The 576,716-nt window shown below is 44.5% G+C and overlaps 2 protein-coding genes, 1 long non-coding RNA gene, 2 other non-coding genes and 2 pseudogenes across 8 annotated transcripts; 5 read left to right on the top strand and 2 right to left on the bottom strand.

The window, feature by feature from the left end:
* Positions 1-3,735: 3,735 nt before the first annotated feature.
* On the top strand, positions 3,736-4,496 carry LOC126941091 (single-strand selective monofunctional uracil DNA glycosylase-like; annotated as a pseudogene).
* A 13,210-nt stretch (positions 4,497-17,706) lies between these two features.
* LOC126941330 (uncharacterized) lies at positions 17,707-105,481 on the top strand. 2 transcript variants are annotated; one of them, XR_007721250.1, is made up of 7 exons: positions 17,707-18,031; positions 54,692-55,043; positions 88,554-88,647; positions 98,044-98,178; positions 100,383-100,452; positions 101,771-101,883; positions 105,105-105,481. It is a non-coding gene; the product is annotated as an uncharacterized LOC126941330 (long non-coding RNA). The 2 variants fall into 2 exon arrangements; XR_007721249.1 differs by lacking the exon at positions 98,044-98,178.
* A 12,915-nt stretch (positions 105,482-118,396) lies between these two features.
* Positions 118,397-122,069, top strand: LOC126941089 (basic proline-rich protein-like; annotated as a pseudogene).
* Positions 122,070-139,470: 17,401 nt separating this feature from the next.
* ACAA2 (acetyl-CoA acyltransferase 2) lies at positions 139,471-168,408 on the bottom strand. Its single transcript, XM_050767761.1, has 10 exons — positions 167,953-168,408; positions 156,358-156,524; positions 153,052-153,180; positions 151,334-151,450; positions 149,856-150,003; positions 147,861-148,036; positions 147,183-147,312; positions 142,997-143,067; positions 141,112-141,266; positions 139,471-139,883 (listed from the first exon to the last, which is right to left on the bottom strand). Exons 1-10 carry the CDS (start codon positions 167,966-167,968, stop codon positions 139,799-139,801), a joined length of 1,194 nt encoding a protein of 397 aa, XP_050623718.1. The 5' UTR covers positions 167,969-168,408; the 3' UTR covers positions 139,471-139,798.
* A 193-nt stretch (positions 168,409-168,601) lies between these two features.
* Positions 168,602-168,745, top strand: LOC126941592 (small Cajal body-specific RNA 17). Its single transcript, XR_007721375.1, has one exon. It is a non-coding gene; the product is annotated as a small Cajal body-specific RNA 17 (non-coding RNA).
* An 84-nt stretch (positions 168,746-168,829) lies between these two features.
* Positions 168,830-168,912, top strand: LOC126941588 (small Cajal body-specific RNA 18). Its single transcript, XR_007721372.1, has one exon. It is a non-coding gene; the product is annotated as a small Cajal body-specific RNA 18 (non-coding RNA).
* An 11,785-nt stretch (positions 168,913-180,697) lies between these two features.
* MYO5B (myosin VB) lies at positions 180,698-574,164 on the bottom strand. 3 transcript variants are annotated; one of them, XM_050767677.1, is made up of 40 exons: positions 573,784-574,164; positions 425,009-425,119; positions 412,294-412,465; positions 409,365-409,509; positions 367,284-367,440; positions 358,577-358,720; positions 356,733-356,814; positions 351,052-351,159; positions 346,524-346,633; positions 339,391-339,656; positions 327,301-327,382; positions 326,623-326,763; positions 318,688-318,810; positions 317,733-317,816; positions 303,966-304,118; positions 302,975-303,072; positions 290,163-290,249; positions 272,457-272,568; positions 266,373-266,584; positions 264,638-264,794; positions 262,586-262,825; positions 254,957-255,190; positions 235,201-235,285; positions 233,240-233,388; positions 232,051-232,170; positions 229,909-230,049; positions 226,393-226,458; positions 218,406-218,645; positions 217,493-217,593; positions 211,091-211,168; positions 207,734-207,932; positions 203,870-203,963; positions 201,434-201,577; positions 197,550-197,701; positions 195,695-195,784; positions 193,463-193,613; positions 191,836-192,121; positions 191,045-191,219; positions 189,679-189,759; positions 180,698-181,061 (listed from the first exon to the last, which is right to left on the bottom strand). In XM_050767677.1, the coding sequence occupies exons 1-40, from the start codon at positions 573,808-573,810 to the stop codon at positions 180,909-180,911; spliced, it is 5,550 nt and encodes a 1,849-aa protein (XP_050623634.1). In that variant the 5' UTR covers positions 573,811-574,164; the 3' UTR covers positions 180,698-180,908. The 3 variants fall into 3 exon arrangements, with proteins under 3 accessions (XP_050623634.1, XP_050623635.1, XP_050623637.1); XM_050767678.1 differs by lacking the exon at positions 211,091-211,168 and having other exon boundaries at positions 573,784-574,026; XM_050767680.1 differs by lacking the exon at positions 218,406-218,645 and having other exon boundaries at positions 573,784-574,026.
* Positions 574,165-576,716: the final 2,552 nt, after the last annotated feature.

Below are 576,716 nucleotides of genomic sequence, written 5' to 3'. Positions count from 1 at the left end.
CAATATGAACTTGTGATCAATTAAGCAGTTGACCAATCGTTTCCTCCTCCTCCTTGCTCTTGTTACCCAATAAATACAAACGGCCGTAGCAGCTCAGGAACTGCCTTTGCTCACTAGAAACAGGGAGCTCTCTTCTTCTTCCCCATGTTGCCTTTCCTTAAAGTAGTTACTTTTGTTTTTTGTTATCAGTTCTACCTTTGTGCCTTCATTCAGTCGTGTAATGACGGTCTCAAGCAGTAACAGTAGTAACTGCTGTAATGACGGTCTCAAGTAGTAGTAGTGGCAGTCGGCCACAACACCCTGTAAACCGAATTGTGACAACCAAAAATGTTTTTAGACATTGCCAAATGTCCCCTGGGGAGTAAAATTGTCTCCAGTTGAGAACAACTGAGCTACCATATACATACTAAAAGCCCTTAATACCACGTGCCAGAATTTCAAAGTTTAAACCAGTCACCTGATTTTGATTGAGGATCAAATTCTGAACAAGGAAATGACAATGGGCTCTACAGACAGTGCAGGTGTGTCAAGTGGGGCATGAGGCCAGTTCTGCGGGAAGCTGGTTCTGTGGCCTTAGGCCATTATCCTTCTTGAACCTTAGACTTGCTAACTAAAACTACAGCAAAATAGCAGCCTTCTTTGTGGTGTGTAGGTGTCTTCTGATGATAAGGGTGATAAAACGTCAGAGCTGGGAGTCCTTCGGAGGAAACTTGTGCTGTGGTGAGGCCAGTTTATATTTTAACTATTCTTTCACGCAAAGCTTCATTAAATCAAGTTATTGGCCTAGCAATTTATGGAGACTTCACAGTCAAGATCTCCTCAGCAAAACCTGATTTCAAATATTCCGTCCTATTGTCCCCATATACCTTTGAAATATCCCGGGAATCCTGAAATGGCATTTCTGAGTTTGTCTCTCACCCTCAGGGGCCATGCAAACAGCCTTTGGTGGCGACTGCATGTTGCTTTCGGCATATTTACTTGTGAGGTATAGTGAGCAGTGGGTCTGGCTATAGCCCTGCTGGCGCCCTGGGGACTATATGGGGGAATCTCACATGGGCAAGAGGCACATCCGAAGACCCAGAACAGCCCCTGCTCGTTGTAGACATTCCTCACAATGTGGACATTTTTGCTTAAATAAGCCATGAGTAAAGAGAAAAAGCACTTTACTGTGGGTGATTTCTTTATAAATCACCCAGCTTCAGGTGTTCCTTTATAGCAACACAAATGGACTAAGATAGTTTTTGATCACGTTCATGATCATCGAACAGCTTTCAACACAGTTTTTTATGGGCGTGAGGAAATCAACAGACGCAGCTGTGTCCTCCATGACTCACAATCTGGGTGTGTGAATGATTAATGATTTGGGGCCAGGCTCCAGGGGTCCAAATCCCTATGAGCTGCGTGATCTTTCTAAAGTTACCTAAACACTCTGTTTCCTTCCTCATTTGTAAAGTGAGCATAAACGCAGTATCTAGTCATAACACAAGCAATGTTCTTAGATCAATGCCTGGCCCATAAGGAATTCTCAATCCATGTTAGCTGTTAATTGTATTACAATTCAGTCTGTTCAACGCTATAGTAAAGCTGTAAGTAAAATGCTAGGAAGTCTCTAAGTGACGAATGTTTCCCAAAGCAATCCAGGAAGACTTGGCCATCGCAAGCCTATGGCCCTGACAAGGAAAAGTCTCAGGATCCGGGAGTGTGGAAGTAAATCCAGTTACCCAGCAGCGCATGTGACTTCACCCAAGTCAAGCTGTCTTGCAGAAGTGGGGCAGCTTGACTTCCCACTGTGTTCTCCCCAGCGAATGTGGTCTGGGTCTGATGAGGTCACTCCACACTCATGGAGCTGGGAACAGCTGCTTTCAGGGAAAGGTTGGCTGTTGCTGAAATGATGGACTTTCCCAGCATTTAAATTGTTTATGTGGGGCCAGGCGAGGTGGCTTAGGCCTATAATCCCAGCACTTTGCGAGGCCAAGGGGGGAAGATCACTTGAGGCCAAGAGTTCAAGAGCAGCCTGGCCAACATGGTGAAACCTCGTCTCTACAAAAAATATAAAAATTAGCCAGGCATGGTGGCGCACATCTGTAATCCCAGCTATTCGGGAGGCCAAGGCACAAGAATCGCTTGAACCCTGGAGGCAGAGGTTGCAGTGAGCCGAGATTGTGCCACTGTACCCCAACCTGGCCAAAAGACTGAGATTCTGTTTCTAAATAAATGAATAAAATTGTTTATGAGGAACAAGTGGCCAGTGATTCAGAGAAATACCTACTACCGGTGCCCAAAAGACCTGTACAATTCCTGTACTAGTTTTGTGAATACAGCCATTAAAGCATGACTGACTTTTACATCCAGGTACAGCTGGGAAAAAAAAAAAAAAAAAGTCATGTCTGGAGAACTGACAGAGCTGCCCCTAGTGGCAATGCTCAGGAGTGGTGGAGGTGCCTAATGGACATGTCTGTCCCAGAAAAGAGGCACTGACACCCTGGGAATGGTTATTAATGAATCCTAAATTTCCTTTGGCTTTTGGCTTTCGGCTTTCTTTCGAATCCTCTGGCAGTCAATTGAATATAACTATCAAGTGCCAAGACAAGTCAATAGGGAAATTGTCTTGTCTTTTCAACAAAGGGTGCCAGGACAACTGGATGCCACCTGTGAAAGAATGAAGATGGACCCTACTTCACACCATCTGTAAAAACTAACTCAAAAAGAATCAAAAGACATTTTGGAAGAGCTAAAAAGTACGACTATTGGAATAAAATATAGGGGTAAATCTTGGTAACCTTGGAGTAAGCAATGGTTTCTTAGATATGACACCAAAAGCACAAGCGATGAGAGAAAAAATAAGTTGGGCATCATCGAAATTAAAAACTTTCATGTTTCAAAGGACGCTATTATAAGAAAGTGAAAAGACAAAACACCGAATGGGAGAAAATATTTGTACACAAAAACTTGTACACAAATATGCACAGCAGCATTATTCATCATAGCCCACAGTGGGGCCAGGCACAGTGGCCTGTAATCCCAGCACTTTGGGAGGCCGAGGCGGGTGAATCACGAGGTCAGGAGTTCCAGACCAGCCTGGTCAACATGGTGAAACCCGGTCTCTACTAAAAATACAAAAAAAATTAGCTGGGCATGGTGGCACATGCCTGTAATCCCAGCTACTTGGGAGGCTGAGGCAGGAGAATTGCTTGAATCTGTGGGGCGGTGGTTGCAGTGAGCCAAGATCATGTCACTGCTCTCCAGCCCAGGTGACAGAGTGACACTCCATCTCCAAAAAAAAAAGCCCAAAGTGGAAACAAACCAATTGTCCATCAGTGATGAATAGATGAACAGAAGGGGTGCTATCCGTACAGTGGGATGCTGTTCAGCCATAAGAAAGGAAAGAAGTACTGCCCCATGTTCCAACATGGATGAACCTAGAAAATGTTACGCTGAGCCCAAGAAGCCAGACACAGAGGCCGCATTTTGCATGACTGCATTATACGAAATGTGCAGAATAGACAGTCAAATCCACAGACAGAAGGTGGCTGGGGGAAGAGGGAAGGGAAGAGACTGCTAATGGGTATGGGCTTTCTCTGGGGGCTGATGAAAATTTTCTGGAACTAGATAAAGGTGATAGTTGTATAATCACAGGAATACAGTAAAAATTGCTGAATTGTGCACTAACGGTATGGGGAATGTATTCCCCCCCCAAAAAGTAGGGGGGCTCAAGCAGGTGACAACAGCATGGCCATGCCTCAGACTTTTTCACTAGGGACCCTCCATGAACCTGCAGGTGCCCGGAGAGAGCCCCAGCTCTGCCCTCAAGGGTTGGCTGAGGGCTTCCTGGAGGAGTTGTTTTAGCTCAATGCTGAGCTGAGCCAACTGCAGTTTTTGGGGTCTGCAGGCCTCATTCACAATCCCGTGGAGTACTGTATAAGAGCCAAATTGCAACTTTGCGACTCGCTGCTGCCAGGGCCCCAAGGAAGTGCTCTTCCTGGGCACGAACCCAGGACCTTTTAGCACAGCCCAGACATGAGTGCCCTTTGAGGAAGTGAACATGGTCTGGGACTGGCTGGGCATTGGAGGGCCTGTGCTAACCCCTCCCCAAGAGCACCCTAAGCAGTCAGTGCTGGGACTGGGGTGCTCAGTCAGAGGTGAGTGTGGTGCCCGACTCTGGGGCTTTTCCTGGAACCTCTGTGGAGAGCCTGAGGTCTTCTCCTGTCACTGCTTTGTCCACAATCTGTGTTCTCTGCTATTCCTGGCTCCCAGAGAGCACAACCTCACTCCTGCTGAGCTGCCTGTTAAGCAGCAAGAACAGCTTCCTGGGATCTTAGTGCAGCCCTCTGCCGGCAGGTGTGGTGGCTGGGGGTGCGGCTGGGGTGGGAGAGGCGCGGCTGGTACAGCAGTGGGTGCCAATGGCTCTGGCAGGCCTGACGCCAGAGGTCCAGGTGGAGGGGCTCCTGCGTCTCTCTCCCCGTAACCCACAGGCCAACAGGGCTAATAGGCAGTGACCAAGTGAGCTGACCAAGTGAGTTGGGGCTGCTGCCACGGTTATGGAAATGAGTGCCCGTGGGGCTTGGCATGGGACACATTCAAGGCCTCAAAGTCACTCTTGGGCAAGCAGATAACAACACACCCTGAACTGAAGCCAGAGGTCCTCCTGGGCTCCCTGGTTGCTGGGAAACATACCCTTTGATCTGTTGAACTGTCTTCCAACCTGCTGTGGCAGTTTTGATCCCAATCCTGTTCTCCCTGCCGAGTCCTGCTTTCCTCACCTTCCCTGGGCATTGCCCTTTCTGTGGGAGGGAATCAGCAGAAGGCGCGCTGTTGCACTTCAGATGCTTCTACCTCATCATTTCCTTGGAAGTCTCTATTCAATGGGGGAGCTCCCTGGACTGACTGCTAAGGTCGCATTTGCTTTTTCGCAGGAAATACCTTGTCAGGAACTCATCCTTATAAAACAGCTGCCCTCAGCTGACCCCTTTCCCAGGCCAGGACAAAGCATGACACAAGAAATTCAGAGTGACCTTTTCGTGAGAGGCTGAGGCTGGCTCAAAGAATTCAGTGTGAAAGTCAGAAGACCTGGATTTTCATCCCAGCTTCGCGACTTGTGAGCTTTATGATGGTCAAATTGATGGAGCCTGGGCCTCAGGCTGCTCCTCTGTAAAAGGGGGCCGCCTCCCTCCTGGGGTTGGTGTGAAGGTCATGGAGACAACACTTGGAAGTGTCTTGGCTGGGCGCGGTGGCTCATGCCTGTAATCCCAGCACTTTGGGAGGCCAAGGCAGGTGGATCATGAGGTCAGGAGATAGAGACCATCCTGGCCAACATGATGAAACCCCATCTCTACTAAAATATACACACAAAAAATTAGCCAGGCTTGGTGGTGTGTGCCTGTAGTCCCAGCTACTTGGGAGGCTGAGGCGGGGGAATTGCTTGAACCCGGGAGGCAGAGGTTGCAGTGAGCTGAGATCGCACCACTGCACTTCAGCCTGGCAATAGAGCAAGACTCTCAAAAAAAAAAAAAAATTGTCTTGCATAGGCCTGGCTTGTGGCTTTGCTTTCTTGCTTTCTTACCTTGGGGTTGGGGAGTCACCGCACTACGCTACGAGGGAAGCCCCTCTCCATTCAGAAGACCCTGTTAGGGAGGAGTCTGGGCTCCCACCTGTGGCCAAGGTGAAGGACAAATTCTTTCCCTGTCAGAGACAGACCAGTGAATTTAAGACAAACCCAGCCTGTGATTTTTCCAGTCTACGCATTAAAACCTCCTAAACCTAGACGGATGTGGTGGCGCACGCTCATAATCCCAGCCCTGTAGGAGGCTGAGGTGGGTGGATCACTTGAGGTCAGGAGTTTGAGACCAGCCTGGCCAATGTGGTGAAACTTCATCTCCACTAAAAATAGAAAACTTAACTGGATGTGGTGGCGGGTGCCTGTAATCCCAGCTGCTCAGGAGGCTGAAGCAGGAGAATCACTTGAACCCAGGAAGGGGAGGTTGCAGTGAGCTGAGACTGCACCACTGCACTCCAGCCTGGGCATCAGAGTGAGACTGCATCTCAAATAAAATAAAATAAAAGCTCTTAAACTCTTAAAAAAAAAAAAAAAAAAAAAAGCTTTAAAGCACCTCCCCTGTCTCTGTGCCATCTGGGGTGAGGTGGGAGCTTAATGGACCCTGTAGATCATATACATTTGAATCTCAGGCCTAGATAAAGGCAGAGCCCTCATGAATGATCAGGGGAGATTTGTTTTCTATCTAGAGCCCTGGACAAGCTAGATAAGCTATTTCATTATCTCTCTTTGCAAGTGAGCAGATTGTTTGTTCTGTCACATTTTTCTCTAGAGTGGGAGCCTCAGAAGGTCTTGGCTCTATGCAGGATTCTGACACAGCTCCGACGCGTGCGTGCCCTAGGCCCAGGCCTCAGCTCCTGTCCCTGCTGGTGGCCACTACATCCAAAGCTTCTTGGGTATCAAGATTGGCACCTCTCCCCTTCCACCTCCCCTGCATCCAGTGCAGCTCCTCCAGGATCTCCTACTTCTTTGGTTTCAGTTTGCTTTGCTTTCCTTTTGGCTGCAGGATTTCCCCTTCTGTAGCAAAGCTCAGTGCGTTTGAAAGCCTGTTCATTATCTTCTCTCTACCACTTCTAGGTGTTTTTAGAGCAGAAAGATTTCTACGTTTCCTAGTCTGCCACACTACCAGAAATGTAATCTCTGTGATACAATTTCTCTCCGTTAAACTAGCAAAAGTTTAATAGGGGCAGGGCTAAATTTTTAAGGGTAAGGGAAGGGCTTACATTCTCCTGATGGGAATCTCAATGGCTACTCAACTCCCGACAGTATTTTGCAATCAAAAATATGAAAAAATGATGCATGTCTTTTGTCCTGGCAATTTCCATTTCTAGTAAGTTATTCTATTAAATCATCATGGATGTGTGCAAAGTTTCAAGTTCAGGAAGTTTGTCATCGTTGAATCCAGCCTCAGCATTTCCAAAAAGCATACATTGTTTAAATATTCCAGTTGGGGAAACAAAAAGGAAAAAACAAGAAGGAAGGGGAAGCACTTATATCAGGAAAAGAAAATCTTTCTTTGAAATCTTCAGCAAATGAATGCGTAGGACTCTGGGTTCAGATCACATCTCTTGGCCATCCCTAGCTATGAGGGAAACTTGGAAAATCAGAATTTTTGGGGAATACAGCTGAGGTTTTGTTAGGAAGAAGGGAGGAATGGAAACCATAGTGTATGTATGTATGTAAGTATATGTGTGTGTGTATTAGGGTTCTCTAGAGGGATAGAACTAATAGGATAGATGAATATATGAAGGAGAGTGTATTAAGGAGTATTGACTCACATGATCACAAGGTGAGGTCCCACAATAGGCCATCTGCAAGGTGAGGAGCAAGGAAGCCAGTCTGAATCCTAAAGCTGAAGAACCTGGGGTCCGATGTTCAGGGACAGGAAGTATACAGCATGGGAGAAAGACGGAGGTCAGAAGACTAAACCAGTTTAACCTTTCCATGTTCTTCTGCCCGCTTTTATTCTGGCCACGCTGGCAGCTGATTTGATGGTACCCACTTAGATTGAGGGTGTGTCTGCCTCTCCCAGTCCACTGACTCAAATGTTAGTCTCCTTTGGCAACACCCTCACAGACACACCCAGAAACAAAACTTTGCATCCTTCAGTCCAATCAAGTAGACACTCAATGTTAACCATCACAGTATGTATGTGTGTATACATGTAAATATGTATGTATGTATGTATCTATGCATCTATCTATTGATTGATATGCTTCTAGAAGGGTAGACATCAAGTTCTTTTGATGTTTATTCCTAGTTGGAAGAATTTTAAAGGTAAATTTTACAATCTTGTTTTTGCATATTTGATATAATACAGCTGCATTATATTTATTTTTAAAATCAATATCTTAAAATTTCAATATTTTAAAATATATATCAATAAGGTAAAATACAATAAGATATTATAATACAGCTGTATTATATTTATTTTTAAAAAGTCACTCAAGAGCCTGGGTGTGGTGGCTCACGCCTATAATCTTAGCACTTTGGGAGGTCAAGGTGGGTGAATTGCTTGAGCCCAGGAGTTTGAGATCAGCCTGAGCAACATGGTGAAACCCTTTCTCTCCAAAAAATACAAAAAAAATATCTGGATGTGGTGGGGCACGCTTGTGATCCCAGCTACTCAGGAGACTGAGGTGGGAGGATCACTTGAGCCCAGGAAGCAGAGGTTTCAGTGAACCAAGATTGCATCACTGCACTCTAGCCTGTGTGACAGGGTGAGACTCTGTCTCAAAGAAAAACAAAACATCAAGAAAGGTTATAGTTGTTAAGGATGGGGTGGCACATGATGGGTATAGGACCACAGCCAGGTGTGGTGCCAGAGAGCAGTGAGAAGCAGAGAACCACAATATCTCAGGAGCTTGGGATGAGGATGCAGCAGCTGCCAGGGCGGGGCACTCTGACTGTTCTCAATGGATTGTTATGTCCTTGGTTTTTAATTTAAGGGGGTCAAAATGTTGCCTATTGTCTTGTATGTGCTGCCTACAACCCATTTGGAATATAGAGGGCAGAAGGGGGGGACTCTGCAGCCCCTCCAGACATCCCTGCTATGAAGGTGGGATATCTTAATTGTGTATGGATTTTGTTATCACCCAGATAGCTGCTTGCCATTGTGTCTGACTTCTTTCAGCTCTTTGATTAAAATGTTCTAAGACCTCCTTCATGCTGTGTCCAGCCTCAGAAAACAGATCAGACTTGTCCTCCCCAAGAGGAGTAGGCCATAGAGTTATTACCATGAGAGCAGCGGCTGGGTCTTCAGGATCCCGCCACAAAAGGACAAACACAGTGTGTTGGGAATGTCGGAAAACCACAGTTTTCCCCCTTTACCAGGAATCATGCCGATGATGGTGGCTGCCATTTATTGAGTGTTTATAGTGAGTATTTTCTCATTTAATACTTTAAACCACTTCACAAGATAGATTCTCATTTTATAACTAAGAAAACAAAGCCTTGGACAGGTTAAGTAACTTGTCTAAGCTCACACAGCCAGGACAGTGGGAAAGAGGTAACTGCACACTGTCTGGTTTTGAGTCTATGTTTGTAACTAGTAGTTATTCTACTCAGGGTGACCAGCAGTCCTGCTTTACTTTGGACTGTCTGGTTCTAGCACTTGAAGTCCCACATTCTGAGAGACTCCTCAGTTCCAGGCAAGCCCGGATGGCTGGATTTGCTTCCTTGGCAGTGACAGTCCTCTTTCCACTGAGTGCTCAAGGGTCCATGTGTTCTTCACGCCTGGATGGTCACCTGGGTGCGATTGAGGTTGGGTATTTTCCATAGTGCCCCCAGGCAACAATAGGCACATAATTGGTACCAAAGGAAAAAAAATCCTAATGGAATTAATGAGTGAATAAATGACTAATGTCACCTACAGCAACTACTTTTAGATTATCTATTATGAGTCAGGCACTGTTAGGTGCTGTGGGAAATAAGTAAGTGAGTTTTAGCTAAATAACTGAGTAACGTGAGTAACTGAATTGCACTCCAAGGTGGAGACTTGCGCTGTTGGCGGTGTCAACAAAGATTAATTAAGGGATATTGCATCACAGGCTTGATGGCTTTAATAACCCACAGCAGTAATGCCACTCTGCTTTGTTGGATCCTGGAGTTGATAAGCCTTATCCCTCACACAATCTAATCTAATTCTTCTGCCTCCCAGCAGATGTGTGAGATATTCAACGCCACTTCACAGGCAGGGAGAGTGAGTCAGAAAGGACCACAAGCTTGTGATCTAAAGCCGTGATTGCACAGTGGTGGCCTTCAGGCCACCTCCAGGCCACTGTTATGTTTTGTGGTCTATATAATTTTTTTAAACAAAATTGAATTGGTGACTCACACCTGCAATCCCAGCACTTTGGGAGGCTGAGCCCAGGAGTTCAAGACTAGCCTGGGCAACATCGCAAGACTTGGTCTCTACAAATAATAATAAAAAAAAAGTAGCCGGGTGTGGTGATGCACACCTGTGGCCCTAGCTACCTGGGAGCCGAGGTGGAAGAGTCACTTGAGCTGGGGCAGTTGAGGCTGCAGGGAGCCAAGATTATGCCACTGCACTCCAGCCTGGGCAACAGAGTGAGACCCTGCCTCAGAAAAAAAAAAAAAAAAAAAATGAATTGCATGACAGTATTTAAAGACTGGAAGATTTTGCATAAAAATCTGAATTTCTAGTCCTTCTTGACAAAATGGAAGATATGACAGCCCTGTGTTCTCGATCATGGCTGTCACTTGCGATGAGGCATTGACCCTTCAGTTTTTTCATTTCCAGGGCTGTCCTGGCCTGTGTTACCTGAGGCACCAAAATAAAGAGACCAGAAGGTAAAGAAAGTATTTCCAGTGGAAGAAGGCATGTGACTATGGCAGCCTCAGGGACCCCAACAGTTGCCCCATGTTCCAAAGGATCAAGAACACAGCTGTGAGGAAAATCCACCTCTGCCAAGGCCAGAAGCAGATCCCTTTCTCCTTCAGGAAATCTAGATGCTGTCCCTGACTTCTCCTGCGGCATCATCTTTGTTCTCCTCCCATTTAGTCAGTCAAGTCACAAAACAAACTTTTGGTTTTTTCCAATTAACCATTTCCTTCAGTGGCAACTCCACTCTTACAGGTGTTCAGGCCAAACGCATTGGAGTCATTCTTGACTCTCTCATACCCCACCTCACTGCCTGTTTCTGCCATCCTGGTGCAGACTACCCTCAGCTCTTGCTTGGGACACCATGGAAGCATCCTGATTGCTCCTCCTGCTTCCACCCTCACCCTGCTGCTGCCTATTCCCAGTGCTTCCAGGGACAGATACTGTCAAAACATAAATGAGATAGCCAGGCACGGGGGTTCACACCTGTAATCCCAGGGCTTTGGGACGGTGAGGAGGGAGGATCTCTTGAGCCCAGCAGTTCAAGACTGCAGTGCCCCATAATCGTGCCTGTGAATAGTTACTGTATTCTAGACACGGCAACATAGCAAGACCCTGTCTCTACAATTAAAAAAATATATATATTAGCTGATGTACACTTGTAGGCTGAGGTGGGAAGATCATTTGAACCCAGGAGTTCGAGGTTATAGTGAGCTGTGATTGCACCACTGCATTCCAGTCTGGGCAACAGAGCAAGACTGTCTCTAAATACACACACACACACACACACACACACACACGGCCTGGTGCAGTGGTTCATGCCTGTAATCCCAGCATGAGCTCAGTATATATTTAAATACACACACACATACACACACACACATATATGGCCTGGTACAGTGGCTCCTGCCTGTAATCCCAGCATGAGCTCAGTATATATTTAAATACATGCGTGCATGCGCGCGCGCGCACACACACACACACACACACACACACATATATATATATAGAGAGAGAGAGAGAGAGCCTGGTAAAGTAAGTAGTTCATGCCTGTAATCCCAGCACTTTGGGAGACCAAGGTGGGAAGATCACTTGAGACCAGGAATTCAAGACCAGTCTGGGCAACATAGTGGGACCTCATTTCTACAAAAAGTAAAATAAAAATTAGCTGAGTGTGGTGGCACACACCTGTAGTCTCAGCTGTTCTGGGGGATGAGGCAGGAGAATTGCTTGAAACTGGGAGATTGAGGCTACTGTGAGCCTCGATTGCATCACCACACTTCTGCCTGGGCAACAGAGTGAGACTCTGTCTCAAATAAATAAATGATATCTATCTGTATTATATATATAATATCTATCTGTCTATCTATCTATCTGACCATGCTCCTCTGATCAGCTCAAACCCGCTGCCGTTTGCTGTGTCACACAGAGTCACTCCCTTATCCTCACTGTGGCTCCTTCCATTCTATACCCTCACTGGGCTCCAGCCACACTGGCCTCTAGCCCTGCTCTATGGATCTCTGAATACCACAAGCATACTACTGCCTAGGGTCTTTGTACCTGCTGGAGGTTTCCGTTATCTAAGGCTGCATAACAAATCACCCCAAAATTTAGTGACTTTAAACAGTAAGAATCATCTATGATCTCTCATGGTTTCTGTGGGATGGGAATCCAGAATCAGCTAGGTAGGGTGGTCCTGGCTCATGGCCTTTCATGAGGTTGCAGACAGATGTTAGCAGCAGCCAAGTCATCTGAGGCTTGGCTAGGAGGGGGACTCTACTTCTGAGGGGACCCCCTCATGTGGCTGGCAAGTTAGTGCTGGCTGTTGGCCAGCGCCCCAGTTCCTAAGCACATGGAGCTCTCCGTGGGTTTGCAGTAGGACGTCTTGAGGGCATGAAGGTTGGATTTCCTCAGAGCAAAAGTGTCCAGGGAGCCAGGTGGATGCTGTAATGCCTTTTATGACTTAGCCTCCGAGGTCACACACCATCACTCCTGATTCATTTGGTCGGTCACACAGAGCTACCCTGATTCAGAGGGGGAGGTGCCACACGAGGGTGCAAATAACGGGAGGTGGGGATCACTGGGGGCATCCTGGAGGTAGCAACCATGCAGGTCTCTGCCTGCAATGTCCTTCCCTCAGCAACTGCAAGGCTGACCCATGATTCCTTAAGATTCCTGCTCTAATATTCCTTATCAGAGAGGCCTCACAGCCTACCCCTTGTAACGTAACTTTCCTACCCTCCTGACATTCCTATCCTGCTTTTCTTTTCTTCACAGCACTTACACCTGCAGAAATACAAGTCTATTTCCTTGTTTATTGTCTGTCTCCCTCCGGTAGATGAATCCTCAGCATTTAGACCAGTGCCTGGTACAAAGGCTCTCAATATTTTTCACACGAATGAAGAGCTTATATGCATTAAATGTTATGAATGAATGAAATCTTACCTCTTTGAATAGACTTCATCACATGCTATCAAGGGCACATACTAATGACACAATTTATCACTATTGATGTTGACCTTGACCTGGCGGAAGTGGAATTTGTCAGGTTTCTCCACTGTAAAGTTACTGGGGTTTCTGCGTTTCCATTCTGTATTGTTTGGAAGGAAGTCACTATGTGTAGCTCACACTTAAGGAGTGGGAATTATGAGGACTGGGAATCTACATAATTTATTTGGAGTTCTTCTGCACAGGAAATTTATCTCTTTCCCCTCATTTATTAACTTAGGCAATCATTTATTTATATTAGCATGGATTCCTGGATATTTATTTTATACTTTGTATTATAATCCAATCCTACTTTATTTTATTGTTCAAATTGTTCCAGCTTTGGTCATTGGATGCTCTTTCAGTTGGCTCCCATGCTCCTTGGACGTATTCCCATCTGTGTGTGTGTGCGTGTGTGTGTGTCTGTGTGTATTTGTAGCACTTCCTTACTTTCTGGTACTACAAGATGCACCAGGCTCATTTTGGTGTGTATTTCCTTCATTTCCTGCCCCAGGAGGCAGGAATGCCCCTAATGTTTCTAAGGAGCCTTGGTTCCTTTTATTGAGAATGGTGTTAGAAACCAAGTTATGTAAATATGCTTCTAGTTCTTCTATGTCTCACCATGTCCTCAGGCACTGCCCTAGTCTAGGCCGTCTCTTCTCTTTGTGGCAACCTGCCAACCATCCACAAAACATTCTGCCCCTACGTTTCCTCTACTCCTTTCTCCCCATCCTTTCTTCTTTTAGGCAGAGGCATCATTCTTAGTGATAAATCGGCTCATGTTAGCCTTTCAATGGACACCATTGTTCTCAGGATGAAGTTCTCCTGTGGATGGTGTAAAACGTTCTTCTTGAACTGGACCCGCCTACCCCTCCAGCCTTACCTGTCCCATAAACCCAGCCTGGAGGCTGAGCTCTAGCCGCACTGAACTACTTTCCTTTATTTCTGTGTCTTTAAAGTGTCCATACAGAACTTTCCACTGCTGAGAAACAAGCTCTAAGCCTAATGACTGTAACCATGTTAAAATGTCTTCTTGCCAGGCGCAGTGGCTCACGCCTGTAATCCCAGCACTTTGGGAGGCCGAGGCGGGCAGATCATGTGGTCAGGAGTTTGAGACTAGCCTGACCAACATGGTGAAACCCCTCTACTGCCCACAGGAACAATTTCAGCTCTTCACCTTGGCATGCAAGAACCTTCACAATGTGTCACCTTCCCCATCTCCTGCTCTCTCCCCTCCTCAGGCCAACCCCTTCAGTAAACCTCGGTGTGACTCTACTAAAAATACAAAAATTAGCTGGGTGTGGTGGCGTGCACCTGTAATGCCAGATACTCAAGGAGGCTGAGGCAGGAGAATTGCTTGAACCCAGGAGGCGGAGGTTGCAGTGAGCCAAGATCACGCCACTGCACTCCAGCCTGGGCAACAAAGCAAAACCCTATCCTAAAGAATAAAATAAAATGTCTTCTCTCCCTTCTTGTTTGGGGTTGAACAAGAGGCAATCATTTATTTAAAGGCCCCCTGTGATACGAAAATTAAAGATTGGTCTCCCACCACCCAGTTTCTGGCACACAGCTCCTAAATCCCTTGGAATTTCTTAGGTGATAGGAAGTCTTTTGTTCTAATGAGGCCACTCCTGGTATCTACAGAGTTCAAGAGGGGCAGTTGACAGAGGACCAAGGCATGATTAAAGGGTGGAACTTTCAGCCCCACCCCCGACCTTTAGGGAGGGGAGAGAGACTGGGGATAAACTTAATCACCAAAGGCCAAACTATTTCGTTGATCATGTCTGCAGAAAGAAACTTCCATAAACCCCCTAAACGATGGGCTTCAGAGAGCTTTCAGGTTGGTGAATACATGGAGCTGCTGGGAGGGCATGGGACACCTGGAGAGGGCGTGGGAGCCCCACGGCGCTTCCCCCATACCTTGCCCTGTGCATCTCTTCCGTTTGGCTGTTCTTGAGTTGTTTCCCTTATAATAAATAGTAAATGTAATAAGGTGTTTTCATGAGTTCTGTGAACTGTTCTAACAAGTTCTCAGACCTGAGGAGGGGGTCATGGGTACTCCTGATTTATAGCCAGGGGGTCCAAGCAACATGAGGCAACCTGAGACTTTCAAGAGTCCCCATGTGAAGTGGGGAGAGTTTGCAGGACTGAGCCTTTACCCTGGAGGGTCTATGCTAACTCTAGTAGTTAGTGGCAGAATTGAATTGAGTTCTAGGACACCCAGTTGGTGTCAGAGAGTTGGAGAATTGGCTGAGATGGGAAAAAACTCCCATACATTTGGTATTGGAATTGTTGAGAGAAAAAACTATTCACTGCTGCCCTGCTGCCCCGTTCATCCAGCTTGCTATGGGCCAAACTCCATGCTCTGCTCTAGACATGCATGTGTGTTTGTGTGTCTGCAGGTCCCTGTGCACGTGTGTGTGCTGGCAGTGAGCCCGGCTGGTCTTGCCTTTTACTGCCCTGTGGTTGCGTTTGCCTGCTTCCCACCATGGAGCGAGTGTCTCATGAAGGCAGCAGACACTGTCGGTACATCCAAATAGTCCCAACACCTGGGATGCGCTTGTAGATACTCAAGTATTTGCAGCTTGAATTATCATCCAAGTAAATAACTAAACCAACAAATGAATAAATGTAAGAAGGGGTAAATGAATGGATGAATGAAGTGGTTGTATCTTTCTCCTTTGCCCTTAGAGTCAGAAGTGGTTTCCAAATGTTGAAATTTTGACCATTGAATTGAGTTGACTTGGATTCTCAATGTTGGTCGACAGTCCGGTGGCAACAGGAGTGGCCTCCGTATATTGGTGAGCACCCACTTCCCTTTATGCACAGCATGACCGTGAGGAGGAAGGAAAGCGTGTGCAGGTGCATAGGAGGCTGCCGTAAGCTCCCAAGAGGAGGGCTTCTAGCAAAAGTGAGGTTTTCTTTGCCCTTGATGTTCTGAGAGCACCTGTAGAAGCTACACAGTCAGTCGAGCCCAGGTGCTTGTTTCTGGTCCAGTTCAAATATGTAAGGCCTAGAGGTGCTTTGGGGAGGTGTGACCGCAAATGCTGTTGGGATTTGAATAGGCAGAAAAGAAGGTGAGAGAGGCTGGGGAGGGGATGTGGGACAACCTGTGTAGGGGCTAGGAAGGGGTTGCCCTGAGGAGGGGAGAGGGCAGGAGGTGGGGAATGTGATACATTGTGAAGGGTCTTGCATGCCGAGGTGAAGAGCTGAAATTGTTCCTGTAGGCAGTAGAGAACTCTTTTAAAATGGATAATCAACAAATAACTCTACCTTTACTTTTTCCTACAAGGTAATACATGCTAATTACAGAAATGTTTGAAAATATAGACAAGAATAAAGCCAAAAGGAATCATGAGTCAGCATATCACCTAGAGAATGCAATGCCTTTGGTGTATTTCCCTCCAGTAACTTTTGGTCACAGTCATCGTAGTCATATGTTACACGGTGCTTTATAACTTGTTTTAAAAATATCATTAATATGTTATGAGCATTTGTTCATGAAGCCATCTTTTGAAACCTGATTTTTAATGGATGCACAGTAATTCATCTATGTCTGTGGGCTCTGCCTCTGAGGATTAAACTAAACTTGGATCAAAAATATTTGAGAAAGTAAAAGTAACAATACAACAATAAAAATAATACAAATTAAAAAACTATAGTATAGCAACTATTTTCATAGCATTTACATTGTATTAGATACTATAAGCAATCTAGAGATGGTTTAGAGTCTAGGGGAAGATGTGTGTAGGTTATATGCAAATACTATGCCATTTTATATTAGGGGCTTGAGCATTCCAGGTTTTGGTATCCTCAGGGATCCTGGAACAAATCTCTCTGTGAATACTGAGGAAAGACTGTAATGTACTTAATAAATTCTTTATTAATAGTTACCTGATTATTTTAAATTTTTCAGGATATGTGAAGGCTCGATGGCATTCTTGTATATGCATGTTTACATGTACCTCAGATTATTTCTTAATAAATTTCTAGAAGCAGAGTTACTAGGTCAAAGATTCTGTAGATTTCAAAGGCCTTTAGTGCCCTAGGTCCTAGGGAATGACTGGAAGTTTCTAAGAAAAGTGATGTGGGAAGTGTCTTCTTTTCTTCTCGTTTTTGCTGATTACTTTTAACTTTTTTATGGAAGACAACCCCTGAGGCTCCTGCCTGGTCTACACTCCTCCCCTGAGAATGATCCAGTGTCCATCCATAATCCCTGAGGAAGAGGGCCTCTCCCTTCATATTCCTACCACCTGTCTTCCTCCTTAGGCTTTTCCATCCCTGGCCACCACCTCTAGGGCCTGGGTGCAGGTCAGTACTTGGTGCTGAGGCTCAGGTCACAGAGCACTGAGGCTGGGGCGGGGACTGCCATGCTGCAGAACAGAGGTCCCCAGCCCGGTGACCGGAGCACCTCTCCTCCCATCCTGGGGTGTCCAATGTCTTCCCACAATTCCTGCTCATCCCTGCAGTTCATGTGTCCTTCAGGCATCTCTGGTTCCAATTTCCTGCTTCTCCAGAGCTCTCCAAATCTTTCTTCCCTCTGCTCCTTCCCTGTGATCCCTCAGCACCCACCCTACCTCCTCAGACAAGCTGAGTGTCTTGTCCTGGACAGTTTAACTGGTGATTCAGGGATTTATATGAGGAGAGTTTTATTGCAGTATCATGCAGTAGATAAATTAAAGTGAAATATTTCTGCCTTTAAAGTGGCTCCCTCACTGCTTCCTCCCATTTCCTACTTCCAGCCACTCAGTGCTGCTCAGCTCAGCTCAGCTCCGTCCCTTGCCCTGGATGCAGTGCAGGCTCCCAGCTGCCCCTTTCTCGTTCCACCCTCTACTTCTACTCCAATCAGCATTTTACACAGCCCTGGAGACAGCCTGGGGACTCCATCCAAGGGGCCCAGGCCGCGGTCAGGGGAGAAGGGAGCGGAAGCATTCAGGCCTGGCGGGAGCAGCCAGCTCCCCACAACACCTGCCGCTGTCCGGGAAGTCCTTCCACCGAAGCTCCCTCCCTGCCCAGAACCTCAGGGCTCCCGGGAGCCAGCACAGAGGGCCCCTCAGCTGGAGCATTTTAAGGGCTGGCTCAATGTGCAGAAGTGAACTACCTATCCTTTCTACCTGGCAGGGCAACTGAGGGGTCAAGTAACATAACGGGTAAGGAAGTGCCTCATAAAACGCCAGGCAAATATAAGCCATTGTTATACAATTGTTTTCATTGGGAAATGTAATTTAGTTCCAAACAACCGCTTTCAGTGGAAATCTTGGGACATAATTATAGTGGACATCTGTTGTTTTTGGCCTGTCCAATGGCCCTTTCCCCTTCTTCTGGCGACAATACCGCCCACCCCCCTTCCTCTGGGGAAGTGCACCTCTCTAACTCCAGACCTGTAACCCTTCTGGGACTGCCATGACGTGACTCCACCGCTGGGTCCTAGGGATGGACGTGTGACCCGGGCTTGGCCAATCACTGTAGCCCCACCCCCCACCTACACGATGATTGGTCCCTGCAATTCATGACCAGGGTCTGGTCAGCTGTCGTTCTACCTTGAGATTTTGACATAGGGAGGCAATGAGAACGACCGTTTCCTTCTGGTGGAGGTTGCTGAGCAGGGGTGATATGAGCTTCTCAGTCTGTTCAGGCTGCTATAACAAAATGCCTTAGACTGGGAGGCTTAAAAACAACAGACAGTTATTTCTCCCAGTTCTACAGACTGGGAAGTTCAAGATAAGGTGGCAGCAGATTTGGTGTCTGGTGACCACCTGCTTTCTGGCTCATAGCTTGCTACAGTTTGAATGTCCCCTCCAAAACTCATGTTGAAACTTAATCCCTAATGTGGCAGTGTTGAGAGGCAGGGCTTTTAAGAGGTAAGTGAAGGGCTCTGCGCTCATGAATGGATTAAACCATTTATGCATGAATAGATTAATCCATTTGTGGATGGATGGATTAATGGGTTAGCATGGGAGGGGAACTGGCAGCTTTATGAGAAAAAGAAGAGAGACCTGAGGAAGTGGGTTTGCACGCTTGGCCCGCTTGCCATGTGATGGCCCATACTGCCTTGGGATTCTTCAGCGTTCCCAGCAGAAAGAAGGCACTCACCAGATGTGACCCTGCCTCCTTGGACTTCTCAGACTCCATAACTGTAAGGAATACATTCCTTTTTTTTTGAGACTTTTATCTTTACCACCTTTACTTTGGGAGGGTATTCGGAATTTTATGGACACTAGAGGCAATTCTGTTTGCTGCAAAGAATCAAGAGGCAAACCTGTAAGACTCTTTAGGGATTAAAGACATAGGAATTTTGGGGGGACATAACAAATTGGGAACTTCTTGACCTTTTTCTGAATCTCTGCAGCAGGAAGAATAATGGGAGAGCGAGTTGTTTTGAATGTTGCTTAAAACGACCGAGTCTTATTCAGACACTGGCAACCATTTCGCGCAGAGCAGAGCTTACACTCCAGCCTGAGAGGAAAAAAAAATAGCAGACAAGATGCAGATTTAGTTATCTTTGCAAGTAACCCCTTCATCTGCCTTAAATCAGAGCATGTTGAGGCATGGAAGTATAGTAATAGATGCTATGCATGTATGGATAAAAGATGAGCCAACCATACATTTGTAATTGGTCATTCACTTTTATCTTTACCTAGAGGCAATTCTGTTTGCTGCAAAGAATTGAGAGTCCATTCACTTTTGGATCTCTTGGGTTTTGGAGTCTTTGGGATATGCACCTGTAAGGCTCATGCAGAACTCTTTTTCTGTTCTGGGGGGTGCTGCTCAGCTCAACCATTTCGCACCCCTAGATTGGTTTTCTGGGGATATGGAGTGCAGAGGGGGGCACCAGCTGGCAGGCAGCCCAGCACAGCTCATTTTTTGGAAAACCAAAATGAAACAGCAACACCACCAACAACATAGCATCATCTTGAACAGAAAAATATAGCAAGGAGCTGGGAGACAGATTAAGCAATTCAGGAGCTAGGATGACGTGTGGGAATTTTAGACTGTTTCATCCCATTAGCAAAGATAAAATGCATACATTTCACATAAAGTCATGTGTTGTTAACACAAATTTATTGAAGGTCAATAAAATGCTTAATACAATATTCATGTGATTAGGAATTCCCATGTTGCAGAGGCTAGAAGGACACTTCTACTCTCAGGCTGAGGGTCTGGGCTTCCCAGCTCATTCCAAGCCTGAGGCAGAGCCACCTGGACTGGTGGCAGTGGTCAGAGGAAGGACACAAAAGCTTTGGAACATGCATCCCTTGGAGGTTGCTGGTGCTGACTCTGGACATTTCATTCCCCAGTGACCTTGTTGTTTCTTCTCCTCATTTGTGAAGTGTCCTGTTTGCTTTATAGGCTTGTTTAGACACTCAGATGAAATAATGGATGATATTATGAAAATTGTAAGTGACAATAGAAATGTAAGATGCACATAGGAATGAGAGAAATAGATCCTCAGAAGAAGGAGGAAAACCACCAAGCCTAAAACACTAAGAAGCTAAAGCTCAGGTCTGGATGAGAAAAAAAAAGGCTTAAGAGGACTAAGATCGCAAAGCCAGGATGATGCTGTGTTTTTGCTGACCTCTTTGGAATATGGTTGGCTACTAGAATCCTGGCAGGGCCCTGTAAGAGTCGCTGGCCAGACAGACTCTCGAGCCGGCCTGCCTGGTTTCACACTCTGCCTCACCACTGTGACCATGTGACCTTGGGTGGGAGACTTTGCTTCTCTTTGCCTCAATTTTCTTATCTGTGAAATGGGGATAACCACATTCATCTCAGAGGATAGTTGTAAGAATTAAGAGAATCCATTCATGTGAAGTACTTGAATAGTGTCTGGAAAATGATAAGTTCTCAATAAATCAGCAATCATTATTTCCTATCAAGAGTAGGAGTCCTCGTCTTGCGAATAGCCACACCTGTGATCTGGGTCAGATGATTGAGATTTCTGTGATTCCATGATGTGTTGGGAGAGAAGCAGCGTTCTTAATGTCTGTACTGTTGACATTTGGGGTCAATAACTGTGCTCTGGGGGCCTGTCCTGTGCATGATGAAATGATTAGTGGCACCTGTGGTCTCTCCACACTAGATGCTTGTTGCGCCCCCTCCTTCTCTGTTGGGACAACCAAAACTGTCTTCAGGCACTGCCAAATGTCCCCCTTGGATGGGAGATGGGGAGAAGCAAAATTGCCCTCGGTTGAGAACTGCTAGACTGGAAGCAGAGTTCTTAAGCTAGGGACCCGTAGATCTGGGGATCCCAGAGAGGAGCTTTGAGACATCTGTGAAAGCCCTGAATTCATTCATGAACGTGTGTGTGTGATGTGCGCGTGAGTGAGCTCGCAGGCACTTTTCTCAGGAGAGCTCCCCAGCTTTTTACCAGACTCTCCAGGCGGTCTAGGACAAAAGAATTCTGAGTTCTGCATCCCTTCTTGCCCTGACATGGGCTAGTCCGTGCTCTGAGAGGAAAGGCGTTTTAGGTGAGCACCAAGTTCCTCCTGGTCACTGTGTGAAGCTCTCTGGCCTTTTTCATTGAGCTCTTTTTGATAACCCTTCTGTTTCTAACCCCTTTTCCTCTTTTTTCTTTCCTCTTTTTTTTTTTTTGAGATAGCATCTTGCTATATTGCCCAGCCTGGTCTCAAACTCCTGACCTCGAGCGAATCCTTCTGCTTCAGCCTCCCAAAGTTCTGAGCCACCACACCTGGCCATCCTCTCTCTCTCTCTCTTTTTTTTTTTTTTTTTAAAAAAAAAAACAAAAAACAAACAAAAAAAAAAACCCAAAAAACAACCAAACAAAAAAAACCCCTCCTGTTCCCCCTCCATAAAGCCTGTTCTTTCTCTACCATGCTGGAAACTTCAGGGACTTTTGCTCTTTCCCTGAGAGTCTGAGTAACTCTCCAGACAGGCAGCCGTTCCACCCCACTTCCCCTCTAGGCTTCCAGAGCTATGTGCAAGTGGCAGGGGTGGGTGGGGAAGGGAGGAGGGGGAAGGTCACCAGGCACATTCCGGGTGAGGGGCAGGTGGTAGGACCCTTCTTTCTGGGTAGCCTTGGTCCCATGCTGGCTTTGTTCATCTCCCTTCCCTGCTGGTGTTCTGGTCCTTGTTATCTTGGGCAGAGCCAGGGAAGCCAGTTGCCTTGCGTCCAAGGTTACTGTGCTGGGGAGCTAGTATTTACATGACTGCCGGGATGTGGGATGAACCTATTGTGCTCTGCAGCCAAAGCTGTGCTCAGCCCCAGGATCCTCAGGAGACATGAACAGACTGAATTCTGAGTTTCTCATTAAGAACTTGGCTCTTCACCAAGGAAATCTGTTCCCCTTCCAAACAGAATCTGAAGCTTCATTTAGACTGAATTAGGAGTGGCAAGAAGGGAAGGGAGGCCAATGCATCCCAACATTTTCTGACCGTTTTTGGTTTAAACAAAAGAATGGGGAGGGGGATAAGAAGAGTAACTCCATTCAAACACTATCAGCCAGTGCAGGTCATGAGGTCATGGATACAAAGGACCCACCATTGTCAAATCCCTTTCCCTTCCTTCTTTCTTCCCACATCTGCCTTAAGGAATGTATCAGAAAGACTGATCCCTCTCAGTGTGAGTCCAAATCTACCTATTTGTCAGTTGTCACGACTGAATAAAGACAGGTGTAGACTAGAAAAGTGGTGTGAGTGTTTATCTGAGTCACCTGACATTGTGACTCACGCACTGCTTTTGCTTCAACAACCCAGGCGTTTCTCTTCATGGTGCTAATGGACCGTGCACTTGGGTCATGTGGGCGTGGAACAATCTGGATTTTAAAAATAGATGAATAAAGAGATAATTATGCACCTCACAATTTTAATCTTTACTAGTAAGAAATGAGTCACTGCAAGGTTTGTAAAGGCAAACTCCCTAGGCAAACATTTAAAAGGATTTGATTTTCATCTAACTTTTTCTATTCACCATTCTTCATAATTTGAGGTCACACAGGTCGTCTTAGGATCTTCACTGCCTCACCGTCATCAGCCAGTATTTATCAACCAAGGGATTTGGAGTCTGGCTTTTCTTCCACTCTTCTAGAACTCAAAGCAATCTTTTTTTTTTTTTGGATGGAGTCTTGCTCTTGCCCAGGTTGGAGTGGAATGGCATGATCTCGGCTCACTGCAACTTCTGCCTCTCAGGTTCAAGCCATTCTCCTGCCTGAGCCTCCCGACTAGCTGGGATTACAGGCTCCTGCTACCACGTCTGGCTAATTTTTTGTATTTTTAGTAGAGATGGGATTTCACCATGTTGGCCAGGCTGGTCTCGAACTTCTGACCTCAGGTGATCTGCCCACCTTGGCCTCCCAAAGTGCTGGGATTACAGGCGTGAGCCACTGCTCCTGGCCAGCAATCTTTCTGAGCAATCTGGAGAAGTCTCTTAAACTTCATGAGCCTCAGTCTCCTCATTTTTAAACTAGAGGTAACAACGCCTTCCTCATGGTGTTGTCATGGTGATTAAATGACACAGGTAAGCGGTGGTGTTCTGTGTATAATGAAGCATCTTCTTTTTTTTTTTTTTTTTTTTTTTTTTTGAACGGAGTCTCACGCTGTTGCCCAGGCTGGAGTGCAGTGGCGCGATCTCGGCTCACTGCAAGCTCCGCCTCCCGGGTTCCCGCCATTCTCCTGCCTCAGCCTCCCGAGTAGCTGGGACTACAGGCGCCCACAACCGCGCCCGGCTAATTTTTTGTATTTTTAGTACAGACGGGGTTTCACTGTGGTCTCGATCTCCTGACCTTGTGATCCGCCCGCCTCGGCCTCCCAAAGTGCTGGGATTACAGGCTTGAGCCACCGCGCCCGGCAGCATCTTCTACCATTAAATGTTGTTAATAAGAATAGAAATGATGCCCTCTGTTCTGTGAGAAGACGTCTCTCCTTAGAACAGACTACTCAATCAATGACCTGAACATTAACCAATTTCTGTGGCTTCCTTCTCAAAACTTCATGTCCTTCTAGTCCAGTAGCAAGTATTAATGAATTTTTTAAAAACTTCCTAAAATAGAGAATTCCAAATGTTAATATAATTTTAAGACATACTATTTTAGAAAATATTACCTCAAAGGAAAGTGAAGAGCTCTAAAATATGTTAACACCTTTGTTTTATTAAACTAAAGCTATGAATTGCATTTGGCAAAATTAGACAATTTTGGCTTACTAAGGAGCTTTATGAAGATGTGATAGCTGTAGAGTGAGTGAAAGTCATCAGCAATGTGGACATGCCATAGGAGAAAGTCCTGTGTCACAAGGCTGTGGCAATTTCACAGGAGCAGTGGTCATAGGAGGCCAGAACTGAATAAAGCCTTGCTGTAGACTGAATGTTGATGTCCCCTCAAAATTCATATATTGAGCCCTAATCCCCAGTGGCAGGATATTTTAAAGTGGGACCCTTGGGAGGTGATTAGTCAAGAGGATGGGGCCTCACAGATGGGATTAGCGCCCTTATGAAAGAGGCCCCAGAGAGTTCATTTACCCCTTCCACTACATATGTAAGGATGCAGCAAAAACATGGTGTTTGTGAACCAGGAAGTGGACCCTCCCCAGACACTGAGTCTGCTAGTGCCTTGATCTTGGACTTCCCACCCTCAGAACTGTGAGAAAGAGATTTCTGTTGTTCATAAGCCACCCAGTCTATGGAATTTTTGATAGTGCAGCCCCAATAGACTAAGACAGACCTAGAGATCATTTGGCCAAGCTTACAGTGGTGTAAGTGGAGCAATCCTCCCTTGAAGGGAGGGAAAGTGACTTGCCCAAGGTCACACACCCAGCGAGTAGGGAAGAAGGAGTAGATCCCACTGGACTTCTTGTCCAGTGCTCTTTCTACCTTGTTCTGAAGTATTACTTCTGATGCAAAGTCATTTTTTTTTTTCCCCCTGGGGCCAGCGCAGTGTCAACCAAGTAATTGAACTGATATCAAACCATCAGGACATCAAAGGAGGTGCATATTTCAGAAAAAAAAAAAGTGTGTTTGTATAAAGGTGGAGTGATATTTCTGGAACATTTGTTCTTTACTGGGCAGGATTTCTGTTGAGATGCTGTGGCAGAAGCCTCCTGTATTAACCACATCTTTTCTTTATTTCTGATGCTTTGGCACCTGGGGACTTGCTCCTCCCAGGAATAGCCGATTGGATAAATAAGACAGATTGTGGTAATAAACAGATCTATATGCTGAAATCAGAATTAGGGAAGCGGGGGATGGCATTGCTTGGTGCTCAAGGCCAGAAACCAAAGCTTATGTTCTCATGCTTATCCTACTCCAGAGATGCCATACCCTTGAATATATCAGCTGCATCTCCTCATCTAGAATCAGAATGATACCATCGACCTCCTTGGGGCGGGGGTGGGGATGGGGGATAAGGGTGGGCATGGGAATATGGTATAATTGGGAACTCAGAGGCTTGAAGATCCAAGGGGAGATTTGTAGAATACTTGTTCCCTTTTGCACTTTTTACAACTAACCTAGGTTTGACTTGAGATCCAAGAATGGAGATTCTACTTTTTGTAATTATCAGAGGCCTGAAGACTACAGAAAAAGGCTATGAAATACTAGCATTTGAGGTGAGTGAAACTTCATATGGAACAAGAGCAGTGCCTTTGAATTAAAGTCATGAATCAGAGGCCTCTGAGCAAAACATGAGTCTTTGGGGGTTTATGAGTTCAGCTGATATTTTAGGAGAGTCACCAGACCAATACTCTGGTGAGCCCTCCATGAAAACAGGAGTTAACTATGCATTAATCAGAGTTGTATATCTATATATTTATGTATAGGGACAGATGGACACACACACAGAAAAAAGAGAGAGAGAGAAGAGAAGAGAGAGTTATTTTGAGGAATTGGCTCACACAAATGAGGAGGTTTGGTGAGCCCAAAATCTGATGGGGCAGGCAAAAGGCCAGTCTGCCGGCAGAATTCCTTCTTGCTCAAGGAAGGTCAGTGTTTCTTCTCTCAAGGCCTTCAGCTGAGTGGATGAGGCCCATCACATGATGGAGGGTCATCTGCTTTACTCAACGTCCACCAGTGTAAATGTTAATCTCAAATAACCCCTTCAGGAAAATATCCAGAATGACATTTGACAAAATATCTGGGGACTGTGGCCCAGCCAAACCGCCACATAAAATTAATCATCATAAACTATAAGTGAGAAGCTGAGACTCCTGGTTCATGGAAAGACTCCATGGCTGTGGAAGGCTTGGAGAGGGGACAGGAGAGTAGCCTCTGATGGGATTCTAGGTGACCTCATGGTCAGCATCTCTCACTGGGTGGGAGCTCCTGGGGAAGACTTGAGTTTCTTGTCTCTTGCATGTCCAAGTTCATGTTCTTTCCTCTTGACTGAGGATGGAAAAAAGAAAAAAAAAATCCCTGTATTTACTCAGTAAGTTGTCTATAAAGTTTCTGTCCCTTTTGAGAGCTTGAAAGGTACAGTTCTAATAAGGTAACTTGGCCCCTTGACATCAAGGTATTTGGAATAGGTTTTCTCTGCCAATGCAACACTTAGCAACTATTGTACAATAATTTTGTGCTTATGTCCAGCCCATCTGTGAACAATGTAGTCAGTGTTATGAATTCATGAACTATAACTGTCCAGCTTCCAGGCATGGGAAAAGGAGCCCTTCTCTGGGGCAGACATAAAGGAATGGTCCTAGCAATTCCGCTCACAGGGGTGAGGGTGGAAATGTTGTCAACAGATGGCAACACCATCCTGGCTCCTCACAAGGTTCTCATGACCTTTTAACTTCTGATAATGGCTTGGCCCCCAATGTTGCCTGAGAACCTTGGATAGCAAGGGGGCAATTGCTGAGTGGGCATGTTACTAGCTAATCAAAATTGCCTCTGAAGAGTGAAAACTGCGTGTGAGAGGCATGGAAGTCATGCACATCCAATCACTTCAAAAGCCAGTCATGTAGCTAGGGGAGCAGATTCAAGCCGATGTTTCTACTAACCGGTCATTTCAGTGAACAGAGACTCAGCTGTGAGGTGGGTCCTTAAGTCTTCAGTTTGCCAGGTAATGAGAGGAATACCCATTTTCCACCAACCTCCTCCACAAAAGCACACCAAGCAGGCTTGGTCTGACCACTGGGAAACCCTTCTGCTCTCAAAGCTGGTGTGGGTTGCAGGTCTACCTTCTGCATTGATGGGCAACGCATTAGGTCAGGCATATATGGGGAGGCATAGTACTTCAAAAATCGCAGGGTGACTGGAGGACTAGGGGTGTATTGTAGCAATACACTGTGTCGAGTCGCAGGGGGTGCTGTACACCCCTCTTGCTCACCTCCCATTGCTTCCCTCCTGAAACCAGCATTTGCAATCCTGTACCATTGCACTCCAAAGGCTTTTTCACATGGAGCACTAGGGAAGCAATTCTGCTTCCTGCATCTCCTAGGACAAGAGTCCCCTACATGCTTTTTCAATATTAGCACAATCTGCAGTTAGTCAGCTAATCCCTTGATTATGAACATTGGTCAGACAAATTGGCTAATGGAATCTGCAGAAGAAAAGAAAAAGATTAGATACAACTCATCAATAAGACCAGACCTGGCATTTGGTCCAGAAAAGGTCACAGTCTTTAAGGGAGGTGTGCTTAATTATAGGAAAATTACATATCAGTCATGAAATAAAATTGCCCTTTTGTTCCTGGGAAATAGCATGGTTTAAAGAAGGTATCCAGTACTATCTAGATTCGTTCTGGTATGCATAGATTTGATCCTCTGATGCTGTTCAGTTCAATGAATTGAATTGTTGAATACCTACTCTTTGGAGGGGTCAAAGAGAAAGAAAAGAGAATATCCTCTTTCCTTAATGAGTTAATAGAATTATATGAGGGAGAACAAGGGAGGGATGGAGGGAGGGAAGAAGAGGGAGGGCAGGCAGGCAGAAGGAAAGAAGGGAGGGAGGGAAAGAAAGAGAGAAGAATGGAAGGAAAGAGGGAGGGAGGGAAGAAAAAAAGAACTATAAGAAGTAGCTGAGTGAAACAAGCAGTCAGCAGCATACCTGCCAGGTTGGGGAATGTAGTCAGTTGGTGTTGTAGAAGTTGTTTGTTTGTTTTGTTTTAAGAGAGACAGAGAGAGATGCTTTGAGAATGCTTCATTGAAGTGGTGCATCTTAAGCTGGTCATTGAAAAACAAGCAGGACTTGGATGGAGGACAGGCATGTGCAAGACACTCTGGGCTTAGCAAGCAGTGTAAGCGAAAGTGCGGAGAGGAGTGGAGGTGCTGGGTGGGCAACAAGGAGGACAGGACCTGACCCAGGCCAGTGCAGCTAAAGCTGCAACCAGGGCTCCCTGGAGAGAAAGCAAAACCAACTGTTATAATAGAAGTGGAATCTACACGTGACTCCACATTGATCTAAAAATGTGATCAAATACATGAATTCACGCAGGAGAGGAGATGGTTCTTCCTTACAGAAGAATTCCAAATAATGTGAGATACTCTCATCTCCCAGAGGGAGACTTTAATCCACTTGTGTCTCTACCGGGTAAGTGGGTTAGATTTAGTGACTTGCTTCCAAAGGACAGAATATGGACAAGGAAAACTAGGAGCTTCACATGGTAGAGAAACATGGCAAACAGCACCTTAGCCCAATGGTTGAGGTCGACACCACTGGTAATGTGGATATTATGTACCCCAGATATAAAATGACAAGAGGACATTTCACCTTTATGGTGAAATAAACCTGTAACCCATCTAATCAAGAAAAAATATTAATCCCAAACTGAGGGACATTCCACAAAACACCTGACCTGGGCTCCTTAAAACTGTCAAGGTCATGAAAAAGAAGGGAAGTGTGAGAAAAGTCACAGACCAGGGGAGACTAAGAAGACGTATGACTAAGGACAATGTGGAACCTGGATTGGGTCCTGGAGCACAGAAAACAGAACATTCATGGGAAAACAGGTGAATTGCAAGCAGAATCTGGAGTTCAGTTAATAGTAACGTACCAGTGTTGGTTTCTTAGTTTTCACAAATGTATCAATGGAAGATGATAACGTTGGGAAAAGCTAAAACCAAATGAGTATGCAGAAACTCTCTGTAAATCTAATACAATTCCAAAATAAAACGTTTAAGAAAAAATGTGGGCTGGGTGCAGTGGCTCATGCTTGTAATCACAGCACTTTAGGAGGCCGAGGCAGGCAGATCACTTGAGGTCAGGAGTTCAAGACCAGCCTGGCCAACATGGTGAAGATGAAACACTGTCTCTACTAAAAACACAAAAATCAGCTTACAGGCATGGTGGTGCATGCCTGTAATCCCAGCTACTCAGGAGGCTGAGGCAGGAGAATCACTTGAAACTGGGAGGTGGAGATTGCTGTGAGCCAAGATCGCACCGCTGCACTCCAGCCTAGGTGACAGAGCGAGACTCCATCTCAAAGAAAAAAAAAGTGGCATTTACTACACAGCTAAAGTTTTGGAACTTTTTTAGTTTGCTGGCCTCTCCCCGTCCATGTGATGTTGGGATTGTTGTGTTGGTGGTATTCACTGGCTGAGGAAATGTGGACCAGCAAAGAGTTACTTATGTAGTGCAGTGGTTCAGAGCCCATGCACTGTGATCAAATCCTGTGTTTCCCACTTAATAGCTGTGTGGCCTCAGGCAAGTTGCTTAGCTTCTCTGTGTCTCAGTTTGGTGATCAGTAAAATAGGGACAATAATAATTATACCCTTCTCCCAAGCTATTGTGAAGATCAAATGAGTTAATACACGTGCAGTGCTTACGATAGAGCCTAACTAGCCTAACTTTTCTAGGAAAGAGTAAACACCATATAAGTATTAGTTATCACCAAAAAGTCACTAATGCTCTTAAATGAATTTGACTTTTGAGCATAACCTCTACAAACGTTCGAAGTACATGTGTGCTATGCTGCACCACGGATGGCTCTTGAGGACATCATTGTGCTAAGGCAAGACAAACACTGTGTAATTCCACTTATATGAGGTCCCTAGAGAAGTCGGATTCATAGAGATAGGAAGGAGAAAGGTGTTTGCCAGGGGCTGGGAGGAAAGGGAAATGGAAGTCAGTGTTTAATGAGGACAGTTTCAGGTTTGCAAGATGAGAGAGTTCTGGAGATTGGTGATGGTGATGGTTGTGCAACAATGTGAATGTGCTTAATGCCACTGAACTATAAAATTCAGAATGGTTACGATGGTAAATTTCATGTTTTGTGTATTTTACCACAATTAAAGATAAATTTTTTTTTAAAAACCCTAAAAATAAAATATATGTGTGAACGCACTATTTATTCAATCTGTAGGCAATATAGTACAAGGATTTGTACATTCAAGAGTAGAACTGTGTCTACATATGAATTTCTAGGTCCTTTACAGTAAATTTTTGCTTCACCTCACTCCCACCCCAGGGGTTGTCCCCACAGCAACATGGTGACATGGTGAGGCTAGGAGGCATGACCCAGGCAAGGGATGCTGACATCCTGGGTCAGGTGTCAGGTGCGCTAGGACTTCAGAGAGCATGGGTCTCAGGGGAGAGGGCATGACGTTGTCTGTAGTGGCTTCCAAAGCACCAACTCCATGCTAGACAAATGAAACTCTAACTAAAGTCTCAGTGAATTATACGGACAGGGAAAGGACATCCAGGGCCATGGGATGAAGATATTTTTTTTTTAACCAGAGGGAGGACAAGGTCATGTGAGTCATAGTTTCATCCCACCACGAAGTGAGCCAAGACCCACCACGAACCTCTTTAAAAAAAGACTCAGAGCCAAGTGTGGTGGCTCATGCCTGTAATCCAAACATTTTGAGAGGCTGAGGCAGGAAGATGGCTTGAACTCAGGAATTTGGGACCAGCCTGGGCAACACAGCGAGATCTCATCTCTACTGAAAAAAAAAAAAAAAAGTTATCTGGGCATTGTGGCACACACTTGTAGCCCCAGTTACTCAGGAGGCTGGGGCTACATCAAAGACCTAAACACCTTTTCCTCTTGCTAGGACCTGGTCAAGGGGAACACGAGCTCTGTAAATGAAGGCCCAAGCGCAATTCTTGGCTCCACCACATCCTGTGTGCCCTTACCCAACCTCTCTGTGCTTCCATTTCCTTCTTTAGAAGTTATGGCTGGTAATAGTGCCTCTCTCATAGGGTTTTTTAAAATGATAAATTGCGATAAAAAGTGTAAAGACCTTAGAAGGCTGCCTGGCATCATAAGCACAGGATTAATGTTAGCTGGTATGATTGTGATCAAGAGTGTTCCGTATGGCACAGAATTCAACGAAGAAGAAGAATGAGATGTGGACATGCGATTTGGTCCTGTTAAAGTTCAATTGAGAAAATAGTTTGCTGGGCTGGTGATGGGATGGGGATAAAAAGCCATGTTGAGAAAGAGGAGAGTGAATGAACACACCTCCTTCCTTCCAGCTTCTGTTTTCATTGTTTGACGCTTGAGTAATTAATTAATTAATGTCTCAGTCTTCCTTTGAAGTTGAACGAGGGCTACGTTAGTGCCTCAGGGCACACCCACACACAATGTTTTGGTTTTCTTGTTGATACTGTGAGATCCTTGGTTCAGCACACGTCAGGCCTGCACAGTTACTTCCCCACCAGGGCCAACAGCAGACGCAAGTGAGGGAGGAACCCTGAGGACCAGAAACCACCTGGCCTCCCTTCCGCCTCACTGGCTGTCCCCAGGGCAACTGACAGTGGCCTCTGGCTTAGCCACAATAAGCAATAAGGAAGATCTTTTCTCTTAGTTCAGTTCGGTTTGGAACTTGGGAGCCTGTCAAGGAAGATAAAAGGAGGTGGCAGAGGGCAAAAGGCATCTCAATACTGAAAGAAAAAGGAAAATTGAAGACACAGGCCACTTCAGTTCCCCTAACAAAGCACAGGCCATTTCCAGCCCTTGGTAACCTCCAGGGACTGATGTAGCCCCTGCTAGAATATGGCTGGGCAGGCCTCTGATGGCAAAGGTTTTCAGTGCCCTTTAAAAATAAAAGAGGTCATTTTTGAAAACCAGTTCACATGGAGAACAGGGTGGACAGGTGATCCTGTAACTTTGGGCAACTGGGTAGAACACCTGGGTCAAGGAACAAATGCCCGCTGCAGCCTGACCTTAGCTCCAGGAAGAGTGACCTGAGAGGACAAGGTTAGGGTGGACGGCCTGGTCCCTAGACACCCAGGAGATGGGTCCTGGCTCTACCAGCCGTTGACCTAAGCTTCAAAAGACAGCAGGACAAGCAGCAACCAGGAAGAGGAGGGACATTGCCTTGAAGGCAGAGTGGCTTAGGACAGCATGCTGAAAGATTCCACCCTTCCGGCAACAGGCGTATTAAGCCACCTCCTCTGCCGTAAACCCTTCAGTCATCTTAGAGAAGAATGTGGGAGAGGAAGGGAAGGGGTCTGAGATACGATCATTTTCTTTTTCCTGGAGAGGTAAACATTTTCTGGAGAGCCTGTTGACATTATTTTACTGGACTGGTGTTTTAGTCAGGGTTTTCCAAAGAAACAGAACTAATAAAAGACTTATACAGATAGTCCCTGATTTACAATGGTTGGATTTATGATTTTTCAACTTTATGGATTTATTGGGATGTAACCCTATCCTAAGTTGAGAAGCATCTGTGTGTGCGTGTGTGTATGTGTGTGTGTGTAATATCTAGATCTATAAATATTTATTATACATAGTGAAGAACTGGCTCACACAACTATAGAGGCTAAGAAGTCTCACAATGTGCCTTCTGCAAGCTGGAGACCCGGAAAAGCCAGAGGTGTAATTCAGGATGAGTCTGAAGCCCCTAGAACAAGGGGAGTTGGTGTAAATCCCAGACTGAGGGCAGGAGAGGATGAGATGATGCCCCGGTCCAACCAGTGAGGCAGGAATAAAAGGGGAAAATTCCCCCTTCCACCATTTGTTCTATTCAGACCTCAGTGGATTGAATGATATACTCAACCGCATTGGGAGGAAAATCTACTTTACTGCATCCACTGATTCAATGCCAACCTCACCTGGAATCCCTCTCACTGGCTCACCCAGAATAATGCTTAATCTGGGCACCCCGTGGCCTATCCAAGTGAACACACAAAATTAACCATTACACTGGCTATACCTTGTATCTCCCTGCCCCTCCCCACCACACGCTATTCAGCAAGTGGGAGTCCAGAAAGAGGACCAGATCAGTTACATCGTGTTTTGTATTTAATCGTGTCCTCCCAAAATTCATATGTGGAAGTCTTAACCCTTGGTGCCTCAAAATGTGACCATGTTCGGAGATCATTGCAGACTTAAGTCATTATGTTATGATGGGGTCATATTGCAGTAGGGTGGACCTTTCACCCAGTGTGACTCATGGCCTTATAAAAAGGGGAAATTTAAACACGGACCCATATGCGGGGAGAAGGCATGTGAAGATGAAGGCAGAGATGGGGGTTATCCTTCTACGTGCCAAGAAATGCCAAAAATTGCCAGACCACCAGAAGCCAGGAAGGAGGCCCAGAACAGATTCTCTCTCGCAGTCGCGGAAGGAAACCACCTTGCCAACACCTTGGTTTTGAACTTCTGGCATCCAGAACTGTGAGACAATCAATTTTTGCTGTTTAAATCCCCCACTTTGTGGCTCTCGGTTATGGCAACCCTAGCAAACCAATCCATATGAAAACAAAGAGACATGTTCTACGAATCCATACCTGACCTAATCTGCAGGACTAAAGTATCCCAAGCCAGTCTTGCTGTGAGAGGGTCACAGTGAAGCCACCAGCAACATGGGCTGCAAAGCTGAGAGGGGCCAGTGAGACATGGAGCAGGCAAGAGAGCACTGAGGAAACCTTCTGTCTGGTCTCAGAATCTTGTCTTTTGCTCGCTGGGGCCAGCTTTGCCTTTAACAATGAGCCTCAGTTCACCTTGGGCTGTTAGTGTTTGCAAAAACTCAAAAGGACGAAGATAGCTGTTATGGAAGAAATGAAATTTGGATTTGTAAGTGTACTCCTCCTCCTGCTCTTAGCATGATTTAGTGAAATGTTTGCAACATCATCTGCGAGTCATTTTGCATTTTTCCTGGAGAAGCGGGGCCAGCTTTGTTAGGCCAAACACTCCAGCAATGTCTGTGGAAACCCTACTCTGATTCTTCCTGCTCCAAGAATTCCCCCTCGATGATCCCCTACAAATGCCAATCGGTTCTTTTCTCTTGGTCTCTCAGGCATTCAGTCACATGAACTGTTTGTTTCAAAGCCTTCTGGAAAAAAAACCAACCAACCCAGCAAACAACCCCCACTTCCCCAGGTACTAGAAGGAGATGCTATTGAACCAGACTGGCCCAGTCTGGGATGGGGTTGCTCAGCAGATAGAAGCCCAGGGCACTGGGGTCTTGGGGTGTGTTGAAGAGATCTACCAAAGGCCAGTCTTGTCTTACAAAAATCCATGGGGCAAAGGAGAAGCTGTAGGACCTGGAAAAGAAGAGAGTGGGGCAGATGTGGGGCACCGAGGGGTGTGAGCAGCTGTGGTCATCTTCAGAAGCAGCAGTTAGGCAGCTACTCATGTGGCAAGCAGCAAACAGTCCCAAGGCCAAGTAGGGGATACTTGGTGATAATGGAACAGAAAATATAATGATTCCACAGATTCAGAGTGAAGGGGGATAAACAGTTACCCATGCTGTCCCTCACCTGGGAAAGGGGAGAGCTAGTGTTTGATGCATAAGCACAGTTGCTATGAAACATCAGAATCACCCAGGGATGTAGGGGGACAGATTCTTGGGTGGCACTGCAACCCACGGACCCACTGCATCTCTGGGGGTGGGTGGGGTGGGGGTCAGGGCATTCCTGCTATTACCCAGGACAGTATTCATATGTCTTTTGCAGCTGTAATTAAAGGACACTGTGGTGGCTGATGCTTGGAACAATGGTCTTGAATTATTAGGAAAAGATTGTTTTCTGTGTTGATACTGTCCAGAGAACAATAGGATGACAGTATGTACACAGTACTTTACAGTGCGTGAAGAGCTTCTCTACACACTGCCTCATTTCCTTCTCATCACAACCTATGAGGTTCAGATCAACCTATTGCTGGTTTGCAGAGGCAGAGATGCACAAGGTCACAGAGCTAACAGGTGTTGTATTTCCTCATGCAAGATCCTGCATCTTTCTATAAAATCCTATCTGCAGAGAAGTATCACTGTACTTTAGGACAGTGTGCATTAAAATTTGTTAAATTATGAGCTTCAAGTCAGGGAAAATATTTAAAAATAAATTTTAAAAATTATTAAATTAAAATCATATTTTTAAAAGTTTATTCAGTTATCCAGAATGTAATTACTTTCTATTGAAATGAAGCCTCAGTTATCCAGAATGCAATTACTCTTTCTATTCTCAGCTGCTGCAGTTGCTGCCTATTTATTGATAAATGCTCACTTAGAAGTGGGTGGAAGATGGCTGGGTGCAGTGGCTCATGCCTGCAATCCCAGCACTTTGGGAGGCCATATTGGTCAGGCTGGTCTTGAACTCCTGACCTCAGGAGATTCGCCCACCTCAGCCTCCCAAAGTGCTGGGATTACAGGCGTGAGCCACCACACCCGGCCTCCAACTGTCCATTTATGAGGCACGTACCTTTGTGTGGAGGCTCACCGACCACATCCGAGGCAGAGGTGACCTCCACAAACCAGCTGGGCAAATTATTGGGCTACTGACATGCTTGCGACTTTCCAGATGTGTGTGACTGTCATTTGGAGTTGTCCCACAGAGCAGACAGGCTGCAAAGCAGGGAGCCTGAGGCTGACTCAGATGGCCTGCCAGAGTCCACAGTGGCTGGGCTGTGTGATCAAGGCTGATCACTTTCTGCACCATGTGTTTTTCTCTGGAAATGAGGGCCGATGATGCTTATCATAGGGGCTATTGGTGGGAGTGAGGAACTGATGGAGAAATGCTTTGAAAAGAGTAAGTGTCAGCAAACTGGGTGGGCTGGCAGCCTCTGCTCATTTTGCTGTTTTGCTATCATGAGATGACTTAGCCACAGGCAGAGATAAGGCCCATCAGCTCCCGCCAAGAGCCGTTCTATAAGTCAAAGGTTTGTTGTCAAACTTAACAACGTGGACCAGGGCTGTCCCATTGAAATCAAAATCCCTGGGCACTGGGGGAAGTAGGTTAAAGGTTCTGACCAGGGCCCATTGGCCTGCAGGGCAGGACACTGGGACAGGATTTATCTCAGGTCCTGGCTGGTATAGCTCCTGCTGGAAGACTGGTGACTGCAGAGAAGGATATGGGTTGGGTGGGAGTGATTTCAGGGACATAGGGAAAAATATACCCCCCCCACCCCCCAATATGGGTGTCCTGTGAGCCTTGATACACTTTGGAAATGTTCACTTACAAATGCAATTCTTAATTCCATTAAAGCTTAAACCCCTTTGGAAATTGTGACCCCGAATGCTAGTGTGAGTCACATACATTTCAACATTAGTGAGAATATTAGTCCATTTTCATGCTGCTATAAAGAACTACCCAAGACTGGGTAATTTATAAAGGACAGAGGTTTAGTTGACTCACAGTTCAGCATGGCCGGGGAGGCCTCAGGAAACTTACAGTCATGGCAGAAGGCAAAGGGGAATCAAGTACCTTTCTCACAAGGGGGCAGGAAGGAGAAGGGGGGAAGAGCCCCTTATAAAACCATCAGATCTTATGAGAATTCACTCACTATCACGAGAACAGAATGGGGGAAACCACCCCTGTGATTCAATTACCTCCACCTGTTCTCTTCCTTGACACGTGGGATTATGGGGATTACAATTCAAGATGAGATTTGGGTGGGGACACAAATCCTAACCATATTAGTGAGTTTGTCAGATCCTTCTGGATCAAGAGTTTGATCCAGAAGTGAGAATTGGGCAGGAAGGAAGAGCAGGAAAGGGACAGTGGAGAGAAGTGGGATACAATTCACAACAAAGATTTGATTGTGCATTACAAAATGTTGATAAGTTTCTGGCATAAAATAAAGTTTGAAGATTGCCTATGACTTGAAAATGGCCGAGCTCTCCTGTTTCCTTTGGATCTAACAGTTTTGAGCTGATTGAGTTTATTTTGTTATTTTACTATGTACCAACTAACAAGATAATATCCAAGATACATTTTTATCCATTTTGAGAAAACATCAAGTTCCTTTCTTTCTACTAAATGATCTGTTTGCTTAGTACATGTGTGGTATTTTAGGAAGTATGGTAGCATATTGCTTCATATTATCACCCATTCTGAAATAATCCTTAAATGTTTTTTCTCCTTGATATCCTTGTCAGGTGTTTGTTGTGTCTCTTGTTCTGTTGCATGGAAGGGTGCTTTTTAAATAATACATGCTCTATAATTTTTAAGGTGACAATGATGGTAATGATGATGATGATGACCATGCTTTAATTAGTCAACTTCTTACTTCGTTTTCCTTGAACACATTTTAGATCTCAGTCTTCTTGACCTGCTTTGAAAGTTAACATGCAGCAGGGAAAGACATGGGAATCTGGATCTCTGGGCACTGGGGGATCTGGATTGTCTGCCCTTAGCTAACAGCCTGAATCCATCCAAATGATTTCTTCTCTCTGGGTCTTGATTCCAGTGCCTTGCAAGAATAATGACACAATTCCACCAGGACTTCTCTCTTTCTCTCTCTCCTGTGTTTTTATTCACAAGAAAATTCAGAAATCTAGATTTTAGAAAAATCATTTAATTTTAAATGTTGCCAACTAATTCAGATTTTTAAAAAGTTGCAGGCCAAGCAAGCTCAAACTGAGAGTTGACAGCTTATCATCTCTGAATGGGAGAATCTGGAAAGCTCCTCTCAGTAAACAGGCTGTAGTTCTCCAGATAATGAGTAAGAAGGGAGATTCTGATTCCCTTCCTAGTTACAAAGTAAAAGGTCCAGAAGTTGCAGGGCCAGGGGACAGTGCTGAGAGCTGCTCCATCCTTGGCCAATCATCAGAGTTACCAAAGGAGTTAGAAAAATGGTCAGATTATAGACTCTCACTTCAGATACACTAAGCAGGAATCATGCATCCATCCATCCATCCATCCATCCATCCATCCATCCATCCATCCTTCCATCCTTCTGTCTTTTCATCCATCCTTCCATCCATTCTTCCATCCATTTGTTGGCCTGTCATTAATGTATCCATCCATCCATCCTTCCATCCATCCATCCTTCTATCCATCCATCTATCCATCCATCCATCCTTCCATCCATCCATCCATCCATCCACCCACCCTTCCATCCTTCTGTCTTTTCATCCATCCTTCCATCCATTCTTCCATCCATTTGTTGGCCTGTCATTAATGTATCCATCCATCCATCCATCCATCCATCCATCCATTCTTCCATCCTTCTGTCTTTTCATCCATCCTTCCATCCATTCTTCCATCCATTTGTTGGCCTGTCATTAATGTATCCATCCATCCATCCATCCATCCATCCATCCATCCATCCTTCCATCTTTTCTTTTTTCTTTTTTTTTTGAGATGGAGTCTCGCTCTGTCACCCAGGCTGGAATGCGGTGGTGCGATCTCAGCTCAACACAACCTCCGCCTCCTGGGTTCAAGTGATTCTCCTGCCTCAGCCTTCCACATAGCTGGGATTATAGGCACATGCCACCAGGTCTGGCCAATTTTTCTATTTTTAGTAGAGACGGGGTTTCACTATGTTGGTCAGGCTTGTCTCGAACACCTGACCTCATGATCCGCCTGCCTTGGCCTCGCAAAGTTTTGGGATTACAGGCATCAGCCACCGTGCCTGGCCCATCCTTCCATCTTTTCTTCCATCCTTCCATCCATTCTTCCATCCATTTCTTGGCCTATCATTAATGTAAACATCTATCCATCCATCCATCCATCCATCCATCCTTCCATCCATCTGCTGTCCAGCAGATATTTGTTTAAACACTACTATGTGTGCTGGACACAGCTATAGCCACGGCAGAGGCAGTGGCCAGGAGAAAATTTATGCCTGGCTGTTCCCAAGTGACTGATGGGCTCTCCCGATTGCCCATTTACCAACAGGCTGTGGACTCTGGTTCCTGTAAACTTTGATACCAACAAAGCTGACTCTGTATAAAATTTTAAAATTGTGAAACAAGGGAGATTCTGAATGTTTACATTCTGGTCCTTTGACTCAACTCCAGGAAGAGATACATGTGCAGGGTGCAAGATATAACCAATTCACCAGTTCCCACCAGGAAGTCTTTCTCATGTTAGGGACAAACAAAGCTGTCTCCACACCAAGACTGACTGCCTGGAACTGGAGCAACAGGACTAAAACTTTAGAAAGGCAAACAGGAAACCCCCTTTCGTTTCTAAAGATTGACCATGGGATAAGATTCAGGGCCAGACACAGAAGCTTCCTATTGTTTTATCAATTAGGCATGAGCCCCTATCATGCCCACAATCTCTACTGATTAGAGGACCCAAGAAGAGAAATAGAAATTTACATCCCTGCTTTTGAGACAATGAAGGTCTCATTAAGGTACCTCATTTTTATTGAGAGAGCAATGTGAGACAGGATATAGTGAAGTATGCAATGTGCGTGCAGACAGCAAGTGCTGGGGAGAGACTAGACGTCTTTGGAAACCTCCTTCTGAGCAGAGGAAACTGTGCTCCTAGTCAGTTATAATTGCTGTTTCTTCTCTTTCCTATGAGAATGGAGTGATTTCTGGCTGCATTCTCCCTACTCTGCCTGCGGACTCAATTAGTCTTTCCCAGGTGGTTAGATAGTTCTTAGCATTGATTTTGAAGTCAAATGACTGTGTGAACTTGGGGAAGTTAATGTCTCTGAGCTTAGCTTCCTTATGTGTAAAATGTGGACCATCATGCCAACTGTGTAGCATTATAATTAAGATTAAATGAGATTGTGTATATTAAAAGGACTATGGTGCCTTGGTACTCAATAAATATAATTTCATTTTTCCTTGGAGAAACAGGAATACTGATTCTCCTAAACTTGCCCTACCCAACACAGTAGCCACCAGTCACATGTAGCTATTGAGCACTGGAAGTGTGCAGTCCAAATTGAGATCTGCTGTATATGTAAAATATACAGCGGAGTTTGAAGATTGTGTGTGAAAAAATGTAAAATGTGATTACACATCGAAGTGATAATATTACAAATGGATTAGGTTAATAAAATATATTGTTAAATTAATTAAACCCACTTTCTTTTAATGTTCTCAAAGTGACAACTTAAAAACCTTAAATTACAAATGTGGCTCACCTTGCATTTTTATTGGACAGTACCATAAAACTTTCCCAAGGTAGATGGTCTGGAGTTCCCAGAGATTTTGCCTAGTGAGCCATCTCCTATGGATTTGCCTAAGAAGAAAAACTGGGGTGCAGTTTTGTGATGGGGTACAAAGACAATCTTGACTGATTTAAAATGACCGGGGCTATTACCATGCACAACTCAAGTCAGACATGTAGCTGCTTTTCCCTCATTTGGGATGAAATGAGGTAGGTTTTTGCTGGGATGCTCTGTGAAGACAGAGAAGGAAATTACAATTGTTTAATAAATGCTAGCTATACTTATTTTATTCCTCCAGCTGTGGGTCACATAATCATAACCCCTGCAAAAACACCAGAGGTACATTTTTAAAGATCAGGACTATTTCCACTATGATTCAACATTATGCTAGTGTGCTAATACAATTAAATGGGAGAAATCTCTTGGAACAGCAGTCCCCAACCATTTTGGCACCAGGGACTGGTTTTGTGGAAGACAATTTTTCCCTTCGGTGAAGGGGCTGGGGAATGGTCTCACTGGGCATTAGATTCTTATTAGGAGAGTACAACCCAGATCCCTTGCATGCACAGTTTACAATAGGGTTCGAGCTCCTATGAGAATCGAATGCTGCTGCTGATCTGACAGGAGGCGGAGCTCATGCAGTAATGCTCACTCACCTGCCGCTCACCTCTTGATGTGCAGCATGGTTCCTAACAGGCCACAGACTGGTACCACTCCATGGCCCAGGGATTGGGGACCACTGACCCAGAAGCATAAACATGGGTCTTTTTAAAAAGTTGTCCCAATTTGCAGACAATATGTTAGTGTATTTGTTTGCTAGGGTTGCCATAACAGAATACCACAGACTGGGTGGCTTAAACAATATAAATTTATTTTCTTGAAGTTCTGAAGGCTGGAAGTCCAAGATGAAGGTGTAAGCAGGGTTGGTTACTCCTGAGGCCTTTCTCCTTGGCTTGCAGATGGCTCTCTTCTCGCTCACATAGTCTTTCCTCTGCAGGACCATCTTTGTTGCTTATTTTGTGTGCTCAAATTTCCTCTAATTATAAGGACACGCATCAGATTGGATTAGGGCCCACACTAAAGGCCTCATTTTAACTTTACTTCTCTAAGGCTCTATCTCCAAATACAGTCCCATTCTGAGGTACTGAGGTTGGGGCTTCAACATATGAAATTTGGGGAAACACGATTCAGTCCATGACAGCTACTGTACTTGGCAAGCCTTAAAAGTCAATGATAAAACTATCTCAAACAACAAAAAATTCAGTAAAGTATCAGGGTATAAAATCAACATAGGTTGAAGGGGGAAAGAAGGGTTGATTCATGGGTACAAAAATTCAATTAGATAGTAAGAATAAGATCTAGTGTTTGGTAGTACAATAGCATGACTAGAGTTAATAATAATTTTTTATGTATTTCAAAATAACTGGAGAAGTAGATTTGGAATATTCTCAACACAAAGGGTAAATGTTTGAGGTGACAGATACCCAATTGCCCTGACTTAATCATTACATATTATATGCTTGTATCAAAATAATACATGTACCTCATAAATATGTACAACTATTATGTGCCCAAAAATATTTTTAAAAAAATAAATAAAATTAACATATAAAATCCAATATTATATACACAAATAATAATCAGTTAAAGGACATAATGGTAGAGAAAATTTCATTTATAACAGCAATAAGAAAGATTAAATACTTTGGTATAAATTTTGTTAAGCATATTCTGGTTAGAAACATCCAAAGTTTACAAAAAGGACTTTAAAAACATTCTTGCAAGACACAAAAGTAGGCTTTAAGAAGTGGGAAAGATAGCTTCAAGTGTTGAAAAAGATAACTCAATGTCATAAAGGTATCAGTTCTCTCCAGGTTATGGGAGAAACATGGTGCAATCCCAATAAAAATACCAACAAGTCTTTTTTTAGGGTGTTCAGGTAAGTTGATACTAAAATTCATATGGAAAACCAGGCCAGCAAGAGTGGATGGAAAACACTGAAAAATAAAAAGTATGGGGTCACTGGCTCCACTGGACAATAAAACATACCATAAACCTCTTTAAATTAAAAGCATGACATTGGTGCATGAATGTAAATATAGACTAGTAGAAAATAATAGAAAGTCCATCAATAGACCTACGTTCATATGGAAATTTAGTATATGATAGAAGCAGCATCTCAAATTCCAGAGCAAAGATGGGTTTTTTACTAAATGATGCTGGTACAACTGGATCTCCACTTGGAAAAGGATACAGTTAGAACCATACATCACATCACATGTAAGAATAAACTTCAAATGGATTAGAGATCTAAATGTAAAATATGAAACCATTAAAGTTCTAGAGAAAAACATGGGCCAATTCCTGTTAACCTCAGGTTAGAGGTTAACCCAGTTACCTCTGCCTGTAATCCTAGCACTTTGGGAGGCTGAGGCAGGAGGATCGTTTGAGCCCAGGAGTTTGAGACCAGCCTAGATAACATAAGGAGACCCCCATCTCTACAGAAGAAATTTAAAATTAGCCAGGTGTGATGGTATGCTCCTGTGGTCCAAGCTACTGAAGGCTGAAGTGGAAGGATCTTTTGAGCCTGGATGAGAAACATGATATGAGAGGTTGAGGCTTCAGTGAGCCATGATCACACCACTGCACTTCATCCCGGACAAAAGAGTGAGACCCTGTCTTAAAACACAAGTCTTCATGACAAAAAAAAATCACCCTAAACAAATTCAAATGATAACTGACATCATTGGAGAAGTTATTTGCAACATACACCACTAACCATGAGCTAATATTCCTACAATATAAGGAACTCTTAACAACTGAAGGGCAAAAACATCAAAAATCTGAGAGAAAAATGAGGGAAAGTCATGAACAGGCATTTCACACACAAAGAAAGATGTTAAAATGACCCTTAAACACTAAAAAAGTTCTAATTTACTATTTTCACTGGCTACTCTAAGGCCAAAGACAAAAAGAATTGTATGCAAATATTGTATTCTAGTTAGTAAATTTGTTTCTCATAGGGAATTTTTCTTCGGTTCTGAAGTTATTTTATGTCTACACTAGAATTGAACAAATTAATAAACATAAAGTGGATACAGATAGATGAATACAGAAATTAATAGAGGCATGAATGTGTGTGTGTGTATTTTCTGTGTCTGTCTGCTGAGGAAGCTTAGAAGGAATGACACTCCATTAGCAATGAATATACCTACTGCTCAGATCTTGGTTTCTACATACCATTCTCCAATAAAAGGAAGCAGCATTCATTGGTGAAATGTTGATTCCAGGGTTAGGGCAGGGAAAATATGACATGAGCTGGGAATATCTTATGCCAGAAAGTAAGGAAGTGCTCAAAAAGAGATGGGGCATGGCAAGGGACACAGGGCCCAGCCTGGAAGAGCTCCCAATGCCAAAGGTGGGAGAAGTCAAGTAATACTATAAAAAATGAGAAGATTAAATTATATAAATATAGATTACTAGGTAGAATAAAATAAACATTCATTCATACTGTTATAAGTAAATAATTAAAGAAATATTGGTAGACAAGGGACAGCTTCTTGTTACAGAATTCCAATTACTAATATAGAAGGAATGAGGAAAATAGAAAATCATCATTTGGAAAATATCACACTAATTAGCAAGAACCAGAAAGGGATGCTAAAATGAGTAGGCAAAAGCACGATGAGAGACATGATATCTGCATGGTTTCAAAGTATCTCCCCACAATATACTCATTACTTACAAAGCAAAAATTGTAACTTTATAGTGGAGAAACCACCTTACCCATGTGGTCAAGGCTAACAAGTAACAAGACCTACTGACACCATGTATGCCAATATGACACACAAAGAAAGATACAGCATCCCTGCTGTTGTTCTTGCCAAGATTGAGTAATCTCAATCTAATCATAAGGAAACATCAGACAAACCCCAAAACTGAGACACTTTCACAGACCAGAGGAGACCAAGCAGATGTGATGACTAAATGCTGTGTGGGATTCTGCGTTGGATCCCAGACAGAAAAAAAAAGGGCATTAGTGGGGAAGCTGCTGAAATTTAACTAAGATCTATAGTTTAGTTAACAGTATTGCATCAGTGTTAATTTTCTGCTTTTGGAAACAGGATCGTTTATGTCATGTAAAATGTTAACATTAGGGAAAGCTGGGTGAAGGATATATGGAAAACCTATATTATCTTTATAATTTTTCTATAGTCTAAAATTACTTTTTTAAAAAAAGTTATTAAAATGGACTCCTATGTATTTGCTGGGTCAGAGATCCAGAGACAAATATGAGCAGATGCCCATGGCTCCCCTTCAGCCTCCTCCCATCCCAGCCTCACTGTGATGAATTCACAGTGATAGAATGATACACTTCATTCATTGTCTCATTATATGTCCAGTATTGCACCTCTATTGACCCAATCCTAGAAGACAGAAATTAAAACATAATCATATTTTTAAAGTCTTTATCCACCAGCAATGAATAAAACTCTAATGGAAGCTAGAATAAAAAATTTGAAAGCAAAAATGAGTGACGACTATTTCAACCTCTTTAAAGATCAGACTAGAAAGAGAAATTGCTTGTGCATTCCAGGGCCACAGTGCCTTAGAAAACCAAAAGAACTGGAGTGAGAAGAAATGAGTCCCATCTGAGTCATCTGAATCTACTTGGTTTCCCAAAACTTTCTGCATAGCTGATCCATGGTTCCTGATATTCTAGCTAAATAAGTACTCCTCCCTACCCTCTCTCCAGTGATTGCCATCTACAACAAACAGGAAGTAGCTTTGTCAGAATTAGTTGGCCATTAGCTGGGTGGGAGGAAGGTGAGGGAAAATCCAGGCAAGAGAAAGAGTGTGTGGGGGCAGAGAACTGGAAGAACCTTGGCTGGGAGGTAGTGGTGTCTGGAGACCCACACACAGTAACCTGGCAGGGTCCCAAATCCCTTCTGCAGAAGTTCCATGTGGCTTTTGGAGGGTTGGCTGGAGGGGTGTGGGATAGAGAGCTGCTGCAAGCTGATCAAGGGACTCTTTGAGGGATGCAAAAGTTTAGAGAACTAACAAGTCTGTTTTTATGACACGTGGTCAGTAGTACATATACCTTTGCTAGTGGCCCCATAGGCAGACAAACAGAAGATGTCAAAGTCCTTTCTGGGAAGAGCCCTTATAGGAAACTGACCAGGAGCCCCACTGGGCCAAGTCATCACTAGCTGGACCATTAAATGAGTTCCAGCCTGAGGGGAGCCTCTGTTATGTACTTGGAGGCAGGGCAGGGCAGCCCAGCCCCAAGACCATCTCCTGTGATAGGTTAGGTTAACCAGTCTTGTGCATAGATGCTCTAGGTCACCACGTACCTGGTTCTTTTGCCATTGGAAGGCCTGAAGCTCCACATCATGGCTTTGTTCCATTGCATCAGTAGTGCATGGATGTATGGCGGGTGCACCATCCCTTAGGGTGATTAGGTGGCTGAGTTACCTTTCTTCCTAACAGGCTGAATTCAGTGGGAGAAGGGACAAGGAGGTCTCAGAGTCCTAGAGCACAGGAATTGGTGGGCATCCTGCCTGGGCCCTGAAGGGCGTGCTGGGGAGCTTGCAGCCAAGAGGCCTTCAAGAAATAGCTGGACATCCGTGGACAGAGAGGGAGATGTTGGCAAGGACAAACTTGGCCTGGGGCTGTGGCAGGTCAGGCTTTTGCCTGTCAGCAGCCTCTTCCAGCTGTGAGGCCTCTGTGGGGACTGTGGAGTGGCACGGCAGACTCAGGGTACTGGCTTGGGCAAAGGAAGGAGAAACTGCCATTCCCCTGTAGAGGAGTCCTCAAGGTGATACATGGCAGTGATACATGGCAGGAGCCTGCTAACTACAGCCTGTGGGCCTATTCTGGCTGACTGCCTCTGTTTTGCAAACAAAGTTTTATTGGAACACAGCCCACTCATTCTGCTTTCATGCTGCAATGGCAGGGTTGAGTAATTGTGATGAAACCATATGGCCCACAAAACCTACAATATTTATTATCTGGCCTTTTATGGTAAAAGTTACCTGATTCCTGGTCTAGAGCATATTGGGTTCTATCTGTGCTTTCTAAAAAGATAAACTCCCTCTCAAAAAACTAAATTCTGTTATGATGTTCCCCAAATCCTACCTCAACCGTTCTACCAAACATTCCAGTGTCCAAGCCTCCACATCCCCCTCCAGCACCTAAGGAAGTCACAGCACTTCTGTAAGCACTGGTCCCTTTATCTATCGTAGCAGGACCAGAAACAGCCACCTCTTAGGCCACTCTGGGGATGAGGCCCAAGAAACGAGTGAGTAGCCAGGAATAAAGGGAATCAGCTTTAATGGTGAGAATTCTGTGAAACTGTCAGTATTTGTGTACTTTTTTTTTTTTTTTTTTTTTTTTTTGAGATGGAGTCTCGCTCTGTCACCCAGGCTGGAGTGCAGTGGCCGGATCTCAGCTCACTGCAAGCTCCTCCTCTCAGGTTCACGCTATTCTCCTGCCTCAGCCTCCTGAGTAGCTGGGACTACAGGCGCCGCCACCTCGCCCGGCTAGTTTTTTGTATTTTTTTTAGTAGAGACGGGGTTTCACCGTGTTAGCCAGGATGGTCTCGATCTCCTGACCTCGTGATCCACCCGTCTCGGCCTCCCAAAGTGCTGGGATTACAGGCTTGAGCCACCGCGCCCGGCCGTGTGTACTATTTTAAATCATGAAACAAATGCGTTTTCTCTGCTAAATGACATCTTTTGTTAACAATAACAACACATTGCAGACAGGTTTTCAGTGCAAGTTAAGTTGTTTATTTCTGGGGGTCCCCAGGGTCCCAGGCAGGAAGCAGAGGATTAAGAAAAAAAGTGTGAATTAGGGTGGGGGACAGCAGACTGGTGAAGAGTTTCTGACAGCACTGAGCTGTGTCCAAAGTGAATTAGGCTTCCCGATATTGCACACTCATTCTAAATTTAGACCTGGAGTCTGTGATGGACAAGGCTGAATCCAACCTACGGCAGTCACTGGGGATTTAGGATACAGACACTTAGTTCCTACAACTTTTAAAAGCCAACACCTAAGATACACTCACTAGATTTTGGTCCTAGACTATGCCATTGTGAAAACCAAGTACTACAAAGCTAGATATTAAGCAGCTACCAAAAAGTTCTAAGACACCACTTTCCCCCTCAAGGGCCATATAATCCAGCTAAGAAAACAGATACATGCACGTAAAAAGATAGCATGGCTCTGTGTATAAAATTGGGATTAAGTTCAGTTATGACTAAAATCCTCAAGACAAGCCAGAAAGTCCAGGGCTGATGGGGCATCTCTCTCCCATGGAGCCCTCTGGGACTTGGGCTCCTTCCTCTAAGCCCCCCACCATCTCTAGGGAGTGTCCCCATCCTCTTGGTTAATGGCACAGCTGCATTCCAGGCAGCAGCGAGAGGCAGGAACTAAGAAGGGACCAAATAAAGTCGTTGAATTCAAAGTTTATTTGGGAGTCAAGTAAAGTTTATGGTGGGAGTACAAAACTAGAGTTTTGTTTCAGGTCGCACACTTTGCTTGTACAACATCTAGATTGCTTAAGTTATGCCTTCATTTATATCTTTAATGCCCTAAGCATATTGATTGAAGAGTCTTTGTCAGACCGTTCTATAAAATTAATTTCATCTGGAGTAAATTGATATTTTGAATGTTAAATCTGTGAACTGTCTTTGTAACTGGGCTTTTCCATGAGTTTTGGAGTTCTGATGTACAGGCTTATTTTGAGGCTTGGAGTAGTTGCTTTTTCATTTGTTCTGTCTTTTTTCTCTGTACACATTCTCCCTTAACAAGCAGTTTTGTAACTGTCACCACTCAGCCCTCTGGGTCCCCAATAGGGAACTGGATCCTTGAATGGCAGTTGACAGGGTCCTGCCCTGTGGGGATCTGAGGATTCTGTAGATCTGGATGCAGAGGCAAAAGGTAGCTGGTCTCAGCTTCTGGTCACAAAGCAATGTCTTGTTCTCCAGCCTCTTATATCTACGGCCTTTAGAAATTCCTGGCTCTTGGCAGAGGTTGGTCAGCCTAATTTCATGGGTAAGAAGGGAGCCCTACTCTGCTGCCTGCCTTCAGGCACTGAGCCTGTCTCTCCCTTCTACTATCTTGAATAGAGCTCCTTTAGTCCTCGTTTCCCCAGCTCCCACCACCTGTCTCCAGACCTAAAGCCCAGCAGGCTGCAGCTTCAGCTCTGTTCACCCCTCTGTGCTCCTATTGCTTGTCCACAAAGATGTTAATCTCTTTTTTGAGTCTGGAGAAGTCTTTTTGGTTATCTTTTAAAAATACTGTATCTGTCAACACTTAGTGATCAAAGAGTGAATGCGTGGCACCCTTTTAACAGAAAGTTCCCACAGTCCTTACGATCCAAAGGAGTGGTCCTGCTGAAAGGGGAAAGAGGGGGAAGAGATCCCCAAGGCCAAACTATCAGGATTTATGGAGGGGAAGTGACCTGACTTGCACAAACAGGCTTAGGATGGGTGGAAAGAAGCAGAGAAGGCCATCCAGGCCAGAGACACATGGGACATGGTGGGGGATGTTTGTGTTAGATCAGCCTGGCCAGTGCCAGTTCCCTGCCACACACTCTCACGCTGAGCTGGTCTTCTCCTTCACCGGACTTATCACCGTAGTTATTGATTATGTGTTTGTGTGATTATTTGACTAATGTGCATCTTGTCCTATACTGTCAGGTCCATGAGGGCAGAGATTATACAAGTGCCCAGTTGGATCCCAAGCACCAATTTTCGTAGTTAGTCCAGGCTTGGTGAAAAAGAAATGAATGAATGAAGCTGCAGAGAAGGGTGTGGGGTGGCCCACGGTCTGGCTGTTAGGAGTTTGAAATCTTTTGAGAGATACTAATTTAAACAATTACTGTATGGATTCCAGTGGAGGGACAAGTACTTGCTTTGGGCTTCTCCTAGGCTGGCCGGGTTACTCTAAGGACTGTCTCAGGAAAGCAAGCTCTGGGGAAGAAGGCATGGGACCCAGCCATGCCAGGCCAACCCACCAGCAGGCCCCAAAGAAAAGTGGACAAAGAAACACAAGAGTTTTTAAGGAGATATTTGATACAGACAGCAGAAGTCGGCTTTTTTTTTTTTAATTTTGGTTTAGTTTTAATGAGAATTTTTTTTAAGACAGGGTCTCACTCTGTCACCCAGGCTAGAGTGCAGTGACGTCGTCATGGCTCACTGCAGCCTTGACCTTCCCAGGCTCAGGTGATCTTCCCACCTTAGCCTACCAGGTGGCTGGGACCACAGACGAGCACCACCATGTCTAGCTAATTTGTGTATTTTTTGTAGAGATGGGGTTTCACCATATTGCCCAAGCTTGTCTCAAACTCCTGGGCTCAAGCGATCTGTTCAACTTGGGCTGCCAAAGTGCTGGGGTCACAGGTGTGGGCCACCGTGACCGGCCTAAGGAGAATCTTTTAAGTGAGCCAAGCTTATTTTGTCAGCTGGGGTGGGGGTTGGGACAGGGCTGGGGCAGTACTTTTTGCATCAACTGAGAAGCATACACCTGCTGGAACTTCTCTGAGGTGAAGAGCCTTGCCATTCACCCCAGTGCCCAGGTCTCGGTCAATATGGCCCCAAACACCTGCCCTTAATTCTTAGGGAAAGCACGAGAAGTGAGGGAGGAAAGCTGAGAAGAAAGAGAATAGCGCAGGACTCAGCAGCAGCTGGGCCTGGGAGGCAAAAGGAGATAACTGCCAGCCCCAGAAACAGGTAGGATGTCTCTAGTTTTGCTTTGGGCAAAAATATTTATCTTCCAGAGTAACAGCATATTTTCTTTTCTTTCTTTTTTTTTTTTTTTTGAGATGGAGTCTCGCTCTGTTTCCAGGCTGGAGTGCTGTGGCGCGATCTTGGCTCACTGCAACCTCTGCCTCCCAGGTTCCAGTGATTCTCCTACCTCAGCCTCCCGAGCAGCTGGGACTATAGGCATGTACCACCACGCCCACGTAATTGTTTTGTATTTTCAGTAGAAATGGGGTTTCACCATGTTGGCCAGGATGATCTTGATATCTTGACCTCGTGATCCACCTGCCTTGGCCTCCCAAAATGCTGGGATTTCAGGTGTGAGCCACCGTGCCCGGCCCCAACTAAGCATATTTTCTTTAGACAGGGTCTCACTGTGTTGCCCATGCTGGAGTGCAGTGGTCTGAATGCAGCTCACTGCAGCCTTGACCTCTGGGACACAGCGATCCCTCTGCCTCAGCCTCCCAAGTAGCTGTGACCACAGATGCGTGCCACCATGCCCAGCTAACTTTTTTATTTTTATAGAGATGGGGGTGTCACTTTTGTTATCCAGGCTGGTCTTGAACTTCTGGACTCAAGCAATCTTCCAGCCTTGGCCTCTCAAATTGCTGGGATTATAGGGGTGAGCAGAGTAATTAAGCGTTTTTAGAAAGAATTTTATTTTACCATTAATTATTTTGTTTCCATTACTTTACTTTGTTTTCTTTCTTTTTCTTTTCTTTTTTTTTTTTTTTTTTTTTTTTTGGAGACAGGGTCTTGCTCTGCTGTCCAGGTTGGAGTGCGGTGATGTGATCACGGCTCACTGCAGTCTCAAACTCCTGGCCTCAATCGATTCTCCTGCCTCAGCCTCCCAAACTCTTGGGATTACAGGCGTGAGCCACCACGCCTAGCCTTCTAAATTTCTTTATGCAAATTCAAGTTTTATTTCTGTATCATGTTCCTGTACCTGCATAACTTCTTTTAAAATTTCTTGTGTTGTGGGTCTGCTGACAATGAATTCTCTGTTTTTGTGTGAGAAAGTCTGTATCTTTCCTTTATTTTGGAAGCGATTTTCACTGGGTGTAGATTTCTGGTTGATAGTTTGTTTCTTTTTCCTTTCAGTGTTTTAAAGCTGTCACTCTATCATCTTCTGACTTGCATGGCTCCTGACAAGAGATCTGCTATAATTCTTTGTTCCTCTGTATATAATGTGTTTTTTATTCTATATTTGCCTTCAAGATATTCTCTTTTTTATTTTCAGCAGTTGTAATATGGTATGCCTAGATGTGTATGTGTGTGTGTATTTTCTGGTGTTATTTAACCTGGTATTCACTGAGCTTTATGGATCTGTGGCTTTGTGTCTGTCATGATTATTGGAAAATTCTCAGCCATCATTTCTTCAAACATTTCTCCTACCTTATTCTCTTTAATTTATTTCTGGGACTGTAATTACATGTATATTAGGATCTTTAATATTGTCCCGAGGCTTTTGGATGTTCTGTTCTGTTTTTCCCTCAGTCTTTTGTGTTTCAGTTTGGGTAATTTCTATAGCATTATCTTTAACTGTTTATTTCCTCAGCTGTGTCAACTTTATTTATGAGCTCATTGAAAACATTATTTCTGTTACTGTGTTTTCATTTCCAGCATTTCCATTAGATTCTTTCATATAGTTTCTGTATTTTTGCGGAAAGGACCTTTCTAATCTTGCATATTGTCCTTCTTTTCCATCAGAGCCATTAATATATTCATCATGGCTAAGTTCCCTGTCAGGTAGTTTCAGTGTCTGTGTTGTATCTGGTTCTGTAGATGCTGTTCCGTTCTGTTGATGGCTGTGGTGTGGAGCTGGTGTGTAGTTCTGGGCCTGGAACACATTCCTGCTCCTCCCCCAGGGTACAGGTTCTTTCTCTCGCCTTACTCCAGGTCTAAAGGGTTTCCACTGGTGCCCTCATGGCAATGGTGTTGCCTTTTCCCCTGGAGATCAAAGCTTTTATCCATAGGGAAGTTGGGGGAGAAACATCTGGCAGGGGTTTTGTGCCCCTCCTGCCGTGGCTGCTGTCCCAGTCCCTCAGGCCTGTATCATGAGGGATGCTTTCTCATACCCTCCCCCACCCGCCTGGGGTCGTGGGGGAAAGCCTGGAAAAGGGTGCAGACTCTTGCTTCGGACTTCCCACTTTCTTGCCCACCCATACTCCGTCCCTAGCAGTTTGTTAAGTATTCCAGCTGAATCCTTACTGCTGTGCGTCTGCGGGGCCCCAGGTGCACCAGTGTTCACGCCCCATCTCGTCCTGTGGGCACCTGTCTCTTCTTAGATTTCAGGCTAGTTGGCTGAACCTGAGCTCTCTGATAGCTTCAATGAGAGTTCTAAACTTGCAGGTTTCCAGCTTTTTTGTTATTGTAAAGGTGTGAGCAATGTTCTTTCCAGATTGCTGCATCTAAAGCAGAAACTGGGAGTCAGAATTGAGTGAATTTAAAGGAAAAGATAAGGAAAAAAATCGTTTGTGGACTGAATTGGTAACCACTTCTCTTGTAGGATAATGCCATTTGGTCTTTCTAATCCTGTGAGGTAAGTAATCACCATTCCCATTTACAGATGAGGTTCTGAGAGGATGAGAAAGGATCTGGGGTTCCTCTCTGGTCCTGCCTGATTGCACGGGAACAGCTGCTCTCTGCTGCCTTCTGAGGCTGTGAAGTACGAGTGTGAGATTAGGGAGGAACCCATGGAAGGAGGCGGTGTGGCCCTCTGTCCTCAGCCTGCACTAAAGCGAGCTCGCAGGGACTGGGCTTGGGGAGTTTAGGGCGATGAGGGAGGAACTGGCATGGCTTGGGTGGGCTGAGGCTCTGGCTGGGACTCACACAGGGACTCAGTAGGAAGTGGATTGTAGGGAAAAATGGCACTAACGGCTGGAGAGACCTGGATGGCTCTCTAGCGAGTCCCTTGCTGCCCATGCGAGAGACAGCAGAGTCCTCACAGCCTTGGAATGTGGCTCAGTCCCAGGGCCGGGATGGAGTGTTTGCCAGTGTCAGGGAATCCAGACTTGGCCCTGTGTGTGGAGACTGGCGGTGGGGAACTGTGTATGGGAAAAGCACAAATGGAGATGGAGCTGCTGGAGAACCACCCCGAAGCTTCTGCTCAGTCACAGCCTGCTCTCCCTCCCTCCGAAGCACTCCCAGGCCCACACGCCAAGGCAAAGGGTAGGAGTGCACACAAATACAAACACACACACACACACAATCCTTTTGTGACTTCCCTTTGAAGTTTTCAATTATGTTTTCATTCATTTATATATTCCTTTATTCATGCAATAAATATTCATTACTGCCAAGTTCTGCACCCTGGATAACCTGATCTTCCTGAGTGAAGGGGGTAGGGATGCAGAAAGCATGCAGCTTAGTGGCCCTTGGTGCTCTGCTTCTCTCAGAGATGACCCGAGGAAGGGCCTGAGTGTGGGAAGGAGTAAGGATCAGTTTTCCGGAACCCCTTCAAGTAAGTAATGCACCAATGTTACCTGGGTGGCTTGCCAGGTGCCAGAACTCTGCTGGGGCCACGCATAAGCTTCAGCTTCAAGCACACCTCTCCCTACACAAAAAACCACAGATCCTCAGCGTGCTATTAGCATTGTGCAGTCCTGTCCTAACCTCTTCCTCCCCCTCCCCCTCCCCCTCCCCCTCCCTCTCCCCCTCCCCCTCCTCCCTCCCCAACACATCCCCCCAGCAGACCGCTCTGCTGGACTGCTTGTTTCCAAGGCTGGTCTTCCACTTTTAGGCCTCTAAGCTTGCCTCCTTCCCCTCTGCGCATCCAAACCACCATACCCTTCAAGGCTCAGCTTCAATGCCACCCCATCCAGGAAGCCTCTGAATCCTCCAATGAGAATTAATCAGACTTTTTTTTTTCTCTTTTCTTTTTTTTTAAGATGGAGTCTGGCTCTGTCGCCTAGGATGGAGTGCAGTGGCGTAATCTCAGCTCACTGCAACCTCCACCTCCTAGGTTCAAATGATTCTCCTGCCTCAGCTTTCCAAATAGCTGGGATTACAGGCATGCACCTGCATGCCCAGCTAATTTTTGTATTTTTAGTAGAGACAGGGTTTCGCCATGTTATCCAGGCTGGTCTCGAACTCCTGACCTCAGGTGATCCACCCGCCTCAGCCTGCCAAAGTGCTGGGATTACAGGTATGAGCCACTGCACCCGGCCCAGGCTAACATCTTGACTGTCACATCAGATGGCTTGTACGTCTCTCGCACGTGTGCCTCATTTGGTCCTGTCTTGCTAGAGGCAGCTCCTGGTAGCTGAATTATGCCTGACTCCCAGATTGTGCTCAGCAACAGAACTATGGCCAGGCCATCTCCAGTATAAGCCTTTCTAGGGCTTCCTATTGCTCTCAAGATCAAGTTCGAACCTGCACGTCTCGTGTGACCTCACCTCACTCTTCTGCCCATCTGTAACTCCTTAAGAGCAGGGACTAGGGCATAGTATGTTTTATTCCTGAGTTTCTGATACATTTCCTGGCACATAGTAAATATATGTACTCAATAAATATGTGTCAAAATGAAATGAAATTCCAGTTGAATAATTGATTTCTACAAGCCAAGGATAAGCTTGCTTCCACACAGGGAAACAACAGACTGGCCTGATGCTCCCCCTTCCTCATTCCACATTTCTTTAGTGTGATTCAGGAAATAAATTGAGTTATAATTATTTGGCAAAATATTCAGATGAGCCCTTCAGTCATGAGTTCTATAACCAGCAAATCCTTGACATCAGCAATGGAACTGCTGCTGGTTGCCTCCCGTCTTTTTGGGAATAACAACAAAAGTTTCTACCAGCCTTTGTTGTGGACAGTGTTAAGAAAGCAAGTGAAAAGTCCCTTTGTTGTTTTTCAGGTTTCTTGGGAAGAAGGGTCCTTGGAACTGAAGATGATTTTGGGGAGTGAAAGAAACCACCTTTTCCTGGTAGTAGCAGAGCCAAAACTCCAGCCTTCAACCCACAGACCCGGGTCTGTCCCCAGGCATTAGCACCCTCCTCGGGGCCCCGTTGTCATCTGTGACTTTTGCCTCCTGCATCTCAGTTTCCGTGCCTGTCAAGTGGAGATATGATACCTCATTCTGGGGAGAGACAATGAAGTACTGCGGTGAAAAGTACACGTGCTGTACAAAATTAGGAAATCCTCGTCACCAGACTTAGAGAAACATACAAAGTGGAGTTGACTCCCAGGATGGAGACACAGCTTCCCAGGTAAGGACATGGCTCAGTTTTCACCACGCTGAGCTGCTGCCTGAACCCAGGGTGATGGAGCCCAGGGCTGGCCTTTCAGCCCTGGCCACACCTGCTGGATTTCGGGTCACGTGTGCAGCCAGTTCGCCACCCCTCCGCTCACCCAGTGAGCTGACTGAAGCTCTGCCCTGACAGACTTCGGGCTGCTCGAGCCTTTTTGTCTTTCTCATTCCCTCATGAAAATGCCAATGCTGGCCAAAGACAGAAGCAGTGAGGGGCTCCTGACTCTTAAAGGCATCAGGATCACCTGGGGATCTTATTAAAAAGGCAGGCTTTGGAGTCTCGACCTCAGAGGTTCACGGTGGGTCAGCTGTTGAGGTGGGACCAAGGGATGTGTGTAGTTAGCAGTTGCTCAATTTGCTAGGGAGCCAGACAGCAGGACACTATGGAGGAGCCTTGTGTCTGGATCAAGAAAGCGGCCCTCGAAGGGGAAATGGAGCTCCAGCAAAGAGACGTGCAGCCAGGATTAGGGGTACAAAGCCGGGGTGGATGGAGTGACTTACGCAAAGACAAGTCAGGGCTTCCTCCTGGGCTTAGGCCCGAGGACTTAGGGGAGTGACTGCATGGGGCCAGGAAAGGGGAGCTCAGAGGGGCCAAACCTGGAGGCCACCATGCTGCAACTCACCTCAGACAGCTGGGTAAACTGAGGCAAGTTAGCTCATCCCCTGTCCTCAGGATGTAGTGCCTAGGAGCCTGCCAGGCAGGAGGGCCTGGAGGAAGAGCCTTACATTTTCCTTGTAGGAGCAGTGACGTGAGGCTAGGCCCTGAGAATCCTTCACTCTCTCGCTCTCCTGGAGGGCAAAAGACAGGCCTGATCACCGGTCCCCTCCAGCACTGTTTGGCTCAGATACTAGCGGAGCAGGGAGTGGGTCCACTGGGACTCCCTGGAAGACCACTTTACAGCTCTGGAAAGCCCCCTAGCAGTGCCTTCCTGACCCCTTGGCCTCAATTGTTTGCTGTGTCCGGCTTCATGTGTTTCTAAAGGAAACGTCTACATATTTGAGACGTGATTCTATCTGATGCCAGCCTGATACTTCCAGCAGCTTCTTCACTCCCCCAAAGCTAAAAATGATGACTTAAAGAGGCCATGGTCACGGGCCTAAACCCAGGTCTGGGAAGTGCAGGCTTAGCATCTAGTCCACTAACCTTGGCCATGGGCTATGGCAAACTTGGTTTTCATCATCTATAAAATGTTGGGGCTGGGGAGAGTAAGAAGGAGAATTTGAATTTCAAACTTTTCTCTTCTTGACTGTGGAAACCTTTCTTCAAGAAAAGCTGACAGAGGAAGCAAATATCTGAGGATCCTCTTGGAGCTGCTGCTGTGTTTGAAATGGGAACAGGAACATCAGGCTCCATGCTCCTTCCTCAGTGTAGGCAGAAAGCCCAGGGCTCTTTTGGGCCTGTTGTGTTTTGTTTGAGACAGGGTCTTGCTGTTTCACTCAGGCTAGAGTGGTGCAGGGGCATAATCATAGCTCACTGAAGCCTCAAACTCCTGGGCTCAAGTGATCCTCCTGCCTCAGCCTCTCAAATAGCTGGGACTACAGGTGCGTGCCACCACACCCTGCTAATTTTTATTTTTCTATTTTTTGTAGAGACATATGTTGCCCAGGCTGGTCTTGAACTCCTGGCCTCAAGTGGTCCTCCTGTCTTGGCCTCACAAAGTTTTGAGATTACAGGCGTAAGCCACCATGCCTAGCCCAGGGCCTATTAAAAAACCCATGAATGTGGCCCAGCCATCCTACTTCTAGGTATTTACCCAAGAGAAATGAAAACATATGTCCACACAAACACTTGTACACAAATGTTCATGGCAGCCATTTTGGTAATAGCTCCAAACTGGAAGCAACCCAAATGTCCATCAACAGAAGAATGGATAGACAAATCGTTCTATATTTGTACAATGAATGAAAAAGAACCAATGAAATGGAATTGAATGAACTATTGATGTGTGCAGCAGCCTGGATGAGCCTCAGAATCATGATGCTGAAATGAAAGAAGTCAGACCAGGCCAGGCGTGGCGCTCACGCCTGTAATCCTGGCACTTTGGGGGGCCAAGACAGGAGGACCACTTAAGACCAGGAGTTCAAGACCAGCCTGGGCAACATACATCTCTACAAAAAGTAAAAAATAAAAATTAGCTGGGTGTGGTGGCTCATGCCTATAATCCCAGCACTTTGGGAGGGCAGATTACTTGAGATCAGGAGTTCAAGATCACCTTGGCCAACACATTGAAACCTCTTCTCTACTAATAATACAAAAATTAGCCTGGCGTGGTGGCACGTCTGTAATCCCAGCTACTCAGGAGGCTGAGGCAAGAAAATTGCTTAAACGCAGGAGGCAGAGGTTGCAGTAAGCTGAGATCACCCCACTGCACTCCAGCTTGGGCGACAGAATGAGACTCTATCAAAAAAAAAAAAAACAGGCAAAACATTTTTTATTTTATTTATATAAAATTCTAGAAAATTCCAACTAACCTATAGTGAAAAACCAGACCATTGATTGCCTAGGGATGGGGTGGGGAGGAAGGGAAAGATTACAAAGGGGTATTAGGAAATTTTAGGAGTGATGGAAACTATTCTACACCTTGATTAAGATGTGGTTTTATGAGTGAATACAAATCTCAAAACATATCAAATTGTATTTTTAAATATGTGCAGTTTATTGTAAGTTAATTATACCTCAGTAAAGTTGTAAAAGAAAAAAAAAATGCCAAGAGAGTTTTTCATCTTAGAGAACTAGCTTAAAAAACAAAAATTCTCACCAAGCCTGGTGCAGTGGCTCACTCCTTCAGTCCCAGCACTTTTTTTTTTTTTTTTTTTTTGAGAGGGAGTCTTACTCTGTCACCCAGGTTGGAGTGCAATGGCGTGATTTCAGCTCACTGCAACCTCCATCTCTAGAGTTCAAGCGATTCTCCTACCTCAGCCTCCTGAGTGGCTGGGATTACAGGTGTCCACTACCACGCCCGGCTAATTTTTGTATTTTTAATAGGGATGGGGTTTTACCATGTTGATCAGGCTGGTCTTGAACTCCTGACCTCAAGTGATCTGCCCACCTTGGCTTCCCAAAGCGCTGGGATTACAGGTGTGAGCCACTGTGCCTGGCCCAGTCCCAGCAATTTGTGGGGCTGAGGAGGGTGGATCGCTTGAGCCCAGGAGTCTGAGACCAGCTTAGGTAACATGGTGAAACCGCATCTCTACAAAAAATACAAAAATCAGTTGGGCACGGTGACATGTGTCTGTAGTTCCAGTTACTCTGGAAGCTGAGGTGGGAGGATCGCTTGAGCCCAGGAGGTCAAGTCTGCAGAGAACCATGATGGTGCCATTGCACTCCAACCTGGGTAACAGAGTGAGACCGTGTCTCAAAAAAAAAAAAAAAAAAAATTCTCACCCAGTTCTCACCAAATCTAGTCCTGTGAGGGTCTCTCCAGAGACCTGTGACCAGTGTTGAGCCCAGTTCCGGTCCTGCTAGTGTTCAGTCACCTGGCTGGGGAGAGGTGCTGGAGGTTTCTGGAAAGGTACAGGTGACAACCCCTTTCCCCTTTTGCTGCAAATAGCATGAGAAATCAGTTTTCTGTTTTCAAGTGGCTGCAAAGCAAGAGTCCCTTAGTTTCACGTTTGCTATATCCTCACCCAGCAGGGCTAGTTGTACTCCCATTAATGAACCTTCAAAAAGCCCAACGCTCTCCTCTCCACTCCCAGTTTTGTTCTTTAATCTTCAGACTGTCTTTTTAGGGGGCTGGCTCCCACCCGGGGCTTGCTGAAGACAAGCACCCTGAGGACCTGTCCCTTGGGAGCTGCTTCTTCGGGAACGGGGCCACAGTAGTATGGGCAGCAGATGGGGTAGGGGCGCTAGGTCACAGATTTTCCAGACATCTGACTGAAATGAAACAAAACAAAACAAAACAAAACAAAACAGGCTTGTACTGCCAGGTATAAAAGAGAGAAGCCAGGCGGCGTTCATGACGTCCTTCTCTGCCAAGAGCCTCTAAGTGCTTGGCAGGACTCAGAGATTTACCAGGAAAGCACTAATCAAGTGCTTTGGTTTGATTACTTTGTTTTAAAAAGTCCTTTCCTAGTACCTGTATGTGCTGAGTGCTGTGCTGGGTGCTGGGTGCTGGGAACTGTGCAGTAAGCTCATGATTGAGTGGGCATGATCCAATCAGAGATAAGCCCAGGGGCTGTGGGGTGCCATGTGGGTGAAGGTGGTCATGTGCCACTTTGAGGCCATGCCAGACACTTTCTAAGTTCCTGCATTCTTCCAAAATGTTAGGAATTAAAGCAAGGGGAGGTTCTCTTGGCCCAGAATCATCAGGCAGGGAGGACATGGGAAACCATGAAGGAGAGGAAGAAATGGTAAGTCCAATGGGAAAGCCAGAAATCAATCCAGTATGAGAAATAGAGTTTAATTCAATTGGCCACAGTGCTCAATATGACAACAATTATGTAAAAGTTGAATAAAAAACAGAAATGTGTGAATTCCACACAGATATATCCACTGTTGGAAATGCATATAAGCTATCTATGGGGTATGCCTCAAACTGAAGATAATGGTTATTTTGAGGGCATGGAATAATCAAGAAAGACTTTTGCTTTATATTTGAATATTTAATAATTAACTTTCCGAGATATCTGTGAATTTTTCTTTTATTTACTTTTTCAAATTTTTTTTGCTTCTAAATGACAAATATGCCATATTTTTCAATTTTCTTGTATTTTTTTAAAAAATCTTTGTAATTTTTTATTTTTATCAGAGATGGAGTTTCACCATGTTGGCCAGGCTGGTCTCAAACTCCTGGCCTCAAGTGATCCACCTGCCTCAGCCTGCAAAGTGCTAGGATTATAGGCATGAGCCACCATATCTGGCCGATTATAGTAAAACATATATAACACAAAAATTTACCATCTGAACCATTTCTTTCTCCCCCCCCCCCAAAACAGAGTCTGACTCTGTCACCCAGGCTGGAGTGCAGTGGCATGATCTTGGCTCACTGCAACCTCCATCTCCCGGGTTCAAGTGATTCTCCTGCCTTAGCCTCCCAAGTAGCTGGGATTATAGGTGCCCGCCACCACACCTGGCTATTTTTTGTATTTTTAGTAGAGAGGGGGTTTCACCATGTTGGCTAGGCTGGTCTCAAACTCCTGACCTCAGGTGATCTGTCCACCTCGGCCTCCCAAAGTGGGATCACAGGCATGAACCACTGTGCCCGGCCCATCTGAACCATTTGTAAGTGAATGGTTCAGTGGCATTAAGTACATTCACAATGTTGTGCTGTTATCACCACTACCCATCTCTAGAGCATTTTCATATTCCCAAACTGAAATTCTGCATCCATTAAACACTAACTCCTCATTCCCCTTTTTCCCACCAGCCCCCTGGCAACCACTGTTCTGTTTTCTGCCTCTAGGAATGTGACTGCTCTAGGTATCTCATGTAAGCGGAATCATACAGTATTTGTCCTTTTGTGTCTGGTTTACTTCACTTAACAAAGTGTTTTCAAGGTTCATCCATGTCGTAGCATGTGCCAGAATTTCCTTCTTTTTGAAGGCTGAATAATATTCCACTCTGTGGATATTCCACACTTTGTTTACATACACCTCTATTGATGGGCATTTGGGTTGTTTCCACCTTTAGCTATTTTGAATAATGCTGCTATGAACCGGGGTGTGCAAATAACGTTTGAGTCCTTGTTTCCAGTTTTTTGGAGGAACATACCCAGAAGTGGGATTGCTGATCATATGGTAATCTATGTTAAATTTTTTTGAGGAGCCACAATACTGGCTCCCACAGTAGCTGCTCCATTTTGCATACCCACCAGCAACATACCAGGGCCCCAATTTTCCCACATCTTCATCAACACTTGTTATTTTCCGTTTCTTTGGTTACAGCCATCCTAATGGGTGTGAGGTGGTACCTTATTGTGGCTTTGATTTGCATTTCCTTAGCAATTAATGATGGTGAGCATATTTCATGTGGATCCGTAAATTTCTAGCAATATTTAAAAGATTTCAGCAATAGAGAAAAATATAGTGGAATATCTGGAAAACCTTACATATCTATCTTACCTCTTGAAATGTTTCTGGTTTTCAACAAACATGATGTTGTTTACCTTCCGCTGTGTGGAGTGGCTCTAGATGGTGGCGTCGTCAATAGCCACCGCTCATCTCTGAGACTGCTTGACCTTGAAGCAGTTTCTGGAAATGCCCCCGAACAGCTGTTGATGAATCCACATGGTTTAAGGAGACTTGCTAAAGGTGGGTGGGTGGTCTGGCTGTCTTTACTTTATTGGGTTTCTCGTTTACAAAGTGAGTCAATAGTTTTTTCTCAATGCCCACTCGTCCCCATCTCTAGTCAGCTCTGGTAGCTGGTTTCTGATCCAGAGAGGAGATGTTTGTAAGATGCAGCCCAATTCAGAGTGAACATTGAGACTTCTCGGCTAAAATGTGCAATCTCTGAGACTAAAAAGCTCAAGCCATTATAATGATATGACTCATTCTTGAAATAACACATTTTTACATTTTTGGATCAAACTGGAAGTTGAGCTGACTATCGCTCATCTGTCACACCCTTTTCTGTTTGACTGTTTTCAAAGCCTAGCCTAGCCTTCTGGGGTAAAGTGGTGTTTATTAAAGATAAACATTTAAGTTCCCCTTTGGGTTCCCAGAAGGCATAGATATTATGGTAGGAGGTTCCCACCTGGGGAAAGTGCTCAGAGAGCAACTTATTCAAAATCTCACTAGAGTTGCAATTCAATTAAAGAAGCTTCCAGAGCCCACCTTTGTGGGCTTTTGCCCTGCAATTTCTTCTGTCATCTTTTTTTTTTTTTTTTCTTGCAACTCCCAACATTTATTTGGTGTAATAATAAAAATGATAAAAAAAAAAAATCAGGGATTGTTTGACACCTTTTTTCCTAAATGGAAACCTTCACCAAAAGAGGATAAAAGATTTAAAGGTAAGTTCTTTCTCCAAAATGAACAAATGACCTCAGTTTTAATTCTTACTGAGGTTACTAAGTAGCCATCAGTATATTATTTTCAACTTGTGTCTAGGAGGGAAATTCTTATGTAGGGGGAGGTAGGGCGTTAGCAGAGAAATCAAGTTGTCAGTCGGGAGCCAGCCAGCTTCTGCCCTGCAGTTGCTGCTAGAGCTTCACTGAGCTGCCTATACACAGGCCTGTTTCACGGTGGGATTGAGGAGAGGCCGAATGAATGGCCTTTTGCTAAGCTGGTGGGCACTGCAAGTTCTAGCATTTTCTACCCACCAGAAAGGCAAAAGGTGAGGTCTTTACGGGAAAATCTGATGCCCCCAGCTCCTACGAAGGCTGTAGCCCAGAATTAAATCACCCAGTACTTGGTAAAATGTTGAGGTAAGTGGTCTAGTGAACTGCCATCTTCTCTATCTGGCAAATGGTCACCTAGGCTGGAGTGCAGTGGCATGAGCTCAACTCACTGCAGCCTCTGCCTCCCAGGTTCAAGCGATTCTCCTGCTTCAGCCTCCCTAGTAGCTGGGATGACAGGTGTGCACCACCACACCTGGCTAATTATTGTATTTTTAGTAGAGAGAGGGTTCCACCATAGGTCAGGAGAGTCTCGAACTCCTAACCTCAAGTGACCTGCCTGCCTTGGCCTCCCAAAGTGCTGGGATTACAGGCACGTGGCCCCTGGCTAATGTTTTATCTGCTCTTCAAGACCCAGCTGAGGCCCTGTCTCCTTGATACAGCCTTTCTTGGCTCCCCTGGGCAGCTGGAAACTCCCTCCTCTGGGCATCCTCAGCACCTCAAGAGCACTGAGTCCGTCCAAATAGGGTCCAGTGTTGACATTTTCTCTCTCCCATTAGCCTAGAACCTTGCAAAATGTCTGGCACATCACAGGCCTTCATCAGTCTGTGAATGCTTTTTCACTTCTTGCTGTGGTTTCTGACAAGGGAGAACCAGGCTCCCCTAGTTTGCACCCTGGTTTTCTTTGGAGGCTATGAGACCGAAGAGAGGACACCACTAGTGCCACTCAGGGGGATGAATGCTATTCCTGTTCCCATCTTCATAGGAAGATGCTCCCAATGGCAGCTCCTTTGCTGGAGTTTGGAGTTGAAGGGGGAAGTATGGGTTTCATACTGAGAAAAGCCATGCACCTATAATTGTAGGCACTTTCCCAGAAACTGGAGCCTGACCCCAGGACTGCGCCCTGCCGAGCTCTGCTGGGTCACAGTCAGCCTCTGCATTTCCCCGGGGGCTTCCTGATGCCAGGGCCAGAAACGGGCTAGGGACTGCCAAGGGGACAGCTAAGGAGCTGAGGAGCCACTGACGTGCCAATTCCTTCTCTGTGCAGATTTTAGAGGGGAATGAAAGTCAAGAAAACGGCCGTTTACAAATGCATGTGTATGTTCACTGGAGCATTATGCACAATAGCAGAGACGTGGAATCAACCTAGGTGCCCATCAGTGGTGGACTGGATAAAAGAAAATGTGGTACATATACCACGGAACACTATGCAGCCACGAGAAGAATGAAATCATGTCCTTTGTGGCAACGTGGGTGCAGCTGGAGGCCATTATCCTAAGCAATTTAATGCAGGAACAGAAAGCCTAATGTGGCAGGCTGGGTCTCACTAACGCAGGCCTCCATAGCAACTGTTTCAGCACTGACTGAGTGGGTAAGTTAAATATTAAAAGTGGAAAGAGCCAGTGTCTTTATACAAAGGCTGGGATGTAACAAAAGCCCACCAAGAGTTTTGCCCAGGCCTTTTCTGGACCTTGAAGCATGACAAGATAAAGAAGGAATCTTTAACAGGACCCATTTAGGATTAAACAAGTTTTTATTGAGGGTCTGAGGAAACTCCCCAGACCTCCACAAACAAGTTTATTAGGGGTCTGAAGGAACTCCGCAAACCTCCATGATTTAGCAGGAGACAAGATAAGGGTAATTACCCCAGCACCTGCACCCATCTGGATTAAGTAAATTTACTGAGGCTCCAGAGGAAGGTCTTCAAGACTCAGACCTTACAGATTAAAAAGTTAATCACTTATGTCTTCAGATGAATGCACACTTACACGTGGACATGTAGCTTAGAAGGTATATAAACTTTGTAATTTTGAGTTGGCCTGGCGAAAATTTCCAGGCCTTCTCCCTGTAATTGGTTACAGAAATAAAATCTCTCTTCTTTCCCAGGTCATCTACATCCCTTATTGGCACACGAGAATAAGCAGCCAAACCCTTGGTTTGGTCCGGGAACAATAATGTTACATGTTTTCATGTATAAGTGGGAGCTAAACATTGAGTACACAAAAACAAGATGGAAATAACAGATACTGGCAACTGCTAGAGCCGGGTGGGCAGAAGGGGGCATGGGCTGAAAAACTCCCCATTGGGTACTGTGCTCACTTACCTTGGGACAGGATCATTCATGTCCCAAACCTGAACATCATGCAATATACCCATGTAACAAACCTTCTCATGTACCCCTGGAATCCAAAAGGAAAGTCAAGAGTTAAGAAAACTACCATTTGTGGAATGCCTGCTGGGCACCTGCCCAGAACTGTAGCCCAGTTTTCTGTGCCTTTGCCTACCGAGAGCCACTGGCAAGACTGGGCCTGGAAGATGTGGCAGTCTTGAGCCTTTTTCAGATTTCTTCTAATAGATTTGCTTTAATTTAAAGAACAAAATCTCTCTCACTCCCTTGTTTCTCTCTCTCTCTCTCTCTGCATTTGGAACACAGATTCATCAAAACCTTTTAACATAATCCAGTGGTGGCTTTAAGTTATTGGTGTTAATGATTATTTTTAAATTTTTTAAAATTATACTTTAAGTTCAGGGGTACATGTGCAGAATGTGCAGGTTTGTTACATAGACATACACATGCCATGGTGGTTTCCTGCACCCATCAACCTGTCACCTACATTAGGTATTTCTCTTAATGCTATCCCTCCCCTTGTCCCCACCCCCCTACAGGCCCCGGTGTGTGATATTCCCTTCCATGTGTCCATGTGTTCCCATCGTTCAACTCCCACTTATGAGTGAGAACATGCGGCGTTTAGTTTTCTGTTCTTGTATCAGTTTACTGAGAATGATACTTCATCCATGTCTCTGCAAAGAACATGAACTCATCATTTTTTTTTATGGCTGCATAGTATTCCATGGTGTATATGTGCCACATTTTCTTAATCCAGTCTATCATTGATGGACATTTGGGTTGGTTCTAAGTCTTTCCTATTGTGAGTAGTGCCATAATAAACATGTGTGTGCATGTGTCTTTATAGTAGCATGATTTATAATCCTGTGGGTATATACCCGGTAATGGGATTGCTAGGTCAAATGGTATTTCTAGTTCTAGATCCTTGAGGAATTGCCACACTGTCTTCCACAATGGTTGAACTAATTTACACTCCCACCAACAGTGTAAAAGCATTCCTATTTCTCCACATCCTCTTCAGCATCGGTTGTTTCCTGACTTTTTAATGATTGCTATCCTAACTGGCATGAGATGGTATCTCATTGTGGTTTTGATTTGCATTTCTCTAATGACCAGTGATGATGAGCATTTTTTCATGTTTATTGGCTGCATAAATGTCTTCTTTTGAGAAGTGTCTGTTCATATCCTTCTCCCACTTTTTGATGGGGTTGTTTTTTTCTTGGAAATTCATTTAAGCTCTTTGTAGATTCTGGGTATTAGCCCTTTGTGAGATGGGTAGATTGCAAAAATTTTCTCCCATTCTGCAGGTTGCCCGTTCACTCTGATGAGAGTTTCTTTTGCTGTGCAGAAGCTCTTTAGTTTAATTAGATCCCATTTGTTAATTTTTGCTTTTGTTGCCATTGCTTTTGGTGTTTTACTCATGAAGTCTTTGCCCATGCCTATGTCCTGAATGGTATTGCCTAGGTTTTCTTCTAGGATTTTTATGGTGTTAGGTCTTACGTTTAAGCTTTTAATCCATCTTGAGTTAATTTTTGTATAAGGTGTAAGGAAGGGATGCAGTTTCAGTTTTCCCAACACCATTTATTAAATAGGGAATCCTTTCCCCATTGCTTGTTTTTGTCGGGTTTGTCAAAGATCAGATGGTTGTAGATATGTGGTGTTATTTCTGAGGCCTCTGTTCTGTTCCATTGGTCTATATATCTGTTTTGGTACCAATACCATGCTGTTTTGCTTACTGTAGCCTTGTAATATGGTTTGAAGTCAGGTAGTGTGTTGCCTCCAGCTTTGTTCTTTTTGCTTAGGATTGTCTTGGTTACGGGGACTCTTTTTTGGTTCCATATGAAGTTTAATGTAGTTTTTTCCAATTCTGTGAAGAAAGTCAATGGTAACTTGATGGGGATAGCATTGAATGTATAAATTACTTTGGGCACGATAGCCATTTTCCAATATTGATTCTTCCTATCCATGAGCATGGAATGTTTTTCCATTTGTTTGTGTCCTCTCTTATTTCCTTGAGCAGTGGTATGTAGTTCTCCTTGAAGAGGTCCTTCGCATCCCTTGTAAGCTGGATTCCTAGGTATTTTATTCTCTTAGTAGCAATTGTGAATGGGAGTTCACTCCTTATTTGGCTCTTTGTCTGTTATTGGTGTATAGGAATGCTTGTGATTTTTGCAGATTGATTTTGTATCCTGAGACTTTGCTGAAGTTGCTTATCAGCTTAAGGAGATTTGGGGCTGAGATGATGGAGTTTTCTAAATATACAATCACGTCATCTGCAATCAGGGACAATTTGACTTCTTTTCCTATTTGAACACTCTTCATTTCTTCCTCTTTCCTGATTGCCCTGACCAGAACTTCCAATACTATGTTGAATAGGAGTGGTGAGAGAGGGCATCCTTGTCTTGTGCTGGTTTTCAAAGGGACTCCTTCCAGTTTTTGCCCATTCAGTATGATATTGGCTGTGGGTTTGTCATAAATAGGTCTTATTATTTTGAGATACGTTCCATCAATATCTAGTTTATTTAGAGTTTTTAGCATGAAGGGTGTTGGATTTTGTTGAAGACCTTTTCTGCATCTATTGAGATAATCGTGGTTTTTGTCTTTGGTTCTGTTTATATGATGGATTACATTTATTGATTTGTGTATGTTGAACCAACCTTACATCTCAGAGATGAAGCTGACTTGATCGTGGTGGATAAGCTTTTTGATGTGCTGGTGGATTCGGTTTGCCAGTATTTTATTGAGGATTTTCGCACCAATGTTCATCAGGGATATTGGCCTGAAATTTTCTTTTTTTGTTGTGTCTCTGCCAAGTTTTGGTATCAGGATGATGTTGGCCTCATAAAATGAGTTAGGGAGGACTCCCTCTTTTTCTATTGTTTGGAATAGTTTCAGAAGGAATGGTACCACCTCTTCTTTATACCTCTGGTAGAATTTGGCTGTAAATCTGTCTGGTCCTGGACTTTTTTTGGTTGGTAGGCTATTAATTACTGCCTCAATTTCAAAACTTATTATTGGTCTATTCAGGGATTCAACTTCTTTCTGGTTTAGACTTGGGAAGGTGTATGTGTCCAGGAATTTATCCATTTCTTCTAGATTTTCTAGTTTATTTGCAGAGGTGTTTATAGTATTCTCTGATAGTAGTTTGTTTTTTATTGCATCTATTTTATTCTTCTCTCTTTTCTTCTTTATTAGTATGGCTAGTGGTCTATCTATTTTGCTGATTTTTTTTTTTTTTTTTTCCAAAAAACCAGCTCCTGGATTCATTGATTGTTTTGAAGGGTTTTTCCTGTCTCTATCTCCTTCTGTTCTGCTCTGTTCTTAGTTATTTCTTGTCTTCTGCTAGCTTTTGAATTTGTTTGCTCTTGCTTCTCTAGTTCTTTTAATTGTGATGTTAGGGTGTTGATTTTAGATCTTTCCTGTTTTCTCTTGTGGGCATTCGGTGCTACAAATTTCCCTCCACACACTGCTTTAAGTGTGTCCCAGAGATTCTGGTGTGTTATGTCTTTGTTCTCATTGGTTTCAAAGAACATCTTTATTTCTGCCTTCATTTCATTATTTATCCAGTAGTCATTCAGGTGCAGGTTGTTCAGTTCCATGTAGCTGTGCAATTTTGAGTGAGTTTCTTAATCCTGAGTTCTAATTTGATTGCACTGTGGTCTGAGAGACTGTTTGTTATGATTTCCGTTCTTTTGCATTTGCTGAGGAGTGTTTTACTTCTAATTACGTGGTCAATTTTAGAATAAGTGCAATGAGGTGCTGAGAAGAATGTATGTTCTGTTGATTTGAGGTGGAGAGTTCTGTAGATGTCTATTAGGTCTGCTTGGTCCAGAGCTGAGTTCAAGCCCTGAATATCCTTGTTAATTTTCTGTCTCATTGATCTGTCTAATATTGACAGTGGGGTGTGAAAATCTCCCACTATTATTGTATGGGAGTCTAAGTGTCTTTGTAGGTCTCTAAGAACTTGCTTTATGAATCTGGGTGCTCCTGTATTGGGTGAATATATATTTAGGATAGTTAGCTCTTGTTGCATTGATCCCTTTAACATTATGTAATGTTGCTCTTTGTCTTTTTTGATCTTTGTTGGTTTAAAGTCTTTTTTAAAATCAGATATTATGATTGTAATTCCTGCTTTTTTTTTTTTTTTTGCTTTCCATTTTCTTGATAAGCATTCTTCTATCCCTTTATTTTAAGCCTCTGTGTGTCTTTGCATGTGAGAGGGGTCTCCTGAATACAGCACACTGATGGGTCTTGACTCTTTATCCAATTTGCCAGTCTGTGTCTTTTAATTGGAGCAGTTAGCCCATTTACATTTAAGGTAAATATTGTTATGTGTGAATTCGATCCTGTCATTATGATGCTAGCTGGTTATTTTGCCCATTAGCTGACACAGTTTCTTCATAGTGTCGATGGTCTTTACAATTTGGTATGTTTTTGCAGTGGCTGGTATCAGTTTTTCCTTTCCATGTTTAGTGCTTCCTTCAGGAGCTCTTGTAAGGCAGGCCTTGTGGTGACAAAATCTCTCAGCATTTGCTTGTCTGTAAAGGATTTTATTTCTCCATCGCTTATGAAGATTAGTTTGGCTGGAAATGAAATTCTGGGTTGAGATTGTTGAATATTGGCCCCACTCTCTTCTGGCTGGTAGAGTTTCTGCAGAAAGATCCGCTGGTAGTCTAATGGGCTTCCCTTTGTGGGTAACCTGACCTTTCTCTCTGGCTGCCCTTAACATTTTTTCCTTAATTTCAACCTTGTTGAGTCTGACTATTATGTGTCTTGGGGTTGCCCTTCTTGAGGAGTATCTTTGTGGTGTTCTCTGTATTTCCTGAATTTGAATATTGGCCTGTCTTGCTAGGTTGGGGAAGTTCTCCTGGATAATATCCTGAAGAGTGTTTTCTACCTTGGTTCCATTCTCCCTGTCACTTTCAGGTACACCAATCAAATGTAGATTTGGTCTTTTCACATAGTCCCATATTTCTTGGAGGCTTTGATTGTTCCTTTTTATTCTTTTTTCTCTAATCTTGTCTTCTCACTTTATTTCATTAAGTGGATCTTCAATCTCTGATATCCTTTCTTCTGCCAGATTGATTTGGCTATTGATACTTTTGTATGCTACATGAAGTTCTCATGGTGTGTTTTTCAGCTCCATCAGGTCATTTGTGTTCTTCTCTAAACTGGTTATTCTAGTTAGCAATTCATCTAACCTTTTTTCAAGGTTCTTAGCTTCCTTGCATTGGGTTAGAACGTGCTCCTTTAGCTCGGAGGAGTTTGTTATTACTCAGCTTCTGAAGCCTACTTTTGTCAATTCGTCAAACTCATTCTCCATCCAGTTTTATTCCCTTGCTGGCAAGGAGTTGTTATCCTTTGGAGGAAAAGAGGCATTCTGGTTTTTGGAATTTTCAGCTTTTCGTACTGGTTTCTCCCCATCTTTGTGGATTTATCTACCTTTGGTCTTTGATGTTGGTGACCTTTGGATGGGGTCTCTGAGTGGACGTACTCTTCCTTTCTATTTATTAGTTTTCCTTCTAACAGGCCCCTCTGCTGCAGGTCTGCTAGAATTTGCTAGAGATCCACTCCAGACCCTGTTTGCCTGGGTATCACCAGTGGAGGCTGCAGAACAGCAAAGATTGGTGCCTGTTCTTTCCTCTGGAAGCTTCATCCCAGAAGGGTACCTGCCAGATGCCAGTCAGGGCTTTCCTGTATGAGGTGTCTGTTGGCCCCTACTGGGAGGTGTCTCCCAGTCAGGATATGTGGGTGTCAGGGACTGGCTTGAGGAGGCAGTCTGACCCTCAGCAGAGCTTGAATGCTGTGCTAGGAGGTACACTGCTGTCTTCAGAGCTGTCAGGCAGGCATATTTAAGTCTGCTGAAGCTGAGCCTGCAGCCGCCCCTTCCCCCAGATGCTCTGTCCCAGTGAGTTGGGAGTTTTATCTATAAGTCCCTGACTGGGGCTGCTGCCTTTGTTTCAGAGATGCACTTCCCAGAGAGGAGAAATCCAGCAGTCTGGCCACAGTGGCCTTGCTGAGCTGCTGTGGGCTCTGCCCAGTTCGAACTTCCTGGTGGCTTTGTTTACACTGTGAGGGTAAAACCACCTACTCAAGCCTCAGCAATGGCGGACAGCCCTTCCCCCCACCAAGCTCGAGTGTCCCAGGTCAATCTCAGACTGCTGTTGTGCTGCCAGTGTGAATTTCAAGCCAGTGGATCTTAGTTTGCTGGGCTCCGTGGGGGTGAGACCCACTGAGCCAGACTACCTGGCTTTAGCCCCCTTTCCAGGGGAGTGAACGGTTCTGTCTCACTGGCGTTCCAGGCACCACTGAGATATGGAAAAAAAAAAAAAAAAAAAAAAAACTCCTGCAGCTAGTTTGGTGTCTGCCCAAATGACCGCCCAGTTTTGTGCTTGAAACCCAGGGTCCTGGTGAAGTAGGCACCAGGGAGAATCTCCTGGTCTGCGGGTTGCGAAAACCATGGGAAAAGCATATTATTTGGGCCGGAGTTATCAGTTCCTCAGGCTCAGTCCCTCACAGCTTCCCTTGGGAAGGGGAGAAAATTCCCTGACCCCTTGCACTTCCTGGTGAGGTGATGCCCCACCCTGCTTTGGTTCGCCCTCTGTGGGCTGCACCAACTGTCCAACCAGTCCCAGTGAGATGAACCGGTTACCTCAGTTGGAAATTTAGAAATCACCCACCTTCTGCATCGATCTTGCTGGGAGCTGCAGACGGGAGCTATTCCTATTCGGCCATCTTGCCAGCAATCGAATAATTATTATTCTTTAAATCTGCCTCTTTTTTTTTTTTTTTTTTTTTTTTTTTTTTTGAGATGGAGTTTCACTCTTGTTGCCCAGGCTGGAATGCAATGGTGCAGTCTTGGCTCACTGCAACCTCCACCTCCTGGGTTCAAGTGATTCTCCTGCCTCAGCCTCCCGAGTGGCTGGGATTTCCAGCATGTGCCACCACACCTGGCTAATTTTTTGTATTTTTTTAGTAGAGATGGGGTTTCTCCATGTTGGTCAGGCTGGTCTTGAACTCCTGAACTCAGGTGATTTGCCCACCTCGGCCTCCTAAAGTGCTGGGATTACAGGCATAAGCCACTGCACCAGGCCTTAAATCTGTCTCATTTCTTTGTATATCTTTCCTGCATTTATAATTTTTAAAAATTATCAAAACACCATAACCATATCACACAAAGTTAGAAAACTGAGAAAAGAAAAAAAAAAAGCCATCCACTCATAATGTCATGATTATAACAACCATTTTGGTGCGTTCTCTCCTAGTTTAGTGTCTCTCCTTAGCTAAAGGCAGAGTGAGTGTGAAATATGAGTTCCATTTTTTGTTTTGCTTTTTCTCTTTAACATTGTGTCATGAACATTTTTTCCCAAGGAATTCTATGGTTCCCATGGATCACTCTACTGTCTGTTGAATATTGAAGAATGGAATTTCTTTAGAACTGTCCTTTTTTGTTTTTTTTTTGTGGGTTATTTTTTTAATTTTTATTTTTTACTTTAAACTTGAGTTTTAGCAGAGCTATTCCTTAATAAAAAGAGTTTGCCTTTCTCTCCCGACCCTCAACTTCGTATCTCCCATGTAGCCATTTTTGTCCTGGATTTTGGTACCCAGGTCCCTGGAGAGTCCCCACTTCTTCAGGGCTCTCCTGTAGCTGCCCCGCGTGGAAGGCACAGCAGTTGCTTCCTAGGCACATGTAACTTACGGGGATTCATATCCAACCTCTGGGATCAGGCCTTTTGCATCATCGTGGTAGACAGCACTGGAAGCAGCAAGGCCTGGACCAGTGCAAGCAAGACCTGTGGAATGAACATATGGGTCATTTAAAATGGGTGTGTGCTCTCTGTACCAGGTGACAGAGAGCATACAGCCCATCTGCAAGTGGCCAGGCAGGTGAGTGATGGTTTTTCATTTCTTGAAGAAGAAATGAAAGAACTGAATTAAGGGTTGTAGAGAAGTCTTAACTAACGATTACAGGAACGAATCCAAAGTTGCATATACAAAACCATGTGTGGTATACTTTTTGGGAAATTTAAGGGATTTTCAAGGGTGATTTTTATTAGTTTGATTTTCTATTTCCACTCTGACTTCGAGACTAGAGGCAACTCCATCATTTTCAGGAGTGACCTAAGTCAATCACGTTGGTCTTCCAGCATTTGCTATGAGCTCTCAGAAGCTTCCAGAAGTGGGAAGTAATAGAGGCACTTTGTCCCCTTCCCCCAATTTCTCCCTGAAGTGGCATGTTACAACAAAAGCAAGTGATGGGGTTCAGGACATGTTACCCCAAAATACAGCCACTTGACATTTGGGAAAGCTACAGGAGCAGAAAGGTCACTCTCACCTTCTCTCACCCTTTTCCCTTGAAGTAGATCTAAGATCCTTATTGAAGAGGTACCCTCTCTATAAAAGCCAAAGACAGAGACACCCAGAAGAATCTGAACAGATAGGCCCTGCTAAGTTCCCCCAGCTTATTATCATTGGATCATACCCTTTTGTCCGCTAATCATACTGCCCATGACTGTCCAGTCTTCATGAAACCTAAGCATAAATATGCACGTTTACCTGTTCCTTTCAGTTATCCTTTCTGAAATCTCCTATGTCACATAAAACATTTATTTAGAAAATCTGTATGCTTTTCTTTTGTTAATCTGTGTTTTGTTATAGGGTCTATTGGTCATGAACCTAGCGATGGGTGAGAAAAAAGTTATTTTTGTCATTCCCTGCACAAGTATTAGACCAAATTCTACACGAAAGCAATCAAATGACCTGTTCTTCCAAAGTCAGGGATGCGGGCCGGGCGCGGTGGCTCAAGCCTGTAATCCCAGCACTTTGGGAGGCCGAGGCGGGCGGATCACAAGGTCAGGAGATCGAGACCACAGTGAAACCCCGTCTCTACTAAAAATACAAAATAAATAGCCGGGCGCGGTGGCGGGCGCCTGTAGTCCCAGCTACTCAGGAGGCTGAGGCAGGAGAATGGCGGGAACCCGGGAGGCGGAGCTTGCAGTGAGCCGAGATCGCGCCACTGCACTCCAGCCTGGGCAACAGCGTGAGACTCCGTCTCAAACAAAACAAACAAAAAAAAAAACCAAAAAAACAAAAAAAACAAAGTCAGGGATGCTCCCACTCACAGACATGCATCAAGCCCCTTGCATCAGATGGGGACTCGGAGGGGGTGGAGTAACATCCTGATGGTGAGTCAGCGGCAGACCGCCCCCGCCCCACTGCCATGAAGTGGCAAGCCCAGAGTCAGATGGATTTCATACTCTAGGCTGCACTCCAGAGGGGCTGGGTTGCTGGGCTGGCTGGCTTCTTAGACCTTGTTTTCACGGGTGGTGGGTATTGTAACAGCTTTCCAGTTAACCACGTTGATCAGCATTCTTTTCACCAGTGAAAAGTTAGAAATTACTTCTATCACCTCATAAGTTAATTCTGGAGCCCTCCGACTTAAATTTTGAAATCAAGTGGTTAGTGCTTCAAATGCTAACTAGCCACTCTCAGGATGTTGACTTACGTCATCTTACAACTAGAAACAACCAAAATGCCCACCTTCATGAGACTCGTTAAGGAAAATTTGGTGCAATCACACAATGGAACAGTGTGCTACTGAAGTAAGCAAATAAGGAAGCTCTCCAGGAACTGGTGGAGAAAGACCGGCCCCCACCCCAAGATATAGGGTTCAGGGAAAGATCAAGGTGCAGACATCTGAGGAAATAATTTGCTGCATTCTATGGAGCTGGAGGGGAATAATGGTTTGCATTTGTATTTGCTATAATTGCATAAAGAGCCTCTGGACAGATACGCAGGAAACTAGTAAGTTACCTCTGGGGATCAGGGTAGGGGTAGAAAAGAGGATTGGAAATAGGGCCAATAGGGGTAGTAGTGGAAACAAGACTTTTCACTGTAATACATTTCATATTGTTTTGATGGTTTTACCATGTGAATGTATTACCTATTCTGAGCAAGTAAATATATAAGCTATTTTCACATGGATACATCATACTGTTTATACCACAGCATTTTAAAGTAAATTACAGCAAAGACAATATGGCCATGGTGCTCAGCCCTGCCCTTTCTTTAAGGTAGCACTTGTCAAACCATGGGGCCACGAACTCAACATCACAGGATAAACTTATCTTGCTGGGTAACCTGGCAGGGAAACAGACTTAGATATATTCTGATTAAAATATAGCTTTGCAGGAAAGCCTTTCTGGCTCCCTGTACGCAACCAGCCACTGAGCTTCAGTTCTGTGGTGTGGGATGAGCTGTCATCAGGTGTTCTTGGATCCCAATGTTATGTAAAGGTGGGTCCAATGGGGTTCTTAGACTTTCTATGGCAAACTTCATTTGGTATCCAAACACCTCTGGGAAATAGGATTATCCCTTTTTGACACAAGAAGGATCTCAAAGGGCAAATAATTTGATTAAAGCAATTTGATTGAAGTAACTCCCAGGTCCGCATTTTTATTCTGACCCACCATCAGTGGCTAGGTTATAGGAATAACTTACGTATTTCTGCATGTAGTTATTTGAGGCAAGAGCTGTCATTGTTTTACTCTTGACTTTTTTTTTTTTTTTTTTTTTTTTAAATGTACTGCCATTTTTCCTGAAGGATTTAAGGAAAGCTTTCACACATTAAAAAAGAAGGTCTAGGAAATTGAAATGTGGCTGTACCCTCTCTCGCAGCCATGGCTCAAAGACGGCCCCCAGGAGTTTGCCCGGTCTTGGTCTTGCGGTCCCTCTAGACACTGCGAGGGCACAGCAGTGAGAGGGATGGGGGAGAAGGGTGGGCTGGCAGTGATCACATTTCTGTTTATAAGGAGAGATGGGAAAATTGCCTACAAGTGGAGAGATTCTTCCTTTTCCCTAGTAATTTGCAAAGAAAAACTCTGAGCCTTTTCAAGAGAGTGAGATGTTAGTTGAGCATTGTTCTTTATCAGTGATTTCTCCCTCTGACTCACCTCCTCCCATATTCTCAGTGGACAGTAGCTGTCACCCTATCAAGGGTGTGGCACCCCAGGACCACCTCTCAGTGCCATTTGCATTCTGATCTCAGTGGCTGCTATTTGCATTGACCTGATGCTCATCTAGGAACCATGATGTGGCATTTTCTTGTTTGATTCTCATCTTCACGGGAGGGAAGATCAGAGAGGTGAAAGTGATGATGAGACCTAGCTCCAAGACGGAACCCTTGATTGACCCAGGATTCTACAATTCTATTTTAAAAGAATACCAAAAGTTGCCTCACCTATATGAAATGTCATGTGTCAGGAAAGAGTGTTTCACAAGTTAGGCTACATGCCAAAATTCCAGAATCTTCTGTGCTTAGAACCCAGGTCAGGAACTCTTTCTGCCCAGCCAATGTCGGGAAGAGTCTCGGGGTTTGGTTCCATCTACAGCTTCTCACTGGCAGGGCCAGGTCTGATTTGCTGCTGTCCCCAATGCCAGGTGCAGGCAGGTGGCTTCACAAGCATGTGCCCTGTGCCGTGGGTCAGGGCCCCAGAGCCAGAAAGCCCTGTGCTTGGTTTAATGCTCTGCTGTCACCAGCTTGGAATCCTGAATAATTTGTCTTTTTTTTTTTTTTTTTTTTTTTTTTTTTTTTTTTTTTTTTTTTTTTTTTTTTTTTTTTTTTTTTTTGTCTTTAAAAAATTTTTTTTTTCACTGTGGTAAAATGTGTATAACATAAAATTTACCATTTTAACCATTTTTAAGTGTACAGTTCAGTGGCACTGAGGGACATTCACAATGTTCCACAGCCATCACTGCCATCCATCTCCAGAACTTTTTCATCACCCCAAACAGAAATGCTGTACTTATCAATCAATAACTCCCCCATGCTCCCTTTCCCCAACCCCTGGTATCTTCTATTTTACCTCTATCTCTGCAACTATGACTACTCTAGGAGCCTCATATAAGCAGAATCATACAGTATTAGCCTTTTGTGTCTGGCTCATTTCACTTAGCATAATGTCCTTAAGGTTCATCCATGGTGGTGCATGAATCAGAATTTATCATTCTTTTTTTTTTTTTTTTTGAGACAGAGTCTCGCTGTGTCACCCAGGCTGGAGTGCAGTGGCGTGACCTCCGTTCACTGCAAGCTCCGCCTCCCGGGTTCACGCCATTCTCCTGCCTCAGCCTCCTGAGTAGCTGGGACCACAGGCACCCACCACCACGCCCGGCTAATTTTGTGTATTTTTAGTAGAGACAAGGTTTCGCTGTGTTAGCCAGGATGGTCTCAATCTTCTGACCTCGTGGTCCGCCTGCCTCAGCCTCCCAAAGTGCTGGGATTACAGACGTGAGCCACCACGCCAGGCCTTATTCTTTTTAAATGCTGAATAGTATTCCATCATATGGATAGACTACAGTTAATCCATCATGTGGATAGACTACAGTTAATCTATCGTATGGATAGACTACAGTTAATCTACCGTATGGACAGACTACAGTTAATCTATCGTATGGCAGTTAATCTATCCATTCATCTGTCAACAGACATTCGGGCTGCTCCCACCTTGTGGCCATTGTGAATAATGCTGTTATAAACATTGGTGTACAAGTTGCTATTAGTTTTTAATTATTTAAAAAAGATTATTTTAAAAATTGTAGATAAAAACCATTAAAACCCAAGGCTGATGGGAAGAAAAGGCAAAAAAAAAAAAAAAAAAAAAAAAAAAGGATATTGAATGATAACATACAGGGAATATCTATTTCTTCCTTATTCCTTTATGTCAATCTTTTCATCCATAACCAGTTATCAGATACCTCATAGATTTAATAATAGCTTTAGGGGTGGGAGGAGAGGAATGAACACACACTAAATATACCTAGTAAGAACATTTAAAAACAATTTGAAAATATTTAAAAAGTCTATCTTGGAGTGGGGGTAAGAGGGTTCATTCTACCTTCTCGGTTAACCCACCTTTCCTGGCTCAGTCTCCATCCCCAGGGGTTGGGAATTTGGGACCTGGTACAAGTCCCTGGAGGGCGTGACAGGGGCTGAGTGCCCCCAGGAAGTTTCCCAGGGCCCTGGAAGGTTTATAGGAAAGCCACCTTGGGGTCATTTCCTCCCCTCTACCCTCTGGCCCCATTCGCTGTACTGAAGTGAATTCCAGTAAGATTAACACCCTTGATAAGGGAAGAGAGATGAAAAGGGAGGAGCTCTTCGACTTGGCCCTGGGAAATACACTTCTGTCTCTTGCCATCTTGGAGGGACAGCAAGAGCTGAGCTGCCAGGGAGTAGGGGTTGGGCTGTAAAGTGAGGCTTCCTTCAGTCCCGCACCTCCACTTCCTTATATTAGGAATTTTAACAAAAGGAGGAACATGAAACCAGATAGTAATAATCTACCAGCCTTTTATAGTGTCCTGGGAAATCTGCTTGAGAAGCCACATGCTGAGGGTGAGTCACAGGGGTCCAGCCTCGCATTGGCTGGGAGGATCTCCTGATCCCTTGGAAGAAAGCTAGTCTTGCTCCTGTTGGAAGGGAGCAGACCCAAGGGTCGCAGTGATTGCCTGGCTCGGTGACACTGGAACGCATGTCTACCACCGTGGCCTCCCAGCTTCTGATCAGCCCCTGGCAGGCAGTGCGTGTGGCTTCTCGAAACTGTCTGTGAAGTTTGGAAGAAAGTCCTGACTAGGTTAGGAAAATAAGAAAGTCCATGGCACAGCCAACAAAATATGTGTGACTGTCTGCCTCATAAAGAACAGGTCACGAAGTCTGCACCTGGTTCCAATTATCCGACTCATCCATCCCGGGGTGGCAATTCTCATGTGATTAAAAAAGTGTGAAGGCTTCTCAATCCTGCAGAAAAATCACACTTTCCATAGTAGCAGCTCATTCCTGGTTTGGAGCTTAAGACTGGGGCCTGGCCGGCAGGTCAGTGCTCTGAAATTCTAGAAGGGAGGATTTACCAGCTCTCCCATGGCAACTGGAACTTGACTGACCACAGTGACCACAGGCTCCTATCTTCTGGGTCAGGCCTCAGCCAACTCTTTTGCTCCCCTCCATCTCTGCGGGCCTCCTCTCTCTGTTTACCATGGACACATCTTTTCCATTTTCTGGAAGCATTTTGAGAAAAGGAGTCAAGAAATTATCGCTGTTTTTTTTTTTTTTTTGAGATGGAGTCTCACTCTTTTTGCCCAGGCTGGAGTGTAGTGGTGTAATCTCGGCTCACTGCAACCTCCGCCTCCCAGGTTCAAGCAATTCTCCTGCCTCAACCTCCCTAGTAGCTAGGATTATAGGCACGTACTATCATGCCTGGCTATTTTTTGTATGTTTTAGTAGAGATGGGGTTTCACCATGTTGGCCAGGCTGGTCTCAAACTCCTGACTTCAAGTGATCCTCCTGCCTCGGCCTCCCAAAGTGCTGGGATTACAGGCATGAGCCACTAAGCCCAGCCACGAAGTTTTCTCTAGCTCTGCATACAATGCATTCTGGGCAATACAGATCTGTTATAGGGGCTTGGGGAAAGGGGGTGGGGAAGGCAGACACAATGTCCTAAAATACAGGAGCTGGAACAATAAGGACTGGCATTTAAAAAAAAGTTTTAATAAACACCAGCTTTGGTGCCTCATTTCATTTACTCCTTACCACAAATGACCGGAGATAGTTTCCTGATTTTATAGGTGAAGGCAGGTTAAGTAACTTGTCCCTGTCCACATGTGTCGTAAGTGGCAGCACTAACATTCAGCTGAGCCCTATCTCAGCCCAGGGCCCATGTTCTATCACTAAGCTACCCCCAAAAGGACTTTGGAGAGCACCTTGCTTAGAGCTCTCATTTACCCAATGCATTGGAGGCTCCAGGGTCCCAAGGGACTCCCTCAAAGTCATGTAATTAGCTAATGAAAAAGCTGGGATGAGAAGCCAGATGCGCTGTCTCCTGGTGCCAGGGTAACGTGATTGAAAGAGCTTGTGCCTGTGCCCTTAGAGTCGGGGTGACCTCAGGCAAGCTGATGATTGCTGAGCTGCCAAGTCTCCATCCGTAGAACCAGCATGGAAGAGACCTACCTCATAGTTTCAGTGAGGGTTAGATGCAAGAGTCCACACAAAGCTCCCAGTATTGAACCTGGCACTTGTTAGAGACTTAATGCAGTTACTATTATTATTTACTCAGGCAATGGTACCATCCTATTTCACTCACACAGTTTCTCCTTGTTTGCTAAGATAATAACTAAGTCTGTTTCCATGGCTGGAGAGGGGCGGAACTGGGCACAGGGCAGGCCCCTGCCGACCCTTTTGGATCAGCAGAGGGAACCTCTTACTTGGCCCATGGTTTGGAGTAATAATCAAAACCCATGCTTGGGGTCCGAGAACTAGGCTGAGCCTTAGGCTGGAGCCGACCTACCATGAGGGAGATGACAATACAGTGACCAATGTCCCAGGTTGCACAGGACAGAAGGGTTTCCCGGGACGTGGACCTTTCAGTCCTCAAACCAGTACATTTCTGGAAATGGTTGACCACATGACTGCAGCAAGTTGGGGCCAGGGTGAATACCCTTGGGCCTCGGTAGAGCGAGGAGTGGCTTCCAGAAGAGAGTTTGGGGCATCCCAGTGGCAGTGTCTGGGGTCACCCTGGAGAGTTATTTCCTGGTGAAGGTGAAGGGCTTTGGAGCAATGAAGGCATTCCTGGAAAAAGGAGCCTGTGGGCCTTAAACTCCTGTGGGGCAGGGAAGCCAGGCCCCTCTTGGACCCCTAGAACACTGAGTTCTGATATTGAGGTCCCCAGGATTGGGGTGCTGCAGAGACCTGGGAGAACAATGTCTTGAAGATGGCCTCTCCTGGGCTTTTGATGGCAACATTCTCCTCTCAGCATAGATTCTGGGAACAGTGAGGCTCCCTGGCGCCCCCTAGGGCCCAAAGGCTGGAGCAAGCCCGATGGGGAAAAGGCACTGCAGGGCCCTGGGCCTTGGAAGAGACATCCTCTCATGGGCCTCCATTCCCCCATCTGTGAGACGCCTAAATGACTCAGGACCTGTTTAGCTGAGATAGTGGGGGAGGCAAAGCAAAGACACTGATACTACTTTGTCTCTTTTTTTCTTTTTCTTCTTTCTTTTTTTTTTTTTTTTGAGATGGAGTCTTGCTCTGTCACCCAGGCTGGAGTGCAGTGGCGTGATCTCGGCTCACTGCAACCTCTGCCTCCTGGGTTGAAGTGATTCTCCTGCCTCAGCCGCCAGAGTAGCTGGGACTACAGGTGCGTGCCACCACACCTGGCTAATTTTGTATATTTTTAGTAGAGATGGGGTTTCACCGTGTTAGCCAGAAAGGTCTCGATCTCCTGACCTGGTGATCCACCTGCCTTGGCCTCCCAAAGTGCTGGGATTATAGGCATGAGCCACCATGTCCAGCTCACTTTCTCTTTAAATTCCGTGAGAACTGCCCTATTTCAAAAAAAAAAAAAAAAAAAAAAAAAAAAAAAAAAAAAAAAAAAAAAGCCAGGTGCAGTGGCTCATTCCCATAATCCTAGCACTTTGGGAGGCCAAAGTGGGCAGATCACCTGAGGTCAGGAGTTCAAGACCATCCTGGCTAACATGGTGAAACTCCATCTCTACTAAAAATACAAAACTTAGGCGGGCATGGTGGTGCATGCCTGTAATCCCAGCTACTCGGGAGGCTGAGGCAGGAGAATGGCTTGAACCCAGGAGGGAGAGGTTGCAGTGAACCAAGATCATGTCACTGCATTGCAGCCTGGATGACAGAGTGAGACTCCATCTCAAGAAAAAAAGGAGCAAATGGCTCATGATCACGGCCCAAGATCATGAAATCTTTGTCAATCTGTGCAATTCAGGAACGCAGGACAGAAAATAGTCTTGATCTGTCCTCTCTCACCCTCAATGAGCACAATTTCCAGCTGCTTCCCCAGCAGTTTGGCAAAATAGACCAGTCAGAAGTTTAGGAGTTTAGGAGTCCAGCTTTCTGTCCTGGCTGTGCCTGTTCCTGTTCCCAAGTGTCCTTTTCACATGTCTGAGCCTATGTCCCCATCTGTGAAGGGCGGTGGCGCGGGGCATTCCTATTCTGATTCTCTCAGAGGGTGTTGCAAGAAGCAAATATGAAAGGGATTTGAAAAGGATAAAGTTCCACTCATACTTAAAGGATTATTATTTACTTAATTCCTTGAAAGAAAATCACAGTGGGAACTTCCTTGGGCCCTGGAGGGTTGAGTTTTCTGGGGACAATTTCAATGTTATCTGGAGGAGCTTCTACACATGCCTAGCTGGTGGGGAACCCACATCCGGGAGACATACTCGCTCAGCTGCATCTCACTGTTATACGAACGGGCCAAGCGTGGCCTCAGTGGCTTGGCCTAACATGTTCCTGTCTTGTTCATTTATTCACAGCAGTCTAGGACCATTAGCCCAAAGCCGGCCAGTGCTAAACTCGAATTCTTACACATCCAATTGCTTGGAATATCATCCAAATAAACATACAAAGGGTCCCTGACTTACAATGGTTCCATTAAAAATGTTTCAGCTCTACAATGGTGCAAAAGCACTGCGCATTCGGTGTGCTCTCCGACCTTCCATGGGGCATTCCGTGCGCTCTCCGACCTTCGATGGGGTATTCGGTGTGCTCTCTGACCTTCGATGGGGTTAGACATTTCCAGCTTATGACGGGCTTGGCAGGAGGCAGCCCCATCGTAAGTTGGGGGGCATCTGTATTTCTGGCCATTTAGAGCCCACCTATTTTGCATATCCCAACATCTGCTGACCATGGATAAGACAAACCCCGTGGCTGTGAAGGACCCCACATCGCTGCTGCCCTTTAGAGCTCTCGGACCCAGGGACTCCCCACCTTGTGGAGGGACATCACCCAGATAATTCCCCCTTCTTCCCCAGGAGCTCCCCAGCCCTAGCCCTGCTCCCCTTCTGGGTGGTGGTCTTGCCTGCCAGCTGTGGAAGGTCCCTTGCCGGGAGGGACACCCCCTCTCCTCGGAGACTGTCCAAGTGCCACCCAGTAGAGCTTGTTGCGTGTTGCTGCCTCCCATGGTCTGGTGTCTTCCTGGATCAAATCTGACATTCTCAAACTTACTGCACTCCCTCAGCCTGCTCCTGAGTCAAAAACATCTCAGACACTTTTCCAGTGGTTCAGTGTAGGTGCTGTGTAAATAAAGCCTCCTTCATCTGGAAGTTCTGCACTCCTCAGGGCCCGAGGCCTTTGGGGTGGGCAGTGACTCCTGGAATCCAGGACAGAAACCCAAACCCAGATGCCCAGGCTCCAGGCTCAGGTGACATCTGTGGTTAGACACCTGCAGCTGGAGGTGGGAATGGCCAGAGGAGCTGCTAGGGCAAGGGTAGGAACTAGGGCAGACAGGCCTCCAGGGTGCCGTTGCTGGAAGGGTAGAGCTTGGCAGGTAATCTTTCCAAGAGAGTTCACTGGAGAGGGTCCCACAGAGATCCGCAATGCAGCAACTTCATTTCATAGAAAAGGAGATTGAAGTCTGGGAAGTTGTGTGAAGTGACTTGCCCTGTTCACATGCTAATCACAGGCAAAGCTGGGGTGCCTGATAATGACTCTTGAACCAGTCCTCTGCTTAAACTCGCAGCGGGCCCGTTTGTACCAGAGAGTGAGTTACATGATTTGCCATGAGCACAGTACTTGCAGACTGGCCATCATCTTTATCTTACAGCTATAAAATCAGAATATCCCCTCCCCTGGCTGCTGTGATTGGTTCCGGGTGGAAAGTATTTCAGCAGAGCTGGTGATGATCAATGCCACTTTTCCTGTATTACTGAGAGTAGGGCACGTGTTCTTTCTAGCTGTGCACAAACCTGGACAGTGAGGGCCTGGACCTGCCATGCAACTCTTGCCCCACATAGAGACAGAAAATAAAGACAGCCCAGAGGGCAAACGCAGGAGACACAGACTGAATTCCGGTAATATTGTTTGAGCTCCCAGATCAAGCTTCACCTGAAGTTCTCCTGGGACTTTCTAGTCGTGAGAAATTCTTTTCATATAACGAATTTGAGTCAGATTTTCTCTCTTTGTAGCTTTGGCACTGGGGTGCCAAATTGGCCATCCCCCTGTAATTATTTTCCACTCCTATTCTTCAGCCATGGTTCTTTTGATCATCATAGTCATCCAATGCATCTCTTGCCAGACCCTAAAGTTCAGCCTAGTTGAATAAATATTTATTGAATTTCTACTGTATACCAAGCCCCCTGTTACACTGTGTGAGAGAAAGATTATTAGGACATAGTTCCTGGTTTCAAGGAATTTATAGACTCAGAACATGTTATTAAGTGAACCATAACACACAGTGATATGTGTACTTATGCAAGTCCATGCAAGGTCCAGAAACATACCTAGGAAGAAGGAATTCAGTCTGGGGAGGTAAGGGAGCTATGAAGGGGAGGGGACACTGGAACAGGCTTCTGAATGATGAGCGTGAGGCTGGAGGCGAGACACTACTGAGCAATGACTGCTTTACCCCAGTCTTTGTTGACCTTGCTTAGCTGACTGGCTGTTTGGCTTCCTTCCCCACAGGCTAGTTCTTGCCTGTGCACAGTAGCTCCTGTAGAGAAGCTTGGATCAGTTCCTCGGGGGATGAGCTCAGGGCCATTCGGCCATATGGGCCACCCTGGGTTTTTTTTAGCTTGGAGAAGAGATGAGTATTCTAAAGTGTATATTTTGGGGCTTTGGTATTTGTGTTTATACACCTAATGATTTCTATATGGAGAATAAGAAAGGATTACATCTACTTTGTTGGGCTCGGAAAACTGAGATAGGACCAGATATGGGGAGACTTCATTAGACCCTTGATATTATCCTGGATGAGCTGCTCAGCCTCCCTCCTGCATTCGTGCCCCACCCAGCCCTACAGCCCCTGGTGCCTGGGCATTACTAAACTGTTTGCTATTCTCAGAACACATTAACCCTCTCCTCCTCCATGTCTCTGCAATGCTGCTCCCTCTCCTAGGAAGACCTTCCTTCCTTCCTTCCTTCCTTCCTTCCTTCCTTCCTTCCTTCCTTCCTTCCTTCCTTCCTTCCTTCCTTCCTTTCTTTCTCTTTCTTTCTTTTCTTTCTTTCTTTTTTCTCTCTTTCTCTCTCTCTTTCTTTCTCTCTTTCTCTCTCTCTCTCTCTTTCTCTCTTTCTCTCTCTCTCTCTTTCTCTCTTTCTCTCTTTCTTTCTTTCACAGGGTCTTGCTCTGTCACCTATGTTGGAGTGCAGTAGCATGATCATGGCTCACCACAGCCTCGACCTCCCAGGCTCAGGTGATCCTCCTCCCACCTCAGCCTCCCAAGTATCTGGGACTACAGGCAGACACCACCATGCCCAGCTAATTTTTTGTATGTTTTTGTAGAGATGGGGTTTCACCATATTGCTCAGGCTAGTCTCAAACACCTGAGCTCAAGCGATCCACCCACCTCAGCCTCCCAAAGGGCTGGGATCACAGGCATGAGCCACCACACCCCACCAGGCCTCCTTCTTGTCACCGTCAGGGTGACTTCTTGTTCTCACACTTTACGCAGAGTGCTACTTCTGGAACCTTCTGCTCCTTCCTGGGAGACCCATGTATTCCTCCTCTTATGTTCCCACAATCCTTCATACAATCTGTGGAGAGAAGGGTGAGGAGGGGGACCTAATGACAAGAAAGTGTGAAATTGAGAAAATAGGAGGCTCTGCAGGGCCAAGCCCAGGGACACTCTGCCAAACGGAATAGTCCATTCCCCTGCCATCAGTCAACAGTGCTCAGCACTATTGCCCATTGAGGGTTCTGTTTAGAATGACATCATTTGTCCCCAGAGATGCTATCAAGGCCCTTCTGGAAGGCCTAGCCCAAGTGGACAACCCCTGCTCAACCACACAAACGACTCATAAGCTACCTGCTACCCCAACATCACAGTTGTTATTAGATTGTGTTGTTATTGGCAGCACAGATGTCTCCTCTCTGAATTGTCAGTTCCTTAGGACTAACTTATAGCTTATAGAGTTATTCAGCAGGCATTCAATAAATAAATAGATGTTGAATAAGTCAGTGAGTTAGTGTGTAGGAATGAATACATGAACCCTTCCCATGGATGGAGAATGGTGATCAAAAAAGAAATTAATAGAGAACCAAAAACCTGGGCTCTGATCAGTGTAATTATGGGCAAGCGCTCTGACCTTTGGAAGCCTTTTCTTTCTGAGGATGAGGATGGTGGGCCCTTGAGCTCAGGCTGCAAAATGTTGACCCTAAGAGCACCGACCTTTCTTACAATGGCAAGTTTTCCCAAGTGCAGTCTGCTGCCTCCGGAAATGCTCTCTTAGACTGGTAACTTCCTGTTGGAATCCTGCATGGGGTGGAGAACCAGGATCCACTCCCCCCATCCCCTTTGTAATGCAAAGGTTTTTCTCGTTGACTTGCCGATAGTCCCACTACTGGTTAAAATGGAGCTGAACATCCCATCCAGTTCTCTTTCTACAAGACCATGTTGCCCCATCACACTGATAATACCTGAAAATCGGTAACCATTTGAAATACGCCAAGAGTACTCCACAGACTCCACTTTGCAGTCAACAGCCAAAATGCCAAGCAAAGCTAGAGGAGATAAAGGAACGTCAATCAATCTTGTTGAAGATGTAAAACCAGGAAAGGGACTAGAGAGACTCCTTGACACCCATTTTGGGTCAGAAGAAGAAGTGAGAGAGAAACTGGGAAACGGAAATAAAGGAAAGGGAGAGTTTGAAAAGAACTTATTATTAGAAACCAGATGGATGAACTCTGGGGTCTCTTTCCTGCCCAGTGACTTTTCTTGAGCCCTTCCCAGTGACAAGGTGTGGTTCTTGGCCGAGGAGCCTTTCTTGGCTGTGGCATGAAAGGGAGGGATGCTGGGCTAGCAGTTTTCTGGGTCTTGGGGTTTCAAAGTTGAGAGGGCAGAAGGCTATCCTTTTAAGCTTGTGGCCGTGCACAGCTGACATCTGATGAGTTGAAGCATCCAAGAGGCTCACCCTTCACCCCATGGTTGGGCCTAGAGCTATTCTCAAGAATGAGAGGAACCAGAGAAGACTTTAGTGTCAGATGTCCAGGCCAAAGAGTTAGGAGTTTAGTTTTCTTGGTTCTGTCACTCCAAGACATTCTGACTACAGCAAAGTTGTTGAAGGTGTGGCTCTGAGGTTACATATTAGAGCATCATATGGAAAATTTAAACATATTTAAGACTTCATGAAGCAGACACTGATAATTGGCTACCCCTAAAGGCTCTCTCAACCCCGATCTCCCTTGCCATTTCTTACCATCAATGCAAGAATTGTTAAATATTTACTCCCATAGTATTCCTCACAGATAGGAACATGAGTCTTCCTTGCAGCCACATGATCCTGTTCTAACCATGAGATAGAAGCAGAAGTTGAAAGTTTCTGAGAAGCCTTATACTTTCATGATAAATGAAACCGAGAGGACCAACTTGGCATTTTCCTTCCTCGTCCCGTGTGCTATAAATACAAACATGATGGCTAGAACAGAGGCAGCCCTCGTGGTGACTATGAGGGAAAGCCAAGAAAATCACAATGACATCTGCCCGAACATGACTGACCCATTGAATCCAGGCCAGCAACTTTCTCTCTTGGAGCTTCTTGTCTTTTTTTAAAAACTCAACATTTGAAGGCATTATCATCAAAGTTTTTTTTTTTTTTTTTTTTTTTTTTCTGCTGAGCACAGTCATAATTGATTCCCAGAAAGTCTCAGTACCTTTAATATGCTAATGTGTATTTTGAATCTCCAAGAGGTGGAGAGAACATGCACCAATTCCAAACTTGTACGACTCAGATACCATTAAAAAAAAATTGTTATGGGATTAGTGTTTCAGGTACACCCCTTGGGAAACTCTGGGTTAGGGGATCACAAGCCTGATGTGATGGATGGACACTATGGGGGGGGGCCCATGTTCATGCCCTGGATAATCCTTTCCTTTGGCGCGTAAAGACCTGTCACTTGCTTCTAACCATCAGAATGTGGCAAAGTAGATGGGATGCCACCCCCATGATTATGTCACAGGATACAGAGTGGGAAAGAGAACAAGATATACCTACATAACACATATAGGTAGCTCCATCTTGCTAGCATGTGCTAGAGAGATTCTCCCACTGGTCTTGAAGCAGTAAATTGCTCTGCTGTAAACTGCCTACGGAGAGGGCCACACAGCCAGGAACTATGAGTGACCTTTAGGAGCTGAGGGTGTCAGTCATACAGCCACAAGAAACTGAATTCTACCAACAAACACAGGAGATTGGAAGGGACCACAGCTTCAGGTGAAACCACCACAGCACCGACCAACAGGGTAATTGAATTGCAGCCCTGTGAGATCCTGAGCAGAAGAATTAAGCTGTATTCAGAGTTCTGATCCGCGGAAGCTAGGAGATAATCTATGTGTGTGTTGTTTTAAACACTGAGTTTGCCGTCATTGTTACACAGCAATAGAAAACTAGTACACCCGGGAAAGTGCCGGCTCTCAATGCAATGCTGTGGCTTGTAGGTTGGCTGTTATATGGGGTCTGGGGCTGATGAAGTTCAGGCTTTCTCCTATAGTTCATCTGCTTTCCTTCCAGCACATTGTCCTCAAACACAGCTGCCCTAACCTAGCAAGCTCTTGCACATCCAAAACCCTCGATAAATGAAACTGCTCCAAATACAAGCTGCTTTGCCATGAGTTTTGTCACCTCTTACTGGCCTTAGAGTCTTTAGAAATACAAAGTTGCCTTGTACAGAGGGTTCGTTCCATGTTCCAGCTACTTGGAGAGAAATTGTCTTCCCTGGGGGGCTTGGACATTATTCTTGGAGACTATTTTGCCCCTCAGATTACAGAAGCTGGTTTCCTGGTATTTTGGTTATTTATCATTCTTTCCTGTTCTCATTTGAGATTCAAAATATATGACTTCCTGTGAAATTTCTGGAAGAGGAATTGATGGGTGAGAATAGCGAAGAGGCTTTGTGGGGTCCTTTTCACAGGGATATTTTCAAACTTTTTTAGTAAAAAATAGAGTCCATTTACCTGAGTTTTTAATATTTTGTCTTTTGCTCCAAATATTAAAGTCTGTGGCTTCAGACATCTATTTAGCATATGCGTATTTGCTACTTACTTGGTTATCCCTTTCATTAACTTTTTCTAGAATCCTGTTTCACCTGAGGCACAGAAGCTTTCCTTTGTTCACCGTTGCCAGCAGTTATTGGACTGTGGCTGGGATTACCTGTCAGAATTCACAGGTGAGCTCCACTCTGCACAGGGCCATGAGATCCTCTGCCCAATCCACCCTGGCTCCCCTCCATCTGTTCACACACATCTGTCTTCTTTTCTGTCAAGTCACAGATGGAAGATTTGTCTATATAGAGATTTAAAACTGCAGCGTAGTGTTTTTTTTAAAAAAAACAAACAAATCAAGACTATCACTAAAATCAGAGTGGAAAGACCAGCCACAAAGATTTTGTAAAATTCTACAAAAAGAAAAAAAAAAGACAAAGGGTTATAATACTCCTGTTATAAAATGTGCACTTACTTTTCAGTAAGAATTAAATGAGCACATTGAAAAATTGGGAGGACAGGACTGTGTAAATCTGAGAAAAGAAATATAATTGCCCAAGAACTATGAAAAGATAACGACATTCCAACTTACATTAATCAGCAAAATGCACATTTTATTTAAATTTAAATTTTACATTGTATTGGAACAGTTTTAGATTGGCAAAGAATAAACACAGTGATAAAACCAAGTGTAGGAAAGGTCTAGAAAATATGAGCGATTTCACATTCTACTGTTAGGACTGTAAATGGATACAACACATTAGGAAGCCGTGGTTGAAACTGCACCTGTGTTCAGTACTACCACTGATGAAGATCTTGGTGTTTTTTTGTTTGTTTGTTTGTTTTTTATTATACTTTAAGTTCTAGGGTACATGTGCACAACGTGCAGGTTTCTTACATATGTATACATGTGCCATGTTGGTGTGCTGCACCCATTAACTCGTCATTTACATTAGGTATATCTCCTAATGCTATCTCTCCCCACCATCCCCTCCCCACAATAGGACCCGGTGTGTGATGTTCCCCTTCCTGTGTCCAAGTGATCTCATTGTTCAATTCCCACCTATGAGTGAGAACATGCGGTATTTGGTTTTCTGTTCTTGCGATAGTTTGCTGAGAATGATGGTTTCCAGCTGCATCCATGTCCCTACAAAGGACATGAACTCATCCTTTTTTACGGCTGCATAGTATTCCATGGTGTATATGTGCCACATTTTCTTAATCCAGTCTGTCACTGATGGACGCTTGGGTTGATTCCAAGTCTTTGCTATTGTGAATATGCTGCAATAAACATATGTGTGCATGTGTCTTTATAGCAGCATGACTTATAATCCTTTGGGTATATACCCAGTAATGGGATGGCTGGGTCAAATGGTATTTCTTGTTCTAGATCCTTGAGGAATCGCCATACTGTTTTCCACAATGGTTGAACTAGTTTACAGTCCCAACAACAGTGTAAAAGTGTTCCTATTTCTCCATATCCTCTCCAGCACCTGTTGTTTCCTGATTTTTTAATGATTGCCATTCTAACTGGCATGAGATGGTATCTCATTGTGGTTTTGATTTGCATTTCTCTGATGGCAAGTGATGATGGGCATTTTTTCATGTGTCTGTTGGCTGTGGAATGTCTTCTTTTGAGAAGTGTCTGTTCATATCCTTTGCCCACTTTTTGATGGGGTTGTTTGTTTTTTTCTTGTAAATTTGATTGAGTTCTTTATAGGTTCTGGATATTAGCCCTTTATCTGATGAGTAGATTGCAAAAAGTTTCTCCCATTCTGTAGGTTGCCTGTTCACTCTGATGGTAGTTTCTTTTGCTGTGCAGAAGCTCTTTAGTTTAATTAGATCCCATTTGTCAATTTTGGCTTTTGTTGCCATTGCTTTTGGTGTTTTAGACATGAAGTCCTTGCCCATGCCTATGTCCTAAATGGTATTACCTAGGTTTTCTTCTAGGGTTTTTATGGTTTTAGGTCTAACATTTAAGTCTCTAATCCATCTTGAATTAATTTTCGTATAAGGAGTAAGGAAAGGATCCAGTTTCAGCTTTCTACTTATGGCTAGCCAATTTTCCCAGCACCATTTATTAAATAGGAAATCCTTTCCCCATTTCTTGTTTTTGTCAGGTTTGTCAAAGATCAGATGGCTGTAGATGTGTGGTATTATTTCTGAGGGCTCTGTTCTGTTCCACTGGTCTATATCTCTGTTTTGGTACCAGTACCATGCTGTTTTGGTTACTGTAGCCTTGTAGTATAGTTTGAAGTCAGGTAGCGTGATGCCTCCAGCTTTGTTCTTTTGGCTTAGGATTGTCTTGGCAATGTGGGGTCTTTTTTGGTTCCATATGAACTTTAAAGCAGTTTTTTCCAATTCTGTGAAGAAAGTCATTGGTAGCTTAATGGGGATAGCATTGAATCAACAAATTACCTTGGGCAGTATGGTCATTTTCACAATATTGATTCTTCCTATCCATGAGCATGGTATGTTCTTCCATTTGTTTGTGTCCTCTTTTATTTCACTGAGCAGTGGTTTGTAGCTCTCCTTGAAGAGGTCCTTTACATCCCTTGTAAGTTGGATTCCTAGGTATTTTATTCTCTTTGAAGCTATTGTGAATGGAAGTTCATTCATGATTTGGCTCTCTGTTTGTCTGTTACTGGTGTATAAGAATGCTTGTAATTTTTGCAGATTGATTTTGTATCCTGAGACTTTGCTGAAGTTGCTTATCAGCTTAAGGAGATTTTGGGCTGAGACGATGGGGTTTTCTAAATGTACAATCATGTCATCTGCAAACAGGGACAATTTGACTTCTTCTTTTCCTAATTGAATACCCTTTATTTCTTTCTCTTGCTTGATTGCCCTAGCCAGAACTTCCAACACAATGTTGAATAGGAGTGGTGAGAGAGGGCATCCCTGTCTTGTGCCAGTTTTCAAAGGGAATGCCCATTCAGTTTTTGCCCATTCAGTATGATATTGGCTGTGGGTTTGTCATAAATAGCTCTTATTATTTTGAGATACGTTCTGTCAATACTGAATTTATTGAGAGTTTTTAGCATGAAGGGCTGTTGAATTTTGTCAAAGGCCTTTTCTGCATCTATTGAGATAATCATGTGGTTTTTGTCTTTGGTTCTGTTTATATGCTGGATTATGTTTATTGATTTGCGTATGTTGAACCAGCCTGGCGGATAAGCTTTTTGATGTGCTGCTGGATTTGGTTTGCCAGTATTTTATTGAGGATTTTGCATTGATGTTCATTAGGGATATTGGTCTAAAATTCTCTTTTTTTGTTGTGTCTCTGTCAGGCTTTGGTATCAGGATGATGTTGGCCTCGTAAAATGAGTTAGGGAGGATTCCCTCTTTTTCCATTGATTGGAATAGTTTCAGAAGGAATGATACCAACTCCTCCTTGTACCTCTGGTAGAATTCGGCTGTGAATTCATCTGGTCCTGGACTTTTTTTGGTTGGTAGGCTATTAATTATTGCCTCAATTTCAGAGCCTGCTATCGGTCTATTCAGGGATTCAACTTCTTCCTGGTTTAGTCTTGGAAGAGTGTAAGTGTCCAGGAAATTATCCATTTCTTCTAGGTTTTCTAGTTTATTTGTGTAGAGGTGTTTATAGTATTCTCTGATGGTAGTTTGTATTTCTGTGGGGTCGGTGGTGATATCCCCCTTTATCATTTTTTATTGTGTCTATTTCATTCTTCTCTCTTTTCTTCTTTATTAGTCTTGCTAGTGGTCTATCAATTTTGTTGATCTTTTCAAAAAACCAACTCCTGGATTCATTGATTTTTTGGAGGGTTTTTTGTGTCTCTATCTCCTTCAGTTCTGCTCTGATCTTAGTTATTTCTTGCCTTCTGCTAACTTTTGAATGTGTTTGCTCTTGCTTCTCTAGTTCTTTTAATTGTGATGTTAGGGTGTCCATTTTAGATCTTTCCTGCTTTCTCTTGTGGCCATTTAGTGCTATAAATTTTCCCTCTACACACTGCTTTAAATGTGTCCCAGAGATTCTGGTATGTTGTATCTTTGTTCTCATTGGTTTCAAAGAACATCTTTATTTCTGCCTTCATTTCGTTATGTACCCAGTAGTCATTCAGGAGCAGGTTGTTCAGTTTCCATGTAGTTGAGCGGTTTTGATTGAGTTTCTTAGTCCTGAGTTCTAGTTTGATTGCACTGTGGTCTGAGAGACAGTTTGTTATAATTTCTGTTCTTTTACATTTGCTGAGGAGTGCTTTACTTCCAACTATGTGGTCAATTTTGGAATAAGTGTGATGTGGTGCTGAGAAGAATGTATATTCTGTTGATTTGGGGTGGAGAGTTCTGTAGGTGTCTATTAGGTCCACTTGGTGCAGAGTTGAGTTCAATTCCTGGATATCCTTGTTAACTTTCTGTCTCGTTGATCTGTCTAATGTTGACAGTGGGGTGTTCAAGTCTCCCATTATTATTGTATGGGAGTCTAAGTCTCTTTGTAAGTCTCTGAGGACTTGCTATATGAATCTGGGTGCTCCTGTATTGGGTGCATATATATTTAGGATAGTTAGCTCTTCCTGGTGAATTGATTCCTTTAACATTATGTAATGGCCTTCTTTGTCTCTTTTGATCTTTGATGTTTTAAAGTCTGTTTTATCAGAGACTAGGATTGCAAACCCTGCTTTTTCTTTGTTTTCCATTTGCTTGGTAGATCTTCCTCCATCCCTTTATTTTGAGCCTATGTGTGTCTCGGCATGTCAGATGGGTCTCCTGAATACAGCACACTGATGAGTCTTGACTCTTTATCCAGTTTGCCAGTCTGTGTCTTTTAATTGGACCATTTAGTCCATTTATATTTAAGGTTAATATTATTATGTGTGAACTTGATCCTGTCATTATGATATTAGCTGGTTATTTTGCTTGCTAGTTGATGCAGTTTCTTCCTAGCATCGATGGACTTTACATTTTGGCATGTTTTTGCAATGGCTGGTACCTGTTGTTCCTTTCCATGTTGAGTGCTTCCTTCAGGATCTCTTGTAGGGCAGGCCTGGTGGTGACAAAATCTCTCAGCATTTGCTTGTCTGTAAAGGATTTTATTTCTCCTTCACTTATGAAACTTAGTTTGGCTGGATATGAAATTCTTGGTTGAAGATTCTTTTCTTTAAGAATGTTTAATATTGGTCCCCACTCTCTTCTGGCTTGTAGAGTTTCTGCTGAGAGATTGGCTGTAGTCTGATGGGCTTCCCTTTGTGAGTATCCCAACTTTTCTCTCTGGCTGCCCTTAACATTTTTTCCTTCATTTCAACTTTGGTGAATCTGACAATTATGTGTCTTGGAGTTGCTCTTCTTGCGGAGTATCTTTGTGGCGTTCTCTGTATTTCCTGAATTTGAATGTTGGCCTGCCTTACTAGGTTGGGGAAGTTCTTCTGGATGATATCCTGCAGAGTATTTTCCAACATGGTTCCATTTTCCCCATCACTTTCAGGCACACCAATCAGACATAGATTTGGTCTTTTCACAAAATCCCAAATTTCTTGGAGGCTTTGTTCATTTCTTTTTACTCTTTTTTCTCTACACTTCTCTTCTCACTTCATTTCATTCATTTGATCTTCAATCGCTGATACTCTTTCTTCCAGTTGATCGAGTTGTTTACTGAAGCTTGTGCATTTGTCACGTAGTTCTCGTGTTATGGTTTTCATCTCTATCAGTTCTTTTAAGGTCTTCTCTGCATTGATTATTCTAGTTGTCCATTCATCCATTCTTTCTTCAAGGTTTTTAGTTTCTTTGCGCTGGTTACATAGTTCCTCCTTTAGCTCTGAGAAGTTTGATCGACTGAAGCCTTCTTCTCTCAGCTCGTCAAAGTCATTCTCCATCCAGCTTTGTTCCATTGCTGGCAATGAGCTGCGTTCCTTTGGAGGGGGAGATGCACTCTGATTTTTTGAATTTCCAGCTTTTCTGCACTGCTTTTCCCCCATATTTGTGGTTTTATCTGCCTTTGGTCTTTGATGATGGTGACGTACTGATGGGGTTTTAGTGTGGGTGTCCTTTCTGTTTGTTAGTTTTCCTTCTAACAGTCAGGACCCTCAGCTGCAGGTCTGTTGGAGTTTGCTTGAGGTCCACTCCAGATCCTGTTTGCCTGGGTATCAGCAGCGGAGGCTGCAGAAGATAGAATATTGCTGAACAGAAAGTGTTGCTGTCTGATTCTTGCTCTGGAAGCTTCGTCTCAGGGGTGTACCCCGCTGTGTGAGGTGTGAGGTGTCGTTCTGCACCTAGTGGGGGATGTCTCCTAGTTAGGCTACTCAGGGGTTAGGGACCCACTTGAGCAGGCAATCTGTCCGTTCTCAGATCTCAACCTCCATGCTGGGAGATCCACGCTCTCTTCAAAGCTGTCAGACAGGGGCATTTACCTCTGCTGAGGTTTCTGCTGCTTTTTGTTTAGCTATGCCCTGTCCCCAGAAGAGGAGTCTACAGAGGCAGGCCGGCCTCCTTGAGCTGTGGTGGGCTCCACCCAATTCGAGCTTCCTGGCTTTGTTTACCTACTTAAGCCTCAGCAATGGCGGGCGCCCCCCCGCCCCCCGCCAGCCTCGCTGTCGCCTTGCAGTTAGATCTCAGACTGCTGTGCTAGCAATGAGGGAGGCTCCGTGGGCGTGGGACCCTCTGGGCCAGGTGTGGGATATAATCTCCTCGTGTTCCGTTTGCTAAGACCCTTGGTAAAGCACAGTATTAGGGTGGGAGTTACCTGATTTTCCAGGTCTTGTGTGTATCAATTTCCTTTGGCTAGGAAAAGGAATTCCCTTCCCCCTTGTGCTTCTCAGGTGAGGCGATGCCTCGCCCTGCTTCAGCTCTCGCTGATCGGGCTGCACCTGTGGACCAGCACCAACTGTCCGACACGCCCCAGTGAGATGAACCCGATACCTCACTTGAAAATGCAGAAATTGCCCATTTTCTGTGTCGCTCAGGCTGGGAGCTGGAGGCTGGAGCTGTTCCTATTCAGCCATCTTGGGCGCCAACCCTTGGTGTGTTTTTTTGTTTGCTTTTTGTTTTTTGAGACAGAGTGTCATTCTGTTGCCCAGGCTGGAGTGCAATGGCATGATCTTGGCTCACTGCAACCTCTGCTTCCCAGGTTCAAGCAATTCTCCTGCCTCAGACTCCTGAGTACCCGGGACTATAGGTGCGCACCACTGCACCAGGCTAAGTTTTGTATTTTTAGTAGAGACAGGGTTTCACCATGTTGGCCAGGCTGGTCTCGAACTCTTGACCTCAGGTGATCCTCCCGCCTTGGCCTCCCAAAGTGCTGGGATTACAGGCATGAGTTAGCGCCACCGACCCCACTGATGCAGATCTTTTATTTCTTCCGATTGAGATGTATCCACCACATATTGCTGAACAGAAAACTTCCTAAACAATACGATTCCAGTTATCTAAAGCTCATAACATATGCATCTAAAGTTGCACACAATGTATGGTTAAATCTCCAAAACATACCAAGAGAAGGGTTCGTGAGGATGGTCTCAGTAGCTCTTTCTGGCTTGTGGGATTTGGGGATATCTTGTTCTCACCTCCCAAGTTTGAGAGACTAGCCTGTTCCCATCCATCCCTAGTTCAGTGACAATAGCCCACAGTCTTTCCCCTTCCCCTTCTGGTGTCTGGCTGACCTGCATTCTCTGGGCACGTTCACCATGGGAAAGAAGATTGGGTAGTGAGGCCATTCACAAGAAGCAAAGAAAACTTGGGTCTGTTGAGAGGAGAAGAGAAAAAACATTCATTTTAGATATTTTAAAGACATCTTTAAAAATATTGCCTAGCCTGTTGCCCAGGCTGGAGTGCAGTGGTGCAGTTTTGGCTCACTGCAGCCTCTGTCTCCTGGGTTCAAGTGATTCTCCTGCCTTAGCCTCCCAAGTAGCTGGGACTACAGGTGTGCACCACCACACCTGGCTAATTTTTGTATTTTTAGTAGAGATGGGGTTTCACCATGTTGGCCAGGCTGGTCTTGAACTCCTGACCTCAAGTGATCCACCCACCTCGGTCTCCCAAAGTGCTAGGATTATAAGAGTGAGCCACTGTGCCCGGCCACTAATTTTGTTTTTAAATTTTTTTTGTAGAGATGGCATCTCTCTATATTGCCGAGGCTGGTCTCAAACTCCTGGCCTCAAGCAATCCTCCCACCTCGACTTCCCAAAATGCTGAGATTACAGGCATGAGCCACTGCACCTGGCCTCATTTATTTTAATATCAAATAAAAACCTTCAAGAGCAGGAGAAGCTTCCTGAACTAGACTGCCCTAAGAAGAAGAAGGATTGTTGCCTATGTGAATTTTTAATTTTTTTTTTCTGTCTCTGGAACATTTATCTCTATATCCCATATCCTTATATTGAGCAAGAATCTTTTGAAATTTATTTGAGAATGAAAGCTTCACATATACAACTCAGCCAAACCACAGTAAGTTCTCTACCAGATGGTGCCCTTCCACGCCCGCCCCCCTAACAAAACCAGGATCCAGATGGGCAGTGGTCTGGGGCACAGAGCAAGTGCTTGAGCCCTGGGAGCTGTGGGTTGGGGGTGGAGTTTCCTCAGCTTTCCGTTCTGTTTTCTTGGAAACAACTGGGTTTATTTAAACTGCCTGGATGGAAATTTTTATGAAGAACAAAAACGAGAATTCAGAGAATCAGTTTGAGGTTTGTTCTCTTGGACTCCATATTCACTATAAAGGAAAACCTAAAAAGCAAAAATAAGTGAGCCTTGAGTTTTCTCTGGAGAGAGTAACAAGTGATACTCTATGGTCCTTTCTTCTGCTTAGGGGCTGAAAACCCCACAGTCCAGGTAGACCACACTGAAGTTGGTGGTAGGAACTCTGGTGACCTAAAGGGGTAGCCTTGATCCAGGCAGACCCAGGAGTGCCACCTCAAACTCTGGTTTTTGAAAGAAAACAGAGAAGGAATTTTTTATGTCAAATCTTCTGCTATGTAAATATGGGTAACTAATTGAAATATGTAAAAGATGCTGTTGGAATGAAATAGAGCAGGAGAAACCCTAGATCATCTTGTTGAGTCTGTCATTTTGGAGCTAGGAGTCTGAGGTCCAGAGGAAGAATGACTTGCCAAGATGATGGCAGAAGTGAGACCAGAGCCTAAACCTGCTGACTCATGGTGGGGTTCCATTAATTGGCATCAACTGATGGCTTTTTCAAACCACTAAAAAATATTTAGGTTATTTATCTCTCTCTCTCTCTCCTTCCCTCTTTTCTTTCAATTCTTTATGCATTCATGTATATCTCTTTTTTATTCTTTTCTAGACCATTTTAATTTTGAATTCCTCTCATGTAGAAGTTATTTAGGAGAGGGTTTCTTAATTCTAAGTAGTTAAGACTTTTTAAGGTATGCTTTTGTGATGAATTTTAATTGTATAGGCTGAGGCTCAGGACATTTAGCTTGTGTATCTCCACATTTTATATTTTATAGATTTTCTTTGGAGCCAAATATGAGATCAGTATTTACAAAAATTCTGAGGACAAAATAAAATGGTGTTTATTTTTCAATGGTAAGACACTGAATTCTACGTATGTACTAAATCAAGCTTGTTAATTGTAATATTGAGATTCTCTATGTCATTTATTTTTGTTTTACTAGATCTCCCAAATTCAGGAGTAATTGAGCCCAGGAGGGCGAGGCTGCAGTGAACTGTGATTGAGCCACTGCAGTCCAGCCTGCGTGACAGAGCAAGACCCTGTCTCAAAAAAATAAATAAATAAATAAAATTCAAAAGTAGGCATATTTAAAGTATTTTACTATGGTATATGTGTGGGGGTATGTGTGTGCATGCATATACTTTAAGTTCTTCTTATATTGTAGTAGTTTTTGTTTTATGTATATGCTATTTGGAATATCAAAATTTATAGCTGTTATATTTTTTCCAATATGTACGTTTTACCATACCATAATGTCTCCCATAACTCCAATGAACGCTTTTGACTTTAAATTCTACTTTGCCTGATGTTAGTAGATCTGTCTACTCCTGCTTTCCTTCTAAGCATATCTGTTTGGTATCTCTCTGTCCATCGCTTTATTTTCTTTGTGTGATTATTTTAATATAAACTACACATACTAATTATAAAAAAATTAAGAAATACAGAAAAGTGTGAAGAAGAAAGGACCGAATTACCAAAATTATACAACCTAAAAATAATTGGTCATAACATTTGACTGACATCTTTCCTGACATCTCTCTATGCATAGAAAGAAAGAAGGATCTAGAGAAAGACAGAAATGGAGGCAGAGAGAGATAGATAGAGGAGACACTGAAACAGATGAAAACAATTGTATCATGATGATATTGACTATATGTGATGTATTTTTGAAAATAAGTACTACACTTAATTTTAAAAGAATTTAACAGGAACAAAAGCTTCGGTCAAACTGTAATTCAGATCATTGTTCTTTCCTACAAAGGAAATAAATTCCTAGAAGGTGGTACTAAATTTGAGGGAATGTATGAAGTTGGACTCACTGTGGGTTTTTAAAAATTTATTTATTAACTTTTATTTTAGGTTGAGGGGTACATGTGCAGGTTTGTTATATAGGTAAATTGTGTGTCTTAGGGGTCTGGCATACAGATTATTTCGTTACCGAGGTAATAAGCATGGTACCAGATAGGTAGTTTCTCATTGCTTACGCTCCTCCCACCCTTCACCCTCAAGTAGGCCCTGGTGTCTGTCATTCCTTTCTTTGTGTCATATGTACTCAGTGTTTAGCTTCCAGTTACAGGTGAGAAATGTGGCATTTGGTTTTCTGTTCCTATGTTAATTTGCTTAGGATGATGTCTTCCAGCTCCATTCATGTTGCTGCAAAGGGCATGATTTCATTCTTTTTTATAGCTGCATAGTATTATTCCATGGTGTAAGTGTACCACATTTTCTTCACCCAGTCTACTACTGGGCATTTAGGTTGATTCCATATCTTTGCTATTGTGAGTAGTGCTGTGAAGAACATTCACATGCATATGTCTTTATGGTAGAATGATTTATATTTATTTGGGTGTATATCCAATAATGGGGTTGCCGGGTTGAATGGTAATTCTGTTTTAAGTTCTTTGAGGAATTGCCACACCACTTTCCACAATGGCTAAACTAATTTACGTTCCCACTAGGAGTGTATAAGCATTCCCTTTTCTCCACAACTTCACTAGCATCTGTTATTTTTTGTATCGTGGGTTTTTTTAAATGTGAGTTTTTGGCCAGGCACAGTGGCTCACGGCTGTAATCCCAGCACTTTTGGAGGCCAAGGTGGGCAGATCACCTGAGGTCAGGAGTTTGAGACCAGCCTGGCCAACATGGCAAAACCCCATCTCTACTGAAAACACAAAAGGAATTAGCTGGGTGTTGTGGCACATACCTGTAATTCCAGCTACTTGGGAGGCTGGGGCAGGAGAATTGCTTGAACCCAGGAAGTGGAGGTTGTGGTGAGCTGAGATCACACCACTGTACTCCAGCCTGCGCGACAGAGTGATATGTCTTAAAAAAAAAAAAAAAAAAAAGTGAGTTTCCATAGAGATGAGATTGATTGATCCATGCTGGGAAAGAGAAGAGATTAACATTTTGATGCACCTCTTTCCTGCCCTCTTCCTCCTTCTGGTTTCGATGCTTAAATTATTTCAACTTTTCAGAGTTTGCAACATTTCATTCTGCATCTGAAACCATACCTCTCCTGGGTGTTAATAGCATTCGTGTATCCACCTGGATTCCATGCTCCCCACCAATCCCACTTCTACGGCTTCAGAATGGCAGGACTCTATTTTGATGCAACCTTTAGTTAACAAGATTTCACCATCAAGTAGATTTTTCACAAGGGCTAACAGATGTTGTATTTTTCTGAGTCCTTTCATGTCTGCAAATGTGAGCTCTTGCCTTTATACCTAAGCTCCAACTTGGCTGGGTAGAATTCACTTGGGTCATATTCTCTTTTCCTTCTAGACATTTCTCCTTTGCTCTGGCACTGATTGCTGCTGGAAAGACATCTGAAACGCACCTGATTTTTCTTCTTGTAAGTGAATTATTTTTGTCCTGAATGTGAAAAAAAATTTATTTTAGTTAAATGGTTTAACCAGAATTTGTCTGAAGGTTTACTGTTAGAGATTTTTCCTAATAAGTGGTATGTGTTTTCAGTCTTGCCGATTCAGTCTTTATTCTAATTCCTATATGAGTCCACTATTGTTAAAGTAAATTAAAATGAAAAGAGACCAGGCCTGAAGAATCTCTGAGTAGACAAAAGCAGTCAGGCCTCATAAGTCATCTTAACCTTGCTTAATTTGCAAACGTTAGCAAAACTTAACTTTAGCCATTTCTGGTAAATGCTTATGTTAGAAACAAAAGTTAACCTCAGTCAATTATTAGCAGACAGAAAGTTTCTATTTATATAACTAGGGACTTTCAAATGGGATGAATCAAATAAGATAATTTTGTAACTGCCACCAATCAAATAATTTCTTTATCTTGCTTCCGTATTCACCCTAAAAATATTTGCCTCTGATGCTATGTCATTAGAACACTGAACATTTTTTTGGTCTGGCATACCCCAATTCATGAATTGCTTTTTCCTCAAATAAACTCTTTAAAATGTAATTGTGTTTCCAATTTTTCTTTTACACTATTCAAATACAGATCTCTCATCCATTTGGAATGTATTCTGGTGTAGGGTCTAACAATGTCATCTTTTTCCTGATACTATCCGGATGTTGTCTGGGCAGTTTGAGTTTGAGGTGCTGATGAAGCATGCAGGTGAGGCTGCGTTCAGGGCCACTGTGAATTCAGGGCTGGAGAGGGGTCAGGGACCAAGGGACAGACCTGAGGGCCACAGTAGAGACATCTAAACAAGGAGACAGACGGGATTGCGAAAGAAGGACAACTCATGACCAATATGCGCAGGGCCAAGTCCAAAACCTTGGGAGGCCTGTACGTTTAGGGAATACAAAGGAGGGAAAGAGATCAAAGAGGATGAAGGCTGAGAAAAGACCATTGGGTTGGGTCTTCAGAGATTGGCGTTCAAGGGAGATAAGCATCAGAGCCGGGTGGCGAAGGGCAAGGGAAGGAGCAGATGATGACACAAGTGAGGCAGCTCTCCCCGGAGTGGTATGACAGGAGAGGGGAAGGCGCAGCTGTGCAGACTTTGCAGGAGAAAGGGGTGTTTCTATTAGACAGAGTGAGACTTTAGCAATTTAGTGGACCTGTGAAAGGGGTCAGGGTGGGGAGAGGTGGAAGATAAAGAGAAGGAAAACCACAACAGTGATGGAAAGTTGGGCAGGTAGGAGATGGGATCACAAGGCAGGATGCAAGTAACAGAGCCTCTATCTGAACCATTTTAGGAAAAAGATCATTCACTGACTGGGCACGGTGGCTCACACCTCCGAGCACCTTGGGAGGCCAAGGCAGAAGAATTGCTTGAGCCCAGGAGTTCAAGACCAGCCTGGGCAATATGGTGAGACCCCTGTCTTTATAAAAAAAATTTTTTTTTTAATTAGCCAGGTGTGGTGGTGCACACCTGTGGTCCTAGCTACTCGGGATGCTGAGGTGGGAGAATCACTTAAGCCCAGGAGTTCGAGACTGCAGTGAGCCATGTTCATGCCATTGTACTCTAGCCTGGGCGACAGAGAGATACCCTGTCTTGAATAATAGTAGTAATAATAATAATTTTAAAAAGAGATCATGGTGAAACACCATCTCTACTAAAGATACAAAAAATTAGCCACACGTGGTGGTGTGCGCCTATAATCCCAGCTACTTGGGAGGCTGAGGTAGGAGAATTGCTTGAGCCTGGGAGGTGGAGGTTGCAGTGAGCCGAGATCACACCATTGCACTCCAACCTGGGTGACAGGGCGAGACTCCGTCTCAAAAAAAAAAAAAAAAAAAAAAAGATTATTTATTGCCTTATGTAACCAAGAGATGTGAAAGGAGAAAAAGGAAGCAGAACTAAGGACTCAAATATTGCCAAGTTCTGATTTCCATCGCTCATATCTGTTTCTCTGCGGACTGGCTTTAACGCGGCCTTCCCACACAGCAGGGAGATGGCCGCCAGCCTCCGCAGGCCTCGGTTGGCAGTTCCCCTGGGAAAGAGGCAGTGTATGAGGTGCTGAGAGTGATGTTTCTGGAGATAGACTGCCTGGGTTTGAATTGTGGCTCTGCCACTTACTCGGGCAAATTCCTTTACCTTTCCGACCTTAGATTCCTTATCTGTAAAATGAGGTAATCGCAGAGTCTGCTTCATGACTGCTACAGAAATTAAAAAATATGACGCAACAGTGCTGACACTTAGTGGGTGCTCACTGTTCATAATTGCTAAGTGTTATAGCTGCTTTTAGCATTATCATCAACATTATCATCATTATTAGGGAGCCGAGTATTAATGTTAACGTGAACACCTTCAGGGAAGAACCTTGATTGGCCCATCTTGGGTCAAGTGCTCACTCTCATGGTCAGGCGGATGGGAAACTGTGATGGGTGGTCCCGACTGGAACCACATGGGTGGCTGGGAATGGGGTGTAGGTACCTGAATGAAGGAAAGTCTTCCTCCAAGAGAAGGAAGAGTGGGCAGGACTAACAGGAGCGGTCCACATCCGGGAGTGCAGTTAGCCCAGGACAGAGGAAGGGACTTCTTCCACGGTCTTCACTGCCTGATCCTCCCTTTTTTTTTTTTTTTTTTTTTTTGAGAGACGGAGTCTCGCTCTGCCGCCCAGGCTGGAGTGCAGTGGCCGGATCTCAGCTCACTGCAAGCTCCGCCTCCCGGGTTTACGCCATTCTCCTGCATCAGCCTCCCGAGTAGCTGGGACTACAGGCGCCCGCCACCTCGCCTGGCTAGTTTTTTGTATTTTTTAGTAGAGACGGGGTTTCACCATGTTAGCCAGGATGGTCTCGATCTCCCGACCTCGTGATCCGCCCGTCTGGGCCTCCCAAAGTGCTGGGATTACAGGCTTGAGCCACCGCGCCCGGCCCTGATCCTCCCATTTTGCCAGCTGCTTATGTGGACTGCACCACACACCCAGCTCAAGTGACTCGGATATGAGGTTTCCAGAAGGTAGGGGTCTGGTGTCTGCAGCATATGCTTCAGGTTCTACCAGATGCCCCAGCTGCCGTGTGTAGGGAAGGCAGGATCACAGGGTGGCCAGCTGTAGCGGGCTGGGCCAAGGGCAGAGGCAGTGCCACAAGGCAGGTTGGGCTCAGTTCCATTGCCACCCACTTCTTGGGCAGTTTCTCCATAAACCAGCATACTAGTGCCACTCTGTTTCCCAGGGTCCACGGAAAAGACATTGTCACCAGAAGTCCATGGTCCTTAAGGAAAGGTCAGCTGTGCAGGAGGTGAACTTGAACCTGCCTCACCTGTGAAAGTGACACAGTGGAGAGGCTGATTTCATGTCAGCACAGATCTGATGGGAACGTTCTAGCCTATTCTAAAAATGATTGCACCTCCTCTCCTGGAGTAAGGCCCATCTCATGGGTGCTCCCTGACCCATAGCACATTCCCTTTTCATCAGTCTCAGTACAGCTGTGTGTGATTCTGTATCTCTGCAGACACTCACACTTGCATGGTCCACCTTCGGGCGAAGGTCCAGTAACCATGCTGAGAGCAAACGCCGTTCTGGCGCTCATGCCCGGCATCTGCTGCAGCAGGCAAACACCGAGGGCCTTGACAAGTGTAAGCCTTGCTTTTCCCATTTGGATGGAAGATCGGAGACCCAAAGTGGGAAGACCCCTAATACACAGAAAGAACACCACGAGCTGAAGAGGAGTGGCTTCTAAGACGCAGTGGCTCACAGTGCAGTAGGGAAGACCGGCCCACGACAGCTCCTTAGAGGTGCTGTGATTGATTCTGCAAGGAGGATAGGAGTCAACCTGTGGCTGACCAGGACGGGGGTCATTTGTTTTGTCCCAGGACATGGCCGGTTGGAAAGATGAGATAGGCCGGAACGTGCAGGCAGGGTGGGGAAGGCCTTGAAGTTTGAGGAGGATTTTGCCCGGTTATGGACTCAACTGTGTCCTCTCCAATTCTGTATGTTGAAGTCCTAACCTCCATTACCACAGAATGTGACTGTATTTGGAGACAGGATGTGATATTGTGATATAAGAAGAAATATATATTTTGGTTTTTCACTCCTGGCCGAAGTTCCTAAAATGCTTGTCAGTTCCTAAGTGGTAAAGGTGAGAGGAGCGTCTATTGTTATTACATTTGGTCTTTGTCCCTGGTTCCTGAAATAGCTCCAGAGTGATACAGGTGAAAGGGGTGTCTTTTAAAAATTCCTAAACGCCCCTTTCCAGCACACCTGAGTTTATGTTATACGTGACTTTCAGCAAGCCCCCAGCTAGCTGCCAGATGGGAGCTGGTTAGCTGGTGAGTAAAGGGTTGAAATTTTCAGCCCTACCTCCTCCACCTGTGAGGAGGTGCTGTGGCTTGACTCACCCAAACCACATCTCATCTCGAATTGTAATCCCCATAATTTTGTCCCCAGCCAAATCTCATCTCAAAGTGTAATCCCCCTAATTTCCATGTTGCAGATGGGACTCGGCAGGAGGTGATTGGATCATGGGGGCAGTGTCCCTTGTGCTGTTCTCGTGATAGCGAGTTCTCACGAGGTCTGATGGTTTTGTAAGTGTCTGACATTTCCTCCTACCCACACTTATTCTCTTCTCTCTCGCTGCCTTGTGAAGAAGGTGCCTGCTTCCCCTTCCACCATGATTGTAAGTTACCTGAGACCTCACCAGCCATGAGGTGAGTCAATTAAACCTCTTTTCTTTATTCGGGCAGTTTTTTTATAGCAGTGTGAAAATGGACTAATGCAGGAGGGGAGAGGAGAATGGAAGTTGAGTTAATCACAAATGGCCAATTATTTGATCATTTATGCCTATTAAAGAAGTCTCCATAGAAATCCGGAAGGACGCGGTCTGGAGAGCGTCCTGGTTGCTAAACACATGGATGTGTCTGGAGGGCGGCAAGCCCACAGAGGGCAGAGAAGCTCCACACCCTTCCCACATTCCTTGCCCCATCTGGCTGTTCGTCTGTATCCTTTGTAATATCCCTTTTAATAAACTGGTAAACGTAAGCATTTCCTCGAGTTCTGTGAGCCATCCTAGTAAATTAATGCAAGGAAGGGGTAGTGGGACCCCTGATTTGTAGCCGATTGGTTAGAAGGATAGGTGACAACCTACTACTCGTGATTGGCATCTGAACTGCCAATCCCACTGGGGGACAGTCTTGTGGGACTGAGTCCTAACAGGTGGGATCTGATGGTATCTCCATGCAGACAGTGTCAGAATTAAGTTAAATTATAGCACAGTTACTTGGTGTTTGCCAGGGCATTGGTTGCTGATGGAGAGATATCCCCATACATTTTGGGGTGAAGTGTTGAGTGTTGACCACGTGAGAGGAGAAATAGTGTTTGTTTTTCTGATACACTTGTTTTGAAATTTTGTATCTTGATAGGTTTATTCTGAATCTTGTGAAAGGACAAATGTACAGGAATAGCCAAGTCCACTTAAAGAAAGGACAGGGAGCTACAAAGATATGTTAGAAACTATTAGGAAAAAAATATATTAGAAATACGTCATTTTTTTTTTTTTTTTTTTTTTTTTTTTTGAGACGGAGTCTCGCTCTGCCGCCCAGGCTGGAGTGCAGTGGCCGGATCTCAGCTCACTGCAAGCTCCGCCTCCTGGGTTCACGCCATTCTCCTGCCTCAGCCTCCCAAGTAGTTGGGACTACAGGCGCCCGCCACTGCGCCCGGCTAGTTTTTTGTATTTTTTAGTAGAGACGGGGTTTCACCGTGTTAGCCAGGATGGTCTCGATCTCCTGACCTCGTGATCCGCCCGTCTCGGCCTCCCAAAGTGCTGGGATTACAGGCTTGAGCCACCGCGCCCGGCAGAAATACGTCATTTTCTTAGCACAGGAATAAACAATTGGATCAGTGCGTTGATCTGAAATGAAGAGGCTGAGGCATCTTTAGTTGAGAGAAAGTGAGGACAGCTGCCTGGGACACACTTCCACGTTGCCCTGAGGAGTGCTCCCGCAGCCTTTGCTGCAAGCAGGTTTTTAAAGGAAAGGGAACAGGAGTGGGTTGGATGAAATTGTTTGACAGGAATTCTCATTGATTGACAGAGATAACATGATTTGTGATTGGCTTTACACCATTGAACTTACAGGGTAGGAGTTAAGGTGTGCAGCGTGTGGCATTTTATAGCTACTCAATGTCAGTCCACAGCCCCTTAATGAGTGGCTTCAAGAGGTAATTATTTAGCTCAAGGGGGATGGACATGGCTGCTGATTCATTCCAGTGCCTCTCTGGGTCTGATGATTTAAAGGGACTTAAATCCTCAGGTTAAGTTTATTTTCTTCTTCCTTTTGTTTCTTCCACAAATGGAACAAAACAGGAATTCCAAAAACAAATTCACGTATGCAAAGGAATTTAGTGTTTTATAAGAAATGTCACTTCCAGTCAGTAGGAAAGGAAATACAATTCAGTGCTGGGGCAGTTGGTTATCTATCAGGAAAAAAATTAAGTTGCAATCTTACCTCATACCAGTTACAAAGATAAATGGGGGTTAGATTAAATAATGCTATAAATACATTAGAAGAAAATATAAAATATATTGATGACCTTGGGGAAAAGAAGGCATTCTACACAAACACACACACATAGACACACGTAGCAGAAAGGAAGTTTGAAGTCTTTTTTTTTTTTTGAGATGGAGCCTAGCTCTGTTGCCCAGGCTGGAGTACAGTGGCGCAATCTTGGTTCACCGCAACTTCCACCTCCCGGGTTCAAGTGATTCTCCTGCCTCAGCCTCCCCAGTAGCTGGGATTACAGGTGCCTGCCACCACACCTGGCTAACTTTTGTATTTTTAGTAGAGAGGGGATTTCATATTGGCCAGGCTGGTCTCGAACTCCTGACCTCAGGTGATCCACTTGCCTCAGCCTCCCAAAGTTCTGGGATTACAGGTGTGAGCCACTGTGCCAGGCCTGAAGTCTCATAATTTGATTACCACATAATCAAACACTCCTGAGTGAAAATGCCGCAAGCGCTCAACCTCATTACACATTGAAACCAAGAGATGCTATGCTTTACCTGTCAGATGGACAAATTCTCCTTTTAATTAAACTTTTCATTTTGAGATAATTATAGATTCACATGCAGTTGGAAGAAATAATACAGAGAGACCCCTGTACCCTTTACCTGAGTTTCCCCAAAGGTAACATTGTACAAAACTGTAGTACAATCTCACCACCAGAATATCCACACTGACACAGCGGAGATTCAAAGCACTTCCACCACCACAAAGGTCACGCAGCCCTTTACCAGCCACACCTACTTCCCTCGCACCCCAGCACTCCTTAATCCCTCTCAATGGCTAATCTGTTACTCATTTCTTTAACTTTATCATTTCCAGAAGGTTATTTAAATGGAATCATGTAACGTGTAATTTATCGGTACTAGCTTTTTTTCACTCAGCCTAATTCCGTGGCGATTCATCCAGGTTGCTTATCAACAGCTTTTTCCTTTTTGTTGCTGTTCCGTGGTATGGATGCACCTCAGCGTGTTCAATCACATACCCAGGGACAAATATCTTCCAGTTTGGGTCTATTTTAAGTCACGCTATGATAAACATTCATTTACAGTTTTTTGTGTGAACTTGAGTCTTCATTTCTCTGGGATAAATGCCCCAAAGTGCGATCACTAGGTAGTATTATCGTTGCATATTTAGTGTTTCTAACTGCCAAACCGTTTTCCAGAGTGGCTGTAACATTTGACACACCACCGGCAACGTATGAGCGATCCGCGGATCCACATCATCATCATTTGGTGTCGCCACTGGTTTTATTTTAGCCATTCTGATGGGCGTGTGGTGACACATCACTGCAGTTTTCATTCACATTTCCCCAGTAGCTAGTGATGTTGGACATCTTGTGCTTGTTCGCCGTCTGTACACCTCTCCAGTGAAGTGTCCCTTCGTGAGTTTTGCCCATTTCCTTGTTCAACTGATTGGTCTTTTTCTACTGTTGCGAGTTCTTTATATATTCTAGGAACTAGTACTTCATCAGATATGCAGTTTGCAAATGTTTTCTCCCAGTCTAAAGTTCTAAATGTTGATGAGGCCTAATTTATCAATATTTTCTTTATGGATTATGCTTTTTGTATTGAGTCTAAAATTCTAAATGTTGATGAGGCCTAATTTATCAATATTTTCTTTATGGATTATGCTTTTTGTATTGAGTCTAAGAACACTTTGCCAGCTCTATACCCTGAAGATTTCCTCCTATTTTTTTTCTAAAAGTTGTATAGTTTTATGCTTTATGTTCAAGTTTGTGACCCATTTTGAGTCAATTTTTGTATAAGATGTGAGACTAAGGTTGAAGTTCATTTTTTTGGATGGGTGTCCAATTGTTCCATTGAACATCCATTGGTTGAAAGGTTATCTTTCCTCCATTGATGGACTTTTGCACCTTTGTAAAAAGTTGGTTGGAGGCCGGGCGCGGTGGCTCACTCCTGTAATCCCAGCACTTTGGGAGACTGAAGTGGGCGGATCACCTGAGGTTAGTAATTTGAGACCAGCCTGGCCAACATGGTGAAATCCCCTCTCTACTAAAAATACAAAAGTTAGCCAGGTATGGTGGCAGGTGCCTGTAATCCCAGCTACTTGGGAGGCTGAGGCAGGAGAATCTCTTGAACCTGGGAGGTGGAGGTTACAGTAAGCCGAGACAGCACCACTGCGCCCCAGCCTCGGCAACAAGAGTGAAACTCTGTCTCAAAAAAAAAAAAAAAAAAAAAAAAAAAAAAAAGGCTATAAAAACAATACTGTGTATTTTCTATCAATATCTGAGTACAAATATAAATGAAACAAGTCTGAAAGGAAATGTACCATACTGGAAGCAATGGTTATATGTGGGACGGGCATTGAGCTCAGGGCAGTTAAAGAAAGTTTTAGCTTCAGAATATTTATTTAGACAGAGTCTTGCTCTGCTGCCCAGACTGGGGTACAGTGGTATCATCATAGCTCACTGTGACTTCAAACTCCTGGGCCTAAGCAATCCTCCTGCCTCAGTCTCCTGAGCAGCTGGGACTACAAGTGGACACTACCACCACACCTGGCTAATTTTAAAAATATATATATTTCGTAGAGACAGGGTTTTGCTGTTACCCAGGTTGATCTTGAATCTGGCCTCAAGTGATCCTCCTGCTTCAACCTTCCAAAGTGCTGGGATTACAGGTGTGAACCACTGTGCCTGACCCTTATTTTATTGTTTTTACCAGGAACACGTTCACATATTTTTATGAATTTAAGAATCATTTAGAAAATAACTTGTAGGCAGTATTCAGGGCATAACTTGGGTGGTTTACTTCGGGTGAACATCAGTGCAGGAGGCAGATACTTTGTCTATCTTTGTTTTCTGCTAAGAGGCATTTGGCAAATGGAGAGAGCTCCACCGACTTTACTAAGAGTCAGAAGTCCTAGGCTGGAGCCCCAGCTCTCCCATGTCTTATATCTCTGAACCCTGAACTCCTCAGCTGCCCAGGGAGATCATGTCCCTGTCTTGCCTCCTCAGGGAGTTTCTGTGCAGATGAAATGGGGCTGTGAGTTTGGAAGCCCTCTCTGAGCTGCTCGCCCTGGGCACAGATCGGGAAGCATTTGGGCTTCCCCTTTGGATGGCAAGGGAGCCAGGCAGGGGAGTGCCCCTGCCAGTGACCCCGGAAGGGCTCAGCAGCCCCACTGTGCTCCAGGGCCGCAGACAGAGCCATCGACCTCCTCCCCACTAGTGCCACCCCGAATCTCCCTGTGGGGACAGCCAGGACAGGGTGGGTGGTGCCAGCACCCCATCCTCACGCCCAGAAAACTGACTCATGGTCATCATCACTTTAAAGGAGAGACCACATGATGGTGAAATGCAGGGCGATTCTGTGGCTGGTGCATAGTTGGGAGTAGATCCCTCTTCTAGCACTTTCCACCTATGTCACCTTGGACAAGGTGCTTAATCTTCCTGAGCGGCAGTTTCCTGGTGTAAGATGGGATGGAGAGTAGTAAGGGTTGTTGTGAGGGTTTAGCAATGATATGTACCCAAAGCCTGGGCTGTAGCAGGTTCTCAGGAAGTGGTAGCTCTGTGTGTGTGTGTGTGTGTGTGTGTGTGTGTGTGTGTGTGTATGTATGTATGTATGTGTGTGACAGCAATAAGTGACAGTGGAGAGAACAGGTTGATTACAGGTTTTGTTCTGGACAATAAGAAAGAAATGAATATTATCTGACTCTGCCCCGCCCTGCTAAACAGTTCTCCACTGGTGATGGCAATTTGGAGTGTCAACTTTGAGCAGTCCTGCATCGAGCAGCACTTTCTCCAGGGCTAACCTTTCCGTAGATGGATCCCTAGGGCACGATTCCCAGAGGTCCTGCAGGGCCCCCTGTCCACTCTGCCTCCGAAGAATTCTCCTACCCATTAGCGGATGCCCCAATCCTCTTTGGAAAGCTACATTCTTGAGTTCAAGGCTTTGACTCCCAGCAATGCTCTCCCACAGTGGGAGAGTGCTTTACGCTTCTGAAGGTGCTTTTCCATCCCCTGTCAAGTTCCTCCCCTGATAATTGTGATGTAGACAGATACCATTCAAGGGTCCCTGGAAGAACTGGGGAAAGTGGTAACCAGAATCTTGGGTGCCTCACTGGATGCTTGATCTCCAGATACCTGGGAACCAAAGCTCCAAAGCTGAGCTTGACTTAGAGCTCTGCCTTGGACTGTTGCTCGTCATCACTTGCCTTAGAAGAGCCGATGCCAACTTGGTCTGAATCCCTGGCCTTTCCAGGAACCATTCAATGGAATTGGGTGTTCAGGGAGGAACAATCTTTTCTAAGACATACACTGCTCAGAGACAGGCTCCCAGCCATGCCTAAGAACAGAATGGATAGCACAGCCAGAGGGGACTGCTCACTTCTCCAAGTCCAGGAAATTATAGTGCCTGCACCGCTTTCTGGCTCATCAATCTGGCATTCCCAGCGAAGGTCCTGCCTGAAATAGCAGTGGTATCTGCTATTTAACTTGCCCATTTTCATGTAAGCCTCATGTTTCTGCACTCTCTCTAACTAGAAGTAAGCATGTGCCTTCCCTGGTGTGAACTGAGCAAACACTTGTCCAGTTCCACTTACCTGCAGGCTGGAGGTCTCCAGGCTGGAGATGGCTTTGGTTGAAGCTGGTGCTTCTGCCTCTGGAAGGACTCTGGCCAAAGTTGTTGTTTTACAGCCCAGGAAGGTCTTCTGCATGTTTTCCCACAAGAAAGGGAAGAGGGTCCCCCCTCATGGGCAGGGGCCTACTTAAACTACCTTTGAGGTTAACCCTGGAAACTTTCCATGCCAACTAAGTGACCCCTGGCAAGAGACTTTATTATGTGGCAATGAGGTAGAGGCTTGGCTTATCTCTGCCCATGCTGATGCTGATGTCTCATATTCCAGCTTCAGAGTCAATGAGCCAGGGGTTGCATTTTGCCTAACTCAACAACTGACTCATGGCAAGGGCCCTGTCTTTCCTGTACCCAGCATCACTGAGTTAGGGGGTCGGTAACCGGAGATTGATATCCGATGTAAATATCTAGGCTCAGTGAAGATTTTTGAATGATTATAAAATATTTAAGATGTACAAAAAGTATAGGAAAGAATGTAATACACCCCCATGAACCCACCACCCAGCTTATGAAGTAAAGTGTTACAAATACAATCAAAACTCTGGCATATTCTTCCTCTCATCAACAACCTTGGCCAGAGTCCTTCGAGAAGCAGAAGCACTGAACCTCCCTCACTTCCTGTCTTCCCAACACAGGTAACCACTCTAATTAATTTGTTATTTATCATTCCCATGCATCTCTTTATTTTTTTGCTACATGTGTAGGTGTTTCTAAATTTTATTTACACACACACACACACACACACAAAATGTGTTGATACATGTAGCTGCAGTTTATTCATTTTCACTGCTGTATAGTGTTCCATTATGTGAAAATACCATAATTTATCCATTCTCTGGTTGACAGGCATCCAGGCTGTTTTCCAGGTCTTCTGTCTTTGCTTTTGTTATAAATCATGCTGCAGTGACTATCCTTGTACATATTTCCTTTTGCAGACCTGAGGAATAGGATAAGTGCCTAAGAGTGATGGTGCTGGATTGTAGAATATGTGCACCTTTGACATTTCTTTCCACTTTTTTTTTTTTTTTTTTTTTTTTTGAGACGGCGTCTCGCTCTGTCACCCAGGCTGGAGTGCAGTGGCGGGATCTCCGCTCATTGCAAGCTCCGCCTCCCGGGTTTACACCATTCTCCTGCCTCAGCCTCCCGAGTAGCTGGGACTACAGGCGCCCGCCACCTAGCCCGGCTAGTTTTTTATATTTTTTATTAGAGATGGGGTTTCACCGTGTTAGCCAGGATGGTCTCGATCTGCTGACCTCGTGATCCGCCTGTCTCGGCCTCCCAAAGTGCTGGGATTACAGGCTTGAGTCACCGCGCCCGGCCTCTTTCCACTTTTGTTAGCAGTGTATATGTGTTAGCATTTCTCAACATAATTGGCATTGAGTTTAATTAGATTTAAAACTGTCAGTGATATGAAATATTGTACAGTAACTTCAAAAATTAGGCAGAATTGACATCTTTGTAATATTGAATCATCGTATTCACAAGCTTGGCATATCAATTTAACTTTTTCAGTATTAGATTTCATACTTTTTTCCATTGATGTTTTATACATCTTCAGTTAGATGTGTTTATTCCTTATATTTTTGTTGCTTTTGTAAGAATATTCTTTTCTCCAGTAGTCTTTTTTACTGAGGTATAATCACGTACAATAACACACAGACTTAGGTGTACGTATACATATAGTTCTGACATATGTATCAAAACTCTTTTTGACAATTGAATATACCTGTGGAATAACCACCACCCCTCACAAAATGTAGACATGTCCATTTCCTGGGAGAGGTTCCCTTATATTCTTTTCTAGTCAATGTCCCCCTGACCCAGAGGCAATCACTGTTTTGATTTCTATCACAAGATACCTTTTAAAATTGATGTTTAACTGTTTGTAGTTATTCAATATGTATTTTTCTATGAGGTCCTTAATCTTATGCTTTCATTTCTGTGAAAGCCCACATTTCCCCAGGACACATGCTCACATGTATTACTGCTATTTCCCATGAGTTTCAGGCCCTCCCCTGAGAATATCTTCAGGAGTGGGATAGGGAAGAGAAGGGCTCTGCGTATCCACAGTGGAGAACTAGCATGAGATCGCTCATTCTATTGTTTGTGACTTAAGAAAGCCTTTAAGCGGTTTTCCGCCCTGGGTGGGCCAGGTGTTCCTTGCCCTCATTCTGGTAAACCCACAACCTTCAGCGTGGACATTATGGCCATCATGAACATGTCACAGTGCTGCAGAGATTTTGTTGATTTCCAGATTTTGGGGGGCCTGTTCCCAACAGACCCCACCCACTCCTGGAAATGGGGAAATGTCTTCCTTTGTGCGCCCTTCACCTCTTCGGCATCTCCTGAGATCATTTTCTCCTCCATCTTGTCTCCCTTCTGTCCTGAATTGTGGCAAAGATGAGATCAATAATTTGGGGACCAAACCAAGCCAGTGTGTGACAGCCAATGTGTGGCTCTGGATGAGCAGGACGGAGGGAAGGGAAGATAAACGTGAGAGCTGGGGCAGACTTGGAGACCCTCTTGGCCCCATTGCAGATGAGGGGGTGAGGTCCAGAGGTCACTGACCATTAACCTTCCCACTGTCCAGCATCCACTGTGGGCCGGGTGCTGTTCTCAGCGTGGAGGTAGAGTGGTGATGAAGACGCTTGCCTCTGCCCTCAGAGCAAAATCAAGCGGAAGCAAACTGAGAGGAAAGACGGCATTCAGAATAAAGGCCATACAGACCGTGATGCCACAGAGTGGTTGGTGGGAGCCAGTGAGTCAAGGGCGAGTCTGTGAAGATGACATTTGGGCAGTGACATGAATGAGGAGACAGTGTTGTGGAGGATGCCAGGCAGGGGAGGAGCCTGGCAGGGGCTGCGGGTAGGAGCTGGGGTTTGCTGAGCAGCTGAGGGAAGCAGGTGGGGCGGGGCCCTCAGGGATGGGTGGGGTTGTGTTGGGTGGGCGGGGAGGGGGGTGGGGCATCTCGGGATGGGCGGGGAAGTGGGAGGGGCTGGAGTAGGCGGAGAGGATGAAGCCAGAAGGACTAGGGGGCGTTTCTCCAAATGCAATGGAAAGTCATTGCGGAATTTAAGCAGGAAGGAGGTTGACTTGAGGTGGCTGTTGTGTTAAGAACAGGCTCCAGGGTGGCAGGAGTGGAAGTCGGAAGACCACTGAGAGGCTGTTGCAGTGCCCACGTGGCCTGGACCAAGGCGTCAGTGTCGGGGAATGAAGGAGCCGGCCTGGGATGTGTTGCGGAGGTGCTGCCAACCGGGACTTGCAGGGTGATGGGCTGGGGCAAAAAGAGTAAGAGGAATCCAGGCAGGGCCCTGCGTCCGCCTGGCGAATTTATTCCACTGAGCAAAGCCAGACACAAAATCACACCCAGCCATATTTTCGTTAGTGGTATTTGTTTTTAATCACCACACAGAGCTATCGTGAGGACCAGATAAAGAAATGGATGTGAAGCTGTGCTGCGAACCGCGCCATGTGGGGTGTTTTCTCATTGTCCGGGTAGCAGTCGGCATGAGGCCGGTGTTTCCACAGCTTCTCCTCCTCCCTCACCCCCAGTGCTATTAACATCAACTTGGAGTTTCCCGAGGGATGATTTAGCTTCCCGATGGTCCAGAAGCTGCCCTGACTCTTTCTCCTGCTGGCTGATAGGGGTGGGTTTCCACAATGCAAAGTGCCTACAAGCTGTCAATAAGTTCAAACTGATCAACTCCAGGGGAGAAGGTGGTGGGCATTGGGGATAAGAGGCTATGACTTATCAGGAGGTGTTATTCATCCTTGTGGCGCCTCCTTCTGGTACTATTCACAGACTGACAGTGATTTAGAGACCCTCCGTTGGGCGGGACTAATTATGTTGGTACCCGTGCTCTGGGCAGGGTTTCTCAAAGTGGGTTCCCTTGGGATACTCAGTGATAAAGGGTCTGTTCGCTGGTCACCTCCCTTTGGGGAGCTGCCGCACCTGCGTACTGCCTCTTCCTCTTTCAGCTGACCAGTGAGTGTTTAGCCTTTTGAAAGCTCTGAGAAGCCCTGCAGTGAAGAAACCTATAGAACCCTGAGTATGTCTCAAACTGACTTCACCACGAACCCTCAAGCCCTTATTTCACCCCTAGGAGCTGCTGCAGGGACTGGGAGGTGTGTGTTGGGAGAGTGGGGGTCATGTCCAACATCCAGCTTATTCAGGATCAGCCTTGTGCTGGGAAAATCCAGGCCTTCGCGGAGCATGTGAGCGTCCCCCCTCCCCCAAACCCGTTGTAAGGAGCTTACAGTCTGGTCAGGGACACAGTACCAGGGGCTGGGGGCGGGGCCCAACTGTGTGGGGCTGCTCTGGCTGCAGGAAGTGTGTGTGTGTGTGTGTGTGTGTGTGTGTGTGTGTGTGTGTGTGTGTGTGTGTGTGTAGGGAGTGGGGGGCTGGTTAAAGGAAGGCTTAAAGGGCCCCAGAGGATAGTCTATCCAGATGGAGGCAGGGAGTGAAGGGTGAGGTGGGGTCCCTGCGCAAGGTCAGGTGGCAGGGGACGTGTTGGGGTCAGGTCTGGCTGCCTGTTCAAAGCCTGCCTCCACCATGCAGGAGCTCCCTGAGGCTGAGCTATTCCCTCCCAACCTGTGGGTTTCGGGTTCCTTATCTGAACAGGGGGTGCTGATGATAGCACCTGGGGAGCTTGGATGAAGGCCTACCACAGGAAGCTCTCAGTGAATATCTACAGTTTTCATATAAGTTAAAGCCACTTCCTCCCTGGGATATGGGAGTCCATCTGTGGGGGCGACCGAAGAGGCCTCAGAACTCCACAGTGGCTCACCTTAGAAATTAGGGCACCAGGCCGGGCACAATGGCTCATGCCTATAACCCCAACACTTTAGGAGGCCAAGGCAGGGGGATCCCCTGAGGTCAGGATTTCAAGACCAGCCTGGCCAAAATGGTGAAACCCCGCCTCTACTAAAAATATAAAAATTAGCCGGGCCTGGTGGTAGGGGCCTGTAATCCCAGGTACTTGGGAGGCTGAGGCAGAGAATTGCTTGAACCCAGGAGGTAAAGGTTGCAGTGAGCTGAGATTGCGCCACTGCACTCCAGCCTGGGTGGCAGAGTGAGACTCCATCTGGAAAAAAAAAAAAGGCCACCAGGGCTGCAGGCGCAGTGGCTCATGTCTGTAATCCCAGCACTTGCAGAGGCCGAGGCGGGTGGATCATGAGGTCAGGAGTTCAAGACCGGTCAGTTCGAGACCAGCCTGGCCAACATGGTGAAACCCCGTCTCTACTAAAAATACAAAAATTAGCTGGGTGTGGCTGCGGGTGCCTGTAATCCCAGTTACTCTGGAGGCTGAGGCAGGATAATCGCTTGAATCCAGGAGGTGCAGATTGTAGTGGGCCGAGATACAGCCACAGCAATCCATCCTGGGCAACAGAGAAAGACTCTGTCTTGGGGGGAAAAAAAAGTGAGGGCACCATGTGGTCAGGAAATGCACAGGGCCAGGGCTTGCCCAGCTCATCCCAAACTGTGCCTGCTGCCCTCACCAGACCTCCGGCTGGTCTCATTCTCATTCAGGGCGTCTGTGTTGCTCTGAGGTGCTGCCTAGGGGTAGGGGCAGGTGGGGCTGATGGAGCAGCCTCCCCTCCATGGGATGGCAGAACCTCAGGTCCAGCCATTGCCCGTCGACAGCAAAGAGCAAACCTGCCAGACAAGCTCCCCACACACTCACACACACCGACACTCACACCCCTACACATATTCCACACACACACACACCCCATACCCCCCACACCCCACACACTCACACACACCTACACTCACACCCCTACACATATTCCACACACCCCATACCCCCCCCCCACACACACTCACACACACCTACTCACACCCCACACATATTCCACACACCCCATACCCCCACACCCCCCACACACACCTACACTCACACCCCTACACATATTCCACACACATACCCCCCATACCCCACCCCACACACCTACACTCACACACCCCACACCCCACACACTCACACACCTACACTCACACCCCTACACATATTCCACACACCCCCCATACACCCCCACACCCCACACACACCTACACTCACACCCCTACACATATTCCACACACCCCATACCCCCCCCCACCCCCCACCCCACACACTCCACACACACACTCACCCCCTACACATATTCCACACGCCCCTACCCCCCACACACCCCCACACACTCACACACACCTAGCTCACACCCCTACACATATTCCACACACCCCACCCCACCACCCCCCCACCCCCCCCTACACTCACACCCCTACACATATTCCACACCCCATATCCCCCCACACCACACTCACACACACCTACACTCACACCCCTACACATATTCCACACACCCCATACCCCCCCACACCCCACACACTCACACACACCTACACTCACACCCCCTACACATACACCCACACACCCCCATACCCCACCACATATACACCCCCACACCCCCTACACTCACACCCCTACCCATATTCCACACACCCCATACCCCCCCACACCCCACCCACACACACCTACACTCCACACCCCTACACATATTCCCACACACCCCATACCCCCCCACCCCCACACCCCCACACACACACACACCCTACACCCACACCCCTACACATATTCCCACACACCCCATACACCCCCCACCCCACCCCCCCACTCACACCCCCACCCCCACCCCACACCCCCCCACCCCCCACACCACCTACACCACACCCCTACACCCCCCCACCCACCCCATACCCCCCCACCCCACACACACCTACACCCACCCCTACACTCCACACCCCTACACCACCCCCACCACCCCACCACACCCCCCCACCCCCCCCACCCCCCCCACCCCCACCACCCACCACCCACACCCCCCCACACCACCCACCCCCCCCCACCCATACCCCACACACCCCCACCCCCCCCCCCCACACCCCCCCCCCCCCCCCACCCCCCACACACCACACCACACCCCTACACGTATTCCCACACCCCATACCCCCCCCCCCACACCCCCCCACACCCCCACACCCCACACCACACCCCTACACTAACCCCACACACCCCATACCCCCCCCCCACACCCCACACACACACACACACCTACACTCACCACCCCTACACCCATCCCCACCCCACACCCCACACCCACACCCCCACACCCCCACACACACACACCCCACACCCCACACCACCCACCCACCTACACCATACACATTCCCACACACCCCCCCCCCCCCCACCCCCCCCCACACACACCCCCACCCCACCCCTACACCCCCCCACCCCCCCCCCCACACCCCACCCACACACACCACACCCCCACAACCCCCCCCCCCCCCCCCCCCACCCCCCCCCACACCACACCACCCCCACACACCCACACACCCCCCCCACACCCCCCACCCACACACACCCCACACACCCCCCCACAAACCCCCAACCCACCCCCCCCCACACCCCCCCCCCCACCCCCCCCCACACCACACCCCCCCCCCCCCCACACCCCCCACCCCACCCCCCAACCCCCCCCCCACCCCCCCCCCCCCCCCACCCACAACACCCCCCCCCCCCCCCCACCCACCACCCACACCCCTACACCACCCACCCCCCCCCCCCCCCCCCCCACACACTCACACACACCTACACCCCCCCACCCCTACACATATTCCACACACCCCCCCCCCCCCCCCCCCCCCACCCCCCCACACACCCACACACACCCCCTACACCACCCACCCCACACCCCATACCCCCCCCCCCCCCCCCCACCCCCCCCCCCCCCCCCCACACCCCCACCCCCACCCCCCCACACCCCCCCACCCCCCCACCCCCCCACCCCCCCCCCCCATACCCCCCCACCCCCCCCACCCCCCACCCCCCCCCCCCCCACCCCACACCCCACCCCCCCCCCCCCCCCCCCACACCCCCCACACCACACCCCTACACCCCCCACCCCCCCCCCCCCCCCACCCCACCCCCCCCCCCCCAAACCCCCCCCCCCCACCCACCCCCCAACCCCCCCACACCACCCTACCCCCCACCCCCCCCCACAACCCCCCCCCCCCCCCCCCCACCCCCCCCCCCCCCCCCCCCCCCCCCACCCCACACACACCCCCCCCCCCCCCCCCCACCCCCACCCCCCCCACACCACCACCCCCACCCCCCCCCACCCCACCCCCCCCACCCCCCCCCCCCCCCCCACCCCACACACACCCCCACCACCCACACCCCCCCACCCCCCCACACCCCCCCACCCCCCCACCCCCCCCCCCCCACCCACCCCCACCCCACCCCCCAACACCCCCCCCCACCCCCCCCCCCCCAAACCCCCACCCCCCACCCCCCCACACCCCCCCCCACCCCCCCCCCCCCCCACCCCCCCCCCCCCCCCCCCCCCACCCCCCACACCCCCCACCCCCCCCCCCCCCCCCCACCCCCACCCCCCACCCCCCCCCCCCCCAACCACCCCCCCCCCCCCCCACACCCCACACCCCCACCCCACCCCACACCCCCCACCACTCACCCACCCCCACACACCCACCCCCCCACCCCCCTACCACCCCCCCCCACCCCCCATACCCCCCCCACCCCCCCACACCACACACACCACACTCACACCCCCCCACGTATTCCACACACCCCCCCCCCCCCCCCCCCCCCACACCCCACACACCCCCACACCCCCCCCCCCCCACACCCCTACACGTACCCCCCACCCCCCCCCCCCCCCCCCCCCCACCCCCCACCACACCCACCCCACACACCCCCCCACCCCCCCCACCCCACACCCCAACACCCACCCCCCCCCCCCACACCCCCTACACCCCCCCCACACCCCCCCCCCCCCCACACCCCCACACACCACACACACCTACACCCACACCCCTACACCCCCCCCACCCCCCCCCCCCCCCCCACACCCCCCCCACCCCCACACACACCCACACCCCACACCCCCCCCCCCCCCCCACACCCCCCCCCCCCCCCCCCACCCCACACCCCCCCCCCACCCCCACCCCCCACACCCCACACACCCCCACCACACCCACACCCCACACACACCCCCACACCCCACATTCCCCACCCCATACACACCCCCCACACCCCACACACTAACACACACCTACACTCACCCCCCCCCCCCTACACATATTCTACACACCCCATACCCCCCCACACCCCCACCACCCCCCACACACACCCCACACACCCCCCTACACACACCCCCACACCCCACCCCCCCCCACACACCCCCACACACACACAACTACACTCACACCCCTACACATATTCCACACACCCCCCCCCCCCCCCCAACACCCCCCCCCCCCACACACACCCCCCCCCCCCCCACACCACCCCCACACCCCACACCCACACCCCCCCACACCCCCCCCACACACACACCCCCCACCCCCCCCACACCCCCACACACACCCCACACATACCCCCCCACACCCCCTACACACACCCCATACCCCACACACCCCCCCCCCCCCACACACACCCCATACCCCCACACACACCCCATATCCCCACACACACCCTATACACACGCACACTCACACCCACAGCCCCCACCCCCCACACTCTCACACATGCACATTCACACACACTCACAACCCCCACACACACACCCCCACACGCACCCCACATACTCCCCACACACACCCCAGATATCCCCCGACACACATGCACACACACACATACACGCACAGACACACACACACACACTCCTTGGGGCTCTTCGCTGTCTTGTGACCCAGTGGCCCATGGAGAAGGATGCCAGGAGAGAAATGGGTGGGCTGGTCTTGTGGAGTCTGGCAGCCAGGGCAGCCCCCATCGGAAGGCAGGAGGATCTGGAGGGGCCCAGAGGCTGTGTTGACCAGAACGTTCTCTCTGCCCAGAATTCTACAGTTAGAATCTTTGAATGGAGGCTGTGGGGCCTCTAACAGGCCCTCAGCGTGCACACGGGACACAGGGCAGGACAGAGGGGCTGGGCGGGATTGCTGCCGCCTTGGGGCCTGGACTCGCGGGGCGCTGGGAGGATAACTGCTGATGAACGGTGCACAGAGGCAGCCATGCAGAGGCTCAGGAGGACAGAGCTGGATGGATGAGCCCAGTGGGGCCAGGAACCTGGAGAGCCGGAAGGGACCACTGCAGGCGTGGTGGCATCAAAGTCCTCCCTGAGCCACCCTTCAAACCGGGTTTGGGTTAGGTGACCCACAACAGTGCCAGTGTATCAGGCAGAAGCTTGGCCCGGGGGTAGTAGATGGAGCCCCTCATGGGTGAGGCGAGGTGGCAATGCAGACCATGGTCGAGGCTGCATGCTCCAGGACATCAGGGAGCGCTCACCTCAGCCAACACCCAGTTTTTCCAGTTCTTTGGTGACCCCAGTGCCCTGTTCAATGTAGCACCAAAGAACCCCAAGGGTGGCAGCCAGAAGCCCCAGTCAAAGGCCCAGTAGCCTCGGGTGGGCTCTGGTAGAGAGGCTAAACCCTGGCTGCCACCCAGTACGCTGCCCCACCGGGCCTCCCGGGCTGACCTCCAGCTCAGGTTTCCCGGGTGAGCGGTGGCCAGAGACTGCACTGCTCCCTGTCTTCGCCTTCAGGGCCTGCCCTCGCCCCGCCCGAGGGACCTGACCCCAGAGCCCTGAATACCGTGAGAAAAGCAGGGGACACAAGACAGGGAGTGGCCTTCATCCCTCAGCCTCACCCCACACTGGATGGGTGAGGTCTCTGCGGGCGACCCCTGGGGCTCTGAGTCCAGGCATCTGCTGCTTTCGGGAACCGCAGAGAGGGCCAAATGAGGACACAGATTGCCTTTACCTGCCCCACCTCCACGGGAAGCTGAAGGCTAGGGGTCCTGCCTGGGAGCCCTGTTTTTGCAAGCCATCTCCTACCTTCCTGGCTCCCTCCCCGCTGGTCCTCTTCCCCATCTTGCCCCTCTCCTCCTGCTCTTTTCACCCCTTCTGTGACCCCCTTTCTTCCTCATCTCTGCTTCCTCCCTGCCTTCAACAAGGAAACGTATGCCCACTCTTTCCTTTCCTTGTTCTGTTCTCACAATTTTCCGCATCCCTCCCTAACTCTCCCTCAGCCCCCCAAGAGGATGGCCTTGTAATAATGGCAAACATCCTCTTCTGTCTGGGGGGCACTGGAGTGAGCTGCTGTTGAGAGGTTTGTTCAGGAAACCCCAAGCTAAGAAGGTGATATGCCCTGAGTTAGCAACTACAAAGAAAAGAGAAGTCCACATAAGCCTAGGTTTTCCTAGGCCTGACACGAATCGGGCTGATTTTTCTGGGAAGAGCAAAAGATCAGGCGAGTGTGGACACAGACTCTGTTAACTTTCTTAACATCTGGGAGTCAGGGTGTGTTGGGAGAGGGCTGTATGGAGTTAGAATGCTCTGGGAAAAGGGTCTTGGGAAGTGTGGTCTCAGTAGGTTTTTTGGAACCCCTGGGCTCTATTTCTTATTTTGATTAGCTCTGAAAGCATCCTGGGAGGTCAGCAGTGAGTTTTGGGCATTTATCAACAATGAAAGAGACAAAATGCCACCTGTGTGGGGCTCAGCCTCTGGCATAGCATACAGCCTTGTGGAGTGCAAGGAGACCACCCGCCTCCTGCCGGTTATTCAGGGCACCTGCCTTCTGCCCAGCTCAGCTGTTGATGGGAGCCATGGTCTTGGACAGACCATATCCCTCTCTGGGTCTCAGGAGCCTCAGCTGTAAAGTGGGAGTTAGACCCACCAGGCTTCAAGCGATGGGATTCCATGTGGACGGCAAAGGGAGTCTCTGACACTCCCTCCTTGCCAACATAGCCACTTTTTCGGCATGCATGTTTATTTTTTCCTTCCTTTGAGAAGTAGCTAAACTAACGGGAATGTTCCTAAGGTGCCCTTCTCCCCATTTGTATTGTTACTGGAAGGTGTTCACTAAGCATGCGGGGAATGAGGCCTGCCAGGATGCCCAGGACTTGAAGGAGCCCTGGACTGAGCGAAGCCAGCTCCTGGTGGGGCCTGGGTGCTGCCATGGGCAGTGGACCTTCCATCGATGGGTCTGCGTGTGTGGGAGGGTTCGGCCTCATCTCCTGCTTCTTCCCAGGGCAGGTACTCAGCCAGTTAGGGGGCAGGGGACAAATCATGGAGCAGGGCCTGGAGTGGGGAAGGGGCAGCTGCTGAGACCTGCACTGTCTACACACTGCAGATGGGGCAGCCTGGGGGCGTCCACCTGATGACATCCCGGAAGAGAGGGCGGAGGCTCAGAATGAGCCCATCACCTGCAGCATGTGTGCAGGAGGAGCCCGTAGCCGCGGTCCTGGGCCCAGCATTCCCACCAGGAGGTACACATTTCACAGCCTTGGGCTTCAGGAGGGGCTCTCATCCTTTGAGGCCCTTCAGAGCCCACCTCCTCTACGCAAACCTCTTCACAAATAAAAGGCAAAAGACACAAGAAACAACCAAACAAAATCTTCCTCAGGTGACCTGACCTCTCCCTTCTCTGACTCAGAGTTTAGAGTGTCCGGTTCTCGACAGTCTTGCACTTTTAATTATGTCAGGGCTTTTTCCATGGGTTTCCAGATAGGATATGATTCCTTCAGGGAAGGGACCTTCATGCCCCAGACCTGTGCAGGAGGCACAAGTTTTGGGGGCTGTGTCTATGGACTCGATGGTGACCTGTCCGTACCACAGGCCACACTGCATGTCCCCTGAGCCAGGACCCTAGCAGCTGGTTTCTGCGTCCTTCCCTCTCTGCTCAGTGGCCCTCAGTCCATATCTACGGAAGCAATGCCCTTCCTTTCTTCCACCTGCTCAGCTTTTTCTCACCCCTGCTGGTCTCTTGTCGGAAACGAAATACACAGAGGAATTCCCTTTCTTGCATTGACTCCAGTGTAGACAGGGAGCAGATGGGACTGCTGTCTGCTGTCTACACTACACTACACTGCTGTCTGCTGTTCGTGATAAGGACACAGTCCTGGAGGACCTGAGGGGCTTCTGAGGGTCAGGCTTATTCAGGGACACTCAAGCAGCTCACATTTTTCTGTTCATTTTATTGCTTTCTGATGCTTTATAAAATGAGAGCCACCCCAGGTCATCCATGCTCTGACGTTCTTTCTTTTAATGTCTTTGAACTCAGGATGTAAAATTGCTTAATTGAAGTCAAGCTCTTCCGGAGAGGGTTACAGTGACTCTGTTGGGCAGCTGGGGAACACTTTAAATTCTTGTAACAGCTTCATTGAGGTGTAATTGATATGCAAAAAGTACATATTTAATATGTGCATTAATAATTTGATGAGTTTGGACATATGCCAACACCCATGAAACTATCAACACAATCAAGGTAATAAATATATCCATCATCTCCCAAAAGTTTCTTCGTGGCTATCCCCTTTAAAAAAAATTTTTTTTTTTTGAGTCAGAGTTTTTGCTCTTGTTGCCCAGGCTGGAGTGCAATGGCGCAATCTCGGCTCACCACAACCTCTGCTTCCTGGGTTCAACCAATTCTCCTGCCTCAGCCTACAGGGTAGCTGGGATTTACAGGCATGTGCCACGACACCTGGCTAATTTTTTGTATTTTTAGTAGAGACGGGGTTTCTCCATGTTGGTCAGGCTGGTCTCGAACTCCCGACCTCAGGTGATCTGCCTGCCTTGGCCTCCTAAAGTGCTGGGATTACAGGCATGAGCCACCACTCCCAGCCAATTTAAAATTTATTTATTTTTAGAGATGGGGGTCTCACTATGTTACTGAGAGCGATCCTCTGGCCTCAGCCTTCTAGGTAGCTGGAATAATGGTATATATCTCTGCACCCAGCTTGTGCCACCCCACCCCATCTGCTCTGGTTTTTGTTTTTTTTTTTTAGAGAGGGGTCCCCATATGTTTCCTAGGCTGGTCTTGAACCCCTGGCCTCAAGGGATCCTCCCACCTTGACCTCCCAAAGTGCTGGGATTACAGGCATGAACCACTGTGCTTAGGTGCCGCACCCCACACCTCTTAATGTGGTAAGAAAGCTAACATGAAATTTACCCTCTTCAACATTTTAAGTATATAATACAGTGTTGTTAACTGCATGTGCATTTTTAAACATAGGTATAAAGTTATGTACTATAGCTTAAAGTCCTTTTTCCCCCCCCCTCATTACACTGAGAAATGTTTAAATGTTTTTGGTCTTAAGAATATTTCTGGCCGGGCGCGGTGGCTCAAGCCTGTAATCCCAGCACTTTGGGAGGCCGAGACGGGCGGATCACGAGGTCAGGAGATCGAGACCATCCTGGCTAACACGGTGAAACCCCGTCTCTACTAAAAAATACAAAAAAACTAGCCGGGCGAGGTGGCTGGCACCTGTAGTCCCAGCTACTCGGGAGGCTGAGGCAGGAGAATAGCGTAAACCCGGGAGGCGGAGCTTGCAGTGAGCTGAGATCCGGCCACTGCACTCCAGTCTGGGCGACAGAGCGAGACTCCGTCAAAAAAAAAAAAAAAAAAAAAAAAAAAAAAAGTTTCTATTTTCATCTTGTACTATTGCTTGGTGAAAACAAGTTGCTAAAGTTACTTTGCACCCAGGTAAAGAGGACTTCATCCTATTTGTTCTAAAACTGCCTATTAGAATGTTCAAAGGGACTAAACACAAATGTATCCTTCATAACATGGTCTTGTCTCAGCCATTGTCTTTTCAGGGGAGATTTTGTTTTCTTCACTTACCATGTGCAGTAAGAACAACAGTCTGGGGGTTCCAGACCCTCTTGGAATTCACATCTATGATGGACATATTGAAGTGTATGGAAGAGAATGTCTCCAGTGGGGCGACTGCCTCCTCCCAGGACTGGGCAGATCCGTGTGATCTCAGGGCTCTGAGCTACATGTGGGGACCAGAAAGCAGCCTGGGTAATGACCTGATGCATAGAATTGGGAGACAGCAAGGCTGGGGGTGCTGCTAGTTCTCTCTGAAAGACACAGGCCTAGACTCCTGGGTGATGGTCAGAGTAGGGTCCCAGCACTAGGCTCATGGTCACACCAGGTATAAACCTATAGGCCAGCATGGAATGAATTCCATCTCGTCTGCACCATGGGCCTCAGCTCATGGGGACGTAGCTTTTCTTTGCAATCTAGAAATGTAGTCTGAGGAATACATACGTGTGTGTGTGTGTGCGTGTGTGTAGCTAGAATAGCTTGCTCTTGGTATCAGCATGTTCCTTCATTGTGGGGTTTCTAATTTGATCTTGTATTACTCAAAAGGCTCCCAAGGAACTTCATGTTTAAGATCCAATTCTGCATTTTACTTCTGCCAATGCCCCTTGGGCGCCCCTTGTTTCTACAACATACCAGAAGGTCTAAGCTTCTGAGATGCGTCTACATGCTGACTGTGCTGAGAACTGGTCCAGGGTTTGGCTCTGGGGGAGCTTATCTCATGACTTCCTTTGCTCTCACTTATTGGAACTAGTGGATTTCGCGGAGAGTAGACACTGCAGCACAGACAGGTGGGGACTTGCGTTCCATGCTGGCTGTGCTCCTGGAATGTTTTGCATCTATCAGGTGCTTGTTTCTTTGCTGAGGCTCTCATACCAGAGGCACTAGGCTGTGTGAGCGGAGTCTGCAGCAGGGCTCCTGTCCTGGGAGCTGGGCAGCTCAGTGGCGAAGGAATACAAGGGCACAGGACACACATTTCCCCACACTTGTCTTTTTGCTGCTCCCCATGCCCCCCAGACCTCTCTGGTGACAGCTCCATCAGCTGATGTCATAGAAAGTGAGGAGGGATAGACAGGCAGCTCCTGCAGCCCTGCTCTGTTGCACATGAGCAGCTGGGGGCAGCTGTGGACTCTCAAGTACAGGGGCCAGGGTGAGGAAGTGGAGCCACCCTGGCTCCAGGGGCTCCAGGAGAGAAGCGTGGGGAGTGCCATGATTGTCACCCCATCTTCTCTGCTGCTCCAGACCATGCTCCCCGCTGTGTCCCTCCATGTCCTCACTTGCCCTGGTGCTCAGCACCTCAGGGAGGGCCTGCGGTCTGTTACTGGCTCAGGTGCTGTGTTACACGAACTCCCCAGCTCTGGGGGCTTTATGACTGCGCATTTTCACTGAGGAGAAACAAAAGGCAGTGACTTTGGTGGAGAGTACTGGGGCAGTGGCCAGGAGGTGGGGCATTTGCGCCCCACCTGCTACCGTAGGTTTCTTTACTCCTGGCTCCTTTTCTCTCTTCAAGTGCCAGGAAGTGAGAAGGAAGGAGTTAGGCCAATTTCGCTGAGATGCTTCTTTGAGATGCTGATGAGAAAGTGACCGAGTAAGCCCAAGCCTGAGGCGCCACCTAGGGGACAAGGTGTGCCCAGGCTTATTGCTGGACTATTGCAAGTCACCCAGTCAATGAAGTTCTAAGACTCACATTTAAAATTTAAAATAAAAAACAGAATGGAGAGAATGGGAAAGAAAAGTCATCATTCACTTTATAAAAACGATTTCTCATTTACAAAGGCATTCCTTTAAAATGTATGTTCCCATCCTATATTTTAAGTTATTCAACTTAGTAATTTACAAAATGTTTTCCATGGAGGTGAAGGAAATGGCACTTAACTGTGTAAAGTGAGCAAGAGATGGTGTCCGCCAAAGGGCAATACAGATATATTTGATTTTATGTTTTTTTTTTCTCATTCATATTTTTCTTAAAGTCATAAAAATGAAAACCTAGGAATGTTATAAGAAGAGAAATCGATCTTTATTTCTTATATCCATCTAGGACAGAGGCCACCCATTCTTGACCAAGTCCTATTTATAGGCTGATGGCTCTCAAGTCTATGTCCCCATCCCAAATTCTTTCAGACTCCAGACTCCTTCACCTAAGGACCTGCTTGGCGTCTCCATCTGAAAGTCTGAACTCCCCTCAAAACCTGCTCTGCCTGAAGCTTTCTCTATCTCAGTGGAGAAAGAGAAAAAGCTAAGACAAAAAGCCCAGGAATCATCCTTGACTTCTCTCTGCCAACTCACAGCCAATCAACCCATTAGAAAATCTCAAGACTGTTTCAAAATATATCCAGAATCTGACAACCTCTTACCACCCCCACTGCAGACTCCCAGATCTGAGGTACCATTATTCCTTAGCCTGAATGACTGCAATAGCATCCTAATTGACCTCTCTGCCTCCAACTTTGTCCCTCTGAAGTTCATTTCAGTAGAACATTTCAATAGAAATGCAAGTCAGATGATGTCTTTTCTCTACTCAAAAGCCTGTAGTAGCTCCTGGTTGTACTCAGAATAAATGCCAAAGTCCCTCCTAATGACTTACAAGGCTCTGCGTGACATGCACCCCGCTCACTCTGCTCCAGCCGCACTGACTGCTGTTCCCTGAACACACCTGGCATGCTCCTGCCTCAGCTTGGGCACTGGTCGTTTCCCCTGATCTTTTCCCAGACACCTGTGTGGCCACCTTTCACCTCCAAGCATTTGCTCAAATGTCAAGGACTCAATGAATCCTAGTCTGACCAACTAGTTTATCATCTTCATACCCAAAAATCCATAATTAATATATGTGTTCAGCTTCCTTGAACTTGAGGTGGAGTCACTGCAATGCACTTTGGTTCAGAGTGCCTCTAGGTCCCAGTTTGCTGGGGACAGTCCCAGTTTATACCTTTTGTCTGAGGGTGATTATTAATAATGTCACCTTTCACTTTACAAGACTGACCTGGTTTGGATGATACATTCACTGGTCATCCTAGGAGCAACCTCTGATGCATTTGGCTTTATTTCCCAACTCTCTCTATAGCATGTAGATGGGTTAGAAGTAAATTTCCCATAGTTACCCCACTTTCTATTGATCTTTAGTACCAGGTGGCAACATCTTTGGAATCTCCCCCAGTTCTCCACTCCTTCTCTTTTGAAAACACATAGGTACACGTGTGTATGTGCAGACATACACACACTCCATGATAATCTATAGAGAGAGATGAGGGTAAAGGAAATTGTGTGAGCAGCTACTTGTTCTACTTCTGTATGATTTTGAGCAATTTATTATTTTGTTTTTATTTCAATAGGTCTTTTTTTTTTTTTTTTGAGATGGAGTTTCACTCTTGTTGCCTAGGCTGGAGTGCAATGGTACAATCTCGGCCCACTGCAACCTCTGCCTCCCACGTTCAAGCAATTCTGCGTCAGCCTCCGGAGTAGGTGGAATTACAGGCTTGCACCACCACGTCCGGCTAATTTTTGTATTTTTAGTAGAGATGGGGTTTTGCCATGTTGGCCAGCCTGGTCTCGAACTCCTGACCTCAGGTGATCTACCCATCTCGGCCTCCCAAAGTGTTGGGATTACAGATGTGAGCCACCATGCCCAGCTATACCACATTTCCTTTATCCACTCATTCATTGATGGGCATTTGGGCTAGTTCCATATTTTTGCAATTGTAAATTGTGCTGCTGTAAACATGCATGTGCAAGTATCTTTTTTGTATATGACTTCTTTTCCTCTGGGTAGATACCAAGTAGTGGCATTGCTGGATCAAACAGTAGATCACTTTTACTTCTTTAAGGAATCTCTGCACTGTTTTTCATAGTGGTTGTACTAGTTTACATGCCCACCAACAGTGTAAAAGTGTTCCCTTTTCACCACATCCATGCCAACATCTATTATTTTTTGACTTTTTGATTATGGCCATTCATGCTGGAGTAAGGTGGTATTGCATTGTGGCTTTAATTTGCATTTCCCTGATCATTAGTGATGTTGAGCATTTTTCCATGTTTGTTGGCCATTTGTGTATCTTCTTTTGAAAATTGACTATTCATATCCTTAGCCCACTTTTTGATGGGATTTTTTTTTCTTGCTGATTTGAGTTCTTTGTAGATTCTGGATATTAGTCCTTTGCCGAATCTATAGATTGTGAAGATTTTCTCCCACTCTGTGAGTTGTCTGTTAACTCTGCTGATTATTTTGTTTGTTGTGTAAAAACTTTTTAGTTTAATTAAGTCCCATATGTTTATCTTTGTTTTTGTTGCATTTGCTTTTGGGTTCTTGGTCATGAAGTTTTTGCCTAAGCCAATGTCTAAAAGGGTTTTTCCAGTGTTATTTTTTAGAACTTTGATGGTTTCAGGTCTTGGATTTAAGTCTTTGATCCATCTTGAGTTGATTTTTGTATAGGGTGAGAGATGAAGATCCAGTTTCATTCTTCTACATGTGGCTTGCCAATTATCCCACCACCATTTGTTGAATAGGGTGTCCTTTCCCCACTTAATGTTTTTGTTTGCTTTGTCAAAGATCAGTTGACTGTAAGTATTGGCTTTATTTCTGGGTTGTCTATTCTGTTCCATTGGGCTATGTACCCTTTTTTTTTTAATCAGTACCATGCTGTTTTGGTGACTATGGTCTTGTAGTATAGTTTGAAGCTGAGTAAGGTGATGTCTCCAGATTTGTTCTTTTTGCTTAGTCTTGCTTTGGCTATGTGGACTTTCTTTTGGGGGGGCGTCCATATGAATTTTAGTATTGTTTTCTCTAGTTCTGTGAAGAATGATGGTGGTATTTTGATGGGAATTGCATTGAATTTGTAGGCTGCTTTTAGCAGTATGGTCATTTTCACAATATTAATTCTACCCATCCATGAGCATGGGATGTGTTTCCATTTGTTTGTGTTGTCTGATTTCTTTCAGCAGTGTTTTGTAGTTATCCTTGTAGAGGTCTTTCACCTCTTTGGTTAGGTATATTCCTAAGTATATTTGCAGCTATTATAAAAGCTTGATTTGATTCTCAGCTTTGTTGCTGTTTGTATACAGCAGAGCTACTGATTTGTGTACATTAATTTTGTGTCCTGAAATTTTGCCGAATTCATTTACCAGTTCTAGGAGTTTTTGGATGAGTCTTTAGGTATACGATCTATACCTAGGTACAGGTATACGATCACAGGTTTTCTAGGTATACAATCACAGCATCAGCAAACGGTGACAGTTTTACTTCCCCTTTACCGATTTGGATACCTTTTATTTCTTTCTCTTGTCTGATTGCTCTGGCTAGGATTTCCAGTACTATGTTGACTAGAAGTGGTGAAAGTTAGTATCTTTGTCTTGTTCTAATTCTCAGGGGGAATGCTTTCAACTTTTCCCTGTTCAGTATAATGTTGGCTGTGGGTTTGTTATGGATGTTTTTTATTATCTTAGGGTATGTCCCTTCTATGCCGATTTTGCTGAGGATTTTAATCATGAAGGGATGCTGGATTTTGTCAAATGCTTTTCTGCATCTATTGAGATAATCATGTGATTTTTGTTTTAAATTCTGTTTATGTGGTGTATCACATTTATTGACTTCTGTATGTTAAACGATCCCTGTGTCCCTGGTATGAAGTCCACTTGATCATGGTGGATTATCTTTTTGTTATGCTGTTGGATTTGATTCACTAGTATTTTGTTGAGGATTTTTTTATCTATGTTCATCAAGGATATTGGTCTGTAGTTTTCTCTTTTGTTATGTCCTTCCCTGGTTTGGGTATTAGGGTGATACTAGCTTCGTAGAATGATTTAGGGAGGATTCCCTCTTTCTCTGTCTTTTAGAATAGTGTCAATAGGATTGGTACCAATTCTTCTTTGAATATCTGATATAATTCAGCTGTGCACCTTTCTGGTGGACTTGTTTTTTGTTGTTGTTGTTGTTGTTGGCAATTTTTTAAATTACCATTTCAATCTCACTGCTTGTTTTTGGTCTGTTCAGAGTTTCTGTATCTTCCTGGACTTTATCCATCTCTTCTAGGTTTTCTAGTTTATGCATATAAAGGTGTTCATAGTAGCCATGAATAGTCTTTTGTATTTCTGTGGTATCAGTTGTGATAGCTCCTATTTCATTTCTCATTGGGCTTATTTGGATCTTTCTCTCTTCTTTTCTTGGTTAATCTTTCTAATGATCTATCAATTTTATTATCTTTTCAAAGAGCCAGATTGTTTATCTTTTGTATTTTTTTGTTTTGATTACATTTAGTTCTGCTCTGATCTTTGTTAATTTCTTTTCTTCTGCTAGATTTGGGTTCAGATTGTTCTTGTTTCTCCAGTTCCATGAGGTATGACCTTAGATTGTCTTATTTGTGCTCTTTCAGACTTTTTAATATAGGCATTTAATGCTATGAACTTTCCTCTTAGCATCTCTCTTGCTGTATCCCAGAAGTTTTGATAGGTTGTGTCACTATCGTTCAGTTCAAATAATTTTTAAATTTCTATCTTTATTTAATTGTTGACCCAATGATCATTCAGGAGCAGGTTGTTATTTAATTCCCACGTATTTGCATGGTTTTGAGGGTTCCTTTAGGAGTTGATTTCCCATTTTATTCTACGGTAGTCTGAGACAGTACTTGATGTAATTTTAATTTTCTTGAATTTACTGAGACTTGTTTTGTGGCCTATCATATGGTCTATCTTGGAGAATGTTCCATGTGCCGATGAGTAGAATGTATATTCTGTAGTTGTTGGGTAGAGTGTTCTGTAAATGTCTCTTCAGTTCATTTGCTGTAGGGTATAGTTTAAGTCCATTTTTTGTTGACTTTCTGTCTTGATGACCTGTCTAATGCTGTCAGTGAGTATTGAAGTTCCCCACTCTTATTGTGTTGCCATCTATCTCATCTCTTAGGTCTAGTAGTAATTGTTTTATAAATTTGGGAGCTCCAATATTAGGTGAATATATATTTAAGATTGTGATATTTTCCTGTTGAACTAGTCCTTTTATCATTATATAGTGTCCCTTTTTGCGTTTTGTTTGTTTTTTTGAGACGGAGTCTCGCTGTGTCGCCAGACTGGAGTGCAGTTCTGAGATCTCGGCTCACTGCAACCTCTGCCTCCTGGGTTCAAGCGATTCTCCTGCCTCAGCCTCCCAAGTAGCTGGGACTACGGGGCCCACCAACACACCCAGCTAATTTTTGTATCTTTAGGAAAGACAGGATTTCACCATGTTGGCCAGGATGGTCTCGATCTCTTGACCTTGTGATCTGCCTGCCTTGGCCTCCCAAAGCGCTGGGATTACAGGCATGAGCCACCGTGCCGCCCCTCTTTGTTTTTTTATACTTTTTTTGCTCTAAAGTTCTTTTTGTTTTATATAAGAATAGCTACTCCTGCTTGCTTTTGGTGTCCATTTGCATGGAATATCTTTTTCTTCCCCTTATCTTAAGTCCATGTGAGTCTTTATGTGTTACATGAGTCTCCTGAAGACAGCAGAAATTTGGTTGGTGAATTCTTATCCATTCTGCCATTCTGTATCTTTTAAGTGGAGCATTTAGGCTATTTACAGTCAACGTTAGTGTTGAGATGTGAGGCACTATTCTATTAATTGTGCTATTTGTTGCCTGAATATCTTGTGTTTTTGTTTGTTTGTTTGTTTTCATTTTGTTATTGTTATTTAGGTCCTGTGAGATGTAGGCTTTAAGGAGGTTCTATTTTGGTGCATTTTGAGGATTTGTTTCAAGGTTTAGAGCTCCTTTTTGCACTTCTTGTAGTGCTGGCTTGGTAGTGGCAAATTCTCAGCATGTGTCTGGAAAAGACTGAATCTTTCCTTAATTTATGAAGCTTAGTTTTGCTGGATAAAAAATTCTTGGCTGATAATCGTTTTGTTTAAGGAGGCTAAAAATAGGACCCCAATCCCTTCTAGCTTGTAGGGTTTCTGCTGAGAAATCTGCTGTTAATCTGATAGGTTTTCCTTTATAGGTTACCTGATGCTTTTGCCTCACAGTTTTTAAGATTCTTTCCTTTGTCTTCACTTTAGGTAATCTGATGACTATGTGCCTAGGTAATGATCTTTTTGTGATGAATTTCCCAGGTGTTCTTTGAGATTCTTGTATTTGAATGTCTAGATTTCTAGCAAGACTGGGGAAGTTTCGCTCTATTATTCCCTCAAATATGCTTTCCAAACTTTTAGATTTCTCTTCTTCCTCAGGAACACCAATTATTCTTAGGTTTGGACATATAACATAGTCCCAAACTTCTTAGTGGCTTTGTTCATTTTTTAAATTATTTTTTCTTTGTCTTTGATGGATTGGGTTAATTTGAAAGTCTTGTCTTCAAGCTCTGCAGTTCTTTCTTCTGCTCGTTCAATTCTGTTGCTGAGACTTTCCAGTGCATTTTGCATTTCTCTAAGTGTGTCCTTGATTTCCAGAAGTCATTATTATTTTTTATTTATGCTATGTATTTCACTAAAGACTTTTCCTTTCATATCCTATATCATGTTTTTGATTTCTTTAAGTTGGACTTCATCTTTTTCTGGTGTCTCCCTGATTAGCTTAGTAATCAACCTTCTGAATTCTTTTTCTGGCAATTCAGAGATTTCATCTTGGTTTGGATCTACTACTTGTGAGCTGGTGTGATCTTTTGGGGGTGTTAAAGAACCTTGTTTCATCATATTACCAGGATTGTTTTTCTGGTTCCTTCTCATTTGGGTAGACTGCATCAGAGGGAAGATCTAGAACTCAAGGGCTGCTGTTCAGATTCTGTTGTCCCATGGGGTGCTCACTTGATGTGGTGTTCTCCCCCTTCCTCTAGGAATAGGGCTTCCTGAAAGCTGAACTGCAGTGATTGTTTTTGCTCTTCTGGGTCTAGCCACCCAGGGGAGCTACCAGGCTCCAGGCTAGCACTGGGCAACATTTGCAAAGAGTCCTGGGATGTGATCTGTCTTCAGGTCTTTAGCCGTGGATAACAGCACCTGCTCCAGTTGGAGGTAGCAGGGGAGTGAAGTGGGCTCTGTGAGGGTCCTTAGTTGTATTTTGGTTTAGTGTGCTGGTTTGTGTTGGTTGGCCTCTAGCCAGGAGGTGGCGCTTTCAAGATCACATCAGCTGCAGTATTACAGGGAGGATGCAAACTTGCCCTGGGGAAACCCGGTTTTCAGGTTTCTCAGGCAGTGGGCAGGGCCAGAGAGCTCCCAAGAGATTATAACTTCTGTCTTCGGCTACTAAGGCAAGCAGAGAAAGACCCCCAGGTCGGGGCAGGGTTGGACATGTCTGAACTCAGACTCTCCTTGGGCGGGGCTTGCTGCAGCTGCTGTAAGGGATAGGAGTGTGGTTCCCAGGCCAATGGAGTTATGTTCCCAGGGGGATTATGGCTGCCTATGCTGAGTCATACAGGTCGTCAGGGAAGTGGTGGAAAGCCTGCAGTCACAGGCTTCACCCCGCTTCCACACAGCCATAGTCCTAAAGGCTTGTCTCACTCCCGTCATGCCTTGCCAACAGCACTGAGTCTATTTCCAGGCAGCCGGAGACCAGGGCTGAGAACTTGCCCCAGACCACGAGCCTTCCCATTTAGAAAGCAAGCAGACTCACAGTTTTTTGGTGTCTCAGGGAGCCTGCAGCAGTGATCCAGTTCCTTCACAAGGGGGGTCTGTGGATTGTCTCAGCTTTCCTGGTATGTTCCTGCCATAGTTCTTGGAGCAAAAGTTCATGATGTTAGCTTCTACACAATGCTCTGTCTGAGCGGGAGCTGTAATCTAGTCCTGCCTCCTATCCATTATCTTTTTTTGTTTTTGTTTTTTTGAGACAGAGTTTTGCTCTTGTTGCCCAGGCTGGAGTGCAATGGTGCAATCTTGGCTCACTGCACCCTCTGCCTCCCAGGTTCAAGTGATTCTCCTGCCTCAGCCTCCCGAGTAGCTGGGATTACAGGCATGCACCACCACACCAAGCTAATTTTGTATTTTTAGTAGAGACTTGGTTTCAGCATATTGGTCAGGCTGGTCTCGAACTCCTGTCCTCAGGTGATCCACCCGCCTTGGCCTCCCAAAGTGCTGGGATTACAGGCGTTGAGCCATGGCGCCCAGCCCCTATCTGTCATCTTAATCCTTTGAAGATTAAGCAATTTTTTATGCTATAATTTCTTCAAACATCATTTGTCCATTCATTCACCCATTCATCCAATCACTCATTCCCTCAACAACCTTGTGCATCTACCATGGGACAGGCACTGTGCTAAACACATGAAGTCTTTGCCTTTATGGAATTTACAGTCTAATAAGGGAGTGAGACAGTAAATGGACTACTAAGAGAATATGAATTCAGGAAAGTTCCATAAACGTCAGGGTGCTACAATGGAAAGTCTCAGGGAGAGGAACTTAGGGTGAACAGAGAACCTGATGGAAGAGGAAGCATGTGAGACTAGGTGAGCAGGACCCGGGCCCAGGAAGGCACAGGAAAGAACATCTGCCAAAGCCCTACAGCATGAAAGAGCATGGTGTGCGAGCTGTCCCAAGAAAGGCCATTTGTGTGACACACTGGGAGCTAGAGGAGCGGCCTGAGACCATGTTAGAGTCACCATAGTTTGAGTTTTTAAATGACGCTCCTGGTGGCTTCTTAGAGAATAACTGAAGAGGGGTAAGAATGGAGGTAGGAGCCTCTAAAAGCTCTTGTGGTTGTCCAGGCAAGAGATTCTGGTGGCTTAGACCACAGTAGTGGAAGTGGAGATGGGAAGAAATGGTTGTATTTGAGCTTGTATTTATATCTTGGAAGAATTCATAATACTTGCTGATGGACCGGAGATGAAGAGTGAGGGAGAAGATGGAAATTAGGGAAATGCCCGGATTTATGAGTTGAGCTACTGGCACTGAGAAGAACTTGAAGAGGGAGCTAGTTAAGTGGGATATAAGTTACTGTTCAGGGCATGTTTAAGAAGACATCTGTGAGAAAGTCAAGAGGGGAGTTTGCTACAGGAGTCTGGAGGTAGAGACCAGTGCTGGGATGTAAATGTGATGATGTATGTATGTATGTATTTTGAAACAGGGTCTCACTCTGTCACCCAGGCTGGAGTGCAGTGGCCCAATCACGGCTCACTGCAGCCTCAACCTCCTGGGCTCAAACAATCCTCCCACCTCAGCCTCCTGAGCAGCTGGCACTACAGGCACATGCCACCACACCCAGCTCATTTTTCTGGTTTTTTGCTTTGTACAGATGTGGTCTCACTATGTTGCCCAGACTGGTCTTTGAAGTCCTGGGCTCATGTGATCCTCTGGCCTTGGCCTCCTAAGTGCTGGGATTACAGGCATGAGCCACTGTACCCGGCCAAATGTGATGGCATTTAGAATCATGGAAAGATATCGCCACAAATCCAAAAACCAATCCCAAGAAACTCACAGCAGTGGAGCAGTTGCCCAAGAAGGCGAAAAAGAATGGCCTGAGAGGCAGTGGAAAAGCAGAGACATGAACAGAAGTCAGTTCAAGGAGGAATGGTCAACTGGGTCATGTTTTGGAGAAATCAAATAAGGTGAAGACAGAAAGATCTCCACTAGTTCTGGCAATATGAACATAAAGGGTGGCATGAGTAAGAGAACTGTGGCTTAAGTGGTGGCAGCCAAGTGAGATTAGAGTGAAGAATGAATGAACTACTCATAAAGTTCTTAAGAAAACTAGGAATAGGAGGAAACTTCCTGACCTTGATAAAGTATTATCTATCAGAAACCTACTATAAGCATCAACTTAGTGCGTAACGAATATGAGCATTAACCACATTTTATTTCCTCCAGTACTGTGCCAGTGATCTGAGCCCAAGGCAAAAAGGCAATAAAAATAAATGAGATACTATCTGCGTGATTCAAATTAATAAAAGGGCTCTGCAAGCTGGCTAGATATATAATATACAAAAGCTATTCATTAGCAATAACCAAATGTAAAAGAAAATAGGAGACAGGTCTCAATCGAATAACAAAACTACCCAAGACCTTTATGGGGAAAAGCGATAAACCTTAAGGCCTGTGCCAGGAAATGCCCTGGGAAGGGGCTTGCTTCAGCCATTTAATTGGCGACAATTCCTCCTTCATCTGGAAATTCATAGGCTTGATAAACGATCACTAGCGTTTCTAGAAAATGGTAACATGTGGCCTTGGTCATTTCATCCCACAGAGAAAGTTTATTATAAGTTACAACAAAAGAAGAAAACGTAAAAAAATGTTCCGCAAAACATTGTTTTATTATGAGAAATTATACAGGGTTCTTACTTTTTAATATTTTTATGACACTAGAGGAAGCCTGCTTCTCGGTAAGGATCCCAAACAAGAAAAAGCTGGACTTGCCTGTTGCCACTAGTCCATTACCCCAAAACATGGATGGGCCGCTTGTCATCTGCCTCTCTATGACAGAAAGGGGGATGTATGTGCCACTCCAACTTTTTAATCAAATGAAGGAAACTATATGAGCAAAGAGTTGAGGAAACAGTGTAGGTACTTATGATACTATTATTTAACATTATCTAGTATTATTTAACATCTATTATTCAGTGAGCCATGATTGTGCCACTGTAATTCAGCCTTGGGTGACAGAGCAAGATGCTATCTCAAAAAAAAAAAGAAAAAAATTTTCCCTAATAAATGTATAACCCATAAATTCAATTTAATCTCAATTAAAATTTCCAATGGCTCTTTCATGAAGTTAACAATAGGGCCTTGCCCTACTACATATCCAGTCTTAGAACAGATAGACAAAGCAATAGATGTGTTGGGGCATTTTAAAGGGAGAAAATAAAGGATGAAAAATGGCCTTTAAGCTGAGAAGAAAGGAAGTAAGGTTTATACATACAGCAGAATATTATTCAGCCTTTAAAAAGAAGGAAATTCTGACACATGCTACAACATAAGGTGGCTGAATCTTGAGAACATTATATAAAGTAAAATAAGCCAGTCACAAAAGGACAAATATTTATAATTTCACTTATAAGGTACCTAGAGTCATCAAATCGATAGAGACAAAATACACTGGTGGTTGTCAGGGGATGGGGGAAGGAGGAGTTATTGTTTCCGTGTGTGATGATTGAAAAAGTTCTGTAGATACAAAGTGGTGATGTTTGTACAAAAATGTGAATGTACTTAATGCCAGTGAATTGTACGCTAAAAAAGGGTTCAGATGGTAAAGTTTATGTAATATGTATTTTATCACAATTTAACATTTTAAAAAATATAAATGACAGGAAAACATTAACTGAAGTTAAGGCAACATTTATTTGATTTCCTTATAATCATATTACCTAAGGCAGAAGTGGTGGTTACTTGGCAAGAATACAATTTCTTTTAATGTCTTCTTTAGTTCAGAAATCATATTTCACTGGTACAAATCTGAGAGAATGTACTTCTAGCATGGGCTCCTATTGATGATCAATGTATTTTTGTGTCACCATGGCTTGATCAAATGCAATCGCTGTTTCAATGGCAGGGCATGGCCAGTTGTGGCAGCTGCTCTGAAGGTCACTTGTTTTACTGTGGCCTGGCCAAGCAGAGTAAGAGTGGGTCACAGTGAGCTCACTGGTCTCTTCAGGCTGTGCTCTGAATGATGACAGCAATACCTTGGCCGCCTCCAATGCAAGCTGATCCAATGGCATATTTTCCACCTCGACGTCTGAAAAAGAAAGCAGTGACTGAAATCTACTCTAATTTAAAAATTAGATTAATTAAATAGAACTAATAACAATCCCATTTGCATTATTCATTCTTATTCAGCTCATCTGCTCAATCTTTTCCCCAGTCCTCAATATTGGTATGATTACAACAGGAAAAGACTTTGGAAAGCTGAAAGTTTTTAATAAAAAAAAAAAAAAAAAAAAGGGAGGCAAACTAAAAAGGAGATGAGTGGATTTAGGGTTAGAGGACCTGAAACACATACACAAGCTTGCATGTGTTATGGGAAAGAAGTGAGAAGAGGAGGTAACTGGATAAACAGGGGAAGCTGGGGAAGGGGATGAACATTCAGCTCCTTTAATTTATACAGTGAGAGCCTCATGGCACCTTAGAAGAAATGTAATTAATAAAGTTTGTCCCTATGAAAGGGCAGATAATTTAGAAACTATCCATGTCCCTTTCATAAAAATTAGACTCTTTTAAAGTACTCGTCACTCCTAAGATGATGACTTTGAGAAAATTATCCAGGAATTATTTCTGTATGTGTCAAACTTCTGTATATGTCAATCACCTATTTCAACTCAGTGAATCATTAAGTGAAATAAGAGTCACATTTCCCCTGCCCTAACAGGGAGTCAGAGTAATTTTTCAGCCTGACTTACTTGGTTTTGTTTGCAATTTTTGTACAAACAGAGCAGAATGTTCCAAAATTAGATAGTACCAGAAGGAGGAGCTCTTCTATCAAAACTGAAAAGTACCGAACACACAAAAGGTTCCTGTGGAACCCTGGAAGCAGTGAAAAGAAAAACTTAGCTCAGACCCAAATTGTCAGTTTGCTTAGATTTCATAAATTATGGCATCTAGATCAGTACTCACTCCGTACTTTTTTTTCTAAAATAAATTTATTTCACTCCTGTAACTGGCACTAAAACACACGTGCCATGAGAAGCAGGGCCTCATTATCCGCTCATGCAGTGAACACAAGCTGAGTGGTGCATAAAGACTGGACACACAGAGGAAGAGCTTGGTTCCTAAGTGCAGAGCCACTAACAAGCTGACTGACTCATCTAAGAGACCAGATGAAAAGCACTACCCAAGTAACTTGTTCCTGGTAAGAGCCTGTGCAGGAGACATGAAGAATGAAAAATGTTGGAGTGTTTTGGGGAAACCTAAACCCATGCATTTCTAAAAAACAGCAAATCTGAAATGCAGCTATTTCTAGCAAGTACCTTAATTCATGAACCAGGTGTGCAGTAATTCTTGATCCAGATCCTCCCAGTGGGTGACCCAAAGCAATGGCTCCTCCATTCACATTGGTTTTACTTATGTCAAGATCCAAACTCTTCTCAACAGCCAAGTACTGGGGAGCAAAAGCTTCATTGACCTTAAAACAAAAATTAAAGCACTAACAAAAATCCTTACTCACAAACTAATTTTTAAATGAGAATGGTCGAGTCCTATCAATAGCTAAGTCTGCTGTTTCTTCCTGTTTAAGTTACCTCACAAAGTTATTATATCTACAGTCATTCTGTATAAAGCTATCAGGTTTGAAATGTGTGCATTTACTAAATAATTTTAGTCAAATGCATCCCTTAGAGGAAATTCTCAGTAATCCCGTAAATTGACACATACCAGACACAGTGGGATATTGTAGAAAGTCCACAGGTTTTAGAACTGGATGGATGGTTCAAATATTGGCTATATCATTTGTTAGGGTGTGACCCTGTGTGTATTCTTTGAACTCTTTAAATTCACAATGTGGCAGAACTGAAAAGTATCATATTATACTTACCCAAACTTGCAATTACCTTACTTCAAGTTTATAGTACTGTATTATCATATGATCTTAATTCAGGAACTTTATAGATAAGGAAACTCATTCTAAGAAAGGTAACTTTTGCAGAGTTGGGATAAAATTCATTCTGTGCTCTTTCCTACTATACTCTGTGGTCTCTCAAGATGGTGCCTCATTTGTGCTGAGATCCACCATTATCTTTCTACTCTACAGAGCCATCTTCAAGGAGATACTAAGAGACCTAGACTAGGTAGTGAAACTAGGCTTCTGAACCTAGGAAAACTGTTCTGAGTTATGTCCTTGAGAATGTATACATTTACAAATGATTACGAACAACTTTCCAGAGTAGATATACTTCAATAGTTTTAAATGTGAAGTCTAAAGTGAGAAATTTAGTGGTACCTATTTGCTGACACAAATATAATAAATTAAGCAGCCTCTTTGAGGCTCTGATCTGTGATCTACTAAAAGTAGAAGAGATTTAAGGATAAACCACTTGTCTGAAATCATGGTTTCCTATGTGAGAGATTATCATAGAGGAAATCACACCTGTGCCTACGCCTTCTCTATTGAATTAAATATAGTCAGATTTCCTTTGTTCTGTTAGTTATTTCCCAATGCCAACATCACATGCTTAATCACCTAAAATTTTCAAATACTCCAAAAGTGTGGAACGTATATAACCATCTTTGTTTCTCCACCTCTTCTTTTAATTATGCTAAATGCTGAAGACACTTTAGTGCTAATACAACATTTAAAAAGAGATCACTCAATAAATTTAAGTTCTAGTGTCAAAAATTATGATAGGTGCATCCGAAATCAAGCTATGACTATCGTATAAAAGCCAAAGATACATTTAGATACATTTAAGGGAGGGGGCTCTATTTGGGGAGAAGGGCAAGAAACTTGTAGATTTGGTACTAGATATGGCTTTTCTATTATGTCAATTATTTTACATTTCTTTACTTTATTAAATTAAGTTAAAGTTACTTTTCTCCCACCTTATATAATATTCAACAGGGATGTTAATAGTCTAAAATGTAACAGAGTTTTATACAGTAGTAAGAAATTTCCAGGAATTTATACTTTAGTAGGAGAAATCAGGCAGTTTGAATATTCAAATAAAAGTAAAGCATTTTAACCAGGTGGGGAAAAGGATCAACACAAGGCATCTAATGAAGGTACTATTTATTTAGATGTACATCATTTGGAAAGGCTAACTACAATGAAATTCAAAGAGCAATGAGACCAAATTAAAGTCATTTATGCTATAGAAGTACATGGTTTATTCATGTTGTAAAAAAAGAAAGAACACTTACCTCTACCAAATCCATGTCCTTAAGACTCAGTCCTGCTTTCTTCAGTGCTCCACTGATAGCAGGGACAGGACCTATATAATAAAAATCTTCTATAAAAATATAGAAATAAATGTCATCTTATATTTATGTATCAAGCTTCTCCTTCTTTCCAAGTAAGGAAGAAATAATGCAGCAATTATTAGTAGCCACAAACCTTACTATCTTGACAGTACCTATTAAATGAAGTGACAATAAAGAGGCAGAAAAAGGGCCCGGGCATGGTGGCTCATGCCTGTAATCTCAGTACTTGGGGAGGCTGAGGTGGGAGGATCACTTTAGGCCAGGAGTTCAAGACCAGCCTGGCAACACAGCAAGACCCGGTCTCTTAAAAAAAAATAATAATAATAATAAAAATAAACTGGAACCAAGGTGAAAAGTTGTTTATACATTCAAACTGCAGATAAAAGAATTACATGAAAAGTTCTACCATAAACAGCTTTAAGATTTAAAACAGCCAAAGGAATCATATATGGGATTTTATAGTCAGTTATATTAATAGATCATAATTGATATCAAAGACCAAGGCAGAGTGAGTGCTCTCCTGGGAGCCAAGCCATATGCATTCATAGCACAGAAGTTACTGTGGCTACACTCTGAATTTTCAGGCCCATTTGGATAAAAGGCAAGAAATAGCAGCAGTATCGCCACATGGGCACAGAGAGATGGGAAGCTACAAGGCACTTCAGGGAAGGTTTTATCAAGTAAGGTGATGTTTACAACTCCAAGGGTAGGCAGAAAATTTAAATAAAACATAACTTCTAATTTAAGAAATGCAATGCCATCTAATAAGACTTCTGAAATGAACTTTAGCTCCCAGATTTCTGATGATCTAATGAGAGTTTAATATTGCTCATAATTTAAGGAAATCCATATTTTTTTCCAAAAGGTAAAAAATTTGGGTAGAGATGATTATCTACTTTTCTATTTGTTCTTGAAGAATGAAACTGCCAAAAATGTCTACAAAGAAAAATATGTGGTATGTTCTGCTGAATGCAAGTAGTCAAATATTCAGCATCAAGTTTCACAAAAATCAGTATTTACAAGAAAGGTATAATGAAACCTAAATATAATATTTATTTTGTCACGCAGTTAAAATGCTCTTTGGACAACAAACCGTGTGCTTATTGATTAGGACTGTCCAGGTAATGCATTTCAATTTAAAATGCCAGTTTCATGTGGCTACTGATTTACTACAGGATCCAATTCCAGATTCTCTTTGTATGTCTAAAGCATGAAAATGTGAAAATGAGATGGGTATTCAGTAGTAAAGCATCAGTTATCCAGCCTGGTCAGGGGATGAAGTAGCTAACAGTGGTGACAGATACATAAAAGGTAGACAATGTTCAGACCACTGTACACACTTCCTTGTCTGCATAAACAACACAGCAAGCGTGACTCAGTATGTTCACTTTAACTCAGAATCCACCATAACAATACGCTAGGCCCTAACTTGATTTTTAAAGGACTCTTCCCAGACCACTGTTATTTACTGGGACTCAAGAAGGTTTAGTATTCTTGTTAGGAAAAGGAGACCTTATTACTAGTCCTGTTTCCTGTCACTAATAGCTATGCAACTTTGTGCATCTCTCTGGGCATCAAGCTACTCATCAATAATGCTCTGAATTGGTTTTCAACCTTTTTCTCTTTAAGCATCAGGATTCTTTTTGCATAAGGAAGCCGAGTAATAGATAATGCCAGAACTGCTCCAGCTGAAGAGGCTCAAAGTTCCGCCCACCACCCTCTACCATTGCCCACCCCTGAGGAATTCCAGGGAGTGCTGTCTTTCTATAGCTGTGTACTTCCTCAGAACACTACTATTCTCTTCAAGTCATGGCTTTCCCCCACTTTTTTTTTTTGGTCTGCAGCTATTCTGCAGGGCTAAGGATTGCTAGTTGTTAGGTAATCATAGGACTGAGGACCACTATTCTTGTAAGTAAGTTAGATTAACAAACCAGTTGATACTCAACAACTTATTCTCCCCGCTTATTCATCTGGGATGCTTCAAGTAGTTACCTTGTTTAATCCCATCACTACACACAAGTGACAGACAAGCTTCTAGATGAAGGGGGCAGCTGACACTGTGGGACACCTGGAATGTACAGCTCTGTTCAAGCCCTGAGGAAAAATGACAGTCCTACCACAGTGGCATTCTTTGTATTTTAGGGCAAATATTCAGGCCCAGGAACAGAAGGAAGGAAAACAACCCTTTCTTTGCTCACTGGCTATGCTAATCTATCAGAACCTATTAAATACGGTTAAACTGTAAAAGAAGTATTAAATAACCAACCCATGTCACATATATTTGTTTGATCATCAAAAGCACTAGGTGTATGGGAAAAAAAAAAACCAAAAGAACTCTGCTCTTGTGCTGGGCGTGGTGGCTCACGCCTGTAATCCCAGCACTTTGGGAGGCTGAGGCGGGTGGATCACCTGAGGTCAGGAGTTTGAGACCAGCCTGGCCAATGTGGTGAAACTGTCTCTACTAAAAATACAGAAATTAGCCATGTGTGGTGGTGGGCACCTGTAATCCCAGCTACTGGGGAGGGTGAGGCAGGAGAATCACTTGAACCCGGGAGGCAGAGGTTGCAGTGAGCTGAGATCACGCCACTGCACTCCAGCCTGGGTGACAAAGTGACTCTGTGTCAAAAAATAACAAAACTAAACAAAACAAAAAACAAAACCCAGCTCTGCTCTTGGGCTCCACTCTGAACCTACTGAAACAAAATCTAAAGGTGTGGGATTATGAGCGGATTTTGACAATCATCTGGGGTTGGGAACCACTGCCCTAGATATCAAAATAATAAATGCCATAACAACATATGGATGTTTAATTTTTCCACCACCTTCCATTTCTAAGACAAAAGTTATGTTTTGCCAATAGTGGATAGCCGAAAGCTAATAAGCTTCTAAGATTGACTTTTCACAGGTGTCAAAATATCTTGCAGTTCTTGCTGACATAAATTTGAGACACATAGTGAGAGACGACAAGCTATGAACATGCCAGCTTTCTTAGGAATTCTATACAGAAATATGTCTTCTCTAAGGGACATGGCAGCAAATATGGTTGAGTATTAATCCCAAATCAGCGTAAGTGGTATTGTTCAAGTAGAACCCGTAGGCTTACACTGAAGGATCTCTGAGATGACAGGTTGGTAACAGGTTCTCCTCCTTCTCTCTTGGAACCTACCTCAAAACAATTTAGTTACTCAAAAAAGGGCTAAACAATCTGAAATCTGTACCCTAGGGCAGGCTTTTCCTTAGAGTGGGAGGTTGTATGTAGGTGGGATAGATCAAAGTTACTGAGCACCAAATTTTATTTTTCCAAGTGAGGCAACTAATTGGTTCCCTGTTCCCCCAGAGAATGACATGAACTATTAAAATTCAGCATCATGTGTGGTTCCTAGTAGTGCATCCAGCAATAGAGTTCCAAATTTTTTCCAGCTAGTACTTTACCAATCTAAATAATTATTTATAAGTCTTTATTTTGCTAATACTCACCTGAGCAAGAGGAATATTATTTTGACTTCCTGAGACTATGCGTTTAACTCACAGTGAAGAGAGCACTTGATTTCAGACTTGGATTCATACCCTGGCTGTCACTTACTGATTTGGAACCTTACAAGACAACCTCCCTAAGCCTCAATTTTCTAATTCACAAAGAAGTCTCCCTTACTAGAGACGTGGGAAGACTGAATGAGGTACTTTCATTGTGTGTAAAACAACCAGCAAGGAGCTGTGGTACCACCTTCTCCACACAGCCTTCTCTATTTCACCCCAGGATTTCTCCCATCTCATAATTTATTTTATCTTGTCAGGATCACGTTTCTGTTTCGATTATTTCTGTTATTTTCTGTGTGTTGATTTCTAAACTCTCAAAGGAACAATAAGATATGATTACTGTGTGTTGATTTTTTAAATCTCAAATGGACACTAAGATATGATTACTTCCTCCATGGAGTTTACACGGTCTTGGTTTTTCTATTGTGTCTAGGATAGTTCTTCATAAAGATTTTTTATTTAAACTGATCACCAATCTTCTTTTCTCTACAGGTGACCTTGGTTTGGCCACTTTTTCAGGACTCTAAATGCCAAAGAAGACTTATCTCCAGAAATATTATAGAACCGGTTTGTTTTACTACAAACTTACCAATACCCATGATAGAGGGATCACATCCAGATACAAAGTAGCCCACAATTCTTGCCAGTGGTGTGAAGTTATGCTTCTTAACAGCATCTTCACTAGCTATGATAACAGCTCCAGCACCATCAGCTATCCCCTTGAAAATAAAAATACTAGAATAACTAAAGGCTAAAATAATCCAGTTAATCAAGGTTTGAACTAATGGAGTAGTAGTATCAGGAATATGGCAGGACATAGGAAGCCAGTGCACAATCTGAGATAACAACTAGAAAAGTGGTACTCTGGTGGATGAAGGAGATTTTTTAAGGCACAGAACACAACTTTACTAAAGAAAAAGGAAAAGGGTGTCAAGGAAAAACTTCTTTCTAGATGTGAGTAGATGTAAGAAAAAATACGATGAACTGTATGCATGAGAAAAAAAAGTTTGAAAACCAAAATAAGCCAGTTAGATTTGTTTCCGAAATGTCTTAGTTTGGAAAAAACTAAGAAATCAGAAGAGTATTATATAAATATGAAAAGATTTTGTGTGGGACTATGAAAACCTACATTGATTGAATATGAACACTATTAGTTTAAGCTAAACAACTAAAGACTGGCATAAAAAGTATTTACAAGATACTTCATGATTATCTTGCGTTGAACACATCAGGAAGAATTGAAGCTAATCTGTGTGGTGATACCAACCGATGCATTCCCTGCAGTGACAGTTCCATCTTTCTTGAATACTGGAGGAAGTTTCTGTAACTGTTCCAGGGTGGTTTGGGGCCGAGCATGCTCGTCTACCTGCATTGTCTGTTTTCCTTTCTTTGTCTTCACTTCAATTGGTGCCATTTCATCATTAAAGTAGCCAGCATCATTAGCTGAAAAATAGTAGAAAGACTATCATAAGAATAAAAGAAACATGAATATAAGTCAAACATATTCAATTTCTGATCTACCCTTTCCTCACAGTCTACTTTAAAATTGAGTCTTTATTATTTATTTATTTTTAAGATGGAGTCTTGCATTGACGCCCGGGCTGGAGTGCAATGGCACAGTCTCAGCTCACTGCAACCTCCGCCTCCCGGGTTCAAGCAATTCTCCTGCCTCAGCCTCCCCAGTAGCTGGGATTATAGGCGCTCACCAGCATGCCCGGCTAATTTTTTTATATTTTTAGTAAAGACGGGGTTTCACCATGTTGGCCACGCTAGTCTCGAACTCATGACCTCATGATTCGCCCTCCTTGCCTCCCAAAGTGCTGGGATTACAGATGCGAGCCACTGCACTCAGCCTGAGTCTTTACTACTTACTTACACAACTTATCATCCATATTGGAGGATTCATGATACCATCATGTGTTTATGTAGATGTATTTTGCATCTTTTAAAAATTATATTTTTAAAAATTATATTTTAATTTCTTCACTACAATTTTTTTTTAACCAGGTACTGCTAAGAGTGTTAGCAGCATTTGTCTGTTAGCTATAGACGTAAAGGCACTAAGTGGATTTAATGCCCCTTTTAAACTTCTTTTGGTGAGATAAGCAATTAAAAAGTTACTAAGTTATCTATGCCACAAAGTAATCTAACAAACTTAACAGTGATAGGCAACACGAAGAAATTATGGGAGCAATCACTAATACAATTATAAGTAAAACATCTTACCTACTTTGACCTCCACTGACTAGAATGTACTGTAGTAATCTACAGCTTCGGAAATAGGGTCAGGAATCATACTAACCTAATTTGGGTATCACTTTACAATTGGCAAAATACTTTCTTTGTATGCCCTTAGTGATTTTACAACAACCTTATTAGATAAATAGGGAAAGCAAATATTGTTATCTCTATTTTACAGAGGTTCAGTGAATAAATGATTTGACTGAGCTTGATAACTTGTGCATGGTAGAAGTAGAAACAGAACTGATAACTCTTGACTTCCAGACCAATCCTCTTCTACTATGAACATATAACTAAAAAAACACAGATGAGTTGGATGGCATCAGCTCTATTCCACTTATCCTTCTGAAATGCTAAGATGGACTTTATCCTCATTACTTCAAGCATTTAATACTCCTAAATAAGAGTTTCCACTTGCTTTAACAGTTTAATTTTTAAAATATCACATTTCTTGAACTGCTGTCACATTGCCTGTTTTGGACTGGCGCTATAGCAACCTGCTGTGCTACACCAGGGCACTCTAACTAGAGTCTCAGACTAGTTCTAAGTCTCCGAGTCAGGTACAATGATTCTTAATTAGGAATGCGAGAAGGAAAGCATAAAAGACCCAGTGGGTCTTTTCCAAACACATTACCCCTTCTTATGATTATGATATGGCTTGTGGGAGAGGACATCCTCTATATTCCAGTTCACAGTGAGCTATCACCTCTGACAGAGTGTATCATATTCCTCAGCATGTTCTACTGACAACAGGACCAGTTCAGCACAAAATTCAAGGGTCCATCTAGGGTCAAGTAGCAATACCACTTTTTAAGTAGTATTAACTTTTTCAAAACAGAAATTCCCAGTTAATTTTGCAATAATTAATAAAATATCTAATCATCTAAAAACAAATAATGAAAAGATGTAATAATTCTTAAAGGTATGATTTGTAAATATTATATAACCATAATAGAAATGATGAAAATATTTCCTATAGATATTTATTCTATAGATACTGATATTTTCCAATTTCACTCACCAGCTTTCCATCTCTGCTGTGACTGCAGGGCATATTTGTCACATTCTTCTCTGCTTATTTTGTGTTTTACAGCAAGATTCTCTGCAGTCATTGCCATGGGGAGCTGGACATGCTGATCTGTTAATCCCGCCCATAAAGAATCTTCCAGCTATTAAAAGACATTAATAAAGTGACTTGTTAAGGCATTACCTTTTAAAAGTAATATATCATAAGTTCTTTAAATAACACTTCCAATAAACAAAAGTAAAATTAAGACTTTCTGATAACCATTTACTATTTTCATATTCCTATTCGGTTCTGGGATATTTTCTAAAAACATGCAATGTTTTTGAGAACATTCAATGTCACACAATAAAATGCACACATTCTCTGTCCCTCTCTAAATATGGGTCTAAGAACAGCCAACAGGACTAGACGTGCATGGTGAGATCACAGAAGTTACCCTATAATCAAAAACTAAATCCTCAAGGTCATATTTTGTAGAAAACCTGACAATGAGTCTTCATGCAATGTTTTCTTATAGGCACCTTTGTAAACCAGCCCTGAGTTCTGTAATAAAGAGTATATCTTTCTCATCCTGTGCCTCAGTGACAGGAATAGCTGGTTCTATCAGTTACTATGAGGCTGAAAAGAACTTGGGACAGGCTCTCAGAGTCACAGAAAGGTTGTTAATTATTATTCAAGTAGTTAGAGTCTCTGCTAAGTGTGTCCCATTTTGCTGTGTCATCAATGTTTGACTCACTGACTTGTCTTTATAAAGGATATCTCAAATGTGTTTCATGGCTAAAATCCACATAGATTCTCTTAAGTCTCATTTCTTTCAACTTTCAAAAAGGTCAGGTGAGAAACCGGGTGAACAGTGTAAGTCAAACATTACTATTGAAAATGCTAAAAAATATAAAATGTCAGTAGCCCTTTCACATGGGAATGAGAAGAAAACATAATTCTTTATCAGTATTGTACTATCATTCTCAAGTTGTAGCTCTCAAAGATAAAATCAGTTTTTGTTTGATTTGGGACAATATAATCTGTATTCAAAGATGTTTTGTGTGATGAAGAAGAAATCTATTCTGAGATTGTCCCAGAAATAAAACTTCTATAAGTCACATTAAAGATTTAATTACTCAGATTACTTATTGTTTAGTAGGGAGATTAATTCACCCTTTTGTCTATCTTTTTAATCCACTTCTTCCCTTCCTCCATCTCTCCCATGCCTATGGCCACTTACACAGGATAATTATACTACTAGAGGTCTGCTGAGATAGAATCTAATTTCATATGGGTTAAAAATGTCAAAACTAACAACCAAAATAGAGTTTTGAAATAGTTTACAAACTTCTAATCATTCATATCTTGCCAATCCTCATCAACAAAATTGGTATCAAAATTAGTTTTCACTCCCATAAAAAGGTACATTGTTAAAATTACTTATATAATGCTAATAAGAACTAATTCTTTTAAATTTTTATGGTTCCAACCTTGATATCTGATCCCAGCTTGGTTCCAAAACGCACATTTCTGACACAGTAGGGAGCTTGGCTCATGCTTTCGGTTCCTCCACATAAAACAACTTCAGCGTCTTTAACACAAATTTCCTATTTAAAAACAAACAATAAAAACTCCTTTAACCGTACCCAATGTATTAAGAAACATACTGATTTTACAAATTAATGGTAAATACAACAAATATTGTACCCTAGCTTACAGTGTCTCAAAAGGAAATGCTTTTAAAGTAACTGTAAAGCAAACGCTAACGTATCCATTACCAAGACGTAGGGGGAGAAAACTAAAAGGTTTCAATCATGTTTGCCTGAGTAACAGGCCCTACCTACATTTGGCTAAGAATAGTAATACTTAACACAATATAAACCTTGAAAATCAACAGAGATATTAATATCTGGCATAAATGTACAGCAGATAATAAAGGACAAACCCTTTAAAAAGGCAAAAGAAAAATTTATCCCATTAATGGAGGTATCCGAACGAGACCAGAGATTTACAAGAACTAGTTCAATCTAGGTGGCTCATAACAAGGAAATCATTTCATTCTTCCAACACTTTCCACTGTTTGCCTTTCTCAGAAAAGCAGCAAATAATGAGCCTCTAAGAAAACCTGATGTTTCTTAAAATTATTACTAAGAAAAATGAGGTCCGTATTTAAGATATATCGTTATAGAAACAAATTAATGTGAAAATTGTTTATTAAAATACGCCTCTGTCTCTTATTTTGTTTGTAATAAAATGAAGACTTTTACAAATGAAATTGAATTTCACTTTACTCTCTTCCCTGTGTTCCAAGAAACAAATGTATTTAACCAACCATCCTTTAAAAAGGTCAAACTAGTTTGTATTTCTAACAGCATCATTCACTTCCTTTGAAATAAAACACATTTCCTTATCCTCTCCTAAATTCTTGAGAGTTCCTGCTTGCCTCACAGTCTTTATTCAGTGCCTCACAGTTAACGCTCACAGACCTGGGTTCAAATTCTACGACTCAGTAACCTTAATGGCTTTAATAATCAGTTTCCTTGCCTGTAAAATGAGAATAATAATAGTTCTTGCTTCATAGGATGGTTGTAAGATTAAGTGAGATATTGAATGTAAATCTAGCAGGGTGCCTAGCATGTAGGAAGCACTTGAAAAGAATGATGAACATATTAACTTTTAAAAATATTGTAGTAAAGTATATATGTATATAATACAATTTTAACCATTTTTAAGTGTACAGGTCAGTGGCATTAAGTGTATTCATAGTGTGATGCAACCATTACCACCACCCATCTCCAGAACGCTCTTCGTCTTGCAAAACAAACTCCATATCCATTAAACACTAACTTTCCCTCACCAGCCCCCGGGAACACCATTCTACTTTCTATCTCTATGAATTTGACTACTCTAGGTATCTCAAAGAAGTAGAAACATACAGTATTTGTCCTTAAACATACAGTATTTGTCCTTTTGTGACAAGCTTATTCCACTTTCAGGTTCATTATTAGCTTTTTTTTCTTTCTTTTTTTTTGGAGACAGGGTCTCACTCTGTTGCCCATGGCTGGAGTGCAGTGGTATGATCGTGGTTGACTTGACCTCCAGGGCTCAAGCAATCCTCCCTAAAGCTAAAGTGTTATATTGCAGTGGGACATTTCTTCTAGTAACTATTAACATATTTTCAGAGAATTTAAAAAAATGTTGTCCATACCTGACATCCATTCACAATGGACTGGAAACCAGAACCACAGAGCCTATTAATCGTGAGAGCTGGGGTCTCCTTTGGGACTCCCACACGCAAACCCACATGCCTTGCCAAATATATAGCATTTGAAGAACTCTAGAAGAGAGAAGGAAAATAAAAATAATATCCTCTATAAATCTAGTAATTAAGAACAAGCACCAAATACATGGAAATGTTGGCAATCTATCAAAAATGATAAACTATATGGCTCTAAGGTAGGACAAAATACATCTAAGTACAGCATATTATATCTAATACATGTTTACAATTTGACTAAAAACTATAGTCAATAGGGTTTTTTTCTATTTTTTTATTGGGGTAAAATACACATAACACAATTTACCATTTTAACCATTTTTAAGTGTATGGTTCAATGGTATTATTTAAATATATTCATAATGTGTAACCATAGTCAATTGGTTTTCAAATATATTAAAGATAATTGCCACTTAGAGAAATCCCACTAAGTCCTTAATATAAGACAGAAATTTATAACAATTAGAGTTATTTAAAAATGGAATAGGCTATCCTAAAGTAGTATGCTCCTTAACAGAGGAAGTATCTGAGGCTGTGGTTCTCAACCTTGGTTGCAGGCTGGAATAACCTAGGAAGCTTTATTACATACTCATGCTCAAGTTCCTAAGCAAATCAATTAAACCAGAAAGGCTGGAGGTGGGGCCTGGGCATCAGTAGTCACTTTTAAAAAGCATCCCAAGTAATTCTAATGTAAAACAGGCTGAGGACTGCATACTTAGGGAGAAGACAGATGAATGATTGGTCAGGAGAGTAAGAGGTAGGAGTAGACCACCGCTCCCCAAACTTTAAAATGCATACAGGGGCATCTTGTTATAATAAAATGTAGGTTCTGAATCAGCAGGTCTATGTCTGCCTGAGATTCTGCATCTCTAACCATTTCCCTGGTGAAGCTGATGTTGCTAGTCCAAGAACCACACTTTGAATAAAAAGAATGCCTTAAAAAAAAAAAAAAACAGTAACAACCAAAAATATTAACAGCCTGTTTTGGAGGATGTTAGCAACAGCAAAAACAAGTCTGACAAATTGTAAAAAATTGGTCTATCAAGGTACAGGGTTTTAGGATGTTCATTGTACTATTCTTTTAACTTTTGTGTAGGTTTCAAGTTTTTCAAAACTCAACAAATTCAGTACATTTATAAGTTAAGGGTTTTGAATGCAGATGAAACTGGGAGGAACTCAGTATAACATCAATTAATCTACTAACTTTCATTTGTTGACTGAGATGAAATTATTTTACAAATTAATGTCATTAAAAAACTTCTTGGTCAATGGATATTCTTTTGCCAAGGTTTGTCAAATATTGCATATCAACAGAATAAAAAAGATTTACACGATCATCTCAGTCAACAGAAAAAGCATTTGACAAAATCCAACACCCTTTTATGACAAAAACACTGAACAAACTAGGAACAGATGGCAACTTTCTCAATCTGACAAAGGGAATCTATAAAAAATCCACAGCTATCATCATACGTAAACGTGAAAGGCCAGATGCTTTCCCCCTATAATCAGGAATAAGACAAAGATATCCGTTTCTTATAACTTCTATTCAACATCGGAGATTCTAGCCAGGGTAATTAGGGAAGAAAAAGAAAAAGAATCCACATTGGATTTCATTGTTTCTTAAAAAATAAGTAAAACTCATTTATTCCAAATGATATTTAATAATATTAAACTCAATTAGAAAAGCAGCTTTGTGGTATTTGTCAAATGTCATTCAAAGCATATTCTGTTCTCTCTTAACCATAAAGGCCTAACCCCAAATATTTACCTGTTAAGCACTTAACATCCTTACAAGAAAACTCTATCTTGGCCTGACAGAAAACTTAAGGCAAGAAAAACTGTCTTTAGGAACAGAGGCACAAACACAATTAAACTAATACTATTTAGAGTGACTTTGTGTTATAAAGTTTGAGAGAATACATGCTGGGAAAAAAAAAATATTTTAGAAGGAAAACTTTAAAATTCTAGAAAACACAAAAACCAAAAGTATCCAATTTCTATTTAATCTGTTCTAATGCCTTCTTAGGTCAGAGGTAAAAGCTACAAAATAAAATAAAAATAACAAAAGACAATATCGAGAATTCTTTACGAAAATATTTTAGGTTCAACAGACATAACTGCCAAAGAAAAAAAGTCGCTGCTTTTTCTGCATGTGAAGATAACACAATGGCAATATGAACAGAATCAAGTTCAAATGCAAGGCCTAGTGATTTCTGTGTCCATTGTCATTCTCTTTCCTTTAGCAATGATCACATCATTGACATCTTTAAATATATATATCATATATACATATGTGTATATATGAAAGATATAGAAACTGATCAAATATATATATATCTCTATAAATATCTATATATATGTAATCTTTTTCATTAGATTATTACCTCCTTTTAGTCCACCTTGGGTACCATAGCACCTATAATAGCCTCTAACTAGGTATCCAATAAATGTTTGTATACTTTAAAGGAATTCTGAATTTTCAATTACCTGCATATGAGTGATTGATTTTGTACATCACACATAGCAAGACAGAGGGTAAGGAAGCATCTTATTTCTTACAACAAACACTGATCAAGCTCCTACAATGTGTAAGAAAATTAGGGGAGGTGTGCTGTATTGCTTGGGTTTACTAAGGTGGCATACAGAGAAAATCAGTTAACTTCAAGTAAGCCAAGGAAGTCAATCTGCTATTTAGGAAGCACTGAAATGCATCCCAAGTCAGATAGACATACAGTTTCTAGAACATATGATGCTTTGAATTATGCATGACATTGATTCTGGAGTCACAGAAATTACTAAAATTACGAATGTATGAAGTCTGTAACTATTGGCTGGGAGTGGTGGCTTACGCCTGTCATCCATCCCAGCACTTTGGGAGGCCGAGGCAGGCGGATCACGATGTCAAAAGATTGAGACCACCCTGGCCAACATGGTAAAACCCTGTCTCTACTAAGAATACAAAAATTAGCTGGGCTTGGTGGTGCACACCTGTAATCCCAGCTACTCGGGAGGCTGAGGCAGGAGAATCGCTTGAACCTGGGAGGCAGAAGTTGCAGTGAGCCAAGATTGAACCACCGTGCTCCAGCCTGGCAGCAGAGCGAGACTCCATCCCAAAAAAAAAAAAAAAGGTCTATAACTATTAACTTGTTTACCATTATGATACGTTAAAGGAATTATTTTTAGAAACTGATCAAACAAGCAATAGGAGTGAACACCTTCCTTTACCCTACTAACCTGCACGACATTGCCTATAATCACACTGTCAACAGTTTCAGGTGAAACTTTGCCAGCAGACAAGGCAGCCTTGGCGGCAAATTCAGACAAGTCAGTAGCAGTGAAGTCTTTCAGAAGACCTCCATAGGCTCCAAAGGGCGTTCGCTTAGCAGCAACGACAAACACACCTATTGCAACAAGAAGAGATTTGTAAGCCATCACAGATTAGTAAATACCTCTAAAAGCTTCAAATAATCTCACCGTGAAACCTTACACAATTTAAAATTAGATGACGGAAATTTCTGTTAGGCAATAATACCTAGAAGAAGTCACACCCACGGAAGCAGAGTCTTAAGGATCACCAGTTTGACAGTTTGATCTTTACCTACGTGCAGGTACCAAGAACTGCACTGCATGCTGTTAAGGAAGGAGACCACCACTTCTCCTGTGCACCACCCCCCACCCCTTGCCTAGTTTATAAGACAGTAGGAAAAGAAAAAAGCAAAAAGTTAAAAAGAAACAGAAGTAAGATAAATAGTCAGATGGCCTAGTGCTACCACCCGGCCCTGGTAGTTAAAATAATGATAATAATAACAATAATAATATCAATCCCTGACCTAAACTACTTGTGTTATCTCTAAATTCCAGACATTGTATGAAAAAGCATTGCAAAACTTTCTGTTGTGTTAGCTTATGCATGTAGCCCCCAGTCACATTCCCCACCCTTGCTCAATCTATCACCATCCTTTCACGTGGACCCCTTAGAGTTGTAAGCCCTTAAAAGGGCCAAGAATTTCTTTTTGAGGGAGCTCTGCTCTTAAGATGCAAGTCTGCGGACGCTCCCAGCCAAATAAAGCCTCTTCCTTCTTTAAGCCGGTGTCTGAGGAGTTTTGACTGCTGCTCGTCCTGCTACACTGTGATGTAAAGCCATTCTGGTTAGACAACTTTCTTGTTCTCTGATGCTTCACAATGCTAGAAACATTTGTTGAGAACTAAAATCCTTCTATGTGCTGGAGTATATTGTCTAGTATTACAATAAAAGAATCTCCAAACTAGAAGGTGCCTTAGGGTTGTCTGAGGTCAACCACTCACTCTATTAAGAACTCCCTCTAAAAATTCCTAACAAAAGCTTCTCTCTAAACCTCTGCCAGAAAACTTTCAGTAGGAGGACATACTCTACTGCATGAAGCAGTGTGCTGATCAATGGACAACATAAACTAATGATATTGCTTATTTTTTTGACAGAGTTTCACTCTTGTCGCCCAGGCTGGAGCACAGTGGTGCGATTTCGGCTCACTGCAACCTCCGCCTCCTGGGCTCAAGTGATTCTCCCGCCTCAGCCTCCCAAGTAGCTGGGACTACAGACACCTGCCACTACGCCCAGCTAATTTTTGTATTTTTAGCAGAGACGGGGTTTCACCATGTTGGCCAGACTGGTCTTGAACTCCTGACCTCAGGGGATCCATCTGCCTCGGCCTCCCAAAGTGCTAGAATTACAGGTGTGAGCCATCTGCTCCCAGCCCCAACGAATGATATTTCTTTATATTGAACTAACTCAGCTTACAAAGTCTTCCATCCACCAATTCTAGTTCTATCCAAAAGCACCAACACAGATAGCGATGTAGTTTATAGAATATATGCTGCTTTGAATTTGAATTACATATGCCACCAGTTCTAGAGTCACAGGATGACTCAAGTTACAGACTGCAAATAATAAGGTGAACTATTAGAATACCTAACCTTGTTTTTTACTAACTTTGTTTTTAGACTCTCCCTTTCTCCCTTAATCACCTAGCCTTGTTTCCACATGAATAAGCTCTTCCTTAGCTGAGACAGCCGGATGAGGACAAACTCCATTTGGCTCCGTTATTTGCAAGGTTTCAAGGACTCCTTCATACCAAAGAGTCGAATTAACGGATAAGGTACTGAAGCAAACAATGTACAAGTTCCCAGGGTTTTGCTCAAGAGATAACACCATAAAGCCTTGGGTTTGTGTCCGGCAGAGCACACATATATAACATCTTATGAAAGATTTAGAGCCCCTGCACCTGGAACTGTTTGTTTCTCTGTAACCATTTGTCTTTTTAACTTTTTTACATGTTTTCACTTCTGTAGAATTGTTGCAACTGAGCTCCCCCTCCCCTTCCTAACTCGAAGTATAAAAGAAAATCAAGCCCCTTCCTCGGGTTGGAGAGAATTTCGAGCGTTAGCCGTCTCTCGGTCGCCGGCTAATAAAGGACTCTTAAATTTGTCTCAAAATGTGGCGTTTCTCTAACTCGCTCAGGTACAACACTATTATCTTTTACTCTTAGAAAAAAAATGGGCAAAACAGGTTACCTTCTACATGTGTATCCCCCACCTCCAGTATCTGAAGTCAGCTAACCTGTAAGTCCCCAAACCCAGTAACTCTCATCTCAGGTACATTAAAGGCATTCTTTCAATAGTTCTTCATTTGACATTAATTCTGACTGCTTTCCTCTAAAGACACTGTAGTTTGCCAACATCCTATTAAAATGTGTCCCTTAGAATACAACAAAACAGCATGCATTTTATCTAAACACAAAGAATACAGAGGAATTATCTACACATCTATTAATACACACTAAGACTATACATTTGCAGCATCACTATTAGTTAAATCGGTGTCCTTGTATGAATAAATGAAAATCATCCCTTCCCAATCACCTACTACCATCTGCCAAAAAAACTTGTGACTATACAAATATATGATTATGACGTGAGTGGTACTCACTCATCATCATTAGAGTTGTACAGTGCAAAACTGGCATATCAGTAAGCAGCATCAGTTATAGCCATTTCATCATATTGACATTCATTAGACGTCTACTAAATACCAGACATTTTATCACTTTCCACACAAAAGCTAATCTTCCCAACAACTCTGCAAGGTAAATATTATAGCTAACATAGAAGGGACACTTACTATGCAATAGACTTCATGCTAGCACTTTGCATATACTAACTTTATTCTCTCCAAAACAATCTAAGTGCACATTTCCACATCTTGTCAAGAAATTATGGGACTTTTGGCAATGGGTTTGTGATAAGATACTGACCTACAAATTAGACTATTCAAGCATTATACCACTATTGGTATCTAAGTATAATCTTCCAATTTATGTCTATGATCTCTTTCATCAAACAAACCAGACCTAGCCTAAAATATTTCTATTTCAACCTCTCTTTTCATTCCTACTTCGAGAAATTTGCAGTTTAAAGGAATATCAGGAATATCAGATATATATATATCAATATATATAACTATAATTTAGAACAGATCCACTCAGCTTTTTACAGATACAAATTCAGATAGTTACAAAAGGCCATAAATACTAGTTGGGTGCATTACAAATGTTTTGTTCCGGTAAATGGGTTATTCTGTACCATGATGCCTTCCTGAATCTTTTCAAGTTTCTTCTCATCCTCCTACCTTAACAGTCTCTGCCTATTTTTGTATCAGTGTTTTCTTTTTTTTTTTTGAGACAAAGTCTTGCTCTGTGCCCAGGCTAGAGTGCAGTGGTGTGATCACAGCTCACTGCAGCCTCGACCTCTGCAGCCTTGACCTCCCCAAGTCAAGTGATCCCCCTGCTTCAGCCTCCCAAGTAGGTAGGACTACAGGTGTGTGCCACCACACCTGGCTAATTTTTACTTAGTATTATTTTTTGTAGAGATGGGCTCTTGCTATGTTTCCCAGGCTGGTCTCGAACTCCTGGGCTCAAGCAATCCTCCCACCTTGGCCTCCCAAACTGCTAGGATTATAGGCATGAGCTACTGCACCTGTTCTATCAGTGGTTGCTTTATTTCATTCTTCTTTCCTCTTTCCATGCCTTCCTCCTAATTTCATTAGTTCTGCTTCTGGTCATGGCCTGCTATGCTCCTATCTGACCAACCCTCCAACAGAAAACAATGAAAAACTCAGGACAATATATGAGAACAACTACTACCTGCAGGTCTTGGAAATGAACAAAACTAGACAGGTAAGGAGAAGAGTTGATACTTAGAGGAAGAGAACAGAACAGGGTAAGTGCCCAATTTATTTATAGCAACTAACTTGAAGATTAACAATCCGTGATGCATGGAATGGCTAGAACTCTGAAACACACAGTCTTACTGGCTTGAAGAATCAGAGAATAAAGTTCATGGTAAGCACAGCCACTAGAAAGTGAAGGAGAATCTGGGAAAGAGGAGCACCATAGAGGGAGATTCCAAATTTCACATATAAACTCTGCCAAAATATTTGGCTGACTCTTTAGCCGTTTATGTGTAGGTCAGACCACAAGCACCTAAGCCAAGCCTTAAAAAACTGAACTTAGATTTAAATTGTTGCCCACTACAAGGGGAGACACAGTTTATCATGGGGGTGCATGGGGGTGATTCTGCGTACAAAAAATAAATAGCCAACCAATGAATAAGTCAATTCTGTCTGCAGGATTACAACAGAATCCAGTCTCCACAATGTTTCATCTGCAATGTTCATAATACAATTCAAAATTAATCCACATATGAGGAAACAAAAAATATGACTCATTTTCAAGAAAAAAGACAATCAACAGAGACCAACCCCAAGAAGACCCAGATGCTGAAATTAGCAGACAAGGATTTTAAAATAGCTACCTATTATAACTATGCCCAAGGATGTAGAGGAAAATATGCTCCTAATAAAACACATGACATCTCAGCAAAGAAATACATACTATAAAAATCCAAAATGGAAATTCCAAAACTGAAAAATAACTGAAATAAAAAATTCCCTGGATGGGCTTAACAGCAGAATAGAAATGAAAGGAGAAAAATTCAGCGACTTTGAAGATAAATAGAAATTATCCAATCTGAAGAACAGATGAAAAAAAAGATTAAAAAACAAAGCCAGAACCTCAAGGTCTGACAAAGGAGGAGGGGCAATTCACTGGAAAAAGGATAGTCTTTCCAACAAATAGTGCTGCAACAACAAAACATCCATATACCAAACAAAAAGAATCCAGGCAAAAATGTCTCGTGGCTCAAGCCTATAATCTCAGCTACTCAAGAGGCTGAGATGGGAGGACTGTGTCAGGATAGGAGTTTAAAATCAGCCTGGGCAATACAGCAAGATCCCCATCTCTAAAAAATGTAAAAAATTAGTTGGGTATAGTGGCATGTGCCTGTAGTCCCAGCTATTCAGGAGGCTGAGTTCAAGGCTACTGTGGGCTACAATCAAGTCACTGCACTCCAGCCTGGGTGACAGAGTGAGACCTCTTACCTAAAAAAAACAGAAATGAAAACAAAGAGATCATAGACTTAAATATAAAATGCAAAACTCTTAGAACATATGAGAAAAATCTACATGGCTTTTGGTTTGGTGATAACTTTTTAGATCTAACACCAAAAGCAGGATCCATGAAGGGAAAACTTAAGCTGGACTTCTTAAAATTGAAAACTTCTGGCTGTGTACAGTGGCTCATGCCTATGATCCCAGCACTTTGGAAGGCCGAGGTGGGAGGATTGCTTGAGCCCAGGAGTTTGAGACCAGCCTGGGAAACATGATGAGACCCTGTTTCTACAAAGAATTAAGAAATCAGCCGAGCGTGGTGGTGTGTGCTTGTGGTCCCAGCCACTTGGAAGGCTGAAGCGAGGGGACTGCTAGAGTCCAGCAGGTCAAGGCTACAGTGGCCGTGTTCACACCACTGTACTCTAGCCTGGGCAACAGAGTGGGACCCTCTAAAAACAAATGAATAAATAACTTCTGCTCTGCAAAAGATGCTGTCAAAAGAATGAAAAGACAAGCCACAGACTGGGAGAAAGTATTTATAAAAACACCTAACTGATAAGGGACTGGTATCCAAAACATACAAAGTGTTCTTAAAGCTCAGCAATTAAAAAAAAAAAAAAACAAAAAAACAACAACCCACACAACCCAATTTAAAAATGGGCAAAAGATCTGAACAGATACCTTACCAGAGAAGATATACAGATGGCAAATAAGCATATGCAAAGATGCTCAACATCATATGTCATTAGGGAATTGCAAATTAAAACAACATGAGATACTACTACATAACTATTAGTCTTTTGGATTTTAGAAAGGCTAAAATCCCAAACACTGACAATACCAAATGCTGGTGAGGATGTGGAACAACAGAAATTCATTCATTGCTGGTGGGAATGCAAATGGTATGACCAGCTTGGAAGACACTTTGGCAGTTTCTTATAAAACTAAACATACCTAACCATATGTATCATGTTTCTTGTATTTACCTAAATGATTTGAAAACTTATGTTCAAACAAAAATGTGCACACAAATCTTTATTCATAATTGTCAAAACTTGAAGGCAACCATGATGTCCTATTGGGGGAAACCACCCCCAATATTTCAATGTAGGTTCTTTCTGTTTTCCCTAAGTGTCAGCCGGTCTGAGAAATAAAGAGTACAAAGAGACAAAGAGAGGAATTTCACAGCTGGGCCGCTGGGCCTAACACCACATATTGGTAGGTCCATGATGCCCACCTGAGCCGCAAAACCAGCAGGTTTTTATTAAGGACTTCAAAAGGGGAGGGGGTATATGAACAGGGAGTAGGTCACAAAGATCACATGCTTCAAAGGGCAAAAAGGAGAACAAAGATCACATGCTTCTGAGGCCAATAAAGATCACAAGGCAAAGGGCAAAGCAAAGATCACAAGGCAAAGGGCAAAATCAAAAACTCCTGATAAGGATCTATGTTCAACTGTGCACATATGGTCTTGATAAACAACTTAACAGAAAACAGGCATCAAGAGCAGAGAACCGGTCTGACCTCAAATTTACCAGGGAGTGTTTTTTTCCCCATCCTAATAAGCCTGAGGGTACTGCAGGAGACCAGGGCGTATTTCAGTCCTTATCTCAACCCCATAAGACAGACACTCCTAGAGCGGCCGTTTATAGACCTCCCACCAGGCATGTAATTCTTTTCCTAGGGTCTTAATATTCCTTGCTAGGGAAAAGAATTTAGCCATATCTCTCCTACTTGCACGTCTGTTTACAGGCTCTCTGCAAGAAGAAAAACATGGCTCTTTTTGCCCAACCCCGCAGGCAGTCAGACCTTATGCTTGTCTTCCCTTGTCCCTAAAAATCGCTGTTATTCTGTTTTTGTCAAGGTGCACTGATTTCATATGTTCAAACACACGTTTTACAATGAATTTGTGTAGTTAACACAATCATCACAGTGGACCTGAGATGATGTACATCCTCAGCTTACGAAGATAACAGAATTAAGAGATTAAAGTAAGACAGGCATAAGAAATTATAAAAATATTAGTAGGGACGTGATAAATGTCCATGAAATCTTCACAATTTATGTTCCTCTGCCACAGCTCCAGCCAGTCCCTCCGCTCAGGGTCCCTGACTTCCCGCAACAATGTCCTTCAGCAGGTGAATGGATAAACAAACTGTGGTGCAGCCATACAATGAAATATTATTCAGCAATAAGAAGAAGTGAGCTATCAAACCATAAAAAGAAGGAATCTTAAATGCATGTTACTAAGTGAAAGAAGAAAGTCTGGAAGGGCCATATACTATATGATTCCAACTATATGATATCTGGAAAAGGCAAAGCTATGGAGACAGTAAAAAGATCAGGGCTTGCCAGGGGTTCAGAGACAGGGATGAATAAGTGAATCACAGATTATGTTTAGGGTGGTGAAATTAATCTGTATGACACTATAATACTGACATCAGTCATCTGCACATTTGTCAAAACCCACAGAACTATATAATACAATGAATGAACTTGAATGCAAAACATGAACTTCAGTGAATAATAATGTACCAATATTAGCTCATCGATTGTAACAAATGTACCACACTAATGCAAGATGTTAATAATAGGGGAAATGGACAGGACGAGGGAGCATAGGGTATACTCCACACTTTCTGCTCAATTTTTCTGTAAAACCTAAATCTGCTCAAAAACAAAGTTTGTTAATTTTTTCTTTAAAGTCAGAAAGTAAAAAGACATGGGCAGAACCTCAAGGACTAACAAGTTACAGTCACAGGAGAGGACAGAGAATGGGTTTTAAAAAACATTTGCAGAAATAATAAAGAAGAAATGTCCAAATTTGATAAAAAACATAAATTTATAGATTAAAGCTTAGTAAACCTCAACTCTAATAAACACCAAACATAGCACTCTACACCCCCTTCCCCTGCAGCTTGGCACATCATTGTGAAACTTTTGAAATCCAAAGATAACAAAAATACATAAAACATCCAGAAATAAAAATGACATATTGCACACATGGAAATGACCCCAACTTCTCCTCAGAAACAATAGAGTCTAATTTCATTTGTCTCTCTACAAAGTTCCTTTTATGAGTTTCTCCCCTATGTCTCATATTCTAAGAAAGCGTTTGTGAGACGGCGTGCTAGTAGTGAAATATGCAATATCTACAAAGGAAAGGGTGTGCGTGGGAAAATAAAAACAAAAAAAGAACCTCCCCTTTATCTATATTACTTCTTATTTGATGCTCCCAGACTGTAAAGTTTAGCTCAAGTAAGGCCTTAACTGAACTAATACAATTATTTTGAACAGAGAAAATGTTCTCAATCATATATTTTTGGTTTGGGTTTTTTTTTGTTTGTTTGGAGGCAGGGTTTCACTCTGTCACCCAGGCTGGAGTGCGGTAGTGTGATCTCGGCTCACTGCAGCCTCAACCTCCTGGGCTCAAGCAATCCTTCACCACAGCCTCCCCAGTAGCTGGGACTACAGGTGAGTGCCACCATGCCTGGCTAATTTTTGATTTTTTGTAGAGACTGGGTTTCTCTATTTTAAAAAATAATTTTTTACTATTATTAAATATTTTAACAAAAAATCTGGGATGCGCAGATACAAAGACTATAAAGGTTTAAAGGTTTTTAATTTCATAAATTGTATGCCATGTCAATTTTCATTTGATGTCAATTTTACGTGGATACTAAAAGGTCTAAAACTTAACAATCTTTAACACCAAACTGAAATCTCATTTATTGTAAAACACCCTGAAAATTCAGAGGCTAAAAATTTCCCAAGACCGAAAGACAGTGAAGAGACATATTAACCCAGAGTGTAGTGAGTCCAAGTAGCTCCAAGAAAGGGCCTGGGAAGATGTGCTGAGTTGACAGTACAGGAAAAGCACCACTAGGAAAGAAACAGCTCTACCTTTCTATCACATTGTTAGGTAAATATTCACTTAGTACCAGCGACTTCAGGCAGCAACTAGGGCAAATTATCCCGGTGTTTCAGGATTAAGGTAATTTAGCAGCCCTGCCCACTCGCCTTGAAAAAATACACAAACATTCCCAACAAAGTCAGGAGCAGTAGGAGAGCTAAGATCTAAGTGAAAACCTCCTGCCAAGTACTAGGATGGGAGCTAATAAAAACCTAGAACTGTTCTTCTTGTTGAGTGATATCTGACAAATTAATGATAATCCTTAACAAATTTTAACTCAAATGTGTCCTTTTCCCTATAATCAGTCACATGCTCTTCTTTCTTCCCACCCACCCTGCAAACACTTTGTATGCTGCTTGAGAGAAGCCTATCTTTAATGATTCTAGCCGGCCTGTAACATCACTATTTCAAGCTCAAGGCTTGGGTTCTAGTCACAGCCACTAACTACCTGTGTTATTATACACAACCACTTTACCTCTCTCCACATGAGCGTCCTAATTGCTATGATAAGGAAATGGAAAAAAATACGATCACTAGCTCTAACACTACAGTAAACTGTACCAGAAATTTATAAACTTTCTACTTCCTTAATACAGATGTCAATGTGCATTTTTTTCCTTTCTGAGTTCATAGTATTTGTGAAATTTTCAAATGGGTCTGTATTACAAGAAAGGGTAAGAACCACTGATAAAATATTAAAATGACATCAGTAAAACTATTATTTCCTTTTTAAGAAGATAGCTCATGACAATGCACCTTTTAAATGAAGTGGAAATGCCTCGTCTAAAAAAAATTCACCATGCTGCTTTATGAAGTAAACGTAGTAAATTCAGTCAGGAAGGGCACTGGCAAATGAAATCCACGTTGCAGGAAACTGTAAACACTGCATTTGGTTCCAGAATACCGATTTTTCCCTTCATTTGTTCCCATGCCACTTTGGTTCTTCTGACTTTCAGATCCCCCTAACCAATTCTTAGCTGGCATCTCCACTTGGCTGCTTCACAGGCACCAAAAAGTTTTCTGCCTAAAACTGAATGCTCAATCCTTCTTTCCACATCTATTCCTTTCCCAATTTTCCTCACTCTGTAAGTGGCATCCATCATGAACACTGTTCATCAAACCAGGCACTTTTCATCATTCTTGACATTTCCTGCTTATATTTACTCCACCACACCCAATCTACTTTCTAACAAAACCACCCCAAATCTATCTCAACTCAGCCCTCCCCTTTTCTCCCCAATTACACTGCCCCACACGAGTCAAAGCCATCATTTGCTGCTCCCTGGACCTCTGCAATAGATCCTTAAATGGTCTCTTCGCCATTACACAGACCGCCCCAAATCCGGACAGAGTGGAAATCAGATCCTGTCATTACCCCGCTTTAAATCCCCCTATTGCCTTCCACTGAATTTGGAACAAAATCCCACCTTCTTACAGAGTTCACAGGGCCCTGGAGCACCAAAATGCTTGGTTCTTAGATCCTGCCAAGCTTTTTCCTGTCTCAGGGCCTCGATACGTGTTCCACCTGAATGCTCTTCGACACGTATATCCTTTTTTTTTTTTTTTTTTGAGACGGAGTCTCGCTCTGTCGCCCGGGCTGGAGTGCAGTGGCCGGATCTCAGCTCACTGCAAGCTCCGCCTCCCGGGTTCACGCCATTCTCCTGCCTCAGCCTCCCGAGTAGCTGGGACTACAGGCGCCCGCCACCTCGCCCGGCTAATTTTTTGTAGTTTTTAGTAGAGACGGGGTTTCACCGTGTTAGCCAGGATGGTCTCGATCTCCTGACCTCGTGATCCGCCCGTCTCGGTATATCCTTAAAGTAAGATTCCATTGATTGTGCCCATTTGTTTTGAAAAGGGAGTTTATTACACAGTTGTTTTAAACAAGTTCATAACCCTAGAGCTTAGGTATAGAGTGACTGCTCTAAACTAAAGCAACAGAAGGGAAAAGGGAGCAGGGCAGGTCTTCCAGCAGAACACCAGCTACCATTTCTGTGGCCAGGCCACGCCACCGACTCACTCGGGGAGCCCTGCCCACCGAGGCCCAGCAGCCGGCTCCTGTGTGCAGCTGCCCCGCAGCAAGCGCCGGCGGCCTATGGCGCCGCCCCATTTTTCCTAATACTTGGACTCGAACTAATGGGGTCACTGTTAGGCGAAGAAAGGAATGACCTCCAAGGTCACATGCAAGCAAACTTTGGTCTCAAGTCAACAGGAAATTGCATCGAAATCGCTGTCGCTAGCGTCTTACAAGTAAGGGTTTTCTCCTTAACCCAAACAAGCCTTTCGGGCTGGGTTTTTATCACTTCCGCTCCAAAACCGAGGAGGTTGAGTGAACTTCACCCCACGACCCCCGACTCTCCGCGGCGGCCGGAAGCGGAAGCCTGGCCGGGGGAGGGCAGGACCCCGAGGGGCGAGGAGAGGAGGGGGCTGCGCTCACCTCGGAGCAGAGCCATGGCTGCGGCTGGGTCGTCGGCGGCGCGGGTCTCTGGTCTGGGGGACGCAGAGCGGCCACTTGCAGTCACCCAGATTTCAAAAGCGTGGGTGGCGCCCCGGGAGCCACGCCCCTGCCCTTTCACCTACTTCCCGCGTAAGATGATCCTACTCCACGCGTGGCTGCCCGCCTCACCCTAGCCCGAGGGAGCCCGGGGGTCGGGGCTCGGGTAGACGACTACGCGTCTTGAGGGCTGACTCTTTCCTCACGTCCTCGTTTTTAGATTTTCTCCGTTTCCAAACCGAGAGAATTTGGTTTGACACCTCTCACCCATCATATCCCAGCCCCGAGAGGGAATGACTGTTCCCTTTGGTCTCCGCCAGAACCCTAAACACCTGGCAGGAGCCCAGGCCTGAGGAACTTGGCGCGCTGGCGGTCGCCAGCTGGGGGCGGAACCGAACGTCCTGGGGGCGGGGCGCGGCGGAGGCGCGACGGGATTGGCTGGAGCGGGCGGCTGCGCAGTCCGCTGGGCAGAGGCTCTGGTCGCCGATCTGGACGCGCGACTGCGCTCGGGTGCTGTACTGAGGGCTGGGCGGAGAGGTGGGCGGAGAGGTGGGCGGCAGTTGGGGTGCGGTGAGTGTAGTAGGCTAGGGCGCTTTCGGGTCCCTATTGCAGCCCCCAGATGAGCCCGTAGTATTTTCCTTATATGATCAGGTCCCACTGCGGGCGGCGCAGCTTGCCCGGAGCCTGAGAGGATTATGAAAACGTGGCGAGCGAAGTGGGGCCAGGGGACCTGGAGCGGGGGCGTGAGGAGAGGGGGCAGCAGGTGAGGCTGGACGGGAGGGAGGTCTAGGGAGGCCTCTGCCGCGGTCACTGTGAGCCCTGGCCGATGATGACGAGACCACTGCGCAATCTGAGTTATGGGAACCACGTGATGGAGTGTGTTCTGAGAACAGACTGAGGCCGGGCGAGCAGGAGGCGGCCGGGGCAAGGGAGAAGCGGAGAGCCCCTCGGTACCAGGGTTCGGAGGGCCGGGTTGCCTAGCGAGGGCTTCTTTGAGTGCGTGGGGGTGGTGGGTGTCATGGACGGTTTTTCTGAGTCGTCAGCGAGTGCCCCCTCTAGAATCCTGCTTTTCAAACGCTTTGGTGACACTCTTGCAGTGTGGGGTTTTTTTAAAATCCAAATTTGTATTATGAAAACTTTCAAACTTACAGAAAAGTGGGAAGACTTGTACAGTGGACGCATATCGACCCAATTGTTAACATTTTGCTATATTGCTGACCACCTGTTCTTCCATCAAACCATCTTATCTTTTTAACGCAGACCTTAGTACTCTACACCCATGAACACATCAGCACACATTATTCATTTACAGTTCTTTTTAAGGCAAAATACCCACGCAATCAAATGTACAAATCTTAGACAAGCTTCACAAATGCTTATGTATAGGCCGGGCGCCGTGACTCACGCCTGTAATCCTAGCACTTTGGGAGGCTGAGGTGGGGGGATCACGAGGTCAGGAGATCGAGACCATCCTGGCTAACACGGTGAAGCCCCCGTATCTACTAAAAATACAAAAAAATTAGCCGGGCGTGGTGGCGGGCGCCTGTAGTCCCAGCTGCTGGGGAGGCTGAGGCAGGAGAATGGCGTGAACCTGGGAGGCGGAGCTTGCAGTGAGCCGAGATAGTGCCACTGCACTCCATTCTGGGTGACAGAGCAAGACTCTGTCTCAAAAAAAAAAAAAAAAATGCTGCTCATGTATAGAGTGTTCATTTTCATACACACTTTTCAATTTGCCCTCTACATATTTAAGAAAGGTTAAGTATCACAATTTCCCACTGCAGATCACCATCAGTAGGTCTTTACAAATGTACTGTGTTTTCTCTAATTGGAAATGTCACTAGTGAGTGGATTCTAAAACCATTCAGTGAAAGGTTTACATATGTTAAAACATGTAAATATATGAGAGAATATTGACATAGTCTGCAAGTCTTATGAAGAGGAAAGGGTACCTTTACAATGGAGAAATCTTGCGGGTATTACTTCACCGAATTATGAACTAATGGTGTCCCATCACCAATAAAGAGACAAACTGATGTCATGCGCTCCCCTTGCTACAGCGACAACACAATCTCACTTGCGTAGAATTTCTCCTGAAAACATCTGGCCTGAATCTAATTATAAGGAAACAATGAGACAAATCCACATGGAGGTACATTCTGCAAAACAACTGAACTCTTTAAAAACATCAGTGTGGTGAAAAACAAAAAATGGCTAAAATAGGAATAGTATCACATTAAAGGAGACTAGAGATGTGACACATATTGTATGGGATCCTTAATTAAAACGTGGGTTAAAAAAAAACTCTAAAAGACAGTATTGGGACAATTGGAGAAACATATAAATTATAGATGACATGGTAATATTGACATTAAGTTTCCTGATCGTGATAATTATATTGTAGTTATGTAGGAGATTGTCCTTTGTTCTTAGGAAATACATACTGAAATATATACAGGTGAAGAATCATGAGGCCTGCAACTAACTCTCAAATGACTGGAAAAAATGCATATGTGTATATACAGTTATGTGTTGCTTAACCACGAGAATACATCCTGAACGATGTGCTATTAGGCGATTTCGTCATTGTGTGAACATCATGGATTTCACTTACACAAACCTTGATGGTAGAGCCTACTACACACCTAGGCTATATGGTACAGCCTATTGCTCCCAGGCTACAAACTTGTATGCATGTTACTGTACTGAACACTGTAGGCAGTAGGCAGTTGTAACACAATAGTATTTGTGCATCTAAACATAGGAAAGATAGTGCATGACTATACACTGGCAGAGAAAGATAAAGCAAATATGGCCAAATATTATGAACTGGGGAATCCAAATGAAGAATATACAGTTGTTTATTATTCTCTTTTTTTTTTTTTTTTTTTTTTGAGACAAGAGTCTTGCTCTGTTACCCAAGCTGGAGTGCAGTGGCATGATCTCCACTCACTGCAACCTCCGCCTCCCAGGTTCCAGTGATTTTCCTGCCTCAGCCTCCTGATTATCTGGGATTACAGGCATGTGCCACCCCACCTGGCTAATTTTTGTATTTTTAGTAGAGACAGGGTTTCGCCATGTTGGCCAGGCTGGTCTCAAACTCCTGACCTCAGGTGATCCGCCCACCTCGGCCTCCCAAAGTGCTGGCATTAGAGGTGTGAGCCACTGCGCCTGGCCCATTATTCTTTTTCTAAGAGGGGGTCTTGCTTGCTATGTTGCCGGGGCTGGCCTCAAACTCCTAGGCTTAAGGGATCCTCCTGCCCCAGCCTCCTGAGTAGCTTGGGACTACAGGCATGTACCACATTCTTCTATTTTTGCAACTTTTCTGTAGGTTTTAACTCTTTCAAAATACAAATTGGGAGAAAAAAATGTCCTTCAATTAAGCTACAAAATTGCTTGAAACAAGTTATTTTTGAAAATATTTAGTCCTTTTCAGGTTTACATCATATTTAAGCAGGTATGTATTCTTGTAATTTTAATATGTATATTAAAATTGTTATAATTTTTGTCCAGATGTGGAGGGTTTCATGAGATGTAAAGTTAATGTTCTACTTTTAGATATTTAATGCTCAGTATTTTTAGAAACGCAATGTTATCATTTCTATACTTATTTTCCTATGCTTAAGCACAGTTTCTCCTGCTTTCCTATAACACTAAAAATTGACAGTGGCTTAAGCAGCAGTGGCTTTAGAAGTTTCAGTAATGGAAACTGGGGAAAGCTGACCAAGTCAGTAGGGCCTAAGACAACTTTTAAAAATGAGTATATGAATCTGAATGAGTGAGACAAGTGAATTTGCTGATCTTGAGTAGTTTGGAACGTTATGTGTGTGCTCACTGTTAATCTAATTGCTGTGGAAATAACTTCAATTTTTGTTAATTAGAAGGCAAATGTTGAATGTGGTTTTATTCTTACAACGAATACTAACTCTTCAGAAAGTTCGAGTTGCCAAGCAAGAACATCAGATGAATGAAATTGTTTGCAGTGGCAAATCCGTACCGGCCTGCAGCAACTCACTTCTTGCCTCCTCAAAGGAAAGAAGCATAAGGCAGAGTGAGAGACCAAGGCAAGTTTTTGAGCAGGAGTGAGAGTTTATTAAGAAGTATTAGAGCAGGAATAAAAGTAAGTAAAGTACACTTGGAAGAGGGCTCAGTGGGCAACTTGAGAGATTCAGCTGTGCCAACTGACCCTTGATTTGGAGACTGATACATTGGTACGGTTCTAGGCCTTGCATTACTTCTTCCGATTCTTCCCTTGGGGTGGGCTGTCCGCATGCTCAGTGGCCTGCCAGCACTTGGGAGGGGCGGCATGTGCGGTGTGTTTACTGAAGTTGTGCACATACTCACTGGAGACATTCTTCCCTTACCAGTCTTTTTCCTAGAGGAAGCTCATATGCCAGTTAAACTCCACCATTTTGCCTCTTAGTGAGCATGTTTGAGCCCACTCTCCCAAAATCTTATCCAGCAGCTGCTTATCACCAGATTCTAGTATTTTCCATCTACTGGGAGAATGTCTTTCCCTGACACCAGTTGAGACCAATGATTATTTTAGATAGTTTAACAACTTGCCTTACCATCACCTGATAGTCGCTTGACATTCCTGGGTGGGGTGGGGGAGATTTTCTCCTGCCGTGTTCAAGTCTGCCCAGCTACCTCTTCTAAGGGAATGTAGACAGGAAGTAATACAGACACCAATTTGCCAAACTCCCTCATGTTGTTTACCCTAAGTCTTTATGTGTTCCCAGTACCTCTAAGGCACTGTCTCAAACTTCAGACATTTGTTTTTCTTTCTGTACTTGTCTGAGGGTTATTTGCAGTGTCTATATCTTTGGCTTGACTTTCATGTGTAACATAACCTTAGGCAAATCTTCCTTGGATCTAAGTTTACTCTGTAAATACTAATGTTGGTAGAAGGAGACAATGCCATTGTTGCCTTTCAGCCAGAAACCTCCAGAAACACACCTATAGTTGAACAAGTTGGGTTTAATGTTCTTTGGAAGAAGGGAGATTGTACATCATGGGTGTGCCTTTGGGAACTGCAGCACATCTCAGTAAAAGGGTGGTAGGATTTGGGGTTTGGTTAGGTGATTTGGGGAGGATCCAAGGAAGTACAGGTTCACTCTGTATTGGGTACTGTCAGGAAGTAGGGACAAGTCTTTGGGTATCAGTACTATTCAGGGTTCTCCAGAGGGACAGAACTAATAGGATATATATATATAGGAGTTTAAGGCCAGGCGCGGTGGCTCACACCTGTAATCCCAGCACTTTGTGAGGCTGAGGCGGGCGGATCACGAGGTCAAGAGATTGAGACCAGCCTGGCCAACATGGTGAAAACGCGTCTCTACTAAAAATACAAAAATTAGCTGGGCGTAGTGGCGCACATCTGTAGTCCCAGCTACTTGGGAGGCTGAGGCAGGAGAATCACTTGAACCCAGGAGGTGGAGGTTGCAGTGAGCCAAGATCGTGCCACTGCACTCCAGCCTAGTGACAGAGCGAGACTCCGTGACCCCATCTCAAAAAAAAAAAAAAAAAAAAAAAAAAAAAAAGGCAGAAGGAAGGAAGGAAGAGAGGAAGGGAGGGAGGGAGGGAAGGAGGGAGGGAGTTAGTTTATTAAGGAGAATTGACTCACAGGATCACAAGGTGAAGTCCCACAATAGGCCGTCTGCAGGCTCACCCGGAGTGGCTCAGTCTGGGTCCAAAAACCTCAAAAGTAGGGAAGCCAACAGTGCAGTCTTCGGTCTGTGGCCAAAGGGCACCTGAGAGCACTTGGCAAGCCATTGGTGTAAGTCCAAGGGTCCAAAGGCTGAAGAACCTGGAGTCTGATGTCCAAGGGCAGGAGGAATGGAAGGAGGCATCCAGCACGGGAGAAAGATGAAAGCTGGAAGGCTCAGCAAGCCAGCTTATCCCATCTTCTTCCGCCTACTTTGTTCTAGCTGCACTGGCAGCCAATTGCATGGTGCCCACCCACACTGAGGGTGGGTCTTCCTCTCCCAGACCACCGACTCAAATGTTAATTTCCTCTGGCAACAACTCACAGACCCACTCAGGAACAATACTTTACCAGCTATCTAGGCATCCTTCAATCAAGTTGACACCTCATATTGACTGTCACAGTATCATCTTATCCTGAAGGAGGGCCGATTAGAGCCAGGCTCAAGCTGCACCTGGGAAAGTGGCTACATTCCCTCATATTACCTGGGACAGGGCATATTTGGTGTTATATGGTTTACACAGTGATCTTGTTTTTGTGCCTGGGCAAAATTACAGTCTTGTTTCATATCACTTTAGTGTAGTCACAGAGGGACTCCGTCTGATATTGGTGTTTTGTAAGGTTGTTCATAGCAAAACAACAACACGGCCCAGCAGAGAGGACCAGGCCAGCTTCCAGCATGACCCAGGCCTAGCTCTGAATTTCAGATCAGTTCCTGGAAGTCAGGCTGCTTTTCTCTTTCTGAACTAAGTGTGTCTTTTATGAAATTTGCTTCTTTTCCAATGTGGTTTTCCTGTTGAGGCTTTGAAGCTAGGCCTAAACCTCTTTGAGTATGAGCTGAAGGCTTTCCTCACGTAAGGGTATTCTTTGGTCAGCCACTCAAAAAAGTGAATCCATCTTTAGGTTGGAAGGTGGATTCAAAGGTCAACTTTTCACTGCATAGTATACAGCAGGTCCCTACATAACATTGTTTCATTCATTGTCATTTTGACATAATGTCGGTGAGAAAAAAAGAATTGCTTCCTGGCCAGGGCCACTGGGTGTGGGAAGTCTGCAGGTTCTCCCTGTTACAGTGGGTAGCTAGTCAGGCATGAGCAGGGCAGGGGAGAGCTCCCCATTCCACACACACACCCAGAGCATCGGGTGACCATCCAGTGATGGTCAAGGCAGTTGTTAACTATCTTTCTAAAGTAGTCATTGGTCACAGCCAGCATCAGAGAAAGGCAGTCTCCCGATAGAAAACATGTGAAACTGGTGATCAGCCACTTCCTGACAAGATCCCAGGAGTTGAGAGAAGTAACACAAGACCACAGAAGCAGGCCAACATGTAAAACCCCAAGTCAAGAGGTTAAGCTGCGCTCTTGACTCTTTCAAGTCACCCACTTGGCCCTCTTCCCAGTGTACTTTCCTGCCTTTCCACTCCTGTCCTAAAACTTGCCTTGGTCTCTCCTTCTGCTCTACGCCCCTCAAATTCTTTCTTCTGAAGTGGCAAGAATTGAGACTGCTGCCTCATTCATAGAGACATGGATACGTTCCACTGGTGAGATCCCCATGACTGTTTTCTTTGGATTCTCCAGTGTCCTCCCATGTCCCAAAGCTGTGTACGTGAGGTGAATGGGTATGTCTAAGTGATCCCAGTCTGAGTGTGGGTTTGTAAGCACACCCAGTGACAGGATGGGGTCCCGTCCAGGCACCCTGAGCTGCCAGGAGAGGTGGGCCCTCAGTGACTCTGAAATGGAATAAGTGGGCAACTTTCTCATTTGTTTTTATTAATCTTTCTTAAATGTATGTATAGCTTTCATTTCAGTGTTTAATACTAGAAGTGTTTTGGTCTTTATTTAGAAGTTTGTTGATGTTTTGGCTGGACATGGTGACTCATATCTGTAATCCCAGCACTTTGGGAGGCCGAGGCAGGCGGATCACTGGAGGCTAGGAGTTTGAGACCAGCATAGACAGCATAGTGAAACCCCATCTCTATAAAAATACAAAAAAATTAGCCAGGCATGGTGGCAGATGCCTGTAATCCCAGCTACTTGGGAGGCTGAGGAGGGAGAATCACTTGAACCCAGGAGGCAGAGGTTGCAGTGAGCTGAGATCTTACCATTGCCCTCCAGCCTGAGCAACAGAGCAAGACTCTGTCTCAAAAAAAAAAAATTTGGTGTTGTTTGTATGATCATAAATATGCTGTAGGAACTGTTTATATCAACTAGCTTATGTTAAAATTGGTGTCATGTTATTTTGTTTATACTCGTGATTTCCTAGAACCTATCAGTGACGCTGAGGACTAATTATACTGTGACCATTTTTCTGGATCATGAAATATTTCCATGGTGGTCTCTAATGATGGGTGCTTAAGGGCACCATCCCTGGAGATGTCTTCTTGTATATTTTTAGGTGGGTCAGGTTAACAATGGGTGTGGAAGGGCACCATCTCTGGAGATGTCTTATTCCATACATTTGGGTGTAAATTTTTTTAAAGATTTCCAGGTGATTCTGATGTGTGCTAGTTAAGAAAAAACGTATCAGTATTTCCACATAGATGCTCAGTTTCTGGGCTATTCTGTTCCACTGCTCAATTTTTCCATGTCCAGGGCCGGGCACGGTGGCTCATGCCTATAATCCCAGTACTTTGGGAGGCCGAGGCGGGCGGATCACCTGAGGTCAGGAGTTTGAGACCAGCCTGACCAACATGGAGAAACTCTGTCTCTACTAAAAATACAAAATTAGCCGGGCGTGGTGCCAAATGCCTGTAATCCCAGCTGCTAGGGAGGCTGAGGCAGGAGAATCGCTTGAACCTGGGAGGCGGAGGCTGCGGTGAGCCGAGATCATGCCATTGCACTCCAGCCTGGGCAACAAGAGTGAAACTCCATCTCAAAAAAAAAAAAATTTCCATGTCTGTCATTCTCACACATCTTAATTACTGAAATTTTGTAAGTCTCGATGCCTGCTAAGGAAAGCTTCCCACTTTCTCAGGGAGGGTCTTCCTTATCCATGGGCCTTTGCTCTTCCGTATAAATCTTATAATGAACTGTCAATTTTCACATAGGAACAGTTGAAATTTTGATTTTTAATCTATAGATCAACTTGGGGACAACTGACAAACTTTTAGTGGTATGGAGTCTTTGAATCCATGTACCTAATTATTTCTCCATTTTTATGTTGTCATCGTTTTTCACTTATATTTTACAAATTCCTCCATACAGATCTTGTGACTATTTTCCCACTGATTTTTCATGCCATCTCTACTGTATGCTATGATATACATAGGATTGGGTCTATCCCTGCACTCCCTATTCTGTTTCACTGATCTACTTGTCGTTGCCTACACCAAAACTGCCTTTAATTCCATAGCTTTAAAGTAATTACTCAATAAGCCTTGTTATCTGAGAGTCTCTCCCTGCCGCCAGCTTTTGGACTGTAAGATGCTGACCTCTGGTTTAAATGATCATGACACATATTAGAATATAGGCCCCATAATGAAGCTCCTCAAGAGAGCATTACAAAGAAACTTTGTCAACCTGTAGCTGCAGAGTTTTAAATTTCATTTAGATTTGGCACACCACTTTATTCAAAAGTATTTATTTCCACAAATTTTTATCCACAGCTAAATATTACAGTGACTATTACAAGCATTTTTCTATAAACAAACGTGTAGTTTACAGATTTGTGCAAAGTGGAAAAATATTTTCATCAGTAGTCTTTCTTCCACGGTGTTAGATTCACCCCTGAATATGATCTGAACTCTTTCGGAGAGGCACTCCTTCATCTAAACGTCAGTTGGTGGCAAAATGTTATATTCAAATCTGGATTATTCTGATACGGTGTCACTTTAGAAAGTAGCTTAGTTTCATTTCTGATTGATCCCCTTTGTTAGAATTAGAAACTTTCTTTCTTTGAAAAACAATCTTTTCTATCTAATGACCTGGGTTTGTCATTGGCATTAACCTCTGTCTACACCCTCTAATTCTCTAATTATGGCACCAGTGGGTATAAAAAGTGAATTATGGTTATTTGGCTCATGCAGCAAATTGGAGAAACTGACCACAAATATTCTGTGAAGAACTACAAGGTCTTGCCCCATGCTGTCCCATTTTAGTGACCGTTTAGTTATGTAGGCATTATACAAATGCCTCAATTTAGGACACCCTTGCTGTCTTAGTAGGTCAAGTGTATGAAAATTTACTTTATGCAGAATAAATGAATTCTAATTTATTGGTTACTGGAATCTTAATGTATGAAAGCTCTAAGTAAATATTTGATGAATTGATGGTAGCAGCGTTGATTTTTAAATGTTCCAAGCTCCTAGTTTTGTTTTTGTTTTTACAAAAGCCTTAAAATTTAGTACTAGGGAAATCAAAGAAAGTAACTCCCACTGACATGCTTCATGGAAAAGGGAAAAACATCTACCTTTGGGTCTAATCTGCCTCCCAGGTGAGCCTACAGGTACTGGAACTCTAACTGCAACTATCAGGGCATACGGAAAATTCATGATGTAATATGTTGTCGGCTTCAACAACTCGTGTACATACACATTTACTATAAGTAAACAGGTCCCATATAATACTTAAAACACAAGTTTTTGATCTATAAATACTTGATTCTTAATATTTAAAATGCTTCTAATGTTTTAAAAGACAAAACTCCCCATGATATCACATTGAACATTAAAATTATTCCCACAGCAACACTTATTTCAGAGAAACAATTGATAAGTCAGTTATCTTAGTAACCGCTAAAGGCACCTGGTGAGAAAAGCGTCAACTAAATTTTAAATATTAAAAAATTAAAGAGACATCTAATGCAGAGTTCAAACCTATATGTTGAATTGTTAGTCATTACTGATTTCATGACACTGATAAATGTTTGAATTGATTTTTAAGAATGCAGCGAAAATGCTAACAAAAGATTATATAGTTCCCCGAAAGATGCTTCTTCTAGTCTCCAAGTATTAAATAAGATAGATCTAAATATTAACTACATATAAAGTATATATTTGTTAGTCATCTATAAATTTTAAGTACAATTCCAGTGATACACCTTTGTCTTTTGGAAGAGAAGAACTAAATCTGCCATTTCTTAGGCTAAATGGACTATTCATAAGGTCCTTCCCTCCCCATTTATTCTAATTGCCAAGCTTTTATTCAGTAAGCTCTTGGCACCTATTGATTAACCAGAGACAGCAGACAGTAGTGACCAAGAGAGATGGAGAGAATGATGGTATAAGACAGTATATAAGGACAGCAAACCACTGTATTTGTGGAACCACTGCATGTCAAAACTCCTTAACACTCTAACAAGGCATTTTTGGTCTTTTAAGATTAAGGATAGTCCTTACATAAGAGACTCAGTTTCAAACTAAAGTGCATTAAAAAGCAAATTATACTTCACAAACAACTTTAAAGAGGTAGCCCACAAACCCAGTTGTTTTAGATTGGCCTTCTAAATGAAGTCAGCACATGGATCCATGGGTGAGTGTCATGGAAGTCAGTGATTATGTAACTGTAACGAAAGAAAAAGGCACAGCTCTGCAGACACCCAAGAGAAGCTGGCATGTTTAATGTGGATGTAGAGGGGATAATGCCCATGACAACTGATTGGAACACAACTGTCAGCAGCCTTAACCTAGGCTAAGACTGGGCTAAGCCCCAGGAGATGTAGAGAAGGACTGAGGAAGCTGTGCTCTAAGGGCACAGTGCAGAAGGTAGCTTGGAGTGTGCTGTGTTTCCAAGAGCCTTTTAAGTTGGGTGGTTGAGTGAAAGAGGGTGGAGGCAGGCTGTTCTACTGCCATTTCATGTATAAACCCTATTTTCTCAATGTAATACAAAGACTCTTCTATGACTTGCAAATACCATTTTTTCTTATGGGAACAGCATACTGCTATCAAGAAATAGGGAAAAGACAGTTAAAAAAAAAAAGTGTGGAAAGAATATGGGTTTCCAGTTGAATGCTTGCTTTTGAAGAATCCAAAAACAAGTTAAAAAAAATTCTAAGAGCAGCAAAAATCTAAGCCTATTACTGAATTACTTTTTAAAAATCCTTATTTTGTAGGAGAGATATTTACAATTTTTTTGTGTGCTAAATTTGAAAAACGTTGAAAATAACCTGAAAAGGGAAAGTTGACCTAAACCATTTTATTCTCTTAAAAAAAAAAAAACCCAAACTTTAGTATAATATCCCTGAACTGATTATTTTTGAAGGTTTTTCAGATGCTCTGATGTGCAAGTTTTAGTTTGTTTTACTATTTGGTTTCTGGAATAGTAGAGCATTATGTGATGCTCTTACTGGAGGCTTAATGGTACTAAGAGATTAAAAGTTTTCATATTGACTTGTTTGGTTTTTATATCTATAAATAAAACAAGTTGTTATACTTTTCTGATATTTAGCTTATATACATTTTTGTGAAAGTTTTGTGGGACTTGGAAAGTGTATGGACTAGCATCAGAAACAAAATATTTTTCCATCTTTCTCACTTGGAGTTTGGGATAGCAGCATTTCAATAATCTCTTCCATTAAACCAAGATTCCACAAAAGTGTTTGAGCACACTGAGGATTGGCACTTCTAATTTTGCTTCAGAAACCAGTACTCAAAATGTCTGGTCTGGAGGTCATTTAAACCACTGTCTTTGTATAATCAGCCATTAAAAAATATTTTGGGAACATTTCTCAGAAGTCTCATCCCCATATTTTTGTTCTTAAAACATCTCACCACAAACTCAACCATGCCTATAGTTTGCAAACTTTGGGAAATGTCAGTATATGCCATTATGATGGTTATTAGTACCATTATTTGTTAAAAGCCCTTTGAAGGCAATTTATGTGACTTATATATATTTGATATTTTAATTTGGACATTCTCCAGTTATATGCAAAGATCAAAACTAGGCAGCTTCATTTTATAGAATTGGCACCTTTTATTTGTCTATGGGGAACGCTTGGTGTCTATAAATTATGCATATGTGTTGGACTGAAATCAAACTTAAAATCTTCCATATTTCAAGTGTTTTTATTCTAAGCAGTAGGTACAAAAAAATAATGACATAGCTGTGTCTAATTCTGTATAGTTCAGCACCCCTCCACAGGCTGTCAATCTCTGATTTGATCTACTTTTACCAGATTTAACAGATCCTTGAATTTACTGTATATACTTCCTTTTTGCTCACATTGGGAATCAAACTAATGCTGGAAACATACATCTTCAGACTTCATTGAGGAATTCCAGATTGAGACACGCTGGGATGTGGATTGAGTCCATGGTTAGAGAAGATGGATTAAATGGAAACACAACAGGAAACATGTGCTTGGCATCTAACAGCAGTTGCTGAGGGTCATTCCGCTCTTGTAGTTGTGCCTATGGGGAAGAATAAGACCATGGAAAGTTTGAGTACCCCTAAAAATAGCCAGTTTAAGTAAATTCATGAAAGTGAGTTGGCATGTATCATGGACAGATTTCTAAGACAATTAGGTAAAACTTCAGGACCAGGAGAATGTGATCTCCTTACCCTTGAGGTATTTAGTGGGGCAAGAAGCCCTGACTTAGGCTTCTTGGAGATCAGAGGGCTACAAGCACTCTCCCAATTCTAGCATTCTTTAAAAAATGTTCTATCTAAGGGAGAATATAAAATACATCTCAGGTGCAAACCATATGGAGAGGCACTGTAGTGGAGTGGCCAAGGGCATGGATTTTTTAGGTAGACAGCTTGAGCTCTAATCCTGGCACCACCCTGGGCAAATTCCTGAATTTTTCTATGCCCTAGTTTCTTTACCTGTAGAATGGAATGGGAGAAGAGTACATCACATAAAACGGCAGAGTAGGAAGCTCTAGGGATTGGTCCCTCCACTGAAGCTACCCTGAACTAGAAACAGTGATTATCAACTATCTTGTAACTCTGGAACTTGAGTGGACATTTATAACAATTGGGAGAGTGATTGATAAAGGGAGAGGCTGCTGATCTTTGCTAAGAGAACTGTGTGTGTGACCCAGCTACTATCTCCCTCTCTTCAGCTCCCCTGAAGCTATGGGGATAGCAGCCCATATTCCTGGAGTAGCTAGCTGGCCAGGGTAGGCAGTGGGACATTGTCCTCCAAAAATTTGGGGTTGTGCACTTTGGTTGATCTGGTGGGTCCCAGCAGATGCCTGTCTTGGTTAGACATTTCTTGGGATGCAATGGCTTCCACTAGTGGCATCAACTAGAAAATTTAAAGGCACAGAGCCCCTCCCTGCTTCCTATTTGAAGCCAGAAATTTTAGGAAAAGTACAAAAACTGAAATGAAAAATTGACTAGAGGAGTTTAACAGTAGACTTCAGCAGGCAGAAGAAAAGATCAGTGAACTTGAAGATAAAGCAATTGAAATGATCCAGTCTGAGAAGAAAATAAAAATAATGTAAAAATGAACAGAGCCTAACAGACCTACGGGACACTAAGAAGTGTACCAACATACACATTACAGTAGTACCAGAAGGAAAAGAGCAAGAAGGGGGCAACAAAATATTTGAAGAAATAATGCCTGAAACTTCCCAAATCTGATGAAAGACATGTATGTAATCATCCAAAAAGCTCAATGAACTCCAAGTAGGATAAAGGCAAAGAGATTCACAGTGAAACACATTATACTAAATTGTCAAACCCTAAAACAGATAGGGAGTCTTGAAGGCAGTGAGAAAGAAGTGACTTGTCACATACAGTCACCCCTCAGTATCCATGGGGGATTGGTTTCAGGAATTCCCACAGATACCCAAATCCATGTATATGCAAGTACTGCAGTCGGCCCTGTAGAACCCAGAGATACAAAAAGTTATCCCCCCATAGCTACAGGTTCTGCATCCTGTGAATACTGAATTTTGAATCTGTGGTTGGCTGAACTTGCAGATATGAAACCTGTGGATATGGAGGGCTGACTGTATAAGGTATCCTCAAATAAGATTAACAGCTGTTTTTTCATCAGAAATCATGGAGGCTAGGAGGCAATGGGATGACACAGTTCAAATCCAGAAAGGAAAAAATCTTGTCTGCTAAGAATTCTAAATCTGGCAAAACTACCCTTCAAGAATGAAGGAGAAATTAAGTCATTTCCAGAGACAAAGAAGGACATTATATTTTAATAAAAGGTTCAACTCATCAAGAAGATATAATAAACATCTGCACCTAGCAACAGAACCTCAAAATATTTGAAGTGAGAACTGACAGACTTTAAGGGAGAATAGTTCTACAGTAATGGTTGGACATTTCAATACCCCATTTTTAATCATGGATAGAACCAGATAGATCAATAAGAAAACAGAGGCCATGAACAACACTATAAACCAATTAGTCCTAACAAACACATATGGAACACTCCACTTAGCAGCATACACATTCTTCTCAGTGCATATGGAACAGTCTCCAATGGACCCTGTGTTACACAAAACAAGTCTGAATAAATTTAAAAAGATTAAAGCCATATGAAATATTTTTTGATTATGATGGAATGAAACTATAAATCAATAAATGAAGGAAAACTGCAAAATCCACAAATATGTGGAAACTAATAAGTTCTTAAATAGCCAATGGGCTAAAGAAATCACAGGGGGAATTAGACAATAAAAATATAATAAACCAAAACTTATGGGATGGGGTAAATGTAGTGCTAAAAAAGTTTGTAGCTGTAAATGTCTACATTAAAAAAAAACAAAAAACAAAAACAACTCAAATCAATAACCTAACTGTATACCTTAAGGAATCAGAAAAAGAGCAAACTAAACCTAAACCTAGAAGAAATGAAATAACACAAATTACATGGAAAAATAGAGAATAGAACAACACCCAAAACAAATGAAATCAAAGTTGGTTCAAAAAATTGACAACCCCCCCCCCCTTTTTTTTTTTAGACCGAGTCTTGCTCTGTCACCCAGGCTGGAGTGCAGTAGTGTGATCTCTGCTCACTGCAACCTCCACCTCCCAGGTTCAAGTGATTCTCCTGCCTCAGCCCCCTGACTAGTTGGGATTACAGGTGTGTGTGAAGACTAAAACGAGAAATTAGCAAATCAGAAATGAAAGTGAGGACATTACTGCCAATTTTACAGAAATAAAAAGGATTATAAGAGAATACTATGAAAAATTTAACACCAACAAATTGGATAATCTAGATGAAATGGACAAAATCCCAGGAACACACAAACTACCAAAACTGATTTAAGAAGAAATATAAAATCTGAATAGACCTGTAACAAGTAAGGACATTGAATTTAGTAATTAAATATTTCCCAACAAAGGAAAGCCCAAGACGGACTTCACTGGTGAAGACTATCAAACATTTTAAGAAGAATTAACACCAGTTCTCAAACTCTTCCTAAAAATCAAAGAGGAAGGCACACTTTAACTCATTCTGTGAGGCCAATATAACCCTAATATCAAAGCCAGATAAAGACACTGTAAGAAAACAAAACTATATTCATCCCTTGTCAATATAGATGTAAAAGCCCTCAACAAAATGCTAGCAAACTGAATTCACTAAAAGGTTGAAAGGATTATACACCATGACCAAGTAGGATTTATCTTCAGAAAGCAAGGTTAGTTCAACATAAAAATCAATGTAATATACCACATTAACAGAATGAAGAGGAAAAAACCCACATCATCTCAATTGATGCAGAAAAAGCATTTGCCAAAATCCAACTTTTTTTTTATGATAAAAAGATAAATCCCTCCATGATAAAGACCATAGGTAAAAACCCACATTCAACATCACAAATATCATACTCAAAATGTTTTTCCTCTAAGATCAAGAATAAGATAAGGATGCCTATTCTTACTGCTTCTATTCAGCATAGTTCTAGCCAGAGCAGTTATGCAAGAAAAGAGATAAGAGGCAGTCAATTTGGACAGGAAGAAGTAAAATGATCCTTTTGCAGACAACATATCTTACATGTAGAAAAACCTAAAGAATCCACACACAAATATTGCTAGAGCTAATGAATTCAGGAAAGTACATAATAAAAAACCAACACATAAAACTCAGTTGTATTTCTATTCACTAGTAATGAATCATCAGAAAGAAAAACAATTCCATTTACAATAACATCAAAAAGAATAAAATACTTAGGAATAAATCTAGCCAAGAAGGTGCAAGACTTCTGAAAGAGCCAAGACCTCAACAAATGGAAAGACACCTATATTCATGTACTAGAAGACTTAAGATGACAATACTACATACAGCAATCTATAGATTCAATGCTATCTCTATCAAAATCCCAATGATGTTTTTCGGAGAAATCTAAAAAATCCTAAAATTCATATCAAACTTCAAGGGATCTTGACTAGCCAAAGCAATCCTGAAAAATAACAAAATTGGCCGGGTGCAATGGCTCATGCCTGCAATCCCAGCAATTCAGGAGGCTGAGGTGGGCAGATCACCTGACGTTTGGAGTGCGAGACCAGTCTGGCAAACATGGTGAAGCCCCATCTCTACTAAAAATGCAGAAATTAGCCAGGCATGGTGGTACATGCCTGTAATCCCAGCTACTTGGGAGGCTGAGGCAGGAGAATTGCTTGAACCTGGGAGGTGGAGGTTGCAGTGAGCCGAGATTGCACTACTGCACTCCATGGGTGATGGAGTGAGACTGTCTCAAAAAAAAAAAAAAAAAAAAAAAAAAAAAAAAAAAAAAAAAAGGAGGACTCACACTTCCCATTTGAAAACTTTTTACAAAGCTATGGGAATCAAAACAGTGTGGTACTGGTATACGGACAGACATATAGACCAATAGAATATAAGGGCCCAGAAAAAAAAAACCCTCATATTTTTGGTTAATTGATTTTTGACAAGGGTGCCAAGTCCATTCAATGGGGGAAAGGGCAGTGTCTTTGATAAATGGTGCTGAGACAACTGGATATCCACATACAGAAGAATGTAGTGGGACATTCACCTTACACCATATACAAACATTAACTCAGAATGGATCAAAAACTTAAAGGGAGCTAAATCTGTAAAACTCTTATCATATCTGATAAGGATTTAATATCAAGATTGTACAAATAACTCCTATAACTCAATACTAAAAATGCAACAATCTAATTTAAAAATGAATTAAAGACTGGAATAGATATTTCTCCAGAGAAGATACGCACATGGCCAATAGGTGCATGAAAAGATGCTAGTCATCAGAGAGATACAAATCCAAACCACAATGAGATACCACCTCACACCCATTAAGATGGCTATAATTTTAAAAAGCTGGAAAATCACAAGTGTTGGTGAGGATGTGGGGAAACTGGAACTCTCATGCATTGCTGATGGGAATGTAAAATGGTATAGCTGCTGTGGAAAAGTTTGAGGTTCCTCATAAAGTTTAAAATATAGAGTTACCGTATGACCCAGTAATTCTGCCTCTAAATATATGCTCCAAAGAACTGAAAAATGGATCTCAGCTACTTGTGCAGCAATGTTCATAGCGGCATGATTCCCCATAGCCAAAACGTGGAAACAGTGCAGTTTCCATGAGCCAACGAATAGACAGAATGTGATATATGAAGGGAATATTAGTCACTAAAAAAAGGAATGAAGTTCTTACGCATGCTACAACATGGATGACCTTTGAGAACCTAAGTGAAATAAGCCAGACCCAAAAGAATATCGTATGACTCAACTTATATGTGATATCTAGAATTTACATATAATTTAATATAGAAGCCTACCCAGCGTTGAATGGAAGGGAGAATATTATTTGTGCAAATGGGTAGTGTTCCTGTTTAAGATGATGAAAGAATTTTGGAAATAGTGGTGATAGTTATATAATATTGTGAATATACTTAATGCCACTGAACTGTACACTTAAAAATGGTTAAATGGAACACACATACCCCAAAACCATGGGATGGGGAAGAGTTCCCTTCTCGTAAGGTTGTGAGGATTGAAAGAGTTAACAGGTATAAAGAACAGAGTACCATCACTGGCACATAGTAAGTGCTGTATTTGCTGTTATCAGTTTTATAATATGCTCCTTTGTTCCTCCTGCCCGTGCATTAACCATTAATCTCTGAACCATGAACTGCTGGTAGAAGCTGTACTTTTACAAAAGTCAATAGGGTTAACTGTGGAAGTACTGCCAAAAAGGAAAATCAATTATATACTGATTTTGTGAAAACACAATTTATTTTTCTCAAACCTCAAAACAGGCCATGGTCAGTAAATACATAGCAGCATTTGAAAAGTGCTGGGAAACAGGTTTACAGAATGAAGTCAGTTTGAGCATGGCATTGTAAGATGGTTCTATAGTGGCAGGGGAACCTAGAATTGCCCATGTTTTCATCCATTACCTGAATTATGAATAGAAAGCATGACTTAAATTTCCAGTACCCGTGTGTTTGGCATCTTGAAAGACGGGCCAAAATTTTAAAGTAATTTTAATCATTTGAAAAAGAGGTTTGAAATAATGGGAGAGAAGTTTAAAGGAGAGAAAGGCATTTAGGGAGGAATAAACAACAAGCCTCACTAATTCAAGATACTCAATGATGGCTCTGATATGGCCTGGCAGAATGATTCTCTGGGATTGTTGAAGGCTCACACACATCCCACTCTGAGTTTTGCTGCATTTATTACCACGAACCTATCGCATGGCATATGTATGTAAAATGTGAAATAGCAGGAGGCTCTGGGAAAAAAGTCATCTTTGTAGCACTTAAGGACCCTTGTATTTATCCACATTAGTTAGATGTGACAGTAGACTTCACTACCTAAAAGGTTTGAAGAAATTTTAGAGAGTATAAAAATGGGAAAAGAAAGTGAAATATTACCTCTATTATCACAATTCAACAGCAAAAGGCATGTATACATTTAATCAATTAAAATTTACAAGGTGGTCATTTCACAGAAATCCTCCTGTGAATGCTTTGGTGAGTTTAACTTCAAATTTACATTTTTAAAGGTCAGTATAAAGCTATAAAAAGCCCACAGTGCCCAAGCAATGGTTTGTTTTAACAAGTAACTTGTCTTTATCACACAGGTGAGTTCAAATGTAGGAGGGTGGGATTATTCACCATTTCTTCTGAGCATTGTATAGGTAGAAACAGAACATAAAACTATAGCTCGGCCGGGCGCGGTGGCTCAAGCCTGTAATCCCAGCACTTTGGGAGGCCGAGGTGGGTGGATCACGAGGTCAGGAGATCGAGACCATCCTGGCTAATATGGTGAAACCCCGTCTCTACTAAAAATACAAAAAATTAGCCGGACGTGGTGGCGGGCGCCTGTAGTCCCAGCTACTCGGAGGCTGAGGCGGGAGAATGGCGTAAACCCGGGAGGCGGAGCTTGCAGTGAGCCGAGATCGCGCCACTGCACTCCAGCCTGGGTGACACAGCGAGACTCCGTCTCAAAAAAAAAAAAAAAAAAAAAAAACTATAGCTCACACACAAAAAAATTTTGATGGAACTGCGAGACACTGAAACTGATTACTGAGTAAGATTCAAAATCTGACTGTACACACTTTCAGAGAATATTTGGGCTTAACCTCCATTATATTTTTCCTTTGTCCTTAATCTATTAAACCTGCAGTATGATTTGGCATGTATTTTTTAACCTGAATTCTCATAAACAGTGGGGTTGCCAATTTATGAGCAGTTATAGTTCTCCCTCTAACGTGTGTCTCAGATATTCAAAACCAAACAAGACTTTCTAAACTTGCACTTTTGTGTAAATTATCAGCCCTCCATAAAAATCCACATAATGGGTCCAGGGTCAGATATCTCAGTGGCTTCTGTCATCAAACTCTTCCCATTCAGCATCTGACTATGAGCATCCTAACTGGATACTTTCTGTCAGCACCACCCGCAACCCCGTTGTTATATTCATGTTGGTGAGTAGAGACTCACTCTGCCTGCCCTGCTCTGTGGCCTGTGTCTTTAACAATCAACTGTGTTTCTGTCATTGCCCTTAGGAGAATAACCTTTAGTCTGACTAGGCACCCCTTCCCAGACGTGTGGCCTCTGTTCCCTACTTAGATGCTGGGCTAAAGTTCATTTAGATTGTTTTTGCCATGGCTCTTTTCAAACCCCTTTTTAGCCCTTTTCAGGGCCCTCTAAATCTCTGGATCTACATTGAAACACTGTAAGGAGCTCCAAATAAAATTCCAGGAGTATTCCAAAGGGAACAGCTTCTTGTACAAAGCTCCATGTTTCCTCATGTTTCCTCAGTGTCTTTGATAAACCTCCATTTGGTCCCCTTTTTCCTGACTCTCCCTCCTCTGATCACTTCCCCCTGCACCCCTTTTTAATCCTTGTTTCATGTCAACATCACTTCACTGGCCAATAAGGTCATTTCAAAGTTTGAGGGAGTGCTATGTCTCCCCTGAGGTGCTCCCCACAGGTAATCATGGGAGAAGAGTGGCCTGTTTTCTGAATCATTGCGACATGACTATCATTCTAACACTGTCACAGTTACTATCACATGCAAAGGTCAGGCACTCAGCCAAAATCACCTTGGGCTCGGCTTGAGGAAGCTCATCTTTAAGAAAAAATTCCCATCTTAAGAAAAGACAGATTTAAATAACCGTTTTCCCTATTACATTTTCTTTCAAGCATTTTCCTAAAAGCAAATATTGTAAGTCTTAGACAAAGAGTTAAGAGCTCAAATTGTTTTCTTTAAAGAACATTTCTTAGTTCCATTTATGGTTAGGACTGATATTCTGCTTACATTGTTAATTCCATTTGGTGCTAATAGTTCAGTAACATGCTAGTGGCAAATGAAATAATGCTTAAACTATGTCTATAATCTGAGAGGCAGAGATTGTAAAAGTTGAGTTTTCTGTGTGTAAATAATAAGTTACTCATGGGTGATACGGTTCATGTTTACCTAAGTAGAAAGCCTAGGAATGTAAGGTCTCCTAACATATATGTAACCAGTATTTTAGTAATAAAGAGAAGCAAAGTTGAAACCCAAATTTTCAATTTCCTTTATAGTCTTAGACTAGGACTTTATAAAATTACTATTTTAAAACTCACCTGGATCGTTCGTATAAAGGCCACTGTTACCCGTTCTTCAAATTCATTCAGGGGAGTATAAAGGTTTAAAATTTTGACAATCTGTTGGGAGTAAAAACAGAATTTAGCACACAGCTAAATGAACATGAGACAACTTTTGAACTTTAAAGAATATGTGACATTGGAACAAGAGTATGATCCTTTTTAGACAAGGCTCACAACACAGATGGAGCTGGACTGACATTTACACTTGGAGCCTGCATCCAGTAAACTAGAGCCCACAGCTTTGCCAGGTGGATCTGAGCCCTCTCACCGAATTCATGTCTCCTGTAAACCCACCTGCCCCTCCCCACTATGCTCGTTGGTATACACAATGAGGAGTTTAGAATGCGGTAGCCTGAAATCCTTAGCCTCTTATCTACTAGTAATTTAAAGGTTTCTTCTGAAGAGTACTGGAGATCTTACATTAGATGAGAAAGGTCTTGTTTAATACCTAACTACCCCCATCCACCAACATTATTTACAAATGAGTATTTGAACAGGAGATACTCTTTTGTCTGCCTACCACTGGTTTGGTAGAAGTAGACTGCCCAAATGCAATGCCAGCTGCATTCTAGAAGCAAACTTATGTCAAGTGAAATGTATTTAAAGAGGAGAGAAATGTTTGAAGACTTTCTGGAAATGTTTACAGAAGGAAGCAGTTTTTTTTAAGAGTTCAATATATAATATTTTAGTAGTAAGTGGAGGAGGTAAGGAAAGGTGTTTACTTTGCTATATTAAGATATGTTTTTCTGTACTGAGTTTGGATTTTGTTATTTATCTTTCAGGGAATGGCAATGTATCAGCAACAGAGTCATTGTTACACATTTTTTAGGGAAAAGGAAAGTAATACTTAAATGCCCCTAAGTTCTTAATGACTTCATTTAAAACAATATAAATGAGTGTGAGTGAAAATATGACCATATTGAAATTAGTTTTAAAGAAAACTTTTTTTCTTACAATTACAGTTGTAAAGAAAGCAAATACCTGATGCTGCCAATTTATGAAAATTTGTGGATTTCTATGTAAGAAACATTCCAGAATTCATTACATTTAAAAAAGTTTTTACCTAAACTTGACGTTTTGTGGGTTTGCTACCTTATCTTTTTAAGTGAGTAAGATGGATAGAGAGTTACGAGAAAACAGTATCCGTGGCATCCTTTTTCACAGACCAAATGGTTTTTGGTTCATCTAGGAATATCCCATTAGCTGTACTTCAAAATTGTATCTTTAGGGGTATATAGAGGGTGGGAGTGCAACACTAACAACCACTAACGAGAACAGACTTGGAATGGATGCTGGGCTTGCTTGGAATATCATGGTTGACAGAGGTGCAGAGTGACTGTACCTGCTGGGTGCTGAGGGAGGTAGACAGGGAGCAGATGGCCTCTGCATCCTCCTGGGTTTTCTTCTTCAATTGCAGGAGCTGGGCTGCTTGGATCAGAGGTTCCATGGTCTGAACTGCTCCACTCTGGTGAAGGTTTCTTCCCCGAAGCCACTCCTCAAGCTGACTTATATTGTACCTTAGCCATAGGTAGAAAGCAAGCCATGTTAAGCCGGTCCTCCTGATTCACTGAGAAGGGGACACCTGTTGAGTTTTGCAGGCCAGCTGCAGCTAGTGTCATTATTTATCTCACATGGTTAAAAAACACAGCAAGTGCCTTGCACTCAGGAACTATTTGTTGAATAAAGAATGAACAAATGAATGAGTGGGTACTTAAAATCAAGCAAAGATGAAACACCTGAAGTGTCTAAATTAACGGGGAAAAACAGGTATTAAATATACTGAATTGTAAGTATTTATATTTAACATTCACAAATGTATTTATACTTCTATGTGAGCCTTCATGCCCCTTAACTCATTTTCTCTCTGACCTATCTGCTTTGTATTTAGTCTTTAACTTAGAGTGTGTCAATATCTTTAAGCTTTGAACTAATTTGTTTACCAAGTCAACCATCTCAGTGTTTGATGGATTTCACCAACAGATAAAAAGGTGATGGATTTGAGTCACAGACTGATGGAGACAAGGACTGTCAATTAGATTTGGATTTCACGTTTAGAAACAGCAGTCTTGTGTTCTGATTCTAGTCAGTGAAGGCCCACTCTATCTGTGTTGTTGGGGGGTGCTCCTCTCTTACCTGAGTTGCATGCCTGTGCTCCAAGAGCAGACGTCCTTCCGCAGGAGCAGGTTGTTAAGAGTCACTGCGTTGATCATGTAGAAGAGCTGTTTGAATACCTGCAGGACGATCTCAGGGTCCAAGCCCTGGTCACACATGACTGTATGAAAGGCATTCATCTGGCGGATGATAGCTTCCAGGCAGTATGAGTTATCCCCATCTGCCATGCTGGAGGAGCGCTTCCGGTAGCCGGTGGGCTTCACACCAGATAGACCCTGAATGCTCTCATTTTCCAACATGGCAGATACTGAAAGAAAAGCACACTTGGAGAAGCTTGCATTCCCCACTAACAATGCAAAGATTGGACCACTCAAATCATTTAGTGCTCGGGACTTTAGCAATGATACCACCCAGAGATGTGCAATGTTGACATGCTCAGGAACTTACAACATTTGGCAAAGAATTTCTAATGTGTTGATTTCTGTATGGAATAAAACAGCTGTGGACAGCATTTTCACTTAAATTTACTGACGATTAGACAAAGATGATGGGCATGTACCAGCTCAATTCAGTATCACCGGTGCTGAAGTCCACAGTTTGAGAATTGAGCAACCTGGGTGTCATCCTGGCCTAGCCACTGACTATGTAAATATGAGCTTCATTGGTCTGTTATACTTACTAAGCAGCAATTGACTACGTACCAGGGGCTTTCCGTTCAGTATCTCAATCTTCCAACAACTCTCTGAAGTACTACCCATTTTTATGAGGAAGTTGAGGCATAAAGAGGTTAAATAACTTGTCTGGGGTCACACTGATAGGGAGTTGCAGGGCCAGGATTTCAACCCAAGTCTGTCTGACTCCAGAACTGGTGCTATTAACCTTCTCATTATTCTGAGTATCTCCAGCTTGATATGTCAGTTCTCCCTCTGTCTGGTGCCTTATAAAAAGATTTCCAGACAGGAAGGAGGGTTTGGAATAAACCTCATTTCAAGTAATATATTTCTAGATTTGTTCTTCCTGGGATTCACCCATAACCTACTTGTGTTGTAAGAACCTTGGGAAAGCATTTTGAACGGGTCCAGGTACAGTTTCTTTCCCAGCCTTGGTGGAGCACAATGAGTAATGTATCTACACATCATTTTTCTTCCTATTGAAAATGTAACTGCTCTCATTTCTCAATTCTGATTTCATGTTCAGTGCCCAAGTACACTGCTTGGCCCAAAGCAAATGTCTAATAAATACTGATGCATCATGCCTACTGCTGTGTCCTTTAGCATGAACACTCCTGCTTTCTTCCATGAATCAAGTTCATAATAGGTTGAGAGAGTTATGTTTTTTCACTGTATATGCATTTGTACCTTTTGAGTTTACATTTATTATGTATGAAAATTTGGGAAAAAATACAACATATTACAGAAAAAGAGATAAAGGGAAAGTCATCTATGCTTCTGGCACTGTGTCAAATACTTTCACTGCTCTTTTTAAGCATGATGTGCACACCTCAGTTCTGCCTTCACTGGGAAGGTTCTGGCTATCTGGAGGTCATGGCTAATATATCTGGTTCCCGAAAGGCAGAGGGTGCTGACCACGCCTTCCCCTCGTTTCAGACCCCATGATGAGTGATGTAGCTCTCCTGCTGCCAGCTTACCTATCATCGGCTGTAACATGCCCTCGGCAATTTTAATGAGCTGCTGGTAGATCTGAATGGAAAGGTCACTCAGCACCTGACGGTATTCGGTGAGGTCAAAGTTCTTAAGACAGTGTTCGTTCTGCTTTGCAGTGTTCTGAGTCATGAAGCCCTGCAGAGGGAGAGGCGTGCACTACTGAGTTCTGTGGTCTGCTGGGCCCAGCACAACTTCCGGGGCTCCGGTAACTTTAGTCATCTATTTGGTGGGCAGGGGGCCTACTCAGGCCCTTCCTATGTAGATGATGTTTTACAAAACCCTGTCAGTTCTTTGAGGCCTCATTGATGACCCTTGAACTTGAAGGTAATAGAAAAACTCAACATGAGAGAGAAAGCCTGAATCGCTCAGTCCAAATCCCCAAGGCGAAGTGATTTCCCTACAGTAGCAAAACCCAGGTTGGTACCAGGTCCAGAGAAAGGGATCCCTGCTTTCTCACTTTGTCCAGTGCTTTCCCCAATATACCAAGTCCCCCTAAAATGTTAGATGATGTGCAGCCTCTAAAGGAGTGTGGCCATGGGCCAGATTATATGCTTGTATGAGGAGAAGGTTTATATATATTCTATCACTGGGTATCAGAATTAATAGATGAACTAAAGTGATTTCATAGCTACAGTACTGTGTCCTCTTAGCTTTCTGTATCAATCAGATGAAATAACACGTAAGTTAACGCAACTGCTGATATCAGGAGGACTCATGTGACCAATGTCCTTTTCATTGAGGCTGAGGGAAACCAATAGCAGCCAAAAACATTAGTGCTCCCAAAAGGGCAACCATCTATAGCAAGGCCTGTTGTACTGTGTCAAATACAAAGCCATCTTAATACAAACAAAAGCAGGCAGAAAAGGGGATAATTGTAATCATGAAGATAGAGTCAATCATTCTTCCTTGTTATTTGGACCACATGGATCTGGTTATGCTGTGGTTCAGGTCTTGACCCAGGTTCATATTCTCTGACCCAGAGAACATGAGCACCACAGCCTAATGTAATGGAGTTCTAGGTCCTGCTCTAGCCTTATATAACCTACAATTTAGAATGTGTATAACACTGGGAAAAGTGATGGACTTCAATGAAATAACATTACATGTAGTTCTGTGCTTCAAGTAAATGCTTGGATATTACAATTTTGTAACAGAAGACATGTGGTTTGAAATGGCCATTTCTTTAACCTTTGGCCCATCCCTTTTATCATAAAAGCAGGCCATCAAATGAAGTGCTGGTTCTTAGGAGAGAGATGGAGTCAAGCCAACTGCAAAGAAGGTAAGACTGAAAGGGCATATCCTCTTACTAACCCAGGGAGAAGAGTCTGTCAAAATTGGTTCTGGCACAAAAGATGAAATAAAGCTTTAAAAATGGTCGCACTATTTTGGTTTACACTATGTCTTGACCTTGGGAAGGGTAGATGGTGAGAAATGTGAAAGGAAGGGGAAGAAAAGTCGGGAAGACTACAGGAACCTGTGAGTGGGTATGTCTGGAACGAGTTGGGATTCTCACCAGAGAAACTAGAATGGAAACAAGCTACATATTACTAGGTCATTGGGCAGAGTGCAGAGCATGAGAGAAGTTCTTTCAGGGACCAAAGCTGGGAATGTGAGTTCCAGAAAAAGCTGGGCCTTACAGGTCCGGTGTGGATTGTGAAGTGATGGGGTTAGTTGGGCCTCAGGTCAAGGAATCCAATTTGGATAGGTGCATGGAGCTGGGCCTCCAGGTCAGTTTGCACACACATAGTTCTGATTACGGCATGCCTCTTTTCTTGTGGCCATCTTTGTCTATCTTGAAATGGACAGATTAATCAGTTGGCTTAGGAGAGACGGTGACCCAGTAGGCAACTGAGCTTCCTGCCAGTATCCATTGCAGTGGGGCTCTTCTAGAGCTGATATAGAAATGTCAGGTTACAAGAGTTTCATGGAGACTCCCAGGGCCTCTATTGATGATGAAAGGTTATGTAGACTCTACTTACATAACCCAGGAGTGCTTTCTGGGGCCCCTTGGGCTCATCAAGGCCTCCTGGAGGCAGGTCTACTGTGGCCGGCCTTATTCCTGCTTCCAGCCACGAGGTATGATAAGGTGTGCCCACGGTCTGAGGACCCCAAGGGTGCTCCGAAGACCCCCCCGACCTCTGAGGGGATACAAAGCACTTCTCAACCGCATTTGGATGAAGCAGGAACGCCTCCTGGGTGCCCGGCTCTTCACTCACCTCATCCCCACTGTACTGCTTCAGACAGTGAAGAAGGCGGCAGGTGTTGGATAACCAGAATGACGTCATCTCAAAGTCATCATTGTGCTTCTGTGAAAAGAAAAGGACATCCTCAGCTCTAGGTGGCTCCCGTCTGGTGAAATGCTTCCTCAGTGCCTCTCCCCCCACATTTCCTACCCTTACCTAGTGTTCCTGAGCAGCCCTGAGGCTGGGCAGGGCACTTGCCAGTCACAGGGCTGAGACCCATTGCTGAGAGGCAGCATGAGTGTTCCTCTGCTACCAGGGATGGTACACAGAACCCCCGTCTTGGTCCCCTGATCAGTGGTGCACATACAGGGACACACATAAAGGACAGGCTGCCTTCCATGGCTGAAGAATGAATGCAAAGCTGAGTGACAGATGAGGCTCTGCCCCAGCAGCCCTGGGCTCTCGTCTAACTGCCTGGGCTCGCTGGCTCTATTTCTCAACTGCCAGTTATCCAACACAAGGGATGCTAAAGAGCACAACAGCAAAATAGTTTGGTGTCCCATTTATCTAGACGTCAGACGCATCGTGGCTTTAACTCTAGAAAACAGCTATAAACCCGAACTAGGTGAAAAAGCCTGCTCAGCAACCCAGACAGCTATGAGACAGCTGCTGTATTAAAACTGATGACTTCACACAGCTCATGCTGTCAAGTAAGCGTTATCATTATCAAATGACAGAGTGGTATGAGATACGACCAAAAAAAAAAAAAAATGAGGTTGAATAGAAAGTGACTGGTGGGGCTGGGACATGCTATTTTAGCTCAGAATTAGGGAAGGCTTTCCTAAGGAAGTGACATTTGTTTCAGCCCTAAATTGGCCTAGACTGGCCCAAGATTCCAGCTGGATGGTGCTCATGAAAGAGGGTCAACGCTGGAGACACAAATCTCAGAGCCACTAGCACGCAGATACATGTTTTAGAGCCATGAGTGAATAAAATTGCCTGTGGAGGGCAATGCAGCTACTGAGGGCAGGAAACCAGGCTGGCTCTGGAATTCTTAGAGCAGCAACCGGCAGCTCAGTGGACCCCAGAATTGGTTCAGACTCAGAGCTTTTGAGAATGGCTTATGTCCTGGAAGCAGCAGTGTGTGAGAACTAAAGATGGTCTCTAAGAGCAATAATACTCAGGGCACAGGCCGGCTAGCAGGCAGAAATCCCTCTCACTGAGGGCTCATCTCCCTCAAGAATCTCACCTTCCACTGCCTGGCTCTCGCCCCTGTGTGGACAGCCTCACCTCCCTGTAGGCCAGTCTGTTTCTGCAGTGTCTGCACTGCATTCAAGAAGAGCCTTGGGCCTTCAGGTGGCATTCCTGAGCACCTTTAACACCTTGAGGCAAGCCCTGTCCTGGCCCAGGCTGCCTCACCTTGGGAGGTGATGGAATGTCACAGCCCTCCCTGTGTTACCCCCAGGGAAGAAAGCACCCGGACCCTTGGAAAGGTGGAGAGGGCCTGTGTTTCAGGGGTGTCCCTGAACTTGCTCCGGGGTGAGGACCACACATCCTTGGCTGCAGCAGGATGTCCCCCTAGCACCTCTGGCAGTGGGCAGGCCAAGGCTTCTGTAAGCACTGGGCAGGTCTGGAGGCTCAGCAGGGAGGAGCTGGAGGGCTACCTACGCCAGAGTCCTGGGCTTCCTGCCATTGCTGGGCCTGAGCATCCTTCTCTGGGAACTGCCAGGCATCGCGGTTACATGGATGCTTCTGTGGCTCATTTACCTTCAAAGTTGCAGCCTTGGGAGAATTCACTACAGCCAAATCCAGACACAGAGAAGCAACCGTGAGGGGCTGGCTTCGCTCCGCCCACCACAAACCATGACCTTCTGCAGGGGCTGCTTACTTTCAGGACTTTCTTAATGCCGTTGATGGTGGAGGTCAGCAGGGAGTGCACCTTGAGATCGTCGTTGGTGTAGTCCGCATGCCGGATGCACATGTAGAGGATATAGGCGGGGAGACAGGGCACTGCGCCCGACAGCATCTGGGGCTTCAAGTCTAAGGGCAACGACAGCAGCAAATGGCAAGAGTTAGATCTATGGGGAACAGTGGAGGCTGTCAGAATCCTCATCTGAATAGAGATGCTTTCAGTATTCCCCCATAGCTCATCTAGGAATAGATGTCTCAAAGAGGATGGGGAGAGAGGCCACCCAGGGTACCCGAACTCCCGAGCCTACCTACCAGTAGTTTCAGACACTGTGGTTAGAAACACAGAACCACATTCCTAATTATTTGCACTACAACACTGAAACAGGCTTCTGCCTCAGCCTAACGACAGGGAGGAAAAGTGCCTGCAAGTTACATAGATGCCTTTGTCCGCAGCCAACAGGGGTCCATGGCAAGAGGAAGGCTGAGGACAGGACTTAGCTCCCACACGGGGGCAGCAACTCCTGATTTGTGGGCACCACCACTTCCAGAAGGCAAGGGCTGGCTCCAGAATTAGACACATTGTATGTTCCCAAAGACAGGGCCAGCCTGCTGAGGGCTGGGGAAGCTGGAACAACCTCTAGCCCATCAGTTCAGGAACAAATTACCCAGCTGTACTTGCCCAGCCTCACAGCCAAATAGATCAGGCAGACCCCCCTCCCCAGCTCCAGTGCCACTGCTCAGCATGCATCTCTCCAGCCGCTATCCTACTTCCCCCAACTGCTCTCCTCTGTATCCCACAGACAGATACAGCCTGGGCAAGGGCTGCTCTGGCTGGACTGGACGGGCCTTGTGAGTCTCCCCATTAACTACAGACTCAGCCTTTTGGCCCTTTCTTGCAAAAGGCCCTGGAGGGACAGGAAGCAGCTGTCAGACCATTTTCTATTTCAGACCATGCCAGGAGAGCCAGGCTTAAGGCAACAAGTGGTGGTAGGAGGCCAGAGAACTGGGGGGAAAGGCCTGGTACGAAGGCAAGATGACAGGTGAGAACGGGGCAGGAGCCCAAGGCCCCAGGGGTCTCACCATAGCTCTGCACTGTATCTCCAGCCCTAGTTCTTTATACTCATACCCTCCCAAACAAGGCCTCATGAGCCACCTCTAGGCTCAGAATGGCAATGAAGGGAGGCCACCTCCCTCCCACCTGCAGGTGGACAGTATCCTTGCAAACCTTCTACCAGGCTGGTCCTGGGCTGGGCTCTGCTGCCAGCAGCTCCAGTTGGTACTTGGGTTACACCATCCCTGCTCCAATGCCTCTGTCTAGTTAAATGCCAACTGTAGGCCATAATACTCTTGAGTACATGGTTGACATTTGGGTATTTTATAGGTCCAACGATGGCTGTGGATTGGCCATTGGCTCTAATTAGAATGCCAGTCACATTTGTCCAGGAAGATGTATTTTGTAGGCCCAGACTTCCAATCCATAACTTCTTTCTTCAAGCCCGATCCATGTGCAGATTGCAAACAACTTGTCCTGCCTTGGAATGTTCTATTGTGATTGAATAAAGCTTGTTTGGGCTCCCCAGCTAAATGTTAGCGTCTTGGGGAACAGGGACAATGACACTAGTTTTATTTCTCCTCCACAGCAACTGCCCAGTGCCAGGCACCTAACAGGTAGGTGGCTGGTGGTCAAGTTTTGGCATTTGTTTGGGTGGGGTATTTTGGAGGGAAGATGACTGCGGGATTTTCCTAGGCAGCTCAGCGGGAGATGAGCTTTCCTGGGGCCACCTGAGCAAGGGTCCTCTCATGCTGATGGCAGGGCTTTCTCTATAAAAACCCTGGCAAATGGCAGGAGGGAGCCACCTGTCTGACACAAGCAGCCTTATTTATTGAAAGTTTCATTCACCAGAGATGAAAGGTTTGTTCCTAATTGCGTTTGAACAAGATGCAGTCTGTTTAAGGAAGTTTAAGATAAACTTACGTCACATTTAATTGCTGGACAACTGCAGGGGAGATTAAGCTTTATAAAAGAGCAAAATACGTCTAAGAAGCAGGCTAGTAAAAACCCACAAAGCAAACAGCGGGAACAAATCAGTTCAAGGCAGACGCCACAATCCGTTCTCCCTGGGTCCCTCGGCCCTAGGCAGTGCTCAGCAGAGTCCGACTTCAGTTTTACTAAGTTTCTCTAAAATAACGCTCGCCTCTCATTTGAACTTTAAATATTCCTGCAAAAGCTACCACTCTGAAATCCTCACATTTGAGAAGAGTTCTGCAGTTTTAACACAGCACTTTCGCCTTTGTCACACTTCACAGCATGGGGCAGGCAGGTCAGTGTCATCACACCCATTGCACTAAGGCGCCATGGAGAAGGGAGCTGCTGGCTCAGGGTCCAGAGGATCAGACTACCAAAGGTTTCTCCTTTTACACACAGGACTCTCTCCTCTAAGACTCTTCCTGGCTCTGCAGGGGAGTGCAGGACTGGGTTGGTACAGAGCAGGGAGGTGGCCTGTTGCAGCCAGATGGAGCACAAGACTGGAGAGGAGGGAGCTGGTACGACTGGCAAAGCAGCACTGGGCACAAACCTGAGCAAGCTGCACAGGTGACACAGACTCCCTCCTGGCCCTTGCTGAGCAGCCAAGAGGGACTCAGAGGGGCGGCGGGGGCTCCTCTTTTCACAGAGAAAACCCCGCCCTCTTGGCAGCTCGTGTGGAAAGTCTTTCAGTTCTAGGAGCCCAGCTGGGGAAGGGATTCTGAGCAGCGGCTCTCACAGCTGCCTGGTGGCCCTAGGGAGCACATGGGGCTGGGGGGGAGGCAGGCCAGCCCTGATTCGGGCACATGCCTGGATGAGAAACTGCAGATAATCACAGGGACAGTAAAAGCCAACCCTGATGAACTTTGACAGTGGGACCAGGGTGATCCCAGACAGAGTGCATGAGCTCAGTGTTCCCCAGACTTTAATGAACCTGTGGATATCACCTGGCATCTTGTTATGTGCCTTGCAATCCAGGAAGCCTGCATGGAGCCTGAGATTCTGCATCTCTCACCCCTTCCCAGGTGATGCGGATGTTGCTGGTCCAGGGACCATGTGTGAGCAATGAAAAATGAACTTTCATTCTCACAACTCCATGCCAGTGGCATGATTCCCTTTCCTGTGCTCTACACAAGAACACTGGTGAGTAGCACCGCCACGGCCATGTGTGGCTAGTTAGGAAAGAAGCCAGGTCTGAACACAGCCCATGTGATTCCAGAGACCACACCCACATGTGCTGTACCACACAGCACTTTAAACTGTAAAGTCCTAACCAAACAGAAGGAATCTGAATCCTTGATCCACTGCTTCCCAGCTGTGTGACCTGGGCAAGTCACTAGAGTGAGTCTCTGTTTCCTTCAGTGTCAAATGAGAAGGCAGCAGTTCTGACTTAAAGGGAGGTTGTGAGGATTAAATGGGGATGAGGGTGATGTGCCTGGCAGAGGACCTGGCAACTGGATGTGCTCCAAAAGCATGAGCTGCCATCATTGCCAAAGCACTGTGGCCCATACTGAGCTGCACCAAGGAAAGGGGGCTGTGGCTGCTGCTGAGGAAAACCATGTGGGTGGCTCCCCTCCCACTTCCATCCTATGGACAGAACAAAGCAGCGGTGGGTCTTATCATCAAGAATAGTAGCTGGAGACAGCAGGAGCTGGGGGGAGGATGGGAGTGGATGTGGGGAGAGGAAGATGGGGGTGGGTACAAGGGCAAGCAGGAGACAGAGGGTGGGGGCTGTGCAGGAGGTAGAGGAAGGGGTGCAGGGGTTGTGCTGGGGATGGAGATGGGAGTGGGGGCAGAAGGAGGGGCAGGCAGCATGGGGTGGCACAGAGGGTCCTGACCTGTCACCAGGTTCCGGATGAGGAGGGCCTCGTCCTCTTTGTGGTACTCCAGCATGCCCTGAAAATCCTTCTCTTTCCGCTGGACTGTGACCTGCCTGTTGAGCTCATGGCGCTTCCTCTCACTCTGGGCCAATGCCTGGGCAGCTGAGCAGGAAAGAAAACAAGAAGCATGGATGAGACTTCCAGCTGTAGGCCTGAGGGTAGCGGGCATCTCTGGTGGGTAGAGGATGGGACCTGGGGCAGGGGAAGGGGCATCTCTGGCAGGTGGAGGATGGGACCTGGGGTAGGGGGCATTCTGGGTTCTCCGTTCTCTGAGCTCCCAATCTCTTTGTGGGGTCTGTTCCTGCAGCCAGAGCCACACCCTGAGTGTAAGCAAAGAGCTCAGCATCCAGCACTGGGGTCCACACTCTGGACAGGGGAGAGGAAAATTCCAAAAAGGCAGCAGGCAGGTTTCAGACCAGAGAAAACTTGTGAAGGATGCGAACCAGCATGGTCTCTCACCGCTCCTGCACAGCTGTTTCTCTTTCCCTACTGACTTGTGACGAAAGGGGATACTGTTTTTCTGGGAAGAGCTTGGCCTCGACCTGGCCTACTACACTCAGTTCCCTGTGTGTGGCCACCATGCAGCCATCATGACGCAGCCGCAGGGCAAACCCAGGTGTTCAGGACAAGGCCTGGGCACTGTCTGTGACCTGTGGGCAGTGGATTAGGGTGATGATGGTGATAGTAAGGACACGTCCTCAGCCTCTAAATGCAAGTTCAGGTTTAGGAAGCTGCCAAGTGTAGTCTTTGCAACTACATATGATGATGACTATTTGGGAAGAGTTTCAGTGGCAGGGTTGAGGGTATAAAGGCCTGGTCAACCCTCACGCAGGCCTCCCCTCAGCCTCACACCATGGTGGAGGGACAGTGAGCATCCACACAATTATCCCCAAACGCATCTCAGTGCTGACTGCACACGGGGCACTGTCCTAAGCATGGGAACACATACAACGGCATATGCTCAATCTGTCCCTGGCCAGCTGAGCTAAGGAGACACATCTGTACGTTCACATGGAAACACTACGGCACAGCTCAGTCAGGCACCAAGCCAGGAGTATGTGATGTGGGTGCTGGTGGTGGTGAGCTGAAGGACCCCACGGAGGAGGTGGGATGAAGGGTGCGTGCTGATGATGTAGGTGCTGCTGGTGGTGGGGCTGGAAGGACCCCACAGAGGAGGTGGGATGAAGGGTGGGTGGGACTCTCACATCCAGGTTCAAAGGGGCTGATCCACTGGGAGAGGACCAATGGAAGAGGACCAGGGCGAGTGACACCCAGGGTGGGAGGGTGCTCCATGAACTCCGAGTGGCTGGAGGAAGGCTCTGAGTGGAGGTGGGGGAGAGTGTGAGAGGATGAAGGCTGGCAGACAAGGGCTGGGATTTCATTCTGCAGGCAATAAGGCGATGGCAAAGGCTAGACAGTGCTATGAAAAAACAGGACTGGGAAGCTACTAAGCAATCTGGTAACAGGGGACAAGAACTGGACACAGGTAGGGGCAGACACAGCGAAACATCGGAAGTGAGGGAGTGATAGGTCTTCAGGAGTAAGCAAAGCTTGAAGCCAAGAGACCAGGAGAATGAGAACTGGAGGAACAGCAAATGAGAAATCCAAAGTTGGTGGGCACAAGGGCAGGCATGAAGAGATGTGTCCCCCTGGAAAGAGATCACAGACATCCCTGCCCTCTAAGAGCTTCCAGTCTAGAGGAGCAGGAGATTAAACAGGTAAAATGACACCTGTGATCAGGGCTGTGCTCAACATGCACGTGGGGTCAGGACTGTCTAAGACAAGACTCAAGCCCTGGGCATGTGGCTCCCGAACTGAGGGTGGAAGGATGCGGAGGGGTATCCAAGCAGTGAGGGGCTGAAAGAGGGTTCCAAGCAGGGTGACATATGCAAAGAATGACACAGTGAGATTTGCAGCAGGGAGTCAGAGGGAGAGAACATTCTAGGTCTTTCTGGAAGAGTTATTTAAATCTCTACCTGAAGATCCCAGATTGGAATTTTAATTCTGACATCCCAGAGCACGGAGTGAGGACCTTGGGGTCTAGGTCTTTGCGTTACACAGCATTCTTTCACATCACTCTTGCCTCCCAACTTCAAGCCGTTTGAGGGCACAGACCACCAGGTCACCTCTGCGTTCCCCATTCCTCTAGCCCTGCAGAGCCTTGCTCAGAGTAAGCACTCAAACTGGCTGAATTCAACTGTCTTTTGTCCATATTCTGGCAACTGCAGCTGTGTAAGCTCATGGGATCTGACTTCTATCGTGTGGCTGGACTAGGCAGAGCCACCAAGAAATCAGTGAAGTAGGAAGAATGTGCAGAGGGCAGGGAGCTCACACCCACAGGCGTGGCCAAGTGTACCTCTGCTTCACAAAACACACTCACTCACACCCCTCTACCTTCTAGGTCCTGGGCTTTCTTCATGTAAATCTTCAGTTGCTTTTTGAGCTTCCTCTCATTCTTTTCCAGCTTTTCTACCAGTTCTTTAAGGTCCTGGAAGCAGAGGAAGCAGTGTGAGAACAGACATCAGCCAGGCCTGGGATGGTGGGGGTAAAATCCTGCTTGGAGTAGAGGTGACCAGTGTGGCCCGTGGGCAGCCGTTGGAAATGCGCCAGTCAGGGACGCTGCCTGAAGAGCTGCTCTTCACAGGCTGTTGCCACCTGCTCTGGAACTCAGGAAGTGGGAGATGATGAGTCAGAGTCCATTCTCTCAGTAACGACACAGCGAGACTCCTCCCAGGTCAGGCTCTCTGGCGCCTTGCTGAACCCCAAGCCTCCCCAAGCCAAGCCTCCTCCAGTTGCCATGCCAACCCCCCAGGAGACATACTCAGCCTGGGAGTTCCAGGGTGGGGCGGGCGGCACCCTGGGAAGGAATGGACAGGTGGAGGTGTGAGAATGCAGGGGGCGGGGAAGTTGGAAGAGCAAGTGGGCAAGTGAGATTATCCAGGGCCCAGAGGCAAAACAGGACACTGGTGTGGCCGCAGTCCCTAGCAGCTGTTGCCACTGGAAGCCCATCAGCCCACTGAGACCTAGAACAGCAAGGCGCTGGGGGAGGAGTTTGCTGTCATTAATATCACCTCCACCCCAGCTGAGCAGTGGTCCTCTGTGGCCAGGAACACAAAGAGAAGAGGAGCCCTGCGCCATCACCATTAGAGCCACCCTTGGCAACTAGAGAGTGACAGGAAGACATAAGTGAGCATTCCATGGTGGAGCCTCTACAAACACATTGGGTGACTTTTTAAGATCAGCCTGTTGACAGGAGTTGGCCCAGTCCCAGGGCTGTGGCCATCCCAAGCTACACACCTAGTTATAGATGTTGTTAGGGACTTTATTCATCTTGATAAAGCAGCAAATCTTTAAAAATGCTTCTTAAATGGAGACATCTAAAAACTCAGCTGAAATGACAAGGAGAGGCGGCAGAGAGTAAAACCTCAGTCAGTGACCTAAGAGCGGCCTCGTGTGAGAGGGTAGTTGGTAGAAAGGACCCAAGTGTCTAGAGAAACTTGAGCCAGGATTCTCTGTGGCTACCGAAGGTCTCCTGTGAACCCCGAGTTCTACTCAGACTCTGTCTCCCCCGTTAGGTGCCTTCCCAAGCAGCACCAAAGCATGTGACATCCCTGGCTCCCCGGTTCCGCTGCACTGCCACCCCTGCCTCGTGCTCACATAACCCTGTCCAGATCCAACCCCACTGAATCCTCAGCTACGGCTCTGACTCTTGTAAAGGATTAACCAACATGTGGGGCCACACGACTTGGCCAGCCCAGTGAATGGGGAGCCCAGGGCTGCTCCAGACCGGATCAGGACCAGGACGCTGGTCCTATGACCGCCATCAGTCCAAAGCTCCTCTGTGCGACATTATCAAATCCACAGGATAAAGTATTTCTGATGTCTTTTCCACTATTACTTTGAAAACCTTCACCACACCCTGGGAGGACAGACAATAAATGCTCTAACACCTATTTGTGGCATCTTATACACCAGATGCTTCAAGAAGGAAAGATTAATCCAGTGGCGAGGCTTTGACTCCTGTCTTCAAGAGCTCTGACATCTCAGTCAGCTTCTCAGGAAAGCCCAGAAAATCCAATACTCCTCCCGAAATGCTCAAGCAGAGGGACTGTAAGGATCCATGTCACTAACGGTGGCTTTGTGCTATGACATTCCCGGGGTGTCCAACCCCCAATCCCCTACAAATCCCAGAAGGCTGAATTCCTTAACGTACTAAGGGGAATTATATAGAGCTATGCTTTGCAAACTTTGTAGGGGTACTGGAACCACCTGGGAATCTTTAAAGCTTGAAATCAACAAATTTAGAACACATAAAGGGAACACAGTGCTGGCCACAGTGGCTTTAAACTTGTGAAGACACCAAGGCCCAAAGTCCTAAAGCCTAAAATTACAAAAGCTTACAGAATGAATTCAATTCATAAGGAATCTTGGAAATGAAAAATGAGTACACCTGAAGATGGCTCTAAACTTTTCAAGTTGTTACCAGGAAGGACAATCACACCCTCCCCTCCACACAGACACCTTCTGGACCACTCCAGCCTCAAGCCGTTTCCCCTGACTTCCCCTGCACTCCCCCTGAGGCTGCCGAGCACCCTGTGCTGTGGTTAATGTGTATACACGGTCTCCTCTCTGCCAGAAGTCAGTGCTTCGCCAGGTGGCACACAGTAGGCAGGAATGCTTGCTGAGCCAGCGAACATACATCACCAGCAGCCCCTGGAACCCGCCGCGGCTGGCTCTCCTTAGGGGTCCCAGCCTCTGTCTGGGCAAACGAGGGCCACCACATTCTGGAAGGAGTCTCTCATCAGGCTGCAAGCTGGAGCCCTCCTCCTCCTCTTTGCCTGGCCAGCAGTACAGGCCCCTACTCATGCCCCAGGGTCACCACTCCAGCAGAGGGGCCCACTGCACTGTTTTCTTTTACTCTCACGGCCTCTTAAGGTAGGACTACCCGCGACTTTCCATTCACTGACTCTCCTAAGTGTGGCCTTGGTAGCCCTGTGCTGGGGCGCCGTGAGCTGACACAGTACCTGCACGCTGCACAGCCCTCTTCATAAAGTGGTTGTCCACTGCACTACTTGGTCAATGGCCCTCCAGGGAACACGGGCCACCAAATGCATTTCCTAGGCTGCCTCCTCTACCTGGCAGAAGCTGGCCAGGTAGGTTTATTTAATATGGTGCATTTCTTTCCATAAAGCCACCAGGTAACACATGTATATGCAACAGAGAGTGACTTGCAGACAAAGAGAGGGAGGCAGAGGGAGGAAGGGAAGATCATGTGTATGTAAGTGCTATTCAGCTGTGGGTCTGGGACCCCACTTTTCCTCTTGGGATCAAGTGAACTGGCCACCCAACCACAGGTGATCTGGTTATAAAGGGAAATGACAGCCATGGCTGGACTCCTGGACTAGACACACTGTGGGCACATGAACGCGCTGCACTCCGCAGGCACAATCAGCTCCAGAAGGTGATTGGCACTGCTGAGCCCCGCCCTCCGGCTGCCTTCACTCCTGTCTAGGTGCCTTGGTCCATGTTTTTCTTCTCCCTCCCCCTCTGCCAGTCTCCATGGTTTACATCCCCTTCATACCTTCTGTCTCAGCTCAAGCCTCACGTCCTCCCAAAAGCTCACCCCACCATTTATTCTCTTCCTGTAATACTCATTGTTGACTCAATGCAGAATCATGCTTTTAAAAACACTATCTACTTTCTCTTCTTTATTACATGCCTTGCTTCCCCTACTGACCAGTCTGCAAGCTCTTACAGGACAGGGGCCCTCTTCCATTTCTCTGGCATCTGCTGGGGCTCCTTTGGTGACTGTCTGCAAAGAGGCCCCCAACAATTTCTTCCACTACTCCTCCCCTCAAGAGGTCGAATCTCTCCCTCACCATATCTGGTCTAGCCATGAGACTGGTTTTGATCAATGGGCAGAAGCAACAGTTAGTTCTGGGACTGAGCCTTAAGGGGTCTTACTGTTCCTGCTTTCATCCTCTTGGAAGCCAGCTGCCAGGTAAAGCAGCTCAGCTAGACCAGTGAAATTTGGCAAGAAGGCAGGTGAGGCCACCCAGCCAACACCAAGGCCCCAGACGTACGAATGTGGCTGTCTGAGACCTTTCAGCTCCAGTGAAGGGGTCTTAAGAATCTCTGTTCCTACTATAGGGCCAAGGGTCATGAACCTTGTCAGTTTTGCCAAAGGCAACCCCTGATCCCATTTTCTTCCAGAACGTGACTTCCCAAAGCTGGGGTCCACTAGACATGGCTACCTACCAGATTCTCATTGGTCAGCCGGGATATCTCCTGCTGGATGCCGAATTCCACCTGGGCCTCTGGGGAGAGCAGGAGCGTCTGGCAGAAGGTCTGCTGCTGTTTGTCCATCTCTTCCTTCAGGGTCTCGAGCTGGGACTTGAGACGCTCCACCTCCTCCTCATGCTCCAGGCTCTGGGCCTGCAGCTGGGCCTCCAGCAGCCTGCGTCAGGGAGAGGACAGGTGAGCACGTGGCCCAGGCTAGGGCCCCCATGTGAGGGGACACAGGCAGAAACACAGCAGGGGAGCAGCCAAGCACACAGCAGCAGCAGTTGCACATCCCCGAGAGGGATGAATGCAGCAGGAGACAGATGCCATGGGGACCATGAGGCAAGCAGGCCAAACTGTCCTCCTCTCAGATGAAGGGAAACCAAGGCCAAAGGCACATCTGGTCCTAAGCCTTCTTCTCAACCCTTGTTCCTCATTCTGTAAGCACAGTTTAGCGGTTTGGGACTGAAAGATTACCTCCCTGTCAAAATGTCCATCAACAGAAACACATTTCTTAAAGCATCTTTTAAATAAAAACATCTACATCTGCCCCAAAGTTCACAAGAACCTCCTTCTTAAGATTAAACTCTGGCAAAACTGAACTAATTATATTATTCACATATTTTCCCTGTGGCAGATTCTCCACAAGTTTTAGAAAGGCAAAATATTAGCCCCTTTCATTTTTATCTTTACCATTATTACTAGCCCCATTTTATTTTATACACACAATTATTACATACACAATTTTTATACACAAGTTTCCTCCAGCCAAAGATGAAAACTAAGACTATTTGCAAATGATCTTGGGGAAGGTGTAAGATCAGTTGGTGTCAAGACAAGAAGCAGAGAGACCTAGAGATCTCACGAAGATTGAGGAGAAGTCTCATAACACTCTGGGTCAAAAGGCCCAAGACCAGGAGGTGCCAGTTATCTGGGCAATGCTCCCATCATAATAGAAAGCAAGAGATGAATAAAGGCTCATAGGCAGCCTCATCTTCATGAAGTTAGATGCTAATATGACCATGATGCTGTCATTCTTGGACTTAGTTACTTAAACCAGCTTTCTGATTCAGTGTAGCAGGTTTCATATGGAAGAAAGCTAGGGTGCTGGGGGAGAGGTATTGTAAAGAGCTTCCAGACATGGTTACATGGAAAAAATCCACCCCAGTGTCTTCCAGGGATGCAAATAACGATTATGTCCAAGGTAGGCACACAGGTAGGAACCAGATTGTGCCCAAGGGACAGCTATTAGAGGCCGAGGCTACCCTGGAGGAAGGCGTCATGTTTTTTACAGTTCTGATGGTTTGGGAGGCGAGAATTGCCATAAGAGAGGTGAGACCATGTCTACAAGGGAGCAAGAGAGAGAGGGAAGTCTACACTGTTGATAGAAGCAACCACATTTTATGTAGCTGAGTCAGCCCCATAGCAGCACCGGGTGCAACACCTGACTCCCAGTGACTCCTCAACAAAGTTACACGAATGAAGAAGTGATTGAGAAAAATCACTCATTCACTACAGGTGATATTACCTATTACCAAAGAAATATAACATGAGATTTGTGGAGGATAATTGGGTAATTAAATCAGGATTTTAAATGAAATACAGCATTTAGATAATATCCAATATTGGCTATAGTAAGCACATTAAAAGTAGTCACCAATAAGTTATACATTTAATGGGAGAGAACAGACACTGTCGGGTTCTAGGCGAGCTGCCGTGAGGATTTCTCTCCTGCCTGGTGCGGCACGTTCGCTGTTCATGTCTTATTCTCCAGGTAGACTGTAGCTGAGTGACTCAGGCAGGGTTCCATTCCTACTTAAACATTAGGCTAGCCACCTCATCATGCAGGTGAGAAAACCAAGGCCAAAAGAGCAGGACTGATTCTAGAAACCAGGACTCTTGATTCATAGGTCTGGACTTTATTAATGCATTCAGTTGCTGATTCCTGAAACCACATCTGGTCTGCTGATGGAGAGGCACGAGGAATCACCTGGTTTCATACAAGGGTCCTTCCTCCAATAAAACAAACTTCTTGGTGGGACAAAAATCTGATCTTACTGAATAATAACCACGATAGTAATAGAAGTAGCAGCTAATAATTGTTATTCCATGGTTACATATCAGGCATGTGCAAAGTACTTCACCTGTATTAACCTTATTCCTTATAATGCCCCATGAGGAAGGTCCTATTCCATTCACAAGGAAACAGACCCACTATGTCACCTTGCTCACAGATTGTGGGGCCACATCTGAACCCAGAGAAACACTACCCTGTGAATCAGCTGAGTAAACTTTCTTTTTCCAAGAAGAGATGCTCTTGGTGCAAAGGTACCTCTACTACATCCTCAGCAGACAGCAAGGAGAAGCAGCCTGAGGGCTTCTGGCTCCTGTTCCGCCACCACCTGGCTGAGGGAGCTGGGCCCAGCACTCATGCCACCTCGCAGAGTCCCAGTTTCCTTTCTGGAAAGCGAGCTCAGTGACCACCAGTTCATCTCTTGTTGAAAGGCTCCAATGGGCAAAGCTATGCCACAGCTCTTAAAAGCCACTTGCAGTCAACGGGCCTATGGTGTGACCATCACGTGGTGTCCTTTTGGTGCATGCCTACCCTGTCTAGCTAAGCTGCTCGCCCACTCCTGAGGGTCAGTGGCTTTCAGGCACAGACTCTGATATCAGATGGAACCAGGTTCAAATTCTGGATTTTCTGCTTCACCAACAATTTCCTTAAACCCTTCAGGCTTCAGTGTCCCTACCCCATGAGGGTGCTGTGAGGCCAGACGTCAAGGCGCATGCACTGCACTTGGCTGCCATCAGCTCCAGGGAGTCCCAGAGATCAGGACCAGCACACATACTGAATGGCAGGCTCTGGGGGGCACAGGTTGCATTTGGAGCACAGCCAGCAGCACGGATCAGGCAGACATTTTTGGCTGATCCTGCAGAGTTGGGAGGGCCAATATGTAGTGTGGAAGCAGCACAGGCTCAGGATCCCCCAGAGGTATGTTTCTTTCTCAGCCTTGTTCTAAAGAGCTGCGTGCCTGCTGCCACGTGACCTCCCGCACTTGTCTCTTTCTTCACCTATAGAACAAGTGGGCTGGACCGTGTGGTTCCTGAGGTCCACTAAATGCTATCACCTTGACCCAAACAACCAGCCATCCTCAACCACATCTGCACAGCCTGGGCATGGCGACAGATGGTCAACCACAGGGGCTACCAGCCAGACTGCATGCCAACTGTTCCCCGTGCTCTCGTACCCACTCTAGCTGAAAAACGGTTAAGCAGAGACATGAGCAGGCACAACGGACAAAGCAGACACAGGAAGAAAGGAATATGTTCCACCTGGCGACTTGCTTTAGGCCTTGGTAGGCCAAGCCGAGTTCTCCATCTTCATTTAAATATCCCCAATCCTCAGTCTTGCTAGAAACAAAGGACAGAAAAACAGGGTGTCCAGTGTAGAGGGAAGAGACAGGCAGGCAGGGAGTCCTGGAAAGTGAGGAGATTCTAGCCAAGGTTTGGAAATTTAAAAAAGGCAAGGCTCAAGAACTCCCATTTCCCCTTCGTCCTCTCCTGTCACCTGCAAACAGCATCTCTCCCCCAAGTCCTCTGGTTTCCGGTACTGTCTTGGAAGTGGGCTCATGTGGTCTCATGCGGGGTCTGCTAATAACCCCGGGTAGGAAAGCATGCTGCCCCAGAGACAGCAGAGGGCCAACCTGTTCTGGCAACTCTGTAAATGGCAGCAAGGCAGCAGTGAGGGTAGAGTAGAAGCATTCACATAGCCTCACACATGGTGCTTTCCTCAATCAGACTGGTTCAGACAAGAACAGGGAGAGATGCAAAACAGGATGGGAGGAGAGGACCCTATATGTGTGTGGAGGAGGCTGCAGGCAACGAGCAGGTCTGGTGGGGAAGGCATTGCATCCTGCAGAGCAGCATGGGAAGCCCCTGGGGGACGTCAGCCTCAACCAGGGTAAGGAAGGAGACTGCAGACACTACCTGCTTTTCAATGTAGATCTTTCTGAGACTCCTTAAGCACACAAAAGTATTAACTAATCTTAACTCCAGTTCTCCTTGCAGGGTCTTTCTCAAATAGCTAAAACAAGTTTTGTGATGCCCTAGATGAGAACTGAATGATGTCTCCCCTTGACCTTGGGACTGGGGTGTGTTACCACTTTTACTCAATTTGGGAAAGCAGGACTCCTTACCCCTCCACATGCAAACTCTTTTGCTGTCTCCAAGTCACCCATTGTCTGCCCCATGCCAGCAAGGGCAGCCCCTGGAGGTCAGGTGTGTCCGATATTCCACCTACACCTATGTCCTCACCTCACACAGCCCTGGGCACACAGAGATACTCAAGGGCCAGCAGGGTTGGGTGGAAGAGGGCAGGTAGGGGCCTGCTGCCCCCAGCAGGACTCTGTCCCACCTTCCTGCTCCTAACGGCCTCTGTTCCTGGAGTACTCCTCTTGCAGGCCAGATTCCAGCTTTCTACGCAGGAATAATGGAGCAAGAACTGCATTCATACAGCCTGAAATAAGGACCCATAATCCCCTCATCCTCATTCCCAGGGGGCAAACCATCTGTAAACCAAAAGTAAAATCCTAAGGCCCCCCACCATCTGAAGGGACTTCCTCCTCAGCCAGGGCTCTTTTAACGTTTAACCCTAGAGACTGTTTCAGGCCATGAGAGGAAGTGGGGGTCGGGCATGCCTCATTATACCTCTCCATCATTAACATCAACATGGACTTTAACAAATCCCAAACTCATAACTCAGCATCATCCCTTCTCAGGTGTTAGTGCCTGCATTTTACTAGGGCCTTTCATGGCTGGTGCTTTAACCCAAAGGCACAGCTCCCCGGAGGACTGTAGGCACCACTGCAGTGATTCTTGGGGAGGGCCAGCAGAGAGCATCAGCGCTGAAAGGGAACGAGTGCAGGGATCCTGGGCTCCACCCACCTCCTTCCCCACACCAGAGAAACACTGACTCCTGTGCCAGGACCCAGTGTCTCCAGACCTTGCACTAAAGCTCCTTTCCAGCCTCCAGCTCTCCAACCCCCCAGGGAGGGGCTGCTGGGGCCCTGTCTCAAAGGGTCACCTCACCTCTGTCGTCCCCACAGAGCTACAGACTGCAGAGCTCTCTAGGGTGGGGCACGCGAAGCTGACTCACACAACAAGGAAGTCAGCGTTAATGCCCAGGCCACCAGCCTCACAGGGCCACACTCCCGGAATTCTTAATTCTGTAACAAGCCAGATACTATGGACAAAGGTAAAAGTAGAGAACTGTGCAGCCCAGGCAGCCCACAGTGCTCAGGAAATCAGACACACGAGTAAATTAAAAACCAGTCAACCAACTTGCTTCAGCCATTGGTTCCCAGAGGAGAGAACCCATGGAGGAGATCCTCCAGCTCCACTTAGGCCACTATGGGCCAATTTCAGGGAGGGAGCGCCACCTCCTGGTGGGAGAAGAAAAAACCCAAACTACTTGGCTCGGGATTTTTTGTTGAAAATATAAGTGCTTGATATCAATTAATAAATCTACAAATATTTACAGAGAGGCCACTGTGCCACACAGAGATAAGTTAACTCACTGCAGTCGGTTCCCAGCCACAGGAGGCAGTGAGGCTCGGCATCCAGGAAACTGGCTGGAGAACCTAGCAGCCCAGGCAACTCCCAGCCCCACCTGTAATGAGCCTGTGGCCCGGGCTAATCACCTCCACGCCCTGGGCCTCTTTCTTTATGGGTAAAGTGAAAGCAACCCGCTGAATTATCGCAAAGGTTTCTTCCAGATCTTTAATTACTAACCTTATGCAAAGGTTTCTTCCAGATCTTATAGAAGACCAGACAAGGCCTAGAATAATCTTTGCCTCTGTAAAGATATTGAAAAACAGGATCTGCCCTGTTTTTCTTAGCCCTGACACAGCTAAGAACCTGCCTCCCTGGGGAAACAGACAAGGTTCCTGCCAGCTCAGCGATGGTCGGTTTCCTGGTTCTAAAAAGCCCCCTGTGTGCTCCACAGATAGCCTAACTTCTTTAGTTCATAGCCAAGCTTTCTATTCAACCTCCTAGCATATTCCCAGGGACCTCTGGGAAATGGAAGACACACCCCAAACGCCAGGAACAGCAGAGAAACATCCGAGGCCCTAGGCCAGGCCACATGAGGGTGAACGGTTTGTGGATCGATACCACCCAGCCATGAAATTACAGGAGACCCAAACTGTGCTACTGACTCAGGACCAGCAGAACTTTGGGAAACATAAGGAAACGATCACCTCCCGGGAAAAAGCCAAGAGCTCTTAGCTAGGAGTGGTTAAAGCTGGGCCCTCTGTGGGGGGAGCTGGGTAGAAGTCAGCTCCTCCTGCCTTCTTTGCCATTCTGAGCAAGGCAGCCCACAGCAGCCGAGGCTCAAGGTCAAATGAGCTAACAGCTCCAAGCAAATCTTGAGACTGTACACAGTTCCTTGTCAAACACAATCTCCACTGCCCTGGACAGGCCCATGGTGTGTGTATGGGGGGTGTGTGAATAATAACCCCAGTTGCATCTGACCAAGCCTAGGTGGCAAAGCCTGGAGGCCTCCTGTCTTGCCGGGGACCTGCTGGGTGGAGAGGAGCTGCTGGGAGGTTTTCTGGGACATCAGGAACACACCAGTCTCACTTTGGAGTTCTACACTCTTGGTAAGGCTTGGGTAGAAGTGGACAGGAATCAAAGAAGCACTGTTCTTAGAGCCAGACCGGAGCCCTGGCCGCGCTCCTGCCCCTATCTAGCTCTGTGACTTTAAGTGCTCGCCCAAGGTGAGGCTGGTCTGAGGGCAGCGGCAACTTGTGCCCTCCTAACCCACTTCCCCATCCTCCTCCCATAGACAGCCCTGAAAAGAAGACAAACTGCCCAGCACCCAGCTCATGTTCGCAGCCCTCTTGCCCCTTCATCTTCCTATATATAAAATGGTGATAATGATGTTGGTGTCTCTTAGTTCCCAGAGGTATAAAAGGAGAAAGCTCTGTGGAAGCGGAATTGCCACCCGCATTCCTACAGCTCCTCTCAGAGCAGACCCTCAGTAATGGCTTCTCTCCCCAGAGTTCAAAACAAGGGAAAAGACACAGTTGTAGGGACCAAAACAAAACTCTATAAACTATGAAGGTTAGCAAGTGATCAAAGTTCTGATCTTGAGGATCATGAATGCTTAAAGGGGCTGTGACTGGGAATGTGATGGAAGCCCCCAGAAATCTAAGCAAAATTCAGCATATGAGTGTAACTTGTTCTAGGGAGAGGATAGATGTCATCAAAATTCTAAATGGTCCCCCACAAATCACACGTGTAGATATAATTTATATTTAAACAGTATAACTCTCCATTACAGGAAAACGGTAGGAAAGGTAGAGCAGCTGTCTATCTCCAAAGCACCCCGGTTGCCAGGGTGGCCCTCATGGTAATGGGAATCCCCTTGCTGTGGGCTCCACGGAGTCCCAGTTGGGTCCCTGTTCCCTGCCAGCCTGCCTGGCAGCTCTCCTCCTTCAATTCTGGGATTTGGAGCAATCATGAACACTTCCCAAAACTAAGGCCAGACTGGGAGAGGGGCAGACCCACTGTGGCCACTTCCACAGCACCTGGTGCAGCACACGCCGCGGAGCTGGCTCTTCAGGCCTCCGCTCCCCAGGGCAGCCGGCTTCTTTTCTGTACTTAACTCAGTTTCACAGGCTATTAATTTCCTATTGTATGCCAGGCTTGCTGGGAACAGAATTATTTTAAGATATAATAAAAGCTATTCTTATTTTATCACCACCATTATTATTGCTGTAAAGGAAGACAAATCTAGGGTATTAAGCAGCCCCTGGGAAAACCTAAACTGGGATCTGGATCCCTGACAACCACTAAATGAATAAAAGGGGCTGCCAACAGTGACGGCTCTGAAGATCGGGAGATACGCATACCGCTTGTCAGATCAAGCACACGGTGCTTCTTCCTTTCTACTTTAATATCACCTGGGCTTTTTCTTATTCATCTCATTTCTTATCTTCAACCCAAGATAATTAAAAATTACTAAATCTTGACTCCAGTTTTAGCACTGAGAGTCACCTGCATTCCTTCTCTCCCTCCTTTAGGGAAAAGAATTATACCTCTCTTGAAATACATTTAATTTCCTCCTGGAGCCTGCGACAACACCTTCAACTTCTGATTACCTACTCAGTGGCCGGAAGCCGCCCCAGCCTGAGTCAGGCCTTCCGGATTCTACCTTGACTTAGGCACAGGCCACCTGCGGGCCTGAGCTGTTCCACCCCTCCGGGCCTCAGTCTCCTCCTCTGCAGAAAGAGGGACTGGATGAAAATATCTGGGAATCAAAGCACCAGAAGTCTTCAGTGACTCTGTGACATTCTTGCAAAAAACTTAAAAGTTGCACTCACAGTGCCACCTAGTGACATTTTTTGGAAATGTTTGCTGTTTTCACCAATTTTGAACAAATACTTAATGATCAGCATTCTACTAGTGGAGGTAAGACAGAAAGGTAGCCAGGGAAAAGACCAGCTCTGTCTTTTTTTTTTTTTTTTTTTTTTTTTTTTTGAGACAGAGTTTCACTCTTGTTGCCCAGGCTGGAGTGCAATGGCATGATCCCAGCTCACTGCAACCTCTGCCTCCTGGGTTCGAGTGATTCTCCTGCCTCAGCCTCCCGAGTAGCTGGGATTACGGGCACCCGCCACTATGCCCGGCTAATTTTTGTATTTTTAGTAGAGACAGGGTTTCATTGCATTGGCCAGGCTGGTCTCAAAGTCCTGACCTCAGGTGATCTGCCCATTTCGGCCTCCCAAAGTGCTTAGATTACAGGTGTGAGCCACCATACTTGGTCAGCCAGCTCCATTTTTATAGGTGCCCACAGGGGCATGAGGAAGCAGAGACGATAACAACGTTGATCACGGCAGTAACACTCATCATGTGTGCACCACAGACAGGCACTGTCCTAAGTTCCTTACATGGATGATAGGAGCTCACCCCATCTTCCCCAAAGCCGCAGAAGGGACGCCGCTATCGCAGTCAGATGAGGTGACTGAGGCACCTATTGGTCATGCGACCGCTACTAAACGGTGAGGAGTGGACCCCGCAGTGCGCCTTCTCAGGCACTCTGCCTTGGGGGTCTGCGTTCTGTCTGCTGACAATGCTTGGCCCTGCTGCCGCCCTCAGACAATCACTCTTGTTTGCCTTAACCCTGGCTCAGCTCATCTTCGAGGGGACAGTGGTTGCTAAACTCACATCCAGGGAGATCTCATTTTGGCTAAGACGGTGGAGGTGAAATGCTCCCATTCCACCCCCGAGTGCCCAGCTTGGGTTCCATCTGTTCTGAATGACAGAGGGTGGGCCCCCAATGTGTGACACACATTGCACGCATGAGAAGCGCATTGCAGCAGGTGGCTAAACAGCCCTCCGCTGTCAGTTAGCCAGCCCCCACCCCAGCTAGCTTCCTCTCAAGGAGAAAAGCTGTTCTCAGCCAGACCTTCCTATTCCACTCCTGTTATCCTCCCAGGGAAGCTCCCTGTTCCTAATCCTTTTCAGGGGACCTGGGCTCTAGATGCTGAGAGTGTGTTGCTCGAGCCTTGCTGAGCTAACAGTATGGCAGGGGACTGAGTCAGTCTTTCTGTGTCCTCTAATAATTCTCTGATGCTCAGCACATGGTCATCACCTGAGTAAAACCCCAAACAGATTCAGCTGGGCAGGGCCCTTCTCTGTGGCCTCGTCCAGCACAGGTGACCACGGCGGCCTTACCTGTTTGTCTGGCAGACCCCATGATAGGCTTCAATGGCATCCTCCTGGTCAACATGCTTTTCACTGTTAGGCCAACTTGATCTGGCATTAATGTTCGGCTCCTAGAAATTCCCAGATAAAAAAATAACTCTGGTTAAACAATTGCCACAAAATGGCTTTATATACAAACAGGTATAAAAACGTGCCTTTGGGAAAAGACAAAGGCCTAGAAGAACAGAGATTACCACAATCAAACCCAGGCCAGGAACATGACTCCAAAAGGTCACCTTGGAAGAGACACAGAACGACGAGGCCAGGCTGAGACAGAGCTGCATGTGGGGCGGTGGGGGAAGATGGCCAGGAGGTGCCCCTGGGAGGAGAGTGCACCCAAGTCCAGAGCACACAGGTAGACCCTGGCTCGGCTGGAATCCTCCACACTCATCAGCAGCTGCTTACCCCAGCCATCCTGAGGCTCATGCCCAGAAGTGGCTCAGGCTTTTAGAGCCCATGCAGTGACCCAGGTGGCCTTGGTCCCCACCTTCTGGCTCTAGTCTGTCCCCGGAAGTGAGAACATTAGGAAAATACAGTGAACAGAACTTGCCACCCTGGGGGAATGAGAGGGACCAAGGACTCTCTCCACTTCAGAAAGCAAACAGCAAGGGGTATGAGGTGAAAAGGCCACCCTGAGGTTACCTATTAAACGTCTTCATATTAACTTCAGAAGATTCTAGAAGCTTCTAGCTGCATCCCCCAGGGAAGGTCATGCTGACAGGGCAGCAAGTCTTTTACTCTGCCTTTTTAGAGGAGACCCCACAGCGAGAGACTCTGCTCTTTCAGGTTTTAGACCCTCGTGGGTAAAGATACATTTAAAAAACACTAATTTATCACCTAGGGTCACCCCTCAGCAGCCCCACCGCGGCCGCCATCTCGTTACCGCGTTTCTGCCGGCGAGTCGCCGCTGGTCGGCGCTCACGATCTGGGTCCTGAGGATGAGCACCTCCTCCTTGCGCACCTCGAGCTCCTCGTGGGCCAGCTTGAGCTGGTTCAGCAGGAGGCTGTAGCTGTCTGGGGAGCCGTGGCTGGAGTTATTCTGCATGGCTTGGTCGGCCACGGCTTTCCTCAGCTCATTCAGGTCATTCTTCAGCTTTTTGTTCTCTGACTCCAGCTCTTGCCTCTGGAAGACAGCCCAAGGGCCGCTGCCATTACTCCCTGCCCTAGGGCCCTCTCCCTGTGTGGGCCTCCCCTCCTCTCCTTCTTTTGTCCACTGGGAAACTTCGCTCTTTAAACGTTGAAACACATGGAAAGTTCTGACTGCCATCAGCAAGCAGTCAAAGCTGGAACCTGGATGTGAACTCATGACTTCAAGTCGCAAGCGTGAAGCACCTGCACAATGCCTCAGGAGCGGCAGTTCCCCGAAGTGATTCAACAGTGTTCATGTTTCTAAACACATTTGGCTGTGAAACTCCTCCTTGTGGAAATGCTGGGCTCACAATTTTAAATGACATATAGTAAACATAGGAATTCCTGGAATCCAAACATATTCACATGCTTTGTGGCTTTCCAAGAAAAGGTACACAATGCAGGATTTCCTAACTTTATTTGCCCAGAGAACCCCTTGCTCCCCATTTTTCAGGGAGCATCATTTTTGTCCAGGACTAATGACTTGGAAGATACACCAGGGACACAGTTTTGTTGTTTTGTTGTTTTGGTCATATAGAAAGCCACCAACTGTCAATGTCAGCAGAGGAAAAGTACCTACATACAGAATCGAATGTCCCCTAGAGTTCCCCTATTGGAACTCAACTTTGGAACATTATATTTTCTGGGTAGTACATTTAACTTTGTGTTTGAGATGAAGTCTGATGATCACACACAAACTGCCAGCAGGACCCTGGGATATATGAGATTCAAAATTTCCCAAAGGAAACCCAAAGATGTGGATGAGTATGCATTGGTTGCATGTCTGTTACAGAGCCATAGCATGATGGAACTAGGAGACGGCTGGGGAGAATGAATCTCTTGATTTGCTGAGTGAGGAAGCTGAGCCCAGGGAGGGGAAGGCTCACAGCAAGTTTAGAGACTGACCTAGGACAGATGGCCAGGGCTCCCGACTCCTGGTCCAGGGCGCCCCCATGACTCCACCATATATGTGGTGATTTCCAGAAGATTTAGAACCATGCACAGAGATAGTAACTCTGCAGACATGACGAAGGCCCCAAAATAAGGTGATCAATAATGATCATTGATGAGTCACCAAGTCTATGGTGAGTCTATTTACTAAGTTCAGAAGTTCAGGATCCCCTCAGTGCCTGGGTGATCTTCCGGCAGCCAAGGCCATCCTCAGGAGAGCCAGCGTCACATGCTAGAGGAACACTGGGTGTAGAGACAGCCCTGGGTCCCCTCCTGGCTCAAGGTGCACACTGCACACTCCTGGAACCTTAGCCTACTCAGGTGTGGCTTAAGGGAGTGAGAACAGCTGGTGGCTAAGGTTTCCTCCAGCCTTGACAGGCCAGAACTGAGCTCAGTGACAGCTGTTGGCTGGGTGCCTGAGCTGACAGCCACCCCAGGCCCTACTCAGCTGTGAGATTGTGCCTCAAGACAAAGAGAGCCAGGTTGGGTGAAAGCTCTGGCTGTTTTTCAAGGATTTCTGCCCAGGGCACATCTGTGACATTTCTATTTATCCCATTCTCTAAACATTCCTGGATATCAGCTCCCATAACCATATCCCACGCGTCCCCCACACATCACCTCTCCTCTCCACTCTCCTCTCCTCCCCCACTGGCTCACTACCATTTCCTCATCATCCTTTCTGGTCAACAGTGCCAAAAGAATATGCGTGCTTTATTGTGGTAAAAAATATAAAACACAAAATTAGCCATCTTACCTATTTTTTTTTTTTTTGACAGAGTCTCGCTCTGTCACCCAGGCTGGAGTGCAGTGGCGAGATCTCGGCTCACTGCAAGCTCCGTCTCCTGGATTCACGCCAGTCTCCTGCCTCAGCCTCCCGAGTAGCTGGAACTACAGGCGGCCACCACCACGCCTGGCTTTTTTTTTCTTTTTTTGTATTTCTAGTAGAGATGGGGTTTCACCATGTTAGCCAGGATGGTCTCAATCTGCTGACCTCATGATTCACCCGCCTTGGCCTCCCAAAGTGCTGGGATTACAGGTGTGAGCCATGCGCCCGGCCCCATCTTACCTATTTTTACACGCACAGGTCAGTGACATTAAGTCCATTTATGTTGTGCAACCATCCCCACCATCCATCTCCAGAACTTTTTCACCTTTCCCAGCTGAAACTCTGTCCCCATGAAACACTAACTCCCTATCCCCGCTCCTCATCTGCTGCAACCATCATTCTACTTTCTGTCTCTGAGTTTGACCCTTCTAGGTACCTCATATAAATGGAAACATGAATTTGTGTGAAAGACATAGTTTTGATGCATTCAAATGCTATGCCATTCCAGTTGGAGAATAAGGGAGTCCCATTCCCTGACCCTCCCTCCCACCAATCTTCATCATCTGCCTTCTTCAGGCCAGGCACTGTGCTAGGTGCTGCAGGCACAACACCTGCTTAGAACCTATCCATTACACTAAAGTACAGATCATGGCACTGCGGCCTGGAACACACCATGACACGAGTGAATCCAGAGTGACTGTGGAACACAGAAGAATGCCATCCACTGACTCAGGCAACAGAACAGGTCTGAACAGCTAAAAGACAGGAGCAGCTAGCTATGTGAAAAAGGCAGACAAGAGGTCTCCAGGTACAAAGGCCTCACGAGAAGGAGAACAAGCAGGACTTGCTGGGGAAATGCTGTCATGCAGAAGGCAGAGCAGAAGGGGCGGGGGTCAAGAGATTCCAAAACCCAGGGAAGGGAGCTGGATCCAGGAAAAAGCAGTGAGTTGGTCATCAGAGCTTCAGAAGGGTTTCCATGGGGAGATAGGCCATCTGGCTGGAGTACAACATGGCATGGCCCATGGCAGGGAGCAGAGGGAGATGTGAATGAGCTGCAGAGATTTAGGAGGTGGAATTGTCAAGACCTGGAGACTACTTGGATGTGGGAAGTAAGTGGGAAGAAAGTCTAGATGCTTGAGTGACATGTGTGTCACTTATTGAGACAAGATGGGGTTCAGGGTTCAGATGTGTTCAGCTGTAGTCCCCATGGCGCAGTGAGCAGTTGGAATTAGGGGCTAGAGATGGATCAGTATGTTGGTGAGGACTGAAGTCTTGGGAGGATGTGTGGGTGGGTGGGGGTGAAACTGCCCCGGGAGAGTATGCTGAGGCTGGGCCCTGCACACCACATGCTTCCAATTTCCTGTCCCTGGATAGCCCCAGGACTTCAAGCTCCTAGGTTAGCTGGACACTGGACTGCGCAGGAACCTTTCTGTAGAGTTGGGGTATCTATTTCTTAAACTTCAGTACATCCCTGGAGAGCACTCTATGAGACAAAGTAGATATTTCACACAGGATGAACGTTACCACTGGAGGCGGCACAATTTTGAATGAGGGTTCATTGAAATTCTATATATAGTCAACACTAAATCACCATTCTATAACTTTGTAAGATTTTAAACCAGTAAAACTGATCTGTGTTCCATAAAACAAGCTAAAGTTGTGAAAATGGCTCTCACAAATCTAGCCACAGTAAACAGTAATGGATGCAGTTTGTTTTAAAATTCTGAGGAATTTTAATAAAATGAACAGTCCAGTTCTCTCTCAAAAAAAAGCCTAGTTTCATCACAGGATTATTTATAAAAGTAAAACATGAGAATATATTCATCAATTAGAGAATGGATAATTGTGATAATGTCATCAAATTTTAATCAACCATGGAAATCATGTTTACAAAGACATGTAGAAAAATGCTCGTTATAGTGAGGAAAAAAGCAGAATAAAAAATTATATTTATAACAGCTATATAAATATGCATATAAAAAGCATTAGAAATAAATATTCAAATAATATCAAAGACTGCCTTTAAGTGGCAGGAATATGGATTTTTAAAAAATTCTCTAAATTTTTCTGTATTTTAAAATTTTTCTGAGATGAACAGAATTACTTTAATAAATTTACAGATAAAATGAAAAATGTCTATAAAAAGGACACATTAAGGAGAAAAAAAACACTCAAGCAAGTATCTTCTCAATTGAGTCTTTTCTGATGCATGTTCAACATTAGATTAACCAAAGGCTGGATAGTCAGTTGAGGTGAAAAGTGTTTAAGTGCCAAGCTGGACTCTCAGTTCCCTATTATTCTTGCACAAACTCTGAGTCAGTGGGTACCATCTCCTGATTTGAATCCAGCTCTGGCTGACAGCAGTTCGATAAAGAAAAACCAACACTGCTGCTGGCCATAAGCAGGGTCTGTCTGCCCAGCTGGCTTCCAGGTCAGCACAGTCATGGCTCTCTTTGGCTACCAGGCCTGTCTCAGGCACCAGGGAATGGTGAGCTTCCTCCTCTGCTGACCCTAGAGCCACCCCTCCTACCCTCACCATCCCTACACTCACTCTCCTCTGCTTTTGCACACTGGCCGGGGCTAACAGTCACCGCAGGGAGACCCATCTTCCATCACCCTACTCAGGCCTCCAGAGACAATGCTCTGCAGGAGTGACTGGCCCTTCTACATGACCTTACCCCAAATGGGGGCACCTAAGCCTCGTGCAGGGAACATAGTCAGTGTGCTTCTGCCAAGAGCTGCAGTTACCTTTTGCATTCCAGCAGGATCAGCAGAAATTTTTAAAATTCTGGTAAAAGGGTTTAAGCAAAAAATTGCTACTTGTCTAGGGGTCTTCCTAGAGTAGCCTCATCTCGTGCATGTACCTGTGGGCAGCTTTCTCAAATCCAACTGGAAAAGGATCAGGCTGGAAGAGGCAGCTGAGTGGCCAGGTGTGTCGACTCGTCATCTTAGCGCTTTGACTTACCTGCTTAGGTAGAGTCTATACTTTTGGAGGGCACAGTACACTTCCCACCCCTTTGCACACTTCAGAGCATTCAGGAGGGATGTGCATAGGGGGAGCTCACTAAATATAAGCTGACTGTGTTCTGCCTAAAAGCCCAATTTCCATTATTATAAAAAATAGTAATAAGTGGTCATAAAGTCCCCTGAATGCTGGGCTGGGCCTGGTTAAGTGAGAAGCACCCAAGCCAGCCTCTTCAACATGAGTGCTTCCCGACAGTGGGTAATTTCAACCCCAGGGGTCCCCAGGACCAGCCTCTGTGACAAGGCCCATAGGTAAAATCATTTCATCAGAGACACTGCTGGGAAAAGCAGGTCTCACACCCTCAGAATCCTGGCCTAAGTCAACAGCAGCAGAGTGGAGCAGCTATTTAGACTTGTGGCAGTTTAAGACAAGTATTTATTGCACCCTCTCTGTGCTGGGCCCCCTGCTTGGCAGTGGAGATGAAGCCTGTAAAATCAAGAAGGGACATCTTCCTCAAGCACAGCTAAACGGAGGAGGAGTTTTTGCACTGATTTTAATGCAAGAGTCTGGGAGGCAGCTTCGTGGTTAGGGTAGTACAGTGGTTCTCAGACCTGAGTGGGCAACAGAATCTCTTGCAGGGCTTGTTAAAACACAGATGGCTGGGCCCTATCCCAAGCTTCTGATTCAGCGGGTCTGGGAGGGGACCTGAGAATCTACATTTCCAGCAAGTTCAGTAATGCCTGATGCCATCAGTCCCACATCTACTCCTGGGGAACTACTGGACCCCTCTGAAAGGATGGGTGGCACTGATGTCCCCAGAGTGCTAACTATAATAGTTCACATGCTCATTTTCATCCCCAGGGGCTAAGCCTCCCTTGGGAAAGGCAGCTGAAGGCCGGCACGTAGAAGTCCCCTCGCTGCAGGCATTTATCCCACTGAAAGACTCCCAGGCTCCTTGGAGGGCTTTGAATCTGTAGAATATCACATGAGGAAAGTAAGTCTAATCAACGACTCCAGAAGGAGATCTCTATGACACACTCTCCCATGCCATCTCTGTGGCCCTGGTTGTTTAAAAAGTCAGATGGTGCTGGGAAACCAGACGTCCACAGCAAAAGAATTAAGTTGGGCCCTTACCTCAATCTTCAACAAAGATTAACTCAAAGTGGATCACAGGCTTAAATGTAAGACCTAAAATTATAAAACTCTCAGAAGAAAACGCAGGGCAAAAGCCTTATGACATCAGATTTGACAACGATTTCTTAAACATGACACCAAAGGCACAGGCAACAAAGGAAAATAGACAAACTGGACTTCATGAAAATGTAAACATTTGGTACACCAAAAAGACACTATCAGAGTAAAAAGATGACCCACAGAATGGGAGAAATCATTTGCAAATCATGTATCTGATAAGGGATTAATATCTAGAATATGTAGAGAACTCCTAAAACTCAACACAAAACCCCAAACAGCGTAATTCAGAAATGGGCAGAAGACTGAAAAGACATTCTTCAAAGGCTACATAGAAATGACCAATAAACACGAGAAGATGCTCAGTATTACTATTAGGAAAGTGCAAGTCAAAACTACAATGAGACATCACCTTACACCTATCAGAATAGCTACTATCAAAAAAAAAAAAAAAAAAAAAAATACTAAGTGTTGGCAAGGATGTGGAGAAATTAGAACCCTTGTGCACTGCTGGTGGGAATGTAAAATGGTACAGCTGCTATGGAGAACAGTACAGCAGTTCCTCAAAAAATTAACAATAGGATGACCACATGATCCAGCAACTCCACTTTGGGGTATATACCTAAAAGAACTGAGAGCAGGGTCTCCAAGAGATACTTGGAAACCATGTTCAGTACAGCATTATTCAAAATAGCTAAAACAGACAAGCAGCCTAGATGTCTAACAAATGGATAAGCAAAGTGTGATCCGCACACACACAATGGGACGCAGTCTTAGAAGAAGACGGACACATGCTACAATAGAGATGAACCATCAGGACATAATGTTAAGTGAAATAAGCCAATTACAAAAAACAAATACTATACGATTCTACTTATGTGAGGAACCTAGAGTTGTCTAATGCAGAGAGACAAAGTACAATCGTGGTTGCCAGAGGTTGTGGGAGGAGGAACTGGCGAGTTGTTAATGGGTACAGAGCTTCAGTTTTAAAAGATGAAAAGAGTTATGGAGTGCTGGTGAGATGCTAGAGTAACATTATGAGTGTATTTAATACTATTGAACTGTACACTTAAAGGAGTTAATTACAATGGTAAATTTTTTGTGTATTTTAGCACACTTTAAAAAATTAGAAATAAGCCATGGGAATGATTCAAGGCTGTTCTCCTGGGCAATGTAGCTGTTACCAGAGTTATTTATTTTTTTGACAAGTCAAGTGCAGTAGTAAGATGGGGGAAGGAATAGAACAAGGAGTTCGATCTGTAACAGACTGTGAACAGTCCATTGAGATAACTTACTACCTTCAGATCAACCAGCCAGAGTTATTTGTAGTCCTGTAAGTGACTGGCAGATAGGCTAAATTCCCACATTATCACGTCTTTGAGGATGGTAATGGGGTGGGCCTCTTCTGAAGCTCCTTTTCTGTGCATTCCTCCCTGCTGTGGGGCCCACTCACCTCCCACTGTTCTACTGCACTGTCTCCCCGCGTGCCACCAGAGGACACACTGGCAGATCCCTCTGCCCTGTGTTTGCCCATGCAAGCCTTACTTTTTCCTAAGTGATTTTTAGTGGCCATATTTTAACTGAAATTGTATTGGGTAGGTCATATATTTATAATCATTCCTGTAGTAGATACAAATTTTCCTTCATTCCAAAGGTGAAGAAACTGCAGCATGAAAAAAGGAAGCTACCTGCTTATGGCTCTCCTTGTCAGCAGACTGTGGCTCAGGGCCTGATCTCCTGCTGTCCAGATTTGTCATCTGCCCTCTCCTGGGGGAGTGTTCCAGGAAGCCTGTCTCCTAAGAATCTTACCTTCAGACTATTGTAGGCCAGATCTGCATCCGGGTCCAAATCTATGTCAGTCTGTGGTGGTTCCACCTGCATGGATAGAGAGACAAAGATGAGCGTAGACCTCGAGCAAGATATTCCACAGAGGTGTTTCCGACTGTGGTCAAACTTGCTCATCCTGCCTGTGCATGAATACCCAACACTCCCACCCTCCACAAGTCCACTTCCTTCCCACCTTCAAAGTGCAGCTCAACACTCCAGCCTACCATGAAGTGCTCCATCAACACCTCCCTCCTGTCCCCACCCCACCTTCCCTCACCTGGTCCCCACGGGCACTTATAGGTTAAATATGTATAACACTGTGTTATGGCTTGAATTTTGCCCCCCAAAAGATATTCTGAAGTCCTCACCCCTAGAAACTGTGAATGTGACCTTATTTGCAAATAGGGTCTTTGCAGATGTAATCACGTTAAGCTGGGGTCATTAGGGTGGACGCTAATCCAGTCGGAAGAAGACACGGGGAAGATGGCCATGTGAAGAGGGAGGCAGAGGCTGGAGCCACGCAGCTGCCAGGCAGGGAACACCAGGATGGCCAGAAACATGGGAAGTTAAGAGAAAGGCATGAAGCAAATTCTCCCTTAAAGCCTTCAAGAGAGCAGAGGCTGTCAACACCTTAATTTCTGACTTCCGGCCTCCAGAACTCTGAGAGAATAAATTTTTGTTGTTTTCTCATCCAGTTTGTGGTGTTTTGTTTCAGCAGCCTTAGGAAGCTAACACACACTGTAAAACTATGTCTCTAGTAACAAGGTTAACAAGTTACGTTCCAATTTATGAGGGAGGAAACCTCCCTAGTGTGTTGTTTCCTAACTAAACTCTAAGCACCTTGCAGAGAGCTGCTTCCTCCATGACACTACCGCAGGTAGTAGAGATGGCCCACAACACTCCGTAATGCTGTCTGACATCAGAACTCCAAAGCTAGTGCTTGTCTATGGCAATTTCTGGAGTAACAACTCACTAGGATTCAGCTGAGCGAATAATTCCTACAGTTATTTAGCTGCTACTAGACTTAAACTGCCAATGAGAAGGGGTAGAAGCAGCTTCATAAATGGTTAACTACTTGGAGTAATTTCAAGTAGTGGGTGATAGTCCCTGAATAAGATGGACTTTTGGAGGTAAAAATGGAAAGATCACTTACTGAGATTACCTACATGCTAGCTAGCAGTGTTAAGTCCTCCTGCTGTGGATGGACTAGCGTGCCCCAGGCTTGGAGACAGGAACAGGATCCGAGCATCTCCTGTACTCCTCCCAGTTGAAGGATGCCGACACTTAACTGCACTGTTTCCAGCCCTGCAACCTGGGGGTAAAGCCCCTCCAAGGTACCAGTGTCTGTTTTGCCTCCACCGACACCAGTGGTACAGGAGGCTGTGGCTGTCCAGGGTCCGCATTCAACCTGCTGCTCTGGTGAGAGTTCTGTACTTGTGTTCTATGTAGCATGGATTTGCCAAGTGTCCATGGATAATATTGAGTCCATTAGATTCTCAGAAAATGGAGACCACCTACTCAGACTCAAGGGGCTCTATTAAGATGGGCTGGCAGTCATGTTTGTAAGTGGGCAGCCCAAAGGAATCACCCTATTGGCCAAGGTGACTTTGCCAGGCTTGAGAAAGGGAGGTGGCTGGGTGAGAGGTCAAATGCACTGACCATAGACTGTTATAGATGCCCCACCCTCACTCTCATACTGATGGTACATCCCACGGGCTTCCCTGCCATTCCTCCTCACTCAGTGCGTGGCCTCTCTCTGCGGCTGAGACCCGAGCCATCTCTGTCCAGAATGAAGACCCAGGTAGTTCAGGATCCCTCTTTGGACCAACAGCGAATCCAAGAACTTGACCTCCAAAAGCTCCATTTCAGGGTGCTACAGAGGGATCCCATACCCTCCCCCAACCCACTCCTGTCTTTCTTCCTTAAACTGTCAGAAACAAGGCCATTGTCCCTAAAGAGAGATCCTTAATATACATGACAGAGCTACGGCCCAGGCCTAGAGTTCTAACTATTGTTCCATGGTTATTTTGGAGGAAAAAGATACCCTTTTTTATTTGGTATCCAGAGAAGTTCTAAAGCCAAGATTCCAAAATTAGTTGGCATGTCTGGAATGGGGAGCCTGGAGAATGAATCTTTAGGTACAGCTGGATAGGCCAAGAACTTGTACGTCAGGCACTGTCTGATATCATCTGTGTAGCTTTTCATTGATTTGATTTGCACTTGCCTGTCAGGGCAGCTTTCCCCCTAATTCAGAGTAATTTAGAAACCTGATCTTTTCACTTTCCATTCTGAATCAAGTCCACCTGAGAGATTTAAACCCATCAGCAAGATTTACCCCCCCAGTTACTGCTCGGGGAGGGGGAAAAAACAAGAATTTGCTAGCAATATAGATCAGAATCTGTATCACAATTGATTGCAAAGGGAACACAGGTGTTGCAAAAAATGGGCACAGAAGTGAGGTAAGGGATGGGGATTGAGAACATGGGGTAGGTGTCAAACTCCACAATTAATAATTCAGGCCTGAGAACACACGAAAGGCCTTTTTCAAGCTCACTATGAGGTCAGCTGATGATATAACCCATGGCAGAATTGACCTTGTACCCTTTAGAAGTGGTCCTTCTATCTCCAGAGAAATAAATGGTTCTTTCCTCCTTAGCACTGCTATATTCAATGGATTCTCTACTCCTATGGCACCAACCTGTTCACACTCAACTTGCATTTATTTAAGTGCTACCAAAGTTATTTTTTACTTTTCACATGTGTTATGTCTGGTTTTCCCAGACAAAACATCTAAATTCCTCATAACATTTAAATTCCTCAATCCTCAAGAGAAATCCTGGGGATTTCTCTTACATTGTTATCTGCTGTCCTTTAAGGAACATTTTGTGTACCTACTACATGCCTGGCACTGGCATAGTTCTGAATGCAGCGTGGGTGCCCAATAGTTCCTTGAGATGGAACGATTATTTTTGGGGCTACTAAGATTTCAAACAATATCCTTTCTAGACCCAAGAGGCTGCTGATAATCTGGACTGAGGCAAGGGTGCAGCCATGGGAGAGGACGGTGAGTGACACACACTTGGTCTGCCTCTGACCCAAAAAGGCTGAACCCAAACCCATGCCAGATCCCAGGTATGAAAGGGCGATAGGTTGTCTCTGTGAACATCTGACTTCTGCTGTATTTACACACTTATTACACAGCCTGGTCCTCCTGGCAGGGAGCTCCTCTCTTTGCAAGTAGGTGATGATGCCACAGACTTCCCCCTAGCTTCACCAGTGGAAACCCGGGGCACGAGGGAGCTTACTCCTGTTCAGCTGGGTGGTGTAGGGGCACTCAGAGAAGACTCAGCATGACTCCAATGCAATAAGGAAGAGCCCTCTGAGACTTAGCAGGAGCATGATCCCATGTGGTCACACATGCCACATGAGCCCTGGGAACACGAGCTGGATTGTTCTCTCATCCAAGCACCATAAGCGCACTGCAGCCCCTTCACGTACCTGGACTTTCTTGCTGTCCTGCTGTTCTCTCTTCTCCAGCTGCACTTGCAGCTTCTTCCTCTCCTGCTCCAGCTCCCGTACTCTCTTCTGCAGCTTCAGGAAGACCGTCATGTCCATGGCTGCCTTCTCCAGGCCGATTTCCTTCAAAGGAAGACAGGCGCAGAAAAGAGGTTTTCCTAAATACATGCCTTAGGGAACACACAGCACTTCACTGTCTCCCTCTCTATCAGCCATCTGTCTCCTCTCTCCTCCCAAACATCAATTTGCATCTCAAATACAGAGCCAATGACAACCAACTAACATTTCTCATATCACAGTTGGTGCTCCAGGCTCATTTTCTGTCCAGATAACATCTGAGTCTCAGCCATTTATATTCCTCCTGTGTGAGCCACTTAAAATGACCAATCATATATTCCAAGAACAAATGGATAAAAACACAGGCACTTTCTTTGGAAGTTAAAAGAGCTCTCTTCTGGAAAATGGTCCCATGCCGGAGAAACTACAGAACTTGGGACATAGCGCTTTCCAACGAAGATTCAACGTGGTTACCAATCACTGCAATGTGCCATCAGCCATCACTTGATTGCATCTTGAAATGGAATCAATGCTTGCTCTGCCCTGGAACCTATTTATCCAACAGATCTTAAAGCATCTATTTCCCACATTTTGTTCCTTTTGGATTTATGCCCGAGTTTGCCCTCCAGGACTCTAATGCATGGGGACAGGGGTGTACAAACACGTGCATCTGCCTGTGAATGGGGAAAGTGTATAAGCACATCCATGTGGATTTTTAAGCACATGTATGTACATGTGAGACAATATAATTTGGTTCCACCAGGATTTAATGAGTACTGGTTCCACCAGTGCTTCATGTTTGACCAGCACTGGACCAGTCTTGACTTCCTTGAAGAACATAAACCCAGTGATGACAATGCTTATGTCTACATATAGACAGTCACACATACAAACACCAGGGTGATATGCCTGGGGTTGAGGCTGACTGAAGCCTCCAAGGGCCTAGGCTTAGAAGACTGCAATGCAAAGCCAAGCGTCTCAAGCCAGCACTTAGGCAAGGCTTACTAAGTGTGTCCAGCAGGCAGGGGCTAGGCTTAGAAGACTGCAATGCAAAGCCAAGCGTCTCAAGCCAGCACTTAGGCAAGGCTTACTAAGTGTGTCCAGCAGGCGGCAAGCCATGCAGAACCGCACAACAGATAGGAGGCCTTCACATAGAACCTCCTTCTCTCCCTCCACCCCCTGCTCCAGCATTCTCTATTGCTCATGGTCTCATTTTTCTTTATAGCACTTAGCAGGACCTGCAATCATATCACATGTTTCTTCCCTAACGGCTCGTTGTCTAGCTGTCTGTCAGATGAGGGCAGGGACTTCTCTGGCTCGGTCACCACTGTTTCCCTAGCAACGACCAGCAGATCCTGCACAAAGACCTGCTCCAAACCCATTTGTTTTTATTCTGTCTCTCCTCCATGTTATTTCCACATGCTTTATAAGGTTGTGTGTGTGGCGCGCGCATGTGCCTGTGATCTTCTTTTCAAATGCCAGAGGAAAAATTGTATCTTTTGTACCTTTGACAAAAGTACACACAGACCGGACAGTCCGCTGTGTGGTCCATTTAGTGACTGACTCTCAGAGGCTATTACCAACAAAGATACGGTCACCCAGCATACGTTCATTCCAAATATTTTTTGTTGTTCTGAGTTTTATCCAGCTTCTAAGTGAAGGGGCAATTTTCTTGTGTATTTATTGATATTGCTATATGCACTATGATATTAAGTGGGGATAAGTTGTATCTATTTTAAGGACTTAGCTGTTCCTTCTTAAACCACCTATTTCACCTCTCTGCATCAGTTTCTTGGTTTTTCAAGAGGAATCAGAGATCCATCTTCCTCTTTCCTTTCTGGATAGGGTGTAAGGTAAACAATAATGTATTGCTTTGCACAGTACGTGTTAACTCCAGAGAACTGTCTCTAAATCCACTGCAGTCCAAGTGATCCTCTCTTGAGAATTAGCCCCTGGGCACTCTGGTCGCCACCAGCAGAAGAGTAAATCTCTCTTGGACAGTTCCACACAGAAAAAACACACACTCCCTCTGGCGAAGGGCAGTACCCAAGAGCCTGCATCACTCACCTCCACCTGCTGGAGGGCATCCTCAGTGTCTCCGATGTCAGATGTGGAGATGGAAGGGTAATTGGAGTCAGATTCTAAGCTACTTTGGTTTGATGGGTTCCGCCTATGACCTGGAGTTTGCTGTTCAAGAAGAAAAATGTGACAGCTCATTAGGAACTAATGTTCTTGAGAACTTACTTCTCATGGTGGCAGGCCCTAGAGTTATTCTTCTGCCTAATTTGTAAACAAGAATAGGTATCATTGCTTCTTGGAATGATGGCTAAATAGAGCTAGTCCTATGAAACATGTCACCTACAGTTCTTACTGTAGTCATCCACTTTTCGTCTCTTAATGAAATGCAAATTCCTAACACTTGGGTCAATTTCTCTGAGAAGTCCTGGAAAAACCTTTCACTCCCAGTCTTGCTTGTGAAATGCATAAAGGCAGTCACATTACCCACTTCTCCCTTGAAAAGAATGTTCCACACCTGGCCAGAATGGCCCCTCCCTTCAACTTGCACTTCCCAAATTTTGTTTATGAAAATAGTAGCATATTAAAAATAGTTTACCATTTATACTGTTCATTTAAAAATGTTTTTTTTTTTTTCTGCATCTGATTTGGCTGTCAGTGTGAAAACTGAGCTTGGTAGGACAATTTTAGACTTCTATGGATGTTCCTATTCAGCTTTTCTTCCTGGCTTCTATGCAATTAACTTACTCCATCTTGTTTGAATACTCATTTCTGGAGGAAATGTTTACATGGGTTAAAAAAGAATGACAGATCCTAAAATATCATAAAATTATCTCTATGTATACTACATCTCATCAGATTAGGAGACACAATTAGGCCCTGTGGGTCTCTCTGCCACACACACACTAATGAAGCTGAGAACTCCCACACCCCATTACTGTCTCAACACAGGAAATCTTCCCATAATAGGAACCAGGAAAGATAACACACTTGGGTGGAATGTTCCTTAAACTCATAAGTGAGATCTTCATGACCCCAAAGTTGGAAAAGGAGCTGTCTGTCAGTAGGAATGAATCACCCAGCCCAGCTACTTTTGCCTCTCTGCAGTAATGGCAAACGCTGCACATACAACACATAGACTGAGCATCACGCATCAGAAAGCAGTGCCTGAGATCATGGGGTCAGAAGCTGGACAGGAGCCGGGACCCGTGCCATGGCACAGCAGAGGCACCCCCCTTGCCTTTATGATGGTCATCTCATCCCGAAGGTTGTCGTATCTCTGCTCCAACTGTGAATATTCCTTCACAAGGTTCTGGTACCGGGATCGCTCCTCCTCCAGTTCTTTCTTCATGAGGAGATTTTCCTTCACAGAGTTCTGGGCAAATTCATCTGGAAAGCAACATGCTAAGCTGCAGTTTTTCTGGATGGATTCCCTCACATGTATTGACTCAAGCTTTCTGATTAATCTCTTGTTAAGAGGCTGCCCATGACGAGCTCATCAGAGGCTCCTGATGAATCTATTAGGCTCCTCACCTACTGCAGAGCAAAGGTGAGTCTCCTTACTCTGGCTTAGTCTTCAGAGAGGGAGACAAAGACTCTGCTCTCAGGGAATGGGGAGACCAAAGTTGGCAGCGTAGGTGAGAATTCCCTCAGTTGATGCCCCAGCCTCTCCTCTGCCAACTGTCACAGCAAATGCTGGCAGCATTCCTGCAAGAACGGCGGCTTATTCACACTGCTTTCCTAGTCCTGATCTTTCAGTTCTTGGGAGTGCAGGGAGATCAAAGGAGACTGGGGTGAAAGGAGGGAAGGCAAATAGAGAAGGAAAGGGCACTCCCCTGCCAAAACTTATCATTCACATTAACGGACAGAAGTGTTTTAAAAGGACGTTTAAAAACAGTTCATGTTTTCAAAAAGATGTGATATTGGGTGGGACTGTGTGGTCATGTGGTTCCATCCTCTTGTGCATGAGGAACCTGAGGATGGGAGAAGTGGATTTGCTCTAAATCACGGTGAGTTGGGGCAGAAACTGGGGTCTGTGGACTCCCCCTGCTCCTCCACAGCCGAGTGGCACATGGGGACTGATGGCAGCCCAGGAGCTGGTGGGCACTTGAGAGGGGCTGACCTGGGATCTGATTCAAGACGCTTTCTTCAGTAAACATTAACAGATGACCCAGGGGGTAGAAGAAACCATGATGTGTGGATGGACACGAAAGACAAATGTGAAACCCAGCGATGAGGACAGCTCCCGAGCGCTCACTGCGAGTCACGCACCCTCCTAAGCACTTCACCGGCTGCCTCTTCCTCATTCCTTCCATGAGCCCCCTGATGTCTGGACCTTTATGTCCGCGTAGCAGATGAGCAAACTGAAGTCTTGTTCAAGGCCGCACAGAGGCACATGGCAGAATCATGCTTCGAGTGCGGGCCTCCCTGACTCCAAGTCTCATGTACTATGTTGCCCATTACACATGTCTCACCTCTTTAGACTCTTTTTTTTTTTTTTTTTTTTTTTTTTTTTGAATTTTACAGCTGGGCCGCCAGGGGTGACATCACGTATTGGTAGGACTGTGATACCCGCCTGAGTCTCAGACCAGCAAGTTTTTATTAATGGTTTCAAAAGGGGAGGGGGTGTAAGAACAGAGAGTAGGTACAAAGATCACATGCTTCAAAGGACAAAAAGCAGAACCACTGATAAGGGTCTAACAAAGATCACATGCTTCTGTGGGAACAAGGCAAAGGGCAAAAGCAGAACCACTGATAGGGGTCCAACAAAGATCACAGGGCAAAGGGCAAAAGCAGAACCACTGATAAGGGTCTATGTTCAGCGGTGCACATATTGTCTTGATAAACATCTTAAACAACAGAAAACAGTGTTCGAGAGCAGAGAACCTGTCTGACCACAAATTTACTAGGGCTGAGTTTTCGCAACCCTAGTAAGCCTGAGGGTTCTGCAGGAGTCCATAAAAATTGCTATTATTCTGTTCTTTTACAAGGTGCACTGATTGCATACCTCTTTAGACTCTTGAAGCCAAATGTTATAGCAGGATCTTAAAGGTCATTATTCTTTCTTCATCTTCCTCTATTAAGATCCTTTCCCCACTGTAGCCTCCAGTCTAACTGCATGCTTGCTAGGAGTCTTTGGGGGAAGTCAGTGAGGAAAAGAGATTAAAACCCCAAAGAAAACTCAAGTGCTTTGGTACTTACCTTTAGACTGGCACAGGATTTGGTTGTTGAGCTGTTCTTTCTCATCTTTCAAGAGAGCGTTTTCTTGCTCCAGGTCTGTGACTCGCTGGAAGAGAGCAACAGGGGAAAAATGTCTCATGATGCTGGGAAGAGGAGAGGCTTCTCTTGTGGGATTTGAGTTTTAACTGGATATGTGTAAATGCTCTTTTTGTTTAAGAAAATTGATTTGGGTAAAGCTTCTTTTGTTTTCAAGGAAAAATGTGTACTAAAAGAAAAATCCCATTAAAACAAGACAGATGAGCTCAGCACTATTTATGGTCATCTAATGTCCAACAAAACATCATGAAAATTCTATCCCAAGCTCACATGCCTTGTTGAGGAACTTACAAAGATAACAGGCTTTCTGAAGAGAGCTGAAGGCCTGTGGATCGTGACCAAGAGGCTATATGATCAAACAGCAAACTGTGTATCATGAATGCAGGATGTGGGCAAACACATCTACACCTGCCACCAGAAGGTTTGCTGAGTGCAATCACTCCCTGGCACCGTGCTCCTTGAGGTTATCTACTAGAACATCTGGAGACTACTGTTCAGAGAATGCAGTTATGCAAGTCTGCACTGAGTCAAGCTGCTGACTGACAATCACCCCCTTCTCCCTATCTCTTTTACTCAATAAATATGAAGGGAGCTAAAAGCTCAGGCCCTTGTTTACTGGAAGCAAGGAGCCCCCGGACCCCTTCTTCCAAATATACTCTTTTGCCTTTGTCTTTATTCCTGCGTTCATCCCCTTTTGTTAAGTCCAACAGGGACTGGTTCCACGTCAGCTTTCATGTTTTTGTATTTGTTTGCCTTTCTTGCTAAATTTTTGAGCTCTCAATCTGGTCTTAGGAAGGCCAAAAGCTCACAATGAACAAATTATCTCTGGTCTTCATCCCACTTGCTTTACCTGTCTTACTGGCCCAGCAAAGTTCAAATTATGGAAAAGAGATGACTTGCTATTGACATTCAACTGTCTAATCTAGTGTTGGACATCTGATGATGTTGACAAAACCAAAATAAGGTGATTATTACCAGAAAAAAAAGGTATAAAAGAAAAAATACTAATTAAAGAAAAATTGTAGTCTACTCAAAGAGGAGTAAGAATTAAAACTGTGAAGAGGCCAGGCGTGGTGGCTCATGCCTGCAACCCCAGCACTTCGGGAGGCCAAGGTGGGTGGATCACGAGATCAGGAGATTGAGACCATCCTGGCTAACACAGTGAAACCCCATCTCTACTAAAAATACAAAAAATTAGTTGGGTGTGGTGGTAGGCACCTATAGTCCCAGCTACTCGGGAGGCTGAGGCAGGAGAATGGCGTGAACCCGAGAGGCAGAGGTTGCAGTGAGCCGAGATCGTGCCACTGCACTCCAGCGTGGGAGACAGCGAGACTCTGTCTGAAAAAAAAAAAAAAAAGTGGGGGGCAGATCCAAGATGGCTGAATAGGAACAGCTCTAGTCTACAGGTCCCAGCTGAGCGATGCAGAAGACAGGTGATTTCTGCATTCCCAACTGAGGTACCGGGTTCATCTCACTGGGGCTTGTCGGACAGTGGGGGCAGGACAGTGGGTGCAGCTCACCGAGCATGAGCCAAAGCAGGGCAAGGCATCACCTCACCCAGCAAGAGCAAGAGGTCAGGGAATTCCCTTTCCTAGCCAAGGGAAGCAGTGACAGATGGCGCCTAGAAAATCGGGTCACTCCCACCCTAATACTGCTCTTTTCCAATGGTTTTAGCAACTGGCACACCAGGAGATTATATCCTGCACCTGGCTCAGAGGGTCCCACACCCACGGAGCCTCCCTCATTGCTAGCACAGCAGTCTGAGATTGAACTGCAAGGTGGCAGCAAGGCTGGCGGAGGGGCGCCCACCATTGCTGAGGCTTGAGTAGATAAACAAAGTGGCTGGGAAGCTCGAACTGGGTAGAGCCCACCACAGCTCAAGGAGGCCTGCCTGCCTCTGTAGACCCCACCTCTTGGGGCAGGGCATAGCTGAACAAAAGGCAGCAGAAACCTCTGCAGGTTTAAATGTCCCTGTCTGACAGCTTTGAAGAGAGTAGTGGTTCTCCCAGCACGGAGTTTGAGAGCTGAGAACGGACAGACTGCCTCCTCAAGCAGGTCCCTGACCCCCGAGTAGCCTAACTGGGAGGCACCCCCCAGTAGGGGCAGACTGACACCTCACACGGCTGGGTACCCCTCTGAGACAAAGCTTCCAAAGGAATGATCAGGCAGCAGCAATTGCTGTTCAGCAATATTCGCTGTTCTGCAGCCTCCGCCACTGATACCCAGGCAAACGGTCTAGAGTGGACCTCCAACAAACTCCAACAGACCTGCAGCTGAGGGTCCTGACTGCTAGAAGGAAAACTAATAAACAGAAAGGACATCCACACAAAAGCCACATCTGTATGTCACCATCATAAAAGACCAAAGGTAGATAAAACCACAAAGATGAGGAAAAAACAGAGCAGAAAAGCTGAAAATTCTAAAAATCAGGGTGCTTCTTCTCCTCCAAAGGAACACAGCTCCTCACCAGCAATGGAACAAAGCTGATGGAGAATGACTTTGACGAATTGAGAGAACAAGGCTTCAGATGATCAAACTTCTCCAAGCTAAAGGAGGAAGTTCAAACCCATTGCAAAGAAACTAAAAACCTTGAAAAAAGATCACACAAATGGCTAACTAGAATAAGCAGTGTAGAGAAGTCCTTAAATGACCTGATGGAGTTGAAAAACATGGCACAAGAACTACGTGACAAATGCACAAGCTTCAGTAGCCGATTCGATCAACTGGAAGAAAGGGTATCAGTGATTCAAGATCAAATGAATGAAATGAAGCGAGAAGAGAAGTTCAGAGAAAAAAGAGCAAAAAGAAACGAACAAAGCCTCCAAGAAATATGGGACTATGTGAAAAGACCAAATCTATGTCTGATTGGTATACCTGAAAGTGATGGGGAGAATGGAACCAAGTTGGAAAACACTCTGCAGGATGTTATCCAGGAGAACTTCCCCAACCTAGCAAGGCAGGACAACATTCAAATTCAGGAAATACAGAGAACGCCACAAAGATACTCCTTGAGAAGAGCAACTCCAAGACACATAATTGTCAGATTCACCAAAGTTGAAATGAAGGAAAAAATGTTAAGGGCAGCCAGAGAGAAAGGTCGGGTTACCCACAAAGGGAAGTCCATCAGACGAATAGCCGATCTCTCGGCAGAAACTCTACAAGCCAGAAGAGAGTGGGGGCCAATACTCAACATTCTTAAAGAAAAGAATTTGCAACCCAGAATTTCATATCCAGCCGAACTAAGTTTCATAAGTAAAGGAGAAATAAAATCCTTTACAGACAAGCAAATGCTGAGAGATTTTGTCACCACCAGGCCTGCCCTACAAGAGATCCTGAAGGAAGCACTAAACATGGAAAGGAACAACCGGTACCAGCCATTGCAAAAACATGCCAAATTGTAAAGACCATTGATGCCAGGAAGAAATTGAATCAATTAACGAGCAAAATAACCAGCTAACATCATAATGACAGGATCAAGTTCACACATAACAATATTAACCTTAAATGTAAATGGGCTAAATGCTCCAATTAAAAGACACAGACTGGCAAATTGGATAAAGAGTCAAGACCCATCAGTGTGCTGTATTCAGCAGACCCATCTCAGGTGCAGACACACACATAGGCTCAAAATAAAGTATAGTGGAAGATCTATCAAGCAAATGGAAAACAAGAAAAGGCAGGGGTTGCAATCCTAGTCTCTGATAAAACAGACTTTAAACCAACAAAGATCAAAAGAGACAAAGAAGGCCACTAAATAATAGTAAAGGGATCAATTCAACAAGAAGAGCTAACGATCCTAAATATATACACACCCAATAAAGGAGCACCCAGATTCATAAAGCAAGTCCTTAGAGACCTACAAAGAGACTTAGACTCCCACACAATAATAATGGGAGACTTTAACACCCCACTGTCAACACTAGACAGATCAATGAGACAGAAAGTTAACAAGGATATCCAAGAACTGAACTCAGCTCTGCACCAAGCAGACCTAATAGACATCTACAGAACTCTCCACCCCAAATCAACAGAATATACATTCTTCTCAGCACCACATCGCACTTATTCCAAAATTGACCACATAATTGGAAGTAAAGCACTCCTCAGCAAATGTACAAGAACAGAAATTTTAACAAACTGTCTCTCAGACCACAATGCAATCAAACTAGAACTCAGGATTAAGAAACTCAATTAAAACCATTCAACTACATGGAAACTGAACAATCTGCTCCTGAATGACTCCTGGGTACATAACGAAATGAAGGCAGAAATAAAGATGTTCTTTGAAACCAATGAGAACAAAGACACAACATACCAGAGTCTCTGGGACACATTTAAAGCAGTGTGTAGAGGGAAATTTATAGCACTAAATGCCCACAAGAGAAAGCAGGAAAGATCTAAAATTGACACCCTAACATCACAATTAAAAGAAACTAGAGAAGCAAGAGCAAACACATTCAAAAGCTAGCAGAAGGCAAGAAATAACTAAAATCAGAGTAGAACTGAAGGAGATAGAGACACAAAAAACCCTTTAAAAAAATCAATGACTCCAAGAGCTGGTTTTCTGAAAAGAAGAACAAAATTGATAGATCACTAGAAAGACTAATAAAGAAGGAAGGAGAGAAGAATCAAACAGACACAATAAAAAACGATAAAGGGGATAACACCACCGACCCAACAGAAATACAAACTACCATCAGAGAATACTATAAACACCTCTATGCAAATAAACTAGAATCTAGAAGAAATGGATAAATTCCTGGACACATACACACTCCCAAAACTAAACCAGGAAGAAGTTGAATCCCTGAATAGACCAATAACAGGCTCTGAAATTGAGGCAATAATGAATAGCCTACCAAGCAAATAAAGTCCAGGACCAGATGAATTCACAGCTGAATTCTACCAGAGGTACAAGGAGGAGCTGGTACCATTCCTTCTGAAACTATTCCAATCAATAGAAAAAGAGGGAATCCTCCCTAACTCATTTTATGAGGCCAGCATCATCCTGATACCAAAGCCTGGCAGAGACACACACACAAAAAAGAGAATTTTAGACCAATATCCCTGATGAACAATGATGAAAAATCCTCAATAAAATACTGGCAAACCGAATCCAGCAGCACATCAAAAAGCTTATCCACCATGATCAAGTGGGCTTCATACCTGGGATGCAAGGCTGGTTCAACACATGCAAATCAATAAACGTAATCCAGCATATAAACAGAACCAAAGACAAAAACCACATGATTATCTCAATAGATGCAGAAAAGGCCTTTGACAAAATTCAACAGCCCTTCATGCTAAAACTCTCAATAAATTAGGTACTGATGGAACGTATCTCAAAATAATAAGAGCTATGTATGACAAACCCACAGCCAGTATCATCCTGAATGGGCAAAAACTGGAAGCATTCCCTTTGAAAACTGGCACAAGACAGGGATGCCCTCTCTCACCACTCCTATTCAACATAGTGTTGGAAGTTCTGGCCAGGGCAATCAGGCAAGAGAAAGAAATAAAGGGTATTCAATTAGGAAAAAAGGAAGTCAAATTGTCCCTGTTTGCAGATGACATGATTGTATATTTAGAAAACCCCATCATCTCAGCCCAAAATCTCCTTAAGCTGATAAGCAACTTCAGCAAAGTCTCAGGATACAAAATTATGTGCAAAAATCACAAGAATTCTTATACACCAATAACAGACAAACAGAGAGCCAAATCGTGAGTGAACTCCCATTCACAATAGCTTCAAAGAGAATAAAATACCTAGGAATCCAACTTACAAGGGATGTGAAGGACCTCTTCAAGGAGAACTACAAACCACTGCTCAACGAACTAAAAGAGGACACAAACAAATAGAAGAACATTCCATACTCATGGACAGGAAGAATCAATATCATGAAAATGGCCGTACTGCCCAAGGTAATTTATAGATTCACTGCCATCCCCATTAGCTACCAATGACTTTCTTCACAGAATTGGAAAAAAGTACTTTAACATTCATATGGAATCAAAAAAGAGTCTGCATTGCCAAGACAATCCTAAGCCAAAAGAACAAAGCTGGAGGCATCATGCTACCTGACTTCAAACTATACTACAAAGCTACAGTAACCAAAACAGCATGGTACTGGTACCAAAACCTATATAGACCAATGGAACAGAATAGAGCCCTCAGAAATAATACCACACATCTACAACCATCTGATGTTTGACAAACATGACAAAAACAAGAAATGGGGAAAGGATTCCCTATTTCATAAATGGTGCTGGGAAAACTGGCTAGCCATATCTAGAAAGTTGAAACTGGATCCCTTCCTTACACCTTATACAAAAATTAATTCAAGATGGATTAAAGACTTAAATGTTAGACCTAAAACCATAAAAACTCTAGAAGAAAACCTAGACAATACCATTCAGGGCATAGGCATGGGCAAGGACTTCATGACTAAAACACCAAAAGCAATGGCAAAAAAGCCAAAATTGACAAATGGGATCTATTTAAACTAAAGAGCCTCTGCACAGCAAAAGAAACTACCATCAGACTGAACAGGCAACCTACAGAATGGAAGAAAATTTTTGCAATCTACTCATCTCACAAAGGGCTAACATCCAGAATCTACAAAGAACCCAAACAAATTTACAAGAAAAAAAAAAAAAAAAAACCAACCCCATTAAAAGTAGGTGAAGGACATGTACAGACATTCTCAAAAGAAGACATTTATGCAGCCAGCAGACACATGAAAAAAATGCTCATCATCACTGGCCATCAGAGACATGCAAATCAAAACCACAGTAAGATACCATCTCACACCAGTTAGAATGGAAATCATTAAAAAGTCAGGAAACAACAGGTGTTGGAGAGGATGTGGAGAAATAGGAACACTTTTACACTGTTGGTGGGACTGTAAACTAGTTCAACCATTGTGGAAGATAGTGTGGCAATTCCTCAGGGATCTAGAACTAGAAATACCATTTGACCCAGCCATCCCATTACTGGGTATATACCCGAAGGATTACAAATCATGCTGCTATCAAGACACATGCACACGTATGTTTATTGTGGCACTATTTGCAACAGCAAAGACTTGGAACCAACCCAAATGTCCATCAATGATAGACTGGATTAAGAAAATGTGGCACATATACACCATGGAATACTATGCAGCCATCAAAAAGGATGAGTTCGTGTCCTTTGTAGGGACATGGATGAAGCTGGAAACCATCATTCTCAGCAAACTGTCGCAAGAACAGAAAACCAAACACTGCATGTTCTCACTCATAGGTGGGAACTGAACAATGAGAACACTTGGACACAGGAAGGGGAACATCACACACTGGGGCCTGTTGTGGGTTGTGGGGAGGGGAGAAGGATAGCATTAGGAGATATACCTAATGTAAATGTGGAGTTAATGGGTGCAGCACACCAACATGGCACATGTATATGTATGGAAAAAACCTGCATGTTGTGCACATGTACCCTAGAACTTAAAGTACAATAAAAACAAACAACAAATGTGTGTGAAGAAAGTTTTTTAAAAACGTTTTTGCTATTTATTATTAGAGCAACTATTTGTATGGGTTTTTAAAAAGCAACAGTTCAGCTGTGTTCTAAGAGAATTTGAAATCATTAGTTGGTATACAGGAGGATGGGAAAGGGTTTTTTATAACATGGGGGCTAAACTGCAATTGATTCACCTTTGTGCTTGGATCCCCCAGAGATTCATCCTGCAGTCAAGTAATTTTCCCTACTAAAATCACATCCCTGCCTTTGTGACATGGATAAGGGCATAGTTGAGCATTGCAAAAAACAGGCAGGGAGAGAATGAGGAACACGTGCCAGTGCCCCCTCAAAATTCAGGCTTCCAGACCTGAGATCTCCCTTCCCCTATGGCTGGCTAATCCATCACCATTCCCCACAGAATGATCTCTCATGATCACATCCTAAGTGTGGTATATGGCAAAGACAACAAATTTCACGGCCGCACAGATCCTGGGCTCTATACACCTGTTTCCCCCTCTATAAAATGTAAACCCAGCTGGGTACAGTGGCTCACGCCTGCAATCCCAGTGCTTTGGGAGGCCGAGGTGGGCAGATCACGAGATCAGGAGATCGAGAGGATCCTGGCCAACATGCTGAAACCCCATCTCTACTAAAAATACAAAAATTAGCTGAGCGTAGTGGTGCATGCCTGTAATCCCAGCTACTTGGGAGGCTGAGGCAGGAGAATCACTTGAACCAGGGAGTCGGAGGTTGCAGTGAGCCAAGATTGTGCCACAGCACTCCAGCCTGGCAACAGATCAAGACTTCATTTCAAAAAAAAAAAGAAGAGGAAACCCACTTCACAGAGTTTTTCATCATTTACTGAGATGACGCATGTGAAGTACCAGGCAGAAGTCATTACATAGAGCAGTTGATTAATGTATGTCGATGGTTCCACATTACTCTTACTGGGCATGAAATGGAAATACACACTTTAAAACCATTCCAGCACTTACCAAAAATTTAAACAGTATCTACTCTTTACAAATTATTCCAGAAATTAGAAGGAACACTTCCCAATTCCATTCTATGAAGCCAGTGTTACTCTGAACCAAAACCAAAGACATCACAAAAAACCAAAACGACAGCCCAGTATCTCTTATGAACATAGATTCAAAAATCCTCAACTAAATACTAGCAAATTGTTATGATAAAAACATTCAAAGTATAAATAGAAGTGAACATCCTCAACCTGATAAAAATCCCACAGCTAATAGCACACTTTATGGTGAAAGACTGAAAGTGTTTCCCCTAAGATCAGGAAGTCAAGGGTGTCTGCTCTTGCCACTTCTATTCAGCATTGTATTGAAGGTTCTAGCCAGGGCAATAGGCAAGAAAGACAAAAAGCATCCAGAATGAAAAGGAAGAAGTAAAACTACCTCTCTCTGCAGATGACACAATCTTGTATATAGAAAATACTAAGAAATTCACTTAAAAACTATTAAAATAAATGAGTTCAGGTTGCAGGGTCCAACTTCAATATACAAAACTCAATTGTATTTCTATATATTTGCAATGAACAATCAAAAATAAATTAAGAAAACTATTCCACTATAATGGAATATTTAGGAATAAATTTAACAAGTATAAAATGAAAAAAAACATTATTGAAAGAAATTAAAGATCTTAATAGATGGAAAGACATCTTGAGATAATGGATCAAAACAAAACACTTTTTAAGATGGCAATACTCCTCAAATTCATCTACAGATTCAATGTAATCCTCACAAAGATCCCGCATGGCTTCTTTGCAGAAATTCATGAGCTGGTCCTTAAATTCTTATGTATCTAGGGATCCAGAATACCCAAAGGATCTTGAAGAAAATGAACAAAGCTGGAATAATCACACTTCTAAATTTTAAAACTTACTAGAAGACAAAGTAATAAAGACAGTGTGATACTGGCATAAAGATAGACATACTGATCAGTGAAACAGAATTGACTTTCACATTGACAGTCAATTGATTTTTGACAAGGGTGCCAAAACAATTCAATGAGGAAAAGAATAGTCTCAATCAAAGGTGCTGAAACAAATGGATATCTACATGGAAAAAAATGAAGCTGGACCACTACCTCGTAATATATAAAAATTAACTCAAAATGCATTAAAGACTTAAGCGTAAGGGCTAAAACTATAAAACTCTCAGAAGAAAACATAGTAACAAATCTTTGTGACCTTTGGATTAGGCAGCGTTTTCTTAAATACAATGCCAAAAGCACAAGCAACCAAATTAAAAATAAGTTGAACTTCATTAAAATTTAAAGTTTTTATGCTTCAAACCATCAAGAAAGTGAAAGGGCAACCCACAGAATGGGAAAAAATATTTTCAAATCACCTATCTGATATATCAGCAGTCCCCAAACATTTTGGCACCGGAGATCAGTTTGATGGAAGACAATTTTTCCATGGACCAGGGTGAGGGGGGAATGGTTTCAGTATGGTTCAAGCACTTCGCATTTATTATGTACTTTATGTAACCAGCACATTTATTATGTACTGGTTACAGTGCTTAAATGCCATCTTTCCTTCCTCTCCTGGCTTTAAATTAAGCTCAAGGCACCAAGAGGTGAGTTAAGGGAGCAGCTTCCCCATCCTTAGCACCATGTAGAAAGGGGCAGGAAAAAATGGCAACATGCTGGAGCTCAGGATTGAGGTCACTGGCTCTCCCCACCCCCAGGAAGTCAGAAGGCAGTGACTCTCACTTAAAGGTGCCTCAGCCACTCTGGGGAGCTGCTAATGGGTGTGTAGTGGCCTTACATTAGGTTTGTCCTTTAAGGCTCCACATAGAAAAGTAGGATACACAATACAATACTACTGAGGGCTTGCAAAAGCTCCAAGCACTTTGTTAACACCCTTTTTTTTGAGACAAGGTGTCACCCTGTTACCCAAGCTGGAGTGCTGTGGTGAGATCTCGGATCACTGCAGCCTTGACCTCCCCAGGCTCGGGTGATCCTCCCACCTCAGCCTCCTGAGTAGCTAGGACTACAGGTGCATGCCAACATGCCCAGCTAATTTTTGTATTTTTAGTAGAGATGGGGTTTTGCCATGTTGGCCACGCTGGTCTTGAACTCTTGGGCTCAAGAGATCTGCCCACCTTGGCCTCCTAAAAGTGGCTGGGTTTACAGGTATGAGCCACTGGTACCCAACCAACACTCTTAACACTCTAGAATTCCTTCAAATTTCAAAGAGTTTTTCAATCTTTCTTTCCCCTCAATTCAAGCAGACTCAGTTTGTCTCATCCATTTATCTGTGGATGGGCTTCCACGAGTTACAAGGAGGCTCTGACAAGCGTGTTTTCAAAAGTCGTCCAGGTAATTCTGAGGCTGTAGAGGTTGAGAGCGGCTGGTCTTATGTTTTTATATCCAGCAGAACTCCTCACCCCACAAGTAAATGATAAGCATAGTCAGGGACTCTCGGTATGAAGAGTCAGGCAAAGGGGCTGGCTTTCTGCCCCACAGGAGGTCAAATCAGATAAAGTTGACAAAAATATACAGGCATCAAACAATTTTACCAAGTTGTTATTCTCTGGCAATTTATTTTGCCAAAGAATAATATTTATTGCCTATATTTATTGCCTATAATAATTAATGCAACAGATGTTGTATGTCTTCAGAGGCTAAAATGTGACCTGGCGTTGAGGGCAAGGTACAGAAGAAAAAGCACTGACCGAGAGTGACAATGTTTTATCTGTAGAGGCACCCACTCACCAAGCCTCGTTCTGGCCCCTAGTATGACAAAGGGCAAGGCTGTCACTCATCCATCACACATTTCCTGATACACCTCTCTGTACCAGGAGCCTTGCCAGGGCTAGGGGATACCAAATGAGACAGACTGACTCATGGTAGTTGATATGGTTTGGACATTCATTTCCTCCAAATCTTGTGTTGAAATGTGATTCCTAGTGTTGGAGGTGGGGCCTGGTGCGAGGTGACTGGGTGATGGGGGCGGATCCCTCGTGAATGCTGTAGCACCATCCCCTTGGTGAACTCACCCTCACTGAGTTCACAACAGGAGGTGTAGGTGGCATACACGCTGCTAACCATGGCACTCCCAGACTGTAGTCTTGGCTCGGGTTTTACATCATAGGTTGTTGCAATGAAGTCACATGTTTTTAGGTGGCATTCATAGGACTGGAGATTTCAGGACCCACTTGGTGATGATGTCATCCACTTGGTGATGATGTCATGCACTCTGTGCTGGTCAGATGGCATGTTCCATTTCAGAGGGATATTGACTGTGTGTAGGATGCTCAAAGGATGGTGAGGGGTCTTAGTCTTCTCAGGTGACCTACTGCTCTGTGAGCCATCTAGATATTAGGAGGATGTTAAGGGGAAGCAAAGTTTTCATTGCCCTAGCGTGAAGTCAGTGAGGGATGAGTTCTCACTGAGTTCACGCGAGATGTGGTTGTTTAAAATTGTGTGGCACCTCCCCACACTCTCTTGCTCCAACTCTCGCTATGTGATGCCTGCTCCCCCTTCACCTTTTGCCATGACTGGAAGTTCCCTGAGGCCCTCATCAGGACAGATGCCAGCACTACACTCCTTGTACAGACTACAGAACTCTGAGTCAATTAGACATTATTTACTTATAAATTATGCAGCCACAGGTGTTTTTTTTGTTTTGTTTTGTTTTTTGAGATGGAGTCTCCCTCTGTCGCCCAGGCTGGAGTGCGGTGGCGTGATCTCGGCTTACTGCAACCTCCACCTCCCAGGTTCAAGCAATTCTGCCTCAGCCTCCTGAGTAGCTGGCATTACAGGTGTGTACCACCATGCCTGGCTAATTTTTTTTTTTGAATTTTTTAGTAGAGACTGGGTTTCACCATATTGGCCAGGCTGGAATGGAACTCCTGACCTCGTGATCCGCCTGCCTCGGCCTCCCAAAGTGCTGGGATTACAGGCATGAACCAGTGCACTCGGCCAAGATGTATCTTTATAGTAACGCAAGAACAGTCTAATATAGTAGCTGCCCTCAGAGAGTGTCCAGCCTGGCAGGACAGGTGCATACACAGTACTGATACCAATAAGGGCTGTAGCAGCTTCCTATAAGGCAAGGTTTTTCAGCCTTGACACTGTCAACATTCTGGGCTGGAAAATTCTTTCTTGGGGGAGTAGGGGACTCTCCTGTGCATTACTGGGTGTTCAGCAGCATCCCTGGCTTCTACCCACTAGATGCCAATACAACACACCCTCCTCCCACCTTCAATTTGTGAAAACCAGAATGTCTCCAGGCACTGCCATATGGCCCCTAATGGCTAAATCACCCCGATTGAGAATCACCACAATGAGGTGATTTAGAAGGACAAGAAGGTAGCCTCAGGGTCCATGAAGGCTTCACAAGAGGGTGGGGGTCATCTGGATTAGGCCCAAGTGGAATGTCTCAGGCAGCTGAGGGCCATTCTAGGTGGAAAGAATAAGTGCCTAAAGGTCTGGAAGGAGGAAGGGCACAGGTTTGGGAATGTGAAGCGTTCTACATTGCCAAAACGTGTGGTTGGGCAAGGGCACTGAGAAAAGTCAAGGCTGGGTAGGTAGAGGGAGGGAGAATCAGCTTGTGAATGGCTTCTCTTCCTTTGTCCTCAGGAAACACTGAACTCCTCTTACTCCCCTAACTTGACCTGGGTGGGCCCAGCTCCTCTCCCCAGCCTCTTCCTGCCCTCCAGGATCTGCCTGAATATCTCACTGTTCCTTCTGCCAGGCTCTGATGTCCCCATTCTTTACTGGTTACTTTCTTCTCATTATTAGCTCTTGACCAGCATTCTCCTGGGAAACCTTCCTGTACCACACGGGGTAGTGGGGGTGCCCCCGTGCTCGGTGTCCTGCTCTGACGGGGCCTGCACATCCCTCCAGAGCCCGTGGGACAGCAATGCTTCCTCACGCACCTGCATGCTCAGCCTGGACCAGAGTCCTCAACGCGGACCAAGGGACTATATCGCCAGACTGTCACATCCTCAGAACTCAGGCCAGCGCCAGCACCTGAAAGCTTATCAAATGAATAGAAGGACCCTGCAGACCAAGTTAAGGAGTCTGCATTCCCTCAGTCACAAATAAGGGCTCCCTTTAAAATTGTTTTCTTTTTTTTTTAAATAAATGTGTTTATAGTTGACTAAAATATCTAGAATAAATGAGCTTGTTTAATCAAATAATTCAATTTAGGCAGCACATACAATGTAGGAAAGACACTCTTCAAATGCATCTAATTTGCTATTACTGGAGGCAGTCCACCACTCAATGACTTCATGAGCACCTTTAAATTAGCTTGGCAAATGATCAAAATAGATTTCACTTTTCTAGACATACAAGTAAAATAAAACTGAAAACAACCCAACAGGAGAAACCCGGTATGTACCTCTACAAAATAAAGCCTGGCGTGGTGCAATGAAGTGGTGCAATCTATGTCACAGTTAGGAAGGCAGGGGTCTTGCCTCATCCTGCCAGGAACAAGGCCGTACTCTGAATTAGCCAACTACTGGTAGGTTTTATAGCAGGCTGTGAAGTAACCAGACCTTACCATGGAGCAAAACTTTGCTTTCCCTTAACATCCTCCAATATCTAGACGGCTCACAGAGCAGTAGGTCACCTGAGACGACCAAGACCCCTCGCCATCCTTTGAGCATCCTACACAGTCAATATCCCTCTGAAATGGAACACGCCATCTGACCAGCACAGAGTGCATGACATCATCACCAAGTGGGTCCTGAAATCTCCAGTCCTATGAATGCCACCTAAAAACAAGTGACTTCATTGCAACAACCTATGATGCAAAACCTGAGCCAAGACTACAGTCTGGGAGTGCCGTGGTTAACAGCTTGCATGCCAGCTACACCTCCTGTTGTTTTTGAGGCTGCTTTCTTCCCTCTGTCTCCCTCTTTGATTCATGAATGCAGGTCTCTGACTTGGCTTTGTTATTCTAAGCCATACATTAAAGTGGCATCAGGGGGATTTGTTTTTCTTGCTTGCCTAAATAATTTTGGAGGTAGGCCCATGTTTCTGATCTTTCATTAACAGCAGGAAAGGACCAATCCCACACTCAGCTCCACACCCCAGGGGGGTGAAAGAATGCTTCCTCAATCATATTTCCCCAGGTACCAGCCAACCCCAGTCTTCCCAGCCAGCTAACACAGCTGTTGGCAGACACAGCAAGTAACAAACTTCTGCAGCCAAATGGCCCCCACTTTGTGGTTGTCAGGGCTGCAGGGTATGATGGGAGACGCTTTAACAACATAAAACAGGCGCCTGCATCCCCTGAGCATGATAAAAAAAACACCTTAGGTTTCAGGATTCATTCAACACCGTTCAGCAGGTCCTTTTTTTTTTTTTTTTGGAGTTGGGGGAGTGGTTAGTCTTAACTCTTGCAGGCAATATTACTCAGAGTGTTTCTTCCAAACACTCTGGTCTGGGACAGCTTATCAGACCAACATCGGGGGAAAATCCTGTAACTATGAGGCTAATATAGTCCCTATTAAGTTACGTAAACAAATGCCCCAGCAACATGCTAAAGAACTGTCTTTACTAGTTTGTCTTTGGGGATCCAAATGTAGCTATGGGCTTTGTTTTGTCTTTTTTTTTTTTCAGGTGGGATATTAGTACTGTAAGAAGAGCCAGTGCAAGGTTTCTAGTAGCAAACATGGGAAACTGGTTGGACAACGCCCATCAGAAAAGGTTCCTCTGCCATCTGTCCTTGAGGCTGTGCAGTTACCACATAATAAATTTACAGACACGGCCCCAGGTAGGGGCAACACCTTTAATTCTCCAAAATCTTTAAGGGTTCATTTGACCATTTTCTGAGGATGTTCTTCTAAGTAAGCCCAGTATGAATTTGTTTTTTGAAGTAGCTGAGTTATTAAAGCAAAAGTTGAAAATCAACATCCTTTGGATAGTAAGACAACTTTGAAATGATGGCTAAAGTATCTTCCAAATGGTCATGCAGATGGGTTTTAATTCCTCTCCCACCCCTAAGCTCACAGAAGCTGAAGTGCCGAGGACAGAGTTGCTCATCTCTCTGGAGGTTTCACAAGTCAAGGCTGCCCTTAAAGTCAGAAGATCCTTCCTGACCTGACCGCACTGTGCTCCTGCTGTTCGCAGCCTCACTTACTCCACCTGAGCCCAGTGAGCACCTCATTGGTCCTCACACCCACCCAGCCTACTCGTGCCCCACGGCCAGTGCACGTGTGCCACACCTGTGGCCTGTTATCCCCAAATCGCCTTGGCTTATCTTCTCTCACTCAGGTGTCTTCTCAGAAAGACCTTCTCTGGCCATCAATGGTGAAACCACACCCCTCAGGCCCCCACAGGTCACCCTCCATCCCCTTTACTCTGCTTCATTGTTGTTTGTAGCCCATGGTGGGTAATTCACGTTTGATTCCTGTCTGTACTTTCTTCCCCCATCCCCACACATTTAAACTCCTTAAGAATGAGAAGGGCTTCTTCAAACACCATTCACCTTTGCCCCAGTGTGTAGAACAGGGTCTAACACATACAGGCATTCAAACACCTGCTGAATGAAGGACCATGAGCTTCTTGCTTTCTGCAGCAAGATAACGTCCTTCCAGAGATGGGCCAGGGTCCCCTTCCTAATAACCCTCAGCTTCCACATGAATCATGAGTCCTGGTGCTGCTGAGAGCACAACCCCCTCTTGGCTGGTCAAAGTAGTTCTACTCCATGCCTTTGGGGAGAAGGCTCAACACACTCTGCTGTGAAAGGCCCCATTCCCCAAGCCAGATCTCTCTACCTCTATTTGGAGAAATCAAAACCTTTATAACCAACTAGCGGCTAGTGGTTCTATGACTGATGTCTTGATACAATGCACAACCCAGCCCCACTTGTCTGAATGCTCAGTGCCTGGGGGCCTGCTAGTCATCTCTCACAAGGACCAGGGACCCCACCTGAGAGCCAGGCACCTGGCTGTGGGTGGTTCCTCCTGACCCACCATAGCCCTGCACCAAGCTAAGCCTTGCTCTGGTCCCACTGAGTAGCCATCAGAGCAGATTCTGAATGAGCTATCACCTCTGTGCCTAGGGCAGCCCTGGGGGCCACCTCTCTTTCACCAAACAGAGCAGCCATGAAAAACAGCACAGCTGTACAAAGGCAGCCGGCATAGGGATCGCTGAAGTTTTCAAAAAGAACGAAATGTACACAATGCACAGGCTAAAAGGGAAGGAGGCTAAGGGCCTGGGTGTGGACTACCGTGTGGAAGGCGCCAAAACAACGCATACGTTTAGTAGAAAAGAATGTCATCTGGCCGGGCGCGGTGGCTCAAGCCTGTAATCCCAGCACTTTGGGAGGCTGAGACGGGTGGATCACGAGGTCAGGAGATCGAGACCATCCTGGCTAACACGATGAAACCCCGTCTCTACTAAGAAATACAAAAAATAGCCGGGTGCGGTGGCGGGCGCCTGTAGTCCCAGCTACTCGGAGGCTGAGGCCGGAGAATGGCGTGAACTTGGGAGGCGGAGCTTGCAGTGAGCTGAGATCCGGCCACTGCAGTCCAGCCTGGGCTACAGAGCGAGACTCCGTCTCAAAAAAAAAAAAAAAAAAAAAAAAAAGAATGTCATCTAATTTATGCGACAGAGCTGCTCTGGACTCTGTGGACACAGAGATGAATTCCTGTCCTCAGGGAGACTTGGCCTCCCACAGTCCAAGGCAGGGCAGCCACATGGCCCGCCAATTAATATCGTCAGAGATGGCAAGCCCAGAGTTTTCCAGCATAGCAGTTCCAATACGACACTCGCTGCCTTTGCTGATGGAAATATCAAACTCATTAATTAAACATCTACTGGCGGTCAGGCCCCTCACTGTGCTTGGCTGGTCTCATCGATCTTGCTCAATGCATAGCAGCCCCATGCTCAAGCCCCGGAGGAAACTGACTGTCTGATTACTCAGCATTTATTGAGACGGACACAGTGCCTTTGATAAATACTATACCCTGAGGAGGCACAGAAGACAAAACAAAAAAAAAGCCAGCCAGCTCATCTACCTCCCTCCAACCACCACAACAAAAAGATTCTGAAGATTCTAAAGAATGTTTGCTTCCACTTTTTCTTTTCCAGGACATGCCACTTTATGAGTCATCTCCTGTTGGTTTCTGAGTGTTACTGAGTTGGAATTTGCTTACATTTGGGGTAGGGAAGGGGCTTTTGCACTACTCTGCTCCTAGCGTTCCCGTCCTTGCAGCATCCTTAATTTTTTGTTATCAATTCCAAGCTCTAATTTTCTTTAAGACCTAGGCCAGCATATTATTGCTAGGGAAGAGTAGCAACATTTCTCAAGGAGAGGAGGAGGGAGTCTGCCTCGCTGTTTTGCTCTTCCAGTGAAGATTTTCATATTATAAACTCTTATGCACTCCCTTTGATGGAGACTTGGGTTTTTAGAGTGCTGAAGTCCCCAGGTTGTAGCATTTAGCAGGAAGCAGGGCAGTGGGGCTGGGCTAGTCAAGTGCTATCTGTTGAGGCAGAGATAGGTGAGACCTGATTTTGTGGATCTGCTGGATAAACAGACTTTGCAGGTGTCTGATCTGACTGGGACACACATGCAGGGAAAGTTTTTTCTCCCAGGGTCACTATTCTCAGGAGTCTCCAGTTCTATGCTTGATCCTTTCTGACTTTGGACCTCACCTTCTGGTTTTTATTCATGTAGAAAGGTTACCATTCATCTGCTCCCAAGGGTAGACAAACCACAAGTGTGGAATTCCATGATTTGTAGGTTACGTAGCCACATTTAACAGGAGTTTCCAAGCACCACATGCTTTCTCCTAAAGAATGAATCCACTTCGTGCCTTGTGGTGGGCATGCTGGCAGGTGACTTATCTGGGCAGAGGGTCTTGTGGTACCTCAAAGCAACACATCAGGAGGGTGGCCTTTTATGGGAAGCTCGCATCTTTCTTCTTCCCTTAATCCCCACACCTGGATCCCACCTCTGGCTCCTGGGGTCTGGGTGAAGGCAGGAGCTGATGGTGCTGAGGCCGGAGATGGGAAGAAGATCTACGCAAGCCCAGCAAGGGCCGGCACTGTAGGCTCTAACCCCCATGGGTGTCTGTGTATTCCTCAGCTGCATGTGAGGGCTCAGGCCAGGAAAAGGCAACGGGAAATAGAAGAGAGAAGGACTCTCACATAGGGCCAAGGGCCTCTGCTCCTTCCAGAAGCCAAACACAATCTCATAGCGGCGGCCAGGTGCAAGTCCAGAAGAGGCCTTGGAGATGATCTGAACCAACTTTTATAAATATACACACAGGTGAAGGAACTGAGGCCAGGGAGGCTTTCTGCACATGCTTGGGAATGGCAGAGAGGGGATGGAAGTCTGGAGACTCCAAGGTCTACCCCAGGGCCCTTCCTGCAGCAGCATCCAGCCTGCTCCAATTTTGAAGTTGTTACTCTAACACCCTGAACACTGGGTCTCTCCCTCTTAGATTCCCACCCACTGCGACTCCGCATTGATGGACAGACACTGAACAAGTGGGCAATATGTTATTTTCCCTGTGGCTTGTAGAGATGGGGCGGGGGATGGTGGTGGGAGGCGGAACAGCAATGACCCGAGTCTGTGGAGGGCTCTCCAGGGGCCCTTGGGACTTCCCTGGCTGGAACAGTTATCTTGGCAGTGGAGCAGGGAATTTCTGTGCCCTGATGTTCAGGGTTGGGGCAAAGCTCAGGAAGTTCTATTTCATGGCGTAAGAAATAAGCCCACCAGGGTGGGTGTGACAGGCTGAGACTTTCAATATTCAAAGGGGAGGCATCTCTGCCAAAGCACAATGCTACGTCATGGGCAGGGGTGCCCAGAGGCTGCCCTCCCCAGCAGGCAACATCAAGATCAGCCCCAGCCTCTGTCACAGCTTTCTTGCCAACGAGGATGCAGGCCACCGAGCCAGCCCTGGGCCTAACTCTAGAGCATAAAAACAATGCTCACAGGCAGACACCATGTGTCCCTCCCAGGGGATGCCACAGTGTCCAGCTAACAGCAGAAGCACAGTCATGCTTGTGTGGGTTTCCCCAAAGCATGCCACTTTCTGTCTAGACACAGATGAATGGTCAGTCTGTGGACACGAGCCCAAGATCATGGCAATTTTACCACTTGAAGCAGCAGTGGTCTCTGAGGGGTGGCTCCGTGTGCCCACCCACTGCTTGCCAGCACCGGCCCCTCTGGCCTGAGCATACCTTCCTCAGCTCGTCCTTCTCCCTACTGTGTGCATCCTCCAAGATCTTGCGCTCCGAGTGGGCCCTCTGCAGCTCCGTGCGCAGGCTCTCCACCTCCTCCTGCAGACTCAGGCTGGGGTCCTCACCCAGGCTCTGCTGGTAGTGCGCCAGCTCCTTCTTCAGCCTCTCTACCTCCATGGTGTATGTGGAGGTAGTCACGGACAACTGCTCCGACAGTGTCTTGAACTCTTTGTTCTGTGGAGAACATCAGCAAACAAGGAGAAGGGAGAGGAAGGGGTTGGGGGGAGAAGAGGTTATTTTACCAGGAAAAAAGCATGAAGGCAATCAAAAAAGGAACTTCCAAGGTGAGATTAAGTCTCACAATCATTGCATGCTCAAGTGCTTGCCTGGCATCCCCCTAACAAAACACTATTGTGAACTTACAGAAACAGGAGAAAACAAAGAACAGCAACACTGGCATTCAAAGAGTTCGAGAAGCTTTCCTGAGCATGTGCAGAGCTGGAAGCTGCCTGGTAGTGGGTGGCTCTATGTCGGGCTGGGTGGATCCTACACCTTATTTTTAAGTTGCAGAAACAAAGAAGCTGGCTCCCTGGGTTTGCAGCCTTCACTTTTTAGGTTTCCCTGCTCTTTCATACTGAGCCCTCCTGCCTGTGGACTTGCGAGCACAAAGAGCTGCAACCTAATCGCTGGCTCTGAGACAAAGGCCCCCTTCAGCATCCCCTCTTCCAAGGAGGCCCTCCATGGGGCCTTGGGATCTCTTTCACCACCTGTCAGCCATGGCTTGCCCCATAAGACTCTAAGACTCAGGGAACTGATGCCCTGACCCACCCTGCCCAGACCATGCTTCTACGGATGGGGTACCCAATCCCAGCCCACTCAGGCAACACACAGTTGTGAAGCATCCCCCATGGGCCCAGAGCCCTAAGAAGCTAGTGCTGGTATCAAGTGCTACTATAAATTATGGGCAGAAATCAGCACCGCAAGAGTTGAGAGCATCAGCTAAGAGTGGTCAGTGGGGAAAGTGGAGAGGAAGAAACAGGGCTCTCCAAATCATCAAGCAGGCAACAATGGTCATTGATTATTCTTCATTGCTCTGGTCTGCAGGAGCACCAGGCAGAAAAGAGCTAGCGGCCAAATCACTGATAAGCTGGAGCATCCAGGAATCAATGATTAATTCACATAAGAAATCAAACTTCACAGAAAACAGTGAGGAGCAGCAAAAGAAAAGCCCTTGGACCCTGTAAAATGCCACACATGCTGTAGGGCCTTGTGGTTGTGACCAGTACGGCAATGCACAAGCCAGCAGTCCATTTCCTGCACCAACACAACAGAATGACACATGCTACCCGCTCCCCAACACTCTGCAGGAACCTCCCAGTTACAACCTGACACACCTTCAAGCCTGGTCTGCCGGTCAGCCATGTTCTAAGGCATCACAAAGAAGAAATCCAATCAAGCAGATTCTATTTGAAAACCCCAATTCATGTCTGTATTATCCACTCCAGTCTGGGTCTCCACTGGAGGCTGAGGGTCTCTGCACAGGGGAGTGGGGCAGAGGGAGGGAACACATGCTGGGGTAGCCACCCTCTGACTTCATCTCTGCTCTGGGCTAGACATGAGGTTTGGCCCAGCTGCTCTCTCTAGATGGCATAGCCTGGGTCAGATCACTAGGAGTGGGAGGGTAACTAGGTGGGGGTCTCTAGGTAGAGCTTGTTGGGGTATGAAGAGAGGCACAAATGGTAACAGGAGGCACATCGTGTCCTGCTATTGACAAAGATGGTACCTCAGAACCCTAATGCAAAGTATGATGTATCCAGAAGGCCCAGCTGCATTGATCTTGACATCACCTGAGACCTGGCTCAGGGATGTCAGGGAGTTGAGTGGCTGGAGCTGGACAGACCTGTGCTCAGACCCCAGCTCTATCGTTGATCAGCTGTGTACATCTGACCTAGTCATCCAACCTTTCTGTGCCCCAGTATCCTCATGTATAAAGCAGGAATATAACAGTAACTCCTGCTCAGAAGGTGGTTATCAAGATTAGGGAGATAAAGTACTTTGCTAGGGGCTCAGTAAACATCAGCTATCTTCCTTGTTCAGGTTCTCTATGGAGAACCCTGGAGAGATGCCTGAGTCTCTGGCTCTCTGGGGTGTGGATGGGGAGCTCCTATGTCTTGTCGTGGGCATCCAGATATGGTCACTGGGGACTTGTGGAGGCAGTGCGTTTTCTGTTCTGGACATTTGACTTCAGAAGGGCAGGCCCCAGAAGGCTTGTCCTTGCACCTGTAGGTGTCACGGCCGTGCAGCCAAGCCTGGAAGAGGGCAGGGCATGGGATGCCCACCCCCTTGGAGACCCCAGAAGCCTTCCCTGTCATGTTACTGCCCCAAAGACTTTCCAGTGGAACAAGATATGGAGGTAGAAGGCAGTGATACTGACGATCCTGACCTTGTGTGGGTCTAGGCTAATGAATGTATCTGTGTCTTAGTTATTAGCAAAAAAAGTAAAGAAAAAAATTTAACTTTATTTTTAATTTTTCTAGGTACATAGGTGTGTATATTTATGGGGTACATACGATGTTTTGATAGATATGCAATGTGAAATAAGCACATCATGAAGAATGGGATACCCCAGAAATAAATTTTAAAAATAGAAAAAAGCTTACAGAATAAGGATGTCAAGAAATAAAATATTTTTGTACGGTTGTACATGTTTGTGTTTTAAGCTAAGCGTATCACAAAAGAGCCAAAAGTTAAAGGTGTTATTTATAAAGTAAAAACATTACAATACTCCAAGGTTAGTTACTGAAGAAAAACAATTTTCTAGTAAGCTTACTGTAGCCTAAGTGTACGGTTTATAAACTCTACAGGAGTGGACAGTTTATAAAGTCTACAGGAGTGGAAAGCAATGCCCTGGGCCTTCACATTCACTCACCCCACACAGCTTCCAGGCCTGCAAGTCCCATTCATGGTAAGTGCCCTATATAAGTGTGCCATCTTTTATATCATATTTTTATTATCTCTTCTCTATGTTTAGATATGTTTAGATACACAAACACTTACCATTGTGTTACACCTGCCTATGGTATTCAGTACCGTAACATGCTGTACAGGTTTGTAGCCTAGGAGCAATAGGCCATACCACATAGCCTAGGTGTGTAGTAGGCTACACCATCTAGGTTTGTGTAAGTGAAATCTATGATGTTCACACAACTACAAACTCTCCTAATGATGTATTTCTCATAAGATACACCTGCCATTAGCAGATGCATGACTATATATTATATATATACATACATATATATATATATGCATGATTACATATAACAAATTTAACATATTTACAAAGTGACTACTAAGTATATGGAATCAAATTGATTTAAAAAGCTACTGACTCCATATATTTACACCATATTTTTCACATAAAATATATTTAAGGATAACCTTATATTCATAAGTGTCTAAGGAACTTTACTCTCATTATAAATAAATTGTAAGTTAGACTGGCCAACTCTAAATGTGTGCTTGACTAAAGTCAGGCTGGCAGAGAGCTGAGTTCATGGACTACATCGTTTTGCTGAATGATGTCATACCACAGCCTATCCCAGGGACACTGTAAGAAATGGTCTCAAGAACCAGCACTGTATATATCACTGCAGGATATGGTGAAGGATGTGGTTTGTCACGTCACAGATTATGAAAGCCCACAGGAACAACATGTCAGCACCATGGACAGCTCCAAATCCTCTTGAACTGCATGGTTCTTTTCTGTTAAGAACTCTCAAGCCACTCAGTTTCCTTCCTGTTACTGTTTGCGTGGAAATTTGGTGCCAAATTTGCATCTTTTCCTTCCAGTTGGGTGTACAAGGCCTTAGGATATGAATTTTGGGTGCTAACCTTACCCTGATTTTATCTTCATTTCCTCCCTTACTGACTTCTTGGCAGTGAGGATACTTTTTTAGAAAAAAGCTTCCCAGGGTATTCTAGAGTACAGTCTGGGGATAGGAACCTTACTCTTGCCAGATCATGGTATCAGTGAAGTTTTGAGCTAGATGTTACCTTAGAGATCTCAGGCGAATCCCCTTGGAAGAACTACAGGAAATCATTTCCAAGCTGTCAGCTCTGGTGGTGAATATAACCGAGACAGAATCCAGGCCTCTGTCCAGTGGGGACTCTGTCTACTCCTTGTGCTGTTCTGACAAATATCTTGGGACACCTTCACCTGTGGTGTCCTTGGTGTTCGCAGATCCTCCCCTTCTGGCTTAAAAACCCTGTGTGCCCAGAGGACCACTGCCTAAATTGTCTCCAAGAACTACAGGAAAAAAAAAAAAAATTCACTTGCAAACAGCTGGCCCTATCTGCTAAGAGACTGCAAAGAAACAAGCCCCTATATAGAGCTCTAATGGAGATTATGTCGATGCTTCCTCTTGTAACAGAGTGTCAAGCATGTTATTTGACACTGGGTCACACTCCCCACTTTAAATGCCAGCCAGTCCCAAGGACAATGCTATCTGTACGGGCATGAACCCAAACTAAGGCTAAGAGTCTCCCTTGGACTGAGGAGTTCTCCTGACATGTTCCAAGAGTCTCCCAATAGCTAGAGATCTTATAGTTTGTTCAGAGGGGGCAGAATATACCTGAAACCAGCTTGCGAAGTTTCAATCCCAGCCATGCTACTTACTAGCTGTGTGACCTCAGTCAGGCTACTTAACCTCTGTGTGCCTCAGTTTATTCATCCTTAAAATGGGGATATTAATATGTATCTCCTAGGGTTCTGATGGGGATTAAATGAGTTAATACGTGAGAAGAGCACAGGGTGCCTAGTCAGGTAGCGCAGGCAAGGGCACAAGAAAGCAAGAGCTTATCCACCCCTCCCGCCTTTTCTGATCACCCTCTACACACAGGGCATCCTGCCCAGGGTAGCTAACACCTGCCACCACTCACAGATGTTTGTCAAGCAGGAAGCTTAAGCAAAAAGCTTTTTTTTTTTTTTTTTTTTTTAAATAGACCATTTAAATCTGCTTTTCTTTGATTTTTCAAGCACGTGGATTGTAAAATGCTACATTTATTTTTATCCTCTCAAGTTAACTTTAGAAATCAGCAATGCCGATGCAGAGCCCTATGGCTGGAAAGCAAGGGCTGGGGGAGCCAGCATGTACACAGGGCCCCCAGCAGGATGCAGCGGTCAATGCCTACTCATCCCTGAGACTGCACTCTGGCTGGAAGGTTAACTTACAACATTTGACTAAGCAAGTCTTTTCTTCTTGTCAACAGCCACAATAGCCACCACCACCTTGGCATGTTTTGTGCTTGTGTTTTTCAAAGGGCCAGTGCCAGACAGCAGACCTTTTTCTTTGCATTCCTATCCCTCTGAGTGGATGGGCCCTCCTCCCTGACCTGGCATATCACAGCAGGCCAACCAGGGGCAGGCATCAAGGTCCCCACCCTGTGCCTGGGCTCTCTGCCTTGCTTCCCCAGTAAGGAGCCAAGCCAAACAAGGCACCCTGTAGAACTCACACAGAGAAACACCCAGTGACAGTCTCTCCTCAGAAAGACTTGTCTTTTGCAAGAACCGGGAAACAGAGGCATTCTATTGCTATCTCTGCACCGCTTACGGGCTCCTGTTCTGGGCAGATGGCTTAGGTGTAAAATGCTTTTTCCTGCCCTACTGGGTCAAGAGAAGCTTTAAAAAAATGCCCAGTATAGAATAGATACATTAAAACCCAATGACTTCCAAGACCATACCTGGTGGCTCCAACTCTAAAATTCTCTGTTTCTTCACGCCACACACACTCTTCATGTCCTTTCCTTCCCTAGGAGGCACCCTCCAGGGCACCTCAGAAGCCTGGTTCTGTGGTCACTTCTACACCCTGCACGCACAAAGTAACAGTGGGCCTCCATTCAACTCTGGGAGCCAAACGCAGCAGTGGGCATGCACGGGAAAGGACTGAAACCCTTCAGTAATGTCTGGGGTTAAAAAGCCAGCACTGCCCTCATTATGGCTGTGGGATCAGAGCTGAGGCAGGATCCTGGTCCCAGCACTTTCTATTTCTGCGACTTTGACAAGGGACTTGATGTTCCTGGCCTACCATTTCCTCATATACAAAACGATCTCACAAAATTGTATGAAGATCAAATAAGAGTGAACACAAAACACATATTGCAGAGTTTGGCACATGGCAGGTGCTTGGAAAATCTTTAGGAGGATCAGTGCTGTTCACCCTGTTGGCATAAGATTTCCTCCCTTATGATACAGCATGTGACGTATGTCACAGCCATCCTCTGTCCAGCAAGACCAGCAAAGCACCTGAAACAGCCAGGCATCCAATACAGGTCTTCTGAAGGGAAGGAGGACTAGCCATGTGGGCTACCAAAAAGTGTGAGCCTCATCTATTCCATCAGACAGAGCTAAGTGTCCTGTGCTTGTCTCTAATCTTTTGTACTACCTTGTGCAGTACCCAACCCCCCGCAGGGATTTAATCAATGGCTTGTTACTCCTGTGACTGGCTGACATGGGAAGGTGGCCAGGGTAGAAAGAGGACAAAGCTTAAAAATAAGAGTGCTAACCATTTTTCAAGTTTCTCCTACTGCATACCAGGCCCTGCATATGCATTAGGCCATTTATTCTTCTTTCAGCCCTGTCAGCCCCATTTTATGGATAAGAAAAGAGGCTTGGAATAGTCACATCAGTCACTCAACTTTTAAGCGAAGAACTGAATTCTGATTTCCCAATCAAACGCTCTTTCCAAAAGAGGCAGGCAGACAGACAGGTAGATAGAGAGGCAGAAGAGCAAAGTGATGCAGAGCATGGGCTCTGGAGCCAGACAGCTGGGGTTCAAACCTCGGCCCTGCCACTGCCACCTGTGTGACTTTAGGATGCCGTGCCCTTCCAGTGTCCTCAATTGTACAAAAAGGGGGATGGTAATACTTGCCGTAGGAGGGCTGCTGTATTAGACAAGCTACTCCAGACAAAGCACCAGCCTCATGCCCCGCACAGCAAGCCCTCCATGCACATCAGCTGCTGCTGCATTATCCTATGCCACCCCTGCAAGGGCAAAACACCAGCACCTTGGGCTAGTGTGTCAGTTTCCTATTGCTGCTACAACAACTTACCACCAAGTTATGACTCAAGATAGCATAAATCGTTATCTACAGCTCTGGAGGTCAGGAGTCTGAAGGGGTCGGCAGGGCTGCATTCTTTCTGGATGCTATAGAGGACAGTCCACGTCTTTGTCTTCTCTGGCTTCTCAAGGTTGCCTGCACCTCTCCCACCTCTGATTCTGTCATCACTTCTCCTCTGAACCTGACCCTCCAGCCTCCCTCTTACAAGGACCCCTGTGATTATATCAAGCCCATCTGGCTCCTCTGGGATACTCTTCCCATCCTACAGTTCTTAATTGCATCTGCAAAGTCCCTTTTGTCACATAAGGTAACACACTCACAGACCCTAGGGCTGAGGGTATCTTTAGGGGCCACTGATCTGCCTGCCACAGTTAGTATCTGCTGTGGTCTGAGGACATCTGTACTCCCTTGGGTCTTCGGCATGTGCCATTCCCCAAGGAAGCCACGGGCTCTCTCAAACATGTTCCAGTACCCCAGCCCCTGACACCCGCGTAGCGAGCTGCGGACACTGACCTGCTCGTCGATCTTCCGCTGCAGCTGGACCACCTTGTTCTCCATGCCCACGTTGAGACGTTTCAGATGCTCTGCTGAGCGGGCCTCGATCCTGAGGGCCTTCAGCTCCCGCCTGGCCTTGAGCATCCGGAAGGCACATTGGATGACAATGGCTGCATCCCGCAGCCGCTGGAAGTGCCTGCGTGCCATCCAGCCCCGCACGTGCTTCTGGATGGTGGTGGCCTTGTGCTCCATGAGGACCTGGTGGGAGACAAGGACACACACCTTGTGGGTTTGCACTGCAGGACAGGAGTGAAGGAAGCATACATCGCTGCCTGTGGAGGGGAGAGCCCAGGGCAGCCCTGGTTCTAGGAGTTGCACAGAGAACGTGCCCCCTAAGATCTAAGGCTTTGGTGGTTGCTTTATAACACATTTTAGCAAGGTTCTGCAGCCCACGTATCCACAGGGAATCAGCTGTCAAACTCGTTTCAGCTTTGTTTTACGGGTTAGGAAATCAGTCTGAAAACCTCAAAGGTGTAGGGGGTCTAATGATCATCCACTTGCTCTCTCCCCATTTAACAGGTGGAGGTCCCCTCCTTGGCACTGAGTTGGAAGTGAGATGCTTCAGTGAGTGTCCACAGCAGGCTAATGACTTATAATTACAAACTTGGTGTGTAACTCACTGGGTTTTGTTTTTTTTTTCCTACCAAGTTGAAAAACCACTCAGGAAATGAAAGCATCATCAGTGTGCTCGCCCTAATACCTGGCAAAATAAATGTGTGGAATAAATGAGTAAACAAGCAAACAGGCTGAGTGACAAACAGTGCCATAGCCATGAGTGACAGAGCTGGGAGCCACATCAGTGCTCACTCTTTGCACGTGCTGGCCCTGCTGAGTGCCTCCCAAACATCACCTGCCCCTTCCACGGGAGCAGCACACCGACGCCACCCGTCACCCAAGAACATTCACAGAACCTTCTCCCGCTGGCCTGGGATTCTCCACATATTATTACACCAGGGTGTGCTGCACTCTGACCACATTTTTATTATCAATTTAGTGTTTCACTTTTATTATTTAGAAAATCACACCTTCTGTGATCATAGAAGAGATAGCTGTTCATTTAATGAAAAAGAAAACCATTTTAGACATTTTCTTCCAATTCAAGTCAGCTCTGTGCTTCAGATGTGTTGGTTCTACCTGGTTGAACAGATGTGTCCCGATGTGGGGCTTCCGAACCCAAGGGTTTTGGCTTCACTGGAACAACACAAAGTGCAAGAGCCTGGCAGGGAAGGGTCAGGGTCTCCCTCCTGACCTCACCGTGTTAGGCTTCAAGCTCCTGCTCCATTAAATGGAGGGGTTAGACCTGATGATGCCCAATACCACCGCCTGCTCTCAAGTGTGAATGAGCCCTAGGTGGGTCACCTGGCCCTGCTGTTGGCTGGCCTGGGCAGGTGACCTGGCTTCTCTGAGCGACTCAGGTATCAGAAGGGGTATGAAAACTGCCGTGGTTGGATGCTGGGCCCCTTCAAACCTCATGTTGAAATCTGATTCCCTATGTTAGAGGTGGAGTCTAACAGGAGATGTTTGAGTCATAGGGGCAGATCCCTCATGAACAAATAAATGCCCTTCTTCAAGGGTGATTTCTCACTGTTAGTTCTCATTACAGCTGCTTGTTAAAAGGGCCATTCTTGTGCTTCCTCTCTCACCATGCGATCTCTGCACACACTGGCTTCTGCCTCCCACCATGAGTGGAAGCAGCCTGAGGCCCTCACCAGAAGCAGATGTTCAATTGTGAACTTTCCGGCCACCAGAATTGTGAGCCAAATAAACCTCTTTTCTTCACAAATCAACCAGCCTCAGATATTGTTATAGCAACACTCAATGGACTAAGACAACAGTATGCACACCCTTTCTACCTTGTGGGACTTCAGAAAGGATTGGTGAGAGCAGAGATGTGAAAGCATTTAGAAAAAAGTTGGGAGCGCTTGACAGAGGTTCATGTTGGCAGTAACTCACCTGTTGCTGCTTTAGTTCTGAATCTGCAGCCGTGAGGCCCTTAGGGTAGCTACTCACCTGGCGGTAGGTTCTCCGCACAAACATGGCCCGGGTGAAGGCCTGGATAACAATGGCAGCCCTGCGGACCCTCTGGTAGGCCTGGCGGGCCCTCTGCATGCGGTAATGTTTCTGGAGCACCACGGCTGCTCTGGTCCTCCGCAGATGCTCAGCCAGCCTGGGGAGCAAGAGGAAACGGGCAGTGTCAGGGAGAAAGTATTGACCACCCTGATGCAAAGGACGCTGAGACATCTGGAAATGCAAACCCCTACCTGGACACACCCAGGGGAAGCCAACTCTCTTCACCCCTAACAAATGTAGCAATGCCTTAGGCATTTGATGCTGAGGCTAGAAAAGCAGTGTTAGATCTTTCCTTACGATCCCAAAAGGCTTCCCACAAGCTTCAAACTCAGTCAGAGTCTGACCTCCTCTATGATCCTTATCTGAGCACTTTTCTACCTCACTGTGCCTAGGCAGTCCTCATCTACTCACCAGCAGCATTCTACATCGTGTATTCACATTGCTCCCTGTCCTCTGCACCTCCCCAGGCTTGGAGATCCCAGGGGCTGTGTCTCCATCATCCTGGACCCACTGTCTCTGGCAGAGCGGGCACTGGGTAAGTGTTTCCTGAGTGACTAAAACCTTCTCAGGCCCACACCAATCTCTGTTTCCTTTATGTCCTCAACCCTTTCTGCTCGGGATGCACTGAATGTGGTCATTTCCTCTGCTCTCTTGCCTTTCTGCCTTCCCATCTCACCTCCCAAAAAAAGCCAGTCTAATACTTTCTCCCCTTCTGAAGTGTCTTATTTGCTGCCAGGCCTATAGCAAGTGCTCAATTAGAGACTCAGTGTGAAATGCTACAAAGAACCTTGGAAATCATTCAGCAAAGCCTCAAAGGAGAAAGTGACCCACTCAGCCCATGTGTCACCTGTTTGCTGAAATGCATCTGATTCCCTAGTCTAGCTCTCTGGCCTCCAAACACGAGACTTTGTGGCAATCATTGTCACTTCCCTAAGAAATTCCTTTCTGGAGAGGGCACTGGACTTGAACCAGGCCTGGGTCCAAAACCTAGCAACCAAGGGTAGGGTCAGAGGGCAGGCTGTCTTCAGCCTGTCCTGGCTGACACTCTCCTGCTGCTGCAGTGCCTCATCAGCCCAGTGTCAGTGAGGAAGGAACCCTGCAGTGGTTTCTTCTGCTCGGGGTCGAGCTGGGGGGTGGGCAGGGGAGGCTGATTGGCATCCTGGCTCCACCCTAGGTAACCACTCGTGCTTAGACAAGCCACTCTCTCTCCATCCTGGCTTGTACAGTAACTCACAAAAGGGGCCCTCCAGAACCTTTGCAGCCCTAATCGCCCAACTCTGAGGCATTCTGAAATCTGTGGGATAAGTAATGAGGCCAAGCACAGGTTAACTGTGCCAGGCTGTATTGGTCTCTTTTCCTAAAAGTAGTTTTTTACTTTGGGATTTAGGCAAAAGAGAAATGGTTGGTTTGTGGCAAAACCAGTTGGTTCTAGTGCTGGTAGGATGGAGGGAGCCTGGGAAAACCAGGAGACATGGAAACTGGACCCACCCTCTGAGGTGAGAAGGGTATTGATTACACGGGTAGGCCCAGCTACCGGGGAAAAGCCAAGATGCAGACATGGCCCCAACAGGAACCACTCTCAGCACAGAGGAAGAGAAACCAAGTAGCTGAGAAAGGCAGACCCCCATCCTCCCCACCATGATCTGCTGCCCTGATCTGCCCCAGCCTGGCTCACCTGCGGGCCAGGTGTCCTCGGCAGTACCTCTGCAGGGTTAAGGTAGCCCCCTTCAGCCTGCGATATTTCACCTTCTGCAGCCACCCCCGGACAGTTTTCTGGATCATGATGGTGGCTGTCCGGAACTTGTCAGCCCGAAGCTTCTCCAGGTAGGCCACCTGGCCTGCTCGGAAGAAGATCTTGGTGCGGCCAAACTGGAACTTGTCGGGGTCCTTTACAAGGTAGGGAGGGGATCTGATTGGTCACCAGTGAGCAGAGAAATAACATGGCCCATACCACCCTTGTTCTTCCAATGCAGAATCCTCTGACCAGACTGCATGCACCCCTCTCTGTAGACGGACACAAAGTCTCAGCATTTGCTTAACAGACCCCAAGACCCTACTATGGGCCAGACTCTAGAACATGGCAGTGAACAAGACACCTGCCCTTAAGGAGCTGACGTCGTGGTGAGAGCAGACAGACAAGCAAATAAAGATGTTTCTGCTTTCAGAGAATGGTAAGGATTATGAAGAAAACAAACTAGGGGCTAGGGGGATGGGATGGGGATGCTCAAGGAAGGCAGCTCTGTGGAGGTGACAGCCGAGCAAAGACCTAAATGAGCTGGAGGAGGCAGCCACAGAACAGAAGGAAGGAGGAAAGTTCCAGGAGAAGGGCAGAGTGGATGCTTATGTCCAGTGGTGCAACTGCTGGGTATATCTGAGGATCAGGAGAGCCAGGATGGCTAGCTGGGGGAACTGAAGGTGAGTGGTGGGAGAAGCCAATCACCAAAGGCCTTGTAGGTTACAGCATAAAATTGGGGTGAGAGCCACAAGTTTGAGCTTTGAGCAAGGGAATGACCTGATCTGATCAACATTTTAAAAAGATTATCCTCAAATGGCCACAGAGTTGTATGCGTAATTACAGGATGCAAATAACCCCCAAATAAAACGATGAGATTGTTTTGGACCTGTAATTACTGTCTTAATTACATCCATTAGGTTAAAATTAGTTGGTCTTCCCTGGGCTCACCCCTGTGGATGAGGAAACACAACCCAGCAGGGTTCCTGTGGACAAGCCTGGGACAGAGCACTGGGAGAGTAACCCACGATGACAGAGCTCTTTGTAAATCAACTGCCATCTCGTTTTGCTCACTGGCATGAAGACCATAATGAGAAAGGAAGGAATGAGCCAAGTCCAAGGAAAACACACACACAAGATTGCTTTTCATGTTGGCAAATGGCCCTGTAAAGTGCTGAGTCATCATTCTTCATAGGCTAAGCCCTATTGGGTCACTAGGAGTCAGGTTCCACACACAGGGAAGGCTGTCCTGCCTGAGCTAAGGCTGAGGTGGCGGCACAATTTCCAGCTTCAGTGTCACTGACTGAGTCCCCGGCCTGGGCCAGGCTGCTGGTGAAGCTGGCAAGAGTGGGCTCTGGGCCTGGCGCTCCTCCCAGTGTCTGCTCAGAGCCATGCACCCACTGGGCCTTCAGCTCATGCTGAGAGGAACAGGGGCTGGATTGGGCTTGGGAGCTTTGAGGCAGCCACGGCCCTGCTTTGATCTCTGCCCTGCTGGGGAAGGCTCCATGCCTCAGCCAGGAGGGGTCAGGAAGCCAAAGCAGGGCAGCTAAACCCTCGAGTAGGGGGAGAAGCCTGGGTCCTCCAGCTGAAGCAGAGTCAGAGGCTGGGGGCTGCCTACCACATCCAAGCAGCCAGAGTACCTGTGCTTCGTTCCCTATTCTGGAAAAAAAACAGGGAGGGATGATATGCTCTGCAAACCCACTTTTTCTGAACAAGGATTTCTCTGAGGGTCTCACCTGCTCCACCGAGACACCCATCAGCCTCATCTCCACACTGTCCTCACCCTGTGTGTCTCTAGAACATCTCCCACCCAGATCTGCTTCCTTTAACCCTTAGAACTGACTGTTCACTGATAAATCAATCAATCATCTTTTGAGAATCTTTCTCCAAGAGTCAGACTACAGGGCTGAAAGCAACCTTAGCAATCCATTCCATGCCACTCCTTTTACTTCACAGATGATAAAACTGAAGCCTAGAGTAGTGAAGTGACTTGCTCAAGGTGACTTCAGCAAATATCAAAGGATGACCCCAGATCTGGGTCGCCCAGGTCCCAAGTCTCCAACTGCAGCATCCCCTTTCGTGACACTCTCTCCTCTACACAGCGCTCACGTAGTTCCTTGTGCTCTGTGGGCTCCCTGTAGATGTTTGTTAATACACTCCTTCACCACTGTGATGAAGGTTCAGGCTTGCACAACAGCCACTCTCCATGATGTGGTCCTCTAGAGTTACGGCCGTCGTCAGATTAGACTATTATTAATTCTGGAGGGCAGGGTCCATATAATGCACTCTTTTTATAGCCCTCACACTAACCCCTCTAGATTAGAGTACAAATAATTCAGTATGTATCTGTGGAGTTAAAGAACAAACAAATTCAGGTTAAGAATGATAGGGGCTATTCCTAAAATCCTTGCAGGGGAGAGGCCACCAGAATCCACTTTTCTCCCCTAAACAACCACAACAATTTATTAAAACCTCACTGACAGCCTAATGAAGCAGCCCCCAGCCCCAGGCTGCCTCTCCAGGAAGGTGGTCTTGAAGCGCCTGGTGCCTGTCCGGCAGGCCACCTTTGTCCCCACTTCTTTCCTCATCGTTCTGTTCTAAAACATACTTAGCACTTGCTTGGGACAGGGTGGGGAACTGGCATGTGCCCTTCTAAGTTAACATGAGGCTCTGTCAAGTCTTAGTTTTCTTGATACGAGTCCCAGGTCACTCAGCATGAGAAGTATGGGTGTCCGGATGTGGCCCAAGAAAAGGAGAAAAATAAAAAGGAGGAAACAGAAGGTCCCAGGGAAGTCTTTTTTTTTTTTTTTTTTTTTTTTTTTTTTTTTTGAGACGGAGTCTCGCTCTGTCGCCCAGGCTGGAGTGCAGTGGCGCGATCTCGGCTCACTGCAAGCTCCGCCTCCCGGGTTCACGCCATTCTCCTGCCTCAGCCTCCCGAGTAGCTGGGACTACAGGCGCCCACAACCGCGCCCGGCTAATTTTTTGTATTTTTAGTAGAGACGGGGTTTCACCGTGGTCTCGATCTCCTGACCTTGTGATCCGCCCGCCTCGGCCTCCCAAAGTGCTGGGATTACAGGCGTGAGCCACCGCGCCCGGCCCAGGGAAGTCTTTAGCACTCGAGTCTCTATTCAGTCTCCAGGAAGGATAACTACGCTCAGTGACGTTACTCAATCAGACTGGATCAGAGGGCAATGTAGTTTAGACAGTGGGAGTTAGAATCCGTACACCTATGCAACCTTGGGCAATTTATATCAGCTTTCTGTGCCTCAGTTTCCTCATCTGTAAAATGAGGCTGACTTCTGTATATTCCTCATATGATGAGCCATTACCGGCAGGTTTCTAGTCATGAGCAGCTCTTGGCTGGTTCCCATGCAGCCAGCTGCACAAACTCACATATTCTTGTGACAACCAGGAATTGTGCTAGGAACACAGCCACAACAGGACCCTTGTCATTTATGTGTTCACAGTCTGGGGAAATGACAAGTCCTCAATTACAACATAAGGGGATGAATGCAATACAGGGAGGGAGGAGGTGAGTGCTGCTGGCCCATAGAAGATGGAGTAGCTAACATCTGGGAGGCTAGGAGGTATTTCAGAGCTCAGTTTGGAAGGCAAATACCACTTTGTCAGGCAGGCGAAAGAGGAGGAAAAAGCATTGCAGGCAGAGGAAGCAGCATGTATTCATATAATTTTTCTTTAGGCAAGTCACTTGTTCTTTCATTCATTCCATAAATATTAGGTGGGTTCCCCCTGTGTATTAGGCTCAGTGCTCATAACTAAGGAGGTGGCGTCAACGTAAAGACACTATCCTCTATGAAAAAGGACACACACATCTGGAACATGGTCAGCATGCTATAGGCTCTAAGAGTGACATGAAGTGCCACATGCTACACCAGAGGAAGGAGGAGGGAGAAGCTGCACTGAAGCCGAGCACTGAGAAGCGGGTAGGCTCCCCATCAGTGGAGAGAAGAGGCAACTGTGCCAGGAAAGGCCCAGTGTCCTGAGCACATCACAGCAGCAACCCCAGGCAGTGGCATATGGTCCTGTTAACTGGAGGGGAGCCCGGTGTGAGGGCCGACTCAGCCAGTCTGATCTGGGTCCCCTGTAGAGTTCCCTGGCTGGGAATCAGAGGTCTTGGTGGTAATCCTGGAGAAATCCAGGGAAGGAACAGAGGAGGGAAACTATGACCCCAGACAAATGAGAAGGCAGCCACGTGGCAGAGTGGGCTGCTCGCAGGCCCTGAAATTAGCTGACCTTTAACAGAGATTTTTCTTGTCCATAAAAAGAAAGATGTTAAAATGTGGACACTGAAAGGTAGACCACAGCAAAAACTTCAAACGACCAGAGTCCAACTAACTATAGTCCTTGATTAACCAGTCTGTTACCCCCTCACCCTGTTAAAAAAAAAAAAAAAAAAGATGGCATGGCAAGGGTGGTTTAGGCTCTCTTTTTAAAAAGGAAACTTTAAAGCTATGCCTACATTTACTATAATATTCTGCACTGTCTATAGCTAGACTTGAGCAACTAAGATGATGCTCAGAAGATGGCTGCAACACATTTACAAAATGAAACGTGACCTTAGATCTGAATCATCTGGCAATGAGCTACTCCAGATGAACAGATTTTCCTAACAGAAAACTTGAAAAAATAAAACTTCTGAGGAGGTAATTTTTATTACCGTGTTCAAGTGATTTTTGATATAATTTAACCTTTATTGAGCCATTAATGATCATACTCTGCTGTAATCCCTGAAATGTCTGGCACCATGGAAATGTTTAAGGATTTGCCCCTCACAGAAGGCCCCAACAGCTCTGCTTCTATAGTTCTCCCGTCTCCGCTGTCAGGTGTGAGTTCAAATTGTTTCAATTAAAACATAAAATCTATTGCCTTACTTAAAACAAGTATCTGGGGGAGGGCCTGAGGCTGGTGGTGCAACCAGCTAGATGCAGCTGCTACCTTCTCCTCTGCTGGCTTCAGGGCCCTTACGCAGGTATACCAGATGGGCCATGCTATGTAGCCCCTGAGAACTGGAGAAGCCAGAGATTTGGACCAGCACCTTGCAGTCAGGAGCAGCCTCATCATAAACTCAAGCGAGCTGTATAAAGAATTGTTGGGGTTCAGTCAGGCTGGTGGGCAAAATATTAGAGATAGTTATAGAAATAGACACATATCTTCTTGGAAGGATGAGAAGTTTACATAACTTCGGTAACAGATCTGGCTGAAGGCGGCCTGATCCCTTTATCTTTAAACAAATTAAAACAGTAATAAAGAAAGGCAGAGCAGTTTACCTAGCTAGCTTGTTTACTCATATAGTCTTAAGACTAACCTTTGATGTACCATGGGTGCACAATGGCTTTTTTATTCGGGAAGTCCACAATGTCAATTACTCTCTAATGGTGTTGACTCAAGCTTTTAATTAATCTTACTGCATAAATGTGAGTCTGACTAGCTGATCAGGGCCGAGTTGCAACTGTTTACAGGACTCAGCAGGGAGCCTGTAAGTGGCTCAGACGCTTAGCTGGACTGGCAGGAGAGAATATCTGTGTGTCAGTGTAGTTTATTCACCCGTCGCCGGGTCAGGGGTCTGCAAGGGACAGACTCCCCGTAGCTGGTGTCCTCAAGAGGAGCACTGCAACAGAATTCCATTTTCTATGCCTGCTGAGCTGTGTCATGGGGTCGGGGGAAGCGGGAGGGATAGCATTAGGAGATAGACCTAATGTAAATGACCAGTTAATGGGTGCAGCACACCAACATGGTACGTATGTAACAACCCTGCATGTTGTGCACATGTACCCTAGAACTTAGAGTATTGAAAAAAAAGAAAAAGGTTGGGAAGTGCTCTAGGTAGGTGACCGGGTTGTCTTTTTTTTTTTCTCCTAGTCACTGATGTAGGAAAATGGATTAGTATCCCAGAAATAGATTCAATAAGAAGGATGAAGACAAAAAAAAATGTAGATACCAACGCCACCCCTTCAATCTTTAGGGGCCCTGGTCAGGCCTCTCCTGGAGCTGGGCTGTGTGGCTCACCTTGATGAGGTTCTCCAGGACAGACCTGCAGATAGCCTTTTTGTCTGTGTTGGCGAGCTCTCTCTTCTTGACCAGCACCCGATACCGGTTGAAAAAGTCATGGTAGGCCCACCTGGAGGGAAAGCAAAGGGGCATCAGATGACATGTCCTGCCTCTTGGCCACACAAAAGCCATGAGTGACCTCAAACAGTGCCCCATGGGGTCAACACTGTGGCGCAAAGTCATTCTTCAGAGCAGCAAAGAACAGTCCCAGGGGAGTTTTGTCCTCCCCAGGGCTCTCCAAGAATTTCAGTGTGGAGGGCTGGAAAAAAGGTGAGCTTTGAAGGTACTTCTCAGAGGACTAAACAGGAGGTTTCTGCCTGATATGGTTTGGCTGTGTCCCCACCCAAATCTCATCATGAATTGTACCTCCTGTAATTCTCACGTGTTGAGGGAGGTACCCAGTGGGAGATAACTGAATCCTGGGGCTGGTTCCCCCATACTGTTCACTGTTCTCATGGTAGTGAATAAGTCTCATGAGATCTGATGGTTTTACAGGCGGTTTCCCATTTCGCTTGGTTCTCATTTTCTCACCTGCCGCCATGTAAGATGTTCCTTTGCTCTTCCTTTGTCTTCTGCCATGATTGTGAGTCCTCCCCAGCCATGTGGAACTGTGAGTCCATTAAAGCTCCTTTTATAAATTACCCAGTCTCAATAGTGTCTTTATTAGCAGCACGAGAACAGTCTAATATACTGCCCAAGCATGCAGTGCTCCACTCCTCAGAAGCAGGAGCCTTACCTGGAGCACAGCTTTATTTTCAAATGTTGGTTTTCTTATAGAATACTGCTTATTGTAAAAAGCTGTTTAAATGCAGAAATATGTACATTAACAAATAACAAGTGGCCGTAACCTAACCCCTGGAGAGATAACACGGTTTATGTTTTCATCAGTATAGAAGGAACTATTCTTCTCCCCAAAGTAGATTTTGCTTGTGATTTTTTTCTTCTGATTATTAGACTAATTCAGGCCCACTGTAAAGAAAAAGTCCAGCAAGTCACATAATCAAGAGCATTTACAACACCCCTACCTATGTAGGTGAGTGCTGTTTTGGTCTGTGTGGGAGATGAATCTTTAAGAAAGGCTAAGTTTTCCCCTTGGTCTGTGAAATGATCTCCACTTAAATAAATGCAGTCTTTCCGATAAGCAAATCTGCTATTCCCAGGTAGGGTCTGTCCCTTTCTCATCAAGGTGGTCTCAATTCATACATATACTCATTCTCCTGAAACTGATTATTCTCTCAATTTTTGGGAGGTATTCAACAACTTCCACATACAGTCATGTAGTGACTCAGCACAATCTCCACTCTAAGGAGACTGAATTTTCACTCTACGTCCCTCTGAAGGTCAGTCCAGCCTATCCCCATTTTCTCTGCGTCCTCAGCGGAGGTGTACAGGCAGCACCCACTCTCATCTTCCGAGGCATGAGCTGTCCATACCCCTCACGTGGAAGTAATTTACGTGACGGTCCAACTACCTGACATGGATAGGAGACAGGGAAATACTGCATAGAAGAGGACAGTTCCCTGGCAAAGGTCCCACCCTCAAGCCTGGATACCTGTGGCCCTAAATGAGGATGTGCATTCCTGTTTTTGTGACCAAAAAGTTGTCGTTTGGCCCACCACACCCCCTATCCTATACCTATATAAACTCCAAACCCCAGGCTCCAAAGGCAGACAAGGAGACAAAGAGACAAGCAGATGAATGGCAAAACAGCACGAGAGAAAGAGAGAAGAGAAAGAGCATCTGAACACTGACAGGAGTTCACCTGGGGGGTTTGGGAGAGGAGTTCGGCCACTGCATGGTCAAACTCCAGGGGAAGATCATCTTCCCACTCTATACCCCGCTTCCAGCTCCCCATCCATCCCACTAAGAGACACCTCCACCACTCAATAACCACCCCCCAGGAACCATTATTCAAGTCCATGTGTGACCCAATTCTTCCAGGACCCTGGACAAGGGCCCGGGTACCAAGCGGGCACTGAGCTGGTTAACACTTAAGCCATCCACTGACGGCAGAGCTAAAAGAGCACTGTGACACTGGGGCTTCAGGAGTTGCAGGCTCCCACCCTTAGATGCTGCTGTGGGGCTAGAGCCCAAAGGGGCTTGTCCCGGTTCCTGCACCTGCCCTTATGCCTGCTCCCCATTCCATAAGGGGTTTGAGCTAAGAGCAGCAAAGAGAGAGCCACAACCCCATAGCACACCCTGTGACGGAGGGGCCAGGGAACTCTCCCGTCTCAAACTCAGGTAAACTCACTCATTTTAAGATATTAAAAGAGAGTAAGTGGCTTGTATCCCTTCTCCTGGAGCACATCTGCCTTTTAAGAGGGCCCTTTAAAAATGTCCAAAGAAACAAGGTAAAAGTTTGGCCAGGCATGGTGGCTCACACCTGTAATCCCAGCACTTTGGGAGGCTGAGGTGGGTGGATCATTTGAGGTCAGGAGTTCGAGACCAGCCTGGCCAATATGGTGAAACCCTGTCTCTACTAAAAGTACAAAAATTAGCTGGGCATGGTGGTGGATGCCTGTAGTCCCAGCTACTCAGGAGGCTGAGGCAGGAGAATCACTTGAACCTAGGAGGTGGAGGCTGCAGTGAGCCGAGATCATGCCACTGCACTCCAGCCTGGGTGACAGAGACTGTCTCAAAAAAAAAAAAAAAAAAAAAAGGAAAAAAGAAAAACAAGTACTGTGGAGTATCACATACAGCTTTGGATTCAGCTGCAGCATGGTGGGCAGTAGGGGCACACCGTGCTCTGGAGCAGGTCCTCTTAGAGTTCCAGATCTTCCAGCATTGCGGCCCTTGGGTTCCTAGGAGGCCCTGTTCCTCCCAGCAGCCTGGGATGAGAAGGAAAATGGAGGCTGAGCTCCTTGCCTTTCCCCCTCCTCATCGCTCCTTTGCAAACACTTTTCTTGGTCTGGTGGAAGATATCTAACACAGCCACGGGTCTCAGAGAAGGGGTGAGTATAAGAGCAAACAACAAAATGACATCGCTCCCTTTTCCTTTTTCTCTATGTAAAATGGCTCCTTACCATTAAAAAATTAAGTTTGAGCTATAACTCACATACTGTAAAATATACCCCTTTAGAGTGTACAATAATTGTTAGTATATTTGCAAAGTTGTGCAACTATCACACCCTACTCTGCCCTATTCTCCCCTCTTCACAGGTCCTGGCAACCACTAACCTACTTTGTCCCTATGCCCATTCCCTCTTTAATTGGTCCCGTCTGTCACGCACGTAGTGGCACACGGGAACAAGAGCCCGTATTCTGCTCAGAGCTCATGAGTCTTTACAAGGCCCTGCTCATCAGGCTACTGGTCCATGTGGATTCCCTTCAGAAGGAAGGGCGCAGGGCACTTAGAGCACCGAGGTCTCTGTTTTATGGCCTGGGAAAGGGTTGCTCTGCCCTTTGCCCTTTACTCACGGAGCAGAAACTATTTCCTGCCCCTTTAGTAGTGGAAAGACTGTGAACCAAACCCATTGAGTCGCTGATTATCTCTAACAGGCGGCTTTAAAAATGGAAACATTTAAGGTTATTTGCCTAGCTATATGCTGTTTTAATTATTTTATCATGTACAGTAAGTATCCAGAACACTCCTAAGCCCTGACCCATACTTGAACAACTTAATGCTGGAAGCCTGAGAAAGAGATTGCCAGAGCCGACAAGCTGTCCATGAGATGTGCGTTTTCTTTTAATACATGCCAGCACCACTGAATTTCTTCCAGGCTCTTCCTGTGTCGGCCCCCAAGTTTTAAATATAGACAATTCTCGTGGGGCAAGATGGATTTGGGTAAGAATCAGGTGGAAGAAACCATATGAAAAAGGGCCTCACAGAGTCGGAGTCCCCTTGGTCCCTGTGCTCGCCATCCTTCTTTGACTCTTTCGGCTTTGCTGACCCAAACGCTCAGGTGCGGGCTCCCCTTTTAAAGCTGCCCTGCCCTTTCCTTCTGTGTGTCTTTCTGAGGGCACTGCCCACATTATGCACCATGGTTATTTGCGTACACACTTGTTTTAGTTCTCCTTAAGAGTTTGCAGTTTCACTGGAGAAATAATTAAAGCATCATTTAGCTGGGCTAAAAACCTTAAATGCTTCTAATTTGAAAACCTCTTACTGCTGACAGATCCATAACTCAAGGAAATTACTAGAGTGAGGAGCTGTGGCTGCAAAGACATCAAGGCCAGTACAGGACGAACCTGGAGAACAGAAAGACAGAAGCCTGGCTCTGACACCAGCCGGCAGTGTGACTGGGGCCAGTCCCAGCCCGGATGCCTCCCCTCCCCTACCTGTACAGTGGAGAGAACATCACCTACGTCATAAAAGCACCCACAGGGCTTTCGTAGCCAGGGAGTTCAAGAGATGGGGTGTATGGAGCGCTCCAAAGCTTCCAAAGACCATAATTCTCTTGTTTCCTGCCTAAGCCACTCCCTTCCCCTTTTCTTACAAAGGTGTCCTTCACACACAGCTGTACCACAGACAGGGTGTGCAGACAGGCTGAGGGGAGAGGAGATGCCAGCTCCTGTGTGAAGGGAAACCGTCCACTGAGAAGCAGCACCATTGCTTCGTGGCCGTGAGGGTGGGGACACCCTCAGGAAGGACCGAGAGAGGTCGGTGTCCACTACGGGGTCTGGGCATAAGGGCTGTAAATGCGTCGCTCCCTGAAAGACCCAGAATCAAATGTGAATTCTCCTTTCTGTGGATTTCTGTGAGAAAACCCTCAGAGATAAAACTCTCACAAGAAAGGCTCCCTCACCTTTAAGAGGAAAATCTTCAACGTAAAGCTCAAGAGAAATCGTAATTCTTTTTCCAAAAATAGAACTTTTTAAAGGGGCTCTCTGATTTGGTGGGGACCTTTGGGTGGGCGTTCATTGGAATCACCTAAAGCTGTAACAGCCCACTCATGAAGACCATGGGCTGTCCAGGATTTCTCGAGGCTGCCGTGACAGAATCTACCCCTCTCACAGCATTTTAGCTATTCCCAAGTCCACTGCGGGACAGAGAGCATTCCACCTCGTGCTGTGGATATGTTCGTGCAAGGGCAGTTTCTCTGCAAGACTTGCACCTCCTTCAAGTCTGTCTCTGATCCATGTTTAACCTTTACAGCCCCTATTGTCATGGTGTCTTTATACTTGGTTGCCAATTACAGTTTTAAAAACGGGTATTCTCCTGACCATTCAACATGTTAAACCTTTTCTCGTTACCAGTGTTTCTCACAGAGGGTGCTACTGGCTTTGGGGCAGCACCCTTGGGTGTGGGACAGTCCTAACACCATGCAGCATCTTTGAATCATTATCCCCGACTCCATTCACTGAGACATCAAAAATACCCCCAAATGTTTGTAAAAAGTTTACTCCAGAACATGGTTTTAGTGCAAGACAACTTCTTGACTTCCACTGCCTCCATAGCATGACACCCACCCTCATCGGGTGGCCATGGAGACGCCCTTTCCCACTTGGTGTAGCTCTGTGGCTCGCTGGCCAGGAGGTGTCTTTTAACCCCATCACCCAATCCTGGGCTTGGCTGCTCTTCCATTTCATTCCATATCAATGGTGGGAGAAGAGCCCTCATCCCAAGTCTAGTGACTCCAGGAATGTAATTCTTACTCAGCCCTGCTATCCCTGGATTCTGACTTGCTTGTCAGGGGCCTGGCTGAGCGTTCTGGACTTCAGTGGCATGCTTCCTCCAGAATCAAGGCCTTCTTCACCTGGAGTGCCTCTAGCTTGCTGGGGAGCAGGGTCAAGGAGTCACAATTGGGTGTATGGGAGAAGCTCAGGACCCGTGACTGCTTCCTGGTAGGAAGAGGGCGAGATCAGAGACAGTAACAAAGGCCAATATGGGATGAACCAGGGCAGGCATTCAGCAGAACCCACCAATCTGGAAAGATGTCTCCTTGTAATGAGCTCCTCAGGCTCAAGGTGGGGAGTGGTAGCACAGCTGCTGAGAATGGTGCAGGAAGCGCAGTAGTTTTGGGATGTTGTTTGGCTAACAAAGCTCCCATATAGAGCCTAACACTGGATTTAACCATCTGCACGTGCAAATATTCTGCAGAAGAACATGCCTGCTTGCAAGGGCCCTGATGGACCAATGTGGACAGACGGCATGGAGCTGCAGAGTTACAGCACTTTGTGCTTCTTCTCCCTTAGGCATGTTTCCTCATGAGGTGACTGGCTGGATCAAACAAACCCTAGAGTCCCTCCAGTAAGAGCATAAGGCTCTAAGTCACATAACTTCTATGACATCAGTCCACAAAAAGAGTCTCTAAAGATGTCCTGATGGGTAACCCAAGAAAATGATAAAGAATCCCTCAGGGCTCCGCCGGTCAGAATTAGGTGGGTCAACGCATCCTTTCAGGTACTCCACTATACCATCATGCAACCTAGCTCAAGGATTCCTCGTCACATGGAGGTGGAATGCAGGAAGTATGCTTCTCTTACTTGTTAAAGAGCCTCACAGGAACCTATGAGCTTCAGTGGGACTTTGTTCCCTACAAGGTCTCACATGAAAACCAGTAGCAATTTGTGGGGCAGAGTTGTTTGGCCATGCTGTGAAGGCGTACCTACCAGGACCAACAGCCTCTCTCTGGGTATTGAGACATGGATAATCTTTATTATGCCACCAAGCAACACACGCTTCTTTCCCTTTTTGAAGGAACAAATCAGCAGAGAAATAGATGATACTGCATACAAGAGTTTCCCTTGGAAGTATACTGGGGATGGACAAAACTTCTAAAGGGACATAAGAGGCCAAAATTAGAGAAGAGAGGGACACCTTCTCAAAGGCTCAGAGGGACAGGCATCCTTAACCTGCGGACATGCGGTATGGTGGCTCCACCCCTTTCTATCTGGAGGACTTGATCTGATCACTTAACTTTTCTTGGGTGTATTTCTTTATCCATTAAGTTAAGTTGTCACTGCCTATCTTGCCTTCCTCAATGGTCAATGTGATCCTTTCAACAAATGGTCCTGGGACAAATGGATAAATGCATACAAAAGAATGAGATTGGGTTCTTCACATCTAATACATAAATTAACTCAAAATGGATCAAAGTCCTAAAATAGTAAAACTCTTAGAAGAAAACACAGATGTTAGTCTTTGTGACCTTGGGTTAGACAATGGTTTCTTAGTTATGACACCTAATGCACAACCAAAGAAATAGATTTCTTCAAAATTAAAAGCTTTTATGCTTCAAAGAACACTTTTAAGGAAGTGAAAAGATGGTTCACAGAAAGGAAGAAAATATTTGCAAGTCATACGTCTTATAAGGTTCTCATATTCTTAATATATAAAGAACTCCTATAACTCAACAACAAGACAAGTAACTCGATAAAAAAATGGGCAAAGGAGATCAATAGACATTTCTCTAAAGAAGATGTACAAATGGCTAAGCACATGAAAGATGCTCAACATCATTAGTCATCAGGAAAACACCAATCAAAATCACAAGGTATCTCTTCACACCCACCAGAAAGGCTGTAACGAAAAAGACAGACAAGAACAAATGTTGGTAAGAATGCATAGAAATGGGAACCCTCATGTATACTGCTGGTAAGAATGCAAAATGGTACAGCCACTGTGGAAAAGAGTATGGAAGGTCCTCAGAAGAGGAGAGTGTTACCATATGACACAACAATTCCACTCCAAGGTATACCCTCAAGAGAAAAAATGTGTCTACACAAAAACAGGTACACAAGTGTTCATAGCAGCATTCTTCCCCAAAAGTAGAAACAACCAAACATCCCTCCACTGATGAATGGATAATATAAAATGTGCTGCGTCTATCCGATGAAATAATATTCAGCAATATAAAGGAATAAACTACTGATGGATGCTGCGCATGGATACCTCTTGAAAACATCCCTGAATGAAAAGAGCCAGACACGAAAGGACACATATTATATGATTCCAATTATATGAAAAATCCAAACTGGGCAAATCTATAGAAATAGAAAGTAGGTTCCAGGGGCTGGGAGCGGGGACTATTAATGGGCACAGGGTTTCCTTTTGGGGTGATAAACACACTCTGAAATTAGACAGTGGTGATGGTTGTATAACTCTGTATATAATGAAAATCACTGAAATTGCATACTTTAAAAGGGTGAATTTTATAGATAAATTATATCTAAATTTTGAAAAGATAACATAATGACAACATAAGAGGTCTGTGGGTGGCCTTTATAAAGTAATATATACGATTTGTCATTTCAGCTCTGAAACTCATGGAGCGGTTCCTAGTGCAAAGGTTGTCAGATGCTCACCCAGCACTCACACCATCAGAAACACTCCATATTTGCCTTTCCCTTTATCCCCCAACTATGTCCTGGGCCTCCTAGGGGAACACAGGCCCAGCCCCCTTTAGCGGCCCTAGAACTGAAGCCTGCAGAACTTTGTTGCAGAGAGAAGGAAACAATTCCTCCCCACTGGCTCTGAGCTGGAGCCGAGACACAAATAGGAAAACCCGATCCATCCTAACACTGCCTGGATGTGACAAAGTAGCTTATAGTTGACCCAGGGGCCAACACATGCTTCCAGGGTAATGACTTTAAGGCAGGATGCATTTTTCAATCACCTGGGAAACCTTGTCAAAATGCAGATGTCCAGGGCTCAGTCTCAGGCTCTGACTTAACAGGTCTGAGGCCACCCAGCTTCTGAGGCTGCTGAGCATGTCCTCATGACTGACGCGTAGCCCTGCGTGAGAACTCCCGGGTCAGACTCCAGTCCAAAGGAACGAAGACAGATCTCAGGCAAAAGAGCCAGACCCAAAAGCTGTGAGATCCTGAGATAATGACTCATATCATTCCAAAATCAGTTCTGTATTATTCTTCCTCTGTGGGATGTTTAATAGCAAGGGAAGTAACTGTGCATTGGTTTTAAATTCAACCATGATTAAATAGGGAGAGGAAGCAAGCCACTTCTAAAGCTTCCCTCTAGTTCTCCAGTCTTATGCTATTTACTCTTTAGGGGGTTGGGGGGAAGGAATTTGAGGAAGAAGTGCAAGTCTTGGCCGGGCGCAGTGGCTCAAGCCTGTAATCCCAGCACTTTGGGAGGCCGAGGCGGGCGGATCACAAGGTCAGGAGATCGAGACCACAGTGAAACCCCGTCTCTACTAAAAATACAAAAAATTAGCCGGGCGCGGTGGCGGGTGCCTGTAGTCCCAGCTACTCAGGAGGCTGAGGCAGGAGAATGGCGGGAACCCGGGAGGCGGAGCTTGCAGTGAGCCGAGATCGCGCCACTGCACTCCAGCCTGGGCAACAGCGTGAGACTCCGTCCCAAAAAAAAAAAAAAAAAAAAAGAAGTGCAAGTCTTTTCAGAAAGCACCACTTTTATGAAGTAAAGGTGGGATGGTGTGAAGGAGAACTCAAGTTCATGCAGAGGTTTTTTTTTTTTTTTTTTTTTTTTTAATATAAACATCATACATTCAAGTAGTCCCCCCGCCACACACACACTTTTCGGGGTAAGCAGTATTTGCTTCACAACTTCTCCAGGACACAAAGCTGCTGACTCTCTGGAGAGGGAGACAGATGACCGCACAGGCACGAGACCCAGGAGCTGGGTGACGGGTGGATGAGCCTCTGTTCCTGGGCAGTGCATTTATCACAGTGCTTTATGTGCATAACAATGGACATATTTCTTAGCCACTGCACAGCATTTCAAATTGAGTGATACATTTTCATTTTAAATCACACTCACAGAGAGCCATAATTCTCAGGGAGGATAAAAATAGATAGGGATAGGGAAGCCCGAGGGCAGGCTGAGGGAACACCCAGCAGCCACTGCTGTCCTGCAATGCTGCATTCCTGCTCTCTGGCTTGGTGGATTTTGGTGGCAAATGGCATGTATTAATTTGGGGAAGGGGGGTGAGAATTCCTCTTCCAGGGCGTCAGTAGGCTGGATGCAGGAACTCTGCCTAAAAAGCCCTCTGCTTGGGCTCTTGGGGAGCAGCCCTGTGGATAATTCATCACAGGCTTCTGCAGGACTGGGATGACGCATTTTCTTTTCCTTTGCCATCTCCCTCACTTTGGCTGCTTCCTCACAAGGAATGTTGGAGATGGCATAAATTGTAATTCCCTCAATTAAAGAAGGCCATTGAAGTTTCTTTTGGAAACAGCTGTTCAAAGTTGTATAGTTACTTGACAAGCTAATAAAAGCTGAATCACTTCACTGTGCTGAGTTTTTAGCAGCCAAAGGGCTGAATTTTTGTAGAAAACTCCCAATTTATCCATTTATCCAGCACCCAACTCAGGTCCCTCTGGTCCCATGAGGGTCTCCTAAAGTCAGATCAATAAAATAACTGCTCAACTCCACATTGAAGCTAGCACACATTACACTTGTATATTTCCTTTAGTAGCTAACACCTTACTGGGCACATAGTATCTACTAAACCTCACTTGCTTTATCCCCAGATACAGTAGACACACACTAATCTCCTGGATTAAGCAGTTAGGTAGCATTATTATTTTAATCAGAGACGTCACTCCAAACGGTTACCACGGTTGGCGGATGGAGAAGATTAAGCAATGGTGCTGAGTCAAAATATTACAAGTGTAATAGCTTCCCACCTTCTCACCACTCATCCTCAAAGTAAATGCCATCCTATGTGCTATGGCTTGGTTGTGGTGAGAGGAAAAGGATTAGGCTGTAGATTAAATGGTGAGGATGATTCGACTGCAACTCAATACAGTACTAACAAAAGTGACACAAAACCACAGTGCTTCTTTCCAAAAGTTAACATTTCAAATAGCTGTTGGGGGAGGGAATCCTCTCTTTGACCCTTTAGCAAAACCTGCTAAGATGGCAAATGCCAGGAGGATATGGCAGCATTCTGGATCTAAGTCCACACATTTAATTCACAGAATTAGAGAATGGTTCCTGTGATACCAGAAATACAGTCATTCCTTCCTTCCCTACAATTTCCACAATACCTGTAATTACAAAAAGAAATGGTACAGATGCACTTGTAAGTATCTGCTAGAAAAAAGTCCGAAACAATTAGAATAGCAGTAAAAGACAGCTATCAGCTGCCCCTTAAGAGTCCAGGGGTTGTGGGCATTTTGCCTCTGCTGGCAGCTCTGATTTGCAGTGAGGTGGAATGAATAGTAGGAGAATCCATTTTCCATACGGGTCTAAAGACTTTGGGGAAATGCATTCTTTTAGCTGCTAAAAATGACGTTGTGATGAGGCAAAATCACACCTGGTCTCCCAGCATGCTACAACTAGAGGAATAAGCAGTAGGAATGGGGCAGTGAGCGGCCAGAGAAATCTTCTGTAACTTACTGTGGCTCCTAGCCTCAGGCATCATGCTGCTCCCTGGCAGACAGTCTCTTCACCTTTTAAGGCCTAGCTCGTCTCACCTCCTCAGTGAAGCTGCAGCTCCTTCTGCACTTGCACTACAACCTTGCATCTGGTTATACATATGTTGTTCTCTTTCAATCTCATATCACTTCCCTGCTGTGAGCTCCTGCTGGGCAGGGCCCATGACTTGCATCTTTCAATCCCTCCCAGGAAGCAGCACAGGGCTAGATGCTCAGTGCAGGATGAGACATGGAAGAGAAAGATTCCCAGGAGACAGGGACACCACAAAGGCCAGAAACTGTTCTCATTCTACATAGAGCCCATGTGAGCCCCTAGAAGCAAAACCCTCTCCCCACTGGCTTCCCCCTCTAAAACAGACCATTTTGCATGGAGACAGCAAGACCAGTAGGAGTGTGGACAACACACACCATCACTCTGATTTCACACAGCAAGGCTTCAAGCTAGCTCAGCCGGTGAATCAGAGGTGGCAGAGACGTGTATAGACCTCTGCCTGAGCATGGTCTATGGTTAACCACATCAGATCCATGGACTTCTAGCTCCTCTCTAACGTTCTCTAAGGAGAAACCCTTGAAGCAACATCCTGTGCAGATTCTTGTCCTATTATTGAACAATTCATCCTGTTAAAAAGTTCTTTGTGAAATCTATGGCCCCTTGTATACTAGAGGGGTCCCCGAGGTTCCACCTGGCTTAGAATACCTCATTGTCACATGCTTCCCTTGTTTCCTCTCCCCTGCTTGACATGGTCCTAATGTTCACAGCTCCTACCTGACAAGTCCTCCATGAGCACCTTGGGTCTCTCTGCTTGCCTCCAGACCTCTGCTCTGTACAGCACAGGATGGTTGTGAGGACCTGTGATCCCTCAGTTTCTCGTACAGTGATCCTCAACAGTTTAACATGGGACATTCAGCTCCAGTCTGTTTTGACAGACTTTACATGTTTTTTAAACTGAGCTTTCTAATTGCTTGGAGAGATCCGGGAATTTCAGAGTGCTCTTTGAGGTGGCCACACATGTTGGGATTTCACAAAAACACTACCATAAAGTGCTGAGATAGACACATTCTATCCAGATAGTTACACCCACAGGGAGGTAGCATCTTGCTCATATCCCAATGAGTAATAAATATCTTATTAAATGCTCAAGTGTCCAGTGCTGGCTGAGAACTCCAGATACATTATCTAATTCCTTATAACAACCTACCAAGTGAGTATGATCATTCTCTTTAAGGATAAGGAAACCCAGCCTCATTGAGATTAATTTACTTCTCCAAGGTCACCCAGCCAAGAAGTGTGGGAGTCAACATTTGAATCCAGGCCTGACTCCAAAGTCCAAGAATTCAACTACCAGGCTCTTTCAGCTCTCTGACAGGCCACAGCTCTGCAGTCTGAACTCCCACAAGCTAGAAAGAAGAGGGAATAGTTTTGCACTGAGTCTCAGGTTTGGAGCCAGCCCCAGAGGGCAGTCTCTTAGGATCTCGCTTTACCCCTTTCTCCTCTGATAAACCTTTGCTAGGATGGTAACACTTCCTGCACACGAGCAGTAACATGCTTGGCAGCAGCAACAACATAGCTTGGGGCAGAGAAACGGCAGGTATAGGCCTAGCTCAACCACCAACCAGGTTGGTAATCTTGAGCAGTTCACTTCCTTGTCTCTGTCTCACTTGTAAACATGTGCTTTACATCCTGATGCACCCATCCCTATAGATAACACTGAAATATGACCATGCCACAATGTCCTTTCCTCCCCAAATTGCTCTCTCCCATTTTCCACCCCAAGTTATTTCCTGAAGAAACCAAAAACAGTATATTGGTCACAACTGTAAAACAAAAATAAAATTCTAAAGCCCCCAACTATCTGAATGGATCCCTTCTCGCAGCTGCAGGTATTCCAAAGATAACCTGAAACACTAGTTCAGGCCATGCTGGGAATGGGGAGCTGGGCATGCCTCATTATACCCTCCTCGCTTTGGAATTACTGATAGAACAGACTCTAAATCTGATAAGAAACGTTTATGATCTATTCTCTCTGAAGCCTGATACCCGGGGAGTTCGGCTGCATGATAAAACCTTGGTCTCCGCCACCTTTTATCATAACCCAGACAGTCCTTTCTATTGATAATATCCCAACCAATTGCCAATCAGAAAATCTTTGAATATGCCTGTGACCTGGAAGCCCCCACCTTCCGGATGTCCAACTTGCCTGAACCAAACCATTGTATATCTTACATGTGTTGAGTGATGTTTTATGTCTCTCTAAAATGTATCAAACCAAGTTGTGGCCTGACCACCTTGGACACATGTTCTCAGGATCTCCTGAGGGCTGTGTCATGGGCCATTGGTCACTCATATTTGGCTCAGAAGAAATGTCTTCAAGTATTCTATAGTTCGACTCTTTTCATTGATACAACCCATTGAATTGATATCCTAACCCATAAATGGGTTGCAGTGCACAGTTCTGAGAAACGGTGGATAAGGAAATGTTTTCTGTAGGTATGTCCTCTCCTGGAAGCCTGGCAGATACGAGAGCCAGGAGCAGGAGTGCAGCCAGCTGCCTGTGGAAGATGGTTTGAAAACAAGTAGCTCCGCAGCTCCTTAAGCTCCTTTCCTAGTTCTTAAACTGGATGAAGATATGTTTGATCTGAACCCTGGGCTTGTAAGCAGGCACTGAAAAGCAATCTAATTCATCAGACTAGTGGTTTGAACTCAAAACTGAACTACTACACTCGTTGCCTGAGCCCCATCCCCTCGATCAAAAAGCTGATGTAGGAGACTGCAGGGCAGACTGGGAAAAGGAGTGCCAGGCCTTCATCTAAGTTGACAAGCTTGGCCCACCTCATTAACAGAGTTGTTAGCTATTTGTGTTCAGACCCTAAGGTCAAAAAATGAGAGACAGCCCTAGGACACTCTCTGTCCTTTTTTCTAAGCAGGGACAGATGTGGTTGAAAAGAAAATAACAGCCTTCAACCTAGCTAGAGCAGTTCATCCTGAACAATGCTGGGACCTGCTGGGTTTTGAAGAACTGCCTGGGTGTTGCAGATTACTGACAGCTCTTGTACTTTCCAGGTCAAATGTAAATTCCTAATTCCATCAGCAGCTTCCTTCTCAGGCCAAACATTTAGGAATTGTTTGTGGTTAAGTTGTTTATGGGTAATTAACCACTGCATATGAAATGGTTCCTCCACTATAGTGGGAGAGTGCCAGGTGGAGAGAAGACAGGGAGAAGGGGAGGCCCATATCACATCCTTTCATTCCCACTTCTGGTTCCTTCCACCTTCTGATACGAGCAAGTTGTTAGGACAGAGGGTCCCAGTGGGACAGGCTCTGGGCTGCTACACTGTTCAGTTCAGCTCCAATTAATGGCGGATGTTTGGTCTACATGACGCTGGTAGAAAGTGTGATTTCACAAGAGCTAGTGGGGTCACCAGCCACCCTTCACCCTTATTTCAGGGAAGTGTCCAGAGGGGATCCAGTGTTGGCATAGCTCCAACAAGCTCTGGACTGGTTCAGTAGCTTATCCGCAAGGCAAATCAGAGCATGATAGTTTTTTTTTAACTCAAAGAAATTTTATTTTCCTACCACAGATTTCATTCTAATTTAAAAGTTACAGGAGTCTACTGAGGAATGAATGGGTAAGCAAAATGGGATACATCCATACAATGGAATATTACTCAGCGTTAATAAGGAAGAAAGTTCTGACACACGCTTTAACATGGATGAAGCTCGAAGGTATACTAACTGAAATAAGCCACTCACAAAAGGACAAATACTGTATTATTCCACTTATATGAGGTTCCTGGAATCACCAGATTTACAGAAAGTAGAAAGGTGGCTGCTAGGGACTGGGGGAGAGAGAACAGGGAAATATTGTTAATTCCACAGTTTCAGTTTTGCAAGATGAAAAGAATTCTAGAGATGGATGATGGTGATGGTAGCATTAAAAAAAAGGAATATACTTAATACCACTAAACTGTACACTTAAAAGTGGCTAAGATGGTAACCAAGGAGGTGAAAGACCTCTACAAGGAAAAAAACAAAACATTGCTGAAAGAAATCATAGATGACACAAACAAATGGAAACACACCCCACACTCATGGACAGGTAGAATCAATATTGTGAAAATGATCACACTGCCAAAAGCAATCTACAAATTCAATGCAATTCCCATCAAAATACTACCATATTTCTTCACAGAACTGAAAAAAAAAATCCTAAAATTCATATGGAACCAAAAAAGAGCCTGCATCACCAAAGCAAGATTAGCAAAACAAACAAACAAAAAAACCAACCAACTAACCAACCAACAAAACAAAAAAACCCCCAAATCTGGAGACAATACATTACCCAACTTCAAACTGTATGTAAGGCCATAGTCACCAAAACAGCACGATATTGGTATAAAAACAGGTGTACAGACCAATGGAACAGAATAGAGAACCCAGAAATAAGGCCAAATACTGACAGTCAACTGATCTTTGACAGAGCAAAAACAAAAAGTGGGGAAAGGACACTATTCAATAAATGGTGCTGGGATAATTGGCTAGCCACATGTAGAAGAATGAAACTGGATCCTCACCTCTTACCCTATAGAAAAATCAACTCAAGATGGATCAAAGACTTAAATGTAAGACCATAAAAACATAAAAACCATAAAAACTCTAGAAGGTAACACTGGGAAAACCCTTCTAGACACTGGCTTAAGCAACGACTTCATGACCAAGAACCCAAAAGCAAACACAATGAAAACAAAGATAAATAGATGGAACTCAAACTAAAAAACTTCTGCACAGCAAAAGAAATAATCACCAGAGTAAACAGACAACCCATAAAGTGGGAGAAAATCTTTGAAATCTATACATCCAACAAATGACTAATGTCCAGAATCTATGAGGAACTTAATGTAGCAAGAAAAAAAAATCCCATCAAAAAGTGGGCTAAGGACATGAGAAAACAATTCCCAAAAGAAGATATGCAAATGACCAACAAACATGTGAACAAATGCTCGACATCACTATTTACCAGAGAAATGCAAATCCAAACCACAATGGGACACTACCTTACTCCTGCAAGAATGGCCATAACTAAAAGATCAAAAAATAGATGTTGGCATGGATGTGGTGAAAAGGGAATGTTTTTACACTGCTGGTGGAAATGTAAACTAGAACAACTGCTATGGAAAACAGTGTGGATATTCTTTAAAGAACTAAAAGTAGATCTACCATTTGGGTCAGGCATGATGGCTCATGCCTGTAATCCCAGCACTTTGGGAAGCCGAGGCAGATGGATCACCTGAGGTCAGGAGTTTGAGGCTAGCCTGGCCAACATGGTGAAACTCCATCTCTACTAAAAATACAAAAGTTAGCTGGACATGGTGGTGTGCACTTGTAGTCCCAGCTACACAGGAGGCTGAGGCAGGAGAATCACTTGAACCCAAGGGGCAGAGGTTGCAGTGAGCCCAGATCACGCCACTGCACTCCCACTACTGGGTATCTACTCAGAGGAAAAGAAGTCATTATACAAAAAAACACACTTGCACATGCATGTTTATAGTGGCAGAATTTGCAATTGCAAAAATATGGAACCAGCCCACATGCCCAGTTAATGAGTGGATAAAGAAAACGTGGTATGTATATATGAAATACTACTCAACCATAAAAAGGAACAAAATAATGGCATTCACAGCAACCTGGATGGAGTTAGAGACCACTATTCTAAGTCAAGTAACTCAGGAATGGAAAACAAAACATTGTACATTCTCACTCATAAGTGGGAGCGAAGCTATGAGGATGCAAAGGCATAAGAATGATGTAATGGACTTTGAGGACTTGGGGGAAAGGGGGGCGGTGGTGAGGGATAAAAGACTACACATTGGGTACAGTGCACATTGCTTGGGTGATAGGTGCACCAAAATCTCAGAAATCACCACTAAAGAACTTATTCATGTAACCAAACACCACTTGTTCCCCCTAAAAAAACCTATTGAAAAAATCTGAAAAGTGGTTAAGATGGTAAACATGTATACTTTCCCACTGTGACAAAGGGTGGGGGAATGGTAAAGGGAACAAGGTGGGAGTTGAGAGAAGGGGAAATCCTCTTTTTAACTCTAGCTAGCTTATCACTTACACCAATGGCAAAAATCTGAAATCTGAAAAGGACTTTAGAGAAAAGCAGCCAAGCGGACATGACTGCTAACGTTCCCACTTTTTCAGGCTCATCTGAGAGTCTCATTTCCATCAGCATCCTGCATGGGCCTCAGTGTTTGAGAACCGTTTTGAAGGATCTGTTTCTGGATGACAAGAGGGCTCCCTGGGGAACTCTGGCTGCTCTAGGGCAGTCCCAGGAGGCAGCTGGCGGGCACGTTAGTTACCTGGATGGGTAGCCAGCTGCACTGATTCGAATCGTCTCCAACACCCCGCAGGCTCTGAGTTGCTGCACTGCTCTCTTTGGGTCAAAGCTGGCAAAGAAAAAAAAAAAAGCAAGACAAGAGATGAGTCGCCACATTTACAAAAAAGAAATAAAAAAGAATATTTTCCTGCAGCACGTGAAGTACCTGATGCCACTGAGTTACAGCTCATCGGGCACTCTTGAGCTAAAGTCAGGGGTGAGGTATAGACTAAAAGACACCAATGTGCAGGCACCTGAGCCATCTCGCATCTTCCGATCTGTGCCTGAGGTTTTTGTGCACATTCTTATTATCAACTGGGATACCTTTCTTCTTTGCCCACGTGAATCCTCCCCACCCTGCAAGACTCATCATTGCTGCTCCTCTCCAGAGCCTACTCTTATTGTTTTTATCCACATGGACAAGCATCTTCACTCACTGTCCCAAGCATATACGCTTAGCACCATTATTTGGCTTAAGCATTAAAAGGATGAGTTTTAGGCTAGGCAGATCTGGGTTTGAATTATGACATGGTCACTTACCAGCTGGGTGTCTACTTTGGGGCAAGTCACTTCATGTCCCCTTGGGCCTCAGTACCCTCATCTATATAATGGGGGGAAAACAGCAGTACCTATTTTATCAGGTTAGTGTGAAGCTTAAATGTAATGATCCCCGAAAGCAGGTGGAACAGTGCCTAGCAATGCATAGGGCACACACGTTGTACATGTTGTTAGCTATGATCACAACAGCTATTCAGTTAAGAATCATGTAGATGAACTTCATTTACATTATTACAGATTACTTTCCAATCTTCAGAGAGATGTGCACCATTTTCAACCACTCACATATCCTACAAAGCTAAGCCTAGCACTCAAAATCCAGTATGTTTTCAAACATATATTGTGTATGGCACTGTAGAATAAAAAGCCAGTTGCTGTGTGAGCTTTCTGAGCATCCCCGCTTGAAGAGGAAAGTTTATACAAGACAGTACATAACAAACGTGGTGAAAATGCTGAAAGAGAGGGAGGTTCCAAGATGGCCGAATAGGAACAGCTCCAGCCTCCAGTTCCCAGCGTGAGCGACACAGAAGATGGGTGATTTCTGCATTTCCAACTGAGGTACCAGGTTCATCTCACTGGGGTGTGTTGGACAGTGGGTGCAGGACAGTGGGTGCAGCCCACTAAGTGAGAGCCGAAGCAGGGCGAGGCATCACCTCACCCAGGAAGCGCAAGGGGGAAGGGAATCCCCTTTTCTAGCCAAGGGAAAGCATGACACACAACACCTGGAAAATTGGGTCACTCCCACCCTAACACTGTGCTTTACCAAGGGTCTTAGCAAACGGCACACCAGGAAATCATATCCCATGCCTGGCTTGGAGGGTCCCATGCCCACAGAGCCTCCCTCATTGCTAGCATAGCAGTCTGAGATCTAACTGCAAGGCGGCAGTGAGGCTGGGGGAGGGACGCCCACCATTGCTGAGACTTGAGAAGGTAAACAAAGCAGCAGGGAAGATTGAACTGGGTGGATCCCATTGCAGCTCAAGGAGGCCTGCCTGCCTCTGCAGACTCCACCTCTGGGGACAGGGCAAAGCCAAACAAAAGGCAGCAGAAACCTCTGCAGATTTAAATGACCCTGTCTGATAGCTTTGAAGAGAACAGTGGTTCTCCCAGCATGGAGTTTGAGATCTGAGAACGGACAGACTGCCTGCTCAAGTGGGTCCCTGACCCCTGAGTAGCCTAACTGGGAGACACCCCCCAGTAGGGGCAGACTGACACCTCACACCTCACATGGCAGGTACCCCTCTGACATGAAGCTTCTAGAGGAATGATCAGGCAGCAACATTAGCTGTTCAGCATTATTCACTCGTCTACAGCCTCTGCTGCTGACACCCAGGCAAACAGGGTCTGGAGTGGATCTCCAACAAACTCCAGCAGACCTGTAGCTGAGGGTCCTGACTGTTAGAAGGAAAACTAAGAAACAGACAGGACAGCCACACCAAAATCCCAACTGTACATCACCATCAACAAACACCAAAGGTAGATAAAACCACAAAGATGGGGAAAAAGCAGTGCAGAAAAGCTGAAAATTCTAAAAACCAGAGCACCTCTCCCCCTCCAAAGGAACACAGCTCCTCGCCAGCAACAGAACAAAGCTGGATGGAGAATGACTTTGACGAGTTGAGAGAAGGCTTCAGACAATCAAACTTCTCCAAGCTAAAGGAGGAAGTTCAAACCCATCACAAAGAAGCTAAAAACCTTGATAAAAGATTTGACGAATGGCTAACTAGAACAACCAAGGTAGAGAAGTCCTTAAATGATCTGACAGAGCTGAAAACCATGACACGAAAACTACGTGACAAATGCACAAGCTTCAGTAACTGACTTGATCAACTAGAAGAAAGGGTATCAGTGATTGAAAATCAAATGAATGAAATGAAGAGAGAAGTGTAGAGAAAAAAGAGTAAAAAGAAATGAACAAAGCCCCCAAGAAATATGGGATTACGTGAAAAGACCAAATCTACATCTGATTGGTGTACCTGAAGGTGATGGGGAGAATGGAACCAAGTTGGAAAACACTCTGCAGGATATCATCCAGGAGAACTTCCCCAACCTAGCGAGGCAGGCCAACATTCAAACTCAGGAAATACAGACAATGCCACAAAGATACTCCTTCAGAAGAGCAACTCCAAGACACATAATTGTCAGATTCACCAAAGTTGAAATGAAGGAAAAAAGGTTAAGGGCAGCCAGAGAGAAAGGTCGGCTTACCTACAAAGGGAGCCAATCAGACTAACAGCAGATCTCTTGGCAGAAACTCTACAAGCCAGAAGAGAGTGGGGGTCAATATTCAACATTCTTAAAGAAAAGAATTTTCAACCCAGAATTTCATATCCAGCCAAACTAAGTTTCATAAGTGAAGGAGAAATAAAATCCTTTATAGACAAGCAAATGCTGAGAGATTTTGTCACCACCAGGCCTGCCCTACAAGAGCTCCTGAAGGAAGCTCTAAACATGGAAAGGAACAACAGGTACCAGTCACTGCAAAAACATGCCAAAATGTAAAGACCATCGAGGCTAGGAAGAAACTGCATCAACTAACGAGCAAAATAACCAGCTAACATCATAAGGACAGGATCAAGTTCACACATAACAATATTAACCTCAAATGTAAATGGGCTAAATGCTCCAATTAAAAGACACAAACTGGCAAATTGGATAAAGAGTCAAGACCCATCAGTTTGCTGTATTCAGGAGACCCATCTCAAAAGCAGAGACACACATAGGCTCAAAATAAAGGGATAGAGGAAGATCTACCAAGCAAATGGAAAAAAAAAAAAAAAAAAAAAAAAGGCAAGGGTTACAATCCTAGTCTCTGATAAAACAGACTTTAAACCAACAAAGATCAAAAGAGACAAAGAAGGTCATTACATAATGGTAAATAATGGTAAAGGGATCAATTCAACAATAAGAGCTAACTATCCTAAATATATATGCATCTAATACAGGAGCACCGAGATTCATAAAGCAAGTCCTTAGAGACTTACAAAGAGACTTAGACTCCCACACAATAATAATGGGAGACTTTAACACCCCACTGTCAACACTGGACAGAAAGTTAACCAGGATACTGATGAATTGAACTCAGCTCTGCACCAAGCAGACCTAATAGACATCTACAGAACTCTCCACCCCAAATCAACAGAATATACATTCTTCTCAGCACCACATTGCACTTATTCCAAAATTGACCACATAGTTGGAAGTAAAGCACTCCTCAGCAAATGTAAAAGAACGGACATTATAACAAACTGTCTCTCAGACCACAGTGCAATCAAATTAGCACTCAGGATTAAGAAGCTCAATCAAAACCGCTCAACTACATGGAAACTGAACAACCTGCTCCTGAATGACTTCTGGGTACATAACGAAATGAAGGCAGAAATAAAGATGTTCTTTGAAACCAATGAGAACAAAGATACAACATACCAGAATCTCTGGGACACATTTAAAGCAGTGTGTAGAGGGAAATTTATAGCACTAAATGCCCACAAGAGAAAGCAGGAAAGATCTAAAATGGACACCCTAACATCACAATTAAAAGAACTAGAGAAGCAAGAGCAAACACATTTAAAAGCTAGCAGAAGGCAAGAAATAACTAAGATCAGAGCAGAACTGAAGGAGACAGAGACAAAAAAAACAAAAAACAAAAAACAAACCAAAAAAAAACCCTTCAATCAATCAATGAATCCAAGAGCTGGTTTTTTGAAAAGATCAACAAAATTGATAGACTGCTAGCAAAACTAATAAAGAAGAAAAGAGAGAAGAATCAAATAGTCACAATAAAAAACAATAAAGGGGATATCACCACTGACCCCACAGAAATACAAACTACCATCAGAGAATACTATAAACACCTTTACGCAAATAAACTGGAAAACCTAGAAGAAATGGATAAATTCCTGGACATATACACTCTCCCAAGACTAAACAAGGAAGAAGTTGAATCCCTGAATAGACCAATAACAGGCTCTGAAATTGAGGCAATAATGAATAGCCTACCAAGCAAAAAAAGTACAGGACCAGACAGATTCACAGCTGAATTCTACCAGAGGCACAAGGAGGAGCTGGTACCATTCCTTCTGAAACTATTCCAATCAATAGAAAAAGACGGAATCCTCCCTAACTCATTTTATGAGGTCAGCATCATCCTGATACCAAAGCCTGGCAGAGACACATACACAAAAAAGAGAATTTTAGACCAATATCTCTGATGAACATTGATGCAAAAATCCTCAATGAAATACTGGCAAACCGAATTCAGCAGCACATCAAAAAGCTTATCCACCATGATCAAGTGGGCTTCATACCTGGGATGCAAGGCTGGTTCAATATATGCAAATCAATAAACGTAATCCAGCATATAAACAGAACCAAAGACAAAAACCACATGATTATCTTAATAGATGCAGAAAAGGCCTTTAACTAAATTCAACAGCCCTTCATGCTAAAAAACTCTCAATAAATTTGGTATTGATGGAATGTATCTCAAAATAATAAGAGCTATTTATGACAAACCCACAGCCAGTATCATCCTGAATGGGCAAAAACTAGAAGCATTCCCTCTGAAAACGGGCATAAGACAGGGATGCCCTCTCTCACCACTCCTATTCAACATAGTGTCAGAAGTTCTGGCCAGGGCAATCAGGCAAGAGAAAGAAATAAAGGGTATTCGATTAGGAAAAGAGGAAGTCAAAGAGTCCCTGTTTGCAGATGACATGATTGTATATCTAGAAAACCCCATCATCTCAGCCCAAAATCTCCTTAAGCTGATAAGCAACTTCAGCAAAGTCTCAGGATACAAAATTGATCTGCAAAAATCACAAGCATTCTTATACACTAATAACAGACAAATGGATAGCCAAATCATGAGTGAACTCCCATTCACAATTGCTTCAAAGAGAATAAAATACCTAGGAATCCAACTTACAAGGGATGTGAAGGACCTCTTCAAGGAGAACTCCAAATCACTGTTCAGCGAAATAAAAGAGGACAAAAACAAATGGAAGAACATTCCATGCTCATGGATCAGAATAATCAATTTTGTGAAAACGACCATACTGGCCAAGGTAATTTATAGATTCAATGCCATCCCCATTAAGCTACAAATGACTTTCTTCACAGAATTGGAAAAAAGTACTTTAAAGTTCATATGGAATCAAAAAGAGTCCGCATTGCCAAGACAATCCTAAGCCAAAAGAACAAAGCTGGAGGCATCATGCTACCTGACTTCAAACTATATTACAAGGCTACAGTAACCAAAACAGCATTGTACTGGTACCAAAACAGAGATATAGACCAATGGAACAGAACAGAGCCTTCAGAAATAATACCATACATCAACCATCTGATCTTTGACAAACCTGACAAAAACAAGAAATAGGGAAAGGATTTTCTATTTAATAAATGGTGCTGTGAAAACTGGCTAGCCATAAGTAGAAAGCTGAAACTGGATGCCTTCCTTACACCTTATACAAAAATTAATTCAAGATGGATTAAAGACTTAAATGTTAGACCTAAAACCATAGAAACCCTAGAGGAAAACCTAGGCAATACCATTCAGGACATAGGCATGGGCAAAGACTTCATGTCTAAAACACCAAAAGCAATAGCAACAAAAGCCAAAATTGACAAATGGGATCTCATTAAACTAAAGAGCTTCTGCACAGCAAAAGAAACTACCATCAGAGTGAACAACCAACCTACAGAATGGGAGAAAATTTTTGTAATCTACTCATCTCACAAAGGGCTAATATCCATAATCTACAAAGAACTCAAACAAATTTACAAGAAAAAAACAAACAACCCCATCAAAAAGTAGGCAAAGGATATGAACAGACACTTCTCAAAAGAAGACATTTATGCAGCCAACAGACACATGAAAAAATGCTCATCATCACTGGCCATCAGAGAAATGCAAATCAAAACCACAATGAGATACCATCTCACACCAGTTAGAATGGCAATCATTAAAAAGTCAGGAAACAACAGATGCTGGAGAGGATGTGGAGAAATAGGAACACTTTTACACTGTTGGTGGGACTGTAAACTGGTTCAATCATTGTGGAAGATAGTGTGGCAATTCCTCAAGGATCTGGTACTAGAAATACCATTTGACTCAGCCATCCCATTACTGGGTATATACCCCAAGGATTATAAATCATGCTGCTATAAAGACACAAGCACACATATGTTTACTGTGGCACTGTTCACAATAGCAAAGACTTGGAACCAACCCAAATGTCCACCAGTGACAGACTGGATTAAGAAAATGTGGCACATATATACCATGGAATACTATGCAGCCATAAAAAAGGATGAGTTCATGTCATTTGTAGGGACATGGATGCAGCTAGAAACCATCATTCTCAGTAAACTATAGCAAGAACAGAAAACCAAACACCACATGTTCTCACTCATAGGTGGGAATTGAGCAGTGAGAACACTTGGACACAGGAAGGGGAACATCACACACCGGGGCCTGTTGTGCGGTACAGGGAGCGGGAAGGGATAGCATTAGGAGATATACCTAATGTAAATGACGAGTTAATGGGTGCAGCACATATATGTATACATATGTAACAACCCTGCACATTGTGCACATGTACCCTAGAACATAAAGCATAATTAAAAAAAAAATGCTGAACGAAGCCAGAGCAATTGTCTGAGGTTGTTAAACACAGATTATAACAACTAGTAAGAAGGGCCGGGCGCAGTGGCTCACGCCTGTAATCCCAGCACTTTGGGATCATGAGGTCAGGAGATCGAGACCATCTTGGCTAACACGGTGAAACTCCGTCTCTACTAAGAATATACAAAAATTAGCCAGGTGTGGTGCCGGGCGCCTGTAGTCCCAGCTACTCGGGAGGCTGAGGCAGGAGAACAGAGTGAACCCGGGAGACAGAGGTTGCACTGAGCCGAGATGGTGCCACTGCACTCCAGCCTGGGTGACAGAGTGAGACTCCATCTCGAAAACAACAACAACAACAACAACAACAACAACAACAAAAAACTAGTAAGAAAAAAAGAGAAGCCAGAGAGCAAGATCTCACCATTTTCTAGGATAAGCAGGGAGTCTTCAGTGAGAAATAATTAAGGCAACCTAGAATTAATCACTATTTTTAATTTCTAAGATTACTGCCCCACTCCATGAGAAGGGATGAGGAACAAATGCTCCCTTTCCTTCTGACTGTCCTGCAGCTCAGCTGGAGCCAAGAGCCATGTTCCTTTTCCTCCTTTTACTCTGGGACGTGGTGCTTAATAGATGGTGTCCTGGGGTCGCCTGGGCTCAGTGGGCACTTGGCACTGGAAAACAGTGGGCATTTTCCAAGCAACTGATAACTGCAAGATGCCACCTCACCCCAGGCAACACTCTGCATTGCACATCAGCCCTGGGTCTCATCCCATGAGACACCCATGCTCTCCCCTCCAGGCTGTGCTCACTGTGGCTTTGTTGCTCCCCTCTGCCCTCCTGGGCCCCACCTTCTTTCCACACCCGACCCCTCCAACTCCAAAAGTCCATGGCACTGAGTACGTGAGGCACAATGGAGCATCGATTTACACAGCTCTGAACAAAACAGTTCCTTCAGAAGACTTCATCTTTTTAACTAGAGCACAACCCCCTTAGTGCAAGGGTCTTACAGGACAGCAGGGAGTATGTGCTGAGCACTTCAATGTCTGCCCACCCTCTCGCTCCCATGCCCCCTGTGGTTGCTTTGCCACAAGAGGGAGCACAGTTCCAGAATCCAAGGGGGTCTTCATCCCCAGGGGCGGCAATGACCAGAGTCATAAGCAGCTGCTCGGCTGCCCGTGACTGCGAGTGATCAGAAGCCTTTGGACTGCAGGCTCCCCTGCTCACAGGCTCTCACTGCTAAAGCTGTCAGCTGGGCCCTGCATCATGAAGGCAGAGCAGACACCCCTGTGCTTTGGAAAAGGCATCCTGTGGTCTGCAGACCACCTCCCCAGGTGCTCTGCCCCTGCCCACAGCAGCCGTGTTCCCCAGGTCAGCCACCAGCTTCTTTCCTCTGCTCAGCATGACCACAGGGTCAAGTTCAGTGCATTGCACACACCGGGGATGGCAGCGTGCTCAGGAGCATCTGGGACCCTTAGGTCTCACGTGAGCTATGGAATCAGCTGGGGGTCCCTTCTTCTTCCAGGACCTCCTAATGTTTCCTCATGGTATTAATAAAGTGAGCAGAAGCTCATTGAGAACCCCATCGTTCCTTAAAAGTACTGCTCCTCCTCCCCATCTGTCCCTTCCCAGTTTCTGCTCTGGTATCCCCACATCATGCTTCTTGACCTCCAGCATCCCAGTTCTGTCCTGTCGAAGGGCCAGGCAATGGCTTACTGAGTGCTGGTCCCCCCACCCCCCACAGCCCAGCAAGAGTTCTTGAGGGCAGGGTTGTGGGCCTCGGTTTTCTCTTGGAGTCCCCACACATCGTGCCTAAAGCTGGTGGCCGGAAGGCACCTGGCACAGAGTTTTTGAACTCAGCCTTAACATTCTTCCCTCTTCATGACCAGCTCAGCAAATCCCCTCCCTTCCCCACACCTGTTCTGTCCTCCTATGACGGCAACACTGCTTTCCCCTGTGGTCTGGGACAAAGAACTCTGTGTGGCCTCGGCTCTGCCACTGACAGCTGGTGTTACTTTGGGCAAGACAGTCTCCCTGTACCTCACTTTCCTCATTTACTCAGTGAGAACTCAACATATCTGCCCAACCATAAAGCAGTGGTGGCTGTAATGACTATGTTACCAAAAAAAAAAAAAGAATGCTTTTAGAAAAAGCTAACAGACACTATACAAAGAAGATATTGCCATCATCTTTCCCTCTCCCCAACAGTAAAGAAAATCCACCGTCAAATGCATCTCTCAATCCGCCTCACTGCATTCACTATTAGATGACTGGGAATGGAAAACCAGCCCTCCTTCTATTAAATCTTGGAGGACCATAGCAAGGACAATTAACATAGAAGAATCACCAAAGATATAGAAGGTCACAGTGCTGAAACTGAAGTTCATGCTTTCCTCTCCCAATAGGATTAGCACACCCTGGAGCCTGCTGGATGTAAAGAATCCCACGGTGTTAGAACCGGGTCCTACCTCCACAATCGCCCACCATGGAATCGATTTCTCCATGGGCTGCAAGCTCCCTACCTGCTTCCCCAGGCTCAGCAGCCTCCTGCAGCCACAACTCAGAACTCCGAGACTCCGCGACCTGGACTGGCCTTCAGAAAACCAGTGACCAGGCCCTCCACTAAGCGTTCCCAGGTTATGACACCTGCCCCAGGCCACTGCTGCTTTAGATACTTCATCTCTCTCTTGCCTCTGCCCTGTCAGCACTTTCACAGAGCCACTGACAGCCACTTCTGTGGCATGGCCAGTTACTCGTGACAGATAATTCCTTAAGCATGGGGGACATGTCTTATTGTCATTCCACCTGTTCTAGCCCAGTGCCTAGTAAGAGGTATGATAGATGTTTCTTGAATGAAGAAAGCAGAAGAAAAAGACTTTTGTAGAGGCCATGCTATCAAAGCATTTCATGTGGGACAGGAGTTCTCAACTGGAGGCGATTTTGTTCCCAAGGGAACGTTTGGCAATGTCTAAAAACATTTTTAGCTGTCACAATGGTGGGATGCTTGTCGCATCTAGTGAGTAGAGGCCAAGGATGCTTCCCAACATCCTGTGATGCACAGGACAGCACCCCTTGCCCCAACGAAGACTTCTCTGACCCATTATGTCAATGCTGCTGAGGCTGAGCAACTCTGATTACAGGAAATGGGTGAAAAGACACAGAAACTTCCTTCTAGGATGATGTAACTAATAACTGTCATCATATACACTTTTATACTCTCATGAATAATTCCTATTCAGATTCTTTCACCAGGGTATTTTTATTTATTTATTTATTTATTTATTTTTTGAGAGGTAGTCTTGCTCTGTCACCCAGACTGGAGTGCAGTGATACAATCACAGCTCACTGCAGCCTCACACTCCTGGGCTCAAGCAATTCTCCTGCCTCAGCCTCTGGAGTAGCTGGGATTATAGGCATGGACCACCAGGCCCAGCTAATTTTAAAATTTTTTGTAGAGGTTGGGTCTCGCTATATTGCCCAGGCCACTCTCAAACTCCTTGCCTCAAGTGATCCTCCTGCCTTGGCCTCTCAAAGCACTGCCATTACAGGCATGAGCCACCACACCAGGCCCTCACCAAAATTAACAGGTAAGGAAATGAGACACAGAGAGTAAAAGACTAGCTTGCAATTGGCCAAATCAGCAGTGAGCTCAAACTAGAATCCAGGTTTCATGACATGGTCAGTATTCCTCCCACCTTCTCTTTGTATTGGGAGAAAGATTTTGGTTCTGAAGGCAAGGGCGGGGCTTAGAAAAATGGGACCTCAGGCCTAGAAAGTCCCTAGTGTCTTCTCTCATTTGAGAGGGGAGACCCAACAGAGTATCTGTCCCACAGCAGGGCCACGCTCTGATGAGGGAAGGGCCCAAGGCCACAGCTGGTCTGGCCCAGCTGGTATAGAGCCCTCATCTCCTCTCCCCTGGACCCTGCACACCACTCTGCCCTTCACACAGAATCTGAGTCTTTCACACACTCTCCGCTTCTAACAGCCTCTTCTCTTCTGGAGTCCACCAGTAAACAGAGCCACCCGGGGGAATTCCTAAGCACGTCTCGGAGACTTGGAGGAAGGGAAGAGCAAGCAAGCAGCACACTGCAAAGAAAACTGATAACATTCTGTCTCCTTAACCTTTTCCACACAGAGCCCATCTGAAAGGAAGCCAAGCTTTATTAAATGACAGGAGTGTAGAAGGCAGTTCAGATATTCAGTCTGAGAGTCAAAATTGCCAAAGTAAGTTATTTCAAGAAAGAAATTATACTAGGCCTGAAACAGAAATCATGGGGGAGGGAAGATGGGAATAAGGTGCTTAAAAAGTTTAAAAATACATCTCCTCTGGCCAGAGGGAACAGCATGAGTGAAGGCCCAGAGTAATAGCAGAAGAGGCTGCAGAGCTGAGTAGGAGGCTGTTTTTTAAAGGTTTAAGGTAGTATATCAGGCAAGAAAAGAGGATCTGGAACAAGGTGAATAAGGAAGAGAAAAGGGAGACCAGGGTGAAGACCTTGCATGGAGACTTCATGGGACTTTGACATCTGTTAGACTGGGAAGTGAAGGAGACGGAAGAATCAAGGGTTAAACCATGCGGTATGGTGGCCACTAGCACCGCTGGGTATCCAAAATTAATTAAAATGAAATAAAATTCAGAATTCAGTTCCTCACTCCCACTAGGCATGTTTCAAGCACTCAATAGCCACATGTGACAAGCGGCTCCCACGCTGGATAAGGCAGATGACAGCACATACCCGTCATCACAGGGACTCCCCCTGCACAGCAGGTTAGAGAGACTCTCAGGCTTCTAGTCTGGGAGATCAGGCCTGGTGGGTGGAGGAGATATCAGGAAATGTTATGCCTCTTACTACAACAGAGACCAATGAAAGAGGAACCATTCTTGGCGGGTGGCAGGAGATGAAGAGTGTGGTCTCAGACATGCTGAAGGCAAGGTGGATAACGAAGCTGTAGTAGGCTTGCACAAACACTTGTCTGGAATTTAGTAGAAACCAAGATGTACAAAGATCATTGAGAGTTCTACAGATTCGGGTGAGGTCAGCCACAGGAGCACGGACAGAACTGGAACAAAGTTTCAAGGTCAAGGTAGAAACAAAAGTTGGATCAGAGCAGGTTGAGGAGTGAGGAAAAGGGGAGCAAATGTGAATAATTCTGGAGGCTCAGCAGCAGAGGGTAATGTGAGAAACAGCGCCATGTTCATGTTCTGTTGTTCAACACATAATGTGAAGTCTTGATTCTTCAACACAAGAAAAGCCTTTCCTGACCACTCCAGCAACCTTTCCAAGTCTGAATTTAACACTTGCCATGAGATGTACTCGTGGCTACATTTAACATTCTCTATTTGATTCAAGTATGCACATTCCTGACCACCACTGTAGGCTGCATGGGATTGGGGGACTCCATTTTTTCTCTTGAGACCTCCTGGACAGCTGACAGGTGGCACTCAGCAAGTGTCTGTCAGCCTGGCTGCTGCATGTAAGCTGTCTGGGGAGTGTAAGTCCAGTTAGTCATCATGCTGAAGGCCACAGATCCCCAGGCAAGGCCTGGCCCACCCTGTTCCACCTGAACCTCTAAGGCTGGGCTGGACAGGCTAATGCCCAGCAGGCACTTACTGAAAGGGGAGCTTCTCATCATTGGGCTTGATGCAGCGGACGTAGTGAGGGGTCGTGGCATTCAGGGTCTCCATGAGCAGATGCAGGGAGGTACGGAACTAGAGAGACAAAAGCCAGTGCTTGGTTATTTTTAACAAGTTGTGGATGTATGAGAAAGAAAAAACTCATATGTGGGTGGTGGTAGTTATTGTTACTATTATATTATTAATCCAGAAGGATGGAAGAAATTTCAGAGACCTGGGGTAAGATTCCAGCTCTGATGCTGCTATCTTGGCTGTGACCAAAATCAAGTCCTTCCTATTTAAGTGTTCCTCAAATTACATGGGGAAGAGACTGCCCCCTAATGTGCCTAACTCCCTGTGCTGTGGATCAAATAAGATGAAAGGTGGGCAAATACTGTATGAAAGACTTGCTCACTGTGCACTGGAAGCCTGTTCTTCCTAAACCTGAGGGCCTGGGGCCCTGACACCCGATGCCCAGGCATCCTGGAAATAATTTGTTGCACTAGATGTCCAGAATGGCAAATTCATAGGAATAAATGTTAGGTGGTGGCTGCCAGGGACTTGGCAAGCATTCTTTTCTCTCCAGAGACATACTGGGCAGAACAGCCACAGAGACCCCACAGCAGGAGAAGTTGCTTTTGGTCTCCTGATCCACAGCTTCCTTAAGCCTCCTCTCTAACCTATACATTCCAGGCCCTCCTGTCTCCCACACTGGGTGTCTGTGGCCCTGCGGCACAGCCCCACCACAGGCGTTAACATACTTATGGAAGCTACGGTCGGCCCCTTCCCTCCTCCCTCTGTTAGTTCCCTGTGGTGAAGGTTTTGGAGTTTCTTTCTTCTAAGGACACAAGATTGAGCTGGGTGGCTGAGGCTACTGACGTCAAAGCTACTGTGATGGCCTCCCTCTCATCCTGCCGCCATCCTTCATCTACAGAGAGGCCAGCCCTGCAATGTGCGCCTGGGCCCAGAGCTCTTGGTCCAGGGCTGACCTGGTGGCCAACGGTTTTCTTGTGCTCCTTGTTGGAGGCTTTCATGGGGGGTCTGGCAGAACGGATGCTGATCTTCGAAGATGACCCCTTCCCAGAGGTGGTGGCAGGAACAGGGTCCTTGTCATCATGAAACAAGTCAGCCACTAGTGGGAACTAGAAACAATCACAGAAAGAATGATGAAAATGAGATCTCCTGAACCTTACATGTTTCCTCTCAAAGCTGCTTTTCAATATATACCTGAGAACTGAAAACACACGTCCACCCCAAAACCCACACACCAACGTGCACAGCAGCATTACTCTCAAGAGCCACAAAGTAGGAACAACCCAAATATCAACTGACCATTGGATAAACAAATGTGGGACCTCCACACAATGGATTATTCGACATTATGAATGCATTCAACAATATAAAGAAATGACCTCCTGATCCATGCCATAACATGGACACACCTCGAAAAAATTACACCAAGTGAAAGAAGCCAGACACAAATGATCGTATAGTGTGTGATTCCATTTACATGAAATATCCAGGGAATAGAAAGTAAGTTACTGGTTGCCAGGGCTTGGGGGAGAAAGAGGAAGAGGAAGGAGAAGAAGGGAAGAAAGGGAGTGCCTGCTAAGGGGACAGGATTTCTTTACGGAGTAATAAAAATATTCCCAGACTTATAGTGGTGGTGACTGCATAAATTGGTGAACATACTGAAACACAGTAATTGTGTGCTTCAAAAGGGTGAATTTTATAATGTATGAATGACAATTCAATTTTTAAATGGTAGGAAAAAAGTAGCTTTTCCATACAATCTTACTCAATCTTTGCCTACAAAGATGGGCAGAACTTCATTTCCTTGTGGTGTGGTAGGAGGTGGCTACACTTTAATACACCTATGTTTAAGCTCTATTTTTCTACATTGTTGCATCTTGTCAAGTTAACTTCCCTGATACCTGTTTTCTCATCAGAATAGGGATAAGCCTATGCCTGTTACCTGGTGTTGTTATGAGTACTAAATAAGAGGTTAGTATCTTCATCTGTAACAAGGTGAAGATGCAGGCCTTAAATGAGGCACTGGTGACAGAGTCCCAGCCATCAAGATGTTCAATCTGACAGAAACAGTCCTGCCATCATCCCTTGGGGAAGTCAATGCTGGGGCTAGAATGAAGTATTACAAGGCTTTTACCACACTCCTGCAGGGGTGGGGGGAAAAGACGGGGGGGAAAAGCCGGGGGAAAGGCGGGGGGAAAGGCGGGGGGGGAAAGGCGGGGGGAAAAGGCGTGGGGAAAGGTGGGGGAAAGGCAGGGGGAAAGGAACACATAGGCCCCATTCACTAATCCCATTCGCTAACCACTTCCAATCTCAACAGAAGAGAGGCTAAATGCTAGTGCCTCAGATGCTAGGCTCTGCGCTCCTTCTTGCCTACCCTGCACCCTCTTTAACCCCCATTTAAATGCATGGCTCCCCTCTCCTGCCACTGTGTCTGAACTCCCTAGTCTAGTATCTGAGGGCTCCCTGATCGGATCCCACTCACCCCTCTCAGACAATACCTTGCAAAACCATCCAGCCGGTCACGTTGCTGTCCCACAGGCACAATGCTCACTGCTCCTGCCTCTATACCTTTGCTTACTGTGCTATTCTTACCTGAAATACCCCCACTCCTTTCTCTTCTGTACTTATCCTGAGAGGCCCCTCTTTCAAGGTTGAGCCCTGTCCCTCCTGTGACCCTCTCCCAAAGCATCCATCGCTCCTGTCTGTGTCTCCCACAGGCTCTGTGGTGCCCTGGGACGCCCCCCCCACCCCCCACCCCGAGGTCTGTGCTGAATCCTGAGCTCTACACTTGCTGAGACTTCCCTTCCTCCCAAGAACAAGGGCTGAGGAGAGAACTGAATGAGAGAATCCATGTAAGCATGTAGAATAGTGCCCAGCGTGTAGGGCTCAGACATTATCTAGTTTTACTTTTACTAGGGGTTATATACATGAGCAATCTTTTTTTTTTTGAAACAGAGTCTTGCTCTGTTACCAGGCTGGAGTGCAGTGGCGCAACCTCCACTTGCTGAAAGCTCTGCCTCCCAGGTTCAAGCGATTCTCTTGCCTCAGCCTCCTGAGTAGCTGGGACTACAGGGGCACACCACCATGCCCAGCTAATTTTTGTATTTTTAGTAGAGACAGGGTTTCACCATGTTGGCCAGAATGCTCTCCATCTCTTGACCTCGTGATCCGCCCGCTTTGGCCTTCCAAAGTGCTGGGATTAAAGGCATGAGCCACCATGCCCGGCCTATATGAATGATCTTTCTAAACCACATAAGTACAGATGCTTAAGAAATTGTATTTTTGATCTGAAGAAACAACATAGAATTTTAGATCTGGAACAACTGTAAAGGTCAACTTTCACCTCCATGTGGCAGTTGAGGATATAGACGACTGGTGAGAAGGAACCTACCGGAATCCTGCTCCAACCTCTGTTCCCTCCACCACCAAGCACAATGGCCAGCACCAGCTCTCAAAGGGCTGCTAGTCAAAGGCTGAGCCTGTGCTAGAACCTCGACCTCTGGATGCCCAGGTCAGAGCTTGTTTCAATACATAAATATAGCCTTGTCATTTAAACCCACAATATCAAGGAAGTAGAGATATAAAAGGGCTTCAGACATAGCCTTGACTTTTGAGGTACTTGCAATAACAATGAAATACATAAGATAACACTTCCATGAAACATTTCTCCAGCTGACATCATCTCCTGAGACTCGTAGGAGATTCAGGCTAAGGCACGCTACCTACTGAAGAGGCAGCATCATCTTCAGGTCCCATACAGTAGTGACAGCTCATGCTCTGGTGATGCTCTGCACTGCCGAGACCTTCAATAAATTAAGCTCCAGCCTAATGGAATATTTACTGAGCACTACAAAGGCTTTCATACCAAGAGTATCATGCCAAGAGCTTGGAAACAAAGAATCACGTAAGAATAGGTACAAAGTTCACAAAATAATTCACTATTCTAGGTGTATTCAAAAAGTCCTAGAAGCATATCAAAACAAGGCAATGCATATGAGCTTTTTCACATTACACTCTACAGTAGGCCCCAGCTCATCTCCCTCCTGCCGTCAGAGATACCTGACAGTACAGAGTCATGATGTCACATTAGCACATTACAGTGTCTAGGCAGAGTAGCAAGATGGTGCTGGTGGCACACTAGAACTGTTCTCAGAACCTGTCAGATTCAGGTGACTTAGCACACTCAAAGGCAGTTTCTGCAACCTTATTAGGTACCTTTGTGCTGGAGTTCCAGGGTGATATGACCAGGAGTATAAAACACACGATGACCATTCCATTCCCATGGGGCTTCTTGCAACCTGACCTCACTTAGGGCAGGCATAAGACCATTAGCAACTACCTAAGTCACGTCCAAGGAGAAACCGGAGAGATGCAGACACTTTGCTCAGTGAACCCCCCTCAGTCTGATGACTCTGGTATTTTTCACATATTAAAGTAACTCATATCACTTCTAAGCCTTTTGGATAAGATCAAGCACAAAGCAACTTGTGTGAATTCCATGGATCCAAGGGTTTGTTTTCAGCAAGGCTTAAGCCTCACCTTATGCAGGAACACTTCACAATCGCAGTGGATCAGTATGAGTGTGCCCACCTGCACATACATACAAGGTTACAATGCCTAATGCTTAAAACAGCACCTAATGCTGGTGAAAATTATAGGCTAATCTTCTACATCAAGCATTTTAAACTAAAAACAAACAAAAAAATTAGTTCCTCTTACCTCATTCTTAGTTATTACAAAGTTCATACATTTCAGGAGTTTCAGTTTTAGAGTCAAGAGAAATTAACACAAGTCAGTGTTTTGTTTTGCACAGCACAGGAGCTAGTCTAATGGGTTATAAAGCAATGAAACAACCATGTACATGTGCACCTAGATGCACAACCATGCTGGAATCAACATGTGTCAGTTTCACTTTTCCCTTGCACTCCTCATTTCCCACAGACACAGCAACCATTAGAAGCATCCAATTTCCATTTTCCACCAGAGTGACTTGCATGCAAATAAAAGTTACAGCTCCTTAGTTCCCTGACCTGGGTTCTAAGTTCAGTCTAAAAGCACCAACCAATGATCTTAAGGCCATCTCTGGTGAGCAGCTCAAGCCCATTCTCACTGCTGGCTATTCTGTGGCTACAATAGGCTGCTGACACCATGATTAGCATGAGAGAATGCTACCATATTCCTAAGCAAAGCACACCTCAAATCCCTGCCTCAGGGCATGGAAGGGATAATCCTATTTACAACATGCAGCGTCTAAACATCTCCATGGAAGGAGATAAAGAGACAAATCCCTGCTAAGGATACTGATGATACTGTTGTCAGGCAGGTACCCGGGAGGGTCCCCCAGTGAGATCACTAAGGATGCCCCCAAGTGTTAGCTGCCAACAGGTGACAACTCTGTTCCTATTCTCAGCATCTTTGAAATAAATCTTCCTCCTCTCTTCATGCATGGTATTTCAAAATCATAAATATTATCTTTTTAGATGGCAAGGTAACTAGTAAGCTGTCAGAAATAAAAACACAATTTAAGATCTGTGGCTAAAATCCATATGCCAACATCATAAAAAAAAGATACTTTTATTAGGTACTCAATTCCATGTGCAGTCAAAGAAGAGAAAGTAAATACTAGGTCACTGACTGTTAAGAAACTAGATTGACTAGTTTGTTCATTCATTCATTCATCCACGCATTAACCCATCAACACTTACTGACTCTCAAATATGCAACCAATGCTGTGCTAGGGACTGGCAACACAAAAGTGTTATAGAACAAGCCTAGCCTCTTCTATATCATGGAGCTTATGGTCTAGCATGGAAGTAGAATGCTAATGAAAATAACCCACAATTAAAATCATAATGACAAGAAGATGAATATCCTAAAGGAAATAAACAAAGATGCAACTGAATCGGGGGTCTGGGATGTGGGAAATGAAGAAAGGATTCTCTTAGGAAGGGAAGTCTGAACTGTAGGACACTGGATGGGGAGGACAGCACATTGTGGGGTGGAAGTAACGGCACCTATGAAGGAGCTTTGTGTATTCGGGGGGGTTAAGATAAAGCCGGTCAACCTATAATGTACACAGTGAGAAGGAAGTAAGAGGGACCAGCTCATGTAAGCCTCAGTTAAAAATTCTTATTTTTATCCTAAAAGCAATGGGAAGTCATTAAAGGGTTAAAACAACAGGGGCTAATATTTATTGAGCATGTTAACTATGTCTGACACACATGAACTCCTCCAAGCCTCCCAATGGTGTAAGCACCATTGCACTCTATTTTACAGATGAGAAACTGAGACTTAGGGCCCAAGATCACAGAGCTGTAAGTAGCAAAGTCAGGATGTGAACCCAGACAGCCTGGCTCCAGAGTCCAAGCAACAATACACCACAGAGAGTGGCATGACTAGAACCAGAGATGGCAGTTCTTTCTAAACAGATCCCTGGCTGCAGCATAAGGAAGAGCCCATTGCACGTGAAGCCCTGTCCTGGGTGCCTAGAGGAGTCAAGAGAGACCAGGGAGACCAGAAGAGCTTACAACCTAGCAGGGAGCTCAGAAGTAATGAGGTATAGCAAGAAGGGCATGGGACTGGGTCAGGAGACCTGAACTTTAGATATGACCCTGCAACTTGATAGCCGTGTGGCCTATGGCAAACTCTCAGGCTTACTAGATCTTAACTTGCTCATCTATAAAAATGGAAGAGCTGACCAGACGATTCCTTTAACTCACTCCCTGACCTGGACTCCTGCATTTTCTTATACTCGAACCACTCCATCCCCTGGCTTCTATCCACCAAGCACACAGCTATGTTCAAGCTTCTCTGCTGCTTCAAACCCCTCCCTGCTCAGCCTGTCTCTCCTCTTACTTTACCACTGATTACCTCCAGCAAGGCGTCCACAGATGGACACCACCCTCCACACCGCTCCTCCTCAAACCTGCCTCCACCAGATGGCCTCCTCCCTGTACTGCTGAAATGTGCCTTGAGAGCAACTCCAGTGCTCATCAAGTCCAATGGCTAGAAGAGGTGTGGTTTCATTTTTGATCCTACTCGACCTCTTCAAAGCCCTCCGCGCCACTGGCCCTCGCCTCCTTATAAAGGTCCCTTCTTGAAACTGAGCAGTTCTGCTTCCTCCAATCTTCTCCCTGCCCAACTCTCTTCCCAGAACCTCCCACGGGGCTTTTTCCTGCACTTCCCTCCTTTGCATTGCCATTTTCCAGAGCCTCATCCTCACCACTTACCTCAGTCCCTGGGGACAGTCTCCCCCAGGCCATGGCTCCAACTATCCCTCCCAGATCCTGCCACTCCAGTCTGGATCTTTTCCCATTACTACGATCCACAATTCCAGCTCGCTCTTCTTCCCTCTAGGTGTTCCACTGGGAACTCTGAATTCAATACAGCCCAAACCACCTTCACCCACTGACTTCCTAGGTTTAGGCTAGGATCCTGCCCTTGCCCTACTTCCTATATTTCAATCAAGTATGCAGTCCTTTTTTTCATTAATGAAGAGTCTGCTGCTCCAGCTCAGGACTACCCAGCTCTCTCCTGGATCACTACAGTCACCAAAAGTGTGAGGGTGTACCTCCGGGCACGCCTTCACCCAAACACATTCCACCCAACAGCCAGAGTTTTCTCTGGATGCAAACCTTATCCAGCAGCCGCATGTTGAAGGCCCATTTGTTTGTCCTCACTGTCTATGACAGAAAGCCATAGATGAACAGTATTCAAGTGAACTAAACACTGACAGTGGCAGGAACAGAATGGGGGGAAGGAGGGGAGGAGGGGACAAGGGGAGGAGAGGGGAGGAGAGGAGAGCCGGGCCTGGGGGCTCCATGGACCAGCGCCAGAGTGCCAAGACACAGGTAAGAAAGGACAAAGTGGCCCAGTCAGACTGGTGCTGAGAAAGTTCCATGGGGAAATAATAGAAGGCTAGAGGCAGGTTCACATTTTGAAGATGTCATTGTGATTTATGCCAATCTGTCATGGCAAAGCAAAACATTTAATAATCATATTAAATGATTCTAATTCATGTACTTTCTGAAGTGAATTTTCAAGATGTTTGAGACATGGGTAGAAGTTAACAATCTGCATAACTATACTACTGGATGGTGGGGAGGGGGTCAAATTTACAGAAATCATTCATAGTAGCTTTTACTGTGAAAAAATATATTAAGCCCTAAGGTCAGTAACAGGTACAGATTGAGTATCCCTTATTCAAAATGCCTGAGACCAGAAGTGTTTCAGATTTTGGAGAATTTACATTATACTTACTGGTTGAGCATCCCTAATCTGAATACCCCAAATCCAAAATACTCCAGTGAGCATTTCCTCCCATCCACGTACTAACCAGGCCCGATCCTGCTTAGCTTCCGAGATCAGACAAGACCAGGTACATTCAGGGTGGTATGGCCGTAGACATACTTCCTTTGAGTGTCATGTGGTGCTCAAAAAGTTTCAAATTTTAGAGCATTCTAGATTTGGGATGCTTGATGTGTATGAGAAAATCACACTAGGAACCTGGAAATCAGAATCACCAATAGGAGGATTTTAAGATTTCAGCCCCTTTCTCCTGCTTCCATTAGAAAGGCTATCTGTGCTTTTAGTTTTATACATTAAACAGGGAATTTGTAACTTAAGAGCAGAAAGTAAAAATTGTCCAAGGCAGATTTGTACCTAAGCTGGCACCATGCTATAATCTGGATACAAATATAATCAAGGTTTAGTCTGAAGAGTTTGTATGTTATATTAAAAGCTGGGTTTTCATTTAGGTTCCTGCTATTGAGACTGCATTTGGAAGTGGTAGAATCTGGGATTTAGAGGAAGATGACTGTGTTGGAATATTAATTCTCAAAAGGAGGGGTAGTATGCTTCGTATTCTATTCAAAATTTGTTTTATAAACTCAATGAACATAGAAAGAGATCTAGTTTGATGACAGGACTGAAAGACTAAGAGATACCATGTTCAACGCTGGGCTATAGACAACCGCAAAAGACCCAAGCAAGAAATACACATTACTGACCCCATCCACACCCATCCCTTAAGAAGACTGGGCTAGGTAAAGACACCTCACTCGAGGAGTGTCCCAACTCTACACAAGCTCGGAGTCACAGTGAAAAGTAGTCACCAAGCTCTTACTTGACAAAGGACCCATACAAAGGATCACATTTCTGAGTGAAAGGGAGAAGTTTTTAAATTTTTATTTTTTAATTGACACATAGTAACTGTACATATATGGGGTACCTAGTAATGTTTTGACATATGTAGTGTATAGTGATCAGATCAGGGCAACTGACGAACTCCAATTATGTGTTTAGAGCTATTAAGCAGTCTGTTTTTAAGCTGACTGAGCAGTAAGAGAGCTGCCACAATTTACCTTAGGGCAGTCACCCGGGCATTTCTCACAATTTTCCCCCTTCAAACTCAAACGCTTAAGGAAGGACCTCCAGACAAACCAACACTTTCCTGTCACTTGTTTAAAACCTGTACATAGGGACTGGCTTTGGCATTCTCTGCTATTCATTTCTATATATAGATTTTAAAAGCCCGGAGCAAATCGAAAAGGGACTAAGAAGCATGAAAAGACTTTCTAAATCCCATTTGGCAGTTTAGAAAAAGTCAATTACAGCTGACACATAGCTGTTACCTTGGAAATCACACCTACTCATTTGTGTGTATAAGAATATAAAAGATATTTCCTCTGAAACAGACACATAAAGCTAAAATAAGACTCAGTACAAGAGCAGTTTGATTGGGGTCTCTTCCCCAGAATCTTTTCTTTTTTAAAAAAATCTATGGCTGTAAACATAATAAACACATTTTCCTTTCAATCAATTCTTTTTACGTGACTAATGGTATCCTTTGGAGGGAAAAATCTCTGACATTTAGATGAATATTTTAAAAGGGTTTTAAATAGGCTTTGGAGGAAAAGTCTCAGTACTTCACTTTGTTTGGAAGACAACATGGACTCTTCTGTATTATAAAGGAGACGATATTGTTTAGTCAACTAAAAAGTTATCCTACATCGTGTCCGGCTTGGTTTAAGTATTGCTAGAAGCTTTTCAAATACCAGCACATCTTAAACAGGAAGCACTCAAAGTACATTTGAGAACATTTTGTAGTATGTTTATTATCTCAAGCTCCTATATAGAAAATAAGTTTAAAAATTAAAAGTAAACGTAAGATTTTTAAAAAGCAAACTTATTTGGTCAAAACAAGGTATGTGTGTATAACTTTAAAAAAACATATCAGCATGGAAAGCAATGGATATGTGTGCTTGTCATTCCTTGACAAGCCAAAGTCAAGCCATAAGCAGCAGGAAGGAGGAGGGGAGTGAACACCAGGGCCTTGTCTGAGCTGTTCCTCTGCTGTAATTTGGGTACCAACAAGACCAAGGTTCAGTCCAAAATCTAGGTTTTAATTGTAGGTCTCTGTCACTGAGACTGCATTTGGAAGTGGTAGGATCTCTGAGATTCAGAGGGGTATGAGTTTGTTGGAATATTAATTCTGGGAAGGAGGTGTAGGGTTCATGAACTCAGGGTAGGTGACTTTGGGTCAAGGTGGCCTCTGGACCACATGCATCTCAAGATCCCTTATGCTGGGATAGAGTGGAAAGATGGCATCGGGATGCCTGCCCCATAGCCCAGAAACGCTGCCCAATACACCCTCACTGCCCAGCACATGCTGGCATAAACATGTGACCCACAGCTTGTCCCTCTGACCTATGTGTAGTGGTGGTCAGGAATAGGAAATCTTCAGAGGAAAAACATTCTCCTTTTAAAGTGCTCTTTTTTTTCCTGGTTGATAAATTATTGCTTTTCACAATAAATAAAAATTGGAAGAGAAAATCTCCATCCTTTAGTATTTAAAGCAAATGACTCTGTTAAAAACTTGAAGTCATGTTTTAAAGAGGCATTTCTTAAGTTTATTTATAGCTCTGATAGCTGAGAAAGCAATTAGCTACATTACAACTGCTCAGGCAATGGAATTGGCTTCACTAATTACATTCTCATTAACACCATGTTATTTCACTGCTCTTAGTGGGAGTTCTTCGAACATCCCTTTGGTTGGTAGAGTATATGGGTATCTTCTATCCCCTACTGCTTAATTATTCATGACGACTTGTTAATTTCTTATCAAGGATGTCACCCGACGGGAAAAAAAAAAAGTCTCTCATAAAAGTACTTTAAGTAAAATTATGAATTTACAAACAGGATTTGAGATTTAGCTGCGCTAAATGAAAACCAATAAAAAATTAAGCATTACAACTTTAATGTAATGACATAGAAACTTGTATCTTTCTAGGTTTTCATTTTTCTTTAATACGGAGTTAGAAACATATGCCTCATACGGCTACTATGAAAACTAAAAATTTTAAAGCAAATACAGCCACTCACTCAGTAAATGATGAGCTTTAAAGATACTAAAATGACAGATGCTGCCAGACGTGCCCATCTGCCTGAATGGTATAGAGCTACTTACAATCACTCTTTGATTTGCAGCTGCAGTCTGTGTATAGCCCATCTGCAGGTTTATGGTGATACAGCATCAATCTTTGCTTTCTGTCTTTTGAGACGTCTGAAACAGGCTAGGAGGGGCTCAGGCCAGAGAGTTCTCAAGCCCTCCTCCAGCTAGTGTCTGGTCGGCCAGAGCCCTTCTTGGTCAATCTCAGTGCTGCTACACTGCATCTCAGGGGTGTTGCTGGGATGGGGACAGGGGTGGCAACAAGGTCACTGGCTCTCTAGAAGTTTTAGCTGGGGAGCGGGAAAGCTAGCATTGTGGTTGGTGGGCAGGATAGAGAAGGAGGAAGTTGCATTTCAAGAGTAGATCATACCTCTTTTGTCCTCCAACTGAGCAACATCTATACACTTTTGATGTGCATACTCTTTGAACCATCATCAATCCACTTCTAAAATTTTACCCAACAGACATAATTGTACAGAAGTATGCAAAGATATACATAAAGGATATTCATTGTTACATTATTTGAAATAGCAAATTATCAGCAGTTGTTTAAAAAAGAGAAATAGATGTGTATGCATGTGGAAAGACAACCGAGATACAACGGTAACTGAAAAATTAAATTACAGAGGACTATGTGTCTATAATACAGTTATTTTAATCTTAAAAAGATGTATCAACATGCAGAATAGGGTACATTCTCACCCACCAAAAGATGGGTCAAGGAGTGGGAAAGAAGACTTATTTTATATATTTCTACACTATTTTTATTTTTTTGAACTTATGTTTAATTTCTAATAAAAACCCAGTACCTGCAATCTAAAACAATATTCTTGTATAGAAAAGAGCTAACACAGCAGGCCTGCATCTGCTATCCTTAGAAAGGCTGCTTGACCCCTGGCTGGTGTCAGGGGAACTTGGATTTTCACCATTCCCTGGTAAGAACTGTTCACTGTGCCTAAATTGCTCATGCAAACAATATCGTTTATGTTGAGCATCTGCTTTCCTTCTGGGATTTTGGAATTTTGGTTTGTGCTAGGCTAAGGGTGCCTATAGAATCAACCCCAAATAAAAACCCTGGCTGCCTGCGCTCAGGTGACCTTCCCTGGTAGGCATTTCAAAAGAAGTGTCATGACTTGCTTCTAGGGGGAATTACATGCATCCTGTATGATTCTAGGTGGAAGGGACTCTTGGAAGCTTGTGCCTGGTCTCCTGGAGACATTACCCCATCCACCTCTCCCTTTGCTGAGTTTGCTGTTTACTTTTTGCTGTAACAAATTATAACCATAACTATATGCTGAGTTCTGTGAGTCTTCCTAGCAAATGGTTGAACCTGGAGGTGGTCTTGGGGGCCACCAACCTACCCTTATCATTCTCTTCCATAACACCTTCTTCTTGATCTTCTTAGCATTTCCATAATTTGTAATTAAACTGTGCATCTTTTTCACTAAGTTCCATGAGATTAACTACATGTGTTGGTTACCACTATATACTACACAAATATTCAATAAAGCTGTTAAATAAAAATAAGGGAAAAGCAGCTCATCTATTAATAAAAGATAACCTGCTGGAGAGTGAGTATAACAGAGTTTTCCTAGCACCACTCCTTTTTAGATTCTGGAACCCCCGAGAGTCACTCAAATTAAGATGCTCAGAAATCAATACAATGGCAGAACCAGACTCTGTACTAAATAAAAAGTACCCACCTCTCTTCCCTCCATCCCTCGTTTCTGCTCCTAATCTGAAAGGAGAAACTTCTACCAAGACAACAGAGTTTTCTGGCCCTATAGGTCGTCACTGGCCTCCAGGCATCGTAAGAGACCATCATGAGGAAGGGGCTCCTAGTGCTCAGACCACTTCCATCTACTTTCTTTCCCTGTGCCTTGGGGCTCCTCCCTATGTCACCACCCTCATGAAAAAATGGAAAAAGTCATATTAACCACCACAAACTGGAGATCTAAAAACTTAGGGAGCTGCAAGGTCAAACTTGCACTGAACTCCAAAGTGATATTTACTTTTACCCACAGCCAATTTGTCCCAGTGATGACTAATTCTCTGATGTTCCAGATACCCAGAGATCACACTGGGCAGGGGTCTGTTATTGGCAGTCTGCATGCTGTTAGCGACTCAAATCCTCCCTAAACCCCTCACCACGTGATAGAACTGGGTTTACTTGGCTTTATGTCCTGAGTCCATTTTGCTGGATATACTTTCTCCATTCTATCATCTCATCCTATTGCATTCATCTAAAGCTTATCACAAAGAGAACTTAATCTGCCATTTCCACAATGTTATCAGGCCCCTGCAGTGAGTTCAGTATCATGTGGTCTGGGAGAAAGCCTCCTAAATTCTAGGAAGTTCCCCTACCCCTGGCCCCAGGTTTCCTCTGCAGGGCTAAAGCCAGCAACAGCATCTGCATCACAGTAGACTTTTTGAGTGCCGGCGCATATGTTTCCCCTGACTGCATCATCCTCTCCCACTGCTCCTTCTCTCCTTTCACAGTTACCTGTGTGTGTCTTCATCTGCCCACTCACAGCCCATTAAAAGGGGAGCAACCACAGTGTAGACTCTGTCTTGCTCACCTTTGTGTGAAAATGGTGTGTTTAGGGCAGGGCCTTCCAAAGCAGGTGTTTAATAAAGATATGTTTGGGTGAATTGGTGCCTTCTTTCCTCTACGTCTAGAATGGACACAATATTTGCTACCTTTTCCTATGCTTGGAAATAAATAAAATTCTGATAATAACAGAGAAAGAGTCCAAAGTAGTAGATTGAAGTGTTCCTTAAATCCCACCTTCTATTCCATTAAATTTCTGCTTATAGAGAGGTTCTATAGACCGCTCAACAAATTAAATGCAGATACTAGATGTGATGGGGTTTAAATAATCTTACATCTGCAGGCAGGGGACAAAGGACAGATGACATGACGGACACCAGCTACATTTCCATCACTGCGCTCACCATTCTCTACCTGTCACCTCCCATGCTCCCCTATCCCCTCCATTAGCAGGCAACTTTCCCAGTTCTCTCCCCATGCCCCTACACTCCTTGCTTTCTTCCCTCCATCAGGCCATACTAAAGTGTTTTCAGACAAGATCGGACACATTCACGGTGGTATGGCCATTCAAGTGTTTTCATACTGAAATGACCGACAAGTCCCTTGGCCTCCTCCCTGCCCAGCATCTCTGTCTTTCCACCCTAAAGGGGTTGCATCACCACTCCCTGCCCAGCACTGGCCACGGGCATTCCTGCTCCACTCCCCGCTTCTGACGCTCTTTACCTTGCTGGCCTTCAGGATATTGATCTGCTCTTCATACACCGTGTCTCTGTTTTTCTCCAGAAAACCATCAGAGAGGTACTCCACCTGGGGCCACAGCAACCAGAGAGACACAGTCGTTAGTGCTTCAGCAGTTTCTCAACCACTTTCCTCTCATCCATGCAGCATTTTCTGAAAAGAGCTGTGAGTAGATAGGAAACCCACAGATGTTGCCACTTAAAATGCAAACCCAGTAAGTGGTCAGGATTTACGTACAGGGAACTGACTATTCATTTTGTGGAAGAAATTGTTTTAAAGGGAGTTCCCATAATAAAAGGGTTCTTTAGGGCTCTATAAATGCAGCTTCTCAGCCACATATCTCAGACCCAATGAATCAATCTGTATTTTAACAAGACCCTAGGTGATTTATGCACACATTACAATTTAAGAAACACCAGGCTAGTGCATAGCAAACAGAAATCCACTTAGAAAAATTCTATGCACGCACCAGCTACTGAGAAAGCAGCCCCCTGGAGAGCAGCCACACAGGCTTCAGGTAAGAAGCCAAACCATTCGGTACTCTGTTTTCAGCTCTCCCTTCTTTCTCAAGCTCCGTGAGGGTAGACTCTTAACAGCTTTAGAATTTTTATATATATATATATACACACACATACACACACACACACAGACATGTATATATATAGACATGTATGTGTGTATGTATATATGTGTGTATATATGTGTGTGTATATATATATGAATGGGCAACTATAGCACCCCCTGTGAAGTTATGCCTTGTGGTAAGCTTGGTATCCCCTAGAAGTAGAGGGGTGGGTAAAAGAGGATGGAAGGGGAACCTAGCTGAGGCTTCAGGCCATTTGCATTCAGAAGGGACAGCCTTCTCTCTAGGTCTAGAGCCCAGTAAGTCTACTTAGAGAGGGGCCAAGGAAATACCCAAGCCAACAGAGAGGAGAGCCACCTTGTCTGCAAAGTGGACGATGATGAAGGCTGTGTTGGACATGCGGGGCTTCTGGAAGTGCTGGCTGCTGGAGTGCCGGTCATAGAGCTTCTGAGCCCAGTTCTGGTCAGTTCCTTTGGGGACCTGCAGAACCACAAGACAGGGCAGAGTGCTTTGTGAGGAGGAAGAAGGAAGCCCTGGGTTGCAGCAGAGGGATGGGATCAGTAGGCCAGCCCCATGAAGGTTGATTCAGCCCTTGAACTGGGACCTTAACTGGACGGTGCAAAGAACAATTCAACCACACATGTTCAGGATCCTGCCACGGTGTGCCCTCATCCCCTGTGGGTTGGCTCCCGTGGGACCTGTGGGAGCAGCTGAGCCTGCTGGTTGGCAGACACTGCAAGAGCTAGGGAGGATAAGGGTGAAATCTAAGGTCACAGGAGCGGAGTCACAGCCTGCAGGACCACCTGAAGTTACTTCCCTGCAACCGGGGCTGTGACATCAGCATCACAAACACATCCACCTGCAGTGCCAAGCTTACCCACTCACCCAGGTGAACTCCTGCCACAGGAAAACCTACCTTCCCTCCCTAAATTCACCTAAATACCATAGTCCAGGTCTGGCTCAACTCTTTCCTTTCCTGACCACTGCTGATCTTGCTTCTCTCTTCTTTGGGATTCCTCGCAGTCAAGCTCTCACACGTGCCCTAGCATATTGTGCACCCCTGAGTTTTGAGTTTCGTCACTACAAACTGTAAGTTTGTTGGGTTCAAGGACTGTTTGTGCCTTACGTTGCTTATGTGTCCCTGAAAGAACTTAGAACTGGGCTCTGGCCATGCAGTGGGAACTAAGTACCTAGTGAGTGATCTACATGGTGCTAATCTCTGCATCTCCCACTGTCTAAAGTCAGACTTAGAGGTTCCACTGCATTAAGAATTCTGAAAGGCGGCCCCTTTCAATATCTTTATGGATGGCTTTAAATGTAAAAAGCATCTTGCTTCATTGAAAATATAACAGAGTCACTGTAACTACCACTCAAATTGTCAAGGATGACAGCAACTCTTCCAACAGGAAGGTGCTCCCTCTTGTCATCCCTGGTCATCGCTGCACACACCTACTGACCAGAAACAGTCCAGTCCTCAGTGACGGGTCACTAATTGACCTGCCCTTCTTTGGTTGAGATCGCATATTTGGATCAGGAAGGGTTGAAGGTGACCCTTGCACTAGCCGTTTACAAAGAGATTTTTATGGCAAACTAATAAAATCCGCGCCATAAAGAAAATGCTTACATACTTGGGAACCAATTTCTTAAATCCTTTGTAAGCAAACTGATTTTGCTCAAGATTCATTTTGGCATAACTAATATTGAATACTCAGTGCTAAGCACCAAAGGAAGTTGAAGAAAAGAAAACTATCTTGAAGGAGGCTATTAATTGTACTGGGCAGACAATAAAATATATTTAATTCAGCACTTTCTATATATACTGTTTTATATTTGTCTCCAAGCATTCTGTGTTTAGAACCACCGGGTGTGAAGGAAGGAGGGGTCTTCCCAGCACGGATGTCAGGACTGGGTGGGCCAGAGGATGGGCACAAGAGGGACCTAGAAGGACTGGCAAAACTGAGGCAGACAGAACCATGGTGGGAAGCCCCACACAGGCAAACACGTAAAATTGGCTAGGAACAAAATCATCTTGCCTTGGAGATGAAATTGGACTTCTGTGAGAAGACTCCATAATCCTACATATTCAGTAATTCAGATTGGTGTGAATTGATAAGCAGAGGAAATGAACAACCAAGGTCAAGTGTATCCATATTTTCTGACAAGGATCAGTCTCTCCTGTTGCTGCCCACTGCATCTCCAACTAAAAATAAGGGCCAGCAGGAATTAACCATGATCAAGAGTCTCAGATGATACAGGTAGTGCCCACAGTGCTTACTGTTTGCCAGGCCATTTTCTACACATTTTAGATGTATCAATTCATTTAACCCTCGAACAATCATGTCCGCTAGGTGCTATGTTTGTAAGCATTTTAGAGATAAGGAAATGGAGACAGAGAGGTTAAGTAACTTGCCAAGGTCACATAATGGGGAAGTACTAGGTTGGTGCAAAAGTAATTGTGGCTTTTGCCATTAAATAGCAGAGCTGGGGTTCCAAGCAGAACAAGTTAACTCTTCTTGCCTGACAACAGAGTTTTAAAGGGCGCCACAAAAGTAGAACAAGGTAGAAGGTGCTTATCTCCAAAAATCTTTCCACAGAAGTAGATTTTAAACAGCCACAGGAGAAAGAAAAAAAATCTTATACTTTGGTAGCTTCTGGGTCATGGATATCAGTAGCTCCATAATATTCAGCTGAACGGAATCGTTTATAAAGGAAATCCACATACAGCTTATATGAACTTCTTTCTGCTCTTCTCAAAGCAATGCAGAGAGAGCACTGAGCCAGGAGCCGGGACTACAGCTCGGTCCTCATCTAGATAGGTTCTGTTCCTCAGAGGCCTAAATCCCTCTGACCTTATGGTACTGACCACTGATCACATCAAAAAGTAAAGGTCCCATCTGTATTAAATGCCCTGAATAGGCAAATCCATACAGAAAGAAAGTAGATTAGTGGTTGCCCGGGGCTGCAGGGGGGCAATGGGGAGTAGCTGCTAAAGAGCTTTTTTAGGGGGTGATGAAAATGTTCTAAAATTGACCGTGGTTGGTAATGGATGCACAACTTTGTGAACATACTAAAAACCACCAAATTGTATACTTTAAGTGGGTGAATTGTATGATATGTCAATTATATCTCATTAAAGCTGTTAAAAATACATTAGACCTGATTCCACTCCTTGCTAGTAAAACAAAATAGAAAAAAAAAAAAAAAAAAAAAAAAAAAAAAAAGGCAGGCATGGCAGTGGGGGAGTACAAGTTCTGAGCTCCCTAAGCCCCTCTCAGTGTTCCCTGTGGAACTCTAGACAGAACTGTACTCTCTATCACAGATGTTGCCATTGCTGGCCTGGGACAGCTTCTGAGGCCAAAGCCTGCCCCCAACAGAGCTGCTGATAGGAGCTGACTTTTAAGGACCCCAAGGACAACCAGGTGCAATGGCTCACACCTGTAATCCCAGCACTTTGGGAGGCCCAGGTGGGAGGATGGCTTGAGCCCAACAAGTTTAAGACCAGCCTGGGCAACAACACAGAGAGACCTCATCTGTACAAAAAACTTAAAAATTAGCCAGGCATGGTGGCACTTGCCTGTAGCCCCAGCTACTGGGGAGACTAAGGCAGGAGGATCACTTGAGCCCAGTAGGTCAGGGCTACAGTGATAACTGTGATGACACCACTGTACTCCAGCCTGGGTGACAGAACAAGACACTGTCTCAAAACAAACCAAAACCAAAACAAACAAACAAACAAAAAAACCAGACCCCAAGGCCAGTTATTCTATGTCTGCTTCTTTTCTCATCCCTGTCTTCCTGGGCCACTGGCACCAACCTTCCTGGTCACTCACTGTCTCCTTCCATTCCATACTTCAAGCCTTGTACCCCTGCTGACCTCTCAAATCATTGTACCATAAGTACCTCTGGATCCCCAGGCTCTTTAAGGAGTACCCTCTGGCCCCTTCCCTCTTTGCCACCACAGAAACCCAGCTGGGCCCACCAGGACTCTGCAGTCCTCACTGCTCTCTGGAATGGAGGCAGCTCCTTCCTCCTCACCTGCCAGCCACCCCTAGTGCCACTTCCAGGCCTTTATTTTTCACCTTTACAAAATAGCCCTCTGCACGCTCAGCAAAACATTAAGTCTAGATGAATCCAACTACCCATTCTCTCCTTACCCATACCTGGGTGGCTGGATAAGACCACACATCAACTCATCTTCCTTTAACCAAGCCCTGCCATGATACTTTTACACAAGTACTGCAGCCAAAAAATAAAATTTTACTCGGAGAATCACTTCTATGGATTAAGACACTGTTCCTAGATCTAAGCAGGAAGTTGATCTCAACAACTCCTAAAACTCAATTTATGGTCTTTAACCTCAGCAAAACAATCTGCGCACTCTGCAATTTCTCTTTCTGTTTACTGGTTAGCCATTCCCACCTTCCTCCATTCTCTTCAAGTTTCTGACCCTGCTGCCTCTCAGCAGATGCCTCAGCTCCTTCATGGGGAAATAGAGGCTGTCAAGCAGGAAATCTCAAATTCCTGCTCTAACATGCAGAAACTCATATTCGCCCACAGCCATCCCACCTTTCTGTCCTTCTCATGGAAGAAAGGCCTCTCTCCCGGCTGGCCTTCCATCCACCCACCCCTGCCTCCTGGGGGACCACAGTCCACCCATGCCCATGCCCCTCTCTCGCCGCCGCTTCCTCTTCACAGCCAAGCCTCTGAGAGTTCAAACTCGCCGTCTCCACTGCCTCACCTCCCGCTCTCCTCATATTACCGAAATTAGACTTCTGTCCCAACAACTCCGTTGGAAGGAAGTGCTCCACTCAAGGGACTCACGGAGACCCTCTCCCTGCTAAGCTCCTGGAAGCCCTGTTCCCTCCCGCCTGGCCTACCACATGGCCTCATGGTGCTGCCTCCTCCAGGCTGTCCCCACCTCAGCTTGCACACAGTCTGGGCTGATCATTCACATCTGATCCCTTCTCCTATTCTTCTCCCCTGTGGGTTGATGCCCAGAGCCTTCAGGATGAAGCCCAAATACCTGCTCAGGGTGGACATAGCTTCTCATTCTCCCATGGTCCCTACTTGCCAATCTTACCTGTCCCCACCAGGAGTTCCAGACAAATCAGATCACTTCAAGTTCTCCAAGTGTAGTGTGACATGCCCTTCACCTGGAATGCCCCCTCCTCATCTGACTTTGCTTGGGAATGCTCTCCCCACGGCGCTCTTCCTTCTGTCATTTCCTCCATAGTGTTTCTGGTTCTTTGTCATCGAAGATGACACTTCAGTGCTTGCCTGACCCTCTCAAGAAGTGCTGACGTCTGAAGGGCAGGGGCTCAGTGCACTATTCCGTGAACATGTGGTTTCTCGTGTGAATGAATACATAAACATAGCAAGGCCACTTCACCTCCCTCCATCACAGGAGTCACACCTCTACACGAAAGTGCTAGACAAGGAAACCTTTGGGGCCACTTCTTAAGAAACAACAATCCCGTGATCTGAATACAGAGTAAACCCTCCTGATAGCAGCCTGGGCCGGGTGAGAAAACGGGGGGTAGGGGGCACTGGCATCCCCATGAGTGAGCTGATTTCACTCCACAGTCCTGTGTGATTTCCTTTCTTCCAGGAAACAATCCTCATCACAGGGCACAGGGCAGAGCCTGCTGCCCCACCCAGGCCTGCCATTGATTGCTCCAACACCTCCAACCTGAGACAGCACCTAGGCTTCTCTCACTAGAATTGCTTCCAGGGTTCAAGGTTGCCTGTTCCTCTGAGAGAAAGTGGACTGATGAATGGGAAGAGGATAGCAGGAAGTACCAACCCAAATAGGGCTTAGAAGGCAGCAGAGGATAGTGCGCACCTACTTCCCACCTGCCACCGGGCATCTTTGGAGTCCTGTTAAGAGCAGCCTGGAAATTTACATTTCTGACAATCAAACACCTTCTTGGAGGAGTGGACTTGAATAAAGGAGGAATAATTGCAGTCTGTGGCTTGTTTGAGGCCTGTCTGCAAAGGGGCTTTTCCACCTTAGGTGGTTTAATAAATACTCTGGTCCAGCCTACACTCTCCTCTGCAGCTGTGGCACCAGTCACAGGCCCTGGGGAGTGCTCCCTGCATGCTCCCCCTTTAAACCCATAGCCACCCCATCTCCACACCTCTCATTTAAAACCCAGCTCGCTACCCTGCCACTGCACATCTTCCCCAAGAAAACTGATTTTCCCATGGGCTGCTTCTGCCCCCATGAGTCCAATCCTTCATTTGACTTTGTGTCTTGTCGACATGGGGTCACAGAACCCAACTGTTCACAGTGCAATGTCATTATTCGCTCTCACCCTGCAAAGTGTCTGAGAGAAAGGGAGGAAAGGACGTGTCTGAGGCTGCTTCCACAGCCCAATAGGATCCTTCCCCAAGGGGCACCAAGTTTCCCAGCCACTGCAACTCCAGGGGGATTCCCTAACCTGCTCAGGCTCGCAGCCATGGGTGCTTCCAGGCCCCACTATGTTTTAAAGTCAGGTTCATTGCAGAATAATTTCCATGCAGTAAAACGCACCCTTTCACTGAAGCATACAGTTCAATGAGTTTTGACAAATGTAATAACAACTGTTGGCTTAAAATCCACCTGTTACTGATGCTCTATCAGACTATGCTAAATCATCCTGAACTCCCAGAGCAATTAAACCTGTTACAAAAAGTCTCCACATTGTGGACTTTTGTCTTATTCCTTAATGTGGTGTTCATCTCATCTCCTTGGCCACCAGTGTGTTTACACATGCCACATCCACAGTACCACCCAGTGTCTTGACACGTCTAGCCCCCACCACCCTGATTTACAGGAAACCCAGGCTTTCCACAGACCTGTGTAGGACAAACTGCCTACTCCATGTGCCCTGAGAACTGTGTATGACCTTCACCTTCACCACCTGGGGGGAGAATGAAAAGCCAGGGTCCTCCTTGAGCACTGGCCCCAGGGAGCCTCACCAGCTTAGCATCCCAGAGGCCTGGGTTGGACACAGGACATGGTGCTGACTTTAGCTTCGGGGGTGTGGAGCTGGAGGAGACAGTTACTGATGGGAATCTCAAAAGAGACTGGGGAAAAGGAGCATGACCTTGGCTAAGTTTGGGAAGGGCGGTGGTGGTAGTGGATGCTGAAACCAAGAAAATAAAAGTGAGTCATGAACAGCAGGATGGCCTAGACTGTGACTTCAGCCATTCAGCCCATGCTACTCAATCTAGGGACAATTGTTTTACATTTACTGCTACCTGCCCGGTTGAGCAAGCCTGGACAAACACTTTGCTACACTGAGAGATTATCTCTGCTCGGATACTGACTCTGAGGATGAAGCCCATATCTCTAGTGAAATGCTAAAAACCTTCAGGAGGTTTAAAAAAAACCACGAAAGCTGTAGAACTGGTATATTTTTCTCTGTCTTCTGTCCTATTGTTTTCCTTTCATTTTCAAAGGCAACGAAACTAGGAGAGCCCTTCTGGAAGGAAACACCTCCTACCAAACCATCAAGCCACACCTAACCCTTTACAGGCAAGATGTGGGAGAGCAGAAAGTAAAAGCAAGTGGGTTCTTTCCCTTGCAACTGCAAGAATCATGTGGCTTTTACACCTGTTGATTAGAGTTTCCATCCCTGGAGGAAGTGGTATATATTTACCCCTGCTAGCAATCAACCACTCAACTGGGAGAGATTTTGGAGATTAGATGCAACCCCTATCATTGAGCAGGAAAGCAGAGGCCAAAGAAGTCAAGTAACTTATAAAACCCAGATCCTCTAAACCTTACCCTCCCAGTGCTGACAGGCAGTCTCCAGGCTGACAAGTCAGCACTCACCCTGTCCCACCAGGTACAGCCCATCAGAAACCAGATGGGGAAATCTATGAATTTCACCTGCCACCATGCCATGCAGCTCTATCACAAGTCATCTGATGCGGCAATAGTGATCCCAGACTTGAGTCTTCACTTTCTAGGGATGCCCATTAGATGTTCCAGTTCTTCTCTTGGCACCTAGGCTACCTGGGACATCAAGTCCAAACCACCATCATATCATGCCAACCCATGCCACCCAGGCTCCCCTAAGAGAGGCACATGTTTACCAGTGTAGCAACACCTGCCAGTCACGTTAGATGTGCTGCCTTCTAGCACGCAGAAGAGTACACGCTTCTAGTATGCAGCCTGCCAACGCTTCTTCCAGCACACTGAAGGCCAGCTGATCACAGATGAAATTCCACCTTTGAGATCTAATGTGATTCCCTCGTACCACATCCCTACCGTAGAATTGAACTAATTTGCATCATCAGTTTTACCTTACATTCTTCATCCAATAGGTCCAAGATACCCAGCTTGGCTTCGATGAGGTCGATACAAGGTTGGTTATCATAAAAATCAATCAGGGTCCAAGGGATCTGTTCCTTCATGTATTCTTCTTGCTCCAGTTTGAACACATGCTATGGCAAGTAAAAAGGTCGCACGAGTGAACTGCAGGCAGACACACCTTAACATTCACCTCCCCCAGGGGCTCAGCGAGTTCTGGGTTCTCGAGGACAGCAGAGAACTGCCAGATAAGGTTTGGACGCTAAGTCATAGTCGTGACTGCAGAAAAGCAAAGCACAGTGAGGTGACTCCTCATTCCTGGGTGGACACTTCCTGGGGGCACTTTAACAATCACCTGAGTTGCTGTATTCCCAATCAATCAAAGGAAGCCCCACGTCTGGCTTGCTGTTGCTTAAATACCCTAAGAAACCCAGGCTCAGAGGAATGGGAGTCATAGCCAAGGAGAGGATCATTTCCCCTCTCAGCACAGTTGCCTCCTTCAGTTCTCCCTCCTGAGCAGTGGACAGCCCCTTCCGAAAGCTGGAGGCACCACCAGGAAACCAGAACATAGCCAGGGCCCACCCACCTCGGAGGAAGAGAGGTGGCCTGGCTGTCCCTCCCAGGGGAGTCTCCCCAGTCCTGGTGCCCCCAGGTCTGGAAACCAAGCCTACCGAGTTGAACTGCTGCTGGAGCTTTTCATTTGCATAGTTGATACAGAACTGCTCAAAGCTGTTTACCTCAAATGTCTCAAACCTACAGAATGGAAAGAGAAGAGAAGAGACATCTCCTTTCACCAAAGGAATCACTGGGACTTCAACGAAGCTGTTCTCACCCAGGTCTCCCCCGACGCCACCACAGAATCCCCATTGTCTCATCTTGTGTTCAGAGAGAGCACTGTTGCAGATGTTAGCACTACACAAAGCCTAATTAAAGAACAAACGTATTTTCAAAACTAGGAAAAGTAATGACAGCAGGAAAATTTTGGAAAAGAAAGTTTAAAAAAGAAAAAAGAAAGTCAGCAATGATTTCATCATTCATATTGACCACCAGTTATATCTTGGTGGGTTTCCTTTTAGGAATTTTGCATTTTTGAAAACAGTCAGAACTATGTAATGTTTTACTCTTTTTTTTTTTTTTGAGACAGGATCTCACTCTGTCACCCAGGCCAGAGTGCAGAGGCACAATCTTGGCTAACTGCAACCTCTGCCTCCCAGGCTGAAGGGATCCTCCCATCTCAGCCTCCCGAGTAGCTGGGACTACAGGCACATGCCAACATGCCAAGCTAATTTTCTATTTTTTTGTAGAGACAAGGTTTCACCATGTTGTCCAAGCTGGTCTCGAACTCCTGGGCTCAAGTGATCCACGCACTTCAGCCTCCCACAGTGCTGGGACTACAGCCATGAGCCATCACACCTAGGCTTACCTTCTATTATCATCATTTAACATTCCATTGAAAACACTTCCCAACACCACTGTTCTGAAGGCATCAGTTTTAACATCTGCCTCATCAACCACCATATAAGATCAGGGCCGTAGTTTAGACATGGGAATTGCAATGGTGCTCAGGTGGGGGGACGGGTGGTGCTGGAATTCAGTCAGCCCCCTCGCAAGCCCCAGAGGAGTGTGTTCCATCCAGAGGGGACACCTTTTCTCAATTCACACAGGTGCCCATGAGCTGGCAGTGGCCCCCATAGGGATGCATCACCATTTAGCCACACCTCCATTGAGGACATTTTGGTTCTTTTCTCAGTTGTTAGCTGCTATCAGTTTTGTGACAAATTCTTTGAATTCATAATTCTTTCCTTAGGATGCTATCCTAGAGAAATTACCATGTCAAACAGTACCACTTTTCTTAAAAGGTAGAAGCAAATTAACCCCTGGAAAGGTGGAACTAATGTATGTTATGACCCCACATCCACTTCACAATGTATGAAAATGTCTTGTTCTTCCAATACTGGCCAACAATATTTTGTTTTAATCTTTATTGAGTTAGCCTTTACACACGGTAAAATATACCAATTTTAAGTATATATTTTCATGCATTTTCCTTAAAATTTTTTTCTCAACATCTATTGATGGGGTGATACATTTTTGATAGAGAATTTTTAGATCGAGATGTTCTGTGAATATGCAAACACAGATGGAGGACATTTTCATCACCTGGAAAATGTCCCCATTCTCCACTCGGGTCAGCCTCCAGTGTTCTCCCCATCTCGCCCTGCCCCTCTTCACTGGGAGTCAGGGAATAGTAGTATATCACAGCTCTTTGGTCAACTGTGTAACATTAGCTTTTTAAAGTCTTTGGTTCCTTGGAACATAAAAAGTCTGAATTTGAATTTTTTTATCATTGCTACAGCTCAATATTTTTCTTTCTGACTGTACTAGTCACTGTACATCGTGAACTGTCTGATGCTTGGTCAATTTTGTTGGATTTTAACTTTAAAAATGGACTTACTTGAGCACTTTGTATTTTAGAATATCAACACGATCATTCATTGCTTAACTCCATTGTTCGCAATACGGCCCAATCTTTGGGCAGGGAAAGGTGGAACCAGTAGAGGGGAGGATGGGGTCATGATGCACAGCATAGTGGGCGGAGGCAGGGGTCCTCCCTGCAGGCCATGCCGGCTACACGAAGGGGTCTGGAATTTACCAGGTGGCAGCAGAGAGATTCTGAAGGATGTCAAATTAAGAACTGACAACCTGATGTGCATCTTAGAGATGGGCAGGAGAACAACTGTGAGCCCAGGGAGGGTGTGCAAGCCTGGAGGCAGGAAAGTGAGCGAGGTAGTTCTTACTGCAGTAAGAAGCCAGAAGGATCCAGTCAGGGCCTGACGCATGCTGCTGGTGGCCAATGAATAGAAAGGTTCTGGACATGAAGGAAGATGGGGATGAGAGGGCCTCAAATGATCAACTGGATGTGCAGATAAGACCCAGGCAACAGGACGGATGCGGTCACACTCACCATGCTGGCAACATTATACACACGTTGGCAGCTTTAGCTACAAATGCATGCGGCTCACCTTAGGTGCTCCACAGCAGCATCAGGCTGAGGGGTGAGAAGGGCAGAAGCCTATGCAGAAGAGATAGACATTTGCCACTTCTTCTCATTCACACACACTCCTCATTCACACACACACACAAACACACTTCTCATTCACACACACACACCTCTTCTCATTCTACACTGCCCAATGCACCAAGTGGGCGGCAGTGGCCCTGCTAATGAGAGCCCGCAGAACACTAAGCCCAAGTGCTCCACGAGTTCTCAGCAATGTCCCCAGCAGCAAAGAGTTAGGGTCTATTATTAACCCCATCCTGTGGCTGAAGAAACTGATGGGCAGGGAGACTGAGTAAGCTGTGCCATCCAAGGCCAGAGAGTCGGTAGGCAGAGAGGCAGTGTGTGAACCCAGACAGTCTGATTTCTGAGACCACAGTCTTAATTCAGAGAGGAGGAAAAGTTTCATGAAAAAGGAAAAACAGGCCGGGCGCGGTGGCTCAGCCTGTAATCCCAGCACTTTGGGAGGCCGAGACGGGCGGATCACTAGGTCAGGAGATCGAGACCATCCTGGCGAACACGGTGAAACCCCGTCTCTACTAAAAAATACAAAAAACTAGCCGGGCGAGGCGGCGGGCGCCTGTAGTCCCAGCTACTCGGGAGGCTGAGGCAGGAGAATGGCGTAAACCCGGGGGGCGGAGCTTGCAGTGAGCTGAGATCCGGCCACTGCACTCCAGCCCGGGCGACAGAGCCAGACTCCGTCTAAAAAAAAAAAAAAAAAAAAAAAAAAAGAAAAAGGAAAAACAGATGAGGTGGAAGGGCTGTGAATATGGAGGATGATGTCCTAGAAGGAGGTATTTGAGCTCATGGTGAATGGGAAAGGGCCAGTAGTAATACCAACGAGGTAACAGCAATGGACACAGGCTCCATTCAGCCCACTCATGTCTCTACCCTTTCTATTCTTCAGTACAGACAACTAAATTTTCTCAGTGTCACACAAAGTGTCATGCAAGCTCCCTCAGTATGAGCGTACTCCCTCAGTCCCATCCCAGAGAGAAATGTTGCAGCTGGCCCTGGTGGGGGCTGAGGGTGGTGGTGGTGGGGAGACAGCACCTGTGCAGAGGGACCACCACAGATAGAGGCATCAGACACCCAAAGGGGCTGGGCCGGTGCCCGGAATGTATCAGACTTCTCCTTCCCTGGTGCTCACCTCCCCCATCAAGGTATAAAACATGGAGGAGTAGGAAATCATTTAGAGATTAAAGGAGTCAACTGCTTGGAGACAAACCACATTAAAGCATGGTCTTTGGCCATGCCCACGTGCGAGAAATAATTCTAGGTTGAAAAAACAAGATCAAAGATGTCAAGTGTATGCTGGGATGAAGGAGGCCACCCCTATGCACTCCAGACCAAGCAGGAGGAGCACTGTATCTGCCAGTCACTGCCTTGAATTGGGGCCCTTCCAGCCCAGATGACAGTCTTAAAGACTGAACTATGTCCCTTAGAACCTTACTGCCTTCCCTGATCCTCCACCCTGAGAGAGGCTGCTGATGACAGCAAAGCCCCAGAGGAAATTCAATTAATAAAACCTAGGTGGGAGATAAAAGAGCCACCCCAGCAATTGGCCAGATAATAGCAATTGGGTGTGCTGGCAGAGCTGTGCTAAGCTCCACAGAGGATTTAAATATCTCCCACTCGTCATTTTCTAATGGTTTACATTGGTAGCACTCCACAAAGAACATTCTCATTAATTTGAGATGGCCTGAAATTAGCTTGTAATTTTCCTATTTCTAAGGTATTATCTGGTAACAATTCCTCTGCCATCTAGCATAATTACTGTAATGCCGGAGGCCCAGAAATGAATGAGGGGCTCGGGCCGCTCGGGGAAACATCTAAAACGACAGACCTCAGAAAGCCACGGTCAGGAAGATCAGGTAACTTTTCCTTTACAATGGAATTATATTTGTAGTAATTCCTCCCATCAACAGAGATTACTTTTTAAAATAAACACAATGAATCAATTTATAGTTCACAACATTAAAGTGTCACAAAGAAATTTATATACTCGAGAGAATTGAATTTCTCTTGTAAAATCAATGTTGAGAATATTTAAACCACAATCCTTGGGCCGGAGTAAGGTCAAAACGTAGAATAAGACTCGATGCTGAAACATGGCATCTGGTCTCTCAATGGCACAATGATCACGCCATTTCAATTTCTATTTTCAAAGTCGAAAAGTATAGAATGTCGTCCTCATTCTACCTTAACTTCAGAGCGTAATAAGGGCCACACATGCCTCTATAAATAAGGTAGTGTCTACTGGAAAGTGAAACTGCAATAAAAAGTCAATTAGTCACTAAGTTAATGATCAACCTCCTTGAACCTCTCACTCCATGACCTGGAGAGAGAACAGAGAGGCAATGAGATGCTTTGAAGATTGGGAAACTCGATGTTCCCCTGGCACAGGTCAAAGGAACTGAAATCTCCTAGCTCAGCCTGGTCTTTCCAGCTTACAAAGCTCACTCTCCAGCATTCTGCCTTTGGTAGACTGAAAAGATACGGGCTACAGGTTAGATACAGAGGACAGCTTCTAGGGAATAATTATTAGAAGTCACACAGAAAATATAATGTGGGGAAATTCTCCCTGGAGAAGCCTTTAAAAGCAGGGCCATCATGCATCGGGGTCAGAGAAATGATCCAGACCTCCTTTCAAGGTCCCTTTCCATCTTGAAGCCTATTAAATCTCACAAGGCCACCCTGGGCCTGTCAGAGAGGCCAACCCTTCTGATCTCTTTACTGAACAACCTCGGGATGCTGGTTGCGTCTTGGAATGGCGGGGCCTGCATTCTGCTCAGGTGCTTCTCTGTGCCTAGATGCCCCCACTCAGGACTAGTTTTTTAGAGAGAACACAATCCCAGGCACTGTTCACACCCCAAGGCAAAGGGCAGTTATTCCTCTCGAGTACCTAAATCCACTCAATTTGCCAAATGCTCCAATTCCCAGCTCATCTTCAGGCCTGAAACTCTAATGCAGGACAGGAAAACACCTACTATATGGCGATCCTCTCCCAACCTAACAACCAACTGTCCCAAACTGTGAAGGCTGCAAAGATGAGCAAGTCACACTCCCTGCCCAGAAGAGCTACTGGGCTGATGATAGGAAACTAGTACATGAGAGCCTCCCCAAGGAATAGAAATTGTATGTGTGGTCAGTTTTTAAAAGACAATGAAGCCATAGTGTTCCCAAACCAGACTGAAGGTCGGGCTTATTCTTGTGGCCCAGTAACAAGATGCAGATGAGCTGGGGAGGAACAGAGTGTTTATTTTCTGCAACCAGTTACAAGGATAAGGCCTGGAAATTATTGCCAGCCCAACTCAAAATTACAAAGTTTTCCAGAGCGTATATACCATCTAAGCTATATATCTACATGTAAGTGTACATTCATCCAAAGACATAAAGGTAGTGGTGGTGGTGGCGAGATAGCACCTGTGCAGAGGGACCACCACAGATAGAGGCATCAGACACCCAAAGGGGCTGGGCCGGTGCCCGGAATGTATCAGACTTCTCCTTCCCTGGTGCTCACCTCCCCCATCAAGGTATAAAACATGGAGGAGTGGGAAATCATTTAGAGATTAAAGGAGCCAACTGCTTGGAGACAAACCACATTAAAGCATGGTCTTTGGCCATGCCCACATGCGAGAAATAATTCTAGGTTGAAAAAACAAGATCAAAGATGTCAAGTGTATGCTGGGATGAAGGAGGCCACTCCTATGCACTCCAGACCAAGCAGGAGGAGCACTGTGTCTGCCAGTCACTGCCTTGAATTGGGGCCCTTCCAGCCCAGATGGAAGATTAGATTCTTCTAATCTATAACTAAGACCTGAGTCTCTAAGACTTTCCTCTGGAGCCTCAGTAAATTTACTTAATCTAAATGGGTCTAGGTGCTGGGGTGATTACCCTTATCTTGTCTCCTGCTAAATCAGAGGTTTGAGGAGTTCCTTCAGACCCCTCAATAAACTTGTTTCTAGAGACCTGCGGAGTTTCTTCAGATCCCACAATAAAACTTGTTTAATCTTAAACAGGTCCTGTTAAGAATTCCTTCCTTATTTTGTCATGCTTTAAGGCCCAGGAAGGGCCTAGGCAAGACTCTTAGTGGGCTCTTGTTACATTCCAGTCTTTGTATGTGGGCACTGGCTTTTTCAGCTTTTAATATTTAACTTACCCACTCAGTCAGTGCTGAAACAGTTGCTATAGAGGCCTACGCTAGTGAGACCTGGCCTGCCACAATAGTGTGGGAGTACTGGCATGGACAGAGAGAAAATGGAACTTCATCTGAGCCTTGGAAGCACAGAGCAGTGTCAGGCTACAGGCACACTCCAAAGGGCTACCTCAGAACAATTCGGGAAGGTTGAGCCTGGCTTTAGAGCCCTCTTGAGCTATGAGGCTTTCTTAAGAGGCTGGGAGACTCCAGGGTGAAGCTAACAGCTTCCGATGATCTGCAAGGTTTGAGAACACTGTGGCCAGCCATGCATGTCCTCCCTGAAGAGGGCTGTCCAGGGCTGGGCCACTGTCACAGGCTGAAGGGTTAATGCAATCACTGATTTCTCCCCCTCCATTTTCTGTGAAACCTTTTGATACTGGCTAGAGAGGAGATGGGTAGCCTCCAAATAACTATTGTAGCTTTGAGGTTGAGGTTATTTATAAGTTTATTTTGGAGAGCGAGACCAAGAAAACTAAAGCAAAAGAATATTTTTTTTTTTCCCCACCAAAGAAAGGTGAACAGTGGGTCTAAGAAGTTTACTTAAAATATATCATTGTTGTCAACCTACAGAATGGGAGGAAATATTTGCAAATCATATTTCTGATAAAAGATTAATATCCAGAATACGTAACAACTTGTAAATGAATATGTAATACTCATTCTGCCCACTCCCACACTGTGGAGTGTGCTTTCATTTTCAATAAATCCCTTCGTTCCTTCCTTGCTTTGTGCGTTTTGTCCAATTCTTTGTTCAAGACGCCAAGCACCTGGACACCCTCCACCATTAACAACACAGTGCTGGGATTATAGTCATAAGCTACCGCACCCAGCCTTAAAAGCATTTGTAAATATACCATTAAAGAGCACTGATTAGAGTTGGATGCTAATTTATTATTAGGAAGTACCACAAGAAAGTAACAGAGGACTGAGGAGGATATAAAATCCCAGGAAATCCTATGTCCTGCTTCCTGGGGACAAAACTTCCCCACCTTCTACCCCCATTCTCTCCCCAGCTGTTCCTTAGCAGAACACATGAATCTGCTACAGCCTGTGTTGCTCCCAGGCCAACTGTCCTCAGCAAGAATGGGCTGGCCATAGCCAACGCCCTCTGCTACCTTGGCATCTTGAAGGCTGGAATCAAAGACAAGCAAATGTGTATTTTTCCCAAATTGAAGCCATTTATTTCTTGTTGCCTCAAGGAGAGGATAGGAATAAAGGATTAGAGACTCAAGGGGAAGAGAGGTATAAATGATTAGACACTGCAATTAATCAGGCCTAGAGAGGCAAATGCAGGTTAATGCAACCTGGAAAGGGAATCCCAGCCAAAAGCTGCCAGGATATCCCCTATTAATTTCTATGCCCTGCCTGGTCAAAAATGCCCTGAAGGCAACTTCACAGACCCTTGGTTAAGGTGAAGAGCTCAGCTTGGGGTGGCTACATTGCTCTGGGTACTGCTTGCTTTGCACTTTTTTTGGAGCTGGGTGGGACAGAGGAGACAGATGTAGGGAAGCTTCCACCAGACACTGGGTGTCTGGAACCATTCAGAAAAGCCTCAGGGAAGGGCCTCTGAGCAGAGGACTCACCATAGTCATGGTGGAAGCAGCTGTGGCCCATGCTAATTTGTTTAGGAGCCCACAGCCTTTTCTCCTCTACAAGTTAACTACGAGTCAGAACACAGCAATGGGGAGAAATGTGTGTGTACGATGCTGGCGTGTGTACTGCTGGCTTAGAAAGAAATGAGTGTGTATTCACTCTGGCTGCTAATTCTGTAGTAACATTTAACACATTTATGGGAAAAAGTGGAATGGCTCATGTTTGGTACAGAATTACTTCAGTTCACGAATGAGCTTCACTGGCAGGCCAGTAATGCCCTAGAAAGGCACTGCAGCTCATCCAGGGACAGTTATCCCAGTGGAAGAAATCAGTGGCCACTGGTGGGGTCAAGGGAAAGAAGGGCAGTTCCACTCTCATTTCCTAGCTTTGCACATTTCCAACCTGAGAGGAAGGCAACGCCTTGTTCCTTTCCACTTTATGGATGTGGCTGGCTGTATTCAGAAACTCATCCCAGTATTCTTTCTGTTCTCTCTGGACTCCACTTTTGCCACTCTTGCTCAAAAGAGACAAGGAGAAGTGAGAAAATCAAAGACATCAGGTCAGCCCCAGGGCATCCTCCATGGGTACTCAGGAATCCCCACACTCCTGCTAAGAAGGAGTGAGACAATGGACAGATGGTCTTTTCCTCCAAGGTTTGATGGTCAGGGATATGAATACAAAACTCAAAAAATAAACAATGCTTGGGTTTTCTGATGCCACAGAGGATGAAAAGGTCCTTAGAATCACTTCTCATAGTCACGAATGGAATAAAGCCTAACGACTGGAATGAGTTTGAACTGGGAAGGAGGTGAGTAGAAAGGGCGAGAAGTGGGGCTGAATGTGATGCCCACTTCCAGGCAACCAAGAAATGACCACATTAAAAAACAAAAAGGCAGGTTTGTTGGGTTTCTGGAAGGTATGTGAAGTCCAAGGGAAATAAGGCAGATAAGACACTGTAAGTGCAAAGGGGCAGATGACAGTAAACAGCTCACACACGCTATCCCAATTCTCCACCCAGGGCTCTGTGTTGTTTTCTCCCAGATTAAGAAATGATGTCACTGATCTGATAGATTAGAAAGTACCTCCAGACTCAAGCCACCTGCTCTTCTGTTAAATTGTTGATTTTAATCTTCTAAGAGTTCTCTAAGAGTTCATTACATACCCTCTTACCCGAAAGAGAGCCTGGGCCAGTCCACATTTGTACAATTTCTTGGTGAATCAGACCATTGAGTAGCGTGCACTTCCACATTTAGGGCATGTATGTTAAGTGCTTTCTTGGCAACCAATGGCCCAGGCACACAGCTAGCTTGTTCACTCTGAATTCCCTTGTATCTAACTTGTTATCCTTAACTCTGAGAGAGTGTGAACTCAGCACTGCACTGAGCTACAGAGGAGTAACCCTGCATGGGGACTTATTTCTCTCAAGAAGAAGTCACTTTTAAAATATGACAACTTTATAACCAAAAAAAGCGAACTGGCTTCTGAGAAAGAATAAAGATTAAGAAAAAAACAACATAGCATGCCTGGAAGACAGCACAAAGGGTAGGAAAATTCCCAAGAATGGCCTTATGCTGATGGCCCTGTGTCAGGACCCTGCCCTCATGGAAGAGCTGTCAGACAGTCTCAAAGGAGCCTGGAGGCCACTCTGAGGTGGAGACACAGGTGAGGAGTTGGCACGAGGAATAGGAGACCAAGTCCTCCAGGTTGCCACCCCATCCATGGAAAACTATTGTTTTCAAACCAGACAAGCCATCCTTGGGATCTATTTCTCCCCTATGGGCAGTCACAGGATGTTAGAGAAAACAAACAATTACAAAAATTAAGTGGCAAATATAAACACAAAATCCCAGCTTGCACAAGCCGGGCTGACATCTGCGGACTCAGCAGCCCCAGGAGCCCAGCTCACGGAGGCCTTCTAAGAACAGCAAAAAACCCAATGGAAGATTGCAGGGCAGGGAGGAAGCAGACTACTTAAATTCAAGGCATTATTAAGATGATATATAAATACAACAGAACTGAAGCATGATATTTTATGTAGTAGTAGTACTGAAATCATAAAATTTTTACATGCTATTGATGAGTCTGCATGTTAATCTTCCTAAATCAAAACCTCAGTAAAATTAGATCCTTCTACAAGTGGATTAAGGGAATTGGGTCAGACGCTGCAGCTTGGGTTTCCCCAGCTCTTACTTGGAAGGTAACACCGAAAGGTATTTTGGGATATCCAATTACCTGAAAATACTCAAAGTAGAGAGAACAACACAGAATTAATGATTGACGATGAGGCTGGAAATTCCCAGAGAACACACTGTTCTATGCTCTCCAAAGAGCAACTACAAGGGCTTAGCACAAGGCAGGCACTCGATGGACCAGAGGAGAAGGGGCCTGCCCGGGGTCACGCAGCTGAAGGCCTGGGGAGGATGCCTCTTCTCACCTCCCGCTCTCGGTGATTCTCCACTGTGTGCTCCTTATCAGCAAGGAGGTTTGCCTTCACACTCTGCTCCTTCCTCACACCTTGGTTGCACTCCTGTTTCCAAAGGTGCCTCCCTCACTTTCCATATTCTACCCCTGTTTAAATGATCCAGTTCAAATCTTAGCTCCCACATAAAGCTTTCCCGACTGTGCAAGTGTGTCCTCTCTAGCCTTGAAACTTGTACAGCACGAAGCATCGAAACCCTCAAATAGACCCTTCCACAATTTCTTCTGATGCCTCTTATGTTACTTAACTCATGCATGAGACAACTCTTTAGCATGTTCCTGAGGCCTTTGTGATGGTAGAAATCACAAAGATTGCCTTCTTTCTTCATAGCATGCAACATAGTTCAATGTGAAACCCAGGGACAAGCAACAGCATCAGAAATGTAATTAGGAGAGCCTGTCTCTGCATGGGGAAGTGGCTGCTTCTACAGGGGACTGGCCTTTACTCCAACCTCATCACAAGATGAGCACTGGCTGAGTTCCAGCCTGCTAAGCAGTTGTTCGCACCAGAGTGTCACTGTTCTTATGACGCTTCACTTCTATGGATGTGAATTTCTATTTTAAGACTCCATGACTTCTATAATTTAAAGATCCAGGAGAATTTAGTCTATTGTTAGCTTAAAGAGGACAGGACATTGGTCAGAAAAGAAGTGCAAGGTAGGTTGCAACCCAGTTCGTGTTAACTTCAAACAAGGACCTAGAAAGAACCTCAGGGAGACTGTGGCTCAAACCTCATTTGAAGGTATAGAAATGAAAGACCAGAGAGGGCCTGTGATCTGTGGAGATTCACTCAGCTGGTTGGTGACAGTCTCCCGATGGCCAGGCAAGTACCCTTTCACCACACCACGGTGGCTCTCCCTGCCAAAAATAAAGTTATAAATAACAGTCCTTTCAATCAGGCTGGAATTCTGAAAGGAAGAGAAACCTCAGGAATGACCACACAAAACACAAATCTGCACAGCACTGGACAAAATTATGGTATTAATAGCCACCTTGACTGTTACAGTCAATGAGGTCAAATGGTAGATTGAAATAAAATATGACTGAGATACAGAACTTGAATCTAAGTTCCATTTCTCACAGTAACTTGCAAAATCACGTTGGGCAGGTCATTTCCCTCTCCAGGCCTCACTTTCTCAGGTGTAAAAACGGATGCTTACAGAGTTTCTCATTGGGGAACTCCTGGTGTTTTGACAGGTCCATTCTTGCTTGGGGACCGTTCCCTTACATTATAGACCACTAAGCCTCCCTGGCCTCAGGCCCCATCATTGTGTCAACTCACAATGGCCCCACACATTTTAAACTGCCCTAAGTTGAGAACCACCAGGAAGCTCTCCAAGGCCCCCGTTGGCTGTAAAGTGCCAGCAGAAAGCCACTCCCCGCTGGCTGTAAAGTGAGATAGTGATAGAGTGAGACAGGCAGCAGGCCTACCCGTAGATGTCCAGGACCCCGATGAAGGAGTGCTGCTTGAGGGAAGTGTGCAGGGCCTTGTTGATGTGCTCCACAATCCAGCTGAACAGCTGGGCATAGATGTGCTTGGCCAGGGCGTTGCGCGCATTGATCACCTGCTGCAGGGACATGGTCTTGACATAGGTCTCTGAGGTGGTGACCAGCTTGCGATGACACAACCAGTGCTCCATCTGACTGTGCTCCACCCCTAGCAGTCGGCAGAAGTTGCTTAGGTGTTCATCCTGGGGCTGTGGGGGATGGGGGAGACAGGTTCAGGAGGAGTGTGGGGGACAAGCTGCCCCCCACCAACGTCTTCCACCCTCCTGCCCAGAGGGAAAACAAGCCAAACCCAAGGCCTCCCAACAATCCAGAATCCCAGTACGTCCCCTGTTGCCAGCCCCGCAGTCACACACACACACAGACACACACACACACACACAGACACAGACACACACACACACACACACAGCTAAGTGGAGATGACAGAGCCCATTAGAGAGCAATGCTCAAACTGATCATTCCACCTGCTAATGACCAAATTACAGGACTTTAAAAACCAAAACATTCTTCATCTTTCTTGTCCCCTCCCTCCATGCCAGGCTGCTGCTGAGTAACTGGTAAGAGGTGAGTCCCTCAGTGAAGGGAGCAGAATGAGAATCGAGAGCTTATGACCACGCAATCCATTTGGAGTAACAAACATATTTACACCAAATACAGTTTGCATCTGCTGAGGTCTGCATGCAGTGCTTGACCCACAGCCCAGAAAGCAATTCTCTTCCTCCCTCTTAGAGTTCCTCACTTACAGGCATTGCCTTTGAGCCACCCCATCTAACCAACTGCATGCTCAGAAACAAACCCCAGGCTCCTAAGATGGAGGGGCCTTCAAAGGCACTTGCCATGTCCCTCCCTGAGAAGTCAGTTCCCCGCTCTGTAAAGTAACAGGATGGGCCAGATCAATGATGCTCTTCTGGGTGGGTAGCTTAAGTGAGAATCATCTTGAGGAGTTTTTGAACTTGTATGTGATACCAGTGAGTGGTTCAGATGTGCTGAGTAGGAGACAGGCTGAAACGCAATGGACGATGTCACTCCCAGCACTGACCCTGTACTGTCCTATGCTTTCAAGCAGGCTTGCTTTCTTCTTAGCCTCAGTGATGCTAAAATCACAGAAACTGAACTTTTTTCCCCCCAAACACCAAGTGTTTTAAGAAAGTAGACTACCATCACAGTGAACAGGCAACCTACAGAATGGGAGAAAATTTTTGCAATCTACTCATCTGACAAAGGGCTAATATCCAGAACCTACAAAGAACTCAAACAAATTTACAAGAAAAAAACAAACAACCCCATCAAAAAGCGGGCAAAGGATATGAACAGACATTTCTCAAAAGAAGACATTCATACAGCCAACAGACACATGAAAAAATGCTCATCATCACTGGCCATCAGAGAAATGGAAATCAAAACCACAATGAGATACCATCTCACACCAGTTAGAATGGCAATCATTAAAAAGTCAGGAAACAACAGGTGCTGGAGAGGATGTGGAGAAATAGGAACACTTTTACACTGTTGGTGGGATTGTAAACTAGTTCAACCATTATGGAAAACAGTATGGCGATTCCTCAAGGATCTAGAACCAGAAGTACCATATGACCCAGCCATCCCATTACTGGGTATATACCCAAAGGATTATAAATCATGCTGCTATAAAGACACATGCACATGTATGTTCATTGCGGCACTATTCACAATAGCAAAGACTTGGAATCAACCCAAATGTCCATCAGTGACAGACTGGATTAAGAAAATGTGGCACATATACTCCATGGAATACTATGCAGCCATAAAAAAGGATGAGTTTGTGTCCTTTGTAGGGACATGGATGCAGCTGGAAACCATCATTCTTAGCAAACTATCACAAGAACAGAAAACCAAACACCGCATGTTCTCACTCATAGGTGGGAACTGAACAATGAGATCACTTGGACTCGGGAAGGGGGACATCACACACCAGGGCCTATTATGGGGAGGGGGGGAGGGGGGAGGGATTGCACTGGGAGTTATAGCTGATGTAAATGACGAGTAGTTGGGTGCTGACGAGTTGATGGGTGCAGCACAGCAACATGGCACAAGTATACATATGTAACAAACCTGCACGTTATGCACATGTACCCTAGAACTTAAAGTATAATAATAATAAAAAATAAAAATAAAAAAAGAATAAAAGAAAAGAAAAGAAAAAAAAAGAAAGTAGACAAAGTTCCTCAACGTGGAAAGCTAAGATACGTGGCAAAACCTTGGACCACATCTTGACCTGGGAAGATCATCTGGAACACTTCTGCCGATAACATCACACATGCTCAGAGCTGGAAGGAAATGGCAATTCCCCCAGTTTAGGCCTCTTTTCCTACAGGTAAAAAGCTGAGCTGAGCCCCAGAGAGGTACAACTACTCAACCAGGCCCCTGCCCCACCCCCAGCACAAGGCTTCTACCACTGCCCTGCCCAATGTATCTCCTGCCTATCCAGTTGCCTCTAGGGACTATGTGTGAGTCTTGACCCTCATTTACCCAAATACCAATCACATCACCTGACATTTGAGTCACTGGAGAGCCACATTTCCCACAGGGTCTTGTCTTCTTTCACCAAAACGTATAAATTCCTTGGATAATCCTTGCAGCCCACTCGGGGCACTATGAGAAAACCTACTCATCGTTGTTATTCATTCTCTCACCTGTTATTCATTCCCTCATCTGAATCCACCTGGTAAAGCTGGTAGCCCAGCCTCAGCCTGCTGGAGAGCTTATTCATGCTGAGGCTGAAAGGGAATCCTTCAGAACATGATGTGCCATCTCCTAATGGCCCTCAATTGCTTGTGGGACTCATTTTCTGATGAGGCTGCCTTGCAGGATTTAAATGAGGGCTTAATGAAAATTAACACAGATAATTGTTTGATTTCTCCCTTAACACCATAGCCCCAGGCAACTTTTTTCCTCCTACATATATTTAAAATCCATCTACCCAAAACAGTTATAAAATAATAGAACACCAGAATAATAGAATCCAAAATCACTAAGGCCAGTGTTTTTCCAATGTACGGTTTATGGAACAGTAGTTGCAAAGAACATTAATTGGCTTTACTTAACAGAAGGAGAGGATAGGATCAAGTTAAACACAGCTGAACTGGTTTAATACACCGTGTAGCACCAAGAGATAGATATTTTAAGAAGCATTTTTGGAAAGTATTTGATCAAAGAGTGCTTATGTTCTTAAGAAATTACATTGTAATCCAATGTCCCTTATTACTCAGATGAAGCTGAGTGAGGCCTCCTGACCTCTGGCCCAGAGCTCCTAACCCCAGCCCGGCAGGACAATCAGCTTGGTTTGGGCTGGGTGGGTGTGGAGAAGCCCCCATCGTTTCACACTCATAGGAGAGTTTCCATGGCTACTTCTCCTGGCCAAGATCCTTTTTCTCTGAAGCCAACCTGTCTCCCCGTCCCTAAACATAAAGCCATATGTGGTAGAGTTAAGTGCCTGGGGACCGCTTGGCAAGCAACAAGTTCAGAGGTGGCAAGTGTCCAATTTGCTCATCTGACCTATTTCCAAGAAATTCTTAATTGCTAGGCATGGCACTGCAGATGGATTCCCTGACATTTAAGTGGCCTGCCAGCAGCTACCATGACTGCCCAAGACATGCCCATGGGCACCCTCCCCTCCCTGAGGCCTCGCGCTGTGAGTGCAGTGGAGAAAGCATGAGTTAGAGACTTGTCTGAGAACCATCCTGGGGACCAGCTTTTATCCACCACAGTGGGGCGGGGCTTGATTTTCTCACCCTCTTCCGACTGTTGATTAAAGGTGCTAACTGAAACTGATTTAACATCGTGCAATTACATTTAGGCAAAATTAAATGATGCTAAATCCATTAAGAATAGCCAACATCATAGGTAGCAGATTAGTTTTATGGGCCCATATTGCTAAATTCAAGAAACAAATTGCCTTTGGTGTCCATGCAATTGAATGCTGTTGCATCTCCAAGGTAACCCTGGCAGTCATGGAGCACATTCTCATGCTTTAATTAAAAATAAAAACTACTGAGCAGAAGGCACACTGCTTATGGAAAGACAGCCTTTCCAATAGGAGGCCCATCCTATGTGCCCGAGGAATAAACCACAATCAGTGGGGCTCTCAGTAGCAACTACTTAACGATGCATTTCTCAAGCACACATTCTGTGCCTGGCACTGTGAGGGCACCAACGGGGCCCACCAGGCAAGCAGAGGGCAGTCTTCTCCCCAAGGATTTGCAGTCCAGCCAAGGAAGCCGGGCTGGCAGGAGTGAAGGGGACTGAACACTGCCTGGGCCCTGTCCCACCTTTGCCATTGTCATTCTGACCTCAGAGAAAGAGGTTCCCCTCTCTGGGCTTTATTTTTTCCTCCCCTGTACAGCAAGAGGGAAGCTCTTAAGGTTCACTCTGGCTATAACAAGGCTGATACTAGACAAAGACTCTCTCACCATGAGCTCTGTGCTAAAACCTTTCCACACAGAGCTTTCTGGGATCTTCACTCCAGCACTGAGGCAGGTGGTCATCCACACTTTACAGAGGAGGAAACACAGAGGTTAGCACACTTGCCCTAAGTCACACATCCAGGAAGAAGAATCAGGATGTGAACCTTGGCCATCTCGACTTAGAGTCCTTGCTGTCCACTAGTTATCTGTAGAGCTCTGATTGCAAAACAATGGAAGATCAGCCTAGACCACAAACCTGCACTCAAATGCCTTCTGGAATTTCCTGCCACCTAGCAGAGAAAGGGCTGCCACATCAGGCAGCATCCAAACCTCAACCTCTCAGGCCTCCTCCCTCCCGCCCTCACCCCGCCCCTTTACCATCTGCATCCTCCATCCATGCCTTCCTAAGAGGCCCTGATGTTCCCACCCTCATACCACCTCCATATAAACACTCAGTGGGAACTAGAGGGACAACAGTGAGCCCAACAGATACAGTCCTAATAAACACTCACTTCCCTTCTCACCTGAACGTTCTCCGGAGGCTGGGTGTGGAGGATCAACCGTAAGATCAGAGACACTTCACTTACAGGCTCAAGCCTTAATTTTGCTGGTCTCACCCCCCAATGCAGGTAGGAGCCCAGGGACTCCCCAGCCCTGGTTCTCATGCTAATCACCAGCCTCACTAAGATCTCAGAGTTGCCCATCCACTCTTACTCTCCTGTGTGCCACCTCTGAGGCCTGGAGAGCCTCAGTCATCCATCCATCTGCTTCTTGGGTGCCTGGTGAGTGCTGAGCACCACAGTAGATGCTGGTGATCGAATAAAGAGTGAGAACTGACTCTACGCTCTCAGAGTTTGGAGTGTCACAAAGGAGAAAAGTAGGCAGCAAGTAATCCACACACACACACACACACACACAATGCTCAGCCCCACAGAGGGGAGGTAAGAACCCATGAAACAAGAAGTGACCTGTGAAGGGCCTGGGGAGGAACAGGGTGCTGGGTGGGCTGGAGGTCCACAAACCACAGGGCACATCTGTCACCTTTCCTGCATCTTACCAGCCTCAGCCAGGCATTGGTCACTGCAGGTGTTCCCCATCTCACCCGTCCCTGACACAGAATACAGCTGCCCTAAGGAACCACGGGACACTGAGCTGTGTGCATGGGGAGGCACAGATGCTCTATGCCTTTCTCATCAGGGGAAAGACATTGGGACAATACATCACTGGCCCTAACGACTCAGATTATGGGAGGGTTTGTCCTGCACTGGAGGCTCCTCCACCACTCCCTGGGCCACAGGTCCTCATCTGCACATGACAGTCCTTCCCATGGCATCACTGCTGCCAACTCTGCTGCACCACGCCCTCCTTCCCCCTAAGGTGAGCACCCACACAGGTACATAAGCAGCAGATATCCAAAACAGCTCCAGGGCACCTAACACTACCAGCACCAACACCTCCTCCTTTTCCACTGGGCCGGACAGGGGAGCTTCAAGGCTCTCACAAGGCTGCAGAGTCCATGCCAGGGATGGCAGCAGGCCGGACAGGCCCAGGGGTCCTCTCAAACCCTAGATCATCCCCCATGGATTGTGTATCTTTCCATGGACGATACACAATGAGCTCTACTGAATCCCAGCTACAGTTCAGGTCTTCCTCTCCCTGAAGACAGGGCCAGTTTGAATTTCCCATAACCCCCAACTTTAGACAAACAGAAGGAGGTTAATTTACATCCACTCAGTTGAATAAGCATCAGCTTGTGAGCACCATGGACACATGCCCTCAGGTGGTGTTGTCTTTTGTATTTTTCCAGTATCTGGTTATTTAAATTCCAAGTACCTGGAAGCAAGAATCATACTTTGCACCTCCCCAGGACCTGGCCATAAATAGGCACAAGAGGTATAGAATAAACCGTTGCAGATTCACCTATTCAAGGTCAGCATACCAGCTTTAGCTTTTCCCAACACCATTAAATTCCAGAGGGCACAACAATTGCTGTGGGTGCCACTTCCCTGGTGCTTACTCCATCACCCGTCCATCCACTTAGACATGTATCTACCACATATCAGTACTACATTGGGCATCAGGAAAATAACCTTCATTGTGAGCCTTCACAGAGCACCTGACAGCTTGCAGTACTTTTACATGGATGTCTCACTTAACAGCCCGCCTTGTGCTGTCAGAATCTTGGGAAGGGTTGCCACCTGCCTTGTTCACCCAATTAGACTATAAGCCCCTTTGAAGCATCAGGTACGGTGCCCTGTGCCCTTTCATCTCCTTGCAGCAGGGACCTCAGTCTGGCGCTCAGAAAGTACTCAATGGATTGACAACATGTAGAATTCTGTGTACTTCAGGGCACTTGGGAAGTCAACCCAACAAAAAGAATTTATCAAATAGCCACTACATTCCCTGCCCTCGGCAATAGAAACTTGATGGCAGCTGATTTTTAAAGGGTTGGCTCTTTTAAAAAATTATCAGCAAGTGAACAGAAACCATTACTGTTAAGAATAAATAACCTATGAGTGTTCTCTAACTGTAAAGACACATTTCAGTCATATCAAGCTGTAAGAACAGGGTAAATTGCGTACATTTTATCTCCAGTGTTGGTGTGCAACTTACTGATATACTACAGGAATCACCATCACGCTCAGCCTGAATCTCCACACTTCCAAGGTGCAAGATAGAAGCAATTATCTTAAAAATGCTTATCTGATGGGACTCTCTCACTCCTGGAAATAAAAAAAAAAATGAATGAATGACACTCAATATCCATGGTCGGATGGAAAGGACATTTTACCCTTTCTAAGGACTTTTTTTTTTTTTTTAAATAAAGTTTGATTTTTCCTTTCTGGCCTGATGACTACTAAAATGATCCTAGCTCCTCACCAAGTAATTACCACTCACAGTAACAGCTCAGAGGGCAAAGGGGCTCCTCGGACTAAAAAGAAGATATCCTCACTATGATTGTCCTGACCAAACCAGATGGGTCATGCTGCCATTTTAACTTCTCAAAGAGTAAAACAGAGGCAACAATCCTGCAGGCTCATTTTGGGCTTCATTTCAACCAAACACTTTATGGATGTTTTTATGAGTTTAATAAGGATGGTCATTTATCTGCAATCATTTTTTCCCCAACATAATATCCTGTAAACATCTGTGACACACATCCCCAGTGCCAATGAGGGAAGAAGAGGAGAAACTTCTCTTGGGATTGCTGTTCTGGGGCTGGATGGCCAGCTGGCCCCTGGCCATCCCCAGATGGGAGCAGCTGTTCGCCACACTATATGCACTGTCATAGGCAGGTACCACTGACCCCAGAACCACTGTGACAGCAATCACCTGTTGTCAGATTTGTTATTTACCTATATGAATCATCAAAGGCATGGATAATCTCTTAATTTGTATTCAGCTTGCAAGGCATTGGCATTTTTACAAAATGATTCAGACTCATTTTTAAAAGACTACAGAACAATAGAATGAATATCAGTAAACCTACCACTTAGTTTAAGAAATACAGCTGCTCTCCCCATTCCTTCCAGCTGCAGTTATTTTTTAAGGCAATATTTTATTCAGGCTAAAAAAAAGTCAATAACGCCTGTGAAAATGGGAGGCACAGATATGTCATGCTAGGATTAAAACATTTCCCCAGATAATCTACAAAGTGGACAACCCAAGGAAAATTAATTCTAGGCTTTCATGTTAGATGGCCACTACGATGTAAGCATCATATATTTACTTTTTTGTTTTTATTATGTAAAATTTCAAAACATACAAAGAATAACAAAGTAAATAATATAATGAATCCCTGTTCTTGCTTCATCATTAGGTCCCCAGGGCCTGGAACTGCCTGGAATATAGCAGATGCTCGGAAACATGGCAGAATGACTGGACTAATGGCTGCTACACAGCCTGCAAGAACTTGCAGCTATCAAAACATATGCATTATTCAAATATGTGGTGTTAGCTTAAAAATCACCCCAAAAAACACCAAAGAATTTAAGCATCCATCTTGGTTCAGCATAACTGAATACACCTGGTTAAAGCCAGAGGCTGGTATTCAGGACAAGATAGGAAGCTAGACGCTTATGCACCCTTGTAGGCGGTAAAGCACTGGGATATTTTGTCTGAGCTTAGAGTATCTTGCTCTTAAGTCAAGTCCCATTGAAGCTACTAGACAGGAGCTGGGTGCTGGGACCATCACAGAACAAGATGGATATATTTCCTAGACAGTAGCTTTTCTACTTCATTTATCTATGTTTTTGAGACAGGGTCTTGCTTTGTTGCCCAGGCTAGAGTCCAGTGGTACAGTCACTGGTCACTGCAGCCTCAAACTCCTGGGCTCAAGCAGTCCTCCCACCTCAGCCTCTTGAGTAGCTGGGACAGGTGTGCACCAACATTGCCAACTAATTTTTTTTTTTTTTTTTTTTGTAGAGACATGGTTTTCCATGTTGCCCAGAACTCCTGGGTTCAAGGAATCCTCCTGCTTCAGCCTCACAAGGTGTTGGGATTACAGGCATGAGCCATTGCACCTGGCCTACCTCGTTTACTCTTGAGAACCAGTGATCTGTCAATTTCCCAAGGCCTAACCCCGCTGTCATGGTAGGAATGTGAGTGGTAGATACAGAACGAATACTGAATCCTAACAATTGTTAGGATCCTCGCACTACACTGATGAGAAAATTATTTCACGCTGTGGGATTCTTTGAACAAGTGGTACCTCACACTATGGGAAGCAAAAAATCTAAAAGACAAAAATCAATCAATCAATCAAACCTAAGGAGTCAAACGGGTTGGCAAACTATGGCTCACAGCCTGTTTTCATAACTAAAGTTCTATCAGGACACAGTCCTGCCCACTCTCTTACATTCCGTCTATTGCTACTTTCACAAAACAGTGGAGTTGAGTGCATTGCAACAAACCGTATGGCCCAAAAACCTAAAAAATTTACTATCTTGTCCTTTAAGTTTGCTAATCCCTGCAATGAAAAAAGGGACATGTTCATTAAAGAATAGAGAAGACGAGCAGATCACGAGGTCAGGAGATCGAGACCATCCTGGCGAACACGGTGAAACCCCGTCTCTACTAAAAAAATAAAAAAAGTAGCTGGATGAGGTGGTGGGCGCCTGTAGTCCCAGCTACTCGGGAGGCTGAGGCAGGAGAACGGCGTAAACCCGGGAGGTGGAGCTTGCAGTGAGCCGAGATCGCACCACTGCACTCCAGTCTGGGCAACAGAGCGAGACTCTGTCTCCACACACACACACAAAAAGAATAGAGAAGAAAGTCTTATTACAATAATTAGTTTTACAAAAGCAATTTGCTTTGAGCATTAAAGTATCCAGTCTCCTTAGAGCCTTGGAGGGAGCAATCCTCTCCTTATATCAGCTTGTGCCCACCGACCACACCAGCACTACAAGGGCAGCTGCCAGAGGCCTTCTCCTTTCTCCTGTAAGTTCAGAGAAGAATGTATCCTGCACACTGTCAATTCTGCTCCAAACTTGCTCCCCAACTCTGGAGACTAAGATAGGCACGCAGTGCTGGGAAAGTCAGGGATGCCAGTTATCAACTTATCTCTCAGCTTCAAAGCATCTCTTCTTTGCTCTATCAAACTGGAACCGGACCCTGTAAACATTTCTCCTTTGCCTACTAGTAGAATGTCAAGCTTGCTCAATAGAGGGCATTTCAGCAATCTGAAAGGCAGCAGCACAGGAAGACAATTCCTTTTCTGGTTCTGGTCCTCCATAGTTATCATGATTTATCAGGGTGTCCAGAAACCTCCAGGTGAGCTCCAGCTCTCTGTCCTCAGGCCTGTCTCCCCATCAGCAGTGGCTTCTGAGCAGTTCTGGCACCCTACACCTTGGGGCACCTGCAGCCTGCTTGTACAAACCAGTTCTGGCCTGCATCCTATGGGCAAGTTTCTTCATCACATCCTCTCAAAGTGAACTAAAGCTCTGCTGGGGTGGAGGCCTCTCCTATCTTTATTGGCTATTCTCCCCTACTCCACCACCACCCCCAGGGGTAGTAGCTGTTCTTTTGCACCTGCTACTTCTGGACCTTCTATACAATCCTCATTCATCTTTTTTGTAGTCAATCACCCGCTACTGCTGTAGTTAACAATTGTTTATATTAATTTTTCTATTTTGGAATAGCCAGTGTGGTTTGTGTCTCCTGATAGTTCATGGGTATAAAAGACAAACCCTATCTATGTACCAGTTTCCCAGAGAACTGACTGGCTCTGGGAGCATGGTAAGTAAGGGTCTGGTTGCCTCCCCATAGAGAGGTTAGAGTGTGCCCTGTTTGGCCATGTTTTATTTGGACATTGGCTAGAACTTCCCTGACCTCCAAAGAATCTAACATGCTGCTCTGGGTTAGTCACGTGGCTCAGAAGCCAAACGTTGTATCTCTTTCAGAGAAGGGGCTGGGGAAGACACAAGCGCCATCCTGAGCCACTTGGGGTTTCAGGCTGACTTCTCAAGCTTTCCTTTTTCTGGCTGCAGGTCCCAGGAATTTAACACTTCAAATTCCCAACTGAGAAAGGCTTACCTTCTACTTTAGCGCTTCTCCCCCAAAAGTGGCAGGGGAGCATGGCAATTTCCTCCAGTCCTACTGTCCCCTTCTGCCCCTGAAGGACAGAGAACTTGTTTGAAGGATTCCAATGCTAAAGCTCTATATGGAAACAGAGCTGACAGAATTAACGCTGTATGTGTGATGCAGCTGCCAGACCTTCACAGCCTGCTTCCAACTCTGATTTCATGCTGCGGTGCACAGGTGCACTGGGTGAACGCAACGTTGTGTTCTTCCTGCTAGAGCACACTGAACCCAGACCACAGCATGAGAAGACATGGCTATACTCGCTTTACCTCCATTGGTTCCAACAGCCTGCACAAGTGGAAAGGGATACTGTACAGTACCTGGGAGAGGGACTCTCATAACCTTATTTTTTAAAAAGGCAATGAAGCTCCAAATTTTAAGTTCTAGAGCCTGAGGGTTGGGATGGGTAAGAGAGTAAGATGATATTCACTAGGGGCAAGAAGGCATCTCCCATTAGCTCCTGCAGGTTGCTGGCAAGCACCGTGGGACATCACCTTGCATTCTACCCTCCGTGCCATCAGCCCTTGGGGCCTGCTTCCCCAACTCAGAAGCTCCTTACCAAGGAGTGTGAAGGCTTGTCGAGTCTTCTCAAAGTCCTCAGCATCGTCCACACCCTCGATGGAAGTGTCTCCTCCCTGCGATGTATAGAAAAAGTCCTCCGCGCTTGCTGTTGGGGGCGAGGAAATAAGGCATGAGGCACTGGAGGACACTTCATCCCACAGATCATGGCACATGAAGATTCTATTCTGTTAGCATGCTATCCCAGACCAAATGTTAGGCCCAGCTGGATGTGAAACTCTTTAAAATAGTCTTTATCCACAATGGCAAATGGGAGAGAAAACTGAATAGTACAAGAAAAATTATAGGACACTGACAGAAATGTGCTGCTTTATGTAAAATTGGCATGGGAAACATATGTTAACACAAAAGGCATATACGTCACAGACAGTTCCATTTAATAGGATTCATCACAGATTCGTTGTTTTTAAAAAGATCTGATAAAAGTAAAATGTATTCCCATCCTAGAAACAGACTTCCATGACTTACATAATCTCAGTCTGACAAGCTCATTTGACAAATGAGGATATGTGCCCGAGGTGCCAGTTTTTTTGTTCATTTGTTTTACAAAGTTGGGCACACCTGAACTCTCTGGGTACATGCACAAATGCAGGTTGATACCCTTACATGTTTGCTCTCATCCCCCAGCTTAATTCTTCTTCAGTCAGGTCTCTGGGAAGAGCCTAGGGGACAGCTGGTAAAGAGGGGCCCAGATGGTGTCTTAAAATTCAGAGCCAAGCTTAGAAGAGGACACAAATGCAACAAGCCCTGGGTAGTATCTGCCCTACAGAGAGGATGGCAGAATTAGCTCTTAGGAGGAAGCAGGGCTTATAAGTGAGCATTTAAGGCCACAGTTGCATGTAATCAAAGTTACCCTTAAAAATTACTTAAATCTTTCACAAGATAGAGTATCTTGTGTGGTGATCCTGCCTGGTACTATCCTGCCTGGCACTTCACGTTCTAAGTGTATAACGTTTGGTTTTGACAGGATGTCAAAAGGAGACACTGGCCGATTTCCCTCTTCCCTGAAAACCCTAAATTCTTTTCCCTGGACCTGAGCATGCAGGGCTGAAACACATGAGTTAAAGGTGCTGAGGTGCAGCTTCACCGCAGCTCCCACTGCTCCTTCAACACCTGTCCTTCCAATTTGATCCCAAGAATTTCTGAAGTCTCTTTCCTTTCCCCATCCTGATTGCCACTGCCTTTCAGCTCCATTGTCAGAACTGTTGAAAAAGACACTACTCCAGTCTCTCTGCTTCTGCACCTGTCCCTTTAAATCCACCCCAAAATGCTAGTAAGTCTGATCATATCACCCCTATCTGCTTAAAAAGCCCTTTGAGAGGTCCCACTGCTCACAAAGCCAAGGTCAATACCCTAGGACAGCCCCTGGCCCTTTTGTGAAGTGGCCACCGCATACCTCCAGACTCATGGCTTATTCCTTCCCCATCTCTATGTTCCAGATATGCCAGTTTCCTTATTATCATGCATCAGCTCTCCCCTCTGTCCATGCTTTCAATGGTCTCTGCCTTCGTCTCCTCCCTCACCTCTTCCCATTTCCCACTTTGCATCCTATGCTCCAAGCCATACTGAGCTTTGCCCATTCCTCCAGTCCATTATGCATACATGACCAGGCCCAGCCAAGGAGAGAGAGAACTCAACCCTAGACCCCAGTCTGACGACACAACCTGAACTATAACCACCAGGTGACCCTACCCACAGGCACAAATAATCAGAACATCAGTTGTACTCTATGAGTGAAGGTTTCCTGGAGGAGTAACAAATTCTGAGGACCAGTGGCCAAGGTACTTGAACGGAGAGAGGAAGGACTCCAACTCACTCACAGCCTCAGCAGAAGCACATATTAATGAGGAAAACCACATCCGATCTTTGCAGAAGATAGCATTTTAGCTCTTTCTTACCTAAGCATGCAGAAAGCACCAGCACAGAGCAATACAACAGTTTCAAAGGCTTAATAAAAGTGCCAACTATTTTTTCCCTTTACACGCACCTTTCAAAGTATCTCATTTGATTATTTTTACAGTGTCCACCTGAGGAAGACTGTCTATATTATTTACTCCCATTTTTCAGAAAGACAAACTGAGTAACCTGGGGTTTAAGGGGTGCCCAGGGTCACCCACGGTTTGGTCAGGCCTGGGAGTTCATTACTTGATTACCCTATTGTAGAAAAATGATGATTTATCTATGGCATCTCATGATTTTGCCACAAATACAAACTAACTCATCATCGAGTGTCAGCCAAACACATCAGAAAGAGTCACCTGAGACTCCAAAGGAGGATACTATACTTCCATATTGGAGGGAAGGCATTTTCAGCATCTTTCCAAAACCTTTCATTGTCAACAGCCAAGGCCCTACTGCCTGATGTTGCTATGAATCAGACAGACACCCCACCTTCCCAGGTCCCAGTTCCCAAACTCAGGCCCAGCTGGGCAACTTCCTCAGGCTGAGGCTTGTCACTGCAGGGGCCACCTGGGTCAGTTACAGCATTTTCTACTAAATGATGTGAAACCAATCAAAATGATCATCTTTCCATATGCGTTAAGGTCTGCAATCAACCCAGTCACATCACTCTCTAGACCCTCTTAATAAGATACATCCAAACAGGACTCAGTCTTCCCCCTACCTGCTTGGCCTTCGTGGATCTCAGCCCTCCTTTCAGGCCCATAAAGCTGAACACGGACTATCCCATCCCAAAGCAACTTCTCTCATCCTCCAGTTTAGGTCTCTCTCTTTACCAAGAATTCCCAAGGAGAAATGTACCACAAACCTCCCGTTAACTAGTTCAACAGGCAGAGACTGGATCAGGCAGTCAACAGAACACAGAGGAGAACGTGAACCCAGTGATTAGAGCACCGGAGCAACAAGGCCATGGTCATGGGCTTGCACATCACCTGGAGAGGCTATGCTCTGACCTATGCAAAGCCAGAGAGGTTGTTTATAAAACTATCCACACAACCATGGAAATGAAAAAGAAGAAAAGGAATTTACTTCTTATCCCCCAAAGGCTGTATTTAAGGGAAAATGGGCCCATTACAACTGGATGTACCACCAGAAATTGGTGTATATGGAACACAGAGATGGGGAGGAAATAAGCGGTGAGTGGAAGGTAGGGGGCAGCTACTTCACAAAAGGGCCAGGAGGTTATTCTAGGGTATTGACTTTGGCCTGTATGGTTTTTACCGTCATTTATTCACACCTTAACAAATTATTCATTGAACTTAAAAAAAAATTTCTCGAGGTTATTTTAAATGCAATAGCCCACCAACAATGGGGCAGAAGAAGAATGCGGACAACTGGATGCAAATCTGCACCCTCCATTGTCAGACACATGCACAAAATTTACGCCAAGCCAAGGGGTCTTGCAGAGACTTGTGTGCATTTGATTTGCATGTTTTGGGTTAAGAAGAGAAGGAGGATACGAAGCAGGTCCAAATATTCACTTAGAGCCCTTGGCTAGTCCATGTATTTGCTGTTTTCAGTTACTCAACCAGGGTTATCAGTGAACCTAAATGCCAAGCTTCAGGGCCCACAGCCAATCCACCCATGAGGCCGAGGACAGCCTGACACCAGAGCACAGGCACTTATCAAAGGCTCTTGTTTCACTCCAAAATATTCTCAGATGGCACATGAAAGTGAGAGAGTGGGAAAAAAAAACTGATCAAACTGGGTAGCTTTCAAGCACTGCAGCCTGGGGGACCCATGCACCTTGCAGAGGCAGGGAATAAGGGGAAATCACGTTTAACCTCAATATGACTCATGTAACTGAAAAAGAAATTTAGGAGGATTTCTTCCCCATTACACCTTAGAATTATAATTGGGACAAGTGATCCAGATCATCCAGATGGGTCTTGCCAGTATTTGTTAATTCTCTATAAAACTGACCTGAGGGAAAACATTCATCTCCTGCAAGTTGGCCCTGAAAAGCCCTGCGAGGCCTATGTTCTGCTCTGGGAAGGAAAGAGGAGAATGGCAGTGGCCCCTAACGTGGATGCATACCTGGCTGCATGAGACTGACAGCCACCTTCAGCGCCACAGGCTCCAGCTCAGGACAGTGTGCAAAGAGTGCTCAGCACCTGTTCTGCATAGCAGGGAACACACACTCCGTGTCCTCAAGGATTTTATCATGTTTATCATGTTCCTGGGAAAATCAGACTTGCAAGCACTGACCAGCTAGAGAATAGGACAAAACTAGCAATGGACGTCAGCCAGAGTTTTCTCCCTGGGGTCCCAATTTAAATATTACTTCCCAGGGGGAGCCTCCCAGCCCTCCTCTGCTTCCTTCAGCACAGCCCTTAGCACTCTATATCATAATGGACATGCTAAGCAGGGTAGGACCTACAACTGTTTTGCTCAATGCTGCATCCCTGGGGCCTAACATGGCCTGAAGAGTGTTTGATGAACAAATGAAAGAATTATTGCTAAGTTGCATGGTACAAGCATTGAAGATACAGGGATTCATAAGCAAGTAAGAGTTATGAGGGCAGACTTGTGCTGAAACCACTTGATGGATTTCAGCTACTGGGAACACAGGTGGGTCTGGTGCTGGACCCTTACGATGGCCAGGACTTGGATCACGAACAGCCAAGCCTCAGAAGTCTGTTTCTTGCACAGCTGCACAAAGACCAACTACCCTGTTTAGACACCCAGATCTTCATACCATCTGCTAGTATTAGACTTCCCCACATGCCCCCAAAACACAGACAGCAGGACGGGGACAGGAAGTGTGGCAGACGCCAAGACGCTGCTGGACCCGAGGCTTGCCCTCTTTACACACACGTGCCTGAAGACTCAGCAGCAAAAATCAGTCGTTACCCCATGAGGCCCCACAGAGAAGGGCCAAAGGCTCCAGACCCAAGCAGAGCTGCTCTGTGGTTTGGAGTCAGGAACTAAAGCCTGCTCACTGCTCTGCTGGCTCCACATCAACAGCCTCAAAGCAAATGAAACTTGCTAACACCCCTCAGGAAGCAGCAGGAGTGGAAACAAAGGGTGGTGCTCATCTGATGGGGATGATGACGAGGTGCCTTATCCCCTCGGCCTCTGTGGAGAGGCACTTCGGGTTGCTCCATCTCTCTCCCTCCAGTGAGGATGTGCTAGAAGCTTCCATGCCAGTCCAGGAGAGATCAGACAGCCTGGCAGTCCAGAGTCTCACGTGCCGAAGCCCCCTCTTTTCTTCTGTGGCCATGCTCTACTGCATCCATATGGCTCTAGAGCCACCCCCACTGTATCCCTGCTTTATCCTTACCCCTTTCTCTTTGCCTCAATCCTTAACTATGAGTTAAAACAGGCTGGTTATGATTATATGATGCATATTACTTTTATATCTAGATTATTATGGCTGGGACACATCTCCAATGATGTTTGAAGTGTAAACATATCTTGCAAAATAATAAAGCATGAAAAGAATTCCATGCCATGCAAAACACTGTTCCACCCTGGCCTCTTATCCTCTCATACACTTTCTGTGCGAAGTGGACTGGGTACAATTAACCCTCTTTTACTAACTGGGCAGTGAAATTTAGGGAGGCCTAAGGGTTATGGCCACATAAGAGGCAAGAGCTGAGACAAGAAGCCATGACGGAGGGCTTTGAGCAGAGTCCCTAACTGTGCACCCGCTGGAGCCGTAGCCCACCCCTGAAGATAGGCATGCACCTGTTGACTTACTTAGCGCAAGCTCTTTAAATTCTGGAAGACCGGCAGCAGCACACAGCTGGTAAAAGATGTGGTAATTCCGCTCGTCATCTGCCTGGAGGAGGAAGAAGTGAAGCAGTTTTAGGGCAGTGACCTCTAAGATCGTTCCCTCTGCCACTGTAATCCCAGGGTGCTCCAGGTGGTGGAGGCTGAGCCCCCCACTCTTCCCAGTGTTTTCCTCCACACCTCTGCCACCTTCAATTCCCACTTCCTGACTTTCTATTCACTTTTATGGGGCCTTCGTCCAACCTGAGGATTTATACCTCTTGACTTATGCAAAAACATGTATACATTTTCTTTTTTCCTTCTATATAGGACATCATTGCTCTTCACGAATGGTGAGTCAATCAACAAATACTTATTCAGTCTTCTGTGCTGCTTGGCTGATGTCCCATAAATTGTCAGTTCCCTTCTGTGAGCTCCCATTCTCCTCTGGGAGGCTCAGAGATAAGTGGAAGCTGTGCTTGCCCATCAGGTCAGGCTGGGCAGACAGGAAAGGCCCATGAGTGAGGCAGGATGTCGGGGGAACACCTGCAGCTGCACTGGCCTTACACTGGTAGTGTGAGTGTGGGGGTGGGGATTCAGGAGGCCTGAGCAAAGAGAGCTAAGGAAGAAGGAAGCTCCAAGGGTGTCCAGGAAAAAGCCATGAGCAACACATCGGACCCATACCCAACCCAGCAAGCTGCTTCCTTGGCTGTGGTGTAAAGCAGGATGGCGGGATTATCAAGCCAACCTGTGAGGTGCAGAGAAAACACAGGCAAAAGCATGGGGAGCTGGTTAAAAAATTCATTAGATGTTTGCTAAGCATCAGCATGGAGATGTCACCAAGAAACAAACAGCTGAGGCGATTGTGAGGTCTCCTTAAAGGCAGCTAAAACATGAGGACCAGGAAGCCATTTTAACCCAAGGGAAGAGTCTGCCACAGACTCAAACCAGGACCTGAACCATCATCTTGGTTCAGTAATAGGAGGGCAAAGGGAGCTGGAGGAGGACTTTTGTCAGTGTTATGAGTTGCACAAACCCCACCAAAGTCAGGGTGGAGGAGGAAAAGGATTACAAAGAGGCAAAGAGTAGCTGGCAGGAGGAAATTAAAGGTAACCAAACAACAGTGAAGAATCAAGTCAGGTGAAAAGTGGGACATCTGGGAATTGAACAATGAGAACACATGGATATAGAGAGGGGAACATCACACACTGGGGCCTGTCATGGGGTGGGGGGTTAGGGGAGGGATAGCATTAGGAGAAATACCTAATGTAGATAATGGGTTGATGGGTGCAGCAAACCACCACGGCACGTGTATACCTATGTAACAAACCTGTACATTCTGCACTTGTATCCCAGAACTTAAAGTATAATTAAAAAAAAAAAAAAAGTGGGACATCCACTTATTTGGAAAGAAAACAAAGTAGGTAGCCAAGTATAATCTATTTTTTTAAATCTACTAAATAAGGAAGTTCTCAGGAAACCTAAAACTCAGACTCTGTATTTATGAAATTCCCCTGGTAAGACTTTAAAATCCATGAGGAAAAGGTCTGTCTTGTCCTTTACTGTATCTTTGGTGTCTAGGACAGGGCTAACACAAAACAGGCATTCAATGTTTGTTGACTGAATCTAAAAACAGTACTGTATAAAGGTTTTTGAGATCTAATCCCTATATCATCTGAATGAACACTTCCTGATAAAAGATAAGAACAAGTACATTCAATTCCAGGCTCACAAAATGAGATTCTCTTTGGGCCCAGGGAGTGCGGCAGGGAGCAGAAGTGAGGTAATTGTCCACGAGAACAACACAAAAGGGCTCAAGTCCTCCCACTCACCTGGAAGACCACTCTGGACTTCTCCAAGAGGTAGGTCCTCATGTTGGCCCCGATGATGTGGTACCTTTTGTCAAAGCCAATCTGGATGTACTTGCCAAAACGGCTGCTGTTGTCATTGCGGGTGGTCTTAGCATTTCCGATGGCCTACACAGACCAGACAAACAAAGGTATGAAAAAAAGGGCTTTCTTGATTTCAGGATTGTATGTTTGTGGCACCATGTGTCCCCTTTCTCTTCCTTACTTACAGAAACCCTCTGTTCTTGGGATGACAATGAGCTGAGCTAAAAAACAAAAGAAAAACTTGAAACAAAAGAAAAACAAAAGAAAAACTTGAAACATCCAGAGGATGGCCAATGAGAGTAATGAGTTCATTGGTAGGCTCTTCAAAGGGGACTACCCAGGTGCAATGGAAGGTGCATCCCACTGTCCCTCCTCTTCCTCCTCCTTTCTTCCCTGGGATGCACATGTGATGGCACCAGCTATAGCAGTTATCTTGGAACCATGAGGAAAAGGCCTAAAGAATCACAGAGACCTTAGCTGTGACATTCTTGAGCCACTAAAACAATGCCAGTGCCTACTAACTCTGAACTTTCTGGAAAAAAACAAACCTTCCTGTGCTTAACACACTTTGATCAGTTCTACATGAGTAGGCAGTCAAATGTCACTTCCAATTGATAAATACCTTCCTAGCAACAGGCCACAAATGGACACTCTCCTTCCCACCTCAGGAAGCCATCATCCCTCTTGGTATTTCTTCTGCAGCATCAGGGTTACAGTTCAAAACACTAGATGATAATTTTTTAAAATGAGTGACTATGGGACTAATTTTATCGTGTGAAGATTTGCTTTCTATAAAACACCATGTTGTCAATGCATTGGTAAAGAATACATTAATATTTAATCCCTTTCACATGCTTACAGTTTTAGGTGGCTGAAACACTTGAAAAACATCTGCTGTAACTTCTCAGTGGTCTAGAAAATTTGAGGCACAAAGAAATTGAAAGAAAAGCCCAAATCCCAACCTACCCCTCAAGTCCTGCCAAGCCCAATCCGAGTGGAAGAACTATTAGTGTCTCCTGACAGCCCAAAACCACGATGCCCTGCAGCCATCTATTATTGACAAGGCTGGCAGAATAGTGAAAAGCAAAAGGTCACAAAGTTGACCTATAACTAATGCTCCTGAAAACATGCCACTGAGTCTTGTTACTGAACAACTGTTCCTGTTACTGAGATGAGTAGAGGGAGGCGCTGAGTTATACAACCACCCACTCACAGAAATCTAGGCCTAGCTCTGCACCAGGAAAGCCACTGAGTCCAGTACTGGCCAGCACTCAGCACCCTCCAAGTATAGAGGATGCCAAGTTCCAAATGGGTCAAACTGTCCCTATTTCTCTCCTGCTGCCATAGCCTTAGCCTACAACATTGTCACCTCTTTCCTGAACAACTTCAGTGGGCTCTCAACGGTCTGCCTGGTCCCACTCCCATCTTCCACCTGCTGTCAATTCTCCACTCAATTGCCACAGTGCCAGGGTGATTCCTCCAGAATGTAAAACTATTATACTCCCTATATAAAATGCTTCAATGGCTTCCACTACCCTCTGAGATAAAACTTTCAAATCCTCAGCATGGGCTTATGTGCTTGGCAGGACCCGATCCATCCCTGCCTCTGCTCTTGCCCTTGGTCCCAGCTTCTAACAATCCTAACTCCCTTTTTCTTTCTCCAAAGGCCTATGCTCTCTCTGCCCTCACCCAAGCTTCCCACATGCAGTTCCCTCTTTTCCCACGGCTCCCTGAATCTAGCTGACTCATCTTCCTTCAGGTCTCAGCATCTATGTCACTTCTTCAGGCAAGCAGGCATTCCCTGATCCCAAGGCTAGGGGAGCACCTCCTGCCATATGCCTTTCCAGGCCCTGCATTTCCCTCTTTTTCCCCTTACCCCATATGCAGTTAACCCTCTGTGCTCACGAGGGCAAAGATTATACATCTGCTTCAGCACAGGTTCTCTAGCACCCAGCACATGGTAAGCACTCAAAAATATTTAAGTGAAAGAGTAAATGAACACGAGTTTCAGTTTTTCTCTTGTGAAATGTAAGTATTGGACTTCTTGTCCTCATAGGTAACTTGCCACTGCAGAGTCCTGCAAACACTAGTTGGAGTCACAATGTACACTTTTTACTTTAGCGTTTAAAGTGTATAAAGCAACCTATACATCACAGACACAGTATATACCTCTGGAAGGAAGTGTAGGGGGAGAAAGTACAACCTTGGTATGTTGGATTGCTCTGAAGGGCATCGTAGTGTTTGGAACGTGTCCAAGGTCAGGGCAAGGCTAGAGCCTGGCCAGCCTGATGTAACTCTCAAGACACTTAATTGGAGGAGTTTATGTCCTCAGCTCCAACCAAAGGGATGGGGACTCACGCTCCTGGCACCCACCAACCTTGTCATCTCAGCAGAGGCCTCAGTGTATCTACTTTCCTTCCACAAAAAGAGTCTCAGGCTTCAAGGCCTCACAGGACAATGGCAGACTGCCAGACTTCAGTAAGACACTTTCTGCTTGGAAAATGGAAAAGGAGGCTATATTTCCTAAAATGTTGGTAAAAAGCATTTCCCACACCTTCAACATAAGCCAGGCTCTGGGCTGGGTCCCTTAAAATCTAAACATTTAATGCTGCCAAGAACCCTACAAGATAGGCATTACTAACTTTCATCACACTTATGGGAAAACTTAGGTTTAGCAAGGTCAAGTCACATGCTCCAGGTCACATGCTAGGAAGTGACAACCCCAAGAGAGAAATTCAGATATACCTGAGTCCAAAGTCTGTGTTCTTTCTACCTACACGGCGTCACAGCACTCCTCCAGATTCTGTCTCCTCCAAACCACTCACCCCAGACAGGAAGTCACCACACATGCAGGCAACTTCTCACAGCTCAAATAGCCAAATCAAATCAAAGGATAAAGAAAGATATTAATCCTCACATCTCTTTTTATGTAAAAGCAGGGAGAAGCCTCTCAGAAGATGCTAGAAAACCAACTCATTACTATGAAACCTAGTAAATAAAGCATTAAACATCTACTTTCCAGTGTGAACTCTATCTCAGGGCAATTAAGTAGTTGGTGAGGGGATGTTTCCCTGCATAGATTTATTCCAGCTAATACATACAGGAGGAGTAACAGAATGAGAGTATCACAGCATTTTGTAACTGCTGATGAATAGATCTAGGCATAATCAATAGCTGCTCATATCACAAAAACACAGCCAGATTTTCTGTGCCTCCTAATGCAAGCCCAAGTACCACATCTTAAGGATTCCTGTTAAAAAAAACAAAACAAACCAAAACAAAACAAAAACTAAAGAAGCCTCTAATTTTTACTATTCCTTTACAGGAAATGAAGTGGACAAAGGTACACGTTAAACAATGTCATACAGATGTAATCAGCAAAGGTCAGTTGGTGGAAAATTCTAAAGGAGAAGTTCATTTCAACAAATAAGTTTCAATTTCAAAATTTTAATTTTTCTAAATTTCTTAATTTCTAAAATAGCAATAAGACCTTTTACCATATCTGAGATCATTCCTTGTGATAGCTTAGGAAAACTTCGCCCGAGGTCTGAAGATCATTGCCAAAAGATTGGCCCTCCTTACTTTACTAGGCTACTTTGCAAAGTGATATAATGGATCTAAAAGTACTGGAACAACCATTCTGAAGGACAATCGGGTATATCTAGTAAAACTGAACATGCATGCACCTAACAAATCAGGAATTCTTCTTGTAGGTGTTACCTAGAGAAATTCTCACATAATTCAAGTGGGCAAGAATGTTCCATTCAGACTATATTTAATAATTAAAAAAGAAATACAAACCAGATGTTCACCAGTAGGGAAAACATAAATAAAATGTGGTATATTCACATAATCAGATGCTATAAAGCTGTTAAAAGTAATAAACTAGAGCACAGCTCATGGATTAATAAAAAAATGTAAAGTGAAAAGTTGCAAAATGATTGATGGACTATGATACCAAGTACATATGGTATAACAATCTTTTTGATGCATACAGAAACACACAGTGAAATAAAAATGGACTGAAATAATTTCAATGTAATTGGATTGCACAATAAAGAGGTATCAAACAGTATGAAAACATAGATAAGGAGCAACAACAACCATGCCTCAGTATGGGAAAAGCTCTAAGAAGTGGAAAATTGAAGTGGATCTTAAAGTGAGCAGAATTCTGACAGTGGGAAAAAAGAAGACATTTTATAAATATAGTGTGGACAAAGGGACAGGGTTATGCTACAAAATCAACAAGTTTGAAGTGGCTAAAGTATGTTGATACATGAAAGAACACAGGAGATAATATTGGTAAGGTGTGTTGGGGGCAGATTCTTATAAAAATTGGTCGACAGTTGTCTGGCTTTCTTCTTCGCCCTAAAAAGTATGAACCCTTAGCCAGGTGCTGGTAAGCCAGCACTTAGAAACGCCAAGGTGGGTGGATCGCTTGAGCCCAGGAGTTTGAGACCAGCCTGGGCAATGTGGCAAGACCCTGTCTCTACAAGAAAAACAAAAGTTAGCTGGGCATGGTGGTGCATGTCTAGTAGTCCCAGCTACTCTGGAGGCTGAGGTAGGAGGATCACTGGAGCCCAGGAGGAAGAGGCTGCAGTGATCATGTTCATGCCATTGCACTTCAGCCTGGGTGACAAAGCAAGGTCCTGTCTTTTGAAAAAAAAAAAAAAAAAAAACAGCAAATCCTGAAAATAACATATCTGGTCTTAGTTATCATTTTTGCTGGCTTTACTCTAGCTTCCTTTTTCTTCCTTTTTTTTTTTTTTTTTTGAGATGAAGTTTCCCTCTTGTTGCCCAGGCTGGAGTGCAATGGCGCAATCTCGTCTAGCCTCCTTTCTTTCTCCCAGGATAGGGGCATTCTCTGTGGCTCTCAGAGTTGTCTGCCTGCAAACTCCAGTCACCCCGAGAAATGATGTGATGTCTCTGGACTAGACTTGGGTTCTGCTCCTCCTCTAACAGCCTCTTGATTACCAATGTTCTTTCAATCAGTGCAGACTTGTGAACAAATCACTCCTGGAATGCTGACAACCTCTTAAACAGAACAGGGTCAGAGAGTGCTGGTGGTGACAATAAATCATCCCAGTGCATCCCAACCAATTTCAATTCATCCTCAAGTCGCCTTTAATTCCAACAACTGCCACTTAGCGTAGACCACTGGGATATCCGCCTCCTCAGACCTTCAACTCTTGGTCTCTCCAGGAGGTGTCTGCAGCTGCTGGGCAGTGGATGCAATGAGACGATGCCATGACCATAACCGATTGCTTTGTCGGGAGGTGCCATCCTTCCCTAGGACGGGGCAGAGCAATCAATCAGTAATCAGCTGTCTGTCCCCTGATTAAGACATGCTCTGTGCTGGTTATAGCACTCTGAGCAACCACAAAACTGACTGGGCTTCCTGATACAAGGTCCCAGCTAGACTCAGCTTCTGAAAAGTCGTGCTTTCAGACTTTGGAAATGCAAAAGCCTCTTTCTCTGCTTGGCAACAATCTTTCTAATCCTACTCAGAGTTCTTCCTGGCTATAATTCTTCCTTTCATGTTCATAGCCAAGACTTCTCTCAAACATAACACTTAATGACAGCTCAAGGGACAGTCTCTAGGATGGCAAAATTCTCCATTTGACAGAAGAAACCGTCAGGATTTACTCACGTAATTTCCAAAGTACTAATTTGCACAATGCAGAAAATTAATGTTTTGAGCTCAAACCACTGTAGCATTTATTTACATGACCATGTAAGATTAAGCTGGTTCACGTACACACTCCTACTTCAGACCTTAGCAACTGAAGCACGTTGAGCATATGTCTGTATGTGCATGTTGCTTTTCATCTCTGCCATATCAAAGCACCCTGTTTCCCTACAGCCTAGCAGCCTATTCAGGCTACAATGGGTATTCCAAAAGTTAGATAATGTCAGACCACTGTGATTTAAAAAGCACTGCCAAAGCAAGAACTCAAACAGATACTTTCACACCCACATTCACAGAAGCATTATGCTCAATAGCCAAAAGGTAGAAGAATAAACAAAATGTGGTATGACCATGCAACGAAATACTGTCCGGCTTTAAAAAGGAACAAAATACGAATATATGCCAACACATGATTGAACCTTGATAACATTATGCTAAGTGAAATAAGCCAGACACAAAAGGACTAGTGTATGATTCCACTTGTAGGGGGTACCTAGAATAGGCAAATTCAGAGAGATTACCAGCGGCTGGAGGAAGGGAGAATGGAGAGTTACTGTTTAATGGGTAAAGAATTTCTATTTGGGATGATAAAAAAATTCTGGAAATAGATGGTGGTGATGGATGTACAAACATTGTGAATGTACCAAATGCCACTAAATTGTACACTTAAAATGGTTAAAATGGTAAACTTTATGCTATGTGTATTTTATGACAAAATTATAAAAAATTTCCCCATGTCTCATATATGTTTACTAATGTGGTAATCTGCCTTCACTAAATTTCCAACATGACTAATAATAACTACTTTGTTCAGTCTCTGGAGTTCAAAGAGGTTTCTTGCCTTTCGTTTTGCCCAGAATAACTACTCTATTTCTAAAAGAAGTAGTACACTGTGTCTCTGATATCCTACTGCCTAAAAAATGGACAGAATCTTGAAACTCGGTCAAAGGAGAGATCCTGCTTTCACACTCTCATTTGAGGTAGAACATGAGGTTAATTGTGGAGCGGCTGTCTTAGCCGTTCAATATAGGCATAGTCCATGGTCTAAGGAGGCCGAGGCCATAGTCCACAAATGGCTTCTGACCTGGGCCATGGCCATGCCTCAGTTTGGGGCTCAGACTAAATGCTGGAGTAAATATGCTACCAATGAAATGTTAGAAAAGAAAGAGTCAAATTATGGTAAAGCCATTTATTAATGCATGTTTGCAGCCAATAAGATAGTTCATAAAAAGTTGAACAATATGGGGACAAGGCTTATGCTGTAATAGTAAAAAAAGCTGGAAGAAAACATACCAAAATGTTGGATGATTATCAGCAGGCTGTAGTATTAAAGGGGATTATTTCCTTTCATTCTTTCCTATTTTCCAGTGAGCCCTTCCTATCTTTCCTGATTTTGTAATAGGTCAATGGTTCTCCAAGTGTGGTACCCAGATGGGCAACACCAGCATCACCTAGGAACTTGTGAGAAATGCAAATTTGGGGGGTCCCTCCAAGACTCCTTCTGAATCAGAAACTCTGGAGTGGGGTCCAGCAATATGCACTTTACCAAGCCTTACAGGCAATTCTCAGGCACCCTCAAGTTTGAGAAGCACTGTTATGGAATAAAAGGTTTTTTTCATCTGTTTGTTTAGTACAAATGCCTTCAACTGTATTCACCATTTCCCAAATCATATAAGAACAAATACTGAAACTTGCTTTTGAAAAATTCTTAGTGAACAGGTTGTATCTTATTACTTAGCAGAGAATTAAAGTCCTCCAGATAATGCAACTCTGGAGGCAGAAGATTTTGCCTGGATAATCAATGAACCCCTACGAATCAAGACTCAATTTACTCCTGCACTTGGTAAAGGAAGTGAGAAAGAGGGGACTAGGGAAGGTCCAGCCAGGTTCTTGTTTCCCTAAGCTCCAAAATCATCTGAAAGACCAAACCCCATGGTGACTTGTATCTTAGTCGATGGGGCTCAGGGCTCCGCATGGAAGCCTGATGCTATCTTGGCAGCTTGCGGCTCAACTGATGTCTTCTTACTATTGTAGGTGATGATAGAAGGGAAATGTCCAATTAGAGATGGACTAGACAGACATGAAACAAAGGGACTGCCCAGGGCTGGCAGAAGGGCCTGCTCCTACCAACTGTAACCAAGACAATATCAAAGAGCTTTAGCTTCAAAGGTGGGGAATGAAAGCTGGCCCAGGGACTATGAGGCCATTTCATTCTACTCCATCAAAATAATAAAGGTTTCATAGAGAAAAGGGGGAAAAAGAGACAGCATTCTGATTCTAAAGCATGCTTAGTTATTGCAAGATCTAGTCTTTAGCAAACTTCTCTGGCCTGTAGTTGTGTCGACTGCTCTGAGCCCACCCTAGCCCAGCCCCTATCATGAAGACTGAGGAGTGAAGACACAGACGGGGCCTGCCCTGGCCAATTCATGCCATCACAGGGAACTGTTTTCTGAGGAGCTTCAACAGATGCTAGGTTATCACGTACCTTTTGGCTTTACCTCTCCGCTTAAAAGACAAGATGCCCAAATACTGTGGGTTGAAAAATATTCTATCTAGTCTTCCCCATCCCCCATGAAAATTGCCTTTCTGATCCAGCAGGCCCTCAAAGCTTCTAAGAGTTTTGGTGGAGCACCGATTTCTGATACGTGATGTCAGCAGGGAAGGGGACAGCAACAGAGGTGGAGGAGGTGGGGAGGGATAGTCACTGTCACTACAACATTCAGCAAAGTCAAGGGACACGGAGAATATGAGGATGCTCTGCCCAGTACTAGGAACCTAAAGACACAACCAGGTCAACATCCAGAGTTTTAGAGGCACCTTGGTAACGTTTCCTCCACAGTGGACAGAGGGCTCTCAGGGAGAGGCGTGAAGGCTGCCACCCAGGCTTGACACCCAGCAGTCTTGCTGCCAGTGGGAGGAGTTCCAGCCAGGAAGGCCAGGGCACCTGGAAGGCTTTACCTCCATGATGGGACTGGATGCCAGCACCTTCTCTTCGATGTTGGTTTCACTGGCCGAGCCACCAACGGTGGCAAAATAGCGCATAGCATACTTGGCTGACACCGTCTTCCCAGCTCCAGACTCCCCACTGACTATGATGGACTGATTCTTCTCATCTCTGGAAGGAAAAAAGCTCTGGTAAGTCACTGGCCATGGAAAGGCTCTGCTGCCATCCAGGGACTCTGTCTGACAAGGGCCTGAGCCTCACCGGGAGCATCTCTCCCACTTTAACGGATAAACGCAGAGGAACAGTGTAGAAATAGTCTGCCCTCCCCGACACCTGCACACATCCTGAAAGTGGGAGGAAGAAAGCAATTCTACCAGGGCACATACCTTCATTTACGGTCTAGAGCAAGAGTGGTACAAACAACTGGCCACTCTCCCGAGTTCCCTCTGGGTGCAGTGCCCTTAGATCGTTCCCTTACACACATCCTTTAAGAATTCACAAGCACACATAGACCAGGCGCGGTGGCTCACACCTGTAATTCCAGCACTTTGGGAGGCAGAGGCGGTGAGTCACAAGGTCAGGAGATCGAGGCCATCCTGGCTAACATGGTGAAACCCTGTCTCTACTGGAGGGGGAAACAAAACAAAACAAAACAAAAAAACCCACACACACGAAATTAACTGGGCGTGGTGGCATGCACCTGTAGTCCCAGCTACTTGGGAGGCTGAGGCAAGAGGATCGCTTGAATCTAGGAAGCAGAGGTTGCAGTGAGCTGAGATCATGCCACTGCACTCCAGCCTGGGCAACAGAGCAAAACTTCGTCTCAAAAAAAAAAAAAAAAAAAAAAAAAGAATTCACAAGAATTCACAAGCACACACTTTTAGTTATATCATCTCCCCTTTGTTTCTCTAACATTCCCATCTGTGTCACTGTACACATTACAATTTCTTCAAAAACACGGATCTTTTCTTCTCCTCCTGCATTTGAGCCTAGTAAGCCAGCAGACACAGTTTTGAACATTTTTGTTCATATAGGTAGGTCACAAAGGGTGTGCTATTAGCCACCAGGGTAATCTTGCCTCAAATTTCTGAGAACTTTGATAAAACTATCAATTTCAATAAGTGGAATCTGAGTCAGAACAGAGGGCAGAAAGAAGATACTCTACATCAGATAGGAACACCTCTGTTTATCCCTTTAGAACAGGTGGTAGGAAGACAGACAAGCAATGGAAAGAACAGCTCAGTGGGTATCCAAGGAACACGGATGTCCCTAGCAAGCCATAGAAGCTGGTATAAGGAGGGCCAGGCTGGTGCCAAGAGACCCAAGTTCTAAACCTGTCTTCATTTGGAAAAGAGGGGGGTTAGATTAGATGTATGCTCAAAAGCAGGGAGTAAGGAAAAATGTTTGGGCCACAGTTTTGGGAAATGGTTTGTAAGGGCTATATTCCACCACCCACCTCCGATTCACAAACCCATTGTCAAGAGGTCAGGCACTCTGCTTTCACTCCCCAGTGTCTGTAACCGTGCCTGGCACAAAGTACAAACTCAATATATATCACTAAACCAGAAGCAACTTAGCTCTCAACTAATCTAACTCCCTTCTTTTCTAAATGAAGACAGGTTTAGAACTTGGGTCCCCTGGCATCAGCCTGGCCCTCTTTACACCAGCTCCCATGGCTTCCTAGGCAGAGTGGGCTAGAAAAGAACAGAGAAGCACCACAGGGGCCTGCCCCACCTTGCTAACTGTCAACATGAGTAGGCTGTAGCTTATTGGCACAGGTGAATGAATGTCAGCTTCTCTTCTGATCAGGGCTAACAGATGGAAATGTGGTGTGATGATAGAAGGGAATGATCCAATTAGAGATGACCTAGACAGAAAAGAAGCAGGCTGGAGGTGGGAGCCGAAGGCAGAGTCATGAGGTAGCTGACATGAAAAAAACCTTTACCATGAGCTGCTCTTCAAGGTCAGCAAGAAGTGCCCCAGCTCACACAAACGGTTGGTTAGCAATGGGGACGGACCTGAGTGGATGTGGGTGTCTAGTAGACACTGTTGAGAAGACAAAGCTGAAAAAAATGTATCTTTCAAATATGATACACAACCAACTACTTGAAAATGTATGTTGAATCCTATCCAGTATTTGGGGACTGGAATTATCACTGTCTCTCTGAGATCCCTTGTAGTTCTAGGACATGATTGTAGTCAGAGCATCTCCTTGCTGCTGTGAAATCTCGACATTGAAAGGCAGCCTCTAAAGCAGCCTGGGGATGTTTATATTGCCTCTTCTTTTATTTTATAACACATCCCTAAACCTAGAGGATAATGACAGGTGTCACCTCTAATCTTAATATCTTCATTATCAAGTCCTTAGAGAACTGCTCAAAGCACAACCATCCTAGGCAACTAAGAACATCACAAGTTTGGTGTTGTACCTCTGAAAAAGAGAAGTTTGATACCATCTTTAAAACTTCCTGGGTATCTGCAATAAACAGAACTAGGTTATAGCAGCCACACCCAAAAGTGTAGTTATGTCCCAAATATGTGTGTTTAGCCCCAGATAAATGGATAAGTTTAGAATGTGTCTAAGCCTTGATCATCATCAAAGAACCAGTTAGAATGCAGAAGTATATACTATCTCGAGTACTTAATAAGGATCCCAGGGAAGCAACACACAGATGCCAGGAGGGAATGAATCTCATCAGTGGAGGAGGGGAGATGGGTAAGCGCTGCCGGGCTCCTGCGTCAACACAGCACACACAGGACACTGGACTACAAGGAGACCCAGGTGACAGGTTACACTCGGCAAAGACAAATGAGGCACACACCAGCGATGCTTGTCACTGTTCACCTATGGCGTCAATAAGGGAATTCCCCTGCATATCACTGGGGAGTGACTGGAAAGTCATGCCCTTTTCAGGAAAGAGCAACTCATACAAGACATGGGGAAAAAGTGGGCTCTTCCTGGGGGGTGAGTGGCCAGGAATCAAAAAGGGGGAGCAGGTCACGTGACAAGTGTCAAGCATTCAAAAAGAAGGAATCAAGGCAACAGAACAGTAAAACAGGATGCAAAAGGCAAATTTTGGTGTTCTGATGAAAATGGACACACATGGCTAATAAATTATCAAGAGTTATTTTAAAAAACCCCAAGTTTAAAAAACCTTTACACTTGAGGCTCTTCTGGGAAACAAGTCTTGGAAATCACCAATAGTGCTAATTCTGGCTAACTTCACGGATGTTAGATCTGATGCTGACATGTAGGCTAAAGTCAGATAAACTCACTTCTTAGAACAACAAGCACCATTCAACAGCTCCCTAATTCAGAGGTAAAACGTCTGGAAAAATTGATGATTTTTACTTAGCTTTATTACACTTCTTTTGCACATAGTAGGCACTCCCCTCCCTAGCCTAGGGTAGGGCTGGGCATGTGCCTGTAGTCCCAGGTATTCAGGAGGCTGAGGCGGGAGGATCACATGAGCCCATGAGTTCAAAGGCTATGATAAGCTATGATCGCACCACTGGGCAACAGAGCAAGACTTCAACTCTTAAAAAAATAGAGCAGGGCTAGGTGCACATTTGGCATATACACACTATTCTGTAACAGCCCGCAAAGTGCAGCGTGCAGCAGCTCTCCCACTGTGTTCTATGTATGTATCCAGTGTCCTGGAGCGGGAACCCCAAAAATGGACATTAAAGACAGACTTGAATTTGAACCTCGGTTGCACCACTGATTAGCTGTCTGACTTTGGACAAAGTAGTTAACTTATTTGACCTTCAGATTATCTCAGTTCAGTCTGTTAGAACTCTGATCCCTGAAGCTCAAGCTCTTCTAAGTAGTCACCATGATTAAGATACCTAGGTCTCTAATTCATTCCAATACTCCTGCCAGATTAAATTGCTAAAGCACAGTTCTAGTCGTGTCTTTCCCACTCAAAAAAAGTTAAATAACTACTCATTGCTTACCAAATCAAGTCTAAGCTTTTTAGTTGAGCATGTAAACCCTTCTACAATGCATAACCCTAATGCTAAAACCCTTGACAAGTATGGGGTTTTGTGAAAAGGACCCTGGGATCGTAATCTAAAGGATCTGTCCTGAGTTCTGGTTCTGCTGCCAACAAACTCTTGGTAAGTCACTTACCCACATTATAGAGAATACCTCCCCATATTATATATTTGCTGCAAGACTGTGAGATGATCTCTACAAGTTTTTGTTTGTTTTTCGATACAGGATCTCACTCTGTCACCCAGGCTGGAGTACAGTGGCACAATCACAGCTCACTGCAGCCTCAACTTCCTGGGCTCTGGCAATCCTCCAACCACAGCTTCCCAAGTAGCTGGTACTATAGGCATAGGCCACCACATCTGGCTAATTTTTCTACTTTTTGTGGGGATGGGGTTTTGCCATGTTGCTCAGGCTGGTCTTGAACTCCTGAGCTCAATCTGCCCACCCTGGCCTCCCAAAGTGCTAGAATTACAGGTATGAGTCACCGCCCAGCCTATATTTCTTATAAGATGATGGTATCAAGGTTCAGCCCAACAGGACTACTTGTCTTTGATGACCACACACTTTCCCACCACTGCCATTTCTGGTATTCCCTCTACCTGAGGTAACCTTCAATATATATGCTTCGATGCAGTCCTGTCCATGTCCAATGCCTGGACAGTCTGCCCTGACTGCCCACCCAGGCATCCCAGAAGGCAATTATTTCCCCCACCTTGTAAAGTCCCCCATTACTTGCTTTTCCTCCTCTTAAGACCTTGTCATATTTTGTCTTCTTTTGAAGTCAGTCCCGGTGAGGTCATTTCACTTGCTCTGTTACTTTGGGTGGCTTCTGTTTTCTGGCCCTCCATCTTTTCATCTCTAAAGTAAAAGGCTGTGACCTGGACTTCCCAAGTGATACTGCCTACCTTTGACATTTGATGATCCTCTAACTAAAATCCTAACAGGAAGTAGGGGTAGGGAAAAGCTTAGTTTCAAACTGTGGCTATTTAGGGCTCATTAAGGGGGAGATGTTTAGAAGTACAAAATCTGACCCAATGTCCTTCAAAAATATAACCTATGTGTGGCTCCATCCATTCACCCCAGTGACTTGGCTGCCAACTTGCATCGATCTGCTTTTCAATAAAGCCACCTCTCCTGAGCCCAGTGAAATTCCTTTCATTTAGAAGAAGTAAACCATTGGCAAGGAATGTAGTACTCAGCCACAATTCAGGTCCACACAGTCTTGAGAAAGTTAAACAGCAAAAGGCCCTTGAAGGACTCAGACAAGAGTACCGGAGCCTGAGGTAAGAAACTCAGCCATTCTGCAGCTTCCAGGCAAAAGACCCCACAACCAACACATCCACACACACACCACCTCCCCAGTTCACACTGGCCCCCTTCTGTGACACCTGAGAGGCAAGACTTAGCTTCTGCTAAACTACCCTAACTCCTCCTAGAAGTTTCCCACCAAACCACTGCAGTGCTTTAGGCTGATGAGCAAGATCAAGTCCTTCCTCCCCATTTCTGGGTGGGGCCACCTGGTAGAGAGGGTGAGGCAGGTGGCTGGCAGGGCACCTGAGGTCACTCTGCTCAAAGGAGGGGCCTGCTGATCAGCCAGATAGGTACCCAGGGAGCTCTGTTTTGAGAAATCCCACTAAGTGTTATCTTGTTCGGGTTTCCTGAGGGGCGTAATTTGTTACCTGTGGTCTCCCAATTAGCTATACGTACACAGAACCCACAGGGCAGCACCACTCAAAGCATCTCAGAGACGACGAAGCATCCCCAGGAAAGCTCCAGAGGCTTCACTCCCCAGCAACCAGCTTGGCTGTGACCAGTGAGGCCAAGTGTCCCACTGGAGACTTGGGTGGCACCTGTGGTATCCTTCCTCCTCAAACACTAGGTTCTATCAGCCACACTCAGTTCACACGTCACTAAAATGAGGGCTCGCTATGGGCAGGCTCTGTGCTTTCACCTTGAATTCCCAGGGCTCCTGGCATCCAAGCCTATCTCTGGCACTTCCTCTATGTAAGTGGCACCAGTATCTACTCATTCACTCCAGTCAGAAACCTAAGAGTCACTAGGGATTTCTCCATTTCCCTCAAGCCCTACATCAGCACATCCTGTTGAACTTCTCTCCAGGGTGTAGTCTGTTTCCTCCTCTGTACCTTTTAGTCCACACCTTCATCATCTCTGGCATACATTACAATAGCAGCTTTCCAGCCTGTATTCTCCTCCTCCTCTAACATGTCCTTCTTATGAAACTTTCTGAAAATGAACATCAGACCATACTTCTCCCTTGCTTTAAGCCTTCCAATGGCATCCCTCTGCCCTCTAAATAAGACCCACATCCACTGTGTTCAAGGCCCTGGGGAACCAAGCACCTCTCTCCAGCTTCAGTGCATGCCACCCTTCTACGGGATATGTTCAAGCCACACAGGGCTTCTTTCTTTATTCTCTCCCATGTTGCAGTGGCCTGAAGCTGTCCCAGTTCAAACTGGTAATCCCCTTCTTTGATCTCACAGCTCTTAATGCCTGGTACTCAATCACATCCATAACTGCTGTTTAATGTAATTAACTAACCATTTACTTACATCATGCTCAAATAGTTTATGAGACTCTTAGCATATAGCCTTCGCTTAAGATACATAAGATGACTGGATGCCAGTGTTCCCATTTTAAATAAGAGAAAATAGAAGTTTGGAAAGGTCAAGTGATACACCCAGAATTCCTTAGCTAGTGAGACACTGAGCCCAGATTCAAACTCAGGCTTCCATCTCCTTGCACAATTTTCCACCGGGTTATGCTGTATTATCATTACACTCCTGTATCTCTGTATTATCATTACACTCCTTCTTGTATAATAAAGCAGCCTTTAACAAATCCCTCCATAATAAAATTAGCCTCAGTATAAGATTAAAACATATTGGGGTTATCAGTGCTGGCTGGCTTGACATCACTTCTCCAGAAGGCCCCCACCACCCGCCCCTAACCCTCCTACCTTCATAGCGCTCACTATACAGTGTACTAACATTTTCCTCATCTACTTAGCTTTCCTCCCACCCTGGTCTCCCCACTAGAACCTAAATCCTATGATGGTCAATTTTAAGAGGAAGTCCTTAGCAAGGACTGTCATGTATAGCAGTACAGGCTGAGCCTAGCGTCTGGAGCCCCCTTCGAGTTGTACAAGTTACTGCCTGCAAACTTGGTCATCCCCGCCCTATGCTCAGCCTTCCATGATTCACCCACAGGAAGGGGACTGATGGGTGTGTGTGTGGGAAATGGGAGGGAGCTGAGCCTTAGACAGGTACAATTCTATGTACCTGAATTGGAAACTCCCTGAAAGGATGCAGAGGTGGGAACAACACTCACTTAGGCCCGACACACACCATGGTTGCAAAACAGGAAGAAGGGGAAGCCTGGCTTGCCAAGCCACCACAGAAAGGACATCCCATCTCCAAACCAGTCATGAAGCCTCTCTATAACATTTTGTCCTCTGTGACAAATGGTCTGAAGATTTAGGTGTGTCAACAGAATATATTCTGTTCATTAATGGGATAATCAATCTATTGCTTTTTGTCTATGTCTACACACTCTAATCACATGGTCAACACCATCACCAAAACACACATCACCGACAATGGTTTTAAAAAAGGACTATGCTAGATAATAGAATACATAGAATTTTAAAATAATTTCTGTCCAACAAAGATATTTGTAGAAGTACCATGGGACAGTATTAATACTTGGAAGACAGGGTAGAAAAATACAGTGACAATGAGTCTTGGAAACAATGGTGACTTAAAATGATAATAGTATATATGGGCCAAGCGCAGTGGCTCACATCTGTAATCACAGCACTTTGGGAGGCTGAGGCAGGCGGATCACTTGAGGTCAGGAGTTTGAGACCACCCTGGCCGACATGGTGAAACCCCATCTCTACTGAAAATACAAAAATTAGCTGGGTGTGGTGGTGGGTGCTTGTAATCCCAGCTACTTGGGAGGGTGAAGCAGGAGAATCACTTGAGCCCGGGAGGTGGAGGTTGCAGTGAGTCGAGATTGCGCCAGTGTACTCCAACCTGGGTGACAGAGCAAGACTGTCTCAAACAACAACAACTACATATGGTATATTTTCATGATAAAGTCAAACAAGCGAAATGAAACATAATACTAAGAGATACAAACACATGAAACTATATTAATGTAAAAAACCTATTACAGTGAGGAAAGTTAGATAGGAGGAAGAGTCCAGTGGAAAGAAAAATCAGATTGGGGGAACAAAAGGTTATGTGGGGAGAGAAGAGTAAGGTTGGGGAGCAGAGGTAGGTTAAGGCAGAGGTCAAGTCAGGTGAGAAGGGATATGGAAAATTATGATAAGTCAGATTTGGGCTCAAAACAGAGTCACATAATTACAATTATTCTAACATTCAAGGGCTTCCTCCCAAGGTTGGGAACACTATAAAAAACATTTCTGCTGCAAGAAGGGGCTGGGCCGGAACACTCCAAGCAAGAGAATCTACAAACCCTTCCAACAAGGCAGCCAGGCCTGAAAGTGGGAAGGAGATGTGTCTCAGGCACCGGGAGACAGGGCACTTCTATGAGTGGTTCTCCAGCCCCAAGGGCTAAGCAGGTTCTGGGTTCCTGGGGTGAAAATGGCAGAGGGATGTCCCTATGCAGTCTGCCACCAGGTGCTGACATTTTACTCTACCATACCCTCCCTACCAGGGCAGGGCACCACTCAGCCACAGCCCAGAACCGAAGCCAAGCCATTCAGGAAGGCTGTCATGAATATTCACTGGAAACTGCATAATTGGCATTTGGCAGGTAGAGTCCCAAGTGTCTACTTGGTAAGATGAAAATGAACCTTCTGATAGTGTAAGAGATAAGTACTTAGTACATTTAATATCCAATATCGTTTTCCCACTTCAGTTAAACAGTGGCCCTTGGAGTGCTAAGCGCTATTTATAAGTCTCTCAGGTGTAGTGTGATATAGGCAGCAGTGAAATGAATCTGTCCCTTCCTCTTGCTGGCTGTTCCCGAGCGGGGCTGTCTCCAGCTCAGATGAGATACTATCACAGAAAGAACCCGGGGAGTGCCACCCAGCCCACCCCATGTTGGGCAGACGGGCCAGAGGGAGACAGAGAACTGGTTAGGGCACTCCTCGGTATAAAAGGGAATGTGCTAATTCCCTTGCTCTTAAAATAAGGGGCTGGAAGATTATCCCTAGGATCTCGTGCTACTCCCATATTCTGTGATTCCAGATCCAGATTATACTGGAGCTGTGTGATACATTCCATATCAACTGAAGTTTATAGAACTGCTAATGTCCAAAACGCACTGGAATTCAGAAAGCTACAGGTTTAGATGAAACTGAAAAACAAAGGCACGTGTTTCCTATGATTTTATGCTTTACAGACTTATTCTACTGTTGTCATTAGCTAGGGGTGAACTATGATATACACATAGAATGTGTAGCCTGTCGGACCAAATAAACATCACTTTTCAAATTCACTTATTTCACTTGTTCTTGGAAACTATTTTGTAGCGAGGGAGTATATTCAAGTAAAATGACTTTTCCTTGGCCAGTAGTACAGCTAGCATTTTAGCCAGCTGCACGAGTCCCTCATTCTGAAACCCATCCTTTCTCTATACCACACTGTCTCTTTGGCATGCCACCAGTAAGATACAAGTCTTGTATTTTTCCTTTGATAGATACTGCTTCATCCATTCTTTTTTTTTTTTTTTTTTTTTTTTTTTAATTTAGAGCATCTTTGAAGGTCAATGTCAGCACCTTCCTCACTTCTCCAGGTGGCCTCTGAGATGATCTCCTCTTCCCTTGTGATTATAACTGCTGCCCGCAAGTTGTCCACACTGGTATCTCCCCAACCCAGATACTTCCTCTGAGAGCCAAACACATATGCCTAACTGCCCACTGGACAACGACACATGGAGGGTGCATAGGTGCTCCAAGGCCTGCACATCCAAAACAGCGCTCTTCAGCTCCCCACCCATCTGTTCCTCATCCTGCCTTCCCAAGGGATGGCTCAGCAATAAGCAGGGAACCTAGGAACTGCCCATGACTCCTTTCTCTCTTTTACTCCATGAGGCCAAGCCTCCTGTACTGCTTTGAATTCTTTTCTACTCCACTCCACGAAGCCCTGTTCCTCCTCCTTTCCCTCCTAGATGCTACCACAGCAGAACTGGTCTTCCCATGACAATTCTATCCCCTACTCAATCCATTTCCCCTCATTGCTGCTGGAAACATATTTCCAAAACACTCATCTGAATGTGTCCAGGCCCTGCTTAGCACCCTTGCACCAGACCCTGTAGTATGGTGGGTATAGTTAGGGCCTGTAGCATTCCAGGCCCTGCACGAGCTGTTCCCAGAGACCATTCCAAGCAGAGGTGCCAGGCTGTGCAAAGAGTGGGACAGCATAGGTAGTGTTCAGGGAAGAGGCAATGCCAACTGCAGAACCACTATTTGCTCATCACAGAGTGGTTTCAACCCTGGCTGTACATTAAGAAGTGCTTGTGGAGCTTAGGAAACTACTTCTGCTGGATCCCACGCCAGACCAATCAGATCACAGTCTCTGAGGGTGAGGTCCAGATATTTGTTTTTAAAATTCCACAAGTGCTTCTAATATTCTACTACAACATGAGTTCTGCTAGGGTTAAGAAGCACTGCTACAGACTCAGCTTTATGAAATGGGTCACTACATAAACATGTTCAGGTACTGGCAGCAATTCAAATACCTTGTAACTTGTTCCTGGTCAACATTAGCCTAATACAATGTACTAATGAAATGAAAGATGAGCTTGAAGAAACTAAACAGCCTTTAATTTATGAATGTATTAACTGCTCTTCCTGGCTGAAGACAACAGAAACCTTTATTAATTCCAAGTTCTAGCTACTCGCTTATGATAAATCACCTAGAAATACAAACAGTTTCCTCATTCACTGGACTTACATTGTTGACAGCCATACAGTTGAAATAATGATGTAGACTGGTCAGCTTTGGATGTCAGAGTCACACAGATGCACATGCACTAAGTTTCAAGTGCAAATCCTGTTTATCCCCCATGCCCAATTCAAAGGCCATCCTAGAAAACCTGCCCTGAGAAGTCACCTGGAAGAAAGTGCTTCCCCTTCCAGGGGACTATTGCTCGGCACCTGGGTGTCCCTTCTGTGGCTGCCACCTTCTCTTCTCCTGGGTGACACTGACTGCAAAGCCGCTGAATGGTTTGTTGAAAGCCATGCTGCAAATTCAGAGCCCAAAGTGGACAAAGGTCAGCATTTCTTCCTCCTCCCATGCAAGGGCCCTTCAAACACATCATGCGTCCAACCACAGGAGAGGCTGCTTCATAAACAATCTGCTTCAGACTGAAGGCATTCCAGCAAAGTCATAATCCACCCATGGCTTAGCAGATAATTCATGTAACTATGGAACTCAGAGCAAGCACACAGTGAGCACTGGCTGTACTTATCAAAAGCACTCTTTTATTCATGAGTCTCTTTAGTACAATGTCCCAAAGTCTGTGGATCCCAGGATACAAATGAATTTATACCCATAAGGTCACTCAACACATCTGAGTCCTTGAAAGACAGACTCGCTTTAGTGGGCCAGAAAAGACCCAATAATGGAAAACAAATCAATCGTTCATTAGGCTGGCAGGAAAACTTGCTGACCTCAGAAACATCTCTAACAAAACTAAAATTGAAGCATACTACCCACTTTGTTCAGCCACATCAGTCTTGGATTGGTAACACCTGGGAAATTCTGGCCTACTGGTCTGAGTATGCCAACTCCATGCCTCCACACAGCACCTCAGGCTTCTGAGGTATCCCTTTCAATTGCACCTACACCCTGAGATTTTCAGATGACAAATGACACCATTTCAATAGATGAGAAAATGACACTTATGTCAAGCACTGAACTTCTGCAATAGCAGCTTCAGGCCAAAACCAGCCAGCCCTCTTGAGAGAATCAGATTCCTTCAGTAACTTGGGCTCAGTAAGAGAGGAACCAAAATCTTGCTTATAGTAGTTCCAATGGATTACTCACCTCCCTGCCTTCTCTCAAGGATCCTTTTATACAGCAGATATAAGTGGCCAAGAGTTAGCAATAAAATAGTAGACTTAGGTAACACAGACAACCAAAACTCACAATCATTATCAGTTGTACCCGACTTCAAGATGACATCCGAAATCTCAGTTTTCCCATCTGCTGACAACATGAGGCAGGTCAGAAAACACTCGCATCACAGAGACAGTAACAGTACAGAGCCAAAGTGATTTACCCAAAGCTTGGGTTTCCCTGGCAGGACCCAGTGCTGCTACTTCCCCCTCCACTGCCTAGCCCAGCAGAGAGGCTGGCAGGGAGGACTGCCCATAGGTTACAGCCCCAGGTGCCCCTGGGTATGCTGACTGAGTCACCATGGACAAGAATCCAAGACACAGAGCTCTACTTCCAAGTCAGGAATCTTTGACCCCCTCAGTTGTAGTCAATTTCTCTAGCTTCTTCCTTCAAATTCTTTACTTAAAAAAGTAGTAAAACCAGGCTATATCATAAAAATGACATTGAGGCGGCCAGTGTTAGGAAGAGAAACCCAGGGCCCAAAGAGCTCACAGATAAGAGAAGCAAAAGCAGAAAAACTGGTTGACTAGTAAATACTGTTTTACAAATGTCTACATAAAAAAGTCCCAAAATTATAGAGAAAATGGAGGAGGAAAACAAACAAACAAACAAAAAACAACTATGGGTATGGTTAACTCACAACAGAAGCTATACAGAGTTATTTATTAATGATAATGTAGCGGTCTTCTTTAAAAAGACTTTGAAGGGGCATTTCCACCTCAGGCAAGTTATTTTATTTCTGTAAAACTTGGTTTCCTCATTTGTAAGAGAAAGTATTAATGATCCCCCAACTCTCTCACTATGGGCTGTGTTGAGGTGTATAACGTGCCATCAGATTGGGCGAGATACAGCCTACAATTTGGTGACATTAGTTCACTGTAATGTGGCACCTACCACCCTATCACCCGCGGTAAATGAAGTCCAGTCTCTCCTTACAGATCCGTTAGAGCTTTCTAAGTGTCTCCACTCTACCATTCTGGTTGGATGAGGAGCCCAAAAGGGAAAGCTGTTATTTCACACGGAGTGTTCTCTCCTCCTGTAGGATGGGAAGGATGTCTGTTCTACCCAAGTACCTACAAACGTCTCGGCCCCACGGGAATGAAGGTGGGGTTCAGCTGTTCCATCCATTAGGCAAGTTTTTACTGCACAGCTCCCTTGGGTAAAATTTTGAACTGTGTAACTGAGTGTAAGAAAAGTGGTCCCTTGAGGGGCTGATGCTCAAGTAAGGGACCATGCCTAGCACATCTAAGATAAAGAGAAGCATCTGTGTGAAAATAGACTGTCAACAATCTGAGGGCTCAGAGAAGATGACCCTGGGGGAAGTCTCCTGGAATTGGGGATCTTGTTAGATTTCAAAATGTTAACAGCCCTAAGGTTGATCTTGACCAAGAATGAGAAGTTTGCACAGACAGAAGGGAAGTTGAAAGACAGGAATTCCCTCTGCAGTGGGTTCATGGGACAGGGACCAGGGGGCTGAGCCAAAGACAGAAACGTGTGAGCTTTTTCTCTGGGAGGACGATTTTGGATACAAACAAGTTCTTAACTATCATGTGCACTAGAGAGAAATGAACCCCTCTGACCTAGTGAACTTCATTTTTGATCAAAAATTAAGCAACGGCTCTCCCTATGAGTAGGGGACTGTTTTACTGCAGACATTTGACCACTCCTTTGGCTGGGTAATGTAATTAAAGCAATCTTCAAGTATTTCCAGGATCGGAATTCGCTTGCTTTGCTTAAATTTTTTCTTAAATTATTTTGGGTGCTCCTTCAATAATTTTAATTGTTGGAGTCTGGATATTTTCAGTAATAGTTATAAGAAGTCCCTTAACATTTGTAAAATCCCAAAAGGTAAAATTTTTTAGTGTTCTTTAGGGTTTTATTAGTGTCATTTATCAAAATCTACAGGCATTTTCAGTTTTAAGTTAAATATTCTGTTGGCACAGCAGGTGTGCCCAGGGCAAGGGAAGCTGGCTTCCTGGTAGTTGTCAATTATCTTCTTTGGGGACACATGAAGTCATGCCACATTATCTCATCCCAATACAGCTTCTAAGGCCCCAGCCTTCTGTGCCATCGAGGTGAGCAAGTACCTCCTCCAGGTGCTTGCAGTAGCCCCTGCTGAATAAACAGCTCCTGTTGTAAGCAGCGCATCCTGCCTGTTAGGAGCCCTCTGGTATGAGCACCGTGATTGCACTCCATGGAATATTTGGTAAAAGCTGATCTGGAACATATTAAGATTCTTGCTGCAACCAGAGTCACCTCCAGTCCTGGTCATCTTGAGCACTACGGGCTCCAAGACCAGGCTGGAAAGCCTACCTCGAAAATCTGATCGGCAATCACAATTTGGTGATACATTTTGCAGAACCATCTTACAGATTCCCAGCTGGTAGGGAAGGGACACAGGGAAAGGGCCAAAGATGGGAGGCATCAGACAGTAGGCAAGGCCTTCAAGATCCCAGGAAAGCATGATCAGAGTGCCGTGCAACCCAGAACTTGAGGACTCTGCTGGCCAGTTGACCAACTGTTTCATTAATCTCATTCTCTTTTTCTTTTGTGTGCCTTACTGTGCCTGACTCTCAATACCACCAAAATATATACTAACCCATGATCCAATCCTATGTGAACCCAGTTCCTAAAGGGTTTAAGCCTTCCTTTTACATGTAATAAAACTTAGAGTTTAAAGGCTGACATCTAATTTGGAGAAACCCCCTTTAAAATAAAAAGGTAGATTTATTTCCATACTGGTTAGCACGTGCAGTAACTGAATTCTTTAACATAATGTATATCTTCAAAATACAAACCAACCCTCTTGGACAGGATTCTTTACAATGTGTATTATTCACACTTATCTCTGCCCTCATCCCACCTGTCACAATCTCACTTTATCCAATCTTGGCTTAAATGATGCCATCTAAGAGACATTTTTCCTGTCCACCTTCTCTAAAACATCTTCTCCAAACCTGTTACTTTGCCTTATTTATGATGATATCTGAGATGTAATTCACATATCATACAATTCACCCATTTAAAATATACAATTCAAAGGTGCTTACAGAGTTGTGCAACCATCACAAGAGAACATTTTCATCACCCCCAAGAGAAACCCCATACCCATTACCAGTTGCTTCTCATTGCCTACCAATCCCCACACCTTGCCCTAAACCAACCCCCTGACTCCCAGCTTGTGTCTACCCCCTACCCCAAATCTATCCTTCTTCCTACACTACCCCATCCCTAACTCCTAACTCCTAAAGCTACCCCTACTCCACATTTAGCCCTACACCCTTCACCCCATCTCCACCTCTTTTTTAAATTATATTTTAAGTTCTAGGGGTACATGTGCACAACGTGCAGGTTACATATGTATACTTGTGCCATGTTGGTGTGCTGCCCCATTAACTCATCATTTACATTAGGTATATCTCCTAATGCTATCCCTCCTCCCTCCCCCTCCCCACAATAGGACCCAGTGTGTGATGTTCCCCTTCCGGTGTCCAAGTGTTCTCATTGTTCAATTCCCACCTATGAGTGAGAACATGCGGTGTTTGGTTTTCTGTTCTTGCGATAGTTTGCTGAGAATGATGGCTTCCAGCTGCATCCATGTCCCTACAAAGGACACAAACTCATCCTTTTTTATGGCTGCATAGTATTCCATGTTGTATATGTGCCACATTTTCTTAATCCAGTCTGTCACTGATGGACATCTGGGTTGATTCCAAGTCTTTGCTATTGTGAATAGTGCTGCAATAAACATGTGTGCATGTGTCTTTATAACAGCATGATTTACAAACCTTTGGGTATATACCCAGTAATGGGATGGCTGAGTCAAATGCTATTTCTAGTTCTAGATCCTTGAGGAATCACCACACTGTCTTCCACAATGGTTGAACTAGTTTACAGTCCCACCAACAGTGTAAAAGTGTTCCTATTTCTCCACATCCTCTCCAGCACCTGTTGTTTCCTGACTTTTTAATGACTGCCATTCTAACTGGTGTGAGATGGTATCTCATTGTGGTTTTGATTTGCATTTCTCTGATGGCCAGTGATGATGAGCATTTTTTTATGTGTCTGTTGGCTGCATTAATGTCTTCTTTTGAGAAGTGTCTGTTCATATCCTTTGCTCACTTTTTGATGGGGTTGTTTTTTTTCTTGTAACTTTGAGTTCTTTGTAGGTTCTGGATATCAGCCCTTTGTCAGATGAGCAGATGGCAAAAATTTTCTTCCATTCTGTAGGTCACCTGTTCACTCTGATGGTAGTTTCTTTTGCTGTGCAGAAGCTCTTTAGTTTAATTAGATCCCATTTGTCAATTTTGGCTTCTGTTGCCATTGCTTTTGGTGTTTTAGACATGAAGTCCTTGCCTATGCCTATGTCCTGAATGGTATTACCTAGGTTTTCTTCTAGGGTTTTTATGGTTTTAGGTCTAACATTTAAGTCTCTAATCCATCTTGAATTAATTTTCGTGTAGGGAGTAAGGAAAGGATCCAGTTTCACCTTTCTAATTACAGCTAGCCAATTTTCCCAGCACCATTTATTAAATAGGGAATCCTTTCCCCATTTCTTGTTTTCGTCAGGTTTGTCAAAGATCAGGTGGCTGTAGATGTGTGGTATTATTTCTGAGGGCTCTGGTTCTCTTCCATTGGTCTATATCTCTGTTTTGGTACCAGTACCATGCTGTTTTGGTAACTGTAGCCTTGTAGTATAGTTTGAAGTCAGGTAGCATGATGCCTCCAGCTTTGTTCTTTTGGCTTAGGATTGTCTTGGCAATGTGGGGTCTTTTTTGGTTCCATATGAACTTTAAAGCAGTTTTTTCCAATTCTGTGAAGAAAGTCATTGGTAGCTTAATGGGGATGGCATTGAATCAACAAATTACCTTGGGCAGTATGGTCATTTTCACAATAATGATTCTTCCTATCCATGAGCATGGTATGTTCTTCCATTTGTTTGTGTCCTCTTTGATTTCACTGAGCAGTGGTTTGTAGCTCTCCTTGAAGAGGTCCTTTACATCCCTTGTAAGTTGGATTCCTAGGTATTTTATTCTCTTTGAAGCTATTGTGAATGGGAGTTCATTCATGATTTGGCTCTCTGTTTGTCTGTTCCTGGTGTATAAGAATGCTTGTGATTTTTGCAGATTGATTTTGTATCCTGAGACTTTGCTGAAGTTGCTTATCAGCTTAAGGAGATTTTGGGCTGAGACGATCAGGTTTTCTAAATATACAATCATGTCATCTGCAAACAGGGACAATTTGACTTCTTCTTTTCCTAACTAAATACCCTTTCTTTCTTTCCCTTGCCTGATTGCCCTGGCCAGAACTTCCAACACTATGTTGAATAGGAGTGGTGAGAGAGGGCATCCCTGTCTTGTGCCAGTTTTCAAAGAGAATGCTTCCAGTTTTTGCCCATTCAGTATGATATTGGCTGTGGGTCTGTCATAAATAGTTCTTATTATTTTGAGATACGTTCCATCAATACCCACTTTATTGAGAGTTTTTAGCATGAAGGGCTGTTGAATTTTGTCAAAGGCCTTTTCTGCATCTATTGAGATGATCATGTGGTTTTTGTCTTTGGTTCTGTTTATATGCTGGATTATGTTTATTGATTTGCATATGTTGAACCAGCCTTGCATCCCAGGGATGAAGCCCACTTGATCATGGTGGATAAGCTTTCTGACATGCTGCTGGATTCGATTTGCCAGTATTTTATTGAGGATTTTCACATCGATGTTCATCAGGGATATTGGTCTACAATTCTCTTTTTTTGTTGTGTCTCTGCCAGGCTTTGGTATCAGGATGATGCTGGCCTCATAAAATGAGTTAGGGAGGATTCCCTCTTTTTCTATTGATTGGAATAGTTTCAGAAGAAATGGTACCAGCTCCTCCTTGTACCTCTGGTAGAATTCAGCTGTGAATGCATCTGGTCCTGGGCTTTTTTTGGTTGGTAGGCTATTAATTATTGCCTCAATTTCAGAGCCTGCTATTGGTCTATTCAGGGACTCAACTTCTTCCTGGTTTAGTCTTGGGACAGTGTAAGTGTCTGGGAAATTATCCATTTCTTCTAGGTTTTCTAGTTTATTTGCGTAGAGGTGTTTATAGTATTCTCTGATGGTAGTTTGTATTTCTGTGGGATCAGTGGTGATATCCCCTTTATCACTTTTTATTGTGTCTATTTGAGTCTTCTCTCTTTTCTTCTTTATTAGTCTTGCTAGTGGTCTATCAATTTTGTTGATCTTTTCAAAAAACCAGCTCCTGGATTCATTGATTTTTTGGAGGGTTTTTTGTGTCTCTATCTCCTTCGGTTCTGCTCTGATCTTAGTTATTTCTTGCCTTCTGCTAGCTTTTGAATTTGTTTGCTCTTGCTTCTCTAGTTCTTTTCATTGTGATGTTAGGGTGTCCATTCTAGATCTTCCCTGCTTTCTCTTGTGGGCATTTAGTGCTATAAATTTCCCTCTACACACTGCTTTAAATGTGTCCCAGAGATTCTAGTATGTTGTATCTTTGTTCTCTTTGGTTTCAAAGAACATCTTTATTTCTGCCTTCATTTCGTTATGTACCCAGTAGTCATTCAGGAGCAGGTTGTTCAGTTTCCATGTAGTTGGAGCGATTTTGATTGAGTTTCTTAGTCCTGAGTTCTAGTTTGATTGCACTGTGGTCTGAGAGACAGTTTGTTATAATTTCTGTTCTTTTACATTTGCTGAGGAGTGCTTTACTTCCAACTATGTGGTCAATTTTGGAATAAGTGCAATGTGGTGCTGAGAAGAATGTATATTCTGTTGATTTGGGGTGGAGAGTTCTATAGATGTCTATTAGGTCTGCTTGGTGCAGAGTTGAGTTCAATTCCTGGATATCCTTGTTAACTTTCTGTCTCATTGATCTGTCTAATGTTGACAGTGGGGTGTTAAAGTCTCCCATTATTATTGTATGGGTGTCTAAGTCTCTTTGTAAGTCTCTAAGGACTTGCTTTATGAATCTGGGTCCTCCAGTATTGGTTGCATATATATTTAGGATAGTTAGCTCTTCCTGATGAATTGATCCCTTTACCATTATGTAATGGCCTTGTCTCTTTTGATCTTTGATGGTTTAAAGTCTGTTTTATCAGAGACTAGGATTGCAATCCCTGCTTTTTTTCTGTTTTCTTTTTTTTCCATTTGCTTGGTAGATCTTCCTCCATCCTTTTATTTTGAGCCTATGTGTGCCTCTGCATGTCAGATGGGTCTCCTGAATACAGCAAACTGATGGGTCTTGACTCTTTATCCAATTTGCCAGTCTGTGTCTTTTAATTGGACCATTTAGTCCATTTACATTTAAGGTTAATATTGTTATGTGTGACCTTGATCCTGTCATTATATTAGCTGGCTATTTTGCTCATTAGTTTATGCAGTTTCTTCCTAGCCTCGATGGTCTTTACATTTTGGCATGTTTTTGCAATGGCTGGTACCGGTTGTTCCGTTCCATGTTTAGCACTTCCTTTAGGATCTCTTGTAGGGCAGGCCTGGTGGTGACAAAATCTCTCAGCATTCTCTTATCTGTAAAGGATTTTATTTCTCCTTCACTTATGAAACTTAGTTTGGCTGGATATGAAATTCTGGGTTGAAAATTCTTTTCTTTAAGAATGTTGAATATTGGCCCCCACTCTCTTCTGGCTTGTAGAGTTTCTGCCGAGAGATCTGCTGTTAGTCTAATGGGCTCCCTTTATGGGTAACCCGACCTTTCTCTCTGGCTGCCCTTAACATTTTTTCCATCATTTCAACTTTGATGAGTCTGACAATTATGTGTCTTGGAGTTGCTCTTCTCAAGGAGTATCTTTGTGGCATTCTCTGTATTTCCTGAATTTGAATGTTGGCCTGCCTTATTAGGTTGGGGAAGTTCTCCTGGATGATATCCTGCAGAGTGTTTTCCAACTTGGTTCCATTTTCCCCATCACTTTCAGGCACACCAATCAGACGTAGATTTGGTCTTTCCACATAATCCCATGTTTCTTGGAGGCTTTGTTCATCTCTTTTTACTCTTTTTTCTCTACACTTCTCTTCTCACTTCATTTCATTCATTTGATCTTCAATCACTGATACTCTTTCTTCCAGTTGATCAAGTAGGTTACTGAAGCTTGTGCATTTGTCACGTAGTTCTCGTGTCACTGTTTTCATCTCTATCAGTTCTTTTAACGTCTTCTCTGCATTGATTATTCTAGTTATCCATTCATCAATTCTTTTTTCAAGGTTTTTAGTTTCTTTGCACTGGTTACATAGTTCCCTCCTTTAGCTCTGAGAAGTGTGATCGACTGAAGCCTTCTTCTCTCAACTCACCAAAATCATTTTCCGTCCAGCTTTGTTCCGTTGCTGGCGATGGGCTGCGTTCCTTTGGAGGGGAAGATGTGCTCTGATTTTTTGAATTTCCAGCTTTTCTGCACTGCTTTTTCCCCATCTTTGTGGTTTTATCTGCCTTTGGTTTTTGATGATGGTGATATACTGACAGGGTTTTGGTGTGGGTGTCCTTTCTGTTTGTTAGTTTTCTTTCTAACAGTCAGGACCCTCAGCTGCAGTCTGTTGGCATTTGCTTGAGGTCCACTCCAGACCCTGTTTGCCTGGGCATCAGCAGCGGAGGCTGCAGAAAATAGAATATTGCTGAACAGCGAGTGTTGCTGTCTGATTCTTGCTCTGGAAGCTTCGTCTCAGGGGTGTACCCAGCCGTGTGAGGTGTGAGGTATTGGTCTGCACCTAGTGGAGGATGTCTCCCAGTTAGGCTACTCAGGGGTCAGGGACCCACTTGAGCAGGCAGTCTGTCCATTTTCAGATCTCAACCTCCATGCTGGGAGATCCACTGTTCTCTTCAAAGCTGTCAGACAGGGTCTTCTACATCTGCAGAGGTTTCTGCTCCTTTTTGTTTAGCTATGCCCTGTCCCCAGAGGTGGAGTCTACAGAGGCAGGCAGGCCTCCTTGAGCTGCAGTGGGCTCCACCCAATAGGAGCTTCCCAGTGGCTTTGTTTACCTAGTTAAGCCTCAGCAATGGCAGGCACCCCTCCCCTAGCCTCACTGCTGCCTTGCAGTTAGATCTCAGACTGCTGTGCTAGCTTGAGGGAGGCTCCGTGGGCGTGGAACCCTCCGGGCCAGGTGTGGGATATAATTTCCTGGTGTGCCGTTTGCTAAGACCCTTGGTAAAGGGCAGTATTAGGGTGGGAGCTACCCATTTTTCCAGGTGTTTTGTGTCTCAATTTCCCTTGGCTAGGAAAAGGAATTCCCTTCCCCCTTGAGCTTCCCAGGTGAGGCGATGCTTTGCCCTGCTTCAGTTCTCACTGGTCGGGCTGCACCCGCAGACCAGCATTGACTGTCCCACACACCCCAGTGAGATGAACCTGGTACCTCAGTTGAAAATGCAGAAATCACCTGTCTTCTGTGTCGCTCACACTGGGAGCTGGAGGCTGGAGCTGTTCCTATTCGGCCATCTTGGGTGCCCCCCTCCACCCCATCTTAAATCTACTCCACCAATCTACCCTACCATCCCCTACATTAATCTACTTTCTGTACCTACTGATTTTCCTATTCGGGACATTTCATGTAAATGGAATGAACAGAATATGTGGTCTTTTGTGACTGACTTATTTACCTTAGCATAATTTTTCATGGTGTTTTGTTTTGTTTTGTTTTGTTTTGAGACAGGGTCTCACTCTGTCACCCAAACTGAAGTGCAGTGGCATGATCTTGGCTCACTGCAACCTCCACCTCCCGGGCTCAAGCGATTCTCCTGCCTCAGCCTCCTGAGTAGCTGGGATTACAGGCACGTGCCACTACTGCCCAGCTAATTTTCTTTTTTGTACTTTTAGTAGAGACGGGGTTTCACCATGTTGGCCAGGCTGGTCTCGAACTCCTGACCTCAAATGATCCACCTGCCTTGGCCTCCCAAAGTGCTGGGATTACAGGTGTGGGCCACCACGCCCAGCTACCTTACCATAATTTTTCAAGGGTTCATCATGTTGTAGGATGTATCCATACTTCATTCCTTTTTATAGCCAAACAATATAATATCCCCTTATAAGGACAGATTATATTTTAATTTTTTTAGCTGATAGACATTTGGGTTGTTATCACCTTTTGACCATTATGAATAATGCTACTGTGAATATTCATGAAGAAGTATTTATGTGAGCATGTGTTTTCATTTTTCTTGGGTTAAATGTTTTATAGGTATAATAGTAGCTTTGTGAATTTTCTTGAAGGACAGTTGTTGAAAATCTCGTACTTTGAGCCTATCAAAATCTAATTGTTAAATCAAAAGATGAGACACAGCATACTGTTCAGAAATCATTCCAATCACTATTCCCTAAATAACCTGTGATACCATGTGATATCACTCATCATTAGACTGGTTTAACATTCCTCACGCCCAGAAACACCAGTTAACATTGAATTCTAATTAATTGCCTATAGAAATTTTCAAGTATTCAAGTGTACTTTAAACACAGAAACCAATTTAGGGATTTCAATATGATTATTTAGGTAGTTGTTTCTGTTTCTTGCATGTGACTCAAATATGAGTTCAAATGGGTCTCTTTTAAGTGTTTTTTTCTCCAGTTACTCAGCCCTTTCAGGAGAAATATTTTTAATACGTATTTTTAAGAGACAGGGTCTCACTTCTTGCTCAGGCTGGAATGCAGTGGCTATTCGCAGATGTGGTCATAGTTCACCAGAGCTTAGCACTCCTGGCTTCAAGCAATCTTCCGCTACCTTAGCCTACTGAGTAGCTGGGGTTACAGGTACATGCCACCACGCCCAGCTAGTCACTCATATCCTTTTGCCTCATCATATATATACTCTTTTTTTTTTTGCTTGATGATACAGTCTACCTTATGTTATAAAGAACTTTGCATTTGCATGTATATTTTCTGCATATCTCTACCTCTTTTTAAAGATATGTTAAGATCTTAACTTCTTAAATTGTTCTTTCCATGTATGCAGCAGCTGTCTACAGAAGCCTTCACAATCTTTAAAATGTCAACATGATGACAACTTTTAAACTGGAATAATATGATCAAGGCAAGCTTTATGAAAATAATAGCTAACTCTCATATAGCACCTTCCAGGCAGCAGGCACTTTCTGTGTATCAATCAATCATCAGAACAACCATAGGAATTAGGTCCTACTATCATTTTCATGCTACAGATGAGGAAACAGAGAGCTAGTATCACTTGCCAGAGGTCACACAGCTGGTTACTGGGCCAGCCAGCTCTGGCACCCAGGCTCTAACCTATCACATCGCACTGCTTCTTACAATGATAAAGGGGGATGCTAGCATCACATCTTAACACATGATTATAGTGGGCAGCCATTTCAACTACCACTCTCAAGCTAAGAAAGGTGGATTTAATAAGCATTTTTAAGAATTACAGGAAAGAAGGGAGGAGGGGAAGAAAAAAGAAAAGTAGGTAGAAATAGATATCCCAAGCTAACTAAAGAGGTAGCACTTTTCTCTGACCAGCTGAGATGAAGATCTATTCCCCAGTCTGCGTGATTGCCCACTTGCACTATTGGACTTCACTTTTTGAAGGAAGAATAATGTGAAACCATGTTACACTCCAGAGCCATTCATTATCCATTCAGGAGGCAAGACAGCAAATCTAACACAGACACAGTCACAACTGACCACTAAATGAAACCTCATTGACAATTGAAAAGAGAAAAAGTTCATAAACATGCTTTAAAAATATACCTTAATCAAGTAGCTAGTAGAGAAACCATAAGCTATTATGTAATATAAACCTGTAGAAGTCATAGTTCCATTCTTCTTTTTTTTTTGAGACGGAGTCTTGCTCTGTCGCCCAGGCTGGAGTGCAGTGGCACAATCTCAGCTCACTGCAAGCTCCACCTCCCGGGTTCACGCCATTCTCCTGCCTCAGCCTCCCGAGTAGCTGGGACTACAGTCACCCGCCACCTCGCCGAGCTAATTTTTTTTGTATTTTTAGTAGAGATGGGGTTTCACTGTGTTAGCCAGGATGGTCTCGATCTCCTGACCTTGTGATCCGCCCGCCTCGGCCTCCCAAAGTGCTGGGATTACACAGTTTCATTCTTAATATTTTCCTTGCAGTTTTTATGAGATGGGTAATGACTAAGCCACAGTGAGAGGGCACAACCTGCTCAGTGGGTGAGTCGGCCCCTGCTACCCTCCCTACTTCCCTCCCAGATCGTCTTGGGATCCAACCACACCTGTGCTTCTCATGCTGGCTGCTCTATGCTATTCTACAAACATGATCCTCTATTTTGGATCTATCTCACCCATCAGAACTCTTTCATTCAGTGGTCCAGCCTCCAGAGCTCAGCATTCCGCTACCTATTTCTTTGAAAAATAGTCACACAAAAGTAAATTGCCATAATGGCTTGATGTGATGTTCATCTTGGCCAAGGCATGAGGAAGTTAGGATTCATGGTCTTTCTCAGTTCATGTCAAGACAACAGTGAGCAGAACTGGGGTCAAATACTGGCCCAGGGATCTTGCCATTTTACTGAAGATTAGAATGAGCACAAGACTGGGAGTCTGGTACCTGGTGGCCTCAACACAAATTCAACACAGGGCCCAGGAGGAAGTCCCTTCTCCTCCCTGGTACTCAATTTCATCTGCTTTAAAATAAAAGAATTGGACCAAAAAATATCTAAGGATCCTTCCAGCTCTCAAGGTCTCTGGCTGTGTCCCACTTTCTCTTGCATGATCTGTCTACCCTACCTATGACGAGTTCAAACTAACCTGGGTGAGAGGGTCCATGGTCACAGACCAGGGCATGGTTGATGAGTCCACAAGCATTGCACACTGATGACTGTGTCTTCAACACCATACTCCAGCTCACCAAGCTCATCTACCCCAGGCTGCTTAGCAAAGCCTGCAGCTCCACCCTCTATCCTCAGTCACCTGTCTCATGAGAGATACAGTCATTTCATCCAGCCACCCACCTACCTTTGCATCGACTATGCATCAATTCACAGCACACATTGCAGGCTCAGATTCACGCATTCTTCTCCAAGTGACTTGATCCTATCCCCACTCCCCAGGAATTTGCCATCCAACATTTCAGTATCTACTATGTGTTAAGATAACAGGAGAAGGCCTGGAACAGTCCCTCAACTTCCCACCACCACATGCACCAACCTTCCTGCAGCAGCTCCTAGGTTTCCTCCTCCCCTTAACATGGGAATAACTCTGCCTTCTTATGGAGCAAAATTCCACCATCTGAGCTCTGGATCCTACCCAAATGTCGGGACTCCAATCTACTAGTGACCCCCTTTCTGTGCCTCCCACCCTCCCAGCTTCAACCTCCCTGGCTCCAGGCTCCTTCTCAACAGCATGTTCAATGCTGAAATCATTTACCTAAAATGACCACAACAGTGAGGGGGATAGACCCAGGAGTCAGAAGACATGCAGCAAGGATGCAGCTCATGCAGAGGTGGCAGCAGTAACCAGGTGGAGGAGGCGGCCCTGAACTCAGGCAGCAGGGGTAGAAATCGAAGGCAACAGACCCAAGTCACATTTGAGAGTTGTGGCATAGATGACACTCTCTCTATCAGAAAATATATGTTTTAACAGTTTTTCACTCAGCTAAACAAAGGGCAAGGCCAGGGAGACGGATGTTTTTAGGCAGGAGAATCTGTGGACAGTCATCTAACTTGTATTACATAATTACTTACCTACTCAGAATTTTAAAAGCTGCTCTATCTCTAGGGCAGAAATTGATACACAGGGCATTCCTGTAGCTCAAACTCTATGTCCACCCAGCAGCTGCTCACATGGAGCACACAGTGTGTGCAGAGGTACACTAAGAACATGGTGTAACAAACCTGTGATATCCACACTGGCTCTGCATTCCCAGTGCACGCAGAGGAACATATATGCACACGCAGGCATTATCACCTGCACTGCCATCATCCTCTGAGGAGCCATCGGGTGTCAAACAGGTCAGCTCACACAGGGCCTCCGAGGAGATCCTGCCATGCCACAGCTGTGAAAACCTCCCACTGAATGGAGCAAATTATTCAGTGCAAGCCTGGAAACCCTTCTGAGGACAGCTAGGAACGCAGGTTCTCCAGATCCAATCCACAGAGACACACACAAGAATTGAACAGCAAGAACCCTGGAGTAAGAGGTGGGAGAACTAGGTTCCAGCACTAGTTCTGCAACTCATGAACTCGGTGCCTTTGGCCATCACTCTACCTCTCAGGGCCTCAGCTCTCAAGAGGGGATATAATAAAGGCTGCCCTTCCACAATCCTGGAGTTATGGCAAGAGCCATGAGGCAAGGGAGAGAAAAGAGGTCTGAAAATTAAAAGGCAGTATAATGTGAGTTACCAGAAGTGTTAAAGATCAGTTTGGGTGCCACTCTCTGCCTGATGGGAGGCCATTCTTAGACGCCCAGTACTGTCCCTCACGTTGCAAGTTCTTCTGCATCCTAACCAAAGCCCAATTGATGCAGTCGTTCTCCACCACACCCCATCTCATTTATGTCAAAAAAAAAAAAAAAAAATCTTACACATATTTCCAATTGCCCTAAAGAGGAAGCACCATCCTGGCTGAGATTTACTCTCTAGACCAGATTTCTTACTTGTACATTCCTCCTTCTCTACCAGATCTATGTTAACATTCCTTGGGGTTAGATCTGGGAAGTTCTCTCCTACCTAACAATCTCTCCTTGGTTGACATCATCCATTCCCAAGACTTTAAGTACCATGTACATGTCAAGACCTGTTTTACCTGCATTGTACAGCTTCTAGACAGCTGTACTTGGATGTCAGAAGTAGGGTAGGAAATTCTTAGACACAACAGGTTCCAGATTAACTATTTGATTTTCACCCCCAGGAGTGTCTCTTCCCTCCCTCTCCACCATTTTCTCAGACTCAGCAAACAGAACTTCCATTTACCCAGTTTCCCAAGCCAAAAACCCAGAAGTGTACCAAGCTAGTTAACAGCACACGGTTTAGAGTTAGGGTGCCCAGGTTCACATCATTTTTGCCACCTGCCAGCAATGTGCCTTAGGGAAGATGTGTAACTCTGCTGTGATTCCATTGCCAAATCTATAAAATTGAGATACTGTTCCAATGGCAGTTAAATAACATTCATATATCACTTATGGTATTAGGAAACATTCCCTCTTATTATGCATAACAAAGCTGGGGAAATTTTTTTTTTTTTTTTTTTTGAGACGGAGTCTCGCTCTGCTGCCCAGGCTGGAGTGCAGTGGCCGGATCTCAGCTCACTGCAAGCTCCGCCTCCCGGGTTCACGCCATTCTCCTGCCTCAGCCTCCCGAGTAGTTGGGACTACAGGCGCCCGCCACCGCGCCCGGCTAGTTTTTTGTATTTTTTAGTAGAGACGGGGTTTCACCGTATTAGCCAGGATGGTCTCGATCTCCTGACCTCGTGATCCGCCCGTCTCGGCCTCCCAAAGTGCTGGGATTACAGGCTTGAGCCACCGCGCCCGGCCTAAAGCTGGGAAATATTTTTGAAATACAGTAATACACTTTCCTCTTCCACATTTCTTTTACGTGACATTCTCCTTCCTCAACTCAAGGCATTAATTTGTCTCAAGAGGATTAGGATTATTACAATAAGAAGGCAAAGACAAGGGACAAATGCAACAGAGTTCAACTTCTGATTATCAAAACAAGATTTTTGGTTCTCAGCGTAATTGTCTTGAAATCCTGCCTGCTGCCATGGAGAAAGGAAGGTTTAAAAGTTTGTTAGATTCCTACTCAGATATCAAGAGTGAGGCTTAAGGAATATGATTCTTAATTCTAAATTCTCTCTGCACCATGGTCAGAGAGAATTCAGGATGTAAAGTGACAGAAGTCCCGCTTGCCACAGGGGGCCGGGAGGGAAGTCTGGGGGAAGGGTCACAGAGGGACCACGGGAAGCATCCAGTGTCCTCACTCCCCACACAGGCCCTTTACCCCCACCTCCTGGTTCTAGGACAGGTTTAAGGGAATCCCTGCACCAGACTAAGGAAGAAGACCAGCCTAGAGTGGGAAGCTAAGTTCAGCTTTGGTATGCTGCTGTTTAAGATGACAGCAGACCAGCATTGTTGGAGGAGGCAACTGATAAACCCATAGATGGGACTAGGGGCAGAATGGGAGGTGGAATTTGCTGCTTTGTCAAAGTTACAAAGGGTCTTCTAGGCATCTCCTTTAAGAATAAACCATCTATTCTCCTTACAGATTTCCTAGGTGAAAAATCCTACAATGTCTTACCAAAAAAAGTCATTTTGGTGATTTACCACCAGGACAGTAAGGACATCTTTCATTAGTTCTAAGAACATTGCATCATCAACCCATCTCAGTTATAGAGGAAAGAGTTCTAGAGAATGGGAGCACCTGGATTCTAAATGGACACTGCCACTTAGCCTACATGAGCTAGGCAAGTTTTTGAACTACAGTGGGTCCACAACACACCTCACAAGGGTATTATACCAAACCAAGGTGCAGCGTGACCACAGTTCAGATGGAAAGCACTGGAGTATTTTGGTTATTATCAATCACCATAGTATGACGCTATTAGTAAGCTTCTATTCACGCGGCTCCAGAGTATCCAGATACCAGGAGAATGGGAGAGGGCCATGATCCTCTTCTCTGGCCAGTTGAGTTAGAATCCTGGCTCAATTACGGAAGCCACATTTTATGAGATACTTAGAAAAACTGAAATATATTCTGAGAAAGCCAATCAGAATAGTAAACTATCACACGAAGAATGGTAATGAGATGAGGAAGAGTTTAGCTTAGAGAAGAAAGACTAAAAGACCATTCCCAGAATAGTCTGTTCTAGCAGCTGCTCCAGAAAAGAGGCAGGCGCTGGGCAGTGGTAGGTGGCAGGGAAGCTTGTATCTCTTCACCTCTATGAGCTTTCAAAAGTGGAATGGCTCCCTCCTGGAGTCACTAGAAGTTTCCAGCCTAGACCGGGTACCATGCGTTGAAGATGCTGAAAGAGGAAACCCTGTCCTACGCTGTGTGACCTGAAGAGCCTTCCAACTTCAGGAAGAAAAAAGTCATCCCTCTATGCACTGCATCAACACACACTCCACACAATGAAATATAAGGGGCTCTATAAATGTAAGGAAGTAAAATGGACAAAATTGTAGAAGTGACAACCCCACACAGGCAGGAAGAAAAATCTCTGCTTTAGATTGCTGAGCTGGAGTTCGTACACATCAGGTAATTATGATGCATTAATATGTGCAATGACAAATGGAATAAAACTCTAGGAGCCCAATGATGCAGTAGGGAGGCAGAAAAAGCCCGAGTGAGCATACATTGATCCCCAATATCATAACTGAAGATCAGTACCATACATTTAAACTAAATGTGGCTAGAGAGACTCTAAATAGTTCACACACTTTTATTAAAATTCTCAGGAACACAAGGTCAGGGGTGCAGTCATTCTTAGCTAGGAAGGGTGACTAAGCAGAGAAGTCCCGGGTGCTGGGATTCCACCTCTCTCCTTCTCTCTGCTACCAGGTACAAGACATTTTCTAAAAAGACATCCCATAATTCTAAGTATTCTTGGTACTTGCTCTTGTAGAGAAGGTTTAATTCCCTTTATGACCAAAAAGGACATCTTTTTAAAAGCAAGTCATCAATCATGAATCATTTTATTCTCTAGTTCTGGGAATACAGAGAACCAAATTAATTTCCGTCATCTTTTGGCTGTAGGTACACCCCTCCCTCTGGCTTCCAACATTATCGATCTGTAATAGGGGCAGGAGCCAGGAAGGTTCAAAGGCATTTGCTTTTAAGCCTGTCCACGGTGGTTCTAAAGGACACAGACATGGGGCTTTCTCCTGGCCATGCTGCATTGCCTGCAGGCCTTTCTGCAGTATTCCTCACCCAGACAGGTTCCCTGCCTTCCCAAGTATCTGCTGTGGACAAAGAGCAGGTAGACTAGCCATACACTGGGACTTAATTTTAACTATCTCTACGATTTTTTTTAAAGAGCTTTGGGGAGTTCCTTTAAGTCACAATACTTCATTATCATACTGAAACTGTCCCTATGAACTGTATAAAATTAATCAGGGAAGAAGGGAGTGGGAAAATGAAAATAAACCAAGCTTGCAGCACATTCAGTGTTCATGACATCGGCTTGCTTTCCGACTCTCTTCCTCATAGTTGTGTGGTGCCTACTGTCCTAGAATCACAGAGACCCTGTTACAAGACTATAGCTCCCCTTCACTGCTCTATAGATAACAACTTGAACATTAAAAAACATTTTCCACTTAAAATTTTCTTTCAGAGATCTGGGAAGTTCTCACCTCCCTAACAATCTCTCCTTGATTGACATCATCCATTCCCAAGGCTTTAAGTACCATCTACGGGTCAAGACCTGCATACCAGTGATACTGACATAGCTGGTCTGAAGGACCTCAAGAGAAGCTAACTCAAAGAATGCAGTTTCCACATCCTGATGATTTCATCACCCTTCCTCCAACCAGTTCACAATCCCAGTTGTCTAGCCCCTCGCCCTCTGTGATCCCCTTAAAAACTTCAGCCCAGAGCTCCTCAAGGAGGTAGATTTAAGGATCTCCTCCCATTTCCTTTCTTGATGCCCTGTGATCATTAAACTCTTTCTCTGCTGCAAACCCTGCTGTCTCAGTGTAACTGGTCTGTTACTGTGCAGTGGGCATATGAACCTGTTGGTCCTATAACAGTGTATGTTTATTATATCCTAATAGAATCAAAGAGCTACTAGAAAGTGCAGTGCTCTTTAACCCAGGTTAGACAGATGACACAAATAGAGGGACAATAGCCGGCACTCTCAGTTATATTCCCTATGATGGAATGGCCACCTTCTCTTATCTTCACCCCACTGTAAAGGTACAATGACAAGGACCCCAGCAGGGGGCCGAGGGACAGTTTTTCCTCTGAAATATGAACTACTCCACAAAGATCATTGCATATGTGGCTTGAGACACTTCCCTGGACATTATACTCGTTATCTTACTTTTGACGTGCATCCCTATCAATACAGAAAACTGTGAGCATGCTTATAGTTTGTTTATAAATTGTTTTCTGTGACACTGTACTATATTATGCATAGTATAAAACATACACAAATGATATTTTAAGTTTTAAAAAGATGTAAACAAATAAAGTTTTAATATTTTCTTCACATATTCTAGTGAGTCATCTTCCAAAAACTAGCACACCCCAGCAGTTTGAAGATTGCTGCTCTAACCAACTGATTCACTACTGCAAGTACCAGAAGGGATTATCACTTCCAGCCACTTAAGAAAAGCTGCTTTCTGGCATCCACCACATGATCAGTGGTGTCTGCCTAGCCATCTTTCAAAAAACCGGCTATATACAATCAAATAATTATTTGGTTCCTGCAATGTAATATATTATTTTCTGTTGAAGTTTATAGCATCACCAAAAGGGCAGTGATGTCCACATTTAAACACTATTCTGGGGCTGCTCAGCCACTAACAGTGCAATTTCACTCTAACTGTAGAACATATATATATATATATATACACACACACACACACACACATACACATACACACACACATATATATACATATAAATATAAAATAAATGCATTATATAATAAAGGTTTATATATAATAAATGCATTATATAATAAAGGTTTATATATAATAAATGCATAAGCATGGTATAGTTTATGCTATATTTCCTCTAGACAAATTGAAATTAGAATTATAGAAGTTATAATTGGTTGCCAAGCAAAAACCTATTAAAAAGTCCAAAAGAATTTCACTGAGCACATGGAACTGGCTATCCTTATACTGTTCACTTGGCCCTGAAAGTAAAATCTGTTCTGAGGGCAACCTATTAACGGAATCTTACTCAACTATGAATTCTCCCATTGTTTCCTTCTTTTGGATTCTGTGGCATGATGAGGGATATGACACCTGTGATGTGCCATTAGTACTGTCACCACCACTGTGCCTGACATTCAGCAAACCCTCACTCTGTGCCAGAAATCATACTAAGCATTTTCATTTATCAACTGATTTAATTCTAACAATTTTGTGAGTTAGACATGACATTTATCCCTATCTTAGAGACACAAACCCTGGTGCAAATTGAGGTGAACCTGAGGAACTTGCTCAGGGTCACACAGCTACTGTGTTTTAAGAACTTAAGCCAGTCTCGTTGCTGTCCTGGACACTCAACTCTTAGCCGCCTCACTTCCCAGCATCTTCCTTTGCTGCAAAACTCAAGTCCATTGGCAGACTAGGTTTTCAGCTGCTCTGTCTTCTGGGATATAAATGTGAAAATACACAGTTGAAAAAGAAAGAGTGGTTAACACAGCGTGAAAGGCATTACTACGATGTAAATAGCAATGCCATTTCATCCTGCTAGGCTTCACATTCTATTAGCTTTTTTTTAATGAAAATTATTTTGGACACCTTGAAAAACTAAATCCTACTCACATGTCACCACCACTATTAATTCCAAAAGAAATCCATGTAGGGTGACAAGTTTGACTTTGACATCAGGAAAATGCTGTGTAACCAGAATGGTGTGTAGGAGCCACAGGAGCCCACACCCAGGGGGGCACTGCCTGCACAGGGCTCCGTGCTCAGTGCTCCAATGCTTGAGCCCATGTATGCCTTACAGTGACCTAAGGACACAAGTGCACACACACATGCCCTTGCTCCAATAAAGAAATGGCACACCTTAAGTGAAGGACCTTGACCCGGGTGAAGCTGGGACGCTAACTAGGGTCTGTGTCAGTCCACCTCACACACAACCAGGAGTGCTCCGAGAACAAGTCATGATTGACCAACCCAGTGTGTGCAAGTTTTAGCAAGACTTAATACACACGAGCACCTGACTCAATGTTTAGTTCTACCAGATTAAATGACTAGTACCTGGAGAAATAACTGCTCCATGCACATTACAGGAATCTATCCAGATTACCACTTCCGGATAAGAATGACACAACAGACTCGTTACATCTGCAATGCATCATGCTAGGGAGACCTGATCTATCAGATGCAAAAAATCAGAATTCAAAAAGATACATTCACAAAATAACAGAACACAAGTACAAGGGTGAAATTTAATATGGACAGAATCCTGCTCAGCATACCAAAGGGAAAAAAAGTCAATTGAGCAAATGCAGGATGAAGGCAACATACCTTAAGAGCAGTCTGAATTTACACTGACCGAAAACCAGATGAGGGGTTACCTGGGGGTGGAGGGAGACTTCGAAAAAAGAAAAAAACACAAGAAAACTTTGGGAGTTAAGGAAATGTTTGCTATCTTGATTGTGGTGATGGTTTCAGGGGTGTATACTATACAATGTCTAATTGTATGTGCAATTTAATGTGTGTGACTTCACTTTAAATATGTGCAGTTTATTGCTATTTACATCCCACTAAAGCTGTGATAAAAACAGTTCTTGAGTGTGCACGTGGGTGGGGCAGAGAAAGGGATGGAAATTTAGTGACTTGTAAACTTATAGTAAGTCAGCAACATGAAACACCTGCCAAAAATAAATGCATTTGCAGGCTCTGTCAGAAATTCTGCATGAGTACCACATCACCTCACACCCTACAGACCACATCCAGCAACCATCATCATCAGACAGAAAGACCAGATGACATCTCAGGGTGGCCAGACAGGAGAGTGTCGGAAAAGCCATGCTCATAAGGAGTGGCAGTGGGAGCCAGGAGGCTTGGGCCAGAGTTGGGGGCAAGGACAGAAGGGGCTGCTATATAAGAAAATGACTATTATCCTGGACAGCTGCACAGGAAGAGCTAAGATCCATGGGTGAAGGCAAATGGATACTCAGCAGAGTGCTGTGTGATAGAGAAACTCCTGACAATGAAAGCTGTTAAAAATTTAACACATTTGAGAAAGTCTCCTATACTGGGAACGGTAGGGCAGCATCTAAAAGACCACTTGCCCAGAACACAGTATCCTGCACAACTAACTTCCGCTGGGTGACGCAGGCTCTCTCTCCTTTCTAACATGCTGTGCTTCTCCAGGTAAAATAGTGAATATTAAGAAACTAAAATATCTCTTAGCTCTATGATTTCAATTTGAGATTTAACCTCACAAATCATGTTGGGTACACTGCAGATACGCAACTCTTAATAATATTTATGACCTCTGCAGGGTCATAGAAGGCAGACAAAGGAAACTGCCTCTCCTATTCTTTCCTAAATGCACAATTTTAAAAGATGGCAATAACCATTCACTATCAATTTCTCTTAAAATAGGGATGTCATCATTAGCCATATTCACTGCACACTTAAATAACTTTCCCCTACTCAGAAAGTTTAACAGTAAAACTAGCAATTTGAATATGATAGGTAGACACAAACAATAATACCATCTAAGAAACTGAAAAGGATCAAAACAATTTCACAAAACCTTAGTGCTGTAGCATCCCTAGGGGAGGAAGATAGGCGTGCACTGGCATGGCTGTGCAGGAGGTCACAGAACAAGAGACCCAGGTGAGCAGGGAACAACGGGGACAGGTGAACAGCCCAGAACATCCCAGGAAGGAATCTGAATGTGGAATGCTCAGGGCATGTTCAAGAAATGAGACAATGCCAGAGAAGAGATTAAAAACCATGTCTGTGTTCTTGAGCATCTCTTATACTTTGTCCTAAAGCAATTCTGACGAACCCTTACTTGAAATTATATTGAACAGGAAAGAAAACTTCATCCAAAATTCAGGGCTGACTGAAGTCCTGGTTTCAGACTTTACTATAAAATTCACCCAGTCATTGCTCCCTACTCACTGACCTTCCCAGGGACTCCACTATTCACTGTACTCAACCATAGGCCATGAATCTGTCAGCTGTAACAACTATACCCAAAGTCTTACAGCACTCAAGAGCTTTCAAAGGTTCTTCATGACTTCTCACTGGATCCAAGCTCCTCTCAGAGGCAAGGCCAATGTTCTCCTCAAAGTGTGAAGATGCTGAGAACCACAGAGGTCAGATAGTTTAGCCCTGGACACATGGCAGGTTGGGAGAGATGAGGTTATGAGGGACAAACCCCTGCATACTCCTGCACAGCACACTACGTACAGGAAAAACCTGGCTCCACACTCACATCAGCATGACATTCTCTCACTGAAAACCTGAGGCTCAGTTAGGAAGCACTCCACATCCCCAACCTCCCCGAACCGTGAATAACCAGAATAACAAAACACCTTATGCCAAAACTGAAGGAAGAAACCGACGTTTTATTTAACACTTGATCTCAAAGCAACATGAAGATTTAGGTCACCTCTGTATAATTCTTTTTGAAAGACATATTTCCAAAGATCCAATTTCAATAGAATCTGTAGCCTGGAGGTGATTGCAAAAGTCCTGAGTCTATTCTCATGCATCCCAGAGTATTCCATCCCCATCACTAGGAAGATAAAGTTGTCAATTCTATTTTTAATTATTGTTTTGACCTCCAAAAATGGAAAATGCATAGCTTCCTCGCTCCCTTTCCTTTTTGCAACGTATTTCCACAATCAGGAATTTCTCTCATTGCCCTGAGGAGTCAATGTGTTCACTAAGGGTTGTCCTGGCAACAGAGGACAGCCTCTCACTTCCACTCATACGATCAGCCTTGCAACCTCTTCCCTCCTGTTTACCAAAGAAGGACACTTTTGGGTTTTTCACTATGGACACTCATTTCCATATTGCTTCCCTGGAAGACCATCAAATTCTCTACATGCTCTTCACACTTACGGGGATCCAAGTCGAGCAAGAGACCCTCTTCCAAGAGCGCAACCAGGACCATTAACTAGAATCCCTATCCTTGTCAAGCATAGGCTCTCACCCTCATGGGCTCCAAACCCTGTCCTCCAGGATGGCTCTCACTCTGGTAAGCGTGCATTTCACTCCTCACCAGTCCCACCCTCCAAAGGCTTCCGAGCTGCACACTCCTGCCTGGACCCCAGGCAATAGCAATCTCATCTTTCATTATTAGTCACAGCTGGCAACACAGCAGAGACAGACGGGAATGTGGGTGCTCTATTACCTTGGCTACCTGAGCAAATAGATTTGCTCTGCAGCATCCCCACTCCCTTTCAGGGCAGCGGGGCGGGGGGGTGGGGAAGGTGGGTGGGAAACAGCACAAATAAAACACACGGCTCAAAAAAGCAATCAGACACGGCCAGCCAAATAAGACGGCACACTCCCACCAACAAGGCTAGAAAACACACCAAAACTGTAAGGACAAAGATCTATCCCTTTTGCCCCTCAGTGCTACTTGGGGGACCAGAATCTGCTCTGTTCTGACAAGACTGTCTGGGGTTGAGCAGACAAAATTTAGAGAGGCAGTAGGGCTTCTTTGCTAATGCAGGAGGCTCTGGGGCAAACACATTGGGTCTAAATTCCATTGCTACCCATTAAGGGAAGTAGAATACCTTCTTGGCTAATACAGGAAGCATTGGGCAATCAGATTGGGTCTGGGTTCCATCTCTGCCCATTTAGGGAGGTAGTACCATTTTTCTTAGCTAATGGAGGAAGCTGTGCAGCAAACACAGGGTCTGAACTCCATCTGTACCCAGTTACTGTTTTCATGACCTTGGAGAACTATTCAGCATCCAAAAGTCTCTATCCTCATCTGTATTGTGGGGATAACTAATCTCAGACAGCAACTCTGAGAACTAAATGCATTAATGAGTCAATTATTCCTATTCTTTCTTGAGCACCAATTACATGCCCTGGGGTAAAGCATGGAAGATAAAAGAAATAGAACATAACACTGTGCCACATAGTCTCATACTTTATAATTCCCTGCCTTTCATCCACGTGATACAGATAAGTTATTTCCACAACAAGCTAAGCTTCTCATGAGAAAGTATTCTTATCCTTGGAAATGTACAGGAATATGGAGAAGAAAAGGATCATTAAGAAATAGGACCCATCAGAGAAAAGATTTTCTTTGAACATCTCTTATATCATATTATTTCCTTATCCAAGACACTAAAATTTCTCCATTGCTCTATGCATTTCCCAGACAGTGTTGCACAGAACATTAGTCCCTTGAAATAATCTTTGAAAATAGTTTTGTGTCTAAATATGATTTGCAAACCCAGCATAATGGATCCCTATCTTGGAAACTCAGAAGGCGTGTCAACACAAAGGCTCTGAGAAGCTCTGCCTTAAAGGAAGACGTTTAACTTGGTTAATCCATGGTTTCCCAAACTCGTTTGGCCACCTTTGTACTCTGTTAATAGAATAACACTTCTTCCCCGAAGTTCACCCCAGCCTGCAAAGGCCTCCACAGTCTGGCTTCACCTTGTTTCTAATTTCACAGCCCAGAACTCCCCTGCAGATCCATTCACCATGCAGGTTAAACTTGCCTAGGTACAGTCTTCTGACCATGTCTTTTTGTTTACAATAGCTTTATTAAATTATCATTCACAGAACACATAATTCACTCATTTACAGCATATAATTCTATGATTTTTAGTACATTTGCCGAGTTGTACATCCAGCGGCACAACCAATTTTTAGAACACTTCATCACCCCCCCAAAACCACCCCAACAAAAAACATACCTCTCAGAAATCACTCTCCATTTTGCCTCAAACTCCAGCCCTAGGCAACTATAAATCTACTTTCTGTCTCTATAGATTTGCCCATTCTGGACATTTTATAGAAATGGAATCAGACAACACGTGGTCTTTTGTATCTGGCTTCTTTGATTTAGCATATTTTCAAGGTTTATCATTGTGGTAGCATGTATCAGTTCTCTGTTCCCTTTTATGGCCAGTAATATTCCATTGTATGGATATTCCTCATTTGGTTTATCCATTTGTCTGGTGATGAACATTTAAGTTGTTTCCACCTTTTGGCTATTGTGAATAACACTGCTAAGAACATGTTTAAGTTTTTGTGTAAATATGTGTTTCCAGGCCGGGCACAGAGGCTCACGCCTATAATCCCAGCACTTTGGGAGGCCGAGGCAGGTGGATCACCTGAGGTCAGGAGTTCGAGACCAGCCTGGTCAACAAGGCAAAACCCTGTCTCTACTAAAAATATAAAAATTAGCTGGGTGTGGTGGCAGGTGCCTGTAATCCTAGCTACTCGGGAGGCTGAGGCAGAAGAATTGCTTGAATCTGGGAGGCGGAGGTTGCAGTGAGCTGAGATTGCACCATTGCACTCCAGCCTAGGCAACAAGAGTGAAACTCATCTCAAAAAACAAACCAAAAAAAAAAATGTGTTTTCATTTCTCTTGGGTGCATACCTAAGAACGGAATTGCTGGGTCATAGGGGGATTTTTTTTTTACTTTTTGAAAAACCATCAGACTATTTGCCACAGCAGTTGCAACAATTTACATTCCCACTAGCAGTGTGTGAGAATTCAAATTTCTTCACATCCTTGCCAACACTAGTTATCGTATCTTTGATTGTAGACATCCTAGTGTAACGCAGTATCTTGAGGTTTTGTGATATCTTTTGATGCACCACTTCTGAGGTCATGGTCCACTACTCCATCCACCTAGAGGCCCTCTTCTCACTCTATGCATCCTACCAATTCATCAAGACCCAGCTAAAAATCCTAGTTTTCTTGGACGATCTGTGACATTAGATCTTCAAACTCAATTTAAATGACACCGTGGCACAGTTTCTACTTATACTTCCTGCAGTTATAGGCTTCTTGGCCTACGTATGTCTTCTCTCTCCCATCAGACAGTGAGGCCCTTAAGAAGCAGGGTGAGGTCTTACATTTCCTAGTGGCCAGTATTCAGCCTATCAAATAACTGATACTTTATAAACATCTGCTGATAATGATTTGATGGAAGACCTGAGGCTGAAGTTGAGGAAAGTAAAATGAGGGAGTGGGCCTTCTGGGTCTCAGACGGGGAAGGAGGAGTAGAAAGCACAGAGCTAAGCAGTGGAGGTCAGCCCCTTCCTCACAGGATTCTCATGCAGTGGACAGATTGATGTTTCATAGGATTTTAACACCCCCTTTTTCTTCACTGTGAATCTGTATTCACCCTCAAGCCCAGACTTGGTAAATATGACAGAGATAGGGCCAGTGAAACGATTCGATTCTCTTCTCTTACTGATATCTCCTCTAACTTTCCTCCAAGCACTAGCAGTTCTCTCCTGGAACTCTTGGTGGGTGGGTGTGTGTGAGGGGGAATAAAGATCTATACTTAGCCCCTCATGCTCTCACAGAGTCTCCCCACCCACTCAAACCATCAAGAGTCTCTGTGTGAGCCACATCAAGAAAGAAAATCGAGTCCCCGGTGAATGAAGAGAATCATTGAGTCCAAGGCCACCTGAGCTGTAGTCTCCAAAGACTGAAAACTATTAATGTTAGTTTCTTACACCTTTCATTTCACCCAGCTGTTAGGAAGGCTCAAATTCAAAGTACACTGTGCTAGCCTATGGCTACTTGAACCACATAATTATTTCAATGACTACTGATGAGTCAGAAAAAGCACAACACAGTTGAGAGGTACTGTTGAATGAATGTGTTCTAGTATTCAAAACTGATAGAGAAGGCCCATACAGGAAATACAGCAAAAACTTGTCCTGCATCTAACCAATGGGTCACCCTTATTTCTTGGCTCAACAGATTCTGCTGAGGCTTCCAATGTACCTCTCAGATCAATAACAGAAACCCTGAGCTGCTGACAACAGAACTAATTCAAAAATAGCTCTCGGATGGCCGTGGTGGCTCACGTCTGTAATCCTAACACTTTGAGAGGCTGAGGTGGGTGGATTACCTGAGGTCAGAAGTTCGAGACCAGCCTGGCCAACATGATGAAACCCCATCTCTACTAAAAATACAAATATTAGCCAGGTGTGGTTACCCGCGCCTATAATCCCAGTTACTCAGGAGGCTGAGGCAGGAGAATTGCTTGAACCCGGGGGCAGAGGCTGCAGTGAGCTGATATCATACCACTTCACTCCAGCCTGAGTGAAAGAGCAAAACTCCATATCAAAAAAGAAAAAAAAACAAAAAACAAAAAAACTCTCCCCTGTGGCCACATGTGCTGGTCTTCCTACTTCTAATGTATGTTCTTAAGAAAAATTGCACAAGAACTTCAGCAAAATTAGGGACCCAGTGGTAAAACAAGTATAAACTTTAAAACCTTAAAGAAAATCCTTAAGGAAGCGATCCCAGTTCAGCTTTAACATCCAAACTCTCTACTGTTAAATTCATTGCCCTAGGGCAAGACCGTATCACCACTATCACCCCAGACTCCCACACATCCCCTTCCCCATAATGGGTGCAAAGGTCCCAAGCAAGTGAAATAATCCAAGTGTAGGATAACCATGGACTCAGCTTCAGGCATTGCAGGGAAGAACACAGGAATCTTGTCAAGAGGGTCTGTAGGCTGGATAAAGCTAGAAGATTCCTCAGGATGGAAAGCTAAAAGATTCTCAAGCCTACAGTGGTCCATAAGCAGCTTTGATGAAGAATGGAAACTTCTGACATGCCTAAGTGCAATGGCTAAGAGAATGGGATGAAAGCAACCAAATGTGAAGGCCAGTCATGACAGGACAAATCTTAGAGAGTTTTCAGAGCTGTTGGCATGGTAGAGCATGGTAAGAACCAAGCCACACCCACCTTCTTTCAGAACCATAAATAAACCATCTTCTAAAGGAGGAAAGAGTGTTGCCGTTCTCACATGAAGTGCATGTAGACTCGGGTGAATAGATTCTTCCAAAGCACAGAATCCGTTCAGTTCCCAGGCCTCCCTCCTCTGTGCCATACCCATGGCCTCCAAAAGAAACTCATGCATAGGCTGCATACTGTGCAACATGCTAATGCTCATTCTTCTCTCCACACAATCTTCTGAAACACACACAATTGAGTAGGAGGTGCACGTCAATGAGTTGCCAAGCTAAGGGACTTCTACTTGAGCCCTGATAGCAGATTAAGATAGTGTGTGGTCTTTCATTTGGTTTTAGAGAAAAGTCAAAGGTTGCAATAATTTTAGCTCCACTCTTTGGAGAAATAGTTACAGATCATTCTATTAGATTTGTCAGCTCTCCAATCAGTGCTTATTTTGATTACATCACTGAGTATCTATAATGAAGCAGACCTTTTATATACTGATCTCTACAGCCAGCAATAAAGCACTATAAATCTGCATGGACGCCCATAAAAAAGTCTTCCCTCATGGAAACTTTCGCTGGGATGAAAATGATACCCTGCAATCCACTGAAGCACAGACCACCTAGAATGGGATTCTCCCCCTATAAAAATCACTAACTCCTTTTACTAAGTTAATCTAAATAGCTTTCCTTCTCCAAAAAGACTTTGCTATATGTTGCCAGCTCCAAAAAATGTTCTCTAGAGGTGACGAGAAAAACTTGGCTGAAAGAATCTAGCATTTTAGCATTAACTGAGAACTGCATTTCCCCCAAAACACTGATAAAGCTCTCTCTCCCTACTTTATGCTGAAGTTATAGCCCATCACCCAACCCATTTTCTGACAAACAGACCTGCTATTTTTCAGGGTGAAAAGAATAACGGCAATAAGGAGAAGATCTACTTAAATACCTAAACAGAGCTCCACTTCCAGGCTAAAAACCCCAAACCACTATGCACAGCTGCCAGTTTGAAACTTCAGTTTCTGCCCTCCAGTGCTTGGCATCTCAAGAAGTTGTCAAGGAGTCTTGGTTTCTTCAAAAGGGAGTCTTCAGTGAGACTAGCTGTAGATCAGGCTGGGGTAGGTGAATGGAGTTGCTATCAAATGAATTATATTATACCATGAAGGGAGGAAAAGGGGCCAAAAGGAAGTCAAAGAGAGATGAAATGCAAGAGATTTATTCCATTGCTCAAAAAAGTGAAATAAGTCTAAAGAGTCACTGCTCTCCAAGTCTATGTTCAAGTTCAGAAGAATAAGATAAAGGCATGAGGAAATGAGGTAAGTAATAGAATTTGGGCTGCTTTGTTTCCAAGATGTTTCCCTCAATCCCAGTCTCACTAACTCATTGTAAGCATCGCTGCAGAGGAAGGTAAAAACTCCCCTTCCTGCTCACTGACTACTGAGGAGGACTTCTGGGCTGAGGACATTCTCACCTGGCCATCTGCTTGTAGGCTTCTTCTGCCACAGCAAAGATGTGGGGGTCCATGTCTCCCATGTTTTGGCCACTGTAGGCATAGATGACATCTTGTCCATAGATTGGCAACTGTTCATAAGGATTAATGGCAACAAGTACAATACCTGCAAACAGACAAGGTGGTCAGATTCCGACAGCACAGCAGACACCTAGCATCAGCTCAAGGCAACCACCCATTCATACACACGCCAAAAACCAAAGAATGAGAGGGCAGCAGAACCAGTCTTAACCAATCAATCAGCTCAATCAAGGCTCATTTGTGTGCTTCAGGTCTCCAAATACCCTACAACCTGGAATAAGCATACACGCATACACACATACACACACACACACACACACACAAATGCTAAAATTGAGTTCATAAAATAGACATGTGCAAGGTGTTCCAGGATCAGAGAGAAGAGGATATTAAATTCTACCAGTGTATATTAGAGAGACTTAAAAATCCATCTCGGAACTAAAATCTGGGAAAGGATTATACATTTTCTCATTTGTATATTGGTTATCTTAACTAATATACAAATAACTTGTGAACAGAGAATACAATTTACCTATCTTGAGATCTAATCTTGGCTCAGCCAACTATGTTATTTTTGGCAATTACTTCTCAGTACCTCAGTTTCCTCAACTGTTATATAAAATGGAGATAACAACTGCATTTATCTGGGACATCCTAAGGAAAAACGACGCATGGTGCAAGGGAAAATGCCAGGCATGGTGGCTCATGCCTCTAATCCCAGCACTTTGGGATGCTGAGGCAGGAGGATCATTTGAGGCCAGGAGTTCGAGACCAGCCTGGTTAACACAGTGAGACTTCTTCTCTACAAAAAAGTACTAGCTGGGCATGGTAGCATGGGCCTATAGTCCCAGCTACTCGAGGAGGCTGAGAGGAATGCTTAAGCCCAGGAGTCTAAGACTGCAGTGAGCTATGATGGCACCACTGTACTCCAGCCTGGATGACAGAGTGAGGCCCTGTCTTAAAAAAAAAAAAAGAACACTTAAGACCAGTGCCTTGTATAGTAAGCACTGCATGTTTGCTATTTTTTATTATACCACATCTCAACTTTTTTCCCTTACACCTTGTGTCCCCTAAAGAATACACTGCAATGATGGACTCAGTAAATACGTGTTGATTGAGAAATCAGGAAATGCTATAAGGTTCAGATAATCTTTTATGAATGGGTGAGGCAGGTTGTTATTTGAGCCTATAGAAAGAAAAAAGTGTGAATTTGATCTTTCAGACAAGACAGAGATATGCTTTTTTCTTTTCCATCAGATCACATTCTGGATGTCAGAAGACCCATTGACTGAGGTACAAAAACCAGAAGCTTTTCTAGTCACTTGGGAAGGAGAAGGCGATGAAAGGGCGGCTGCTAAGATGGGAAGTCTCCAACATTGTGCTCCCTTCTGGTGTCTGAAAAGAGACGCTATGAACGCGAAGTGTAATAAACCAGATTATTCCACATAAAGGAGAAAGGGCCAGGGGTAAAAAAGACACTCAAGTCCTCTTGACAGAAGTTTGCCTGAAAAGACCAAAATACAAGGCCCAGAACCCTGATAAATTCCACTAATGTGACTAATCACTTGGAGAATCCTCTTAGGAACAGCCTCACAGGTTCTGCTTGTTATTAGAGTTCTGTAAGATTCTAACTCATGTAGCATGCAATTCACATTCCGTATCACACTCCGAAGTCACGTGTTTTCCTTAAACATCCTGGCCCCTCCAGAGCAGCATCTAGTGCTTCCTGGATGACTCAGACTTCTGTGCCATTCAGTCACTCTGAACAGCTTGAACGGGAGGAGTCAAGATCCATTTGGATAAATACATATAGACACTAGGACATCTTAGAGGGGATTCCTTTAAAAACAGAACCTGATGGTCACTTATCTTTTTCTCCTAAAATAGGAGTCGAATTTTAAAAGTCTTCCTTTTGAAGTAAATATCTTATTAAAGGCTCTGATAATTGTCAATTTGTTTCAAATAAAACTCCCACCAGCAGTTGGAGTGAAGGAGCTTTTGGGAAACCACAGCTCTCAAGCACTGGAATCAGCCTGCTATTGACAGCTCCTGAAATCTGGAAGAAAAACTAACTTAGTAGCTAAAACTACGAATTCCAAACCAAAGTGGAATATAAAAGTGAAAAACCCTGAGTGCCCAAGGTGTCACTTATGACGATGAGCAAGACCAGAGGGAACGTGCCAGGCGTTCCCACCCAGGACAAGACCACAAAGGAGCGACTCCCACAAAGAAGCCCTGCAGCCGGAATCCCCACCCAGATCCCCAATTTGCCTCTCAAACAACGGTTTGTAGGGTTCTATTTTCGCTATGCCACTTAGCAATACTCTTTAAAAAGAGAGAGAGAACAGAATTTGCAATATAGGAAAGGAGAAGTTTTAAGAAAATCAAATACAATTTCAGGACTGTTTAAGTATGTTATGCATTTTGCTCACTAATTTGACAAATACTCATTGGGTTTTATGTCAGTACAAACAGAGGCAAGTGAGATCACAGAAAAGCAGGCTTTTCAAGCAGAAAATAAAACAAGGCAAAACAAAACAAGGGTTTGGTGCTGAGAGCAGGCACCTAGCTCAGGCACGATGCTATGCTTACTCCTCTCCCAGGACTCCAAGGACTGAGCTAAGCCAGTCGCACCACATGGTGTGACCCATTTCTTCCCTGGTTGATCCATGATTAACACCAATCATCCCACAGAGACTGGGGCAGCCTAATTAAGCCACATTCACTGATTGCAAACCTTTCAAGGGTTTCAGAGGAGAGGTACTTACAAATGAGAGTGAAATGAGGACTCCTAAGCATTTGAGTTGAGCAAGTCTAAAGCTAGTAAGCACTTTCCAACACATGCAGCCAACAGATGCCCCCCACTTACCACAGTAAGTGTAGATATGGTTGGACTCCAGGAAACGGACCTTCAAATTATGCAAAACTGCAGGCTCATGAAGATAGCTAAGGGCAGTCAGGTCATTTTCTCCCACCAAGATATCTGGATTCCGTAAGAAGGGCAGCTGGTTGCGTTGTACGTCAATTGGGTATTCCAGAATCTAAGGACATGCAAGTAGCAGACACAAAAAGATGGTTATGAAGCATTAAGTCTGTATTCAATGTCCTGTCTTCTTAGCTGGAATCACCATCTTAACATGATAGTAAGTAATGAAGATAAATAATGTTTTAAAGAAAGACAAGCTGAACAAAATACTTGTGTTCCCATGGGAGACCAGTCCAGATGGAAAATTTGCTGGTAACATAACCCCACGATATTAAGGTAGAAGACTGACACACAGAGCTCAGGAAACATAACCAGTTCTAAGAGAGTGTTCTATTGCTTCTTAAGGGAAAAATACTGACTCTTTAATTTCAGTTGCAATTGGAGTGCTGTTCTTTCCCTCCATCTAGAAAAACTGCCTTGATTGGCCCCCATTTATTGCTGGTGCTTCATATACTCTCCCCCATTGACCAACACCATTTTTATTTGGATCATCTTGTATCTGATGAACTGCCCTCTATAAGCGACCTCAAGTTGAACCATTTGTGCATATATTCCTCCCCAACTAACTGCAAGTTCGTTTAGGGCAGTGATTTTGCTTTCACCTAAAATATATTAGGAGTTTGATATATATATATATATGCATAACCAGGGAGTAGGATTACACATTTTAAGGTCAAATCTCAGATGCGAGGTGTTATCCTTGTATTCCTAGCACTTGGACAACATTAAGTACTCAAAAATGTTCATCGACAGGATACATTTGTAACTCTCAGTACCTGTATGCACACATGTACATCTACATGGGTAGTTTATAAGAAGGTCGTGGGATGTTTTTAAACATTTAAACAGGAGGAACTTGGCTGCTGCTCACCATGTTTTATCTGAGTGCTAAGATTCTTATACTGTTCTTAAAAATCTTCTGGGATGCTTATAAAAAGTTTCCTGAGCCCAACTTACTTATCAGGAATTCTGAGGCAGGGTTCAGGAACCTGAAATTTAAAATACATTCCCAAGTTATTCTGATACAGGTGACTTTTAGATCATATTTTAAGAATTTCTATTTTACATAAACCTTTTAGGAAATCCCATGGACACAGACTCATTTACTGGGGTAACAGTCAATATTTAAGATAATATAAATATCAATGTTCCTCCCACCCCATTTTTAGAGGGACTTGGTTATCAAATCTTAAGGTATATTAATAAACCCAGCAATGAAAATGCTAAGATAGGGAGATAAATCAAGTGTAGTAGATACAGAAAGAAACACAAGCACATAGAGAAAATTTGTATGTTATAATGTTAAATTGCAAATAAAAGGTTAAAAGGATCTTTTCAAGTAGTATTGGTAAGTAAATTAGCTAGCCATTTAGGGAAAAAAAAAGGCCAGTATTCTTATTCTTATTCTCTCTTGCCAAAATAAGTTTAGATAGAACAAACATAAAAAAAAAATTTTTTTTAACTGGGCAAATATTTGCGTAAGTTTTGGAAGGAAGAACTTTTGAAGAATTATGTAAAAGCCAAAAACATGTAGGAAAATATTCATAAATTTGACCGTAATTTAAAACTTTAAACCTATCATAAAACCTACCATTTGCAAAGTCAAATGGGAAAAGGGAAAAGGGGACAGGGGTTCTGCATTATATGATGGAATTCCTAATCTTAATATACAAAGAGTTATAAGAAATCCAAAAGAAAACCAACACCCCAACAGAAAATTGTACCTAGAATACAAATCACAAAATAACACATGAACAGATGAAAAACTATTCAACTTAATCAGTAACCAAAGAGATGCAAGTAAAAGATTATCAGCTATATTATCAGACTGACAAGACCCTAACAAGGAAGAGGGTAGACAAACAGGTGCACCACTTGTGGGAACAGATTGGTTTATCTCTGGAGGTTTATATCTTAGCAGGCAACACCTAAATCAGAATTTTTTCATTGATGAACTCTTCTTCCTTGGTCTCATGAAATAATTTCACAAGTGAGCCAAGATATGTTCTCATTGAAGCTATAGACAGTGAAAGAAAAACTATAGGGACAGTCAGGCAGCTGCTCATAGCATTCTTCTGAATTAAAAAAAAAAAAAAAAAAAAAGTATGCTATAGGAATAAAGTGTGTAAGAGGATTCCCTTTATTTAAAAATGTATTAAAGCCTAGATGAATGACCATGCAAAATATCATTGGTTATCTCTGTTAGTGGGATTTCCTTTATACAGTTCCCTGTTTTTTTCTTCATATTAATCAAGGCTCTTTTTTGTGAAAAGGTTTTTTATTTATATTAAACTTTGTCTATACAGGAAACCAGTGAACCATTAACTATCACGTAGATGACGCAGACAAATTTCCACAAGGTGGGAACAGGGGGAAATGGAGAATGTCAGAGTGCTGATTTTTATTTCATTCAATTCTAGAGTTGGCAGCCTTCTTCATCCACTGTTAGTGGTATCACCAGGATTCTAATCAGACCTCCCTCCTCACAAAGCATCCCAAAGACACCTTGGTGGAGATGTCCCCAGACCTGAGGGAGCACAGCTGCCCTCCTCTTCCGGGCTCTGCACCCAGCTCAGCAGGCAGCACAGGGACTGCCAGGTGCAGAGCCACAGAGCTCATCTCACTCAGCCACTCCTCTTTCAGATTAGAAAGCCGGGACCTGAGCCCAACGGCTTCAACTCCTGAGGCAGAAATGCTGGCCTCCTCTCGATTCTCAGATGAATCTCTTCAACTCTCCCCCCAAGAATGGAAACTAATACAACCATTATGGAAAATAGCGTATAGATTCCTTAAAGAACTAAAAGTAGAACTACCATTTGATCTAGCAATCCCACTACTGTATATCTACCCAGAGGAAAAGAGTCATTACATGAAAAAGATACTTGCTCATGCATGTTTATCGCAGCACAATTCACAATTCCAAAATTTGGAACCAACTCAAATGTCTATCAAATCAATGAGTGGATAAAGAAATTGTGGTGTGTATATATATATGTGTGTGCGTGTGTATATGTTTTTTATATATTTTATATACATATTTATATATGTTTATATATATATATAATGGAATTATTACTCAGCCATAAAAAGGAATGACTTAATGGCATTAGCAGCAACCTAGATGGGATTGGAGATTCTAAGTAACTCAGGAATGGAAAACCAAATATTGCATGTTCTCACTCATAAGCAGGAGCTAAGCTATGAGGATGCGAAGGCATAAAAATGATACAATGGACTTTGGGGACTTAGAGGAAAAGGGGTGAGGGATAAAAGACTACAAAATTGGGTTCAGTGTATACTGCTTGGGAGATGGGTGCACCAAATCTCACAAATCACCACTAAAGAACTTACTCACCTAACCAAATACTACCTGTTCCCCAAAAACCTATGGCAATAAAAATATTTTTTTAAAAAAGACTCTTCCCCCAAGCACGTGGAGGCAAACACACATGCAGTTTTGTGAAAACCATTGACAAATAAAGCAGTGGTATTGGTTTCAGTAAAACTGATCAGGAGTAAAAATGCCCAGAGCAGCAGCAAAGAGGGGCTGCAAGCTCAGCAGCCAAAGCTGCAGATTCTGGGGTGTGTGCACATCCAGAGGGAAGGAAGGAGTGAGAGACTTGACAACAGATTTTTTCCTATAACAGGAATCTGATTCTAATACTGCTGCTAGTGTCTGGCATTTACAGCTAACATGGTTTTATTTGACATCTAAGTGTTTATGACAGTGATCGGGGCCATGAACTTTCTGGCACAAAAGATTCCATCCACTCCATATTAACTGGGCCTTTAGAGGTGAAAAGGAGGCTAAATGTTAACACTTATCACAAAATTAATGCTTTGTCACCACTCAGAGTGGACCTTGGCTCCTTTCTGCAACTAGGAGCCGGGAATCAGGAACAGATGGAGGTCCCCAATTGGTCCCAGTCTGACAAGCAGGACTAGACAAGTGTGAGTGGCAGGAGGCCTAGAGTAGGAACTGGTCTATACCTGAGCTCTCCAGGAGGGTAGCTCCTAGCCCTATGTGGCTATTTCAGTGAAATTAATAAAATTAAATTCAACTGAAACCTTAGTTTCTCAGTCACACTAGCCACTGTTAACACAAAGTGACTGAGGCAGGTCTCGATTAACAGAGGTTTGTCTAGCCAAGGCTGAGGATGCAGGCAGGGAAAAATATAAGATTCATGAGCATCTGCAGCCTATGCTTTGTCCGGGGGGTTTGGAAACTTCAAGGGGGGTTGGGAACTTCAGTATTTAAAGGGGAAAGAGCAAGCAGAAGGGGAAAAAAGGGAGGGAGAAGGAGGGTAAGCAGTGAGACAAATGGTTACACTCTTGTGAGGCTCTGATGAGCCTCAGTAAATCCATATTTTACATGTGAAAAGAGAGAAAATGAAAAAGTCCATTGTGCATTTGTCTCAGAGTAGGCAGAGGGATGATTTCTGGTCTTGTCCTTGTGCTGTACCTGTGAAGATAAGCTGGTAATTGACATTGTCATGGTGAGAGTCCACAGAACTCAGTTTTGTAGGCCTAGTTTATAGGAGTGATATGTACCCTGGAAGATTTAGGGACTCAAGAAATTTCCTTGTAAGCAATTTGTGAGGAAAGCCACCTGGGGAGATAATGTGGTCTTCTATCATTGTGGGAGCACAGCTTACAGATGAGGCTATGACACAGGGCTGCAAAATTACAGCTGTTTGGGAAAAGAAGAAAAGCAGTATTGCGTGACTCAGTTCCCAAGCTTAAATCTCCCTTTGGCCCAGTGAGTTTGGGGTCCTGAGAGTTTTTCTTTTTGAGACAGAGTCTTGCTCTATTGCCCAGGCTGGAGTGCAGTGATACAATCTTGACTTGCTGCAACCTCCACCTCCTGAGCTCAAGCAATCCTCCTGCCTCAATCTCCCGAGTAGCTCAGACTACAGGTATGTACCACCACACTTGGCTTATTTTTGTATTTTTGGTAGAGACGGAGTTTCGCCATGTTGCCCAGGCTGGCCTAGAACTCTCAGGTGATCCACCTACCTTGGCCTCCCAAAGTGTGAGATTACAGGTGTGAGCCACCACGATCCTGGCTTCTAAGAGTTTATTTTCTTTCACATCACATTTTAAGGGTCCAATAACTACATGTAGCTAGTGACTGCCACATTAGACAACTGAGATACAGAACACTTCACCACAGCCAATATTCTATTGGCAGTGCTGGCCTAGACTGTTCTAAGCCCTGTGGGCCTATGATTCTATACTACTTAGTAGGTGCTCAAAAAATATTAGTTTAGTGAAAAGTCTGATTCACTGATAACTTCTCCCATACCTCAATCTATGTCTATGTTACATAGTACAACAGCAAGATGGTATAATCATAAAAACGTCTTTGAATGACACTCCCAAATATTTGGAACTAATAATAATCATACAGTGGACAGAAGAGGAGAAAGAATTGGCTTTTATTATCTACCCATGGAACCAGAAGATCTAGAAAAAAAGATATGCTAGTAAAAACAGGGTTACCAACTGGCAAGCAGTTGGTGTTGACCCAGAGGTGGAAATGGCACCGAAAAGGAGTTAACCCCTGTATTCAAGTCCTGGTCCATCAAATAAAGCAGCGGCTCTCAACCCTCCCAGGACACTAGAATCCCTGGGAGAGCTTTTAAGAAAGATAACCTACATCCTATCCCAAGACTTTGATTTAATTAGTCAGGCTGAAACCTAGGCTTTGCCTTTTAAGTTCCCCAGGGGTTTCTAATGCACAGCCAAAGTTGAGAAAAACTGAACCCAAGTTCTACAAGGCCTTGAGCCCATCACTTGACTTCCAGGAACCTCAGTTTCCCTAATTGTAAGATGGGAAGCCTAGTTTCAGCAATCTTCAAGGGTCCTTCCAACTTCATTGGCTGAACGTTTCTAACTTAGGTGCATGGGTGCAGGGGTTTTCTCATTTGTGAAATTACAACAGCTATCCTAGAAGAAAAACAATGTTCAGGAAACTCTATTCCCAGGTAAGAGGAAGCCTCAAAGCTGAAGTCCACTTACCCTCACTATAGTAGCAAGCATGTGGCTCTAGGTTCATTTAATATTCATTAAAAGGTTGTTTTATGCTATGTCCTAGACAAGCACAAAAAAACACAAACATTTAATGACTGTTCTGCTGTGTCTCATTCTCTAATAGTCCTGTGTTTAAGTTTTACTGCCATCTTCTCCAGTCCCCAGAAAGCTTATTCTCCTTAAAGAGAACCTTCTTATTCTTCCTCTTGCACCACGAAGCACAACACAGGCACTCAATTACTTGAAAAATAAAATACTCTGATTTATGTAACCTTCCCAATTAGGAAATTCAGTTAAGTCATGAGGAAGTAGCAAATTAACCCTGAAACTTCAGTGGCTTAATACTGCAAATGTTTATTTCTCTTTTATGCTAGGTGTGTAAGACTGGCTGGTACTGAGGCTCTGCTCTCTAAGGTCACACTGACACCAACATGCTGCCTGACAGTCAACAGGCAGAGGAAGAGAAGAGCACAGCAAACTCCCGTGGGTTCTTCTCTGCTTCCACCTGAAGTGATCGACATCAGTTCTACCTAGCACACCCACTCGAAAAAAGTAATCACAGGGTCCCACTGAACTGCAAGGGGGCTAGGAAACATGGCAAAGCATGAAGGTATCATCTCTGACACCCTAAGCGTTCCTGCTTTGAGAAGTCAGCAGGAAATCTAAGTAGTATCCAAAAGGGCTTCAAAGAGAGTGTGGGCCAGTCATGGTGGCTCACGCCTGTAATCCCAGCACTTTGGGAGGCAGAGGCTGGCAGATCACCTGAGCTCAGGAGTTCGAGATCAGCCTGGCCAACATGGTGAAACTCCGTCTCTACTTAAAATACAAAAATTAGCTGGGTGTGGTGGCATACGCTTGTAATCCCAGCTACTCAGGAGGCTGAGGCACAAGAATCACTTGAACCCAGGAGGCAGAGGTTGAAGTGTGCCGAGATTGTACCACTGCACCCCAGCTTGGGCAACAGAGTGGGACTCCATCTGAAAAAACAAAAAACAAAAAACAAACAAACAAACAAACAAACAAAAAAAAAACGTGTGAAGTTGGAGGACTCAGAGGCTCAGATAAGAGGGTGGGTGGAGTAGCGTCAAATAGCTTGCCATGGACATCACTGTTTTAGAAAGACTTCTCCAGATTCTTGAAATTGAGTTTTTCATATTCTAAACCCTATATTGTATATTTTCATTGTAAGTTGGATGGAAAACTTCATAAAGATATAGATATGTCATTTTTACTGTTGTATAATCAGACTCTGGCACATAATTGCTCAATAATAATTTTTAATGAATGAATGATGAATGAACAGTGATGCAAGTAATTAAAAGAAGAAAAGTCTATAAATGAAAAGCTACTGATAAACTGCCTGGTCAACACACAATTAAGAAGTTTGAATTATAAACAAGATTACAGCAGCATAAAAATACGGAGTCAAAGTTAATCTTTTGACTTCAATTTATTGCACTGCTTACACATTCTGTCGGAACTATGGAGACCCAGTTTAACTCCTAACTTGGTGTACTTCAGCAATGAACAGACCAGACCACTTTCCCAATGGGCTTAAACCTGAGTTTCTCAACCTTGTCACTGTTAACATCTGTGGCTGGATAGTTCTCTGTTGTGGGGGTGCCACCTTGTGCATTACAGAGCACTTAGAAGCATTCCACCAGATGCCAGTAGCAAATCCTCCTCATGACAGTTGTGACAACGAAAAATGTGCCCAGACATTGCCAAATGTTCGAGACAGGGGCGCAAATTGCTGCCCCACTCATCTCCAATCTGAAGCAGCTGGGCAAAGCATCCTAACATACGGGTAAAAAATTAGCGGGGAAAAAATTCGCAGGAAAAATAGGTCAATGACAATAAATTAGAAAGAGCTTCAAGAGTACTTATCTGCAGACGGTGGTGATGCTTGCACAACACTGTGAATATACTTAACGCCACTGAACAGTACACTTAAACATGGTGAAAATGTTGAGTCATTATGTGTATTTTACCATAATTTTTTTACACTTTGACTCTTTAGACAAGATGACTAATTACAGTGGTAGCAATATTACCAGTAGATAATTATATACATTATATTTTACGCTAAAACATTTTGTGTATGTACAGTATAACCATGATAACTGAGCAATTGAAAGCAAGATAAAGATAAAAATAAAAATTATTAGGAGACCCAAAAACCAGCATTATGATAAGAACTAAAATGGCCAGCTAAAAGAAGTAATCCAACTCTACCTCTACTAAGAAGCCTTGCTGGTTTCAGAAGGGTATCCCTCAGACATTCTGAGCTCTCTGGTTTTGCCAGATGTGTGCACAGCAGGCATTTAAGCTGCACTGAGTAGACAAGTGCTCTGCATTCTCAAGGTATATGAGTCTGAGTGCACCAATATGCAAGGACAATAGTCCTAGTGGTTCTGTGAGACTATAGCTTCTTGACATGAGGAACCATGTTTGATAGGACCTTGCTATAATGTCTTGATATGTTCAGTACCATCCTTAGACCCAAGCAAGAGGGACCCCTTCCCTGACACTGTGTTGCAGAGGGCATTAAATATCACATAATATAAATTACTAAAGAACATATGGTGTGCCTCCGTCCTTGGGATCAACATTCAGTGCTGTCACAGCATGACCTGAAATGCTCAACACCGCTCTGGTGCCTAACACCTTCAGGCCCCAGAGAAACACTTCTCCACACCTTGTCCTGTGTTCTTGAAACAAGACAACAGTGCCCAGTTGCCTTGAGGTTCATGGGTTAAAACACTGCCAGTACTGGAGAAACAATGCCAGTACTGGTGCTTTGGAGTGTGGGGAAGAATCAGGCAGCAAAGATGCTTAAGTAAAAGGGAGGACAAACTCATTATCTTTCCTTTCAGATAGCCCATGCAAAAGATCCTTTCATAATGGATTATCATTTTCTAATTGGGCCGAGGGTCCAAGTCCTTGCTTCTCCATGTGCTCTTGTCATGGTTCCAGGGGTGCTAAGTATTTGCAACCCCTGCAACATGACAGAGGAGGAATGCTTTGAAATACTGAACAATTTATACTACTCATGTGTTGACACATATGTGCAGGTATAACATGCCCAAACCAAGATAGTGATCCTACATATTGGCAGCTGGATAGAGATTGAATAGAATTGCAACTATATTTTTAAAACAGTAAATGTTCAAAAATGTTTTTAATTAAAAACATGAGATTTAAATAATTTGCTAAAATATACTTTAAACAGATGTAGGGTTACATTCTCTTGCTCTGGCCCTCCAAATGTCAGGGTGGGCTTGGAAATACTGAGACGGTGGAGTTTGTTCGTCTTTGAAAAGCTCACATGCTCCCCTGTCTTCCTCTCATTCATGAATGCTAGATCAGGGCCTTGCCCAGAGGGAGTACTCATCATCAAGGTGGGTGATAGATAGTAGATACAAACTCAGCTGAAAAATGAAATTTAAATTAAAAACCATGGAAACAAGGAGAGTTTTCCCTGACACTAGAGGGCAGGAGTCAAGCAGTCAGAAAGGGAGGTGGGGCCAAGAGAGAGAAGGCCTGGCCTGCACAGAGGTGCTCCAAGCAGAGCATGCAGAAGCTACCTCATCACCAAGTTCCGCATCCCCTGAAAGCCTGATCCACTCTAAAAACAGTCTTGTGCTAAGAGTTGGCATGCCTAGATATCTTGTACCCATCACGGCTCTGGGGAGAAAAAGATGCTATTCCCCCAAGAAGTTTATCATCTTGTTGACTTCAATATGAAACATACTATGCCAGGTGAAATAAGACAGACACAAAAGGACAAATACTGTATGATTCCACTTCTATGAGGTACCTGGGATCATCAAACTCAGAAAGTAGAATGGAGTTTTCCAGGTGCTGTGAGGGGAGAAGAGATTGGGAAGTTGGTGTTTAAGGGGGACCAAGTTTCAGTTGTATAAGAGGAAGAGTTCTGAAGAAGGATAGTGGTGATGGTTACACAATGTGAATACCACTGAGTTGCTGCTGACTGCCACTGAATTTTACACTTAAAAATGGTTAGCATGGTAAATTTTATGCTACATATATTTTACTACGATAGAAATGAATGAATGCATGGATGAGCAAAAGAAAGAATGAAAAAATCTTTTAGAGGCACAGATAGAAGCTTGACTGTCTTGAAGAGGGGACAAGTTAGCAAGTAGGCAGAAGGTCCTATTATAAGTTAGAGGTCAGGAACATCATTGTCTTTCTGGAAGAGAATCTAACTGATGTTAATCCTTTGCTGATGCAGTGAAACCCACACTACTGAACTTCAGGAGGAGGGAGGATGCACGAGGTTGGTTGGAAGAGGCTGCTGGGGCAGATTTTCCAGCCAGCATAGTACACCATGGATAATTTCAGCTTCAGAGGAGACTCTCTGCAAGCATTCAAAGTCTGGCCACGTAATTTCTGTGCTCCTGGCCTCTAGTCCACAGCTCCGCCAAGTCACTCGTAATGATAGCTCAGAGCTAGCTGTGGACAAGCCACTGCCCATGAGCAACCTGGACAGACTCAGATGTTCAGAGCCCATTATTTCTTGAGAGCTGCTAATCTCCAGCGCCAGGCTTCCCTTCCAATTACATGCTGCTCGGCCTTGCAGCAGGGGAAGGAGGGGATGGGGTCTGGGCAGCTGCCAGGATTAGTCATGCAGGGCCAAATTCATTTTCAGCAGGGTGGGTGAGCATCTGCTCTGTTTTAGCAACATGGCAGATCATTCCTCACTACCTCTGTACAACTTTTTAAAAACACCCACCCACTAGAAAAGATCAACTGAAATGAAATCTGCTGGAGTAGAGTAGAAGATATACCACTCAAGTGGGTGGACTAATTTCATTTTTTTTCCCCCGGCGTGGGGTGGGAAGTTATTCAACATGGTAAACATAATTCCATCTGTTGGGAGTTGTGCTTGTCATCTCAAAAGCAAGAGGTGGCTAGCAAATGCTGCCTACTAGGAAGAGGAATGTGAGGGATGTATACCTCGGTACAGACGTTTTCTAACAAGCTCATGTTCCAGGTTTACCAAGTGGTATGCTTAAGTTGATACAAAACAGAAGTTAGTGGTAGGATGTTCAATCAACAAGTTAATCACCAACCATCTAGAAAAGGAGACAAGACCAATAATAGGCAGGAAATGATCAAAGGACAGAGGATATGGTACACACTTGTAGTGCTGTTGCCATTCAGAGAGGAAATAGTCTCTCCAACCCAAACCTTTTCTCCAAGCAATGTCTGTTCTGCAGCCCAAACTCAATCCATCCCAAAGTCGATTCTTAATTTGTTACCAACCATTTTGTTCCAAACCTATTTTTCTCCCAGTCGTCTCCCCCACGGTAAAGCTGCATGAACTACTTCTGCCTGCATCCTCAGGCTGAAGCCACCCAACCATCCCTTCCCTGACAGCTCCCAGATGCACTGGCCTCCTTCCCTTTCCTGGAACACGACAAGGTCTCAGGACTTTGGCACACACAGTTCCTGCCTGGGACACTCTACTCCTGGTCACTGCACCCTGAATCTTCCATGTCCAGCTCCTTCTCAAAACCCCCTCTCCTCAAGAGGAGTCCCACCCAGCTCCTCCGGGGGCTGAGGCAGGAAGAGGATCACTTGAACCCAGGAGTTTGAGGCCCACCTGGGCAACACAGAGAGATCCCATCTCTTTAAAAAGAGTGGGTTCCTTTTCTCTCCTATACCTCCTGCACTCACTTCCATGCCTACTGCCATTTATCATAATACTTTGTCTCACTTTCGTATTCATGTTCACTGCTCCCCTTTAGCACTGAGCTATCTGAAACAGCATGGCCTTCACCCATCTGCCCCTGGGACCTGGCACAGCATATAGGGTGAGCATCCGTTATTTGTGAAATGCAACAGTTGCAGAGGCAGTGGTCACAAAAGGCTCATGAGAAGGTAAACTAAATCAGACATATCAGGAGGAATAGAATTTCATAGTTACTACCTTGTCTTCCACTTGAAAGAAACAGCCCGAAGGTCAAAAAATAAAAAATGCTCACTACAGCAGCTAACACATAGGGAGCACTTATGTGCCAGGCACTATTTTAAGTATTTGCCACGTATTAACCCATCTTATTCTCAAAACAGCCCTAGATAAACTAGCACTCCCATTTTACAGATGAAGTAACAGGCACAGAAAGATTGAGAACTGATGTAAGGTCACAAAGCTAGGGATGGCTGAGCCAGGATCCCAACCCAGGCAGGCTGGCTCCAACCACTGTGCCCTGCAGGGACCCTTGTAGCAGCTCCTCTCCCTCACTTCCCAGTGAGGTCTCAACCTCCTGTTCCCTCCACTCCACTGAGAAGATTCCTGCCTTGACCACCAATGATCTCTCAGCTGCTAACCCCAATAAGCACTTATTTTTTGTGTGACATCCATAGAGCGGCTTCCTGGCTTAGCACTTTCACATACATCAAATAGCAACAAGAAAGAATCCAAGGGCTCAGGAGTTCCAATATCCAGGAAAAACTCCAGCCCACAATGTACTATCTACTCCTGTTCCTTGCACTCCTGAGCTCCCCCCACCCTCTGCCCAGGACTCGCTCTTACCGTTTCATCTTCCAGTCTGAGCTGCAGGCTCTTGTCTCCTTCTTTGTAGTCCTTGGTTAACTCAGCTGAGCGCCATACCTCATCAGGGTCAGGGATCCAGACCCTTGTGCACTGAAAGATTAAAACAGAAGAAACTTAGATACAGAACAAAGCTCTCAGATTTCTAAATGTGTGTCACTACCTAGAAAGGGCCCATCAGGAGAACTTCTAAAGCTATCTGCATGCATCTCCCCACCTTCTCATTTCAGGACACAACGTGATCCAATATCATGATAACGGGAACAACTCACAGGACTGGTAGCAGAAGGCACCTTTTAGATGTTAAAAGAACGCTGCAGATCAATGAAATCAAAATTCTACCCAAGAGACTGCTGAGCCTGCATTTGTTTATATACACTAGATATTGCACCATATCTCAAAGGGTGTTACAAAATAGCAATGTCAGAGGGAGTTATTTAGCAGGCTACAAACAAAACAGCACAGGCAAAAGCCAAGACAGTACAGCAAATGTTCAAAGCTTGGGAATCTCTGCTCTGATATTCTGCATTCAGAGACAGTCATTTTCCTGCAGAAGTGAAAGACAGTGGTCAGGAAATGGAAAGTGCATTTAAGTGTCCTCAAGTTGTCAGCCACCTCAATTTATCTGTCCACTCCTTTTCTTTTTTTCAGATGCGGTCTCACTCTGTTATCCGGGCTAGCATGCAGTGGTGTGATCACAGGTCACTGCAGCCTCCAACTCCTGTGATCCTCCCATCTCAGCCTCCCAAAGTGTTGGGATGACAGACAGGAGCCACCATGCCCGGCCTATTTGTCCATTCTTTAAGCCACAAACCCAAAACTTTCACTCACCCTCCCCAAGCAGCTATCCTGATTTGCAGATAAAGTCATTGAATAGGGCCAAGTTCAGGCAGGAAAGAACACAGCCCTTGGTAAAGCAGTGATACAGGATTAACTGTCAGTGACTTGCCCAGCACATTCTCAACATAACTAGGGGGTTCCCAGCCCTGTTTGCAGTCAGAATCACCTGGGGAGCCTGGAAAATATTAATTCTTGGCTGTACCTCAGACCACCTCAGTCAGGATCTGAGGTGACATAAAAGTTCCCAGAGACACTAACAAGTACTGAATGGCAGCATCTGGATCTCCTGGCATCCCACCGCACAGCTGTCAGAATTTCTGCATTTTCATCTCATAGGTAGGCAACTTCCACAGGGCCTATTTTCTGTAGAAGCTGTCAGTGTACAGGCACACACACATACATCTGGCTTCTTGGCCACAGAATATTATCAGGAAACCTGAAATAAATGGTTCTTTTGACCAAAAGCTCAACCAGAACATGTGCTTGGGTCAGCATCATCCACTTCACTCCTGGAGTGACAGCTGAGCACAGACCCTGGGCCAGTCTGTTAACTGTGCACATGCAGCCAGATGGCTTTATTTTGGTCCTTTTTTTTTTTTTTTTTTTCAAAGCAGTGTTTTCCTCCAGGTAATCAGAGGCCTTTTTTTCTTTTAAAAGCAAGATCCTGACCCCTCCTACACTTGCCTCTAATTCACTATGGAGCAGTGAAAGTTGTAAGGCAATAGAATCAGAATACCAGTCAATGAGAAAGCAAACATCGACCACTTTGCATCCTTGACATCCCAACTCAGGGTACAAGCCAAAGTCATCTGTTTCATTACTAAGAAACAAATTCACAGAATCTTAACCTTCTTCCTGCTTCTTGAGCTTGCTGCCTTATGGCAAGATATTGCCATATCTTTATAGTAAAATAATATAGAGCTTTATAATAACAAAGAGCTTTATAGCATCTGAGAGCTCCCGAGTAAAATATAAAGAAGGTTCTGAGATACCTCCAGAGAAAACTTTCGGAGCATTTGCTGACCTTAACTGTCAACATTTCTTCTACCCCCAGGTGTCCTCACTTTCTCCACTATCGTTTAAGCCCACCATCCATCCAGCTGTGATGACCTGTAAGCTCCTGTCCCTAAGCTTCACGTGAGTGCCCATCCTTCAGCCTCACCACAGCTCTCTCATCACTGAGTTCCACTCCTGAGACTCCCCCTTCAGCCAGCACACCCAAGAAATTTTACCTAAAGCAAAGTCTCCACTCCGTGTAAATCATGTCAGGAATGGCTCAAGATAACAGAATGAGGAATAACCAGAAAGGAACAGGAAAATCCCAATAGGAACTGAACGGAGGTGATGTTGTGTAGATCCTGGAAGCCAGGGAGCCCAGTCCCAGCTCAGCCAAGGACTCTGATGGCCATCACCCTGTGGCCCATATGCCACTCATGGAGTGGTTAGTTGCATCTAGCACTGAAGAATCTCATTGCCTGGCTCAATCTCAACTTTTATTGTAGGGGAGTTCATGTACCTTTCTAGTTATATAAATCTCTCTAAAGAGACTGAGAACACCTGGTAGGCATACAATTGGCTTCTCATGTTGTCCCACACCCACAAAAACTACCACAACATAAGGGGCACAGTGGGACTCCAATGTTACTTTAGCTCTTTGCTCCTCCAAGTGAGGACTTCAGCATCGTCATCACCTAGGAGCAGGTTATAAGCGTAGAATTTCAGCTTCCCCCAGACTCACTGTATCAGAATCCTCATACTAACTGCTTACTCTTCCATTACTGCAACATCATCTCACTCTTCCCGCCTTTGAGAATACATCAGCAAACTACAGTTGTGGGACAAATCTAGCACACTGCCTGTGTTGCCTGTTTTTGTACAGCCCATGAGTTAAGAATTGTTGAAAAAAGCTCAAAAGAAGGATATTCACGTAACATGAAAAAAATTACATGAAAGTCAAATTCTGATGCCCATAAATCAAGTTTCCTGGGAACACAGCCACATTCATTCATTCATTGATATATTATCTATGTAATACTTTCACATTTTAATGCTAGGATTGAAGGCCAGGTACAGTGGTTCATGCCTATCATTCTAGAATTTTGGGAGCAGAGGCAGGAAGATCATTTGAGGATAGGAGTTTGAGACTGGCCTGGGCAACATAGCAAGACCCTGTCTCTACAAAACTTAAAAGAAAAAAAAAGAAAAAAAAAGCCAGATGTGGTGGTACATGCTTGTAGTCCTAGCTATTCAGAAGGCTGAGGCATGAGGGTCCCTGGAGCCAAGAAGCTCAAGGTTACAGTGAGCTATGATTGTGCCACTGCACTCCAGCCTGGACAACAAAATGAGACTCTGTCTCAAAAAACAAAAAGTAATGACAGAGACCCTATGGTTCAAAGCCATTTAAAAAACATAGTAGGCCAGGCACAATGGCTCACACCTGTAATCCCAGCACTTTGGGAAGTCGAGGTGGGCAGATCATTTGAGCTCAGGAGTTCGAAACCAGCCTGGCCAACACGGCAAAACCCCATCTCTACTAAAATTACAAAAATTAGTCATGCATGGTGGTGGGTGCCTGTAATCCCAGCTACTCGGGAGGCTGAAGCAGGAGAATTGCTTGAGTCTGGGAGGCAGAGGTTGCGTCAGCAGAGATCGTATCACTGCACTCCAGCCTGGGTGACAGAGCAAGACTCTGCCTCAGAGAAAACACACACACACACACACACACACAGAGAAATGTTTACTCTCTGATCCTTTACAGGAAAGCATGCCAACCTCTGTCCTTGTACTTACTATTTCCTCAGGCCACAGTGCCCTTCCTCACTTGTCCATGTGGGCAGGGTCCAACTTCCAGCACCATCTCCTCACCGATAACTTCCTTCCCTGTTACCCATAGAGTTAGCCCTACCCAACTGTAACCTGCCACTATAAATTCTTCTATGATTAGCTTTCCTTCTGGTTTTGCAGTCATTTCTTTCACATTAGTTTCATCTCATTACAGCAAGGTCTTTCAAATCTACTGTTGGGCATCTTTGTATCCCTGTGATCTAGCACACCCTGGCATGGAACAGATGCTCACTAAATGTTCATGCTGAGTACAGGAATCAGTGAACAGAGAATGTTCATTCATGGGGCACCTGGTTTATACCTAAAACACATTGTGATAAGTACCATGTAACCAAGTACGAACACGGAGATCTAGCTCCTGAACCTAAGGGACGTATATCTAGTTGGGTCGATAACTCACATAAAAATATGCCCTAATGGGGTGATGTGACCAACTCCTAGGGAGAGTAACATCTATCCAGTGGAGAGAAGGAAGACAGGGAGAGAGGGGGAAACAAGTTAATGCCGACTTTGTTAGAGAGAAAGTTGGTAGCCAAATTCTTGCATGACGTTTAAAAGGATTTTCTATATGCAGATCTGATAAAGCAAACTTTAGACGCAAATCTAGTAAATATTTGGACACAAGATATGTGTCTGGTCAATCTCTGCAATAAAGACACATGGACACACATTGAGATTACAGCAGTTCATTGTTAAATCAGAATGAAGTGAATGAACCCTCTGTTCTGTGCAGGATGGTTCACAGCTGCCACCTCCCCGCTTGGCCTCCTCACTTTTATCTTACTTTATGGATTCTCAGCTTAAAGTGTCTATAAATTACTGAGCAGGGCGGTTTACCCAATGTCATTCATCCTGCCTATAATGAGAAATTTATAGATCTTCCAAGAGAAATTTTAACCATAATCAAATTTTGCCTTACATGCTGGCTTTGCGAACAACCCCGCCAACCCACCACCTCAAGGAAGACGCATTACTTCTGTAATCAAGTACAAAGCAGTATATGATGAGTATAAAATATATGGCCAAGAAACAGACACGTGAACTAAGAAGGGAGAGACAAGACTACAGTAGCTGGGAAAGACCTGAGGAAGGCAGATGTGATCTGAGCTTTGGAGATGGAAAGATTCGGAGGGGAAGGGTTTCTTTTTGGAGCAATGAAAGTGTTTTGGTAACCAGACAGAGATAGTGGTTGCAAAACGCTGAATGTACTAAATGCCAAATTATTCACTTTAAAATGGTTAGTTTTATATTATGTAAATTTTTTCTCAGTTTAAACACACACACACACACACACACTGTTCTGGTTGTAGAGAATGCAAACAGTATCCTGTACACGCTCTCTCCTGGCATCAGTTCTCATTACAAGTCTATGAAAAAGCAGTAAAATATTTTCACAGAAAGCCATTATTTTATGAGCCAGACAAACTCCCTAGAACCAAGGATCTGTGTTGCCTCTTAATTTTTTCTCACCTTCAAGGAATGTCTTCAAACAAATCTGACCTCTACCAGATTTACTGTAAGCCAACAGACTGTAAGACAGACAAATTCACTCATACAACCCAATTACCATGCCACTCAATTTGTCACTATCCTATTTTAACAACACTTAATTCCATCATATCAAAGTAAATAAAAGAGCAAGTCTGACCTAATTATCAAAGAAAAGCTTGTGATTTTTGGAAAGTTCTTTTGAAAAGAGCCCCACATATTTCCTAGAGAAGGCAGATGCCTACATCAAATGTAAATGCATTAGTACCAAGCTATTCTCCAACCCTCTGTTCCTTTCGTCCACTGCAGGGCCAGCTCCAGCAGCTGTTCTCCTACATACGCGGCTGGAGGGAGTGGCCATCTATGACAAGAGCCTCAATCCTGACTACACATCAGAACCACCTAGGGAGCTTTCACAAATTCCCATGCCAGGCAACACCCCATCGTACTTTTAACAGTCTCTGGGGGTGGGAACCAGGTAGTGTTTTCTGAAGCTCCCCTGATGAATTCAATATGCAAACAAGTTGAAAATGTAATTCTGTGTGGCTGACTGGGTAACAGATTTGAAGGGTATCACAGACCCTCATGTGCTACAGGTCTCTCCCCACCAGTCTGTGGTTAAACATTAAACTCCAGCTTGCAGATTATTTCCCCAGAGCTAAAGAACTCTTTCCCAAAAAGCCCCAGCTAAAAGGCAAATACAGTGTTCAGAGGAGCACAGCATTTACCCATGTATATGAATTATCAGGCAGTATAGCACTGTGGTCAAGTGTGTGGGTTCTAGAGTCAGATAGCTTTGAGAAGGAATTCTAACCACCACTTAATAGCTTGTGTAAGTTGATGAATGGGTCTGAGCCTCAGTTTCCTTAGCTGAACAACAGGTAAAAGTTGTATCTACCTCGTGAAGTGTTCTCACAATTAAATGAGAGCCAACTATTAAAGCACGTAAGTATTAGGCAATGATGATGATGATGGTGATATTACTATACAGTTTTGTCTAGAAATCCTGATGGGATTTTGGATAGAATTAGAAAATGAGAAAAGGAAAATAAGAAACCTAATGTGGTCCATGTTACTGGGATCGTTTAGATGTCCTGTAGGTCATAATACATGGGTAGCCATGCCTTACCTTAAAAATCAATACCTACTTCTACTCCAAAAACCTGAGAGAAGTGATTCTCAATGCTGGCTGGCATATAACAATTATCCGCAGATCTTCAGATCTTTAAAAAACAAAACCACTAACACCCATATCCCACACTTGAATAATTAAATCTCGGGGGGTAGGGCCCAAACACTGTATTTTTTAAAAACTTCCCACGTGATGAATGCACTGTCAGAATTCAAACTCCTATCTCAGAGTGAACCCCAGGTGCCAAGATGGACCTTCAGGGAAAAGAGAACAGGGACATTTGAAACCTGCACTCCCTGGAATTAATAATAATGCTACTTCCATCCCCTCCTACTAACATAAGTAATCTTAAGTATTTGCATCATTTCAACTTAGTTTCAAAACTGAGTTAGGATGAGCAGAGTTATCACTTCTCTTTTGTACAGGAGAAACCTGCGGGTTAAAAGTACTGAATAATTTGCCCAAGTTGCCAAGAGCTTAGTCAAAAGCAGGCCTGGAGAAAAGACCTCAGGCTGTAAGTCCTCCACTGTCTACCCCACTCCTGGAGAAATATTGATTTGCTTACAGCAGCCCAGAGTCCTGCTGAGCATGTATTTTCTACAGGTAAAGTGATTTGTAATTACATATGAAAAAAAAAGTACAAATGCCCATTAACAACGACACACCAAGTTAAGCCACAGGTAGTTTCAGCATTAAGCATCAGGCAGGCTGAAGTTTCAGTTGCAACAAAGCCTTGACCAGAAACAGAGTAGTCTTGGCAGAGTTCCCTGGGAATGGACAAAGGACCCCACAGCCTAACTTGATAGCTGGCAGTATAAACTCCCTGTCCATTCCTGTGATTAGGGGACCAAGAACAAGAACACTGGTCTGTTCAGAAGAAAGAAGGAAGAAAAAACATTTCTAAACTAATAGTTTCATTTAACACCAGCAAAACAGCAGTTTCCCAAGTGGCTTGGTACCTGGAAGGATACTGCTGTGTTGTAGGAACTATGAAAACACCTTACCTAACTGTGCTTGCAAGAAGTGGGTCACACTCCACTCTTTTGCAAGGTAAGAATTTAGAAGATAAAGACTAAGCCTTGCACCCCCTCCAAGTAGAGCTTCTCACAATCATTTCTACAGGTACCACTGTCTGAAGGAGTGTTCATGGACCCAGACACCACATTCTGAAACCAGTGGTGGTGATTAGTCCTGCAAATTTGGGGAGCCCAAATCAAGAACATTCCCACTGGTATGCTGTTGGTCATCTTACCTTCACATTTATTGGGTGGGTTCCCACTATGGGAGACAGAAGAGCAAGGAGGTGAAGAGTCAGATATAGGGTGCTAGACCCCACTCCCATTATCAGGTAAGGGTCTACACGTCTGAGGCTGGGCTTCCTCAGAAGGCATTTCCTCATCTGGTGGAAATGTCTTCTGCACCAGGGTGGTTACGATTAAATAATGTATACAAAATATTTGGCCCAGTATCTGGCACATTTTAAGTGTTTAGTAGTTCTTACTATCGCAGGACTCAGGCCCTGGGAGGGAATAAAACCAGAGAGAACTCCCTCCAGGAACACACAGATAGCCAAATAATCCCAACAGAACCATGCGCATATAAGTGTCATGGGAACAGAGAACCTCAGTGCTTCCAGATTATTTCCTGAGTTAATTCCTCCTCCCCCAGCGGCGAGTCATGCTTCTGAATTTCCATTTACTCACTTCCATTAAAGGCTTTCTGATCCAGTAATAACCTTCCCCTTTCCCCAAATGCTTTCCACTGGAAAGCTCCCTGTAATTTAGAGCCACAAGGAATTACATGTAAATGTCCTGTTTGTCCAGAGCCCCTACATAACTAAAAATTAAGGTATGATTTCTGAGCCAATTAGGTAGATTCCCAAGTCCCACCCAGATGCCTCCCTATCTTGCTGCTGTTTTTCTTAAATGACAGAGAACCAGGGTAAGCAGAGCACTGGGAGAAAGAACTATAACATAATACACACACAGATGGGGACAGCAGAGAGCCACTGAGAACGTGGGGGGAGAGGAGAAAAAAGCAGAGAAGAAAGTCACTCTGATGTGGTAACTGCATAGTCACATAGCATGATTATAACAACATTCAACATTCCCTACCATTTAAATGAAACAAAAGTCAATTATAACCAAAAGGCAAATCCAAATGCTATAGGTATCATATCATCTCAACCCAGTTTCTTGAGAAAAGAGTCAACTTTCTGTGATACCTCATTGTGTCAGTCACAATTCCATCTTCTCTATCACACATTCTATATCTGTATTTGAAGCTAATAAAGAATCTAGTCTCCATGTGACTGATGAAGGCAAAATTTACCTGTTTACTGCCCTGCAAATGTAGTTTAACAGAGTAAGCAGTGTGTTCTCAAGTGATGAATTGACAAGATGGGAAGCGTTTGGTGTATGAGGAACACTGAGGAGTCATTTTATCCAGCTGGTGTATACCAGTAGTATACTTGTTGGTGAGGGAAGCAGTGATAGCGGAGGCTTAGAAATACCTATCAAGCAGTGTGGTAATACTCTCACTTCAAGACTTCCCACGATCTACTTGGACAACAGACATATCAGTTTAGTACCTTCTGCATGTCCACTTCCAATGAACTTGGAGTGTAAATCCTTGAGTCTGAATTGAGCACAAGGGAACATTCTTTGGAGACTGTGAATGATCTACTGGCCTAAGTGGCAAGATCACTGAGAGCTCCTATTTAAAAAGGGGTGTGTCCACAGTAAGTCAACTTTTTAAGGCTGCAATGCAGAATCCATTTAACCTGCTTGCCAAAAAAACTAAAAAAGATTTCCTCAAAGCTAGTGCATATCATGCAGCTAAAGGATATGTCCAGATCCAATCAAGTAGCTAAAACTGTTAAAATCCTACTTCCATAATTCAGCTCCTAGACTCTCAATGCTCCCTAAACACAACAATCAAGTATATGAATTAAGCAATCAACTGTCATATTAAAAATCATTAAGTCACTTAAGATAGTTTTCCAGAGCATACCACCTTCATTTTAAAAGCTCATTGACATAATCCAACTTTTTAAATCCATATCTGATTCTATCACAGGATAGTTGTTTTCATCTTCATCCAGTGGATTTATATCCTCATCTCTATAAAAGACCAGTATATTGCTTTCCCCAGAGAAACAACCTTAACAGTTTATGATCACCATAACGCTTACTGACAGGTCATAGCCCTATAAATATTTATGCAGTCTAAGTTTGCTTCTTTTTTCTTTTTAAAAACCTGTTCCATTACTTGACCTCTCTAAGCAACCAAAGCAAGCACTGACAGAAGTTATTTTAGGCTAAGTTCTCTTCTGCAAACCACTTCATTGACCAAAATAATTAAGAGAAAGCATAGGAGCACCACTCTTTCCTAAGAAATAACTTGGGAGAAACTGTACCTTGTATTTGAGTGCATGAGTTGGTTTTTCCTTACTCTGTCTTCAAGAGATGACATATCTCAGAACTTACCCACCTCACATGCTTGCATTTGGGACTCAAGTGAGCTCTCAGTTTTCCTTCCACAGGAGCATGTCAGTCTCCCCCATCTCCAATTATTCAAATACCTATCTTTGAAGCTGTTCAATAAACATTCAACTCCTCTATGTCCCTAATAGGCTACCAAGGCTTACAGACTGGAGCATGGACTCCAGTTCACCTAATCCTCTACAAGTATTTACTGAACACCTCTGCACAACAGCCAGGTACTGTGCGAGGTGCTGGACACAGTAAAGAGGAGACATGATGTCTTAGTCTGTTTTCACACTGCTATAAAGAAATACCAGAGCCTGGGTAACTTATATAGGAAAGAGGTTTCATTCACTCAGTTCTGCATGGCTAGGGAGGCCTCAGGAAACTTACAATCACAGTGGAAGGTGAAGCAGCAGTAAGCACCTTCTTCACAAAGTGACAGGAAAAGAAAAAGTGCAGGGGAAACTGCCACTTATAAAACCATCAGATCTCATGAGGACTCACTCACTGTATAGAAAGTAGCATGGGGAAAACCACCCCCGTGATCCAATCACCTCCCACCAGGTCCCTCCCTTGACGTAGCGGGATTACACTTCAAGATGAGACTTGGGTGAGGGGTACAGCCAAACCGTATCACAGGGCCCTTCAAGGATCCCAGACTACATGCACCTAATCTCCTGCAATGGTCATAACTGCATCAACAGCACCAACATTGACAGCATGTGACAGGGGACCCGACCCCTGTGGATCATCAGGAAAGGCCTCACTGAAGATGATTCAAGCTGAATCCTAGATGGATAAGGAGGTAGCTGGGCAAGACATGGAAGGGAGTGGTTTCCAGGCTGAGAGGATACCTGTGTGACAAGTCTGGGGCATCGAGGAGAAGGGCTTGCTAAGGAATTGAAAGAGGGCCAGTGTGGTTTGGACACAGAGGACAGTGGTGAAAGGGGCTCAGAATGACACTGGCAAAGGTGCAGAAGCCAGATCCAGTAGGTTCTTAGGGGTCACATTACAGATTTTTTTAAAGTATTCTATAGGCAATGGAAAACTACACATGAATTTCAAACATGGGAAAGGACATGGTCAAAACTACATGATAAAAATAACAGATTTACAGATGGAGTATATATGGAAGAATTATTCTCAGTATGATAGTTGAGTCTTGCAATGTGCATAACTCCAGTCCCTTTCCTTTGTCCTCATACGAGCACTAACAATGAAAGGAAATCATGGACATCATTTGTCCTACCACTATCCCCAAATAAACTGTCTTTGAAACTCTGCCCCTGAATATTTCTTTTATTTGGTACTTGTATCACTCCCGATTGCTAAACTGCCATTCCTACCATACTTCTGTAGAAATACACTTATAAAGTTTTGAAACCTCTTTATTCATATATTATTTCATGTATCATCAACCAGGTCTACCAACTTTTTTCATTGCATTAGGCAATATGGAGCTAATTTGTTGTTTAAGAGGGTTGAATGGAAAAAGTTTAATGCTAAGAATAGAGAAGAAATGTTCAGCCTAGGTACATTAGCAAAATGGCACAATAATACCATCTAAAATTCTAGGATATCAGAAGAAAGGAAAAAATGTTCCCAAATCAACACACATACTGAGTAGCAGCCATGAAACCAATTGTGACTTTCGAGCTAGGAAAGTTAAGTGGGTATCTGCTGCTTAAATTACTGTTACCCTAAGACCTTAAAAAGATGCCTCAGATTTCCAACCTGCTTTTGAGATGAATTACTAAGCAGACACTATCTATAATACGGCCTGCCTATTTGGAACCGAATCATTCTCTGGAGAGCTCTATCTAGTGTTAATATCAAACAAATAGAGCTGTCGGATAACCATAGATCCCCTAGGATGACCACAGCTACCTCAAACTCCTCTAGGCCAAATGAACATGTTTTAGAGAGATTCAGGTGCAGCTTTATCCTGAAATGTCCTTTCATGTCCAGTTGAAAACTGTGTCTGCAACTTTAAAGATAACTGGCCTGACACTCTGTGTTCCTCATAAGAAAAGACTTAATAGAGTTTAGGAAGAGAGAAGCAGAGATGAGGTTGCTTGAAATGCACCCTTTTTTATTTTATTTTATTTATTTATTTATTTATTTATTTATTATTATTATACTTTAAGTTGTAGGGTACATGTGCATAACGTGCAGGTTTGTTACATATGTATACTTGTGCCATGTTGGTGTGCTGCACCCATCAACTCATCATTTACATCAGGTATAACTCCCAATGCAATCCTTCCCCCCTCCCCCCTCCCCATGATAGGCCCTGGTGTGTGATGTTCCCCTTCCTGAGTCCAAGTGATCTCACTGTTCAGTTCCCACCTATAAGTGAGAACATGCGGTGTTTGGTTTTCTGTTCTTGTGATAGTTTGCTAAGAATGATGGTTTCCAGCTGCATCCATGTCCCTACAAAGGACACAAACTCATCCTTTTTGATGGCTGCATAGTACTCCATGGTGTATATGTGCCACATTTTCTTAATCCAATCTGTCACTGATGGACATTTGGGTTGATTCCAAGTCTTTGCTATTGTGAATAGTGCCGCAATAAACATACGTGTGCATGTGTCTTTATAGCAGCATAATTTATAATCCTTTGGGTATATACCCAGTAATGGGATGGCTGGGTCATATGGTACATCTAGTTCTAGATCCTTGAGGAATCGCCATACTGTTTTCCATAATGGTTGAACTAGTTTACAATCCCACCAACAGTGTAAAAGTGTTCCTATTTCTCCACATCCTCTCCAGCACCTGTTGTTTCCTGACTTTTTAATGATCGCCATTCTAACTGGTGTGAGATGGTATCTCATTGTGGTTTTGATTTGCATTTCTCTGATGGCCAGTGATGATGAGCATTTTTTCGTGTGTCTGTTGGCTGTATGAATGTCTTCTTTTGAGAAATGTCTGTTCATATCCTTTGCCCACTTTTTGATGGGGTTGTTTGTTTTTTTCTTGTAAATTTGTTTGAGTTCTTTGTAGGTTCTGGATATTAGCCCTTTGTCAGATGAGTAGATTGCAAAAATGTTCTCCCATTCTGTAGGTTGCCTGTTCACTCTGATGGTAGTTTCTTTTGCTGTGCAGAAGCTCTTTAATTTAATGAGATCCCATTTGTCAATTTTGGCTTTTGCTGCCGTTCCTTTTGGTGTTTTAGACATGAAGTCTTTGCCCATGCCTATGTCCTGAATGGTACTACCTAGGTTTTCCTCTAGGATTTTTATGGTATTAGGTCTAACATTTAAGTCTCTAATCCATCTTGAATTAATTTTCGTATAAGGAGTAAGGAATGGATCCAGTTTCAGCTTTCTACTTATGGCTAGCCAATTTTCCCAGCACCATTTATTAAATAGGGAATCCTTTCCCCATTTCTTGTTTCTCTCAGGTTTGTCAAAGATCAGATGGCTGTAGATGTGTGGTATTATTTCTGAGGACTCTGTTCTGTTCCATTGGTCTATATCTCTGTTTTGGTACCAGTACCATGCTGTTTTGGTTACTGTAGCCTTGTAGTATAGTTTGAAGTCAGGTAGCGTGATGCCTCCAGCTTTGTTCTTTTGACTTAGGATTGTCTTGGAGATGCGGGCTCTTTTTTGGTTCCATATGAACTTTAAAGCAGTTTTTTCCAATTCTGTGAAGAAACTCATTGGTAGCTTGATGGGGATGGCATTGAATCTATAAATTACCTTGGGCAGTATGGCCATTTTCACGATATTGATTCTTCCTATCCATCAGCATGGTATGTTCTTCCATTTGTTTGTGTCCTCTTTGATTTCACTGAGCAGTGGTTTGTAGTTCTCCTTGAAGAGGTCCTTTACATCCCTTGTAAGTTGGATTCCTAGGTATTTGATTCTCTTTGAAGCAATTGTGAATGGAAGTTCATTCCTGATTTGGCTCTCTCTCTGTCTGTTACTGGTGTATAAGAATGCTTGTGATTTTTGCACATTAATTTTGTATCCTGAGACTGTGCTGAAGTTGCTTATCAGCTTAAGGAGATTTTGGGCTGAGACAATGGGGTTTTCTAAATATACATTCATGTCATCTGCAAACAGGGACAGTTTGACTTCTTCTTTTCCTAACTGAATACCCTTGATTTCTTTCTCTTGCCTAATTGTCCTAGCCAGAACTTCCAACACTATGTTGAATAGGAGTGGTGAGAGAGGGCATCCCTGTCTTGTGCCAGTTTTCAAAGAGAATGCTTCCAGTTTTTGCCCATTCAGTATGATATTGGCTGTGGGTTTGTCATAAATAGCTCTTATTATTTTGAGGTACGTTCCATCAATACCGAATTTATTGAGCGTTTTTAGCATGAAGGGCTGTTGAATTTTGTCAAAAGCCTTTTCTGCATCTATTGAGATAATCATGTGGTTCTTGTCTTTGGTTCTGTTTATATGCTGGATTATGTTTATTGATTTGCGAATGTTGAACCAGCCTTGCATCCCAGGGATGAAGCCCACTTGATCATGGTGGATAAGCTTTTTGATGTGTTGCTGAATCCGGTTTGCCAGTATTTTATTGAGGATTTTTGCATCAATGTTCATCAGGGATATTGGTCTAAAATTCTCTTTTTTTGTTGTGTCTCTGCCAGGCTTTGGTATCAGGATGATGTTGGCCTCATAAAATGAGTTAGGGAGGATTCCCTCTTTTTCTATTGATTGGAATAGTTTCAGAAGGAATGGTACCAACTCCTCCTTGTACCTCTGGTAGAATTCAGCTGTGAATCCATCTGGTCCTGGACTTTTTTTGGTTGGTAGGCTATTAATTATTGCCTCAATTTCAGAGCCTGCTAATGGTCTATTCAGGGATTCAACTTCTTCCTGGTTTAGTCTTGGAAGAGTGTAAGTGTCCAGGAAATTATCCATTTCTTCTAGATTTTCCAGTTTATTTGCATAGAGGTGTTTATAGTATTCTCTGACGGTAGTTTGTATTTCTGTGGGGTCGGTGGTGATATCCCCTTTATCATTTTTAATTGCGTCGATTTGATTCTTCTCTCTTTTCTTCTTTATTAGTCTGGCTAGTGGGCTGTCAATTTTGTTGATCTTTTCAAAAAACCAACTCCTGGATTCATTGATTTTTTGGAGGGTTTTTTGTGTCTCTATCTCCTTCAGTTCTGCTCTGATCTTAGTTATTTCTTGCCTTCTGCTAGCTTTCGAATGTGTTTGCTCTTGCTTCTCTAGTTCTTTTAATTGTGATGTTAGAGTGTCAATTTTAGATCTTTCCTGCTTTCTCTTGTGGGCATTTAGTGCTATAAATTTCCCTCTACACACTGCTTTAAATGTGTCCCAGAGATTCTGGTATGTTGTATCTTTGTTCTCATTGGTTTCAAAGAACATCTTTATTTCTGCCTTCATTTCGTTATGTACCCAGTAGTCATTCAGGAGCAGGTTGTTCAGTTTCCATGTAGTTGAGCGGTTTTGATTGAGTTTCTTAGTCCTGAGTTCTAGTTTGATTGCACTGTGGTCTGAGAGACAGTTTGTTATAATTTCTGTTCTTGTACATTTGCTGAGGAGTGCTTTACTTCAAATTACGTGGTCGATTTTGGAGTAAGTACGATGTGGTGCTGAGAAGAATGTATATTCTGTTGATTTGGGGTGGAGAGTTCTATAGATGTCTATTAGGTCTGCTTGCTGCAGAGATGAGTTCAATTCATGGATATCCTTGTTAACTTTCTGTCTCGTTGATCTGTCTAATGTTGACAGTGGAGTGTTGAAGTCTCCCATTATTATTGTATGGGAGTCTAAGTCTCTTTGTAAGTCTCTAAGGACTTGCTTTATGAATCTGGGTCCTCCTGTATTGGGTGCATATATATTTAGGATAGTTAGCTCTTCCTGTTGAATTGATCCCTTTACCATTATGTAATGGCCTTCTTTGTCTCTTTTGATCTTTGATGGTTTAAAGTCTGTTTTATCAGAGACTAGTATTGCAACCCCCGCTTTTTTTTGTTCTCCATTTGCTTGGTAAATCTTCCTCCATCCCTTTATTTTGAGCCTATGTATGTCTCTGCGTGTGAGATGGGTCTCCTGAATACAGCAGACTGATGGGTCTTGACTCTTTATCCAGTTTGCCAGTCTGTGTCTTTTAATTGGAGCATTTAGTCCATTTACATTTAAGGTTAAGATTGTTATGTGTGAACTTGATCCTGCCATTATGATATTAACTGGTTATTTTGCTCGTTAGTTGATGCAGTTTCTTCCTAGCCTCGATGGTCTTTACATTTTGGCATGTTTTTGCAATGGCTGGTACCGGTTGTTCCTTTCCATGTTGAGTGCTTCCTTCAGGGTCTCTTGTAAGGCAGGCCTAGTGGTGACAAAATCTCTAAGCATTTGCTTATCTGTAAAGGATTTTATTTCTCCTTCACTTATGAAACTTAGTTTGGCTGGATATTAAATTCTGGGTTTAAAATTCTTTTCTTTAAGAATGTTGAATATTGGCCCCCACTCTCTTCTGGCTTGGAGAGTTTCTGCCGAGAGATCTGCTGTTAGTCTGATGGGCTTCCCTTTATGGGTAACCCGACCTTTCTCTCTGGCTGCCCTTAAGATTTTTTCCTTCATTTCACCTTTGGTGAATCTGGCAATTATGTGTCTTGGAGTTGCTCTTCTCGAGGAGTATCTTTGTGGTGTTCTCTGTATTTCCTGGATTTGAATGTTGGCCTGCCCTACTAGGTTGGGGAAGTTCTCCTGGATGATATCCTGAAGAGTGTTTTCCAACTTGGTTCCATTTTCCCCCTCACTTTCAGGCACCCCAATCAGACGTAGATTTGGTCTTTTTACATAATCCCATACTTCTTGCAGGCTTTGTTCATTTCTTTTTCTTCTTTTTTCTTTTGGTTTCTCTTCTCGCTTCATTTCATTCATTTGATCCTCAATCGCAGATACTCTTTCTTCCAGTTGATCGAGTCAGTTACTGAAGCTTGTGCATTTGTCACGTATTTCTCGTGTCATGGTTTTCATCTCTTTCATTTCGTTTAGGACCTTCTCTGCATTAATTACTCTAGCCATCAATTCTTCCACTTTTTTTTTCAAGATTTTTAGTTTCTTTGAGCTGGGTACGTAATTCCTCCTTTAGCTCTGAGAAGTTTGATGGACTGAAGCCTTCTTCTCTCATCTCGTCAAAGTCATTCTCCGTCCAGCTTTGATCCGTTGCTGGCGATGAGCTGCGCTCCTTTGCCGGGGGAGATGCTCTCTTATTTTTTGAATTTCCAGCTTTTCTGCCCTGCTTTTTCCCCATCTTTGTGGTTTTATCTGCCTCTGGTCTTTGATGATGGTGATGTACTGATGGGGTTTTGGTGTAGGTGTCCTTCCTGTTTGATAGTTTTCCTTCTAACAGTCAGGACCCTCAGCTGTAGGTCTGTTGGAGATTGCTTGAGGTCCACTCCAGACCCTGTTTGCCTGGGTATCAGCAGCAGAGGCTGCAGAAGATAGAATATTTCTGAACAGCGAGTGTACCTGTCTGATTCTTGCTTTGGAAGCTTCCTCTCAGGGGTGTACTCCTCCCTGTGAGGTGTGGGGTGTCAGACTGCCCCTAGTGGGGGATGTCTCCCAGTTAGGCTACTCAGGGGTCAGGGACCCACTTGAGCAGGGAGTCTGTCCCTTCTCAGATCTCAACCTCCGTGTTGGGAGATCCACTGCTCTCTTCAAAGCTGTCAGACAGAGTCGTTTGCGTCTGCAGAGGTTTCGGCTGTGTTTGTTATTGCCCTGTCCCCAGTGGTGGAGTCTACAGAGACAGGCAGGTTTCCTTGAGCTGCTGTGAGCTCCACCCAGTTCGAGCTTCCCAGCAGCTTTGTTTACCTACTTAAGCCTCAGCAATGGCGGGCGCCCCTCCCCCAGCCTCGCTGCTGCCTTGCCGGTAGATCACAGACTGCTGTGCTAGCAATGAGGGAGGCTCCGTGGGTGTGGGACCCTCCCGGCCAGGTGTGGGATATGATCTCCTGGTGTGCCTGTTTGCTTAAAGCGCAGTATTGGGGTGGGAGTTACCCGATTTTCCAGGTGTTGTGTGTCTCAGTTCCCCTGGCTAGGAAAAGGGATTCCCTTCCCCCTTGTGCTTCCCAGGTGAGGCAATGCCTCGCCCTGCTTCAGCTCTCGCTGGTCGGGCTGCAGCAGCTGACCAGCACCGATCGTCCGGCACTCCCCAGTGAGATGAACCCAGTACCTCAGTTGAAAATGCAGAAATCACCGGTCTTCTGTGTCGCTCGCGCTGGGAGTTGGAGACTGGAGCTGTTCCTATTCGGCCATCTTGCTCCGCCGGGTCCCTTGCTATTCTCGAAATGCACCCTTTATACACTCTACTATGAAGATGGAAGGGGGAATTCATCTTAATGAGAAAAGGTAAAATGAGAGATATACCCCATCTTCTCATTTTAAATCTCAATCTAAAACTGCAGAAAAAGAGAGGTGTCACTGTGAAAACCATTTGAGGAGTTATGAAGTAAATGGGAAGACAGGTTATATTTCCTGTTCTATCTGTACATGGATGAGTTATGGCCAGACCCAAGGGTTACAAGGAGAAGCCTTTGCCTGCTGCCTTCCTTCCTTCAACCCAAACCTGAGCAGCATGTACACACCCATTAGATGAGCAGTGCTGCCCTCAGACGCTGTTGTTCAGAGTCCCAGTTACCACTGCTACTGCTGTAGTTTGAATCTTTGTCCCTTCCAAATCTCATGTTGAAATTCAATCCCCAATATTGGAGATGGGACCTAACGGGGGATGTTTGGTCATGTGTGCAGACCCCTAATGAATAGATGAATGCCCTCCAGGGTGGAAGGCAGTGAGTTCTCACTCTTAGTTTCTGCAAGAGCCGATTGTTAAAAAGAGCCTGGCACCTCCCTGCTTCTCTTGCTTCCTCTCTTGCCATGTGATCTCCACAAATGCTGGCTCCCTTTTGCCTCCTGCCATGAGTGGAAGCAGCCTGGGGCCCTCTCCAGAAGCAGTTACTGGTACCACGCTTCTTGTACAGTCTGCAGAACCATGAGCCAAATACCCCTGTTCTATCAACTACCCAGCCTCAGGTATTCCTTTATAGCAACAAAAAACGGCCTAAGACAGTTACTATTAAGAACAGTGACCCATGGGGACAGGTAACACAAAAGCACTCCAGTCTTGCCAGTGCTGTTTTCCTTACAAAGTATACACCACAGACATGTTCTAGAACACATATACATACATACATATATACACACACACATACTATACATACATAGATACACACACATACATACATACATACATATATATATACACACACACACACACACAACACTTTTAGAGTAGAAATAGTTTAAATCTAAAGCAGCTCAGAATCTCTGGGACAACATAAGCAAACCCTATTCCTCAATAAAATTCTCACTTTCTTACAGATGCCTTACATACTAGGTAGCCAATAAAGCTTTTGTCAAATATGTGAGATTAATAGTAGATACTGAAATAGGTCCACATCCCTATTTTAATAAGTATACATCCCAGGTCTTAAAATAGAAACCCATACCAGGTGTTAAATCATCCAGGTTCTGGATACAGTCTGAGTCATACTATATTCTTTCCAGTACCACTTAGGTGTTAAAATAGGGACACATCCCAGATCTAGAGTGTTAGCTTTCCCCAGTGGCCCCTGCCAGTGCCCTGGCTCCAAGGCCTTCCTGGGGTCCAAGCCCCCATAGAGGAAAGCCTGGGAGAACATCACAAAGGACTGACCAAAACTCCTCCAATAAAGTTAAGTGATCCAAGTAGTCCCACCTTAAGTAAACTGGAAACGCATAGAAGAAAACAGAAGGAAAGAAAAGGAAGCACCCTGTTTCTGGACACAGGCCAAGTCACATTTATTCTTTTCAGGATGACTGAGAATAAGGAGCTGGAGATGTCAAGCAAAAGGCAACTGGGTCTTGGTGTGAAAGAAGTGTGGCTCTGGTCAACAGGTTACCAAGGCACATAGACCTCCCTCAGCATCCAAATAGCAAAATGGCATTGGACAAATCATTCACATTCTCCTGATCTTGGTTTTCCCAATCAGTAGGTTAACTAAATTAAGCTCTCAACACTCCATTTGCACTTATCATTTAACCACCTTCCTGCTTCCCAGTAAGACGGTTGCCCATGCCAACATCTTTAACGTCCACCTTTAATATATCCATGGAAAGGTTAAAGTTTGTGGCTCAACAGATAGGCTTCTCTCTAATCAGAGGAGAGACCACAGAAGTCAACTATTTTGGGGTTTGGTTTCAGAATAAGAAACTCTATCATTATTTAGCAGGTAAGGGAAAGAAGGCTCCCAGGAGGATCAGTGCCTAGCCCAGGAACACTCATCTATGGAGTCCAAAAACCGTCCTGGGTGCGAGTAGGAAATGGGTAAAAGGGCAACGTTCCCTGGTTAAAAAACATAGCAATAATAATAATCATTGGATGTTTAAAACATACCCCTTATTGGCCATTCCCTCTCCTGCTGTATCTACCATCTGCCTATGTTTAACAGAGAACCTTCTTATTTGGGTTGATGCTGAGCTCTGGAGTTTGTTTTCACCACTGATGTAAGGATGAGGAACAGCATCACGTCAGGACAGAGCTCCACCACTCACAGCAGGGATGTTAAGCACCACAACATTGGCAAAATTTTCCCTTCCAAGTCCCAACGTCCCATCCCCCCAGTCTTCAGTGTTGTGCAGCCTCGCCGTCCATTAGTCCACAGCTAGATGTGACACACTGTCCACTGTCCATTCACAGTATCCACCCTCTCACACTCATGTCTGAGCATGCTCATCCCCGTTGCCCTCACTCCTCAGGCTGGTACCGCTAGAAGAGCACGGTTTAGAGAGTAATTGCAGTTTTCAAAGGACTTATGCAAATAGTAATTCCTAGAATTCCATGAGACAGGAAGCACAGGGGTTCTCAGATACAGTTTACAGCTGAAAGACACTGAGATCCAGGAAGTTAAGGAACCTGGCTGTGCTCAGATCCCTAAAAAAAAAAACTGAACCCAGAAATAGACCTTGACTCCCCAGCCAGTGCTCCTTCTACTTCTCCAAGCCCTACCCAATATTCAAGTTTAATTGAAGAGTTCCAACCAATCACCAAGACCTGTTGGTTCAACCCCATTTATTCAGGCACCTAGAACATGCCAGATAACGTCGACATCAAACTCAAATTCAAGATCCATTCTCAATTTCCACTCTGCTACCTTAGTTCCAGACTTCACCTCTTACCTGAAATATTGCAATTTACTTTTTTTTTTTTTTTTTTTTTTTGAGACAGGGTCTTACTCTGTCACCCAGGCTGGAGTGCAGGGGTGCGATCTTGGCTCACTGCAACCTCTGCCTCCCGGGTTCGAGCAATTCTCCTGCCTCAGCCTCCCGAGTAGACGGGATTACAGGCACCCACCACTATGCCTGGCTAATTTTTTTGTATTTTTAGTAGAGACAAGGTTTCACCATGTTTACCAGGCTAGTCTCGAACTCCTGACCTCAGGTGATCTGCCTGCCTCAGCCTCCCAAAGTGCTGGGATTACAGGTGTGAGCCATCGTGCCCAGCTGCAATTTACTCTTAATTGGCCTTCCTGCAACGAATTTGTTCCCACTCCAACTGATTTTCTAGATTGCTTGCTTCTAGAGCAGTTCTCAACTGGGGTGGGGGGCAAAACTGTCCCCAGAGGACACGTGGCAATGTCTTCAGACATTTTTTATTATCACAAGGGTGGGGGAGGGGGTCCTACTGGCATCTAGTAGGTAGAGCTCAGGGATGCCACTATAACAACATACTGCAATGCACAGGACAGCCCTTGACAACAAATTATCCAGTCCAAATACCATTCACGCTACAGTTGAGAAATTCTGTTCCAGAATCATCTCAAGAACAAAAACACCCATCCTGCATACCATTCCCCTGCTTAAAAATGTCCACGGGATAAGTTCATACAAGACTGTTCCCAATTGGCCCAAATGACTTTTCTGGCCACATCCCCATCCTACCTGTGCCACCCAGCTCCCATACACCCCCACGCCCCCTGCCTGCATACCATCTCATCCCACACTCCAGCCACATTAACCTATTTTGAGACAGGATCTCATTCTGTCACCCAGGTGGGAGTGCAGTGGTGCAATCACTACTCATTGCAGCCTCAACCTCTGGGCTCAAGTGATCCTCCGGCCTCAGCCTCCTGGGTAGCTGGGACATTTGGGCCGATTGCGAACAGTCTTGTATGAACTTTTGTATTTTTTGTAGAGATGAAGTCCCCCTATGTTGCCTAGGCTGGTATCAAATTCCTGGGCTCAAGCCATCCTCCCGCCTTGGCCTCCCCAAATACTGAGATTACAGGTGTGAGCCACTGCGCCCAGCACTAACCTATTTTAAGTCCTTCCTGAGCTTTCCTGCCAGTAGGCCTTGCTCATGCTGTTTCCTCTGCTGAAGACAGCTTCCTCCCTTCCTCCACCTCCTCCAGTGCTATTTACCCTTTGAGGACCAGCATAACATTACTCCCTTTGTCAAGCCTGTTTGTTCATGCTTGCCCCAGGGGTCCCTCTGTGTTTTTACTATAAAAGCTTTGAATTCTACTACATTCATTTGTACAGATGTTTCTCTTCCCTCAAGGGTAGAGATAAAATGTTCATCGTGATGCCCTATGCATACAGGACAGTGCCTGCAAAGCACTGAAGCAGATGCTGAATGACGGACGCTTGCGCACACACACTCTAGCACTGTAGATTCTTCTCATAGCAAGAAGCTATGGCCTCTCGCCCACCAGAAAGGCTAAATATAGTACTATCTAAATGACCCATCGGCACAGGGCTGTCACCAGCTCGAGAACATCTGGGCACGAGGAAGAGCAGCACTGTCTTCAAACTCCAGCATAGAGTCTGACGACGCTGCACTTCTCTCTGTAGAGTTAGCACAGCCATAGCTCCTGTAACTTCTAGGTCTTATCTGTCACGACTCCTGGTTCTGTGGGAATTTCTGGGTCCTGCAGATTTAGAAAGCTCTGAAGCAATGGGTGTGTTAAATGAATACAGTGTTTTGTGTTTCTCTAAAACTAAATGGAAGAATGCCAAGAGCAGGATCCTCAGCACAGGCTTAAGAGCAATAGGGGAGCATCTGAGAGGAATTTCACTGAGTCCCAGGCTCCAGCCCCATTTCTGTTAATAGGAGACAAATCAACAGCTGACTTCTACAATGTGCTGCATAACACAGACCATCCAGCTTCCATCACTGGGGACAAGCAACCCTCTAAGACTTAGGCCAAAGAAAATAGGAGCTAGAAGTCATCAAGGTGTCCTTGGTACCACTAGGCCCTGTTAATTCTCTAGGCACTCCCTTTGGAAGTTCTCCATGGGCTTCAGAAAACACTGATCTTAGTTCTGTGGGAACTGATGTTATGGAGGAGGGACACTCTGTGGTTGCCCAGACAAAAAGTGATTACAAGGGAGGAGACCACCCCTCATATCGTCTTATGCCCAATTTCTGCCTCCAAAGAAAGAAGTAAAAACGAAAAGGCAGAAATGAAATCCACAGGTAGACAATAGGCGCCAACTGTGAAAATCTCTATCTTGTTTTGTTCCGATCTAATTACCGGTGCATGCAGCCCCCAGTCACGTACCCGCTGCTTGCTCAATCAATCACGACCCCCTCACACGCACCCTCTTAGAGTTGTGAGCCCTTAAAAGGACAGGAATTGCTCACTCGGAGAGCTCGGCTCTTGAGACAGGAGTCTTGCCGATGTCCCCGCGGAATAAACCCCTTCTTTCTTTAACTTGGTGTCTGAGGAGTTTTGTCTGTGGCTCGTCCTGCTACAATTAGAGTACATTTGCAACTTACATAACCAGAAATCATTTTTAAAAAGAGAGAGAGAAAAAAAACCCCTAACATTTAGCCTCTGACCTGTGAGGACACAGAAAATAGGCCACAGTCTAGCTGAGGCTCTTCCCAAGCTTCAGGGATCCAGTCCAAAGTCTGTGGAGCAGCTGGTGAAAAAGCAGCCCCATTTATGTGGGAGAGAGACAAGAGTGACTAGGGAAGGGTATCACATTCAGGGAGTGTAGCCTGAGGGAAAATTGGAAATGGCGGTTGGTGGTGTGAATGCTGGCCCCAAACCTAACTGCTCTGTGTCCTGGGATAAACTGCTGGCCCATGTCCTTCCTCAGTTTCCTCATTTGTAGGAGCTGCCTATCTTACCTCACAAGGGCATCAAAAGAGAATAATTCCAATCAGATACTAAATACCTCATGGGGGCATGAGATGACACCACCAGGTACTACAGTGCATTCTAAGGTTTTTGCTAACAGTGCAGTTAAGCAGGCAAAGCATAACAACAGAAAACATTAACCATCAATGGAAAGCAAGCAGCAGGACACACAATTATTGGATCAGCACAGGACTGCTTCTAGTGGGTGGAACTAGCCCCCCGAGATGCAGACGGGGAGCTCCCACTGGAGGAAGGAAGAGTCCAGGAGGAAGTCCCAGAAGAGAATTTGGCCTGCATGACCAGAAGCCGAAGAGCAACCAGGGCTCACATTCCAGGCTGGAGCGTGCAAGGGGAAGGCCCAAGCAGGCCATCAGCTGGGTTGAAGCCAGGGATTTGTGGAAAGGTATGGTGAGAGGCAAGTTCCAAAAGGCAGGTTGGAGTTATATTGCAGCCAAAGATTTAATCCTAGCCAAGGGACTCTCACCTAATCCTTCACACAGGAGAAGCCAGAAGAAGTTGATTGAGAAGTTTAGAGATCTGGATAAAAGAAAGTATATTTATAACAATCAAGTATTATACAAATGCTAATTGTTATCATTGCTATTCTTGGTACCTGCTACTGAAATCGGTACCTTGTCAAGGGTCCCCAAATGGCAGAATAAAAACATTATAAACCACCATGAGGCACACCAGTAAATAATTTATATCAATTTTGTCACTCAACACAACTCTGCACCCAGATGGAACTGGCAAAATAAGAAAAGCCAAGGAAGCTAAGCAAATGAAATCAAACCCAAGTGAACTGGGAAGGACATACAAGCATCGTGAGAAGCCAGGTTCCCACAACAACTTGGCTTTCTTGACCATATTCCTGGCCTTCCTCCTTCCACACTGGCCGCCCATTTGCTGGGTAGTTCCCTGACTCCTCTCCTCCGTGCACTTTTTACTTAGCCCTGTCCCTTCTTCTGTGCATGTAACATAATTCTGCTGGGATCTTGTCCAGCTGCATGGCTGCTACCTCTCATGTATGCAGCTGAACCCCCACTTTACCACTGAGTTCTCAACCCTCATATCCAACTCAGTGCCTTTATTTGCGTGTGTAACATGTAGATTGAAAGTTTAAAAAGTCAAAATTGAGCCCCTGAATCCTTTCCTACCCCTCACCTGTTTATTTCCTAGTCTCTCCCACCTCAGAAAATGATACCTCCATCTACTTTGTGGTTCAAGCAAAAGCCCAGAGATGTCATCCTGGCTTCCTATTTTTTTTACCCTATTATCTACATCCAATCCATTGGCAAGGCCTATTCACTCTACTACCAACAGGTATCTTGCAACTGATCCTTCTCCATTCACCCTGCCAACCCCCTCCTCTTCTAGACTGCTCCTGCTCCCTCTTACCTGGTCCCTGCTTCTGCTCTAAACCTCCACAAACCATGTGTATTAGTCCATTTTCACGCTGCTGATAAAGACATACCGAAGACTGGGAAGAAAAAGAGGTTTAATTGGACTTACAGTTCCACATGGCTGGGGAGGCTCAGAATCATGGCAAAAGGCATTTCTTACATGGCAGCAGCAAGAGCAAAATGAGGAAACAAAAGCAGAAAACCTTGAGAAGCCCATCAGATCTCATAAGGCTTATTCACTATCGCGAGAATAGCATGAGAAAGACCGGCACCCATACTCAATTACCTCCCGCGGGGTCCCTCCCACAACACATGGGAATTCTGGGAGATACAATTCAAGGTGAGATTTGGGTGAGGACACAGCCAAACCTATCACCATGCATTTCCTAAAGAGCAGTCAGAGCATTATTTTGAAAGAGCCCATCGGATGTCACTTCCCTGCTTAAAATCTTCCACTGCATTAATAGAACCTGAACTCCTCATTGAAGCTCTTGAATCCTGCATATCCTCTCTACCAACCTCATCCCTTTCCATCCAGCACACCGCAATTCTAGCTCAATAGGTCTCTTCTTTTCTTGGAAGTTTGAATCTGCAACCCTCCTCCCCACCCTCTGCTCAGGGAGTCTCACAAGACTCTTGTCACGTAAATCTCAGTTCGAACATCACCTTCCCTGAAGAGCTTTTCCTGACCAACTAATGTAAAAACAGGTCTGTTAGTCACTTTCCACCAACCCCACTACCAGATTTTCTTATCTGAAATGATCAGGTTGGTCTCTTGACTGTCTCGTGCCCAAAAATGTAAGCTCCAGGAGATTGAAGACCTGTGGTTTTTTGTTTTTGTTTGTTTGTTTTGAGACGGAGTCTCACTCTGTCGCCCAGGCTGGAGTGTAGTGGTGTGATCTCGGCTCACTGCAGCCTATGCCTCCCGGGTTCAAGCGATTCTCCTGCCTCAGCCTCCCGAGTATCTGGGATTACAGGCATGTGCCACCACGCCCAGCTAGTTTTTGTATTTTTAGTAGAGGCAGGGTTTCACCATATTGGTCAGACTGCTCTCGAACTCCTGACCTCATGATCTGCCTGCCTCAGCCTCCCAAAGTGCTGGGATTACAGGTGTGAACCACTGCGCCTGGCCTGGAGACCTGTTTTTTTCAGTTACATCTCTAGTGCCAAGTGTACTCAGATTATTTGTAGGGGACACCCTTTGAGCTACAGCAGACCATGGGAGTGCATTGTACTGGGGTTGTCCTTACCCCAGTGCTAAGATTCAGGGGAGACAGGGGTCTCTTGGGATTCCATGGGTCTGGAAGACTGGAGAGAATTCATAGAAAACAGGCAGGATGGAGAAGGAAGGAAGACATCTCAGGTGTGTGCCAAGACATGAAGAATCCAAGTTTTATACATCTACATATACACAGGAGTATACCACGAATTCCATGGTGAAATTAGTCTATCATTGCCCTTCTTCACAGCAGGATAAAGAAGGCAGCAAGTATTTTCTATCCTTTGTCATCTAATCCTTATAACTCTTCTGGTAAAACATTAATACCCTCATTTCTGTGACTACCGGGGACTGAAGCCCATAGAAGGTGCCTCCCTGCCAGCCCAAGGCCACACAGCGATGACAGAGCAAGCCTAGATCCTAGTGTGAGGTCCTACACTTTCCACCAGTGCCACGCTATGTTCCCCAAGACAGACCACGGACTTTAGGTTTCTAGATTCAAAGAAGTGGATGCCAAAAGGGGAAAGAAAAACACAGGGCAGGAAGCCCAAGTCCCCTGTAAACAAGCTGGGGCACTCAGTTCGGATCCAGGAGTGACAAGTTTTCATCTCTAACAGGAGTATGGAGCCAGAACCCCAGGCCAACAGCTTCCAGCTCTTAGCATTCCTTCCTGCTACCACCAGCCCATTTCAAAAGAAGTATCAGTGGCAATGTGCAGCTCTACCACTAAATGCACATCAGAGGCCAGGCCATGCCATGCTGCAGAATGATCAGAAGGGCTGGACTTTGATTCAGCAAGTCTGACCGCAAACTGCAATTGGAATCCAGGAAGGCCTCAAGGATAACCCCTGTTAACCCTCCACTGACATCTCCTCGATGATCTCATTATTTGAAAAATAGTCTCAGAAGAAGCCACAGTTGGGAGGTCAACAAGAAAGAAGGGTTGGCAAGATACCGCCTTTTTCTTCTTTTTAATTGCAAAAGGCATGCCAGAGAGCACCCTGCAGCCAGAGGCAGAGCTCACTCACTGCTAAGCTAAGCGAAAACACTCAGGAGGACGTAAAGATCCTTCCCCTGGCTGCAGAACTGAATGGAAAGGGAGCTGAACTGTGAGCTGACATGGTTGAGAAGGTGGCAGTGGACAATCATACCATGTTTCCTCCATGCTCAAATACCCTGAAAATAAGGGGCACCAGCCACCAAAGACACAAGATTTGCCTCAGTAGCATGAGGGTGAAACAGGAAAGAGGGAAACGTGTGGCAGGAGGAGAGGCAGGGAAGATCACACAGCCACAGCAGCCACCCAGTGAGACCTCCCAAGCTTTTCATAGCACGGAACATGTCAGGACACACCAGCATCCATTCTTGTGCTTCCTGTCCCTGTCATGACATAGTCTTGAACTTGTCAAATTCCTAGAAATGAGTAAAGGGGATCCAGCAGTTGGTCTAAATAAGACAATTCCAAAAGGTGGTCATAGGATTCCTCTCCTATCAACTAGCCACACACTGCCCCGGCTGCCTTCCTGCTCCTTTTGGAAAAGCCAGAGACGCAGTCAGAAGCTCCCTGTGTGTGTCTCTCCATTGTTCAGAATATTCCCAATCAGGTGAAGTAACGTCCAGTGAGTGGCTTGACAATGATTGTGATAAAAAACCAGCTGGGACATTCACACTTGACTTTCTGTTACACTGAAAAATAAAGAAGCCCAAACTAAAACACTGATATAAATAAAAAAAAACCATATATATATATATATATATATATATATATATATATATGCATAAAATAAGATTTTGGCAATTTTTCCTCATTAGAAATATTTTTCAAATACATTTCCTTTTTATGCCTGTAAAGATGTCATCGGTCTTTATATGTAACAGACTACTCTTTATGCTGTGAGGATGCCCTTGTTAAAACGTCTCCTCTTTTAGGAAACAGAATGGGGTTAGTAAATGGCAGTTGGCATTTTTGTTTAGGGTTAATTTATTGTGGCAAAGTAAAAAAAAAAAAAAAAAAAAAAAAGACAACTTACATCAGTGACTTGAATTCTTATTGTGGGTCTTTTATTATTTTTTTCTAGTTCATCAAACCTGAAGCCTGCTCTGTGTTCAAGTTTGTATAACACACCATAGCTTTGCACATAAACGGGGTTACAGAAACCAGAGATGCTTGCTACTTCATGGCATGTTGGATTGCAACTCGGAAGTCCTTTTCTAAGAGAAATGAGGCTGTAACTCAGAGTGGCCCTGCATCCACATGCTTAAACCTCATGCCTACCATGAGATGCTAAGGTGATTGGTGATCAAGGCAACACACACACACACACACACACACACACACACACACACACACACACAAATAAAGGAGTTCAATGGTCCAGCCCATTTCAGGAATGTTGCATCTCCCATTCATCTCCTATAGATTCATAATGTTAACTACATAGTTTTTTAAATATTTAATCAGAATTTCTTAATTACACCTGACAAAGAAGCTTTATCTTAAAACAACGCAACTTCAAGAGAGACACTTGTGTTCCATGAAGTGCACTTTGGGAAACAAAGGCACAGAGAAAAGAACAGTTGAACGGCAGTCAGGAGGGCTCTCTGCTGCTCACTTGCTCTGGGGGGACAAGACACCCTCTTCACCCTAAGGCCTACTGCCAGTTTCCGGGTCCTACATACTACAATAGCACATCCATTGACCTTTATCAGCACACTCCCAGAACTGGAAATTCCACATGAGAACCGCACATCCTATATTGGGGAAAAGACATATATTAGCACAAAAGGCATCATAGCCTGGACTTATTTCCTTGGAGGCAGGGGAAGTCGAGGAATCAAGATGACAACACAGAAGATAGGTCAATACTGGAACCCTAGGGAAAGTGGGAATATTCCCTTTACCCTAGGTGAATCCATGTAGCTTGAGATCACATAAAGCCTATAGCAGAGTTTCCAAGCTCAAAGATCTGGTTTCTTTAGACAAAATCCTTCCACAGGATGTCCTACAGGGAAAGGGAATTGATCAGCACTTGGTACCTTCTCAAAAATAAGCTTCAGATCCCTGAGCATCCTGGGAGTAGATTAGGTGCCTTTCGATCATGCTTGGTTTACATCACTATATGCCACTTAGTATTATGACACAGCACAAAGGTGAGAAAGCACATTTTGGTGGGCTTTAAGGCAAATTTTTCTATGCAAGTCCCCTAATGGCAGGAGAGAGTAGATGCATACTGTCTACCCACTAAAATTTGGATTGACACATTTCACCTTTCTAATTAACATGAATTTGTAAAAGCCCTCAACTTTACTCATCAAGGAAATGCAAATTAAAAACATGAGATACCATTACACACACCACCACTTTACACTCAACATAATACCTAAAAGAAAAGAAAACAAGCATTGGCAAGGATGTGGAACAAGCTGCATTTTTATGAATGTATAAACAGGTAAAACCACTTTGGAAACTCTTCAGCGATATCTGCGAAAGCTGAGCACAAGACCCGTCCCCACCACCATGACTTAGCAATTCTACTCCTAGATATATGCCCAAAAGAAAAGCATACATATGTTTACCGAAAGACAAGTACAAGACTATGCCCAGCAGCTTTTTTTTTGTAAATGCCAAGAGCTAGAAAAAACCCAATGTTCATTAACAGTAGGATGGACAAATACATCCCAGTATATTCACACTGCAGCATACTATACAGCAAGGAGAAGGAAGAAGCTACCACTACATGCAACAGCAAGGACACATCTCAACCATAATGTGGACATAAGAATACATACTAAACTATTCCATTTGCAGAAACTTCAAAAATAGGCAAAGGTAAACAATGGTGTTAGAAGTCAGGACAAGCGACTCTGGGGAAGGGCAAAGTGACTGCAAGGGCATGCAAAGGAAACTTCTGGGATGCTGGTAAGTTCTGTCTCTTGATCAGGTTCTAGTTACATCATTGGGTTCAGTATGTGACAATACATCAAGTTAGATATACACTTACGTGTTTTTCTGTATATAAATCTTACTTCAATAAAAAGTTTAAGAAAGAGAATTTTCCATCTTGCTTTACACCCTCACCACATGTGTGTCTTTATTGTCTCCCCCAGAATCTTTCATAACTCATATTCTAGGCAAATGTGCCACACTTAACTTGTGGTATCTCTTCCTCCACAGAATGCTGTCCCACACTCTCCAGGTATAAGAAGATGGGGATGAGAGCATCCACCCCTTGGTCCTTGGACCAATCACTTCCTCCCTCTTACACTTCCACTTAAAAGACAGAGTGCTCCAAAATGAAACTCCTCAAATTCTCCCACTTGAGGCAGAGCCCTTCCCTCAAACCCTGGGATACAGAAATCACATTCCCTTTCAAATACCTGTTGGTGTCACTGGCATTGGAGAATACGAATGGATGACTATGAATGGCTGACTCCTCTTCTGCACAGCCACCTGCCACTCTCCAGCTCCTGGAAGAAGCCCAGGCCTCGAGGGAGCTGGCAGGAAAAGGTGGCATGGGAGGGACGGGAGCCTCTGTAGCAGTGAAATCAGACTGTCCAAGTCCAGGGCAAAGCATCTGCTATGTCACCCCTGGACAACAGCCCAGCTGGGCAGTGTCCAGTGGAATGCCTGCCTGCCTGCCTTCCTTAATTTTGCCAGCATCAGTTTATCCTAGGGCAGAGGGCTTTTGTTGCCACAGGGACACAATGGTGCTGTTCAGTCACAACTCAGATGCCTGAGATGACAAGTATGGGGAGGGGCTGCTCCTGTTACCAGTGCCATTTTTACAATTTTAGTTTAATTGTGGTAAATATAAAGTTTACAATTTAGCCACTTTTAAATGTACAAGTTAGTGGCCCTGAATACAATCACATTATTGTGCAACCAACACCACTGTCCATCTCCAGAATTTTTATCATCCCAAACAAGCTCTGAACTCATTAACCCACCAACCAGTACCATTTTAAAAAGACACACGAGAGAAGGAACTACGAGTAAATACCTCAGCAAGCCATTGGGACCAGACTGACACTACAGCAACTTGGTATTAGTGACAAGGTCAAGTGAGTTAACTACACAGTTTCTTAAAGGATCTGCATCTAGGCTCAAGGAGGACATCTGTGAGGTAGGGGGAGGTGCTGCCTCATTTCCAGGGCAGCCAATCAAAGCAACTACCTCCCTGAGAGCAAATCTACAGGAGAGCCTCTCCTCACTCTACATCAGTTTCTCTCCCAGCATCCTTTCAATGCTCTTGACAATATGTTATTCCAAGGGCAGACATTTTTATAGAGCATGTGGGGGAAACCAATGGCGACTTGCCCAAAGCTGCCCCCAAGAGTCACGGTTTGGCAAGAGGCCACATGCTACTTGGAGGCCATCCACAGTCACCGGAAGCCACCTCAAGTATTAGCTGTTCGAGTTAGATGATGACAACAGGAAGGGGGACAAACTGAAAAAGCCTACTGAATCAAAATCCTCAATGGAGTTATACTAAACAATTAACATTTACACAACACTTGCTACATACAAAGGATGGTGCCAGGTTCCCATGCTGGGATGGGATGATAAGCTGGAACTTGAAGCAAGTTCCCATACTAAGAGAACTTCAGAATAAGCACAAGGGCCCGGCCCTCCCATCCAGGTTGCTGAAGTGTCTGTGCAGCAGGGAGGAAGGCATAGGAGGGGTCTTTCATCATTAAGTCATGTGCCAGCCCATCCCACTCTGTGGGAAGCTCCACATTTCATGTTGGGTGTTTCTTTAAAATACTGAATTTGATCATTAAGCCAAAACATGACTAGGAGGTAGAATCTAAAAATACATATATTTTCATGCAGCTAGTAGCAAGCTAAACTTGGAATAAAGTTATGAGTCACCAGAAACTCAAACACGCCTTCCAAGAAAGCATCTGCTCTGTTTTCTCAGGTGACTTCACCAGCTTTCCCTTCCTCCTTCTTCACCTCTCCTAAGGTCGACAAAGCCTGGATTTAGGTCAACCTCTTCAGTGGGTCCTTCTGTTGGGGCTAGCAGCCCTCAGAATGAATTATCTCCTAATCTAAAGTCACCAGAGGATTGGCTGACCACAGACGACTTGTTTCCAGAGCCAAAAGGACCCTCCAAGCTCGTACTCCCAATAGGAGGCTGCCCAACCCTTAAGAAAACAAAGACCTACTATTTTAAAATAACAAGCTAACAGTCAACAAAAGCTAACTGAGGGCTCGGGATTCTTTCAGCTGATTCGTACACTGTACACACAGGTGATTCTTCTACCAGCTACTGTAAAGGTGGTGGGAAAAGGGAGGAAAACACTATGAGAGAAACATCCTCATTGTGAAGGTACACAATCCCTGCACTGTAATACAATTTAAAAGCTCTCTCCCAAATAAAGGGTTGCCATACTTTGGGGCTGATCTCAGTGTTTTGTGTTTAGTTTTGGTCACAGTAAACAAATCAAGTGTCCTGGGACAAAAAGGCTTATATGGGGACAAAAGTCTTATTTCTAGGGAAATTTTTTCAGTCCAAGTAACATCTGACATTCTGATTCACACATGCAACCTTTTCTATTCCACCCCTCTGTTCTGTAATCTTTGTTAAAAAAAATATAGCCCACAACTGAGGAATTCACAATTGTATACAAAAAGACAACTGCGGATGGAGAGAAGAGTTTGAGGCTAGCCTGATGGTCTTTCTTGCCTCATCAATTCATATTTCATACTTCCCAAATTCTTGGTTATGGAACCTGAAATTTTACCAAGAAGTAATTTGCTTGATTTAACAAAATTCTTTTCTAAAAATGAAAATACACCTCTAAAAGAAATATGATATATTAGTATTTATACCCATATAAGTCAGTTCAGTGTCATCTGCAGAAAAACAGTTGAGATTGGCAGCTAGGAGGAAATGTATTTTTATCATAGATTAAGGTAGCCTCAAGTGTGATGGGGCTCAAGACCCACAAAGGCACCAAGGGCTGGAGGAGAGTTGAAGAGAGGGTTAAATATAACAGGAGGCAGGCAAAGTGCCAGACATAAGTCCTCACTAAACCATGGACCAAACCCTATTCCCTGTGGTTACTGGATTCCAGGATCCAGGCTTCAGCCTTATACTGTGAATATTACAAGCTCAAGTGTGTTACGGACCAACAGGTTGACCTGGAAACAGTGACCTGCAAAAAGATTGTTTCTAGTGGAAAAATGCATCTTAAAACTCCAAATACGTGAACAGAGAAAAATGTTGAAGGATATTCCACGTTATTAGGAGCTATCGAAATGTACAATTCATTGTTTAAAACCATTTCAGGTCAAGAACCTAAGTGTTTCCTCTGCTTAAAGCAAAGGCTATGTGCAGATTGATAAGATATACTAATGTCACGCAACATACTGTGAGACCCAATCCTTCCTACCTCAAAGAAATGTGCAACGTAATATTAATTGTAGGATTGGGACCTAAGTTCTATTCACGGATATCCTTTCCAACTTCTGTCCCTCCTAGGAGCTAAGACCATTAAACAACACATGCTCATTTTACTTCAGTTAGAAAAATGAATGCTACCACCTTAATACAAGGGAAAGACTTGCAAATTTGAGGAAGAAGACAGCCAGTTTAGGCAAAGAACTGTTTTTACTCACAACACTTCTGACACCAGATGGGTGGGTTTCTTCCATCCAAGAACCAATTCTCCAGACATCAACAGGGTGTTCCTCCTCCAATTCAGTTCTAACACTAACCACCTGGATTCGGTGCAGACCCCACAGATTAAGAGCCCAGTTACACAAGACCATACCCACTGCCAGTGCCAAGTCTAAGGTTCCCACCTGTACTTCTGGGAGTTCCCATGATCCTTTTCCTCAGGCTCAGTAATTTACTAGAACAGCTCGTGGGGCTTAGGAAAGTGCTTTGCTTGCTACTATCTGTTTATCATAAAGAATGTAATTCAGGAACAGCCAAATAGAAGAGGTGCATCGGGCAAGGTATGGGGGAAGGCACAGAGTCTCTGTGAGCTCTGCGGGTGCACCACCCTCCCAGCACCTCAACGTGTTCACCAACCTGGAAGCTTGCCAAACCCTACCATTCAGAGTTTTTAAATGAAAGTTTCATGACATGGGCATGATGGATTGGCCATTGATGATTGACTCAATCTCCAGCCCCTTTCCTCTGCCAGAAGTCAAGGAGTGGGACAGTTCCAACCCTCTAATCATGCCTTGGTCTCTCTGACACTCAGCCCCAATCCTGAAACTATAATAATATCTAGGAGCCACCAGCCATCTCAGTAGCATACAAAAGACACTTTTATCACTCCAGAGATTCCCAGGGTTTTAGGAGCTATGTGCCAAGAACTGAGGACAAAGACCCAAATATGCACATTTATCCCAGGCATGCATGCTGCATGTGACATGTGGGCATCACAGCACTGAGCGCACAAACACAAGCCAGAATTAAATCCTTGTTCGGGAGCAGTTAACTTTAATTCAGAGCCTCAGAGAGTTTCCCCTCATCTGTTCAACCATTCTGCAACTACATGAGCTCAGTTACAAGGCTGGTCACCATGGCCACCTACAGCTGAAGTTGGGAGGAGGTAAACCCTCTAGTGGGTGTCACCAACCTGATACCCAAGATAATCAGGAATCTCAAACTCATTCACCAACAGGCACGCCATCCCAGTCCACCCCAAGGAAGGTTTACAGTTATATGCAAATTACAGAAGATGACATCATCATTTCCCCGAATTGCCACAGAAGTTTCAGAGTAAGACCCCAGCGCAGAATGGTACTACTGCCACTTAATAGCTGTGTGATTCAGGCAGGTCACATCATCTCCCTGTGCCTCAGCTTATCATGGAACCTCTTCCAAAAGGTATATGAGAGAATTCCATGGCATAATAACGTTTTCAGAACAGTATCTGGCACCTAGTTGCTAACACTTAGCAGCACATGTTGCCAACTAGAGCTTCAATTTTCCATCTGTAAAATGAAAAGAAGACTCTGTGCTCCTTCTAGCCCTTTATCCAGGATGAATCGAGTATCAATTTTGACCCAGAATTCATTCGTCCTCCCTTAGCTTTCTCTTTCTGGGTTATACTCAGTTTTGCTTTTTCTAAAACTCTGCTTTAACCATTTTTATTACTCTCTCCAGAGTTAGAGAGGAACTGCCTACTTAATTTTCAAATCCCTTCTTCTGAATCTCTGGCACAAAAATGGTTATCCAGTTTGGGCCTCAATACTCTCAGGGCCAGGAAATTCATCACTGAGGCAGCAGTTGTTTCCCTTACTGAAGGCCTGCAAAGTTCTTTATGTTTCTCCTGCCTTCTGGGAACTTTCAAACCAAATCTATATAGCCAAATCTCGACATTTGCTCTGATGGTAGCAACAACAATCTGTTTCTAGTTGGGAAGAGTTTAAAACATTATCGAGTTTGACCCTCACAATTCTTTGGAGAAGTAAGGTAGATATTATTCCATCTCTAGAAAAATAAAGGGGATCAGGAGGTTCTGCAAGTTTAAGTGGCTCTGTCCACTTTTCCCATGAAACTGCAGAGTCTGGAACCCAGGTCGTCCAACTCCAAGCCAGCTATTTCAGTCTATTTTCACCTACTTGCCATTTCAGAAACGTAACATGCCCAAGTTTCCCTTGCATGTAATTAACAGCACCAACAGCTCTCTTAGCCTCTCCTGCTTGTTCTGTCTAGATAATATGCTATGAGTGGTCAGGTAGCCAGTGGTAATTTTTCTAACTAATATTCTAAGCTCATAGTATAATTAAGAAATTGCATATAACTAGAAAAACATTCATACAGCAATATTCCTTAGAACTTTAATTTTAAAAATCTATCTGTAACATCTACACTAATGGCTAGTTAAAATCAGCCTCATCCCCACTCCCAGGCTAAACAAAGACCTTTTTTTTTAAATGCAGTTACTTTTCCCAAGGATACCAGCCTTTCACCTATCACCTCCTTCTTAAAATCACACATAATTTGCAATTGGGATAATTAAACTGGTGAAAACTAAGTCATGCAGTGATATAATCAGCTGTAAAATTATGCAAAGATCATTTAACAAGTGAATGCCGTTTAGCACAGAGCTACTGCCCACAGGCAATGGCAACCAGTCACAACAGAGTAGTAACCTGCCCTGCTTAGCGTCACGTCAGAGAAGCTGTATTTCCTATTTCAGCAGTTTGGTCCTTTGACCACTGTAACAGTTAACACAATAGACATAGGAAGGGGAAAGAGAGAAGACACTTATCCATCCACTTCCCTATCCCAAAAACTGCAAGTCTCCAGAAAAGCTTCATTTACCATTCCGTGGGAATGTAGTACTTTTTACTTACCAAGACTTGGGGATGCTGCAGCTTTTGAGCCCACAGTGAGGTCCTTAACATCACAGTGGGGGTGAGGAAGAGTTGGGGATCTTGCAAGCAACGGTGCAAAAAAAGAGGAGGTAGCCATCTGCCCTCAGTCAGCGGAGGAAAGCAGCCAGGCTGCCACCACAGACACAGAGGTCTCAGATCAGAACTTCGAGATCTCCTGTAAAAGAACCTGGGCAGCTTCTCCCAGGAAATGCTGTGGAGGTGAGAGGGCTCTTTCCAGGTTCTCTGTTAAACCTGCAGGGAGAAGGTCTCATCCCCATCCTGATTAACAATGCTACATTAATAAAACACTGGATCCATTAATTCAAATAAATATTTAAGCACCAATGTGGCAGGTGTCAAGAGAGATGCATGGACAGTTAAGACACAGTTCCTAGTCAAGCCAATTCTTCCCAAGACTTGACCTCTCTCATCAGTCCTGAGATGATACACAGTGCCACATTCTGGGTATCTAAAATTTTGGGAGGCCCAATTGCATTATACGGATGCTAACACAGATTCTCCTTAAAGAGATGTCAAAAACACTCGCTTAAGCAGCTAGGCACTAAATATTAGCAGGCTATCCTATGCCCAGGACAGAGCTACACTAACACATGCAACAAGCAGTCAACACCAATGTGGCTAGAAAATTATAATTTTACAAAACCTTCTAGGCCTGAGTACAATAGGATGACAAAGGGGATTGGAAAGGTCAGTGGGCCAGGAGCCATGAATCTGGGTTTTAATCTCTGTCACAGAAGGGTGACTCTCACCAAGTTCCTACTGAAATTTCCTGTGAAGCACACGACTTATTTCTGCTGACCCCTGGTAGATTCCTGTGTTTTCTTTTTAAAGATTTTAATTTTAAAATATGGCAGACTTTTTTGAAGTACAGAGTTAAAGCAGACATCTATATCCTCAACACCCTGTTTAACATATTTATGGCCTATTCCGACTCACTCCAGATTTTTAAAAATAAACTTATTACCGTTGAGAGTTCCTTCCCTCTTCCATTGCCTTTTCTCTGTCCCAAAAGACAGCCATTATCTTGAGAGTAGAGTGATTCCCTCACATCTACGTCTGTGTACCATGACTAGATACACATGTAAATATGTAATATTGTTTGGTTGTATACTTAAGAAAAATGGTAGCATGCACTACATATTCTACGTTTGTCTCCACTCACCATTGATGTTTTTCCTTGTTAATATGCATAGATCTGGCTTACTCGTTTCAGTATTCCATTGTGTGTGTGCACATATGTGTGTATCACAATTGACATATCTACCCCCCAGTGCTGGGCCTTGACAAGTATTCTTCACTCACTGATTCAAATATTGCTCAGAACCCATTATGTGTACCATACACTGTGCAGGCACTGGAGACACGGATAAATTATATAACCCTTGCATTTGGAACCAAAGATAATTTCCACATTTGTGGAAATGCCAAGGCTGGGGCACTCCACTGACTATGCCAGCAGACGGTTGGATCTTTATGCCTGGAGCTCAGAAGAGAGTCACAACTTCAGAAATAGGCTTAGAAGTCTTCTGCTTACAGGGGGAGGGTGACGCCAGCCGAAGAGATGAACAGGCCACAGGAACACACACAATTGGTCAACTCACAGAAATGCAAGAGACAAAAAATAAACTGTTCTTGTGCCACTACATATATCGGAATGGTCTGTACGCAGCCAAAATAGAACCAAAAAGGAGGTCACTCTACCAATATCCCCAAATCGGACTGACTGGGAATAGTAATCCTCTACAGTAAATTGTGAAAGAGACTCACAATAATAGCACACCTGAAACTGCTAAGCGAGTCTCACAGCTGTGAACAAGGTAACCACCACACCATGGACACTCCTCAATACCAGAACATGCAGCCATGGATGTGTCCTATTTCAGCTCTCTCTCAGTATTCTACAAGATACTTCCTTAACCCACAGCCAGGTAGGACTTTGATGTTTGCCAAGTGTCTTTAATGACTGCCTGTTTACTTCTCCAACTGCTCTGAGGATTCTACCTCGGATAAACATCCTAGAGACTGTTCAAAAGCAGAGTGATGGCTGGGTGCGGTGGCTCACGCCTGTAATCCCGGCATTTTGGGAGGCCAAGGCGGGCGGATCACGAGGTCAGGAGATCGAGACCATCCTTGGCTAACACGGTGAAACCCCATCTCTACTAAAAATACAAAAAAAAGCTATCCAGGTGTGCTGGCACATGCCTGTAATGCCAGTTACTAGGGAGGCTGAGGCAGGAGAATGCTTGAACCTGGGAGGTGGAGGTTGCGATGAGGTAAGATTGTATCACTGCACTCTAGCCTGGGTGACAGAGCAAGACTCCATCTTAAAAAAAATAAAAATAAATAAAATGAATGTTTTAAGAATCACACTACGTTTGCCTGCATGTGTCTGTCGTCTATGCAGACATCAGTAAAAATCTCCAAATAAACATGCAGAGGTAGCAACAAGAGGCCCAGGTGTCTCCTAGGTAGGGCTTTGTCATGAAGCCCAGGGCATTCACTGGGAGGCTGCCAGTTTTGATTGATGAGGCACCCTTCTCAAAGAGGTCAGGTTTCCAAGATGATGCTAGGTGCAGGAAAACCAAGATGAGAAAGGCCTGGGGACTCAGCCCTCATGCTAGCGGGGAAGCACAGTAACGAACAGTATGAGGAAGAGAGTATTAAGAGCCACAAGAGCAGCAGGGGTTGGGTGACACAGAAATTCCTGAGATGGCAGAGATTCATTTGGCTGGAGGGTTAGAAAAGGTTTTGTGGAAGCAGGGACTTTGAGCAAAGCTTTGAAGGATGTAGAAGATTTGAAGATGCACAGAAAGAATCCATAGACCAGGGGAAGAAGCCAGCACCTGTGACACACAGCGGCAGGGCAGGTGTGGGGTGACCTGCTACAAGCTGGTTGTGGGTTTGATGTCCAAAGGAGGGTAGAAGGAAATAAAGGTGGCAAGTCAGGATTATAGGCGGACCATGGAGGACCCCAAACACCCTGCTTGGAGAGAGGACTTCATGCTGTAAGCTACTGGAGGCTACTGAAAGTTTCTGAAACAGACAAAGGTGAGATTGGAACTGAGCCTCAGGAAACTCCACATGACAGGTATCTATAGGAACACCTACCACACACAGGAAAGGTAAGTGATGTGCTTTCCATTTATTACCACCCTAGACACAGCTTAAATACAAGTGGAGCACTGGTGAAACCACCAATGTGAAATATTTCTCAGGTGACTTTTAAAGTCACCTGAGAAATGTTTTAAAACAGTAATTGTGTTCCTCTCCGTTTAACTCCAGGTTTGCTTGTAAGGAATCAAATTGAAGGAGCAGTCTTTTTTAAATCTCTATTTTGACATATCCTTTTGCACAACCCATAGCCCCAACCTCTCTCAAGGACTAGCTCAAGCCTGCACTTTCAGAAATTATTAATTTTCACTAATTGTCTAGATTATGTATAAGCCCATGGCCATTTAAAATGTATGCATTCACACATGGATAATTTATATCCTCCATCTTCCAAAAATGATTTATAGCACAGCAATTCATTTCATACTGTCTTTTCCGTCACTGTTTTGCATATCTATCTTATCTATCCATCTACACACTTCTTTTGAAGAAAGCCTGCATATCATACCTTTTTGGTTCTTCCAAAAGACGTGGCCCAACAGAAGGCATATGTTAGTGCTTGACAGATCTTTATTAGCTGATTTTTTTTGCTTCTAGACTTGTGAATATCATCTAAGGGGAGAAAAGTCTCCCTAAAATGCTGATTTTTCCTGGTCCGTAACCTGGCAAAAGTAACCTTCTGGAAAGCAAGTCAGTTTCCTTTTTTAAAAGTTTATCTTGAGCTCAAGTTATAAGAACCTGGCCGGGCACGGTGGCTCACACCTGTAAGCCCAGCACTTTGGGAGACCAAGATGGGTGGATCACAAGGTCAGGAGTTCGAGACCAGCCTGGCCAATACGGTAGAAACCCCATCTTTACTAAAAATACAAAAATTAGCTGGAAGTGGTGGCACGTGCCTGTAGTCCCAGCTACTCAGGAGGCTGAGGCAGCAGAATTGCTTGAACCCAGGAGGTGGAGGTTTCAGTGAGCCGAGATTGCACCACTGCACTCTGGCCTGGGCGACAAAGCAAGAGTCTGTCTCAAAAAAAAAAAAAAAAAAAAAAAAAGTTATAGGAATCTTTTATCAAGGGTGAGAGACACAAAAAGCAAACCAAAGGTTCCCTCTGAAGCCAAGTGCAGTGGCTCATGCCTATAATCCCAGTACACTGGGAGGCCAAAGTGAGAGATTTACTTGAGCCCAAGAGTTTGAGACCAGTCTGAGCAACAAAGTGAGACCTCATCTCTATCAAAAAGAAAAAAAAAATCAAATAATTAGCCAGGCGTAGTGGTTCTTGCCTGTGTCCCAGTGTTGTAGAAGTTATTAAGAAATTATTTTAGGCAGATGGAAAGGAAAAGGGGTCCTTGGGAAGTTTGTTTTTAACGCTGCTCTGCAAACGTAAACGTTTCTTGTAAAGCCCTGGCTCTTAGAGCCAGGTCAGCAACCTTTGATATCCACCCAACATGGCGATTCCCTGGGCCTTTGTGCCCTTGCCCCAAATATTCCTGGCAACATGGCCACCCCCGCATAATCCCACGTGTGTAGAACATCATGGCACCCTGCATCTGCATATTAAAAGGCTAGGATGGGAGGGCCAGCTTTTTCTAAGGCTACATGAATGACATACGTGGTCAAACCAATCCCCTGGGACCTATGCAAATCAAACACCACCTCCTCCAGCCTCTCTATATATACTTGGCTGGTTTCCGCCCCAACTGGGGTTCCTTCTCTCAGCTTTGGAGCCCCACTCCCTTTGTCTCTGTATGAGGGAGCTTATTCCTTCTTCCTTGCCTATTAAATTCTCCACTCCTTAAAACTATTCCATGTGTGTCCATGTTGTTTTATCTAAACCAGCAGGAGGACCAAGAACCCTGGTGTTCCTGCACTCCAGGAGGAACCAAATCACCAGCTGCAGGGGAAGCTGAGGCAGGAAGATCATTTGAGCCCAGGAAGTTGAGGCTGCAGTGAACCATGCCACCACACTCCAGCCTGGGTACCAGAGCGAGACCCTCAAAAAAAAAAAATAATAATTTCCCTCTGAGGGAAATTAACAAATGATGTCCATGAAAGACACACTTTGTGTCTGCTCATAAAAATGCAACCATTGTTGACAGGGACTCCAGGAAATGACAGCCACAGGATATTAGCTAGTATCCCTCCTTGAGTTGTTACCACACTCATCAACTAACACCCATATGCTCCACAGTCAGAATTTACACTCAACTGGGAAACCACTGCCCAAATCAAACCACCTCACCTTTCTGCTGCTATTTCTGCTGTGGCTGTCTCCACCCTTTTTAGGCTTCTTGGGGATTTTCTGTAAGCCAAGGTTTACAAAATGAAGTTTTAAAAATCAAAGAAGAGTTCCCTAGCACTTTTGTACCAAAGTCACTCTACAACTGACCTGTTGTGCATTATAATGCAGCACAGGGGAGCTGCTACCTCTTGGATCCATCCAGAAAGAGCCTCATTGTATTGCCCCTTTCCCTACAACAGCATCCCCCCATCCTCCTATAGCATTAAGTGAGGGCTTCCTGTTCAAACAAGCTGTGTTCCAAGTTCTGAGTCTGGAATTCAGAATTCACTTTTTCTGCAGAAACGATTCTAGCCACGCTAGGTTCCCAGGACAGCCAACACAGCCTGTACACCTAAAATATAGTGACATGTTTCTATGAAGAAGTGCATTTTGACTCGCTTACCAGCAGGTATGTGCCTGGGTATCCATGTGCCACCAGCATAAGGGAATTCCCCCAGTTAGTGGAGGCCCCACCTGAAGACAGGGAAGGGCAACAGCCCCACCTGTACATATAGATGCATTGCAGCCACTTGCCACCAGGTCAAAGGAGACTAAAACAAAGTCCTCTACTATCATTCAGATGCACTGGAAGTTTATAAAGGGAGTGGAGGCCCATCTCATAGCGCTTTGATCAACTACTGAGTGTTTACTAACATCAATGCTACGCATTCCCCTCCAATATACCCAGACTGACAGAAGCTTTCTCCTCTCAAGTTCTTTGGCACTGTATCTGCGAAATCTCTGAGGGCATTTATAAATTTTACTCATATTCAAGCTTATTTGCATACCCATCCTTACATTCTTGGAAATTTAATCACTTATTATTACCATGTATAGATGGCACTTCATAGTAATTAACACACACAATCTCATCCTTGAATCCTTACAACCATCCTATTGGGTAGGTATACTCAGAGAACCTAACAGATGTACGTACAACAAAAAGTAACTGGTAGCCCCGAAACTTCAACCAAAATCTGGCAACTGTCTGCCTTCTTTCCATTGCTGGAGGCTGTTTCTGTCTTTGTAGGAGTCTCAGAGGGCACTAGGCAGCCATTTGTTTATCAATTGAGCCACCTGACACCACCACACCCTGTTACATGTATTTCAGCACCCCTGACTTCTGTTCTATGTCTGCTTGCAGCTTCTACAGATTTAAATCCCTAAATCCTACAGATTTAAATCCTGTAATATATAGGCTTGCATTGAAAAGTTCCCAAAGCTTTCAATGCCAATATACTAAAAGGGAAAGAGGAGAAATGGCACTAGAAAAGCCAAGGGTTTTGGCTAAGGGGATGACAATACACTGAGACCGTCCTCAAAAGTTTGTGAGAAGCAGGGACCAATGTGATTAGTCAGGGCAGCCCCATTGTGAGCTTTCACTAGAATTATGGCCAAATCCTGTGCCAGTAGACTTGGGCTATTTCAGGGCTGTTACTTCATGAGATTCTAGCATCTGTTATGCTTTTGCAGGTTTCTAATTTCAGCTTCAAAGACAGAGACCAGGAAATGAAGCAGACACATATAAGGGCCAGCAGAAACAAAGAAGAATCCAAATGAATAACTGCCTGCCTTGAAGGGATTTCAAATAAGAGGCTCAAAGATGGGAAGAAAAGATTAGAAGAGAAAAATGATAAGCCAAAAAACCATAGTAGCAGACACAGCCCCAAGCTGAAATTCAGAAGAATCATGAAACCAAGAAACAGTGACGGGAGCAGCATTAAAAGGGAAGACTGGGTCTTGCATTTGAGCAGAGGGGACTACAAAAGGTTGAGGCGCAGGCCCAAGGTCACATGGCATAATGGAGAAGGAAGATTATAGCCATCTTGCTGCTGCTGCGTTCTCACACACCTCATTAAAGCAGGGTGTGTCTAAAACCCTTGACTTTGGTTAACAATCAGTTTTTGTTTTTTTTTTTTAAACACAAGAGCACCCAGTCTGCTCAAAGAACTATAAAAAGGTTATAAAGACCAGAAACCACAGGGGTTCCTGGAAGAGGTTGGTCAGCTGCTTGGATAGACCATAACTTTCATGCTTTTCAACAGGGTGATATTCAATTTACTAAAAAGCTGCAACCATGAATGAATGCCAGTAACATACTGGAGCCCAAAATGGAACTGAAGGGGAAGAGGAAATGATATGGTAATTAGTAGGAACAGAACACATTAAGTAGATACTCTAATATTAGTTGAATTATTGAATCACTGAATAAATGTCAAGAGTGTTAGGCTCCAAAAATACTTTTTTCAAAAATTTAAAACCTTAAGCATGTTATAAAATTCAGAATCCATAAAGGAAAATGACTGACGGATTTGACAGCATGCATTTTCTTTTAAAAGACTCCACAAACAAAAACAAACGGCAGAAGAAACCTTAACAAACATCCATGGAAAGGTTCAATATCTATTATTCTCAAAGCTATCAAATCAGTAAGAAAGTATGAACAATTTGTAAATAGAATCAAAAAATACAAAAAGGCAATAAACATGAAAAGATGCTCAACTTCCCTCATGATTCAAGAAATGACCATTAAATGGTGAAATACTGCTTACTAACCTCTGAGCTTTGTGCACAGCCGCGCGCGCGCACACACACACACACACACACACACACACACACACACAAGAAGATTAGTAATACCAAGATAGGAAGCTAAGCATGCTCATGTTGTTGACAAAACTGCAGAATGGATGAACTCTGGAGAGCATGTTAATCCAGTTATGCCAAGTCTAGAAGACTCTCCTACAGTAACACTAGCTTTAGGACGGAAAGAGTAAATAATATGGATGTTAATTGTAGTGTTGTTGTAAGGGCAAAAATTGAGAATTGCCTCATGTTCAGTGCGATGTTAACAAATCATCATGCAGTTGTTGGAGGCGTTTAAACCAGAGCAACTCCATCTAGAAGCAGGGCTGGGTAAAATGAGGCTGGGACCTGCTGGACTGCATTCCCAGGAAGTTTGGCATACAAGTCACAGGATGAGATAGGAGGTCAGCACCAGATATAGGTCACAAAGACCTTGCTGATGAAGCAGGTTGTGGTAAAGAAGCCGGCCAAAACACACCAAAAACAAGATGGAAATTAAAGTGACTTCCGGTAGTCCTCAGTGCTCATTAAACACTAATTATACTGCATTAGTATGCTAAAAAAAAAAAAAAAAAACACTCCCACCAGTGCCATGACAGTTTACAAATGCCACGGCAACATCAGGGAGTTACCCAATATGGTCTAAAAAGGGGAGGAATCCTCAGTTCTGGGAATTGCCCATCCCTTTCCTGGAAAACTTATGAATAATCCACCCCTTGTTCAGCATATAATCAAGAAATAACCATAAAAATAGCCAACCAGCAGCCCTTGAGGCTGCTCTGCCTTCGGAGTAGCCACTCTTAATTCATTTACTTTAATAAACTTCCTTTCATTTTACTCTAGATTCGCCTGGAATTCTTTGTGTGAGATCCAAGAACCTTCTCTTGGGGTCTGTATCAGGACCCCTTTCCAGTAAAACAGTAGTCCATGGGAATCCTGTAGTCACTAATATGTAGTAGACTAACGGGTTGATTTGGAAAGATAATCGAGGTATATTAACCAAAAAGCACAAGTTACAAAATGTTATAGTATAATCCTTGTGTTTAAAAGCAATCTATGGATACATTGTTTAAGTAAGCAAAAGGCTAGCCTAGACAGGTTCACACCAAAGCAATCTATGGATATATTGTTTAAGTAAGCAAAAGGCTAGACTAGACAGGTTCACACCAAAATTGAGCAGTGTAACCCTGAGTAGGTGGGCTTAGAAACAGGGAGGGAAATATGTGGTTAAAAAAAAAAAAAAAAAAAAAAAGAGAGAATGCTAAGATTATGGACAACACTTCTTTTTGGTGTTCTCCCAGTTTTCTAAAGTACTGAGGTTTTTTTTTTCTGTAGTCGGAAAGAATTTAAAAACCTCAAGATTTCATAATGAAACACAGAAAGGAGTAGTTCATTCTCAAAAAGAAATAAGCCATCGAGGAGAAAAATGCAGAAATGACCCTTGAGCTACACTGCTACCCCATGAGAACATTTACCAAAAGATGGAAAAAACCTATATGGAGACCAGTGTTGCTTTTATCAAAGACAACAGAGACTTAGGTAACTCTGGTGTTTGTAGATCTCCTCATCCATAAACCTGGTACATAACACATTGATGTAGTACTGACTCTTTCTGTAGCCATTAGGCCACTAAAAACTGAAACCAGGATCTATTGCCTGTGGACTTACTCAATAACATAAACTTGTACTTTTTTTTTTTTTTTTTTTTTTTTTTTTTTTTAAACAGTCTTGCTCTGTCACTCAGCCTTGAGTGCAGTGATGTGATCTTGGCTCACTGCAACCTCCACTTCCTAGGCTCAAGTGATTGTCATGCCTCAGCCTCCTGAGTAGCTGGGACTACAGGCATACATCACTGCATCTGGCTAATTTTTATATTTTTAGTAGAGACAGGATTTCGCCATGTTGGCCAGGCTGGTCTCGAACTCCTGGCCTTAAGTAATCCACTGACCTCAACCCCACAAAGTGCTGGGATTACAGGTGTGAGCCACCACACCTGGCCGAAATCTGTCAATGTTCCCTGTGCAACCTTTCTCACAGAGCATCCCCTCACCAACGATCTTGAGTGCAACCATTTCAGAAAAATGTGTTTCCACTGAAGTATCTTCTATTGTCATGGTTGACCTGACAAAGCCATTTATTTATCCTTGGGAACTGATGCTTTGGTATAGCTAGTAATTCCGCCCATGAAATAGAAGTGGGAGTAATTCCCTGCATTTCCCTCCTCCACACAGCAAGCCCTGCAGTTAACCTGTGCACTCAAGGGACTGAAGCAAGATGTCATAAAACTAAAAAGAGTTTCACCACCGTGATATTTCTGCTTCTCCACCAGATACCTGGTACTTGTTTAAATCATTAAGCAGGCACATGCGTCAGGGGTCAGAATGAGAGTGGTTCTGCCGGGCACCCTTTGTGGGATACACACATGGGTGGTTGGGTCTGTGCAGAGCCCCTAGACACACCCAAGCCCAGCCCCACTGTGAATAAGGATTAGCATGTGTGAGCCTAGCTGTCTTTCAGGAAAGAGTCTGAAATCAGTTAATGGACACAGTTAAGTGAAGGAGACCCATGCGCCTTGGGGTGGTCAGCCACCTACTCTAACCACTTATGTGAGAAATGCCCACAGTGCAGGGAGCCTCACACGTGAACACATCCACCAGAACTTAGACACTCCCATACAGGTCATGCCACTGAAAGCAATCTTTCAAGAGCTTATACAGGAACCACCTTCAGAGCTTCTTTGCTTCCAATATCCTTAGAGATGAAAGTGTTGCATCTTTGGAGAGGGAACAGAATTATTTAAAAGTCAAATGTAAGTCGGTCCCAAGTTTGGTGAGCAGGTAGGTCAATATCACCCACCTCCCAATCCTAATTCCCTTCTGGTACCAGGGCATTCTCCCAGTCACCAAGCTTAGAACTTTGAAGAAGACTGTTCTGCCATATCTCCCCATGTCTAACTAGGGGGACCAAATCATTTACTGTCCAAACCAGGGCACTTCCCAAATATGAAAAAGAGGCACATATAACCTTACGTTGAACCGCATGAAATAGCCACATTTGGCCATTTTTGACCTACAGAAAGGCAGCTCCATGATTCACTTATGCTGGGACACTGGGCTTAAACTAGGCATTTTGGGGAAAACAAGGATTCTGTGCTCACCCAACACCCAAGTCATCCCCAAATCCTTTCAACATCTGCCTCTCACACCAAATTCCCCCTCTTTCCCCATCTGACCCATCTGAAGCATCCTGATTCAAGTGTTTGCTCTACTTTTTCAATTAGGCTGTGAAGGCCAAGGTTGTCTTGCCTTTAGCCTCTCCCCACTCCAATCCATTCCAAGAGCTAGAAGATCCCCCTTCCTAAAACTTAGGTCTGGCCATGTCACTCCCTGTTCAAGAAGGATCAGTGTGGCTCCCAGAGCCTCCTGGATCAAGGTCACACTTCTTAGTCTGTATTGAAGGCCACTGAGGCTGATCTCCACTGGTCACCATTTCCATCTCTCCTTCATCCTAACTTCTATGATGTACCCACTTGCCCCAGCACCAGTCTATCCACTGTAAATAAGCACAAGTTCTTTCCCACTTTGTTCACGACACATACTCTTAAAAAAAATCATCATCACTATCATCATCAAACTCCCTTTGCCCTGCCTTGCATTTCTATTTCCTCTTCTCAATGTCTCTCCCCAGTGTCTTCCCACTAGAGGTCCCCAGGCCCAACACTATCTTCTATGCTGGCTCCTCAGCATGGCCACAATATACCCCTACCTTTAGACAATGTCTGCTCCCAGCTCCTGCAGGAGACGCCAGCTAGATCAGCAGACCTGCCAACCTCACCTGGCATCCATCCACAGGGCCAGTGCTTATGCTGGGCCTGGCTCCACCTATGAAGGGGAACCAACACTGCAGTATGCATTGTCAATCCAATGAAAGACTTCATTTCCCAGGCAAGTCCCCAGATTTTCAAACACTGCTATTCATATGGTTCCCTTATCCTTCCTCCCCTATCTTTCTTCTCAAATCCTCCCAATCTTTCTTCTCAAATCCTCACAATCTTTCGTTGCTGATGTCTTCCCTGACTTTCTTCCCACCCCCATTCCCCACAGATGTCATCACTCCCACCTGTGCACCCCTAGAATTGATCTCACCTCTCTTGTGACGGGCCAGTGCATGCTGGCTTGTGCTAGTGTGGCTTACATGTGCATCTCAGCCAGACTGCAGGCTCAATGAAGGCAGACACCCTGCCTTACTGTTCTTTTGATTCCCAGTCCAAGTTCACTACGTGGTCCATCAAAAGTCCTCCATAAAGATTTAATTGTACTAATAAAACTTGTTTGGGCCACGTATAACATAAAATGGCTTTGAACTCAACCATAAGAGAAGTTCCAAACTTCTTGAGAAATCGCGGTGTTATTTAAATCATCGTCCTAAGGTGACTTCACTCAACAATAACACTCATTTAGACATGTAAGTTCTGGTCCATTAAAAATCACTCTGCAGCAGCAGCAGAATGTAGGGCTTCCTCTCCAGGCAATAAGCATAATGGGTATGTCGACCTCACAGGCAGAAAGTTCTAGGTTCTGAATAGTCATCAAATGACACAAGCCAGTGCTCAGGGAAGGAAGGTAAAACTCCTTGCAAGTCCCAAGCCTCTCGGGGCCTACAGGCAAACCCTGATTGCCCATGGTTTGCCCGTGAAGCAGCCACAGGTGCCAAAGGACCCACTGCCAACAAGGAAATGAGGGCAGTGGATCACACACCCCAGTGAAACTGAGGAGGAGCAGAGAATGAAACAGAGGAAACTGGAGACAGCATGACTTCAGACCAGCAAAGAAAAGTCACCACCCTGGAAACTAATGCTCTACCCTAAACAAAGAAACTACACACTGCTTTTTGCCAAAGATGCTAGTGGTATGAGTCAGGAAAGGACAAGAATGACCAACTTCTCACAGCGTGAACCACAGCAAGGTCTAAGCCAAGAGACCAACATCCTCCATCAAGCAGGTCAGTTTGTCTATTTACTTAGGGAGGTATACTTCAACAACAGTCAATACCAACAGATTCATGGAAACACCATGTTACTTAAAATCAGTTTTTTTATCTTATAGGTGTATTGTTCCAATTGTTTAAGGGACAAGGTATAAACTGGCAATTGTTGCTTTGGAGCTACAGGTTCTAAACTTAGTTGCCATGTTCTATGGATTCCAGTGAAGTTATAACATTCATATTATACATCCTAAGGAGTCCCATCAAAATCAATACCAAAATATCTACCAGGTACTAGGCTGGCTGTGAGGAAGCAAATACATAGCAAGGAAACAGACTGCCTTTACTTCAAGTAGCTTACAGGCTACAACTTAGCTTTGAAAAGTTAAAGGTCCAACTGTGTGGTACAGATTGGAAGCACAGTGGCATGGGGACTGGATTAACTGGGAAAGGCTTCCAGAGATGGTAGGACTTACGCAGAAGGAAAAGAAAGTCTTAGAAATAAATGAAATAACATAGATAACATGGACAATGTAGTAAGCTCTTCTGTATCATCAATGTGATGACTCCAATACATGCTCTTGGAGCATAAGCAATCCAGGTGCCAACAGAGATCAACTGAGCAGCTGGGAAATAAACCCTCACCAGAGGACAGCAGTTCAGATGATGGAAGCTCTGATCCATGCAAGTCCAGCTCCCATAATCCCAGAAGAAAACCCTATGGATGCCAAGGCTATCAGCTCACTAGTCACCTCCCTCAACACCCAGCCCCAATGTCAAAGTTGTAAACCTTTATACTCCCCTGAATGAATCTGAAGAACAGATAAAAATGGCCTTTATATGAACAATCCAAGCACAACTACAAGAGCTGAATGAGTTTCAGCAACTGCTTAGAGGCTTCAAGCACAAGTTGCCTTTTTTCTTTCCATTTAATTCATCTTCTGACCATGAATTCAATCCACATCCCAGCACGTCTCAATCTGGAGTTTCTTAAAGTCTGAGGATGCACATTTCCAACCTAAGACACAACAGTGTTTGTGTCTTTTGTACCTACTGTTCAGAATAAGAACAATTGATACAGTAAAACCCAAAGCACTTGAAACAAAAAAGGCATGTCAAGCAATAATGCGAAGTAGGTTTGGACAGGTAGAGTGAGACAGATCATGGAGGCTTCTCAGCACAGGCAGCTATTTGATGTTCCAGAGTGGATAAGTGACACAGGAAGACTGTGTTTCAAGGATACTTAGCAACAGTGGGACACACAGTAGAGACCTAGGGGACAGGAAGAACAGAAGTCTGACAAGATGCCATGGTTCCTTCCACTCACAAAAGCCTGGCTCAGATGCAAAGCCAGCCAATGTTGTAAGTAAAGTGTAGTTGATTCTTGGGGTTCTACTACCAACAGGCCACCGCAGAACACAAGGACCTTACTCTAAGTGACAAGTTCTCAACTAGGGGTGATTTGGGCCCCCAGGAAACATATGGCAAGGACTGGAGCTTTGAGCTGCTTTTAAGTGGTACGGATGAAGTTCCACATAATTTCAGCAACCATCTTTACATGAATTTGCACAACAGTTAGCTGAGAAATACAAGATATATTGTAGTTATGTTCCCTGTATAAAGCCAACTGGCTTCACGGATGCCAACGGGCACCTGACATTAGACATATAAACTTTATCCTCCACAAAAAGGGCTAACTAAATACAGACAACTATTTACTAGGGCCCCTGTGTGCCTGCCATGGGTTCACTGGGCCAGTTCAGGACACTGGACATACGACCAGGGCTCCATAGTCTACACACAGATTCTCAGTGTCCTAAAGCAACCTTCATGCATTTACTTCCCACATCACAGTAGCTATCTTCCAAGCTCAGATCCAAGATACACAACCAAGATATTTTAGCAACAACCTGTCTAGAAACTGGAAGAACACTATAAAGCCACATGCACGTGTGATCCAATGACAGAAGGAAGGAGCTTATTTTCTTTTCTACATGAGCACATCTGTTTGGATATTCACTAGAGTAAATACTTAAATGACTAATTCACAGTTTCACTTTGTCATGGTTAAAGTATTTTATGTGACATCTGCTTCTGCTAAATCAGGATCTTGTTTCCTCCTGAGCTGTCACACTGAAGGCAGGAACATATGATGCTGGTTGTGTTGCACCAGCAAAAGCTTGAGAGAATAACCTTTTCAGATACAAGACTCCCAGCTTCCTTTAGTATCTGTGAAGCATCTATTACTGCAAGTCAACAGACCCACTGACCACAGGAAGACCTCAACTAGTGCACAGAATTATGCTTCAATTATATTCAAGTGAGAAACGGCCTGCATGGTATGGAGGGAAGGGAAGTTTTACCCCTCTGCCTACCACCCTCCCCACTTTCTACTTCTCTCCTCTTTCCCCAAAGCACATCATACTGACTCGTTGGGGTCCAAGACATTACCTGGTACTAGGTGTTGCTTAGGCACAGTCACTGGGGGCCAAAAGCCACATACCGTGCATGCATCTCCCCTCTCTTCACTTTCTCTTTTCCAGGTCTAGGGATCAGCAAACCAAACCAGAGCTGAAGATTCCTCTTAAAGCATTGGGCCCTTTCTCTGCTCTCTTCTTCCTGTCTTTGCTTTGTAAGGAACAACCAATCAGAGCATGGCAAGACCCCTAGATATGGAAGTGGCTCAGGGAGAGCTGGAGCCAACACCACCACTCGAAACTGCAGTGCTCCAACCCAGAACTCTGCTTTGGGAGCGACAGCGCTTGGGTCAATAAAAATCTAGAACTTCAATTACTATTTGGCAATTGTTCCTTAAGAAGATCACAGGTGGGAGGAAGGGAAATGGGGAGGTATTGAACAATCATTTACAAGATGAATAAGCTCCGTGGATCTAACCCACACATGGGGACAATAGTTAACAATAGCATACTGTATACTTGAAGTTTGCTAAGAAAGTAGATCTTAAGTGTTCTTACCACAAAACAAATCCCCAAAAATGGTAACTATGTGAGGTAATAGATGATGAAAATGTGAATTAGCTTAATAATGATAATCATTCCACAATGTATACGTACATCAAAGCATCGAGTTGTACACCTTAAATGCCATTTTTGTCAATTGTACCTAGATAAAGCTACATGGAGGGGGACAAGAAGGTCACAGGGAAGAAGGGTACTTAGTGAGGCACCAGCCAGGCATCCCTGAGTCCTGGACCATCAAATTCCTGTACAGGGCCATCTTCTCTGTAAGTCTGAGGCATATTGATTGACACCCATTAAAAAGAAAAATAACTATAAAAAATGTCTCACCTACAGAATGGGAGAAAATTTTTGCAATCTACCCATCTGATAAAGGTCTAATATCCAGAATCTACAAGAAACTTAAATTTACAAGAAAAAAACAGACAACTCCATTGCAAACTGGGAAAAGGATATGGCACTTCTCAAAAGAAGACATATTTATGCAGCCAACGAACATATAAAAAAAGCTCAACATCACTGATTAGCGAAATGCAAATCAAAACCACAATGAGATACCATCTCATGCAGGTCAGAATGGTGATTACTAAAAAGTGAAGAAACAATAGATGTTGGTGAGGCTGTGGAGAAATAGGAACGCTTTTACACTGTTGATGGGAATGTAAATTAGTTCATTGTGGAAAACAGTGTGGCAATTCCTCAAGGATCTACAACCAGAAATACCATTTCACCCACAATCCCATTACTGGGTATAGACTCAAAGGAATATAAATCATTTTACTCTAAAGACACACACACATGTGTGTTTATTGCAGCACTATTTACAACAGCAGACATGGAACCAACTCAAATGCCCATTGATGATAGACTGGATTAAAAAAATGTGGTACATATACACCATGGAATACTATGCAGCCATAAAAAGCAATGAGATCATGTCCTTGGGTGAAGGAAGGATTGTGTCCTTGGATGGATGAAGCTGGAAGCCATCATTCTCAGCACACTAACACGGGAAGACAAAACCAAACACCACTTATTCTCATTCATAAGTTGGGGTTGAACAATGAGAACACATGGACACAAGAAGGGGAACAACACACACTGAGAACTGTTGCAGGGCGAGTCGGGGGAACCTAGATAACGGGTTAATAGGTGCACTGAACCACCATGGCACACGCATACCTATGTAAAAAACCTGCACGCTCTGCACATGTATCCCAGAACTTAAAAAAAAAAAAAAAAAAAAAAAAAAGCCTCCAAGTCTTAACTCTTGGAAAAGGAAGACAGATTGCTGGGATGAAACTCACAGCAGGACTACAACCCAGGTGGAGAAAAGCCAGGTAAGCAACCTCCTCAATGGTCCAGCAACACACAAATCCAGTGAAAAGCTAGAAATGCAAGAGTGGCTACAGATTAGGAATACTAATGCCAGACAAAAAGTTTCCGCAATTAGCAAAATGCCTCTAATGCAGGGTGAAGGCTGCTCTAACCCAGCCCTGCACAGCCCAGAAGAGAGAATCAGAACCTGGCTCTCGAGTGTAGTCCCTAGATCAGGAGCAGCAGCACCTGCAAGCTTGTTAGAAATGCAGAATCTCCAACCTCACAATCAATGAATTAAAAAAAAAAAATCCCCAGTGTTCTACATGTACATTAAAATATGAGCCTGTCCCAAAATCCCTCAGGCCAAAGAATTAGATAATCCTGTACCAGCCCAAAGTTTCTCAAAGTCTCTTCCTTCCCCTCCCCAGCCTCAGCCCATAAGAGACTTTTCTGCCCTTTCCCAGGAGCAATGAAGAGGAAGTCCTTTTTCTTTCTTCCCCAGGAACTCAGTCCTTCCCCCAAAGGAGAAGAGTAGTGAATCCAACAGATTGTATGTGATCAGTGAGTGGAAATGCAATGCTCTCAAAACAGTCTCTGCCCTCTCCTTCCCACTTCTCCCCTGCTCTGCCTGTGCTCAGGGCTACAGGCTCACCTTGGGCTTCCAATTCCTGTGGTTAACAAGCCAGGAGGCCCGCTTTGTGGGCAAAGCTCTCTGGGCATTTTGGCAAAGCCATGACCTCAACAGTGGACCAAAGTTCCTAAATTTGAGGGTAACTAGGTGCTACCTAACCATTCATTAAGCCATTATCTTAGTTTCCATTTCCAACCAGTTTTGTGTGGATTCTACCAACTCAAACTATGGAGGCTGGGAAGGGTAAAAGACACTCTATCCTGACCCTCCCTGGAAGTTAGTATCAGTATCTTACAATATTGTGCTTGTTCAAAATCCCTACCTAGTGTGAGTTTGTTAAGTCTCAATCCATTTTTTTTTCTCTTTATAAAGATTCTGGTCAAGGCTGGGTATGGGGGCTCATGCCTGTAATCCCAGCACTTTGGGAGGCCAAGATGGAAGGATCGCTCGAGGCCAGGAGTTCAAGAGTGGCTAGGCAACAAAGTGAGACCCTATATCTAAAATAAATTTAAAAATCAGCCAGACACGGTGATGTGTACCTGTGGCAGCTTCTGGGAAGGCTGAGAGGATGGCTTGAGCCCAGGAATTTGGGGCTGCAGTGAGCTATGATTATACCACTGCACTCCAGCCCATGCAACAGAGCAAGACCTTGTCTCCTCATCTGCCCCTACCAAAACAAAAAACAGATTCCAAACACCTAGCAACTCTAACATCATACCACCAATCACTCTTTGAAACCTGATGGACTCTAAATACTAATTTGCCATCAAGCACATGGAGTTCCAAATGGGTAGGGCAACAAGGCATCATCATCCGGGAACACAGTTTGCAAATTAAGTTAAATGTAACATAAGGATCACCTTCTTAGTTAAAAGTATCAGTTTTGAGGCAACATAGTGAGATCCCATCTCCATTAAAAAAAAAAAAAAAATTAGCCCAGTGTAGTAGGGTGCACCTGTAGTCCTAGCTACTTGGAAGGCTGAGGCAGGTGGACCGCTTGAGCCCAAGAGTTTGAGTTTACAGTGGTGAGCTATGATCATGCCACTGCACTCCAGCCTGGGCAATAGATGAGACCTTGTCTGTTAAAAAAAAAAAAAAAAGAAAGAAAATTATACCTAGTGGGGAGGATGCTAAGAACTTTAAGGTGTCTTTGGCCATATGCACAATATATACATCTCATAAATCTCAAAAAATTTTAAAAATGAACATCTTCATAGTATTTGAATAAAAATTCAAAAAAAATTTACCAATTTTTTTAAAAAATGTTTTTACTTAGTTTATGTCTGTACTGTGAAATATCTGATCATCTATTTGTGGTCATTAGTTTATTCAATGAGGAAAAATTTACTTTAAATGACTAGTATTTTATTTTAGAAGAAACAATCTACAAAGATTATACAATTAAATTGTTCATCTTCATGATGGTTCTTGTCTTTATTGGGGAAGAAAAGTAATGCTTATAAGCATGGGCATCAGGAAAGACCTTCTTAGGTTTCCCACAACTATGTAACCAGTTTCTCACTAATAATGACTAAGTTACTTCATAGTAATGACAAGTTTCACACCATGTGCTCTTACATTACAGCTAAGTTGATGATAATATTTCATAGCCTTTTCTCTAAGTTTGAAATTGCTGGGTCCTAGGGGAAAATTCTTTTATCCAGAGAATACATAGATGTGGACCGCACAGGTAGCATCTCCCCCTTATTAACCTTCAAACTGGAAGTAGGTGAACAAGAGACATCCCAGCCCTGCCAAAATGCATAAACACCAGCAATCACAGAACTGCAAAAGGCCTGAACAGCTACACCTGTGGGCTGGCTGGTGCTCAGACGGAAGAATTGGAATGGAGCACTCTGGAGACCACCAGGACTCAACCACCGGGAGGACTCAAGAGCGGGTACACGGGGACATCTAGGAGCAGGAAGTAAAGCTTGGCTTCTGGGGTTTAGGAGAATGGTTTCCCTATCGACTGGGATACTTACAAGGGAAACCAAGGTAGGAATCAGCCCAAGATGAGGCCGGAAGAAGAAAAAAGACTGGGACCAGTCACTAGCAGTCAGGGTGTAAACAAGAGGTCAAGGCACAGATTAAAAAAAAAAAAAAAAAAAAAAAAAAAAAAGCTGCTGATGCCAGTACTGAAGCTGGGTGGGCAGGCAGGATGATAGGATAGAGAGGGGCTCCCCTTTATGTTGTTCAGAGGGATGTGAAAGCCAGGATATTGTTACCATCTGGAGTCTTCAACAATTAACTTTCTACCAAACAAAACAGTGTAGCTATGAAGCAATGCTTCCCTAACCTGTGAGCTCTGAACCAGGTTTGCGGAATCCAACATGGGAAAACACACACCCCAAGACAGTCTCCTGAAGTTCCATACTTCATGATTCCATTTATGACCTTCTTAGAAGAGGAACTATAGTGATGGAGAACAGGTCAGTAGTTGCCAGGTTAAATAACTTTGTAAAAATTACTATATTTGCAGGGTGCATTTTTTTTTTGCAGTATTTTTCTGTACACAGGTTTCATCTGATTTCAAAGGAATATGAAACTCCCCAAAAAGGTTAAGAAAACCACCGCTCTAGAATATCAAAGCGCAAGGCCTTGCATATGCCATGTGGAGTATGGAGCTGGGCTGGACACATCAAGTAAGGACAAAACCATGAAGTCACTCCTATGAGCACCACTCCAGCGCTCCCAGCTCAGCACCTTCCGGTGTTTCTGGCACAAAAACAGAACTCTTTATTGACTCTCAAAGACTCACATAAACAAGCTTCCTTTGTAGGTTGTCCACCCTACTCATCCTCTCCAGCTATTTTTTATAGAACCACCTCAAATTCATACTATTCAAGCCAGAATCTGTCCTCCCATCCTGTACCCTGCATCCTCCGCCTGCCCCCTTCCCTGCCTCAGAGAGTGGAACCATCCTCTCAGTTGCCCAACTATGCAGCCTGGACATTGTCTTCACTTCCCCTCTACCTCGTTAATTCATCAAGCAGATCTCCCGATTCTCTCCCAAATCTGTTTGCTTTTCTCCATCCCCTCCACCACTGCCATCCCTGTCCAGGTCTCACCTTTTCTCACTAGGATAAACCCCTGACCTTTGGTATGACCCCACATCAATGCAATCTCCTTACTGCAGCCAAAGTGATATTTCAAAAATGCAAATCAAATAATTTCCCTCCCTTGCTCAGAGCTCTTTGATGCCCTCTTCACTGTTCTTGGGACCCAAGTCCTAGCATGTCAAAGGGTTCATCATCATCTGGCCTTCATCATGTGGCCCTGTCCAGAGGTTTCTGCCTAGTAAGTTTTATCTCTTACCATTTTTACCTTGGAAATAAGGCTAGTTCCATTTCCCTAAATGCTTCATGCTCTCTTACTGCTGGGCCTTTACAGTATCCTTCCTGTGCCCGGAATGCTCGCACACCCCATTTCCCATTATCTGGCTATTCCTCTCCAGGTTTCACAGCCTGGATGTCACTTCCCCGAAGAAGTGCTTCCAACTCCCCAGGCTTGGGGCATGTGCCCCTCTGTGCCTCCCCTGACACAACCCTTCTAACTCCACATGTCAGACAATTCATCTGTGTCCCTGACAGACCCAGTCTGTGAAGGGCATCTTATTCATTGCTGTATCCTCAGTGCCTATTACAACAGGAACTCAAGGCTTGCTGATAGATAATTTGTGTCTTTGGTATGGGCAACCTAACTCTATGTCCCTCCCACCTCATAAAGCAAACCCTGGAGAAATAAAAGCTCATTGACCAAGACTCACTTTGCTGCCTTCACTAAGGGAGGACACAAAGGGAGGAGAACGTCTTGGCCTAAACAGCCAGACAGTGAGGATTACTTATGGGATCTCCAGCTGCCCTGACTCTATATCATGGGGCTAGACACAGCTTGGAGATTGCCTGGTCCAGGGTTTCCTAATGCCTTAGGATGCCTTTTGTTTGTTTGTTTTGTTTTGTTCTGACAGTCTCCCTCTGTCACCCAGGCTGGAGTACAGTGGCACGATCTCGGCTCACTGCAACTGGCGCCTCCTGGGTTCAAGCAATTCTCCTGCCTCAGCCTCCCAAGTAGCTGGGACTACAGGCACATGTCACCACGCCTGGCTAATTTTTTGTATTTTTAGTAGAGACAGGGTTTCACTGTGTTAGCCAGGATGGTCTCGATCTCCTGACCTTGTGATCCAGGGTGCTCTTGAAGAACTCCAAGATCCACCAACCACCAGAGAAATGAGGGGCTCAGATAAGACAGCCTTCTCTGCCACAACCAGGGGAGTTCTACCTTCTTCTTACATCTTGAGCTTCAGTTAAGATTGTGTTTCAGAGTTCTGACACTGAAACTTGACAAGATCCCAAATTCCATTTCCATCCCCTCAATTTACAGATGCAAAACTGAAACCCTAAGTTGTTAAGGGACTGGCTCCAGCCACACATCCATGTCGTGCTAGAAACCAGCCTTGTGATTCCAGCACTCTTTCCGGTTTTCATTCCATACAGCGCTACACATCTGTGGAGCAACAGAAAGAGGCAAAATACCCTGGTTAATCATTCTCTCATTGCTTTGTTGTATATGTTTTTAAGTGGTGTATGCTAACGTTCACATAGCATACATGTACTTACAGTATAATTATTCAGAAGTGAACATCTGCATAACCATGCCCCAAGAAGCCAAGGATACCATTCCCTGAGGTCCCCAACTCCCATGTGGCCCTCCCTCTAGAGCAAAGCATTATCCTGTCTTTTTGTTGTTGTTGTTGAGACAGTCTCACTCTGTTACCAAGGCTGGAGTGCAGTGGCGCGATCTTGGCTCACTACAACCTTCGCCTCCCAGGTTCAAGCAATTCTCATGCCTCAGCCTCCTGAGAAGCTGGGACTACAGGCATGCACCACCATGCCTGGCTAATTTTCATATTTTTAGTAGAAATGGGGTTTTGCCATGTTGCCAGGCTGGTCTTGAACTCCTGGCCTCAAGAGATCCGCCTGCCTTGGCCTCCCAAAGTGCTGGGATTACAGGCATGAGCCATCATGCCCAGCCCATCATCCTGTCTTTCGAAATAACTTCTTTGCTTCTCTTATAATTTAACCACCTATGTAAGAATCTCTGAAAAACAACTGAGCTTTGCCTATAGTTGAACTTCAGAGAAGAGTGTACTGTTTTATAGCTTGAGTCTTCTGCTCTGCATTAAGTGAGATATGTTCATGTCCCTATGTGTTGCCAGAGTCCATTCATTCAAACTATTGTGTGCTATTCTAGTATATGAACATAAAACAATGTATTTGTTTTAAATATTGATAGTATTTCTCCTACGTTTTTAACATCGAATCAGCTGAATCCACACGATTTCAACATGATTGTACTGAAAGTACCTGAATACCCAGAGCAGAAACAGGCCAAGTTCTCCAGGCAGCCTAGACTGGCTACATGTTTCACAGAAGCCCAAGAATAGGAAACTACGCAGATGGACCCCTGACAAACATGCATCCTTGACAATCCACAGTGCCTCATGAGGAAGTATGCAGCAATCATCTCGGGTTCTGGCAATAAGGCCTTGCTGTGCGCTGATAAACCAGAATCAGTAAAAATATGTAGTAACTCTACTGTTGAGGATACCAGGTATGTAGATAAAAACTGATTATCTTTCCCCAGCCAGCTCTGAAGTGTTCAAGTCTAACATGAGGCTATATGTGCTGCTTCCATTATACAGCTGGGCTAGCTGGGTGAGGCAACCCTTTCCTTTCTTCTCACACAATACAGTTCACCCGGATTTGAATGACCCCACATGCTAAAACTGTCTTCTCTGACCCAGGCTCTAAGAAGAATAAAGTCACTGGGGTGATGATACCAAGACTAGCTAAATGGACCAGGACTAACTAAACATTGGCACTGAGTGATTTTTAAAGCCCTAGAAACCCTATTCTCCCTTCCCACCACCTCCCCCATCCACAGCTTCCACCAAACTTCCACCAAAGAACCACGATAAGAAAGTTTCTAGTGTCAATACCGTAAGAGGGCAAATGGCAACTGAATCCCAGCCAAGACTAGAAGCTACATGACAGACCACATACCTTTCCAAGAAAACACAATTTGTTACGGGACCAGCAGGAAAAACCATGAATGCTAGGCACCCAAGCAGGGAGACAAGCAGCCATAAATTTTGAGAAATGCCCCAGAAGAGTTCAGAGGTTCATAAAACATGCTCCATCATCAACTTGTCGATCTTACCACAACTGGTCCACTGGTCATGATTTTTCAAAGGCAGCAGAACCGAGGTGGGCAAGGGCACCCTCAACCGGCTAGCGGCAGCACCACGGTGAGCTACAATGCTTAGTACCCATCGCCCTCTATACCACAACATAAATATCCAAAGCAGCCCTGAAGCCATGTGAGAACAAGAACAAATCATGTCACTGCCCTGTTCAAAATCCTCCACTGGTTCCCTGTCCCAGTGAAAGTCAAACCCTTGCAGCAGCCTCAAAGGCCCTACCCAGTCTGGCCTCTCTAACCTAATATCCTACCCTCTCTCCCCACTCCCTCCCCTCAGCTCCAGCCATAGGCTTCCTCGCTGTTCCTCAAAATCACCAGGTGTGCTGTGCACCTGCTTTCCCTGTATGGAATGTTCTTCTCCCAGATACCCACACTGCTTCCTCCCTCAACTGCCTCAAATCTTTGGCCAAATGTGAACTTATCTGCATGGCCTCAAATTTCACCATCACCTCCTCACCCCATTTCATATCTCCCTTCTCTGCTTTATTTTCTCCTCCTGGCAACAACAGCATCTATGCCCTAAATATTTTATCCTGCTTGTCTCCCTCACCATGAGATAAGCTCTCTGTGGCCTAAACCCTCCCACCTCCCTCCCTCATTTGCTCCAGGCATGCCCAGCAGCTAGTAGGCACTCAAGGATTTGGAAAGTAGTGCTTTCTCTCATTTTATACAAGAAGAAAGTGGGGTACTTGGTTGGCAAGGTTAAGCACCTTGCCCAGTACACATTACTGAAAAGTACCAGACCCAAGATCTGACCCTAGGTCTGTAGAGCTCCAAAGCAATGTTCTGAATCCCTCCTGCCTCTCCTCTTAAATGTGCTTTCTTTATTCCTGAGTGCATGTCACTCAAACTCGCCAATCACACTCCACAAATGCATAATGTTGAAGTATAGGGCCCATTGAGGATGGAAGTTAAGGATCCAAACTTTACTTCATTAGTAAACAATTTCCAAATATGTCTGTAGCATGGATTAGTGAGAATGATGAGTTTAAGGGCTATTACCCACCTGGAAGATCTAGACAAGGTAGATTATAGGTCTGTTAGAAAAATAAAAACAGAAGCATAAAAATTAGATAAAGGAGAAAACAGGCAAACACCTACAGATTCAGAGAATGCCTTACTAAATACAAAACATATAAGAAGAAGATCCTGCAATCATAGTGTACCGTGAACAGATAGCAGTAGATAAAACTACTTTAAAATGTTCACAATGATGAGATTTCAACAACATTTAGATTTCTCTTCAGCATGTCACATTCTCTTCAGCATGTCAATAGGCAAAAAAAGAAAACGGGGTAATGCTCACATTAGCTCAAAGATTACTAGAGTGAGAACAGAGGCTGTGGCAACTCAGTAATGTTGATGCCTTGGTTTACTACCAATTCAGAGGTATGTAATGAGGCTAGCACTGAGGGTTTCACTGCCATTTATAATCTGTAGCATTTTTGCTAGTGTCAAAAAGTTAAACTGCAGTTATCTCACAGAAGTAAATTCTATTCATAAAACTATAAAATCTCTACTTTGCAAAGGGCACTGAGCAGTAAATTATTTTGTTAGACAGTCACAGATTGGAAGATAAACACCCAATGTCAAGATTATAATTTAAATTAGTAGGCAGAAAAACAGATCCTTCTGGTTCTCACCCTCTTTGAAAGTTCTGGGGCAAATTCTCCTGGCACATTGTATCTCTCATTCAAATACATGTTCCTTGGGTAAATTTAGATAAGACTGAATTCAAAAGAAAGAGGCACCTGCTAAAACCCTATCTTCCTTAAGGGGTCAGTTATAACTGAGATCTATAATGGTTTTATTGCTGTATGTTTACAGAACATTTTGCAATTATTACCAGTATTTATTAAGGTACTTAAATTCTCTGCAGTTTATGCTGGTAAAGGGATCTCATTATAGCTAAAACAAAACTAAGTTTACTAACTGAACACTGGGACTGGAATTTCTAAGTCTTAGCCCTTTCATTCATTTCTTTGACCTTCTGAAGACTCTGCCTCTTATCAACTCATCCCCTCTTCCTATAAGGCACATTGAGCACATAAGTCACCTGGAGACTTCAATGCACTGCATCTACTGAGGACCTACTATGTGCCAGGCAGGCTCTGGGCACTGGAGCAGAGAAGGAAGAGACAAGATCGCTGCACTAATGGAGGTCACATCCTAGTGGGGGAAACAGGCAAAACCAGATACAGAGACACCTGCTATGAAGAAAAGTAAAGTATAGTAAGGGGCTTGGAAACAACCCAAGTGTGCAAAGGAAGAGAGCTATTTTATTTTATTTTATTTTTTATTTTTTTATTTTTTGCAAAATATTTATTAATATTTTTACAAACATTTTATGCTGTGTCATTTTTCAATGCTTATTAAGGTTTTCCGATATACTGGATAGAACAGTTCGAATAATGTTTCCCTAATAGTAGTGTAGAAAAGTGAGTAAAAATCCAAGTGAAATTGTTTTGCAAAAGAGTAGTAATGATAATATGAAAAGAAAATAATAGGCCAGGCACAGTGGCTCACACCTATAACCCCAGCACTTTGGGAGGTTGAGGCGGGTGGATCATTTGAGGTCAGGAGTTTGAGACCAGCCTGGCCAACATGGTGAGACCCCATCTCCACTAAAAATACAAACATTAGCTGGGTGTGGTGGTGCGTGCTTATAATTCCAGCTACTACAGAGGCTGAGGCAGGAGAATCACTTGAACCTGGGAGATGGAGGCGGCAGTGAACTGAGATTGTGCCACTGTACTCCATCCTGGGAAACAGAGTGAGATTCCGTCTAAAAATAAAGAAAATAATAAAAGAGATGTATTCTGATATTAAATAATATGTTCTTTAAAGTGTTTATTGAGCTTTGTCATAATGTCTGGAAGCATTTAGGAAAGAAATCTTTTCTCATATTTTAAGAGAGAGAGTTTTTTGGCAATGGAATATATTTAACATATTTAACAATAAGCAATAAAATATAACCTTTTTGACAGAGATATTAAATGTTAAGTTTGAGTTACTTTGTGTCATTGAACACTTAATTAAGAAGAGAGCTCAGGCCAGCTATTCTCGGAAAGTTGTAGGTGTGACTCATGAGGCAGAGTTAAGTGTGAAAGGAAGCCATTTCTTTTAAAATCGTTGATGTTTGTAACAGTGTAAAAATTTTTTCTTTCTTTCTTCTTTCTCTCTCTTTCTTTCAAGGAAGACAGCTATTTTAGATTGACTAGGCAAAGAAGGCCTCTCTAAGGAAGTGGTAATGGAGAAGCAACAGGATGGAAATGAGAGAGCAAAACCCCTAAATATTCAGTAGGGAAAAAGTATAATAAAGAGAACTGAACCCCCACTCCTGAGACATCTGGGATACATCTAGGAATCCATAACTGTAGCAAAGCAACTGCATCATGACTCCAAGAGGCTCCTTTTGAGAAACACTGTTATAAGGATAAACGCGGAGTCCTCCATACCCAACAATACTGGCCTGTCAGAGCAGCAAAACATCAACACCGAAACGTCCCCATCAAGAGGGAAAGGCAAGGCTCCTGCCGAGCCACCCACCCACCTGCCCACACCCAAACGGGGCTCCAAAGGTAGCCACATGGGGTGGCCCCTGCGCTCCCAGGCTCAGAACCCCCACGGCGCCTTAACCAGCTGAGCACCACCAGCCCTATCTGCCCTTGAGCATGCATTGTGCATGGCACTTGAGACTCATTATGCCCCGTGAAAAACCCTTTCCTGTCTGCCCCAAGGCAACTCAGGTCCTTCTGGTACATACACAAGAAAACCCCCACTATAGTAAGTCACTCCCTACTGGACTGAAGGTTTCTAAGCTGGTACATAGTAGCAGCTCAGTAACTGATGAATTATAATAAATGACAATGACTAATGTCAGTAACATTCCTATTGTCAAAATGTTTGTGAAAATGAACCAATTTCCAGCAGTGTAACATCCAGTATAGCAGCTTTCTATTATACTTTCAACACAGCAATGTTTTTTAAAACAAATTGGGTCATTTATTTCAATAAGACATTTGTTAACACAACAGTCATTAAATCATAAACACACAATCCTATCACCCACATTAAACTTTAAATCATTCCATGAAATGAAGGTTACATGGACGTTGAGTGACTGTTTATAAATAATGCACAATTAGAACACTTTCTCATCTCCAAGAATTCATCGTTTTCCCCGAGACCTGTTTCAAGTGTGCCTCAATTCCCTGCCCATCCCCACCACCCACACTGCTGAGTGTGAGGAGGAATCTTCCGTAGCTTCCCATCCATTCTCAAAAAATACTTGCTCAGCACCTGTTGTCAGCATTGTTCTAAGTGCTGGGCATAAAACAGTGAACAAAAAAGACAAAAAGGCTTCCCTGCCCTCAGGAAGCTTCGCATCCTAAAGCGATATCAAGGGGTGCTTTGACATAAAACTGAAAGCCTTGCCTTCTCTCCCAAGAGTCAATGATGCCTCCCTGTGATGCTGTCGTGATCATTTTTGCCAACTGCACTGTAGGGCTCACCATGATTTGGAGGCAGATAACTACATTTCACATTTGTGTTAAGATGGAGACGACTGCACATTAGAGAAAACATTGCTGGGCCATGGGACACTGCTCCGATGTGGTTTAATTATTAAAGTTAGGGAGCTGCTATCTCCTTTTCTCTATGCCTCAACATCAAATGTGGCCTTGTAATTATCAGGTGCACATAGAAAACTGCAACTCATTTCTGTCCATTAAAGAATGCTCCAAAAAGCATCAACTACGCAAAGATAGGTACTGCGGGGCCCTGAAGGGTTGAAGTTAGTGCAGGGGGTCTTTTCTCATGGCAGATGCCATCAGTGAGAGCTGCTTAGAGGAGCCCCCTCTTACGCACTCCCCTTTCTGGCTTTGACTGTTATGCTCACCTGGAGTGACTCAGGCTGCTGTTCTTATCACCCAGGCATCTCAAATGCTATTTTAAAATACATGGAAGTTTAGCCTTTGTCCAAAGCCTAAAGAGCTGCTACGCCAATTGAAAAAGAGAGCACACAATTAACTCATTTTATTGATTTCCCAAGTTAAGTCCTTAGACTGAACAAATGGGATCAGATTTCAAAAGATTCAACTTCCATCTCACAGCCCCATTTAGGGCATTAAAAATCTATCTGCCACCTGAGCTTGGCTTCGTGGTCCTTTCCCTCTTCTCTTTAAATCATGTTCGATTATTTCCTTTGGTTTAATGTCAGCCCTGTAAAGTCATAAGCAGTTGCAATGAAGAGATGGTATTATTTTACTGATGAGTAAACTGAGGTGCAGGCCAGCAAAAGTTAAAAAAAAAAAAAAGGGGGTGGTAGAACTTGGTTTCTTTAAACTGCCATGCTGTTATAATACTGAGTTTATGTTACGTAAACTTTGAAGAATGCACAGAAAGTCAAGTCATGGCTGGGCAAAGAAACAAAGGATGTGCATGTCTCAATCACGGCCCAGAGCTTCAGCTTAAATGAACTCTTAGCCTATTCAAAGCCACACTGACTCCTCCAAGCTAACCAAGACTCCTCTTGGAAAGGGTGCCCACTCAATCCTCAAAGAACCCAGAGGTACAGCCCGGCTTCCCAGGGCAGCTAGCTTCTAATTAAGGGGTTACTTAGGCCTTGGAGAGAATCACATTTATATAATAAAGTTACATAAACCGTTCCCAATTCAGACATTTGTCTGAGCTGGGCAAGCACGTTAAGTGTCAGCTGACTCCGTCAGAAGCCTCAGCACACACTGCTCCAGAGGGAACTTGGCAAAGAACTAGAGGACCAGAAATAAGAGCTCATCCTTCTACTTGAGTGGCCGGCACCACTGCATCTAGGAGCAGAACCACAATAAAAATGGAAGGCCAGGAGGTGTGGGGAAGACCAGTAATGCCGGTGTTACCTCGACAGGTGGAGCAGGTGTGGTGGCTGCCCCCTTGATAAAGCCCATGACAGGAGGCAGTGCTGCCCAAGACCTTGTTTATTTGTAGAACTCTCCCTCCAAACCAAAGTTGAGTGAAGCCACATGGCAACTTGCCTCCTGCTTTCATACCCAGAAGGCTCCCAGTTGCTCCAAAGAACATTTCGAAAATCCAGATGTAGCAGAGAAAACCACGAAGCCGGAGGACAGCACCCTTCTGATTCCACGATTTGCTGGTCCACTCAGTGCTGCACCTCAGTTTGCATCTGCCCACCACTTACACCTGTTCCCACAACTGTGCCTTCCTCCTCTCTGCTCCATCATACCTGTCCCAGTCATGCCAACAGCTCTCCCAGGGATCCTGATCCCCAGTGGGCAGCCACCTGCACACTGTGTTAGGATGCTCTCCAACAGCATCCCATGGGCATGTCTTAGCTCTTTGAACACACCACAAGGTCCTCTCCCCTACTCTTCACAATACTCAGACGGCAGTGAGCCCTTAGCTAACCTTCAGAAAGTGTCTATGGAATTCAATCTTATGGCTAGACTTCACTAGCCTTGCGTAACAGAAGTCAACAGTTATACAACCCTCTCCCTTCCTGCAGAACTTGCATTCCTCACTTACCAAATTATGTACTGAGCACCTACCAGGGCCAGGTCTTGTGCCAGGCTCTAGAAAGGTGGTGGCCAGACAAAAATAAAAAACCACACACACACACACAACTGTCCTTATCCTCAGAGCTGACAGTTTACCAGTGAAGCTGATCAAATCCCCGTATGGTGGGAGTCTAATGATTAGCATGACTTCAGAATCTTATAGTCTAGAGCCACTTAATAGCCAGCTCCAACATTTAAATCCCCATTACTGGATATCTGGCCTCATATGTTAGGGAATTCTTAAGGACAGTGTACGGTGAACAGTTTCTCTGGTGAGGATTCTGTGTGCATGTGGGAGGGGGGAGGGTAATGGTATGTAAAGTTCTGGGATTTTTTCATTGTTTAAAAAGGTAGCTGTTAACAGCTGCTTGCCTTCTACTTTTAAATGAACAGGTTTTGAATGTTTCCAGTTATCACTAATCACAGATGCACGAGGAAAGAAACCAACAATGCAACGCCATGGGACCTTTACTCCCTACCCCGTTACCTTTCCACCCCGCATCTCTCCAGGGTATAAGACACTAACCAAAATGGTTTTCCTAAAAGAAGGTTTAAAATGGATCACTAAACAAAATTAGGAAAAACTGAAAGTCTAAGACAGACTCCTAAGAGCAATCATGTCATCCCTGTGATCCTAATAGACCAGTTTTCGGCCATGGGCATGGCTACTTATCTTTCACCATCATCCCCCCATGTGTGGTGATTCATGCCCACAACAGCCTTCTGTCTGCTGTATGGGGGGAGTACTTGAGGGGTGGAGCAGCCTGATCACTAGTCAACAGTCATCACTTGGCACTCTGCAGTCAATCTGTAGAAGAACTTCACTGTTACTAAATGAATACCTGGGAAGCAGGATGCTTGTTCCCCAAATCCAAAAGAGGAAAGCTCAGGCATGAGCTGAGAAGCAGTTCTGTCAAAAAAGAAGACAGGCTTAACTTTGCCTACCCAAACTGGAATCATTCCCTTCTGTAGCAAGAGATAGCTTCAGATTTAAATCCAAAAAAAAGAAAAAAAAAAACCTGCTGCATCTCTTGAGTTCTCCAATGTGCCAAGTTCTGAATTAACACAATGGGACACAGAAGGTGAATAAAGCCGTTCCTAACCTCAAGCGGCTTCACCCTTGCTCTGGTTTGAACAGCTGTTCTCAAAGTGTGGTCCCTGGATCAGCTGCACAGCTTCATGGGGGAACTTGTCAGAAATGCACATTCTCAGGCTCCACCCAGACCCACTGAATCAGCAGTCCAGGGTATTCAGGAATCTTTAACAAACCGTCTGGGCAATTCTGATACCCACTAAAGTTTGAGAACCACTGAGTTACAAAAAAAAAAAAAAAAACCCACAACATCAACAATGAAGAATCAGCATCTGTGATGTCATTTGGCTATGAAGGTATTTCCGACATAAGTCTCGCATACCCAACATTTTGACAATGACACACTGTCACAGCATGTAAGTACTATTAAGTACGTACCAGCAATTAACATTTTGTTATGAGATAAACATTAGTCCTATCTTCTTTGATAATAAGCAATCTCTAAACATTCATCCATATTTGGTAGCTCATTTCAAAAATGCCCTTTTTTGGTCAAGATACGATTATGTTCTTTGGTCCCAATCTGGGGTGTTTAAAAAAAGCAACTTAGGTGAATATGAATATGACCAAGGCCCTATAAAAGGGCAGCAGTAAATTTCTACAAATAAGTCTAGAGAGGAAACTTCAAATTCTCGTTGGAAAAAAAAAAAAAAATAGTATGCCCATTAATTCCAAACTCTATGGGCTTATTTCTTCCAGGCTCTTCCAGAAAGACCCACCATCCCATGCCTTTGTAAGGCCTGTCTCAGGCCTGGAACAGCACTTCCAGCCCATTAACAGAAAAGGAAAAGGCCTCCATGATCTCTAAGCACAGCAGAAGACATTAGTTATGGAATTTTCAAAGTTTAGATTATATTGTTCTATATACCGTATCATCGCCCCCTTTCTCCCTGGGAGTCTGGCTTTCTTCCTCTCTAGAGGAAAAACTTGTAACTTACAAAATGGGAGAATTAGAATACCGACTTGTTCCTTAAATGTTCTAAAAGCCGAGAAAAAAAAAGTGCATTAAGAAAACAGGGCCATTATTCTCTATCCATAGGTACCAGCACTTCCCAGCAGAGCAGGACAGAAAGAAAAGCTACAGGCAGACCCAAACAGTTTCCCAGCTTTGGCTCACGAGTGGGAGTGATTTTGTTGCTAAAAACATCCCTCCTCTTTCAGACCCCTCAGGCCTGAGCCCACAGAACAGGTCTCTGGCTTATATAATACCACCACCACATAGTACGCCATGCTTGCGTCCAGGGGCTCACGAGCTGGCGTTACACAGGAAGCACTTACTGTATAAAAGGAGCAAAGTCAGTGCTGGGCAGTCCCATCTCCTCCTGAAACTGTGCTCCTGCACTGCTGGATTTCACATGGAAGTGAAAGGACAATAAATTCAAGTGGATGACAGCCATACATTACCACCGGCCTGATGAAAATGGCCTTTTTATTAGTGCCTCGGCCTCCTCCACTCAATGCAATCAAGAAAATGTTTGCCAAATGATTGCAACTCAGTAGGTGCCCATCCACCAGCCCCCAACTAAACCCTGAGACCACCTAGCATGACTGTTTCAGTTTGCCCAGAACTCCCCTGGCTCAGGAACGAAAGGCTGGCAAACTAGGATGGTTGGTCACCACAGGACCAGCAGACCTATGGCTGCTGCTGCAGAAAAACAAATCTCAGATAGGACTGCCTGTGTCCAATCTGAAGCCCAATGAGAGTTTCAGGAAGAGGTTGTCACAGGCTTTAGTAACTTAAAGTCAGTGTCTTTCTGGTGAAGAGCACTCAACTAAGAGCTAGGAACCTAGGTTAGTAGTTCATATGCATGCCCAAATTTGAAGTCTCCTGAAAGGCTTACTACAGCACAGAGTGCTGAGTCCCAGGTCTGGTATGGGACTCAATTTGCATTTCTAACAAGCTCCCAGGTGCCACTGTTTGTTACTAGTCACACAGACCACACTAAGAGTAGTACCAGCTTAGACCATGGCTCACCTATAACCAACTGAGAAAACTTGAGTCAACTATCAACCTTCCTGGGAAGCCATTTAACCTCTCTGGTCTTGTCTCTACTTATAAGATGTAAATGATCAAGAACTCTTCAAATTCTGGACTTGTAGAATAGTGTTTCTCTAATTTTAGCATGCATAAGAATCACCCAGAAAGAGATACCTGGATTCTGTGGAAACAGATTCCTGGATTCCTCCCCACTTACTGATTCTGCAGATCTGAGGTGGGGCCCAGGAATCCGGATTTTTAATCAGCTCTGGGCAATGCTGCAGAGGGGCCCACATGGAGTTGCACTGTTCTATCCCAGACAAGGGGCTCCTCCAAAAGCATTTATATTGATTTTAAACATGAAGTTGAGTAGCAATTACCCTACAGCTTTCACATCCTTCAGCTTCCTATTCTTTTAATCCTCAACAAATTCTGTTTTCTCTCCTCACTCATTACACCAACAGCTGCATTCCATCTCCCTCAACTTTTTGTCTATGGATTCAGAGATTGCTGTCACTGCAAACAGAGTAATCTCATGGACTGTAGAATTTTCTGTTCAATGGTCCATCTAGTTCGCATGACAGGGTCAGAGAAAGACAACTGGAAAGGATAATTTCCTCATCCTGAAGATGAGAAAGAGGGGGATTCCGGAGCTCACCCGAAGTCCCAGGGTCAGTGAGCAGCAGGAATTAGCTCATGATCTCCAGCTCAATTATTCATATGTCTCCTTCTCCTAAGTGAGGGATGTATTAAAGGGAAAACCCCACCAACAGAAATCAGCCCGAGTTGTTCATTGGGCCACTTATCACTGAACTGCACTCCAGCTCTTTTTCAAGTACTTGTCCTAGAGCTTCAAAGAAAATTTTTAAAGAAAATAAGCTAGAGAAGGTCTTGCTGAAAAAGGAAAAAAATTTAGTTTGCTGTGGTACCTTCTGAGAAGCACAAATATTTTAAATGAACTGGTGAACTAGACCCTTCCTCAACAGCAAGAGTGGGCTAGAACCAAGAGAGGGGCAGCCTTCTCATAGCTCCAAAGTTGAATATTGGGCTCCCTGGGAACATATTTTTTAAAAAGTCTAGCTTCTAGCACATGGGGCACTAAAAAAGGCATTAAACAGAAACACCACTGTGTTCTCCACAGAAAGTTGTGTGTGTGCATTTGCAAAACTTCTTAAGTATTTAAGCAATCCACTTCAGCATTTATGACATAGACAGAAGGAACAAAGACTTATCGAGCAGTGTTTTCAATTTTAATGTCTTTTGGGGCCCAGAAGTATAATTGGTCAGCTTCACAACCTTCACAGACAGTGTTCTTCTCCTCCAGGGAGCACCGAGTGTAAATGTGGAAGACTCAAGTGAGGTCTGAAGGCAACGTCTGCTCGAGATTGGCTTCCCAGAGCCATAGGTTTCTAGCATCTGTCTTCCGAGCCCCTTGCCTGACTCACTAAAGGTGAAACATGGAAGGAGATGCAGGCAGCAGGAGGGTGACCCCTCAATTATCAGGGCAGTGTTGGTCTGTGTTGCTGGAACCCAGAGAACCCCACGTGAGGTCTCAACAGGCCATGTCCTAAAGAAGCATACCTACAAAGTGGAACTGTCAGAGCCACCAGGAGCATTTGTCTACCGTCCTCACCCCTTTTCCCCCAGGGTGGCATGCAGAAAGCCCTGAACAGGAGCCAGCCAGCATTCCTGGGTCCAGCCTGGCCCTCCTGAGTAAGCTGCTTGACCTCAAGCAGGTCAGGTCACAGCTGAGCCTCAGTTTCTTCATATGTGATATGGAGACAATAACCCCTGCTTAGTCTTGGGGTGGAGAATACCTTGTGCCAGGGTAAAAGGCTACCTCTGGTTTTAGGAGTCCTCACTCCTCTAAAAGGAGCCTTTTAAGCGACATGCAGGTCAGCTTTCACCATCTACCAGCTGACCAGGAAGTAGCAGTGCTCATCAGCTGCTCTTGCTTCTTTGCAGCCAAGCAACCTCAAGTGCATAATTTAGTGTAAGTCTGTTTCCTCATGGAAAAAGCAGGGTGCTGTGAGAACTAAACACAAAGTACAGAAAGCAACAGAACACTGGGCACAGATGAGGCATTTGCTCAATGACAATTTTCACCACCAAAACACCCTTCTCCTGATCACACAAATTCATTTTAAAAGCCACTAAGTGGTAGGATATCTGCCTTAAGTAGAAATGTGGTTCTTCCTTGATGATGTTTAATTTAAAACAGAACCCTGACCAGGCATAGTGGCTCATGCCTATAATCCCAGCACTTTCAAGATGCCGAGGCAGGCAGATCACTTGAGGTCAGGAGGTTGATATCAGCCTGGCCAACATGGTGCAACCCTGTCTCTACTAAAAAAAACATTAGCCAGGTGTGGTGCAGGTGCCTATAATCCCAGCTACTCAGGAGACTGAGGCAGGAGAATTGCTTGAACCCTGGAAGTGGAGTTTGCAGTAAGCAGTGATTCTGCCACTGCACTCCAGCCTGGGCAAGAGAAAGAGAGAGACTCCACCTCAAAAATAATAAATACTCTGGGAGGCCGAGGCGGGCGGATCACGAGGTCAGGAGATCGAGACCATCCTGGCTAACACAGTGAAACCCCGTCTCTACTAAAAAAAAAAAAAATACAAAAAACTAGCCGGGCGAGGTGGCGGGCGCCTGTAGTCCCAGCTATTCGGGAGGCTGAGGCAGGAGAATGGCGTAAACCCAGGAGGCGGAGCTTGCAGTGAGCTGAGATCCGGCCACTGCACTCCAGCCCAGGCGACAGAGCGAGACTCCGTCTCAAAAATAAATAAATAAATAAATAAAATAAAATAATAAATGAAAATAAAACAGACCCTGAAATGCAAATCAAAACCATAATGAGACACCATTTTACATCCACTAGGATGGCTTCCATAAAAATAAAATAGAAAATAAGGTGCCAACAAAGATGTAGAGAAATTGGAACCCTCAGACAGTGACTGCTCATGTGAATGTAAAATGATGCAGCTTCTGTGGAAAACCACTTGATGTCACCTAAGAAAGCTAAACACAGAATTACCATGTGACCTAGCAATTCCACTGCATGCTATATACCCAAAAGAACTGAAAATAGGTACCGAAATACTTTTCTATGAAAGTTAATGGCAGCATTATTCACACCAGATAAAAGGTGGAAACAACCCGAGTGTCTATCAGAGAAATGGAGAAAATGTGGTACGTCCATACAACAGACTATTTGCCACAAAGTTCTCACACACCCCACTGTGCAGATGAACCTAAAAAGTATGCTAAGTCAAAGAAGTCAGACACAAAAAGTCACATATTGCATGATTCCATTTAATATGAAATATCCAGAATAGGCAAATCCATAAGAGAAAGCAGATTAGTGGCTACCAGGGGCGAACAGGAGGGAGAAATGGGTGCAGGTCTCCTTTGTGGGTTATGAAAATATTCTGGAACTAGAGAGTGTTTGCACAACATTGTGGATGAACCGAATACTACTGAATTGTACACTTTAAATGGGTAATTGTATGTTAGGTGAATTTCACTTCAATTTTTAAAAGTTGGCTACGTGAGGTGGCTCACACCTGTAACCCCAGCGATGGAGGACAAGTTGGGAAGATTACTTGACACCAGGAATTCGAGACCAGCCTGGGCAACATAGCAAAAACCCGTCTCTGCAAAAAATAAAAATAAAAAAAACTACATAGGCATGGTGGTGCACCCTATAGTCCCAGCTCCTTGGAAGGTCGAGGCTGCAGTAAGCCATGATAGTACCACTGCACTCCAGGCCTGGGTGACAGGGCAAGACCCTGACTCAAAAAAAGTTAAGGCTCTATAAGATGATAAAAGGTTTTCTACTTCTTAAAAAAAGATATAGATGTGTTACTTTTTTGCAGTCATTCCTCATATATCTACTGGAAGCCTGCTACACGTAAAAGACCAATGCTGGTACTTGCCCTCATACATCTTACAGCCTAGTGGATCATTTGTAGCATCAAATAATTGATGTATATATACGATACACACACAGATACATGCCATTCACAGAAGGCATCCTTTTCTCCCAATCAAAGCTCAGTGAGTCTTTTGAGTGATTGCAGATATGCCCATAATTATGTCTCTATAAATAAGACCATTTCCACCATGGGCACATTATTTGTGCTTTTGCGCTTAGTAAATCTGATTAAATTCCCATGTAAAAATTCAGCAAAGTCACGCTACACCCTATGATTAACACACAATGTCCTTATAACCTATGTGCAAATACCAGACACATCCTCCGATAACACGGCCTCACTTCAATTGGGTCGTGACAGTGCAGAGAGGTTCTGGCAACTGAACATTTTATTCTTGAAGCTTTATAGACTTCATTATAAAACTGTGAGATTCTTTCAGAGTTTTCCAAAACATAGTGCAAAAACATTTTCCTCAACATGTGGTTTCTTTAGTTGAATAGACAATCATTCCCAAAGGGGGGCTGGTGCACCTTTTCCCATGCACATGGTCCCGTCACTCTCCTTCAAGTCATGGGGTAGTGGCATTCCCATTATGGGAGTCATCACTCTGCTCTATTAGATAATTGTCTACTTCAAGCTGTTTTCAAGTGAATGTAAAAAAGAGAGAGAGAAAAAAGAAAACAACAACAAAAAAACCTTTGAAGAATAATACCCTGTAACTAGAAAATGCTTTGGAACCAGAAGGAAGACATGCATAGCCTGCAGAGAATCCCTGCGCAAATCCCTCATCTGGAATATGCATAAACCTGCTGTGAGCAAAGTGAAATCTTTACCCTGGTGTCCTTTCTATCATTAACTCCACATCACTGCTTGCAATCGACACATCTCTCCCCCGGCTTGATCATTTTGAATAGTATACGCTATTTTTAAGCATCAACTTTAACTTATTTCAGGAATGTATACAGTCTTTCTTACTAAACTACAGATAACAACATAAGAATTGGGAGGCCCCACTTTAATTGCCCCAGACTGGGAGAGGACAGAGGCTGCAAGGATCAATAAAGAGACTACAGTACTGGAAACCAGACTCAAATCAAGGATTGGATATAAGCAGCTGGAGCAGAAGCCTTCAGAAACCAAGCCCACCCCTACTCCCAGCCCTATGTTTGAGGGGCCTGCCACAGATGGTACCCCTGCTGACTGTAGGGCCTGGCACAAGCACCAGGGTCTCCAAGCCATTTGAATGGTATTGAAGAGAGCACAAAACTACCTTTACAGCTTCTCTTTCTCAAAGGGCACTATGCTGCACACCTTTCTAAATATCAAACTGAACAATGAATGTTAAGAGATGCATCAGGATAAGAAAAGACACCCGGAGTTTCTTGTCTTGTTTAGCAAACACTCATATATAGTGCTTGCTATGTGTCAGGAACAGTTCAAATACTAGGTTATTTAATCTTCAAAATGACCCTATGGTGATTCAGCAATTCTACTTCTAGGTATGTAACAGAGAATCAACAGCAGGAATTCAAACAGATAGCTGTATACCAAGTTCACAGACGCATTCATCACAATGGACAAAAGGTGGACACAACCCAAATATTCACAGATCAGTGGATCAACAAGTAGACTATCTATGCAATTCAATATTATTCAGCCTTAAAAGGGAAGGAAATTCTAACATGTACTGTCACATGGATGAACCTTGAGGACACTATGCTAAGAGAAATAAGCCAGAAAAGGACAAGACTGTATGATTCCACTTACATGAGGGACCTAGAAGAGGCAAATCCATAGATACAGAAAGTAGACTGGTGGGTGCCAGGGGCTGCAGGGAGGGAATTACTGTTTAATGGGTGCAGAGATTCTGTTTAGGATAATGAAAAAGTTCTTAGATGGATGGTGGTGGCGATTGCACACAATGTGAACGTACTTAATGCCACTGAACTGTATACTGAAAAATGGTGAAAATATGGTTAAAATGGTAAATTGTTACGTGTATTTTACCACAACTAAAAAATGTTTAAAGGTTAAAAAACAGTACATTTTACTTATATTTTACCATAATAAAAAAAACTCTGAAACAGGTCCTTTACTATAATGCTCATTTTCCAGATGTGGGCACCCCTGGCCAGATCCAACACCACACTGGACACTAGAGAGACAGTAGTGAACAAAATAGCCTCCAGCCCTGCCCTGACAGAACCTGCACTCCACTGGGGAGACACATCAACCATCTTTTAATTCAATTAAGGCAGAGACCACAAAGTGAAGAATGGAGCTAGGAGGGCAAATCACAGGGGACCACAAAGGGAGGCTGTCAGGGCAAAGTTGCCAGGAAGCTGCAGAATCCCGAGTTGTCTGAAATGTCTACAGCAAACCCCATGTCACTCTGGTGAGCAAAGGCCTTGACAAGTCAAGAGCTTGCATACATTCCTGCTCTCAATTCATACGTGGCCCAAGCTCTGGCAAACTCCCTAGTGAACAGCAATCATGCGTGAATCATCTCCAGGACCTGATCAAATGGGTCTCAGAACAGCAGCACAGCTCTCCAAGCCTCCAATGCATTTTCACACCATTTTCTAGCACACTATGGTAGTGAAGAGCATGCACGGTGAAGCCAGACTTCCTGGGCCTGAATGCCAGCCCTGCTGCTTTCTGGCTCTGTAACCTTGGACACGTTACTAGATCTCTGAATCTCAGCGTCTCATTGTAAAATGGGAAAGTATATACTTCATAGGGTTATTAAATGAGTTGACATACAGGAAGTTTTTATAATTCATTGGTTAGTGTCACAGATAAAAACAAGTTTTTAAAATGTATTTTTTAGAACAATCCTTGACACATAAAGAGTTAGCTGTTATTCTCATAATCATTATTACCTTATTCCATCCTCACAAGACCCTAGAGGCAGGTGGGGCAAGACCAGACTGCTCCCATTTAACATAGGCAACTGAGGCAAAGGAAGAGCAAGTTGCTTGAGTTTACATTGCTAGTTAGAGTCCCCTATTCTTCCTACCACACTGTGGCATTTACAATAATTCAAAAGCATTTGATGAAAATCTCTAGCATCTCAACCACATTTGGGCACCTATTATATACCAGATAGTGGCCATCACTTCTTCTGGTGCCTGTAGGAAGCAAGAACCCAGGTTCTCCAAGCCCATCACCTTGGTCTGTAATCCCAGCAGCCAAGTTTTGAAACCTTCACTTTATCCATTGGAAAACTGGGCTCAGAGAACAAGCTTTTACTGAGCACCTCCAACAGATGCAGCGTTCTACACTACAGGGAAGACAAGAGTGGTCAAACTCATGGTACTGGCCACCCTTCACACCTAGTAGAGGAGGTAAGGGGTCCTCAGCTGAAAGAGAACAATGGAGGGGCAGGTACCACTAATTGCTAAGCCCTGGTGGAGCCCATAAAAGGTAGAGGAATCCAGCTAAGCCAGCCAAGTGTAAGTTGATGTAATCAGGGAAAACGCCATGGAAGAGGTGGGATTTAGGTGGGGCTTTAAAGATTACTTACTGGGATGATCAATTTTATGTGTCAACTCGACTGGGCCACTGGGTGCCCACACATTTGGCCAAGCACTATTCTGGGTGTGCCATGAAGCTGCTTCTAGATGAAGTTAACATCTGAGTCAGTCGACTGAGTAAAGCAGGTTGCCCTCCCCACTGTGGGTGGGCCTCACACAATCAGTTGAAAACCCAATTAGAACAAAAAGTCTGGGTAAGAGGGAACCCACCTGTTTGAGCTGGGACACGGCCATTTTTCCCACCTTCTGAGACACAAGCTCTTTCTAGGTCTCAAGCCTGCTGGCTTTTGGAACTTACACCACTGACTCTGCTGGTTCTCAGGCCTCTAGACTCAGCCTGGACTACACGGTCAGCTCTCCTGGGTCTCCAGCTTGCTGAATGCAGATCTTGGGACCTGCTGGCCTCTGTAATTGTGTGAGCAATTCCATAATATATAAATACGTGTATTTCCTATTAGTTATCTTTCTCTGGAGAACCCTAATACACTACTATTGGTTTGGCAGAGAGTAAAAGGGGAGGAAAGCTTCCAGAAGTCTAAGAAATTGAACGAAGAGAGACAAGATGTGAAAAAATGAGAGAATAGGAAGGCCATGAGAAAATGGCTTTGAAGGGGGAGAGAGAAGAAACAAGAATGAGTACTGTGAGGTGCAACAGGTGATCTGAGAAGACATGTTGGATTCTGAACATGACCCTCCCCACAGGTAGATGGGGTGCCTGTGATCTTGAGAATCACACAAAAGCAGAGTTTAGGAGAGGTGATGCCACATGGATAAGCATAGAAAAGGCTGGAGCCCAGGATGTCAGCAACATACACCTGTCCAGGTAGGAGACGTGTGGGGTGGGATGGCAGCGCCTAGCTCAGTGACAGGAAGTCTCTCGTGCCTTGAGAACAGAAGACTCTCACACTCCCTTGGGTTTATCAACAGCTCAGAGAGCAGTTCCGCACCCTGCCCAGGTACAAAGGCCAAAGAGCCCAGGGAGAAGGCCACGTGCCAGCACCTAAGAATCTGAGATCCTTTACACATCCCCAGTTTGTCATTCAAGCTCTCTGGGCCTCAATTTCCCTCCCCGTGACATGAGTACCAGAAGGAATGTGAGGATAAAATGTGAAAGAACATTAGAGGAGGAAGTGGCCCAGTGAGAAGGGGGAAACCACCTTCCACGGGAAACTGCTTTGGTGTGAAGCCTCTGAATACCCAATCAGCAGCTGCCGGCTGGAAAAGCAGGCTTTTTATTGACAAACCCGCAGAGGATCACCTCCACAAAACACACCCAGGGCCTAATTAAAGTCACAGAAGAACAACCTGCCAAATCTCGTGGTAAGTCACTGCTTAATGCAGGGCTGTCAGAGCTGCCTCAGGAGGATGAGGAGGCAGGGAACGCTCAGTGATGTGAAAGGAGCCCAGGCTGGGCCCCACGGTGGTGGGAGCACGGCCTGATGGATGGAGAGGGATGGAGGGCTGGGCCCAAGCAGGACTATGGAGAGGGCAGGGACTTCCCAATACAGCAATTCCTGGAGCTGGAGCTAGAACTTATCTCACATTTACAATCCCATAGACTCCGGCAAATGCTGTCCACACAGCACACTTACCACAAACCCAGGGCATCCCTTTCTCCTCAAGGGAACTTCAATGGACAAGCTTCTGCCCTATATTAATTGTCATGCACATTAACATAACTAAAACACCATATATGCTCCAGGAAAGGAAACAGGAAATGAACTCTGATAAGCCAGAAAATTCAAACAACTGGAGCTCTTGTCCAGCATTCTGCTTTAAGGAATGCAGGCAAACGATCTACGAGCTAATATCAGAAACCATAACAGCTGTACTCGCAGACACCTCACCACATGCCACACCATTTCCTAGAGCCTTTCTATAGTAACTTCTTTAATTCCCACAGCCCTATGAGCCATCATCTCCATTTTGCAGATGAGGAAACTAAAACGTGAAGAAGTGAAATAACTTGCCCTAGGTCCCTAGTGAATAGCAGAGCTGGAATCTGAGTCCAGGCAAGAATATAGATCCCAAAACCTGAGCCCTTTCCAAGGGTGCCAAAGTTCAAAAATCCTCTACACCTTGCATCTCTAAACCAAATCATGGGAGTAGCACAGGAGCCTCCACCAACAAGAAAAGTCAGAAGAGGGGCTTTGTTTTGTCTCCTGATTTCTCTCAATTTTCTAAAATGAACATGAAATGCTTCTTTAGACAGAAAAATGAAAACTAAATCAATTTTTTTTTCCCAATGAGCCCCCCTCCACCCCCTGCAGTCTTCCTCCAAACCCTCCCCAGGAGCAGTGCAGCTCAGAGCTCTCTACCCTACCTGAACACTCAGCATGTTCAGCACAACCTGCACTGAATTAGCTCCTCAAAAACAGAAACACTGATGCAACCACAGCAAGGCTAAGTGCCAGGCAGGCCACCAGGAGGCTGGGCTGGAATCAGCTGTCAGCTACCTAGTGATCCAATTAAGAAATGTTGGTTAATACTGGGAGTACAATTAAAACTACATCAGCCATTTTTTTAAAGCCTCTTGTGATTTTTTTCAAGAACTTCCTTGAAATAAAAAGCTTTGCTCATTAATGGTTAGCCAGAAGAAGGCACCAGGACTTAAATTAAGTTTTCTTGGATAAGGAAAAACTCCCAGTTACCTTGTAGAATTTGACAAATGGCAATCAGATGGCTTACGCCTGAGCACTTCCTTGGGGCTTCCAGAAGGAAACCTGTACCAACCTTGGTAGCTTCTGGAGGCTACAGTGAGATGCACACACATGCAGTTCATTGGCAAAGGCTCCTTCGAAAGGAGACAAGAAGAATGAGAACGAGCGGTATCCACCCTACATGAACTGGTGGCTACTGATGCAGAAATCAGGAAATTAAAAGCACCCTCCATGGATTTATTGTTTAATCATGGACACCAGGCCTGAATTCTAAGAACACCGGTGAAATACAAGCCAGTTAGAACAGTTCAGATGAACCAACAAAATCATCTGCACAGGATGCCACCAACTCTTCCCTGGCCATTTTTCATCTGCTCAAATTTGCAAAAGACTCATTTTACAAAATGACTGTAATGTGCACTGCTAGCAGGAAATGGGTAAGGAATCCTGAATCAGCTCATCTCTCAGGAAAAGGTAGTTTCCCTTTTGGCCTTTTGGCACCCTAACCAAGCTCCTCTCCTTCCAGGGGACTTTAGGAGTCATTTATCCCAAGCTGGGTAGTTACATGGCAGAAAAAACTCCAGCCCCACGCCTGTCATGTTCCAGCTATGGAATGTGCAGCAAGCTTCTTCCTCCAATCTTCAATTCTTACAAGTGATGGACAGGAATCGATTTCTGCTTAGGTCACAGGGCCTTCTGTGAGAATTGAAAGAGATGACATATAGCATAGCACTTTAAAAGCATTAAAGCCCTATACTAGCTAATATTAGTCATTAATTTCATGGAATCATAGAATAGAATGCATAGAAACTTCGTCCTGAAAGGGAGTCCTAATTTGAAAATCATTTGACAAAATTCACACTGCAGGCTCTAACCCACCAACTCCTTGGCCTTTTGTTGCCAGACTTTGGCCACCAGGAAGAAACATCCCACTCCATTCAAGCACATTTGTACCATGACTCTTTGAGCACACCAATAGGACTATGAAACAGGCAGCCAAATCCCTATCAAAAATGGCCTCACCAAATCACATCCAAAGTTAGAGTCCAAGGAAAAATAATAGGTGCTGAGCCCACTCCCTCACTCCTACCACTTCCTATAGACACCCCCAATCAAGTCACCTTTCTGACACTGGCCCCAAGCATTTCAATATTGGCATGGCACTTGGCCTAGTGCTTTTTACTCCCTGGAGCTAAATTATCATCGCAAGTATTATTCTTTGACAGCAAGGTAGGCTGAATGGTGCATTAAAAGCATTTGTAGCTCAAAAACCTATGGGGGCAACAGGCAGTTTGAAAGCATTTAGCTGGATACAGTACTGAGATCAGTGAAAAAGCTCATTTGTCACCATGACAGGAGGTGATAATGTGACATTTCACAAGTTTCAAAACAGCAGGGGAAACCACCTACCCTCTATTATTTGTAGCAATGCTGGACTCCCAAACACACACTCTGCATGAACTATGAATCACTCTAATTATTCAGCAGGCTGAATACCAAACCAATCACCATCCACAATCAGATCTGGGCCTGAACTTTTTGTGAAGAGAGAACATTTCTCATTTTTGTACCTGCAGTTATCCCCCATTGGCACTATTTTTTCCCAAACAATAATTTGCAGAATTATTTATTGAAAGGGGCTCCTGTTTCCATGGTGGGCATTAGCAAAATATACCACATTTCCTGTTTTCTTCCCTCTTCCCAAGTGTGCCAATACTTCCTCCCCACTTTAAGAATAAAATCAAGAACAAAACACAAGCATTATCCCCAAACCCTCACACTTGCTCTCCACTTTGAAACAGTGGCCACGGCAGTCCTTTTAGGATCCTCTGGAAATTTAAGAACATTCGAGCATGGTTGGAGGAGCAGAGCATAATGGTTACATGTCAGGTGCTCAAATCTTGGTGCAGCTACTTCTTAGCTCTGTGACCTTATCCAAGTTACTAAACCTCTCTGGGTTTCAGTTTAATTACGTAAAATTGAGGTGGTAGAGACTTGTGTCCTTCCGTCATTGTAAAGATTGAATATGAGATTAATATATATTCCAGGTACTATGATATGACATCACAATGGTTCCGTGTAAATTAATAATGCTGATATATAATATTAACTCTTTATAGGCCAGACAAGGCCAATCAACAGCAGTCTGCCATAGGCTGGGGAAGAAAATGAACATTAATACTCATTTCACTGTGCTCAGTAAGATGCTTATCTCCGCCATGCTCCCCTCTTCTCTGCCATCTCTCTTCCTGGGAATAGGGTTGCCTGCTCAGAATTAGCCCAGGAATAGATTACGGTGGTTGCCACTGAGCAAGTGGATAGAGAAAATTCGCAGGGGTTGAATCTCCAATGTTTAAACACAGTTAAGTGGGAGCATGAGACAAAAACTTCCAAGTACCTTGGCTGAAGCTTGAAAGGCAGGTAAGTTCTATAAGGAAACATCTTTTAATCCCTTAAATCATTTCACACTACTTTCCTCCACCTCCTTCTCACAGCTTCCTGGTTACATATACATCCATAGCTTCAACCACTGGGATGTATTTAAAAGCCTTCTTAATTTAAATCAATGGAAGGGGGAAATTTTTTTCTACTAATTTAGAGAGACCCAAGTTCATAGTGTTTTGTTTTAAATAAGCCTGGAAGATGATTCTCCAAGACTAGTCTATGCTGCTGGGGACAGAATTAATCCAGAATATGACTGTTTCCTTCCTGTGAAAGCAAAAATATCAATGAGGAGGAGTGAGTCTCAAGTTCCTTATCCATAGCCCCCTTCAAAGTACTTCAACACGGACTGTCATATCCCAGGCAAAAAGAGATTCAAGCCACACAGAAACACTATTTTTGTTCTCTATATTCTCTAGTGCTCGCCTCAAATTGGAAAAGGTAAAAATAAGCACAAACAAAATAACCACAAAGAAGATACTACATCCCAAGATCAGAGAGGAGTTCATGAGAGTGCTTGCTGCCTTAAACGAGGCTCATGTTTGGGTCTTAATGCTATTACAAAGCATTAAAAGAACCTTCAATAGAAAGAGTGAAAGCTCATACGGTACAGACGTCAGAAACATGACCCAGAAGGCAAAGGTAGGTGCAGACACAACTCCTGAAGCTGCCCAGTGAAGGAAGTTGACTCAAGAACCAAGAGAAGTTATGTGATAAGCCCAGAAATCCCTGCATCCATCCCCGTTCCCCGCCCTGCCCCAACCCCATGACTGCCCTGGTATATTACACTCCAGCTTATTCCTCACTTTGCAAGGTGGGGCTTATAGAGCAGTGGTGGTCAGACTCTGATCCTTAACAGAATCACCTGGGGCACTTGATCAAAACACAAAGGCCCAGGCCCCTCCCACCTCCAGGAGCCCGGGCCTCCACATTCTTCATCAGCTCTCCAGGTGATTCTAGACACAAAGTTTGAGAACCATATGGCCACAAAAAAAGGAGGGAGGTGGGGGGAGTTCTTTCAACACAAAAGGGAGCAATCTTTGAGATACATTGAAGAGAAAGACGCAAGTGCAGGACAGTGTGTTTAGCATGTTGCCTTATGTGTAAGAAAAGATGGGGCAATAAAAATAAAGAGTTTTTTAAGGATGGGAGTGAGACAGATACAAGATATATAGATATAGAGTATCTCTAAAAAGATCCATGAGAAACCTGTTACACTGGTTGTTCCCAGAAAAAGGAACTGCCTGCCTGGGGACAAAGGCAAAAGGGAAACATCACCACATTCCTTTTCAGCTCTTTGAATTTAGCTACACAGATACATTATCAAATAAATGTGTTCACATTTCAAAGGGGTAAACAGGGATACATAAAAACAAGTAAAAATAGTGATTAAGGGATAAAAATAGCAGCATGGCAGGGTGCGGTGGCTCACGCCTGTAATCCCTGCACTATGGGAGACCAAGGTGGGTGGATCACAAGGTCATGAGATCGAGACTATCCTGGCCAACACGGTGAAACCTGTCTCTACTAAAAGTGCAAAAACTTAGCTGCGTGTGGTGGCACTCACCTGTAGTACCAGCTACCCAGGAGGCTGAGGCAGGAGAATTGCTTGAACCCAGGAGGCAGAGGTTGCGGTGAGCCAAGATCACACCATTGCACTCCAGCCTGGGCAATACAGTGAGACTCCGTCTCAAAAATAAATAAATAAATAAAAATAAATAAACAAATAATAGCAGCCTCAAGGGTTAATATTCCAGAGCTCTCAGTGATTTCCTGCATGTAAGCATCCTTCTCTTCTGCCTGGGCTGCACCTAGGCTCCAGAAGTCAAGGTAGAGATACTCCATCACCTGCTGAAGGAAACAGTGCCCTGAGGATTGCTCACGAGGCACTTCATATATTCTCTTCATGGAATTTTTGTCATCCAAGTCAACTGCCAACTCTTTGAAAGAACAGACTATTCCTCAATCACCTTAATTATCTCCCTTGATGCTTAAAGTCACTTAATCAATGCCTACAGCCGCTTACTCAGATCTGTCTTTGCATGAGATAAAACAATCATTTATAACTAATTTCAGAGCTTTGAAATTAAGTTCCTAAACTGTTTGTTATACAGGCTGCTTTGGATTGCTCTGCCTGCTTCTAATAAGTGTGTTCCTCTAAGATAATGCCCTCCAGTCTTCCTCTTTAAATACACATATCAACCGGGAAATACACAGGGCAACGAGAGTCTATTTCTCCTGACCCAACTAACTGCCAACAAAATTCTGCCCTCGAGGGTTTGTATCCTGCCTCATATTCCTGAGGCCACCTCCCACTTCTTACTCCCTGTACCCCTTGGGAAGAGAAAAATAGCCACATTTCCTTCCAATTTCACTTCTCTCATCCCTTCAAGAAAGCCTGCTTGCTTTGAGGTTTTTCAAGACACACTAGTAGACAGGCAAGTCTAGAAGACAACCTTTCAACCTACAAAGTTTAGGGAAAGTGAAAAGATATCAATTATGTAATGATGAAAGGAGAATGGATAATCCAACAATGTCAAGAGATAATCATATTTGTCTTTGCCAGATTCAAAAATCCACTTTACAACTGACATCACTTCCATCCGTATGTACACGTACACACCTTTCTCTGGACAGACTGAAACCCTTCAGGTAAAGAAACAAGGAGTCCAAGGATGTCTCAAAGACAACTCTCTGGTTGAAAGGGCTAAGTATTCAATCTAGATTAATCATTCCCAGAGAGAAGAGAGTATGTATTTAAATTGCTAATGTGATCATTTTTGGTGTATTCCTCAAATGAAGCAGGATTGGTTAAAGAGAATTGAGATTCCACTCACGCTGTCTTACCATTGTAAAAGCAGATTTTTAAACATCTACATGCTGTTAGACTGTTAGAAACTGCTAGGAGGTGACCTGGAGACCCTGTCCATGAACTTGGGAGGAAACACTGCACAGTGCTAAGTGCCAAGGACACACAACAGGCCCTTGATAGGTGTGCCTGCAGGTCATCTAACAGTTTTACAGTATGTCAATTTACAATGTTTCATGTCCTCTCTTTTCATCCATACAAAAACCTGTGAGACAGAGAATGTTCATTACCAACCTATTTGACAGTTGAGGAATCAAGAGGTGAAGTAGTTTGCCCATGGTAACACAGCCTGAATGCAGCAGGTCCTCTAAGCCCGCCCCACAGCATTTTTCCACGGTATCACATGTCCATCACGCATACAGCTTTGGAGCTCTGTGGCCTCACATGGTTGGCTAATTCAGGAGCTTCACAGAGGATGAAACTGACAACTCAGGTGATATTCCCAAGATCACACAGTATGTACTTGGAGAAGCCTTCCTGTGGTCTTGCCATTTAACTAGAGGAACCATTTCAACTGGAGTGGCCAGGTTAGGGTCTAAGATAACCCATAATACTACCTACATGCCTTTAGGCTCTGAAAGAACGTCAACTGGATATTTTTTTTTTCCTTTTTTTTTTTTTGCATCCATGCAAATTGCTAAGAAAGGAAGTCGGGATGGTAATATTACCAGGTGATGATACAAGTAAACATTAGCTGACAAAATGTGCTGACATCTTCCCTAGGTAGATGACTCTTGCTCATTCTTCTTAACCTCTTCAAATCTAAATCAGACTCCAAGGCTTAGTTCAAAACTGATCTCCAAAAGGCCACTTTTTGGAGGTAGGGGTGTGTGTCTGTATGTGTGTGTACACACATGCACAGTTCTTGTGCAACCAAAGTTGGTAACCACATGGAAGGAGCACAGGTCTTAGAGTCTAAGGCATCTGGGTTTAAATCTTAACCCTGCCACTTAGTGGCTCTTTAGTAAAGCCGTATCCTCATTTAACTTCTCTCAAACGTAACTAAGGAGACAACCTCCTACACCTGGAGAATTATAGCAAGGATGAAAGAAAATGATGGTGTCAGACCCCTCATCACAAAGGCATTCAATAAATTACCATTAGCCCCACGAAGTATTCCCTAACTACCCAACTCCTAAACTTCATCCATTGCCAAAATATCTATAGGGCCTGTTATAGGCACTTGTGTATTATAGCCATTAGTGATAACAGGTTATCTGCCCGAATAAACACTTTACAGGGTAGGGTCTGAGAGGGAGGTTAGTGTTTATTTTTATGTCCCTCATGGATTCTTATGACAGTAAGGGCTCCAATATTTTGAAATGAGCTAATTTAAGTGAAAACAAGTTTCAAGCAATTGCAAAAAGAACAGTGGCCACGAGGGCAGTTTATTTCACATATAATCAAAAGGTTCTGCAGACCTGCATACCAATGATACACTCCAGGTTCCCCTGAAGGATTCTTAGCCTATTTACCAAAAGGGAAAATCTATACTCGACTTACATTTTGAACAAATGTTATTTCAGGGCCTGCTTTATGCCAGCACTGTGCAAGGCCCCAAGAAACCCAAAGATGACTAAGACATGGAACCCACCTTCAAAGCAGCCCTCAGATAATAGAAGGGCATCAACTAAAAATTTATGCAAATGGTGAAGGAACCTAGACAATGTCCTGTCCTGCCAACCTTTAGCTCAGTTTTCTCAGGTGGAAACAAGGAAGTCGTATAGAATAGATTATCTTCAATGACTATTGAAGCTCTGTCAATTAGCCCATTAATAAATTGCATCAAAACAGCTAAGTTCCTCTTAGTTCCTCAAAGAGCTAAAAACAGAACCACCATTCAACTCAGCAATCCCATTACTGGATATACGTCCAGAGGAATATAAATCATTCTACCATAAAGACACATGCACATGAATATTCACTGCTGTACTATTCACAATAGCAAAGACATTGAATCAATCTAAATTCCCATCAATTACAGATTGGATAAAGAAAATGTGGTACACATATACCATGGAATACTATGCAACTATAAAAAGTGAGATCCCGTCTTTTGTAGGAACATGGATGAAGCTGGATGCCATTATCCTTGGCAAACTAATGCAGGAACAGAAAATCAAATACCGTATGTTCTCACTTATAAATGGGAGCTAAATAAGAATTATGAACACAAAGAAGGAAGTAACAGACGCTGGGGCCTACCTGAGGGTGGACGATGGGAGGAGGGAGAGGAGCAGAAAAGATAACTATTGGGTACAGCGCTTAATACCTGATTGATGAAACAATTTGTACAACAAACCCCTGTGACACAAGTTTACCTTCACATATATCCCTGAACCTAAAATATACCCACAACCTTCACATATACCCCTGAACCTAAAATTTTTTTTAAAATGGGTATTCCTAAATGTGGTTAGAAGTGTGGTTGAAAGTGTTAAATGGAATGTTTTCTATATCAAAGCTGAATCACTTCAATCTCCACAAAGATTTCAGTATTCAGCATTCCTTCCTGCCCTCTTTCCCCACACAGGAAACGAATTATTTTGGGAAGAAGTTATGGGAGAAAGGGAATCTAGAGTATGTCCAATTGGGGTGGGGGCAGGAGCAGTAAATGGGATGCTGCTTTAAGCAGGAACAGAGACTGCAGAAGAAGTGGCAGCTCAGGAGAGGAAAAAAGAAAAGAAAGGCACCAGAACAGTGTTAAATTGCTCCGATTCCATTTAGGAGGAGGACAGAAGCCCTGTCCACCTTGTTGGAGCTTGGAGGAATCTCACACTAAACCACAGCGAAATACTGATGTTTTTTGGTGACGCTTGAGTCTTAAAGAAGTCAAATTATGCTCAACAACCTCTAAGAGGTTTCATAAGTCCTTCCAAAATACTCACTTTGGTACCTAATTAGTTAAATCCTTTTTAACCACAGATGAAGAAATAGTACCCCATTTCCTGGTGGTTCCAAGGGAAAATTTCCATGTATTTGCTTAAGCACCAGAGCCCAGCCATCCTGCCTCAGCCTGGGATGGTGATTCTGCAGGGCAGGGCAGGGCCCAGGGTGTTGGGGCCTGGTGCCACCATCCCCTCCATGGCCTTCCCAGGCCTGGACCTGGAACTCTCTCACCCTCAACATCTGCCTCTTTCCATTTTCCCAGGACCCTGTTCTCAACTAATAAACAACCCAAGTTAACACATGCCAGTTACCTTTCCCAGATAACTTATTTATCAAATGCAAAAATGTTTAGCTAATGTGAGATGCCAGAGTATTCAGGCAGACCAGGGCCAGGAAATATTTAGGTCCACAGGCGTTTGAAGCGCCTGTTCTCAAAATCTGTGTTCCCATCGTCTCCTTTTTCTTCAGAAGACCATTGGTTCCGAGATGTGAGATGTGGGGGCCCCGCAGGGGTGCAGCCAGGACCCTCTCCTAACTTTGCAGCTGAGCATTAAGGTGACTCAGTCACGCTACAAAGTGGACACTCATTTGGAGTCAGAAAAAAGTCTCTTGGTCTGGACCCTAGCAGATCACACACTGTCCCAGAGGTTCCTCAAACACGGCACATGAACGAACAGATAAAGTTCCCAACTTTACTTCTGTTCCAACAACTAAGAAATTCTAAATAACTCCTTAAACAAGAGTCTTGGCTTTTGAGTTAAGGACACTTTTAAAGTCAGCTTTCTTCATTGGCACGATTTAGAGACAACCAAGTCACAGGCTGGCCATGGAAGAGACACAGGTGAGCGAAGGAAGCTCCTGGAGGACAGCGGCGCTGGGGAGCCCTTTGCGCCACAGAGGACCCAGCCTTTCCCTAAAGCACACTGACTGGCAAGCCACTCTATAAACACAATCAGTAACAAGGGCCCTGGGCTTAGCGAGAATCCATGCTTTTCCCTTCTATCCACGTGTCCCGAGAAGATGCAGCCCACCAGCTCCAAAGCAAAGCAGCAGGTCCGGCAGGCAGAACCAACCCCAACCAGCAAATGGTCCCATTCTCTTCACAGCTCCAACAGCAAAAACTGCAATGACTTTTGCACCAACCTAGTATCTCCAGAAACAAATCTACATTGGTGTAGTCTACACATAAATATACATTTAATAAATTTATCAAACACCATAGCTGATGGTGAATTAATCAGCTTCTTATCACAAAAGTGTAGTTCAGAAAGTTGTACTTCTTAAAATTACAACCATCCTAGGGGGAAAAAAACGTTAAAAAACAAATCAGCTGAAGTGCAAAGTGGCATCCAATACAGAGTAGACGTATAATTTTGCTTCTTTTATTTGCCAAGTGGAACAGGTCATTCTATAAGCCTCACTGTAACTGGAAAAGACAGAAATACTGTTTGGTTCTAGATATCACATCTAAAATAACTTTATGCTTCTTGCTCTAGGCTATCTTTATTAATTACCATTTTGGGAAAATGAATGACGGCTATTTGCAAAATGCTCAAGGAAAGCAACACATTATCTTTTTTGAAACTAAAAGGCAGCAACTCTTCCCAAAATGGTGCTGAGTGAGTGAACAGGGAGGAAACTAAAGCAATGCCTCAGTGCACAGAAATTAATTTTTGATTGACATGAGAGAAGTCTTAGGCTCCTGGGGCTATTGGGCAATATGGAGATAAACTGTTTCCCACCTGGGCTAATGGTCCTGCAGTTGGAAGAATGAGTTGTGTATTTATTCCCACACCCACTATAGGAAGAAAGTCCTCCAAGCACATAGAAAAGCATTCTCATTCCTTCCTTTCTGGCATTTACAATCAAAGAAGCAAACAGCCTCCAACAGAATGAAAAACAATTCTTTCCATTCAGCAGAGGACCAGGACGAAGATCTAATGAATTCTAGAAGAGTCTTGAAGTAGAAGGGGAGTGCAAACCATCAGGCCAACTGTCTAGTTATAACCACAGTCCACACACCCGCCCTTACTTCTAACACCAACTGCACGAGTAGACATCCTCAGGTTCAACAATTCACTAGAAAGACAGATTAAAAGCTGTTGTACTTATGGTACAGTATTTATTTTAGCGAAAGGATACAGATGAAGACCAGCCAAAGGAAGAGATGCATAGGACAGAGTCCAGGAAAAGCATGAAATGTGTTACTTTCCTGCCAAAGGTGTGTAACAATACTCAAAATACTGCCAACCAGGGAAGCTCAATTGAGCCACGGCGTTCAGAATTTTCACTGGGGCTTCATTACGCAGGTGTGGTTTACTGCCATATGACTGACCTCAATCTCCAGCCCCCATCCTAAAAATGGCATAGTTGATTCTTGAGGTAGGAGGCAGGACTTAGACACTGGACCATATTGAGAACTAGCTAAAAAAGGATGGCAAGGAAACAGCTTTTCATAAGACAGGCCCATCCACGTGCCATGTCTGTTTACCATTGCCATGTCAACACCCAGGAGTCACTGCCCCTTTCCATGGCACTGACCTGATGACCCAAAGTTACCACCCTTTTCTTAGAAATCTCTGCATAAACCTCCCCTTAATTTACATGTAATTAAAAGTAGGTATAAATGTGACTGCAAAACTGCCCTGAGCTGCTGCTCTCAGCACACTGCCTATGGGGTAGACCTGTTCTGCAGGAGCAGACACAAAGCTGTAACACTGCCTGCGCTGTGACACTACCACTTCAAGAAAGCTGTTTTCTTCTACCCTACCACCAGCTCCCCTTGAATTCTTTCCTGGGTGAAGCCAAGGACCCTGACGGGCTAAGCCCCACTTTGGAGCTTATCTGCCCTACATCAATCTTTCTGATATGGCCACACCCTACCCTATGGCGTGACCAGCTCCTGACCCTAAATCATATTATTGGTATTTCTGGGGTTGCCAGCCCCTACCCTAAATCATATTTTGAGCCCATAACAAAGGCAAGACCCCTTTGTGGGCAAGGTTAAATCATTTAAGACACAGGCAGCAAATAATTGTACCAGGCATAAAGTCAGTTATCCTGACCATTAACACAGAACCAAGAAACAAGGTCAGCCTGCCTCCTGGAGCTGAAGCCCTGCCCAGTCCCATTCTCTGCCTCACCTTTCTCTAAAGGGGGTAAAGACCAAAGTAGTGATAATGAGTTGGAAGCTTAATTCAAGAAAGAAAATCATCCACGTACCATTTCTTCCTCAAAATGAGGATAGTTTCTCCCTGGGAATTCTGCTATTGCTTCTAGGACCAATGAGACTTTCTTTGCTCTGATTCAACCAAGTAATTCTCCAGCTGCTTTTCTAGAAGCTAACCCAGAAGCCCACCAATCTAATGCATCTGTCAGGATCAACTGGGTTCTGCTGTGGTCACAAACCCCATCCAACATTTCACTGGCACACACAAGATGTCTGCTTTTGGCTTCTGCTCCACGTTCATCATGGGCTGGCTGGGGGTTCTGGAATTCAGGTTGATGGAGCAACCCTCCCAGCACAGTACTGGCTACCATGGCAGGCAAGGAAGAGCTTAGCAAAATGTGTTATCAGAAATGTTACGAAAGTGGCTTCAGCTCATATTTCCTTAACCAAACCAAATCCCATGGTCATGTCCAAGTTAAACTGTATACAGAAGTGCAATTCTACCACGTGGTCAGGAGAAAGGGAACCAGATATTCATGAGCAGCCAAACCACTACTGCATCCACTTCCCAACCAAAGTAGGAATCTCCTCATCTATGTCTCTGACAAGGGCTGAAGGGGATCTAATTGGGAATATGGGGGGTTTGGGTTGTTCATTTAAAAACCAAGGTATATAGGGGATGTTTTCTGAATTCAAAGAGTAACATAGAATAGTTGCAGAATTAATTGTTTCAGTTTCACTTGTCTGCCTTGCTTTGTAGTGTGGGCACCAGAGTGCCCCAGTCCGCATCACACGTGGTTAGTAGTCAACCCCTGCCCCCAAAAGACCATTACAGCCTAATACTATAATGGCCAGAGCCAGACCAAGAGCTTAAAGGGTAACCTCAGTCTAACAATGGGCAACAAAGCACTCTTAGGTTTGCCTCGATTTGCAAATCCAAGTGCACCAAGGTGTACCACGTGAAATCGCAACAGCATCATTCCAGTCATAAGAAATCAGTGAAGATGAGTGCCAGTAGACATACGATAGGAAAACATCTAAGAATGGAAAGAAGAACATGAATCACAGAAATTCCTCATGAACTACCTACTGAGTTCAGTGTGAGCTGAACTAAACACCATTACTTCTTCACACAGACTTCTGTCCAGCCTAGGGGAATGTGGTACTTGCATTGTCAAATATTTTTAATTTAAATGAAGCATTTAATGTTTCTATTAAGCTTTATCTTGCTCATTCCAATCCATCAAAGTAACTGTATCTAACCCTGAGCACTGCACACTAAGAAGGTCATTGGCAAACTAGTGAGTACTCATAGGACGGAGAGAGTAGTAAGGGGTCTGTTACAAGAGAAAGAAGGGATTGGACATTTATTTAGCTGGATGTGTTACCTGTTTGAAAAACATGAAGGGCAGCTGTGTAGAATAAAATAGGCTTAACTCCAAAGGCAGAAAGTGGAGTCAGTAGGTGGGACTCAGGAAGCCCCCCTCAGTTACTGAGAGCAGAACCACCTCTAACAATGTGAGTAGCCCACAGGCTCAGCAATCGCAGCCTCCTGTATTTAGCAGTTGTCGAACAGTACCGGCTGACACCAGCCACAGGATGGGGCATTAGAGCGGTTGATCTGTATGGGTCTAAGGCTTCTCAGTGACTAATCACACCAATATTTATCTGGATATATGAAGGCTGAGAATAAGGAAAAAAAGTCCTATAACATAGCCAGAGATTTAGAAAACCCCCAAATGACTACAGGTAGAAGGAATAGAAGGCAGGCATTTGTTAAGGAAAAAATATCTTAGAGGTTATCTGTGCAGACAGGAAGATGTTTTTCTGATGGGAACCATGAAAGGCAGCAACAGAAGGTCAGAACATAGCATGCAACACACAATTTGTTTACAGGCTTGTCCTGTCTCCTACGCACCTGCCTTAATCCCTCTGGCAACCTGCAAGCACATTCTGCCCTATTCATTGCTCGCACAGGGGTCTTGCTTAGGGCCAAGCACATCATAGGTATGGAATATCCATTTTCTGGAGAGCCTCATCATCTAGTCAGACAGAATGTCATCACCTTCTTATCGAAAGGCTTTGTCTTATGGTGAGAAAGCTGGTGAGGCAAGCTGCACTGAACACTCGTGTGTTGTGAAAATGTCTTCTGGGCATGTAACGTCAAAGTGAGTCACAGAACACAGAGACCAGAGGATCAAGGTAACCACTTCTGCTCCATCCCCCTTAGGAATATTAACCAGATTGTAGGAAACCCAAACAATCCCTTTAAGCAGAAAGGGATAAAGAAAGCAACCAGATGGCTTGACACAGCATCAGTGACTTTTTCTCTTTTCTTCCCATGTTATAGAAGACTAGACAGGTGTGCTTTGGAAGCATAGAGACCTACACCTCATCTTGCTGCCAACTCAAGACTGCCTTGTATGGATGATCCCCCTGAAAAAAGTCTTCGATTGCCTCCCAACCTAGAGGGGTTGGTCTGCCTCCTTTTTTTGGTTTGAGCTTGCCCTTCACTTAAAAGAAGACAGGCAAGGTTCTGGCAGAGAGCTTTCCCGACATCAGTCCTTTGCGACAGCCCCTTTCACTCTCCCATCCAGAAACAGGACTCCAGTGGAAAATATAACTGAGGTTCTGGAAGATGCTCTCCATGAGTTACATATACACAGAACAGTAGCAAATTAACCTGGAAATAACCCTCAAAAGACCTTAGGGAAAGACATATTTATTCCTTAGGGTTTATATAAAGCACTGCTTGGGACGAAGGAAAATGCTGATACTCCAACTGAGTGAAACATTAACTCAGATACCAGTAAGAGTCTACAGGAAGAAGTGTATGGATTATGAATGTGAAAGGCCCTTTGCCACACCTAACATAGCACCTAATAGGTGTACACAGTTCATCCACATCTTCCAGGCCCTTCAGAGGATGAAGATCACCTCTCCCCCGTATCACTTCACATGCACAGGTGGTTGAGTCTAAATCCCAGGTAAAAACAAGTTATGGCAGCAGGATTCATGCCCACACTTCTTCAAATCCCTCAGAGTGTTGGGGACACTCAGGGCGCAACACAGGCCTTGAATCAATCGCCTATTTACCCTAAAACAGGTAACTTCTGGGAGAGGCAACAACTCAGCGCTTCCCTTCAGAAGAAACATTCTGCTTGGAATTTTCACGCCTTTTTCAGCGCAGACGGAAGTTGAGGCTACTACTCCCACCAAAACGGAAAAATTAGAATGAATTCAAAGTGACCTACTTCTGGATGTCTACAGAAGTTTTAAAAGCAGCAATTCTCGGCCCGGTGCAGCAGCTCACACCTGTAATCCCAGCACTTTGGGAGGCCGAGGCGGGCGGATCACAAGATCAGGATATCGAGACCATCCTGGCTAACATGGTGAAACCCCGTCTCTACTAAAAATACAAAAAATTAGCCAGCTGTGGTAGGCAGGCGCCTGTAGCCCCAGCTGCTCGGGAGGCTGAGGCAGGAGACTGGCATGAACCCGGGAGGCGGAGCTTGCAGTGAGCTGAGATTGAGCCTAGATCGCACGACTGCACTCCAGCCTGGGTGACAGAGCAAGACTCCGTCTCAAAAAAAAAAAGCAATTCTCTCAGAAGCATCCCCAAAAGTAAAGTATTTAAATTAAAAACGCTGATGGGAAAACTTTAAACATGTATTTCATTCATCATAAAAAGTATATTTTTCCATTAGTTTTTTAAAAAGTATTCAACCAACAACAAACCTCAAAAGATTATTCAAACAGCTCTAACAAAAGTCAAAAGAGGTTGGAACTGAACCTACCACTGGATTTTCTAAAATCCATCCAGAAAATATTTCTGCAAACAAGGAAAAAAAAAAAATGTCATTTGAGGGATACCGAAGTATATCAGAAAAAAATGGATGGTTTTCCATTAACGAGGTGTTTTAGAAACTCAAAAGTTGTTCTCATTAAGCCTGCAAACTTGTTTACACCATTGGTCTTCACTGGTGCCTGTGACACTGATGGAAGAAACCATTTACCAAAACCGGATACATTTCAAAGTATTTGTTTTAACTTTGTTTTGTAAATTAAAGGAGCAGCCCTTCCCAATATACAAACTACTATGTCACTTCCCTAGAAGGTAGGAAAGGTGACTTAAGACAGTAGCTCAGTTTAATTATGATTTATTGAGGGCAAATTATAGTCTGTAGTATTTTGCAGCACACTTGCAGGTAGCAGGTTGATGGGCCAGGGGTCATGAAATATTTATGCCAGACACAATCTTGGAGCTCTTAGTCCAAGTCCCTCACTTTAGAGATGGGGAAATCAAAACCCAGGGTGGTGAAGTCACCTGCCCAAGGTCACACAGCCAGTGAATGGCAGAGTCTTATCCAACTGGAAAGAAGGACTTTGGAAAGCCCTCTTCCTACGTGGGACATTGTGGCTAAAGGCAAGCAAACCAGGAGCCTGCCCTCAAAATGACCTGACTGCCCGCTGGAGTGCCAGCAGCTTCAATTCAGTGCAGTCAGGAGACTGGGCTTGCCTGGCAACCCCAGTGAGGAAACTTGCATCGGAATATAAATGGCAGATAGGAAAGACTGGGGAGCAGGGCGAGGGCTGTGCTCTTGACCCAGTGTCCACCCTGCATCTAGATGTCGTTAGCGAAAAAGCACAAATGCCTCCAAACAAGCTAGCCCTTGCTATTTGGGATGAACATTTTTAAATTCTATACTTTCATCAAGGGCTATTACATCTGAATTAACTCAGTGCTAAGACTCAACCTGTATTTTGCGATCTCTTTAGATGTTTTTCTCTATGAATCAGACTCTTAAAGAGGATGTGATCAAAGTAAAATCCATCTGGGTAAAAATAAAAAGCTTACATATTTAGGGTTGTTTAGATACAGAAAATAGCTGGAAGGATATAGGACAAAATGTCTTCTGCAGGTACTTCTGGGAGTGGGGGAAGAGAAATGGCAGACTTTTCATATAATTCTGTACTCCCTGTCCGCCTCAAAGCATTTTTCACTGCCCTCCAATCTCCCACATAAATTCTTTCTCTGTCCCTTAAGGGGCATCACACCTCACAGGGTTCTTCTAGTAGTCACCATCTTGTCTCCTAACAGACAGTTTCCATTTCTACCTGATCCCTCATGAATCCATAACCCTTATTTCCAGCCTGGACTACCTTCTTGAGCTCTAGAACAGTATGTCCAAAAGCTCACAGGCCAACCCTACCCTGTTCCACAGGCTTCTCAGTCCAACATGCCTTTCAGAGCCCTCATGTTGCCCACATTGGCTTCTCTTCTTCCAGCTACCCAAGTCAGTACCCTAGGAGTTACCCCGAGCTCACTCCCTTCACCTGCCACACCCAATGAGTCTGAAGGTCTTTCTGGAACCTCTCCCAAAGCAGGTTTCTCCTCTAATCCCTGTCACTGCCCTATCCAGAGTCACTTGAATAATTGCAGTGACCTCCTGATTAGCACCCCTTCTTCTAGTACTCTCTGCCTCCAGTCCAGCTGCCACAGGGTACATGGATTTGTTTAACACATGAAGCTGGAGAAATTCATTCATTCTTTCAGTCTTCACTGAGCAACTACTTTGTGCCAGACACTATTCTAGGCCCTGAGGATACAGCTGTCAGCAAAACAGACATTGAGCCCATTCTAGTGATGAAATCAAATTTAAGATCCCATTTATGGCTTTCTATTGCTTCAGGTAACATTCTAACATCTTAGGTAGCATACAAGACCCTTCCTGAGCCTGGCCCCAGTGACCTCACCAACCTCACCCGAAACTCTTTTGTACAAAGACCCTACTCTATCCCTCATCTCTCTCCAGTGCATGCACAGTCCCTAAACACTAAATATTAAGGATCCTGCTTTCTAAAGAGCTCAATAAGCAACTACATTGCCAAATCTTGGGATCCTGTGAGGTAAACAGGAGGCAGAAACTGTTAACAGCATTGGCAGATGTGAAAAATGGGGCAGTGGAAGCCACAACATATAGCTAAAAATAAAGCTACACCCACAGCTCCATATTCAGTACTCCCCTGCACACCTCTCCTCACACAGGCAGGGCCTCTGCCCATAAATGGTTCACAGTCACTAGCAAGTGTATGCATTAGTCTTAAAAGTTAACTCTTCAAGCTCAGCTCTCAGGAGCCTTCCTCTGTCCTCCTGGATGCCTACCTGGGATGCTGTCTCTTGGGTCAAGCTTCTGGTCCTTCCCTAAATGTGGTGATGAGAGACCTTGGCTTCCTTTTTACTCCAAGGTTCACTTTTGCTTCTTATTGTTTTTAATCCCACTCCCACAATAAAAACAGCTCTGAAAAATAAATGTACCAAGGCTTTGTAGTTCAGAGTTAGCAGCTAGTCTGAAATTTCAAGGATAAAGAATTTCCATCGTACTATAGGCCACCACAAGTCCTTCCTGAGAACAGTGGACCTCACGTCACTCAGTTCTCCCCCAATTCTGTGACCAAAGAGAAGATGTCAACTTGAGGTGGTCATTGAGCCATTCTGGGTCTCAGCACCCTCATGAAGGGTCTAAATTTGAAGGATGATGATGCAAATATGATCTTAAATTTCTACTATTCAAAGCCATCTTGGATAGGGGTGGGCTTTGATGTCAGAAAAATGTAGGTTTAAAGGCTCCATCACTTTCTAACTGTATGGCTCTAAGAGTTTCATCACTTGTAAAATTGGGATAAACTCCAACACACTGTTATGTGCATTAAACTATGCAAGAAAAACGTTTGGCTCTAGTAAAAGTATATATAGGCTAGTTTCCCTTCTTCTAAAACACTGATTATTTTTTTTAAGCCTAAACACAAGTAGGATTGTATTGTGTCAGAGAACTCTGTTTTGGCTCCCTGGAGTCTGTACTTTGATGTTCAAAGGATGTGAGTAAGGATGAGTTCCCTGAGCTGGTCTCTTGGAATCATGGTGATCTTACCCATTTCTTTGGGGGCAGGGTCCACCCTAAATCACACCACTCCTGGGTTCCAGCTTCCTCAGCCTGCCTTCCAGCTCCAGGGATGCACAAGACTTGCAGCTCAGAGAGCCTGCATCCTGGGGGAACATCCGCCCCATTCAGATCCTTCCTTGACTTTGATCCAAGATGGCTGGGGGCACAGTGAGAGAGATGACGGAAATGAATTATGTAAACAAGAGTGCTGAGTCATCAAAGATTAAATCCTCGCTGGACCACAATTCCTCAGCCAAAGACCAATACATTATACAGCACTTTGATTCACAGGCCTTCGTGAAAAGCACAGCCTACCGATCCTGAGTCCCAGTGGTGCCTCCCCCGACCTCAGTGTTTTCTGCTGAGGTGGCAGGCAATAACTAAAGCCACCTGCCTAATCACACAGCATAAGCTGCTTCACAGAATTTCATAGGTTTCCTTAGGTGTTCAGGGGCTTAAACCCACACCGAGGGCACTCCCTGAATGAAATCTGAGCAGAATATTCTAGGATGATCAGTTTGGATTAAGAAACTAAAGTCATCCTTTCTATATTAACACAGGTGAGAGATGACAAACCCTATTAAATGTGCTACTGCTTTCAGCATGATTCCAAAGGACAACTTTTTGGTGGTTTTTATTTCAGAATTCAGCAAAACCTGAGAATGGGTACCAGAAAAGAGTATGAAAAAGCATACTCCATTATCCCAATCACATATTAAAGATGGACAACCCACAGGTCTTGACATCACAAGCTTTGCCACATAAGAACTATAACATGAGAGCAGGTAATCAGTTCACACAGCCAACAACAGGCAGGCCCAACTGGCCTAAAAAACCTGCCTAATGTATTTTATCATGACTTTTTTTATATTTTGATTTTAAAACCCAGGAAAGTTAAAATAACCATTTCCTAAGTTCTGATATTGGGGTTCTTAAAACCTACAAAAAGTAAACAAAAACTAGGATTGTATATTTTTTTGGTGTTCATTAAAAGAAATAGTATGTATTCTCAAAACTAAAAAAAAAAAAATCAATCAATATCACACTGAAAAGAAACACATGTCCCTTGTTTATACATTGGTGATTTCTATAACAGATTCCACCCTTCAGGCAAGTAACAACTAGAATTTATTTTCCTTGCGAAAAATGCAGGAAATCAAACTAAAGTTACCGTTGGTGGTATATTCGTGCAGATTTGAGGCGGCTGTCTTATTGACATAGCTATATAAAGCAGGAAATTTGGATTCCCAGGTAGGTCTTTCCCAAGACTAATCAATGTCCTGTGGCACAATTAGTCACCCAAGTTAAATTCTAGCTTACCCAGTAAGATGTGGCACATTCATACTATATACACTAATTGAAATAAGATGTGAATCATGTTCAATGTTTCAAAGATTGAAAATAAGCATGTCTTCTAAAAGGCATAAAACTTCAGTGCTCCAAGTGTTAACTTCAAAATAGTGACTTTCAAGCTAGCAAGGATCCCCTGTGCAACGAGAGATGTCAGTGTTAACAGTGAGGCATGACTTGGAAGGTAAGACACTCCTAGTAGATGGAATCTATTCTTATATATTTATAAGCACAAGCAGCATGAGATATGGGAGAAATATTTCATTTTCTTTGAGATAGAGTCTTGCTCTGTCGCCAGGCTGGAGTGCAGTAGCACGATATTGGTTCACTGCAGCCTCCACCTCCCGGGTTCAAGCGATTCTCCTGCCTCAGCCTCCCAAGTAGCTGGGACTACAGGTGCGCGCCACTATGCCTGGCTAATTTTTGTATTTTTAGTAGAGACAGGGTTTTGCCATGTTGGCCAGGATGGTCTTGAACTCCTGACCTCAAGTGATCTGCCCACCTCATCCTCCCAAAGTGCTAGGATCATATGCATGAGCCACCGCGCCCAGCCTCACTTTCTTTATGGAAATAAAATCAACGCTGCCCATGAGTGTGGATGTGACTGAGCCAGCGAACGAGAGGGGATGCGAGTGAGGACGCCAGTGAGTGAGTGAGTAAGTGGGGACAGCCTGTGTCTAAGACTGCAGTGTCCTTGCTTCCCACCCCTAGAGCCTCTGGGCACCTCTCCACCACCTGTAATTTACCATGGTCTGGCGGTACATGATCAGGAAGATGCCAATGAAGCTGAAGACACTGATCTCTACAACGGCCATTAGACTTCCTGGACTCACAACACACAGGACCCTTCTCTGCCTTGGCCAAGGCTCCACAATTGACCTCCCAAAGCCTTCTCTATGTAACATACACCTTCACACTTGTGTATGTGTGTAGGTCTGTACGCAGGTGATATGTGCCCAGAGAATAGCAGTGGCTACCTTTGAGAAAGAAAGGAGGATTGGAGAAAGGTAAGGCAAGAAGGGACTTTCACTTAATATTTTAGAGATGTCTATATTGTTTGATTTTTGCAAAATCCTATTGTGTGATATTTTAAAGTTTACCCCCCACCCAAAAAAGTCAATGACAAGAAAAGACAATCCATGACCTCACAACATTGAAGTCAAGAGTTTCTTCTTTGCACACTAAATCTGGTTCCTCTAATTTTAAGAACAGTTAATGCTCCACCATGCCTTCTTTGATTGGTACAGGATTTGTCTAAGCCCACCTGCATATTGGGGAAGAGAAGATACAGGTTGAGCGGTAATGTCAAGATGGAATTCAAAGAGCATGGGCAAAGTCCTCAATTGTAATATCCTGCTTCTATTCCACAGAAGCACATTCATTTGAGTTCACATTTGTTACCTATTATCTGGAAGCATCATGAGGGCATTTAGTATAATATGCTTAACAAGCAAAAATGTAGATTAATAATCCATTAGCTTGTTCAACAAGCACTTCTAATTGGGACAGGATAACACTGAGGCGGGAGGGACTGGAATTAGTCATAAGGAAGACTTTCCTAGCACAAGGGCTGTTTAGGGCCCTGGAATGAATGGTCAGAAGAGGGGGTTCAAGCTTCCTTCTCTGAAAAATCCTTTAAAATCAGGTAGATTCTCTCCTGTCCAAGGCAGTTTTGCTGGAGTCCTACCTGACATTGGCTGTTAGGTTACAGACTTAGGTTTACAAAGCAGCACTCAAAAAAGTCTGTTTGCCTTCAAGGTATTTTGCATGTTACACAAGATAGCACCACAGACTGAAATGGCCTGCTTTAGAGCAGACAAACCATCTCAGTTGCAACTCTTCTTCTACTGGTTTTAAATCAAACTTGAAAAATAGCTGTTAAACAGCAACCACTTGTTTTTCAAATTTATATGGGTTCACACACATAAGGTTTCCAGTACAGGGAGACCTTCCGTAAACAGTAGCTGCAGTCACTCCAGGTAGGAGGCAGCCACATGGCACAAACCAGGCCTCACTTCATACAGTTATGGTGAACCAGGAGTCATCTCCTCCACTATATTATGCCTTTAACTAAAATATAGTTCATTCATAGAATGAAGAATTGGTAAGAACAGTGCTTAAAGTTATGTATTCTTTATTCTACTATAATCTTTTAAAATATGACCCATATTAGAACATGATTTAAAACAACTACAAATGGTATTTAACCAGGTACTTATCTTGGTAATCCTTGAGTAAAAGATTTTATTCACTTCACCCTCAGTATTTTGAGATTAAAAAAAAAAAATCTTCCTAAGGATTGAATACCCATCACTGCTTCCAACTACCTTGCGGCAGTTTATCAACACGCTAATCAAAAAGATCTGATTCCCAATTTAGTCAGAGAAGAGTAATTAAATTGTTTTGCCCGGCACTCCCGACAGGCAAGTGAGTTGTTTCATGCTATTTCCTCTACCAGAGTAGATGCAAAATGGAAGAGTTGAAAAAGCTAAGTGTGTTCACAGAAGACTTGGCAATTGTCTTTAACCAATCAGAAGAGCAATTCTCTTTCTGACCAGTTAATGAGAACTAGGAATTTCTGAGCACTAAAAAAAATCTCAGTAACTAACTAATACAAACCAAGATCCAAAAGTGCTTTATGAAAAGTCACAGCGGCACCGAAAATGACTTCAATGTAAGTTTGTGTTTTCAAAAGTTAACTTCAAGTCCTTTAACATTAATAGGTCAAGAGGATGAACTAGAAGACTTAACTTCTTCCTGTTCCAGGATCCTAAGGAGAAAAATGGCGGCCTGCCATAGTCATACACAATGACATTCCAGCAAGGTCCTACACTTTTTTTTGAGACCACACCCACATAAATCCTTCAGATTGTTCCAATTTAAAGTAAAATCTCAATTAACCACAACCCAACTGACCAGGACCAGGCCACTGGACTTCCAGAAGCAATATGGATTAAAAGAAAATGCATTCATATTTAAAATCAACTTCTAGGGGACATCCAGTATTTGTACACTTAACACCTCTCCTATGCCATTTTCATCTACAGAACAAGTACAGTAAGATTACTGTTTCAAGATGCTAAGACCCTGATATGGTTTGGCTGTGTCCCCACCCAAATCTCATCTTAAACTGTAGTCCCCATAATCCCCACGTGTTGCAGGAGGGACCAGGTGGAGATAATTGAATCACGGGAGCAGTTTCCCCCATCCTGTTCTCCTGATAGTGAGTTCTCATGAGATCTGATGGTTTTATAAGAGGCTTTCCCCGCTTTGGCTCAGCACTTCTTCATCCTGCCATTATGTGATGAATCATGTGTTTGCTTCCCCTTTAGCCACGATTGTAAGTTTCCTGAGGCCTCCCCAACCATGCTGAACTGTGAGTCAATTAAACCTCTTTCCTTTATAAATTACCCAGTCTCGGGGATGTCTTTATTAGCAGCGTGAGAACAGACTAATACAGACCCACATCCAAAGAAAGTTATTTTCTTTAGCTCCACTTTCTTAGGTACAAAAAAAGCATAAAGGTAGCCCAATACATTCTAGGAAAGAATTTTAACAGCATATCTTATAAATAGCATTTCCATTTTGATGATAGAACTAAAAGCTAGAAGTCAGTCTTGACACCTCTCCCAACCCAGCCATCACACTAAGTTCCATCATTACAACCTTCAATGTACATATGAAATCCATTCAACTTTATCCAACACTACTGTCACCAACGAAGTGCAATGCCAGCATCATCTTTTACCTGTGCCACACTGATCCCCTATAACTCTCTACCTCAACACCCACCCTCCCCCAGGTCACCCTTCAAAACACAGACAGAATGATTAATTAAATCTATAGTGAATTATGTCTCTCCCCTCTTTGAAATCAACAACAGATATCCTTTTTGTTTTGTTTTCTTTTTTGGGGGGGTTGGAGGGTCGGGGGATGGAGTCCCGCTCTGTCGCCCAGGCTGGAGTGCAGAGGCATGATCTCAGCTCACTGCAACCTCCACCTCCTGGGTTCAAGTGATTCTCCTGCCTCAGTCTCCCAAGCAGCTGGGATTACAGATGCCTGCCACCATGCCCAGCTAATTTTTGTATTTTCAGTAGAGATGGGGTTTCACCATATTGGCCAGGCTAGTCTTAAACTCCTGACCTCAGGTGATCCATCTACCTCGGCCTGGGTATCCTTTGAATACAGAATAAAATCTAAAATTCTAACCACCAAAATATCCTGTGTGATCTGACCCGGGCCTCTCCACCCTCTCTCAAATGCTCCCCTATAATTTCTAACAGTCCGGCCCCTTTGACCTTTCTTCCAAATCCTCCAACCTGTAAAGCTCTTTCCTGCCTCTGGGCCTTTGCACTGGCTTTTCTCTCTGCTCCAGCCACATTTCTCTTCTCCCCAACTCCAGCCAAGCCCTTTTTCTTCACTAGCTGCTGCTTCTCATCTTTTGCTTTCTCAGAGAGGTCAACTTGATCTCAAATCTAAAATACAAAATGTGGCCCCATTAGTCTTGCACCATCCTGTTCATTTTCACCAGTGTCCAGAGAACTGATGATCTTAACACTTACCTGTGTGGTGATTCAGTGTTTGTCTCCCCTGCTAGATCATAAGATGTATGAGGGCCAAAACCATGTCTTGTGTTTACAAATGCCTACCCAGTGCCTGGAATAGAATAAGCACTTAAATAATGGTGAAATTCAGAAACAATTGAGAATATTTTAAAAACCAAGATCTGTATATTTGTTCAACCAGAACTCACTGGAACTCTACAAGTAAAATTCTGGAGGTTTTACGGTATGTGACAAAACATGATCACACAACTAAATACTGATGTTTTTATGGGTGGAAGCAGAGGATGGCAGGAGCACATCTAAGGTGGAAGTGGGCACATGAAGGCATTTCCCTGAAAATCTTAAATGATTGTAGGGACCAGGAGAGAGGGGTCCAGCAAATAATGAGTTTGGAGTTATCAATAAGTAAGTTGTATTACTTTTATATAATAAGGTCTTCTTGGGGCCACATGTATAATGCAAAAATAGTGTCTGGCTTCACAGATACTCAAGTAATTATGGAACAAAGAAGAAATAGATGGAAGATCCCTGGATCTCCCAATGAGCTCACATGGATGCTGCTAAGGACCTCAGAACCCCTAACCAACGCCACCCTTTCATATACCTAACACTTGACTTACCAGGTAAGCCTCCATTCCCTATTTTTATGCAGATATCTGGACTTTTCATCTACATTTGTACCTTCTTGGAGGAGCCATTTCTGACCCTCAGGACCCACAATTACTAATACCTTTCCTTGCGTGGATTCCAGCTCTTATCTGTATTGTTCATGTACATAGTTAAATTTCATCATGTGATGCCTTTGTACATGGACAATCACAAAATCCCATACTGTGGAAAGGACCTGAGAACACCCTTCAAGATCACCTGGCCCAAAATCCTTATTTGCAAGTGAAAAACCCAAGGCCCAAGGAGGTGACATGTTTTTCCAAAGTCGGAGTCCATTGTTGAGGACACTAAAATGAGAATGCCAGTTGCCTGGCTCCCATTCCAGAGCATGCCCCATTACGGTCTTCCTAAGGAGCCAGTGTTCTCTGAGGCAGGAGCTACAGTTATCAACCTCCTGGCACATTGTGGAAAGCTGTTGAGCATCTGATGATGGGGTAAGAATGATAATGTGTATGGTTTACCACGAAGTCCTCTAGATTAAACGTGAATCTCGGCCTGTGCTACCCTACACCAGGATGTTTGCCGTTATCATCACTATTAATGGACACTTACAAATGAGAGCTGGCTGCACAAAGCCCTGCAAATTCTACAGCTCCTTTCATGCATGAAGACTAACAACCATGAGAGACAAAGGTTTAAACTCGTTATCCGGGGGAGACTCCCAAAGAAGTCAAACAGGTTTGTCCAGAGCTGTCAATCACTTCTGAAAATAAACAGACCCTAGTGTAGAAGGTGCACAGTCAGCCTCACAGGTTAACCAAACCCACAGTTAGCCCAGGGAAGATCTCCTGACTCCTAAGAAATCATACAAAGGTTGAAGCAACTAATTTACCCCCTACTCCCACCCGTCTGCCATCAAAGAAAAGATGCTTTCCTCTACTTTCTAACTCTGATATCTGATTATTTCAACCCTGCAGAAAATCTCTCAAAGCATTTTCAAGGTAGCTTTCACATGTTTATTACCTTCTTCGACCCTCACGCCCATCTTTCCCAGGCTGGGCCTAAATGTACAACCCAGGAAACTCAAGCCGAGAGACATTAGTGACATTCAGTCACCCACAGGAGAGCAGTCAACTGAGGCTCCCAGCTCCAGGTGCTCTGCGGCCCCCAGGCCACCGTGCTTCTCATGCTTACAGTGGCTTTCTCTGCCCACATCACGTCAAATCCCAAATCCTCCCCCACAGACTTGTCTCCCAACTGTCCCAAAAGGAATCTTCTATTCTAAGAAAAAGTACCTTTGCCATCCCCCATCTCCAGGCCTCTACAATGCCCTACATTGCCAGAAAACGCCTCCCCTCTCTCCCAGTGTTCATTACTCAAGGTCTTCACGTTCCACCGTTTAGTGTCCTCCTGCATCCTCCCCAGCACCCCCATGCCACTAATCTCATGCTGCACATTCTGTGTGACACTGCCTGTGCTGCTGCTGCCCTATCCAAGACCAAGCTTCAGATGGCAGGAACCCTGCCAGCCAAGCCTCACCCTCCCTTGCAGATCAGGTATAGGCACACAGACACTCCACATGAACAATGTAGCAACGCTGGATCCTGGAGAGTCACAAGGTGGACAGTACTCATGCAGGCGCGATGGCATGGCCAGGGGTGCAAATGGCTCCCCTCTGTTCACGGAACCACATGCTAACACGGACAACGTACCACAGTCAACACTTCCGAGTGGAGGATAAAACACCATGCAAGAATATCCACCAGAGCATGGAAGCAGAAACAACAGGGATGCCCGGGTGCACCTACGACCCTAACATAGGGTCAAGTGAGGGTACCTGCTCTCTCGAAAACTCTATGTAGGTGGCTTTTCTTAATGTTCGGCTGTCATCTGCAGAGGGCAAGGCTGTGGAGCAGACTCTCTAAGGTCAGAGGCCACAGCTGGAGGATCTCAGTATTGAAAGCAGCCTTACAGATGGATCTTGGGTAAAACCCAGTTCTCTATCAGATGATGGAAAGCAGAGGTTCCCTGACTTGAAGGTTGTGTGGAACAGTTAATATTTACTTAATTTCAGAGACTGTCAGCAACATTCTCCACAAGAACAGACATTTTAACTGCCCCCCAAAGTAAGGACTTCAGAAAAGGACAGTCCTCCAGCCGACTGTGTTCCTGGGGACAAGCCACAGAGCTGGCACACATTCCCCATGAAAGGTCAGGTAGCTGCACGTGAACACCTCCAGCAATGAGAGGGTCGGTGGGTAGCCTGGGGGGCCACCCTGGGTCACCTGAAACTTGTGTCTTCAGATTGAGCTAGAATCCATCTTGCTGAAACTTTCACCCACTCATCCTAGTTGTTTTTGTGAGAGTAGACAGCAATCCTAGGGCCTAGCCCAAAGGAAATCCTCAGCACACATCAACTGTCCCAGTCCCTCCATTCTCGATTCCCTACACAGCTCAGAACTGTGTGGAGACTGCATTCCTGTCCAACACCCACCCTCAGCCACCACCACCAGCCCATTCTGAGCTCATTCTCTCCTCAGAAAAGCCCTGAAACACTGAGGCCATTCTCCCATGTTACTTTCTTAACTCCCGCCCTGTCCTGGCCTCTCAAGGCCACCTTCAGCTCGTGTCCCCCTTGGAGTACAGGGCTCAGTATTGGGGGCTGGACACAAAGCTCGAAGTCGCAGTTGCCTCTTGTGGAGCTCACAACCTGGCTAAGAAAGAGAGATAAACTCACATTAAACAATGAAGGACACTTCAGGAGCCCAAAGCGGGCAGACCACCTGAGGTCAGGAGTTTGAGACCAGCCTGGTCAACATGGTGAATTCCCATCTCTACTAAAAATACCAAAATTAGCCGGGCATGGTGGCACATGCCTGTAATCCCAGCTACTCAGGAGGCTGAGGCATGAGAATACTTGAACTCGGGAGGTGCAGGTTGCAGTGAACCAAGATAGTGCCACTGCACTCCAGCCTGGGTGACAGGGCAGGACTGTCTCAAAAACAAACAAAACACACAAAACCATGAAGGACCGCTCCCCTCTAAGGGAGTGGGGGACTATACATAAACACCAAATTGTGACTAGACCCCAGACACAAGGAATTTAGAGGAAATGGATAGAAAGGACTAGGGTTTCGGCGGGGGCATAGGAGTCACTGCTCTTACCACGTTCTCTCTTCCCCCGAAACATCAGATGACAACGTGCAGCCCAATCCTGCTAGCTACAGCGACTACCTCCGTCTCCCTTGGCCCCTGAAGCAGAAGGATCAGTGACCCTTAGAAAGCATCCTCTGAGACAATCAGGTTCTAGACAGAGTCCCCCTATGGGGCAACCAGGAGACATGGGCAAGAATCCCATGTTCCTGAACACTGCGAAACATAACTCTAAGGCAGGAGACCCTCCCTGCTGCCCTGAACAAAGTCAGGGACTGTGACAGGCAAAGCGAAGGCAGAGGTAGAAAGGTGCTAGGGGAAAAACAGCATGAGTTTTTGAGAATTCAGAGAGGCTCCATTCAGGAAGCCAGGGAGGCTGAGGAACCTAGCCAAAGGCAGGGCCACCAGCTTTTTGCTAAACCGGTTTGGCATCCACTTTTTTGTTCATGGAAGTGGTTACATAGGTGTCTGCATGCAATGCAGATGGCCAACAGCCACTCCCTCAGTAGTGGTATTTCCCAAAGGCAGGGAAGAGGCCTATCTTGCAAGATGAGGTCACTATACTCTCCAATTCCTCTGTGCTCCAATCTTACAGAAAAAGCTACTTATCAAACTGTTCTGCATGGTCCAAACTCAGTCTTTGAATCGGATTCTAAAATGTATTTCTGCATATCAACATTCTCCAACAGCAATACAGTGTGAGGAAAGTAACCTTCAGAATCCTGAACCATCCCTCCCTCCCAAACCACAAGCAGATTCCTGCCAAGAGCTAGCATATTTTCAAAACATCATTACCACTCCTGATAGGAATCCCAGTGCCCAGCTTTTGATACCAAAAATTAACGGAAGCAGTAAAACATTTAATTTGTTGAACAATTTGGAAGGACTGTGCTGATCTACCAGTGAGATCAGCCTCTTGATAGACAACACTTTTCTTCAAGGAGTGTATTTGCTATGAGATTGCCAACGATGCTTGGTCACAGCCTCCTGTAACTGATGAGAGGAGAAACACCACAATGTTGGCTCATCAGGACATCTTTGGCGTATTCCAAAAGCAAACTGGGGGCCCCTGAGCCCTTGACCACATCACATCCACCAAAGCACATTTCTTCACCGTGCTGGCACTGAGGCACATCAGATATGATCAACTGTTTACATGGTATCCACCGCCTCTAAGTGCTGCGCTGTGCCAACCTTTCTGAGGCAGTACCATCTGCAACCCAGAGGGCAGCATACGACTGCCCAAAAAGATCAGGCAGCGAATCTTTCAGCTACACAGCACCTCACAGCTGATACCTCCCTATCCCGTCCATTCCAGCCCTGTCACAGCGGCATCTCCCACATTCCAAGCTACTCGGAGCCACATCTATCAGCTAAGCAAAGTGCCCTTGGCGGGGACCTCCTTTTACAAACTGGTTGAGGCAGTCATGTTTCACATTTCAGTGATTTTTGTTTGTGTTCATGCAACTGTAGCTAATAACAAAAATGACTTCATGAAGTATAGTACAATCAGATCTTCTGAAATGAATTGCTACCAAGGTTGTCAGCTTTCCAAGACACAAGATGATTCACGACCTCATGTAGACAGACCTCCAGTGAATGCAAAGCCCAACCAAGCCTACTAATATTTTTTTCTTTTTTCCTCCCCATACTGCCACCTCATCACTCTCCAAAAAGTCATGCACAGGAATTAATCCATCCTGACATACAGAACTTGCAGTGGGGAGAGAGCTTGGTTCATTCATGTCAGGGTGGTACCCCCTCCAGTCTCCCAGGAGATAGGCAAACAAGGGCACCATTCGTGTTCTGGTTTTCCTCTCCATCAGATTTCATAAGCAATGGCTTTTTACTTTTTCTACCTGTCACATTAAGGAAGAAGGGAAATTCCTGGCTGCAGTTCTGGGCAGAAACAGCATGAATCTCCTGGGGCACACAATCTTAGTTTCTCCTCCTATCTTATTTCATTACCATCAGGCCCCACCAGCAGCCCAGGTGCTGGATACTGTGGGAAATTTTCTGCAGTGCATTCCTGATGGCGTCCATGAGCACCTTCCCTAACAAAGGCAGAGTCACTGGGCCGGAGTCTCCTTCTAAAGGCAAGTTGGGCAGAAACAGCTTCATTCGGCAGAGACCAGGTGCTTCTAACAAACCAGATTTGTTCAAGCTGCACAAGGACCCCATGGAGCTGGCCCTCCCATGCCTGGCTGGACTCCGGGTGATTATTTCACTAGCAGTAACGAAAGACGAGAAAGCACAATTGTGATGCAAATGCTAATTTGCTCTGAGATCCCAAATGACAGTTCAGGTGACTTCAAACATTCCATCCATGTCTAAATCCTAATAAATTTCATATTTTAGCCATTAGGCAGGAAAACAATTCTATTTGAAAGAAAAATATCAAAAATTGTTCAAATTATTAGAGGTACAACATTACAGGCAAAGAACATTTCAAGGGAATTAGTGTCTCTTTTTTGCATAACATAAGGTGGTTTTTAGTGCTGGTTTTAGACCAGGTAGCTATCCTGATGCAGGAGTCAGACTACAAAAGCTCCCCACACCAACCTCTTAAGCTTACATCATCAGGAGACTCGCTACTCCAACTTTGGGCGCCTTTCGCATTATTGTTGGTACTTTAGTAGTGACTCAGGTCTCATTTCCACTGTTTCAGGCCTCCTTAAGTATATGCCTTGTTATGGGTGGCATTCTCTTCCAATAGAGCAAGCGTTCCCAACCTGGCTAATGACACTATTTTGTCAGAGCTGCTAATCCATCTACCAGTTATCCGTGAGTTAGAGTCTACTGAGAAAGACACACACCAACACAGCATAACTGACAACTGTGACCATCCCCCCACTTAACAGAACTTCTGTTTAAGGGAAATGCCCCCTTGATAAGGTATTCACATACATTATTTGGAATCTGTGACTCAATGTCTCTTTGGAATTAAATCCATTTAATTAAAAATTTTTCAAATTGTGATTTTTTTTAAATCAAGTTCCAGGATACATGTGCAAGATGTGTAGGTTTGCTACACAGGTAAATGTGTGTCATGGTGGTTTGCTGCACCTATCAATCCATCACCTAGGTATTAAGTCCCGCATGCATTAGCTATTTATCCTGATGCTCTCCCTCTCACCACCCCTCCAACAGGCCCTAGTGTGTGTTGTTCCCCTCCCTGTGTCAATATGTTCTCATTGTTCTCTGATGCTTCTAAAAAATTGAGTTTCTATCAACAGAGTGAAATAGAAAATGTTCCTTCTTGGAACTGAAGCTGGGTTAAGAAATCTCAAAACCGGGAGTCTATTCAGTGTTGACACATTATCCCCTCAAGAGATCACTTTGTGGAGGTCCCACCAGTGCCCTTCTTTCTGGAGGAGTTTGCAGCTTGTTAGGTACCTGGCAGGGCTTTGGAGCATCTATATATGCTGGGCACAGGCCCCACACTGCAGTGGGGGGAAAATCAATAGAGGATCAAGGGTTGACCTGCAGTTTTGCAAATCTGGAAAGCTAACTAGTAATCAACTCAGGGGAGAGATGCATCTACCAGAATGCCACTGATTAACACTTTTAAAATAACCTGGGCCAGGCACAGTGGTTCATGTCTGTAATCCCAAGACTTTGGGTGGCTGAGGCAGGAGGATCACTTGAGTCCAGGAGTTTGAGAACAGTCTGGGCAACACGGCAAGACCCTATCTTTACCAAAAATAGGAAAACTGGCCAGGCACGGTGGCAGGTACCTGGGGCCCCAGCTACCTGGGTTCAGGTGGGAGGATCACTTGAGTTCAGGTAGCTGAGACTTCAGTGAGCCGTGATCATGCCACTGCATTCCAGCCTGGGCAACAGCATAAGACTGTGTTTCAAAAAATAAAGAAAGGCCGGGTGCAGTGGCTCACGCCTGTCATCCCAGGACTTTGGGAGGCCAAGTCAGGCGGATCACTTGAGGTCAGGAGTTCGAGACCAGCCTGGCCAATATGGTGAAACCCCGTCTCTACCAAAAATACAAAAATTCACCAGGCATGGTGGTGTGCACCTGTAGTCCCAACTACTCAGGAGACTGAAGCAGGAGAATCACTGGAACCCAGGAAGCAGAGGTTGCAGTGAGCTGAGATCATGCCATTGCAACTCCAGCCTGGGCACGACACAGCCAGACTCCATGTCAAAAAAGAAAGAAAGGAAGGAAGAGATAAGATAACCTGGCTGGGCCGGGCGCGGTGGCTCAAGCCTGTAATCCCAGCACTTTGGGAGGCCGAGACGGGCGGATCACGAGGTCAGGAGATCGAGACCACGCTGGTTAACACGGTGAAACCCCGTCTCTACTAAAAAATACAAAAAATTAGCCGGGTGAGGTGGCGGGCGCCTGTAGTCCCAGCTACTCGGGAGGCTGAGGCAGGAGAATGGTGTGAACCCGGGAGGCGGAGCTTGCAGTGAGCTGAGATCCGGCCACTGCACTCCAGCCTGGGTGACAGCGCGAGACTCCGTCTCAAAAAAAAAAAAAAAAAAAAAAAAAAAAAAAAAGATAACCTGGCTGGAAAACCAGGGCTAGATTTTCCTTCCCCGGGGTCACATTCACTCAGTATCAAGATTTGTGTCAAGAAAAGGCGTTAGAGAGTTCCAGTTACAAGGCTGTTAGAGGCCTCTCTTCCACCTCGAGGTTTGGATGGTTTGCCCAGCCAGTCAAGCATGCTCCCACCAAAGTGACAGACAACTCATACAAAACCTTGTTCCTGTCCTCCTCCTTTTTCAGCGACCAGAAGAGTCATCACCTTATGCCAGGTACATTCCAGCACTATTGAACAGGCGGAGGGGTCTCTGTATTAGTTGGTATGCCCTTCATATCAAGCCCTCAGGACTTGCCTGCCACACACTTTATGAGGAATCCCTCAGGGTGGGTCCACCTAACTAACTGATGGGTAATTGCACCCATTATACAAGCACTAAGGTAACTTCATCCTAACCTTGTCCTCAAATTCTATCTGAAACCTTAAGCATCCTGTGCCCTGAATACTGGTAACAGCAGCCCAAATTATTTTTGGGTATGGCCATGCTTAGTTTTTTAGTTAAACCTCAGAAAAGAGAGACACAAGCAAGCACATTTGCTAACTCTTCTGTTTAAACATCAGGTTTAAAAAACATCCATCACCCCAATAACACACAGCTAACCTCGTACATCTCAATTCTAGGCTATTATAGTAGACCTTAAAGCCTTTACAGTTGACCTTAAAGCATTATCTTTAGTTTACTGGGACTTTTTCATTTTAAAAACTATAAGCTCGTTGAAAAAGTAAAATTTAAGCTGCATAGTACACAAAATAAAAAGTAAAATATTCCTCCTTACTCCCACTCCCCACCCCCACCTACCAAAAGAAACCATTTATCAGTTTGAAGTTTTGATTTCATAAGATTCCTCTTCGGGAAATTAGGTTGAGTCAAAGGTCTTACACGGAAAATACCACTGAGAGGAACACAATGCATGATTGAGAAGGGGGAATTATAGCTACTTTTCCCAGCGATACAACCTACAGCATTTCCATCTTTAGTGTAACCAAGTATATAACATTATACTTTATGAAGATCACAATCTTGGATATCAATTTTTACTGCATTTGGAAAGAACTGCCAATCTTGAATGCACATACTGAATCAATGGTTTCAATCTTTTAGGTGAATATAAAAGATGCCTGGAAAGAGAGATGCCTTTAAAGAGAGAACCCCCTGGAAAGGATATTAAAGATCTATGTGAGTTAACTGAACCCCCTAAGCATCTTTTCACGACTGCCCCTCTGGCAAGCAAGCCCCTGCTGGGAAAAGGCTCTGGTACACTGTTTGAACAAAGACAAAAGAATCTTACATCTTTCCTTAGGAAAATCTTTGCTGTATATTGCAGAAGGCTCCTTCTCACTTTTGTCTCCTAGTGTAAATTCACAACTTGAAAACTCAAAGGATATTACTGAGCACTCCCTATGTATGAAGCAATGTGCTGGGTGCTTTCATAAGCCTCACTGTATGTCTCCAAGTACTTTAAGGCATGAGACTTTCTATTGCTGACCCCAAAATAAGAAAGCTTAAGTTTCATAAGTGACAGGTATAAAGGACTGACATTTGTTTCCATTCATCCCCACTCCATTCCACATTCTGATCCATATTATGCAACCTCCCACTTCAGTGTAGATATGATTGATCAACTGTCCCAACCTCTAGAGACTCGATTTAAAAACAGATGAAAAATAAGTTTTAAAAGACAAATTGCTCTAAAAATCACAACTGGCTGACTCCATGAAAGGTCATGGACATGCTTTCTCTCCCAGCTATTTGTCCTCTAACCCAAACCCTACTGGCTGTTTAGGATCTGGTTTAAGACCCATCTCCCTCCAAGAAGCCCTCTCCCCCTGCTTCCTCCGCTTCCCCAGCTGAGAAAGGCAATGATCCATAGGCAAGAGATTATCTCCTATGCCTAGGGCTCCTTTCATCCATTGCTTTAAAGCAATATATAAATCTGAATGTTCAAGTCTCCAAAATAAACCAAGCCAAGCCCATCTGCTATCTGGCCCCATGGGTAAGGCAAAAACACTTTCCTATCATTTGTAGAAACCTATATATTCACCATTAAAGGCCACTGCTGCCCTGGGGGCTGACAGTCTAGGTTAAAAAAACAACTCAGAAATAAAATAAACCATTAGACAAAGTTGTTAAATTTCACATAAAGCAGGTTCTATGGTATTTATATTGTACTTTTATGAAGTACCACATGGGGCCTTGGCTGATTTTTGTTAATTCTGAATTATTCAGCACTGCATTGATAGATTGCTAATTAAAATATAACCCCTAAGGCACCAGCCCTGCTAAGAATGGTGCTCTTGGCTTCATTACTCCCTCTAACAGCATCCGAGTCAAACCTCCTCATTTGCCTCCCTCCCGTCACTGCCAAAGCACAGGAAGGCCTTCGACCTTACAAGTCAACTTGTTCCACAGCTAAGGGAGTAAAGTGGAAAATCTGGCAACAAGGTAATTTACTGAGAGTGCTTTGAGAGGCCTGCAGTTCCAGACGACTCAGGAAAGGAAAGATAGTTCTGACACCTGGCATTCTAGAAAACAGGCTGTCTCTTCCTTGAATATGCCTGGATTCTCTTTGTCTCTCAGGTCAGAGGGGAGGGGAACAGCTGCCCCTGTCAGGAGGCCCTTCTCCAACTCTCCTACTTGCTTCAGTCCCCAGGATAAGCTGGGGCTTCCCCACTCCCTGCTCCTCAGAGACATCGGTACCATCCAGGACAGGTGTGCTCCAGGGACAGGGGAGAAGGTCTCCAGGACCCTTCCCACTAGATCCCCACCACTGTTCCAACCCTGTGTGAATCTCAGACACCATGACCCCTAACCAGGTCTTGGTCAACCACCCTCCTCACTTTCTTATTTTGGTCTTAAGTGTCCAAAACACTCAGACTTTAATTTTTTAGTAATGTTTTAAAAGATGACATAAATGGAAAAGTATAGAAATCCTAAAGAACAGCTCAATGAACTTTCATAAATTCACATACCTGTGTAAGCAGCATTCAGATCAGAAGTTACATTATCAACATTCCAGAAACCCCATGCCTATGCCCACTTCTAGCCAGAAATGTGTTTTCCATCAGAAATGTATTATTTCGATCCTCCAAGCAACTATTACTTCTGAGTGATCTGTCCCTATAAAGTCAGAGAGAAGGGGAAAAAAGCTATATAGGGGGCTTGGCACAGTGGCTCACTCCTGTAATCCCAGCCCTTTGGGAGGCCAAGGTGGAGGACTGCTTGAGCCCAAGGGTTTGAGACCATCCTGGGCAGCATAGGGAGACCCCATGCCAGGGAGGGAGGGAGGGAGGAAGGGAGGGAGGGAGGGAAGGGAGGGAGGGAGGGAGGAAGGAAGGAAGCAAGCTAGCTGTGGCAGCACATGCCTGTGGTCCCTGCTATTCAAGAGGCTGAGGTAGGAGGATCCCTTGAGCCCAGGAGGCTGCAGTGAGCTATAATGATGCCAGTACACTCCAGCCTGGGCAAAGAGCAAGACCCTATCTCAAAAAAGAAAAGCTATATAGGAAATGCAGGGGAGGGTAATGAGTCAGCATTTAATCAAGTCCCTCCTGAGGACCAGGTAACACGACAGGTAGAGAAACCTGGCATACACTATGTTAAGCAAATGATCAAAGTTACCACCACCAGTAACAGGACAAATTAGACATAACATGCCACCGCATGGGTTGCAATCCTCTTCACAGTATCCAGAGAAAAAGACATGGCCCAAGTGGAGAGTCTCTCTCAAGTGACTGGATGTAATCTACACAAACTGTCCAGGCCATGAAAGTCAAGGAAATACTGAGGAAACGTTCCAGATTGGAAGAGACTAGAAGAGACGACAAGTGGGTGTGATATGTAACCCTGGATTGGTACCGTTACTATAAAGGGTATTACTGAGTCAACGGACAAAACATGAAACCCAATTCAAGGTATACGAGTGTGCCTTGAATTACTCTTGCAACTTTCCTGAAGTCTGAAAGGATTTCAAAACACAATATTTTTAAGAAATTTTTGCTCTTCACCTTTCCACCTGCTTTCCACCTAGAATACAGATGTGAGGATCAAGTCCCACGATGAGCAAGGCTAGCAGGACAATGAGACAGGAGCCGTGGACCTGCTACATGGGCCCCAGACTGCCCACCTCCAAACATACTGTAGTGTGGAATAAAATAAACTCCTTGACGATCGATGGTCACGGTATTAGGGTTTTCTGTTACAGTCAAAGAAGTCATAACTGATATATTTAATAAGTAGAAGACAGAAGACTATGATTCCATTACTATTTTCCCACTATTGCTAAAAGAAAAACTCACCAAAAAGTTAAAAGTTGTGACTTGCTGCATGGACCAGAGGGCAGAGAAGCTGTGAGAATACATTTTGTCCGGCGTGGGCCATGAGGAAAGGAGGCTTGGCCAGAAGCATCAGTAGCAGGGCCTCTAGGATCTCTGTAGCACCGCAGCACCACAATGAGTCAAAGCGGGCTTTCAAGTGGGGCCTTTTGACTAGACCACCATGAGAGCACCGCCTCTATGAGGAAGATCCTAGATGCTAGACTTAAGGTAACCTTTAGAATATTACTTACAAATAGGGACTTTGATAAATAGCTATTCATGTATAATTTGACTTTGTTTCTTAGAAAACATTCTACAATTTTCTAATCACATTTTTATTACCATGATACCTCATGTTGGGCCAATATGCCCTCCTCTTTAAAGTTTCCTTTTACCACTATTTTGCTTTCTTCTCACTCCAAACAGTACTGTGAGTAACTCCAATTGTTTCCATTTAACACATAAGAAAAAGCTGAGGAAGATTAAACCACTGGTCCAAGGTCTGACAGCAAGGAACTGGCATAAATGGAACGAGAATTCTGAACCACGACTCCCAGTGTTCTCCTAATCCACACAGTATATATCATTAACAACACTGCCAGTTCAACATGGCTTCATTTTCTGAGATTAGAAGATTATATGATGAATGACTAGAAAAGAGTAAGAGTAAACAGGAAAAAAGACATTTTACCCAACCTTAGAAGAAAGAATGCACAGGAAATTCAGCATTCAATCTTTCTCTACTTGATCACATTGGTTTCAGAAGTGAAGAGTTGCAAAATCCTGTTACCCCGTGGTGAACCCACACCTGCCTCTCTGAGGCTGTCTCTCCTTGCAGCTAGCATCCCCTCAGCTAGTCTTTGCCAGGCCCTCAAAACCCTACAGAAATCCCAGAATCTCGGGATGCTTGGTCGCCAGTCTCACACAGCCCTGTTCTCAAATCTGCAAGACCTGAATGCCTGTTCCACAAGTCAGTGCTGGGCACTTGGCACGATCTTCGCCCTCACAGATAAGTTGAGGAAATAAGGCAAATATGCAAAAAGTAAAGCAATCATCCAAGAGATATTAAATAACACTGCAGGCCAATGACAGCAGCAGAGGCATGAGAGGACATGCCAAGACCATGGAATGGATGGACATTATTTACAGTAACTGTCTCCGTACAGAGAATAGAGTTCCTTAGGCTGAAGAAGTCAGGAAGGGCTTATAGAGAAGCTGCAATTTGACCTTGGTCTCGAGAGAGACAATAAACTTAGAAATACAAAGGTAAAGAACATTTCAGGCAAATACAGCATGGATATGGAAAACTCAAGGTACATTCAGACGATTATGAGTGGTCTGATTCTGCTGGGGAAAGAGTGGATCATGCAAGGCAATAATCAACTGAGAAATGATCAGTTACTATGCTCTGGCTACAAGGGAGGCTTCAACCCAGCTTGAACAGAAGGGCATTTCTATCTCATGTGACTAGAAGTCCAGAGTTCTGGTGGGTTCTGCAACATTGTTTCAGCCCAAGGCACATGGTTGCACAGAGGAGGGGTTTTGTGGAGATGTTGAAATGGAGGTGTGGATGATCCCAGATGGGCAACCAACCACCATAAATGGTTATTGGTTAGTGTCGATCCCCACCCCATGTATTTCACCCTTAAAGAGGAAAGATTACAGAGAGAAAGCCACAAGAGGCTCCTCATGTAACAGCCAAATCCAAAACTCAATTCAGAAAAATCTGCAGCAATGGATCTTCCTCCCTGTGCCTATTTATCAAAAGACATATATATGAATTCTTAAGAGGATTAAACCAGAATGACTGTTCAGTGTCTGTGGAATCAGCAAAGGCCCTCATTCTAACCACCCCTGGAGACCTGTGTTCATTCGGGCAGAACTCCAGGAGTTTGAGACCAGCCTGCACAACAAGGCAAGACCCCATCTCTACAAAGACTTCAAAAATCAGCCAGGCATGGTGGCAGACACCTGTAGTCCCAACTACTTGGGAGGCTGAAGGGGAAGGATCACTTGAGCCCAGAAGGTCGAGGCTGCAGTGAGCCATAATCCTGTCATTGTACTTCAGCCTAGGTGATAGACTGAGACCCTGACAAAAAAAGACCAAAAAAAAAAAAAGGCAGAACAGTGTTAGCACATTAGTGAGTGCAAAGAGATTGGCCAGACTGTTGTGTCTCTTATAGGATGGCCCAGATGAGAAAGTACACTGACATCCGGGACTAGAGAATCGGATTCCCAATGTATTCCTGATACTACAAGGTCCTACCCACTGTGAGTTTTGTTATACATGGAATTGGCCAAACCCAGTATCCAAGCAAGACTCTCATGCAGTGGGTAGATGACTCTCCCTCAATGATACTGAAAGATCTGTAAAACGATTTAGACAAGTCTGCCAAATGCAGCATTGCCCTATAAAGTGAATCTATGGTTATGTCACTCATTCATTTTAAATGTTTACCGAGCACCTTCTATGTGCTACACGTGTCCTAGGCACTGGAGACTCGGCAGTGAACAGGACAAGTGCTGCTCTCCTCTCAAGGACCTCAGGATCCAGGTAAGGACGACAAGCAAACAAGAGAGCCAGCTATGGGAAGAGAAAAACAAAACAGGGCATGATCTGAGTAGGCAGTGGAGAAGCCCTCCCAGAGGAGGCGACTTGGCAGAGGCCTGAATGACAAGAAGCCCCCAGTGCAAAGACCTGGGAAAGAACATCTATCAACTAGGAGTAGGTGCAAAGGCACTGAGGTGGCCAGACATCTGCACTGTTCAGTGAACAAGGAAGCCAGTGTGGGCCGGGCACGGTGGCTCACACCTGGAATCTCAGCACCTTGGGAGGCCAAGGTGGGTGAATCACCTGAGATCAGGAGTTCAAGACCAGCCTGGCCAACATGGCAAAACCCTGTCGCTACTAAAAACACAAAAAAAATTAGCTGGGCATGGTGGCACAAGCCTGTAATCCCAGTTACTTGGGAGGCTGACACAGGAGAATCACTTAAACCTGGGAAGTGGAGGTTGCAGTGAGCCAAGATCGCGCTACTGCACTCCAACTTGGGCAACAGAGCGAAACTCCAAAAACAAAAAACAAAGAGGAGGCCAGAGTGGATGGATGCAGCAGGTAAGGAAGACAAGGATGCTAATGGGCCAGGGTAGCAGGGCCCAGATTACAGGAGGCCTCATGGGCCTGGTAAGGGGTTTGGATTTTATTCCAAAAGCTAAGGGAAGCATCTACACGATTTCCAAGAGAGGAGTGATGGAGCCCAACTGATATTAGATTGATCTGGCTGATGCATAGAGAACAGACTGGAAGGAGACAAGGGAAGATGCAGGGAGTCCGTTGGAAAACAGTTTCCATTATGCAGGCCAGTGACCGTGGTGGTTGGAGGCCAGAGCCGTGAGGGGGGCAAGAAGAGCGAGGATTCAAGTAATGTTTGGAAGCTGAGCCAACAGGACTTGCTGATGGAGTGGGGAAATCACAGATGATGCCTGGATCTAGGGCTTAGGCTGCTGGATCATGCCTCTTACTGGGATGGTGAGAGCTGGGAGGAGAAACAGGAATAGCAACATAATAAACAATATACAATAAAACAATAAAAACAAAATAAAACAATAGCTTGTTTTTTTTTCTTTTATCATTTATTTGGTTTGTTTTATTCAGCATTCCATGTGAACTTTTAATTCAACGAATATTGACTGCCTTATGTTAAATGCTAGATACTGTGTTTGGCCCTAAAATGGAGCCAGTGGGTAAAAAGATAATAGATTGTTTTTTCCTCTAGAAAGCCTTTCCCCACCTCATTTGTTATGGTTTGAGCAGTCATATGACCAAGTTTGTTAATACTGTGGAGATGAAATCCAGTAGACATTTGTAAGGACTTCAGAGCATCTTTTTTATTATACTTTAAGTTCTAGAGTACACGCGCACAATGTGCAGGTTTGTTACATATGTATACATGTGCCATGTTGCTGTATCTAACTCATCATTTACATTAGGTATATCTCCTAATGCTATCCCTCCCCCTACCCAACAACAGGCCCTAGTGTGTGATGTTCCACTTTCTGTGTCCAAGTGTTCTTCTCATTGTTCAATTCTCACTATGAGTGAGAACATGTGGTGTCTGGTTTTTTGTCCTTGTGATAGTTTGCTGAGAATGATGGTTTCCAGCTTCATCTATGTCCCTACAAAGGACATGAACTCATCCTTTTTTATGGCTGCATAGTATTCCATGGTGTATATGTGCCACATTTTCTTAATCCAGTCTATCATTGACGGACATTTGGGTTGGTTCCAAGTCTTTGCTATTGTGAATAGCGACAATAAACACACGTGTGCACATACAAGCTTGTTTCTAAGTATCTCTTATTGTGAGGCAGCAACTTTTGAAAAGGCACACACTTTCAGACTGAACCATTTCACTTCCTGTAATGAGTCAGCATGATGGCAAATGTTGTGTATCAAACTGACTGAGCCAAAGGATGTCCAGACACCTGGTGAAACATTCTTTCTGGGTGTGTCTGTGTGGGTGTTTCTGGAAGAGATTAGCATTGGAATCAGACTGAGTACAGAAGATCTACCCTCACCAATATGGGTAGGCCATCACCCAATCCACTAAGGGCCCAAATAGAACAAAATGAAATAAGGAGGGCAAATTCTCTCAAGTTGGGACACTGATCTTCTCCTGTCTGGGGACATGGGGGCCCTCAGACTCTGGTACTTACATCAGTGACCCCACTCCCAGTACTAAATCCGTGTTAGTGTTCTGCAGATAAACAGAATAGGATAAAGATACATAAAAGGAAGTTTATTATGAAAACTGGCTCATGTGGAACTTAATTCCTTTGGACACAAACAAGCTACTGAGCCTCCAGGAACACACACACAGCAAATATTGCAGGGGATGGTGCACCCTCACTCCCATCAGCCCCTAGTTCCTGAGAAGGTACAGCACCAACATCAGGATGTCATGTGCTAGAACCCTGACATCAGGGGTGGAAGCCCTGCTTTCCAGTCCTATCTTGCAGTGTGAGTTTGAGCATGTCGCTGAACAGCTCAGGGTCTCAGCTCCCTCTTTATCCTCCCTACCTCAGGGGGCTCTTGAGACAAGAAAAGGACAACTAAACGGGAGAACATCACAGAAAACAAAGCATATACCAATAAAAGATGACACTGCTGTTAAGAACAGACTCCTGATGTTTTCTGAAGGGGAAAAGCAGAAGCCATTGTGAGTTCCTTCAAGGTCACTTCTCCTTTCCCACATGGCCAGAATTAGGGGGTAGCAGTGGGGTGGTAATGTACAGGTACTGATGTACATGTGTGAAGTGGAAAATGCCTTATTTTTCTTTCATTTGATTGGTCATACAAATGCCTTAAATAGGTGCTAGTGATTTGCCCAGTGCAGACATGCTGCAAGTGCAGGTGTCTGGCCTCAGACATCAGGCCATGTTCCTGGAAGAACACACCCCATGCCAAGTCTCTGGTCAAGTGACAAGCAGAGTGATGGCTGGAGGAGTCTGAGGGCAGCCAGCCAGGCCACTGGCACATCCTGGATCTGTCGCTAATGAGATGCTTGATCTAAAGCTAAATCATCAGCTTCCAGGACACTATGGGGGAACTGACATCTAAAGAAAGGCAAACTAGGTCCTAGCCAGCCTCTCAGGGGGATCTGATCCATGTCCCCTCAGTAGCCACTCCTCTAGGGTTGACCCAAGCAACATTCTGCACAAGGGGATTCATGCGGTGCCAGCCTGCCAGGTGGCAGAGGCCACACCATGCCTGCCTCCCTCTTGACTTTCACTCTCCTCCCCCATCATGATCATCCTTCCTCTAATCTCCTTCATTTGTTCTCATCCCTCTTCTGTCTGCATCCAAGCTTGCAACCCACAAGCCACTTTATCCTAAAAGACAACAGGTGGTCCTCTTCCATTGTCTTCCTACCTCCCACCACTAAATAACCACAACATGGAACTAAAAGCGTGTTTTAAACTTTATTCTGAATCAGTAAAAGCTTGATGATTTCTATTCTTAAGATCAAGTGAGTTGGAAACCTATTTCTTTAAGAAAAACAAAAACCATCAAATTTATTTAGGTTTATTTTTATGGGTAAGTAGAATCTTGAGAAAATGACTTACTCCTTCCTTCTTTTACTATGTGAAGTTATGCTTTGTCACTGCAATTTCATCCTCCCCAATAAGCAGTCATTTCTAGACACCTTTCAGGTGGGCAAGAAGTTTCAAGGTCATAAAGGTTAAATTCTTACTCAAAGGCACTCCCTTATGGCATCCTTGCTGGAAAGCACAGCTGGCTCAGGTACCTGCAGAGATGAAGACCTCACTTCTGCACAGGCAGCCCCTTCCACCACAGAGGGGTTGAGGGGTGTTCAACTCACCATGTGCCTCTGCACCAAGCTAAGTCCACCTTCCCACAACACATACCCATTGCTGGTCATACTGCTCTTTGGAAGAACTCAGAGAGGAAATACATGAATTCCACATGACAGCCCTGCAGTATTTCAGGATTATATCTCCTTTTCCCTAGACTGTAAGTCCTGGATCCCCGAGCCATTCCTTACATGCTATGGTTTCCAGGCACTTTGCTGTCCTGGGCATCTACCTCTGAATAAGCTCCATTTACTAAGGTACCCTTAAAAAATGTCATTGAAATCAGAATATATTATCATGGAGTCACATCTTATTGGGAGGGAGTTGGCTTAATGCTAAAGTCAATATTAAAGCAAAAATCATGCAGCACCAACACTACCCTTGGAAATACCTTGCACTGTCCATGACCGTGGTGAGATGTTCTAACTTCAAGAGGCTCTGAACTGCCTAAACAGATCCTCCTTCCCACTCTCGTCCCTGGGGTATCCTGACTGAGCTGGTCAATGGTTCACACAACTGAAGTTATTTTTTCTCATTTTGTTCGTTGTTTCCTTGGGGATTTGTGTTCACTTATGCCTAGCACACATAACTGCATTTCTGAAATTTAAATGCATCCATGAGCCAGATTTACCCAAGCTGTAAAAACAGTTGCCACTGTTACTTAGTCCTCTTCAAAGGTGTTTTCCTAGAGTCTTCAGAAGTTCATCCTCTCTTGCACACCTGGTCCCTGATCATGAACTAGCTCAGATACTAACCACTGTTTGCCACAGTGAATATATTTTAAAAAGTATCATTTCTTAGGACCCACCGTACTCAGCAACTTAACAGAAAACACTTGAGATGCATAAACATAGCTCAGCAGGGAAGTGCAACCACTGACCCTCTAGCAAAACACAAAAAGCGCAAGGCAAGATTTTAAATTCCAGTGTTAAGCCAAGAGTTTACTTATTGAGTGAGATTCAACAGAAAACAGTTATAACCTAAATAATTTGGCTGGCACTAAGCTGCCTCACTTTAGATACAGGCTACCATTCCAGGGCTTCGGGTATTATTTACAGCTCCAGACACGTCATCATTCTTTGGCCAGTATTTAGGCAGTTTCTGATTTCTGAGATGGTTCACATTGCAACGTGAGCGCAATTCAGATGGACACTCTTCGCATCTGTTCCATTAAGTAAGAACTCTCTCCACGGCTAGTGTTGTGTGACTCCAGTGGCCTGCTGAATGGGGTTTGGTTTCATGCTGCCAGTCAGATTTCAGGGATATTAACACAGTGGACTATCCCCAGAGCCTTTATTAAGGATGGATTACAGAAGGTTAAAGTGTGAGGCAAGGAAGGGAGTGGAGGAAGCAACTGGAGGGGGAAAAAAAGGTGAGGACCTAGAACACTTTTAGAAGAGGAGATAAACAAAATCCAAGGAAAAAAAATGTTTGTTATTATACTAATAAATAAATGGCAAATCTTGGGTCCCATAGCCCAGCATTATTTTTAGGGGGTGACAGCAGGTTAAAGCTCTTCTAGACATGAAAACCACCAGCCACCACCAGAATGTAGGCAGAGATTGATGATAGTTTAGACTCCGGCAGAAGGATGCAGGTTCCATAAATAACCATAATCCAGCAAGAAGTGGAAACCAGGCCTAGAACAAGTTTCCCAAATCCAATTCTACAAGAGACACAGCATCTGTATTTGATGCACCCAAAGTGGAAAAACCAGGTCTCTGGTACAAGCAACCTCCTGTTTTGATGGAAACATGGCTCCCAGTGACTAAGCCATCTTGGGAAGTTCCTTCAGCTGAAGTAGGCAAAGCCACCTGAACCAGGTAGAGGAAGCTGCCCAGGAGTCAGCAATTAAGCTTCTACAAAAGCTTCAGAGCTTGTGTCATAATGACAGGGACAGCGGTGCATAGTGGAGCCAATCTAAACTGGAACCAGAGATTCAGAAAGGGCATTAAAACCACAGCAGAGGTGAGAAGACAGGGAAAAGAGCCAAGGACAAGACGAACTGAGCCACCTTGCCAGCACTAGCACAGAAGGTAACGCACCCCTGCTGCCGCTGGGATAGCCTGCTCCCTAAAGCCATGGAAGTCTTCAGCATTCTTCTTGTCCCCTAGTACTGTGCTGGCCTATTAGGCCACGGTTCTCAGACCAGCTAAGCCTGGTTCCTGAAAGAGCCTCACCTCTCTTAATGCCTAAAGCATCCTTAGAATGAAGCCTATGCCTTGAAGTGCCCTTGGACCCAAAATAGCCAAGAATACCAAGAGCTAGGAGGGACAAAGAGAGATACAAGCATCCTGTTGGTGGTATCAATGTGGGATGCTCTTCTCAACACAAAGTGCAGGAAGGGTCCACAACCATAAGCTATGGAACACTTAGGTCCAGAACTCTAGGGCTGAAGATCTGACAGGTGGTCCTCAAAACCAAGACCTTAAGACTCCTAAGGGCCTTCTCCACACCTGAAAAGGAAAAACATGTTGTAACCTCGAGGTTCCCCATCAATGCTGGTGATTTGTTAGGTGAAAGGACCCGATCCAAGGCTGGCCACTCAGAACCAGGGGAGCTGGAGCCAGTGATTCAGCAGAGAGCTCCCTTCCCAGCCACTCACCACACTGCCCTGCACTGGGCTGTAGCCTCCCAAGGACATGACCTTCTCCTAGTGATGTGGCTATCAGCAACTAATACAGTTCACATGTTACCTCATTTCATCAACAAGCCTGAGGGGTGTCCTAGACTCTTACTCCTGGTTTACAGATAACTGAAGCCTAGAGGTTATGCCTACGATTACACAGCTAGAAAGCTGAGGAACCAGGAATCAAAACCCAGGCCAATCCCCCATCTAAACGCCTAACCTCTATTTTCCAGTCCTCCTTCCCAACCAACCACTCCCCGAGTTTAGCTTTTAAATTGTGGTAAGAGACACAAAATTTAGCATTGTCACCATTTTTTAAATGTACAGTTTAGTGGTATCAAGTACATTCACATTGTTGTACAATCCTCACAACCACCCATCTCCAAAGCTTTGTTTTAATCTTGAAAGATTGTAATTCTGTGTCCATTAAAAACCCTGCCATCACTCTACTTTCTGTCTCTATTAATTTGACCATTCTAGATACATTATGTAAGTGGAAACACACACTTATCTTTGGGTAACTGGCTTATTTCACTTAGCAAAATGCCCTCAAGGTTCATCCTTTTTGTAGCAGATGTCAGAATTTCATTGTTTTTTAAGGTTGAATAAAACTGTGTGGACAGGTCACATCTCATTCATCCATTCATCCTTCCATGGACCATTCCTTGGAATAGTCAAAAGGCTGCTCCCTGCTTTTGATAATTATGGATAATGCTGCTCCATCTCATCTTTCATTCACTTACATTCAGCACCTGTCATCCTGCCTGACACAGCGGGGGGAAGAGAGTAAAAAGAGTATTCACCATCCACTTTCAAAAGTGCATTTTAGGAAATTAGGTGAAATGGGCTTTCCATGTGATTTTTAAATCGATAGATATTTATTAATGCTATTATACTTGTCATAACATTGAAGTAATTATATGTTCATATACTAAGTTAATTGTACTAACATACATATAATTTAAGTGGAATGATAAATCAGCATAACTATAAAATTCTATCTTTAAATTGTTAACCAAACAGACCAGAACTGCTATACATCCAAGTGAGTATTTTCCTGACAATTTGGGAGGCTCTACATTTATTGATCACTGGGAACATGCAAAGCCTAACTGTAACTCCAGATGATGAGGGCTAGTAAGAGGCCTCACAAAATTGGCATCCATACCTGGAAGCCACACACAGTCCACAATAGCAATATAAGTCAGTGAGTCCTCACCTTACTCAACCAGCTTAGTTGTGTGAATAGCTTAACTATTTCAGAACAGAAAGCCTATCTTCCAGACAAAGGTATTGTCACCATAGGGAGGACTCAAGAGCACACACCATCAGGTTTGAAGCCAGTTTCATAAGAGGTATTGATGAGCTATAGCATCTGCACCCCTCTGCCCAAGTGGCCATCCCAAAGGAAACAGAATGCATTCAGACGGTGCAGGATCTAGCATGCTGGTCATAAAAATCCATCATATTTTATGGGCATTGCCATCATTTTGGTGCCTGCAGCTTGTTTCATAGTCACACACATACACACAGTAAAATGGCAATTAAAAGAGCAAGCAGCTTGATAGCAAAGAAACACTAGTTTCTGGCTAAGGAGACATTGATTTTCCTTACTTTACAAATAAATATTATCCCTCATTAGGGAATTCAGGCAAATTGAAAATGTGATTAAATCTAATGATTGGAAGAGAGAAGGCAATTTATCTCCCTTTAATGTACTAATACCTCTTTAATGCTTATTCATATGACAAATGAACTGTTGGATTGGAAGAACTCAAGGTCAAATGCCTCCTTTTGCCGGGGTATTCTCTTCCTCCCGGCCTTGTGTGCTGGCTGAACACATCCCAGTGGTGAGACAGTGCTCTGAACCTTTGTTGCCTGTGTGATGAATATGAAAGATGATCTGAACCTTCAGGCAAAAACTACAAGTACGGTTATCTTTCCTCGGCGAGAGAAGAAAACAAACCAACTCGATCTAGTTGTTCTTCCCAGATTCACTGTTTTCTGTTCCGAAAGCCATCAGCTTTGCTAGATCTAACAGGATGGGTGGAGATCCATATATGCCCCCACCTCATCATGCAAATACCCACGGGTCTTCATAAGACTGGTTTTGGGGTGTTTGTTTTCTTCCTTTGACCAGCCTGGCGGAGAAAAATTGTTAATAAAACCTTTTGAGTTAATTGAGGGAAAAATAGGAGACTGTGCTCTTAACAAATGATAACCTTGAGAAGGTAAGGGCAAAAATATATGACCAAAATAATGTGTAAAATTAGGATATTCAAACACAAGGCAGTTAAATTAACTCTCTCATCCCGAATGTTACTTTGCTGATATTCCACATTCACACCTTGTGCTAAGCCTTTGAGCACTGTAATAAAGAAAAACAACATTTAATTATCTCCTGACAGGGGCTCCACATTCCACAGACTTAGGCAAGTGCCAGAGGAAACAGATGGGCTTTTTACTGGGTATGCCAAGCCAAAAGTCTTTCCAAAATCACAAAAGATAATGTTACAGTCAAGGTGGCTCCTTGGTGAGGAGAGGACTTTCCTCAAAGAGCCGTGCCTAGAACCAGGGAGGGGTTGGGGGGCTGTAGGTGAACTTTAAACCAATTCAATAATATTTGTTGAGTTCCTACAGTATGCAAAATCCTACCTTGGGAACTGTGAGGGATGTGAGGCTAAGATTCTACCTACAACTTCAATGACAGCAATTTTGCAAATATACACACTCAACCATCAATTGCATACCCAAAAGAAAGAGTAATGAAACGCTGAATCTAAAACTACCTACGACCTCAAAGCTTTTGATTTGGCTTTGCATCTTTTAATTTGGCATTATAACTCATCCTATTTTCAGCAGAACCCCTTTTTTTGGATAACTGATGATGCACAGTAATAAAATGAATACCTGTGAACTCACTACCCAAATTAGACTATTAATAGTACAGTTTCCCATGCTGCTCCCCTGCCACTCCCACCTCCCAAATAATTATTCTACACTGCTTTCTTTTCCTTCATTCCCTGGTTTTTCCTCAATTTTATCATATATATATCCTTTCAGAAATTCTAAGAATGGTATCATTCTGTATGTATTCTTCTCTAAAGCACATTAAATGATGATACCTAAGCTAGGCCTCATAGGAAATGAGGTAATATGTTCTAAGAGTGTATCATATGATTGGTGGGCTGTGCTAGGGTCTACAAGAACAGCTAGGAAAGAAAACTGAATGAGGGGGGGCGGAGCAAGATGGCCGAATAGGAACAGCTCCAGTCTCCAACTCCCAGCGCGAGCGACACAGAAGACCAGTGATTTCTGCATTTTCAACTGAGACAAACAGGGTCTGGAGTGGACCTCAAGCAATCTCCAACAGACCTACAGCTGAGGGTCCTGACTGTTAGAAGGAAAACTATCAAACAGGAAGGACACCTACACCAAAACCCCATCAGTACATCACCATCATCAAAGACCAGAGGCAGATAAAACCACAAAGATGGGGAAAAAGCAGGGCAGAAAAGCTGGAAATTCAAAAAATAAGAGCGCATCTCCCCCGGCAAAGGAGCGCAGCTCATCGCCAGCAACGGATCAAAGCTGGACGGAGAATGACTTTGACGAGATGAGAGAAGAAGGCTTCAGTCCATCAAACTTCTCAGAGCTAAAGGAGGAATTACGTACCCAGCGCAAAGAAACTAAAAATCTTGAAAAAAAAGTGGAAGAATTGATGGCTAGAGTAATTAATGCAGAGAAGGTCATAAACGAAATGAAAGAGATGAAAACCATGACACGAGAAATACGTGACAAATGCACAAGCTTCAGTAACCGACTCGATCAACTGGAAGAAAGAGTATCAGCGATTGAGGATCAAATGAATGAAATGAAGCGAGAACAGAAACCAAAAGAAAAAAGAAGAAAAAGAAATGAACAAAGCCTGCAAGAAGTATGGGATTATGTAAAAAGACCAAATCTACGTCTGATTGGGGTGCCTGAAAGTGAGGGGGAAAATGGAACCAAGTTGGAAAACACTCTTCAGGATATCATCCAGGAGAACTTCCCCAACCTAGCAGGGCAGGCCAACATTCAAATCCAGGAAATACAGAGAACGCCACAAAGATACTCCTCGAGAAGAGCAACTCCAAGACACATAATTGCCAGATTCACCAAAGTTGAAATGAAGGAAAAAATCTTAAGGGCAGCCAGAGAGAAAGGTCGGGTTACCCACAAAGGGAAGCCCATCAGACTAACAGCAGATCTCTCGGCAGAAACTCTCCAAGCCAGAAGAGAGTGGGGGCCAATATTCAACATTGTTAAAGAAAAGAATTTTCAACCCAGAATTTCATATCCAGCCAAACTAAGTTTCATAAGTGAAGGAGAAATAAAATCCTTTACAGATAAGCAAATGCTTAGAGATTTTGTCACCACTAGGCCTGCCTTACAAGAGACCCTGAAGGAAGCACTCAACATGGAAAGGAACAACCGGTACCAGCCATTGCAAAAACATGCCAAAATGTAAAGACCATCGAGGCTAGGAAGAAACTGCATCAACTAACGAGCAAAATAACCAGTTAATATCATAATGGCAGGATCAAGTTCACACATAACAATCTTAACCTTAAATGTAAATGGACTAAATGCTCCAATTAAAAGACACAGACTGACAAACTGGATCAAGAGTCAAGACCCATCAGTCTGCTGTATTCAGGAGACCCATCTCACACGCAGAGACATACATAGGCTCAAAATAAATGGATGGAGGAAGATTTACCAAGCAAATGGAGAACAAAAAAAAGCAGGGGTTGCAATACTAGTCTCTGATAAAACAGACTTTAAACCATCAAAGATCAAAAGAGACAAAGAAGGCCATTACATAATGGTAAAGGGATCAATTCAACAGGAAGAGCTAACTATCCTAAATATATATGCACCCAATACAGGAGCACCCAGATTCATAAAGCAAGTCCTTAGAGACTTACAAAGAGACTTAGACTCCCATACAATAATAATGGGAGACTTCAACACTCCACTGTCAACATTAGACAGATCAGCGAGACAGAAAGTTAACAAGGATATCCATGAATTGAACTCATCTCTGCAGCAAGCAGACCTAATAGACATCTATAGAACTCTCCACCCCAAATCAACAGAATATACATTCTTCTCAGCACCACATCGTACTTACTCCAAAATCGACCACGTAATTGGAAGTAAAGCACTCCTCAGCAAATGTACAAGAACAGAAACTATAACAAACTGTCTCTCAGACCACAGTGCAATCAAACTAGAACTCAGGACTAAGAAACTCAATCAAAACCGCTCAACTACATGGAAACTGAACAACCTGCTCCTGAATGACTACTGGGTACATAACGAAATGAAGGCAGAAATAAAGATGTTCTTTGAAACCAATGAGAACAAAGATACAACATACCAGAATCTCTGGGACACATTTAAAGCAGTGTGTAGAGGGAAATTTATAGCACTAAATGCCCACAAGAGAAAGCAGGAAAGATCTAAAATTGACACTCTAACATCGCAATTAAAAGAACTAGAGAAGCAAGAGCAAACACATTCGAAAGCTAGCAGAAGGCAAGAAATAACTAAGATCAGAGCAGAACTGAAGGAGATAGAGACACAAAAAACTCTCCAAAAAATCAATGAATCCAGGAGTTGGTTTTTTGAAAAGATCAACAAAATTGACAGACCACTAGCAAGACTAATAAAGAAGAAAAGAGAGAAGAATCAAATCGACGCAATTAAAAATGATAAAGGGGATATCACCACCGACCCCACAGAAATACAAACTACCATCAGAGAATACTATAAACACCTCTATGCAAATAAACTGGAAAATCTAGAAGAAATGGATAATTTCCTGGACACTTACACTCTTCCAAGACTAAACCAGGAAGAAGTTGAATCCCTGAATAGACCAATAGCAGGCTCTGAAATTGAGGCAATAATTAATAGCCTACCAACCAAAAAAAGTCCAGGACCAGATGGATTCACAGCTGAATTCTACCAGAGGTACAAGGAGGAGTTGGTACCATTCCTTCTGAAACTATTCCAATCAATAGAAAAAGAGGGAATCCTCCCTAACTCATTTTATGAGGCCAACATCATCCTGATACCAAAGCCTGGCAGAGACACAACTAAAAAAGAGAATTTTAGACCAATATCCCTGATGAACATCGATGTAAAAATCCTCAATAAAATACTGGCAAACCGGATTCAGCAACACATCAAAAAGCTTATCCACCATGATCAAGTGGGCTTCATCCCTGGGATGCAAGGCTGGTTCAACATTCGCAAATCAATAAACATAATCCAGCATATAAACAGAACCAAAGACAAGAACCACATGATTATCTCAATAGAGGCAGAAAAGGCTTTTGACAAAATTCAACAGCCCTTCATGCTAAAAACACTCAATAAATTCGGTATTGATGGAATGTACCTCAAAATAATAAGAGCTATTTATGACAAACCCACAGCCAATATCATACTGAATGGGCAAAAACTGGAAAAATTCCCTTTGAAAACTGGCACAAGACAGGGATGCCCTCTCTCACCACTCCTATTCAACATAGTGTTGGAAGTTCTGGCTAGGGCAATTAGGCAAGAGAAAGAAATCAAGGGTATTCGGTTAGGAAAAGAAGAAGTCAAACTGTCCCTGTTTGCAGATGACATGATTGTATATTTAGAAAACCCCATTGTCTCAGCCCAAAATCTCCTTAAGCTGATAAGCAACTTCAGCAAAGTCTCAGGATACAAAATTAATGTGCAAAAATCACAAGCATTCTTATACACCAGTAACAGACAAACAGAGAGCCAAATCAGGAATGAAATTCCATTCACAATTGCTTCAAAGAGAATAAAATACCTAGGAATCCAACTTACAAGGGATGTAAAGGACCTCTTCAAGGAGAACTACAAACCACTGCTCAGTGAAATAAAAGAGGACACAAACAAATGGAAGAACATACCATGCTCGTGGATAGGAAGAATCAATATCGTGAAAATGGCCATACTGCCCAAGGTAATTTATAGATTCAATGCCATCCCCATCAAGCTACCAATGAGTTTCTTCACAGAATTGGAAAAAACTGCTTTAAAGTTCATATGGAACCAAAAAAAAGAGCCCGCATTGCCAAGACAATCCTAAGTCAAAAGGACAAAGCTGGAGGCATCACGCTACCTGACTTCAAACTATACTACAAGGCTACAGTAACCAAAACAGCATGGTACTGGTACCAAAACAGAGATATAGACCAATGGAACAGAACAGAGTCCTCAGAAATAATACCACACATCTACAGCCATCTGATCTTTGACAAACCTGAGAGAAACAAGAAATGGGGAAAGGATTCCCTATTTGATAAATGGTGCTGGGAAAATTGGCTAGCCATAAGTAGAAAGCTGAAACTGGATCCTTTCCTTACTCCTTATACGAAAATTAATTCAAGATGGATTAGAGACTTAAATGTTAGACCTAATACCATAAAAATCCTAGAGGAAAACCTAGGTAGTACCATTCAGGACATAGGCATGGGCAAAGACTTCATGTCTAAAACACCAAAAGCAACGGCAGCAAAAGCAAAAATTGACAAATGGGATCTCATTAAACTAAAGAGCTTCTGCACAGCAAAAGAAACTACCATCAGAGTCAACAGGCAACCTACAGAATGGGAGAAAATTTTTGCAATCTACTCATCTGACAAAGGGCTAATATCCAGAACCTACAAAGAACTCAAACAAATTTACAAGAAAAAAACAAACAACCCCATCAAAAAGTGGGCAAAGGATATGAACAGACATTTCTCAAAAGAAGACATTCATACAGCCAACAGACACATGAAAAAATGCTCATCATCACTGGCCATCAGAGAAATGCAAATCAAAACCACAATGAGATACCATCTCACACCAGTTAGAATGGCGATCATTAAAAAGTCAGGAAACAACAGGTGCTGGAGAGGATGTGGAGAAATAGGAACGCTTTTACACTGTTGGTGGGATTGTAAACTAGTTCAACCATTATGGAAAACAGTATGGCAATTCCTCAAGGATCTAGAACTAGATGTACCATATGACCCAGCCATCCCATTACTGGGTATATACCCAAAGGATTATAAATTATGCTGCTATAAAGACACATGCACACGTATGTTTATTGCGGCACTATTCACAATAGCAAAGACTTGGAATCAACCCAAATGTCCATCAGTGACAGACTGGATTAAGAAAATGTGGCACATATACACCATGGAATACTATGCAGCCATAAAAAAGGGATGAGTTTGTGTCCTTTGTAGGGACATGGATGCAGCTGGAAACCATCATTCTTAGCAAACTATCACAAGAACAGAAAACCAAACACCGCATGTTCTCACTCATAGGTGGGAACTGAACAATGAGATCACTTGGACTCGGGAAGGGGAACATCACACACCAGGGCCTATCATGGGGAGGGGGAAGGGGGGAGGGATTGCATTGGGAGTTATACCTGATGTAAATGACGAGTTGATGGGTGCAGCACACCAACATGGCACAAGTATACATATGTAACAAACCTGCACGTTATGCACATGTACCCTAGAACTTAAAGTATAATAATAAATAAATTGAAAAAAAAAAAAGAAAACTGAATGAGAGTCTAAAGCGAATGGCCAAGGCACATGAAGTAGATAGTGAAATATAGGACAACTTACTGGTCCAAATATTTCACCCTTTCACCTTCCAAGATACACAATATCCAAGTCACAGTATGAACAAAAATAGCATTTTATTGCCTGGTATTTTTTAATCTTGGAGGCTGGTCTCCCAAGCAAGGGACCTAAGCTTCTTAGTCCTGAAGACCGAAGTCTTTTAATTCCATGCAGAAGGCACCTGGATGTTCTCCTTCCTCTCAGGATTTCGTGTCACGGCATGTTTGAGTTTTATAATGGCAAAAGCTGTCTGGGAAACTCATTAACTTTTCAGGATGGGCCTCCCCATTCCTCCCCAAACTTCAGCAAAAAAGAGAAAAGCTGCAGAGTCTGTGTCACTATTAGAATTGTTCAAGGGAGGGTGATGATTCATGAGCCGGTAAGTTTTAAGAGAAGCGTTATGAGCCATTAATGTGAGCTCATATGTATAAGCTTGCTCATTCTCACAGGCAAATTAATGAGATCAGTGGAGCCCATCTATGCCTGGGCGGGAAAACTTGAGGACTTCCTCCTGGGTCAAACTGCTCAATTGGAGGATGTTTCTGAAGTGCCTTAACAAACTCCCTGATAAGCACTTAACACGGTAACAGGGAATGAACTGGGTCCTGGATACACCACTACAAGGCACTCTCCTCAGATCATGAAGGGATCTGTCCAAGATGGCCAGAGCAGACAACGTGAAAAGGCAAGCTCATCTTCCATCAGACACCAATTTCCAGAGGGCAGGGCACACCCATGAAAGGCAAAGATCTTTGACTTAATGAGAAGATGCAGAAAGACTTCCAGTAATCTCAGGGCATGGCCCAGAAAGAGAGCAAAATGCCTATTAAATGTCAAGCATGGTAGGAAGGAGGCGGCTTTTCATTGGAGGATGTTAAGGGGCAGATGGAGCCAGGAAAAGTGGACCAAGGCACTGAGAATGAAAGGATGGTTAGTTTTAGATCAGAAATACCTAATTTTAAGCTTCTTGAATTTCAAGTATGCTGTGGTTTAGATGTGATTCATTTGTCCTCAAAGATCATGTTGAAATTTGATCCCCAATGTGGCCGTGTTGGGAGGTAGGGCCTAGTGGGATGTGTTTGGGTTATAGGGGTGGATCCCTCATGAATGGTATGATGCTGTTCTCATGGTAATGAGTTCTCACTATAGTGAGACTGGATTCGTTCTCCTGGGAATGGATTTATTCCCACAACAGTGAGTTGTTATAAAGCCAGGATGCCTCTCAGATTTTGTCTTTTTGCACATGTCTGCTTCTGCTTTGATATTCTCCACCATGTTATGACATCACAACAGCCCTTGCCAGAAGCCAGGGCAATGCCCTTGAACTTCTCAACCTACAGAACTGTGAGCTAAATAAACCTTTTTGAAATAAATTAACTAGTCTGGGGTATGCTGTTACAGCAACACAAAATGGACTAAGTGTACTTTGTTATATTTTGCGCCTTTTCGAAGATGTGGATCTCTTTTAGGACTACATGGCCTAACGAAAGCCAAAAGCAGGGACAGAGTTTTAAGAAGCACCAGGACACACATGGGGCTGGGTGTGGTGGTGGTGGCAGTGGCAAAAGAACACAAGCAGGATCAGACCCCCTGCCGTTCTTTCTGCACACGGACTCCATCCTTCTCTGATCTTGGTGGGTTTTCTATTGCTGGGGCAGGGAGAGTTGCAGGGCAGTGCTAGGTAGAAAGGACCCTCTATATTAGAGTCCCTTATATCCAAATGATGTTCTGATTCACCATAAATGGGACAGATACCTCATGGAAGGAAGTAGAACACAGTGGTCAGAAGCTGGGCCCTCAAGCCAGGCAGCTTTGGGAAAGTCACATAAGCCTGTGTTATTGTTAAATGAGCTAACACGTAGTGCTGAGAAGCGACCTGGCACAAAAGCGCCCCATAACCAGTAGTTTTCCAACTAGAGGGTTCAAAATATATAATCTCAGAACAAATGAAGGGGAAAATACATGCCAAGATGCTTTATTTTTTAAATGTATATATTGTATCCTGAATATTCTGGTTTCCATGTTTTCCTATCTCAAAATGTAGAGTGGACTGGGTGCTGTGACTCATGCCTATAATCCCAGCACTTTGGGAGGCTGAGGTGGGAGAATCACTTGAGACCAGGAGTTCAAGACCAGCCTGAGCAACATGATGAGACCCTATCTCTTAAAAAAAAAAAAAAAAAATTTCAGTTAGCTGAGCATGGTGTCGCATGTCTGTTCCCAGCTATTTGGGAGGCTGAGGTGGGAGGATTGCTTGAGCCTAGGGGGTTGAGGCTGTAGTGAGCCATGATTGCACCACCACACACACTCCAGCCTGGGTGACAGAGTGAGACCCTGTCTCAAAAAAATAAAAATATAGAGTAGTCATTTAAATGAGCAAAAACAGTTATAAATAATGCCAGTTAATACAAACAGGAAATATAAGGAAAATAACACATAAATACCAAGCATATGAACAGAGGCTCATCCCTCGAATGAAAGTCAACTTTAAAACATGCGTAAAACATTTAGTATGAATAAGGGTAAAAAAAAAAAAAAAAAAAAAAAAAAGAGAGAGAAAGAAAGAACAATGACCCAAAAGAGTGGTGAAGAAACAGACTGGTTCTCTTCTGGTGGCTATTGGCCGTATCAACGAAGACCGTAAATGTGCATGCCAGCAATTCCACCTTTAGGAATTTATTCTGAGAAAATAAATGAGGTTACAAGAACATTGTGCAATATTTTTCACAGTATGAAAAGATAAACAATTTTTTGGTATGTTCAAAAAAGCTAGAAGATAGGATTTTGAATGTTTCTAATGCAAAGAAATGATAAATATTTGAGGCAGTGGATAACCTAATTGCCCTGATTTGATCATTATACATTGTATACATGTATTAAAAAAAAAATCACTTGAACCCCATAAATTTGTGCAATTATTACTGTCAACAAAAAAAAAAAAAAGGAAAATAATGGGAACCAACCTAAATGTTCATCAGCATGGGAACGGTTAAACACATTATAGTATATGGCATCAGACCTTGGCAATTTAAAAAATGTATATTTTTAAGAAAAAATTACAGTACATCCATATGCTGCCTTATCATGCAGCCATTTAAAACGGCAATATTGCCTTTATATGCTATAGGAAAAGATAGACATTAAGATTTAGAGTAAGAGACATGGCACGATCCCATTTGTTTTGAGTACATATTGTGCCTAAGTCTAAAGCAGCAACTCCCAAGAGAAACAGAATGCAAACCACAACTGTGAGCCGCCTGTGCTACTTTACATTTTCTAACAACCACCTTTAAAAGGTGAATTGAGTAGAATATTTTAGCCGATATACAAATAACAATCACTTCAACACATAACCAATATAAGAAGTATGAAGGATATTTTGCATACATTGTTCTAAATCTTGGAAACCCAGTGTGTACAGTACTTCCAGCTCATCCCAGCCTGGGCCAGGCTCATCTCATGTGCTCAGCAGCCACATGCAGTTACCCTATTGGACAACGGAGGTCCAGAGAACATGCCTAAATGGTCAAGAGTGGTCGTTTCTGGGAATGAGACTACAGAGCTCTTGTCTTTTCTGCATTGTATGGATTGTTTCAATAATCATTTGTATTCACAGAGGGAAAATCAGCATTGTGAAAAATGCTTTTTAATTTTCCTTTAAAGCTATAATAAGAGACCAGAAAGCACAGCTTAAATTTAAAACTCCTTTCAGACTGCTCTTGCTCCTTCCCCAGGGGTGGTGGGGAGTAGGAACCTTTTCTTCCCATGCCTTGTCTATCGCTCTCATAGTTACGTGTTTGTAGCAATCCTACTTCCTCTCTCACCAAGTCCCCTTGTGATCAAGACCCCTGCAGGACCGCAGGGAAGGGTTAGGGGAAAAAAGAGGCTAGCCACATAATGCTGACTGCCACCCAGCACGGTGACTGGAGGGAGAAGCAAACTGATGAACAGTTGCCAACACTATGTTAGACGAACACTTCACATGGATTAGGATCATAAGCCTCCAGTAACCTTCCCATGGTGCAGGTACCACCCCAATTCTTCAAATAAAGAAATCAACACTTAGTATCTGTTCTTTGAAAAACCAGACAAAAAAAAGAAATGGGGAAAAGAGTCCCTATTTAATACATGGTGCAGGGAAAACTGGCTAGCCATATCTAGAAAACTGAAACTGGATTCCTTCCTTACACCTTATACAAAAATTAATTCAAGATGGATTAAAGACTTACATGTTCGACCTAAGACCATAAAAACCCTAGAAGAAAACCTAGGCCATACCATTCAGGACATATGTATGGGCAAGGACTTCATGTCTAAAACACCAAAAGCAATGGCAACAAAAGCCAAAATTGACAAATGGGACCTAATTATAAAGAGCTTCTGCACAGCAAAACAAACTACCATCAGAGTGAACAGGCAACCTACAGAAGGGGAGAAAATTTTTGCAATCTACTCATCTGACAAAGGGCTAATATCCAGAACCTACAAAGAACTCAAACAAATTTACAAGAAAAAAACAACCCCATCAAAAAGTGGGCAAAGGATATGAACAGACACTTCTCAAAAGAAGACATTTATGCAGCCAACAGACACATGAAAAAATGCTCATCATCACTGGCCAGAGAAATGCAAATCAAAACCACAATGAGATACCATCTCACACCAGTTAGAATGGCAATCATTAAAAAATCAGGAAACAACAGGTGCTGGAGAGGATGTGGAGAAATAGGAACACTTTTACACTGTTGGTGGGACTGTAAACTAGTTCAACCATTGTGGAAGACAGTGTGGCAATTCCTCAAGGATCTAGAACTAGAAATACCATTTGACCCAGCCATCCCATTACTGGGTATATACCCAAAGGATTATAAATTATGCTGCTATAAAGACACATGCACACGTATGTTTATTGCGGCACTATTCACAATAGCAAAGAGTTGGAACCAACCCAAATGTCCGTCAATGATAGACTGAATTAAGAAAATGGCACATATACATCATGGAATACTATGCAGCCATAAAAAAAGGATGAGTTCATGTCCTTTGTAGGGACGTGGATGAAGCTGGAAACCATCATTCTCAGCAAACTATTGCAAGAACAGAAAACCAAACACCACATTTTCTCACTCATAGGTGGGAACTGAACAATGAGAACACTCTGACACAGTAAGGGGAACATCACACACCGGGGCCTGTCGTGGGCTGGGGGGAGAGGTGAGGGACAGCATTAGGAGATATACCTAATATAAATGACGAGTTAATGGGTGCAGCACACCAACATGACATGTGTATACATACGTAACAAACCTGCACGTTATGCACATGTACCCTAGAACTTAAAGTATAATTTTAAAAATGTAAAATAAAATAAAAAGAAAGTATCTGTTCCAATGTGTCAGAGCTGAGAGTTCCACAATATCCAGGGTGGTCCATGTCAAGATCATAGTCACAAAGGCCTTGGAAATGCCCATACCAAGCTCCCTTATTAACACCATGTTATCAGACAACTGCATTTCTTCATTAAAGAAAAGCAAATCCCAGGCATCATTTGCAAAAACCCAGATCCTGACATTTCTCCTCTAAGCTCATTCGTAAATCTCCAAATGTAAATAAATGCTTTCACTTAGACAAACCATTTTCATTCCAAACCCAACATGTCAAAGATCAAGAATTATCCCTGCTCCAACCTGGCTTCTGTCCACACTCAAGGTGGACATTTCAAGTTCATAGTTGACTCTTCTACTTCCCTTGCCCTTAATAAAACATTTATTGAGTTCTAGTCTCTAATCTCTACGTAACTACAAAAAGTAGTAATGAGTACACCTAGCATCCAGATCTTCATTTCTAAATTCCATCCTTCAATAAAAGGAATCTGACAGGCATCAGCTTAACCAAAAGATCAAAGTGATCCATCAGTAACAAAACACATTGATATCACCTGTCTCCTGAGGTGATGCAATGAGGAAGGCACAGAATTTCTGATGTGTTCTCACCCCAAATTCACAACCTCCATGTAAGCATAAGACAATCAGACAAACCCAAAATCATTCTATAAAATTATTGAGAAATGGTTTTTTTTTGGGACAGGGTCTCACTCTGTCACCCAGGCTGGAGTGCAGTGGCACAATCACAGCTCACTGCTACCTCAACTCCCAGGCTCAAGCAATCCTTCCACCTCAGCATCCAGAGTAGCTAGGACCACAGGTGCATGCCATCACACCTAGCTAATTTTTTTTTTATTTTTTGTAGAGACAAGGTCTCGCTATATTGTCCAGGCTGGTCTCAAACTCCTGGGCTTAAGGGATCCTCCCATCTTGGCCTCCCAAAGTGCTAGGATTACAGGTGTGAGTGACTGTGCCTGGCTTGACCAATGCTATTCAAATGTCAAGGTCACAAAAGACAAAAAACTGAGCAACTGTCACTAAATAGAGGGGGGCAGGGAGCTACAACCCTCAAAGGCAGTGTGGAATCCTAGAGAGGATCCTGGCCCAGAAAAAGAACATTAGTGAAAAACGTGGTAAAATTCTGGTGAACTCTATAGACCAGTTAGTATTACAGAAATGTTAACTTCCTGGTTTCAATAATTGCACTATGGTTATATGACATGTTAACACTAGAGCAATCTGGGAAAAATACAGAAACTGCGCTATTTTCTCAATGTTTCTTTAAGTCTATAATTATTTCAAAATTGTTAAAAATAGTGCTATAATAATCTCCAAACACATATAGCTCATGCCTGTCCCTATGCTTGAACTCACTCTCCTATCTCCTCCTGAGAGCATCCTTCTCTTCACAGCCTCCTCATGCATTTCAAATCCTATTCATTCTTTAGGCCCCAATCATGTCCCACTACACCTTAAAGAATGCCTTTCCCCCAGTACTGTAGCCCAACCAGACCAACAGTTCTACAAAATGCCTGTAACTTGTAGAGGAGTATGTGCACTCCTCTAATGACACAAAGATAATCCTGTATTGTTAGTGTACTTTGTGTATTTGGCTTTTGTCATCAAACACACTGGAGGCTCCTAAAAATGTTTGATATGGCCTCTGTTCTCCAGAATCTCAGCCTACTTAGATAAGGCATCACATAAAATCAACAAGGCTCGGGCAGGCAGATCATGAGGCCAAGAGATGGAGACCATCCTGGCCAACATGGTGAAACCCTGTCTCTACTAAAAACACAAAAATTAGCCGGGTGTGGTGGCACGCACCTGTAGTCCCAGCTACTCGGGAGGTTGAGGCAGGAGAATCACTTGAACCCAGGAGGCAGAGGTTGCAGTGAGCCAAGATCATGCCACTGCACTCTAGTGACTGAGACTCTGTCTTAAAAAAAACCAAAAAGCTTAACAACAAAGGAGGGCGGGGCAAGAGTCTGCTCAATGAGTACAGGTTACAGGTCGTTGGAATATACCACATCCACAAGTCACCAGTACAAACTTCAAAATTCTGATGATTGCCAACAGGGTCAAGCAGGATCCACTGGGCTTATAGGCCCATCTGAAAAAGGGGAGTGGAGGATCAACGGAGTTGGAACTAGGGATGGGAGAAGAAAAAAACCACATGCAAGACAGAGAATGAGGTTCAGAAGGAAGGTGACAGCATGACACACAACCTCCATGCTTCTCTTCAGCCTTTCCTGGGACCCTACAGGGGTCAAAGCCCTTGAGATTCTCAATATCCACTCAGCTAAGCCACCATGAGTTATGGGTTAACTTGGGCTCCTAGAACCTGATCCTGAGATGAGGATTCCTGCTCAAGAGACTTATAAGGCAGTGTTTTCAGGAAAGACTGGTAGGGGAGTAGAGAAGGTGGACAAGAGAGGGAAGGAAGTCAAGCAAACATGTGATATTAAGGAAAGTCCCAAACATGGTAACTTTAGCTCAACTGTACAAAGAAACTGAAAACAGTATGGGCCATACTTTAGAGCTGTTCCATTCCCAAGGTGAGGGGATAGGAAACTAATGTCATGCCATTGGTTAAGACTCTTAAGGACTGTTAAGGACTGTTCCCTTTTGCAGAGGATGTCAATTCCCAGGTTCCCTATGCACACAGGCAAAACAGCTTCAGGAGCTTTGACAAAGAGAAGGGTGCTGGCTATTGGAAGCGAGCTAACACCAAGGCAGTATGCAGGGAAGGGAGTAAGGGGGGAAACAAGAGGAGCACTAATAGCTTCTGCTGACACTCTTCAAGTCCTCATGTCCTTAACACTGTCACCACTTTTTGGAAAGAAGAATATCGCTCAGAGCCACCAGCAAAAGAAGGAATCATCAGCCCCTCCAGCAGGGGTGACCAGGTACAGAGGAAACACGTAGCTCTTGCTGCTTTCAGACTGACACTTGGGAGAAACTTACATTACCTGAGGTATAGGTAAGGGACAGTTAAAGGACACCTGCCCAAAAGCACGGAAGATCTATTTTTCAAATAATTGGTCCCAAATCAGCACCCTTAGTAAAGGCTCCTGGGCGCAAAGCTGCCATACACCGGGTGTGTCTGCCAGTAAAGTAACCTCCCAGCAGCACTCAAAAACCCACTGCTCAGACACTACCTATCAATTAGAAGCCAAGGAGGAAAAAAGGTTATTTGAAGGAATTGGTTTCAAGGCACCAGTTTCAATTTGATGATTTCTCATTCACTCTGCTGGCTAGAATCAAAGTAGCATATTGAAAATCCAGGTATTTGAAACAGCAGTATTTAAATTTTTTGTCCCAAATAACTCTTCTGTAGAAAAGAGTTCAGCCTGAGGAGGAGAGGTTACATTCAGCCTGAGGAGGAGAGGTTACATTTTATGCTTTAAAATCAGACTACCGTCTGCAATCATAATGAAATGGTATTCACCATGCTTGCACATGGGCGGGCTTCTTTCTGGACCTATGCAAAGCAAAGCCCGCATTGTCTTTTCCAGTGGGTTGGAAGCCAGGCACTCACACTGACCACATGCGTGCCACTGTGACAACAGACACCATCATCAGCTCCACCTTTGGACCTGATGTGAGACTGAATGAGACTGACTCACTTTGACATCACCCTCAAAGTGTCTGGCACTGACTGATGCTCTTTCTCCATCCAGAAAAACCTCACTACAAAGAAAACAATTTCTCAAAGGTGAGGTGTTGGGTCTTCTGAGAACAGGAGTGTCTCTGTTCATAGAGAAGTGCCCTTTGGCCCCCGACCCGCCAAAAAAATCACGTAACGTATAAACAGTTGAAGAGAACAGATTAAGAAGAGCAAGAACACATTTAATTGGATGGAGGGAAAAAGAAAGTCTTTGCTTAGATAACTAGAAATATACTAAGTTCTTACCGAACACTATTTAATACAAGTTAATATATAAATGCTTCATATTCCAATAATAACATCTTCTAACTCTGTCACAAAAGCAGCAGGTATAATCAAAGGGCTTTAAATTTTTCATTCCCAAAAATGTATAAGTGCTGTTAGCATAATAGGTAATTATTTCCATCACACATAACACATTGATGTGTGTGCCTGGTTCCAGTGTTTGTCACATTAGGAAAGCCCACTTGCAAGTTAAAAATAAAAGGGAACATTGGCTATTTTGATAATACAGTAAAAATGAATAATCTCCAAGAAAAGCGAATCTGCGTAGCAGGCATGGCTTCCCTGTGTAACTTATGATTCACATGCGCAATGAGAAGCCAGCTTGGCAAGTGGGGAGACCATGGTTAGGCAACTACGCAACTGCTTCTCATAGCAAAGCACAAGGGTGTTAATTTCCAGGAAGAATAACCACTGCTCAAAACAAATCTAGAAACTACTGTCTTAGGTCCCAGAAAATCTCCTTAATTTCAGAATCAAGACCCAAAATGATTAAGGACTGGAAACCCAGAGCAAGGTGCAGCCCAGCAGCCCTTAGGGAAGAATCCTAATATTTGTTTGGGATTAATTATGCCAACCCCTCACACCAATGAAGCTACTTTTCAAGTGTCTTATATCCAAGACCTTTCTCTGGTGACACCAGATTTGTACTTATCTCCATAACCTGAGAAAAAGTACACTGAAACCCAAGTTCAGACTCCCACTACTTTATCATTCCTAAGAATTAACATGCAATGTGTTCATTTCTAACTAAAAATCAAGTTGAATGGTTTCTCCTACAAGTGTAGTCTTTAAAAGCAATCCGATATTAATTCCTGTTTTTCAAAACTAGGGCTCCAAAGATTAAGGGTTTATTCAATTGCCCATCAGCCCCATATGAGCACTATTCAAGATCACGGAAAAATGCCTATCATGAAAAAAATTCACATGGATTTCAGAGTTTTCTGCACCAAAGCAAACGCATAGTTTTGTACTTGTTATAACAAGCATGAATGGGATCTAGAACAGGGTCTAGTTTGAGGCACTAAGAAAGATAAGTCATCAGTTTGAAAAGAAGCCCCTATCAGGGCAACAGGAATTCTACTAAAATTGAAGCAAGACCAAACATCAAATTTATGACAAAGCGTGGAGAGAAGAATTGTGAAATCGTTACTTTATGAAGTTGATGGGGACAATGCCTCCAAATAAATCAGTTTATAAGTGGGTAACTCATTTGAAGAAGGGACAAAGTAATGTTGAAGATGAAGCCTGCACCAGCAGACCATCCACATCCATTTGTGGGGGGAAGCATCTTATCTGTTCCCTAATTGAAGAGGGCTGACAATTAATGGTAGAAACAACAGCCGACACCACAGACATCTCAACTGGTTCGGCTTACATGATTCTGACCGAAAATAAAGTTGAGCAAAGTTCCCACTTGATGGATACCAAAACTGCTGCACCCAGATCAATTGCAGACAAGAGCAGAGCTTTGGATGGAAATTCTAAACAAGTGGGATCAAGACCCTGAAGCATTTCTTTGAATTGTAACAGGGGATGAAATGTGGCTCTCCCAGTATAATCCTGAAGACAAAGCCCAATCAAAGCAAAGACTTCCAAGAGGTGAAAGAGGTCCAGTCACAGCAAAGGTGGACTGGTTCAGAGCAGAGATCATAGCAGCATTTTGGAGGACTGCTCAAGCCATTTTGCTTGACTTTCTAGAAGACCAAATGATGATGACATCTGCTTATTACAAGTGTCTTCAGGAAGTCAAAGCTTTAGCAGAAAAACACCAAGGAAACGTCACCAGAAAAGTCATTTTCTGCCACAACAATGCTCCTCATTCCTCTCAAAGAAGAGCAATTTTGCAAGAGTTTCTATGGAAAACTATTAGGCGTCCACCTCACAGTCCTGATTTGGCTCCTTCTGACTTTGTGTCCTAATCTCGAAGTTAATGACCTGCATCTTTTCCAGTTAATAATGTAAGACTGCATTGGCATGGTTAAATTCCCAGGACCCTCGGTTCTTTAGGGACGAACTAGGTGGCTGGTATAACTTTCAAAAGTGTCTTGAACTTGATGGAAATTGCGTTGAGAAATAAAGTTTATATTTTTAAACTTTTAACTCCATTTTACCCCACAAACTCTCCCCCTCATATAATAACAGCAATTCAATATTGCCTGACAAAGGACTTTGACACATTGGAGGTATATTCAGTTGAGTCACTCCTTTTACTTAGGAGTACAATTTGCATCTCCATGCACTTTAATGTAACAAAGCTTCGGCTTTGAGCACTCCAGTTCAGATTTTTCCCCTGCCTTCACTGGCTTCCAGCCTCCAGTCCCAGCTCCTGAAAACCTAACCGGCTTCAGGGAAAAAACCTGAGCTTTTAGGGATCCTCCCAATACCTCCACAGCCAAGAGGGGTGGAGTGCCATTCCAAGCCTAGGACTGCCACAGAGTTGACGCCCTGGCTCCCGCCTCCTCGCCTCCTCGCCTCCTCCCCTCCTCCCCTCCTCCCCCAGAGGCCGTCGCCCATCCCTGATCGCTGCACAGGAGGTCCCTGGTGGGCTAGGAAGTAGTATCTGAGGCTGCTGCGTCCCCACCCCCAGCCAGGTGACAGCCTCCGCGGCCACCTTCATGAGCGTGAACCCATCCCGGCCCTGCTCCCCGCTCCAGGAGGAAGGCGAGAGTTTAAAATTCCTCAAACTTAGAAGGGTTGCCAGTCCACGGAGCAGAAGGGCTCCCCCACATGTGCTGGACAGCCGCGAGTGCTCTCCAGGTAAGGACGCAGAAGTGACTGTTCCTACCCAGCCCAGACCTGATGGCCCGGGCGGGTGTCCCAGGAATCGCACACCCACACAACGCGCGCGGACACCACACGCACACACAACTCTGCACGGAGGCGTGTGCACAGGCACTGTCGAATGTGTTTTGGCCACCCAAGAAGATGAACAGGAAAACCAGGCATTGGACTATCCAAAACTTGTTTTCCTAAAGGGCACATGTGAAGAAAAGGCCTTTGCCCATCTCACTCCTGACTCCAGGGTGAAACTTGAGGGGTCCCGGACGGCTGCAGCGCTGCCTCCAGCTCCCCTGGAAGCGGTGGCTCGTCCCTAACTTTAACCACAGCAACTGCTGCGGAACGCGGGCGTCTCCGCCCAGGCTGCACCTGTTCCGGATTCGGAGCACCCAGCCTCGCACATCCCTTCTGACCTTGAAGGCATCCTGAAACTCACACCCTGCTCCCAGTTCGGCTTTACTCCAACCCCCTTCCCCACAGTCACTGAAGCTCTCTTGGTACCAGAGGGGCCGCGTCAAAATACCCATCCCCAGCAAATTCACAATGCTCTTCCCTGGGGTCTCCGGAGATAACGGAGCACCCCTCTACCCATCGCTTACCCCCAACTCCATCCAGCTGCCGCGCCCTCACGCCAGGTTGAGTCTCCTCCCTCTCCACCAAGTCCAGAACCCCCACCTCTCCCAAGTCCAGGGTTCCCTGTTGTGGGTATGCGTGAGGAAAGGACGCCTCGGAGGCGAACCCTCGAGAGCCGGCGCCGCAGAGCCCCTGGGGCGGGGTCCACGGCGGGGACAGGGGACAGCGGCGGGCGCACCGCGGGGGACCGTCCGAGCACGGCGCTCAGAGCTGGCAGAGTCGCCCCCGCGGTTCGGGGAACTCAGCTGGAACCCAGCCCAGGCAACGAAAGTGAGGGGCGCGGCGGGGAGGGGGCGACAGCACCGGCTTGGGGCTGAGCCGTGGCGCTGCGGAATCTCCAGGAGCCGGGCGGCCGGTCAGTGCGGGCGTTCCCGGAACCGCTAAACTTTCTCCGCCAACAGAAGTTAGGGACGCCGAGGACGGAGACGCGGGGGACACCAGGAGGGGTCTCCCGTCACCTCCCGCCTCCAGTAGCCGAGGGAGAAGGCGACCCTGAGTGCCAGGTGGCCCCGAGCGCTCCGCCCCGGCCCCGCGGCGCCTCTCCCGCGGCTGCGCTCACCTGGCTGTAGAGCTCGCCCACCGACATGGCCCGGGCTGGGCGGGGCTCAAGCCCCGGCTCCCCGTTGCACCGCGGCTCTCAGTCCGCGGCCGGCCCGCCTGGCGCCATGTTCCTGGGCTGGCCTGGAGTTTCTCGATCTTCTCGCTCTTCTCCGATCTGCCCCGCCGGCTTCCCGGAGGCACAGCGGCCGGCTCGCTCCCGGCGGCGCGACCTTTACTCCTGCGGCGGCGGCGCAGCAGCGGCCGGACAGGAGTTGCGAGCGCCGGGGGAGGAGGCAGCGCGACGCCGCTCCCCGCCCAGGTGTAGGGAGGAGGCGAGGGCCGGCGAGGAGGGAGGACCCGCGCGCGTCAGAGCGGACTGCCCGTGCGCCGCCGCGCCTCTGAGCCCTGCCGGTGCCCGGCCCGACGCGCCCTCCCGCGCCCCCGCTGCCACCTGGGCCTCCGGGCCGGGGGCGGGGCGCTCAGAGCGGAGCTCGGGGACCGGCGCGGGCCGCCCCCTGCTGGACGCCGCACGCGCAGGCACAGGTGCGCCCCGGTGCCAGCACCTGCCCTTCCACCCGCACCCGGCCGGGCGGAGTCCGGCACGCACGCGGTGCACACAAGAAAAGGGGAGAGGAACTAACCAGAGAGCGGGGAAAAGAGAGAAACTTCTATGGCTGGAAGGCCCCGGACGTTGCCCTCGATTTTACCTGGCTGTATTCAGCGCTTTCATTAAAATTCAGTTACTCGTAGATCGTTATTAAGGCGACCTGGACATACGTACACCAAGGATCTTCTCCTTCAAACTGAACTCTCTGCGCGGAAATCCGTCAGAAAGGTGGGAGTCGTAACTTCTTCTGTACAAATATTGGCCACTTTCGCCCACAGCCTCCAAGGAGACTCTAGGCCACTCCTCTCAGAGGGCTCTTGCTTTTCCGGGAAGTCTCACGTTCTCCCAACCCCCGTCTCTCCTACATGCAGACTCCCGGTCTTTCTGCCACTCACTACCTCGTTTATTTGTGTTCCCTCTCTGCCCATGGCACTTGGCTGCCTACAGCAACTTCAGCTCTTCTCCTACTTCCAGTGAAAAGTAGAAATTTCAGTCAAGAAAAAAAAAGACTGCCAGGAGTCTGTGGAAGGAGCCCAGGGCTGTCAGATGAGACATTCCCTTCTGAAGGTGGCATGTGTCCCTGAACCAGGGGTGGCCCCTGAAAAGTGGTTCTCCACCAGAAGATCTATCTATACCAGCCGGGGCAGTTGTTCAGGAGCCTCAGAAGGTGATTCTCAAAGGCATCCCACCTGGAACGCAAGATCCCGTTGTAATTCACCTGTGCAGGCCTTCCCGTGGGCGCCTCCACAATGAGAGTCAACTGGGGAGCTTTAAGCGATCCAAGGAAGAGGCCCCAACCCAAGGAATTCTGATTTAATGAAGGAAGGGACCTGGGTATCCCAATTTTTAAAGCTCCTCTGAAAGTCTAAAGGACGGTACTTCCAGGGTGACACATGCATTGACCAAAGCTTGGGTGGCTCTCATTGGACCTAAAATGGAACTCTTCATATCAGTGGCAAGAGCAGAAAGGAATTTTTTTTTTTCTCGTCCTCAAAAGTTTTTCTGCATGGTTCCCTTCCCCGGATTCCTGTAACTCTTAAAGTGTGTCCCCACCCCCCATGCCCACCATCAGCATCACCTGGTAACTTGTTAGAAATACAGGTTATTGGGCTCCACTGCAGACCTACTGAACCAGAAACTCTGGTGTGGGGCCAGTACTCATTGTTCTTTCTGCCTCCAGGTGATTCTCCCCTTTTTTGAATAAGAAAGTCGTCAGTCTTGCTTAAATCCTGGCCTCTTCCTCCACCACCATTAGTGGTCCCATCTCTCTACCAGCAACTCTTCCTCTTTCCACTGGCTCCTGGCTTTTTGTGTTTTCCTTTCCTGCTAAACTTAAAGCAGTAGCTTCACTTATTCAGTCCCTCCTTAATTCTCTGATTCTCTACACTTTATGCGCATCAGAATCACTTTTGAAACAAGCGATGTCTGGTTCCTGCTCCCAGAAATTCTGATTTAACTTGTCTTGGGGGCGTTGCCCTGGGTGAAAGGATTCTGAAGAGCTCCCAGATGGTTCTAATGGCAGCCAAGTTTAAGAGTTGCTGTTCTGGCCGTGTGTGGTGGCTCACACCTATAATCCCAGCACTTTGGGAGGCCAATGTGGGCCAATCACTTGAGGTCAGGAGTTCAAGACCAGCCTGGCCAACATGGTGAAAACCCATCTCTACTAAAAATACAAACATTAGCTGGGCGTGGTGGCACATGCCTGTAATCCTAGCTACTTGGAAGGCTGAGGCAGGAGAATCACTTGAACCTGGGAGGTGGAGGTTGCAGTGAGCTCAGACCACACCACTGCACTCCAGCCTGGGTGACAGAACAAGACTCTATTTAAAAAGAAAAACCCACTGCTGTTCTAATTTCTTCTTATTTGGGTCCACTCAGCCCCATTCTGTTGAAATTACCTTATCACTGTGAAGCATGGGGTGGGAATTGATTCAACCCACTACGTTAAACCATCTCTTCTCTGGGTATTATTTTTCTCTTGTTTTCTCAGCCTCTCTAACCAAACCTTAACATTATTTTCTAGGCATAACTTCCTCTTCCTGGTTTCTGAATAAAACTATGCTCCATTTCAGAGATCTCTCTTCTCATCCATGCCCCCATTTCATCTCTCGTTCACAATGCTAATTCTCAAATCTAATTCTAACCTTACTAAAGACCCACTTTCCACCTGCAGATAGGCAATGCTAACAATGCCACTTGGACCTCGGACCAACCTGACATTCATTTGTTTCCATCCTTTCTCCCCACCCTTAATTGGTTCCAACTGTCTAGTTTCCATCACACCTGGCACAAATGAAAAGCTCAATTTATGTTGACTGAACTGAATTGCATTCGTGAGTCCCACA

The sequence above is a fragment of the Macaca thibetana genome, chromosome 18 (assembly GCF_024542745.1).
Source record: "Macaca thibetana thibetana isolate TM-01 chromosome 18, ASM2454274v1, whole genome shotgun sequence".
NCBI lineage: Eukaryota > Metazoa > Chordata > Mammalia > Primates > Cercopithecidae > Macaca > Macaca thibetana.
This window is presented reverse-complemented; position numbering and strand designations above follow the sequence as displayed.

Bases quoted from the DNA above. Each gene is read 5' to 3' on its own strand.
- MYO5B (XM_050767677.1), bottom strand. From the start codon at position 573,810: ATGTCGGTGGGCGAGCTCTACAGCCAG. The intron at 327,383-339,390 runs GTAGGCCTGCTG...TCCATTCTGTAG, and splicing joins GGGGTCCTGGACATCTACGG to GTTTGAGACATTTGAGGTAA. The intron at 318,811-326,622 runs GTAAAACTGATG...GTGGTTCTGCAG, and splicing joins TATTGGATGAAGAATGTAAG to GTCCCCAAAGGAACTGACCA.
- ACAA2 (XM_050767761.1), bottom strand. The intron at 143,068-147,182 runs GTAAGTTTGTAG...TTTATTATATAG, and splicing joins TCCCTCTATCATGGGTATTG to GTCCTGTCCCTGCTATCAGT. The intron at 141,267-142,996 runs GTAAGTGTTCTT...TTTTGTTTTAAG, and splicing joins AGGACATGGATTTGGTAGAG to GTCAATGAAGCTTTTGCTCC.